This window comes from Galleria mellonella, unplaced genomic scaffold, assembly GCF_026898425.1.
Source record: "Galleria mellonella isolate WM207_F2 unplaced genomic scaffold, CSIRO_AGI_GalMel_v1 utg270, whole genome shotgun sequence".
Lineage (NCBI taxonomy): Eukaryota > Metazoa > Arthropoda > Insecta > Lepidoptera > Pyralidae > Galleria > Galleria mellonella.
In genome coordinates this window covers 2,202,899-2,779,614 of record NW_026442062.1, presented here as the reverse complement: position 1 = coordinate 2,779,614, position 576,716 = coordinate 2,202,899, and the positions used below count along the sequence as shown (strand labels likewise).

Genomic DNA, 576,716 nt, shown 5'->3' with positions numbered 1-576,716 from the left:
TAACTGTAGCGTATGACTTGCTATAATTAAAATAACATTATCCCAACCAATAAGCAATACATAATAAATTCTTAAATAATGTGAGACTTTCATACTTCTTTTAATTTAAAGGTCATTTATCATTCAAATTATAATTTAAATATTTTACTGTGCTCCTACTTTCTGCTTGAAGTCCTGATCAAAATGTTACGTTGCAATCTTTTCATAAATACTTCTCAGCAAAATCAAGAAATCAGAATATTTCTCGTTAAATGCATTTGAATAAGTAAGGTAATAAAAGACCAAATTAAGAAGGATTTTTTGTATGGAAACGGAGTAAGAATTCAATGTATTACCACTATGTTTTATTCTATAAATTCGAAGCTACATTTCATATAGCTAATAAGGTTCAAATGGTTCAGCAAGATGGTGTGCGTAAGTAGGTATATAAAACACTCATAAAAAACGAGACAGCTAATATGACAATTAGCTGGGAAAAAGTTGACTAGTTTTTAAAACTCAATGTTTTACTTATATATTCTAAAGGTTTACTTACCTGATTTGCTATAAGCACTTTAAATACTAATGACGATTTTTTTACTACTCATCTATTTACATTATAGACAATACTAAACATGAAAACCTTGCCATATCAGCCATTTGGTTAGTAATTAAGTTAATCTATAATTTACATCTTAACTACTAATAAAAAATAAAAATTTCAGGATAACATGGTTTCTGCGGCAAGATTTATAGCAGAAGAAGAGCGGCTACCTACTCCAACTGAAGCGGGTGTCTATTACCAAGCTCGAGAAAATTTACCTGGTGCACAAGAGCTGGGTCCCAATATTCCGACGGAATTAAAGCAACACCTTGTCACGTTTAAGGGTGCAGCTTATGAATGTTCTTTGAGAGACCTTACAAAGATCATTCATTATATTTTTGATTTGTAAGTTTACCATAGGTACTGATTCTAAAAACATAAAATAGCTTGCCTAATATTTATATTTTTAAAAAGATTTACTCTATGATCTCGGTTTAAAAACTGCTGCTTAATAGCGAGGGCGTGTTTACTTTAGGTTTATAGTCGTCCATGTCTTATATTTAAAAAAAATACAAATATGTATATGCCAAATACGTACTTATAGATATCTACTACGTCATCAATTACCTGTCACCCAAGAATAATAGAGTTTGAAGAGCATAGCGTAATTACTATGACTGTGTAACACTAATCGTCTCCGACCTAGAATGGATGCTTACAAAATTTAAATGCAATTTTGTTTGCAACACAAAATACAAAACTCTATTAAAATTGTAAAGTGGAGTGTACTTGTAGATACCTACAAGCTCTGTGCTGGTGTACTTTTATACCTACGTTTTATCAGCTATCCATTTCTTAACAGTCAAGTAAATAAGCTGTTTTAATTGCCATACCTAATAGCGGAATATTTTCAAACGTTTTTAGATTCAGCACCGACTATCAATATAACTTGGTGCGTTCCATCTTCACGTTTACTCCCGAGTACATGTTGATAGATGCACCGTTCCAAATACAAAATTCTAAAGGGCTTTACGTGCCCTTGAAATTCAAACCTAAAAAGGAGAAATCACCAAAAAAGGATAGTAAGCAAACTAAAGGAAAAAAGAGGGAAATCGATACAGAAGAATATTTGGCTTTGATGGAGGTATTTTTAGTCCGGAGCTTTTCGTAGCTTTCCTTTATAAAATATTTTGTTTTATCCTATGAAAAATCATTAATTTAAGTTTTTTTATGCCATTCAAGCAAACAAGCATACGACCCACTTGATAATAAGCAACTGCTTCATAGGCATTTATTCATAGGCTACTGTAACTACAGTAGTCTATGAACGCCTGCAACAGCAGGGACATTATGTACATGCGTGTTGCCGACTCTAAAGAAATCTCTTTACCCCTTTTTTTTAAGAACTCCATGCTGTAGTCTATTGGAAAAACCTCGAAAAAATTAAGTAAGCTTGTCGTAACTTGTAGTATGAAAAATTTTACCTTCCTGAAAGTAACTATCATCTAGATGTATATAATTAATATGATAGAATACACCCACATTATGAAGATACTAAAAGTCATTCCTCCCCCCCCCCCCATCCCTCCTTTCCAGCATATTATTGGGAATATGTTATCGGATTCCGCTACTTGTTTAGTGCAACATTTAGTTTCTATTCAACATCCTATCTACTTATCCTATCCATTGTCAATATTCTTATGTTTTTAACAGCTTAAAGCCAAAGAGGAAAGGGAGTTGGAAGAACAAGAAAAAAAGGACCGCGAAGATTGGCATCGCCGTAATCACATTCTGCCCCTCAACTTCGCAGCTGATGATGCCTTCTTCGACAAGTACTGGCCTCCGCCACCGCCTGAACCGATCATAGAACCTGAACCCGAGCCTAAGGGCAAAGGAAAAGGGAAGGGCAAAAAATAATTACTCGAGGAGATAAATTTATTAACTGTTGATTTTATTAATTTCCTGTAATTAAAATAATAAAAATATGCACCCGTATCTCTTAATACGTATGTTATACTAAGTATTATGTTCTCGACTGTTATCCCTTATCAGCCATTATTTGTCCACTGCTGAATATAAACTATTAGGGGTTTGTCAGTCGTTGCCACGCTTTATTAGTCGTTGCCACGCTTAATAAAGCGTGGCAACGACTATTGGCGGGTTAGGGACCGCAGTTAAGCTTTTGGTGATGTTTAAAGAGGAACGCTACGTTCCTCTTTAAACACGTTAAGTTCCCTTAGTCGCCTCTTACAATACCCACAGAAAAGGAAGAAATATCCCACTCTATGCCGGGACCACATTGCATCTTATATACCTTATGGATATCGTATCGATTATTATCATTATGTTAAACGTAACACTTGATAGATATGCTTACATTTCCCCGAACAAAGAAGTCAACATAACGGAGCGAGCCTACTGCAATATTTCAAATTAATTTGTTAACGGTGTTTTACATCACTGGATAGTTTGTACCTTTATATCGACCAAATTTGAACTGGCAAACTTCTAGATGTCAGAGTACCACAGAGTAAACAGTATTATTAGTATTTTGTAACTAGACGTTTAAAAGATATGTCTAAACAGAGTAACGAGTCCTGAATTGCCATATGTTAATTCGGGTATAGGTATGCGTTAGGCCATAGATAGTACAAATATCTAATTTTGCATGGTAAAGTATTCGTCGTAATAAAACATCTTGTTACCGATTATAATTTCATTTTTATTTCATATCAATAAAACTTTGTTTGACTGTACATTCAAAGCCACTATTACCAATCACCGGAATGTATGAGCGCCAAAGCTCCTCATGTACAGCCTTACAAAACTGTACAAGAATATCATCTTTGCGTCAGTACAGTACTTGTGCAATATAAATAGTTACAATATTATCAATTTACAATTCAACTTTTATCACTACATTTGAATTGTTCAGTCTATTTCAATAAAAACTGATCTAGTCTGGACAAAATAAAGCATTAAACGGAATATGAATGATTTATAATACCATTTATAGCAAAACAGTTGTAGGTATTAAAAGTTATCGACTAGAACCACATATTTGAAATAGACTAACTCATCGCGATACAACTAACACCAAAGACAAACATATCCATCGGTAGACACATTTTCGTTACCGCACACGTGAGCAAGAACAAGACGACGGACCATGATGCCGTTCCGTTCTGTCTAATCTGTCGTATCTATCAATAGATTCGTATGTTTAAGGGCAGTATTCATGACTGGTACCTACTTAAAATTTATTAACCTCGTGTGTTTTACATCAAACCGATGTCCTTTTCTATTAAAGCATCATCTTCCTATTTTAATTAAATTTGGTATGAATAAGCGTACGTATAATTAATAAGATACTAAAGACGATTCTAAACCGCTTCTCTATCTAAAAAAAAACTACAATTTAAATTTCACAATACAGTGAAATTATTGTTCTAAGGACTAGTCTCGCTAAACTACCAAATTAAAAAGTTAATTTTAAAAAAGTTTAAGGAATGGCGCCTTAGGATCCCTTATGTACGAATATAAAATAGGAAGATGATACTTATAAATGCCAATGATTGTACTAAAAAACATTTTTACGACATATGCTGTCGATGTCAAGTAGTAGACACTAATCGCTAATAATAATTGCAACTCCAGTTTTTAATATGGGGCAGTAGTAACGTACGTATATATGTGCCCCGGGCGCCATATTCATAGAGTATTTCACAGCACCTATAATGATAGAAATTATATATATATATATATATGGAATAAAATGTCCCTTCCATTTTAACATATCAATAACCATCGGCGTATTTAAGGGGCGTGGGGTGACGGGGGTGGGGGGTGGGGGGGGGAGAATGGTCCGTGCCCGCCTCAGGATGAGAGCAGAACTTTTAACTATGTACGAGTATTTTACTGAGCTAGGAATCCATACCACTTATTAGTTGATTAGACTTATTTAGTTTAATTCCACTACCATTATACGTGTGACTGGCGACTATTATTTTACAAGAAGTTCTACAACTTTCCATATTAGCTATTAATCTCCGACCAGTAGTCAGTTGTATTAATTTGCCTAAAAATGCCTCATTTAGAGGTGAAACAGGTGGTGCAAAACGTGCGTGAACTGAATATAGATCGGAGATTGGCTAATATGGAAGGTTGTAGAACTTCTAATGGTAATAATAGTAGTTGCTCTTCGTGTGTTGCCAGTTGCATGCTTACTAATGGTGGCGAAATTAAATATTTGTAATCGATTAATAAAATATATTTAGGAAAATGCATATGCAATGACGCTTTTGTAAAAGGCCAAGCCAGGAATGTAGGGGTCTGAAAAATAATCTAAAGTACGCCAATGTCGATAGCACTCACAAGTTCTTTTAAATATAATTTAGTTCCAAGCGTAACCGCCAGAGGCGCTGTATAAATCACATATAGCCAGTCAATATAAAATTTGACTTCGCAAGCTCGTGGTAGATGAAGAGATATCTACCATTATTGACACTTTACAGCTTTTATAGCAACACTCCTTAAAATCTATAACACTGACATCAAGTACGAATTTAAAAAAAAATTACAATATTACACATCCACTTCATTAGCGCGGACATTTGTTATTAATTTCGATAGTTGTTAAATTTGCATTATTAAACGGATATTTACATACCAAAACGCTTAAAAGGAAAGGTCGATAAAGTACTACTGATTCTAATGTTTTTATATAATACATTCTGTACTTAATACAATTAGTAATCAATTATAATTACTAAACTGAATACACACTATTTATAAAACCGATCTTACTACAATTAGTACAGCCAATAGACCTGTTGCATTTTATTCCAAACTAGTTTTTATTACTACTTTTTTATTATTAGACTCTAATCAATGGGACCGATTCTGTAACGCCGTTTCTCGGAACCAAATCTTATAATTCGATAATTTTGCGGAACTGTTATATTATTGACCACCATAAACTAAATTTATAATAATTTTGACATAAATCTATTAGAAATTTAGTTCATATTGATCCTTAAAGCAAAGATTTTATATCAAATTGATTTTTTTTTAGAGATAGGTTTAGAGAAATAACGCCTCAGCGTCAACTCCAATAACTTGTATAAAAAAATTTTTGCTAAGGCCAATGGCCCCTGTGTTGTTTCTAGAATCAAATAAACCAATGGTTTATTTCCATAATAAGCACATTAATACTGTCATACATTATATTAGTACATCATAGACTAATTATTTTGGAATACAATTGCAATTGTAGTCCAAAATTGGTTACACTAAGGGACGTCTGTAGGAAAATGTATACTAATTTTAGATTAGATTGAGCAATGTATAAAAAGATTAAATCAATTCTGATCTCGTCTATATTATTTACTTCGAGGATTAATTATCTCGATTTCCCCAATCTCTGGTTGTTAAATTTAGTCTGAATCAATATAGTTATATATATTGTTAAAACATTATAAACATGATGGACAAAAGTAAATGCATTGGCATACAAAAGTTTACATATGACTATATAAACTTTTATATAAAAATATTATTTATTTTTTATCATTGTATACGGGTGATGCAATCGTGAATGATAATAAATACAGGACTATAATTAATTAACTTCGTATGTAGCACTTTCTAAATCCGTGAGGAGAGAGACGTATGGGCGACATAAGCTACTAGCAAAATGTTTGCTTGCGCAGGTCCATAAATTACACGCCCTATCTCTCACCCTTACTTCTGTCCCTCAAAATGTCGCATACAAAATTGATATATTATAACAAATAGATTTATAATGCATTTTATACAATACATTTACATTATGAACAAAAGCATCTGCCCTGCAATAATTTAACAATACCATAACCGGTTCTTCTTCACTTGCCTTTAATATAACTAAATTAAAAGATAGAATACATTTATATTTCGAAATATTATTATCAATAATAGCACAGTATACATTTAATAGCAAATTACAATTAGAATGGCTTTTATACATACTAACACTAATATCAAGACATACATTTGCAGTCCATTTAAACTCTACATAGATATTATTAATGAGTTTTTAAATAACAAATATATTTTCACACAAAATCGTATTAACATGGGGCATTATGACGTGCATGGAATAAAAAAGAGAAATCAATTTTCCACGTAAGAAACAGGGCACATGGTATAATTTATACTTTTAGTTTTTTAACATGATAAAAATTGCCAGTAACCAAAACAATTTTCTTATGACAAAAATTAAAAACCCATGTAATTCGAATTGGCACAATTTTTGTGTATTTATATCTGTATCCATAATCTAACTTATTTTTACATATAAAAAGTTAAAATTATATTTGGTTATATTAAATATTCGATAATTACTGAAAAATTACTTTGTCTAATTGACTAATTAATTACGCTTTAAAATATTAAAATTATGCACAATATACTAAGCTATTGTAACTGTGCATCTGTCGATGTAAAAATATTAGTATGTTGACAGTATTGGTAAAATGTCAATATGAATGTAAAGATGTACAGTTTAAGGGTAACAAATAAACCATAGACAAATTTGCGCAGTATATTACTTGCGTACTCTTGCGTGTCAAATACATACATAGATTATCAATCACGTGATTATAATATCATGCTTAAGTTATTTTCCGATTTTTATGTATGATAGATAAATCAGATTTTGGTGGAAAGGTGAGTCAAATCTTTCGGGCGGCTGAATTCAATGTTACCAACATGACATAATAGATATCTGACAGCTCCAAAGCACAGTCATAATAACTTTTTTAATAAGAGTCTGTATCACAATGTAAAGGTTGAATTAAAATTACTTGATGAATAAACAACTTATTCCTTTCACATATTCTTTATTCTTTTATAAGACAAAATAAATAAATATAAAAATTAATTTTGTAAAACACAAATAATGTTTAATATGATAAATTTTACAGTGTGTGTTAAACATAAACTACCAATTTAATGACACCTTACTGATTGTGAAACAGACCCTAAATATGACGAAAAGTGTATAGAATAAGTATTAATATAATCATCTCTTAAAATACTTAATAGCTTATTGATTGAATTACTATTTTATATATTGCACGTAAAAGCAAATTTACTGATTATATAAAACTGAGTAGTATATTTACAAAGAAGTATACTGTGGACTATGTATATTACAAAGAATATATTTACTGTAATACATAGTACTAAAATTTACGTATTTATATTATATATCAATCGACATAAGTCGAGATTAATTCTAATATTTCTATTGATGTGATACAAATCAGTGCATAATATTTCCTTAGCTTTGGCTGGGTCAAATTAAAAGAATAAAAAATATATATAAACTCGATCTCAACATGATATTTTAAAGCATTATTTTAAGAAGTGAATTACTGGGGCGCAGTTGCACGGATTTTTGGAAGAATGGACGATACATATACTGTGACGGGTCGATTTTGACGTTCGAGACTCCTCTCCCCTACCCCGCCTCTCACCTCCTCTTTGTGTTGTGTACAACAAGCAAGCGTAATCGCGAAGGTACATTATGGCCAATCCACATATTAGTAACGTTAATTGAAATACTATTACTGAAATTGGCAAAAACGAATAATATTCGTGATGAAGCGAATTAAAAGAATTACATAGTGAAATATGAGAGCACGGAAACTTATAATTAGCAATAGATTTGAACTAATAATCTTTATCCATGACAAATATGTAAAAGTTTAATGTTCCAATTTTTTACGAGCCATGGTTTTACCACGGTTACATAGTAATTTTCATAAAGAGAATTAGTGTAACAATTTTGGTAAATGTTGAATATTTCTTACACTGAAAATAACGGCGTTAGTACTAATTTCTCTATGTCTACTCTGTAAAGTGACTGTTTAATGTGGAATTAAAAGTCAGCAGGATTTCAAGGTACAATGACAGTAATTATTAAAAAGACAAAGTCATACAAACCTTCAAGAGGCACCTCACTTTGCTTCTAAATCAGTACAATTTATATACTAGTTTTGAATTATTTTAAATTGCTATATCTTTTATTATCATCTAATGTGTTATTCCTCCAAATTTATTTCCAATTTTAATTCTTTAAAGTTTAAATATAGTTACCGCGAAGGATCTGGCAAGGGAATTTAAATAAATTTTTTTAATGAGATTAAATTACATGATATAAATAAACAGTCTAAAAATATGACTGGCCACATATAGGCTTTAGAAATAAATTGTTTTCAGCTGCTTAGAAGTAAGTCAGTCTTCAAATAATACCGATGTCTAAACAAGAAAAATAATGTATATAAAAAGCATCAGTAATTTGCCTTTTAATACTTGACCATTATTTCGGTATCTTATCATTTGAATAAGATGATCATTTTCAATAATGAAATCTCGAGAAAATACTTTATTTATGTCACAAAAGAGTGTTCTAAATTCTCAATTTTTAAAATTGAGTTTTTATCCAGTTGTTATTAAAAATAATATAAGCTAAATAATTAATACCATATTATTAGACTGTACAAAATATATATACCATTTTAGAATAATACTAGTGAAATAAAATAGAAAAGCGTAATATTACGTAAATTAATTTAAATGGGCAGCGTCAACTGCTATACATTTTTTTAATCACAAATCAACTTAATCGTCGTTTAAAAATTATTTTATTATATAGTAATAAAGAAACCTATAAATGTTTTATAATGTTATTTAGCAATCGTTCAATTAATAGAAAATTGAATTAAGTAAATAATATTAAAGTAATACCTTTAATATTTCGCAGTTGGGCAAAGGAATACAAGTCCCTCCTACTGATAATGTTAATTGAAATCGGAAACTGAATACAGAACATACTATTTTTTATAATTATTATTTTTATATACCTTTGTTTTATAATGGCCCGAACGACCAATTAATAGAATGAAGGATAAGGAATCATTATAACAGACTTCAAGACAGGTTTAGTTTTTACTATATAAACTTAGTAATACTCTTTAAGAAAATTACTAATAATAATAATGACTAAAAAAGTATTAAATTTTTCTATAATGAGGCCATGCCTCGTCGATTGAATGGAATAACTAATATTATTATATTAATTTTCATTTACAATTTAAGGATTAAAAATCAATTAATCTTTATTGTTTATGTAATATTACTAAAATATAAATCCAATAATTATTTGGTTCGTTTATATTTTTTTATAAATGCGTATTTTATATTGGAATTATTTACTTTTTATACCTCTGAAAACAATTGAAGTGCAATCAATACGTAACGCTCAAGATGTTTCGCATAGTTGCAATAGCGCACAATGTTGCCAGTAACAAAAACTAGTGGGCCGCATTGCAGACAATATACCCACCCTGACAAGTCGGCCTCCGACATGGTCCCCTTTGAAACAATTGTGGTTAATTCCTGGTATGTTCATCACGATGGGCCAACTGACTTTATCCTCACCTACCATTCCTCACTGGTACCCCACCAACGTAGTGGCGGGGTTTCTAAATATCTACATGTTGCTTTACGGCGTCAAATGTTACGAATACATCCTATATTCATTGAAAGGAAATATATTACATTTTTTTTAAATACTTCTATTATTAATTAAATAAACTGGTTCTATTATTTTTTTATACTAAACTATACAACTAAAGAGATTCTACGTAAATACGTTACCTGCAATAATGAAAGTGAGTTTGGAAAAATGTAAAAACATGATAAATAATTAAGAAGCCAAAATCAACCATAATCCAACATCGTTAAGACTATTTTTGAACTTAAAGTGAAGTCATGTAGATACATTTGGGTACATAAAGCAATAATTTACTATTATAAGTTCGTATTTGCCATAATATTAACATTTTGTAATCAGTTTCTGCCCGTCGTTTAGAACATTTTAACTAAGCTCCTTTATTTTGCAGAAAAAAAACTATCTTGTATTATTCTAAATTTTCCGTTACACCCTCTTTTATAAATTTGTATAACCTATTTATTTAATTCAAGGTTAGTATATATATATATATATATATATATATATATATATATATATATATATATATATATATATATATATATATATATATATATATATATATATATATATAATAAAAGATATTGAATTTTTGAAATGAAACAAGTGACTATTTAATACTGAATCGTAATCCGGAATTGGTTTTGGTTTTTTGAAACGTAAACGTAATCTCAGTATATTATACAATACTTAAATCAACTTATCACAAATAAAATGGGCAAATAACAATCTATACATGCTTTTCACTTAGGTTTCTAATGTCTAAACTATATGATGATTACATAAATGTGTGTAAATTACACGCTAAATTGAAAAATAAATCAATGTGTACACACACTAATATTTATTAATTATGACGAAAATCCATATTATAATAACTGTCAGGTATATGAAAGTCTATCTATCTGTTTTTTTTTTTTTTTAATCTAAACCCTCTTTAATAATAATTGCAGTGTTGCTAAAAGACAATTCAGAATAAAATTGTCATCAAAAATCGATCGAAATTTTAGCAAAACCGTATTATAAATTTTGAGTTATCATCTTAATACAATGACATGAGATCACGACGTTACCTTTTTATTACAGAGGGCCTCTTAACAGTATCCTATTTTTTCCAATCACATTAAATACATAGATATACTATCGAAATTAATCTACAATATAAACATTTTTACATAATTCCACAGATATATACCATAGTAATAACTTATACTGGCGTGTGGCCGCTGTGATGGCACAATCAAATGTGGTGAGCGGTGGCGGGGTTTGTGGCGAACGTGGCGGGGGTTGTGGCGAGCGTGGCGGGCGTGGCGGGCGTGGCGAGCGTGGCGGGGGCGTGCTGCTACAGGAGCGCCCGCCGACACTCCCCGCGGTACGCGCCCGCACTGCCCCTGTTTCATGTTTGCCACCTGGGAACGAGGTCATATCTATACCAATATTATAAAGAGACAAGTCCTCATTGAATGACTCGCCACCTCTAAATCGAAAGAAAAGAATTGTTAGTAATGGTTTTGACTGCCCCATTGCTAGCAATATACCAATCGTGGTTAATAACTGTTCGGATTCGTCACAATGGGCTAACTGACCTGCTTATCATCACTCATTGGTGTCCCGCCACTGTATACCGGTAGCGCAGACAGAGTCACTATTTCATTTCACACAAATTGAGAACTTCCCTCTTTTAGAAGTTACTTAAAAAACCAAATATACACACGCTGTCATTACAACTATTTGTATGAAGGACTCACCATTTTTTGTCGAGAAATTTATATAATAACGACTGAATTAATTGAACTATTTAAAAATTTAACTATTTAACTGAAAAATTTAACGGCTTCAATCTCTCTCTAAATTCTTGAAGCTAAAGTTCAGAAAGAAAATATGATTTATATACTCACCTAGCTTTCTGTAATTCTATCTGCCCTTCGAGCGTCTTGGCGAGATATATGACAAACAGTTGTGAGAGCGCCACGCCCAGCGCTACAGAGGCTATGGTGTAGAGATTCCTTTCCGCCCATGAACGGACAATTTCTATGCAGCCGCTCGTCCACACACGCTTGCTTGCTTCGGCGACCTACATATAATATTATTATATCGTAAACGTATTACTAATTAAATCGTAAATCGTATGTTACCTATTTATAAATGTGAAGCTTATTAAGATTATATGTACTTAGTACTTACTAAAGGTACACAAGTGTACCAAATTTCATTCATAGGTAGATGGTTTATTCTAAATTAAGACATAGAATACTTTATATGTACATATACTGATTCACGCGGGCAAAGCTAGTTTTGATAAAAATATTTACGCTTACACTTTACATTACGGAATTCCTCACTTCCATGTTTCATAAAATAAAATGCAACTTTGCCACACTTCGATAAGCTAAAGTTTTAATGCTCTTAATCAGGTAAATGGTCCTTTGTCACTATTATTGTTTAAAAAACTTACAGGAAAGTTCTGCACTCCGTAACCGCACATTATGTTGACCAGGCCGGACGAGATGTCGGTCGCGTTGATACAGCACGAAAACGGTACACCGCAGCGTTCCACTGATGGTGATGAGCAGTTAAAGTACTCGTTCTTAGACCAATCCATGTAACCATCAGACGTAAGGCCGCAGCAGTGGAACTGGTGGACAAAAAATTTATTACCAAAAGGGGATTTTGTACAAATGTCATCTGCTTGAATACTTCTATCCTATATATAGTTTCAGGCATGAAGCAGGTCTGGTTGCATTGTATTTCGATTTGAAGTGTGTAATCAATAACAAATAGGAATCCTTAGAAATGGCAACGCTTTTTTTAAGTGGCTTTTATTAAGTGGCACAAATTGAAATCACCTTTACTAATCACAGATGCACTGCAATGTCCATGGTGCTGTTTTTTTTATTACGGCCCACCTGATAGAAAGCAATAACCGTTACCTATAGACATGAGCAATACCATGGACATAACAGAGTATACTGTTTCGCCTATGATACCTCCCATGCATTGACATTCCTGAGGACTCACTTACCACTGTTGAATTGTTACCACTTTCCAGCCATTCTAAATTACATTAAACAGATACACCTAATTGTATGGTATTAAGTGTAATAGTATTAAGACCTTTGCCACTCATTCCTGCCCACCGCACAATACATTTAATGTGAAGAAAGACAGACAGAATTTCGCTCACATCACTCTGTGCGAAGTCGATAAAGTTCTGCAGGTCTGGGTCGTCTCTGTAAGCGTGTACCACCCGCTCGGTGAAGCTGAGCTCGAGAAGGCCATGTAGAGATCGCGGGAACACGAACCCGCAGACTGCACCGCCCATCTCCACCAGGAACAGGATCAGCAGACACAGCGAGTACTGCTCAAAATAATACTCATATTGAGGGCCAACTATTATAATAAAAGGTGAAATTATCAAAAGTCAATAACAATATAAATCTCTTTCAATACAACTTAATACATTTATCCAGCGAGAGATATGTGAATATAGCTAACAACTATAATTATTATTTGTTGTAATTTTTAACCTGTAATACTTTGGTACATAACATTATTTATTGGATTTTAGAAATCTGTAGGTGTTCATCGACTTTTAATGCTGATCGTACCGTAAACAAATTTGATGAGCTCTAAAAAGCAATATCGATCCATATATGTATGTAGATTGCCATATTGCAATTTTAGCTTTTGGAATAAATTAATAATAAAGATTTAGTATAACTTAACTACTTACAAATTTAAGCAAGCACGTATTCTCCCTTAATGCACCGACACACCCGGCGAAGCTGACTATGAACACCACACCACCGAGAAGTGCTATCAGCAGACTGATGTTCAACATTACATCGTACACTGTGTCCAGCTGAAAATATACAATAAATTCTGTAGTTTTCTGACTTCTGAGTGGTAGAACCATAGAGGACTTGAGTACAGTGAGCTAACAGTGGTCAATCTGAAGGGATTGTTAGTAATGGGGACTAATGGTCTCATTACTAGCAAGCCTTGTCAGGTCGACCTCCACGCGGCTCCCCCTGGAAACCATTGTGACTAATACTTGTTGCATTCGTCACAAAGGGCTAACAGACCTGCTTTCATGCTCATCTATCTTCCCTCACTGGTGTCCCGCCAGTGTATACCGATAGCGCAGGCGGGGTAACCATTACATTATCATCCATTAAAAAAAACAGTGGTCAATCTAGAATGCGGAAACAGACAGCTGTCAACGATCAATACAAACTGTGGACATCAACATTACATAGATTTACATAATGATGTACGTAAAAATACCCATGTTTATAAGAGAAGGTAATAGGTTACAGGTGATAGATGTGGCAGTATGGAGGAGTCCTAATCTATTCAACAATGGACAATTAGCGGTCAAGGTAACAGGAGAATTTTATAGCTTTTCAGATTGACATTTGACTAAAAAAACTTGTTCCTCTATAGTAGAACTTATGTCTATTATTAATAGTTTAATATGACTCTATATGTCTTTAAAGGCAACACCACTTTACTGCTACCTTTAAGGGAACAATATACATACAATATTTGTCTCAATAATGACAATGTTTACACACACCCTCAGGAACATATAGCTTGTTCACCATTCCCAGTAAAAAAAGAACTCGGTCACCAATATTAATATCACACATATTTATATAATGACCGCATACAATTAGTCATAAGTGGTACAAATAATGGGTAGTGATCACGTGTTATACTCGGGTGGTATTAAGTAATTAATGCAAATAATAAACAACTTTAAAGTTTATAAATAAAGTTCAAATTTATAATACAATTATCACCCAACAATGAGGATTATTCAATATCGTATATGGCATTCTTTATCGCTGCGGTTGTAGTCTTTATGACTAAGCTCACTGGCTCGGGATGCTAACTTATACAAGAAAATCACACAAAACTTGCCTTCTAAAAATGAATCAAATTAATGACCATAGTCCTTATATATTGATACAATTAAATAAAAGAGAGAAAAAAGTCTGCATTTCTAAAACAAAGCAGCAATCTGTGGTGCTGTTTGTTTCGGCTCAAATAAACTTCAAAATGGATAAATTTCTCAATTCAGTTGTATTTTACATGTTTATTACATGTTAATTGTAAACTGATTTGGTAAATTTTGTGTTTAAATCAAAATTAAATCAATAATGGCTTTGCCACAACTGAATTTTTTTTTTTTTGTAGAACACAATTTAATAATGATTTAAAAATTAAATAAAAATTAATATATATACGATAAATCTGTAAGTATATCCTTCCAGATAAAAAAAAATGTTCCAATTCAGTTTATAACTGCCGGAATTATAAATCGATTTGAGAACACCTCCTTCTTTTTGAAGTTGGTTGAAAAGTAAATACTCGTAGCTTGAGCAACACCCAAGAAACATAACACCTTGGTTTTCAAAATTGTAATGGTATTTCCATTTTTTCTTTCAATCTTTATTTACATTTATTGGCAGGGTATCTATACCAGTGGTTTCGCTCGCGTAAATCAGTATTAAAAGTATCCAATATGCTTAAATAGGATATAAGCTATCTAAGTACCAAATTTCATCAAAATCCGTTCAGTAGTGCATTTAGAACATTATAATAGAATTAATAACTTCTTATTACCAATTACCAATCAGATATCAGTATTTCGTTAAGTTCGAACGGACACTATTACGTCAAACAGAAAAGACCTTAACACTGCGGTAATTTAGACTCACAACATAATATTTTTTCACAACTAGTGGTCTATGTAGACATAGATAACAAGAATAAAAAATAAAAGAATATTGCACATTCATAATACAGGTAAGGAAGGATGCGAATCACGTAAGTAGCTAGATATTTTTTTATACAACTGCAACTGTTATACCTATTTGATGCTGGTATCTTATACATAAACTGTAACATCATTTCACAATACGAAATGACAGAAAAATTACCATTTACGCAGCGACGACTTTTTACGGTAAAGGAAGAGAGGTAATAAAAATTTACTGCGAATGGTCTCTACAGAATCGCTTATCCATCTATGTTGCGTAATAAATGAAAGTGACAAGGTTTTGTTCGAATAATAACGTTGTTTCCTGTGTTGAACGCTGTGTCAACAAACTGTAGCGAAAAATTAAAAACCGAGGGGACAAGTGCAATTGTAATGAATAGTGCACTTGCCCATTTTTTTTATTTTTATTGGAAAACATCCCTTTCAAAAAATAAACTCTCAGGATGGATTTATCTAAGGGGTATTTTTATGCAACAGCAAACAAGCTGATATTCCATCTATTGGAAATTGGTAACTGTTGTTTATAAAGAGGAACAGCATCACAAAAATCACAAAGTATTCTATAAAGCTCATAATTTTATAGTGTATTTTGTAATGTACTTTGCAACTAAGTTTTAATGTTTCCATACCACACAATTTCGCTGCTATATCCCACTCTTCAATTTGATACTGATTTCATATTATTTTATTGTAAGTTAAATAAAATTAAAAAATATAGTAATAATTACAATTTGATGTTTTTTTTTTTTCTTTTACAAAATGATATTAGACAAGATCTTGTAATCTAATCTAATCTTAGAATAGTGCAATTAAAACACACAAACTAAGCACAAAGTAAATTTATTCTTTCCGTAAATTATTTATTCTGAAAAAAAAAGTTGAAAGTACCCTAAAAATTATGATCAAGCACCAATTAATAAAACTGATTGACAAGAATTTAAAATACAGACTTATTATTTGATACAAATTTCATCTTAAAACCTATAAATATATATTTATTTATAAATATAAATATTTTGGAGAAAAAGAATCTTGACAAACACATGACCAAAAATTTTAGTAAAGTCCTATTTTTACTCTAAATTGTGTTATGAATAATATTTTTATTTTGTAAATATTCTTGGAAAGTAGTTTCTTCAGGGTTGGCAAGTGATCATTTACCATCAGACTGTAGCTGTATGCTTGTTTGCCACCGTTGTGGTATAAAAAAAAAGTAAGCTACAAAATATAAACTGAGAGTCAAAGAATTCAGCTACTACTTCTAGCCACTTCTCAAACATATTAAATAAATTATTACTGAACGCAGTACAGTCCTATACCAAAAAAAGCAACTAAAACAGTTTTAATTGTTATGGGAAACCCATACTTTAATAATAGTGGGAGATAGAATTATGATTTCTCATCATGATATTTAGCCATTTCTGGAACAATGTTTAGACATTAATCCCCTTATTCATAAACACATTAAACCTCTTATGAAACTATTTTAGCAATTGAACTGTTTTGTCTCTTTCTTTTCTGCTAAATTCCCAATTTAAAAGAAAGTAACAAAACAGTGTAATAGTTAAAGTAGGTTTGTGAAATGTTTTAGTTTTTATTAACAAGAGGGTAAGTCCATAACTAAGTTTATAAGTGTGACTACTCATATTATTATATCTGTCACATGCATCACAGGAATGCTAAGTAATACTAAGTATACAAATATATACTGGAAGCTACTTGATGGTTATAATTATATTTATGTTGAAGTCACATGAAACCAGTTACCTTGATGAGTCCAGTAGCCTGCCATTTGTCAATGAATGCATACAGACCCACACCCACCAGTAATCCTCCAAATAACTGCAAAAACCATTTACAATTAAGTGTTTATAAAATAGGACTGGTAATTTACAATTTATAGACCATAGCTATAGCCATATGACCCTAACTATAACAAGGATTAAGGCTAGGACCGGCAATGTTTATACTTATTAGATTTTCAAACATTTCATTCATAGGAAAAAGATTATATGAAATGGTATAGCCTGAATAAGAATTAATACTGAGATGACTGCAAATGGAAATGAATAGAGAAGAAAAACAGATGATGACCTGAAATGAATCTAGGAAATGGGCAAGAACATAATGATGATGTTGATAATGGACTATAGTGTAAAAAATAATATTTTGACAATGCAAATATGAAAGATAGTATAGATATTTAATCCTCCAACATACTAAGAGTGATTAACACTAAGATATTTTTTCCAATTCTAATACTCATATAAAAAATCTAATACTGCATTTAGCTGTAACTCATTACAGCTACTAAATAATATTATTGGCTTACTAGTACTTAATTATTCAGACTAAAGGGAGCTAATATTGAAATTCATTTTTACTCATTGTTTCATCTGCATAGTATCTATAGATATATAAAATAATATATTGTTAACCGTTGAGTTGAATTAAATCTGTGGTTATAACTTTATAAAACTGTTATCGCGAACGGAAACGGTGGGATTGTGAAAATATTCTTTTGTATTTTAATTCCCACACAACGTTCATAGGTACACAATGATTCATAGTAAAAACATAGGTATAAATAACAGGTGCTCATAAAAGATTTCTACAGTAACCAACTTATGTTACACAATAGAAAAATAAATTCTAAAAAGTCAAAATATAGATTATACTCACCCAAAATATAAAATTCAAGACAAAAATCATATACTTTACACAACTACTGACATACGTAAAATTTGGCCCCCTGCGTCTATGCATTTTCGATTTATTTGTTAATAATACATAAATAACATTAACTAATCTCTTACAACATTTGCCTCATTTCTAAGATCTAAATAACCACAAAACTCATAACTATTATACAATTATTATGCACAAGCACAATTATTCAAAAATCCTTAAAATCCGAAGCGGATTTCTGATTACTGAATTCTCTTTTTGTTGCCGTGCTCTGTGTTGTGTTTCTGTGCAGGGTTGCCTATTGCCAGATGTTAAATTTGATTTTATCCAAACATCAAATATTTTTTCTCTAAATCGATACTATTTCCAAAACTTTTACACGATCACAAATTAGTATCATTTTTCGCTATGTACAAATAATAAGTTTACAAAATAAACTCCCCAAAAGCTCAAAACATTATCCAAGTTTCTTCAAGCCAGTTTTACTTTTCTCCAAAAACGTCTTCAAGAATTACTTTTTCTCGGAATTTTTTGGATTAACATATGGGATAAACGAACATGCAGCTCACTTGAAGATTATTACCTCCTGATGATTACCACTGCCCATAGAAAATTGAAACTAACTGAAAGATTTTTACCCAAAATTGTAAACAAATATTCAATCTGGCATTACTACTTTCCACTCGTTCCGTAAACATCATCATTCCATCACTGTCAGTGTTAGATTGACGTTTCAAGTGACGTGAGGCAAGTCAAATAGATTAGTTACCCACGCCGATGTCATTTCAAAATTAAAATCTTTATATGTATAAGTCTATGCAACCAGTCCTTTGAATTTTAAAAATATATTATATAAATAATATTAAGTAAGTTTTTTTTATAATTACTAAAGAAACAAGTAAATAATTAAAATGGTTAGTATTGTAGTTTTCTTTTATCTCATCTTCATCGGTAGAAAAACATAAACACTACGACAGAATTATATGACAAAATAAGACAGAAAATTAGTAAAAAAAATATAATAGGTATATTATGATAGCCAGTAATAATAATATGTCACACTAGAAATATTGTTATTTTATGACAATCAATGTTGGACGATCTGATGATATTACGGTCACTAGTTTTTGTGATCTATAGTTGTTACATTAAGTTACAGATTTGTATAATGGCAGAGGAACTTTTGTTACATCTACTCGAAATGCTCTCCAGCTTAAATAAAATAAAGAGAAATTGTAATAATAATCAAAACATATGTATTTTCACAAGTTTAAACCAAAAATAATTGTATTGCAATAAATTAGACAGAAATTTAGATATTGAATAGAAGAGTCTATAACTGTTTATTATAAATTGTAGTATAATATTATGAACATTCATTTCTTTTATTGTAGGTTTAAATTTCTGTATGGTAGCATAAATTTATTTCATTAGTTTAGTCAATATAAGAGCAGTGCAGTCTCTTAAATAACACAGCAGTTTAATTATTTTATAAATCTACTTACTATTCATACCTATTGATAAGATAAATGAATAATTAAATAACTATCTTGAATTTTGCTACGAATAAAGTAAGTAGGGAATTGTTATCGTAATTATTGTTCTGCGATCGTAATGGTTATGCAAATACAGTCTGTCCACGTGTAAATAATTATAATTATTCTCTCTCGGTGTGTGTGTGTTTTTGCTACCGGCGAATATACCGAGTTTTTTTTTTTTGTGCAAAATCATGTATTTGCTGTTTTGTCTATGTTTAAGGTTAAAATTTTCAGTTATTAATTAAATTAACATATTGTTTCCAATATACTTGTTAATTCTGTGTAGAATAAACTTAATACAATATTTCTTTACTTATTTAAAGGTATTTAAGATTATTTTTTAAATCCTATTCTTAATCTTTTATTTAAATACCTAATATATTATTTCGTATATTATTGAAGTTTATGCAACATATCTATTAAAAATATTTGACAGTGGTATGATCTTAAATAAGTATTTTTTTTAGTTTGGTAGGAACATATGGATGGTCTGATAATAGACAACGGAAATTTAAGGATGATTTTCTGTTCGGTGCAGCCACATCAGCTTATCAAGTGGAAGGAGCTTGGAATCTTGATGGTATGTTTTTTATAGTTTCAAATTGGTTTTTCTTATATTTCCAACTAGCATTTTCATAAATTATATAAGGTTAAGGTTATCCTGAGGAATAAAACTGAATGTTTGTATTCTTTTAGTTTACAGTGCAATAAAGAGTAAATAAATAAATGCCATGTCATTTATGGGGTAGATAAAACTACTGTTAACTGTTATCTCAGTATGTATTTTTATGTACTGTATATAAAAATTGTCTTTCTAAAAAACTTATCATTGAAAAAAAAAATAAAGGTAATTGGTCAAATAATTTTCAAGCAATAGCACATTTAAAAAAAATATTACTCTTTACAGGCAAAACTGAGAATGTTTGGGACAAATATTTCCATCAACATCCTGAGGTGATTACAGATGGTAGGAATGGTGATGTGGCCAGTGATTCGTATCACCAATACAAAAGGGATGTAGAGTTGCTGAGGGAGCTGGGTGTTGACTTCTACCGGTTCTCCATATCTTGGAACAGGGTACTTCCTACAGGTATTGTATGTGTTTTTAATAATTATTGTTGTAAAATCATTAAAGAAAATAATCTGTATATTAATTGATAAGTCATAACTTCAATCATCAAATGTGAAATACAGTTAATGGTTTTCCCAATTGTAAAATGCAATCAACCTCCCCCATTATGCATGATTTTTGTGGGTAGAAAATGGAATGGTAATTCTTAATATGCTGATAGTAGGTGATGTTAATAATGTTTGAGTTAGTTGGCACATCATGACAAATTTGTTGGGAATTAATCACAATGATTTCCAAACAGTTCTGTGTTATACATCAAATCTGGTGGGAGTTAATTAGTCATAGAATTTGGTATATGAGGAATGTTCACAGACATTATCAGTTTACAAACAGAGATCTATGTGGGAAGACTGATGAAATTGATGATCTGTTTTCACTGTCTATTCCATAAAGTCCCATATCCACTAGATTTTAATCAACATTATTCTATTGCAGGTTTTTCTAACATAATCAATGAAAAAGGTGTTCAGTACTATGATAATTTAATTAATGAGCTACTTAAATATAATATTCAGCCAATGATTACATTATTCCATTTTGATTTACCCCAAACTTTACAAGATTTGGGGGGTTGGGCTAACCCTTTGTCTATAGAGTGGTTCGAACAATATGCCCATGTTGTATTCAACAAATATGCGAATAAAGTCAAATATTGGATCACTATTAACCAACCAAATGACATATGTATTGATGGTTATGAAAATGGCAAATGGCCACCTGCTGTGGACTCTAAAGGCATTGGAGCATATATATGCATAAAGAATGTTATGATAGCACATGCAAAAGTTTATAGATTGTATGAAAAGGAGTACAAAAATAAATATAAAGGTATGTTTTGAGAACATGCAGTAGTTTTTTTATATATATATATTGATCAAGATTGATGTGGTCTAAAATGACTATATTCACAAATAGCCTATTTACATATATTGTCCAAAACAGGGATAAGTAAGCTGAAGTGACAATGGGCTGGTCACATAGTTTGAAGAACTGACAACTGATTGGGAAGAAAGGTTTTTTAATGGTGACCCTATACAAGCAAAGGCAGTGTAGAAAGACCCCCCATTAGACATAGTGGCAATCTCAAATGCATTGCAGGGAGTCAGATATATATATGACAGTCTTAGGGATAAATAATGGCTGATATGATGATGGCACTATATTTATATATATATATATATATATATATATATATATATATATATATATATATATATATATATATATACAAATGCTTTTTTACAGAAAGTAGTCAAATATACTTGATAGGTCTAGTTTTTTATATTGAAATATGCTAAATGTATGTGTTTCTAGTATCTACTTATTAATTACTAAATAAAATATTAAGAAATCACATCTTTGTTGTGAGGTTCACTTTATTTTATTTTTATGTTTCAGGATCTGTGGGGATAGCACTAGCAGTGAACTGGTTAGAACCTTTAAACAACAAGACTGAAAATGTTGAAATTACTGAACAGTATAGAGAATTTATGGTATGTATAAATTGTATTGTATACTACATTTCTACAAAAGAAAAAGATCATATTACAAAATAAAAAATAATATAAAAATCCCAAGTTATCTCAATGTCCCTAAATATATTTTAAACAGGGTCGTTTTCAGACAATGGCCGCGATGGGTGAATAATAATACTATTTTTGTGAATAATTGTAATATTCTGTACTATTTTTTTAATTAAAGAAATCTTTGAATCTTTTATTCAAATCACCTATGAAAATTATTTTTATATCTTGACTCACATTTCATGAGAACAATAATTAGCTTACAGTTTTGGTAGCTTATCTGTTACATATTAATAATTGAGCTGTTGTTCAGTATAAAGATTGTGAATTATGAGCCTCATAGTATATTCTGTGATGTTGTTTAGTTATAACTTTATTAAATTTGTTACATTTTAGGTTCCCTACCACAAAAGAAAAAAATGGAACCCTAATGAACTTTGTTGTCCTTCTATCTGTCCATTCGTATCAAAATGAAATTATTATCAAATACGATAGTCTACCATCCCTTGAAACTTGTTAAAATCAAACTTTATTAGTGTAATCAAAAGATATGGCTGTTCCACCAATTGCTCGTTGATGAAACATGAAATTTGACAAGAAGTAATGTCATACAGCACAAGTAAAGAAAAAAATCCGAAAACAAAAAATCTAGATAAATCACAAAAACATTTTTTTGCAATTTTTCTTTATAATCTCTATGGAACCTTCGGTGCACGAGTCCGACTCGCAATTGGCCTACTTTTTCTGACTTGTAACATTAAAAAATATTATTTTATTTTTACTTACAGTTAGGTACGTTTATTAATCCGATATGGTCAAAAGAGGGCGACTTTCCTCGAATTGTGAAGGACATTATAGCCAAAAAGAGCAAGGAACAAGGTTTTACTAGGTCTAGGTTGCCAACACTTAATACGGAAGAAATAAAATTATTGAAAGGTAAATAGTAATGATGTTTAAGTCAAGTAATTAGAATTTTATAATATTATTAAAATACTAGAATCATATTCCAATAATGATTGTATTTTATTTCGTCTAAGCTCTTAAGTTATAATTTCGTTGATTATTGATTTCACTTATTGAAAAAATTATTTTGTAAATTAATTTTTTTTATTATTTTTCTTTTGTTTCTCAGATGCTATATGTTTAGGTTATATTGTCAGAGAGAGGCTTTCTTTGAAAGTTGGTGATAGATTTTTTTTTTATACAACTTAGAATGGCAAACAATCTGACAGTCCACCTGATGGAAAGTAGTAACCGTCGCCTATAGACATGTGCAGTACCATGGACATAACAGAGTATACTGTTTCTCCCATGATACCCCTCATGCGTTGCCATTACTGAGGACTCAGATGTTATTCCTTTGTACCCTGTAAATTCACGTCCTATCCCACCTTTCAAACCAAAACATAGCCATGCAAACACAACTGCTTTACGGATGAAACACGAGTGGGACAGAGGTACCCAAGCTAACGACTTTTGTACAAAGTCTCCCTCTGGTATTATTTGATTAGTCAAAAATATAATTTTTGACTGAATAGACCATTTATTTTATTAATTTATTTGTTTTTTATTTTTCTTTTATTTATTAGATTTTCTTTTAAAGTTAGTGATAATTATATGATATTTTTGACTGAGTAAACAATAGATAGACTTTAGTCTTTAGCCTTATTCATAGACAGCACAGATAATATATGTAATGGTAAAAACATCTCTATGTTTTATAATGCAGGTTCATCAGACTTTTTGGGCATAAACCACTACACAACTTCCCTGGTGAGTCGATCCAAGACTCAGCACCCATCCCCATCGTTTAATGACGATGTTGGGGTGCAGCTGAGCAAGAGGTCTGAATGGAAAATGGCTAAATCACCTTGGTTGGCGGTGAGTAGACATTGAGACTGCTAACTTCTTTAATTTAATATCACATGTCACATAATAATTTAGATTAATAAGCGTTTAATTATAATTATAATTTGAAAATGAACATGTACTTAATGACAAGTTTTTGACTACAAAAGCACTAAACTACACACACTAAGCTACTGATGTTTTCCTGGGAAAGGTTGCCCTAGGGAAATGATGACCAGGATCGTTCCCCTTCCTCTTGCCCCACCATTGCAACATCACTTGATCTGACTTACATTTATTATTTCCAAAAGTACGAGTAATTGTAAACTTTGTACAGAGTGCTCCCTACGGCATCTATAAAGTGTGTATCCACATCAACTTGAAGTATGACTATCCACCAATTATCATCACTGAGCACGGCTGGTCAACGGGGCCGGGCTTGCAAGACGACGATCGCGCTAACAACCTTCGCGAGTACATGAAGGCTATACTGCTGGCGTTGGAAGATGGCACTAACCTGAAGGGATACACTGCCTGGAGCCTCATTGATAATGTGGAATGGGTGGCCGGTACCAGGTTAGTGTGGCGATTAAATACTTAGTTTTTACTTTTAGTGCACTATTAGTATAGTTTCATGTTATTGTTGCCAATTATATTGTAATATGGTTATGGTGTGGGACCGTTTCCTATTGCAATCTATGGTAGAGCTCTATGGTCAGCAGTGGATGGTTAACGGTTGATATGATAATGGTTGCAGTGGAAAATTAATTATTATTATTAGTTTGTCGAAATTGAACACAAGTACTTGAATTTGCAACAATTTGTTTCTAAAATTTTTTTATTTAATGTATTATCAAAATGTTTTATTGGATAATTAATAATAACAAATATTATATTTAATAGTAAAATAAACCATTAAAAAATTTATAAATTAATTCCATTATACACAATTTGGTCACAAATATTAATCATTAAAATTGTTTATTTTTTTATGTACAATGTTAAACTGCAACCCACCAGAGGGGGAATGATAACGGTTGGCTATAGACATGAACGTCATCATCCTATTGGTCGTTAACTGTCCACTGCTGAATATAGGCACCCTTCCCCCCTCCTAGTTTTGCCAGTAGTTGCCACGCTTGGCAAGTGGGTTATCAAGTGCAGTTATGCAAGCAAGTCCATCCGTCGAGCATTATGTCTCCTTAGTCGTTTTTTACGACATCCACGGGAAAGGAAGTGGTGGCCTACACTGTGATGCATTGCAATTCCTGAAAACTGAGAGGTTACGCCTCGCAAACCGAAGTACAGTCATGCTAACAAAGCTATTTTAAGGTAAAAATATGAGTCACAGTAATAGTTAAAATGAAATATCATAAACGGAATACACATATCTAACATCTATATACACATAAGTGATGATTTTGTACAACATACATTAAGGATAGTACTTACAGTTATACAGTTGTCATTTTTTGTTTTGTTTAGTGAGCGTTTCGGATTGTACGAGGTGGATTTTGATTCCGAAGAGAAGACTAGAACAGCTCGTCTCTCAGCGCACGTCTATAAGCGACTTATCCATACGAGGGTAGTTGAAGACAATTGGAAGCCGAAAAGCATGAAGATGAAGATTTCTGATAGAAAATATAAAGAACCCAAAGTGGATCTTTAAATGACTGTGTATCAACAGTTAAAAGGGTCTCTCTAATAAGAATCCTAGCGTCGCAGTTTCCTGTTAATTTTTTTTTTCATGACAATTATTTCATTAATTTCCCACTTTTAAATACTAGCTATAGATTGACTGATCGCTAGATTGATTTTCTTGTTTTTGCACTAACGCATCTTTACGACACATCAGTGCAAAAACTTATGACGACACTTTATGATGACTTAGTCGCCTCGTATGATAGTCTGGGAATGAAAAGTACTAGTATACCGTAATCATATGAACGTAAATTAACATTAATTTTAGGTATACAGGGTGAAATCAAAATCGTTAGCAGTAAACAAAATATACAATGAAACATATAACCCCATCTTTTTTTTAAATCGGTTAAGACTAGGAAAGCCCCCATGTTAATACATTAGAACACCATTTTATGATTCAGAAATACAAAAACGACAAAGGAAACCCAAACTAACATTGTGTTAGTATGAATATGTTCAATTTTGTTGGTAGAACACTTACTTTAAAAAATGCTAATGATTTCAATATATCTTCAAGTTCATCAGTATAAAGATATACAGGCTATCTTTATAATGATGAACGAAAAATGTATCTATCTACGTATACGGTCGGCAACGCACGCGTAATACCTCTGGTATTGCAGGTGTTCATAGGCTGCGGTAACCATTTACCATCAGGTGGGCCGTATGCTTGTTTGCCACCTCAGTGGTATAAAAAAAATCATGGAGGCTTAATATCAGAGAAAACGTAATATACACGTAGTATAAAAAAAAAGTAAACTCGCCACTAAATTCATTAATAAAATATATTTAATAAATTAAAGACACCACGCCGACATACACAGACCATCAGTGTATGTCGGCTTCAAACCCAGTGACCCGGAGGTTGTTGAAGCCGGGGTAGTGGGGTACGCCTCGAGGCCCCAACCTCGCCCGCTCACACCATCTGGCGGGCAAAGAGACGCCTTGTTGTTAATAAATTATTGAAGAATATTTTAAAAAAATTTTTGAACTTTCGTAATGACGTGCTTTCAATATTCACAACCCAATGATATTGAACTTTCATGACTAATACTTAAAAAATCTTACTTTTATACTTTTTTGTTGTTTGTTATAAGAATAATAAATAAAAATATTAATATACACATTTTGATTTTTATTGCTGCTATTTACCAATACAGATTTTGTAAGATTTGCTTACACATATTCTCATGATTTCTTGAAATTTTATATTGAATAAGTAATAGTTATGTCCCGCAGTTTAGCCTGCCTTGATTAAGATAAAAAAATATACAATATAGCCTAAGATCCCGTCGCTGACTTCTATAGGTATTAAGATTTTTTAATGAAATTGTTTAAATGAGAGACGAGATAATTATATGCATCGGGTTTCTCGCTCTCAGTCAGTCGTAGCCTATGGTTTTATTGTTTAATAGGTGAAAATGAAATAGTGTATCACTGACGATGCACCAGTTTTTTCTTTTATGTACGATAATGGAATAAAGTACAATTGTATTCAAATGTATTAGAAACAATGCCATCTGCTGTTAACATTGAAGTACGTTTGATTTTGTATAGTCATTAACCGCAAGTTTTAGATGGCGCTACTTGTAAATTAGTATTAGTCTGTGTCTTTTAATAGATGGTGTTACTAGTCTTCTAATTAAATATTATTTAAATTTGTCCCAGTCACACGAATTTTTCTTAATATTTACCCCTTTTTGTAAGCTGTAATGCGTATTTCACTATGTTTAAGTAATATCATTAAGCACCGTTTTGAACATTCAAAATATTGTGCTCTATAATTTCTAACTATCTAGTTTTATTTTGTCCATTTTTTTAATGGGCGATAATAAAAATATAATAGACGCTGCTTGTAATATCATTATAGCTGGTGGAGTATCAGTGAGTGATAATAGATGAAGATAAAGTCAGGTCAGTTGGCCCATCGCGGCGAATTCACTAGAAATTAAGCACAATAATTTTCAGGGCGCACCACACCGAGGGAAACCTAATGAGGTGTACCTATTGGTAGTAATGGGGGTGATAATTTCCATTACTAACAATCCCCTACATCCACTATCGTATCCACCCGTGTTCTATTAGGACATTTTGGTGGGCGTCCATGAGTAACAAAAAATTTGATTAATTATTACTACTATTATACTCGTATTACTAGTAAGGTATCCTGTCAGGACGACCTCTATGTGGTTTCCTCTGGAAACTATCGTGATTAATTGCTGTTCAATCCGTCACAATGAGTAACTGACCTGGTTTCATTTTCACCTATCACCACTCACTGGTGCTTCGGCAGCTTATACCGATAATACAGGTTAACTATTCCATTATCATTCATTAAATGTTTTTTGTTCTAATGGAGGAGGCCACAGATCAATATTGTTTATAACATCTTGATAACCACTTATTATTTGATTGTTGAAACGTATAAAAATGGTTAACTATTTTTCTTTTGTAGATATTACAACCTACAATGGACATTACATTGCTGTATGTAATGTTATGAATTAGGCAAGTAGGCAATTAGGCACCACTATAACAACATTAAAATCGACTTATCGACAATCGATGTGGATCACAAATAAAAGTAATGAAAACTAATCCGACCCATCAAAAGCGACGTCCGACCATTGTAAATCACTATTTTATACAACGTTATGTTCCTATTCACACAGATGAGAAATAATTTAGACAAATATGACGGCTACCGACTACAATGGATTATCCAATTTTTACACTCATTATATTCGGTATTTAGGTAGTTTGCTATTTATGAAAAAACTGCAACAAAGCGTACGTGTATAAAAAAATGGGGCATCGACAAACAAACACCGCGGGTGGCGGAGTACAATGAACAAGAGGCACTAAACACTGATTTTATAACAAAACAAACAGTTGCGCCTCGAACTTTATTATTATACGCATAAAGTATATTTTCCAAAGGGTTTTCAGACAAAAGATAAAACAAGTCAATGATCCGCGAACGCTACCTACTGTATTGTGGAGTGCTTATTATGGAGTAGCGAAATCGGATCATCTTGATTTAGTATGGAAAGACTAATTTGTACAATAAATTGTTTGATGGGAGCCGCATATATTTTGGTGGCAGCTTTACTTACAAATATTTATGGCCGTGTATACGAGTAACATGTCTAGTAAATAAAATTTATCCCAGCTACGGTTTTTGCTACGGTTGCTACGAATAATAATATTAAGTCGTAGTAGGTACAGTTGAGATTTGTTATATTCTAAATATGTATATGTAGGTAGGTATACACGTATTTGGGTAAGTTGTAAATTGTATAAATTAAAAATCACTTATATTAATTAACACTGTATTTAAAAAAAACTTCAATTGCGGAAAAACCAGTTATTTTGATAAAAACCACGATACCCATTTTAATAAAATTTCCATGAGATCAATCTGTAAGTATATCTTTTCAGATAAAAAATAGTTTTCTAAATCAGTTTATAATTGACAAACTTATGGGGTAACAAACATAAAAAAAATACAAGCAAAATAAAAAACTCCCATTTTAAAATCGATTAGAAAAATAATATTCGAAAAATTTTACCAGAGGAAGATTTTGTACAAAAGGCTTTTGCTAAGGTACGGCTGTCCCATTCGTGGCAGTTGTATTTACATGGATATGTTTTGGTTTGAAGGGTGGGATATGGCAATGAATTTACAAGCTACTGAGGAAGAACACCTTAATCTTCAGGGATGCGTTGCCAACGCATGGGGGAGGGAGTATTATGGGCGAAACAGTATAATCTGTTTTGTCTGTGGTACTACTCATGTGTATAGGCGACGGTTACCACTTTTTATCAGGTGGGCGTAGGCTTGTTTGCTATTCTAAGTTGCATAAAAAAACATTTTAAAAAAGGATGAAAAAAGAGATGAAGGAAAAGGTCGTCAAAACATCGATTACGGTTCAGAAATTATGAAGATATTAATTACTTTTTAGATAAACACACACACACACACACACACACACACACACACACACACACACACACACACACACACACACACACACACACACACACACACACACACACACACACACACACACACACACACACACACACGCACAGTTAAAAAGTTTCAAGTTTTTGATGTCGTTTAATTTTATATACGTAATCATGTTTTTTTTTTTAAATATTTTTGTAGGTTCGAAGTTAAATTTCGGTTGTTTAAAGTTTGAAAATAAAACTTTGCAAGTTTTAATATAATTTAGATTCAAAAACATGAGCCTTAGGTCTCAGTCTCCGATGCAGCAACTTTATACCCATTGGTATAGAAGGGTCCTGTACATGCAGTAAATTTTACTGGATGTATGAAAAGCATTGTAACATTCAATTTTTGATTGAATAGAGCGAATCCTGTAGACGGCTGCCATTCTTATCTGTTTTTAGCTGAAACAGTCTACCGACTTGGTAACTTAAAAACTAGATGTTTTAAAGTTTGAGATCGAACTTGTGCGAACAATGATCGGAATGTTGATATACATTATTATTAATCTTTTTTATTATGCAAGCTTAGCTTTGACAACGTGAATTACTATAAGAATTCCTTTAATTAAATTTAAAGGTATTCCTAGTGTAGAGTACCTACTAGGTTTCTAGTTCATTATTGTTGTTTAGGTTATATGCAGTAAAATTTAATTAACTATTATTTATAGTACCTAGTAAATGTTTAATTTATGTACCTAACTGTGAGCTCATTGCTTGTAATATGTAATATTTACATAGATAAAGTATTCTTATTATGATTAAGTAATTCAAAGTTGTTTTTTTTTAAATTTACCTGATTAAATGATAAAAAATGTCTTCAATCAATAATTCATTTGCATAAACGTAGGTATAGTCATAAGTTTAATGTTTACAGATATTATTATTATTACATAATATAAATGATGATATTATAATACAATACGAGTACAAATAATATAAATACCTAAATGATTTTGATATTTCGCACTCCATTTGCTTATTAAGCATAGTTAAATAACAAACATTATTTTTTTTTATAAATTCACATTTATGATGCTATGTATACCAATCTTTTACTTTACTTACTTTAAAAAATAATATAAGTATATAACTACTTTTGGAGGAAACATTTCAAAATGGATATAGCTACAATTTTGTGAGTAGATGCTGAATATGGAGCAGTGATACGAGTATGTGGATGCAGAAAGACATCGCCGCCGCCACAAGGGTGAGAAGGGGGAGGGAGGGGAGCTCCTTTTATTGTATTTACTGGATCGTGTAAAATATGTATGGGATGATGTGACGTGTGTCGGCTTATATGAGGGTCTTATATTATGGAGATGGCTTTTTAAGATAAAAAAAATATGCTCACGAATATAATTCCTGATGGGTCAGTAAGAGGTTTTTGTTAAGAGTTGCCGTAGTGATGAATATAACACTGACTTTGTACCGAATGTGTAGATAGATTATAAACGTGTTGCCTATACATTTTTATACAATTTGTATACAATTACAAATTGTCTAAAGTCAAGTATAGTGAATACAGACATCACTTTGAACGCCACAAAATGCACTCTATTATCCATATACACTTTACATCCACTTTATTTTTGGCTAAGTTATATTGTAACTTAATTCTAACATATAATACTTTATGTATTGATGTACACGGATAATGCCGCGGAATAGGGTATTATATAGGTATAATAAATAAAGTTAGGAAGACGTTTGAATGTATAGATATTTTTATTACTTAATCATGAATGTCTGAACAGATTTGAATTAAATTTGGACACAGATGTAGCATATGATATGAAACCACCTGAATTGAAACGTACAAAACTGCAAAATATAAACTGTATTTAAACTGTACAATAATTATCGAAGCTAAAATCTTATTTTTTTCTTATTAGTTAAGCCATCTCCACATTATATTATCCCTTGTCCCCGTATTAGTCTATATGATATAATGATATATCCCGGTTATGCCTACATCTCGCCCCTTGACAATCCCTCAAAAACTTCAACCCCTAAGAAATCCGCTAAGTAGCGTTCGTTATAATAATATCTTGACGTCTGGTTTGTCTGTACGTTACAAACTTTTTGTGTATAGAGATCAAAACTTTAGACAGGAAAGAATACTTATTAGATTCCTTTAAACATTCCTAAAGATTAACTTTCCTTATTCATAAAAACGTCAAACCACTCATGAACCCATTTTAGCTATTAAACTGTTTTGTCTCTTTCTTTAGTGCTAAATTCCTAATTTGAAAGAAAGTGAAAAAACCAGTAAAATAGGTTTATAGAAGGTTTCAGTTTTTATGAATAAGTGGTAAGGTGTTATAAGTGGTCAGTCTTGTATCAAAGATTATTTACTACAATAGTTTTTAAATAATGTTTATTGGGAGAAATTAAATTCTTTTGAATGAATGAATGGGCTATCAGTTATACAGTTATCAGTAGAGAACTTGTGAAATGATGAGGATGAAGTCCGGTTAGTTGGCAAATCATGGCAAATTCGATAGAAATTGATCACGATGGTTTTTGGTATAAATTGTATTATAATTCTCTCTCCTCAGTAAAGATTTCCCATACGCTGTCATATAAAATGATTATGTATGTATAAGTTACAAGAAGGATTACATTACCCGAAAGTAATTTTCATACATCAAAATGCCTGTTTTGTCAGCAATCCGAATAAAATCAAGCTAATAAGTATGTATTCTTTTAGGTACTTAGGTCTGATGATGACCTATTTCTATTTTAGTTTCTTACGTCAATCTTACCGCCATTTCCAAATAAACTTTCAGCTACCAAGAACTAGCAGAAGAATAGACTCCAAACAAACAGGACTCATTCACGAGCATCATCTTTATGCTCATTATTAATGACGAAAATGAAAAAAAGAAATTACTTGTCATTATATAAATACATACACCAACTTACACACATCACATAACATTTCAATATTGGAATTCGTATAGAAAAAAAGTTTATTTTTCCAGACAAAACTGCTGCAGATGCCTAGTCGAGTATAACAGGCAAATCCAATTTTCTAATAGCTGTATTATTACCTGTTATCGTATGAAAATGCCTTTCTCTTTGATCATATTTTCCTTTCTGCTAGCATTCTTTTATTTCCACCGTCTCGCCGCAAATTCTTACGGTGTATTTTCTTAGACGCCTTCTAAGTATGTTTGTATATTTATTTTATATTAAAAGTGGTTCAAACGCCTTGAATAATATACCTACGTACCTTTGGAAAGGATTTACTTAAGATTTTAGAAAGGAATAGTGAAAAAAGTTGTGTAGGAAAAAATATATGTAGCCAAGCATATACGCGGATTTTATTTACAAAAATATGATTTGGGTTTGTCTGTCGTACTTATTAGATGTTTTAGGAAATTTAGTCTGTGCATATTTTGGCGGGAAATTGTAAATATTTACATTAGTAGCAAATTCGTCGCAATAATGTAAAGATACTTGTAAGGAACATAAGTCTGTACAAGAATGCAGTTACAATTTGAGTATGTTTCCCTTAGAAAATGAACCTTCAATTAAAATTTGTTTTAGCTCTACGTTACATACGTACACTAATCTAAACAAAACGTAGTACGAGTAACACTTGAATTTAATATAATTGTGATATGACCACAATTTGTAGAATTTGAAAGCCGCGGTAACGATAAAGGTCTTAATTTCGTATTTTAATAGCCATCTCAATAAATTCACAAGTAGTCTACACAATGAGTACAAAAAGAATTAATACTCTTTGGCGGTGACCATTATGTAAACGTTACAATAGTATAAAAGCTTTAAGTGTTAGTTGAATCACTTTGTGCGTCTGTCCGTCTAATCCTCAACGGGAATAAGTAGGTAGACAATCTTATTGATAGGTTTTTCATTTCGTTTCGTCGTAAGTGGGTTTTTATACGTTTGTGAGTTACGCAACAATTTGGTTATAATTCGCTTCCCTATTGTTATTTTTAGTAATAATTTTACAATTAATTTCAAGTAAATAAGTAATTTAATGTAAGTACATACATAATATATTCTTAATACTACCGTACTTGCATGAGAATGTCACTTTTTTCCAGTAAAGAGCTTCTAAGCAGTCTTCATCGTACACAAGACCTCTGACGCGGCCTAACAGACGACAAATTTTTGTGCCTTTCGAAGCACGAATCAAGTAATAATTATATTTAAATGTTCCAAATATGAATTTTAAAATTTAGAAGATTAAAATGGGAATTTGATCTTTAAATAGCTGGACCGCAGTCAAGCATAGTTTAATTAAGCTGACATAGCTCAAATTAAAAATTAAGACGACGGATGGAAACAAGAGACAAAACAAACCAATCTATAGGTAATATCAATTGTAAACGATTGTATGAAATGGCTTTATGGAATTCCTTGAATTATGCAACTTGGATCTCTTTATGATGGTTGCCATTGTCGTTTACTATCCGGTGACCACTCGCGTGTGATTTTAATGCGATAAAACTACTTAGGGATTAGATACTTATCTTTATTGTCAGATTTAGGGACACAAGCATCAATTTACGAATATTATAAAATAGTTTGAATTCGAAATTTGGAGTAATATTTATAAATTTCTAATGTAATAATATTTATTGAAAAAAAATTTGAATAATTAAATAAAAGGCAAAATTTTCACTTGAAGTTTAAAAATTGCACTTGTTTAATTTTTTTAATTTTCTTTTTTCTATTTTTTTTTTGTTGTGACAGTATGAGTAAGTAGATACTTACCATTTTTTTTTTAAATCCAATATTTTATGTTTACTTATATTTTAAGTATCTTTTTCATAGTGAGTTATTTTCTAATCTACTTTAAAACAAGACTTTTTTAACATTATAATATAGAGAATATTTTATATTCACTTTCGATAGTTATCAGTGCGCACACTTGAAAACATTGCTATCGTGCTACTCGCTCTGCCGCACTTGCACAAAACGCTGTGCTCGTATATTGCAACACCGATAATTTCTTTTTAAATTTTTGGCCAATGACATTTTTTTGACGCGAATTCTTGTTGAATGACAACTTTTTTCTTTTCAATTTTCTAAAGTAGAATAGTTTACTTTGTCGATGGTAGGTCATTTATCGTTATCGGATCGCATCGGTGTTGAGAGAAACACTTTCAGTGCCATTATTTTGGTAACATTAGAAGCGTGTTTGTGGGACGCAGAGTGTTTTTGTTGATGCTAAGAGGATTTCATCTTGATCGGTACAATCGTGAGATACTTTAGAATACTTTTTCGGATTAACGTTTTTTGTATTCAATGTAAAAGCTTTATTTTTTTATTCGAATAGTCGGCAATGACACATTGAATATAGATCGTATGAAGGTCATTGCATGTTTCCTATTAGTATATATGTTAAAGTAAAAATAAGTATAAGAACTACCCTAGATTTTTAAGTAGTTTTCTCTATAAAATAGTTTATATTTAAAATAGTGTGGACTATTTCATATTTTGTCACCACCGTTATCATTGCCATGATAAATGGCATATTATTCGACATAATGTTTCAAAATATTCTACTTTCCAAAATACCAAAAACAAATTTTAACGTATAATGTACCATACCTATTATACCTATATTTGAATCCATTTAAGTATATTATATTTAACTACTGACATTTAAAACTTTTGTGTTTGCAATATATACTTGTATTTAAGTCTATTAATTTTATATATGTAAAGATATAAAGAAAGGCAAAAGAAGAGAGCAAAGTAGAGAGTTTCAAAAGTATAGAGTTTAAAAATATATTGAAATGATTAAAAAAAAAAACATTGAATCGCGTACAATCAAATAGGAAACATGAGAAAATGATCCCATGATATAAATTAAACGAAATGAGTAACAAAGCAACAAAGAACGTTTTTGCGAGAGTACTTTTGGTGGACGGAGTGCAGGCGGGACGAGTGCGGTCGCGCGGCGGACACGCGCGGCCCATTAACGCTTTAATTAAATAAAACGCACGAATATGCTGCGCGTGTGGTGCGGCCCTAATGCGCGTTTGTTGCTCTATGAAGGAACAGATAGAGCAGGCTTTTAAATTAGAAGCGAATTCATTCACTATTTGTGTTTTTTTTTTTAAATTAATAATAATAATAACTTTATTATATAATAATGACTGTAACAAAATCAGCACTGAAAATTACTATACAAGTAGGTACGATTATTTAATTCATTAATATATTTGAACCAGCTTAAACATCTGTGTTTGAACTAGATTATAAAAATTGTATCTCAGACAACAGAGCTCAACCCTCATTAAAAACTATAATAATAAATAATATTAGCTCAGTGAAATTTTTAGTGCAATATTATTGTAAAAATGTATTTTTTTTAATTACAAACATGAGTAGTAATGAAAATTGTGAAAAAAAAAAATGATGTGGTTAGAATGAAAACAAAAATATTTTCTATTACCTTGGATTTGGTACAATAGAACTTTAATTTCTTTTATTATTTTCTCATACACTATTTGAATTTTGAGGAGTAAACCACTGATGTAATTATTTTTTATTGTAATATTGAAAATTATGGCAAATATTTATATATTTAAAATAAATATGAACAGTTATACTTACTGTGTAATACCTAATTAACAAATAGGTACTTATTCAAAGTATGTAATAAATATTGTTGTCCTTTTTGGCAACATTGCCAAATAATTTTGATGAACACCGATGTGTTGATGAACGTGCTATAGGAATTCAAGGTCGTTCGTTGTGTCATAATATAAAATTTTATCATTCTTCTATGTAGCTATAAATTTTATACTATGTAGTTTTTATACTATACGAAGTTTTTTTTATATATATTACTGTACTGTATCATTTTAAATATTTTTTCTAATCTCTTCTATGCTTATTCATAACACTTTATTCTCTATGGGAATATTATAACATCGCCACGTGTAGTATCGATACTCCACTTCATACTTGTACCTTTGTATCAAAAGCTTAGTCTCTATTCCTCATTAATAAGGCTCAAAATCCAATAACACTTTGTAATTAAGAGGTCCTTTGTGCTACCTATCATTTATGTTTCAAGTGTATTGTATTGATGTTGTTAACAAATTAAAGGATTTAAAATTTCGATTGCATAAGAGTACTTCAGAATAGACCTCTTTATGATAATATTGCAAATTTTTATTTAATTTCGCTTGTTAATTTGGTTAAAATTTTGCAAATAACTTCTGAAGTCGATTCTCTTGACAAAATTATACATATGCAATTTAGAATGGCAAACAAGCTGAGGGCCGCCTGATGGAAAGTAGTAACCGTCGCCTATAGACATAAGCAGTGCCGTGGACATAACAAGGTATACTATTTCACCTATGATACCCCCCCCCCCCCCATACTTTGCCGTTCCTAAGGACTAAGAAAATACGTCCGCGGTTTCGATTATGTTTATTTTTATAGGTATCGGTTAAATACAATAAAATAAATAATACATTATAAAGTATCTAAAGCTGACATCTTTTATGTTATTACCAATGTCTGTTATTTTTTACGGCTTTGCGACCTTCCGCGACCCTGTTATAGAGACTTGGAGACCCCCAAGGGGTCGCCACTCACACTTTTAAAAACACTGATATATATCATACCCACGCATGGTAAGTACTCACCTACGCAAAAAAAAACCTACAAATCGACTCACTGATTGAATAGAAAAAGAACGATCGTTATTTTTGAACAGAATACTTAATCGTACGTTTTAGTACCAACTATGATATTGTTTGTTTTAATATAACTTAATAAAAATGTAAATAAACGAATAATCGACCCCGGCCATAAGACAGTTTGCTGATATACAAATATAAAATCATAATACATTTTTATAATATTAAGAAATAAAACCGTTTTTTAACCAAAAGTTTTCATATTCAATGTAGCGCAATTAGCAATAAATTTACAAAAAAAAAACTCAAAAAACATTTTGGTGAAAATGTCGTCAGCGCGCGTCGCGTGAAATTATCCGATACGGTTCGCAAACAGCCGTCAGCGATTCGCCAACCCTTGTGGAATTACTCTGGATTCCAATTTAGTTGGTAATATAAAGGCTTTAAGGTAAACAGACTTGTTATTTCGTAGGGCTGTGAGTGTACAGTGTTGGTAGACTTTTGATAGACCAATAAATAATTGCTTTTTGATAAAAAGCAATTATTTATTGATTCTTTTTCTTTATTTTCTTGAGATATGTTATGGGCCATTGATGTGATGCACTCATTAAAGCTTAGACTGCGAACCTCTCGCTCCAGGTCACTGCTTTGGGTGACATCCGGGCGGGTGGTCGTGTGAGTCGCATTGTAACATATTATTGTCTATTATTTCTAACAATTACCTGCCATACCAGGAGGACAGCACAAATCTTGCATAATAGTTTTTTTTTTGAGTAACCGTCTGAGGTCTTTATCTCAGTGATCATTTTAGTTTAATTTTCGTTATTAAAATTTTGATACTGTCATTTGCTTTTTAAGTATCGCGCTAGCCATAATACTGTCAGGTGGACCTCTACGAAGTTTTCCCTAGAAATCATTGTGGTTAATTCCTGGTAAGGTCATCACTACTATTATTGACAATTGTGCTGACTTCTTTCTTACCTATTATTCTTCACTGGGGTACCAGTGAAGAATAATAGGTAAGAATGAATGAAATGAATGAATCAGTATAATGTTTAATAAGGTTTAAGAATGGTTTCATTAATATGGTATATTATTATAAAATTTTATCTTTTACATTGTACCTACTACTACTTTTATATTGAATTTATAAATCGGTTCATAGTCATGTAAAAAAATCTTATGTGGATTTAGATAGATTAATAATTTATTTGCATTACTTAAAGTACACAAATAATAACAGCCATAGATATACATACATAATAAAAAGAGATAAAAGAAGAGATATACAAAAAAATAAACAAAATGCATATAAGAAGTAACATTTTTTCCTTTTATGAATGCACCATATTAACACAAAATGATACAATGGTCACAATTCAGTTTATTGATTTGTCCACAAAAGAGCAAAACACTGATTTTCTGTTGTGGCCAGACGTCATATAATCACTTCTATATCATCAGTTAACTGATTAATAAAAATATATAAAATAAGAACATATATGTTTATAAGTACGCGTTATATGTAATCACATGAAGACGATAAGCGCCCGTGAGAGAAGCGGCGACCATAAACTAGTTTTATTATAACGATATATTTGCAGGATATCCCTATTCTAGCATAGTGCGGAGATTGAATTATTTTCCTATTTTGGCAAGCTTAGGTTTTATGGCAGTTGTGGGAAGACCGCATGAGGTAGTGTTGTATAAATGATGATTACTTGATGAGCCAATTGCATGATCTTAAGTCCATGTGCTTTGATGATAAAAATGTGTTATTATTATATAGGGGTTCATTACTTGTATATTTGTAGTATTTTGCTTTTTCTTGCAAGATAGGATATTAGCTTGTTTATACCATATTGTTTTGGTAGCTTGAATATTTCGAGTCTTCATAGAATTATACTTATTTTTGAGGCAAAAAGTACACTTGCATTTGGTTTTACAAAACAACGTCTTTATTTTATTCGATATTCTAATGTGTGTTGGATTTTATAAAAATAGCAACGGAATGATAAAATATACGTCCCATGCGAACTCAATAGAACGCTACCAATCATAAAGGGTATTAATTACTTATACGTATAATTTTTTCTATGCCTATCTCTACTATTTTATCAAAAATCTATTTAAGAAAACAAAATAAAATAATCACAATCTAAAACAATTTCAGTGTCATCACTTGAAGGAAATTCAATAACAAAAGCCTTTTTACATGACAAATAAAAGTTGTCTTTCTCGTATGCCTGCTATTATCCCATATATTGATCATTCTTTTGGCAAAAAGGATTTCTGTTCCCCATTTAAATCTTTTAATGAATCTCAAAATTCTCGAATGTTCCATTTCACTAGACGCATCTCTACACTTCTCCAAACACATAATAAAACCAATGATATAAATTCCGCGCTAACTGGAAAACGCGGAGACAGTGAAAGTTAATTCGAAAATGGAATAAACAGTCAACCAATGGTGTGGGGCCCCGAGGGGCCGCTAGCCAATCACGAAGCTGATATTTTCGCGCGCTGAATTTTTATTAGCCGAGATAATAACACGCCATTTTGTGACAGCTTCCCTTTTTAGGATTCCGTTTAGTTTGTCTTTATAAAGCTTACACAATAATTTACAATGATTGCTCTTTCTCGAAAAATATATACGAGATAATGACTATTTCGTTTATCGTACGTATCATCTGTTTTAGCTATTCAGAGAGAGCTATATACGAAAATGTGATATTAATAGGATACTGGATCGTCCATGGTAATTTTCGTTTCTCCGTATGAAGAGTGTCTTGAAATTGATAAACATCAGATTGATTTTGTAGCTGCTGATGCTGTAATAATTTTTCTAGCTACAAACAAAATTTTTTTGTTATGCTGGTGCATGTATTTTGTCCGAGGTCCTTTCTTTACGTATGCAACCTCGGGCATTATTCTTTTATGTACATGAAATATGATGTATTTATTTTTTTAAGGAATGACCCATTCTATTTTTGGTCCACTCGGCGGTGCCGGCATAGAATGAGCCATTCCTTACCCGTGAATGTCGTAAGAGGAGACTAAAAGAACTTAGTGGTTAAAACATCAACAAAATCTAACTGCGGTTGCCAACCTGCCTGCCAATCGTGGCAAGTATTGGCGAAACTCCCATTATGGGGAAGTCCTATGATCAGCAGTGAACAGTTAACGGCTGATATAATAATAATAATAAAGGGGCCTATAAACTTTTCTATTTAATTATTTTATGGTTTGTATTACATTACAATTAGTGTATGCTATATTAGTAGAATACTACTGGATATTTTGTTTTTAAGTGTACTGGATGAGTATTTCAAACCCATGTGAACTAAGTAAGTACCTATATTTTACTTATAAATTATAATCCATTAATGAAATCAACGTTATGTAATACTTAATAATGCAATAAGTTTGTATATATTACTAATCATTATTATATGTCATCATCATCATTATCATCATCATATCATCCATTAACTGTCCACTACTGAAAATAGGTCTCCTCCATGAGGGGTGCTTTGCCAATAGTTGCCACTATTATTTTATTATACTATATGTGCTCCATATTATATTATACATATTTTATACAGAACCATTACAGTTTATTAGAAGTCACTTCACCAATTTTCCCGCTATTGGCTGATGTCACAATAGACGCTGAACAGGTAACAGACACGCGCTGATATGCCAGCGAAGCGATTTCTTTGTTTTTCAATGTCATTATTATTACGAGAGTATTAAATAGTAACAAAATATTTATTTTAATCGAGCAAACATTGCTTTAATACGATCATTATGGCCGATATTTTTTTTTTATTTCAAGTGCATTATTCGTGTATTATGCATTATTAGGGTTTCCACTTTTAAATTGCTGGAAATAGGTAACGATGTTCACGAGATAGTACCATAGATAAAAGAATGCTATTCACAGTACATGTCAAAACTTGAATGTTTATGGTTTGTGTATATTTATTTAGTAAAATATATAGGTTTTATTTTGTTTATATTTGTTACCTCATAACTCCGTCAGTTCTAAACCGGTTTAGAAAATTCTTTTTTTTATCTGAAAGGCCATAATTACGTATGGGCATGTGCGTGGCAGAATGTCCTTCTAACAATCTAAATATTGTTATATATTGTTGTTTTTATTTACAGATTGATTGCTTAAAAACTTCATCAGAATCAGTTGATTAATTTAGTTTTCAGATTTAAAATATTTGGTTTTGTAACAACTGAAGTAGGTTTTTTGTGGGACACAATCTTTAATTATATTATATACACATCACAACATATATAAAATTTGGTATAATATTCCCACGCTGATAAAAATATCTCAATAATAGATTGTTATTAACAATCTATTATTTATATGTAATAATAAACATCGAAGTACCACGTTATAATACCAGACCAAATAAAATATTTTATGCTTTTTCGGGGACATGAACTGGACCATCGCTTCAGGTAGCTATAGGGCTTGATTCCCCTAAAATTATTTAAAAAAGGATTGTTAATGATAGGACGAATCTTATAGCTATCAATATTCTGTGAAGTTAAACTCTATATTATTTTTTATAGAACATAATTATATATCAACCTTATTTGAGAAATAGACACATTGATATTCAGTCACTTACAAAAAAATTTACTGTTAACTTTAAAACAAATAAAATAAAAAAAAAATAAATAAATTCGTTAAAGCTATCCGGTGCAAAAAGTTTGAATGCTCAACCGGTTCAGTTGGTGGCTGTAAAGAGAGTTTCCTTAGCCGGCGGCGAGCACGCTAATTACCTCCCGCCTTCCGTCCCGGCTCCCGGAGTCACGATCAACGGTCTGAGTTAGCTCACCCCGGACACTTCATACAAAAACGGCGTAATTCATGACTGATGTACGTCATAAAAAGATATGGAATAATTATAATTATGGACCTAAGGCCTATCATCATTAGTATTATTTTACGATAGTAAAATAAATAGGCTTTGATTAGTTATCGATATATAAAAAAAATATAAGTAGATATTTAAACTCTTTTATATTAAATATAAGAATAGTTCCGAACATTTTCAATCCATTCATACCTATCTAATAACTTTTACCTACATAAATTATGTTTTTTATAATGCTTAGAATGGCTAAAAAACGAGCTGACGAGCCTAGATGGTGAAATGTTTTATCATTTATAAATTACTAACTGTTACCGCGACTTCGTCCACGTGACAGGGATATGTTTATTGACCGTGATAAAAAGTAATCTATATTCTTAGTATATATTTATGGTCAGCAACGTACGTGTAATATCCCTGGTATTTTTTTTTAATGGATGATAATGGAATGGTAGCCTCCGCGCTACCCGCGCTATTGGTATATACCGGCGGGGCACCAGTGAAGGATGATAGGTGAAGATGAAGTAGGTCAGTTAGCCCATCGTGACGAATTCAACAAGAATTGTTCACGATAGTTTCCAGGGGGAACCACGTGGAGGTCGACCTAATAAGGCATATTGCTAGCAATAGGGCTGCCAAACTTCATTGCTAACAATCCCTTTCCCCCCATATCCCTGGTATTGCAGGCGTTCATAAGCTACAGTAACCGCTTACCATAAGGTGGGCCGCATGGTTTGTAATCTTCGGCAAACTTCATAACTTATGGTTAAGCTGTTAACGTGCTATATCGTAATAAACAAACATACTCACTTTTACATTTATAATATTAGTAAGGATTTATGGCATGAATAACATCAAGTATACTCGTAGATCACAGAATACATTTTGATGTCCATGGTGTACCAGTATTTCTCATGTATTGCCATCGATAAGAATTATTGCGTTACTAGCTTATCCTGCGGCTACACCCACTTGTGTCAGTACATGAAGTATCCTCTATGCTAAGTTAGGATATAATTTACATATATACCAAATTTCACTCAAATACAATCGGTAGTTTATGTGTGAAAGAGTAACAAACACACCCATCCATTGTTACAAACTTTCATTTATATTACATATATTAATAGGATACTTCCATACCTTGTAATTCACATTAAGGATCTAAAATATAAATACTTTTGCTAATTTTAATATAAAAAATTTTAGTAAATTTAAACTTGAAAAAACATTTAAGTAAAATTAAAATAAGCCAAAAAAAATTAAACTATCGAGGTTTCTCCAAGAGACTACAGTATGGAGTTTTTCAAAAAAGAGGTAAAGAGGTATCTTCAGAGTTGGCAACGTGCGCATAATGCTCCTAGTAATCCAGACATTCATAGGCTACAGTAACCGCTTACAATCAAGTACCTAAGTGGGTTATCTTCTTGTTTGCCACCTCAATGACAAAATAAATCTCTTTTTAGTAACCAGATTTTAAAAGTAAGGATATTAATGATACTATAAATCTGAGAAAGCTCCTTAATCAATGCTCCTGCTGAAGTTTCGCCTTAGTATAGTACAATATAAGGAGTCTAGGTATAAGAAATACTTTGACAGACAATATTTCAAAGTTTCAAAGAGAAGAGAACATGAAACATGCGATTGGAAAGTCATCTCTAACTTTACTCATCATAGCAAGTCTTATGAAAATAATATGTACTTAAATGTTATAATTTCACACTTACTTCTGACTATGGGTTTTTTATCAATTGTATTTAATACTAACTATCAGACCCAGTTTTTCACGAGTAAACAAAACTTTCGAATATCAATACATATAATAAAAAACTTTCAACTAATTCAATTATAATTTATAATGTAAAAATTTGACGTTCATAAGCGGCTAAAATGTCCTACATGAATAAATGATTTTTGAATTTTGAATTTTGAATTTTGAATTGATTAGATATTTTATAGCATTTTATATGTGATTCTCTTTATTGATATAACTTTTTTATTTATGAACTGATTAAAATAAAACGAACAGTAAATGTTAACACAAACAAACTTCAATGCATTAGTGAAAACCGTATTAAAATCGGTTAAGCATACAAACAGAAACACAGACAAAAATTTTAAAAATCCTTGTTTTAGGTTCTATTGCGTTCATAAAGTCCCCTTACAATAATTTTTCTTATATATCTTTCATGTATAGACAGTGACTGACGATTTTATTATATGTATTGTTTTTTTTTATCAATTTCATTATTAAATGTAATGTAAATGCACTAGTATAACTTTCAATGCATTTTAAATAATTTACGTACTACCTGTACGTAATAAAAATATATTTCATCAGTTCACACGGTCATGTAATCAGTATGAAAAATATGTACAAAAAGTGTATCTAATTTCTTTGGCAATCCTTTGAAAAATAGTTTAGTTTCATAGTGTTTCTGTAATAAAATTAATCATAAGGTAATTTTTCCTTGCTTACAATACATGTATTTCATCTGTGTTAAAATTTCAATAGCTCCGTGTAATCTTCTTAGGTCCCTCCTAGTCCTAGGCCCTTTAGGCACTAAAACTTGCTTTTAATTAAATATTCGAACAAGTAGTGACTTCCATATAATACAACTGTGGTAGGTCCTTAGCCAAATTTTATAATATTAATTGTCCCCGCGAATGTATTCGTGCGTATTTTTACTTTATTAAAATTAATTATATAAACATGTTTAAATTAGCAACTTTTTTGTATTTTTATTTTGTAAGATATCACCTGAAAATAGAAAGAAAAACAAATTTCATCTCCGTCGGGGTAATTTTTTAAATTTTCTATAACCTGGACGTTTATTTACATTTAATTTAATATATTGTACAAATAAAACATCAACACACAAACAGACAAACCGACAAATATATATAAATGGAGCAAAAAAATGTTTTAGTTCTGTACCTATGGCATAATAAGGTGAAGTCATCACAATTACACTAGTCGATAAAACTCCTCTTCAACTCTATTCCGCATCATACCAAGGGTTATGAGTTTTTTCTCAAAATTTATTAAAGCATACATGAATTGTCATAACGTTACAATTTATCGAGTCTTTAAAAGGCAGACTCTATTCTAATGAGTCTCGAATCCCTGAGGTCCAATGGCAATTCGTGCAAAATACCCTCACCATATCTCACCAAGTTACAAAGAAGACGCCGAATAACCGGAATATAACGCTAGGGAGAACATCCAAGTTTTCATTATAAACAGACATCGTACAGAGTTTTATTTCACTAATAAATAGCATATAGGTGTATACAGTTGGTTTGTGAAGTGTATAAGTTGTGTGTAAGTAATTAGCCAGTCTCTCTCCTAACTTCATTTATTTCGGGGACTCGCCTTCATCTCGAGCCTACACCGCGACTAATGGATGTTGATACTTGTAATTTAATATAATAAGTACTAAGTACTAGTAAGCAACCGCGTTCGTGTAGGCTATAAGAAACTTTTTAATTTTATTGTCCGACCTCGACCTTTGTTGTTTACTAAAGGATAGTGCTACTAAACTTCTTTGGATGTAACTCCTTGTATAACTAGCATTATAATAGAGCTGTACTTAATGACACTATGTATGCTATCAATAATTTTATATTGGTATAATGTAATATAATCTAAATTATTATTATCATTAATAAAGAGGATTTTTTTTATAATAGATAAATTTATAAAATACTTAATCAACTTTAAACTTTCTTTCAGCTTTAGAAAACTCAGTAAATAATACAGGCAATATTTTATTTTAAAAAAATCCTTTTAAGTCGAGTCACTAATATAGAATAATATAAAATCATTATTAATTACAATCGTCAATCGAATAAAAATAATGTCGGTAAGTTAAAATATTAATCACTTATTATTTAATTTAATTTAAACAACAAATTAAGTCCTAACCTAAATAAGTTTTCCTTTACCAATACTCGTATGCAATATTATATTCATACGAATAGCATAACAACGATAGTGTTTATAGAAAAAAAAAATCATAAAATCTTAGTTTTATTGTTTATTTTTAGAAAATGAAAAATCTTTTAATATTTATATATGGAAACGATTACGCAGATTAAAAAAATATTTGACTATATATTTGTAACTTTAGTTCAGAACAACAAAGATACTAATTTTATTTTAAAATATTCTGTTAACTTGATTTATAAAATTTATTAAAAGAGACTAGTATATTAGTATCGTGTAAATATATAGCTCCCAAATGATAGGATGAAAATAAGGCTATGAGAATTATCTTAATATTTAACAATTAAAACGATGAGAAAGTATCAATTATAGTTAGCCAGTGTGTAAGAGTTTATTCATGCTCTTTAGAAGAATATCTCAAAGGTGTAGCTAACTTACAATATGCGGGACAGTCGCGTACTATGTTGTTAAATTGTTTAATTTGTTAAAACAAAATATAAATTAGCATAATAATATATAGTTTAAATTCGTACTCATAAACTTTACAAGACAATTATTTATGTATACTCTCAATTAGCATACAACTTGTTCAGGAATACATCTTACTTCTTATTTATTTATACATTGTTGCTCACATTAATAATCAGTACATACAGATACAATAGTAGAGTACAAATGTACAAAGGTGAGCTAAAATCTTTAAAAGCTTTCTTCCAGCAAATCCAAAATGAAAAGCAGCACCAATGTCAGCTGACAGTACGATGTATAATGTTATTCACATATACTAATGATTATACCTATCAATTCTATAATATGAAGTAACATGATATTTATATTATAATAATATATAAATATAATAACTTACTAAATAGATTTTCAGATTTGATTTAATACAAACAATGTACCAGTGACATTTTCTTTTTTTGACAAATATTCTCCATATTTTTCTGGTTCTGGGTTACAAGTTATATTTAAATCGTCATGTTTCATCATGTCTTTATGTTCACGATAGGTTTTCAAAACAGATAGACACAATTTAAAAGAAATGACAGAAAGATAGTGTAAACTCAGGTAGAACCATGAACTGGTCGAATGAATTAATGAAAGGTAAGGTTGCCAATAAAAAAATATATATTCGAATATCGAACACTTTTGCGTATGAGTATAGTGGAGTTACTCGCTAAGATGTTGTCTCCCGCAAATTTGGGCGGGCGTTGCTTAACATTTAAATGTTGAATCATACTCACCCCCTCCCTCTTCCACCCTCTACACCCACGAGCAGCTTAGTGGGGATCATACTGGATTTTCTCACTGATCTAGAGCTTTAATATTTATTAAATATCCATATTTTTATTTAAAATCTGCAGCCACCTTGTTATTTCTGCTTTAAGATATCTACTTATAATAAATATCCACTATTATACTTATTATATTAGAGAAAGAAGTTTGAATCAAAGCATTTGGCGTTCCATTGTTTCTGCCTATCCTAATGGGAGACAGGCGTGACAGATATACAATATATATATATATATGTATGTACTCTTATTATCCAAAAACGGAAGCATTTAATATTATGCCTGTTAAATATTATGTAACTAACTGTATTTCTCGTTCTTTCTCACATGAATTAGAATAAACGGTACTTGTTCTTAGCAACATCGGTAAAGAATTAGTGCAAATATCAAACTATATACGAGGCAAAAATAATGAGTTGAAAATCTCCTCCGTTTGAAATTTAACTCGAAAACATTGTTCATTGCTGATCCCTTGATATGATAATATAATATAAATTTACTTTCCAACTATTTATTCAAGATCACCTGTATTAGAAACCATGTAAGTACGTATATATAAAAAGTTTTGTAATTAAAAAATATAAAAGCATATCCATATTTTGACCACGGCATCTTGAGTCCTGAAAGCGTCTCAAGAAAGTAGACACAAGTAATTTTAAGTAATTATAATAGCAGAGGCTAATCAGCCAGCGCGCTAATTACGATTAATACGGGCTGGCCCCTCGAGATGGATATCGTTCGTGTTCTATTCGTGTTCCAAATTTGAATTTAAATTTATAGAGCCCGGTTAGCGTAGACTGGACAGATTAAATAATCCATTACAGGTTTACTAAAGATTTTAAAGGTTCCGCAAAATTTTGTCGCAAATTTCTTTTCAATTTTCTTAGCAATAAAAGATTTAAGCTTATTACAGTTTCTATATTAACGGTTTGATCTTCAAAACTGTATCATTATTCATTAAAACTTATTAAACAGATCAGATTATGTTTTCTCTGATTCATGTCAAATCAAAGTTGTTTGTGTTTACAAGTTAATGTTAGTGAGTACAATACTCATGGTGTATAGTGTTACTATTTTTTTATAATAGTTTCTGGGCGATCTCTTAGGTAATTTGGAAAATAAAAAGTGCTGGAAACACAATCATAAGTTTTCTTGACCATCTCCAAATAATTCGGTTACGGCCGTCCATACATACTATTTAGTTTTATGCAACATTTTGTTGTCAATCACTCTATATTGTGTTACCATTCGAGAGAGAGAGAGAGACCAATACTGTGTTACAATTAGAGAGTCTATCGTTCAGTTAAATTAATTTAATAAATATTGAGAATATATAAATAGCTTACGGTAAGGATGGCGAATTATGTGTCGTGTCTGTGGTTTTCCTTAACCAAATTCTCGTCAAAATCTTGGATCGTTTCGAAGTTTAAATTTCGTCCCCTCGGTAGAATGATTTGAAAATGTGAATTAAGAAATTGGATTGGTTTACTGTCCGCTTCTGCGTTGTGAGAGATTAGAAACTAGATAAGCAAAGATTGTACAGTTAGTCAACAAAATTAAAGGTTTTCTGGTAAATAAATGAAAAACCTATTATATTGAATTTTGGTTTGTATCTGTATCTATTTAGTTAACCGCATTTGAAATTCCTAATTTATATCTAGTTATTAATTTCAGTTTATTAATATTTGAATTTCTTTTAATCTCTCTTCTCTTTTTATTGAATACATGTAAGTGCATAATAGCATACATCTGGCGTACGGCTGGCATACAGACTTGTGGTCCTGGCATAGAATAGACCACCCCTTCCCTTCCCATGAATATCATAAGAGGCTACTAAGAGAACTTAATTGTCGAAGGATGGGCAACACCATCCCTTTTAAAACATCACCAAAGCTTAACTGCGATTGCCAATCCGCCTGCCAAGCGTGGCAACTCAATAGTTGCCACACTTGGCAGGCGGGTTGTATATAGGTAGCCCATATAGGCTTGTCCTTGTACTTGTTTTGTGGTTTTGCACTGGCAAAACCCTAGGACAAGCCTATATGGACAGTGGACAATACGACTGATATCATCATCAAGTGCATAATGGTGTTCGATAAAGGATGAAAAAAATTATATTAAATCGAATTTAAATATAATATTATATAAAAAAATATAATAAAATTTACTTACTAATTTATTACGGTTATTTTCAGTTTCGTATCGAAATTAACTATATAAATGATAACATTACTAGTATTGGAATGTATGTTCTTTTTTGGACGTGTCTTTTTATAGTCCGTTTCAATAGGATTTAATGAAAATGTGAACAATCGAATAATTGTTCCGACTAAAAGACAGTCTGCCGATGTTCAGTAGTAAAATAAATGAATATATTTTTTATTTTAGTAAAATTAATTATAAGCATTTTTGAATAGTGATTTTTTATTTATCTACCGCCCAGTTCTGAATGCAATTTCAGCTGAGAAGAACGAGCACAGTAAAGAATCGTTTGATTGAATGTTTCTATTTGTTGCTAATTTCATTTAAAGAGAGTTCAGAGTGTGATAACTTCAACAAAACTCGGCTAACCGGGTTTCAATCAAACTTATTTAAATACTTGAATATGTTTGATTGAAACGGACTATATATGTTTTCATAACATTTCTGTTTACTTAGAAATTCTCTAATTCATAAATGTGATGCGTAGAGAGTGGGTGACTTTAACGAATGATTTTATAAGAGATTTATTCCAGTTACCCAGTTCTCTACTAACCGCTATTGACAGTAGAAATGGATCATGTTTGAGACATCTGTATATTCTTTACACGAGAATTCCATCAGAGCCAGTCTATAGGTAACAAACCAAATATAGATGCTGTGTAATGGATTCTTAAAGTATCGTCATACACTTTGTGCTTGTTTTGTTTCTTGGCTTTAAAAAATATATTATTAGATACATATTTAAATTATTTCGATACCAATAAACATATAAATTAAATTTAATTTAAGATTTTATTCTATAAACTAAAACAGCTATTATAATATAATTTATATAGAAGTAAGCTGTATCGAATTAAAAAAATAATTGGTAGGTATACATATAGCGTAAATATAGGTATATATATAAAATGAATATTCTGGGACTTCTAAGATACTGTTCATGTTTATAGGCAATAGTTATAACTTTTCATTAGGTGGACCATCAACTTGCTGGCTATTTCAGTTAGCATTAAAAAGAACAGATGGATTGAGAACTAGTGAATCGTGGATATTTTTCTAACTTAACTAAATGTGTCTATTTTCACCCTTTAAATAGGTGACAGTAAGTGAGTTATGATTTATTGTATAAATAAATATTTACTGTGATCTATGTTACATATAGTAAGATGGACTTTTCTAGCTGTTAGCTTTTCCAACTCTAGGGGTCAATATGTGCCAGTCTGGTCATAACCGGACTAGCATATATTTACTTTATTTATATTATGATATATATGTACTTTACAAAAAAAAAGAACAAACGAGAGATTGAATTTACGAATATAATGATTTCTTTTCTAACACAACGCTTTCATGCTCTACCCTTGTGACGGAACGCACCGTCAAACTAGTCTTTGAGCCGTTTGAAAATTGAAGCCGGGAGCATCAATCAGCCAAATTGGAGGTCTGCAAAGAACGGAACGCAGTCCATTTGCCGTATTCTCAATTTAAAATCTGAGCACAGCTGATGCGATGTTCGAATCGCAATTCGTAATGAATAGGCGCAATAGACTGCACCGGCCGGCCTTGTGTTCTACTTATTTTTAAATCTTTGATTGGAATACAAAGCGATAATATTTAAAAATAGCATTTATAATATATGATTGAAAAATCAGTAATATAACATATAAATTATTTACCATAGAGCAAGTAATCACTCACGGTATATTCTTTAGTTGTAACTCTTTTTTTATTTTAGAAATGTCTAAATTAAATGTCTTTATAAAAACTTCATTTTATTGAAGCGCTTACCTTTAATTTCAAAACAAGTAGATGTAACAATTAATGTTTAATTTTTTTGAATAAATAATGTTAATCTCAAAAACAATACATCAAACGTCGGCAGCTAAAAGCAATCAATCAGACACATATGCGCTTTACTTAAAACCTCCTTTCCAATTACAACCCTCGTTATATCTAAGCGGGTAACACTAAATTACCGAATAACATGTTGACGACAAAACGCTTTTCAATCTGTACTAACAATATTCCCCCAAAAGGAGACCCTTTTTGTATGTTGGCCCCCAAATGCCAATCTGGCAAGATTGCTTTTTTTCTTTTGTTAGTTTTGAATACGACTCGTATGTAACTCCGAATCGCGCAATACAACTCAACGAGGTCCTTTGTAGGTGATTAAATGCGGGGCACAGACGTAAACGCACATACTCGCTATAGGGAAATACCCTCGGTTCTTGACCATAGAGTCGATAATTAAAAAGAAAAATGTTTGACAGCAGCAAAATGGAGGGAAAGCGTTCATAAAATACGGATTGGTTATTTAATGGTTTCTTGATTCCCGTACGATTTGTCTGGTGATTAATTTTGTCGTGCGTACGGTTTTTTAATGTTGCCATTATTGATTGGTCGCTGGCTAATCCCATATGATCCTTCTACTGTATGTGGTGTGGAACCATTGTTGTAAATACCTGTTCAATAATTATATATTATTGCTATTAGATATTATTGTCCACCGTTATATTTTTTGGTTAGTTGGATTGAATTATGATTTCTTCTTAAGAAAATATATTAGAAAATAAAGTAGCTCGTTCACCGTATGGTCCCGGCATAGAATGGGCCACCCATTTCTTTCCCATGGGTATCGTAACAGGCGATTAAGGAAATTTAATGGTCGAGGAATGAGCAGCAGTGTCTCTCTCAAAACATTACCAAAGCGTAACTGCGATTGCCAAACCGTCTGCCAAGAGTGGCAACTATTGACAAAACCCCCTCTTGTGGGAGAAGCTTATGTTTAACAGTGGATAGTTAATGACTGATACGGTATATCCGGGTATATCGTACTAGAATATAAATACTACATTTAAATGTAAACCGTAACTTAACTAAAAAGTGTGTAAAGTGGCCATTTCCATTCCTATTATTGATACTCTTTTCTCCATTTTAATTAATGATAACTATGATAATATATCAATGAGAACTAGTGACTAACAGTTCACGCATTCATCGTCAATTAATTTCTTATAAATAAGTACTGAACTGCATTTTCTTGTCAGACTGTGAGACTTTTTTAAAGATATTTCCCACAATATAGCTTAAAAATTCTTAGATTATATCAAAATCACGAATCATGAGGGTCGCAAGTGTTGCGCGAATGACGCCTCTGGAGACAATATCATACAAGCAAAGCAAGCGATCATGAAACAGATTAAAATCAGGTTGAATGCTAGAAGTTATTAAGTATTAAAAAATAAAACATATTTTCAAATACTTAGAAAAGACCTAATGTTACTCTTATTTACTTAAAAAATATCTATTCAAATATCTCATTGCAGGTTAAAAGATCTATATGTAGCAAAATTAAATGTTAAGTTGCTCTGGTGTTAACGGCCCTTACAGAATGTAAGGATCATCCCACGAGCAGTTTTGGTATGCCACAATTTTTTGCTCGATCTAGAAATTGAATCCATTAGACTAATTAGGCATAACATGTGTACAATCAGAATCAAAAGTAATTGAAACACTGAGGTGATTGAAATTTATAATTTTTTGGCGTGTAAAGTTTCTATTCTTTACACTAACATTTATAGAAGGGTACTGAAAAGTAATAATTATCTGTTATTATCCATTGTGATCTACTGTAAATAGGTACAAAATACGTTAAATAACTAAATAATTTCTACCGATAACAATATCTACCGTCTGGGGAATACTACGTAAACACGCCACGAACAAGTTTTAATACGAAAAATGCTATTATCATACAAGCCAATACAATTTTATATTGAATATCAATTTAATATACTATAACAAACCTTATTACAATCGAAATAAGAACTACACGTAACATAAAATTTGAATTTGGAACGCAAAAGGAAAATTGTTCTAGAAATATTTTTCGCAATCTCTGTCTTCGCTGTTATAGATAGCCAAACGAGATTCAATCTTGGTACCTTAGCACAAAAGCGGTTATGATTTTACAAGATAATATATAAAATATTGTCAGGTATTGTATCATCTGCGCATTTGACATCTTATATATAAAAATTGTTTAACATTCGACACGTAGCGGTATTTTTCAATAAATATTAATGAGTTTCCAGTATTATTGGATTTCCTTTTTTCTAGTTTGATTAATAAAGTTCGCGTGGTATCGAGTTGAATGGTATTTCCAGGAGATTGGTTTTGATTTATCTCTGATATAGGTTTAGGTTAGATATCATCTATTTAAGCATTTAGTAGACTAACTTAGAGTGACTATATTAATATAGATCTGCGATAAAATAAACCATACTAAAGAAAACTAAATGGATAGTTATTTTTATAAACGATTAAAGTTTACATGTAGATTGATAAGAACGCAGTGGGTACAAAGATAATGACTGGCGGTAGTTTTAATTTAAATAATATAAAATAAACTTAAATCTTCTTAAAGATAAATTCATAAACGAACAAAAAAACTGTAAGACAAACATTACATGTGGTTTTTTTTTTTCAAAAACAAAATAATGCATTTAACTATTTAAATGTTGCGAAATTTCTTCAATATAAATTTTAAACTATTTTCTTTATTAATTTAGGAAAATATATACATACATATTGATTATATATTAACATATATATATTAATCAAAATGATTGTAACTTTCAATGATTCTGAAAACAAATACACATTCTATTATACTTATACCTTAGAACATATACATATTGCTAGTCTATTTGATCAAGGTGCCTTGTCTGCTTTGTTCCTATGTTGAATTAAAAAAATTGTTGTTTTTATTTTTAAGTTTACCTTAGAAAACAAAATTCTACTTATTGTTATGCAACCAAGAATAATGATCTTAAAATAAGCATTTGTAATAAGATACACAATTTAGAGGTATTCTTAACATTACATTAGAAAATTAACTATAATGAAAAATATTTTTAGTTTTTAATATCATTTATTATAGTTTACCGTCTTTTGTGTCAAGAATATATAAAAGTGAAAAAAAAAATTAAAAAAATGAACAAGCACCGGTGTTACGAGCTTACTTCAATCAAAAATGGAACGTCATTTATTTTTTTTCACTCCACTCTGACAAAGGTACAGCCGTCAAATGCCATTGCTTAAATGAGAACGCAGTCATTCGCGAGTGTGGTGAAACGGAAAAATCATCGAGCAAAATGACATTGGTTTTCCCGTGAAATACTTTGAGACCGATAACAACTTGGTAACGTCATATGAATTAAATTTTTTTTTAATTTAAATTTTAATTCAATATACATTTTCGGGAAAAAAAGTAATAATACAAGTTGAAAGAAAATATTTAAGCATATAAATAATTAATATGTTTGGCTTTTAAAGATTTTAACATTTTTTCACATCAGTTATAAAAATGATATTTTTCGCATCATAATTTAGTTCTATCAGACTATTTTAGAAATAGTTTAAGCTTGGATTCTGTTATGTATAAGATATTTAAAATTAGCTGTGTCTGCATGTAATGTCGTCTTTATTTATATATTATGAATGTTAGTTAAATTACTATAATATCATTAACAAATATATTTGCTTTCATATTTAAGTAAGGATATAAGTAGGTACGAATATAATAAAGATATTGAAGGTGGTAAATTGCCAGATACAATGTTATTAGTATACGGTGTAACAAGCATAGAGCATAGAATATTGTAATAAAAGAGTATGGAATAACGAATAGTGATGAAATGATCGCGACCGGTGCCAGGGGACCTCCGAGACTGTGAACAACTAATAGTAAGTATATGATGAAACACTACATTGAAAATATAGTTTTTTAATATTCATGATCGTGCATAGGATTTATTTTTTGTTAGATGTGTAGAATTGTATTATTGATTGTTTTATATGAGCAATAAAATATATTTGTACATACAAGCAAGAGAGCACTTATTCTTTAAAGGAATTTCTTTTAGTTATTTAAGAGCATCGAAAAGGAAAAATTAACGAAATATATATAAACATAATAATATAAAAACACTTACTACACTACTATTATTGTTTAGTTGTAAAGTAAAATGTATTTTTTTTTATTCTTTAGCAATTAGGTATTTACATATCAATAATTTATTTTATAAATTTATGATATAAATTTATTATATTCAACAAAGGCTCAGAAGTGTATATTTCTTTTTACTATTCTTCTAATTAATATTTTACACTTAATTAAAAGTAACTAAATGAAGATAACTTTTGTAAAGATTCAGTAAAAATAATTAATTAATTATGAATGAATAATTAACTTAATTAAGTTATTAGAGTTCACTCTAAGAGATCAATCGTGAACGTTGTTAATTAACTTGAAAATAATTTGCATCTTTACTTGTTGTATCAACATTAATAAATCTATATAAAGTAATTAAAACAAAATACCTAAATATGTTGTGAGTTTATTTATTCTTTTTTTTATTTTATATGATACTAGTTATTGCCTGCGATTATGTACGCGTGGTGTCGTGTTTCGCCTTTAAGTTGAAACCTTCAAAAATCCTTTCTTAGCGGTTGTTTAGATTATATAATAAACGTATATTCCTAATTTCAACTTTCTAAACTTAATTGTTTTGTCTGTGTGTAGATATCAGTCAGGACAATTTTATAATATATTTGTAAATACTCGTAGATAAAAGGAAAATTTTATGACTACCCGAAATATTTGGAATAAGGACAGGAAAATGTTGATGATTATGATAAAAAATATCACTCATGACTATAATTCCTAATGGGGTAGTCAGAAGCATTTGTCGACTGTTGTCATTATAATGAAAGTAATACTTTGCTGAGAATGTATTGTACCAGTGAGTGAGCCTACTGCCAATACTCAGATTACTTTGATTTGTTATCAGTGTTTTCTATCACCGGGAAGTTATTTAGAAATTTAATTAATTATCTGCTTATTGGTGTTCTATTTGCTATAATATTATGATAATTTATACTTTTGGTTTCCGTTAATAATAGTAGTCGTTTGTCTATACTTATATGGTATTAAATAATTCCAGGTAATGTGATAGATCACAAATACAGTTATGGTTTTTTCGCACTTCATCTATGAGTGATTCATATTAGATTAAAATAATATAAGTTAAGTGAATATATTCAATCAAATAACTAAATATAATTATTCATAAAATTGGTTTACGAAGATTTGAGAAAAGAATTCGAAATTCCAAATTTGAAATGTGGAATCGCCGTAAAAGACGGCTTGTGTTTGAGGTGTGCTCGAAGTAGGGTGTTGATTAGGGGGAAAGGTGAGATATTAGGTGGGGTTAAGGTTGTCGCTTTATCATCATGAAATCATATAAAATAACATGTAATGTATTTTTTTTTCCATTACAAAAAGACGAGCTTTTTATTTATTAATCTATCTATTTATTAGAAATCACTTCAATTTATTTTATATATATATATTTTTTGAAATATATATTTGCAATTTTTTTCTACTTATCATATACCTAACCGTAATTCAATGCTTTGTTTATGTGTTTTGATATAAATATAGGAGATATACTTGCTAATCCATATAACGAAGTTTGGGCATATTTAAGTTAGCAAATGTTTTGGAGGTAGGTCCTACTGACTAGAGATGTAAAATAATACTTTTAATATCATAGTCAAATAAATAGTATTTACTATAATGCGAATAAGCATTAATCTTGTCTTCTAATTGAACTATGTATTAGTGCATCATAGTATAAATATAGTATACAGTGTAAATACAATCTAATTAGGCACATCAAACACATAATAAGAGTGGTATTCTACGATAAAATTTCTTTAAGATTATCATGATTTAGCTCACGATCGGTAGAGTTAGTACAATAGAGTAGAATAGACGTGTAGCGTCTGCTGTCGATCGATTCTACCAATCAACTCTATAGATTGTGTGCCAAATCGTAACGTCTTTAGAAGTTTGTTATCTACACGCGTGGTTCAAGTTTTAAATTCTAAATGTTCCTAATAATTTTGACAGCCCTGAAAGTACTGTAACACAGAAGTGGAGGTGCGCGGGGGAGATGTCGTGATTGGACGTCGCGCGTCACGTGCCGCTGGGAAATCAGCGGTGGTTGCGCGTCGCCGCGCGTATTTATCCGCTTGTGTTACCAAAGAGTACAGCAATGACGTTTATCAAGTCCCTTTTTTTAATTTTTTAGTTTAATTTCTATCGATTATAATTATTGACTGTAAATACAATGCCTGTAACCCATATACATTATGAAAAATTTGTGATGAATTTTTTTTATATATATTCCTACTACCTTATTTATAAAAACGTCAAACCTCTTATAAGACTATTTTAATTATGGAAGTATTACGTCCTATTCTTTTCCGTTTCAAATTTCTCAATTTAACAGAAACAAAACTCTAATAGTTAAAAAAAGTTTATACTACAAATGTTTTAGTTTGTATGAATAAGAAGGTTATAATTTTATTGATATCCGAAGTTTTGTAATCGAATACCAAATTGTTTACACAAAAGTATATTGATTGCCAATCATTATCAATATGATTTCAGCTGATATTTATCCACTGTTGGACATAGGTCTCCTTCAATGTGTGTCAAAAGAAACGGACCTCAGCTCACTGCATACACTAACTTCTTTCCTTCTATACATTTGATATAACCATATATTTGACTTTAATAACTTGGATTCATCCAATTTTTTTATCGAGAGTTTCGATTTTTCATTATAATAGTTATACCAACCGCTTTATTCCCTCTTATAAAATGTAAATATTTAATAAGGTTCAACGTCATGTTAGGTTGCAATTGCCGCGAGCTACTTGTCCACTGCTCACCAGCAGTAACATAGTTCATTTCGCACTGAATTTGTTACGTCTCGCCGTCGAACAATGTAACACGATGCGTCAATATTTGATGTAGACAGATAGACACTCTTTAAAGTTCTCTCCAAAAGATTACAATAGTAAACTTATTCTAAATACAAACAATTACAAGAAAAAAAAGAGAAAATAATGGGCAGTCTTATCGCTAAGAGCGATCTCTTCCAGGCAACCTTAGATGTAGTTTTAAAATTCTACGCAAAGGAATATTTATTATATGTAATTTACTTTAATTAGTAAAAATCTAACTCTTAATCTCAACTTAGTCACGCTCCGTTAGGTCCGGTATTAAAAGAAAAATTATTACAGTAAAAAAGTACAGTTCACAAAATATTGCAAATATTACTGAAGGACAAGACTAGTTAATTGAAATACAAAACGGTTACTATATAATCACAAGAGACGTCTGAATTCGCGCCTCGAATAATATAGCTTATATCAAGGACTTGAATTTTTTATATTAAGAAATTATTAGAATTAATTATTGTAAATAATTCCATAAATATATAACAATAAACACGAAATATCAGTTTGTTTCTCTAGTCAGGATTTGTTTGCTCAAAAATACTGATGATATATATATATATATAAGGATACTGGTGATAACGATGACCTCCGTGACGTAGTGGTAGGCATGTAGCGTTGCATACAATAAACCCCATCTCGATTCCCGATAGGATCAATTTAGGAAAACAGACTGGAGTAAATTTTCCTAAATTAGCTCGAATCTGAGTATTTTAAGTTGTTCATTCGCTGCCCGGTTCCTCATAATACAAGGTTTTCTAACCTGAATGCCAGGCAATAAGAATGATTGTATAACATTTTAGAGTAGGTATTAAACTTTAACTATAAGGATAAATATAATGACACATTAATGTATATTTGATGTTACCTTTTTCCTAATAAACCAAAAGGGTTTAAATAAAATAATAGTACTCATATTTAATCGGAATTGTAATTTGATCGTTCAATTGTAATATTACCTCGGAATCAAAGAATATTACAATTGAACCAACGTCAACAAATCATAAATTCAAAGTAGACCCTCTCATATTAACAAATATGTTCTCTATTACGGAAGAAATACAATTACATTAAAGCAAATAATAAAGTGCTAAGCTAAAAATCATTCCCGACCCTCCAAATCGCTATCAAATAGATATAACATTTTAATTTACTCATAGAATGTTCATTCAAAAAACAATATTCAACTTTGTGTATTGACAATAGAATTCAAAATTGAATATAGAACGACGCGTCTTAACATTTACAATCATAGAAATACGCACCCGAAACCAAATGAAAAAGGTGTCAAAGATCGAATTTACGATTCATTATACATAATCCGAATGAAAACGGGGGAGATGTTCGCTGTTTAAATGTAAAAAAAACAACTTTAGCAACATGGAAATAAGGTTGATATTAATAATAGGTGTTTGATATTCGATTTAAAAAAAGCATTCGAAACGAGTCACATGTAAGTGCCCATTGTGGCGGCAGATGGTCCGCTCGAGTTCGTATCGATTCCATTCGTATATTATGAGTATTATTTTGTCTTTTAGCTGTTTAACTTTGATCTTTTTTTCTAAATATTATCAATTTTGCTCTTACAGATATGTTGTCAATATTCTTCAAAATCATAAAATTATAATACATTTTAAAAATAGTCTTTAGATTAAGACACGGTGAGGTCACATGAAGTTACAGGCACATACATTTCCTTTTCCAGATAGGTATTAAGAAGGGGAACGAAGTAGTCCACAACTTATGCCTCAAATTACGGAAAAAGGCGTAGAAAAAGAAGAGATGACATTATAAGTGATTACAAGTTCACTTGATGTTTTAGTACGTACATACTCTTTTCTATCGTCTTATGATTTCTATTTAATCCAGTTTAATAGTTTAGTTCTGACTGACAGTGTTTAGTAGATTTTGCAGTATAAATTTTATCCGCTAACCGGATAGTATTTTGTTTTGTCTTAAAAAAATTAAAGAGCAATAAACAAATTGAAGCCCAATAATAACCGCAATGAACGCTAATAGAAGTAGAAATGAATTGAAAATATGTGTCGAGCCATTAGCCGGCCGGCCATTATGTCGTCCCGCGGGCGCAATGCCCGGTTACGGCCTAATGCGGACCATAGACTAGCTACCGTAGATTATACAGAGGGGACATTGCACCTTTTATGTCAATTAAGTATCATTATATAAATCTTCAGTGTACACGTACACAAAAGATTTTTATGATATATGTGTAAAGATATTAACTTTCGATTCATATTTCGTAATTGTAATAATCGCACTGATGGGTTCAAATCTATCTTGCTTATAGTATATTAGCGTGAGTTTTACATGTTATTATGTTTTCTTTGATTCATCTCCGTTATATTAGCTACTAAGTGAACACCGCTGAGCATAGGCATCCTTTTACTAGGGAATTTTGCCAGTAGTTGCCACGATTGTCAGGCAGGTTGTTAACCACAGCTAGACTTTGGTAATGTTTAAAGAAAGATGCTGCTGTCCATCTCTTGACTATTAATTAAGTCTCTTAAGATACCATTAAGTTTCTTTGATTGCTAAGATTTATTTGCATATTCAATTTGTTTCAGCTTTGACTAGTTCTTTTTTAAACCGCCAGAAACGACAAGCACGCTTCAGCTCATTATTAATGTAGATACTGTTTTATAACATATACAATAAAGTGAATTAGTGACTTTTACCCAGGTAGTCGTTAATTTTACGTAGACGTCAATTTTCAGTCACTGGGCCTAAAATGATTTAAAACTGATGTCTTATTAAAATCACAAACGTCGCCTTGCTACCTGGGTAGCGAGATCACTCCTAAATACTAACCCATTATAAATCCTCTAGTGTAACTGATTGCACTGTTTTTTTTTAACCCTACAATAGCCATAATAAAATGCATACGCTAATGTTGTTTTTGTACGGCTAAAAGTCGGTGGTATGTGTCAGCGAAATCATATAAGACTCAAAAAAATTAAAATAAAGTCTAATTTTTTTTATATTTCTATATATGTATATATTATTTGTTAGTCTTTGAACGCCTCGCGCCGCACCACCCCCACTGTTTTAGGTTCGGCCGTGAGGGTCGGATTTCGCGCCATTTGGCCAACCGGTCGTGTAATAGCTCTGTTAAGAATAACGTACACTAGAACGTATCTTAACATATTTTTTATTAAAAAATGAAAACTAAGCATATTAATGCAATATATTTTATATTTTAGAAATCAATTTTCCATTTTAACCTGACCTAAACTGTCTATATGTAATACATACGCACTTAGATAGTATAAGTCAGTAGTGCATACGACAATACATGTCGTATGAGAATTTTTATGTGGATATCTTAATTTTTAAGATTTTTCTTGTTTTAAAAAACACGATACTTCAATTGTGAATAAAATAATATGGCACCAACTCGAGAGTAATAAGTAGCTTATCTATTACAAAAAAAAAAAAACTTTAAAAAATATATTTTCATAAAAAAATTACTTATTATTCACAAAAAATATAAACGAAAATAAAGAACCTTCTTCGCTTTTGAAAAATAAGCTGATGATATTATTTAAAAATATGTTATCCACTATACGTCGCGCCAACAAATCTGTAATGTTCCTCTTCAGCCAGTATTGTCTATTTGAATTTAGAATAAGCCGGTTCCAAATTTGAATTGAGATGTTTGTTTACGATTCGGTGGTTAATTCGATTCGATGCTGTTATATTAGCGAACAGAATGTGCTACGTTGCGTTGAGGATCTCGCCTGTGTAAACGACGGGAAAATTGCTTTATATGTATTATATTATTGCCACAGTCTAAAGAAATTTTCATATTATTGTTTATATTATAATAATATTTTATTTAAAAACAGATCATTTCTTAATAATAAAATATTGGTCTAACAATTAATTAAAAATAAAAAAAAAATCTTTCTAGATATTCATTATATAGATAAAATAAATCAAAATTATAATAAACGTTAATAAAATTGTACTTATTCGTTTTTAATTAACGAAGTTCATTGTTTCTCTTACAAGCTAGATTAATTATCTTATTTATATAATATACTCACGACTATAATTCGAGGTAGATAGAGTCAACGACATTGAGATATAAATGACCTAATATATTGCAACAGGTCAATATTATAAAAACACTTACCAAAGTACCTACATATATATGTATATCTTTCAGAATCACCCCAAAAGATCAAAGAAGCGCGTAATATGTGCGAGGGGGTAGTAATTACTCCATTACTGGCCAATACTAAGATGGTTTTTGTTCAGAACAATACGGGGTGGGTAATTGGACTGCTAGTGGTGCCCTTAGGACAGGGGTTGTACTGTGCCTCTTAGATAGCGAAGAAATAAACGTTTTGTCCAATTCGATATGCGAAAGCGAAATTTTTTTACGAAAATATACTTATTTATCGTCTGGAGTATCGGAATTAGAATATTGTCAATATATTTATTTTTTTTATTTAATTCGAACGAATTAAAAAATCTTAACTTAAATATACTCACACTAATAACAAGAAATCATAACATTAATAAATTAAACTTCTATTTTGTATTTTTTATACCACTTAGAATGGCAAACAAGCCGTGATATACATGAACAGCGTCTCCACCACCTCATAGTATGTACTGTGATATTCATAATATCCCTTAGCGTAGTTTACGATTTCATTACCATATTATTACCCTTTAAACCTAAACTTAGTCATGATATAATATTAATTATATATAATATTATTGGATGATAATGGGCATAAATATAATTCATTGTTTGGATTAAGTTGAGATAATAAATGTTTATAAGTATCAAATCGAACGTACTCGTATTTAAAAATACCATTAAATCAGCAAACATTTCTTTAAATAATACATTAATATTAAAGCAAATAACGAGACATGATTAAAATAAATAATATTATCGTAGTAATTTAATATATTAACCAACCTTTATTTTCGAAGCGATTTTCGCTTTCGCTTCATAAACACGTTAATCCATCGACAATCTGTCACCAGCGGCTACCGAACCGCTTACTCTTCCACTTACTTTGACTCGAAACGCACCTTGTATACTCGTACTTATACTGCCAGTGCGAGAGGCCTAATAGTCATTCCCGTTGATATCTTTTATTAAAGAGTTATAGTAACTCAAACGGAGAGGTATAGTAACTCAAACGGATGAGTTTTTTAAACTAATTGTAAGTATATTAATTGTCATTAATTATAAATATTAAATTGTAAGTATGAATTATTTTTTTATAGTTACATGATAAAGACATATCACACATTGGTTTTATTATTTATATTGTTTAATCGACTTCTAAAAGGAAGTTCATCACTCGCCTGATACCCATATTTAGTTTTACACGTTATCATTGTTAATATGATTATTATTATGAGTATTTTCAATTTGATTAAAAAAAAGAAAAATAATGTTTTTTTTAATACAGTGTACGTTAATTTTATTAAATTGGTGTCATTTATTTATTATTAAAATAATAGCAGAGTGTAATGACTCTTACTAAAGTAAGAATTGAAAGTAGAAATTGGGTATAATTGAAGAGTCTTGTAATAAATATAGATAATTAAGATACTAAATGATTAATTACTAATGTTATATTTATGTAGACTCACCGATATGGTTAAAACACACATATTTATTTCCCACTGCTGCTCAGTTCTATCAGTAATATGGGTTATTTTCTATATTCTTTGATGATTATTATAAATGGTTAGATCTTCTTAAGTAGGCGACAGTTATCACTTAGGTATCATTAGGTTTCTTTATGAAACTAAAAAAAAAAAACAAAAATATTGTCACTTTATTTACAATTTCTATTCAATATTAGCATAAAAAATCTTACGTCATATTGAGTTCCACTCAAAATGAGTGCATTGGTTTATCCCATTGACATTTGCCATTTATTAACTCTATTAATCCCTCACGACATAAAAAAACCACAAGTAACATCATCCCCATGAAAAGATTGTCTAAACAACTGGCAAAACACTCCAATTTTATGGACATATCAGACGGAAACTCCTCTGGGACGAGGATGGGACGCGGGGGACACTGACAAAGGGAGCATGTCTCTGTACTGGGGTAGTTAATGATTATAAACACTAGTTAAATGATTGAATGCGCACATTTTTAGGGTGCCAAGTGTACTTGCTAAAATGATTGTGTTGTTATCATTATATCCTAGATAATAATAAACCAATTTGGTGACCCGAATAGTTCATTGTTGAGAATGGTCGTTGTTTGACAAAGATTGTGGATTATCAGTTTTTTTATACCACTGAGGTGGCAAACAAGCATACGGCGGGGAGAATGGATTGTTAGTAATGGGGAGGTTAGTCCCCATTGCTATATTGATAGCAATGGGAACTAATTTCTCCTATCAGGTCGACCTCCACGCGGTTCCCCCTTGAAACCATCGTGGTTAATTTTAGTGGAATTCGTTACGATAGGCTAATTGACCGCTTTCATTGTCACCTTCATTGTCTCTCACTTGTGTATACTGATACCAGCGTATACTGATAGCGCAGGCAGGATTACCATTTCCTAATCATCCATTAAAAAAAAAGGAAATCTATACACATATAAAAACCTCATGTCATGGTGTTTGTGGTTACACTCCTCGAAATGGCTTAACCGATTTTTATAAAAAAAAAATATGTGTATTTGGAAGATATGAGAATAGGTCGTAAAGTACATTTTATACTGCTAAGTATTTAGCATAGTAGGTACTATATTATCTGTGCCTATATACAACTAAAATATTCGTACGTGGCCAGAGATAATCACCGCTAATCTGAACCATAGAGTAAGTATAGATTAAAAATTGCGGGTGCGTTTAGGGGCCGGTAATTGCTAAATCATGTAACCGGAGCCCGCCGAGGGTTCCGTACCTCGTTAATATGAGTATATTACGTTATGAGGGTTTGTCAATTTGTGTTTGCTTTGAAGAGGTTATGTTTGTGTTTTGGGTACAACGGGTTAACTTTATGAAGAAATATGTCAGCAATTATTATTTTCAACTGATTTGAAAAAGATTGTCATTTCGGTAGTATTTTATATTACTATATTATTTTATATTGTATACTTACAGATTAGTTCCATAGAAAATTTATTGAAATCTGTTAAACAGTTTACAATTTTAAATCAAAATAAGTCATATCGCCACAATTCGTCGGTTAATTCGTTTTTTTTGTGGAGCACAATCTTAATATACAGACGAGGATCACAAACTAGTGATTATCTATCATTTACTAAATGTAATATAAAAAGTATTTCTTTTATATTAGGTGTCGGTTACTGTTTCCCATCAGGTGGGCTGTCATCTTGTTTGCCATTCTAAGTATCATAAAAGTCTATACCGAATTAGAATCAAATAATATTAAATGTTTGAGACATAGTCATTATTGGTGAATGATCACGTTTACAAGATATTTAATTATTCGCATTGCATGATCATACGATACATATCTGGTCACATGTTTTATGATCCCACGTGTAATTTCGTCGCGCGATTACATCGCGTTGCGTGTCGTGCGATCACCCGCCAATTAACGGCCTTTCTCAGAACTTATCTGTTATTTGACTTACAAGTACTAAATAAGAAAGAAATAGATTATTTAAGTTCAAATTATTTACTTTCAAAAACGGCTTGTATTCGCATTTCTGAAATTTGCATCTCTAAAAAATAGTTAAAATTGAAGGCAAAGAAAGGCAAGGCAACGAGAACCGCTAAAAGATATCGTTGGTCTATTATGATGAAAATTTACTATTTTATGACTATATAGGTAATGAACGTTTCTAATATAGAAAAACCACATGATAGATTCTAAGGTATCTGAACTAAGGCTTTTCATTTGGCTCGGATTACTATCTGAACCAAATTAATGAATTAATTTGGTTATTGTTCACCGATGAATTGTACTACTCAGGTGAATATCTCATTTGATTTTAGTTCTAGAGTGATCCGGTTACACGTTGTAATTTTTTTTAAGGGAGCTTACGTTCCTAATAACTTATTAATTAAATATTTATAAAAATAGTACACCAATTAAAATCTACCACATACAGTTAACGAAAATTGATATTAGGTTCAGTCTAAATAATTAATAAGTAAGCAAACAGAAACTCAATATTATGAAAATCTTTGAGTGAATAATTTGCGATGGTTCTTCTTACATAACTGCTATAAATACAACAGTTATGAAGTCACAGTAGAAATAGTGCATTTTTTAGCAAATTTAAAAAAAAAAATAGGTTCTCAATTCGTTTGTATTTATTTCATTTATTACCTCTATATTTATTAATCTAAAGGGACATACTTTCAGATTGATTCCATAGAAATTTTATTAATATTGGTTTAGTAATATAATTAATAAATCAAAATAACTGATTTTATGACTTTTATCAAAGGTACTTTTTTTATGGACCAAATCTTAAGTTATTAATTATGTTTATACCTCGTACAGTAAATTTTACACATTCATACTTTTCCTTAATTTTGTCGAACAATGTATTTTACTGCTAATATTATTACATTCACATAAAAACTGTAGAACACAGTTAAGTGTACAAAAAGTAACTTATCCAATAACTTACGTCTGAGTAAAATAAATGGATTAAACACGGCTAATTTCACAAAACAACAATCAATGGCGCATGAAATCGCAAATTTCGTCTATCGCTCCGCAAAATGGCCGCTTGACAGATGGAAAATGCGCGCCAAAACCCTTTGGGAGCTGTCAAATGGCAGATGGCGGTAATTTGCAATTATCAGTTGACAATTACATTGTAATTTATTGTAGTGTAATAATTGTTTCGACAGATGAACAGTAACAGATAACTGTATCAATATTGACTACGTATTTAATTAAAAATGGTAGGCATCATCTCTGAAATTGTAGAATTGAAGGTCTCGAGCAACATGTAAAAAAACTTAGAAAAAAATAATAATTCGTCTATTAAAAAGCTGCTCCTTATTAAGTTGTTTAAAAATATTTTGTTGATAAATCGAATTTTATTCTTCATTTTTTTATACAACTTAGAATGGCAAACAAGCTGACGACCCACCTGATGGAAAGTGGTAACCGTCGCCTATAAACATGAGCAGTACCATGGACATAACAGAGTATACTGTTTCGCCCGTGATACCCACCATGCGTTGCCATTCTTGAGGATTCAGGTGTTGTTCCTCTATACACTGTAAATTCACTATTATTATTCTTTATATATTTATTACACTGCGCTATTGTATAGAATGGCTCAACAAAGGCTGTGAGCATACGGGCTTTAGGTACCTATAATCTAAGCTTCCATCATTAATTATTGTAGTGTATATTACAACCCTGAACACATCGGATTTCACTTGTTACACGTACTAGTAGTTAATGATTGTTTGTATAATTTATTATCTGCGTCAGTTCTGTTATAGTGTTATATTTAAGTATTGAGGAGACGAAAATAACAATTTAAAATATTTCTTATAAATAACAATAGTAATATTCAGAAGAATCTAAAATATAAATATTTAGAATATATTAGCCGCCTTTATTTGTTAGTCGCATTATTACTAATTTATAAATGAAAAAGTGGATTTGTTTGTTTGTTACCTTTTAGCGCCTTAACAACTCAGCCAATCACTTTAAAATGTAATATGCACGTACCATACAGGACAAAGAAAGATATAGACTATATTTTATCAAGTTCAGTGAATATATTCCGGTCACGCGGACCAAGTCACGGGTTAAAGTTAGTAATATGTGAAACAGAGACATAATCGATGTAATTGGACATGACGTGTATGTCTATATGGATCATCATATCATATCAACCCTTAACTGTCCACTACTGAATAATAGTCTTTCCCATAAGAAATGGTTTGCTAGTAGTTGTCACGCTTGGCAGGCGGGTTGGCAAGCCCAGTTAGGCTTTTAGTAATGTTTTGAGAGAGACACTACTGCACATCTCTCGACCATTAAGAAGGGGTGGCCTATTCTATGTCGGGACAACAGATAGATAACAAATTTTTATAAGTGTTTTTCTTTACCATTTTCGGCTAAGTGCATTATTGGCATATATTTGTATTTATTTAAATCCATATATGTAGTTTTCAGCTTGATTGTCTTTTTTAGTAAGTGGTAGGCGTCTATATATACCTACATAGAAATAATTTAAGTTTTTTTCCACATAAAGACACCAACTCTAATCCTGGCAACACTATTAAATTATTATATTAATTATTTTATTAAAGTAATCACCATACAGGGAGTAGTATTAATTGATTACGACGATAAATACCGCTTACATTAACATTTACAATGTATTGCTTAAGCAAAACAATAACAAAAGGCACACCCACACTACCGGCTCGCGGTGCTCGGTGCCAGCGGTGCGTGAAATGTAAGAGCACTCCACAAAACGGCTAATAACTCGTATGAAGTACCCTTAACGCACCCTTAGTTATGTTTGGGTTATAAGTAATAAGTGACGAGAGGAGCGTGAAAATAATAACTATATTTTTTAACGAAACATTTACATGTAAGCACATCAATATTTCGATATAATGAATCAGGTCTCTGATTTTATAATTAGCTTTGTAACTATATTTATACCAGGTATATTCCTTCCTTTTCTATGGATGTCGTAAGAAGCGACTAAGTAAACTTAATTATCGAAGGATGGGCAGCAGCGACCCTCTTAAAACATCAACTAGCTAAAATAACAAAAGCCTAATTGTAATTACCAATCAGCCTACCAAACGTGGCAACTACTGACAAACACCTCTTTATGAGAGAGGCTTATGATCAGCAGTGGATAGCTAATATGATAATATTCATGTTTGCATGAATTGTACCTTTATATCTCATGAGTTATAAAAGCACGTAGTCATTTTCACGTTAACTAGATGCTAATGAAATCAGAGTACAAATCTATTATATGTACTATGAAATTGTATGACTGTGTGAAATAATATTATACTTTTATTTTTTTTACGCTGTCTTCTACAACTTAGACCAACATCAAAAGGCGGTGAGTATGAAAAATATTATTTATCTATGGTCCGATCGGTAATTCCTTTGTCGGGGGCCAAAGCCAGTAGCGAAACCATTGTTCATCGAGATTCTTTTTTCGGTGGCGTCTGTTAGTTTTTTTTAATAGATATTTTTGCTGTATTAGCATCATAGTGATCGATACATTCAATATATAGACTATGCACTATATTTTAGAGATATATATATATATATATATATATATATATATATATATATATACACTAATTATTGCTGAACTTCCAGTGATGCGACATTTCAAATAAATATCTTCATTGATTTTTTTTCTATTTAATTTAATCTACCCTCTAAAAATAAACATAATATTGTCTGGTATATAAATTAGGAATCTATAATTGGCTACTAGTATAGTGTAAATATGATATTTTTATTTATTCTAGATATAAGCTGTTGATTCCAGATGTAATATTAAAATAAAATAAAAAAATTATATCTACATGAATAGTTCCAAGGATATAATGTATACTGTACTGCCCATAGTATCCCTCATACGTTGCAATGCTATACCTTAAATGTAATACATATTATATATTTGATCTTAGTGTCTGCACGCGTCATCTTACGTAGCAAATATGAGAGCATTTTCACATTGGTATAAAGAATTATCTTGGATAATAACTCATAATGAATTTTGAATTTTCAAGAATCAGTTCGAATATCATGGCGCTCTATATAAGAAAGTGTATAGGCTCAATTTCTCAATATTTAAAAACTATAGGAAAGCTAGCAAGTAATTTTGAAATCTTATATATAGCCATAACAAGTGTACTACAGCAACTACGAGTACATAGGATATAACGTAACAACATCACCGTAATAACGTGAGCTCAGCTTTTTCGTTGAAGGCGATTTTTTTGGCGCCCATTTGTGAGTTTTACTTTTTAATTCTTTTGACGCTCGGCACCGGACTGCGGTCTATATGGTCTTATTCACACCGATTGGTGAACGCGAATGTCACAAAATTGATCATAAATATTCCGAGTCAAATAGAGATTATGTTTATTTTATATAATAGTTTAATTTATGGTTCTCGAAATAATATTGACATAACTGAATGGCTAATTATCTGTATGAATATATACATAGGGTTAATATAGATAGGTGAGAGTGAAGGAAGTGTATAAATGTGTATAAGTATATATATATATTGTACATATTTGCATATAAAAATAATAATATACAATATATTTTCCAAATTAGAATCGAACAAAGCTTGAAATTAAAATGTACTTAAATATAATCGGTACATTTTATTGTAAACCAACTATAGCTCAATAAGCTAATAAGGACATAAAACTATGTTAGGTTGTAGTTAAATATTTTACTAGTTTAAATAATGTCATATAAGATATTGATACTCTGTATTTCAGACTATTCCACAAGGACTGAAACTGATTAATTGAATATTTATACACAATATATGTATATACCATATTCATTACAATGAAAAATTATTTTTGTATTTCTAATGTCTCATCTTTTTATATCTTCTTAATTTATAATGCTTTTTTTTAAATAATTTTATGGCTTTGGGTGTTTCCTTTTAGCCCATCTTTAGTATCTATTATTCTTATTGTAGTGAATATTATTCTCGAAAAATTTATATATTTGAATGCATACATGTACTGATATGGATTCAAATATATTAATTTTAGGTTGTTACATCTCGACACCAATTGTCATGAATTTTGACATACTTTTTATACCAATTACGACATGCGCTCAGGATTGTCTGAGCAATTTGTTTATACTGATTTGAGCTGTTAAAATACATATCTGATTCGCGTAACCCTGTTGATGTGATAAATACCTTATTCATTCAGAAGTAGCGCGTAGTGATGTGATAAAGGTACATTTAAAATTTAAAAACTTCTATAATTTTTCTATATTATAATCTCAAACATAAATCTATTACAATTAATTTTAACCAAACAGAAAAATATAAAAACATTAAATTAATAATTTGTGGTAAAAAATAATCTGCTTAATAAAATAATATTTATCTTTAAATTAAAATAGTAACAATGCAATAAATATTTCTTATAACAAATACAATGTTCAATATAATTAAAAAGTACATATATGTATATAATATGTATTTTTAGAATTCTTATTAAATATATAATCCCACAAATGTATTCCCATTTATAGTACCCTACGATAAATGGGGTAAATTAATTTTTATTTGTATTTTAAAGAATCTAACACACTCTTGACTATTAACATAATAGTAATAATTTTTCTTTCGGAATTTTTTTTTGTCCATTAATATTTTAAGTAACAATGTTCTTAAAACTAATGTTAGTTAATTTACACACACACACATATATAATATATTAAATAGTATTAAATAATAAAGATATAGATATAATAAAGATACAGTATAACTACATTTTTTTTTATTTATCTAATCAAATACTAAAAGAATACGAAGAGTTAATACTTGTATTTATATAATCATATTAATGACCTATACTCGATAAAAAATTAAAAAGAGAAAATTTACTATCGACAATAGTACAGCGACGTCACTATAAGCCGCTACATACGTATTCTTGCATCAAAGCCATCATATTTCATTTTTATCATTTTATTCAATCCTTTACCGAAACCATACTTTTAGGATGCAGCTCTTTTTAATTCGTTTTGCGATGATAACTACGGCACGGGAGAGATTTTTTATTCGAATATTACTTTCTACAGTAGCTATACGGCTTCAGTGAATGGGTGCACTCTTGTTTATCACTTTGCATTTATTCAAATTTATAGAAAAGGTTATAAATTACATTCATTAAGTACAATTATACCTACTTATGATACGAATATATTCACTAAAATAAATACACATTAAAAAAAAGTGAAACAATAATTTATACAATATTCAAAATGAAATATGTTATATTCAATGAAATTTATCAAATTCGTTTTTTACTCAAAAAAAAAATGTTTTTAAATTTTTTAATCAACTTATTACTCGACTTTTTTAAATTTATTTTTTATATTTTTGTCGAGGTCTTATGAATAATGCTTATATACTAAGAACACTTTTATTTTTCTTATTGTGGCCAAAACTTCATATAAAATCATATAGGTATTTTGAATATAATGCACTTGTGGATATGAGATATATTTTACATAGCCTTTTTTACTGTAAACATATTATTGTAATATCTTCAAGTAAGTCACATTATATTTTCCTTACAGATTAGTTGGTTTTATTTCTTATTTTGCTGACTATTCACTAAAGACAAAGGTAGTAAGTAAGTAGTTACACATAAATCCAGCTCCCCATCCAGTTTATTAAAAAAAAAAACAGAATACCTATATATGAATATATAATTACAAGATTAAAAGAATGGTCTTTTGTGGTCCCGGCGTAGAATAGGCTACCTCTTCCTGTCTCGTGGATGTCATAAGAGGCGACTAAAGAAAGGCGAGGAATGGGCAGCCGCGTCCCTCTTAAAACATCTCCAAAGTCTAACTGCGGTTACAAATCCAAAAACATGCCAAGCATGACAAGTACTGACAAAACCTCCCTAGGTTTATGTTCACCAGTGGACAATTAAAAGTTGATATGTTGATGATGATGATCAAAGAAATCTGATATAAAAAAGAAGCAAAGAAATTATAATATGAGAAATTAATGACAACCGAAGACAATGGCTTATAAGCTGAGTCCTATTACCTTCCTTATTGGCGAGAAACTGAAGAAAAAAATAAAATAAACGGTAACCATTATGTTTGTTTCATTGACATCTAAATCCCCGACAGTAACGGGAGTGTTCAATCGTTGCGCTAGGCGCGTAAATATCAGTTATACAGTCATTAGCCGGGGCGTGCGCGGGCGGCTTTATTTTATTTATGGCCGGCCTTCGGACGACGTGTGGACGCGGCGTTATGTCGTGTCGACGTGACGGATACGATACGCCACCGGCTTTATAATGATCTATAGTATTATGTTTCGTTGTGTACTAAAGACATGTCTAGGTATTCCTCAGTCCAGATACTAATTACCTACATTATTGAGAAAGTGTATTGTTAGTAATGCGGAGTCCAGTCCTATTGTAAGCAGTATACCTTGTCAGGTCGACCTTCACTGGATCCCCCTGGAAATCATCGTCCTGAACTCTAGGTATATTTATCACGATGGGCTAACTGACCTGTCTTTTCATTCTCACCTATCATCCCTCACTGGTGCCCCTCCAGCGTTTACCGTTGGCGCAGACGGGATAACTACTCTACTATCATGCATTAAAAAATAGGTTGTTGTCGATTTATTGCAAATTTCATTCAGAGTCAAAACTTGATTACCTTTTAATTATATTCTATTGAAACTGACTACATGCAGTATCATGGTACTATAGTCATTATTCCATCATTATAATATCAACCATTAACTATATCTATATCTTCTGCTGAACATATGTCTCCCTCTTCGGAGGTTTTGCCAGTAGTTGCCACGTAGTTGGCAGGCAGATTGATAACCGCAGTATGACTGGTGCTGTTCTAAGAATGCCGCTGCTGTTTATCCCTTCAACCATTAAGTTTCCTCAGTCGCCTCTTATAACATCCACGGGAAAGGAAAGAATGATTCATTCTATACCGAGACCACACGACAGTGATTATTTGCACATTTTCAAACAACATACGAGTATATATTGAAACTTCTTTGTGGCCATAATGTAAATTTAAGTCTGGCCACATATATATGTTGATATTATTTTTCTACACGGTTTTTGTTTCTATTCAAATGGTTGTCTCGTCTTGTATCTACACGTATTATATATATTGTTGTTCTAAAGAATATTATTTTTCACTGTGACCGTCTACAATATGCCAATCGAGAAGCGATAAATAATTTAAGATGTTTCTAGTAACAAAATTTATATTGAACCAAAACCGACATAGGAGGGTTTTAATAATTATTTTTATAATCGACATTTCTTTTTCTCTTTTCGCTAATTCCATTTCTCAGAACAATTCTTTTAATATTATAAATATAAAAATTTATAACGATGAATGGCTGGGTGTTTATTGAAAAAACTACTAAACGGATTTGAATGAAATTTTGTACAAGGTATATCCTAACTTAACATAGAGAATACTTTATGTACTGATGCACGCGAACGAATCCGCGCGCATACAGCTAGTAATCAATAAAACGTACATGGTACACCTAAAAATAAATATAACATAAAATATAACAATTGTTATGATAATTGATAACAAGATGACTTGCAACCGTGCCACCCTGCGCGCGTGTTAATATTCTAAGTTCACTCCTTATCGGTCCATCCCTTGTTGAATTTAAATAAAATTACAATTAAACATCAAGGTGTTGTGACCGTCCGCTTGTTACTTTCAATTTTGTTTTAACTGATGTCTGACTATACAAGTTACTAGTTAGTGCGACACAGTAATATTTGAACTTAGTTTAAAATGCTATATCATTTATGATAACATTATATTATTTATTATTTATATGTCTCATCTTTATTATCCTTTATTTATGCATAGGGTAAACTTGCATGCTTGGCAGGCGGGTTGGCAACCGTATTTAGACTTTGGTTATGTTCTAGGAGGGACGTTGCTGCCCATCTCTCGACCATTAAATTCTTTTAGTCGTCTCTTATGGTACCCACGGGAAAGAAAGGGATGGCCTATTCTATACCGGGACCACAAAGCCACTGTATAAATATATCAAGTGTATTGTATACTGAAGGTGAATATTAGATTTAGTCAATATAAGTAATACTTACTCAGTTATTATTTTTACGTGCGTGAATTTACTGGGTACAGAGGAATAACACCTGAGTCCTCAGGAATGGCAACGCATGGGGGGTATCATGGGCGAAACAGTATACTCTGTTATGTCCATGGTACTGCTCATGTCTATAGGCGACGGTTACCACTTTCCATCAGGTGGGCCGTCAGCTTGTTTGCCATTCTAAGTTGTATAAAAAAAAATATATATATATATTTTTTAAGTTACTCTAAAAAGAAGTAGTTGGTTAATTCCTTTAATTTTATTGTATTACTTTTTTTTTATTTGGTAATTTATTTACTAAAAGTGTAAAATAGATAAACATCCAATACTAATCCAATTTAATTATTATGACAATATCGGAATTGAATCTACTACCTCACGGTCGAACACCATTTAGGTACTAAGCTACGAGCTACAACATATGGTATCACAATGACATTTCAAAGGTGACAATATCCCCCTAATGTGTTTAATTGCCCTTTGCATTAGTCCTACAAATTAATGCGCGACAATAGATTATAGAGCGGAAGTAAGAATCGTCTATTATTATCTATGACAACTGTGCCTACTATTGTTTATGTTTCTAAAAATGAAGGTTCCTTTTTAGAATTTATTTCATGATAATATGAAAAAGTGCTATCAATTATTATTTTTTATATAGATGTCATTGTTCTTAAGTAACGTAAGTTTTCTAGTAATGTACAAACAATCGTATATATATTTTACTGCTATTATTAGATTAGTCGTAGGTAATCATTATAATAATATGTTTCCTTTCATATTTAAAATAATATAATGTTAATTAAATTTACATCGTTTAGCTCTATTTTTGTTGTAACAGAATAAATTGAATGAAGCGATTTATTTTGAATAGATCGCATCGCTATTGTATTATTCAAAATTCACTCAAAACCTTCTTTAATACACAACCTTTAAAGTTCATTTTCAATATGTTCTAATGACTTACAATAACTATCATTTCAAAGCTTTGCAACATGACCCAGTACTATTTACCTATTCATTTATCAAAAAAGGAACTTAACGCCCAAATCGACGCATTAATACTGGACAAAGAGAAAAATAAACGGCTTTGTTATAAGTCGACACAAATATCTTATGTACATTCTGTTTCGTATAAGTCTTTGTTACAAAGCAGTAAAGATCATATTCGAGTAAAATCCAAAATATCATCAGCACTTTACTGTATTGTATTAGTCAAAAGCAAAAAAGAAAAAAACACCTCTCCTGCCCTGCTTTTTTAAATTGTAATTCGTAGGTTCAAGTTGCGAATGCGGCGTTCTTATTTCAAAACATCAGCGAGGTGTCATTGGACACTCCCTCTTAAGTATAGAAGATAGAAAGTGTGACTTAAAATATGTACAACCGCATTGATATAATTTCAAGCTTCCTTGTTCATGATCGTTGCTCAGGGATTCGTCTATATTTGTATGATGTTTTTAAAACTAAAAGTAGTAGAACCGATTAGGATTTATTTATAAAAAAAAAACGTAAGCAGCAAGTAGTTACACAACGTTAGTACTATCTTTTTCAATTGTTACCGACCCAATATAGTAATTATGAATCTGTATATTTTTTTAATGTCAATAGTCAATCTTTAACTAAATGTTTTTTAATATATTAAAAATTAAGATATTGAAACGCAGTTACTGTAAAATTATATTTTTACAGTATTTCAGCTATCATGAAAAAATCAGTTTCTACTTGTCCGTCTATCTTCTGAATTACGAGTATAAATAAAAATGATTAAAGTACATGAATTGAATTATCAATTAACGGAGACTAATAAAGCTTATATTATTATTATTGCTTTTATTACTATTCAGTAGGTATGTAATGTACTGTAACTTTAGAACAAACGTACGCATGCTCAATAATTAATATTAAATGAAAAAAAATAAGATCTGGAATTTCTTTCACCTATACATAGAACGTAACATTTTGAAATTGGAATCGAATTTTTCTAAATGCTATTCCATAATAGTATTCGAATTGTCGCCTGTTTGACGTCTCTTGTTACAAAAAAAAAAGAATGTAGACATATCAGTTTTAGATATATTAAACCATATTATTAAGAGTAAAAGGTTAAATTATCGTTACTAAATTGCATTATTAAAATTCTTAAAGTATTATCTCTTTTAAAAGATAAAATTATATTATAGAAAGATTAGAAATGCGCCGTTTTTGAACAGGGAGTTTATTTATATTTACGGGTATTATAATTTGGAATGAAAAAAAATTAATCATAAAAATTGAGAAGAAGGTTCCTTCTCATGGAAGTCACATAAAAGTAACCAGGCTGCATCGAGGCTCTCAAAATACTTACTACACCTCATAGCTAACTTAATAAAATGGTTTCAAAAGTCAAAAGAGCTAAACATTTTCTCGCCCTATCTCCTCACGACAAATGAGGGGCTGAAGGGGAAGGAGGATTCACCACCATATTGTTTTATCAGCGTAGTATAATTGGATTTGAGTAATTCGGCGTGCGCTCACGCTTTACATAAAATAAACATTAGCCGTTACGGCCCTCCAACTTTATTGGAGACACGCTAACAAATAGTGCATCGTTTGTTACGCATTTTATTTTCTACGCATTAAAAACTTACTGTTGGACTCGAGTCTTTTCTCATAAGGGAAGTGTTTTAGCTTATCATATTCGCCAGACGGTTTTATATAAGGTATTATTTCTAAATTTACATCCAGTTCTATTGAACTTTATTCTCTTAATTGCCTTTTACGACATCCCAAGAAAAGAAATTAGTGACACGTCGTGTTCTTATTCCATCATCACTTAAAGCAAAATATAATACGGGTGTTTCTTTATTAAATAAATAGTGAGTGGTTGTAAAACTAAGTAGTAAGCAATGTCATCAGGTTTTAAGTTTTGTATACGACTTTCTTGAAGTATAGAAGTAAAACAAATAAGTAACTTTTTGCTTTACCTATACTAAGTACATTTAGTACTATAAAAAAAAAATACACAAGAGGCTGCACCATTTTTTGTCGTACATAAAATTGTTAGAGTCACTATCTCTCACATCGTTTATAAGTAAGTTAATTTATTGTCTAATTACACGTATATCTGTCCGTTTGTCCGTCCATATGTATAATAAGATGCAAATTACACCAAAACAACTGATGTACACAAATTAAATTGTGTTACGAATATTAATTGTTTGGTGGTAATGAGGCGGGAAAGTGGTGAATATTTAACGGGACAGCGCATGAACCTAGCGCAGGTATTAAAAAAAATATCATTTAAATAATATTGTCGAGAACATAGATTAAGAATATTACCTGGTATTCTCTTTCTATGGCAGTGAATGTAATGGTATATACGAGTAGATAAAGAATGTATCTACTCGTAAGGTCGTAAACAGGTTTGTTCAATAAAAAAGTCTTTAATAATAACAAAATTTATATAAAGCTATAATGTAGTGATTACTTGCTTTTTGTATAAAACCAGCACGGCAAAAAGCTGTTAAGAATTACCAAAGATATCACCTAAACTCTACTGCATTTTTTGTGTTTATCATACAAAAAATGCAGTGCAAATCAGGAAGTCTCCATGTTTGTAGCCAGCTTAAATCTGCATTTAAAAATAAAAAATAAAACACATAAATGGGACCCGAAACCGGTCATTTCTCATATCGTCTAATTAGTTTAATAGCCAGTGGAAATTATATATAATAAATACTGAATAGCAATACAGCTCTTTTTAGTTTGGAACTATATGGCGCTGCTTTAATATACACTGGACATAATAATGTAATGGTATTTATATCAGCATTTAACTGTATACCGCTGAACATAAACCTCTCCCTTGGAGGAAGTAGTTGCCATGCTTGGCAGGCGAATTGGCAACCGTAGTTAGACCATATTGATGTTTCAAGAATAACGCAGCTGCTCCTTTTTCGACCATTAATTTCCCTTAGTCGCCTCTTACGACACACTTGAGAAAGAAGATGGCCCACAGCCTATTCTATGCTGGGACTACACGGTATATATGGTATTGGCTTCTTTGTTGAGTTGTTCTGAGTTCTGTGTTGTGTTGAGATGTTTTAAGGGGGACGCTGCTGCCCATCAGTCGCCTTCTTTTAATCGCCTCTTACAACATCCACAGGAAAGAAAGGGGTGGCCTATTCTATGTCGGGACCACACGGGACCAGTGGTATTATTATTATTTAATTATCAAGAAACTTAGATAATAAAATAGTATATATCAGAGAGAACTATAAAAAGTTTAATACATGTTAAAATTTTCATTACCGTTAGACAATAACTATTGACCACTTTTGTTAGCTAAAAACAAATACCTAAATAAGTTATTATTTTTTTCTTAAACTACGTTATTATCATAACATTTTTTTAATAGCATTGAGGTGGCAAACAAGCATACTGCCCTCCTGATGGTAAGCGTTTACCGTAACCTATGAACGCCTACAATATCAGAGGCAATATGTGCGCACTAACTTATATTTTTATGACTTACTGAGTAAGTAATTGTGTCATTATTAGTAATAAAAGTGAAATTGCAAGGATATTATATAACATTGTAGTCCTCGAAATGGCAAAACATCATAATGTTAGTAGGTATTCCAGTAATGTCCATGCTATTGTTCATAACCATAAGCGAAAGTTACTTTTAAAGGAGTTGTCAGCTTGTTTGCTATTTTAAATTACGTAGAAAAAAACCTAGCATAGAGCAAATAATCTCTATCAAATTATTAGGTAGGTATTTTTCAACAGAAAATATAAAACAGCCTAATTTTTATATTTCAATTTCAAAAAAGAACGTCGCAAAACCGCACCACGGCGCACACCCCGTCAGTTCGGATAAGCCATAAATTATCATAATAACATTTTTAATTTGACCCGTGTAGTTTTATCGGGGTATTAATTAAAATTCGGCCAAATTAAAATTTAAAAAGCTCGCCCCGAGGTCGCCGGTTCTATATCGGTGGATCGCCGAATTAGATCTAACCGAGATATGGCATCGTAATAACGGTCGTTTGGAGTTCGTATGTTTGTATTGTTAACTAGCTAAGCCGCCAGGGTTTACATGTTGTATCATTATGGTTAGAATTACAATTATTATTTTATTTGTTTTGAGGGCCAAAAATTATAGTAATTACGAACACGAATATATAAATGAATATAATAATATCATGTTCAAAATACATAGATAAATGTATAAGGACGTATTTTATATAAAAAAGTACGATTGCTTTAATCATAACAAAATTAATATAAAATTAACACAGGATTAATTTTAAAAAGAATTAAGGATCGATTTTATCCATTATTAGAAATGTTTGGGTAAAATTGGGTAGCACAGCTACAGATAATTAAGATTGTGTTTCACAATAGAAACTGACTTTGATAGTGTCAAAACCAGTTCCTTTAAAAATTTAATCACAGATAAACCAATTAACCTAATAAACTATTTAACCGGTTTTCATAAAATTTATATGACACCAATCTGTATGTAAATCCTTTAAAATAAAAAAAATCCAAATAGATTTATAACTGTCTGAATTATGAGGTAACAAACATAAAAAATATTCGAATTGGGAACCTTCTTCTTTCTGAAATTGTTTGAAAAATACTGATGAATTGAAAACCTCCTGTTCAAGTAGAGACAAAGTTACCCATAAAAACATCTATATTCAATAAAAAAACGTTAACTACATAAACCATAGATTAAAAAGCCATCATTAAAAAGCAATAGGCTATAACATCAGAGGAATATGGCGGTAATGGATGATATAACGTATCTAAAACCACTCGCAGTTATTAGAAGTGGGTGAGAATTACCTACTTGGTAAACGTTAATGGGAAGATTATTTTTTAAAGTTCGTGGCATTTTTTACTTTTGTTTTTACCTATAGGCAAAGGAATGTTTCTAATAACGTTTTAATATTTAATTTTCATCATCATCATATTAAATTTAATTTTAAATTTCGCCTGGCAACAATATCGTAAAAAAGAAAAAAAAGTCTTGTCTATTGTTATCGAATGTGTCAGTAGAACGCGAGTTGTCGTCGTTCTCGTTTTCGAATATTATCGCGCGCGTGCATATATTGCCGTGAATATCGTATAAATTAATATATATCGTTTCGTATCGCTTTTAATTATATAACATATAACCAAGAGGCTGATTGAGAGGAGGGCATTGCACTGCTGGTCGGTTCAAGGCGGTGGATTAGTAACCCGGATCTAGGGGTAAATTCGAACGAGCCAGAAGTTCTGGGAAGCCTAAAACCAGAACCGAATCCTGCTAATTACGCACGATTAATATCAATTTGTAACATCTTATTTTACGAACGGTTAACAACCGTTAACTGTTCACTGCTGAACATAGGCCTCTCCCTTGGGGGGTTTTGCTAGTAGTTGTCACGCTTGGCAGGCGGGTTGGCGATTACACGGTAAGAATATTGTAAAATATAAGATATTCTCAGTTTCAATTTTTAAGCCTACACGAACTAATCATTAGATTGACCTCAGCCGCAATTTAATTTTAGGTAATAAAGTCGAAATTACTGAAAAGACCTCGAATGTAAGTCCATCTTTATTTATTTACTAGCTGACCCCGTAAACGTTGTTTTACCACTTATTGCGAAATATAAAAATCGCGATTAAAATACAGGGGTTGATCGTAAAACGATGAAAATTTAAAGTTGTATGTATTTTTCAACTACATTATAATAAAATAATAATAATAAGATAATAAAATAATAAAATACAAATAAAAAAAATTGTCAAAAAAATAAAAAATAAAATTTTGGGGTGAGTCACCCTTATCATTGACGGGTATGAAAAATAGATGTTGGCCGATTCTCAGACCTACCCAATATGCACACAAAATTTCATGAAAATCGGTAAAGCCGTTTCGGAGGAGTTTGGTAACAAACACCGTGACACGAGAATTTTATATATTAGATTTATTCTTTATTGCACAATAAAACTGTACAAATGGCAAGCTTTAAATGTTCAGTACCTACTTTATATTTGAAACATATTTATATTTGGAAACAATAGTTAACCTATTAATAGGTATATGAATGACAGAGTATAAACGACAGAATTGTGTGGTAATAAAAAAAATACAACCGAATTGAGAACGTTCTCCATTTTTTTAAATCGATTAAAAATTCTAAGTGTACATTCCATATGGCAAGTTATTACAGCAAGCATATTAGGAGAAATAACAAATAATTTACTAATAATAATTAGTAATATAGTGTGCGTGTTGCCGATCATGAAGAAATATTTTCATATCTTATTAACATAAAAAATGAGGTTATCAATTCGATTGTTTTTTTATGTTGTTACCTCATAACTACACGAGTTCTTAAAATTTCTATGTGGCCAATTTGTAAGTATATCAGATAAAATAGAAAATAAAAAAATATTTTTCCAAGTGGATTTACATTTGGAAAATTATTTTTTTATCTGATATACTTACAGATTGGTCCTATAGAAGTTTTATCAAAATCGGTTCAGTAATTTAGTTTTTAAATAAAAATAACGGGTATTGCTGCAATTAAAATAAGTTTTAGTTCAGAGAGGAACACAATTCATTGGCATTTTATTAAAGATATACTTGTCTGCATGTGACTTCGCCTTATCCATAGACAAAGTATTGCGATTGTAAAACGCGTGGCGGACACGATATCCGCTCGTTATATTAATCTATTAAACAGAGTGATAACGTTCATAAGTACAAGTCTGGTGGGATGGTCTTCAAAAATTACCTGAAATACTAGACCGCGATTATTGAATTCTAAAAATAGCAAAAAGCAATATATATTTTTTATATCGTTAATAAATTTACCAGAGGGAGACTTTGTACAAAAGTCTTGGGCACCTCTGTCCCATTCGTGTTTCAACCGTGAAGCAGTTGTGTTTTCATGGCTGTGTTTCGGTTTGAAGGGTGAGATATGGCCTGAATTTACTGGGTACAGAGGAATAACACCTGATTACTCAGGAATGGCAACGCATGGGGGGTATCATGGGCGAAACAGTATACTCTATTATGTCCATGGTACTGCTCATGTTACATAATAGAGTATACTGTCACCACTTTCCATCAGGTGGGCCGTCAGCTTGTTTGCGATTCTAAGCTGTACAAAAAAAATTTGCAAACAGGTTATATTGCTTTCTTTACATGTCATCTGCATGGGTACTATTATCCCATTCATATTTTTGCTATCAAGCAGTTTGCAACTGTCTTTGCAAGACTATATTTCGGTTTGAAGACTTATATGTACGAAACATAACACCCTAATTATTAGGAATTGTCGCAATTATGAGTATATTTTTTTCTGTTCACGAAACTTTGTAGAAAATGGAGAAATTTTTAGAAAAAAGTGAAATTTGGGTAACTTTTTTGGCAGTTTTAATAGTTATAAACCGTAAAGCGGTATATAAAATATATGAATGAAGGTAGCAAAGCAAAAGATGTGATAAGGATCGTAAAAGTAAAAAAATGTAGCTTTTTATTTTCTATCTTTTTATCAATGCAAAGTTTGTAATAGTCATTTTATTCATTCAATTTGTATGTATGTTGTAAACTTATTTTGTATTTGAACAAAGTAACAGTTATTTTTCATGCCGTAAAATGAGTTGAATCGTCTTAAAATGCTTACTATAATTTTTAAAGTTGCTAAAAATTGTTATACAAATATTTAATTGGGTAAAAGAAATCATATCAATTTGGAGAAAACATATTTGACATTTGGTTGAAAATAAAAAATAGCATTTGGCAACTCTGTCTATAATATCTATAGTGATGTTCATGTCTATAGATGACGGTTGCCATCTTTATATCGAAAAGACTTGAAAAATCATGTTTGTTATTTTAAGTATACAAACACAAAAAATTCTTTCTTACGCCATTCATGCACTGCCCTTCATGATTACTCGTATGTAATATCTGTGTATACTAATTCATCGTCATATCCTTTCCTAATAGTCTGCTAAAAGAATCGATAAATTCTGTTAGGAATTGGAGAAGATATCGCGTAGAAAATCATCATATAAGAATAAAAAAGGGGTTAACAACAAACGTGCCTTTTTATTTATTATTAACTGTAACTCTGTATTATATGACTTACTCGGTGTCATGTTATGCACGAGTCATTAACTTATTTAATAGTTGCTAATTCGTAATATTAATTATACAGACCATTAACTGTTTCGTCGCAGCCCCTGCAACAAAGTTAATAGACATACTTCGAGCACAATACTGGCATAACGTCTTGTAAAAGTATGTAAGTAATATGCTTTTTCACACAAAATACAGTTTAATTTGTTATTTTAACTTGATAATTAATATCAAAATAACCTATTGTAAAAAAAAAAATAAAGAAAATATTCTCTATAATTTGGTCATAAAGTTCTGTTTGCTGCCAAAAAAATATTTAACACGTGCATTCATAAAGTCACACGCGTTCATAATCGATTATTGCCCCCGAACGCATCTGCTGTTCGAAATTTAAATAATTACAAGTTTTAAAAAACAAAACAAACACGGTTGACTCGAGCCAGCCATTAACTTCGCTCGTGCCGTGATGCCACGTTATCTGTTACAAAAATGGACAGTTCGCGTAAATTACCTCTTAACATGTTATTAATGCTACACCTACACGGGGTATAAATGACCTCATACTCGAAATTTGGTGCTTATTTTAAACAGATGGCAATAATAATTACTCTATTATTTTTAAGGGGCTTATTAAAAATTATTTTCTTTAGATAATATTTGTAAATTGTGGTGTTAATAAAGCTTTTGTAACCATTCGATATTTTCTTACACATGTACATCTTCTATTTGTCCAAAATTGCTGCATTAAGCATAAAAAACGTCTTTGTTAATCAAAAAAATAAGTTTCCAGCATTTCCCAATAGAATAATAATGAAAATTGCTGTACAGTATTTTTTTTTATATAAAATATTTTATTATTTATTCTTGGAGTAAAAGATATTGAACTAACTTGGAGAGCAAGTGGAGATTTTTAAGTGAACATTAACTTGAAAAAGCACGAGCACTCTAACTTGAAAACATCTTAATAGAGTAATTACCTGGATATTTAATTAAAACTTTTGAAACTACATGTGCATTCAAAATAATAAAATAATTTATTGTAAGAAGTATTGTAACTGGCAAAATTTTTCTATTTAGAAAAAGTTCCTATAATAACAAAAATCAAATGGCCTTATTTCTTTAAAAAGAATTCAGAAATAATTTCTCACCTTCGTCTTATCTTTCCAGTAAGTAGTGATTATAAGTAGCATTAATAGCTTTTTCTCTTCTGTTAATTGATTTATTTCTGACCTCGATACTAACATCAGTGTTTCTAGCGTAAAGTGGTATCCATTTATCTTCCAAACTTTTCCGATATCATTTTCATCTTAGGAAGTCTGTGTAGAAATTAAGCCTGAGTTTAAGAGTTTCTTTCAATTATCTAGGCCCAAATGGTATAATATACAGAGCAAAAGTAGGTAATCTATCATAGTCTAGTACGAGTTAATGACAAGTGTATTAAAGACTAATGTTGACTCGAGTGAATTAACGCGTGACCGATATCCTATTTCTAGATACGTTGTAATTAAAGTTGCTAAAAATTTAATTTTCTATAGCTTAGTTACTTTTATTACCTGACTCTATAAAATAATAAGATCTATAAGTCTTATTACCAGCATGAAGCTTAATTTAATTCCTATTTATTATTCTTGCTTCATTTTCATAATAAGAAATGTGTTCTAATGTTTATAAGAATAAATACTGACTGAAACTAACAGAAACCAGCACAAGTAGAATTAATAAAAAAGGTACCCACTTGGATAAATATCACTATCTTACCTTTACAAGCAGCCATGTGTACGTTATTAATTTCCATTTTAAGAACTCATCAACTTATTATATTTATAAGCGTTTATAATCTAATTTAGGAGCAACTACAAATCCTAATACCTACAGTATTTCTATAGTAATTAATTAAAAGGTACCCAAGTTTTGTTAAAAATAGATATTACAGAACATTCTCCGAATGAAATTAGTAATTAATCAAAACATTCAATCAAGTAAGCGATTTTTTATTTATTCTAGGTACTACTCAACCGTCAATTGTATTTGTTTCTTTACCCTCTTATTAAGTACTTTACGTTCCTTAATCATAAAACTAACCTAAATATAGCTAAGGAAACGGTAAAGTACCTACTAGTTGTACACAAAGGTTTTCTCTAAGATGAACACCGAATAGTTCATATTTTTAGATTATTTTAAGACATTCATAGTATTCTCTACAGAAAGTAGTTGCCAATTGTCCAATTTCAACAGTGGACCGTTTTATTAATTTGTCATTCTTATACAAAAAAATGCTATGAAAAAGCTTATTCATTTGAGATCTACGACGTCATATGCAATCACATATAACAGTTCAGTTAAATTACAGAAAGATTGTATTCAATAAAAAAAAAGCTGCACGCATTCAAATTCCATTTCGATAATTAAACGACAGTTGATAACGACAAAACGTCGGAAATCCACGGCACGCGAAAACTCGCGTAACAGTCGGAGCGTGGCGACACTTGGAGGCGCACGACCGCCCCACAATAACATTCCAATTTTAATTAAATTAACATTCTCATCTGCACTAACTTAATCTAATAACTCGATAGATGTCGCTGCTACTTTTACAACTATATAAAGAATCAAATTTAACTTTAAATTGACAGCGCCAAAGTTCAATATTGCCCAAACAGACACACATCGAATGACGTAATTAGCGTGCGACATGAATTTTTCATTATACGCCTTAAGCTTCTGATAATAAGATTCGTTTCAATTTGTTTGACTTGATAGCGTGCAATTTCGTGAACGCATGCTAGTAATTAGAGGATTGTCGTGATAAACCAATGTAATCTCTATTACTTAGCGATAAAATCCAAATTGGTTTATGGTAATAGCCGCACGTTCGTGATGCGATGTCGTTTGCACTATAGTGTTTTGTAAGTTTTTTTACGAGGAGTAATAATCGAATTAATATCGCGAATCACTTAATTAAATAGATAACTTCATAAGAGGGCCATTTTGGGCGATTATTGCAATAAAATGGATTATCAATAGTCATTTGAATGACTCGTCTAATTACAGGTATAAAATTTTAAAACTGAAAGTTAGATGTAGATAGTGGATGGATCCTAATGGATGTATTTTTATAAGTGAATACTTGCCTGCGGAATAACATTTTATTCTAAATTTTATTATTTAACCAATTATAATCTAACCATATTCTATTACCTTTATCTGTATTAATATTAAAGCACTTTTACAGTCACAAGTATATGAGACATGATTTTTTTATTTTTGATTTTGTCATAATAGCGAAATCAGTATAAAAAAAAAGTACATTACCGGAGCAGAATATTATTAATATATTGTAAAAGTACGTTTATCCAAAAGTAAAGTCAAAAGTATGCACAATATATACCTACATATATAAACGTAAAGACCTCACTGCCCTTACTATGCAAAAAATTTCCTAGTTACTCAAAAATAAAATAAAAAAAAATGCATAAAATACTATACTTACCAATAAAATATATTTTCCCACAGTTAAAAATATTTTAATTTTTTAAACCATCACCGGAAATAAGCCCTTGTAAACTGCCCTTGCCGGAAACCGAGTTTATCCGGATGTGGCATCCGTGGGAGGTTGGTGTGGACGCCTAACGCGTGCCGACGTTTAACTACCCTACTTTTTAGCACGATAACCATCATAAACGTTCTGTTAGCATTTCGCACGCAATTGTTTAAAATTTTAAATGTCTCTTTACTCTTTGATTAACCTACATAGCGAAAGAGTATATTATGATAAATAATTAAAAAACGATTTTAAAGAAACAGCAAAAAGAGCATAATTAAAAATTCTAATGCCCGATTACAATTCTAGTTCAATTATACATCCATTCGTTAGTATCTGCTTATCTATATATTTCGCATGAATGAAAACCATAACAATTTCCAAACGAAAGAGGATAAAATACTTGTAAATCTTCTATTTATTTTATTTTTATCCTTTTTACTTTTATTTATAGTATAAAAAGTGTCTACAGGCGACGTCAGACCTGTTTAAGAATCTGCGGAATTGGTTAACCTAGCTCATCAGACCAGTAACCTTAAATTTAAAAATTACCTAACCTCCGACCGAAATAGAAAGAAGTAAATGTTTTTGCCTTTATTTTAGTCTACAGCAGACATACGATGGTAATACGTAAAAAAATAAATCAATCCTGACAAGATCAATGCGAAATCAAAACCCACGAGACCAGGTGCCTTATATCTTGCAAAAAAATTATAGTGTAAGGTGAGTGAGTAAAGCCGTTTTAAAAAACAAATATTCTCGTACAAGTGCTATAATTTTACGAGTAAATTCGTATTAGCGGTTAGGGTTTAATAAAAAAATAAATATTGCGAATTTTGTTTTATTCCTCGCCTTACTTCAGCGTATATAATAATTAAGTACAATGTAATGACGAGAACTTCAACTACTATCAATAAATAACATTAATATTTTAGAATTAAGCATTATTCAATTATTTAGGCTAGCAATATTACAGAATTACATTGAAGCAACATGGCAACATATTTTATACAATCACTAACCTGTATAGTACAGGTCAGTGTATATAATTTGTTAGCAGAATAGATAATTGGGAAATAAAATAATTATGGCATAAAACCACATTGTAACGAGGTTATAATTTATAAATATGTTAATTAAAAAAAAGACCTAGGCTTTAAGAGGTAATATCTGTTCAATTTACAAACGCTAATTAATTGATAAATAAATAGTAGCAACTAAACCTGCGAGTTCCAATTATATCTGCATGTATTTATTTTATGTTTAAGTCATACATAGCTGATTATTCTGATTTATTATAATTATATACATGATTTCTTTTAATAAACATAACATATTTTTTACAGAAATTGATTATACTATTTCGCTCATCTCAAATATAAGACAACGCTACAATCATTATTAAATAAACATTTATATCCATAAATAAGGAACATAATAATATAAATAATAAGACGTAGAAGTAACAGAAAGGTGAAACTTTAAGTATATGTTTGTTTCCTCAATTCATAAATGCACCGCCTGCTATTTCTCTGTTCGTCCAATAGTTAACTGGTACAGAATACACGTACCGTCCGGAGTTAAGTCCGTCAATTGTACATAAAATTTCACTGCGCATTAAAGTTTAATAAAATATATATTCATATATGTATAAGTAACATATATTCATATATAAATACATAAAGTAATAAAAATAATCATCCAATTGCGGTGGTAAATTGTGTTTAAATGAATGATATTTCGTGTAATATGTGAAAGGATAAAGGCCTTGATGAAAGGATAAAGGATAAAGTACCTGATCCTCTCTACCTCGTTAGGGATTGTCGATAAATATTAAAAGTGAATTGTGTTTTTTTCAATTAATGTTAATTATTATTTAAAAACGCTGGCAATTTACTGGTATAAAAATATTAGAAAACTAATAAATTGAGCATTTGTTCTGAATCCTGAATGTATAAATTTTGTATACAATAAAAATGTTATGCATACATAAATTTAAACAAAAATAAAACAGTAAAATGAAAGGCTAAAATTAAAATAAAAAGTGATATAGGTAAGTATAGAAATCAAACTTTGATTTCAAATATGTTTCAAACGTCTGAGAACATAAATATTACGAGAATATATTTAGATTAGGCGTTTATATAATTATAGAAAAATGTACTTAAATATTTGAATTGGTTACAAAATGTTTTTAAATATTTTTCTGTAAAAAAAAAAATAGTCAAAACTGAAGTTAGTCTTTTGGTGTTTATGTGAAGGTTCACTTCCTTTTATAATTCGCAAACATTATTTTCATGTGAAGCATTTATAATCAGTTCTTTAGTCTCTACTATTTACAATATTAACTAGTGCTTATTGCAGAATAAATACAATGAAACTTTATTAAAACATTCTTATTTACATTTTATATACAACTTGAATGTCAATTTTGTACGTTACATTTATTTGAATCTTCCATAACTATCGTCTAGTTAAGTAAATGAATAGTTAACTAAGTTTATTTACTAATTAATTATACCAGGCATGTACCTATACAAAATTACCTAATAACTTTTGAACGATTTGGCTTTGACACTCATATGACTAGTCCTTATATTAAATGTTCACAAGTTACGAATGTACTAATGGCTTCAGCAAGAGCAAAATCACTTCAAGTGCTTCAAAAGATGTTAAACGATATTTTAATGGAATGGATGTCCTCCAATCTGCTGGACCACAGTCATACTCATCACAATCACATTCTGATTTTAAAATATTTGTCCATCCGCACTGTCAGTCCTCCGCACGGAATCAATCGAACACTACACTAAACTTGACAGAGGCGCTCTAGAGGTGACCGGTGATGCCGGTAGCGGTTGAAGCTGCTGCGGCGCTTGAGGAGGAAAGTATACTCCGGGTTCGTTCGAAAATTGTGGATGAATCGGCAACGGAGTATGAGGAATCGACGTCGGTCTCGACTCGTGGTACAAAATCGGAACTCTGACTAATCGTTGAGCAGCGTGCGCCATATTGGCAGCCTCTAACTCTGCTGCCAATTGCCTCTTCCACTTATTGCGTCGGTTCTGAAACCATATCTTAACTTGCGTTTCTGTTAAGTGAAGGCTTGCTGCTAATCCGGCTCGTTCAGAGCTGCTTAGATATCGTTTCATATCGAATGTGGACTCTAGTTGGAACACTTGGGACCGAGAGAAGACCGTCCGCGTTTTCTTCTTTCGTTTGCCTAAATTAGCATTGGGATCGCGTTTCTCGTCTTTATCGAAGTCATCGCTCTCGTCAACGTCCGGGTCGGAGTCTTGTGGGTCTTGTTGTTGAGGGTAAAGTGCAGGATGGAGTCGTGGCGAACGAGGTGACGAGCGGGATGGTGAAGGCGGAGTGGGCACTCGAGGCGGGCTGCGAGGCCGCGGTGAACCTCCTGCCGAGCCTTCCTCGTTGGTTGTAGAGTCTTCTGTAACAAGGTTTTTTTTGTAAGTATAATACACAACATTTATATTATTATTATTCAATTGTACGAAAATATGTCCTTAACAATCAATTAGGAGATTAATGTTTGAGATGAAATCAAACTTTACTTGTAAAGTTGTTAAATATATTATGCATGTTGCATTAACATACATATACAATGTATGTTAATGCAATATGCACGGCGACCTAATTATTCCAATTATTACAACGATTGCTTTTGATAAAAATTACAAACTACATACTTTATATCATTGGTTTGAATAGTTCAAAATGAGGTATCTAATTGGTATTTATTCACACAGACAATATTTTTATTTCTATTTTTTTAGTAATGTACGCTAGCATTACTAAAAGAAAACATAACTATCTAACTAAACATATGCTAGCAATAACAGAAAATATGAACCGTAGATTACAAGAATATGAAATAATAATAATATTATATAATATATTTGTAATACCTGCCACTAGTCTTTTCCTGTCCATATTATCCTATTTATAATATGCAGTTATTGTGTCTATATAGGTTACAAGGCTCATGTAAAGTCAATAGCAAACAAATCACGGATTAATACGGCTTCTTTCTCGCTTACGAATGAGCTATACTAACAAGGATTAACAAATCCAATTACGCCGAAATCCATTTAAATCGTGCTTGTTACGCCTACAATTAGGCAATAAGTGTTACTGATTTTTATACGTTTATATTGAGGATTCTTGTTCGATTGTCAATGTATTTTTTGAAGATTTATTTTTGTTTTTATATTATTAGTATTAAGCTAAAAAAAATGTAGACCGAAGCACTGATCGCATAGAAAAATAGTAACTATGTCCTATAATTTTTCTTCTAAGGAAACTAAACATTCACATAGGTACGTAAGTTGTTACGAAGTCGAGCTTAGAGTAAAGTATTTACTAGAGGGAGACTTTGTACGAAAGTCGTTTGCTTGGGTACCACTGTCCCATTCGTGTTTCAATCGTGAAGCAGTTGTATTTGCATGGCTGTGTTTCGTTTTGAAGGGAGGGATATGGCAGTGAATTTACAGGGTACAGAGGAATAACACCTGTCCTCAGGAATGGCTACGCATGGGGAGTATCATGACTGAAACAGTATATTTTATTATGTCCATGGTACTACTCATGTCTACAGCCGACGATTACCACTTTCCATCAGGTGGGCCGTCAGCTTGTTTGCCATTCTAAGTTGTATAAAAAAAAAAAACAAAAAACCGATTTTAAAAAGAATATCTCTTTATGGATTCATAAATTAAATTCAATAATTCTAATATTAAAAAATGACAATTTACGGAACAATATCTCTTTATTAAGATCTCTTTGTTATTATTTGTCACTGTTTCAAATACTAAACTTGTTAGTGGTCTGTGATTGATTTTAGAAGCCGCGTAACATAATGCTTTGTTAGGTACCGTTTCTAGGCTTTCTGTTAACACAAATGCTTAGTACTTAAGCAGTTTACGATGCGCTTTTACTATTCCATCCTACATTAATTATTATAAATAGTAATAAAGTTCAGTTTAAATTTGTGCTCATAACATTGGAAACTAAAATCTTACCATCCTGTAGGGGGGAAAGGGATTGTTGGTATATATAGGGAGGTTAGTTCCCATTGCTATTAATATACCCTGTCAAGTCGATCTCTACATGGTTCCCCCTGGAAACTATCGTGACTAATTTATTGTTAAAGTTGTCATGATGGGCTAACTAACCTGCTTCTTCATCCTCACCAATTATCTGGTGCCTTGCCAGTGTATACCCATAGCGCATGCGAGGTTACCATTCCATCGTCACCTATTTAAAACAATTATTAAAAAATTGTCGCCGTGTGAGGCTGGCATAGAATGGACCATCCCTTCCTTTCCTGTAGGTGGCATGGGCAACAACGTCTCTCTCAAAACATCATCAAATCCTAACTAAGGTTGCTAACCCGTCTGCCAAGCGTGGCGATTTTTGACAAAACTTCCCAATCTATGGAGGACGCCTGTGTTCAGCAGTGGACAGATAACAGCTGATATATAGACGTGAGAATATTGTTTTTAGTTTTTAAGCTAATCTTATAACACACATTTTTTAAAACTAATTTTTAAAATTTTCTTACCTCCATTCTAAAAACATCAATGAAAAAGTTGTTAACAAAGTGTATTAATAATAATAATAATAATGATGATGTATTACATGTAGTGCAGTTAGACACTTTATCTAGACATTATTAATCTAAGCTAATCGACTACATTTTGTTATAGGGTATATTCGAATTATTTTCTTTCATCTGAACTAATTTCTTTAAAGTGGAAATATTCAATTTTTTATATATTTATTTGTAATAGATAAATTTCGCTCATGAAAACGTTATCGTAACATGATCTATATTTTATTTATAAAAAAAAAATGTGCGCAGTTGAAGCGAGTCACTGGCAGATTGTACATTATTACACCTATTTATAATATGTCTTTAATATTATATTTAAAAAGCACATGCCAGCCAAAAACTCATATTCAGTAAGAAAATTAAGAGATGCACGAGATATCGTTAAATGTAGCAAACACCGTTTTTGGCGCGAATATGAACAGTACGAATACTAGAGTGAAAAAGAGATAGGTATACTTTTGACATTTCGCACAGTGTTGCTATATGGGTTATTGTATGTGGATGGTAGAAAGCATTGTTCGGTCGGTTTGGGCCGCGTGAAATGGCGTTGCCTTTGTTTTGCTACGAGATGGGTTTTGGGAAATTAAAGCCGGAGTGGGGTTGAGCGGAGTGATGACGATTGCTTGTTTACCGATGTATGTTTGTAGTGACACGGATAATGCTTTTTTTGTTTGATGTATAATTGAACCATGGCGAAAAGGAAACATCCTTTGCTTTTAAATATGTACGAATGACCAAAATATTTTACTAGATGGTCTGAGGATATTATCGACCCTTTGTATTTTTATTAAATAGCGTTTAATAAGCTGATTATATTGTATTGCTACAGATTTTTTATTATGGCAACACTATTTTCCTTCTTGTGCGATCTTTCCTTGTACTGTTTATGTAAAAATTAAAAATAATATGTTAAATAGTATAAGAGTGCTTAATTATATAATGGCTATTATATTACTACTACTATATATATAGTAGGTACTACTTTATATTAGAGATATCTAAAAATATAATAGATTGTTTAGGAATATTGTGGTAGGTTACATTCAATTTGATATAGATATAAGGATTCCCTACCAAATTCTTGACGAATCACCAAGTCCATGCCAGGTTCAGAAAAAAAAATTAATAAATTATATATTTGAAAATATTACAGAATTGTACATTTTTGTCTTTATTACTTATTCATTGTTTATGGTATTAGTATATTATCTCTCATTTCTGATAGAATAACGAGTATCAGTTGTAGGTATCCTTGTTAACTATCGACTTTGAACACCTGGTCCGTGTTGGTATAATCCGGCGCCACCTGACACCAGTACCACGAAATCACAACTGTAATTCGACACGATTGTAGGTACGAATCGATTTACAGTAGTAGGGTTGCCATTTGAACTTACAACTCAAATATCTTGCCGTTCTCTTTTCGTTAGTAATAACAATTAAATTAGTACACAGCGTTTCTTCTATTTATTTTCATACGCTTGAATAAATTGAGTAAATAAAGCGATTCTTTCCGTATTTCTTTAGCTAAAAACTAAAGCCTTATAAAGTTGTTTTGTTATTCATCTCTATGAACCAATGTTGTTATTCACAGAATTACTAATAAGTCCTTAATAATATTATAAAAACAAAATTAGTTATGTTGGAACTCTAAAAAAACAATATCTAATAATGAATTCCAGCTTCATTAGTTACACTATCTTTTAGATCTAATGCCAAATTTTTGTCAACTATATAATAGTTGACCAAATTCAAGAAAAAACCTCATGGAATCAATTTGTAACAAAAATCCATCTTCTACTACTTACATACTCGTATAAAAATTTATATATATAATAAAACGTTTAATTAGATATATAATGAATAAGTGTTCTTTAACAATTAAAAATTTTTATTTTTATATTTTAATTATGGAATATAGAGATAAATATGTTGTTGGTATAAAAACGCCATTATATATTACCTCACAGACAGTACCAAGCATATGATTACAAGCAACATAGCAAACATTTGCACTAGTTCCCGATAAACTTTAAAACAAACAATGTAGTAACAACAGCCCTGCACCGAGGCCGTAGCAGTGCGCAATAATCCCCTTGTTACGACGACAGCATTCGCATTGCTTTGTTATGTTACATTTCATAATGTCGATTCGATATATCGATTTACTATCGAGATGTAATCGATATTATTCTATCGAATAGTTTAATGCACGAACTATTTATGTTTTCCCTCCGAAAAAAATGCATGTGATATATAACGAAAAAAAGAATGTGGTAAAGAAGGTGATGCACGGTTATAAGTGTAAAGGGAGGCCCAAAAATAAATAGATTTTGTAAAAGATGACATGACCAGAAAGAAAGTGAGTAATAAAATGATTGCAATGAGAGATGAATGGAAGAAGAAAACGTATTACACCGACACAAACAGCTATGGAAAAAGAACAAGAAAATGACAGAAAAAAATAAAGACGAAGGGTTTATAGTAGATAGATAAAGAATAGATAAAGATACATGAAACTCGGCTTTTAGTGCTTATCTCAAAAAAGAACTGGGTCGAAGGAAAATATAAATATTCCTTACCTCTTGGTGGCGTGGACCTCTCGTGTGGTCGCTGCCAGTACCACGGCGCAGGAACCAAACCCCCATACCGTCCGGCCAGCGCACTCCATTGTGATATTAGTCCCAACCTGCGAAATAACATTAATTTATGAATTTACTGGTGGTAGATTTGTAAGAAATTTTCCTGGGTAGATACGATCTTACCAATTGCTCTTGTAAAATAGTATTTAAAAAAAATAGATATTTGCAGCTACTTAGTTACGATTTCTTTATATAGACAGTTTCAGAGCAGTAAATAAAATTCTAGATTCAATTCTTAGTTTGATCAGGAATGGTTAAAATCCTTGTAATATGACTATCAACTAGAAGTACATTGTTCGGTACAGTATCACATCGAATATTATAATTTTAAACAAATAGTAATCTTTCCAGCGAGCCCCTTTGGGTATTGTTATTATTTTATACAAATTAGAATCTTACAGAAAATAGTAATCGTCGCTTATAAACAAAATATAATATTAAAATTATTTACAGAATAGCAAAGGCAATACACCATACTGTTCTCCTTGGAGTAGGTAAGCGATTGCCACAACACGCCTGTAATAAAAAAAGAAGCATACTTATGATCCTAAACTTCATCTCTTAAGAGTTGTGATAACATTGAACATGATAAGACTGCATATAAGTCGTAGTTTGGCTTGAAAGATACGAAATCTTGTGATATTTCATACAAAAGAGATACATTTGTTCTTAAAAGTAGCAACGCATTGAGTACGTTTGATGAAGTCATGTTTCATGGCAGCGTCTTTTCTGAGTAAATAAGATATTGAAATACTTCTACAAATTAATTAAAACTAATCATTTATTGCACTATATTTTCATATATACTTAGAAAATAAGGACGTAATGATATCAATTTACAAAAGTCACTCGACGACTTGAGCGAAATAAAAATGTGAAACAATCAACAAAGTGGAAAAGGAAAGTGATAAATCACTTTGCGGAGTATTATAGTGAAATGTTAGCTACTTGTACTGTATTGCGGGTAGAACAAGCTTTCTCACTTACTGCGATCGCGTCGATGTATAAGTATCGATTGTTGAACAAAGGGGATTGCGGCACTACGCCTCTGGGAGCGCCGGTTGACGATAGTGCTGCGATCATATCGATTATAATTTATTTATACATCGATACTTTTGATGTTTATTTTAATTTTATTGTAGTGATAAATGAACACAAATATATGATATATACATATGTACATATATATGAGCTTATAATTTCACAAATCATCTCAATCATACACTCAATATAGAGACATGGTGTCTCCTGCAGTACCTACGAAATTAACTCAATTTTAATTCTATTAAATGTGTCGTATTTTAGAAAATTACACTATATATTGTTCTCTTCTAATAGTTATATTATAGTTATTTAGTTTGTATCTAATTTGAATAGAACATACAATATTCACTAACTAAATATTTACTTTTATCTTTTTAATGTAAGACTACATATAAATGTAGTCTTCTATTTAATTCTAATTAAAAAAAATATTGAATGATAATATTCACTACTGTCTATGTTTTAGCTGTTCTGTCCAAATACCAATTTATTTTATTTTTCTTTAATCAGATTTTTTTTATTAATCTAAATCGACTATTAGGTACAAACATTTAACAATATCGCCAAATCGGTTCATTCATTCTCAAACGATCCGATTACCAACAATCATATCGATGTAAATTAAAAATAGTTACATTGAATATTGTGAGTTGCGTTTTATCGATAATTAATATTGATAACACTAATCATAAATTATTACAGTTATCGATAAAATATTGCTATTTGATTATGTAATAATGTATCAATTAATTGATATTCGAACTCTCTATTACTGGTTGTAGATAATGCTTTTTGCTAGACATTCGAGTTCGAATCCAGCCCTTAAATGCAATAGATGAGTGATGGATGGACTGACAAACACGTGCACTATCGCCTTTAATCTAGTATCTGTGGCAACCTTAATGAAGGAACTTGATAAAATATATTAAGTACATATTTCAGTAAGACAGTTTTATTACTAGTAATAACCCTTTATTCTTTTATTTATCTTACTAATATAATTATAACAAGATGATGTCTGTACATGAGAGACGTTTAATAAAAATAATAAAAAGTCTTAATAAAGATCAATCGTTGCCAAAACTATATTTTTTACAAATTTTGTCAGTCTGTCTGTCTGTATGTTTGTTGTAGCATAACACAAATACATCAAACTGGAAGCGGTATTCACAGTTGTGTGTCTAAAGATCTAACTCAAAAACTGATGTATATTTTATCTTAATATCCGATCTAAAAATTATCTATTTCATTGGTTTTCCTATTTTTAAAATCCGCTTATACGAAGTAGTGAGCAAAATCTAGTTTCACTATAAAATATATATAAAATATATATAAAATTTAATAAAATGAACAATATACTTCAAATACAAAACCCTTTGCAGGTAAATAGTGCCTACATACGTATTCTTTATTGATGACATAAACAACGTGAAATATTAAAATTAACTAATTAAACAATCTCAAAGTATAAAAAAAAAATATTGGGTTGGCTTCTAAGGTTGGTTTGTTATTTAATGTTTAATTGTCACAATAAAAATGTGTGACCCTCTTTGTAATATTCTCTGACTGGGTAGAGTTTATTTTATGTAAAAGTGAGCACACAATAATAATAGCACAAATATTAAGAGCATGTATAAACAAACAAATGTCTACAAATTCGTAGATATCTACGATTTAGTATATCATCGTCTACGACGGTACTACGTATTCGCTACGCGCCCACTACGATATTTGCTGCACGAGCTACGCGAGAGTTACACTGCTCTCATGTATTTATGTATGTATATTTTTTTAATTTTGACCACATTAACACGTTCAGAAATTAATTTATAAAGTTTTGAATACAAATTAATGCTGATATAAATATTTAATATTTTATACAAGAATTGTGCCGTATAATGGAATTACCAAAATTAAAAGTCTACAATTTTTATAAAAGCTGTTCAGAAAAGTTGTTATTTAAATCGATGACTTGATTAGAAAGTTCGTGATTTTTATCAACTATATTTTATTGTATGCGCTGCTGCTAGCGAGGACAATAAAATATGAAAATATTTTGCAAATAAATTGAAAACAATGGTTTGAAAAAACTTATATTGTTTAGTTATTTTCTATATATATATATATATATATATATATATATATATATATATATATATATATATATATATTACTGATAAAATAAAGATCTTTACTTTTAATCTTGTTATTTAAAACTAGTAGTAAGTAGGTATCAAAAGATTACGTCTAATTTATTTTAACATACATCAACCTATCCTAAATTGATACCCTATTAAAAATAGCAATAGATATCATCCCTTGGGGCAAACTGTAACTTGACTCAAAATAAACCCTTTTAAAAAGAAAACGCCTAATTACCTCTTTAAATGCCCGACAAAATCAATAGGGAAGTATAAAAAAAGCCGTATTTACCAATCTGCATTGATTCTTAATCCGCGACGTTCCAAGTTCGAAGTTCAAATTCCATTACACCATAAAGCAGTGCGAAGAGTAAGGTTGATTCTGATTGGTCGGCTCACCGCGTCCTGATTGGCTGACTCGCTAACCCCGCCTCCCTCTGGGGGTATAAAAATCGATGCGGGGCTCCTACATTTTCTTTTTGTCACGGCGCGTCGCCCGACACTTTTCAGTTGTTGCTAATAATGGCGTTTGTGCTTTCTTTTATGGTTTAAAGTGTTTACTTGTATCCGTTGTCCGTGCAAGCGTCGCGGGAGCCTTTTGTTAGGTCAGATAGGGTATTCTGAGATGCATTTAAAAGCTTCTCAGGGATGTCTTTGTTATTTTCTAGGTTACAGGTGCGACTATCCCGCTACGGATACTTAGAGGTTTCAGGATACCACTTGTTTAAAGAATATTGTTGCTTACAAACATTAATAGACATTATATTTATATTGGCCTTATATTAATAAAATGGACTTATGACAATGTTGCAACAGTGATATTTTATTATTTAGGATCTATTACCATAAGTACAAAGAAAATCAATTATATTCCTAAAATAAAAAAAAAAATACTTAATATAAAATGATTGTTAAATCATCATCTCCCATAATAATCGTGTACAATGTCTAACTGATGATTACTGATACTTTACTGATGGAGGAACAATAACTTCCACAAATCAAAAATTCCACGAGTTCTTCAAGGAAATGTTCAACCCATATACTATATGTATGTATAATACTGTATGTGTTATGGATTGAAGATTTCCTTTTTTGTATCATTTTGGTATCTATTCTGGCAATTATATATGATTAGCCTGAATTACTGTAGTGGTGTATAAGGAACTTCCAACATTTACATGTACATATATTGGCAATGTGAAACTCTTTAAACAAAATACTTCAAAGCAGGAATTTTATAAAGTGGTTTTCAAACGAATCATCTTGCTCACCTACTTCCCTTTAATTCAAAACCAAAATATTATATACAATTTGTGGTATGTATCTACACTGAATAAGACGTAAATTTATAATGGTAAGTCGACAGCTATAAATATTTTCCCTCTAATCTTAAAACGACCCCCTTTTATAAATTCCGACAGCGCAATACCAGCGCCCTAACATAAAATCAAAATATAAACATTCCTTGAAAAATCAGACACCCTACAATCGTCTAAACCGATAAGTAGGTAAATGCGAACTTCCCCTTACTTAAGGCGTACATAAAGTTGGTAAGACATAGATGATGTATGGTATAAGTATCAAGAGACCCGACAGATGTTCGACTTCTTCACTTCGGTTATACAAATAGTGAAAAAAGTATGTTTAAAATATTTTAGTATCTACGAAAAAATGCTTTAGAGCTTTGTTTTTTTTTTCAGCAAATAATACAATAAAAATAATAAGGGTTTAATCGAATAAATAAACTCTGAGCAATAAGAAGTAAAACACAGTGTACGAGTATATACTTCAAACATATTCTGATATGTCATTTCTGTTTATATTTGTACGTGACAATTACCAGTTTTTATATGAAGTTTGTTAAATTTTTAAGACAGTATTAAAATATATATATTTAAAAAATATTGGAAATGTCATTTGACAAATTATATTAGTGGTAGTCACAATTGCTACGTTTTTGTAAATGTATTTGTTTTAACTCGCGACATCGTCTGCGTGACAGTGAGATATACCTATTGATTGACTAAGATGACAAACAAAGCCTATATTCTTCTTCAATACGATATATGACAAATTTCATAACAAATAATTTAGCAATAAAGCCATTAAGAGGTACTCGTAAAACAAATTTACTTTCACATTACATATTGGTGAGAATTTGATATCAACACTAATTTTGCCTTAATATTTTATTGTACATGAACAACTTTTGTTCAATTTTTTTTTTAATTATTACCTATTTACTAATCACTGTAGTTTGTACAAATAATACGAATTATTTAAATAGTTACCATAGACTATGGTTTATGGAATTAAGTAGCACCGCTACCGCGTCCGCTACTACCACCGCTTCGCTCGTAATCTTGTGGTGCCTAACAACACGTTAAATTATTTATATTTACGAGTAGGGTGAAGTAGCTAGATTGTGCGCCCCATCGGCTGTACCATGATTTGGGGCGGATTCCAGTTATTTAGTATTATTAGCAACCGTTAAATGGGTGGGTACTTGAGGTGAAGTGAAATAAAATATACTTAACTTTATTTCCCGGGTGAGACGTTGAATTATTGACTTATTTTTAATACCTAAATATATTGGCATTACCAAAATTATAGATATAGAATAATTGAAATGGTGATAATAAAACTTTGATATCCTCGAACTTTTAACTATAGCAAATTTTTATTAAAGTTTGATATTTTTCATTAATATATTATTTTTTCACAAATATTTCGAATTGTATTTGAAATATTAACTTTCTTTATTTTTGTCGAATGAAACTCAACTTCGTAGAGAGCTGGCCTACTATATTATTTAGTGTTTTTAATCATTGGAGAGTTAAAATTGACATAGGAATAATATTTTTGTGGCGTCTGTAAATAAATATTGTAAATATTCATCTCATAGCCACTTGTCAACATCATTACTTTCTTTCCATCAAGTAGGTTAATTTAATTGTACATAGATATTTCACCTCTTTCTATCTTTCGCACTGGACATACAGACATGACAGCGACGTTTACTTCTCACATTCATTTCTGCTGTCGTTCTCTCATTATATGAAAATCAATAATATAATCAAGTTGGTTGTTACTTATTTCGTCCAAACAACTACATTTTAATGACAGACAGACTCGAATTTACGCTTATTTATTACCACTGCAGATAAAAATATGGATAATAAATTTGTGCTAATAATACACAATCTAGACATCAGCAATATAACATATACATACATACATAAAAAAAAAACGAACAAAGATGAGAAAGAAAATTAAAATCATGTTTTTTGAACCACAGTAATATAAACTAGTATAATAAATTTTGTTGCTCTGGTCTCAAACCACAGATAATTTTACCACAACCAATTTCGTATAACCCGCTTATAATAAATAGGTACTGCTTGTTAATATTACGTGTTCAGTGCGAATGGCCTATTAAACAAAGTTGGATATACAAAATTGTCTCTACTAAATAATACTCACAGAAAGTGCTTATTCTGACCCCTACAATACATATGTTCCTGAGACCCTCCACCTAGGTAGGTATTACTTACTGACTCAAATAATTAAGACGGTACGCATTTTATACATTGATGGGATACGTAAAATTTCATCATCAATAAAATTCATCAGCATCATCCAAGTCCAATAGCAGTATCCCCATACTTCGATGTACAAGTATTATATATTATTATCCAAAAGCAGTGAGGGGCTCAGTAGTTGGTCCCGGCCGGCTTACTAGTACATCGTAAATAACTCACACAGCACATAAGGCGGGATCACGAGCCATCCCGAGTCTCACGTACGGGATAGATGCGGCCAATACCGAAAACAATAAGATTTCTAGAAAAACTATTTTGTTTGTTATATAGTGAAGCTTTTTTTAAAATTGAAGAGGTAATAAAAAATATCCTGTAAAAATATCACGATAAATTGTAATGATTTTTTTTTATTTGAAGTGTTTTTTTCTTTTTGTTATTGAAATTGAACAAATAAATTATACTGGTAAATTATATTACGTTGTATAATTATATTAACCATCCACTGCTAAACATAGTCTTGCCCATTAGGGGGGGGGGGAGTTGCAAGTAGATGCCACGCTTAGCAGGCAAGTTGGCAACTGCAGTTAGGCTTTGGTGATATTTTTAAAGGGACACTACTGCCCATCTCTCGACCACAAGCTTCCTTAGTCGCCTCTTACGAAACCATGGGAAAGGAAGGGATGGTGCAAGTAACAAGGACTAATGACTGTAATGATTATATTTTAAGCTTGATATATCATTTTGAGTTTTTAACTGCCTTAAAGAAAGGAGGTTAAATTCGGTTGTACATTTTTTCATGTTTGTTACTTCAGAACTCCATCAATCCTATTTGGAATATTATTTTTTATCTGATAGAATATACTTACAGACGGTTCCATTAAAACTTAATAAAAAGCGTTTTGATAGTTTAAGTTTAAAATCTAAATAACTGATTTTGAATTATTGATCGAAGTTTTTTTTATGCAACAACATTTTACTTACATATCCTCGGGATAAAATACATAATTACACAGTCTTCTTACTCCGTCACGTCAATATCACGTCACAAAATAAAAAAGAAAAATAATAAAAGTAAAAAAAAAACTGGACTAAAATAATCATTTTATTTTAGATAAGCCTTTATTATTAAATTTCTTTCAGATCCCACCTCGCTAATTAACGATAGAAAAAGCTTTCAAAGCGCTATTTCCCCTAATTTTCTTAAAAGGCTCTTGATTACAGAGCTTTAGAATCATTGTATATTTTTTTTTTCTAAAATCGCCTAATTAGTCATTTAAAGCTGGCAAAAGTAACAAGGATAAACAGGCGAGGGATTGAGTAAAAAAAAGTAAAAAGTTACGAAATTAGAAAATGGCGGCAAGAATGACAGATCGTTTACACGAGAACAATATGTCCGCAGTCACTTTATAATTAAGAAGGGGACAAGGAAAAATACAAAATGTAGAAGTTTACAGATTTTCTTGCTCTGTTGCTAATGTTTTTGAAATTACAAGTTGTAGGTATCTATAATAAATACAAGTATATATCTATAAACGTTATACATTTTAATACAAGTTGCATATTTAACTTTCTATTACACTATTTATACTGGTATTTACTTATTCAATATATATATCGAGAAATATTGATGGCTAATGATCTTTTGACATTTTCTTAACATAATATGGGGCAGACAGACCATAAATTATATTTTATGTTTTTATATTTGGCACGTTTGGCAAACAATCTTAGTATATTTTTGAAATTGTTTTAAACAAAAATCTTTCTTTTCTGAGTAACCATTTAATTTTAAATATCGGCAACTCGCACGTGATACCTATAGTGTTGCAGATGTCCATAGATTACAATAACTGTTTATCATTAGACGGGTTGTATGCCTGTTTATCACCTTCGTTATGAAAAAAAAATTATTCTGACTATTACGCGATAAAAAACATTATTTAGTACCTAAATATAATGCCAAGTATTAGAAACAGGTTGTATAGCCCACATTAGTGAATAATTAATATGAGTAAGGTTTTTATTCGCTTATTTATAATCCATAAATTATTCACAGCCAGAGTGAAACGAGCAACATAGCCCGAAGGATAAGCAAGTTAAAGTAGCAATAGGCTGGTCACATAGCTTGAAGAACCGACAACCGATGGGAAAGAAAGATTCTTAAGGGTCAACCCTGTACGGGCAAACGCAATATAGGATGACCCCCCACTAGATGGAATGACGACCTCAAATATATTGCAGGGAGTCAGTGGATGCAGGTGGTTCAGGACCGTTCTTTATGGCAATCTATGGGGAAGGCTTATGTCCAGCAGTCGACGGATAATGGTTGAAATGATGAAGATGGTGATGACAGTCAAAATTGTAATTTACTTATACGTACAAAATTAAAAGTGAAAGAAATGACATCACAATTATCTAAAAATTATCGTTAACAAATCGCAAACTTAAACTGGAACAGCCTCGTCCCGCGGCACGACAGGCGGCATGTCAAACAAGACAGCTGTCCTGTCCCTAATTTGTTACCAAATAGTCCCGCTCGTTTACCCTATTTCTCGGACTTTATGCCTTGTGTTGCTAGATAAAAGGGTCGTTCTCAGCCCTGTAAAAGGGGAAAACTACTTCTTGTAAGTCTCGGCTTGATTAGATGGAGGTAATGATGTACCCTCGCGGATTAAGCGGATAAAGGGTGTAGGGTTTTGTTTTTATTACGTTTGTTAGTTGGGATTATTTGGCTCTTAGGGTCTGTATAAATAGAACGGATTTTTCCTTTATGACGAATTACCTTCGTATGCAATATTATATTCGATTTATTTAGAGGGTATTAGGTGCTATCAAAATAGCCAATACTGTGGATTATTTTCATGATACTTTTGTGTTAAGTAATTAATTAATTATAGCTAATAAAAAGTAAGATATATAAAATAATAAAGGTTCTTCAGTGGCGACCCCGTGCAAACAGACAAACGCAGTGCAGGATAACTCACTTAAATTGGGAATTTAATGACCGAAGAATTGGCAGCAGCGTCACTCTCAAAACTGATGTTTTTAGAGTGGTTGTAGAGTTGGTGATACAAAGCCTAACTGCAGTTGCCAACCCACCTGCCAAGCGTAGCAACTACTGACAATATTCCCCTTTATTGTAGAGGCCTATGTTCAATAATGGACAGGTAATAGTTGATATGATGATGAATAAACAATAATTTGCACAATAGATATCACAGAATACCCTGTGACGCCTATGATACTCCTTATGCATTACCATACCGGAAACTAAAAACTTATGTCTCCGAACTTTGTTATTACACTGCCATGTCCCACCTGTCAAACCTAACACATCCATGCAAGCATGATTGCTTCCCGGCAGAAACACAACTGGGACAAGTGACTTTTATACTAAGTTTTCCGTACTAAAGAAAGGGTAAAGAAGTGTCTTCAGGGTAGGCAACGCGTGTGATGCCCTCGGTGTTGCGGGCATTCATGAGCTGCTTGTATGCATTCCATGTAGCCGCTTACCATCAGGTGAGCCGTATGCTTGTTTGCTACCTCAGTGATATAAAAAAAAATAAGGACTAAGCTTATTTTAGGTAAATGTAAATATGAAATACTTTTGTACAGAGGAATCAGAAAATATTAAAAGCATGTTATCTCGCATGTACATACTCAAAACTGGAAAGGGTCGTGTTATAATAATAACTTTCATCTAATTAAGCAATAAAATGTGAATACATTTACTTATTTATCGACGAACTACGTCGATGAATGGCTCAAGGCCACTTCGTCGGCCAGTGGCGGGATATTACTCAGGATCGATTAGGGGCGGCCGCTGCGGTCGGTACGGAACTTAATCCGGGAGTTGTGGTCCCTTTGAATAGAGCAAGTCACTTGACCAACAACCGGCTAATTGTCCATAAATATACAATAAGAAATTTACACTATAACTGATACAAAATTAATAATATTATAATGTCTTTTTTTATATACTAAAGTCTAGTAGAATTATTTTATACTTTTGGAAATAGAAATCAAGCCATTTTATCTAAACGTAACCTATAATTAAACATATTAACGAGTACTAATAATATGAATGCCATAAATATTACAGTGTTGCCACTCCTGAGAGGCTATTTTATTAGATATAAAATAATATATCTGTAGAGGAATAGACAATAAATAAATTTGATAATAATCATTCATCATAAGAAAAATGTTGTCAGTGCTAATAAAATGAGCTTATGGTTATAAACAGTCTTAAGATAAAACATACTTTGTACTAATAACGACTTCGGGTATCTGATATTAATGATTATTTTTTTTTATAAGCATATATAGTAAAAAGTAAACACATACAAATAATACATCAAAATATGTACTGTTCCAAAAGTAGTAATTTACTTTTGTTACTTCAATAATATAGTTTCGTTCAAACGAGGCATAAGCCATAGACTACTTAGAACCTAGTTTAACTAAGTAATAGAGAATAACAAGACTTAAGAAATTGTATAGATATCGTGGATCGTTAGCTAACTCGGCCGTAGTTTTGAGCCAATATTGTTAAAACTTTTTAAACAAATTTTATTTCAATTATATTTTTATCTAGTTCTTACAAAGTAGTTAAAAGGGCTTCAAACATGCATTAATTTGTAAATACATGAAAAAAGGCTACACTTTTTTTGTATTCGATTTTTAAAAGTACTTGTATTTATTTATATCTCTATAAGTTAATAAAATCTTTATCTTTCCTAATATTATATATGTTTAATATTATAAATATTAATTTTTTTTGTTACATCTAAGCGTCTTAACGGCTCAACTAATTATTATGAAAATATTCCAATTGTCATAAAGGCATTTATCGCGGTAAAGTCAAGGGTAGATACTAGTATTATATATTTTAAATTATTCTTCATTACATGTATACATATCAATAACTATTTTCTCTCTGTAATCTAGCTACGTACCAAAATATTTTCAAATATGTTCAGTTGTTTGAGTGTGAATCAGTCACAAATGTCTAAAAACCCAAACATCTTTATAAACTTACACATTTATACTATTAATAAGTAATATGATTAATCACCGTGTGGTCCCGGCCTAGAATAGGCCACCCCTTCCTTTCCCGTAGGTGTCGTAAGAGTCGACTAAGGGAACTTAATAGTTGAGGGATAGATAGCAGCGTCCCTTTTAAAACATCACCAAGGCATATCTGCGGTTGCCAACCCGCCTACCAAAGTTCTGCAACTACTAGCAAAACCTCCCAATACAGATAGACTTATGTTCAGCAGTGAACAGTTAACGGCTGATATAATAATAATAAAGAGAAAATATCTGGACCTGGCTCACGAGGTGACCGAAATGTGGGGGGTGACGTCCACCGAAATCATTCCAATCGTTTTGTCGGTGAACGGTCTTATCCCAACCAGTCTGGAACAAAATCTCAGACGGTTGGGATTCCGAGGCGGTTCACTCCCGAGAAAGATGCAGAAAACGGTGTTCTTAGATACTGCCCGCATTGTACGCCGGTTTCTCTCCCTGGGGCCCTGAACCTCGGCCGACTGTACTTCTGCCGGGGGTTAGTTGCCATCTCCTCTCCTTAAGAGGGGAGATGTGAATCTTGTAGAAATCTAAATAATAATAATAATCAACATACCTTGATAACATTGCATCATTTGCGTTCCCAAACTGATTTGCCGCCAATGCAGCCTCCAGAACATTCGACTCTCTTCTGGGTTCTGTTCTGTTGAGAATTGAGCTAATTGAGAAACTTGTGTACGGCGCGCTCCCCGTCGCCTTTTCCTCTTTATCCTTCTTCAGTTCGTAGTATGGACTCTTCTGTTCTTTTCTAGAAGGCGACGACGTGATGTCGGGACTGCTCGCGCCTGACACCACGTTCACTTCGATGTCTCGATCATCTTGCGATGATACTGGCGAGTCCATTTTGTTGGTCAGTTCCTCATTTTATGGCGATCTGAAAATAAATATCTTTTCCTGTAAATAATGTTTATGAAATAGCTTTACTGATAGGAACATAAGTTTCCGTGGCAATTTCTAACTATTATCTCTACAATTCCATTTCAATCCACTGTAAAAATACAATTTATATACATAATTCAACTGCGCAATGTTTTCGCTAATTCTGAACCAATTTTTAACCGATTTTGAAAAAGAGGGTCTATGTTCGATTATATTTTTTATATTCTCCAATTTTTCCATCAATTGTGAACCAATTTTAAAAATCGTTTTTTTATGATTTTTCTGCAATGAATAGGGTTTACTTCTGTGTTGGTCCATATTAATTTTGTGCCGATAAAATTCAAGTTTAGAAGAAATAAAAATTTTGTGATTATTTTTTCTAACATTTATATGAACATATATTTCTTTTTATGCAACTTAGAATGGCAAACAAGCTGATGATTGCACACCTGATGTAACGTGGTAACTATCACGTCTATTTTTCAGAACGCGCACGCAAACGAAGTCGGGAGGTAGTAACTACTAACCAATAAATTGATTGTATCATTTCACGTATCCAGATCAAACTAAACGTAAACTCTTATCGGGCTGCCTCAAGACATTTACTGATATTTATAATTCATCACCTTTAAGTGCATTATTGTTCTTAGCCCTTGTTTAGGGCTGTCCCCCAGGTATTAGAGTAATATTAAGAGGCACCGTACATTCCCCTCCACTGAATAAGTAATAGGAATTATGCAGACTACGGCTTTTGAGAAAAATCTTACCATTTGATAATCTCGTTTCGGTATCAAAAGCTTTTTGTGTTTTTAGAGAAAATGGGATAATATTAATGTCATGAGATAAACAGAATGGTTTTCACTGATACGATAGAAAAAAATGAATACTTTTTTTTATATCTTTTTTAAATAAAAATGTTTGAGTTGTTTCAAAAATTAAACTGAGATTTTTTTTTATTTTGTGTGCTGTGTGTGTATTTATCTAGATATTCTACACCATAACACCACTTCCCGTGTGATCCCGGTATAGAATAGGCCACATCTTTTTTTCCTGTAGGTACCGTAAGAGGCGACTAAGTGAGGGCGAGAAATGGGCAGCAGCGTTGCTCTTAAAACATCTCCAAAGCTTAACTGCGGATGCCAATCTGCCAGCCAAGCGTGGCAACTACCGACAAAACCCCACTAGAGAGAAACTTACGTTCAGCAGTGAACAGTTAAAGGCTGATATGATATGATGATGATAACAACACCATAAGAATACAATATTTATACATGACAGTATGGAGTTATGAACGCATTGCATAAATGGAAATATTGAAATAATTTTGTTCTACAAAAAAGCAACTTAAATGTTGATTAGGTAAATTAGTATAGGAGTAACTAATATGAGAATAAATCCTTTGATCGAAGAAATAATCGAGAAAAACTGTTCTGTATTGCTGAACTTAAAAACCTTCTCCTTTTCTGAAGTCGGTTTACAAGTAGCAAGCATCCCCAATATAGAAATAAAATAAAAAAAAGAAAACCCTTTCGAGGTTAGTATTGTTATATTATAAATGCGAAAATTTGTATATTACCTCGTGGAGCTTTAACAACGCAACCAATGACTGTTTCAATTTAGTATACCTACATGTATTTTTTTTTACTAACTACTCGTATATAGCTACTGATAATAAAATTTATTATTTATAGTATTATTTTTACGCTATATATGCTATGCTTTAAATACATAACCTATAAATACTTTCTCCTTTCGAATTCTCAAGGTTAGACTGGAAGAAATCCCTTTAAAGGATAAATCCGTCAGTATACATTTTTGTTATAACCTAATATCTATATTATAAATGAATGTACAAAAGCAAATAAATAAATAATTTTCGAAATGTAGAAGGACTGGCTATTTATTTGTCCCTAACAATCAATATATCTCATAAACGCAGACCTAGTCGCAGATAAAAACTATTAAAAAATAAGTATACTTAAACAAGTATAAATATTTAGTGTTGCTGTTGTCTATAACTCAGTTTTAATTAATATTAAGCTAATAGGCAACCGCATTTGAATATGTCAATTAAGTGATGACAACAAAATGGCGGACTACACATTTATCGTAAAGCAAGCGGCAATCAAACGAGCAATTCACATTGAAAAGCAACGGTCACTGAAAATATTGCAAATTGATACATTTCATGATTTCATATTGCGGATTTCGCGTATTTCACGGAACACATATTCCGCCGGCGGTGGTTACTGCGGTGACAAATGAATGTTTGAACACATTTCATGTCCATTTATATTTATTGATTTTATGTTGTTTTGTTATCTATCATTACGCCGGGGACTTTAGTGAAGAGGTAGTGAAAACTAATTGCACGTTCAAACATGAAATTTTCTTGTCTTAACTACTTCCAAAATTTGTTTCATGCATACACATTCCTTACGAAGATTTTTGTCAGTTGAAAAATATAAACGAGAATGCCCACATTAAAAACCAATATTTGGGAAATTTATAACTCTATTACTAACAGCACTGACTTTAATGTGGCAAAAAACACATCTTACATTACATTTAAACCTCATCTATGTATATAAAAACTCGTATAAGTTAGGATATTATATAGTTATAAAGGTTATGGTTCATCTCTGTACCTAATATTAATCAAACCTGTTTATTCGTGTGTGTGAGTGCGAGCGTGTGTGTGTGTGTGTGTGTGTGTGTGTGTGTGTGTGTGTGTGTGTGTGTGTGTATGATGCTATGCAGTTAGCTTTATCATATTCCGCCTTAAGAATTGGGTTAAGAAACATACAAAGTGCCACACTTATATAAAACTTTACAAATATAGGTCAGGCCAGGACGCTGAAAAGTATTTTATATATACATTATCATATAATAAGCATAGCATGCTTAAAAACAGATTTGTCAATTATTGATAGCAGAAAATTAAGCCAGTAAACTAGGTAAGAAATTGAAAAGTGCAAGAAACGTAAGTAGACCGCCTTTGAAACTTTTTGCACATGTAACAATGACTGTTCAGGTATTTTTAAAATGAACAAATTGTGTTGAAATTAATTACTTGGAATCTATTCTATATAAACAATGTAACGTGAAAATAAATTCATAAATATACCTATATTAAATAGTATATAAAAACCAATATCCATTTAAAGTGGTTCATTGACATAAATTTACCTTTTAACGATACTTAGGTGGTTTATACATAATGAAAAATTAATAAACTTTAGTCCCTGGACGTAGTCGCGTCATATGTAACTTTTAATTTTTTATGCTATAAGGGTTGCACATTTGATATCTTGTTAAGTATAAAATAAACAAAAATGGAACGGATTTTTAATTAACGAATTTCAAACAACCCTTTTTCATCGTGTACTCGCGAGTAACGCAAAGTATACATGAAAAATTTTAACTCAAATTTAAAACTCAAACAAAATTTAATATTTATGTTTTTGTGCTTATTTTACTAAACTATTACAAAAACGAGAGAGTTTTAAATTCAATAGTATTTTTGTTGTTTGTATATTTTACAATATTTTTGTCAATGGTAAATCAATTTTATAAATATTTCTAAAATGAATACAATTTATTTTTGATTTGGTTTGATATTAATTTTGTTGCAATATAATAAAATTACTTCTTAGATTATTTAGATAAAGCATCGAGTCTCAAAAACGGGTCAACTTTTGTCAGTTAATTGTCAAATTAGCTGACTCGTTTTTTATCAGTGTTCTTTATAATTACACACACATAATGTATCTTGAGGTATCTATATTTAATTATTTAATATATAAAATGTTTTTTATACACTAAAAAGATGCAAAAGTTATAAAACAAAATAAATATAGAAGTTATAAAAGAAACACTCATAACTATTTATTAGGCAAAATTGTATGAAAAAGTTGACCCGCTTTTTTCGAAGCATTTGTATGGAGACACTCTATCTATATAATCTAAAGTTTACTTATATAATACAATCTTACATATTACATTTATTTTAATACAATTCATTACTCTTGTATATCATAATTAATAAATATTCAAAAAGTGCAACTGATTGATTGTCGTCGCATAGCCAAAATTTTTGAATTTTAATATAAGAAGGGTTTTACTGTAAATAACGAACCCGCAAAAATAGCTAGTATCATATACTGCCATATATTTTGTAATAATATTCTTGCTAGATGTATTTGATTTTTTATGCATTTTGAAAGGGCAAACAAATTGACGACAAAAACTGGTAATCTATTATCTGACAGTCTTGTATAAATATCAACAGCCCATAAAATTCAACAGCACTATGGACATCGCATATACTTATTTGTTTATCAACCGACTTCAAAAAGAAAAAGGTTCTCAATTCAATAGATATTATTTTTTAAGTGTGTTATCTCATAGTAATAAACCGATTAGGAAAATTCTATTCTATTATACTATATATATATATAATATATATATATATATATATATATATATATATATATATAGTATAATAGCTTAATTTTGAAATTAAAGTAATTTGTTTAAAAAAAAGAAAATGATGATTGATCAGCATTCAGGTACGTTGAACTCCGCATTCACGTTACGGTTACTGCTGTCTAACCATCACTTAAAAGCTCTGTAAGAGCTTCTCAAATAGGTGCTTTCAAGAAAAGACATTTATTTATATAACTAACGTGATAAACACAAAGTTTGTGACGCCCGGCCCTAACTGGCTTGTGTATTCACACCCTAAACTCGTAAAACTCAACTGTGTTGCTATTTAAATTATTCAATAGAGAACGTGCAAAATGACATTGTAATGCGAAATTAAAAAGTCAACTAAATTGTCTATCGTTAAATGGATCGCCATATCAATGTAATTCCCGGAAATCGCAAGTTTGTTGCTTATATTATTTTCTATTTTTTGTTATAAATTATATGGCCTTTAAATATTTAAAGCATTCAAATATTAAATAAAGTGTCTTTATCACAATGGCAACACTCAATAAAATGTTCATAATTAAATCAGAAAATATTTTTAGGCAAAAATATTTTCAAAGAAAATAAAATTTTTTAATCCGATATATCTATATAGATCGAGATATATTATTATAGGTTGTTACTATCTATCAAGTATTTAAAAAAAAACTTCCCGAAAGTTATAATATACGTTCAGTGATGATAGATTATTTTATAATAGATTGCCTCTTTTTCAAGTCGGTTAAAGTTAGTATATACCTAATTAGGTAAGTAAAGGCAAATTAGACACTTATTCAACTAGTTTAAAATAATTATAGTTGTTAAATCCAACATATACAAGTTACCGCCTGACATAGTTACATAAATCAAGGCATACTCATGTTATTAAACACTTTATTAAAAGCCTTGTCACATAGGCGTATTAATGTCACATTTTCATATTAACTTCAAATAGCACCCTTGAAAACTGAGGGCAAATGACCTCACGGCAAACTATATTATGTCACTATAAAAAGTCGCGTGACCATGTGTTTCATATGTGATACATTAGTGGTCAGTAGATACATGTATGCTTATTTAAACGATAATATAAGTATTTCAATAATTTTGTTGAAATTATAGGTGCTTGAGTAATTTTTCGTACTTTTACTTTTTATATTTTTGCTGTGTAATGTAAATGCATGCAATAAGTGATAAGCTACAGTACATTTTTTTTTATTACATCTTAGAATGGATTCTTATTTAATTTCAATACATTCATTATTAAATACATTTGTGTAATATCTCTACATGAATATCATGCGGTTGTAGTCGAGTTTTTTATGAAACAAAATCAAAACCATAAAACCTACTACCGACCTAAAAACATTATGTCAAAGTATCACAATATAAATATTTTGGCAGAAACTTTTAAAAGTTGTAAAAGAAGCTCTTTAAAAGGGAATCAATGGTGTGATTGTATAGTTAATCGATATAAAAAGTATCGGTTACGCATTAACCACGGTTCGGTCACCCGCGCACACCCGCCTCTGATTCTCATAGATAATATTCTGTTACAGGCAGTTAAGAAACCACAGATAAAAAAAAAATAACTGACGCATACGAAGAAATGAAAGTTGCGATTCCTTTGCCTTTATTAATTTTTCGCGATTTTTTTCGGCAGTACCTGTAACTTCCTACATACTCGTATATATTAATATAGTCTTTATGTTACAGTTATAATGCCTCAAAATGTTATTTTTATTTCAAATAGGTATCCCTTGGGGTTATCGCAAGTCTTGAGAGTCACCTGATCATATGCAGTTACGAATACTGTGGCTTTTCTCTTAAAATTTGCTAAACTATGCTTGATTGCTCGACTGCGAGCAGAAGTAGATGAGGACTTCAATCGCGAAGAAGACCCTCATCGACAATCCACTATAATCCTAAAAACCACGACCACTCCGTCAAGAGTGTACGACTAAAGAGATGTTTGATCCTAACCTTCCTAAAATAACATTAAGTAGACTTTTGTGACTCTAAAATAATCATAAAACAATTTTGGATATATATTTATAATTTTTTTAAACTACAAAGGTGGCAAACAAGCTTACAGTCCATTTGATGGTAAACGGACACTGTAGCCTATGGACGCCTCTAACACTAGTAGTATCACGTGCGTCTTGCTGATATTGAAGAAATCCTAATATATCTTTTTTAAAATCTCCATACTGTAGTCTCTACGGAAAACCTCAGCAGAGAGCTCATTCCACAGCCTTAACATTCGCGGAAAAAAAAATTTTGAAACCACAATGTACGTGACTAAATGGTTTAAGCGTATGAGGATGAATTCCCTAATAATATTCTTCATAAAATATTTTTAATTGGCCATATAGACAGGCATATGTTGTTAGATCATTGTTTTCGATATTTACCATCAAATTAAAAAATATATATATTAACAGAGTAGGGTTTTAATTAAATACATAGATTAAGGATAGTGCATGTTCTACCATTAAATGTACCTATTTAATCGTAGAACAGACACTATATAGATTTAAATATCTATATTTGATAGTAATATAGGCGTTACCGGTATTACCGACTTTACATTTAATTGTATCTAATCCGGGGTAAAATAATGTAACCCGAAACTAACCATAGACAAGGACTGGCAGATGGCCAGTGCGATAGCATCTCGGACCGTTAACTTTACGGCCACGTAAACCAAGCTAACCCTTGCATGCTAATCGACACTGACTGTAACCCGGCACGCTTTTACACCGTAATGTAAGCAAGTGATTAAAAACTCCCAGTACCGACCAGGGGAAAGGTATTCTTAGTAATGACATTTAACAACCCTACTGCTGATAATAGGATACTATCAGGTCCACCTTCATATGGTCCCTCCGCCCTGGAAACCACCGACGTTAACTTCTTCATCACCTATCATCCCTCATTTGTATCCCTTATTTGTTATTAGTACTTGATATTTATGAAACAATTTTATTGTGAGATAAAAATATGTTTCACTTGCGTTTATTTAAATTAATCTAAATAGTTCATTACGTAAATAAATAAAAACTTCGGTTCGAAATTATCTGAAATGTAGAGAGAAATGGAATACTTATCAGTGTTTGTATTCTCATTCGTATTAGATTAAAATAATAGCTGTCTACAAATTTTAAATTATTTGTACCATACATAATACAATCTGTTCCGAGAAAAAGGTCTTATATATCATGTTATATGCTTTTTTAAAATAGTAGTCGTTGTAATTAACCAAAACCTTGCAGTTTTATGTAAATAATACATTTTCCGCTCTTTACGGTGTAAATAAAATCCAAAGGAACGTCAAAGCGCATCTTAGTTGCACTCAAAAAGGGTTATTAAAATTTGACTTTGTAATGTTTACGGCGACCGCTATAAAACGTCATTTGGAAATTAAAAGCGGTCGACAAATCGGCCGGGTTAATTAATTACTTGCCTGTGAGCTTTCAACTTTAAACACATGGGATATAGACGTATATGTGTATAAATAATGAAGGGGTCAATTATGATGTTTGAGTTTAAATTGAGCGAATTATTAATTTAAAAAATGGTACCTAAACACGTAACAAATTGTATAGATCTATTAATTGATAAAAAATTATAATCGCTGCATATAATTTTTTAAAGAAATTTTGGTAAATATACCAACAGCGCAGGCCCCGCCTGGTATGTACATAGGTACGCTGGCGAAGTTAAAGAGAAACATGCAGGTTAAATTCGATTAGTTGGCACATCGTCACGAATTCATGAAAATTTGCAGGGGGCCCAGACAATTTTTTTTTTCTTTTTGGTGGATAATGATAAAATGTTTACTCTACCTACGCTATCGGTATACGCTAGTAGGGCACTGGTGAGGGGTGAAGATAAATGCGGGCCACATGGCCTATCATGATTAATATAAAGAATTAACTACTATGGTTTTCAGGAGCAACTTCGTGAAGGTCGACCTGATAATGTCTATTTCTAGCAATGTGGTCGTTACTCTTTAACTAATAATCCATTTTCCCCCTAACCTAACAGGTTATCATCTCATATAATGAAGAACAAACAACACAAATATCAAAGATTTATAACATGACAGTTTTGTATAGTTGCTCATGTGATATCACTTCTAAAGATTCAGAGATTCAAAGATTTGCACTGAAACGAACCTTCAGACCAAAACACTAAATGTCTGAGGTAATTTAATGCCTATGCAATCTTAACGGATGGAGAAATTTTCAAGTAGTGACGATATAAGACTGGGGTAAATGACATGGAACATGAAGTTACACCACTGCAGAACAAGGAAAACTCTAAATAAAACCAGCCATAAGAAGAGGCCTTTTCTCAGCAGTATAAGCCAGTATAATAGTTCTGGCTTTCGCTGTACACTGTATAACTTACACATACTTAAATATATGTGTGAGATGACATAATATACATTATTGGAGCGTAACGTAATATTACGTAATATAAAAAACTTCAATTTTCAATATTTTTCATTAGTATTTAATAAAAAGTTTGTGTTTGAAATTTTCTATGTACAAACACTAATACAATATCATCATTGTAAATACTCTGTAGCTAAATATTGCCTTTTCAGTATTATGTACATAAAGCTATTTATTCTATTTATGTTATTATTATTGCCTTTTTTATTTACCTCTAACGGTAAATAAAAAAACCTGTGTATTTATTTTTTTATGTAACTTAGAATGGCAAGTAAGTTAACGGCCCACCTGATGGAAAGTGATAACCGTCGCCTATAGACATATTATTATTATCTACTGGTAAATGGTGAAAATATTGTAGGTAAGTTAGTCAGGCGAGTCTTCAGAACTCTACCGTAGCATACCGATAATAATTACAATTACCCAATAGTGGACATAAAATAAAATAATAATCAACAAAAAAAAGTACTGTAAAAATTAATTTATAATTATTATAATTAATAAAACAAAAAATGATAGCGAAATGAATCAAATAATTCTATTCAAATAACTAATTAATGGACTTCTGCAAGATAACAACTAGTTTAGGAAAATCAAAAGGAAAAATATCATATATATATATATATATATATATATATATATATATATACTCAGTAAGTAATTATGTAGGTACTAGCTACTTTTTTACTCGTAAGTGCGCTGTCAGTTTTTTTATCATTTATATCGCCGAGACACAATTAAAAGATTATTATCCAAAATAGATGCGACCAATTTAAAACTAAATTTTATTTAAGCAATGTGTTATGTACCGACCGAGAATCTAAACGGCGTGTACTCTCTGCGATCTCTCACCAAATTATAAGGTATTTTTTTTTATTTTATTGCTTATTTAATTTATACTCGCTGAATAGGCACTTCGAAATAAGAATATGACAATTTTATTGATCGTTTACAGAAAATAAACCTCATTATGTTTCATCAAAAACGTCCTTTTTAACGTTATTGATGGTATTGCTTTAACACAATATACTGTCAAATGCAAGCTCATTTCTTTGTTAAAGAAGCTGAAGTAAAAATCTAAGAACAGCATAGAGGTGGACATTAACCTTCATCACGTAGATTTAGTATTGTAAAATCATCGATAAGATCAAATCACTCGATATAGTATCATAAAATGATTATTCAAAAATACTTGTAATTAAGTTTACTTGAATGAAAATGTTCTTATATTTGTAATGAAAGAAATTAGACCAGTAATGGGTAATTTCATTCATAGTTAGTTGTCCTTGTAGTTTTACAAGTATTTTTTTTTTATGTAAATGGTGGAATGTTAACGGTATACAATGACGGAGCAGTATAGGAGGAAACGATGAGTATGAAGTCAATTCAGTTAATATTATTAATGATAAGAACCCTCTCTCTCTCTCTCTTCAGTCGTACACTCTTGACAGAGTGGTCGTGGTTTTTATGATGATAGCGGATCATCGATGAGGCCCTCCTTCGCGATTGAGATCCTCGCAATGTACGCAAACAGTACTCACAGCCGAGCTAGAGCTAAATAGAACTAACTAGAGAGATGAGAACTAACTTACACATTACTAACAATTCTTTGTTTCTACAAATTTACAATGAAAGTTACATAGAAGGTGAAAGCAATTGAAGAAGGCGTTTACCCAGCAGTGGAACATGGTAAGTTATAAATGAATGAAGAAATGCAGTAATCCTTTTTCTATGGGTAGAACACATTATCTATCTAGATAAACAGTAAGATAATTCTTTGTTGAAAAGAATGAATGAAAGTCTAGTTTACATGACCTAGTTTACTTTATCTTGTCTCAAAATTATATTTAAATATATAAATTTAAAATAATATTTGAATCAGAAACCTAAAACCAGCACCAGGTCATAGTAAACACCGTTAACAATCCTATCTCGCTCCCATCTAGTTCATAATTTCATTCCAATACGCTAAAATAAAATGCGACAAGTCGAGTCGCTGAACAGAACGTAGCTACGAAATATTTAATAATGCTGTATATAATAGTCTGTATATATATATATATATATATATATATATATACAGATATATATATATACATATATATACATATACATATATATATATATATATATATATATATATATATATATATATATATATATATATATTTCTGTCAACTTTATTTATAATTAAATGATGGTAATTTTTATGTAATTTTAAGTCCTTAGTCTTAAAAAAAAACAAGTATAAGCAGCTCAGTATTGTTCATAATCTAAATGCGACGGTTACCTGTATTTTCCATCAGCTAGCCTATAGTAGTTGCCAATTTTGGTAATATAAAAAAATAAAACTAAACATTATAAATACATACCTGATAATATATAAATATATAAATTTGTCCCGAAGATCTATCACATACACAGTACATAATAGGTATCCGTCATCACAACACTACACTTCCAAAAATGAGTCTATGCGTTACCGTCGCGCATGTAACGCGCGGTTCCTCAGCGCTCGGCCTACTCAGAGCTTATGAACGGACTGGCAGCTACCCTTAAACATTGGGGCGGCACTATTCTTTAGAACCACCCCTTATTCGGCTAGCCAACCGTTCACCCCTATACTTGTCTCTTTCACACAAAAATACTAACTTATCTGAAATTTATGGAGGGAAAATAGATTTTATTCCTTTGAATTAAGGTACTAGATAATAGCAAATGTTACGGTAAGGGTAAATAATCGATAGGGGTAGGAGAAGATAGCAGGTTAACGCAATTAAGTGTGTACTTAGGCAGTGAATCGGTGCAACTATTTTCGCGTGGTTTTATGTTAAATTTGTCTGTGGCTAATTAAGCTCCGCCAACCCGTGATATTATGTCTTATTTTTTAGGTTTGTAGTAAAATTCATTTGCTATGATGATTTACAATATGTCAGTATTAAAACAATGTAAAATTAGTTTATCAGTTATTACGTTTTACAGAGAACAGTCAGGGTTATTACAGTCGTTGGCATAATTGTTTATTTATTTTACTTCACCATTTGTAAGGTTAATAAATACAAACTATTTCAAAATAATTAATAGTTAAATGCATTTACTTAATAATTTAAGATAAAAAAAAGTAAACCAATGTTAATATTATAATAAGTTTACTATTGTAATCTTTTGAACGAAACAATAAAGAGTATCTATCTATCTATATTAATGAATTTACTATGAGAACAATTCGGTAATAAACTCTTTCTATTTAAAAGATTACCATTAAAACCGGTTTACAATAGATTAAGATATCGTATTCTCTTTATTTATTTTACAGTTCTTAATCACGCCCAAATTATTTTACCAATACTATCAATATATTTTATTAATAAGTAATATATTTTATTGTAATTTGATTAGAAATAAAAATAGAGAGAATAATTCACTCCCAAAATTTTTGCACAAATTGATTTTATAGTAGGTATATATACCTATTTGTGAGTACATACAGTCCTGCTATCAAATCAAATTCCATCAACTTAATGGAACTAAAACTAAATAATTATGCTCGAAAATAGGAACATTAATAACTGTATCGATTCCAAGAAAAGACTATAGATACTTATTTTACTAAACTAATAATATAAAAAAGGAAAATATATATATCTTTTTGTTTGTAATGGATAAACTTAAAAAATATTTAAATTTAAAAAATATTTAAAAAATATTTCATTTTTAGAAAGTTAGATTTTATTAACCAGTAACATGGGTTGTATTTTATTTAAAAAAAATTTAAAGCCTTGATCATCGATAAAGAAGAGGTATTTTAACCGAAGACTGCGCAACTCTACATAGGTACTTTTGTCCCTATCGTAATTTTACTGCAAAGCTGTACTTGTACAATTATATTTCGGTTTCAGTGGCGAGATATGGCAGTGAAATTACTAAATACGATGGTACCTATAATACGCGTTAGTTCTAAGAAATGACAATACTCCATGTGTTGCCATTTCTGTTCATGTTACAGTATATGTTCTGATATCCATAGTACTGTACATTTTTAACTACTTTTTCATCATGTAGTTACTATTTCAAAATTAATAAAAATTAGTAAAAATATCATGAATCATAATTTACTAGATTTTTTTATGTGCAATAAACATTTACTATTGAATTTATTTATTCAATTGTATATGGTTCGAGTTACATGTTTCACCAAAATACTGGTATGCAAAAAAACTTGGACATTTTGTACATAACATCGGTAAGTCCAAAGTAATTATCATGAGGTTTTAAATCAAATGTTCATTATTATAGTAATAATAGTATTATTATTTAAGCAATTGAGATAAATACACAATAAACATTAACATAATTAAAAAAAAATTAATAAATATTTACATACATATACTATTTTAATATATTAGTGGTAATCGCTATATTGATTCAGATATTCCTCTATACTGTAAAATAATTTAAGATTAAGCCAATTATATAATTGTTTTAAAAATGTCTAACATCAATAATAACACCCGAGTCCTCAGGAATGGCAACGCATAGGGGGTATCATGGACGAAACAGTATACTCTGTTATGTCCATGGTACTGCTCATGTCTATAGACGACGGTTACCACTTTCCATCAGGTAGGCCGTCAGCTTGTTTACCATTGTAAGTTGTATAAAAAAAACCAAGATCCTTATATTATTAGGTAACCAATTATATATTCTGTCTGTTATATATTCAGTCTGATAGTGATCGGGAATAACGTAGTCTAGGACGCCTATAGCATTAGGAATGCCATGTGCGTGTTATTGACCCTTAAGAAATCTTAATACGCGTTTTTTAAGAACCCCATGCTGTAGTCTCTACGGAAAGCCTCAGCAGAAAGATCATTCCTCAACCTGAATGTTCACGGGAGGAAGCTCTTCTGAAAGCGCACTGTGTGTGACCATTCTGGTTCTAAGGAGTAAGGATGGATTGATTCCCTATCGATGGTAAACGGTGCTATGGTGAAAGGTGGCTATAGGTATCATATCGAAGAGTACATATAGGTAATATGTATAATATGCACTAAATAATTACAAGAAATAAAAAAAAAATACTACTTACCTAGGTAGATACGACGTTGATTTTAGGTTGTTTCTCAACAGATTCATTTCAAACTACTTGTATCCCGCAGCTTCGTCCAGGTGAAAGGTTCATTTGCTAGTTTCTGTAGAAAATTAAAAATATCCCGTTTTAATCATCTGCAAAATCTCATTTTGCTTAGAATCTAGACACATTGGTTAAGATAGAAAGCTAGTCGACTAGTTTATGTTGTATGAAATCAAAGTTAATATCAAATTAAGAAAAATATATAATAATAATCATTAAAAATTTTTCAACAAATCCTGTACCTAATGTTGGTGCAATGAAATTATAAATAAATAAAATAATAGTAAATACATATTCTTTGTTGTATTCGTAATATCACTATGTGGTCCCGGTATAGAATACGCCACCCTTTCCTTTTCCGTGGTTGTCATAAAATTATGTAAACTTAATGGTCGAGGGATGGGCAACAGTGTCCCTCTTAGAACATCACTAAAACCTAACTGTGGTTGCCAATCCGTCTGCTGTGGCAACTACTGGCAAACCCCTATTTTTGGGGGGCCTATGTTCAGTAGAGGACAATAGATTACTGATATGTAGACGATGATGAATAATCTTCTTGAATCATAAATTTAAAAACGACAAAAGCAATTTTTATATATATGATTCATTCAATTTTATGATTTAGAACCTCTCATACTGACTTAAAAATTAGGAACGCGCCATGTAAATATGTACCTAAGACACATTTTTTTTTTACTTTTTGATCCATATTCCTTTGGTAAAACTGTTGTTTCACTGGTATATTTATTTTATACCATGTATACGAGAGCACTGTTACAATAGACAAATCTAATGACTTTCCATTTATAAAAAATAATTCCCAAAACATTATTGTTTTTTCGTTGGCAGTTGGATAAAAGACAAAATACTCTAGAATTCCTACAAGACCAATTAGCTGCAAATTAGTCATTAAACCACGCGTAGACAGGCGGCACCACGGTCGCAGCGGGGCCGCTACGGAAACGCTGGAGGCTACCACACTAATTTAGCTATGCTTGCGCCTTAGGGTAGAAGGGTAACTCAAGGGTACTTAATGTTTCGCTTTATTTACCCTCTTGAATAGTTGATGGGTATAAACTGAGCTTTAAAAATAAGAATTCAAGCATCTAAACTACACTGTAGGGTGAGTAACTTTATGTTATCTTAAAAGCGGTTTTAAGGTCATACCGTATAGAATCTTCAGTGTTCTGGCTCAAACTAATTCAATAAGTTCTTTGTAATAACCAGACTACACTTTAATGAATAAGGCAACTAATTAAACGAACTAGATATGAATAAAATATACTTACAATACGTAAGTACATATTAGAAATGAACATGGGCCCAAATTTTTATATAAATAAATAACAATCTTGTAACAAATTGTTATCTTTTAGAGGAAACAATAAAGAGTATCTATCTATCTATAACAATATAGATTAAAATTGATGGCAAGGATTTCGCTTCAGCATATAGTTGTAAGATTATTCTGTATGGGTTGGTTTTGTTAGTGGAACTCAAACCGTTTACATTTTCAGCGAACCTCTGTAACTCTTGATATGGCACGCGAAATTTTTACGTAATATGCCTAATCTATGTCTTAGTCTCCCTATTCTCCTCTTTTCTTTGAATATAATGTTCACAAGCTCATTTCGTGATGTCGTATCAAGTGTTCCAACGTAATTTTTAAGTTTACCCTATTTTACAAGATCTGGGGTCTATAAAATGAGTCTAAAATAATTTATATACAATATACTAAGTCTATGGTAATAGGATTGCAACCGTTTCAAAGAACGCCACCATAAATTGCTTCTAAAATTAAAAGATTTAAACGGGGTTAAGCAGATCGCGTTTAAATCTTTTGATCCAATATTTTTTGCATCCAATATTAAAATATATTATATTCATTATACCGAATCACATATATTTTCTTTTTTTTTTTTTTTTAATTTATACGTAAACACCTTCCAATTTGCTTGAACATGCATAAATGACAAAAAATGTCCTACATATACAAATAAGTTATTTTTATTTTTTGATTTGTTACTTAAGATTTAGTCGTTGGCAAATAAATTTTTTTTTTAACATTTTAAGTCATTTATCCTGACCCTAAAATGATAACGTGTTTGTAGAGCTTGAAAATAATACCTTGCTATTATAGATAAGGATAGAAAGGTCATTCTCACATTTATATTTGTGACATCGTAGGTAATACCATCAAACAATAGTGCCTAATCTAGTCGCAAAAACTTGGTTCTATAATAGCGGAACCGAGCTTCTAAAATGGCTATCACGGCAGTCTAGCATGAATATCACACTAATTTATTTGTAGGTATTTTAGAGATGCTGGCAATATTTTTGTTCAATTTTAATGTAGATATGTTTGCAGTGCGCCCTCTATGAAAGTTTTTGTAAAGCCGAGAATATTAATAGCAAGTTGCCGGAATAAATAGAGGGATTATTTTTAATATAACAAAATATCACTAGATGGCAGTAAATACATTTTTAGAAAATTAAAATCAGTATGTAGTATCACAGGTAATATGTATTATTAGATATAAATTTGACGTTTAAAATATTGTGGTTAACAGATTAAGGGTGTAATAATTAAAATTTATTTTTATTTTGATTTTAATGAAATGTTACGTAATCATGAACATTATAATACTCGACTATTATAAAATCAATATCTTTGAAAACCCTTGTATTATATGCACCACTAGATGTCTTTGTTAAGTTTAAAACATTTTCTAGTTCAGAGAATGACTTGACTTGCAATGTAAATCTTTGGCAAGACCTTACTTCATATGATCATTTCTATAGTAAGTTCTTCATCCAGAAATTCGCAATATGTAAAGGCGCACAAACCGTGATGAGATGTTGCGCGGTACTCTGAGCATGTGATGAGCGGTGATGGTCCACTGTCAGCCTTCAATGATCGTTTCCTCCTTTCGGGGAAAGTTTTTAAATTATATAAATCGGGACTAGGGACCTAATGATTAGCTAGGTAACTCGCCAATTTTTCTTGCATGAACTCAGTATCTCAGGCACACCCAACTGCGCTAGCTCATTAACTCAAAACTGCACTTGTATCGCTTTACTCCATATTCTCCCATGTCCCACAAAATGGATGAAAAATCCACTTTTCTTACTCTTATATTTTATTGCATTTACATACTTTCTACAGAGTTTAGAACTATTACCCACAGTTCTCTAAGTCTAAAGGTTATTTCACTTTTCTTCAAAAATATCCCGATACTGCGCTGTACGTGAACTCATTTTGAAAAAGTGAGTTTGAGTAACTGCGCGACGTAGTGCAATGTTACGCATGTCTACTAATGATCGTTAATTACTTTCAAGAAAAGCCACAACTCATTTTCTGAGAAATATTTGAAACTATTTTTAATAAGTCTCAGGTTGGTGCCCTTTTACTCCTTTCGTTGGGAGAGCGGGGCACTGATTCTTAGTATTTTTTAAAGCTATTTTAATTTGGGAAGTTAAGTAGGCATATGTTTTATCTATATATACCTAATCAATCCAATAAAATATATAATGGCTAATCCGGTCGCAGACTTTGAAATCATAAAATAATAAAACTGTTATGTTCAAAATACTTTATTCTCAACAACATTATGTATAAAACATTTTCGCTGTTATATATAAATGTATGTACTAAACGCTATCAATACTAAATAATTGGACTTCAATATGTACTTTGCGCACTTCTTACAATTCCAATCTCTATCTATAAGCACATAAGATTCGATTTCATTGCTAATTTACAAGCGGTAAGTGTTAAATTCGTTCATTAGTATATTTTATTTCTCCATTGAGGCTCTCCGGAAATATAATGAAGTAAATTCAACTAATTACTTAACTACGTCATTTGTTATATAAGGAAATCATATCTATCTATCCTCTGAAATAAGCTACTATAAGAGCTATAAGAGCATGCTTGTGGAAATTTGTAATTTACACATATTTTTTATAGTTAAATATCTGAATTTTTCATTTTTCCACGTTACACGTGTTAATCACATGTCTTAACCATAAGCTACTGGTAAGGGTACTGTCCCGTTAGTTCATATTACCCGAAGGATCTTGTATATTACGTATTATTATACTAAAAAATATTAGATTTTTTATACAATGTAAAATACATTTTATAAAAAAAAAATACATATTCTGCAACGACAAACTGCAATTGTTACCATTCCTGAGTCGAGTATTATGCCTTCCTACACAGACAGTTGCATTATTTTGAAGGGTAGTACCCTTCAAAATAATGCAACTGTCTGCATAAATGTCGCTTTTTGCTGTCGAGTTAGCTAGCTCGTACTTGGCAAGTGAAGGCAGTAAAAAAGATATTAGTTTAAACAAAGTTTCCATCTGGTTCAGTTATGTTAACAATTCAGTATCGAGTGAATGATTGATTCAGAGGATCATAGTGATTCCATTAAAGCCAGCAAGCAAAGGCGTATTTAAGGAGGGAGCGTTTGGGCCATGCTCAGCCCAGAATTGTCTTACACCCACCTCATGATTAAGAGCGGAGGATTCTAAAACACATGAACCTGTTTAAGGGACCAGCTCCCCTGGAAATCTTAAATACGCCAATGCCAGCAAGATAATAACATTATATTTTCGAAGTGCATAAAAATCAATTGTATCCAATTATATTCATGTACTTATTACCAATCACGTCAAATATTTAAAGGAATCGCCAGTACTCGGAACGATTACTGTTTCAACTAAATCTAATAACATAATTTGACTAAAACTTATAACTACTTTGACATAAGTATTTATTTATATTTTCCAATATTCACTTGGCATTTTTATTTTTGGTGGTATAGATCTACCTAACAACTTTACATTATCTGCAATCTTAGATTATAAAGATAGAGCGTCGAGTCTTAAAAACGGGTCAAACTTTTTGTCAGCTAATTGTCAAAATAGCTGACGAGTTTTTTTTTTTTTTTATCGGTGTTTCATTACCTACTTACGCATTAAAAAGATGACGAAATTATAAGACAAAATAAATATAGAAGTTATAAAGGAAGCACTCATAACTATTTATCACGCAAAATTATGTGCAAATGTTGACCCGCTTTTATCGAAACAATTGTATGAAAACACTATATATATAATCTAACTCAGCAGTCTATTTAAGTTACACAATTAGGGCCAGCACAAACAAGCGAATTATATTCGCAAAGAAAATTCCCAATTACTTATCACGGATTCAAACATTACATAAATCAAAAATAGAGGTCGAGATTTGTCCTATCTGCGTAGGCCCTAATAGTGATAGAACACAAGTGACAAATAATTTAATCTTTTACATTTTGCAAAATGAAAATTACTTTTATACAGTACAGCCATAGTTTAATAGTGGAACTTGGTATAAATGTGCTGTCTCGTTCTTATATACGTAGTAGTAAATATAATTGAAATGGAATAGTATGCTACTTATTTAGCCCCCTTGAAATGTTATTATACATGTTCAAAACATGTCATGGCAAATTATTTATCAATTGGATTACTCTACTTCCAGAAAATATAAGTTTACAATAATTAGGTAAGTATTAGCTACTTTTGCTTATCACCGAATCAAAAAACAACATTACTTCTACTGGGTATCTACAATGCGATATATCTCTAAAAACTTGTTGTTACTTACAAATTATTACATATTAAACAAAAATTAAAATGTTTTGTGTAAATTTGTCAAGAAAGAAAAGAATACGTTAATCACTTATTTAAAAGCCTTATTTATTGCTTTTGATTTAGCATTTCAAATTAAAACATCAATCATAAAAATATTGTTCTATTCTCTAATGTATGGTTTATATAATAAAACAATATAATGTATTTATGTAAAGATTTAAAATGTTTATGTGTTAAATTGAATAAAAACCCCAAATATGACAGCTGCCTATTTTCAGAAATTACAAAAAGAACTGCCAATTCTTAATCAAAGAATACTAAAACTAATGTCAAAGTCCATACATTTAATACCGTTCCCAATATCCTTTTTTTTTCTAATATTTCTTACAAATTAATATCAGTCAGTTTTATAAACGCGCTCAACAATTATTCGCAATCAAAATGGAGAAGTGGCTCATAATTATTATTATTACACATATTATTAGCCTATTTAAATAAACAATAACGTGTGCATAATACTACATATTTAGTAAACAATAAATAACACAGGAGATAGGTATAAGATATTAGAACTCAAGAATGATAACAAATACATCATGAGCGGTGGACATAAAAACATATTTAAGCAATTTAGAATGGCAGCGAAGGTAACGGACCACTTGATAAAAAGTGGTAACTATCACCTATAGACATGAGTGTTTTAATATTACATTGTTATTGCAACATTAATGTTGTAATAACAATGTAATATTAAAACAATGAGCAACACAGAATACACTGAATATCTTAATATATCTAAGATAAAAACGAACAGGTTATTGGGAACGGCTTTTGATCTAATAATTCTAAAATTACTAATAAAATTGAGGTCCAGCAAAAATAATAACAACCTTTCTAAATCGATTACGTTAACTATTTCATTAAGTTCTCTACTGGACCGCATTTAATGCTGACAATAACAAAATGGACTTAAAAGTTTATAAAACGTAATATAAATATGTTTAAATTAAATAAATACAATCACAAGATATAACAAAATATCTAGTAACACTGACTAGGCGCTCGATCATACTGGAAATGAGTGAAATAATAAAATTACTTACTATTACAAATATCTACTAAAGTAAGGGCTCCTACACACGATCGATTTTACAAGACTAAAATGTTTAAAGCCCTTGATTGGTTGTTTGTAGAATTACATGGTAATATTACGAATAATAATGGATGTGAAATCTATTTGAGAAATGGATAAAACCAAATTTGTCATATTAAAAACATATAACTTCTAAAAAATTTTACTCATTTCAGTAAATTTAAATTGATTTATTTAAAATAAATGAAACAACAAAAAAAATCTAAAATAACAGTTTTAGAAGACCACTCTGTGAAGGACAACCGGTAATAATGTCACTTTACAAAACGGTTAATTTACATTAGCGAGTTGGATAAAAGTCTTGTTACGACCTACTGTAATCTATTTTTAAAACTGACTTCTTTTTTATAGATATTTTACTTACATTTTCACTTAGAAATAATAAATAATCGTATACATTATATAAAAAGTACTTTAAACACAGATTTTATTTCCCAATTTTGGAACTAAAACAAAATTAAATCAACTGATAGACTTTAAATAGGTTAATCGTTAATCACATGAAATGAGAATAATAATTAACATATTTAATATGTTAATTATTAGATTACGAAAGCTGTGTCTGCGTTGAAGTTGTTCATGAACAGTAAACCTGAATAATTGGTATAATTTGTGCATTTATACAAATTACACTTTATTAAATAATATACTGAGAATGTCTTGCGTCGACTTATTCAATGTCCAATAATTCTTCATCATTAATAATACATTAATTTCAAGAAATAGTAGTGTTCGCGAAATCAAGTTATTAACTTCATTACTGAATCGCAATATTTCCATACATGGCTATGTACATCCATATTAGCTCTGTAGATTCGTATATTTCCATTGACAGTAGGTACCAGTATAAAAATGTACCAAAGCACTGCATGTTGATTTATATATCCATACCACATATAAATATCACGATTGGGTAAAAAAAGTATTTTTGAGAAAAGTTGCATGCAAGATTGGACGAACATTAATAGATTGCATCCAAGTACGGTCAGTTTGTGATATCAGAAAATCGCGAAAGGAGTGTAATAAGCTTGCAAGCACTAATATATATATTTAAAAAAAAAACTGTGATGTGCAATTTTTATTCGTTCATTTTTAACAAGAAAATGGCAATTGTAGTCCTAATGTAATGTTCTTACAGATTTTATAAAAAAAAAAGACAGAATTTAAGGAGACCTATATTTACGTCAAGAATTTGACATCACAGAAATAAGAATTGGTAAGATTATAATGATAATTCCAATCCCATCATGTTTCGCGGTTACTTTTTTATTCAGGGTAATTTTGAGTGTATTATCTGTATGGGAATAAGAATTGGGTTTTATATATATAAATATATAAATGGTAGCAAAATCTAAAAATTTGTATTTTAGATCTACCAGCTAAATGATTAGATAATAGACATAACAAAGAATAGGAACGGTTACTTTTGGCACTTACAATCTCAATGGAAGTTTTTTTTTTTTTAATAAAATTAATTGTTTTTGCAATCACCGTTGCCAGCCAGTAATTAAGAGCTGAACATATTTATCATTAAGTGCGGCGAATGGCTTGAACAAAACTATAGATGCTAATTGTCTATGATAATGATAGGTACGTAAGATTGTTATTGCGCATATTATGTAGTTATGTTGCTAAACTTATTTGCCAATTTCCTTAACAATCGAATTAATTTGATACAATCGAATTAATATCCATCAACAACATGACTGACCAGATACGTAGTTTATAAAAATCTTTTTTGCCATATACGTTTATATAAACATGTAATTTTATACTATTTTTATTTTTACCTATAAAGTATTTTTTTAATATTACAAATTTAAAAAATTCATATAAAATGGAATTTCATATAAAACAAGACAACGATTACATTTCAATATCTGTAGTTGTACATAATTTTAGTTATATAATCTATTTATTTATTTATATCGACCTTTTTTTTAATTTGATACGATTTTAATTATTATAATATTGCCGTAGTTGCATGATGATGGTAATATTATCCCCAAGGGATAAATTATATAATACGTCTAAGTAAAACATGTTCAGTTTATTCCCATGATTATCAATATCGAAATCTCTTTGGCATCGAAATTTTGAAACAGTCATGTTCTTTTTTTAAATTCTATTTCCTCTTTGTTCCATAATATACGTAGTAATCGTTTCTGTTTATTAAAAGATTGATGAATTCATTTATTAAAAAAAATAAGTCTGTAATTTTATGGTAGTAACGAAATTGAAAAAAAAAAACTTAAACAAAACAAGAGAATCATTTTAAACTTTTACTTATAAACCAAAGTATTTACAGTAACATATTTATATATAAAACTATAAAAATCAATTGGTAACATAATAGTAATCATTGACTCGATGCATATTGCATTACAAATTATTACTAAGCCACTTCGCACGTAAGTCGCAGCGTAGGCATAATCGTACGAAACAAAAACGCACGTAAAGCAACGTGCCGGGAAGTATATTATAACAACAATATCATCATCCAATCGCTATTCTAGAAAACGTTTAACTTACTGCTGATGCGGCAAGCATCGTATGGTACCGACCGAGGCAAGCAATTCAGCAAATATTACAAACTGTTTTGTACTTTTGGCCTTCATATTGATTAAAAGATGCCAAAATAAAGTGTAATATATTTATACTATAAAGTCAATGATTTGTCTTGGCAGAAGTTTCCAAAACGAATTAATTTATTTAATAAGTTACTAAAAGATAATTATCAAAAAAGCAATATTGATAGTTCTAAAATGAGAGTAAACAAAACGTGCGACAAAACAATTTTTTTAATTGTACACATTAGAGCAGTGTTTTTCAAACTTTTTCACGGCCGGACCCCCTTAGTAGGTAAAAATATTTTGCGATCCGTACCCTCCGCGGTTCCAGACCTGTATGTATTTTATTACATTATAAATACCAAATAAGTAGATTTTTATTTGTTTTCATAGAATCCGCGATGAAAGAAATTGATTAACGAAAAACAGATGCACACTTCACGTTAATGTGATCGTGGTTATTTTTTTAATTTTGTTAATTTATGTTAGCATAGGTACTGACAATAAATGCCATTTAATAAACAGTTTATGAATAGAAAAAATAACTGTTTGAACGTTATTTATAACGACTTCGCGACCTTCCGCAACCCCCTTGTAGATGCGCGGGAATTCCCCAGGAGGTCGCGACTTTGAAAAACACTGCACTAGGGAAAATGTTATTACCCTGTATTTTCAAATAGACTCAAAGTGCGAAAGTCCTTTTGTTCCTTGCATATTGAATGCAAGGCTACGACGCGATCATATACTAAGTGCATTCTGTACGATTATATCTACTCTACACTATAAATTGTTCTCGAAGAGGCTATAACGGCCGATTTTACTCTTAAGATTTTGAACTAAGTCCATATAGTTTATGTTACCCTTCACTTAATAAGACTACAGTCTGTTAAATTGTGTAGACTTCTATTGTTTCACATAATTTCTTTACGAAATGAATTAAAATCGTGCTAAAAGTAAATATGAAATATTAGCCGCCTAAGTATATTATAGCGAAGTTTCTTGCTTGAATATCTCAAATCTCCCCAACTGATATATAAATTGCACCTCGGCTTACATCAAAGGATGAAGTAATAAGCACGTGACATTTGGTATCGGTAGTCATTTACTATCAGCCGGAATGTAACGAAAACGAAGAGTGAGATATCTATTGGCGCATATTAGGTTGCATTTTGATTTGAAATTTACATAATCTCAGTAGGAAATATCAAGAGTTAGGTGTTGTATGATACAATTATTCAAATAAAGAATGCTCGAATGCCACTATAGAGTATTATCGAAAATGTTTTAAACACGACTGTGCCTAAATGTGTGTATAGGACAGTAATGTGTTGGTATACTAGTGAATATTTGATTTTAATTTCGAAATACCAAATGTTTGACCGTTGGATTTATTTCCTTTCATTTTAAACTTAAAAAGTTGTGCAGAAAGAATATGAAATCTTTGTTTACGTCTTTCTCATTATATATTCTTAATTTAGCCCCAAGAAGACGGGAGTTGTCAAACGGAAAAATACCCTTCCATAACGAACTTGACATGTCCAGCTGTTAAGTTAGTATTAGAAGCTTTAAACGTTTTGTCATCTCTAGGAAAAATGTTCAGTTTCACTAGTAGAACAATACTGTTTTTAAGTGTAAGCAATAAATGCTATTATCTATCAATTTATCCGCTTTTTTATCAATTATTCAGCTTATTTGCCATTATTAATTATTTTAAAAACTCTCTTGACAACACTTATACCTTATATTTAAAAGTAGGTATAGTACTGTCTACTAATGAGCTACTTTAAAATGAATTATTTTGAGAATTGGGGTATTTTAATATTTGTAAAGTTCAAAGGATCGAGATACTGTTAAAAGTCAAAAATCCAACATTAGGTGCAAATTTGTACTAAAAAAAGTTACAAGTGTAATGCATACAAATATATCGCTACTTAAGAAGAAATAATAAAAGAGTCGTAATTCATGCAGTACAAGACTAAAATATTTTTATAATAATTTTGTAACTTAAAAGCACGAACTTTCTTGCTTATATTTTATGAGTATAAAAAAAATATAGACTAAATGAGTAAGAAAGTAAGCACCAATTATAATTACAAAAATTAATGTATTTGACTGATTTAATTATCACTTTTTACAAAACGTCTCAACAAATATTTTTGTTTGTTTGACCCCAAATTATACCTGTTTTTATTTATCGTGAAAATGTGTAGCATTTATTTATATATATAATAGTAAATTTTAGTATTCAACACAACATATAAAACAAAAGCCAGTTACTATTGAAACTAGTATATGTATATATATGCCTACAATTTTCATGGGTTTCGTGTTTGGGGTCAATCAACATTTTATTACCAAATATAACAACTGACAAAACATAAGAGGTAGTATTATTAAAAGTTATACATAAGAACTATGTACGAAACATAAATAATACACATCTATAACTACTATTTACAGTGAGGTAAAAAACTAAACTAAGGAACGAAAGTGTACTATAATTTAACTATAGAAATAGGTACAGTGTGAGCAAAATATCATGAATTCATTGTCTTTTCCGAATTGCACAACGCGCTGTCAACTGACACGTGTTTAAAGTCATTGCACTCACCCCACGTGTGCGGCCATTTGCACAAGTTTAATCATTGTCAAAATGGCCGACGCGAATTTATTTAAAATGTGGCTAGTGTGGAGTAATCGTCAAGGTTTAGGCTCGTCGTGGCGTTTCTTCTCGTTTTTCCTTTGACTTAATGTCTTTTTCATTTCTAGCAGCATTTCCTCAAAGGACTGGTCGTTGGTGCGACGTGTTGAAACAGCTGCCTGACCATGGAATGCGCTTTCCGTGTATTTGGCTTCCAAGCCATCTGAAAAAAAAATGTTAATATAAATAACACAATATAGACTTGAAACACGTTTAGAAAACAACAGCGAAAAATTTAAAATGATAGGAACCTATTATTTTATGGACCTACATAAATCAAACTTTAAATAATTATGACTCAAATTATATTAAAATTACAGTTTTGTCCAGTATAGTTATAGATTAATTAAAAGATGACACTTCATAATCAACTGCATTGTCACATCTATGACTCAACACGAACGCGGCAACTGACCTAAGTCTGCGTAGGTGTGCCGACAGAAGGCGCGGCGACCGCCGAAACCAACGTCATATTGCGGGAAGCTAGCGGCCGCTTCCACTGCCGCCCACGCGTCTCGTGCCCGCGAGTACGTCACAAAACCGTATCGGGTCCTGTAAGATGTTGAAGCCATTGAAAATGCTATTTTTCAAGTGGCATTTGATAGATAAGGTCTTTATCCTTATTATTTAGACCATGTTTTAAACCACCTATGCGAAATGCAATTTTAGCTGAGAAGAATGGGCGAGAAACACAACTAAAATTAAATACAACACTTCACAATAGTTTCCAATATAATAACGGTGTCAATTATAACATAATGTACTTGCAATTTATATAGTCATTAAATATGTTATCAATATTGCTATGCTAAGCTTTTGCTACCGGTGTGATTTTAAAGTATTACAGTTTTACAATGTTCTAAAACACACAATATAATGAAAGGAAACTCACCCATCTTCCTTACTGTGCAGGCGCACCTCCATCACGGGCCCAAACTTTGAAAACAACCCTCTAAGTGTCATCTTAGTAATGTCCTTCTCTAACTTGCCCACAAACACTATCCGTCTCTCTTCTACGGGCGTGTTGCTTTCTCTGTTATGATACAAATATGTTGATTAGTTCTATAATATTATTTATAAGATACAATATTAAGCTATATTTATTAATTTATGAAAATGAAAAATATTTATTTCATAACATTTATGTATTATAAGATAGTGATTTAAAAATATAGAAATTAGTCTTCATCAGTATCAATTTCCGCTTTACTTAACCACACACCCCATTTAGGACAATACATATAAGGGTATAAACTAAACTCAAAGATTTGGACGTTTAAAATGAAAGACTAGTACGTTCATTTAGTTTATATAGGCAAAGCCGCACTTACAATACCTGAAACATAATGCCATAGCATTTAAGTGCAGCGACTAAAGAATATCCTTTCAACTTGTATTTGTGTTTAACATCAAAATATATGTCCAATAATGGATAATTCTGTATACTTTTTGTAATATTACTATTATTAATATATCAGTCGTTAACTGTCCACTGTTAAACATAGGCTTTATATGTTCCTTCATCCGCGAGACTGAGATATATTGACTGACCAGGATATTCTCGATCTCAAATATTACATGTAAATACTACTATACTAAATTTCAATACAAGTACAACTCAAGCCAAATAATAAACAAACACTATCTAATATTTTATTAGTAACGATAACGCTTTAGACTAAGACCTATAACGACGCCAAGAAGCGTAACGATCGGCCAGTTTTGAAATTTATCTTCATTAGAACACTAAATCTTAACAAATTTTTCTATATAGTCTGTATGAAACTTAGATAATTTGTTTCTATTTTATTACAAATACGTAATAATAAATATAACAGGCCTCTAAAGTGGCTTACAGAAGGACGACTCACTGTGCAGAAGCTAAAGCATTTGATATATTTTTTTAATTTAAAAATAAGTATGAGAAACTTAATCATCAATTAGAACTTAAAGCTTCTAGACATACATACAATGATACATAAATGAAGCTGACGAAATATAGAATGAAAATAAAATGAAACTAACCTGTCTTCGGAACTGTAACTTCTATAATCCTTCTTCTGGAACAGTCCCTCTCGTTTGTACGGGCTACACGAAGATCGATTCGACTTACGCGAGGCGTCAGAGCTAGATGTCGTCGATGACGAAGACGACGACGACGACGACGATGATGATGATGATGAAGAACTGCAATACCATTATGGTTCATTTAATAATGTAATTTAATCAAATATACCATCAGTCATAACGCAATAAACATATAGGCATAATTTTTTTTTTAATAAATGGACTGGACTTCTGCCTTAAGTCAGTCACGGAAATAACACAAAAAAAAAATGCAAAAAAATAACTACGAGTGATAAGATGCAGTTAAAATATGTTTTAAACAATATATTATCCTTTAGATCTAAATAAAGAACTACAATTATTTCTAAATACAAAGTAATATTCTTTTGCAAATCTATCAATTTTCATATAAATTAAACTATAAAATTTATTATCCCATTTATTTTCATCCAGGTTAATCTTAAGTATCCTAATATATTTTTCATCTGATTAATTTAATCTATGAGTGAGATACAATACTACTTGAAACTCAAAAGACATATTTTTAAATTAATGTACACTTAATTATTTCTTCAATGTAAACTAATCCAAAAATATGTAGATATAGTATCTTCACACCAAATAGAAAACTACATGATATTATTAATTAAAAAACATTTTCACATGCATAAACAAAACTCACCTAGTAGACGAATCAGAACTTTCAGACACTGTTGGTTTTCTTATAGGAGGAGTCACAGACTTTATAATTTGATTAGATTTTTTGTCAACACCATTAGTTGTAAAATTAGGACTTAATTTAGGTTTTTTAGATACCGGACTTCTAGATGGAGAAGATACATTGCATTTCATGGGTGAACGTGACAGTCTTTTGTGGTCTCTTCGTTTAGAAGACGATCTCCGGCGATATGGTGATCGAGAACGACGTTTCCTTTTATATGGAGAGTCAGAGTGTCTATGCCGTCTGTACCGGCCACGTGATCGTGATCGACTTCTACTGTAAGATCTTCGTCTTCCACGACTGCGAGATAATGACCGTGATTTGCGTCGATATTTTGAATCGTAACGGTCTTTAGATCTTGAACGCTTCTCTTTTGATATTGGACACTTTATTCCCCTTACTTCTGGTTTTTTGTCAATCCTGGTTTCAACTTTTGACTCTAGTCGCTGTTTCGGACTCGTCGATTTAAATTCTTTATCCCTGACTGGACTGCCCTCACTCGACATTGACATATCACTGTCTTTTCTCTTTCTACTATTAGGTTTATTTGTGGATATTGACATCATAGCTGTCAATGTTGACAAGTCTGAAAAATCTGTTATCATATCTGTTTGCACTACGATATTTTTTGCGGGAGGTTTATTTCTATTCTTCTCCAAATGTAATATAACTTTATCTTCTCCATGTTCTGCCTTAATATCATAATCTCGAACTACCATTGTTTTAATATATGTTTTAGTATATTCTATTTTGGCTTTTCTTTCTGTAGGAGAATATGATTTAGACCGTTTGGTTTCTTTTTCTTCTGGTGCCTTCTTCATAACCACATCTTGTATGCTAGCAAATAATGAATTACTAGATATTTTCGTATCAACATGTTTTTCAACGCTTTTCAATGCTTCAGTTATGTCTTTATATCGCTTTTTATCAATTTTTGGCTCGGCATGTTTTTTGACATCCACTGGACTCCTTCTGTCTCTCTTTACTGTATCAAATACATTTTGTTTAAGGATAGGGTCAGATTTTTTTATTTTAAAATTAATTAAAGATTTTGTATCATTTGGTGGTAATTCAACTTTTCTCTTTACAGCTTCTCCATTACGATCAAATTTCTTGAATATACTTTCATCTGTATTTGTACCAACACTAACCATAATAATTTCCTCATAATCAGAAAATATTTGTGGTTTCTCAGGTGCAATTGGTATTGGCAATTTTTCAGCTGGAGTCATACCTACAATTTTCATCATTTCAGCATCACTTATTAATGGCTGAAGTTCTAAATTTTCCACTTTGGGAATCTTGCTCATAACTATATGCTCATCTCTTTTTCTTATTGCTTCGGCTTTCTGCTTCTTTGTATTCATAAGAATTTTTCTTGAAGCTTCTCTAATTGGATCAAATACATCTTTGGGTGCAATTTCTTTTAGCTGTATTGTTTTATTCGGCATTGATGTGGTTTGATTTATAACTGTTTTATTCTTGTCTATTAATAAATTTGGTGTATCAGGAAAAATCGCTTCTGGACTCACTGTTGCTGAACTATTGTTCGAATTAACTCTCCTCATCTTATACTCCTGAAGATTCAATTTCTTTTTCTTTGTTGGTTGTTCCAGATCTTTCTTTATTGAAACCTCAGATATCCTCTGCAATTCCTCTTCAAATAGCCTTTTTTCCCCCTTCAATTGCATTGGCTGTGGAATCTGAACATCCTGTTTATTACTAAATAAAGTTGTGTAGAAATTCTCTTCCTTGTCTTTCGGACGGGGTTCCTCTTTAACAGTCACGTTACTATATGCGGTTTTATTTTTGTTAGAATCTAATTCTTTTATAGACTTATTTACGACACAGTTCGAAGTTTTATCATTCACACTACTAGATTTAGATTTATCAGTATTGTTATAATCTTTCTGAGAGTCTTTATAATCACAGTTGAGAATAACTTCAGATTTATTTTTAATAGTTAACTTAATACTACCATTAGAATTTTGACTATAAGAATTATCACTCGCTTTACAAGCACTTTTGTTCATCACAGAATTGTTACTCTTAATACAACCATCATTGTCAATACTATGAGATGGCGAAAGTTTTTTACGATTAATTGTCAATGTTAACGGTTGAACAGATTGTTTATTATTACATTTCTTTTTTACATCACTATTGTCACTTTTTAACATTTTTTTGGCCTTAGAATTATTATTACACTTCTCGCTTTCATCATCACTGCTTAAATGGTACACCACTTTTTTATTTTTACACGACCTATGTCTAGAATTTATTATTCTGCTATTACTCGACAACACTTCAGGCTTAAGTAGGCTTTGTCCTTTTTTCACATTATGCACACTATTCCGCTTTTTGGACGAGCAGTAGTCATGATCAGATCGGAGAGAACTCTGCGATTTACTGCCACTTGAATTTATTGGCGTCGGCATCTGTAATAATGTTGTTGGATTGAATATACTCTTTATCTGGATCTGAGAAACAAATTAAATAAAAGATATAAAAGACTACTTACCAAAATTTGCTGCATCTTTGTTTTATTCAGTTGAACTCCCGCATCCTGTAATCGCATGCCATTTGTCAAACTATTTTTGTTAGAACTTTTTATTTTCTGCTGCTCTGCTTTTAATGTTGATCTCTTCTTCGTATTTAATTTCTCTGTAGCCTCAAATTGCTCCAATAAAGAGTTTAAGTTGTTTGCCTCTAAAACTGGTATAACAGCATCATTACATGATTCAACATCCACAAAAACATCCAATTCAGTCTTTGTATCACTAGTAAATTCCTTTTTAATTGTAGGTTTTTCTATACAATAATCCAAAACTGCTGGTTTGGGATGTTGCATAGGTTTATGATTTCTATTTTGATTTTCAGGTAAACTCTGTATCGAAGATTCTATTGGATGTTCTATTTCCATGTCCTGATAACTAAAGTCATCTTCATTTTTTGCAAGATTAGTAGTAGACTCTGTTTTATTAGTGATAAGAAAACTATTTACATCCTCATCAGTAAGAGTGCATGGAATTTCGTCGCCTTTATTTACACTATCATAGCTTTTATCTTTTTCATTATCAAATGACAAATCTGATAAATCCAAATTCAAATCTTCGAATGACAAGCTAGTTTTTGCGTCTACAATATCCATACAAATATTCATGGGAGAATGTGGAACAGAGCATGATCTTTGCATATTCTTAAGTTTAGAACATGGTGTATCTTCCAGCAGATATTTTTTAATATCCTCGATGTGGGGAAGAACATCTAAATCTGATTCATTTATTGAGATATCAGCATTTGGATCTGTAACATTATCATTTTGCTGATCGACTTTTCCTGTGTCCATCACAAAAAAGTCATCAACATTAGGAACTTGCTTTTCTATATGAAAATTCGTAGAAGTTTCTTCAGAATTATTATTTTTAATGAAGAAATCATCCACATTTGCTGTAGTTTTAGGTTCAGATTCGGAATTCTTTATAAAATATTCGTCAACATCTTTGACAAACGACTCATCTAGTATTTCTTTAGGGTTCACGAAATATTCATCGACATTTGAAACCACTGGGGTATCTAAGCTTAAATTTAAGCCATCGTGTAGTGTCTCAGGTCTGTCTTCTTGATGACCATAATCATTAGGACATCTATATTTATTATTTTCTACAATAGAACTTTCTTCCTCCGTTTCATTTACAGCTTGATATGCACTTTCCTCTTCATCCGATGAAGCTTCTAGATCTAAATTTGGGTCTACAGCATATACTTGAATGATATCATAATCAGCTCCTTCCACAAGAGAGGAGACCTCGATATTCTCTTCATCAGATACATGCATGTGATATTCTGAAGGATGGTAGTTATAAGGAACTTCAACTATTCCAATATTTTCCTCAACATCCTCTGCCTCGTCAGAGCTAGTGTCATGACTTGATTGTGTTGTATTTACCTAAAATTAAAAATTCTTAATAATAACAAATTATGGAGATAAATTTAAATCATTGTAATTATAATTTATTTTAGTGTAGAAATGACATCCTGTTACAAATAGTCTGTATATGTTAATTCTAGGCATTATAAATATCATATTTTTTATATCGTAAATAAAATATGTATGTATAGGTGGACCACATGTATCACCTGGAACTAGGCACACATTTGCAAATACTTACTTCTTGATTACTATTTATGCACCAATCCTGAGGCTCACTACTTTCATCTTCATATTGTTCCCTATATTCTGATTGCTGCATTTGTATGTACTCTGGACTGTTCTGATTACAACTGCTTTCTGAAGAGACAGAGTTACTAGTGGAGCGCATTATCTTATGTCCAATTGTACGATATGGTGCCTGGTGGTACATATTTAGTATATGTGAATCCATATCTGAAACAATATATTTTATTTAAATTATAATTTAATTTTTATAAATACACTTGGAAATAAAGCTGTGAGCAGACTGGTTGCCTATATAAATAAGAAAATCAGTTAATAAAAACAGTGAAACAAAGTACAACTATTTTGAATAATATTGTAAATTGATTAAATGATGTTTCATCAAGAAGTCACAACACCAACAGTGAATTACAGATAAATTTTAGATGTCAATAATAATTCAGATTAACAAAGTTTGTACAAAATAAAAATAGTTATTTAGAAATTCTTTGAAAAACAATATATTTAAATCAGCAGTTGTACACTGAAAAATTACAAGTCTCATTATGACTTAATTAAATAAAAATTCTAACATATAATTGAAAACATAGAATTCCATATTTCACTTTTCCATGTTCAACCATTAATAGTTGATTAGGATAAAAAGTAGCCTTTTTCAAATACCATGGGTACCAAGTTTCATTGGTTGAGCTGTAAAAGGCTCCAGAGATAACAGAAAATAAAGGAACAAACTGATTTATACATTTAGGGATTTAAATTGAAGTATCTTAAACTAGTATCAAAAAAAAAAACTATATAATACAAATGAAAACACTAAAAACTGTTCTCAATTGAGAGATGTCAGGCAAGGTGACCCACTGTCTCCCGATCTATTTTCTGCAGTGCTCAAAAACATATTCCGAAAATTAGACTACGATGCATTTGGACTAAATGTAGATAGAAAAAGACTGCATCATTTATTATTTGCTGACAGTATAGTCATGATTGAAGAAAACTTCCTCAAACTCAAAAAAACTATACAAGATCTAAACAAAGAAAGTGGGAAAGTTGTATTGTCACTGAACTCAAACACAAGGAACAAATTATCAAAATCAACCCATGAAATAAAAATCAATAATCAACCATTCTAATATATAGAAGAGTCCAGATATTTGGGACAAATAATCTCTCTCTCTGATTTACCCACTAAAGAAATCAATGGAATGATAGCTAATAGATAGAAAAGATTTTGGTCACTAAACAGATTATGTTTGCAAAAGGTTTCAGTAAAAACATTAAGTGTGAAATCTTTAACACTTGTACCCTTCCATGTTGCATTATGTTAGTATACCTGTTTTAAGCAATCTGATGTCCAAGTTGACTATTTGGTCACTAACTCACTTACAGGAAAGTTAACACACACCATTGTTGACAGTATATTTAGTTAGGGAATAATAAATAACTTGTAGCAATCAGAAAAAAATATAAAGAGTATACTGAATCTTATCTATCACAAATAGGTCAGAAATTTAATAAAAAAAACTAATACCTAACATTAAGTACTAGCTCTTAAATCTGTATCTTTAATACCAAAACTTGTAAATAAAAAATGTTTTGGCCTTAAGAGTTAAAATATTTTAAACTGAATATCATATTAACACTGGCCACATGACCATGAGAGAAAGCATATTAATATTTAATGTTAAAAACATCTGTCCAAATGTCTTTATGACATGAATATAAATTAAACATAAAACTTACAAAAAAAAAATTAATTACTATTTCATATTATTAATAAGAAAATAAGTTCCCAGAGTATAAAGATCAACACTGGAAGATACAACAACAACATAAGGTATTGTTGTTAGTGTTATCTATACATGATAAGACATAGTAATTATCAGAAATTAAGTAATTCAATCAAGCAGTGATGTTCAATTTCCATATAATAATATTAATGGAAGGTCATCTTTACTTGCAAAAGTAACTTAACACTTAAACCAAAAAAAGTTTCATAGGTATTCTACATAAGTGAAAATATTGATTCAATTAATTTACTGATATTAAACTTACATAATTTTTATATAAGCATTTACATAATTATCTCAAATCTATAACAAAATAATTATATAAATAGTTATATAAAAACTTAATTACAGATAAGTCTGAATTTCTTTACATATATCATTAGATATTATGTTGTTGACTAAAGTTGAAAACACAATGTATAATGTATATTATATGAATTTATTCCGATGGAAATATACACTTCTTTATATTCATTTTATCTGTTTATTCTTTAATACAAGGTATGTATACAAAGCGGACTTAATTTTAAAAGCATCCTCTCTATCAAGTTTAGGAAGTTTAAATGGGTTATAATGGAATGGTAACTTCACCTGCACTATCATTATACACTGGCAGGACAAAAGTGAGAGATGATAGGTGAGGATGAAAGCGAGTCAGGTCATCATAACAAATTCAAGAATTATCCATGAAAATTTCCAGAGGGGAACCAAATAGAGGTCGACCTAATAAGAAATATTACTAGCAATCGTAATGTTAGACCCCAATAATAACAATCCCTTCCTCAACTTTAAGCTTATTTAATTTGAAGTATATCAATTAATATAAAACTAATATACCTACTCCAAATAAAAAAAAATTAATTATTCAGTCCGATTTATTTTAATATCCTTAAGATAATGAGGTGGTAAGTTTTGGTTTTAAAATTATCTTCTTAAGTTTTCTCTAATGATGAAAATCTTGGGTGCTCATTGGATTGGTCTCTTTTGTTTTAACTGAAAGAATATTAGAGTTACTGATCGGATTAATTAACACTAGTAGAGCAGAGTTAGATATTGTTATAGATATTAGATATAATATATGCAAATTATTATAAATAGGAAATGTGCATAACAGATATGCATATATTGTAAATAAAAACTAGTCTCTTATATTGGTACTTTTAATTTAAGAATTAAAACATTTAAAATTAATAATACTATAATATTCATAGTAAATGGCCATGTGGTCTCAGAATAGAATATGATACCCCTTCCTTACCCTTGGGTGTTGTAAAAGGAGACTAACGGAAGGAAGAGGGATAGGCAGCAGCATCCCTCTTAGAATATCTCTGAATCTTATCTGTGGTTTCCAATCTGCCTACAAAGTGTGAAACGGCCAAAACTGATACAAATTATAATATAGAATAGGCACCTTGAAAATATATACCTGTACGAATTACCAATAATAATAAAAATTACTAAGTAATAGCAAATATCCTATTTTATAAGCCTCTAGTTATAGTTTATTTGCAACTTTTTTCATATTAATAATCCTATATATAATATAGGACATACATTTATTCACACCCATTCAATTATTTAAGCATTAAAACATAACTCAAGCCAACTTAAACAAAAGATATAATTCAATTTCCTTTTTCAGAAAACTTTCTTCTCATAAATTCTTTTATAAATTAGTGCCAACATTTTAAATACAAAATTTCAATTGAGAACTATCAAAATTATATTTACCTATTGTAATTATTCTTACATGCGTGAAATTTAATTTTGTGGTCACTAAATTAATTATGTATGTCTAATATTCTACAGTAAATAGATTATCTCATTTAAATAAAAAGATTATATTTCTTTATCATAAAATTTGTGAAAATCTCCGCACCTCTGTTACTATCGAGATAAGAACCAAAATACTTTCTTAACATGTTCTTGAACTGTCAAAATGGTGTGAAAACAATTCGTAAATCACGTGATTTTACACAAATAACGTAAAAAAATTGACCGATATATCAACCGGGCTCAGTCGGACGCAAACTTGATACAGATAACGGTTTTTCAATTACTTGACTTCTGTTCTGTTGCGAAAAAAGTGCAGCAAATAATGTGCACTTTTAGGTTATGTTTGGTGACCAAACATTTCTACTGCAAAATCAGTTTCAACACAAATATATTATAATTACATATAGCAACTTACATGTAATTATTAATTACTTATATTTCAATTAAATATAATGAAAATAAATAACAGTGTAATGACATTTTTGCCCGCGCCACCTAACCTTGATAGCGAAATAAGGTTCATTCAATTTTCTAGTTCAAGGTCCCATGAAAAAATTGAAGTCACATGAAGTCGTTATACAAACAAATCTGTAATATCATTGCGACCCGCACAGGAATCTATTTTAAGACAAACAACAGACGAAAAAAGCACTAACCTTTACAACCTCAAGTGACGGCTTTATCCATATAATGTTTATTGCGGTAAACATAAGGTCATTTCACAATTCACAACGCACAATATATTCAGGATTTCTGTTTTTTTCACTTTTAAACACAACACAACTGCATAAAATTGTTTTTTTTCCAAAAAATACTCCTATGAAACATCACATGTTACGAACTTCACGATAGCTGAAATTCCGACTAAAGAACTGTCATTAGTTACCATAAACAAAAATTCTGAACGTCAAACCTGACGTTAAGATATTACACACGAAAGGCCTTGTTTAGGTCCGTATCACACATTTTTAAGTCTGTTTGCAAAAATAAAAACTTGTGCGCACATTGCTTTATCATGTTACCTTAGGCAACGAAAGACAAAGACTGACTAAAGTAATATTCCAAATGAATAACGAAAGGGATGTTTTCTCCCACCACTTCTTACCCTGTCGGTACTTTTATAATTGTTTTGTTTAGTAGTTCATTGTTAAATGTTCAATACAGGTAGATACCTGTATTAACAATGAAACAATAAACACCAAGTCCAGATTTTTACTATTGAATGATTTCAACCGGTACTTTGCTTCTTAGAAATGTAAATAATAATAGTTTTAAACCAGGCAATAAAAAGGCAAATACCTAATGTGTGTTTCAATTGAAAAAAAGTGTTCCTGAACATACATGTCTCCTTGTTTGTATTCAATCTGTCTTGTTTAAGCAATTATTTTCTTTGTAGAATATGTAAATAATAGATTCTAATTGTAGAGAATTGTAGTTATTATTTATTACGTTATAATTTACACTACATTAAGAAAAAAAATTGCATGAAAATGCATAAAGTCTTTCGCTTACATATAATATTTTTTTAGATGTCTCAAAATTCAAGTCACGAACAGACAGAGGTGAATAATGCAGAATGTTTAGAAGTCATACGGGAAGAGCAATGTTCTCTAAAAGTTTCTTCTTTTAATATTGATGCTACATCAAAAATAATAACAAAAAATAACACTTATAAGGATCCATGTGGCGACTGCACATATAAAGAAACTTTAAATAGTTTAAATGGGAAAATCAATACAGAAAACTTGGAAAAGCTGATAGATCAAAAAGAACAACAGTTACGTGCCGAATTTCAACGACATTTGAAAAAAGAAATGAATTCTTTAAAAGAAAAATTTGATTACATATTACAGTAAGTTTAAAAATCGGTATAGATACATGTGTTTTATGAAGTTACACGAGTACCTACTCGTATGTAAGTTAAAATTTTATTTGATTCTTATAAGTCTGAAAAAATCCTAGAAGATCGAATTACTTTTATTTATTAATTTGTCTAATACTTATTTCTACGTAGTACAACCAAAATTAAAAAATTATAATATTACTATTATTTCCTCTGATCCCAGTACTTTACTTGAAATTACCATAATAATATTAAATGTTTTAACCATTGATAAAATGCGTCCATTGTTCTGGTGCGTCTATTGTTTGGTTACTAATTTCGCACTTTTGAATTTTAAGTTTAACCACCATTTACTAACAATGTAAAAATATCATTATTCATCCTCATAATCACCATGGTTAGTAGAAAATAGCCAGTAGTAGGTATGTATTATTATAGTTTAATCTTTTAAAACTAACCCGATATAAAAACCCTATACAAAAGTCCTAAGTTCCTATTGGCGAACCATAACCGACACTAAAATAACATAATGAGGTTTGATACCGACGTGTTTCCGGGAACGTAATTCTTCTAATAATGATAAGTTCACCTCTAGATGCATATTTGATGCACATTTATGTTCAACATCACTGAACATTTTTATGTTCAGCAAAACCTTGTGTTTGCCACGTGCATTAGTATAAAATTCACTATAACAGTAATAGAGGACAAATGCCGAATGGAAAGTTTATGCCAAACATTAATGTTTATTGTTTTTTTTTTTTATGATACTTAGAAGTCCAAACAAGCCGATGGCTCACCTAATGGAACCAGTGACAACCATTGCCTTGCACCATGAACATCACAGATCATACTGTGTCGCTCATAGAGCTTCTCTTGCGTTGCCATTAGTAAATAATATGGTGTGTATTTTGTTATTAATGCAGTTAAATCTTTACCAACACTGTATTTTTATAGGAATGAACAAATTCGTTCATCGTATATGCTACGAGAAGCATATAGAGAAAGACAAGAAAAAATAAAAGCGCTACAGACCCAACTGGAATGCAAAAATTTTGCTGGTTTAATGTTCGTGATGTGTTCCGAACGCAGGAAAAGTAAACTTGAGAAATTGAGTCTTATTGAAGGCAAGCACAACTTAAAGTAAACGACGAAGTTCTCAAAACTAGCTCTTATATTTTTTGCTCAATCCTCCATTCCACACAAAAAAAATATTACTGGTAACAAAAAGAACAAAAGCCTATAAAATATTGAATTCAAAAATTTATATTTCGTCGCTATTGGTGGTTTTAAAAAAAGAAGAAAACAGCAACTACCCCTTACAGATTTTTTTTTACAACACAGGGGGCAAACGAGCATGTGGCTCACCTGATGGCAAGTGACTACCACCGCCCATGATCACCCACAACATCAGCGGCATTGCAGGTGTGCCGGCCTTTTACAAAGGCCTTTTATACAGACCTGTGTTATCTCTTTTTTACACTTGACATTCATAAAGGTCAAATTAGTTTCAACGAAAAACTATCATTCGATATTTTCTAACAATTAAATGTTTAAGTTGAAATTTTCATATGGTTTTAAACTTCCATTACAATAGGTCATTTAGACCTCCATTTTAACAATATCATATTTTTGCTCATATTAGTCTCGCCAAGCCAGCCAATAAATAAACACCAGTTGTAACAAACAAGTTGTTAGTGTAAAAAAATATATAAAACACATATGAATCTAAAATAACAATCTTTAAATTTAATATATTGCTTTTAAATAGTGTCCATCTTTTACGTTCAGAGTACTAACCAAGTAATTATTACCAAAACATTACTTCAATATTTTATTGAACTAGGTATTATTTTGTGAAATTTCATATTACTGTTTAGTTGATTAGAATTATAAATATATTTGCAATAGCACAAATAATTATGATAGCGGAATTAAACAAAATAATGCTAATCAACTAATCAGTTACTTAAATGATGAAAGCGAACTTTGATTACAACATCTATCTGCATAGAGTCATAGATAGAGTATCTTACTAAAGAAATATATGTAATTATTTCCTTAGTTTCCTTGCTTCATTATGTTTATAGTGTTTTTAACAGGGTACGTTACCATTTTCGATCAATTAAAATATGAAGCTAAGTAGATATATATTTATGGTCGGCTGACGCCTGCCAGAAAATTAATATCTATAGATACAAATACGTAGAGCAGACAAAAGACAGCCGCCAACTATTAAATTTAATTAAATAGGTAGGTACTTGTCTACTAATTTTAACTAGTTATGCAGAAAACACTCACTTCTAATGTGATGGTCTACATACAAGAGATGGTTATTTTCTGAATAATTAGCTCCAATTATGATATTAATAATATCCAGAATATACAAACTACATTCGTGCATTACAAGAGATACTGAAAGAAGGCCAATCTCTGATCCTGAATCTGTCTAGAGGATACAAGACTGCCGCGAGGGTTGACCACGAATGGCGGGAAAAGATGAAGAAAATAGTCAATGAGGTTATCAGTAAAATTGAGAACACATCACAGAGTATTATGTAATGTTCATGATGCCTACCGCTTATCTATAAGTGAGGGTTACCACTTTCCATCAAGAAAACCATCAGCTTATTTGCCATTTCATTTAAATACCTTTTTAGTCCCCCTGGCAACCATCGTAGTTAATACCTGACGAATTTGTCACGATGTACCGACTGACCTAATTCTGACTCTTCATCATTATTATCACACACAGGTATAATATCAAATATACAACGATTAATTTAACAACTTGTTAGAAAGGGTGAGCTTATTTCTGAAAGATATCTCTTCCAGCCAATCCAGTGCAATGAGAGAAAAAATGATTAGCGGTTAATCCAGCGCAGGAAAGGTCCAAGAAAAAAAAGAACTTAGTGTAAATACGAAGTAAATAGAATAATAAGAAAATAAACATAGAGAAATTGTCAATAAATATATGTACAAACATATATTATATAATAATAATTCTATATATATAAAAATCTTGTGTCATGTTGTTTGTGGTCGCGCTCTTCCGAAACGGCTCGACCGATTTTTATGATTTTTTTATGATATTTTGTAGATATGAGATAGTTCGTAAAGTATATTTCATACCTCTAGGTAAATAGGGTATCCCAATTCCTAATTTATATGGCAGAACAATGTTTGCCGGGTCAGCTAGTAATAATATATATATGTATAAGCAAATGAATAATGTTAAGTTTTATTATGTATTAAATTGTGAGACTTCAACCTTTACTTAAAGAAAATAACGAAAGTACTATATAAAAGTCTCTGACTAATAATATTTTCAACCAGTTTCAATCCTACGTTTATCACTATGGAGGTAAAACGCCGGAATCGAACCAGTACTTCTTTGACCTGCCACATCTACTGGAGACTAAAACACCAGTGATAGACAATTCTGATGAAGACCCTTGTACTTATGAAGATGAAGATCAATCAAATAACACGGATAAAGTAATTGGTAGTTATTTAATTTTAAGAATTATTCATCCGGTTTTATGAATGCTTGAACTTAAAAAAAAAGCAATAATAATAAAAAGGTCGGTTCGTACGGCAGCATAAGTAAATTTCGTATTTTTTGAAATATATAATATGTATATAAACCCCTATATTAGTTGCTGATAACATAACTTTCTAGTGGAGAAAGAATTTTCTAATCAAGTTAAGTATTTTTTATTGTACCTATTACAAACTTTACCATGGGTATCATAAAAAGCGACTTAATTATCTAAGGATAACGAATAGCATCCCTCTTAAAACGTCACCAAAACCTAACTGCAGTTGCCGACTCCGGTACTAAGCGTGGCAATTATTGGCAAAACTCCCCAAAGGGAAGACCTATGTTCAGCAATGGACAGTTAGGGGCTAATATGAAGATGATGAATGTAAATCATTATTTCAGAACCACATGACAACAAAACATGGTGGGGACGATTGGACGATGATTGTCGACCATTTGTCATGTTTGGGGACATGGCTGATTTTCAGCCACCGCGGAGACGAGAGGTACTCAGAGCTGTGAAAGCTACCAAGACTGCCCCTAAAAAGTGGAAGGAATACGGTAAAGTTACCAACCCTTAATACCTACACAGATGATGGTAATTTTATCCGTGATACAATTCCCTTTACATAAGCTCTTGTCCACTGTGCCCAACAAGTATAAAGCAGTAGCAAGCAATTTTAACACTTTCATTTATGACTATGAGTATTACTTCTTGTTGGAGTTAAAGCCCTGAGTAATCAAAACAAATGTAAATCTCCGATAATGAAAATACCACTAACAAATCAAATTAATCCGAGTAATAACCTACATGTCGGATTCTAATATAATATGATCAGATAAATGTAGACATATTATGTGATACGTCATACGAATAAGGACTATTTATTCTTATGGCCGCATTCACATCAGCAACTATCAACAAATAGTTACGTCTAATTACACTGCTAATAGTAACCTTAATCCCTAAGGATTTAAATTTTTATTTCTTTTAATAGTTTAATAATAGACTTGTGATGCTCTTAATCCTTTAGCCTTCAACGATATGTACGTCATGGCATCATGCCCAAATGCTGATGTAATAAAAGACGATTATGTGAAAAGGCTCTCAGAGGCTGGCAAGTGGGAGTGTCAAGCTGTGCAAACTCAGGAACGAGTATCGAACACGGTTAGTAGATACAATACGAGTATATTGAAGTAAGCGAGAGACATAACCGTATTACAATAATCCCAGCTGCCAAACTTTACAATTATTCACAATTTATGGTAAGCATATAGTCTGTACATAACATTATCACGATTAAGACGACATCAAACACAATTAGTAAAACCGTTTAAGTTACATATAAAAAAAAATCATTTAAACATAAAGAGAAGACTGTATATACAAAAGTAGTCAAAGAATACATTGATTTCCTCTATTCCAACCGATAGGGCTGGTCCTTTTCCATTTTCATCTTTAAACAACCTTGTTCCACTCGTACTCTGTGATGTCTATAGTAGTATTCGTATCTAGTGAGAAAAGTTACTACTTTTCATCAAGTGCATCGTTTATTACAGCAAGTTACATAAAACTGCATTTTTTTTTCAGAAAATGAATGTCTGTTGTTTACGTGTCTCAATATGACCTAATACACCTATAAAAATATGTTCCTAATTGAATTACCTAATTAACTAAATTGAACCTAATTAAATGTAATTTATTAAAATAAATTATTTTAATTACAGTCTATTACGACACGCCGAATGACTAGTGTTGATATTCGTGGTAACATGGGGTCCATATTAAAAATTATGTAAGTAATATTTACCATACTTAATAATCGTTAAAATTACATGCGACTTACCTGTATTGTAAAAAAAAATATTAATACCGACAATGTACTGGTAATCTCTTTGTGATAGGAGGGGAAAGGGATTGTTAGTAATGCGGACTACCAATCCCATTGCTAGCAATATACCCTGTCAGGTCGACCTCCACGTGGTCCCCCTGGAAATCATCGTGCTGAATTCCACATAATAAATAGAAATCTATTTATTATCAGATTTGTATTAAAATAAACTTAATTTTAAGCATTTTTAAATAGTCTTTTTTTATGATATTGTTAGCTAATACAGAATTCAACTAAGAACAATGAGCAAAAAAAATTAGCTGTTGCATTTATAAACAAAATTTAAACTATATAGAATAAAAATTTTTATAAATACAAACTAGTTGTCAGCTGTGTTTTTTTCTAGAAATCTGTCCGATTCTAGAATAAGGGCATACGGGTATGCGACCCCGGCCTCCCGAGCCGCTGCAGTGTCCCAGTCCTTTCCGCAACTGCAGTGTCTTCCCCTTTCTTTCTGCCCTTTCCTTTCCCAGATAAAATCCCTCTCATTCATCAATGTCCTTTACGTATTACCAACGTTCCCTTCCTTTTTTCCTCAATCCTTTCCCCCATACCGTAGGTGGCGGAAACCACCAACAAAAGCGTTCCCAAAGAGGGTTGACGTCAGGCAGGTGGCCGATCGTAAAACTAAAAACCAAATCTTTTTGTAATATGGATAAAATCATATTACGCCGACCCCAAATGATTGGGATAAGGGTAGGAAGATGATGACAAGCAAGTTGCCAAATAGTATGAGGTTATAAAAATTAATATAACAAATATAATAAGCAAATAATTTCAAAAGTATGGTATAATTTACAATGGTAGTTTATAAGATGGTGGTTTCAAAGAAAAGCGATTTCGGTATTAACATTATTTCAGGAACTTAAATAAATAAATTTAATTAACTAAGAAATTAAATTGAATTACTTGCGAATAAATTATGACAAATATCTGTATATATATATTCTCTGGCTACTCCTCGGGGTGACGTCCGGGCGGGTGATCGTGTGAGTCGCATTGTGACATATTATTGTTTATTGTTTCCTACATCTACCTACCATATTAGGAGGGCAGCACAATTAACTTATTTTAAAAACGAATAAAAATGTAACTATCAATTTGAGAAAGCTAAGAGTACATGTGAATGTGTGAATGTGAAAGGGACTCCATTTTCCGCACTTAGCCTCTCATTTGGGCCATTGTGCGTATAATAAAATCTTTATTTATGAATATTTTGTTTACCATTTATTGTCTTTAGAAGTTAGGAAGGTCATTTGATCATTGTCCATTAAAGCTTCCTCTATTTACATTGTTATCGAACGTTATTAAGTTTCTAAAACGAATTAAATGTTTGTAATATGCATAACTAGTTTGTTGGAAATAAGAAAATGCCACTGATAAAGTGTACGATATTTAAGTCGTTATTAATCTTCTATACTTATAATAACTCTGTAGAGAGGTCAATTCTGTACATGAAATATATTTCCAAAATAACTATCAGGGGGAGATTAGTGATCGACACTGATGCCAAAAATGCAATCAGTAAAATTTTTGTCTGTATGTTCGTTATAGAAACAAAAACTACTCGACGTATTTTAACGAAACTTGGTACAATTATTCGTCATACTCCCGGGCAGGTTATAGTATACTTTTCATCACGCTACGATCAATAGGAGCAGAGCAGTAAAGGGAAATGTTGGAAAAACGGGAGAAGTTACTCCATTTTCAAGCTTCCGTCGCATATGCAGCCTTAATGGCCACTTTTTAAAATGTAAAAATGACAATGACATTTATCCTGATAGTTATTTTGGAAATATATTTCATGTACAGAATTGACCTCTCTACAGATTAATTATAAGTATAGATATTGGGTAAGATCTTATAATTATACTTTTAACTATCTTATTATATTTGTGTTCTCTCGAAATTCGTCGGTAATGTAGAGGTCTGTCAATTGTCTTGTACTGATAATACCTACAGAATAGAGTTTGTACTTTTTTTTTTTTACAACACAGGGGGCAAACGAGCATGCGGCTCACCTGATGGTAAGTGACTACCGCCGCCCATGGTCACCCACAACACCTACGGCATTGCAGGTGTGCTGCCGGCCTTTTAAAAAGGAATATGCTCTTTTCTTGAAGGTTATGTTGTCGTATCGGTTCGGAAATACTGCTGCTGGAAGTTGATTCCAAAGAGTGGTTGTGCGTGGGAGAAAGTGCCTTGAAAAACGCACGGTGGAGGACCGCCACTCGTCCAGATGGTTGGGATGAAATTTTAGTTTATGGCGGGTTGTACGATGGTGAAAATCTGCAGCAGGTATCAATCCGAACAATTCTTCAGAGCACTCCCCGTGATAAATTCGGTAGAAGATGCACAGAGATGCAACATCTCTACGCAGTCTCAGTGGGTCGAGCCGGACAGTAAGACGCCGATCGTCAACAATTCGAGCTGCCCGACTTTGAATGCGGTCTAACGGAAGGAGTTGGTACTGTGGCGCTCCTGCCCACAGGTGAGAACAGTATTCCATGTGTGGCCTCACTTGAGCTTTATATAATTTCAGGCGGTTTTCTGGCGTGAAATACCGTCTCACCCTATTGAGTACCCCCAACTTTTTGGAAGCTATCTTAGTTTTTTCCTCCAAATGACCGCAAAACTGGACGTCGCTAGATATATCGACGCCAAGAATCCCCAGACTCGACTTATTATCGAGGGAAGTGCCCTGAAAGTGAGGAGATACGACAAACGGTGTCTTTTTTGCGGTAAACGCGCAGACTTGTGTCTTCTTAGGGTTAAAGTGAACAAGATTGCGTTCACCCCAGATCGAAACTTTATCGAGTGAAGTTTCGATTTCAGACACAAGTCTGTTCCGGAGCTCATCGGTATGTGCCCGCGAGATCTTTGCATGACCGGTATATAATGCATCTCCTGTACTGTCGTCTGCATAACAATGGATATCACTGATCTGTAACATATCATTGATATGCAGAAGAAACAGTGTCGGAGATAGTACACAGCCTTGCGGGACACCAGCATTCACAGGTTTTAAGTCAGAGCATGCTCCGTCGACTACGACCTTAATGCTACGTTCCTTGAGAAAACTGGCGACCCAACTGCACAATCTCGCAGGCAACCCAAATGAAGGTAGTTTTGAGATTAGTGCCCTATGCCACACCCGATCAAAGGCTTTCGCAATATCCAGACTAACAGCTAAGGCCTCTCCCTTATTCTCGATTGCCACCGCCCATCGATGTGTTAAATAAACTAAGAGATCACCAGCCGAGCGTCCCCGCCGAAAGCCGTACTGGCGATCTGAGATCAGCTAGCGATCCTCTAGGTACCGGAGCAGTTGATAGTTAATAACTAATTCCATGACTTTCGAGAATAAGGAAGTGATAGCTATGGGCCTATAGTTAGCTGGATCTGAGCGGTCTCCTTTTTTAGGGATCGGATGCACCAAAGCAGTCTTCCAAAACTTTGGGACTATACCTGATGAGTAACAGAGCCGAAAAAGACGCGTAAGAACCGGAGCCAACTCTGGTGCGCACGTCCTAAGCACAATTGGAGGAATGCCATCGGACCCACTCGACTTATGGATTTCAAGGGAGAGAAGTGCTCTACGCACTGATCTTTGCGTGAATTTAACTTCCGGCATAGAGCTCTTACAACGCGGGATGGTCGGTGGTGGTTTCTCCCCGTCATCCAACGTCGAGTTTGATGCAAAGAGAGATCCAAGGACTACTGTTTTAGGACTAGATAGCACTGTGTAACAAGCAACAATATTCATAAATCAGCATTGGTCGCAAATATGAAATTAACTCTGCCGTGTAGAGTCAATACACTGCAAATTACAGTATTTTGTCGTAATAGGAATCAATCCATTTTTGAAAGCTTCTTCAAATAACCTCATCCACTTTTATTAAAATAAAAGCGTAAATGAAGCAAATACATCTTTGAAATATGACACTGTTTGTATATACACGCAAGGCTCAAGATGGGAAAATACGTTAAATTTAAATTGCAACTAAAACCATACAGTGCCTTGCCGTGTTAGCGTTAGCATTACGCGTTATTCGTAAATGTGAGCGAGATAAATAAATACGAATATTGCTTGAGTATAAAGTCATATACAAACATTAAATGTATCATCAGTTAATTGATGCACAATTTAATTTAGTTTCCTTATTAACATTGCTCGCGAATTATATGCTTAGCAAAAAATACGTTATGTGTAGTTAGTAATAAATTGTCAGTAAATGCTGCCGAAAATAATATTGTCATACAAAGTAATACAAGGGTAATATCGTCCAATATGAATCAATTAGTTTAATTAAGAAAAAACCCGACAAAATCATAATACTGAGCAACTTAGTAAGTTAATCACACAGAATACCGAGACCTGTAGGTGCGACATAAGTCCTTTTCATACTTTGAGTGAATCTATAATCCATAAAAACCTGGAAACATATGGATTTAGAAGAATTTACTGTGAGTAATTACTTGTAACTATTGGAGCTAAAGACCTAGATCAGGATCCAATGGAGAAATGTAGCCCTGATCAGCAGCAGGGCTTTTCGTGCTATGGTTTGCGATAAGGAAAAAGAACTTTTTGATATTTGTGAGAAAAATCTATTTTAGTTGACACAACCTTGAAGTATTAACAGTACATTGTAAATTGAAAGAAATGGCATTAACTATCAGCAGATATTTTTAGATATAGTTAGATACATCTTGTAACAAACAGAATGCTCTGTTATTTGTGTACAACAACAAACAAACCAGTCGACTTAATAGATTGTTACTTTATTCTTTGCCGCCCAAGAAAATGCAGAAATTATATCAATGAAAAAAAGAGTTATAAAAATAGTGTTGCTACAGAAGTGACTAAAACAAAAAAATCCTTTCTTGTCCTATATTTTGTTGTATGTATTGTTTTTATTGAAAAAGATACCTGGATATCTAAGAATAGATATTTGGCACCAGTGCTGAAGCCAATTGATAGAGTCAACACGATTTTTTATCGAGACACATGAATAGATACAAAACTGTTTTAAAACTATTCCAACATCTTCTCGCCATCACAATATCTTGAAATGAAAAAAAAAAAATTTAAGTCTACAAGATATTTTTTTTACACATTTTAGGATATAGAAAAGACAAAGCATTCGTTTCAGTACTGAAGGCAAATTTCGCAGCAAATAACAAAAACCTATCTGCACTTGATCGACAAACATGTCATAAACTCTCAAATTCGTTTTCAAATTAATATAACGAAGTAATAAAAATTTATATAATGAGTTATAATCCCGTAAAATCTCATTACAACTTGAAGCACGCTCCCGATAGATTGTACCTGCCAGTTAGCATTTGTTTTAGTGAGATGCATAAAGGTCTCCTTTTCCGTGATTTTTTTTCATTCGAAAGACACAGACACAGAGACGCACATGCATACACAGAAAGAGAGAGACATATACAAATGCGTACACACATACAACTAAATAAAGTATTATATAAATCTCCAACATATTTTATTACAGTAATACCCTATAACTTGATTCAGTATGTAGTTATTATAGAATTATAATTATTTTTATCAAATTACTCCACCGTAACAAGTTTTCGTCAGTAACTATAAAAAATGATGATTGTTTTACTAAAATCACACATAGTGCAATATATGCTTCATTTGCCGTTCATTAAAAATCTCATTTTAATTTAGAAAGAAAAACAGCTTATTTTATTTGAATTATGAGTCATTCCATTTAAAATCGTCTAAAAATAAAAAAAATTGTTGCCGACCCATTTTAGATTTTAGTGTAACTTTGAGGGACTCTTCTCTAGGGTTCCTAAGAATGAAATTTACACGAATTTGATTTTTATAAGCGCTTGATTCCGCGCATTTAAATAAAATCTTCAAAATATCGATTTTTTTTAGTTTAATTATCTTTTCCTCAAAGTTTTTTCTTTTTGAAGATTATTCCATTATTGAACCGTAATTCTTACGTGAATAGATAGTAGTTTAAGTATACCAAATAATAATTTGCTCAATAAATACCTACCATTAGCGACAGCGTGCTGAAAATGAGTGTTTTTTAGTCATTTTTCGTGAATTTTAAGGGACTCTAGTGTCTTAACTGTTTGGAGTTAACAACTTCTGGTCGGCAGGAATTAAGTACACATATCATAGAGAAAATTCAGCCATTGATCGACTTGAGCCGCCCACTCTTTATGGAAGATAACTTTGTTTGAAGTTTTGAAATTTTGAAAAATCGCATTATTCAGCCTATAAAATGAATGTGTCTACTGCGAGATAAAATTCTGAACTTCTCAGAATCTTTTGTTCTAACCTTCAACTTTGGACGACTGCATTGCTTGTTTTGTTATTTTAATGTTTAGTGCATGTTCCAGCTGTTTTTTGACAGCAAAAATCACGTAAATTTTTTTTATATTATAATCATTATAAATTTAGTTTTTTTTTTTATTTCTTTCCACTTATAAATATCATGTCTTACCTTTTTATTGATCCACAGGTACTTTTATCTTTACAGTTTATTACTAGACGTTTTGAAATAAATTATGAACAAAAATAAATATGAATGTGAAAAGATTTTTACAGATTCAATCGAATTATGGATATATTAAGTATAAAATTATCTTCAGAAGTAATAGTTACTGGAAAAGACAGTTACTGTAAACAAATTTAACTGGAAAATTATTTTTTTATTCAACAATTGACGTTTTGGTCTTACAATATTAACAATATCAAAATTATCGGAAGCCGAGTATCTCCGCGCTTCCAGTTGATTTTGAGAAATTGGTATAAAACTATGATATCATCTCGTATTTTTAATTGTATTTATATTTATAAATCGTTCAGATAAGAACGTTTCAGCAGCTTCCACGTCTTGGCTTGATACATAAAAGAATTTAATGCCAGAAATTTTATTAGAACAAAAATCATACATGGCTACTGGAGTCAAAATATGATGATCTGTAGTTCGCTGCAAGCTTGCTTTTCTCACGTACCTTTTGATTGTACCATCTGCTCCATCACATGGACTTTTTCCATGAGAAATGGCAAAGAAATGCCACTCTACCTGTAGTCCAAAGTCTGCTTCATGATGACATATATTTATAAAGTTTTTCTTATTCTTGTATTGAGCAGCTGCTCCATCACTAAAGTAATAAATTTTTTTAAACTCCGAATGGCTGTTTTTGACATAATCAAGAAAAATTTTTTGAAACGCGTAAAATAATACTGTATTGTGAGTAAGATAATCACTTATCACGCATAAAGTTTTTACCTTCAGCACTCCGTCTTCTTTAAAATAAATCACAAAAGGATGTAGAGTAGCTTGATTATTTGTCCAATGAAAAGCTTGTACTTCATCTTGCACCATGAATGAATAATTTTCAGAGAAATCAACTAATGCTATACACTCTGAATAGTCTTTTAAATTTTTCAAGTACTCAGATTGTTTTTTTGAAATAAAATGATGAGATTTTAACCCTGTCAATTGTATCTTCAAGTCATCTTTGAAATCATCGACGGTCTTGACTACAGTTATTAAATTGCAACGATCAGTAGAAACCCATTGTTTAAAATTAATTTCAGATGATAAATCGCTTTCTTCACATATATCAGAATCAATAATATCAGTAAAAATAAAAAAAATACGTGATTTTTGCTGTCAAAAAACGGCTGGGACATGCACTAAACATTAAAATAACAAAACAAGCGATACAGTCGTCCAAAGTTGAAGGTTAGAACAAAAGATTCTGAGAAGTTCAGAATTTTATCTCGCAGTAGACACATTCATTTTATAGGCTGAATAATGCGATTTTTCAAAATTTCAAAACTTCAAACAAAGTTATCTTCCATAAAGAGTGTGCGGCTCAAGTCGATCAATGGCTGAATTTTATCTATGATATGTGTACTTAATTCCTGCCGACCAGAAGTTGTTAACTCCAAACAGTTAAGACACTAGAGTCCCTTAAAATTCACGAAAAATGACTAAAAAACACTCATTTTCAGCACGCTGTCGCTAATGGTAGGTATTTATTGAGCAAATTATTATTTGGTATACTTAAACTACTATCTATTCACCTAAGAATTACGGTTCAATAATGGAATAATCTTCAAAAAGAAAAAACTTTGAGGAAAAGATAATTAAACTAAAAAAAATCGATATTTTGAAGATTTTATTTAAATGCGCGGAATCAAGCGCTTATAAAAATCAAATTCGTGTAAATTTCATTCTTAGGAACCCTAGAGAAGAGTCCCTCAAAGTTACACTAAAATCTAAAATGGGTCAGCTTTGCCGATTAGACGATTTCAAATGGAATGACCCTTATACGAAATGAGTTTTTCAAAGATACAGTGATTTGATTATACACATCAGAACTCTAGAACGTATTATACGAACCGTATGCTCACTATATCGAATTACATAATATAAAAGGTCCAAAAATACTAGCTAAATCCCGCGACTTTGTCCACATTAATTGGAGTCCATGTAACAATACTCTGTTTTTCTATGTACGAAAAATTTCAACCGTTCAATTTTGATTGATATACAAACATCTGAACATCTAAACATTTTTACAATATTCCATCTTCAATATTTTAACATCTTCATCATGTATATTCTGACACGTGATTATTTATATACTAGTACATCCAACGTGACCGAGCCTGTGACGAAAGCGACACTACTGGGCGCCAGAGACTCTATGGAGATTGCCTCTACTACTAAACTGGTTATTAAATATTTGTTTATATGTATAATACTTAGATTATATAGTGTCTCCAAAAAAATGCTTCGAGAAAAACGGGCCAACTTTTTCTATTTATACAATGAAGGTACGATGATATTAATGATTAGTCAAGAATCCTGCAATTTTTTGCAATAGATATGTTTTTACAATAAATCAAATATATATTGTTGGGATATAGATAAACAGGGATATATACAAATATATATAACATCAAAGGAGCAAATCATCGGAATAGGCGAATTTAAGAGACGAACAGGTGGGTCGTGCGTGCTATATCCAGAATTGTCTGATACCTACCCCAGGGCACAAGCGGAGTTTTCAGCTGTGTTTTCAACATATTATACGTAATACATAATATTCATAATATTATTATACGCCTATATTACATGACTATCAAAATTTAATTTTTTATGTTAAATCTATACATATATAAATAAAATAAATAAATAGATATCTATTTTCAAGACTATAAATAATTTCTAGTGGGTTAATCAAAGGCATTTTGAATAATTTGTTTTGTTGAATTTTATTAACTTTTTCAAGCAATATTGTACTTTCTAGGTTTTTTAAATTTAAATTTGTATATATAGGTACGAGTAGATGCATTTTATCCCGTGTGGTCCCGACATAGAATGCCACCCATTCCTTTCCCGTGGATGTCGTAAAAAGCGACAAAGGGAACTTAATGGCTGAGTGATGGGAAGCAGCGTTACTCTTAAAACATCACCAAAGCCTAACTGCCAAGCGTTGCAACTACTGGCAAACCCTCCAAGCCTATGTTCAGCAGTGGACAATTAACAGCTGATATCATGATGATGACATGTATGTGTAACTAACTATGTACTCGTATATTATTATAAAATATATATATTTTGACAGCGTGAAAAACATCGTCATACTAATAACAACAAAGTTGTTCTGAACATTGGACAAAGAAAGGTAAAGTATTATTTGTATTATACAATGTAAGATTAATTCTTGGTATAAAATAAAATACCTATCACATACAAGCTAAATTTTTTAACTACCAAATAGTATTACCCATGGCTGATCATGTTTGTTGGTGTAACGGTTTAACACAATGCCTCACCTTCCGATGGTCGCTAGTTCGAACCCGAATAATAGAAATATTTGCATTCATGACTATGTTTGTGGTCCCGGCATAGAATAGGCTACCCATTCTTTTCGCGTGGGTGTCGTAAAAGGCAATTAAAGAAACTTATGATAAAAAAAATGGGGACATTGTTCCTCTTTAAATATCACTAAAAGCCTAAATGCGGTTGCCAATCCACCTATCAATCGTGACAACTACAGCAAAACCTTGATTGAGAACTTATGTTCAGCAGTAGACAGTTAACGACTGATACATACATGCATACACAGTTTTTATTTACAAAAAATAATAATTCTATAAGTTATCTAATACCAATAATACAAGGTCCATTTAGTTCGGGACAAGATCGCTCTGGATAAAGTACTTATTAAAAATAAATAGCATTTCAAGAACATACTAAACATATATTTTATTAACAGACATCCATGATTGAAAGCTGTGATAACGAGCCATCTGAGGAGGTGGCGAAAACAGATCCAGAACTTAAGTAAATAATAAAAAATATAGTAATATAAAAAATAATGATACATACCTATACGTGTAATTTCTCTTTCACTTTGATGAATTGGTCCATATTTCTACCGCTACGATTTAAATGGCATCATCACACCAACACCATCTGTGCGATTACACCGAAAACAGGAACAATATAATCCATAAAATCGAATTCGCGACCAACCGAAAAGAGATTGTTCTACTCTCAACGATTGCTTACATTATGCCAGCTCACTAAGCACTTTTTCACCAAACAACAACACACGTCACAGGAAAAGCCACTTTGAATTTGGCTAGTTTAGTAAGCGCTAAGTTCGTAGGTAATACATAGCGAATAAAAAACTTATTTAAAAAAAAAAAATATTGTCAATAGGTGTTTCACATTAGAGTATAAAATAACAACTAATTCATTTTACATCGAACTAGTACTTATGTCCAAAACCAATAAAGGAATGCTAAATTGCTAGTATAGTTAATAGATAGTTAATGACTAAATGAGAACTATTGACAAAAATGATACGCTAATGAATAATAAATTAGGTAATTAGTAAGTAATTACGTCAACGTACGTAATCATAATATTATAATAATACAAAGTTTATTATATTTAAAGTTATAAGTATATAAAATATTAGGTATATAACATATGTCTCTTTATGTAGTTAATACAGTATTCATAATCCGTTTTTTAAGAGACTCTTTTATATTTTAGCATATCATCTAATATTTCCATCTCAATCAATATTCCTATTTTTTATATATAATATAAATGTACATGTAAATGTTTTTTAATAGGTAAAAACCTTAGTAGTGTAACTATAATACACGTTACTATGTAGGTGTCTAAATGATAACCATCACTATTCAAGATACAAGGACAATAGTTTTCTGAAGTAACTAGATAGTCTACTTATTTAGTTAGTAATAATATTTTAATAATTATTTTCTCTCTAACTGCATTGGGTTGGCTAGAAGAGATATCTTTTAGAGATAAGCCCACCCTTGTATATATATATATATATATATATATATATATATATATATATATATATATATATATATATATATATATATATATATATATATATTTTTTTTTTCTATATAGAAAGGTGAACTCAACCGACGAAGAGGAAGAAGACGAATCACTGTCAGCTCTTGGGTATTATCTTAATCTCTCTAATATTAAAAAAGTGTTTATAATAAGACATTGTAAGATATTGTTAAATACAAAAAAATTTAATAAGAAATACCCTAAAACAAGTGATATAGTACGAAACATGGCAACCGTGTAGATCCCGGCATAGAATGGGCCACCCTTTTCTTTCCCGCGGGTGTCGTTAGAGGCGACTAAGGAAGGACGAGGGATGGGCAGCAGCGTCCCTCTTAAACATTCCTAAAGCCTAATTGCGATTGCCAAGCGTGGCAACTACTGGCAAAACCCCCGAAGGTGGAGGCTTATGTTCAACAGTGGACCATTAAGGGCTGATATAATGATGATGATAAGTTGTCTAGTATCTACAAGCTCTACTTAATGTATAACTAAATAACGTTCTATAATTCGTCTTGTGGTGGTATCTATTTATTTTTTTAATTATCCAAAATCCAAAAGTTCAAAGAAAAGAGAAATATATACCGGATTTACTTATAAATATTATTGTTCTCTAGGAGTATACACAACGACAGTTTACAAGTTATAGGAAGTCACGTGCCAGATCGCGATCACAAAATTAACTATGAAAAGGTAAATAGCCGTTTCTCAAATCCCTTGGATAGGCAAGGAGTCAGTGGCATATACCTTACCATATTTCTTTCTTTCTTCATCCACTTTTATATTTTGGTGTATCATATTCGGAGAATCATATCTAGATTCATCTTTATAAATAAAATAAGAAATAACATTCATTGATTGTGACCGAATCTGAAAATACTAGTAGTTTTTCTTTTTAAATATTATTCCATCTCCTAAAAACATAAGCTGACAATCTCCCTATTTTAAAAAGAGATTTATCAATAAGAAAGTTTTTAAAAAGTTATCTGGATCGGTGGCTACTTCTACCTTAGTTCTGTTTGTATTTATACCATCAAGCAACAATGCTTACTTGGCTGTAAGTCAATTAGAAAATAGGAAAGAGGGTATGATAATACTAGGTACGGACGCACTACAGTACTCGCAAATTAGAAAAAAATTGCAATGTATGTGGAGTATTATAAACAACATAATGTACTCTGTGATATCCATTGCTGTTCGTGTCTATAAGCAATATTTTTTACTTTTATAGTTTATCGTAGTACGCACGACAACGTAAAAAAATTATGTAACGATATACCTAATAGGAAACTAAAATATGTTGTACATAATATAATAATATAGAGATATTAAGACGCGTTTACGTGATTTACATTTGCGATATCATCACGGAAAATTAAAACCGTCTATATACAAATTCATACATTGCTCGCCATTATACAGTTGTAGTTACATCTTATATGATGTGATGCCATTGATAAATAAAGAAAAGGGTCAATTTGTCCTCAAGTGGTATATTCGAAATAATACCCTACCAATCTGTCTCATTAAGAGAGCTTCATTCCAAGACATATAAAAAATATCAACTGATAAACAACAAATCTGATATATTCAGGTATGTCCAATGGAAAAATGTCAGCGCATGCAAGTAGACTCATTCATTAGGACTCTGCCGCCATACATGAGGGCTAACCCCTTCACATACTTTGAGCAGACCTATGACGATTATGAAGTTTGCACACCAGGTAAAAAACTCTTCAAAAAAGTAAACAGCATATTACCATCAATGTAAACAACATTGACAGTACTCGAACATGTCAACTATAGTATTGTGAGTACTTCCTTACCTGACCAGACCAGAGGGAGACTTTGTACAAAAGTCGTTTGCTTGGATACCTCTGTCCCATTTGTGTTTCTACCGTGAGGCAGTTGTGTTTGCATGGCTGTGTTTCGGTTTGAAGGGTGGGATATGACGTGAATTTACAGGGTACAGAAGAATAACACCCGAGTCCTCAGGAATGGCAACACATGGGGGATATCATGACCGAAACAGTATACTCTGTTATTTCCATGGTACTGCTCATGTCTATAGGCGACGGTTACCACTTTCCATCAGGTGGGCCGTCAGCTTGTTCGCCATTCTAAGTTGTATAAAAAAAAACTTAGGATACACTGTTAATACCTACATCAGATATGATGAGTATATTTATAGGAGCATATGAAAAATTTTGAACATATGCCTCCGTCTTGACGTGTTTTGCCAGTAGTTGCCACGCTTACTTGATACCGTCAAAGATTTTTAAAATTTTTTTGATAAATGAATGAAACTGATGGAATGTAATTTTCAGAACAACTTGAAATTCTAAGACAACGAATATCTGAAAAGAAAACAAAAGAGAAAGAAGTATCCATCTTGGATGAGTATCCACTAGCTGAATGGACACCCAGTGTGGAGGGAGTGGCAATTCAGACTTCTAATATTTCGATGTCTCTCCCACCATGCACTTGCAGGACACCTAGCCCTACTCCTGCATCAAGCACATCTGCAATATTTAGATGTAAGTTTTTATTTACAGGCTTTTTGCTCGTTATTTCATGAGCATGGATTTCAGCAGCAGAAAAATCAATTAAATAAACCATTTTTAGATAATGCCAACATAAAACATATACCAGATTTTAAATTACGCCTACAGGAAACACCATTCGAAAATTTAATCCGAATGCAATTTGGTCGAGTAGTTTTTGCGTGATGCCGAAACAAATATACAGAAAGAAAAAAATATTGCTTTGTTATCTATTTATTAATTTTATTAAAACTTTTTTGTTTCTTCAATAACACCATTTCTCACGATTTTAGTAACAGCTCAAGATCCTGTAATAATATCGTCGTATTATAACAGTAATTCTGATATTTATGAGAATTACTCGAATGAAAAATGACCCTGTTATGGCTATATGACTCATTACAAAATTATAATAATCTTTATTGCATGCACTTTATTTTTCAGTGGAAAACTTAATTTCAGTGAAGCAGGAATTGGATAACATCAAAAAAGAATGCTTCTACGATAGTGGAATTGAGTTCAATAGATTTCAAGTAATTGGTCAAGGAAATAATACTGTGTTAGTTTTTCTATTACGAGTATATCCTATATTTTTATATATATTTTTATTCTAAGTTTGTGTTTAAATTTTCTGCTGCTTAAATCATTTTTGCCATAATGTACTTTTCGTTGGTTATTCTCTCTGAAACTGAAATAAATTCTTTTCAGAACAACTAAAACGAAAGAAGACTTTAGCAAATCCAGACTTCAATCAATTAAAAAAATTTTAAAGAAACATCCAAGCTTATGCGACATTTTTCAAGCCAACACACTATGCTAAAAATAAACATTCTTGTTTTTCGTCTATTTTTATTTTCTAAATCATACATAACAAACTAAAACCTATTAAAAACATCGAATTAATAATGACTTTCAATACTAATTTACAAAGACCATTTATTATAAAACTTTATAAAGCATCAAAATTTATCACATTTTATCGGACTACTATCATACATAGTAAAAATAAATATGTTAACCATCATTATTACGTAATTTAATGGCCTAGATCCTTAGTGAGCTATATCATATTTTGTACTTTATCCATAGGATTGTTAATTTCTTTGATTTCTTTTTGTATGGTATCCTCTATAGTGATGGTACCCTCTTGTTCACTATCTTTAAACTCCTCAGCATCTTGAAGTCTTTCTATTATTTCTTCTACTATTTCTACTTCTTTAAAAACATCAGATTTAATTCTTTCTAGATCAACCTCCTGTTTTGTTACATCAGTTACTGATACTTCAATAATGCTAGGTTTCGAGAAAGATTTAAGAGATTCTGTTTTTAAAATAGGTATTTTAGACTCTTCTTTTACTATTTTAGGATTACCTTCAATAGTTTTCATTGAATTAGTCCTAGTGGGTGTATTTGGTTCAATTCCATTAATTATAGGAGAAGGTATGGTTTCAAAAGGTACAGCAAGGCTGTTTTGAAAAGCTTCTACTTCTTTGCGCCTTGCCTGTTTTCTATCAAGTTGTTTTTGTAATTCGTCTATTCTTTCTTCTTTTAATTTTAATAAGTTGTCTAAATGTTCGACCTATAAAGAAAAATATGAAAATAACTTATTTCTTCAAAGTAAACTTCCGTGTTAAAAATTCTTACTAATATTTGAAAGTCCGGTTGTTTGTTACCTTTAAACAATTTAACGACCCAACAAATTATCACGATATTTGACATATAAATATTACTTGAAACAGAAAATTGCATACTTAGGCTACTTTTTAACCTAATCAATCAATATATTCCAATAACATAAACTAGTAAAAGTAAATTTAGTAGTAGTAGTAGAAACATTCAATTTCACTAACAGAAGATTCCCATATTTTTTCATAAGCATTTGTTTTTTTATTTTTCTTAAAGAAATATGCCATAAACAATAAAGCTTTAGTCTCTCATACTAACTCAACAGCTAGAAGTACTTTGTCTTTTTTATACATTTGCACGCAGTATTGTCCCTAAAATTACCTCTCAATTACCTCTGTTCGATATCCATTTATATTGTTCCTTTTTTGGAAATTCCGGAATATTCTAGAATATTTCTTATCACTTTCTTTACTAGTGAAAGTATATTGTATTTGCAAAATTAATAATCATGTGAGGTTTGAACCCGCGCCTATAAATATTCTTGGATTATCCCTATTTTTAAATGATTGATTCGGGTTGAATACAAAAGGTTTTTATTTATAAAATAACACATTAACATGGAAAGGTTTTGCTGGAAGAAATCTCTTATTAGAGATAAGCTCGCCTTTGTACATTATGTTTATAATGAATTGTAATTACCAGTATGTTTTGTATACAATAAAGAATAAAGAATAAAGAAAAGGTAATTTTCCTATAACATAACAATTAAAATTTGTGGTAAATTAATTCTGAGCTGTATGACACGAATATAAATTAATAACATAGGTACCTTCTGTTTGAGCAATTCAACAGAGTCCTTCGCATCCTTGAGTTCTTCTTTTATTGCTTGGTATGACTCATAACTCACCACTTTCTGCTGGACTGTTTCCAATATGCCATTTACCCTAGTCTTGACTGGTACTATAAGAATGTGTTCTAAAAACAATTTAATAACGTGTAAATATTGGCGATTATTATTACGCTAAACAAATTTGGTGGTTTACACTATAAAAAGAGATCATGCAGGTACAAACCCTACTTACGAGTATATGTGATTTTCTTTCTACGAAAAAATGAGAGGTCGTACGTCAAAACTTTATAAAACCTATCAAAGAAATTTTACACGAACCTTGTGTATGCGCGATATTTGATAAAATCCCATGAAATAATTCTGCGATTATATAATACTGGGATGCCCAATGAATAATAATGAATAATGAATAAAAGATATAATTAAGTACTGGTAAAAAAATCAGCTCAATGTGGTATGATTATCGAACATCTATTCAAATCCATTTTGGATGGAGTGTGAGGTAAGGCAAGGAGGACTGAACTCGCCTAAGTATTTAAACCTGTATGTGAACGCACTGATCGATGAGCTCAGCAGCACGCAAATCGGCTGTCATATTGACAGAGTTTGTCTCAATAATATTACTACGCGGACGACGTGGTGCTGCTGAGTGTATCGACTGGTCGTTGACAAAGCTGCTTAGTATATATTATATGAAAAATATGCCAGGACTCACAGTCTTCTGTACAATGTGAAGACCAGTACAATAATGCGTTTAGGATGCTGTTGGCGATGACCTGATTTTGTAGTAAGTACATCGGGAATATTCGCCTAAGCACATGTTGGTTGTTTCTACGCTACTATGCAAAAATGATGTACATCTCTGACGCATAGGGTTCAGGTCAGTTCTAACACTTTCCTAACGATATTTACAGACCGTCCAGACTGCCAGTATTTGGATAATTTTAGTACAATTCACATGCTAACTAATATACAGAAAAAAATAGGTTACGTTGATATTGTTTTTTGTATTCTGTTTATTATTGTAATATAATTGCAATAGTTTGAATAAAAATTATATGAGTCATAATAATTTGGTTAAAGAATTTATTATTATTATTTTCAAACACAATTCACATGTCAGGATGGAGGAGGTGGCAAACTAACCCCGGCGAAAGAACAGTCGGCCTGAGTTCTGGCCCCGGGAAGAGAAACCGCCACTTTCTGCATCTTTCCCGGGAGTGAGCCATCTCGGAATTCCAACCATTTGAGGTGTTTTTCTACACTGGTTGGGATAAGACCGTTCACCGACAAAAAAATTTGAATAAGAACGATGGGCGTCACACCCCCTCCCCCTTCCTCCATGTTTCGATCACCTCGTGAGCCAAGTCGAGATATTTCCTCTTCTTCACGGTTTCGACTTTCATGAGGTTCTCGTTTTATATATTCTTAGATATCGAATACGAGAGATCTTAGACTTTTATATATACTGTTCATACCACAAACTCTAGTAGATACATTTATTCTTAGACTATCATGGCTACTTACCTAAACTAATTCAATATTTAATGTAATGAAAACAGTACACAAAACAGTAACACTTGTAATATGCACTAATTAGTAAAGATCGTTGTCATTACCATCATCTCCACAGGCCTCGTAATAACTGCCACCACTCGACATGTTCTGCTCAGCATCCTTAGTACTCTTATTGGCGTCTTCGTCACGACGGATTTTATCACGAACTACAAGATTGAATGATAATAATTTTATTTTAACTCTTAAAGAAATCTCGTCTCATAATAGGGCATTACGTGAAATCTCGTTATTATTTATTTATTTACATGGGACACCAACAGCATATTGCATTGTAACCTAAACATATAACAAACTTTAAATACAATACAATATTTATGCACACGCCTTTACAAGGTATTCACAGCATTTGCTTTAACATAATTATACAGTATGAAATAAAGTAAACAATTTTAAGGAATTAAATAATACTAGAACACAAATATTTTAAAAGTTACGTTATTAGTTATGGAAATATACATGTAACCTTAGTTGTGAGTAATATCAGTGAATACGATTATAAATGAATTGAATTAAGAAATATTAAAAAAAATATATATTATAACTAAAGTCACATTATTAGATTATAATACAAAGTATTTCAGCAATTTATTCCTGTTCGAATTTATTCGAATTATCATATATACTACGCTATACGTAAACTGAACCTGGTGTTCTAAGAAAGCGCTCAATCGAAAATCACTATGAAATTATAATATTCTTTATAATCTCACTCATTGCTGCAGCTATAAGTATTCCTATTCAGCAGTAGACGACCCGTATTTGTCTTCAAATGTAATATTTATATTATATTTCTCCTAATAATCTTTCTTCCGACATTTAACACAAAGAATCTTTGAAATAAAATTCAAAAATGCAATAAACATAATAAAGGAAGTAACTCAATTGATCTGTTGATTCTGAATGTAGAAATATCAAATATTTATTTTTACTAGCTTGTTTGTTCGCTTGATTTACTCTCGCAACATGTTGATTCCATATTAATTTTGTAACGGTTAAAACTGTCATGTTTTTTCGGAGAAAACAATTTAAAAAAGAAATCTAGTTATAGAAAAACGATAGCACACTCATAATTAAAATATTTTCAATCTAATATGTCTATGAGACATCTCATTATTATCATCTATATGTTTCGGAAGAATTAAAATATATTTATTGTAGTGTAATATGGACCTATTTCTTATTATGTAATATAAGTGCCTACAGACATCGCAATCTCCCACACACATAACATAAAAAAGTTACGTCGATATAAACTGTAGTGAAAGTAGTTGCGCTTGTGATACATATAATATAGAAAATTGAACTAAATGAGAGTAAAAATTTGTAGCGAGTGTCCAATGCCCGAGACTGTGCGCTTACTATACGATTATATATATATATTATATATGTTATAGCGGTTGTACCTTTCTATATAACCGCTATTAAATATTCTGTTACAATACTATACTATAAAGAATTACGAGTTGTCATAAACAGTATGTGAACCCGAAAATCGGTAACAGTGGAGTCAATTCAAAAGCACCATTTCTATAAATTTAGGTTAAGAAACCTAATATTTTAATTCGATGATTCCGTGAAATTATTGTTATATGGAGAACCATAAACTAAGTTTTTAATATGTTTCAATCTTTTAGAAAAGTAGTTTATAATATATATTTATAAGGACCTACCTTAGAATAAAGATTACGATGTGATATCAAATTAAAGTTTTAATTATAGAGATACTTGTAGGTAGTAAACGGCGCCTATAAATCGACCCCACTATATACGAGTAATCATGAAACTCATTTATATGTATGTATGAGTTATACTTACACCTTCCACTAACCCTAATATAGAATCGACACTTTTGGCAGCAAGCATTTACTTAAAGAATATATGTGGTCAATCTAGAAAGTGGTATCCATCCGTCGCTTATAAATATATGAATCAGTCTACAGACAACACAGTTTTATAGATATTTAAAATGTTATGTTTATAAATATTGATCATTCATCTAACATTATATCATTTATTTACAACTGGGGATTTTATGAACATATTACTCATATGTTTGTCTTAACCGATAATCGTCTTGCCGGAAGTTTCCCTTCTAGGTATATATATATAAATGTTTACAAATATTACGAATCATATTTAAATGCGACAATTAGCACTTTATAAATTAAATACTAATTTAAATGCTCATTATATATATATATATATATATATATATATATATATATATATATATATATATATATTGCTTGTACGCAAACTTTTATACACACTGATAAGACGATAAATTTAGAAATTAGTCTCGAAAAATTATTGCACAAAATAATTAAAAAAACAAAAGCAACTAACCCATAACCAAAACTCTCTCGATGACTCCTGGCGCACTGTTCGCCAACTGCTCCATCGTGTTGCAACACAGGTTCAGTTTTAGTTTCTTCAGTACCTTTCTGTTCAGTGTCATCCAGTTGTTCAATTTTAACGCGTGACTGTTTCTTGGTGGATAGTTGTGCATTTCAACTAATTTCGGATAGTGGACACTCAAGATTTCAGCTAGTAGAACTGCGCAATAATATTAACAAAGATTTAAACACTTACTTAAAATACTATTAGTGTCACATTATAGTGGTTTCTTTAATACTACCCACTTGGAAGTGCCAATCAAACAGAAATTAGCACAACTAAAATCTTAGCTAAGCTTTTGATAAGCGCCTTACCATAGTTTAAAGAAGCCTTGTTCATTACACCTCTAAGTTGTAGGTACCAACTTTGCAATTTTGGCATAGCATCTTTGTGTACAAAAAGGTCCACTTAAATTTTACTAAATATATTTTGCGGATATAAACATGGACTTTCAACATAAAACCGGTGTCGGAAACATGTTTCTATTTGAGAATTAACAAAAACAGCATTACAAGTTAGTTTGCCCCCAAAGAGAATTTGTTGTCAACAAATAGGTACCTCAAATCTTGTAACACTATAAGAAGAAAAATATTTGGTTCCTCATAATTATGTGTATGAACGTAGGGTAAAAATGAAGGGCAAATAGGACTTACATAAGTAAGTCCTACTTGCCCTGTCATTTCAATGTGGACTTAGATAACTCTCCTATAAGTGAACAATTTTTTAAAAAGAATCAAGTTATATTTCTTTAATATCCTTAACTTAAAAGAAATTTTTAAACAGGCCGACTTAATGACAGTGATGTAATCGTCGTGTCCATACATACTTTATTTATTTTGATTAATATTCCAATTATAATAGGTATTTAATATGCATATGAAGACACGAAAGACGTTTATTTTATCAACCGTTAACTGTCCGCTGCTGAACATAGTTTCCCCCCATGAGGGGGGTTTTGTAGTTGCCACGCTTGGCATGCGGGCTGGCAACCGCACGTAGATCGCACATGACACCCCTAGTGTTGCAGGCATCCATAGGCTACAGTGGCCATTTACCTATGTATGCCTGTGTGCCACCTTTATGATATAAAAAAAAGTCAACTGATAACTTTCCCTACCTAACTATTTTAATATCTTTTGGGGCGAAAAGATTGTTAATAATGCTAATCCCATTGCAAGCAATATACCCAGTCAAGTCGACCTCCATGTGGTTCCCCCTGAAAACCATTGTGCTAAATTCCAGGTATATTCATCAGAATGGGCTAACTGACCTGCCGTTTCATTCTCACCTATCATCTCTCACTGGTGCTCCGCCATCATATACCGTTTTTTTTATTGCTCCCTCTTGTGAAGCATGCTAGGCCCGGATATTAAATTGCAGTTTATTGTTCTGGAAGTTGGCAAAGCTGCCTATTCTTGTTTATACTTTACATTCATCTCTTCTCACATTCGTCATCTTTATTTCTTATTTTGTTATTCGAGCGTGTTCTTATTTAGGTAATACTTTGTTTCAATCTTATTTTCGTGCTTCTATTCGGTTGTGTATTAATTACAACTTCGATTTTACCCCGATAGCATTGTTTGTACGACACCCTCTCCACTGCTTTGCCGTATGTGCATGCGTTAGCGTATACCGTTAGCGCAGGTAGGGTTACCATTCCATTATCATCTATTAAAAAAAAAAAAACATTTTAATATTTAAAAAAATTATACAAATTATGTGGAGGTTTGAAAGACTTTACACTGCCCCCATATTGGTTCTACATTGTACCTGTGCGAAGCCGGGGCGAGTCGCTAGTATTCATATAAAAAATTAAGTTTATTACATTAATATATGAATTAGCAAAATAAATATTAATACCAGCATCAGAGAAATCTCTATTAATTTTTTTATTACTTCTTGACAATTTGAAAGTGTCCACCCAAGCTAACACGGATTCTATCTCGGACAATGGTATTGGTGATTCGAAATTGGACATGTTTATTATTTTTGTAAAATTTAATCGTTCGTTTTCTACTTTATGTAGTGCACTTTGACAAAATGAATTTCGCGTGTATAATAAATGACATTATTGTAGTTTGACATTTTAAATGCGTTTATATATCACCAGATATCTGTATTTTATAGTGCTTAGGAAAAGATCACATAAATATATTTTTTTTATTGAAGTGCTCAAAGATGTCTATTGTTATTATTACATCCATTAATTGTTGTCTGCTGAACATAGTCCTCCCCCATAAGGGGGGTTTTATCAGTAGTTGACACGTTTGGCAGGCAGGTTGGCAACCGCGGTTAGGCTTTGGTGATGTTTTAAGAGAGACGCTGCTGCTAATCCCTAGATTATTAAGAAAAGGAAGGGGTGGCGGGACTATGTCGGGACCATACGACTTGATATCTAGAATTACATAAATCCTACCTATATAAAATGCAAAACTAAATTAACCGAATATAACAACATTTATTTTATAATAAATATTTTGAAAAAAAAAACACACCTCTATGTCTAGCTGGTTATTGCAAGAGGCAGAATTCTTTTGTTATTTTTCAACCCTTTGTTTAGTTTCACTAGTAAACAATAGTAAACGACTTGGATATAAGCCTGTAGTTAATGCTTAGAAATATATTTTTATGGCTTAAAGAATTCTTCTACTTATAATAGATAGTCAATTGTGGTATTTGAATCTAAATATTACATTAAAAATGAGGTGCTAGCTCTGCTAAACAAAGTTTCCCTTTCGTACCAGGTGGCAGTGTGACAGATATTTTCAACTGACTTAAAAAAGGAGGTTCTCATTTCAGTTATAATTTTTTATGATTGTTATATCATAAACCCATCAGCTGTAAACCGATTTAGAAAATTCTCTTTTTACCTGAAACAATATTGTTTTAGATAAAAAAAGAATCTTATAGAATCTATATTGATCTAATAGAATTTTTATCAAAATCGGTTCAATCTTTTCAATCGGTTTTTAAATCTAAATAACTGATTTTGTCACAATTGATGTCGATTTTATTTTGTAAAGCACGATCTTGTATTATTATATATTCATTGCTTAATCACGGTACGCTTTAGTTGATTTTGATAAAATTTTAACCATGCAAAGTCACGAGTTACTTCTATTAATTAATAAATTTACGATATTTTCCTAGCTCACTGTATTTTTTTCAATTTAAAATTATATACTAGATTAAAATCTATCTAGGCATGATATAGTGTAAAAGAAACTCAAACATTTGACCTTGATATATCAAGAATGACAAATGAGAAAATAAAAACAAACAGTTCTGAGAAGACGAAAGTTTATAAAAATATTTAGTTATCAACACCTAAATTAAAATGAATCGATGAACATTCTATTTGAAACGTGTACTAGGATTAAAAAAGGAACCGACTAGAACAATATATCTGTATGACAAATTTGGTCCAAATCCGTTCATCCGTTCGTGTACGATTGAATAACAAACAAACAGCTAATTATCTTCTCATATTTAAGCAACAATTTCGCAGACTTTCACATTTATAATAACTAGGTATTCTTGGGATAAACGTCCCGACCACTTGATTACAAAAACTTTGAAACGCGCCACATTTCTGCTACCTACTTTCACAAAAAAAGTTATGAATTGTCACGTTTTTACTTTACAATTTCACTATTATGTCGCTTATAAACCGCCGTGCTAACGTTTTAGTTATCAATACATATAATAAAATCGTAACTGCCACTGTCTGTACATAGAACATATATAAGAAAAACTATTATAGGAGGGCTTTGTGAACGCAATAGAACTCAAAATAATGATATTTAGAATTCTTGTCTATCTGTATGTCTGTAAGTTTCTGCACGCTAATCCCAGCAACGGCTTAACCGATTTGAATACAATTGTCACTAATACGTTGGGCTCCAGTTAATATTAAGTGTTTATTTTATTTCGATCGGTTCATAAATAAATCACTACATCCAAGTCGTTTAAAATAAACCTACATGCTTATTTGCATCGTTATAATTTTTTTATTTCACAGGAGCTAAAATTTTTAAAAGAATGAATTTTTTTAACCATGCTCTTTCAAAGAAGACCTGTGTAAAGGTTGACTAGTATTTATGGGGCTGGTAGTCACTTACGAATAGTGCTCTGCCAACCCCATAACAGCGTATTCCACTGGATGAGTTTTATAAAAGAGACCTACAAAAACAAAATTAACAGGCTATTACCAAACTGTCCAGACAGTGTGATATTGAGTATTATTTTAAGTGTTTCTTCTATGACATGTTCCTGTGAAGTCGCTTTATTATGAGGATATACGATCATAAATAGTCGCACTATATTTTTACTTTATCACTGCATCCAGACAAAAAGGGGATTCTCGTTCGTATTTTGTTTTCCTGTCTATTTATGTAACGTGAATTCTAAATCGATATTGATAAATTTTGTTGGTTTTCTATAAATTTTTCTTCTATTTTTTTTTTTATTAATTATAATATTAATATTAATTTTGTCACAATGAGAGTGCTCGTTTTATTAACAAAAATTTACAGCTCTATCTAATTTTTAGAACTAGTTTCCCAACAAGACCATATTTCTTGGGATATTTTATATATCTAGAGACATAACATGTTTGTTATCTGTATAACTAGCTATTATGTATATTTTATTTATTTTATTGTACATTATTATGTGTGTCCTTAAACTACCGTACAAATGTGGTTATCTATTTTTATTCGCTACTGCCAGTACATGATATGAATTTAATTTGAACATGTTCTTACATTTAAATAACTCACAAAAGAAACAAGTATTCCAAATATTCACTTTAATAATTGTGACTTAAAATTCTGCAAAAACTTTCTACTTACAAAAATATTAAAAAAAAGTCTGTTTCAAGCTATTTACATTTTAAACAGATACCTAATTCGAATGAATTTTTCGCTGACGCTAATTACGCTCACTTTCTAGTTCGTTCTAGACATGACCATATAATATTTTGTTGAATCGCACAAAATAAAATTAATACTTAAGCAATAAAATTTTTATCTTCATACTGGCTCCTTTGGGAGCTGATAAAATTATATAAAAAAAAATTAAAACTTTTATAAGCTTGCTATATCCATCTCTATGTCAAATACTAAATCTGTATCGCAAGATGCCAAGACCTAACAAACAAACACACACAGTCACATTTGTAATAGGTATTAAAAAAGTCAAGTTGTACTGATCGATCAATCGAATTGATCGATCGAATAATCTTTTTTATAAAAAAGAAAAGTATCGATCAATATTATGGCAATAATAGAGACTAATAACCCCATTTCTAGTTATATATCCTATTAGATTCTTGTTAATTTCTGGTGAATTCGTCACGATAGGCCAACTAACCTGCCTTCGTCCTGACCTACACACACTGGCATGCATTCACTCAGCAAGCATATCCCAATAACGTAAAGCGTCTCGTTTGTTACTCCTTTAAAAAAATATCCTTATAAGATATCGTGAACGTGAAAAAACGGAACTTAATCTCATTGGACGAAGCCTTCTTATAATAATAATTATAAAAGAAATTCACTTACATATGAGTTCATTAAATCGCTAATTGTACCACAGTTTCGTTTGTCCTCAACATTAGAAGAATATAATTTATACCTTTATATTGAGATTTTAGAGCTTAGTAGCAAAATAACATATTTTTTTAGGCAACTTAGAATGGCAAACAAGCTGACGGCCCACCTGATTGAAAGCGGTAACCGTCGCCTATAAACATGAGCAGTACCATGGACATAACAGAATATACTGTTTCGCCCATGATACCCCCATGCGTCGCCATTCCTGAGGGCTCAGGTGTTATTCCTCTGTACCCCCATATCCCATCCTTCAAATCGAAACACAGCCATGCAAATACTGTCAACAACTGCTTCACGGTAGAAACACGAAAGGAACAAAGGTGCCCAAGCCCAAGTATCATATTATAGGTAGGTACATTTATTAATATAATAAATAAAACGGGATCTAATACTATTATCTGAATAATAATTAACTTACTGTGACTGTCAGTTATGTATGAATAAATACAGAAACTAAAAATTTCTAGAATAAAAATTCGATCTATGTATAATATTTTGATTAAACAGCTACTTTTATTCTGTTGACCCGTTCCGTCCTCACATAGTAGGTATATTATTTTAATGCATTTCAAGGCTACGTCAGCGTAAGCTATAAAAATAATAATTTTTGTGACTTCAGTACAAAAAATTAAATAAGTATACATATTTACATAAAAGTTTAATTAGGACAGTGAATTCAGTAAATAGTAAGAAACCCGTAAATCGTATACCATTGTTTGATTCATAAGATGTACACGGTGAAACAGAGAAACAAAACGATTTAAAGAAGAGACATATTCTTCTACATTACATACCTTATAAGGATTCAATGTTGATGTTACTAAGTTACACAAAGGCGTATCATTTAAATTCGATGCCATTTACTTGCCGGATTTTATTTTAGTATAATGTATTCATTCAAGAATTCCGTACGTAATGGTTGTACTATTTTGATATCTTACTGTCAAAGAGATTTATTTCATTTAAGTGAGGTATTTATCTTAAAAATAGTGCATAAATAACGGCTCTGTATGAAATAATACTTATTTTTGAAGATGAAACCGCGATATAAAATTATTACATATATTAATTATTACGTATGTTACAAAGGCATTGTTTTAAATTTAAATATACAATTATAATATAACGTGCACTTTAATGTCTACATTTTAACGACAATGTACTACATTTTATAAAAAAATTGCTGACGCGTCAATATTAACCGAACTGCAAAATTATATTTTTATCTATAAGTAATATTTATTTTTAAGCGTATAAGGTATATTTTACCTTAACACTATGATTGAAAGGAGAATCATATTTTTATCGAACACAATGCAATATTGTTGAATCTTATTATTTAACAAATAAGATTCTTATTAATACGAGCGAAAGTAATAAGTAAAGCCTTTGGAGAGCTGAGAAAATAATATCGTCAGTTTCTATAAACTTTATTCCCAGACGCAAAAGGTCGAATATTCCACGGTAAATTAATTGTATAAAAACAACTGCTAAAGCTCGACAAGAAGATGTTAACATTCAACTGATTCAACTCTCCAATCCATTCCAACCACCAAATCAGTTGTTCCACGTTCACGAAAGTTGATGCGCGTGTTAGCGCAGTGATTTGTGTGTAGTTCCTAAAATTTACCGGTAAGTAAAAATTATTAAAATACAGAAAAATCAGTTAAATACAGAATAAATATAAAATTTTGAAATTCCTTCAAAAATAAAATTTACCTATAACCACTTAAAAATAAATATTAAATAGATAAAAACTTTAAAATTAGTTAACAATCTTTTTCTGGGTTTAAAAATTGAATGTAATTAAATTATGGTGTTACAATAATAAAACGTTACTCTTTAAACGATTACGGAGTCTCTAAGAAATAAAAAAAAAACGGATTTGTACGCTTTCACATTTTACAAGTAGACATAATACAATAGATGATAACAGCCTTTCAAAAGGTAGATATAGAATTATAAATTTATAATTTAAGTAAGATATAAGGTGAATCACCTTATATCTTTCACCTTAGGTGATGAATAAGTTCATATAATATTTTAATATAGATACATTAGTATACATTCAATAATACCTATAATAATTTTAATACCTAAATTAATTAATACCTATATTCAAATACCAAATATATTATTATACTCTGTCCTTCGTATTATTTGTAACTGACATTATTATTAATAATGTAAAAATTAGAAAATTAATTAAAATATTTTGTGTGTAATTAAAAATAAATCAAAGCTTTATATAAGTAAATAGAATAATTACCGTATCGAAGGTATGTGCTTTTGGTAATAAAGCTAATGTTTAATTAAAATGGAATGTACCAACAACATAGAGAACAGAATAAAAACTGAGATTAACATGTTAGATTTAGACCAAACCGAGTAGATGCAAAATTATTTGCGAATGTAGATGCGTGTAATTAATTATTTTAAGATTATTGAGCTCAGTAAAGCAAGAGTGAATTTTCACTCCTTTAATTTAACTCTACCTCTAGATGTCTGACTCGAAATACCAACCATTATATTTAGTGCCATTTTAGAAATGCCATACGTTCCGTATCTACTTAGATCATAATTATACTCGTAGATTGAGCATTGAGTTTCAAAAACGGGTCAACACTTTGTCGTCTAATTGTCAAATTAGCTGATTAGTTTTTTTGTCAGTGTTCTATATACTCTATATTCAATTATTTGATAACTAAAATGAGTTTTTACGTATTAATAAGATACAAAAATTATAAAACAAAATAAATATAGAACGTCTATATTTATTTTGTTATTATTAAGGATACGCTCAACTATTTATCACGAAAATTATATAAAAAAAGTTGACCCGCTTTTCTCGAAGCATTTGTATGGAGACACTCTTTTAATCTAAGGTTTACTATTATTCTAAATCTATTAGCGATTACTGGCATATTTTTAACTACTATGACACTACACCAAATGTGATCAACAAACATTATAACTACCTATGTATTCTATTAATAATATACCATAACATGTGTCGGTATTACTTATAGTTAAATAGGTAAATATCTTATCATTAAGTTAGTGTCTTTAGGTCATTATGCTATTTGTAGCTTCATTGTAGGTATTGTTATATTAGACCGGCCTAATTTATAGGCATTCTCACAATTGTGGATTTGAAATTAAAATCAACTAAAAAGATAAATAGAAAGTTGTAATTAAATAGGTATTATAGTTTTATATAGCTATACTATTTATTTATATATACATATATATATAAATACTTCGTTAAAAAAGAAAGAAAGGCTGAGGCAAAGTATGTTCGTTTTTTAACTAAGTCTGTAACGTAAGCAACAAAAGTAAGAATTAATTAAATTTCTATTTAATGAAATAAGTGGAGTTGAAGAATAAAAAATAATGGAAAAAACAAACTAAACTTTTATAGGCTAGAAATATCCATCGTCGAATATTTTTTTATTATTTAGTGCCTTAGCGCTGAAAAACAAAAATACTCGAAACTGGTGAACTTTTATGTCCCACTTTTATGGATTTCATACTCATTAGGATAATTATCGGCCCACCAACACATCATTCATCAAACGGGTTCAAAGGTTTTATATGGCGGTTTTGCATTTCCATTACGGGATAATGCTCTTAGTTCATCTATTGACCTGTTACGATACACCTAAGACTCTAGGTATTAAAAAGTATGTAGTATCTAATAGTAAATAGTATCTGTTAATTTTCAATAAGCTCATTTAAATAATAGATACTTATCTAAAATCTTTTTGACATTAAATACCTATTATAAATACATACATAATTTCAGAAAGATGCAAAAATGTTTGAGTTAAATATGGTTCTTGTGTGTCAAATTTATTTACTTATAAGTAATATTTACTTAATAAAAAGAGAAAACATTCGTCAATAAAAAAATATGACTAGTATTAACAACCGTAGAAAGGTTTTTATCAAATACTTATTTATTTGTAATATTTGTCACTTGCTATCGTAAAATGCATAAGTACATTGTATGTTGAATTAGACAAAACCGGTTTTTAGTGGTACGCTTCGAGACAACAAGTGGGTTCGGAACTTTCCAATTCATTTGAAGAGAGGACTTCCCGAGTCGAGATTCGAGACCTTGAGTGAAATGCTTTCAAAGTTAGCAAATGACACTTGCTGTCTACACCGCATCGTTTGCGGTGATTTCACTTTTGGCACTTTCCAACTCATTGTTTTCTTTTAAGTATAGACAGTCGCATACAATATAAATACTGATACCCCTTATGTGCTCTTTTTAGTTTTAATTCGATAACTTGGAGCACATATTTTATTGCTCAAAATGTCTTATTTTATAGTCTCACGGAGATACTGATATAGATAATCATTTTCTCTATAATTTGTGGTAAAGATTAGAAAAAACACGGCACGTTGAAGCATGTACCTTTCTCCGTAATAGTTTTAAAAGAGAATGCAAATGGAAGCAGAAAGCGTGGATAAAATCTTAATAATAATTCCGTGTGTTAATAAAAATAAAATATAAAATTCTAATGAATTTTGGCAAAAGATTCAGTATTATTAAAAGTGTGAACTACTTTTGTCGCGAACCAGATCCTAAATTTCTATACTTGTTATAACAAAAATGTATGTCAATTTGTAACTGATTAACTTTCTAGTCATGATGAACATCATTCATAAACGAGATTGATGCCAAAAAGCAATGCTTTATTTACTGTTTAAGCTGTCTTTACTTTTCAAGTTATTATAGAATATTGATATTATTGTTACAGCACTGCATTCGTATTACAATGAAAACGGTAACAAAACAATCAAACAAAGTATATTGTAATAAATTAGAACAATTTAAACGCATCACCATTCAAATTTGAGTATGTATTTGCCTTGACTTAATTGAACATGATTAAGAATTAGCTACCTACTTAATGTAGTCAAATCATTATGCTGCGCGCGTAATGACCTGTGTGAAACTGTGATTTTGTAATCTTTTGTCATCCACAATTTAAGTACCTCATTACATTTTATTACTAACAGTACATACATGCAATTAGCATAGCAAGGCTTTGTTTAATAACTCGATAATCGTCTTTGGGTGAAGACGTACTCAATTAACGTTAATATCTGTGTAAGTAAATATATTTAGGTACATATTATGAGTATATTTCGGTTTTTTATAACTATGTACTTATATGTAAGTAGGTAGGTACATACTGCTATACTTTTTTTACAAATACATGCTAAATATTGTCAAATTTCTAAACCTAGTAGTTTACTATCTCGATATAGAACTCTAATACTAATCTGATTGTTACCAAAAACTTTGTCAGTTAAATTGCACTCCAACTCCCCATGACCGTAACAATTCAAAGATAACGATGACTTTCTGAGTTATTTTTAATTCGATACCTAATTGTTACGGTAACGTGGACTACTCCAATATTATGATCAGAATTGTTCGTTTTCTTATAGAAATGCTGGTGGCAGAGTCGTGGAAAGCGGGCTACATTTTTTGGGTCCTCCCCGCCCTCATACTTCTCGGCCTGGTGGCTTTAATTTTCGGAGTTATTGGACTACTTATTATCATCAGATTCTACGCTCAGTACACTTGCGGAAGATTCAGAGACAACACCAGAATGGCTGGAAAAACTGTGATCATCACGGGGTGCACTAGTGGTATTGGGAAGGAAACAGCGAAAGACTTGGCCAATAGAGGAGCAAGGGTTATTATGGCTTGCAGAAATATAGGAGCCGCTGAGAAAATTAAAGGTAATGATATTTTCAAAGAATGAATGTGGAACCACGCTTGTACAATTGGTAAACTATTGAGGTATCGTGACTATTGATAGATGAAGTTAAAATAAAATAAAAGTAGAATGGATACTAAGGACATGGTTAGTAATATAATAAACAATATTATTACTATTTATTATTTCAGCCGATAACTGTCCACAGCTGGACATAAGCCTTCCCCATGAGAAGACTTTTGCCAGTAGTTGTCACGCTTGACAGTGGCGGGTTGACAACCGCAATTAGGCTTTTAGAGATGTTTTAAGAGGGACGCTGCAGCCCTTCCTTCGCCGTCCCTTAGTTGCCTCTTACGACACTCACGAGAAAAGAAGAGGTGGCCCATTCTATACCGGAACACACACGGCGATGTAAACAATATGTTAAAAAATAAAAAGTACATTAAATATAGCCACGACTATAATCCATATAGGGTAGGTTATTAATCAGAAATACATTCGACGACATGACTGCCTTAATCAAGACGATATTTAATTAAATAAGTGACAAATAAATCTATCAACTGTTCTCACTAGAATCCATGAAATAGAATGAGATGGCGAGATAAACTTAATAAATATTTAACAACCCCATACATAAACGAACGTGTAAAAAGTAAAGACCCCAATCATTATCTGTCTAACACTTATTCAATGATTATTATTATTGATTGATTATTATTTGTCAAAGATCACCAATGCCTAACTGAAGTTGCGGACCCGCCTGCCAAGTGTGGCAACTACTGATAAACCCCCTTATCAGCAGTGGACAGTTAACGCCTGATATAATAATAATTACTTACCAATTGAGACCATTCTAATGATCCTAAACAAGCTGATTACGCCATATATGCTGCAAGTTGCTGAGGAATTGGGGTTCCTGCAAACTACTTAATGCTGCAGCAGCAGATCAAGGTCGCCATATCATGGAAATACCATCGAAATAACGGTACACCCGATTTAAAAAAATTGGACTTGTGGAAGTTGATGTGATCCCTTCATAAAGTAGAAAATGGCAGTCTTCAAACGCCTGAACATATCGTCATAGTCGTAAAATACTGACGGATATATATATGTAATATTTGTCCGATCTGTCAGTATTCTACGACTATGATGATATTTTCATAAATTATAACCAAGAAACGTCTCGATTATATTAACTTTGAAACAAAAAAAAACACGCATCAAAATCGGTCGATCCTTTTAGAATCGATCTATTTTTATGAATTTTTTGTCGGGGATTAAAAACGATTCTTAAAACATATTCGTTTGTCACTTATCTAGGAGGCCTAAATACATAACTTCCCTCAATATGCAGTTTGAAAACGTAACGTAAATAAAAAAATATTTGTAATAGTTAATAATATTAATTTCTCTTTCCAGAACAAATCATCGACGAAACAAAAAACACGAATGTCGTAGTAAAAAAATTGGATTTAAGTTCATTTGCGTCTATCAGAACTTTCGCTGAGGACATCAACAAGAGTGAAGAACGATTAGATGTCCTAATCCACAACGCAGGCTACGCAGAAACATTCAAGAAAGTTAGATCTGAAGATGACATTGAAATGACCATGGCAACTAACCATTATGGACCATTTTTATTGACGCATCTTTTGATAGACTTACTTAAGAAGAGTACACCTGCTAGAATCGTTGTAGTCGCTTCAGCCCTGTACCGTCTTGCTACAGTAGACTTGGAAAATCCCAACCCAGTAGACACTATACCTGCTTACTTATATTACGCGTCGAAGGAAGCTAACATTTTATTCACCAGAGAATTGGCGAGAAGACTGGAAGGAACTGGTGTCACGGCTAACTGTCTGCATCCAGGTTTAGTAGATACTGGTATCTGGAGGAACGTACCTATTCCCCTCAGTTGGGGGTTAGGTCTGATCATCAGAGGTTTCTTCAAAACTCCCAAAAAGGGTTGCCAAACAACAGTCATGTTGGCCGTTGATGAGAAACTTCATAAGGTGAATGGAAAATATTTTTCGGATTGCCAAGAAAGTTCATTATCGACGGCAGCCAGCGACATGGACAAAGCTAAAAAGTTCTGGGAAATTTCCGAAAAGATTGTTAAGTTGGAGGATAAAGATACAAAATTGTAAGACATCATTACATTATTTAGCTTCTTTATTAGTGCTAATAAAAACGGGAAAAATTGTTATTTGTATTGATAATGCTGAAATTTTAGCTTAAGTTTATTTAATTTTTAATAAACACTTTTTTTTATATCAAGAACTTTTATTTATAACTAGTGTGAAGTTTGGCAACAAGATATTACTAGAATGGAAATCAAAAATAGGTATAGGATATTTAATTTAAAGCATCCGCCATTTCCACTATGAACAAGACAATATCCTAAAAATCGTGACATTGTCTCATTTCTCGGCTTCACATTAGTAACATTAGAAAGCTATTTAAATAGCGCTCCTTGCTAAACTCCAATTGTTAATACTGATAGTGTATTGATACACCTACCTACCCCTTTCCATCAGGTAAATGGTAATTTTTTAAGGAAAAATACGAATGACCTGTAAAATAAAAAAAAATACAGAAACTAAAAACAACGGCATACGTGACATACGATGACAATACGTAAGTGTCGTAAGTATAATAATAAAATAACCAATTCAATAATAGATTTTTATTAACAAGCCATTAAGCAAATAGGAAACTAAACTATATATAATAACTAAGTATATTACTCATATCTAAATAGTTAAAATCAGTCTGCAAACACCAGTACATATTATGTTAATTGAACACAAGCATTAAATAAAAATTACCTAATTACAATCAGTAGCATACTTTTATGTTATTATTTAGGTATTTGGTTTGTGAATACATTTGCAACTCTAGAGCGAAAGAGAAAACATTTTATCGTCACAATAAAAGATTATTATAAAAGAGAAAATAATAATCTTGAATCCATTGCTCTTACACTTGTCTGCTACAATCCTCTGAAAAACAAAATCATATTTATATATAAAAAAAAAACATCTCCATATCAATGAGTAACTAAATTAAAAGCTAAGGTTACATTTATAATTTTTTTCACGCCGACATATAAAATTTTTTAAAAGACGTGTATAAACACGTCACTTCAAAATCGTTATACGTGCGAAAGAATGTGTCGAATTTTTTCCTTATTTGTTCAGATTCAATAAAAATCTTTATTTTTTACATTTCCTTTTTTAATTAATATCTGATAATTTGTTATTTTATAGTGAACTAAATTAATATTTCTAAGGATTGTAACAGTATTATATAAATCCTATATATATATATATATATATATATATATATATATATATATATATATATATATATATATATATATATATATATATATATATATATATATATATATATGAAGTTATAATATCTCAATACTTTTTTTTTTATAGAAAAAAATATAATTATGATTTTGATCCATAAGAACTAGAAGAAAGAAAAATAGTCTAAAAATTTTACATTTTTTTTCTTTACATACTATACTATTCTAGGTATGTTAACATTTATACAATAAATACTTAAAGCTCTTGTAGTAACGAACTTCAATACATTTTGATATTAGTACAATCCAAAATAATGATTTTACAATGTTAAGGCGTTATAGCAAATAGACATTTATTAGTCTATCAAATCAAACTGGTCTAAAAATGTTTTATCAACACCTAACGCCATACCGAGACTTTCTCGTGGCCTTCTACATTCTTTTTCATCAATATCGAAAGATGACGTATCCACAAACTCTGTAGATTTTTTTACTATACTACAACTTGGACTTAGTAGGTCAGGCAATAAAATCCTATTTGCTGTAAATACATCTACATTCACAGAGTTGAAGTTTTCTTTCTCCTCAACTATAGTTTTGAACTCATCACTCTTACTTGTGTCTGATACTACATTAGCTCGAACTTTCTTAAACCTATTTATTATCTTTTCCAAGGAACTAGTTCTTCTTATTAGTTGTGAATCAGTTTTAGGGGTTTCAGACTTTGATTCCTCTTTCAGTTCAATACTCTTTCTCTGATCTTCTATTAATACTGTTTGGACACTATTTTCTGTTAATTCCCCATTAAAATCTATCTTATTTTCTCTTAAAATATTGTTTACTTTTGCCTCTGGTGCAGGTGATATTGATATAGCAGGTAAATGTGTGACACTCTTTTCCTTATTATTAATATTGTTTCCGTCAGGTGTGCCATAACTGTTGTCACTTTCTAACATAGCTATACCAGACACCTCTAAAAGTGATGGCATATCTTCTTGCATGATAGATAGTTTACGTTTACCAAGTTTTGAATGTGATTTTTTCTCTCTATTTTCAAAGAGATTAGGAGATGAATAACTACGATATAACCCATTTTCATTAGAAACATTTGATTCATTGAATAATGCTCCTTTTTTTATATTAATGTTGGGCCTTTGTACACTACACTTGAATTTTTTCGTACTACTAGACTTCTTTGTTGACAACAGCCTTGCAATTTGTTGTTTTGTAAAGCCTGATGAGCATTCAGCTATTGTCTCATTGCCTCTATAATTCTGTGATATAACAGACATATTATGGAAATTACTGTTGAGCCGATCATATGAGCTTACCCGACAAGATATCAAGCTTTTCAAAAAGTCATCTCGGGGAAGTTGATGGAATGGTCCTGAAAGCAATGATTTTGTTTGGGGTCTAGCAAATGAGTTGAAGTTTTTTCTATGTAAGTTGAATTGGTGTTTAGATATACTGAATGGTGTTAGTGTATCAAATATTATTTGACAATGAAGATCTTTATTTGCTTTCAAATCAGACAAATCAGGGAGTGGTGGTATTTCGGAGACATCCTTCATTGAAAAAGATGGACTAAAGAGCACAGAGGATGACTGAAAAATAAGAAAAATTAATTAAAAGTAATATATTAGTATGTAAAAAAGAATAACAGAGTTACATGATAGTTAGACTTTAGTAAAAAAAATATTTTAATAAAATATCTTTTATCTTGAGCTTATGTTTTCAGATTAAGAACTTAAATTATTTTTCATCACAAATTCAATTTTAAACTGTCTACATTGTGATTTTTTTTATTTAAAGTCAGTTTATTGTGATTTTTTTAAACAACACATCAATAATAATTACCTCTAATCTTGCTTCAGCGTTCATCACTCTCTCTAAAAGTACTTTCATAGCTGAAACAATCTCACTGAAGTTTCTACTTCCATCTTCTAAATACTCATTGAATTTATATATCTCGTCACCAATTTCAGTATTTTTTAGCATGAAATATATGGATATAAGAAAACCACGAATCAAGTTGGGGAAATTCAGTCTATCATTTTTCACTATGTTTTTTAGTATGTATTTTTGTTCACTGTTCACCTGATCTTGTAATTCTATAGTGTTGATTTCATTGCTGCTTGTGTATTCAATCATATAAGAGTTTTTATCAGCCTCACCAGTATGCCTTGCAATCAATGCCTCTGTATTACATCTAGCCCGCTCAGATATTTCTAATAATGGTAAAATTTTATTGACCCATTTTGTTTCTAATTTGTTCATTATTTCATCAACTTCATCTAACCACAAATCAAAGTATTTAGAATGTGTGTGAATATTTTTAATTTTTAATATTTCAGTTTTCATACATTCATCTAATGGATGATTCTCAACATACTTGTCTACTAAATCATCAATATATTGCTGAACATTCAATAAAAGAAGTTTTGTCTCCATTTCAGTAATTTTTTTCCTAAATATCCCAGCAATTTCTTCCATAGCCTTCCTTTTGAGTAAATAATTTGAAAACTTGCTCAACATTGTCTCAGTTTCTACTTCAATATTCTCCAAGAATCCTTTGTTGCTTCTCTTATATTTCTCTGTCATTTTATCATAGAGTTCTTTTTGGCGGTTTCTGTTCATTTTATTTAACAAGACACGCTGTACAGCTAATTGAGATAATTGAAATATAAGTATAGTTACTTTAAAACACCCAGGATTTACCAAATAAGATGACATCACTGGAGAAAGCAGTCCTTTACTGCTATAATCGTTTATGAAAACTGATAATTGATTTCTATAGGTTCTTTCGGTCTTCGAATCGTACAAAGGCCATGAAAATGCAACACTCACTTTGGAGTCTATAATGGATACTAGATAATAAGTTAAATGATTAAACAAATTCTGTGTAGGTTTTTCTAGAGCATTTTCCTTGAATATAAGTCTCGATAAATCCGTCGGCATTAGCTGCAACTTGCTCAATATGCCTACATTCAAACAAGTCTCCTTTTTCAGAGTCACAACAAGATCTCGTTGCATTACTATTGTAGACATTTTTAATATTTCTATTTTGCACTTTTATACATTATAAAAAAATTCTTCCAGTCTCACAAATTACAAGTGAATATTTCCAAATCACACCATATTTTTAAAAAGAAACAGCGCAAGAAATAATATAAACGACAATCCACTGCACCACAAAGCTTTCGATTTTCAAAATCAAATCAAATGTCACATTTTCCGTTAGTGCGTCATTTAGTTCAGAAACATCAAATACTTTAAGTACATGCTGTTTTTTTAATTGATGATAATGGAATGGTAACCCCTCCTCCGCTAATGGTGTACACTGACGAGACTCCAGTGAGGGATGATATGTGAGGATGAAGCAGATCAGTTAGCCTATTGTGACAAATTCAACAATAAATTAATCGGCGTGGTTTCCAGGGGAAACCGCGAGTAGGTCGACCTAATAGGGTTTATTGCTAGTAATGGGGTTGCCAATTTCCATCACTGACAATTCCTCCAGTCGCTACCAGTATATGATGTTTTTTTTTTAACTAACCACTGAGATGCAGGCTCAGCCTAGTTCGGTGGCTAGTAGATGTAACTAGGTGTAAAATTATTATACAGTTTCCATGACCTTTGTGTCTTCAATATTGTAAGAACGCTCCAGTAAACACACATAAATATATTAATCAAATATTTTATAAAGCATCCATAGTATTCAAAAAATATTATTCTAAGTGTACCTATTTATGCTAAGATTCTGGCCATGTTTCTAATTAAAAATAAAGCCAACTTAAATTAAGTAATTGAGATTTTTGAACGAAAAATACAAATTTACTACCGCTACTACTAGCATAGTATTATATTATCTGTGGTACAATGAACTTAGGTAACGTTTCGTTATACAAAATACTTGCAACTTTTATTTGAATTATTTCATTTTCATAATATCTGATTGAAAATATTAACATAAAACTACAATTATATTTTAATTAATAAATAAGAAATAGATGAATAAGATTAAAGGAGTAATATGTTTTCTTATATAAATTAGATCAACAATTTCAAATTTGGAACAAAAAAATATGAAGGAACGGAACAACTTAGCCATTCATTCCTATCATAACCTCAAAACTGAAATTTGTTTTCATTCTCACATTGCGCGGTGTGTACAAATTGGAATACACGTGTTTTTAATTTTCTAAATAATAATTGTCATGATATAGAAAAACATTAAAATGGTAAGTAAATCGTACATGAAGCAATTTAATACAATGTTTGAAAAATTTACAAATTACAAATTAACTTTTCTAGAGTAAACTCTATGTTCTATACGAGCACAGTGCGGGCTTCGCTCTGTTCCGTGTAACAGAATTCGAAGAACTGGCTGCATTTCTACCACAAGTAGAGGAGTCTGTGACGGATTTACAGCGTTTCAATTCAGTTGTAACATTGATCGCTTTCCAACCATTCAAATCTGCAGTTGTTGCTCTGGAAAACATAAATGCTGTTTCTGAAGGTTAGTTCTTTATAAATAAAGTTAGTAGATTTATTTATATATAATGTAAGGATATAGGCATTATATAATAAGATCTTAGTCAACAAATTACATTTGAATATTAATTATTACTTTGAGTTTAGTTCTTTTTTTTTAATTATGAAAATGAAGCTCGGTCATTTTTCACAACTTTAAAGGATGTCTTTTATCAAAGACTAATAAATAAAGTTTACATATTTTATTAGTTACTTATAATGAATACCTACATTGAATATAAATGATAATAAAAATAAATTTAAAAATTATATATAATTATATTAACTGTCAAAAATTAAAAGTATGAGAAGACTACTTAGGTATATAGATAATGAATCATTTCTCCCATAGGTATTGTGCCAGAAGACCTAAATTTATTTTTGGAGGGTGCTTTGCCCAAGCGCAAGAAAAGAGGAAAATGTACTCTAGGGGTATTAGACCCCAAGTTGGGAGCTGCAATCAGCGAGGCTATGGAGATACCCTGCTCACATACAGGAGCTGTTCCAGAGATTTTGAGAGGTTTATATAATATTTCTTTTTATTCTTGTTTCAAGTTACTGTTACTATACAACATGTTAGTTCACATAACCCATTCTTTAAAAGTAGTGTTAGTATTTTTAATAAAAGTAAGTTTTTATAAAACTTTTTAAATACTCAAAAAATAAACAATAATAGGTATCTATACCTATAATACCCAATACATTGTGTAGGATGTATAATTAATATTGCAACTTATATATTTGTTTCCTATGAACATCAAAGCAGCAAAAAAGCTCATCCAGCCATTTTGTTATTGCCCATACTAGTTTGATATGTACATTAATTTCAATCAAGTTTTTCATTTTATTATTATATCTCGGATATGAAAAAAAGTAGTTACACATTGTATAGTTGCTCTGTCATTGCACAAATATCTCTGTATAAAAGCTTATATGACTTCACAGGTATTCGCTACCACTTCCATGCACTCATCAAAGGCCTCACGCTCAAAGCATGCAGTGTGGCACAACTCGGTTTAGGACACTCATACTCCCGAGCTCGTGTCAAATTCAATGTTCATCGGGTTGACAACATGATCATACAGAGCATAGCATTGCTGGATCAATTGGACAAGGATATTAATACATTTTCAATGAGGATCAGGTTAGTTTTTATTTTTTATTTTTAATACCACCTACAATAGGTGGTATTAAAAATAAAAATAGTCTTATGGATTTGTTATTATTTATATTGATTTTTTTATACCACTTAGATGGTAAACAAGTATACCGTCCAAATGATAGTAAACAATTATAGGCATACCAAAGTCTTTAAGCACATATTGTAGATTCTGATAAAACCATTTTTTTTACCCCTTTTTTGCAAACTTTTGTTACTTGTTTGTTATTTTTATTTCAGCTTTAGTTTTGTTTAGAAAGAATGTACATTTATTATTATATATATTATCTGCATGTTGTCTTATCTCAGCATCAGTATACACACATATGTTTAGAAAATAATGTTATAACATGCACACTTTGATCTATCGTAAGTGTTACTGTATGAACTTGCGGTAATAACAGTTGTGCAAAATTAAATGCAATATGACTCGTGCACATTCTATTCTTAAATGTGCTACTTTTAGATATTGCAACATGTTTAAAAATTACATAGATTACTGCAAATTCTGCTGATGTCATGGCTGCACTTCATAGTCATATTAATCTTGATAAATCTTCTGAAATATTTTCACACTGACTTGAACACTTGGCTCATTGTAAGATGCATCAATATATACAAATACACAAACACAGTGTCATCATCATTATCCATGCTGGTCAAATATCAAAATATAGTATATGCCAGTGACCTTGGTACAAGATTTTATATCAAGTTTATCTTCTCTCGCACTGGTACTCGCGCTATATTAATGGATGATATTAAACATCATTATTATTTATTTATACTTTATTAATGCATATAGCATTAATAATACATACAAAAATATGACAGTAAAAAGTAAATGTAAAAAACAAGCTTAACTCTGCAAGACTTCATTAATTATTGAACCTCAATTTATTCTAAATCAATTTTATTAATTTTCAGAGAATGGTACTCCTACCATTTCCCAGAGCTTGTCAGCATTGTTCCTGAAAACCATTTATACACAAAGTGTGCAGAATACATCAAAGATCGCAAATCATTAAGCGAAGAATCTCTTGAGACATTAACTGAAATCCTAGGAGATTCTGAAAAGGCGCAAGCTATTGTAGATGCAGCTAAGATGTCCATGGGCATGGATATATCGCCAGTAGACTTGATTAATATACAAATGTTCGCAGGCAGAGTTGTTGCATTGAGTAATTATAGGTAAATATTTGTTAGTTCTTTTTTTAATTAAGAGAATATTTGCTTTTTTATGCCTCATTGGATTGGACTTGTTTCTTCATTTTCATATATTTACATTCCATAATGCTATAATAGGTGTCTACTGAAAATATTATTATTATATATATGTTGAGCGCAGCAACTTACAATCAAAAAGGTGACCGTAATGCATTTTTTATCATACTAGTACTCATTTTTTAAATTTAATTTGTAGATTATTTGATACATTGTCAATAATAAATTGTATTGCAATTTATATATTCATATAAAATAATGTATTATTATTACAACATAGCAATTGTTGCTTGACTTAATCCAGTGCATACAACAATTGCTGTTATTAAATTAAACCTTATCTCATTGGGATATGTCTTATTTTTGACTGACAAGGTTGTCTTAACAATAATTTGTTCTTACAAAACTTGATGTTTCCAAGTTAACTTAATAGTACCTGTCACTAATTATACAACTATATAATTTGTACAGAAAGCAGATATCGGAGTATCTGCACACCAAGATGAACAGCGTGGCTCCGAACCTCACTACTCTGGTGGGAGACCAGGTGGGCGCTCGGCTCATCTCCAAAGCTGGATCTCTAACCAGCCTTGCCAAGTACCCAGCATCTACATTGCAAATTTTGGGTAAATATTAGTACAGTATAGGTGTAATTGTGTAAATAAGGTGTAATCATGTTTTAGGTATTTCCCGATTTAGTTTTTAGATTTAGTTACAGATAGTAACTTAAAGGTGGACATGTGCCAGTGAAATACCCTGTGAGGATTCCAGACCATTCTAATATCAGTCCTATCTTCTCGCTAAGTATAAATAAAGATAACTTAATATCAACTCTATCATTCTATATTTTCACAAGTTTATCTATCATAATATTTTAATTATACACATATAATATATAAATAAATTTATGTCTGAAAATGGTATCTTATAATTAAAGATCTTTATTATCGACCTACCCTTATGGAATATGAATAGGGGCATTGATAAAATATTCTAAAAGAATTAAACTAAAAATAGTAATAATCAATATTTTTCAAAAATAACTAAATATTAATAATTTTTTTCTTTTAATTTTTTTTTATAATTTAATTATTTTATTATCACACCTAAAATGTAATATATTTGTAATAAAACTAGTATATAAAATAATATTTTTTTATATGATAGGTGCTGAAAAAGCATTATTCCGAGCGCTGAAGACCAGATCTAACACCCCCAAGTATGGTCTACTGTACCACTCAACCTTTATCGGCCGCGCCGGCCTCAAGAACAAGGGCCGCATCAGTCGGTATCTCGCCAATAAGTGCTCTATAGCCTCCAGGATTGACTGCTTCTCAGGTAAGTCGTCAATGAGAGAACATATAAGAAAAAAGGAAAAGTTAACAGTTATTAGGAAAAAGAAAACAACTCTTCAAGACAAGTCGCAAAAGAAACTATCCACAGAATCGTTATTGGTTAGCGCCAATGAAATAGAATGAGATAGCAACTTCCTGTATCTCGTTCTTCTTCATATGTACGGCGATCAAGACGATTCTATCGATAGATTCGTTTACCACTTGTCTAAGAAAGCTGGCTAATCGTATAATTTAATTTCTTTTTTACCTTTGTTTTGGTATTTTTACACTCAATCTCTTATAAGGTAATTAAACGTATCTCAAAATTATCAACTACGTTTTTTTGACACATGTTTTCGGGACTATTTACCTGTAATCGAACGACCACCAAATATCATTTTATTTTGCATAAAACAATGATAAATTGATAATAGTTCATAATTTATCTACAATTAAAATATGCTGTAACTATATTATTATATAATATGCACACTTTGATCTATCGTAAGTGTTACTGTATGAACTTGCGGTAATAACAGTTGTGCAAAATTAAATGCAATATAACTCGTGCACATTCTATTTGTGAATGTGTTATGTCTAGTCATTGCGATATTACAAGTTTTCACAGAGAAATAAAATATACAAAGGATTAGTGCAGTACTAGATATCATAAGATCACAGAAGATATCGAACAATCTATTACGTCTTCCTCTTGAATATTCTAGTATAAAGTGAAAAAAAAAAATATTTTCAGAGTTACTTCTTTTAACTAAAATGTAATAAAACTGAAAAAGTGTTGCCTTAAAATAAAACAAAATTATAGATAAATTTCATGTATGCTCTTTTATTTGAGTTAAGATTATTCGTTTTAAAAGTGTTTACTCTTGTTGACATACTTTAGTAACAATTAATGTCTAATTAGTTGAAGTTTTAGTTTGTACATAACGATAAAATTTTAATCAACTATATAGATTTAATTTAGAATATTCGACTTCTTTTGTGGTTTCGTAATATATTTCGTATAATGGCTACAACAGAATATCAGTTTTGCTCTCTTTTAAGGGCAAAGTAATAAACTGAGTTGTGACCATTTTGTGTTACTATGGCACACTTGTTGGTTTATATATTTTGTTTTTTTGTTTTGTTACTTTTTTATTTTCATTCTTTTATCTCTTTTACTGTGTATTATGTGTATGTTTTTTTATTGTAATTTGTGTGCTGTATTGTAAATAAATTATCTATCTATCTATCTTCAAGTAAAAATATATTGAATAAAGTAATTTGTTATTTCACAGAAAACCAAACAACAATCTTCGGTGAAAAGCTCCGTCAGCAAGTAGAAGATAGATTGAAATTCTACGAAACAGGTGACATTCCCAAGAAGAATATAGAAGTAATGAAAGAAGCTTTGGAGGAAGCCTCACAAGCAGTACTCGAGGCCTCAGCTAGTGCTAAGAAGAAGAAAAAGAAGAAGAAGAAGGAAGAACAAGAAGCTATGGACGAGGACTAGCTTCAATTTTATTTTATTATATTAATTTTTTTATAGTGATTTGTAAGATGATTATATGTGCGAAAAATACAGTAAGTTACATAAAGAAAGTATTTTTAAAATTAGAATTGGGTAGATGTGTTTGGCAGCAAATTTCATCTCCAAGGTCCTTTATGTGCGTTCAAAACGTGCTGATACTAGACACGCTCCTTATTTGACATACTGTATAAAATATCTATACTTATTGAAAAAATTTAAATAATAAATGTTCTCTATAAACAGCATTTTTTTTTGTTTTATAATTTATTGTAAATAATCGCATAAGCCGCCACAAACTAAAATTACATCCTAACCATTTGGATGAGTGAATAATCTTCCACCGTACGTTTTTTCAAGGCACTTTCTTCCACACAGTCTTCCATCACGTCGTTCTTTTGTTCTCGCCTTTAAAAAGTAGTAAACCTTCAAAGAGTACAATCCTTTATAAAGGCCGGCATTTCAACTGCAAATCTTCCGATGTTGCGGATTCTGATCGGCGGCTATAGTCGCTTACTATTAGGCCGCATGCTCGTATGCCCCTACATTATAAAAAAATATAATAGTTGTTTGGTCCCGCCAACGACTAGACTCCTTTCCCGTGTGTCGTAAGAGGTGACTAAAGGAGGACAAGGGATGGGCAACAGCATTCCTCTTAAAACGTCTCCAAAGTTGTCAATCCACCTGATAAACCTGGCTATTACTCCACCCAAGGGGAAGCCTTATGTTCAGCAGTGGACAGTTAATGGCTGATATGATGATGATCATTCACTAATAGGCATTGTTATGGAGATCCCATATAATGTGTCTGTTTTCTACATAACTATAACCGATCAAATTTTGATTTTTCGTTGAGACTAGTTTTATATATGCTAGTAACTTTTTTTTTCCTGTAATGATGTTTACCACAATAAATACGTACAATCGAATTTTAGGAATGTCTATAAGTTCATGCATAACAAAATCTTCCATTTATAATACTTGTAGCAAAATAAAAAAGAAACTGGTAAAATTTATTAAATATTAATGTCCAATTTTATGTATGGGTCAGCTCATCGCCTCATTTAACCGTAGTCTACTTAGACTGTAGCCTAGTGGCCTCACCACAAATAGAAACACAAATGAGCAATCCAGAGGAACTTAATTTTCTATTAATGTGTACTAAAATTTTATTACTAGCAACACTGTCGCCATGGCTGGGGATTCCCCTTAGTCGAAGTAATAAAAAAAAAATGCATACCTATTAACGGCCATTTTAAATACTTTATACCTGGTAAAATAACTGAAATTTAATAATAGAAAATTATAATTATTTGTAAATTCTAAGGTTACATTTTGTATTATAATAATCTATTTTATACATTGGCCGTATGGTCCCGGCATAGAATAGGCGACACCTTCCTACCTTCTTTATCATTCATGGAGTGAAACCACGAATCTTTCACCGTCTCAGCTTATTTTTTATCATAGACGTAATAAGTAGTAGTTTTACACTATGTATTGCTACTATTCTTTATATATCCTCATTTTCCTGACCCTATCCCAATTATTTAGTGTCTGAATAGTGTTTTTATTCATATCACACAGAGTTTGGCTTTTACTAAGAACAAGGAATTACATAGAAGGAATGTTAAAATAAAAACTGTAAATCAAATATTACGACCGTATAATCCTACCAAATTCAGATACAACCTGCTTGCATACTTTCTACATAAACGTTGTCGAATATATAATCTAGTAATATAAAATTTGTTATTGATAAATAATTAACATATTAAACATTTTCTATACACTAGTCTGCTATGAATAGACAAAAATAGAATCTGATGGTGTATCTTTCGTCTTCTTTTTACTAATTATATTTTCATAAGAAGAAAAGAGGCTACCATATGATGTAGTTTTTATTTTATCATTCCTTCTATGTAAGTTCTTGTTCTTGGGGCTTTTACGTATGTGTTCATAAAATGGTAGTCTATTCAGTGCGCAAAGACAATACCTGCGGAAAGTGTTACTGTTTATTATTTTTTACTATTTATTTTAACTAAATAAAAGCCACATAAACCTAGACCCACTTGTCCCTTGTACTGTGCAAACCTTATACGTTGCTATTCCTACTTTAACTTTTTCCCCTGTACTGTAAGAAAGAAAGCTGCTTAGTTATTAATTTATAAGAAGTTCTGATGTCGGATTGATACGAACCCACTACCGCTGAGGTTTTTAAGTCGTAATAATTTATCTTTTCAAGAGCTGTCAAGTATAAAGAGGTTAAATTTTTTATACCACCAAGATAGTAAACAAGCATACGTCCTACCCGATGGTATGCAATTACTGTAATTACACGTGTTGCCGAATCTGAAAAAAAACCTCTTTATAAGACATGTAAAAAACAATTTTTAGATTTTTTCTATCTTTATGCTTGTTTCGACATTATGCAAAAAGAACTGAATGGAATTAAAAAATAAATCAAATGCGGTATTCACATTTGTTCCTGAAGGTTTTACCTTAAATGCATCATACTTTATGTTTTATTTTGATACATCATCTGGAAGAGTTTATTTACAAAAATACGTGCGTGAAGTAGCATGCAAAACGCAAGTTAGAAATAAAAGACAATACATATATGAAAACAAAAGGAACTTTATTTTTGTGAATGCAGAAAGTATAAATTATATTAGTCGCATTCGTTAAAACGAGACGTCTCACGTACATAAGTTCAAATTTATATACAATAGACATAGTATTTGTAAAATAGGCCTAACTTTTCATCTCGATATACTATTATAGTATCAAGAACTTTTTATTGCCAAATTGTTATTACAATTAATCTTAAGTTTAATATTAACAGCCGCTAATTGGGTTACGAAAAATTTAAAAATGTAGGGTATATTGACGGTGACCAGATCGCCCTCACGGCACAGCCTGCAAGTGTTCATGCTGCCGTCCATCCTGCCCACAATTGGAGCCAGTAGTGTGCCACATTTTGTACACACAACTGCCTGAAATAAAATTTACTTTTATATATAACCTGATATAGGAATATCTTTTAAATATTTTATAAGATTGGAAATGTCTACAATAGTGACTGTATACTTGATTTTCATTACTGCCCACAACCAAGTCCCAGAAATAAATTTAAAATTGCCAGTAATGCGAAATTATTTGATGCTATGTAAGTAGTGGCTGTGCAGCATATCAACATAATCTATATGCAACTTTCCACTTTTTCCAAAAAGAGGTGTTTTAGTTTCAACTTTCAATATACAGAATTAAAAAAAAAAAAACAACCTAATTGAAAATCTCCTTTTTGAAGTCCGTTGAAAATTGAGAAGTCTCATTTCTTAACCAACTAAATATCTCCTTTTTAGGTAAATAAATATTATAAAAAAGAAAGTTTTTGAATAGAAGGGTGCTATGTAGTAGTAAATTACAGGATACGGGGGGATAACACCTTAGTCTCCAGGAATGGTTAGTCATGAGGGGCATATGGGCTTTGCAATATGGTCTGTCGTGATACTAGGCACTGTGCATGTCTATAGGCAATGGTTACCTCTTTTCATCAGGTGGGCTGTCAGCTTGTTTGCCATTCTAAGTTTCAAAGCAAATCTCATCCATCCAATCGACAGCAGCAGATAGATGCAAGCACTGCTGTCACATGGTTTCAACTTTATGATTATTCAATTTTGGCTTTACTCATATATTAACGTCGAGCTTGCTCGACCAGTTTCGGTCTCAATAGCAGCCCTTATTCATAAGCACCGTTCACGTTATTCACGACATAACCGTATATAAGACACGATAGATATAAAACATAACACAGCCATGCAAGAACAGCTTTCAAGTTTCAGGGCAGAAACATGAGTGGGGCAGTAGTACACACAGACGAGTTTTGTTCAAGGTCTTCCTCTGGTATCTAGTATAAGTACCTCAGTCTCATCGGAACAATGCAGTAGGCGGTCCTGCAGCAGGAAGGTGGCGCCGTGTGACAGCAGCGCGTCCCTTTCCATCTCGCCGAGCCGCACACCGCCGCCGCGCCAACGGCCCTTCACCGGTTGGCGTGTGAGCGCGTCCGTTACGCCCGTTGTCCGCACCTGCCGTACACATGTACTACCATGTATGCATATCGCCACACCACTAGTTATGCTTAGATTATACAGATAGAGCATCGAATCTCAGAAACGGGTCAACTTTTTAACAATTAGCTGACTCTTTTATTTTTATTAATGTTCTATACACTTACGCACACAATGTATCTTGATGTATCTATATTTTAATTATTTAATAAATAAGTTTTTGCGCATTAAAAAGCTGCAGAATTTATAAGATAAAATAAATATGGAAGTTATAAAGGAATCCTCATAACTATTTATCACGCTAAATTATATTTATTTATTTGTTATAAGTTACAATAACAGTTTGCAAACATAAAATGAACCATTAAAAAGAAAACAATACAAAAATTTATCAATACGCAGTTTGCCAACTTTACATTGTATCATCGTTTAAAAGTAAGATAAAGTAAACGTTTTTATAGATGTACATTACATTACTGATTACAGTTATGATCCAAACTTATTCCATCTCAAAATCATACAACGACCTCTTATATTATATATGATATTAAAAACTTGACCCGCCTTTCTCAAAGCATTTGTATGGAGACACTCTATCTACGTAATCTAAGTAGTTATGATACCATACTTTTATTGAACAACTTCATCTTACAGTATCTGTATTTTATCAGACGTTAACAGTCCACTGCTGAACATAACCTCCCCTATAAGAGGGGTTTTGCCAGTAATTGCCACACTTGGCAGGCAGATTGGCAACTACAGTTTGGCTTTTGGTGATGTTCTAAGAGGGCCGTTGTCATTCATTCTTCTATCATTAAGTTCCCTTAGTCGCCTCTTACGTCACCCACGGAAAAGGAAGGGATAGCCTATTCTATGGCGGAACCTACAGGGCTAGTGCCTGTATTAACAGTAATACATACAGAATGACATTGTCAGGTTAGCCACGCTTTTTCTTGGAAACTATCCTGATTAATTCCTAGTGAATTAGTGGACCAACTGAACCGATTTCATCTCCATCAATCGCTCATTAGTATTTCACTAATATATACCTATAACGTAGGAAAGGTCACTATTCTTATAAAAATATAATTTCTTGAATTTCCCGCAAAGTCCTATCACCGCGTAAACGACACAGATTTTAGTTTGATATTGTAATTCCATTTTGATATTTAGTTTTTATGATAATTTGTTTATTCCTAATGCAATTTCTAATACTTATTATAATTTATATACAGTAACATTAGTTAGAAACATACTTTCGATGTATAATCGTCTAATCTATTTTAAATGTTCTCCATATTTTTCATATTCTACTCTTATTTTTTACGAGATACGATCGAGGCTCTTATATTATTCTTAGACCACACTCACCTGCCATTTGTCCGAGACCATGTGCCGCAGCCTCTGGTAGTGTATGACGCCGTAGAAGATATCTGCCTCTATTTCACGGCCGTCGACGCCGCTGTACATACGCTCGGTGCCGTAATAGTTGTACCCGCCCAGCTCCAGTAGCCGCCCGAAGTAATTAATCGCGGTGTCCTTCTCGTCGAAACGGAATGGCGTCGCATCGTGTACCTAGTGGAGACACGATCACAATTTCAATATATATATTTTTTTCGCAAACAAGCATAACCCTATTATTATTATTGAGAGACGAGCTTTTCCAGATAGAAAAACCTGTGACACAGCGTCCTTTCCATGACCTGTCGTGCTCGCTCTTATTTTAAAGCTAATTTATACCAATACCTGAAAAACCTTTTCACGCACTTTTTTAAGTGGTAAGCAAAAAGAGTTTCTTAATTCAATTACTCATTTCGATTACGTTTTTTTTTATCTTTTTATTTAGAGTTTTTATCCTATTATATTATAAGGATATGTCAGCCCCATCATATCCTAATCTTAAAGAGTATTTGACATACTTAATACATTAATACATAAATAAATTATACTTAAGTTAATAGAGAGAAAAATTGATTCAAAAATATAGCAATTAAAGATTTTCGATTACATTTCCACAATTCTTTTTAAAATCAATAGCGTTAACTTCTATATTAATCTCACATTACTTATTGAACGATTCCAGCTTTAAATCTTTTTGTTGTTCAAACTGCTTGTTACGAGGCAAAATCTACTTCTTATTATGATTTACCGCGTTTCAGATCAAATATTTCAATTACAAATTAGTAATTGTTGGAAAAGCTTTTTATTATCATCATCATCATCAACAACATGTCAGCCCTTAACTGTCCACTGCTGAACATAAGCCTCCCCTTGGAGGGGCATATAAAATCCCTTTTATACATATATCCCTATAATAGGTATTTGCTGATAACACAATTTACTACGGGTTAAAGAATTTTTTAAATTGGTAGTTTTTGAGTTTATGCACTCCATATAAACAAACATATAAAAAAAAGAGATCTTTCCTCTTTATAATATTAGTACAATACTCACATGTCCATGTATACAGGCCGCCTTGCCAGCCATGCACTCGATCATCATGGCGATTGTCATACGCGAGGGGAAGCCGTGAGGGTTGAACAGTATATCAGGTATCAGCCCGGTCTCCGTGAATGGCATATCTTCGGCCGCCCAGCGCTGAGAGCAGATGCCTTTCTGGCCAGCACGAGATGCAAATTTATCGCCCACTGTTGGATTACGCTGAAAACAAAAATAAGTTAATAGACTAACTGACTAATTTTTTCAATTAACTTTAAAAAGAAGAAAGTTTTGAAGTCAGTTGTATTTTTTTATAATTATTACCTCATAACTCCGTCAGTTGTAAACAGGTTTGAAAGTTAATTTTTTTGATCTATAAGAATATATTTATAAACTGGTCTCATAGAAAGTTTATCAAAATCGGTGCACTAATTTAATTTTTAAAACAAAATAACTGGTTTTGTCAGAATCGAAGTTAATTATTTTTGTGAGACACTATTTTTAATTATTTCTTATCAGGTTAATCATCATCACTGCACGGGTTTTTAATGTATTAAGATAATTCAAGCACTATTATTACCTTACATAATTTTTGCACAAAACTAGTAATCCATGCATTATTTATTTCTTAATATGTTTATAATCACATCGACAACTTGTTAACTCATTCATTTTTAAATGTTTTTTTAAGTTAATGGTAATTTGTACTCTAAACAAAAATTAAAAAATTATAAGAAATAGTGCAGATAATTTATAATCACGAATTTCCTAGTTCTCTTCTGATAAAAAAAAATAAAAAAAAAATAGTCAAAACTTTTTTATCTATAAACAATATATTCATATAATGATCCATAGGCTAGAAGAGCAATTAAGAGTTTGATGAAGTTTAAGAGAAGAAACTTAAAACATTCCGTTATGCCGACCAACCTGTATTCTGAGCACGACGCAAGCTGTAGGTGGTTTCTTCATGTTGAAGTCCCCGCAGAGTCTCACGTTGTCCACGAACACATCTTCTTTACCGTGGTACCGAGATACCACAAAATCCTTTTTATCGCCGTCATAATAACTAATGGGAATAAATTGGAATATTTAAACCAAAATTTTTTATATATTTATCCTATTATTATTATAAATATGAAAGTTTATAACGATGGATTGATGAATATATGTTATTTACAGGGTATACAGGAATAACACCTAAGTCCTCAGGAATGGCAATGCATGGTGGTATCATGGGCAAAACAGTTTATTCTGTTATGTCTATGGTACTGCTCATGTCTATAGGCGACGGCGACCACTTTCCATCAGGTAGGTCGTCAGCTTGTTTGCCACTCTAAATTGCATAAAAATTAAAAACAAAATATTTGAAGGGATTTGAATGGAATTTTGGTGCATGAGTACATATGATCCAACTGAGTACATAGGATACTTTATACAATAATTTACGCGCATGACGCCGCGAGATACAGCGAGTGTACAATAAAGAATTATAAGAAAAACATTCAGAGAATTGTTTAAAGTGCCACAACATTAGTAATCAAGTTTACAGTTTGTCTAATAATAAGTGGACACCATTCCCCTATGGTCACAGAGAATATTCTGATATATCTATGGTGCCACTCATGTTAATAGGCAACGGTTACCACTGTGGCTTACCATTCTAAATTGCTAACACATCTATTTAAATATATTTTCAAAAACAAGCTTTTATAAACTACTGGTAGCAGTGTATTAAAATTACGTTATTTATTTTAACGTTATCTACTCTTTAAGAGATAGATTGACAATTGACAAATACACCATCCGCCATTTTGTAGCGGTGGCCATTTTGAGAATATTATAATTTGCATAATATACTGTCACCAGACCCAAAGGTGTATGCAAAATTTGAACTAAATGAATACCAGTTAGTGATTCTAATTCAGGCTACAAGATTTGACTTAAGCAAACTAAAATACATTGCAAGTTAAATAACAGTTTGTAATAAAAAAAAATAAGTAGTAATAAAAATACAAATAAATTTAAAATGACCTCTTTTGGAAGCAACAAAAAAATTCTTGTATCAACTTACCAGTAAAACGGATCATTCGGCTCTATCCTGGCACCGACCGATGGCAAACCATCGGAGTCTATATACTGACTGAGCTCAGGCTTGTTAGGGTCTCGCTGGAAGTATGAGTTAGCGTTTTTTAGCTCTACAAAATCCGCTTTGTATATGGATCCGGCCCCCAACCCTCGTTCGTATGCTGATTTGTTGATTATCATTGCGTCCTCCATATCATATCCCTGTGGAATAAAATTAATATATTATAATGCTTTTTTTATATTAAGATAAATTGTGAGACACCATTTCTCTAAATATATCTGTTAATTTAATATTATGAGTTTCAGGAAATTACTGTTTTATGGATCATCATAAATTAAATTTATATTAATTGAGACTTAAATCTATTACAAATCCAGTTGATATTGATTCTTAGAATAAGGAATTCGCTAATATATCAAATTGAAATTAACTATAGAATAGTTTTAAAGAAATTACGCCTCAGAAAAAAACACATTTTGTGAACACAGGGACAATATTTTACAACAGTAAGCTCACAAAATTCCCGTTATAAATATATATAGATACGTACTTTAACATGTGAATATAAATATTGAAGACTCATGTAAATAGATCATAAGTTACAAATTCATCATTACCTATCATACCTCCCTGATACGTTGACTGCATAAATACATTGATTAATTAAAAAAAAATATCTTCATAATTAGACATTACGTTTCGCATCTATTTATAATTAGCAATGCAACCCGGCATCACGCAAAAAGATAGAATTTTGAAAATAATACAGAACGCATATTACTTGCTTTTAATGTAGCTATAAGTGAAAGAACTTTTAAAATCGTTACAATAATTTTTGAGTAAATAAATAAACAAACAAATCTTTTTTTTTTTAATATAGATACAGAACACTCACAGAGTAAGATATTACGGCGACGATTGCATTCGTCCCGGCTGGATAGTCATCCAGTCCCATGTCATCGTAGTGTGCGGGCCGGAACAGTGGCGTCGCTGGCGACTGCAGGCGATATAGTTTGCCGGGGCCCATAGTGTCCCACGTGTGGATTGGTGTGCCCATCGTTTGCTTACCCATCTGACACTGGTACATATTACTGTAAAATAATAATAAATAAATACCAACTATATATTGCTCTGCAAATAAAAAAAAAAACATTGCCTTGTCAAAAATTCATAGTCAGTGTCACTCGGAATGATGTAAGGATTATAATTATAGCACATACATCTAAATCAGTTTAGGCATTTAGAAAAGAATTTTCAAAGCAGTTTATAACTGGCGGAGTTATGAAGTAGCAAACATAGCCGGAAAAAGATACTAATGAATTAAGAACCTCGTTCTTTCCGAAGTCGGTTAACAACGTTACACTCCTTTTTGACCACGAACATTGAAATTACAGGTTACATTTTAACCAAATATTAACTAAGTAATAATAATAATAATAATAATAATCGCGAATGAGAGGTTGCCGTACTATAAGTACGAGCCCCAGCCGGTCCTCGAAAGCGACAGCGTAAGGCTCTACTGGGACCGATCCATCATCACGGACAGGACCGTTCTTGCGAACAAACCTGATATCGTGGTGATGGATCGGGCACTCTCGAGGGTGTTTTTGGTGGATGTCACCATACCGCATGACGAGAACCTCGTGAAAGCCGAAACCGAGAAGAAGAGAAAATATCTCGACCTGGCTCACGAGGTGACCGAAATGTGGGGGGTGACATCTACCGAAATCATCCCAATCGTTATGTCGGTGAACGGTCTTATCCCAACCAGTCTGGAACAACATCTCAGACGGTTGGGATTCCGAGGCGGCTCACTCCCGGGAAAGATGCAGAAAGCGGTGCTCTTAGATTCTGCCCGCATTGTACGCCGGTTTCTCTCCCTGGGGCCCTGAACCCCGGCCGACTGTGCTTCTGCCGGGGGTTAGTTGCCATCTCCTCTCCTTAAGAGGGGAGATGAGAATTTTAGTGAAATTTAAAAAATAATAATAAACTTTATTAACAAATACAGGGTTACACAGTTACATGTTTTTTGCCCTAGCTTACAAATTAGGGTAACCTGTGCCTTGTAAGCCAGTTCCTTCCAACACACAAGAACTAATACTTTGTATTTGTTGATGCAGAACTAACAACATTAAGCTACAAACATAATAAACATGATGATAAATAAGAAAAAAAAAAGAAATTATTGTTTAATTAGAAGATTACAGTTAAATAAATTTTTAAATGTGTAACGTTCAGTGTGTGGTGTGTGTGTAAGTAAAATATAAATACTAATATAAATAAAAATACTTATAAAGTATTGGAGATTAAGATATAAGTAATGTGGATAGGCTAGCCTTATTGATTAATTTAAATAAATAAAATTAAAAATATTGAAATAATTAAATTATACTCACCGTGGTGATTGATTACAGTCAGGCATAGGAATCAGCTGTGCTAAATTGCTCATAAAAGCTGATTTCGACAGTTCCAGATGAGTTGTTATGCCTAAAAAAACAGAAACTGAATGTAAAAGAAACTAAATACATACATACTTATCTAATACTAAATAAGGTACGCATAGAAGTCCAAGTGCTTAATGCCAGAAACAAATATATTTGAAATTATAAATGTAATAAATAATGTTTAAATCAAACTCGAATTCCTATTTTTTTCATATATATTTTAAATATCGAAATTTTAAGAAATGAATAATATTTCATATTAAATCGTACTAATATGACAACTATGTAAGTACGAGAAGACTTCAATATATAACAAATATTAAAAAGTTTTCTCTCAATTTTATAAGAGTGTAGATTAAAAACTCTTTACTATTAAAAAATTAAAAACAAGAGGAATAACACCGTAGTCCTCAGGAATGGCAACTCGTGAAGAGTATTATAGGCAACACAGTATACTTTGTTATGTCCATGGTACTGTTCAAGTTTATAGGCGATAGTTACTACTTTCCATCAAGTGGGCCGTCGGCTTGTTTTTCATTCAAAGTTATATTAAATCAAAATAATATATCTCTTAACTGATTAAAGAGAATTGAAATGTTTTAATGCTGTATTTCAATTCTAAATTTTAATACACTTTCTTTGTAAATTCGTTGCCTCTGCATAAAAACCAACTAACTGCATATTTTTTTATCAAAATTAAGTTATAATTATTTACATTCTTATATCCTACCTTTAATGTATTCCTCCCGCGTAACTGCAATGTCCAAGTACACCTGTTCCAATGTGCCGATGAGCTCTATTTGTCCTGTGATCAAATTGATGACGGGCCGCATTATTCGAGCCTCGGTTGTGAAAAGGAAAACGCCCGGATATTGTGAACAAATCTGTTGATTATATAATTTTATTTCAATACTTATGATAATAAATAAGTAACAAATATAAAACTATAAAAACCAAAAAGCGTCCAACTTTATGAGTGTTCCCATATTCGATTCTAATATGCGTGGGGAAAACGGATCCCGTCATATTAACACTCCCCCCCCCCCCCATTAATTAGAAGTTGATAGTCAGCGTCATGATTTTTTTTTTTGTAATGTGTTTTATGTTCATGTCGATAATAATAATATTAAACCTATAAGAATAAAAATTAATGTTTGTATATTTATCCTCCATGCGTTCCTAAACCATTGATCAGATTGTAATATGGTAATACTTTGGGAAAGTGTTCTGGGTTCGCCCGCGTGGGCTGCTGATCTAAAAAAAAACCTACACAAATAATTTTACTTTACGCGGTACTGCAACGTTTGTCGGGTACAGCTAAAATTATAATCAATAACAGATAATGATAAGGCATTTTAAGAACTCACTTTTTTCTTGGGTATAAAGACAATCTCCGTCGTGACGGGTAACTCCTCGCCCTTGACCTTGAGCGTGCGGAGGTACGTAGTTAATTCGGCGACGATGTCCTCAGCTATGTGCCCGATCATTCGGCCATCGAGGAACACGGGGTATTTGTAAACGTCGAACTCGAGCGGCTTATGAGCTATTGTGTGTCTTGATTCCATTCCTGTATCGAAAATAGTATTAGTTTTTTTTTTTCTTTTTATAGTATCCAAGTAGTACTAGATCCTACCCCTCCCGTGAATTCAATAATAATACGTTAATGAGCTGGCGGCTAGTATAGACCTTGCGAGCTAAAGACATTAAAGTAAGCATAATACGAATAAATTTGTGACAACCCTATCAACCTGAAGTCCTCCATTACATGGAGTGGCGACCTCAAATGCATTGCAGGGAGTCAGTGAATGCAGGTGGCTCAGGACAGTTTCTTATGGCAGTCTATGGATATGTTATTAGATAATGACAGATATCATATCAGCCGTTAACTATCCACTGCTAGGAATAAGCCTTCCCCGTAAAGGGAGTTTCGCCAGCAGCTGACTCGCTTGGCAGGCGGGTTTACAACCGTAGTTAGGCTTATAGTGATGTTTCAAAAGAAACGCTGCTGCCCATCACTCTACTATTAAGATCCCTTAGTCGCCTCTAATGACATCCATAGGAAAGGAAGGAGTGGCCTATTCTATGCCGGGACCATGCCTATTATGTAATGATGAAATCTAGTAACCTATGCTGATTTTTTTAAGAAAATATTTTAGCGGTATTACCACATTCACAAGAGAATGTATATTTGTCACTTCTGTTCATTTTATGACAATCAGTACATTTTTTATCATAAATTTATTTTTTTATGACAGATGTAATCAGTTTTTTTTCTTTTTTTTTTATACTTCACATATTTAAATATGCAAAGTGTAGAAAAATATTGCAAGTACAATACTGAACATTAGGCTAAAAAAGTGTACACTATCTTCTTTAAAAATTACTAAACTCATTAGAGATTTTTTATTAAAAAGAAATAATTTGAATAAATTATAAACTTACCGTATGTTCTCAACACCTCTACCAGTGAGACCAGTAGCTTTGGATCAGGAGGCTGCGTTATCTGTCCATCATGTAAATAAAATTTATTATATTAAAAATTTATTATAATCTATACTAATATTCAAATATAGTATCAATCGATACTAGCTCCGATTTCATTTGTATTTAATTTGTATATGATATTAATCCGTGATAAAAAAAAATCACAGCCATAGCAAGCAGGATGCTTGATATTTTAATATACATTCAATAATTTTATTAACTTTTAACTAACATATACCTAATTCGACATATAATACGGCATCTTTTAAACTTATGATTTCGGAAATAGGAAAATCAATGGAATAGACTATTTCTAGATAGCGTATTAAGATAAAACATAGACTAGTTTTTATGTTAAACCTTCAGGAACTCAACTGTGAAAACCAGACGGACAGACTGACAGACAAACTTATAGATATACAAAAATAAAAAAAATGTTTAGCTATTTCTCTTATTAAGGTTATATATTTTTTTCTAAAATATCTTCCATGCATGGGTATCGTCTTAAGATTATATTGATATATAGGGTATACTATTGGTACACGCTGACCAGGCACCAGTGAGGAATGATAGAGGTAGGATGAAGTAATAGGTGAAGATAAAAGGAGATCAGTTAGTTCATCATGACAAAATCCACAAGAACTACGACGATGAAGGGAGAAACGCGTGGAGGTCGACCTGAGAAATGGATATGTGTGTATGGATATAAATCCTCATTCTTAACAATTCTTTCCTCCTTAAATCACCCTGTAAGAGACCTGGCCTAAAGCATGAATGAGTATACTTTATTTGTATTATAAAAAATAGGAAATAAGCAAGACAAATAATAAATGTAATGATACAGTTGTATAATTACAATAAGAATAACATATAACATTTCCTTCTCGGTCCAAGTTTACCAATCGCAAGGTATAAGCCTTTTCACAGATCCTGCAACTGACCCGATTTTATGCTATATGCAATGTAATGCTAGTCTTAACCAATATTTTATTTACAGTATTATCCCATTGCATGTATTATCTCTTAACTTTTCCCGAAAGATATATTTGTATACTAAATTACGTTACTTTGTTATATTCCTTGATTCACAAATAAGGACTGGATCTTGATGTTTTTTTTTTTTTAATGGGTGATAATGGAATGGTAACCCTACCCGCGCTATCGGTATACACCGGCGAGGCACCAGTGAAGGATGATAGGTGAAGATGAAGCAGGTCAGTTAGCCCATCGTGACGAATTCAACAAGAATTGTTCACGATGGTTTCCAGGGGGACCCACGTGGAGGTCGACCTAATAGGGCATATTGTTAGCAATAGGTCTGTTAAACTCCATTGCTAACAATCCCTTTCCCCCCGGATCTTGATGTTATACCATCTTGAAAAAGAAGTATACTAGAAACAGAAAGAGAGAAAGCAGGGAAAAGGTGATAGTCGAAGGTTACCTGTGCAGTCATAGTGAGGTGGTTAAGCAGGCCGCAGGGTGCGCCGTCGGGCGTGTGCACCGGGCACACGAATCCCCATGCATCGGGTAGCAACTGTCGCGCCTCCGTAGTTCGCATCGACATGAAGAATGCACCACGGTGAATCGACCTGCGGGAGACATTCTATATTAAACTCATGGTGAAGATGGCATAACTCAATTCAATTGTTAAGGCATCCAGTAATTTTAATGTAATCTGGAAAAGGGAACTAGAAAAGCCTTTTTTTACTTATTATTAATTATATTCTTTTTTGAATAAGAACTAAAAATATTTACAAAGTTCTTTTAACTGTAAAATGTTTCAATGTTTTTTTTTTTTATTTCAAATTGAGAATTTAGCGTAAAGGAGAAATAAAAACACATCAACATGTACATTAGCTTTATAAGATATTAAAACTTTTTGCAATAAGACTTCAACATATGTATGTTTTTTCTTTTATCCTTTTTCCTTTGTTATTAATTCTCATTTTGAAAATAGCGAGTTTCTTAAGTCATAGACCATAAGTCTTAAATTAAGGATAGGAGCTGCGGAATTCGAATTTTTCACTCTATGGTTATTATGAAATTTGCTATTTAAATTCTGTCACTTTACTAACAGATCCTCCTCTCGAACGACTTCCTTGCTTCCAATAGCTATGTCCGTCAGGATGTACAGTGTACTTTAGTGATTTTTAAGATCTTTTGTTGATATTAATATCGTAGAACGCAATAAATTAATGAATGAATAATTAATTTGTAAAAAAATTCACTGAAAATCGTAAATCTATAATATGTGATGGATTATCCCCAAAAATACTCACTTGAAATGTGACATGTAACGCATTCTGTTAATATTCTCGGCGACGATGGTGAGTCCCTTGTACTGCGTGAGACTGATATTGTTCGAGGGCGCGTTGCCAGTCGCCAAGAACATCTCCATTTTAGTCTCTAGGTTGCCGGCCATGCGGATCAGCTGAGGTATTTGGGCCTGTGAACAATATTATAATTTTTTTTTAATTCTACTAGTAATAGTCGACAAATCAATTAAAGTGATGACTGTAAAAAGTAGAAAACGACTTGTACTCTAATTAGGATGAAATCGGAATTATAAGCATCAATTAAACCAGTGAAACTGAACTCACCAAAGAAATATGAGTCGAAAAACGATATTTTTTTTTTAAGTCTGCGATACTAAGAAGCGCATCCAGCTGTAAGTTAGTATGGTAACACGTAATTTCTCTCCTAATATATATTTAATAACGAATGGCATTATGACTTGATTTTGATTTTATCCTGTGTATAATGAACCACTATAACTTTTTTTTAATGTGCCATCAAGCAACAAGTGCCAGTACGTAATTGCTGTAGTTTATGGGTATCCCTTGTGACATTAGGAGCCTTTTGCTATTCCTTACTCCTTAGGAACTCAAGCGATATTACTGCAGTATACACTATAAAGTAGCATTATTTAAATATCTGGTAGATCGTACTTCTATAGTCCGCATATATCTCTTAAAAACAAGTATATTAAACTGTGGCATAAATATCACTATAATCAAATACTCAGTACTAGATTTATTTTATTTATTTATACTGTTATTTATAATATAACTACGTGCTTATATAAAATATAACTATAATATTATCGATATAACACAGAGTATTTGATTATATACAGACAGTGATATTTATGTCACAAAACAAAAATGTAATAGAACAAATTAAGGTAACAATAAAAAATATTACCATATTAATGTTGAGTTTCTTGGCGTTGTTATCTTTTTTCATCAACTGCATCTTTATTACGTTGATGGTGGTCTGCAGTCGCTCTTTCAACACTTGAAGATATAAGTGACCACCTAGCAGCACCTCTTGTACCATTACAGAATCAGCACCTTCTACCTGGTGGATCACAAATTCACAATGGTACACTTAATGTTTATTTGATACACTGTCTGATGGAGAATATTTGCAACTGGTATGTGTGGACAATGTTCAAATATATTTAAAAGCTTGATGATCTTTGATACTCCAATTATTGTACCTAACTCTGTAGAATTCCAGCTCCCCTTAGACAAGTAGCAAACAAATTTCTAGTTAGATACATTAAAAATTATGTACACATGAGAAGAGTTATGACGCCAGACATTACTGTCTCATTCTTTGCCTGGCATACGATAGCGATAACTTACATATCGATTGATTCGTTCGCGATTTTCCTAATCTCTTTACCATTACTTTGTTTAAGTTTCAAACAAGATAAAACAATTTTTTAAAAATTTTAAGCAGGCATTATTACTATAACTAACGTACTGCAAAAACAATCCACATATTTGCCACAAGGGTCTTGAGCCACTCGTATCTAATAATTTTCTAAAACATCAAAAAATCTTAAATAAATACTTACTTTGCATTTATTCTGCACCACATCATACAGCTTCTGCGCCATAAATACAAGACTATAGAATTTATCCTCGTGATTAGACAGATTTATCAAAATACAGCGATCCAGAAGAAAGTCAGTGACTTCTTCATCAGTAGTCCAGGGTGGAAGCTCATACAGTTTTTGTCTGAACATCCGTCCCATATACGAACGACACTGACTTGATGTATCGAGACCCTCTTCATGAAGTTCTCGGAGCATATTTCGAATGCAACTGCAATTAAGGTACACAGTGTAATAAAAACAATAAAATATACATAAAAAAATTATATATATTTAAAATAAAATATTCTATATAAAATGAAATATTACTATTTGTGTATGTTTATTTTATTAGTGTTCTATATACTTTGAATTTATTTTATCTTATATGTTCCTTTTTATCTTATATGCAATTTGCCTCCACTAAATTTATCATCATCCTCATAGAGGTCATTGTCCTCCACTATATTACTTGTTAATTATTTTTTCTCTCACTTCATCTTGCTGGTTAAAAGAGATGTCTTTCAAAAATAACTCTACCTTATCTAACAAGTTTTTAAACCAATTGCTGTATTTCTTTTTTACAAGTATAATATTTTGTAAAGAACCTATAATACTATATCTAGTGGAGCTAATATGAAAACACAAATAGATTATACTCACTTGTCGTAATACAAATCATCTTTCTTTCCACTTAGCAGTAATCTGTATATGTAGTGATCTGGCGAGTCCACTAAACATTTCATGATCAACACTAAAGGAGCATAATACATCATTTTGTGATGTGAAAACATCAGCTTGCATGTACCATTTTGCAAATAGTGCAATACATTTGTCTGAAAAAAGATGTTTAATTTTACAGTTTGTTAAATTTAAATTCTACTACAAGCAATTAAAACAAACTTCTTCTTTAGATATTAAGTTACAAATCTATGATTTTATTTTTCGAGTTAAATAACTCACAAAAGAGTCTTAGAAACCTAACATAATGTTCTTATAATTTCCATTACTGTTAAGTCTTGAAAAATGTATCAATAGGTCCATTGACCCAATTTCATTTTCACCTATCATCACTCACTGGTGCCTCACTAGAAAAGTTAACATTATTTTTCCTTTTTTATTTTATTGGAGTGTCACATGTATGTTGCCGATCCTGAAGAAACCTTAATATATATACCCTTTTTGAAGAACCCCATACTGTAGTCACTAGAGAAAACCTCAGCAGGGTGCTCATTCTACAGCCTGAGCGTTCGTGGGAGAAAATTCCTTTGAAACCACAGCACTAGGCAGAAAAAAACACTTACTGTACTGGTCTGGTCAGCCTTAACACAACGTGTCAGTATACCATAGTCAGTAAACAAATCCCCTCTCATCTTCCATGAAGATCGTTTGATAGCAACTGGATAGTTCCTTCTAGTCACTAGCAACATTCGAACGAGACGCTCATGACCCTGGGAAATAAATAGTATAATAAATAAAAGCTTTAGCTTGTGTTAGATAAAATTGTTACTAATACAATAAAATTGTAACTGCACGAAGAATAGTAGTCTACATAATATTTTAAAAAATTTTGGCTGTCTATTTGTTCCAGTTTCATACAAATATTCCTGCACCAAATTGGATGCGATTTTCATAGTTGTGTTCCTGAAAGTTTAACTCAAAATCTGTGCATGGTGACTTGATTGGCTATTTTTTTTTTGCAATAATGGATAAAAATTTCTTAGTTTGTGAAATTTCAGTAAAAATCTATTTGATTTTTTAATTTTGATAGAATTTTTTGGAAATACATTTTTTAAAGATTTGAGATAGAAATTTGGGTAATGTTTTTGGGCATTGCAAAGTTACAGAGGTATAATACAATATACTGTTTCTTTCTTATCCTCCAAGAAAACATTGTGGTTAATCCTTGATAATTTCAATACAATTAAACAATTGCTTTCATACTCACTTACTATCCCTAAAATCCCTTATCATCACTGGTGTCCTGCGAGCAAATATGATAGCATAGGGACAGTTTTTTTATGAATGAAAATGGAATAATAATCCTGTCTGAACTATTGGTATACACAATAAGGTGTAATGGTAAGAATGAAAGCAGGTCAGTTGGACTCTCATGACAAATTCAATGGGAATTAACCACTATAGTTTCCAGGGGAAACTATGTGGAGGTTGACTTGATGGAGTATATTGCTAACAATGAACCTGTTAAACCTAATTACTAACAATCTCTTGCATGGACAGGACTATCATTCTGTTATCAGCTATTAAAAAAATTAAAATTTTTATATATCTTACCTTTACAATAAAATAGCCTCCCCACTCATCTGGATGTTCATTGTGTTTAATCAGCTCCTCAGGTGACATGTCAGCTAAATGGCACAACTTGGACTAAAAAAATACCAATATTTGGAATTAAAATTTGTATTTACAACTAATAATGGGGCCAATACTTTAGTGCCATTTCTCTTAAACTTATCTTAACCTAATATTTTAATTTCAGTTTTGTGAACTACTATTTCTTAAAGTTATTGTTTTATGGATGGCAACTAAATTTATAATATTTTCAAATCTAATAAAAAATAGTTTTATAATCCTTAAAGATTTTCATGTGGAATTAAATTTTAATTTTAGGCATAGGCTTAGAGAAATTCTAGCTTAAAATTGACCCCAATGAATTAGCTGCTGAGAAAGTTAGGTTTGAATCTAGAAAATTTACTTAGTGCAATAAAGTGTATAAAAAAAAAATATTTTGCTAAAACTTCTTTTGTTAATTTTGAGTTAGATTCATACATTCATTTTGATATTACTAAGGTGAGTATATGTACATGCATGTGTGCAATGTAGGCACATTATTTATTTTAATGTTATTTATATTTATTTTGTGTTAATATTAATTACTTGGTAAGAATCAAAATCTAAAACGTGGATATAAGAATAGTTATCAAGATTTAATATTGAATAAGTATAATAACACAGCAATCTGTCTTAATTCTTCCTACAAAATATTCTTAATATTGTTCAAAATCTTACCTTAACCATAATCGGGAGACTTCCCAAAGACTTATCCAATGTCATATTCTTTCCATCAATACTCAATGTCAATCTTATCTTAAATTCGCCTTTGTAAGTTGCTGCTCTTTGCCTGCATTCTGTTGGAAAAACTGTTCCTGATTTTACACCAATTACATTGAGCGGAACGCTGGGTTTACAGAAGCCAGCATCTTCTATGACTATTTTTACTCTTTCTCCATTAGCCGTTTCAAATTCAGCCGGTATTAAATCCGCTATAGCAGCCTTAAGGCCATCTTCAACCATGTAATTGAACGAGTCTATGTGTGGCGCCCCAAGACATTGCAGAGACTAAAAGTGACACAAAGAAAAATTTTAATTACAAATCTCACCTACTGTTATAAAACATTAATATAATATAGATACTAATAATAATAACACGTTTCATTTCTTTCTTCACAAAGATTAGCATTAAATTTAAATTATATGAAATGTGAAACAAACTTCAAAGAGAAATACTTTTTACAAGTTACATTTAAGCATTTTTGAATAGTTACTAATCAGTCAATAAAAAAGTAATATAATTTGTTTTTGTGAGGGACTGTTTATGAATAAATATTATGTAAAAAGAAAGAATATGTAAATAACACGGTACCGGATTAGCAGTTTTTGGAGGTTTCCTGTAGTTCGGACTAGCTGTATAAGACAATGAAGGTTTCTGCGCCACTTTTTTGGAATTCATTTTTATTGATTTTAAACATTTAACCACAAAATGAATTAAAATCAACCTCAAATAAAATACCACGTGATAAACACGGACAGAAAATAAATGACGTGAAGTAAACGAGTAATACAAATTAAACTGAGCACTAAAACTAGGGATGTAAACGATACGTCGATTTTTCCAAACATATCGTTCATAAACATCGATGATTTTACATCGATGTTGAAAGTCTAAACATCGACGATACATCGTTCTTCATGAGCGATGTTTTATGAACGACTTTTAATCATAGCGTCATTTTCCGTCTCGTCCGTGATCTATATCTATAGACATAAACAGTTACTTACTAAATAAAAGAATAAAGTAAAGTTAATCTGATGCATAATTGTGTACTTATTTGAACGTAAGTAGATAATTATTAGTCCATAATAATATAACTATACTCTATTTCATTGTTTTAGTTTACTAAATGATTTTTAAAGGATAAAATTTTATTTAAAGGTTATATTATATATGATCCGACTTAGATTATATAGACAGAGCCTTCAGACAAACATGTCATCACCTGTCACTCTAATAAAAGGAGACGCGTTGGAGAGGTTGGATGATAAGAAGGGATTATTTCCGGGGCTCCATAGTCTAGTTTTGCCTAGATTTGCCTATCGTGGCAACTTCGGTACTCAGTGAACGGTTATTCTTAGAAGCTGAAGCGACAATCACCTAGGAGAGAAACCGCTTACAGGTTGTTAAAATTGTTATTTTTAAACTCTATTTTAAAGAAATTAACTTAAAAATAAAAAATGTTCAATTAAAACTTGTTTTCTGTTAAAAATTAATAAATATCCGAAAAAAAAATGTTAAAATAAATTGTATAAAAATTCATAAAATAATATCATTTTGTTTTTATTAATATAGTTATTTTTTCATTTTCGTTAAAAATGCATATTTATTCGCCATATATAGATATATTTATATTTAAATGGTGGTAAAAAACATCGAAAAAATTAATATATCGGTCAATAACTTACATGTTTTTAAAATCGATAATTCATATTTCAAAATATTGATGTTCTTATATCGATGTTTTTTATGAGCGATGTGCATCCCTAACTGAACCTGTATTTTTTTAATAATATATTTTACGGCTCTGGATACAAGGCCTTAATGCCCACTGATAGCGTTAACAGTATAACCATCTCATTAATAGCGAATCTGCCACTGACAGGGTAAAAAATCTGAAAAATTTACCACACTAGTCCTCAAAAATACCAAATATATGCTTACAAGGAAATAAAAAAGATTCATATTCATAATATGAATTCATTGAATTCATATTATGAATATGAATTTCTTTAATCAACAAAAATATTTACTCCACGTATTTTTCTCCAAATTTTCGTATTCATTTTTCAAGTACATACATTTTGAAGACATTTTTTGATCACGTTTTAGTTGGTTTAAAGAAAATACTGTACCGTGTTCCTTTATTCCCTTTTTGGTGGTAATTATAGCTGAAACATGTTGGTTTAGGGACCTATTCCTTATTTTTGTTTTGTTTAAATTCATTTGAGAGAATATTCTTACACACGAAGCGTTTGATTGAAGCATAATAAGCTTTTGCGAAATTCATAATATTTGGATACTTTGTAGCCCTATTCACGTCCTGGATTTTTCCATTGGTTCCCCAAAACTTGTCTACACTCAAAATTGTGCTGGTGGTGCTACTTGCTCTTGAATCTAAAAAATTTCTTACACTTTTATTAAATGTAATTTGTCGAAGTTCGTCATCAACTTTTTGAATGTTGTTTTCGTCTAGTATGTTGGAAAAATTCTTCGCAATGTTTAAAGTTGATGCAAAATCTTTGTAAACCACATACTGTGGATCCAAGAATTGTAAATCTTAAAAGTGTTGATATTGATAAGCGATTGATTTCAGAAATTTTGTCATCAGCATGATCTGCCACAGATAAAATTTAGGAGCGAAATCTTGTCACAAATGGTCACACTGACAATTAATTACAAGCACATGTACATCCTTAGTGTAGATTTCTAGAAGGAATGATAAAATAAAAATTGTAATTCATATAGACAGGAATATATACAAAATAACTTCTTACTTTTAAATTTCGAAGTGTGTTTAGATTTATACCCTCCCAATAGGGCGAGACCTATGTTCAGTAGTGGATACTGATATGGTATTAATTACAATATAATTTCTCCCATTTACTTAGTTATATGCATTGCGATAACTCTATTCACGCACACATGAAGAAATAGTTTATAGTACTTAATACAATAATAATAATATATATTTTTTCAGAAAATATATAATTTACTAAACCTACATATAATAGCAAATGAGTGTCCCTGTCCTACCCAATGTTTTAAGATGGGACAGTCCATTTTACCGGCAATGGTCACGGTAAGGACAGTTTGAGCTAACACGGTACGTACGTATTAGGGGGAAAGGGATAGTTAGTAATAAGCAGGTTCGTCCATATTGTTATCAATATACCCTATCAGGTAGACCTCCACGCGGTTCCTCCTGGAAACTGTCATAATTAATTTATCGTTGAATTAGTCACGATGGGCTAACTGACCTGCCTTTTCATCGTCACCTATCATCTATCACTCATTCCCTGTCAGTGTATACCGTTAACGCAGGCGCAGTTACCATTACATTGTCATCTATTAAAAAAAAGGTACGTACGTATTAGTTCAAACGGTTAGTTAACTGTCTAATAGTGAAACAATTCGTTTGCACCGTATATTGCATAAAAATCATAAGTACTCACTCGCGCAAATATGTATGACACACTCCAACAAGGGTCTGAAGGCATTATTACATTGGACTCAAAGAGTCTTTTGATTATAGTTGATCCACAAGCTACTCAAATAGAATACCTGACAAAATGTTGTTTTCACTTGTGCACCGAGCAACCTAACACGGTTGCTCGGTGCTTTTAACTGCCAATACTCTTCTTTGAGGGGAAAGGGATTGTTAGTAATGCAGACTGAGAATCTCATTGCTAGCAATATACCCAACCAGGTCGACCTCCTCGCGATTCTTCCTGGAAACTATCATGGTTAATTCCTGATGAATTCATCATGATGGGCGAACTGACCTGTTTTCATTCTCATCTATCACCCTTCACTGGTGCACCGCCAGCGTATCCCGTTAGCGCAGGCGGGGTTACTATACCATTTTCACCCATCAAAAATAAAAATACTCTTCTTTTGCGTTCTATGTCCTGGTTATCTTTCAATGTATTTATTTGCAATAATGAGTCCGAGATGTTTTAAATCAGTTCCCATTGCAAGTACATTTAAATTAAACGATATAGGTGGCAAATAATTAGGTTTTTTATTTCCAAATATAAATGTCATAACTACGTTTTTGCTAATATTATATATCAGACTATGCTTTTTCACGTATACTTTACTTATAGCTAGCATTTTTCTTAAAGCTCCTATTGAAGGGCTCACCAGTAGGTATCATATAATCTTTATAACGAAGCATTTGTATGGAGACACCATAGACATAGTATAACGTACTACGTATGTAATCTAAAGGAGACATGTACATAATCCTTAGATTATGATGTACAAAGTACTAAGTCTGTGATATTTATCTTAGAATTGTACTTAATTCTATCAAAAATATCGGTACGACCATAAAAAAAATATTGCTAGTAATGAAAATTTAGTGTGCGAATGATGGTGGATGGGAGAGTTCGTTAAGATTATTGTACGTTTATTACTCAATCACACTTAAACGGCTTAACGGATTTGTATGAAATTTGGTATACTCGTAAGTTATATCCTAACCTTAATCGTAATTTATCAAGTCGACCTCCACATATTTCCCCTGGAAATCATCGTGGTTAATTCATTGTTGAATTTGTCACAATGAACTAACTGTAATACTTTTATTGTCACTTATTATTCTTTACTAGTGCCCCGCCAGAAAACACAACACAGGCAAGATTACCATTCCATTCTATTTTGGCCTATTAAAACAAATATCTTGAGTAATATTCTTTATTTTTTTATACCACTGAGGTGGCAAACAAGCATACGACCCACTTGATGGTAAGTGGCTACCGTAGTCTATGAACACCTGCAATACCAGAGGTATTACGCACGCGTTGCCGACCCTGAAGAAACCTGTTTAACCTCCTTTTGAAGAACTGTAGTCTCTTGGAAAAACCTCGGCAGAGAGCTCATTCCATAACCTGAGTGTTCGTGGGAGGAAACATCTCTGAAACCGCGCTGTACGCGATGAGGATGAACTCCCTGTCGATGGCGAGCCGTACGATGGAAGAAAATTATTCTATGCGATCTCTTCTGAAACTTTCTAAAACCATACAGTTCCTAATGGATTCGCCACTACGTGACCTAACTCATCTTCATTTTTTTTCCTACACCGGTAAAATGGTGGGGCATTGTACACCATAGCATGGACGGATATATTATTTCATCTCCATTTAAAAAATATCACATTTTTTATTTTTTTATCATAACGAAACCTTCCTCCCCCTTCTATTTTTAATTTTTAACACGAGGTTGATGTTTCACAATTATAAATATCAATGTTCAGATGATTCAGTTCATCAATGATTCATGCAATCGATAGGTACAATGCAGTAAAATTAATTAAATCATTGATCAAATTGACAAAGGTCGCATCAAATACCTATGTACAAAGTAATGTAAGTAGATACATTTATTTAACAGTTACGAGAATCGTACCTAAATACTTTATATAAAGGGGAGGGGAGGGAATGACAGTAATGAGAACTAGCGGCAACGGCACTATTGCTAGCAATATATCCTGTCAGGTCGACCTCCACGCAGTCTCGTCTGGAAAGTATCATACTTGATGCTTTCCAGAGGAGTTTAAATTTAAAAAGTTGTTACCTCATAGCTCCGTCATTTGTAAACCGATTAAATTTGTAATTTGAAAAAATCTTTTTTTATTTGTAAGAAATACTTACAGATTGTGCTCATAGAAATCTTATTACAAACAGTTCAGTAGTTTATTTTTCAAAATAACTGGTTTTGCCACAATTGAAGTCGGTTTTTTTTTTAAATACAAATTGATTATGAAAATCACCTATCGTTTGCAATAGCAACGCGAAACACAAGATGTCCTGTGGCATTGACTGATGTACGAGTATAGTATTATATTATCTGTGCTGATGTACATATTAACCCATGGATGGGTGTAAAAACACCATAAATATCATATATATCCATGGTACTTTTCAAACTATTTAAGCACTTACATAAAGAAGAATCACCACTTTGGGGGGATGGGATTGTTAGTATAGCGGACTACCAGACCTATTGCTAGCAATAGACCTTGTCACGTCGACCTCCACGTGGGCCCCCTGGAAACCATCGTGCTGAATTATTGGCATATTCTTCCTGATAGGCTAATTGACCTGTCTTTTCATCTCACCTATCATCCCTCACTGGTATCCCGCCAGCGTATACCGGTAGCGTAAACGGGGTCACCATTTTATTGTCATTCATTGAAAAAAAAGTGTCACCACTTTTCCCTATATAAACGCACACAGGTGGGTCGTCATTATTGCAATTCCAAAACATATAAAAAGTATCTGTGAGACCTTGTAAATATAATATTATATTATCTGTATTTATAGATAAATGCTCGTCTACCTAATAGTTTTACGGCGTAATCAACAAATCTTGATAAATAAGGTACTACATAGTCATACAAATCGATTTTTCCTAATCTGATAAGAAAATAGAAACTAATAAATTATATAAAAATATTATCATAATTTGAAGTAATGGCAAGCTAGCATTTTTAAAACGACATTAATTATCCACATTATAAATATTATCTAAATATATTAATTTCTTAATTAAGAAAAATTAAAATAACGCCTTCGCTATTTATTTACGCTAGCATGGCACCGGTAAGGAATGGTAGCCTACCATCCCTCACTGGTACCCTAGATCACTTAAGGTAATGATTGAGTCAGGTCAGTTGACACGCCGTGATAGATAATGATGCTGCCTCTGCAGAGCAATTTAGAAACTAAATTTATTGTTACCTATTGAATACCTAAATTGTTACTTGATCGCTAGTGACGCTGTTTATCGGAAGAAATTGCATCTAGCTCATTAAACAATTACTAAGCAATTTACTATTAATAAAACCTACAACTGTTTTTATCAATTGGTACATACACACTTACATCTATAAAACATTACCCTCTTTTCTTCAGTAGTCGGGTAAAGGTTACTGCATTGTTAGATTTTATAAATACTTTTCGTTGTCGCGTAGAATTAAAAGGTAATAACAACAATAATACTCAAAATTTGCATCTTCATTCCCTGTTATCTGTGTACGTAAATAAACATCTACGTCTTTGGTAATTTGAAAATTATTTTGGCTACCATTCTGATCTGATTGAAGTTCAATTCTGAACAGTATACAAAGCGGACGGGCCGCATAGTGCACGTGCCGAGTGTTATCCACCACACCATATTCAGTGTGCCTTTAATAGCGACAATAACATCTCTCTATTTTGAAAATAGAATATATATATATATATATTTTAAATCTGTGTTATCATTAAGTACCTAGTGCGTTTCATTTTATAATTTTGAATACGCATCAAAACTGTGGTGAGTAAAATTTACCTTTAACTAACTTAAGTGTACTAAATATGATGCTTAATATTTAGTAATAATTCATAAAAATTTTAAAATGGCACCATCATATCGTTCCAACTAATTGAGCACAACATTTAAGTAAATAAAGAAATACTAGCAACTGTTATAAGCACCTATAAAAATTGGTTTAAATGTATGTAAATGTAAGTAATTATTTAAACATATGACAAAAGATACGTTCACAAATTATCTAGGTAATATTATGAATCGATCGATATAGTTACTTATTATATTTAATTATATTATTACCTATAATAATTACTAAGAAAATAATAAAATATATTTTATTATTTTCTTAGTAAATATATATAATAATTATCACAATTTTATAAATATCTATTTAAATAAATTAAAATCTATTAATAAAATTGCCATTATAAATGGAATATACTTAGTATTTAATAAAACATTTTTTCTTGTAGGTAGGTGGTAGGCAAAAAAGTGAAACGTTTTATTTTTCAATAAAGGGTATATATGCCCCTGATACCCCGAACTTATTTGAGAATTATAATAAAAGTTTCAAAAACGTATCAAATATTAATTTATTTATATTATAAGTAGATATATTAGTTGTTATTATTTTTGAGAAGTTATTCATTTTACCTAGCAGAAGAATGGAAGGTGGTGTTTTTGGTACGTGAGTACGTTGTACTACATTGTATGACGATTCGTATAATGTATATAACTATGTATGGCTGTTCGGATCTAATTTTTCAATCGACTTAAAAAAAGGAGGAAGTTGTCCATTCGGTTGCTTTTTTATATTTGTTGCCTCAGAACTTCGTCATTTATAATTTGATTTTGTTTTTGGAAAATTCTTTTTTATCTGAAAGGATATACTTTCAGATTGGTTCCATAGAAACCTTATCAAAATCGGTCCGGTAGTTTGGTTTCTAAATGAAAATAACTGGTTTTGCCTCGATTGAAGCCAGTATTTTTTTGTGGAACAAAATCTATTATTATAGGTTGCATGTTGTCTGATGATCTATATTAGTTTATACAACTAATATAGAATTTAATATATTGAAACAAACTTTTACCCGCGATTTCGCTCACGTGAATAGAATATGTTGATTAAACTAGACGAAAAGTAGCCTATGTCCTTCTTCATTTTTTTTTTATAAAAAAAATATAAAAATTTAATAGTAATACCGCTTACGTTATCGGTGCGGGCGCAAGAAACAACGGAACTCTTATTATGAACAGGTGAAATATTAACCGTAATATTATAAGTATGACAGTTCTTACTGTATTCTAAGTATGAAATTGGTTCCTATTTACGCAAATTTTTATACTACTATACATACATACATAACATACAGTCCACAAATGGCACCCGGAACTTTACTTTGCCGTAGCCAGCAATACCAGGGATGTCACGGGCACATTGCCGACCTTTAAGTAAATTAAACCTTATTACTCTCTTTTTGAAAACCTCATGCTATAGCCCCTAGAAATTGGGGGGAAAGGGATTGTTAGTGATGGAGACCGAGAATCCCATTGCTAGCAATATACCCAACTAGGTCGACCTCCTCCGGTTCCCCCTGGAAACTATCATGGTTAATTCCTAATGAATTCATCATGATAGGCTATCTGGCCTGTTTTCATTCTCATCTATCACCCTTCACTGGTGCTCCGCCAGCGTATCCCGTTAGTGCAGGCGGGGATACCATTCCATTTTCACCCATCAAAAAAAAAAAGCCCCTAGAAATCACTTCACATGTGTTAGTGTGAGCGGAATGAATGAAAATATTTTTATATACCTAGCGACCCGCCTCGTCTTCGCACGGGTGCAATACTAATACTAAACCGATACCACCGCAACCGCTATGTTCTTGCATTTTAAATCTGTAATATCTTCGAAAATATTCATTAAATTACACGATGTGAAAGGCCATATTAATCTATATTAAATGCATAATATATTTAAGGTACTTGATTGGATAAGGATTAATGCTGTATTGTTTAAAATCGCTTCGTAAATAAGCCATTATTTCTCATAAAAAGTAAAATATAAAAAAATGGTTATTGTGAGTTATCCCTAAGAGATAGACATATACCATCGCGGACTTTTTTTGTAGACCTTCTTAATGTGTATAATACTGTTGTACTTTATTTTGGGGTTAAGCCAACGTTTGCAATGTAAATGCAAAAAAACTGTTTATTTACGACATCACATTAGAAACCTCTAAAATTATCAATATTTCTCTACTATATATTATGCATGTATTATACATCTAAAACTTCCTCTTAAATTACTCTATCTATTTGAAAAAAGAACCGCAAAAATGCGTTGCGTAGTTTTAAAGATCTAAGCATACATAGGAACAGACAGACGGAAAGCGACTTTGTTGAGGGATGAGAAGCAGCGTCCCTCTTAAAACATCGCCAAAGCCTAACTGCAGTTGTCTACCCGCCTGCCCAAGCGTAGCAACTACTGGCAAAACTCCCCTTATAGAGAAGGCCTATGTTAAGCGGTGGGCAGTTGAGGGCTGATATAATAATAAATACATACTATAAATAAACGTGAGTAAATCAATATTTTTATATTTCTTTTAACATTCATTTAAAGTGTAACTTACATATGAAGAGTTTTTTAGTCTGCTATTACTACTAACCAGGAAAATAATTGACCTACCTATAACCTTCATAATTAGGTAGGTATAATAAATTATATGGAATATTTGCAAATGTGGGTTATTATACAATCACAGATTGAATGGATTTTGTTGACGGTCAAAATGTCGAGTTTTATAATGGTTACTAATTAGTAAAAAAAAATATTTACATGTGGGACGTATCTCAGATTTTTTAATGAGATGATAATGGAATAATAATCTCACCTGTGCTATCGGCAAATGCTGGCTGCTGTTAGTTTAGTTAGGTTAGTTATCCCATCGTGACGAATTTCACCAGGACAGGAAATAACTATTATAGCTTCTAAAAAGGTCCGCGTGGATGTCGACTTGCTAGTATAAATTGCAAATTAAGAATTTATCAAGTATTGATTTATTTTTCCTTTATTCAAAAATGCACCGCCTACGTATTTCTCGGTTTGCAAATGGTTGACTGGTAGAGAACACCGTCCGGTGTTAAGTCCGCCAAATGTACATAGAATTTTACTGTGCATTAAAGTTTAAATAAATAAATAATTGTACAATATCATCTTTTTAGTTGATGTATTTTCAATTTATTAATTAATGTACCTATAATAACTAAACAAAGTTTTATGCAAATCACTTTAAATCCCTGTTCTTGGCAGCTAGCCATTAGTGAGGTCATTCACCGACTGCATTCGTAGCCGTAAAAAATTATTTCACAAGTTTTTTCTTATTTTCGACATCCAAAAGATTAGGATATGGTAAGTTTCAAAGGTTATCAATACTCCTCTATTTGTTCGTACTAATGGTACGCGATTACGACGATTATGAACCGATTTTAATAATTCTTTATTGTTTATACTTTATCCATTGCAAATAAAATTATCAAGCGATATTTTGAGAAGCTACTCGTAAATATATTTTGACGACCTCCACGGCACAGAGGTGAGCACGTTGCTGTGCTTAAATGAGATTCGGTTCTCAGATCCAATTTAAGAAACGTAATTTTGTAAACTGAGTCGCATTTAGAAGTTTTGAGCCGTGCTTCTAAATATTTATTGCTTGGTTTCTTATATTAGTGTATCATAGCTTGAGGACCAGCTAATAGTTGTGATTGTGTGGCTAAATTAAAATATTACCAATACAATAACCTGTCGTCATCCTCACCTATCATCTCTTACTAGTATCTGGTACTATACATTACAACATGAACGCAACTCCTATATATAATTGTAAAAGAATTGTCAATCACTTTAACTCGTAACATTGTGTCGCATTGAGCCGACCTACTGTCAGTCAATTACCGCTATTTAGTAGCTTCGTTAACTAGTTTAGTATGACGTAACAATGTTTGTTTGTGCACTGATAGAAGCGACAAAATAGTTCTTTAGTTAGCCACTAATTTGCATAAACAGGTATGCGGTATTAGTATGCGACTCACCTGATGGTAACTACCGCCGCCCATGAGCACCTGCAACACCAGAGGCATTGCAGGTGTGCTGATGTTGGTTTGATTCAAGTTTACGAAAAAAAGCGTAATTCAACGTACGGACTCATTGAGACTATATGAACTAATCACAAAATTTTAAAATATATCGATAACATATAGACAAACGACATCATAAGCATAGTGTACTGCGTTTCCCACGGCAACCTTCATGTGTTATCATAGTTATATATACGTATGTAATGTCCCTTGTTGCACTGGTAATAGTTCCCCATTCAGACGTATCTATTACTGAATTTGCTACTACACGACGTATATGGTAAAGTCAAATGGTAAAGTCGAACTCCACAAAATATTACCCACCTTTAAATTTGGGAATTTTTATATCCATTGTGTAGTATTTAATAGTTAGTCATGTGTGCAATATACCTAGTAAGAAGTACGTGTCACCACTTCTTATCATCCCTAGTCGTAAGAAGTGAGTAAAGCACATATAGGTACAATAGTTCAAAAGAAGGAAAACCCAACCAAAGGAAGACTTTATACAAAAGTGAGTACCTATGTCCTACTCATGTTTTCACCTTTTGGGATAACTGTGCTTGCATGGCTATATTTCGATTTAAAAATTTGAATATGGCAAGGAAATTAAAGAGTACGGAAGTATAACACCCTATGGTGTTATATATCAAGAATAGCAACGTAGGAGGATACCAAATTTTTCTTTCTTTTCTTTCTACTCCAAATCCTTTTCCGTGCAAGCAGTTCGTTTGTGGAACTCACTCCCTACCTCTATACGGTGCGCTCAATCGTTGCCCATTTTTAAAAACTTAATTAAATCCCACTACCTATCCTTATAATCACTTAGTCCTACGTATTTCCAGTTTTATGTGTGTTATATATATGTGTATTAATATGGTATATTTGTATCTATTTATGCGTATATATATTTATATGTGTATGTGTATGTATATATATGTATTTGTTTCGATGTATGTGTTTATTTATGTATGTATATGTATATGACTATGCTGTCACAGATATTATTTTTTACAAATCTATCTTTTTTAACGCGCCACCTACCTATTTATGCTTTAATTCCTTCTACCCAAAGGTTGTCTGGAAGAGATTGCTTAGCAATAAGACCGCCTTTTGTACTACACTATACATATTGAAAATTGTTTTAACAAATCATGTTATGTTGGTGCAATAAAGTGTTAAATAAATAAAAATAAATAATAAATACCAAGGGCATGCATAGTAGTGTATTATCTGTAATATCCATAGTTCCTATTCTTCATGTCTATAGGCGACACTTACCACTTTCCAATAGGCGGGCCGTCAACTTGTCTTTTTTTAATTGATGATAATAGAATAATAACTCCGCCTGTGCTAACAGTACACGCTTGCAGAGCAATAGTGAGAGATGATTCCATCGTGATATATACAAGTTTATAATTCAGCTCGATGATTTTCAGAGGGGTTGTTTTTTTATACAACTTAGAATGGCAAACAAGCTAACGGCCCACCTGATGGAAAGAGGGAGGTTGGCCATACATCCTGTATTGCTAGCAATGGGCTGGTAATCCCCATTACTAAGAATCCCTTCCCCTTTTATTATTCTAGATCACATAAACAGAAAACTTGAAATACATCCTTACACATTTCCATTATAGTAACAATAGACAATAATCTTTCTTTTTTTGGGATTTTTACTGTGAACTAGTATAACGAATGGAATGAGTTACAAAAAAAAAATATAGTAAGTAATAATTTTAATTGAAAACGAAATGATAAAAGAAACGCACCTACGTCAATTAGTTATTTTATTTGCTAAGACCAAAACTTTTTAAATTAGGAATATTTTATACAAAAAATAAACTAGATAATAAAATTGATCGTCGTTAATTATAATTATAGATACGCTATAATTATAATGATTTACGACTTTGAGTACTTCACATGTGTTAATTGTAACTTTATTGGTGCTTGTTTATCAATAACTAATTGCCCTATACAACGGGGCAGAATATATGTAATCTATTTAAATGAAATTAGTGAAAAGATAACCAAGTTTATTGAAATAATCACAGAATCACTCCCTAAATGAAATTAGTAACAGATCGAAATATTCAGCTAATCGATTTTTATTTGTATTAACTATTAATACTGAACATCAACAGACTATCCTGTGTGTAGGTTGATTCTTCGTTTATTTAGATTTTTATTATATACTTGTGAAAGAAACTAAAATTTTTTTGCTACCTATTGTCTTAGTCTTGATATATGTAGAAATCGCAGTCACAGAGTGATTAGATACGAGTGTTTCCAAATATTACCACCGTGTTATCATTTATACTGACTTACTGCCTTCAACGGTGTTGATGGTATAGATGTCCCTCATCTTCCGATGAGTGTGGGTTTAATCGCCCATTAAATATATGGTATTTACATACTTAAAAATCTATTTTATGTACGAGTATGTATTCAGAATTACTTATTTCTAGGATATGTAATTTTAATTACATTTAGCATCAAATTAATTTGTACTGATTGTTATTATATTATTTATCTATTTTTTATTTTAATTTAAATATTTTTTTCATTAATAAAGCATTTATCTATTTTTACCGTGTTGGGAGTACAATAAAGTAATTCCTATATTACCTACCGCTCATAACTCCTTGATGTATAGTTCATATTATTTATCCAGTTACGGCATCCATCTAAAAGGCTATCGAATAGGTAATGTACTAAAATGTACTTAAGTATATAAGAGAACAGACAAAAACATGGTTATAAAATTGATACCACAAACTGTTGATCGCTCACTTGTCGATAACCTGCTGATATTTAGGTATAATTATAATATTTCATCTTCAATTGCTGGTAACTACTTTCATAAGATTAATGTCAATTGAGATAATAATAAATAATTGATAAGATGCATTCGACCGACGGTACGGGACTCCACTTGCACTTGACCAACATTTTATTTTTAAATAAGTACTTGTGTGTATATTGCATTTACTGTATTCATAATTCTAAATAATACGTACTAATAACTATTTATTACGATTATGCCGAATCAAAAAAAAAAAACAATAAAAAATATTCATTGCTCATTTCAGACAACGAATTCTTTTTTTGTAAGTATGTTTGTTACGCGATATTTTCGCCAATTCTAAAGTGATTTTATGAATTCTTACAGCAAGCGATATGGTTTTCTTCCGTGTTGCTCTCATATTAATTTTGAAGTTAGTTTTTTTTTGCGGTGCGATGATCCTGCTTATTTTGAAGCAAAATCTGTATTGATAGACACAAGATTTTGCAATCTAAATTCACACATTTTTAATCTAATACGTCTGTGAACATTTCACCGACAGTTTGTAGGTATGGTATGTATCATATTTTTTTATGTAAGATTGACAAACAAGCTGACGGTCCACCTGATGGAAACTGATAACCGTCGCCTATAGACATGAGCAGTATCATGGACACAGTATACTGTTTCTTTCATAATAATTACCAAACGATGCCACCTTAGGAGGTATTCTGCCCCTGTACCCTGTAAATTCATTGCCACATCCTGCCCTTAAAACCGAAATATAGCCATACAAACACAACTGTTTCACGTTAGAAACACGAATGGGAAAGAGGTATCCAAGCAAACGACTTTTGTACAAAGTCTTTAGTAAATTAAAATTTATCAAAGGGAATTTTATTTTCTTATTCATTTTAAAATAAGAATAATGAGATTACTATATTAATCTATACCAATAATTTTGTAATAATTGGAAATAATTTTACTACAATACTTATAGATTTTCCAGTAGCCGGTTAGAAGTAGAAGATTTTTATTGAATGGTATTAACTGGATTTGTCTTACTTAGGTAATCTAGGTACTCAACAATACTGATAAGCAAACACTGTGATTGTAATTGTTTTATGGATATCACAGATAATATAAACTACTCATTTTTTATCTACATTTATCTGTTCTTAAAAATCAAATCATGTTACTTAGTAATGTACACTACCTAAATTCCTATAGTCATACAAAAATTTCCTATCGTCAATACATAATATGATTAGTCCTTACACTAACTATTATTTTAAGAGTATTTATAATTAATTGAACATGATTCTCTAAATTAAAACAATTAATCAAGTAAGCAGTACTTCATCATACATATTACACATAAATGTATGTGTGTGTGTATATTTTTATATGTAGGTATTAATATATAAATATTATATTAATATGTATGTTTATTTTATGAGTACCATTTTACATTAAAAGTCAAAAGTCATTAACGGAGTAATAGTATTCAACAGTAATCAATAGGGTTTGTTTATACCATATTATTATGTAATATAAATAAATAAATAAAAGCAAATAAATAAATATAAATTAATAATACTTAAGTATGCGTAAGTACAACAATACAAGAGAACACACTCTACAGTATATTCAGATTTCAGTCATAACCATGTTATTAAGCGACATTCTATCATGTGGGCCATTTTCTTATTTCTATACGATTCTTATGCAATATAAAATGTCAACATTCTATAAATACAGTAAGCGGTTATTTTAAAGATCTCAAAAACAAAATTATATCATGGCGTTTATCGAAACCGCTATCGCCGCTCGTTTCCAGCAGATAATAACATTTGGAGAGGATCTATTTACAGTGCTTCGTAAATTGATAAGAGGGGAACAGATTTGACAAATTGATAGGTATTAGTAAATATTATTTTTGTAGCAAATAAAACTATATAGTCTAAATCATACACAGCATAAAGTACTACGTACTAAATATAGTCTTGGATGACAAATTAACAAACAGCCTATAGAGCTCTATTACTTTGTTATCGATTGCTAATTGGCAAAAATAATGGTATTACGAAACGATTGCTAAATGAACTATATCTATTGTCGTCTGATAAGCAACACCATTTGCGATTGAGTAGTAATAAATAAAAGTATTCATAACGGTAACTGTATTTTAATATAATAACTATCGGTTTTATTTATGTGTAATTAGATCGAGAAAGCTTGACTAGTTTATTTATTAATTTAATTCTTTATTGCACCAGAAACATAAAAATATACAATGAAAATTGAATAATTTAAGTGAAATACAATAACATAAGATACTGATTAAAACGTATACATAAAGGTACAAAAAGCTGTTTCATCGCTAGAGCAATCTCTTACAGATTAATCTAGTACATATATCAATAAAACATAGGTTACTTTTTATCCAGTATTCAATCATCATCATAGTCTCAGCCATTAACTGTCCACTGCTGGACCTAGGACTCCCCCATAGATTGCCATAAGGAACGGTCCTGAGCCACCTACATTCACTGACTCTATGCAATGCATTTGAGGTTATCACTCCATAAGAGGTCATCTTACAATAACCTTTCTTTCCCATCGTAACCGATCATTACTGGATAGTAATGCAGGTTAAAAACTATTTCCGTAGAAAAAAACGAGTTAATGTAATAAATAATATGTAATCAATAGCGAGTCAACATTATTACGAATTAGATGAGGGTCTACTTGATTTTTATATATGAATTCCTAAAAAACGGTTTCTAATTAATTAATTTATCATATCAATAATTATATTGCTAAAATCTTCCCCTACAATGATTTCCGGCATATTCTAAGAAATTTAATTCTATTACCAGTACAAATCAGATTAATAATTATTATTTACTTTTACATAAGTAATAGTAGTTTCATCAAGCGCAATAAATTTCAAAATAATGTAAGGATTACATTACTAAATTAATTAACCATCTGTTAATTATATAATTATATTTAAATTAACGATAAATAATGATTTTCACAATAATTATTTAAATAAAATAACCTAAACTTTGTTATTAATGATATCATAGAAAAAGTATTTCTACATGACAAATACAGGGTTCGTTATATTTATTACCTATGGCTACTATTAAAAATCATATAAAACCATTTTTAAAATGGTGCTACTGTGAATGTGCATCTCTTTAAATGTATGTTAATTTTTATATCTAATTTCGACTTTACCATAGAGAAAAAAAGAATGTTTTTGTTTTATCTATTACTTCACTAACATTACAGATAATATGTACATACATCATTACACAATATGAATAGTTCATCTTTATAATTACCATTATCGTTCTATTGCTACGCATAAGTCTTCTCGTAAGCCTACTATCAATCACAGAATTTATAATAGTACTATTTACTATTATTGTTATTAGTATACTAAAATTAGTGGTGACATTGTGACACTGTACTAATTCTTTATCATACATATTTACTGCCAAGTATTTGTTTGACGCGGTTTAGCACTAATTAGCAAATCTACCGTTACCTACCCATACAGTAGTACCTTCGTCACATCAAGACAATTATGAACTGAAAAAAATTGATTTGTATATAATGTAAAGATTTATGGTTTAAAAATAAGCAAATAAGTTAGGTTTAATTATCTAACGACCTCCGTAACTTCGCGGTTGGCACGTTACTTTACGTAAATGAGTTTTCAGGTTCGATTCTCGATCAGCCCAATTAAGGTAATAAACTTTTCTAAATCGACACGAGTCTGATTGTTTTGCTATTGGTTTGGACTGTAGCTATCGGGCTTTGTCTACTTTCTCATTTCTTAAGGACTAGCTAAATTAATTATTTATCTGCAACAATCAATTTCTCCATTTAATGGGTTCTAACATAAACCTTCTATTTTTGCAAGCTAAATAGCTTTAAAACTTTAGATATCATTTTTTAAGGATATACTTAATTTCCAGTATAGATTGGGTTAGCATAAAGCTCTTTAAACCCTAAAATTACCACTTTCCATTACATGGGCTGCTAGCTCGTTATCATTGCCAAACGAGAACGCTCGACTGGCCTATGAACCCACTTGTAGTAAACTTATCAAACAAAACTTAATGCCCTTTTGCGGGGGAAATATAGATAATATGAGTAATAGTTGTATATGATTGGTCCCTATACAATGACGCGTATAAAACTTTTGCTGTGATTGGACAACTTGAATAATAAAGATACCTTGACAGAGACCCTTGAATGACATATCCCTTTATTTATTTCATCTATCGCCATAAACAGTAATTTTCTTTCAATAACTAAGTTACTCAGTTAAAACAGAACAGTTAAGAGCACGAAATCAATACACAGGTAATTTACATTTATATTGCTTTTGAAATTTCCGGTTTTGTTCAGAAATTTTACAGATGTTTTCGCTTTTTTCTATAAAAAATCTAAGATATAAAAGGAGGAAGCTGAATTTGAATCAGCCAAAGAACAGAGAATAAGCTTATAAAACATGTTATTGGGAAAGGGTTTTTAAAAAAGACTAGACTGAATTATCGGATAAAAAAAATTATAACAATTAAGTAATTAATGTTACATTTATTGTAGGATGTCGTGAATACCAAGCACTAGGAGATCAAGAATTATAAGATATGGAGAAACCAACGATGCATATGCTCTCCGTTCAGGAGAAGGGCGGACAAACCAGGAAGACAAACCAGTACATCGCAGCTATTGCAGGTAAAACAAAGACTGAAAAATAGTATTAACTAATAATGTTCACCTTTGCAGTTTAAGATTTTAAGTATATTTGTAATAGATTTTTTTATAGTATCCTAAAATAACTCATAATGTTAACAACCCCATTTATTACTACATGTTCTGGCATCGCGTCTATCAGACTGCCTATAAATAAATAATAGCCGATGCGGGAGATCAATACAGATCGATATTCTATCCAATAAATGTATAACCTATTGAATAGAAATTCCCTTTCTAAATTGGACCTAAACTGGAATCGATCCGGGATATCATAAACGTATCTAATGCAATTATACCACGAAAGTCATGCGAACCTAAAATATTAATTGTCCCGGCATAGAATGGGGCACCCCTTCCTTTCCCGTGGGTGTCGTGAAAGGCGACTAAGGGAATTTAATAGTCGGGGGATGGGCAGCAGCGTCCCTTTTAAAATCACCAAAAACTAACTGCATTTAAGCCCCCCAGTAGAAGGAGGCCTATGTACAGCGGTGGACAGTTAACCGCTGGCATGATGATGATGATGACATGTATATGTATACGAGTAGTTGTATATCAATACTAAAAATAAACTTAGTGCATACAAGAAGCAAAACAATATATTCTGTGATGATGTTGTTCATGTCTATAATTAGGCAACGGATGACTTTCCCTATCGGATTTACTTTTAATCTATTTTTAAGTCAGACAGATCCATTGTAGGGAAAACAGAGATGCACACAAACTTGTAGTAAATTCTGTTTGTTTTTATTTTCAGCGGCAATTGGCGCCGTGATAGCCGGAACTATTCTCGGCTGGACATCCCCTGCTCTGCCACAGCTGGAGCCAGTAAAAGTACAGAATAGAACGAATGTCACCATTGTTAACACCACATTAATCAACTCTGTAGGGCAGGAAGCTGAATTCCTGTTGAACACTAAAGAAAGTAAGTAGTTGAAACTTTATTCATAATATGAACTTATATGGCGAGCTGGATTTTCCCTAAGGAACAAGAGTTAAAAACCAACTAATATTACAAACGTGAAAGATGTTTGGACATATAGACGATTGTTACATATTTGAACGATATCTATGTGGTTTAGATATATTCTTGAGTAACGCATCGGATATTTTTATCTTAGTTCACACAGTTAAAGCGATTGGATACAGCTAATATAAAAATAATTTTTGAACTATTCTCGTAATAAGAAAAAATAATAGCATGTTCATAAGGTCCACTTACTAATAAAAGTTCCAAAATAATTATTAATTATATTTGTATTTATTGGATACATAGTATTCATGAAACGGAACAACTTCCGCTATACAACATGAGTCTTATCTTAAAACTTTTCCGCTAAAGTTTATTATATATTATGTATGTTGTGGTAGTTACCTACATTATTTTGTCGTGTCCGTCTCATTACGTAAACTATAGTGGGTAGATATTTACACGCTATTTACAAATCTATCCTGACCTGAACGTATCTTGGACACACCTACTCTGAACGCATGTCTGTAACGTCGTTTGGACACCTGCCAGATTACGTCGGTGCATGCCCCCTAGTATTTCGATGACTGACTGATAAAAATATTCAGTTAATTAGTACAAGTGTTCTGCATTAAAATGATAACCAAACTTACCAAAAGGCCAAGAGTACTAAAATTAATTTATATCTTACATCTTTCATGTGTTAACCCTCCGGAGAATTGTTAGATCCTTCTAACAATTCTCCTCCTTTATATAGTAGTAAAATTATAAAAAAAGACGAATTAAAAACCCCGTGCTCTTTAAAATCGGTTAAAAAGCTTACAAGTCTCTTAGAAGAAAGATGATTTGAATTTGATTAAAGTGACTTCTATATAAATGTCTGACAATAATGCAATCTGTGTTTATTATAATAGGTGAAGGTACCGAGCTGCAAAGCCAGCGAGGTAGAAAGCTATATCCTCCACTTTTTGGAAGATATCCATACCAAATAATACAGATTCCATCCGTTTCCATATCCATGTGGTAATGAAGTAAAAATACACTGTATCGTTGCTCTTTTTTTATACCCAGAATGTCGTAAAAGGCTACGTACTAGGAACAGAAAACACAATACACTAGTCACCCAGCATCAGAGGTCTTTATGGATTAATATATTATTTGCCGTTTAGTTTACAAGATCATAATGTTGTTGCAGGTTCCCTCGTGTCTTCAATATCGGCCATTGGTGCCCTGATAAGCGCCTTGCCAGTCGGCTTGCTGGCTCAGAAGGCGGGTCGACGTCCGACAATACTCATATTGTCAATTCCATTTCTACTTAGCTGGCTTTTAATCATATTTGCTCGAGGTGCCACACTGCTTATTATTGGTAGATTCTTCGCGGGACTTGGAACTGGTATGATAACGTGATACATAATATATGGCTTTTTAGTACATTTTTCGAATCTTGAATCATCAATCCATTCGATTTATATTTATATATCATGCCGCAAGATGAAAATATTACAACCATATCTTACCTATCCGTATCTATTGCCTTTTTTTATTAATTTTATAGACGTAGATAGAAGTTACGTGAGTAGTAGTTCTTGAGTGGCAATCTCGTACGGGCAAACACAGTGTAATACGACCCCCACTAGATAGAGTGACGACCTCAAATGCATTGCAGGGAATCAATGTATACAGGTGGCTCAGGACCGTTCTTTATGACAGTCTATGGGGAAGTGTGGACAGATAATGACTGAAATGATGACGATGATGATAATGATAGTAGACGTGAAAAAAAATGTTATATCATACCTAAACCATCTGTAAAAAGTCATACATAAAAATATACAATGGCATAACGAACTTTCATATTCTGTTTTCTGAAAACCAAACTACCTCTAGGTGGTATCTGTGTAGCGGCTCCGATGTACATAGGCGAAATAGCTGAAACTTCCATAAGAGGGTCTCTGGGAGCCTTCTTCCAGCTATTCCTGACAGTTGGGATCCTGTTCACCTTTGTGGTGGGCGGCTGGACTCACTGGCGCACCCTCTCCATTATCTCTGCTGCCCTGCCTCCGCTATTAGTAATTGTTTTCTGGTTAGTACATTTTAATATTCGTATACGTTTAAGATGATAAACTTTTCAATTTCATTCCAAATATAAATTTTAAAAGTAGAAGAAAGTTTTAATTTTTAACATTCTCATTTAAATTTTAAATACATTGCAAATAATTTGAAAGATGAACGTGCTTTAATAGCCTGTTTAACAGATAAACGCATATAAACAAACAATTTTTATATAAATTGCTCTTAATAAAATTGAAAACCAGTAACCAGTTCAAATTTAGAATTGAAATGTAATTTTATTATTTCAGGTGGATGCCAGAAACACCTCAATATCTTCTTAGTAAAAATCGACGACGTGATGCGGAAAAAGCACTTCGCTGGTTGCGAGGGCCGGATGCTGATCTTAGTGATGAACTAGAAGATATGCAGAAGGAGGCAAGTATAAACTAAAACATGCACTATTATAAAAAACGTACGTTTTCTATCAGGTAGGCCCTCTGTTCCAAGGCGTGTAAATTATATAATTACTAACTATATGTATTACGTTCATAAATTATTCTACGAGAATATTATTAGACTAAAACGATGAACTCACTATCAAATTTTAGTATTTACTACACCCTTTGGCCCTTCATATACAGATAATTTCGAATTTAAAAAACTGAATATATCTTAAATCAATGACTATCTATTATTATGATATTTTTTAAAATATATTATATATATATAACATAATACAATAAACTACCATCAGGATCCGATCAACAATTTACATAATTTATCATATTATTACAGGTCGATGACGCTTCACGACAACGCGCTGGCATTCTCAGTATATTTTCACATCGAAACACTCGTATGGCCTTCATTTGTTCCCTCGGCCTGATGTTCTTCCAGCAGTTTAGTGGTATCAATGCCGTCATCTTTTACACCAATAATATTTTCCAATCTGCCGGTTCAGACATTCAGCCTGTCATTGCCACTATCATTGTTGGTGTTGTCCAAACAGTAGCCACTTATATTTCCTCCTTACTTATTGAAAAGGCTGGTAGAAGAGTACTGTTGCTTCAAAGTGGTACTATTATGGGAATCACTCTTATTATCCTGGGAGTATATTTCAAGCTTCAAGAGAGCGGCCACAATGTCTCATCATTCGGTTGGCTGCCATTGGTTTGCTTGATTCTCTTCATAACATCCTTCTCTTTGGGATTTGGACCTATACCCTGGATGATGATGGGGGAGTTATTTACAGTAGAATATAGAAGTGCCGCAACTGGTATATCGGTTGTAGTAAACTGGTTTTTGGTATTCATCGTAACTTTATGCTTTCCGTTGATGAGAGATGCAATTGGTATATACAGTTGCTTCTGGTTCTTTTCCTCTATCATGATTGTGTGTGTCTTCTTTGTATTCTTTTTGGTACCAGAAACAAAAGGCAAAACTGTATCACAAATTCAAGCAATTCTTTCTGGTGTAAGTTCGTGATAATACGAATGTTTATACAAGAGATTGCATTACGAAGGAAATTTTTACTTGCATTGCAATTTATAGACTACACCCAAGTTAATATAGCCATAATAAATATAAAATTTCTATTATCTATGTACATTTAGGTATTTGGATACTTGGTTGTAGTAATTAATTCATCAAAAAGTTTAATTTTTGTTATATTTCTATATGGGTACCACCGTTTTATCTATCATATACATCAAGTTGTGAAACAGCAATGCGTGCTTTGTTGTTTAACTCAAAAAGTAAAACAGGCAGTGCAATCTCTGACACAAAAATCAAAATTAGTTCTCAGAAAAGAGAAAAACGGGAACGTAGCATGCACTATGCCATTATGCAGATTATTTTGTGATAATCATGGTGTTATTCATATCAAGTGAACCAACTGCTTGTATTAGATGATAGATATCAAGATATTATTTCAAGACTGTAGGATCTTGGGTTCAAACTCTGGATCGTTAGGGATTTTTATTTCACTATAATTCAAACTACATACAGTAATTGTGTTTTGAGACTCGTCTAGGCAACATCGTGTTACAACACCTCAGTTCTTTGATGAACTTTTAAATAAATAAGTGGAAATATATATTAGGAAAAACATTTTTCCTAATAAAAGTTATCAATTCTCACGCGGTATTATCAAGAGTAGAATTCAATTATCAAACAATTCAATAACTTGAATGATAGACTAAATGATAGACCAGCTTAGTAGTTGCTACAATCTCAGAAATGTATAATATATACCAATATCTGATGCTAAACTTAATGAAGACACACTCACAAAGGAAGTTCACGAACCCGAATTCTCCAAAATGGATAAAATTTTGTCAATTTGTGGAATAAATTATTCTTTTTAAAAACCTTGATTGCAGGAAAATTCACTTATATTGCGACCATATTAGTGCATAATATTAGGCAAAGATAATCATCTAATCATTATTAATGTTTTGTCTGTATATTATATACCTAGGGAATGTTTTGGAGTATTCAGGTTCGTGCCCTTTCCTTCTGATTTTACGAGTATATACTTGTAGTCGGTTTATACTTCAAACTGGTTCTTTCACTCAGTTCAGCACCTGATGCAACCATATTGCTGTCGCAACATTCCCTTTTCAGTTTTGTACATAGGTAGTTGATAGGTAGTTAATAAAATCCTTAGCCAGATAGATGCAATTTAATTAGATGTTAGATGTAAGAGCGAATGTATGTGCCAAATATTTTTTGTTACAATGAATGTGATGTTATTTATTATTAGAATAAATTATTTTTGTATTTAGTAATAAATTTTTTATTTTCTGTTTACCTTTAATTTTTACATTATATTAGATGTACTGCTACGTAGTCGCATAGGCCACTCCTTCCTTTCCCGTGGATGTCGTGAGAAGCGACTAAGGGAATTTAATGAACAAGGGATGGGTAGCAACGTCCCTCTTAAAACATCTCCAAGGCCTAACTGCGGTTGTCAAATATGGCAACTACTGGCAAAACCTTCCAATAGAGGGTGGCCTATGTTCAACAGTGGACAATTAACGGCTGATATGATTTTAAATACAAATATTCCTAGGCAAGATACAAATAAATCTATCGATAGAATCACTTCAGTTAGGACTTACATGAGAAAGAGCAAGACACTAAATGCCGCCATTGCATTGGATCTCATATATTCGCTAGCGAAAACGATTTAATTGTAATTTATAAAGTGGGAAAGGAAACAGTAAAATATACTAATAGTATTTAAGGTAAGGCGCTTCATTATTTTTACCACTGCCGTAGTCGTTGTGGCTTGCACAGAATAACAGCTCTGTGGCAGTTAATAAATTGCCATAGATAATGCTAAGTATTGACCACGTTGGTAACTAATTGTTACAAATGAATATTATTGTATTTATTTTCTTTATGTTCACTCTAGTCATCCTCTTAAAATGTTTTTACTAGATACTTGGATTACAGGTATTCAGATTAATAACATAATCAAAACAGAGCTAGAATACAACACTAATGCTAAGTCTTTCTATGATACCAATTTGCTAAAACATGAAAAAGTCAAAGAAATAAATGCAAAATATAATGATGATATGAAATATTTATGGATGGAACAATGTCTTTGGGTAAAAAAAAATCAGATTGGTTTAATATTAATTTTAATATGTCTATTATGTCAGCGGAATTAATTGCAATTTTAAAAGAATTTAATGTGTAATAAATATTAACAAATATGTAATTTTATTAGAATGTATGAGCGGATTAATAACCGACGTTTCCGACGCACAACGAAAAAAATAGCATTTAATTCGTTGTGCGTCGGAAATGAAACAAATTTCTATTGCTTAGACAATTTTAGAACTCATTCATAATAATAAATACTGCAATGGGTTTCAGCATACGTAAACCAACGTGCAATGAAAAAGCAGATCGTTTAGCTAAACTAGCCACTAGAAAAGTTGAGAATATCAGTCGTTACCACATTTTACAGAGCATATATCTAAATTTAAAAATCAATGTCAAAAAGATTGGACAGTATATTGAATATTTTAAAGAAATTTCGAAAAGAAAAAGATAGTTGGTATAAAAGTATTCAGGCTGAACCTCCGCACATTCACTCCTTCACATATTAAATTAGCAATTCAACGTCGATCTGGCCATTAATCATAAAAAAATTGCACATATGATGGGAAAGTCCTGGTCACCTCATTATCAAATTTATGATACCGTCGATGAAGTACAACATGTGTTGTTAGACTGTTCTTGTAATAATAATATTGCATATAAAAGTTATCTATAGTAGAAGTAAAGGGAGACTTTGTACAGAAGTCGTTTGCTTGACACATTGACACATCTGTCCCATTCGTGTTTTTACCGTAAAGCAGTTGTGTTTGCATGGCTGTGTTTCGGTTTAAAGGGTGGGATATGGCAGTGAATTTACTGGATATAGAGGAATAACACCCGAATCCTCAGGAATGGCAACGCATGAGGGGAATCATGAGCGAAAAAGTATACTCTTTTGTGTCCATGGTACTGCTCATGTGTAAAGGCAACGGTTACCACTTTCTATCAGGTCAGCTTGTTTGTCATTCTAAGTTGCATAAAAAAAAATAAAGTTTATTAGTAAAAAACAAAGTCAGGCGATTTCGCAAAGAAGAAATATTGCAATCCTATGTTGGATAGAGACGAATAAGTTATACGACCAATTTCTGGAGTAATAAATAAATTACTATAATATGATACACAAAACAACGAACGAATTATACCCCGACAGGTAGAGCCAAACATGGATCATCATCATCATCGTTTCACCTGTTATCCGTTCACTGCTGAACATATCATCAATTGAGGGAGTTTTGCCAATAGAGGAGCTTTGGAGATATTTTAAGAAGGACATTGCTGCCCATTCCTCACCATCCCTTAGTCGCCTCTTACGACACCAACGAGAAAGGAAGTGGTAGCATATCCTATGCCGGGATCATACGACCTGTGGTTAATTATTAGCCAAATCCTCATGATGAGCCAAATGACCTGCTTCGTCCTCATCTTACATGCCTCACTAGGGCCTTGTCAATATATACCGATAGCACAGACAGGATTACTCCTTCATATTCACCCATTAAAATAAAATAGTAGGTCACAGCTCTCAAAGTAAAGTACCTACTTCAATGTGACACAAATGGCTCTTTCGATGTCGGATCAAATTCACTATCTAGTATTATGAGTCACAATCAAAACATGGATTTCATACTCGTCAAATAATACTTTTTTTACTTAAGGCTAAAATGTCAAATATGTCGAAAAAATTTCGAAAACCAAAAAACTGATATTTTATCTTCATTTTAACGGAAAAGGGGGTTTGCTAACAATAAATACCTAGATTTTGTGTCATCGTGGCAAGCCGTTTAGTATGCCTAATTTTTATATTAAAGTTTTTACGTCATCTATAAACAATATATTCTTAGTCGCGATGTTTTTTTAATGGATCATAATGGAATGATAACCCCGTCTGCACTAACGGTATACGCTAACGGGGCACCTGTGAAGGATGATAGGTGAGACGAAAGTGCAGGTCAGTTAGACCAGGAATTCAGTACGATGGTTTCCAGAGGGAGACCACGCAGATGTCAACCTAACAGGATATATTGCGAGCAATGGAACTGATAGTCCGCATTACTAACATTCTTTGCCCCCCAAATTATTGAATTGGTTAAGCTATGTTTTGATCTATAATAATAATCATTTGCGTAGATTTCAGCATTTTGGAACGTGAAATCTCTTATGTGAAATCAGTTGATAACTACTAGATAAACTACCAGTTACCAGACGACGATTATTTTATTATACTATGTACACAACAGAGGCGTTTATTTACTTTTATTAAAACATTGAAGATGTTAGCGATGGGCATTCTTTACAAATGGTTCTTTTTTCTATATCGTCTACTCTGGCGGATAAGTCATAAATCTGTTTCTCGATTGCTTTCATATCACTCCTGAAACCTGAAAGCAAAGAAAATAGGTTTCAAAATGTTATTATGAATATGTTTTCTATGATAATTGTTAAAAATAATATGATATTATGATTCAGTCACGCACAATTGTTAAATTTATATTCTGTGTATTTTTCTCTACCTCTGCTTGAGAAGAACGTAGTAATTTCCCTAAAATAAAATATTGTAAGACTAGATATCGACCGAAAATTGCTTTATTATAGTATTATCTATTTAGTAGTCATTACTACTACTCCCTTCTTACTAAAAAGCATCACTATCTACATTTACATACAAAACTTGTTTTAAATTTCTACACGTGCTCCATCATCATCATCTTTTCAGCTGTTCAGTCCAAATTACAAACTTATCACAAACAAAAAGTTACCTGTAACGGTGGCGTCCAATTCAGTCAAATATTGTATCTTGCTGCATAGCTCATCATATTTTTGCGATATATAATTCCTCGCGTTCTTTGAATCAATCAATTCCTTGTCGATTTTATGAACTATTTCATATTTTAATTCATCGAATTTGGATTCCAAATTAGAACCTGGTAGGTGAGCTTCTGTTATTGCAATTTCTTCCTCAATTTTTAATTTTGGACTGCATTTTGTGGTGCACGCCATGTCAAAGATTGGATTCTCTGTAACAACGGAATAATTTAAGGCTCTCGTACTTTCCGTACATGATAGAAATACAAAACCTATATCAAATAATTGTTACAAAAAATAACAAGTCGCTTGCATAATGACAGTATTCTCTTTGGAATGTAATTCATTTTTATTTAAAAAATCAAATTCATTTTATATGGCCAGTTTGGTATTCATAGATAATGTGTATACAGACTTACAATTGATCATGATTTATAATCGTGTTATATTTTCCCAAGGCTATCGTAATTTAGATCGTAATCATTCCTTGCTGACTGGGGCTATCTGAGATTTTATTTACACAATCAAAACATTTCCTTGGATTAGTAACAAAGAAGTGGATCCTTGCGATATCTAATCGCTAGATCTTATCCGGTGGTTACTGGATCACGAGAGCATTCGTAATTTTCCTTTTTAAAATTGTTATCTTTTAATAGAAATATTTGTCAGTTCTTAATGCTAACGGCCATTTAATAGAATGTGACAATTGTGGCCTATAAAAAGCACCACTATCACAGACTGCACTGTGCCACCTATGTTATTCCTCATAACTAAGTTATTATGTCTTTGCATTGTATAATTAAATTACCAACTTCTTCTTCAAACTGAAACATAACAATAACCCAAGTACAGTTGCATGGCAGTAGAAATACAACTACGAGAGAGGTAAGCATCTTAAGCAGATGCCTTTCATACGGTTTCCTTCTGGTGACTTATTCCCAATTTAGTGAGTATAAGTGTAATTTAATGTTCTAATTTTAAACTATGTCTTGAAAACACAGAACTTAAATATCCTTACTGTTTGTTTTATCCTAGAGTTTTTATTTGGGACTACTTCTACATTCCCACTGTTCTTAATTTACATCAATAGGCATAGTTGTTATTATATCAACAAGTCATATATAATCATAAATAAAAATATGTATCTAATTGAAGGTATTGGTGTCTAAGATACAGGCTAGGCCTAGTTTAGACACTAATGTGCTCTGGGCTTAATGCTACATTTTATACACATATAATTCACTTTGAAATTTCTGTAAGCCCATGACTGTATATTTTTATGTGTAATAAATCTTTTATTATTATTATTAATTACAAAACTATTCACCCAGTCATCTTTTATCATCAAGAAGATGACTGGGTGTGGAACTGTTCTAAGCCAATTATTATGTATTGTTATTACGTACATTTAAAATGAGATTCTTCAACTTTCCTTATTACAACCGAACCAAAGGCACACAGTTTTACATTATCCATAATCAACGTATTTTTTGTTTGCTTTTATTTGATCAACCCTTAACTGTCTACTGCTGAACATAAACTTTTTCCAGAAGGGGAGTTTTGCTAGTAGATAGGGACAATGTGCTTCATGAATGCGATCAACCAAAATGTTTTATTCTCAACGGTGGTCTGCACTCTGCCGGTTTACTAAGTGCTTTTTCACGCTACGTTTGAAAGATCCGATGTTATGCAGACGATGACTGGGATATGATACACGAAAGCCATTCCCACAATGTTACGGTGTAGTTCAGGTAGGAATTCACAAACTTATTTCAGTGATCACGTTTTAAATTAATGACTTTATCAAATCATGTTACTGCTCTGTCATCGACTTGTATCATGATTTGATATGCACACGTTCAAAATTATCACAATCACTTCATCGGAATATTGACGATTTGTTACTACTCGTATTTTTTACGAAAGTTTTAAACTGGGCAATTTTAAAATTGAAATTTTATATTATACATTTAAAACAGAATAATAACATATTCGGTCATGTCCATGGCGCTTTTCATGTCTAGGCATTACATATATATAAAGGTTATTACTTCCCACCAAATGAGTTCGTAACTTCATTGCCGTAACAAGTCGTACAAAATAACCGGCTACAGAAATCACATTGAATGGAATATTTTTTCATAAAATGGACACCCTAACAATCCCTTAATCGATATTACTAAATGACTACAGAATCTTTAGTATTCACGTCACTTACAACTATTATCATTGGAATAGCTGTTAGTTTTTGTTGCAAATAACTGCTTTATAAATTCAGTTTTTTATGTATTCTTAAATATAGGATATAAAATAACTAGTCAACGTTAATTTCATTACGACTGACTTTGCATCTTTATTTTTTTCAGAGCCTAATCTTGGAATATTAGCCCCGTTTGTAATCTTTATTTACGCTGGCGAGATACTAATGAAGAATTATGTAATAATGAAATTGAACTATATCATGACTATTATAAAATATTATATTCATCAGGAATTAAGCACGATAGTTTCTAGGGGTGATCGTGTGGCGATCGACCTAGTTAAGCAACCCTGTTGTGATTGGATGTACCTATATATCAATGAAATAATCACAATACTAGTTCCTTAGTAGGATTAGATGAAAATGTTGTTTCCATACCTCGATTATTGATCTATCTTCTCAAAATCTCTTTATACATAAGATATTTTTGTACGAAAATGAAATTGTTGAAAAGCCCTTCAGATAATACCTAATAATAAAATTTACTGCGAGATAAGGTACTATTCAACATATTCATCATATTTTTTTTTTATGGGTGAAAATGGTATGGTAACCCCGCCTGCGCTAACGGGGTACGCTGGCGGAGCACCAGTGAAGGGTGATAGATGAGAATGAAAACAGGTCAGTTAGGCCATCATGATGAATTCATCAGGAATTCACCATGATAGTTTCCAGGGAGAACCGCGAGGAGGTCGACCTGGTTGGGTATATTGCTAGCAATGGGATTCTCAGTCTCCATTACTAACAATCCCTTTCCCCCACATAATATAAGTATTGATACATGGTATATATTTGTATATGGACCACATGTAGTTAAATAAATTTAATTCAGTTATAAAGATTGATTAAAGATATTATACATATATATAGCTATTCTTCGCGGACTTGTACGTGTAAATTAATATAATATATAAAATATTCCATGATATGTTAGGATATAACCTACCAATTCCATTCAAATCCGTTCAGCCGTTTAAGCGTGATTAAATAACAAACATCTTTATTTCAAGCATGTATTTTATATCTTTTCATGTCTACCTATATGCTTCGTGACGTAATTAAATTTAAATAAATTAATTAAATTTTTATGTATTACTATTTTTTATTTCTTTCCTTATTTCTTATCAGCGTCTCTTCCTTTATTTTTTTTTTCGTTTCATTACTTCTTCTCCAAAAGTTGTCTGAAAGAATAAAGGCTGTCTATTGTATTCTAACTGCTTCAAATATTTTCCCCGTTTATGTACTTTATCAGTATTATAAAATGTTTATAAATAAATAGATTTCTATTATAAAAAAAAATAATAAGCATGATTAAATCACTATTATTGTTCTCGCAACAATATTTATTACATAAACAGCTGCATGTATTTATGAAGCAATTATCAATTACTTTTTTAGGGTTCTTGAAACATTATTCGTTCGACAACGTCTATCTCCTTGACTACTTCGTTGGTCAATAACTTGGCAACATATTTAAACGTAACAAAATTCTATTATAAATAATTATCATCATAAAGAGCTTTAAAAATTGTATTTTTTTTTGATCATCCAACAAACTCGATACAGCAGCTGTGTATAACATATATTATATGTACGCACACTAACAACTACTGAACCCTGTTTTAATTAATTATTCACGCATTAATATTTCCAACATTATGAACAGGTGGGAATTTACTAGTAAGTCAGTGATTACTCGCGGCCCTGTAATATTGAGTTACGGAGCCTACAATACGGTGAGATACTTAATTATTTGTATTTAATTTCTTATCCATTCAAGCGTCATGTAAAAATATGAAAGGCCATATATTGCATTTTTTCAAGCAAGAAAGAAACGATGAATTTTTTTTTGTGCAAGTTAGAATGGCAATGTGTCAATGTGTCGTCAAATGTGTGTCAAATGGGTCGTCAGCTTGTTAGCTGACGACCCACCTGGTGGTAACCGACGCCTGTAGACATGAGCAGTACCATTGACGTAACAGAGTATACTGTTTCGCCCATGATACCCCCATGTGTTGCCATTCCTGAGGACCTAGGTGTTATTCCTAAATTCCTCTGTACTCTGTAAATTCACTGCCATATCCCACCCTTCAAACAGAAACTTAATCTGTGCCGAAACACAGCCATGCAAACACAACTGCTTCACGGTAGAGACAATAGAACACAGGTGCCCAAGCAAACGACATTTGTACGAAGGCTCTCTCTGGAAATGAAAAAATAATGAAATAGATTTGAAGCATGCAGTAGAATATACCTGACCATTTTGAGAGTACCTATTGCAAAAGATACATCCAAAAGAATCGCTATTTTCAAGGTTTCAAGCCTTTTCATACCTATTCAGTAATTTTACTGCTATATCCTAACACCTCGAACAGGGGGGAAAGGGATTGTTAGCAATGGAGTTTGACAGCCCCATTGCTAGCAATATGCCGTATTAGGTCGACCTCCACGTGGTTCCCCCTAGAAACCATCGTGAACAATTCTCGTTAAATTCGTCACGATGGGCTAACTGACCTACTTCATCCTCACCTATCATCCTTCACTGGTGCCCCGCCGATGTATTCCGATAGCGCAGGCGGGGTTACCATTCCATTATCATCCGTAAAAAAAACACCTCAAACAGAAATACAAACATGCAAACCTATCTCCTAGTAGCAGGTAATTGCATTTCTTTAAAGTCCTTCATTGCAGCAAATTACTGCATGGTCACAAAGGATAAATTCTTATTATTTTTGTGAGAGAAGGTAATATTTGCTAATTCCTGTTGACAAAGGGCTCATTGCTAGCAATACACTCTTATGAAACCAAGCTGTTACCCGTTACCCCTTTGTTAACATTCAATATAGCTGTAGTAGGTATAATATAGCCTATCAGATCGACTTCCATGCTGTTCCTTTTACAAACTATCGTTATAAGTTACTTCTTGATGAATGTGTCGCAATGGGCCAACTGACCTGTTTGCATCCTATCCTATTATTCCTCACTGCTACCCCTTTAGCGGATACCGGTAATGCAGGAAAAAATTGGTTTTAACTCTCATTTTGGCGAAATATTATTATTAATGGGCCGCATTGCTAATAACCAGGCCAAGTACTTAAGTAGTGCCATAATACTTATCACTCCTCGTAAATAAATCACGATGGTCCAACTGACCTGCATAAGCCACTAGCACAAGTGGGATTACCTTCCCATTTCATCCATTAAAAAATGTTTTAGCAGCGGATAATGCTCGGATTACGAAGTGTTATTGCTTACAATAATAATGAATTAATCATCATTTATAATTTATCAAATATGACAAAAGCAACGTGTAATATGTTCCTCACAAACTGATATCATATCATTTAGTGTGTAACCGTTGCTTAGTAGTGAATAAAATTGGAAATGTAAGTTTTTATTTTTAATAATATTTCGCAAAAAACTATTACTGTTATAATAAAAAGTACTTGTAAATTTGCATAATGTATTTAATACGTACATTATATAAATAAAAATAAATTGTTATTTGAAAACAGATAATATAAATCTTAGATATAGTACCTATCGAGGGTAAAAAACGATCAGAAACTTCTCTCGCGCGTCGGTTTTTTATACTGAGTGTTTAAATGTTTAATCTCTTGTCTGAAATTATAATATCTAATAAAATGGCCGTCATATTATTTGTGTGATATTTATCACCAATTAGAAGGTTAATGTATTTTTATACCTATCTACCATTTTGCCGAAGCATTTATATTAAAACACTCTGTCAAGATGTTATTGGATTAATAAAAATAGCTGATCTTTTTTGTTCATTTATTGGAATTTAATAACTGTTTATTAGCTAATTATCTAAATAAATATTTAAGCCTTGTCCACGCAATGTTAATAAAGTCTTCGCTTTCCTAAGATAAAACAGCTAAATATTGACCTTAAAAAGTTATTACTACGAATATTTTATTAAATAAACCTACTAGTTTCTGCGTGATACGTATACAGGTGGACAATATTTTTTTATACTGCAGCTACTATTTTAATTTTAAGCGACTTCAAAAACGGAAGAAGGTCTCAATTCGGTTGCATTTTTTTATGTTTATTACTTTAGAACTCCATCGTTTATAAACTGATTTGGCAAATTCTTTATTTAAAAATATGTACTTTCAGATTGGTCTCATAGAATTGTTACCAAAATCGGTATAGTACTTTAGTTTTTAAACTAAAATAACTGGTTTTGCTACCACTGAAATGACTGTTTTTCTTTGTCGACCAAAATCTTAAATCATTGTTGGGTCATGTCATGTCACATGACATATTTATAATGAAAATTTACTGGGTAATTAATGAAATTTTTGTGGGTAACATAGATTTAAATGAGTGTTGCTTTTTAGATTTCTTTCAGAAAGCCATATATCTAAAAAATCCGGCTTATAATATATATTATCTAATGTCTAACAAGCATTCAATCATCTTGATTTTTTTTACATCTTTATAATAACGTACATAAACCAAGAATAGCACGTTACTGTTAAGAGCAAGTAATTATAAACAATTTTACCAAAATACGTTGAATATTTTACATATAACAAAAAATATATAACAAACAAAATTAAATAAATTATTAGATAGAACAAAGTCTCTATACATAAAACTTAAGAACATTCATACTTTTGCTTATCGAAATACGGCAAGATTTCAATTATCTGTCAAATAAAAAAAAATTAGGAGAATTTTAACGATTCTATTAATTCTATATTAATTATTTAAAGAGTGCTTTTTCTAGCTAACTAAAACGGTAATAGATTTTCCCTCTACTTCATATTTTACTTAGGGATTTTTTAAATAAATTTTTACCATTAAAATCCATTTATAGTGACAATTTAATAAGAATGTTATTACATGAATACCGTTTTAGTTCGCTAATACAGAACTTTTTAAATATTCACTCAGAAATATTGAAAATTACTAAATTCTTTTTAAAAATTGACAGATAATTGCAACGTTGCTTCACTTCGATAATCTAAAATTATGAACACTAGTAGGTATTGAAAGGTAGGCAAATTTTGTTAAAATAATCACATAAACACTTACATATATATATATATATATATATATATATATATATATATATATATATATATATATATATATATATATATATATATATATATATATATATGAACCAGGCCTTATTAAATTACGAAACATAATCAATATGTCATATCAAACAATAAATATGTAATCATCATACAAAAATTGATAGGCACATTATCTTGTTCATTATGTACACATATTTTTTACATGTGGAATAACAAACATAGTAACAATATAGATAGAAAGTGGTAATCGTCGTGTAATAAGTCTAATTTAATTTTTATGTCTGTAAGCTTGCCCCCAATATAGAATTATATTATCTGTGCCCCAGTTACACTCGTATTTTACCAACAAAATTTGTGAATATCTTCACTAGATGTATGTGAAATCTGTAGTTTTGAAAAAATTGGAATACTTATTAACAAAATGCATTGCTTAAAATAACTCATATAACTACTAATGGTCTTCTGGAAGTATTTAGGTACTTCAAAATATTTTTTTTATAAATTCACAAACTAAACTAAACTAGATTATTTTCCTATCGGAAATGCACCAAAATAGTTAACGTTTCTTAGTTTAAATGCCGCGCAATGTATTTTTTAAACTTTACGATCTACACGACGCGTAATACATATAACGTGTACTCAGTAGCGCTTCTTCGTACATAATTTTCATAGACTTTACACGATTATAAATGAAAAAAGAAAAACAGAAAAAAAAATTCCGGAAAGAATTTCCGGAAACAATTTACTGTTTTAATTTTTGTCAACCTGTCCCTTACACTCTGTATCTATTTTTGTAATAAAAAACAATTGTGTAATGTTATAAAAAATATTTCTTGAATCCAGAACACGTTACGTATAAATTATGCATGCATTAAACATTCAGAAGTTGCAGTTGTGCATATATCTAAAAATTGTATTTGTGGTTATCGGCAGGCGAAGGCAAAGAAGTGTACTTGTCAGGAAAGAAAGTACATAAAGTATAAAAGATCACGACTTTTTTTATTAAGTTACTCTTTTAATAAAAACTAAAGGTGCCTAGGTTTCTGCCTAAATTTGTTTACTACATTAACCCATAACATTCAAGAAAATAGCATATATCTTTTTAAAAGGCCGGCAGCACACCTGCAATGCCTCAGGTGAGCCGCATGCTCATTTACCCTCTGTGTTATAAAAAAACTGTAATATTTTGTATTTTATTAGTTAATAATCTATAGTTGCAAATGCATTTCTCTGAAAGTAATCTTGGTAGTACCCATGATATAACATTGTATATCAGACCTGACATCCATACATTACTAACAATGATGAGACGCCTACAAATATTTCTATAGCAATTTTATAAAGCAACAGACAACTATCACATTGCAAGAGCTAATTTTTTAAAGAGAAAAACGTGAGTCGCTATAAAAATTTATATTAGGCGCACGCTAAGGTAAATTGATCATAATAGAGTGGCAAAAGATCTGATAAAATGTGAAAATGGAAAGTTGCACATGGTCAGATGTCATTACATGTTGAACTAAAATGTCTGCCTACATATGATGCCTATATATGTAAATAACTTATACAAAACTTTAATAATATACTCGTATATATCATCATAAATCTATTTTAATATTATAAAGTTGAAAAAGAGTTTTTGTTTGTTTGTTATATTTTAATGCCTTAATAGTTTAACCAATAGAATGGAAAAGTATAGAAGATAGGAAGTAAAGAAGCCTAGGTGTACCTAGTTTTTATTCCGGTCAGTAATCAAATTTCAATAACGAGGACGATGTTGCGGGTAAAGGTAGTGATTTTATATTTTGAGTATTAATTAATTTTGAATTTAAAATCGTTTACATTGAGTTTAAGCGATTTTTAATTCACATCGTAGATGTCCATGCAACACAACTTGATGGATCAGCGCGAGCGTCGAAACAAGTATCTAGTGACAATCATTATATTGCATTACACATATCACACGTCTGGAAGGATGTGCTTAATCTTAAATAGCATATTAAACACTGTTAATAATATTCATTGATATTAATTTTACTCACATATCCATGATCAAGGGTAGACGCTGGCGCACAGGAAAATGTGGAGAAATATGACTAATGATTTTTCCGGATTCCCGTTTCCTTGTTCCTTGTCCGGTTATTGACAGCTTGAAATCTTTATTTCCTATCCTGGATTAATATAACTAATTAATAATCCGCTCTGGCTTTGTATGGTTCTTTTGAAAATATTGCTCCTCCTATTACTAGCTAATAATGTAATCTTTCTATAGATAAAAGAAAATTAAAGTATTTTCAGGGTTTATTCATTATAAAAAAAATCAAATCTTTCGTCTTTATACTATATATACTTATTAGTTTAGTTTTCCATAGTATGCAAATGAGCAAGGACGCAGATATTTTTAGATTCGCACCTATATTGAAAGAAATAAAAAATGTTTCTTATCCACTAAAATCTCATAGAGTGCTGTCTCTTTGCTTTGTCATAGTGTTGGGATAAATTATGTTTTTAAATGATTAACGAAACCACTTCCAGTAAAAAAACACCTCGGTTGACACCTCCACTTAAATACCTAATAAATAAAATAAATAAATACCCTTGAACATACAACCCCATCTAGTTCTGAACTAAGCAGAGTTTATACTATGGGTACTAGACAACTGATAGTAATATTCAAAATAAATAAGTTAATACTATAAAAAAATATAAATTGACAGCATAATTTTTTAACGAACAATTAGTTATAAAATAAATTATATTTAAATTAGTTTCAAACACAAGTTATATTTTGAGTATCGAACTTTAATATATAAAATTAAATTTATATTAGTCTCAAAAATAATCTTCATGTAGAGCATGCGCCTTAAGGGAGAAAAGTCGCCGAAACCTGAAAGCGAATGAAGGATAATAGTCACCAGAGGGAGACTTTGTACAAAAGTCGATTGCTTGGGTACCTCTGTCCCATTCGTGTTTCAACCATGAAGCATCTGTGTTTGCATAGCTGTGTTTCGGTTTGAAGGGTAGGATATGGCGTGAATTTACAGGGTACAGAGCAATAACCCCTGAGTCCTCAGGAATGGCAATGCATGGGGGGTATCGTGGGCGAAACAATATACTCTGTTATGTCCATGGTACTGCTCATGTCTATAGGCGACGGTTACCATTTTCCATCAGATGGGCTGTCATCTTGTTTGTTATTCTAAATTGTATAAAAAAAAAAGTTATCTAAGTATACAAGACCAAAGGAAAACTGATAGTATTATACTTGATTGAAGGTCTCTACCCTCGATCAAAGCTGATATGTAATAATACTAGTTAGTTCTATATTCACTGATACCTATGCCCATAACAAAAACCTCATCTATCCTTTTTTATTGTCTAATGAATAATAATTTTATTGAATGATTGACTATTGTTTTTGTCGTGTTATTATTATTATTAGGTAGATATATTGACTATTGTTATCTGGTCTTTGTTAATTGTATTATAATTTTGCTTCATACTACATAATATTATTTTCATGCAAACTCTTTGTCAATGAGTACATCTGAAAATTATTTCTCTTAAGTACATTTAATTATTTAATAATAAATTTAGAGATGAATAAATGTAGAACTAAAATTTTCAAGAATGATACTTTTAAATAGAAATTATTATTATATTAATTATAGTAGAATAAAAGAAATAAATAAATAACAAATTAGTATGGGAGGATCATTATAATAAACTCACTCAGACTTAGATATAGGATAGTTACAATCTATTTGTCATAAATTAACGTATCAACGTCGACTTTCTTACATTTAATTTCAATTTTTAAATTATTAAAATGATTTAAATATTTCCTATAATATTAAGCAATAATTCCTTGATGTATAATTACTACAATGAAACACTTATTGTACTTTATTTACGTATGGCTCTAATTAGAAAAAAATGATAAAAGTAAGTGTGATAAGGATTGTAATTAAAAACTATGTAATTATTTATATATTAATTGCTTATAAAAATACTTGTATCAATTTATTATATTTAAAAAGTTGCATGACTTCACATAAAATTGACTATGAATGTGTAGAACCATCTAAATACAATAGGTCGTAGGTACGCTATAAACGCTTGTTTAACATCAATTGTTCATCTAAATATAAAAAAGATAACAACTTCCTTTTAATAGTTTTGTCATAATGGCATTGGGAAAATTTATTTAGATTACCAATTATCGGATAATTTATTTGATGTCGATCACTTACATTTGTCATGCTCTCACTTCGTGCTTACCTATACATACATGTATAATACATACATACCTATATACATATCTAAGTATCTTACTTTCTGATCAAATGATTACAAAAATTATAAAATTTACTGAATAGCTAAGATGTCGAGGATAATAGATAATAATTAATTAATTCGTTCAAAATTAAGATAACAATTATTTAATGTATGACACGATCAAATACTAACTTGTTATCTTGTTTAAAACATTCCTATATTAAAAGATAAACAGATGTGTAGATAGACTTCAGTGTACGTCTATGTGTAGGTCACGACAATTTATCTCCATAACTAATTACAATTTATTTAAATGTGTCTATAATATAAGCACGGAAAGTAATTCTTTATACTGTGATGTAACTATTATTTGGACATCTATCTTCATACTAAATTCTCTATCGATTATGAGGTTCTAACATGGGCTGAGTGATTGTCAAAGCGTTTCTTTAGGCGCATTTCTAATTCTTTCGGGTTTTTATACGACTTAGAATAATACACAAGCTGATGATATATCTAATGTAAAAAAATAACGTTCACCTATTGATATGAACAGAAACCATACATGTCATAGAATATACAGTGACACTCATACATTTATTCCTAAGGAATAGCCTTATGTTTCCGTACCCAGCGATTTAAATGCATTTTATCCAACTAACTAAAACTCAGCCATGCAAACACAGCTCTTAGACTAAAACGAAAGCATGTATAAAACAAGAAGTTCTCAGGCGAATTATTGTACAAACTCTTTCTCTATTAGATTGTTACACCTATTTTCATAGTAGAATTTCAACTTGAACGGACGTCAAAACACCAGAAAAAAAGTCTAATATATTGGAATTTTTACCAAAGGGTTACTTTTAAAAAGCATCATAGTCCTCAGGAGTGGCCATGAATGAGGGATACTACAGAAGAGACAGTATACTCTGTGATATTCATATTTATAAGAGTACGATTTTCCATCAGAATGGCTATTAGCCCGTTTCCCATCTTAAATTGCATAAAAAATCCTCATGTTATATCATATTCTATACAGTTTTCGTTATTGTTTTCAATCCAGATTTTAAAAACCTAATTATAGATTAAAAACGAAAAGGTTTGTGCACGTACTAATCTATCAATATTAAAAAAAAAAATAGATTAGAACATAAGAATAAGAAATAAGTATATAACATACATCTGAAAATAAACTGATGCTATATAAATTTTTAAGTAACAAAGTTATGGCATATTATCTCTCTTATTCAATCTCTCTTATAGAAACGTAGAATAAAAGGGAAACTGACAGGGAAGTCTACTACTGTAGACTATTACTGTATTGAAATCAAACGTTGATCAATAGCGATTTTCAGGAGGCTATATTTTTTTTACAGAAACACAATTTTTCGCACAGAGTTTCGTTGATGAAAAAGTTTGTCCAAAAAATAGTATATCTTGACCCCCGTAACTTTTATATCTTATTTCGAACCAATTTCAACCTGACTACTAAGCGTTTTTCCTGTTTTCTTCAAGATAATACAATTTATTGCAGATTAGCCGACGAAACCCCGGAAGAGCGTCCAAGCTACCCTACGTCCTAAAACGTTAAAATCAACATTTTAATCATCAGCTGACGTTGCGTGACGTAGTATGGCTGATATGAACTACACTTACGAACCAGTGACTACTGATGTGTCAGTCAACCAACAAACGCATAGGATGGAGGGAGGACAATTGTGGCGGCAATACATAATCGCCGGCGTCGGTATGTCTTTACTATATGTGATTCCTATACTGTGAAACAAATAAAAAATACTCGTGACAACTAGCCGAAAAAAAATACTTATTACTTTTTTATCGTGCAATATTAAGTGCCGCGATTATTCGAATATTTTTTGTCAGCTGTGTTCAAAGTGTAGGTAATTTGTTGTTTGTGTTGTTAGTGATGGACATGAGCTTATTTTCATGACATTATGCTCATTTCAATAGATATGTTCGAATTTCTCGGTTGCGGTTACTTGATGCATATAAACACCTGTGTGAACCAATTTTGGTGATTTAAATTTAAAAATCAATTTATTTGATAATTAGCATTAATATAGACGAATACTACATAACACTTGTTTGTATTGGTACACACAAGGGTGTAAACACGAATACAACAGAAGAATGTTCGTGTTTCTTTTAGCAAGCTGCTGTATTTGCATTGCTGTTTCAGTTTGAAAGAATATAGCAGTACAGGATACAGAGACAGATCAGAAGGGTTTAATTTTGAATATGACATATACCTATAAATTTAGTCTTCGACAAATTACATCAGAAGAATATGACATATACTGTATAGGATAACATTAAAAAAAACTACTTTAATTTTTAATGTTTATTATTATACACAGGGCATCAAACCGGGAAAAAAAATTTTTGGTTAACCGAAATCGAGAACGAAAAAAAATATTGGTTTTGTTCCCAAAACCGGTTTCTGAAAAGAAAAACCGGCTAAAAACCGGTTTTATGAGATTTATATGTTTGGATGAAATTTAAGAAAAAAAAAATGTAAACATTTTTTTATTTAAAATTTAAACAAAAATAATAATTTTGCCCAGTAAACAACTTGTAACGATTTGGCCGCCTCTTACCTATATGTAACCAGCATTGAGCAATCCATTTGACAGGGTAACAGATCAGTACGTCCCCAACCTACCACTTCTTATTCTCTTAAAATGTGACTTACGAGTACATTACACTATTATATACCTATTAGTAAGTAGAGATCCGACGTAGTGAAATGCTTTGTTATTAGGTATAATAAATTTATATTAAGAATATTGTGATAGCACATTTTTTTAATATAACTTAAATATATTTAAATTTTTAAAATTAAAATTAAATATATTTTGAATATATTTTTTTAATAGAACCAATTTGGTATAGTTATTTTTTACAGTTTTATAACTAAATTAAACCTGTATAAGTGATAAATTTAAATATATATTTAAATTAAGTACTTACCTATTGGGTTTATTAAATAAATAATTTACTCACTATCCCTATGTAATCTAAATAAACTTTATTTGCAAAAACATAGTAATTTTCTTTGAATTATGTTCAGCATTTTTTTCGTAATTATGCTTGTTACGAATATATATCAACAAACAAAAGTTTATTTTATTTTAAATGACTAGTTTCCTTTATTTATAGACCTTGTAGCTATTTTTCGCGACAAAAACTCAATAATAGATTATTTTAAATTGCAATAGGTACGTATAACATAAATTAACATAAGTTACAGAAAATGTAGCACTTATTAATAGATATACTTACTACAGGTACAAGGTACACTACAAAAAATTGGGTTTTTTTTTATTATTAACAAATTATGTAGAAAAGTAATATAGATACTCATTCAATTTCATTTCAATGTCAGCTCTTTTCGAAATCTCAATAGATATAATTATATTTATCTACTAATTAATAATTATTATCACAGACGTTTAATTAATATTTATCAAAGATTATTTTCTATAGCTACGACTATAACTGGAACTATAAATTTAATAGAATTCGCAGGCCCCAAAATGGTCGAAAATGATATAAGGTTATCTATTATATTTACATAAAACACAAAATTTTGAATTTTAACTCAGTAACAGTATATACTAATCTAATGTTCCGTTATCGTCCTCCATATTTTTAATTAAATAAAGAGGATAGGATGTTTAAAATTTTGTTTCGTAAAAAATATATATAATAAACTCTACTGATTGCAAAAAAATATATCAAAACCAGTCCAGATTCTGCAAAGATATGGCAAAATAGTTATATAATTAAAAATATGTAGGTGAAGTAAATTAACAATTAAATAAAATCATGTACAATGATAGAGATTGATAGGTACTATTTAAGACGGTTCATATACCGAAGATTCAATTTGACAGAATGATGATAGGAAATTAAAATGTTAATCAAAGAAATATGAAAAACATTCTTTTCTTTTTTTGCTTATATTATAAATTCTGTGATATGTAAATAAGAATAATATTCCGAAATTAACGAAACGATGTCCTATCAGTAGACTTTTTGATAAATTATTCAGAAACATGGAAAATTGTTTGTTTCTGCCGAAGAGAGATAATTCAGACACTCTCAAAGCTATTATTATCTATCAGAACAAGTATAAGGAATTATCTAAAAAATAATTAGTGCCTACTTGTAAAATTGTACATCAATAAATACCACAATTAAGTTCTCGTTATTTTATATGGTGAATAAACGCAGATTTAATATTGATATAACATTACATGAATATAACATTATTATTATTCATGTAACTTGTTTGCACAGTTGCAACTATTTAAATGACATATATTAGCTATAAACCGATACAAATAAGTACGGTACAATTGTAAGTTTGCGTCATGTGATAATAATTCAGTGAGTCTTAAATACTTATTTCCAGTTTTATAATATATGGTATTTTCCAAGAATTTATAATATTAAAAATTTCCTGTATCCTTCTGAGTATATTTCCTAAGGGACTTTGAATATTTTTCCATTTATCCCTTTTATTCTTGTATTTATTTATTCGGTTATTCCGCTTTTTGGTGTCCTTCCTCAATGTGTATTTGTCATAATTAATGTTGATTTTGAAATGGATTCAATTCAATGCAAAAATTTTCAACTCAAAAAGAAAACTTTTCATTTTTTTATTTTAAATAATTTGTTTTTAAAGTTTTAAATAATTACCGTGAACGTAATTTCTAACTTCTACAATGAGATTTCATTGTTTAGGAGACTTTTGTATTTTTTTCATCCCCTTCTAGTCGCATTCCAAAATAACATAATTGGTATATAAACGGCGTTTATCTTTATACTCGTCTAATCTAATTATAAATTTAAGAACACCATGACATAAATGTGTAAAAATCAAGGTACACTGTGTAATGTAGGTTGATGATATGGAAATATTATATTTGTGTTATAATATTAATCAACAAATTTTAACTCAGTTATGATTAACTGATACTGTTGGTAATAGATATGTCAATTACCATGATAGTAGATATTATTATTTTGATATCTTTATATACCTACATATATAATAATGTTTTTGAATACCAGTTTATAAGTTTACTAATTTTAGTCCGCAGTTTCTCCCATGATTGTATTGTGATGTGAAAATGAGCTGTCAAATGCAAAAAGAGTTTTTCAAATCCGACTCATAGTCCCAGAGATTAGCGGTTTTAAACAAACTAACACTCGCTTTATATATTAGTATATTAGTAAAAAAAAACTTATTAAACATACTTTTTTTTAATGGATGATTATGGAATGGTAATTCCGCCTGCGCTATCGGTATACGCTCACAGGGTACTAGTGAGTGGATATGTGAGGTTGAAACTAAGTCAGTTAGCCTATTTTGACGAATTCAACGAGAATTAATCACGATCATTTCTTGGAGGACCGCGTGGAGGTCGACCTGATTGAATATATTGTTAGCAATAGAGATTAACGTCTCCTTTGCTAACAATAACTCTCGCCCTAAGTGGAATATACTGTTTCATATTGACTATGAACTGTAATTGTAATCCGCGACTTTAGTCCAAAAATTTTTATTCTAGATGAAAATTGATTCCATTTATTTACAAAATCCATACAACTAATAAAGTTTAAATAAGTCGAAATATGTTTCCAAACTTTTATATACAGAATATTAGGAGGATTTCAACTGATATTCATAGAAATACTTTTATAACGTATTATTCTTTCATAATTCATTTATTGTTGCAATGAACATTTTGATTCTTTACGTTTAGCAAATTGAAGATAAAATGTAACTAATTATACTTTATCATACTCAAATAGTGATATTATTTAATTTAGAAATTTATATAGCACTTATTTTTATATTATCTAACCATTGTGTACATATATCAAAATCTTATATAAGTATTTATTACCGAGTCAAACTCAAATGTACTCATATAAATTTACTATTACTTAAAACCAATTCTCGAAAACGTCATTCAGTACTTTTTTTTATTCAACTTAGAATGGCAAACAAGTTGACGGCCCACCTGATGGAAAGTGGTAACCGTCGCCTATAGACATGAGCAGTACCATGGATATAACAGAGTATACTGTTTCGCCCATGATACCTCCCATGCGTTGCTATTCCTGAGGACTCAGGTGTTATTCCTCTGTACCCAGTAAATTCACGCTATATCCCACCCTTCAAACCGAAACACAGCTGTGCAAACACAACTACTTCACGGTTGAAACACGAATGGGACAGAGGTACCCAAGCAATCGACTTTTGTACAAAGTATCCCTCTAGTAACGGGGACTAGCGGCCCCATTACTTATATTATACGTCATATGTCGTCCTCCATGCCCCTTTGGAAACCATCGTGGTTAATTTTTGATAAATCCGTTACAATGGGCTAACTGACCTACTCTCATCCTTACTCCACTCCAACCATTACAGTTAGCCAGTTTCAGCGTATCCCGTTAGCGCAGGCGGAGTTACCATACAGTTAGCCAGTGTACACGAATGGCGCGGGCGGGGTTTTTTTTTTAATGGATGATGAATGGAGTGATATCCCCGTATGCGCTAACGGTATACGCTGGTGGGGCACCAGTGAGGGATGATAGGTGAATAATGAAAAAAGCAGGTCAGTCAGCCCATCGCGATGAATACACCTGGCACTCAGCACGATGGTTTCCAGGAGAAACCGCGTGGAGCTATTGCTAGCAATGGGACTGGTAGCCCGCATTACTAACGATCCCTTCCCCCCGCGCGGGCGGGGTTGTCATTCCATTATTATCCGTTAAAAAAAACCCACAAAATATATGTTAAATTTTATTATCTATGGCCAAGTGTAGAAAATAATTGTCTGTATAAAAATTTATTTCAGAGATATGTTTGTTAACTCGTCATTTCGTCCGTTGCAAATCTACTTGCAATTTTTTTTTTATTTGACAGGATATACTTTTATCAGAACGGGTTTTATAGTTTAGTTTTAAAATAATAATACTAATTTTGCCCAATTTAAGTCTTTTTTTTTGTGAAACACAATCTTAATTATGGTGTACGTTGACGATGAAAAAAAGAGAACGAATATTTAAATTGGGTTCCACAGAAAAAAAAAACTATTTCAGTTATAGCAAAACCAGTTATTTTGATTTAAAAACTACTTACTGAACCGATTTTGATAAAATTTCTATAGAACAAATAAGTAAGCTATTAATTATTAGTAATTTTATCAAAAAGAATTTTTCAAATCAGTTTACTATTGACAGAGTTATGAGGTAACAAAAATAATAAATACAACTGAATCGAGATTCTCATAGTGTTTGAAGTTATTTAAAAAGTGAAGTATCAACAACTAGGAAATAACAAATCTAAAAACATAAAATTCCCCGAACACATTGACATTCGACCAAAGAAATAATTTAAATTCGAAAGTGAATGTGACTATCAAGTGTATCTAAAGAATTGTAGAAGGTTCGATCCTTATTCTATGGGTCATAGTAACAACGCTATGTAGGTACGTAACTTGCAATGTAGTACAATCGAATGATGACTCTCTTGATGGGTGAAGTTCAATGCCGAAGCAGCTCGTTATGACAAAAGTGGAAATGACCGATTATTTCCACAACAAACAGCGCGCTGAATAATACACGTTATAAACGATGGTCTTTTCAAAATAATTATAATGCTTATATACACTTTGACGATAGTACTTAATTTTTTTAAGTACAATTATTTATTTATTGATGTAAATTTCTATTAAAGTTTGATGTGGCGTTTTTATAAACAGCGGACAATATTTTGATATATATATTTATTTTTCATTTAACACTTCTTTACATTAGTATTACGCGTGCGTTGCCGACCCTGAAGAAACCTCTTTACCTACCCTAAACATTCACATTATAGGATGAGACTTATAAATAATTTAGAGAGTAAATGCTTACTTATACAAATACCTATCAATTACATAATTTAAGATTGTGTTTCACAAAAGAAAAGACTTCAATTGTACCAAAACCAACTATTTTGATTATCCATTTATATTATTAAACCTATTTTAATGAAATTTCAATAAAACAATCTACAAGTATATTCTTTCGTATAAAAAGATAATTTTCTAAATCGGTTTATTACTGATGAAGTTACGATATATAAAAAATATAAAAAAATAACCGAATTGAGAATTTTCTTCTTTATAAAGACGGTTGAAAATAAAATAAATTACTTAAAAATGTGTCTTGTAATAGTATTCTATTCGCGATATTCCTACTTATTTAAATTTAATCAATATAATTATATATAGGTACTATATAATTAATTTATCTCTACTATCGTGCTTAACATCACAGAAAAAAATATCTAACTGCGTAAAATTTAGTGATTTACTTATAGATAAATTAGTATATTTAAAAAAGTTTTGCATGAGCATTACACGTGTGTATATTGCTTCGCAAAAATAATACAAGTGAGCAATATTAACTTCAATATTCAATGATTCAAGATTTTTTTTTCTTGATGTAATACAATTATTTTTTTTTATATTATTTGAGTTGAGACGTTTTTTCTTTTATCATCATAAAGAAATCTTGATCTTTTTTTCATTATAAAATACATGAAAAAAAAGCAAAGGTTCGGCAGTCGCGAAATATTTGTTCGTACTAGGGGACACCATGTCATGAAAAAGGTTGAAAAACACTGCTTTAGATTTTTGTAGTCGTTTTTGTCAACCGCGAACAGCAGCTCCATATCTATTTTTTTATCAAAAATAATAAATACGTAGTATTCATAGTTCACGAAGGAACTATGAACTGAACTGCTAATCATATCTATATCTACAGGGACAAGAGGTTTGTTTTTACAATGCTATATAAACACAACACAAATATAAACACTTCCGGCTTTACAGCTTTTGCAATATATACCTCTTTCTAAGCGAATATCATACGTTATCATCGGGAGTTAAGACATTTGTTATTAAGGTTACTCAGCAAGACTCTTCGTGAAAATTAACTTTTTTGAAGTTGCAATATGCGTGACAAAATTGAACGAATCTTATGCTCTTCAGTAAGATTCTTATAAACTACTAACTGAAGTTTAACACAGACGTTACTTAGATAATAGGTGCATTTAAAGAAAATGGAGATAGCGCATAATACGTACCTACTGTTCTCGTAAGTGCTGCAGAGCAGCTTCATTATTGATACCAGTCTTGTGTTTTTCCAATACAGTTATATTTTTATCCAAACATTCTCATCACAACATCTCTTTCTTCATTGCTTTGGAAAAGGTGCATTGATCATTTTAATAATATTATAAAATTAGAACTAGATTATATTATATGAGGAGTATTAATAAGAGCAATATAAGTCAAACAATATTTTTTTGAAATTTTGTGTCTGTATCATTGCTCCAAATTAGATATAGTTTTCGCTGTTATATTCCTGAAGATCCAACTTAAAAATTGATGTATGTTTTACTTTGATCCACTATTTATAAATGGTCTATGGTTTTCCTACTTTTTAAATCCGCACATACATTAGGTATATGATGTTGAAATGTATCCATTTTAAACTCGAACGAATATGTCTCCACAGATAATACTACTGGCAAGATCACAATAGACCTATTATCTACTTGTTCACAAGGGTCTTGTTATCGTCACTTCCTTAATTTTATTCGCACTGTTGCCGATGTTATTGAATAATATCATATTTTAAGTCAAGTAAAAAATGTTTACAAACGTACTGTTCTATAGGGGACTTCGTGTAAGACATTTTCGTATAAAAATGCTAGATTATATGTGAATACGCCTTAACATTTTCAATGACCATTGTCTTTATGCATTTACATTTCTCTAAGAAAAATAAGCGGACTGGATTCGGAGCTCAAATAAAACACACATCCGTCATATTTTAAGAAATATGTTTATTTTGAAACTAGCTTTTGGCCTCCTACTTCCTACGCCTGCATTTCAGAAATAGGAAAACCAATGAAATAATCCACTTTAAGATGACATAACATGATAAAATATTACTACACTACATTTTAACTTAGATCTTCAGGAACACAACTGTGAAAACCGCATCCAATTTGGTACAATAGTTTTTACATGATGTCGGAACAAATATACAGACATAGAGACAAAATTTCTAAATTATAAATATTAAGGCCCTTCATATTTATTTTTTAAATATCTCCCATAACAGACATTGTTAATCACAATTTTATAATATTAATAAGATTAGTTTTATTTTTTAACTCTCTGGTAGTTCGCATTACTAACAATCCTTTGCAGTAAGTTACGAATTAAACATATATACTGTTTATATTACTGTAATTATTTTGACATAACTTTTACCCGCGACTTCGTCGGCGGCACCGGGTTGGGTAACTAGGATAACATACTGCCTTAATTTTATTTGCATTGCTGCTGATGGTGTTCACTTACTCGTATATCACATTTTAAATAATTTAAAAAATATTTACAAATCTACTCCGTGTAAGAAAAATTGGTACGAAAGTACTTAATTACACGAATCAGTACGGAATGGCAGAAATTTTAACTATCATAAAACGAGGTAATTTTATGAACCTTGGACATACAAATGGAAGTAAGTACAGTTATTTACAATTAATATAACAATTCCAGTTTCTTTAAAGATAACATGCTTCTTAATAGTTATAAAATCAAGAGCAGTATTGGGAATTTAGGTTGAGCCCCTTTTCAGGACATCTGTGGTCAAAACTAAGATATTCAAAACGAAGTAGGAGAAGGATAAGAGATAAAAGTATCGAGCCATCCCCATGGATCTTTATACTTACCTAACAGAGAGATTCCATGTTAAGTTTATTATAGAAATTCTATTTGTGTACTTAATCTATGTTTAAAATTATCACCAACATACTACATATATTTTATATGCACTCAAAGTATTTATAGGTTTACACTATTTACAACAATGTTTAAACGTTTTTACAATTAGGTATGCACAAACTAGCCATTAGAAAACAAATTAAATAGATCATTATTACAGTGTGAGCAATATTCAGATTTACCAATCATACTCAACATATAAATTTATCATCGAATTGCCACGCAGTAATGTAATCGCAGCGAAATGAACGTGGATACATTTGGGTCATTATCTATATTTTTTATGAGTTTATTATCACTTACATAATTATAATTAAGTAATCATATCTACGAATAATATTTACTCATTAGGACGTAATGTCCAAGATGTATTATAAATTACAGTAGTCACTACATAGCAGGAGCAGTCAGCTTCAATACTGGTCAATTCCAAAATGTGTATCAATTTAAAACCATCTTCTATAATTGTGTTGATGCTATTTAAAAGCATTTTTAATATATGTCCAATATATATCAAAAGACATTGTACATTACAATAGTAGACACAGAATACTATATAAATGAAATGAATGACATAGAAATGCTAATTATTACTAATGCTATTCTAATTTATAGTTTTATATTGGCATTAGAAAATCATAATCCTCAACACATAGGAGTTGCTATGCTAAGGTTAAATCCTAGATCTTTTTTTTTTTTTAATTTAGGATCTAAAGATCCTAATCAAATTCTAAACAAATAATACGAAATTAACAGAAAACTATTTTACAATAGAACTTGGTCTTTACGATTATTTGCAATTGTTGATTAGACGTTACTGTGTCCTGTTCGTATACAAGCTTAAATAGGTAATAAGTCCTTTTATTAGAAGAAATCGAAAATCTTCAATATTGACCATATTGAAGATTTTCGTGATAATTAATAGAGTGCATATTATTACATACACTCCGGTGTTTATTTTTAAAAATAGTTATCTATAAGTACCTATATGTAAAATTATATTTGACTATACAATTTTACCTGTACCACAGATAATATCTTTACCTAACTAATATTATTTTAGATAGCATTTTTATTATCTAATTTTATGTTATATAAATAATGCGGTACATGCTGTCTGTCTCCTGTCACCGTGTTTATAATACGTTACTTACTACCAGATAAACTATCTTTATGGTCATAACATTGACACAAGTTAGTAAATATCGACGTGGAACGTTTTACGTTGACAAATTGAATGTTACTAAGGTCCCTATTTTTAGGGTTGCGTAAGAAAGTAGTTCAAAAAGGGTACTAAACATTTCAAAGTAGACCTATTTTTTTATTCAAATGCTGCTTAGTTCTTTACGTAATGATCAAAAATCTGAGAAAAGTTCATCCGTTGTGAAACAATAAATGTGAAATAATTACATAAAAGTATATATTAATATTACAGAAAAAAATAATACAAATTTATTAACTATCGTTGTTTTCGACAAATTATCAAAAAACCTTAAAACAAACACTTAGTTATATTGTCCAGTTTTAAACTACAATTATGACACAAAATAAGAAAATAGGGATTATAGTATCAATAACAATACTTATTATCTGTCTATTTTACATAAAAATGCAATAAAGAACATTTTATTTCACATTTACATATTTCTGTGCGGAACCATTGGCGTGTGAGTTCAACTTACACCTAAACGGTTTTATTCAAAATAATATGTACATAACTGACTTAATTGTTTTTATGACTGCAAATAAATATTCATTTATATATTTATTTATTTTACTTTAACAAATTGTATATAGAGCGGACATAATACAGTGATACATTAATGGTCTGCTCATCATACTGTCTTGTAATAAACAGGTGCAATCGAAGTTATAAGGATTCGTATTCTGCTAATGAATCCGGACTGAGGTCAGTCTAGTAAAAATCAATACCGAATGCCGAATATATATAAAATATATAAACATGTTCCATGATTTCGACTTTCATCAACTCCTTTATATCCTCATTTTTCTGCAATATTATATTATTTTAATTCTAAGATGTCTAGCTTGCTTGCTTGCATGCTTCTCTACAGTGGGAAGAAGCTTTTTTTTATGGCGATAAAATAAAAAATATTATATATATATATTCATTTATTTGCTCGAAAAATTTATTTGCTTAGGACCGTTTCTTATGGCAATCTATGGTAAAGGCCTATGTTCATAAGTGGACACATAACGGTTGATTTGACACGAAAAAATAAAAAAAATAACCAACAATATATCTACGAAATCGACTACGAAACCTCTCACTCGAGATTTGTTGCGGCTCGAAGACAACTTCGAGTTACAAAACTAAGTGTAAAACAGTGATAAAAACAAAACCTATTGAATACATTTTCTGTGATCAAAAATATAATATCTCCGGTTGTATTCAACAGCGAACATCGCGATCACGGCCACGGGATTCTCAATGGGATGGACGTCCCCTGTGAACCTCAAGTTGCAGAATGTAACAGACTCTCCTCTTGACAGACCGATCACCAGCAATGAGGAAGCCTGGATCGGGTCACTACTCAACATTGGTGCTATCATCGGTATGTATGAGTCTTGTACTGTGACTTTCTAATATAATTTGGAATAGCAAACATAGCAACATCGTACCTGATGAAAACAAGTCCGTTCTACAAGCAAGATCAGCACTACAGAGTGGACACCGAATTTACAGAAGCCTTTACTACACACACGGCATCTCTCACGCGATCCCTATCGAATATATAAAAACGACAAAGGCTGCAAAAAGGTTTCTTCAGTACCAAAAATGCACACTTTATGATTCAGCCTTGTTTTTCAGGGCATAATTCGAAAATACCAATATTTTTAAACGACTTCCAAAATCAATCAATACAGTTTAGTCCTGAGTTGATCCCATATAAATTTTATGACCATTGAATCAGCCAATTTCTCGATGGAGCAAAAAACTCCTTGTTGCGAAGAAAAATCAATACTTACATACAATCACGCATTTTCCCATTCTAAATTATATGTAATGTGTTTATGAAATGTTTCGTTGCTAATTGGTGCATATGTGCTAACGACTGATGTCTCTTTTTGCAGAGCAAAATATACCTGTTATTATTGCTACATATCTATAACTATATGGTCACCGTGTGTGTCCCGGCATAGAATGGGCTACTCCTTCCTTTGCCATGGGTGTCGTAACAGGCGAGTAATGGAGAGCGAGGGATAGGCAGCAACGACCCTCTTAAAACATCTAAAAATCACTGGCAAAACTTCCCTTATGGAGCAGGTTTATGTCCAGCAGTGGACAGTTAACGATTAAAATAATAATAATAAATACCTATATGAACTAATATTTTTTACCAGGTCCATTCATCGGTGGGTTAGCAGCTTCCAAAATAGGCCGCAAGTGGGGTTTGATTGTCTCTTCAGTTCCACTGTTCATAGGATGGCTCTTGGTCGCTATAGCCACTAATGTAGGCTTAATCTACGCAGGCAGGATATTTTGGGGTATAGCTGTTGGCATGCTGTTCACTATATCGCCTATGTACTGCGCTGAAATTGCTACGGTGAGACTTTATATACAATTTCTCTGGCATTATGATCTGGCATATTGATGACCTTTCGATTCGATTTCCGGGCCGGACCAATTTAGGATGTGAATTTTCTGGACTGGCACGGGTTTGGTTTTTTTTTTTAAAAAAACATAGTTACTTACCTTACAATTTGTAGTAAGAAACAATCTCACAGTTCATTTAATGGAAAATTATTACCGTCATCTGCAGACATCTGTATTATGAACACCACAGAATGCACTATCCAGATCTCGTCCTCAAGCCTTTAGCATTCTTCATAACTAAGGTGTTATGCCCGTACCAAATAATTTACCATTCTAGAAAATTAAGGAGTACCTTAATCTTCTAGAATGGCAAAGTATTATACTCCCGTACCAAGTAGGTACCTTTAGGACCCTATCTCATCAAACGAACAAGTCATGCAGATGAGCACAGCTTCTTGGCAGAAATTTAGTTCTCATTCCACCAAAAAAATTAATTCAGTTAAAATATATTTCTCCGTACAGATAATATTTATTTATTTTTCGTTGTAATAACAATTTAATTCATATGAAAAGGCTTGCTGGAAGAAATCTCTCATTAAAGATAAGCTCGACTTTATACATTACGTTTAAAATTAAATGTTTTTATCACTATACTTGCAATAAAGAATATTTCTATCTTTGGCAGAAATTTAGTTAATCTTTAATGCAGTAGTTAGCATTCCACTTGTTGTCTTTGTGAATATAACAAACATGCCATCATCCAATGTGGCAGAAATGACTCTGCCACATTGGATTGGCTTTTCCACAAACATTCAATTTATTAATATTTTAAGTAATTATGACACTTGCCACATCACTCGATTAATAAATAAATGTTTCCGTATTCCACAATAATATTACTATTCTTATAATTACGATAATTTTTACATCTATCACTTGACCGATAAAAAAATGTCTCCGTGTTCCAGGATGAAGTGCGCGGCGCGCTCGGTTCCTTTCTCCAAGCGTTCATTACCATTGGTTTCCTTCTGGTATACAGTATTGGGCCATTTATTTCCTATTCAGCAATCGCTTACATTGGTGTTGCAATCGTGGCCATCTTCGATATCATCTTCTTCTTCATGCCAGAATCGCCTGTTTATCATTTGAGCAAAAGTGAGTAAAAATAATTTTATTAAAATTACCTTTAGTAAGTGCTAGGTGTAATATTATTTTCCCAAATTAATTAAGACAAAAATCGTCTTAGTCTCGGCATAGAATGGACCACCTTTTCCTTTCTCGTGGGTTTTATAAGAGGTGACTAAGGGAATTTAATGTTCGAGATATGGGCAGCAGGGTTCTTTTTAAAACATTATTAAAGCCTGTTGTCAAGTTGAACAGTTGCCAAGCGTGGCAACTACTAGAAAAATATCTTCTTATGGGGAGGCCTGAACATAGGCCTTTCCTCGACGATCGGTTAACGGGTCATATAATGATGATGTTTATATAACAACAAAACTGAGATTTTGAAATAAACTCACATGCACCCTAAGAACATTACCATCCTTTTTTCGGCAGTCGAATAAAAAATCTTAAAGGCTTATAATTAATAACTACTAACTTTTAAAAATTTCATTCCCAGATGACCGCCAATCAGCTTCCCAAAGTTTAGCCACTATTCGTGGAAAATCAGAAGCTGGTGTTCAAGCTGAACTTGATAAAATGGCAGCAGATGTGAAAGCAGCTATGGATAAAACTGCTACGGTAAATAGTGTACAGTTTGACCTAAAATATCTAATTTATTATGGACAGTATTCCGTTACTGAGCAATGATATCATCATCATAATATAAGCCACTAAAATAGGCCTCTTCCTTGGGGGGGAAATATCAATTGCAGCGCTAGGCAGGACGATTGGCAACCGCAATTAGACTTTGGTGACTTTTTAAGGAGACGCTGCAAGCAATAATATACTTGCAACTTATAAATAAAATCATAACAATAAAAAAGTACCTATGGGGGAAAAGGGTGTGGCGTCTGTAAATAATAATTGTACATATTCATCTCATAGCCACTTATCAACATTATTACTTTCTTTTCCATCAAGTAGGTTAATTAAATTGTACCTATGTACCTATGTGTAGATGAAATATCTATATATTTCAGCTCTTTCTTTCTTTCGGACTGATCGTACAGACATGACAGCGACGTTTACTTCTTACATTTATTTCTGCTGTCATTCTCTCCAACTCGATAACTCATCTCTTACACGCCTAATTTCCGTGTTTATATATTATTTTCTACATATTCCTTTGTATATAATATTTACCTTCTGTATATAATATATGTAAATAGACAAAATTAGTTGTTATACTTATGTCCTCCGAACAACTACAAGGGAATATAGAAGTAAAGAAAGAAATTAAAATTGGTATCTATATATCAATGCACAGTAGAAAACGCTCAATCTAGAATTTTGAAATTTTACACATAGGTTCTTTATATAGCGTAGGTGAACAGTAAGAAAGAAAAATTGAAAATTCAATCCCTAAATTGGTAAAGCTTCCAAAATCCATGCGTACAAAATCGTGGGCAAAAGCTAATTGCGTATAATCTAGAGGTCCAAGTATATTTGTTACGAGAAAAAAATACTTATTCGTATACACGGATAGAATGAAAATTAAAGAGATCGTTGTAAAATTAATTGCATAATTACATACTTCCAGATAAAAGATGTTTTCCGAGGCGGTAACTTCAAGGCGTTCTACATTTCCTGCGCGCTGGTGTTCTTCCAGCAATTCAGTGGTATCAACGTTGTACTCTTCTACATGACCAACATCTTCAACGCAGCAGGATCTGACCTGGATCCAGCTATTGCCACTATCATTATTGGTGCTGTGCAGGTAAAATGTTTTAAAATCCACAAACACCAACCAAAACGTATACAGAGGGGCAGATACATTATACTCTCTTTAAAATTTGTAGACGATCTTTTTAAATTTAAAATGAAATCATCAGGTATGTTAATATAACATCATATTATCTGTGATTAGGCATACAAAAATCTAAATATTTGAGTATGCAACCAAATCATATAAATAACTTATTATATCATTAGTGTTCCTTGCTAATAATTATTAATAGCTTTAATTAAGACTCGATATTTTTTTTATTTAACAATATTAATTTCATTTTACAGGTGGGTGCTTCATGCGTTACACCATTCGTAGTAGACAGGCTTGGACGTCGGATCTTGCTGCTGATCTCCTCATGCGGTACTGCCATCGGTCTGGTGAGTATTCATTCAAACGTTCTGTTTTTCGTAATTTTTCATAAAATAAATCGAACTCATTAGTGATATATTGAATTAAGAATCTATCCATATTATAAATAGAAATTTCACGAATCAGAAATTAAAAAACAACAAATATTTTGAATATCCCATAATAATTCGACAGCATCTTCTCAGTATGGGAGGGAGAAAACTAATGTAAACAACCCACTCCACATTTCGATAAGCTGATCAAGTACCTCTATCGCTTAGTTCGAATTTGTACCTACCATAGATCTGTTCGCTAAAACTACAAAGCAATTAACGCTAACGAAAAACGCTACCAAAAAAGTCATAGAGAGTATGTAGAACAAAGATTACAATTTTAAAATTACTTATTCTAAAATTGAAAAAACGTACAATATAAATTTGCCGAATTACGTCTAGCACATAGAGGCACAGCAACTGATAGATAGCAAAACGATTTCAAAAAATTAAATCTGTTCACATTTAGCGTAACATTCGTTTATTCATATTTAAGAACTGCGCTCTTACAATGGAGCTTTTGCCATAACTATAATTTTCAACGAGTCTCTTCACTTTTTGATACGACATAACATCAATTTTTTCTTTAATCTGTCTAATGTAACTGTGCCATGGTCTCCCCTTTCTTCTCTTTTTTTCTATCTTATCTTCTATTATAATGTTCATAAGTTCATCATATTGTGTCCCAATATTTATGACGTAATAAAAATCAATTGAATTGCCATTTTTTCCTTATTAAAAACTTTTGTTTATGCAATTTACAGGCACTCCTCGGTATGTACTTCATCTTGGCGGAAAAAGAGAATCCTATTGCCGAAACTATCAGTTTCTTACCAGTATTATCGCTCGTTCTGTTTATCATAACCTACTGCTGGGGTTTAGGGCCATTGCCCTGGGCGGTTATGGCCGAGCTTATGCCCATGGAAGTAAAGGCTATTGCGGCTCCAATAGCCACTGCTTTCTGCTGGATGTTGTCCTTCCTTGTTACTAGGTGAGGATCCATTTTGAGTTACTATCTAATCTAGATATTATCTAATGTTGTTACTTAATATTGGCAACTCAATACATCTGTTAATTTTTTATTATACTACCTGTCTCTCGCAGCTTTGCTCATGTATATCAGTATATAAAATATCCTATGTTAAATTAGGATATAACCTACCCGTGTAACAAATTTAATTCAAATCCGTTCAATAGTTAACAACATTTTGCGTTTATACCTACTAGGAAGTAGCACTACTTTTTAGCTGCATATTCAGCCGGGATATATTGATTAATCAGAATAAAAAGCAGCGTATGTCTTTCTCCATTCCAAATACTAATGCATATGCTAATCTTATAACAAATTCTTCATATTTAACAAAGAAACCCTCGCATTTGCATTTATATTGCCTCACTAGTAAAGATTAACGTTCTCAATGAAGTAGTCTAATTAATATATGTGTCACCACTCCTTTTCATCCATAGAATGAAAAATTGAAAAATTAAAATATTTTCTAAATATTAAAATTAAATATACCTAAATCCCAGATAAATATTTTCCATATTTATATTTTAATCTGTACTTTATGCTACTGTATTTCACTTGAAATTTCTAATTGTCCTTATATATTATTAAATAAATAAAAATGTCTTTACAGGTACTTTAATAGTATAGCAGATGCTCTAGGCATGTACGTCGCCTTTTGGTTGTTCGGCGTTTGTTGTATAGTCTCCTTCTTCTTCGCGATGTTCGTGGTCCCAGAGACGAAAGGCAAGAGTTTGCAGGAGATTGAAGCAATATTATCTGGCAGGTGGGTGATCAACGTTTAAATCACAATTATTATAAACAGGGCCGGATTATACATTAAACAGTGTAGGGAATTGCCTAGGGACCCCCATCGACTAGGGGCTCGTGCTCTGACGAAATTGTTTTTCGAGAAAATTTCTTTAAGTAAAATTACATAAGATTTTTATCTAACAAACCATTAATGAAAATATTATTGCCTTTTTTATGTTACTTCGTCATATTCCAGTATATTTTATAATGTGTTTCAAGTTATTAGATGTAGAATGATTTTATAACAGTGTTTTTTAAGTGACACGATACGAGATGCCTTAATACCCAACATGATTAATTCGATTCTGTAATTAGCTCTATCTTGCGTTTTTGTCTACCTAAATGAATTTACATGTGTGTCAGATGATACAATCTATTCATGTACCAAAATTTCATTCACAACTGTCTAACCATTGAAGCCCGACGTGTCATAATGTGCAACTTGACTCAACATTTCAGACATCTTAATTTAGGTATTTACTAATGATACCTTTTCTTTTAACATTTTTTAAATAATATCTAGCTAATACTCATTGGAAAGAGTCTGTGTTTGAAATTTTACAGGCATATTTTGAGATTGACTCAATACTTATTCAGATTTTTCAAAACACTATAATGTTACATCATCATCATACTACATAATATAAAACAAAGTCGCTGTCGCTATCTGTCCATCCCTATGCATGCTTTAATCTTTAAAACTACGCAACGGATTTCGAAGCGGTTTTTAATACATAGTGATTCAAGAGGAAGGTTTATATGTATAATACATGTATAATATTGTAGAGAAACACTGATAATTTTAAAGGTTTCTAATGTGATGTAATATGCACCCGTGCGAAGCCGAGGCGGGTCGCTAATGGACTATAAGATAATCTTGCACCGTAATCTAGTTTACAAATCAAGGGATTAGTATATCAATAAATTATTAACAACAAAGCTGACCTATCAGACTTCTTTATATTATCATATAAACTCGTCTATCAACGACGTAAATTAGCACTACTATAGATATTGTTGTCGTGAGGTCCCGGTATAGAATGGACCACCCCTTCCTATCCCGTGGAACTAAATGGTCAAGGAATAGACAGCAGCATCCCTCTTAAAACATCACTAAAGGCTATTGCGATTGCCAACCCGCCTACCAACTATGCATACAGGCCTATGTTCAGCAGTGATGATATGGCAGTGATAATGATGATGATAGGTACTTGTGATACCTATATTTTTATCGACAGTATTTCCGAACATATTCGATAAGTCACTTTAAAAAATTATCTAAGTACCTATATAATATCATAAACATCTTTTCATTCTTTACAGAGCTAGAAAAGAAGACAAAGCTTAAAGGGAACAAAACTGTTGTGGATCGTAAAATAGTAATTTGTGTACGTATCTATTTTACCACGAACATTTTATCAGTAGATAAACCGAATTTATAATGTGATTTTTACACTGACCAAAAAGAAGAATTATGAACGAAAATATTGTTATTAGATGGGATCTATTTTTATCTATGATTTTTTGTATATATTTGGTAATCATGATTGACGCTACATTCTTTTGTGTACAAAGAAAAAAAAACAATTTTAATAAAAGGCATTACTCAAAAGAGCAGCTCTTAGGTACAAACAGGTATAAAAGTATCACGAAATTACAATATGGATGCCATTTTACGATTGTACATATAAATGCTTTAAATTACAGCATAGGCATATTGCTTATTGTAATGGAGAATCCGGGTTCGCATCTTAAGTGACCCAATTTAGTAAATAAATATTTCTAAAATGACTCGAGTCTGGGTGTTCTAATTTTTGGCCCCAGACATTTATTAAGTTAGGATTATCTATGATTTCTCATAAGACAGGGTATCATAGCTTAAGTACAAGGCAAATATATTATATTCTGTGGTAGGTTGGTATATTTACGATTGTACGATACGTTATTATTTGATAGTTGTATAACATTTGTAATTATTTTAGCTAAGTAAGACAACATTCCCAGTCACCTATCGTAATAATGTACAAAATATTTTAAAATATACTTTATGCTAGATATAAATAGAAATTCTCCAGTTTCCGATAAAAGAACAATTTACACATTTATTTACCAATTTTATGAACAAGGTTGTTCTCAATTCGTCTGCATTTTTCTATGTCCCGCGATATCTTCTTAAGTTAATAATAATTAATTCTGAAATTATTGTACAAATTTAAGTATCTACACTAATTTCAGAATTTTTATTAGTATAGGTGGATATAGGTAATATAGATAAAAGGGAAGTATTGATTTTACAATATATTTCTAAACCTTGTAAAGATAGTAATTAAAAAGTTGAAGATATTGCGTAATATAGAAAAAAATATTAATTACCAACTTTTACACGCGTGAGCGGTATATATGCTGACCAAGATAAAAAGTAGCCTACATCCTATTCCATCCCATACAGTATGAGCGTTTCAAAAATAACTAAATAAACCTCCTTTCAAAGCTTTCAACTCCTCATAAACAAACACTGTAACACTATTATTATTTATTTTAGATTTATGAAAGATACAGATCGATATTATATATAGACTACAGGTGCTATATAATTATTGTGATATAGATGAATTTATTAAAATGAGTTTGTAAATAATATGAATTTATAATATCTGTGAACGATATTTTATCTACCTTTCAATGGGGTTAATTTTGAAGTGTTATTTCTCTAAACTTATCTGTTAGCCTAATATTTTAATTTATAGATTCGCGAAATAACTGTTTTATGGACCATCATAAACTAAAATCATAATATTTTTTACTTAAATCAATTAGAAAATTAGTTTACATCGTTCTTTACAATAAAGATTTCGCTGTTATGTCAAATTGAAATATTGATTTTAGAGAGCTGAGTCCTCAGGAATGGCAACACATGGGGGTTATCATGGGCGAAACAGTATACTCTGTTATGTCCATTGTATTGCTCATGTCTATAGGCGACGGTTACCATTTTCCATCAGGTGGGCCGTCAGCTTGTTTGCCATTCTAAGTTGTATAAAAAAAAGATAGGATTAAAGAAATGGCATCTCAGAATCGACCTCAATACTTTGTTATTTCATTATAGTAATTTATCAGTCAGAATTTACAATTTAGGTCAAAAATCTATTATATATATTATAAGAAAGAATACAAAAAGAATAATTTTTCATCTTATCCCAAGAGTGATGATAAGCTCAAAAATAAATGTTTACTCCTAAATTATAAAAAAAAACTAGATATTTTGGAGGTCTATCTTTAGTCCATACATAGTCCAGGATTTAACAAGGTCTTGCCTCATTGGTTAGGAAAATAAAGAAGCGAGTCTATCCACGATGAACACGTTCAAAGAAAAATTTTGTTAAATAATCATGCGCGAAAGTTGTCGATAGTACATGATGTATTTTACATAATTACATTTTAAAATGTATAGATAGATGAAATATCGTGAACGGAGGTTTTCAGAACTACATATAATTTGTTATAAAATAAAGATTGTTTTAATTTGAAATGCTTTTATTCTTTTTTTAACAAAAACAGTAACGATCAGGCATACGGTCTGCCAGAGGGATAGTTGTTACCGTAGCGTATGGATGCTTGAAATATTAAGGGTTCCAAATGCCGATTACTAATTTTCAAAATTTTAAGAAACCCATGCTGGTAGTTTTTTGGGAAAGCTGCGGCAAAGATGTTTCAGTCATAATCTAAGCATACAGAATTTGTATGTTACTCAATATCCGCTAATTTTAACTGTTCTGGCTATATTGCAACATATATGGTATATAGTTTCCCATGTTGATACCATTCTAATTTTGCAAAGATTGAAATTCTTTTATGAATCATAATAACACTGTTATTTTATAGAAACAGTATATTCTATGGTGTCCATAGTTTTCATGGTACTAAAGTTATTACCTATAAGCAGCATATCTAGCCACCATCACTGCTGCTATTCATTCCTGATAAATTTGTTTACAAAAGTAACAAAATAATTAGATGGATAAAAAAAAAACAAAAAATTTCTAATAAAGATATATTTTCAAATATCTTACATTAGTATCACTTCAGTCTTACATTTGTAGATCTTTACAAATTAGGCACTATTGAGTGGCAGATCTCCTCCATTTAGTACTAATAAACTAGCTATTATATCAAATAGGATCAAAAAGGACTAAAAACTGTATTGAGCAAATAAAAGCTACATTTGTAAGCAGCTGTTTTAGCATGGCTGGTTTCGGTTTAAAAGTTGAAGATATGGTAGTTAAATTGTAGGATACTAAAATTAATATCTTAGTCATCACACATATTCTGTAATATTCACAGGGCTGTCATTTCCCAGGTTGGATATCAGCTTATTTACCGTTTCATGTTTCATAGAAATCAAAATAATTATTTCATTAACATTTTTCTAACATTTTTCTTTTGTCATTTTGTAAAATTTACTACTATAACCTTTTGGAGGGATCAGTAAAGAGTATGTATAGATACATAGTAAGTACTAATTTGCGACAACTTATTGAAGCATTTTACTTTGGCCTGAAATTATAAGGCCCAATGTTCCTACATTATATTACACTAAGTAACACTCGACATTCTGACCCAAACTTAAAACGCCTCCTGAACGCTGAGGAGTTTACCAAAAAAAAAGTCTAAATTTGGTGGGCTAACAATGCGTGAGAAGAAATATGTTGTATATTTGGCGTTCAATTTATTTTGACATATAATAGCTTGGGCCTTACAAGGTTAATAATTCATCCTCATCTAGACATCATTACTCGATTGTCACGTCATTATTTAAGAGTCAATAAGCATATACCTACTTATTCAACGATAAAAGAAACTTATATAAACATTCTTAGGACCGAAAGCTCAAATTTTCACTGCGTTTTAAATCACAATCATCATAAAGGCATAGATAGACACCACATCTGTTTGATACATCTAAATCACAGAACAAAAAGGTTTACTTAATAGTATATACAAACCATTATTGATTAACAGTCAATAAGTCACGAAGATTTTACTTGTATATATGTACACAGTATTACAAATGTATGAAAGTTTCTTAAAACAAAATAGCTGTGCCCGCAACTTCATTTGCGTTGTACAGCATTTTTAAACACCTTTATGGGGTAATATAATAAAATTAGCCTCCTTGGAAAGCAACTTTTTAAACTTTTTCTTTATAGCTTATATTGACGCTGACAACACAAAATGCATAAAACGAAGTGCATAAGTAAAGTTTACAGATGAGCAAACTTTCACGTCTGTATGAGATATAATGAGACAAAATTTTTTTTCTGTTTCAAATAATAAATTTTAATTGAAACAGCAAAAGATTTTATGTGCTTTTTGGTTTTAAAGATACAAAAAAAGTTGTAATGTCCTAATGCGTGAATCAATATATAATTTTAGATATTGATTTATGAGAACGAAGCCACATTTACATACAATTGTATAATATCAGCTAGTGGGCTTAATACATTTTGCCTTTCTAACGTCGTCGATCTGTTGACCCATATTTAGTTAACAATATTCTGTGAAAATCACATTAGTCCAGTCATTTTTTTTCGTGAAATTCTAACCCACAAACAAAAAAAGTAAAAAAAAAAAACATTGTTTAGTATCACACCCATAAATTACTACTATACTTTTTTTAATGTAGTCTTGACTGTTACAAAATTTATCATATTTAAAAAGGATGGTATGCCCTACTATTTACTAAGTAAGGCGTCGAATGAACAATCTTGAAAAAATCATGCGATGTATTGCAGTATGAATTGAGCGGTATTGTCAGTACAACATTGAAACTTATAGACCAATGGCAAGAGCATGATCAGTCACTAAACTATACTTATTCGAATTCCTTACTTATAACATCCATAGCAGTCAACACATCACAGATACTAGCTGCGTACCGTTGGACATCATTATCTTTCTTTATTTTAAGACTAGCACAATATAATTTTTTATACATGTCCGACATTTTCTCATAATCTTTATTTGACTTCGACCTACAATATTGTATAATACTTTTCAATATAAAATGTAACCTTCCTTCGTAGAGTGACAGCAGGCCAAGTTCACTTTTAATGCTTGTATCATCTGCATCTTCGGGTTTCGGTGCCTCCTTCTGATCTGGGCCACGGACTTTGATCAACTTCATGATGGAGTGGCATTGACGTAGTAGTTGGATTGCAGTCTGAAGGGACTTCAGTTTTACGTTTGGTGATACTATAATAGAAAAAGATCCTGATATTTATCTCTATCATACACATTGACATAATACAATATCAAAGTAAGTTAGCGCGAACTAATGCTAACAAACGCGCTTTCGCTCACGAATCGGTAGTGTTAATACAGATAATAATTTATACAAAATTATAGAGAATAAATAATTATATAATATGTTATTACAATTACTCCTCTCCATTCAAACATGGTGCGGAAAAGGTCGTTATTGACAATAAGGCTACCCACTGTGTTCGCAGTGTGCCCTTTTCTTTTAATTTTTTGTCCTTTTACTAAATTTATTACTTTAATTTTCTGGAACAATAAAAAGTTTCTTTTTATGTTTGCCTCCTTTGTCATACGCACAATGGCCCAAATGAGAGGCTAAGTGCGGAAAATGGAGTCCCTTTCACATTCACATTCACATTTGCCTCCTTTGTCGTCTGGTCAAGCTTACGTCTGAAGAAAGACTATTTAAACGAATATCACAATGAGGAAAGATTTTTTTTTTGTACTTGATAATGTTAAAATCTTCAACAATTTTTCACCTTTAAAAACTACATTATCAATACATATTATATATACATATATATGCGCGAATTGTATTTAAAAAAAATGTACCAAGCCAGAGCGAGTATATTATATAACTAAATTGCTGAACGTAATGCAAATAAATTTTGCTCAAAGCTTACCGAATCGTGTACGAAGGCCCCAGGATATATATATATATATATATATATATATATATATATATATATATATATATATATATATATATATATATATATATATATATATATATATATATATATATATATATATATATATATATATATATATATATATATATATATATATATATATATATATATATAGGATTGAAAATAAATGGTGATAAATAAAAAAAAATTAATAGACATAATAAATGTCTTTAATTCTTCTAGATCATTAAATTCCAATTAATAATTGGTTATAATTAAAAAATTGTTCTTTCTTAAAAAAAAAACTAACACTACCCACACTATTCACTATAGAAACATATTGTTAGATAAATAAAAGATATTATAAAAATAATAAAGGAAACTTACAAGCGGCTTGCGTCTCGAGTGCGGCAACATGTTCCATCTGCACGGTGAGGAACATGCATGCGTCCTCCAAGATCGCAAACAAGTTCGCCGCGAGCTCGTAGTTGTTGCGCGTCGCGTTCAGTAGCGTGCGTCGTTTGGGACCGTCTTCTGTGGTTATCCTGAGTGACGAGAATTTTTTATATAAATTTTTAGTGTACAAACTTACTTAAAATAACAAACAAGATAGATAGTGACTGTCCCACATAGATATAACCAGCACCATGGGTATCACAAAATATTCTGTGATAACCCATGGTACCACTCTGTATTGCCGTTCCTGAGAAGAATGGAACCACTCCTCCAGACCCTCTAATGTGACTGCAATACCTCGTCAAATCAAAACACGGTCATGCAAGCACAGAAAATTATTTAACTATGTATTATTTATGTATTAATACATAAAATATATACTAATTCACCTTACAATTAATATAACATCTTAAATAATCTATTCTTCTTACAATACAATTAGAAAATAAATAAAATAAAAAGAGAGAGAGAAAGGGCGAACCTGTATTGTGCGTGGTGTAGCGATGCGAGGCGATGGTGTAGCAGCCCCGCTCGGAACTGGTAGAGGTGTTGACGAGGTCCGCCTCCTAGAAGGCAGTGCTTCAGTGCCTGTTTCAAAGCGTCCGCAACCTCTGATGGGGAGGGAGGTGGCTGCAAAGAAATGGGGGGGAGCTGATTTTTTTATTTTTTTCAGGTCATGTGACAGGTAAAAACCATAAGCATACCCAGAATGCAAGCAAAGCTTCATAAAAACATGTCTAAGTGTACATATTCGCTTTTTAAGGGGCTAGGCCTCCCCTGGAAAATAATATTAAATAGGTCAAACTAGTTGACATCTAGCTGACCCGGTTACTGTTGTTATGCCACTTACTAGATCCATTTTATCTTATAGGGATAAAAACTTTCCTATTATTCAAATTAGAGCTATGTATACATATTTACAAATTTTTTTTAATCTTTTGATCGGTTTCAAAACGTAAACAATCATCGTGACACGGGAATTTTTATATATCAGATAAATAGAGTGACTCTATTGTTCCCTTCAAAAGATTACAATAGTCAACTTAGTAAAAATACAAAAAAAAGTCACATAGAGAAAACAATAAACAGCCTTATGACTAAGTGATTTCTTCCAAACAATCTTTGGAAGAAGAGGAGTAATTATAAACAGTTTGGTCGAGAACAAGATAAAATTCTGTCCATTTTTATATATAAATATAACACGTATGTGTATATATAAATGTGAACATATAATTATGCATTTTACCTTACTAATATTTACCTAGATAAATAAATATATAGATAATTTTTTTTTTTTATAAAAGATAATTACTAGCTTTTACCTGATATATATTGATTGACCAGGGTAAATAGGAACCTATGTCTTTCTACATCTCATATAGAACATGTATACGAAATTTCATGAGAATTGGTTGAGCCATTAATGAACTAAAAAGTAATAAACAAAATTTCCCATTTATAATATTGATAAGGAAGATATAAGCGAAGGCACTCTTTTTTTTTATACAACTTAGAATGGCAAACAAGCTGACGGCCCACCTGATAGAAAGTGGTAACCATCGCCTATAGACATGAGCAGTACCATGGATATAACAGAGTATACTGTTTCGCCCATGATACCCCCCATGCGTTACCATTCCTGAGGACTCAGATGTTATTCCTCTGTACCCTGTAAATTCACGCCATATTCTACCCTTCAAACCGAAACACAGCCATGCAAACACAACTGCTTCACGGTAGAAACACGAATAGGACAGAAGTACCCAAGCAATCGACTTTTGTACAAAGTCTCCCTCTGATGATACTCACGCTGATATTGGAGTCTTGCATCAGCACCGCCTTGGTATAGAGGTGGCAAGAGAGCTCCCAGGCTACCAGGTCCCACACAGAAATAGCACCGCACGTCTCGCGAGGGCCCAGCAACTTCAGGGCGTCATTATACAATTCCTCGGCTTTGTTGTACAGACTGCGTTTTTCCGATCTGTTGAATGGTATGGATTAATTATTATTTAGCACATAATATATATGTTGCAGTCAAAACTCTTAACCAGTCAAAAGCACTGTTGACTAGCAAAATCAGTCAAAAGTACTTTTGACCGTATGCTTTAGTCAATAATACGTTTGACTAAAATAACAGTTAAAAGTACTTTTGCCCAATGGAGCTGGTTAAAAGTACTTTTGACTAAGTGATTCCGTCAAAAGTGGTTTTGACTGGTTGTATCAGTCAAAACTCTTAAAAGTCCTAACCTAACCTAATATAATTTACTTAAATTAGGTTAGATAAGTATGTTTTCTTTGTATTGATTGTAATGCCAAATTTTTCGTAATAAACTATTTCACATTTAATAAATATCATTTTTATTCATATCTAACGAGATAATAGTGCTAATGACTGATGCTTTATTGCAGTTAAAACTACTTTTGACGAAGAGCGTCAGTCAAAAGTACTTTAACCGCAAATTTGCAGTCAAAAGTACTAATAATCAATGATTTTCAGTTAAAACCACTTTTGACCAACCTTGAACAAGTCAAAAGTACTTTTGACTGATTTTGCTAGTCAACAGTACTTTTGATTGGTTAAGAGTTTTGACTGCAACATATATATCCATCAGGGCCGTTCCTTATGGCGGTCTATTGGAGAAACCTATATCCAGCAGTGAACGGATAATGGCTGAAATGATGATGATGACGATATACCCATCTTTAAATAATTTAGAATAATAATAAAAAACGATTACTTATTAATTTATTATACTAACAAGTAAACATCACAAAAGCTGGACTGCACTTGCCAACCTGCCTGCCAAACGTGGCAACTACTGGCAAAATCCCCCCAATGGTAAACTGCCATAACGAACGGTTCTATTTCTTATGAGAGTCTATAGGGTTCTCTATGTTCAACAGTGGACAGATAACGGTTTATGATGATGACTAAAAAATGATACGTTTTACACGTGTTTTTTTTTGTTCTTTTGTATGTAATTGTGAGTTTGAACATTTAAGTCGTAATAAATAAATAAAATTGACTAACCCAAAACTCCCTTGACTACAAAGCGCTTTGAATCTCATATATCGCCCCTTGTTGCAGTAGAGGAGAGCGAGGTTAGGCACATCATTCACTTCTTGGAATATAGCGGTCGCCTCCTCCAGACTTTCGCAAGAAAACCGGGACAGCGTTGCAAACTGCCTCTTTAGGAGCTTCACCTTATTCGAGTTCTGGTCTTCCTCCTCTGTGTATTGCATGTAGATCTCTGGGAACACATATTTAATTATATATTATAATTACCTATATGACTTAGAAAAACTAATGATTTAACAGTATAACAGTATTGAAAGTGAGAACTATAGACCTAAACATGATAACCCAATGTCATCAAAAGTCTAAATTAATCTAGAAGTAAATAAAATATAATATAAATAAAATATAGCGTTACAGTGATTACTAGATGATAGCAGAAGTATGAGTAAGATACCTAGGCAAATAACCACACAAACTCCTTCTGGTGAGTAACAAATAAACTGTGCCCATAATAGGTGACTGAACGTATTGTTTTTACAGAAGAATGGGACCTAATGGATTTTTTATATATACGGCGCCCCTCAATATTTGTTATCACTCCTTACACCGCTTTTCTACTAAATATACATATATGACATGTTACTGACGGATACGTAATTGACTTGCCTATCTATCTCTCTCTAACATATATGTTTGTTTATTGTTTCTCTCTTACATTACCGATCTTTAGTTTTTATTGATCAGATTAATTCAAGGCGTGTACTCACGCTGCGCGTCGTTCATGTAGCGTACAGCGAGCTCGTTGTTGACGGAGGCGAGCCGTCGCTGCAGCTCGCCACGCTTGTCGCAGGCGGCGTTGGCAGCGCGCCTGTAGTATGCACCTGACCGCAGCATTGAGTCCATCTCGTTGTTAGGTAGCGATATATCTGCAGCAGGGAGGTGAACCCGTTAGTAGTATGTGTACTCTCTTTTACACCAGATTTTAAGTCCAAACTTTAGTAACAGAACTATGAAAATCAGATCCAAATTCGTGGTGCAGTTTTTGTGTGATGGTGGAAAAAACATATAGACCGACTGACCAGCAGCCGAAACTTCTAAAAATATATGTTTTGAAATTTTCAACCAATTTCAAAAAGAAAGAAGTTCTAAATTCTATTGTATTTGTTTATGTTTATTACCTTATAACTACATCAGCTAAAAACCATTTTTTTTATCTAAAAGTGTATTTTTACAGATTAAACACATAGAAATTTTATCAAAATCGGTTCAATAGTTTAGTTTTATTATAAAAATCGGATTATCGTGTAAAAAGATCACACTAAAAAAGAATATATATGTAAGAGCTAATAATGTTTGGCTAATGTCACGTTTAGATGTTTTCATGTTAGGCCCATACACATAGAGAAAAAGAATGAGGTTATTATTGAAGTTAATATTAAAATAGTTGTGTCCGTTATAATTTTCATACTATAAAACCTAGTTTAAATTGATTAGTTTCAAATAATGTAAATAGATATATATCTATTTAAACATTAATATAACAATATGTATATACATATAGATACATTTTGTAATTGCAAATTATTTCACACTTTGTTTCTGTTTCTTACAACAAATAGCTGTACAATATTATCAATTTGTTTTAAACAAATAAACAACTCACCAAGATCGAATTCGTCACCCGCATCACCCTCTACCTCTTCTGTCATGTCATTCTCTATCTCCAATCTCAACTTGCTGTCTATGTCATGATCTGTCTCAAACTGCTTCTTAAACTGTTCAAAGCTGGGCCAATTTTTACTTAATTGAAAAAAGTTATCTCCAACCCGCCCTATGAGACATCCGGGATCAACTACCCTACTTTTTATAATCATATTACTCAATAACTTCTGGCATTTACTTGCCATGTCTATGTACTTTAAAGAGAAACCATATTGCTTATTAGAATAACTGTATTCCGCCAGCGTCGCATAGACCAAACATATTTTTTCATATAACAGTGTCTTCAAATGCAGTTTCCAAGCAAAATTATCATCTCTACTCGGTTCTTGCCAAGTTGGATGATAGGTATTCTTATCTTTGCGAATCAATATGGCGTTTATATCTATTTTAGATTTCGTCTCTATGAGATAATTTCCAGACTTGTCTGTGGTCTTCTTTTCACGTCTTCGCCGCCGGCTCCTGGATGTGTGCTCTTTGGTTGCCTTTTCTTTATTAATGGGCTGATATTCCATTTTAATTGGCTCGTAGGGATTCGCCATTTTTGGGTGCTGTTCTTCAACTATTATTTGCTGTCTTAGTCTTTCACGTTCTTCTTCCTGTTTGTACAAATATAATATGAACTATCTGTTTTGTGTTTATTTTTATATCCAAGTACATAATGCTATTTAAGAAGTATAATCGAATGGGTCGTGCCCAACCCAGTTCAGGAACAGAGCTTTCAGTTATGGTCAAAGATTACATATGCACCTTTCTCAAGGGGCTAGGTCCCTACTGGAAAATAATTTTGAATATACCAATGGATGTAATGGTCAAATTGCAGCAATATACAAAAAAAAAAAGATTTGAGGTTTCCAGAAGAAGGTTAGTACAGTTTCGGTTTGCATTTACAATTAAATATGCAGTAAAAGAAATGAGAACGAAGGCACGACACCTCAGCCTTCAGAAATAGCAATACATTAGAGATACCTATGTGTAGGAGCTATAAATACAACTCATGGGTATCCTAAGGTAAGGTATGGTTATATTGGGGGACCATGGAGACCAATGACACCCCTAATGTTTCAGGCTATATGCTTGTTTAACACTTTTATAGTTTGATGAAAAAGATTTCAAAAAGTGAATTTTGCTAGCAATGCCTTAATGACGCACTCATTACTAGTTGATATTCAAAGTTTAATAAGAATTACTATTTTTATGATAAGAGCAAGTAAATAGACACTTGAACGCAGTGTAAAAATCTCCATTCAATCGCTCGTACGGCTTAGTCGGCCGTCAGATCCGATTTCACTTCTCGGCTAATCAAGCATAGCCGACGACTCACAAATAAATCTGCATTCATTTAGAGTGATTCGTAACTCTGTGAAGCGACGTAGCAGCGTGATATATTAGACGTAGTATGTAAAATTTCACTAGTGACACGTGAATTATTCCAAGCTTACTCCCAACAAATTGTTTAAAAAAGTTTTGACTGACCTTAGAGTTTTGTATTGTGACATTATGTAATGCGATCAATCCTTGGAGAGCGTGAGCGAGTGCGTGTCCACAGCGGGAGGGCACTTCATCATCCCCTGCAGCCGACTCAGTACTTGTACCAGTTCCTGAAGTCACTCCGGACCGCGCTCCTGCACCTACGCCGGAGCCCTCCCCAGCCCTCGCTCTAGAGCCTCCAGGACCTCGCGACCTTCCTCGCCAATTCATCTAAAAACAAGCAAGCTCTTATAACCAAAGCAAACAAAAACTAACCACCGTGGTTGTTTATTGCTGATGCTGTATCCCATTCACTCACAGACCTTTTTCAATATAGCTTAGCAGTTTGCACCTAGTATATTAAACAAAAATAAAGTTTAGGAAAGTTCCAAATCATCATAGGACGTTCATAAATCAACTTGATGGTGTACATGATCTTCGCCTTATTTTTTTTTTATAACAAAATGTATAAAATAGTCTTAAAAAAATAAATTTAAAATAGATTTTTTCCAAATTATTATTATTCCTCCTAAAACAGATGCAGAAAGATGGGACTATATATATATATATGGGAATTGTTGTTGCCTATTGTTGGCACTGTTTCCTAAGAAAGAAATTATGCAAATAAATATTATATGTACTTACACCTGCATCATTTCTGACTCGATCACCAATATCTCTTAGAGCTAGGCCACGAATCTGAACTGCCAGGCTATGATTGTCTCCTTCACTCTCATCGTCTTTCTCATTTGTTTTGTTCTCTCCTTTTTCACTATCTGAAAGTCTTTTACTTGTATTATTTCTCTCACTTGTAGACAATGTATCACTTGCAATACTATCTGTTTTATATGCAAACTCTGATGTACTTTGATCTGATGTAGTTTCGTCACGCTCACCCGATACTTCTTCAGCAAATTCGCATTTATAATCTGATTCTCCGCAATCAGATTCCGAACTCTCATCTAAAAAAAAAATTACTATACAGTGTACTGAAATATTTGACTTAATGAATATGGACAATAAAAGTAAGAATCTAAAGAATGTATATAAAAAAAAATAACCCCAATTTAAAAAAAAATACACTTGCTCTTGAGAATCTCTCACAATAAGAATTACAAAATACCCTAAAGAGCAAAACTGGTTATATATTTATTATAAAATCATTTTATGTAAGAGTATAAGTATTTTCTTCATCTTTTTTTTTTGTCTCATCATCTTTCTTCAACGTTATTTCATGATTTTATTTAAAAAATGATCTTTAAAAAGTGATCTCCTCGACAAATTACTACTTAATAATTTAAAACAAAATAATAGTGGTTGTTAATTATTACCAATTCTATACATGACATTAAAAAAGACAAGTTACTCTTTCAGTCTCTTACCTTTGAAGTTTGGACAAGCTGGATTAGTGGTTGCCGGCACATACAAATCAGATAGCATGTAGTATGATGATGCTACTATCTGCGGATGCCTCTCCATCTTCAGCAACTCAATCACATGTTCCAACAACTGTTTCACATGTCTGGTCTTATTCATTAACCTCATATTTCTTGCTACCCTGTACAGCAACATTGCCACTGGGGTGGTAAAAGGGTTATCCAAACTATCTGGACACAAAGATGACAGATCATATAGTTTCACTATATCATCACGAGAACCTTTAAATAACCAATACGTGTGACCAGCTTTTGTCACATTCGCTTTCAAAAATGAAAGTATATTCTGTGCAACATTTCTAATAACTTTTGGTGAGAATTTAGAATTTTCCATTGTAGGCAAATCCTCAGTTTTCATGGGCTCGTATTTCTGTACTATACCATCGAGGTGGTAACACATCAGGACCTCTGGAACATTACACATCAAGTTGTCGAGCCAATAGTCTATACCAGTAAGAACATTTATTGGTTCCCTTGCATCTCTGAGACGTAGACTAACACAAGGTCTATCCTTGTCCCCGAAGATTGGGAGATCACTACCAATGAGCATGTGGATGTCTTCAAAGGTCCAAAGTACATTTCTGTTGTAAAGATGCTCATTTGGTGGCTCTTCAGGTTTGGTTTCTGGTTCAGGTAAAAATGGTCCTAAAAAAAGATATTAAAAGGTAAAAGTTAGCACTCTGAAATTTTCTCGGCGTCATCAATTTCACTCCTCAGTTTTTATTTAGGGATACGGAGGCCCATTGTTGCTTAACTACATTATTACTTGTAAGTTGTATCTATGGTTGATAATATATAAAATTGTATTCCACAAAAAAAAATTACAAATCCATTTACAACTGATAGAGTTATAAGGTACAAACATCTTTTTTAAGTCAGTTGAAAATAATTTTCTTTCAAGTTTCAATTTCCCGCAATCTAAATACGATATTTAGATTTAGAACCCAAGGAATGCAAGTCACTTACCAGCAATGCAGACAGGGGCGGGCAGAGCGGCTGGCGTGGAGGATGTAGACGGAACGGGTTCAGTGACGCTATGCGAGAGGAACTTGTGAGTCAGTTGTAGTGCCGAACTCGGACCTGGCGCCAACGACAGCTTCATTCGCTCCTACACATGTGCATAATAATCTACCCATAAAACTATCCATATTAATATAAATAACTATACATATCAGAATTAAAGTTATTAAGACCTAGAATTATTGTCACTATTGTGAATATTATTTAAGTTATAGTAGTATTTGTTTCTATGGAAAGACAAATCAAAATAAAATAATAATTAATCTTACCTGTTCTGACATTGTCTTCAATATATTCTCATAGAAAAAATCCTTCAGCCAGGACCATTCTGTCTTGCTCAGATAGTCATACACATCAAAGTCATCCAATAATAAGGTATTCTCTACACGGTGAACCATCATGCTGACCTGAACAAAATTATTACCTATAATAATTATAATATAGGTTTATTCTATACATGGTGTGTTTATTCTGTTCTAAATTTCAAAGGTTCATTCATTAAGAACAAGTTTTTGTAGGATTTATAGATTGAAATATGGGGTCTCTATATTTAAGCTTTAATCTTCAATATTATATAGTTTTAAAGTAAAGATCTGAACATTCAACCTTTTTAAATTTTTATAACTATATTTAAAAAAAAAAAATTTACTGTACTCCCAAATTCATATCTAATTCTATAGATGTATCATATCTAAGTTCCATAAGTAGCAGATAATTGATTTGTCTAGCACTTATACTAGTAAATGTTACAAATATAATAATTACAGTTCCATTAGGATGATATGGCAATTTGAGTAGCTTTTTTATACACTCAGCGCCTGATATAACATCCACCTCTCCGACAGAGTCCGGGAACATGTGCGCCATACGAAAACTGAAATTCATATTAAAAAAAAATAATGTGAATGCAAGTGATACACTTTTACATAAACAAGTATATTTTGGTACAAAAGAGACTTAAATGATAAATAGACATTGAGGAAGACATTTCATAGATTTGTCACACTGAAAATATTTAAATTTTAAATTGCTTGTCTAAGTGGATTTTACTTCGTAACCAGGTTTTTTACTCCATAATAAAACGGCAACTTCAATTATTAAAAAAAAAATCAAATAAAATAGAACTTCAAATGAATTGGCAACACAAAGATGTAAAATAAGTAGGAAAAATATTTAAATTAATTGAGAACAATTTATGAACTCTAGGTCCATGCTAAAGAGTCAAAATTCTATAAACTCATTAGGCATTTTGAACAATTAAATAGTGAAAGCATCTTATATTACTATTCAAAATTATTCAGGAAAGCAATAAAAAACAAATGTCAAAAATATATGTCTAAAAAGATATACAGTGGATTTCATTTATACAACCTTGGTTGTAGCGACCATTTGCCTATAGCAACATTAAATCTAAGTCCCTTGAATTTAAATCATACTTTAGTACAAAATTCATGTGGCTATAACAGACTTTGAATATAACGCCGAGTTCGGGTGTAAAGAGTAACAAATTTCTAGAAATCCCATGCAGATATTGCGACAGAAGTTGGCCGCTAAAGAGACAAGATTTCTTTTTTCAAAACATTTCTAACCCTTTGTTTATATCCACACAGATGGTCAGCAAGTGTGGAGATCTTTACCTATTGTTTATAGATATCAGCTACATAGGTAGGAAAGCATGTACATTTTAGAGTTGAATTTATGGTTCAGTTACAAAGTGATATGCTGAGTAGCAATTGACTTTAGTAAATTTTTGGATAAGTATGACTATCTCGATGCACATCCACTGTTAAAGAAAAGGTCGAAATCATTTCTTAATTGAAAGATGGTGAAAACAATGCTGATTTGTGCAAAGAAAAAACTATATATGTGTATGTGTCAGTATCTCTTTACTTTTGCCTATAACAACTTCCAGATATAATGATGAAAATAGAGTGGTCTCTTCATCATTGTTATACCCAAAATCCACTGTACATATAAAAATATAAAAAAGCCAGTAAAATATATAACATAAATTAACTTACCTAGATAATCCAGTGCTTTCAGTCAGTATCTGTTTAAGACCATAAGAATCAATAGCAGTTCCCCAATTGGATGGGGGCAAATTCAGATCTGTGTTACATTGCAATCGAGCATATCCAACAGGGCTGTGGTATGCTGTGTACTTAACCACAGCTGTAGACTTTACTTCTGGTGATGGACTGCGATCCTACAGTATTTATAAGATAATAAATTAGGGTTGTAAAATCCTACTAGGGTGGAGTTGTTAGTAACAGAATTTAGCATTCATACCAAATCAGGTCAACCTAATTGATTCTGGAAATTACCATGATGATAAATTTGTCCCTATAGCTTACATGATTTCATGCTCTATGCGAATTCTAGCGAAAACTACATCGAGATCGACCTGATAAGGTATATTGCTACCAATACCAATCTGTTAGATCCCCATTACAAATAATCCTCCAGGTAAGTACATTACATTTCATCATCATCATTCAATTTCAGTTATCATAATCGAATTATATTAATATATTTCGATTTTAATACAGATTGAATAAATTGAGAAGTTATGAGAATAAAAAAAATTAACAGAAATTACCTTAGTCCGCTTTCGTTCATTTTCTTTTTCCATTTCGTCCATTTTCAAATGCAGCAATAAATCTAATAAATAAGTAAATATTAGAATGTCATTAATATTTTCTAAATAATATATCACTCAAATTGACGGATTTTCATAAGAAGCACTTTGGCATGCCATATTTTTTATAGGCATAAACGACTACTAAAAAATACAATTACAGACATAAGTGATGTTGTTATATCTTAAAAAAATATTATATCTTAAAGCTACAGTAAAAATTGTAGAACTAGGTACCAAAATTCAATGAATTTCTTTATTCAATAATGATAATGATAAATAAAAAACACAACTTATTAAAAGCTGTATGTAAAGTACATAAACAAACTAAATACTGATGCTACAAGCATGAGATGCTAGTCTGACTAGAGTTATTTAAAAGATCACACTAAAAATACTACCATTAATCCGAATGCGATAATTCTTTTGATTGTGATACTTATAAAGTAATATATTATTTTTAATTATTTAAAACACATGTGGAAAAAGAAAATACTACCTACCTACAAGAAGTCAAACAGAAAAGTCACATTGACAATATTGACAGATTGATCAGTTATTAGAACTACTACTAACTACGACTAAGAACAAAGGATTGTATCTGAGAACAAGGAATTACATAGAAGTAATGATAAAATAAAACTGTAAATCATATGGTTTACTCCTTTCTTCTTATGAGAGTATATTTAGTAAAAAGAGGACGAAAAATACAACATCAGTTGCTATTTTTGTCAATTCATATCGGGCAATTGTATAAAAAATGTGCATGTAAAAAATTTTTCATTTACATTACTACATTATATATTCAACACAATTTATGTAGCTCTATATTCGTATAGATATATTTATGACGGGCTTGTCGGCAGATTTTATTACACTTATTTCAATGCATTAATAATAACGTATTTTTCTCATTATTTAACTCTCTTATGGTAATCTTTAGATATTTGTACTAATGATTTTCTTCGTATTCTGTGCCCGTTTCTAATCTGTTTCTCGCTAATCTGTGTTTTTCGTCGCGCGTCTCATTTACGTCCTCCATATTGATAATTGTATTTTCGTCGCAGTTATTCTTCTTATAACTACGCTTTTATTTCATATTTGTCTTCGATTTAAATTTAGACAATAAATCTTGACTTCGTGTATTTTTACATCTTTGGTAAATATATATAGCATTCAATATATAGTCTAATATGTTTATTTCACTTTTGGCTATTTAGATAGCTGTCTTTAGAGACCGGTCTAAAAAAATCAATAGACTTTTTGCGTGGTGCGTGGTATTTGACAGATTTATTTTAATTGACTCGACGATAATTGTTTAAATAGCTACACCTGTCTCCTGCACACATATTATATTAATTTCACCTAAAAAAACTTCTAGTGATAACTAACCTTAATGATACAAGTTGTCATGTAATTTTTTATGAACAGACAAATGGCTAATCGGAGACCTCAGACCGGCGGTCGGCGCATGGATTTCGGCCGTAATGATCGTGGCAAGAATTTTGGCCGAAGCGGTGTTTCGCCATGGCAAGGCGGAGGCCCGGGTGGTGGTCTTCCAAATTTGCTGCCTCTCGCAGGTGGTTCTACTGAAGCTACGCTTGCGTTGGCCAGCAACATCATTAATCTCCTCCAACCCCGTCAAAACCCTGTCCCGTCACTATTAGACATGCCCATAAGACGGGACTTTGGTCCTAATATGGGTCGGTTTGATCGTGGTTATGGACCTAATAGGGTAAGTAAAATAACTAAAATAATATATAGATATAGTTGCATATGATGAAAAATTAAATATTTTTCGCATAAATAGTAATATTATTACATAAAGTCGCAATTGATTTATCGACAAATGCTGTAAAATGCCCAGAGAGTGATATTACTACTCCTGTATGTGGATTCTTGTAGTGTTGACAACATTATAATAATTTTTCCACCCAATATATTGCTACTAAAATTTTGTCACTAATAATAGGGCATTGGATTACTATAGTAAAATGATTAGGCAACCAGTGTCAAGGTACTCACTGATTGCTTAGAGTATGGCAAACATGGTTTTCATATTTATCACATTTGATGGTTCCTTCCTTACATTCTCATGTGGAAGTAAATGACTCACAAATTGATTCTTGTACCTATCTCAATAGTATAAATATATCTTGAAGTATTTTCATATTTTAAGAATATTTACCATGTTTCTCATGCATGTTTTATAAATTACAGAATTATTTGTCTTTTGGTGCATGTGTATGTGACACATGAATCAAAATGTTCAGTGGCTAGTGTTTAACTGACCGGCCTATATACTGCAAGATTTCATTTTCAGCATTCTTCGTGTGGCTCATAAAGCCTCACTCATACTAACATTTTTCTGATCAATTCCCTTTAGATGGGCAATCAGGGTAATTTCCGGCGTACGGGAAATTACAATCGCGCTGGTGAGCGTATCAACACCAATCGTAAACCGTTCAGGCCCAATGATGGGCAAAGGCAACAAAACAAGAGCTTCCCGAAAAAGGATGCCGATTCTAAGGCTAAACCTGTCAAGGAGAGGTAAGGACCAGCTTCCTTCCGGTGGTTGCACCGACTTTCTGAAGTCACAACTGTGATAAAGCCCTGTTGTATATATTTCTGTTTAACACATTGTATATTATCTTACGTTCACCGGCCTTTATTTAGCCAAATTGGCAAAACTTGCCCAAAATGTTTGTTTATAAGCCACGCTCAATAGAACTGTGTCTTCACCATAGACAAGACTGTCTATGCTTTAGTTTTTTTTTTAGAGATCTTCCAGTTGAGTGAACAACTAAGCTATTAGTTTACTTGCTCACTTTCATTAAATATCTATAACAAACTTATATTAATTTTATGCAATAGTTTGTTGAAAATATTTAAACAGATTTCTCTATATGTACACACTAGGTTTTAAAATTAAATATTGTTTTAATTTCTAAAAAGCAGGAGGTTCTCAATTCCTCTGTATTTTATGTGTGTATGTTATGTATCTAAACTGAATTCAAAAATTGTTTTTTACAATCAATAGGGCTTCCTACTTAATGAGTTCTATATGAATTTTGTGATGAGTGAACTATTTTTCTTTGGGGAGCAAAATCGTAATATTATAAAGCTAAATCTAATTCTAGGTGCTGAGTCCCGCATTCTACACATATTCTATCCCAACTAAAATTAAAACAAACTCAAAAAATACTTAACCAATTTTAAAAATACTTTTGCATTATATAAAGCTACATTATCAGCAATTAACATGAGCTGTATTTTGTTTTTAAAAATAATGAGAGATCTATCTATCTAGGGTGGCATTATAATATGAGAATAATGAGGTTACTGGTCAAAACTAATTTTATAAATATCAAAGTAATTATTTTGCAGAGTAGAAGGAAAATTAAAAATATAGGTATTACATTAATTTCAAATATTAAAATTGGGTCACATAATAAAAATATGAAAAATAAAACTATAACATCTAATTGAATGGAGTTTTACAGCCAATTAAAATTGTATATTTTTTCTATATATGCAAATGTATGATAGCCGTATAGTTAAAATAATAAAGCATACAGACATGTATTTACATATTTTAATATTTTCATATTTTAATATTTATTAATCAGGTATATATTGAACTATAAAACCTAAAATTTTTAATGCTCTTAATAAATACTATATATTGTTATAATACCAATAATAATTGCTATAGTATGTAATGATAAGGAGCCTAATTGTGAATAATAATTGTAAACATGATTATTTATATTTTCTATAATTAGCTCAATTATATATTAGATTCAGCGAAGGTAATAGCTTTAATATTAAATTAATTTGTTCTATAAATTATAACACTGATGAACAACCATGAATGATGAACAATCTTGGTGTAAAGATCAATCAATCAATAAACGCTGCATCACGCATATCTACTTGTATTGATCTGGATAATTATGTAGATATTAAAAATATATTTATGCATATTTATCAGTTGTCTAGTACCCAAACTACAATCTCTACTAAGTTTGAGATCAAAATACGCTGACTATTATTATTACATATTTACTCCCATTTCCTGAGCCTTGAAAGAGGAGTGGTTGAAACATAAAATACGCCACTGCTACTTTTAAATAAAGCAAATGATGTATGAACTTAGTATTGAGTCCTGCAAAGGTACTGGTGGTTTACAAAGATTAAAGAAAACATGTGAGATCTTTGCATCTTGTCTGTAATTGGCATCTTACATAGCCACATTCAGGCCAGAAAGTTATTAACACAAACTAGGATACTGGTGACACTGTACCCTATAGTATAAGGCAGAGCAGATAGAACATATGTACAAACACAGAATTGTATACAATCATCGAAATCACTAGAGTGCATAATTGCATATATATACATTAGTATATTACCAGTTTTAGCTCCTTTATTATATAAAAAAAAGTCAAATTGGTAAGCATATACTTAAAATTCCATTTAAACAACTTTTTAACATGCTAAGTATATAACAGTGAACAAGAAGATAATGCCGAGGGGACCAATAATGATCAAAACCAGGGCAAAGAAGAGGAGATCAAAAAGGATGTCCCCAAAACTCGATATGATGACATCAACCCCCAATTGCTGAAATGTCATATCTGTAATAAGAGTATGTGGGATGGAAGATCATTTGAGAACCACCTGAGCGGAAGAGCTCACGCTATTATGATGCAGAAAACAGCTGAGAGTTATGCATTGACCGCAGATACTATGAGACAAGAGTTCAAGGTAATTTTTTTTCTATACAATTACAAGTAAGTGATAAGAACCTTCATAAGGTTCTTATTCTGTTAGATCACCATTCTACAGGTTGACGATCCATCTGGTATTTAGCTTATTGTTACTACTTCTATAGACTTCATAGAATACATAATGCTACATGTAGCGGAATGTTACATGTAATACTATTTCTGATGATTAAACTACTGTACTTCCATACTGTACATACATACATGTATTTAAATTATTTGAGCTATATAGGCACAGTCGTTTTTGGCAGAAATACAAATGGTATAGAAGTGCCTATATAGATGATTTATGTACAAAAATCTTCCTCTTTTAAATTCCCAAAATATATATCTATAAAACACTAATTTAACCCATCATCACCAGATCCGCGACATGAAACGTACACGCAAGACTGGTCAGCAACCACCTCGCGACTTCTACTGTGCTATGTGCGATATGTACGCGGCAGATGGCGCGATACACCGCACCACCGTTGGACATCGTAAACTGAAAAAGTACCTCCACCCAACCTGCACGTCCTGTCACAAGGAGATGCCTACTCGGCTAGAGCTTGACGAGCACCGATTGACTGCTGAGCATCTGAAGAACATGCAGGATAAACAGGAGATCATGTCTAAACCCAAACCCGAGGGTGAGTAACGAGGTCTAAATAATTGTTTATTTATGTTATTAAAAAAAGGGTATATTTTGTATCAGAGAATTCTTGCAAATGTTTTAATTTTGATGACATTTGATAAAGTTGGTTACTTAATTTAAAACTTGAAATGGAGTCAGTGTAAAAAGTAATTTTAAAAATATATGAACAGTATAATTTGTTTACACCATTTTAGGAAGTTCTCAATTCATTTATGTTTTTATGTAATATCGCTGCCACTTCTAAACCAATTTTAATATTAAATGGTCATGTTAGATTATGTTGGGGTCAATACGAGAGTAAACCCATAATACATTATTATGTCACGATTAAAGTCTCTGTTTTTTGTTGCAGAATAAAGTCTTAAAATATTAATAATATTTATTTCCATCTCATTCTATAATCATTAAGATTTAGTTCGCTAATGAACCTCTTTTATAATTGCCATTTTAATATATAAAAATGATACAGACTGTGCCAGCTTTAGAGAAAGTGCCATCCTTATTCATGAAATGTTAAATATATAGTAAAATATGTTTACTACTCTGTCAGGAATTACACTCGTGAGTGTATTTGTTTGTAATTAATTTACACACTCCCCAGTAATGGTCATCTCGACGCTGTCAATGGAGCAATTGTACTTGCGTGAGGATCGTCAACGCTGGCGTCGCGGCGATGGGCTCTCCGACGATAAACAAGTGAAGAAAACTGAAGAGAATAAGAATGGGGACACCCAGGTAAGTGAACATCATTCTTAGTATATATATTTAAAAATTAATGCTACTTTTCGTTGTAATTTTATAACTCAAAAACGGGCTCACCTATCCAAACCAAATGTTTAGGCTTTGTTCAGACTGTTTAGTAGATGGTTTATGTGAAGTTTGCACAAAATCGGTCGAGTGGCTCCAATGAGTGAAGAACCAATGAATTTAATGGCGGATTATTTTGTTAATGGGGATTTTTGTGTCAAATTAAAACTTTTTTTAAGATGGGGATTGTGCTGTCAAATTGAAACATATTACTAAAGGATTTAGCTTATAGTTTTACAACCGACCGCCTGTCTGACGTCAATCCTCTTTGGAAATGTATTTGTTGGTGGTTTCCGCCACATACGGTTTGGAAGAAAGGATTGAGGAAAAAAGGAAGGGAACGTTGGAAATGCGTAAAGGCAATTAGTAAATGAGAGGAATAAGGGACTTATGTAGGAAAGTAAAAAAGGAGTCACTGCAGTTGCGGAAAAGACTGGGACACTGCAGCGGCTTAGAAAGCCGGGGTTGTATACCCGTATGCCCTTATTTTAGAATCGGACAGATTTTTTAGAACACCCCTGACGCAAGTAACATACATGTGGTAATATAAATACGTTATGTTGTATGTGTATTCTCTATTGTTTAGGAGGATACTGAAGTCAATAAAGATGGAACAGAAGAGGATCAGCAAAATGTAGAGGCGAAAAAAGAAGAAAATCTGGATGCTGAAAATACTATACTGGATTATAATGAGGGTGATGATCTGAGCAACGCAACTCTGGAGATGTTCCCAGCTTATAGGTATATATTAGACTTACTTTTATTTTAGACTAGCCTACCATGACCTAATTATGAAAATAAATGAAAAAAGAGAACATATAGGACATTGGCACTCTGCTTTATATGCTTATTCACATTAATCTGTTGTGAAATATAATAGTCTATTTTGGAATATAAATTCGTTTTGGAATTTGGAATATAAATTTGGAATATAAAAAAATTTAAGTATACTTTATATAACACACACACACACCTAGGAGTATATGTATATATTTGTTTGGAAACCAAGGCTTAGTCCAAAATAAACTTATCCCCACTTAAGTCTGACATGTTAATTTTTTAATTCTTGTTTGGATCTATTATAAGTTATTGTGACTTACTTTGTGCTCCAAAGTGCACATACATATTAGTTCCTTACATATGAAATTGGCGTTTTGTACGGGAGTGATTTTTTTTTTTGTAAAATATATTTAATTAAAGTAAGCACCGTTGTTATCTATACACTTTTGCAATCTCATAGAGAGTTCATTGATCCCTTTACTAAAAAAAAAAAACCATGAGGGCGAGAATCAATAAACTCTTTGAAGGCGGTTTGGACTACCGCATCGGAGTTTAATTTTTTTTTCCTTGTAAGAAGTTGTCCAAATTCCGGAGAAAATGGTAATCTGTTGAAGCAAGGTCCAGGGAGTACAGTGGATGTCGCAGACATACCAATTGTAGGTTATCTAACTTAGTGATTGTTTGTTGTGCACACAGTGCACAAGCTCTTGCGTTGTCGTGAAGCACCAGTGGCCTAGAGCGATTGACCAATCTCAGTTGTTTAGCTAGTTCTTCCTTCATGAGCCGTACTTCAGAGCTAGTTCTTGATAGAGTATTTTGGCTACCTGGTTGTGTCTGTGCAAGTACTCAGTGTTGGCAAGAGCTGAACAACCCGAAAGCACATGTCTGAGTGACTCCGGGATGGCGACATGCCCGACAGATGTCCTCAGTGCCATCCTTCAGAATGTGCTTTCGGAAATTGTTCGTATTAAGTATTTATTATTATAATAATTAAATATTGTCTTGCTGTTGTTAGCACGGAGCGCGGCGTGGGCCGGTCGTTCCTGACGGAGCTCCGGTGCGTGCAGTGCCGCCTGTGCCGCAAGTTGCTGGACAGTGAGGAGACTGCTGACGTACACCTGCGCACCTGGCGCCACCACCAGCTCTTCCTGCGTCTTCTCACTGAAAAGTCCGGCAACCAGATGCAGGTCAGTTAATTTTAAACTTTCGCACAAATATTTAAATTTATTTTCTAGACTTAATGCAACGCGATTGTCGGTATTTACATAGAACCTATACTTGATTTTATTATTGCTGACTTTTCGACAAAGATTGTACCATGTCATGGTCACAGCAGTTATTATTTATCTATGAACTTTATAGTTAGATTATTATAAACCGTTCTAGTAGGTACAATTTGAGATTTATGATAAGATTTTACAGTCTGTAATACAGTACACAATGTCTGTGATGCTAAATATTTTTTGTCTCTAGGTGAGAGTTACCAATTTTAATTAGGTGTAATAGGTTTCAATTAGGTATAATATAGTATTACGAGGCGTAGATCTTAATACCATATTGTAGTTTTATAGATTTTAGCCCGTGGAGCTAGCTTGCTGCACCCACTGCGTCACTGATTTTTTTAATTACCAAATTTCGATTAGAGGTTATGTATAAATGGGTTTATTAACCTACATAAATTATGACCTTCATAAATTTAATGAAAATAACGCTGCAAACTGAGTTATGCAACAGACGCTGTTGCATTAGCGCGCGGTACCATATTTTTGTTTGGTACAGCGTATGATGAATAAACGCTCGAGGGGTTAAATATTTAAAATCCATAAAACTAAATTATGGTACCATTAAATCAATAAAATTAATTATTATGTAACAGCAAACCCAGGACACCGTAAAGAGACCTATGAACAGCGAGGAGTCCGGAAACTGGAAGCGACGTAAGACCACGCCCGATGATGAGCAGAACGAGGACGAAATTGAAAACGGACACCGTGAGACTATAAAAGGTACCGTTCAGTTAATATTTTAATTCAAACTTCAGAATTAATCCACGTGGAAAGTAACCCTAGTTGTTTTTTTTTTTTTTTTTAAGACTAAAAATGCATCCCTAATAGTTCTCTCTGCCGAATAACACCTGTGTTATTTTGTTTGTAATGAAATAAATTGACTGGTAACTTTCGCTACGCTATTAATATTGATCGCCATGCTTGCGCTGGTGGGGTACCAGTGAATGAAGACAGTTGAACATGAAGTCAGTTGGCCTATCGCGAACGTAATGAATTCGCCGCCACCGCATCTCCCTTCTGGAAAAGGTCGTGGTCTCCAGAGGGGTCACGTGGATGACGAAAGCTAGTAATCCTAATGGGCCGCATAACCTCCCTCCTAATTTTCCTGAGGGTGGGAAAGGAAAAGTGAGGCCCTGATGACCTGTAATACAAACAGTCAAACTAGGGACATATTTATTAATTTTGCAAAGTGTTGAGGGTCGTGGCAAGAGAGAACGGAGCAAGAATAGTGGACTAAATACTAGATACGATAGTCTTTATACATTTACACACATAGTTTACAAATTTATATATACACAAATTTATTTATATATATATATATATATATATATATATATAATTTAAAAAAAATCATCGGTTGTATACACAGATATATTAATACAGATTAGAAGGTTGTCGCAAAAAACAAAGCGACAGAAAACAAAGTTTTTAAAAAAAAACAAAGACCTGTAATACAGGTATTCTTATAACTATCTCAGGCACCAGTCTCTTACAATTATATTTATAATTTGATTACTTTAATATAAGCATGTCTCATTGTATTCCACTGTGATAAATTGTGAAGAGAAAATAAAACTATTTATTATTATTTTTTAACTTCTACAAAAAAATATTATTATTGCTAGCAATGTACTCATCCGTATAAGCTGGCGGGACAACAGTGAGAGTTGACAGATGAGGATGACAGCAAGTTAATTAGCCAATTATGACGAATTCCACTAAGATGATTTTCAAGGGAAACGCGTGAAGGTCGACCTGACAGAGTGCATTGCTAGCAATAGAGCCACCAGTCGCCATTACTAACAATCCCTTCTCCCCACTGTGAGGTGTTAGGATAGTATGTAATTTCAAATGTTCAAGTATATGTGTGTGTGCCTGTTCAGTGCAAATTCTTCCCCATTTGGACTTCATTTTTGAGGCTAGATTCTCCTCCCATTCTGCTCTTAAGACTTCTAATTTTTTTTTAAATAATTGTGTTACTGTATGTACAGAAGAGCCAGAGAACTCTGTCATGGTTGACAATACTATACCAGAGGACTTGGAGGACTGGGAGCGCTCTGTTGACGAGATTCTGCAGGATGAATGTAGTGAGTATTTTTTTTATATATACTTTTTTTTATTTTTGTCTACATCGTGTCTGTTTAACATATTGGTATCTCCTTCATATTTTACCTATCAATATATCCTATTTTTTCACTATTGTAGTATAATATCACTGCAGGTGTGGTAATGAACTATGTATTAACTAATAGTAGTGTACACGTCAAAAACGCGCTATCGTTAATAATTCCGTGGTAATGTGACGTTCTATTTTAATAGAAAAACTTAAAATAATCATTAAGAAATATTGAGAATTGTTTTATATATTATTTGTAAATCTAACTTGTGATCTTTGTAATAGAAAGACACATTAATAGCCTATTTAATCTTTACTAATATTATAAATGTGAAAGTATGTTTACCTTATAGCTCCTTAATGATTAAACCAATAACTATGAAATTGACTACATAATATATAAGATGGAAAAGGATATAGGCTACTTTTTATCCTTGTAGGTAAACATATCCCGGTCACGCGGATAAAGTCGCGAGTAACTATTATATTGTCTACCTCAATTATCAAAAACTTGTGCATCAGCCAACAATTGGTTGATCATTCTTGGGATGTTTTTAGATATTACGCTCGCATTTAGTAGTCTTAACTAGGTTTCAGTATTAGACCTCTAATCTAAAATTGATGATAACCAGTTACACTGTGTATTTCTCAATCTATAATTGCTACGCATGCAGTGACATTTTGTGGTTTAGGTTATAGAAAAAGTATTTTTATGAATAATGCAGACAGCATATTACAACACTCAGTTACATAGTAAGTACATTTTATTGCTGTATGTGTCATTTCTTCAATTTGAGCACATTTGACCACAACACAATAAATTCCTAATCCAGGTTCCGAACGAAAGCTCTAACCCATTTTTTCTATACTGATATCTACAAATATTCAATGCAATTTCTGTTTTCAGGTGTTGAAAATGATAAGACTTCTGTGAAGCAGGAGCAGGAGACGGAACCGACCCCAGAAGTGAAAGCCGAACCAGAACCAGAACCAGAAAAGGTAGTTAAGGAGGAAAAAGAGTCTTCTCCAGTCAAGGAAGAGGCTCCCACCGTTCCCGCGACACCTCGGACCCCACGTGCAACCCGCGGAAGGGGCAGAGGCCGCGGCCGTGGACGATTCTAGTTGCGCACCTTCCCATTCGCCAATATATTCTAATGCACTTCCCCATTTTCATATTTGTCCAATTTATAGTACAGCCTTAAAGACGACGTTTAATGTTATTAATTTTCCATCAAAATATTTTCATCTGTGGATATAATCAAGAATACCAATTTTATTTTAAGTTTAAACTTTTATGTATGATATGTGACTAGTGGTTTCTAATCTCCATAATATTTAATACATATTAATGTAATCCCCATACTTGTATGTATGGAGATTGGTCAACTTATTATTTTATTTTGATATTATATAAAACATTTACCTTCATAGATAAAGGCATAATGTAATAAGAATAAAATAGTTTTCATGTAAAACAAAGTGAATTTTATTTATAAGTGCAGCGAGTTGACAAAATTTATAAATTATATAATTAATAAAAATACGTTTTTCATAAAGGAACGATTGAAATGGGAATCATATTTTTTTCCTCTCTCTCTTTTTCTTTTCATTTAAGAGTTTCCTCTGGTTGGTGCAACTAATTTATGCATCTTCTTTCAGCCAGCTCTATCCCAGGCCATATCCTTGACCTCCCTATACGACATGACACCTAGTGTTTCTTTTATCTGTCCCATGTAGTTATTCCTCGGTCTTCCTCTTCCTCTTTTGCCCTCTATTTTTCCTTCTACTATGCTCCTAAAAAATCGCCATGTCGTATAAGGTGACTCAGCATTTTGCCTCTTCTATTCTCTACTATTTTAATTAATGTTCTTTTCTTTAATGTTTTTTTCCGCATATGTATGTGGAAATTACTACAACTTGAACCTTATATTTTAAGATGTTGTTTCTCATCTGTACTTTTAATACTTAATATTTTGAGTATTATAATAGCCACCTCTATATGCTTTATCTCCTGATCTGGGGAAACAAAATAACCTCTTTCTGAGCAGGTGGAATGTAAACCAATATAATAGGTGTATCCTAAGTAAATAAATCTAATACTGATTCTATATAATAATTTGATATTGAGTAATAAATTAAAAATATGTTAAGTGCATGTTAAGTAGACAAAATAATTTCACTTTGTTTTAAATTAAAAAAAAATGTCTAGGATAGAATAATATAAACGTAGATGACTTTTAGCATTACGGTGTAGGGACGTTATACCAAAATGAGGTGTACCGGTTAACTGAACTGATACTTAAAAAGACTGTACGGTTGGTCGCTAAGAAAAGGATAAGAACTATAATAGTCACTCATTCATAACTGATTCCAGATTGGAAATACGAGTGATCTATATTTCGCCAATTTTTAATCATTGACTTGATTCTGAAACCCTATTATCTTGAGCTACCACTAAAATTAATATTTTAGTTAAATAGTTTAGTAGAAGCGTGTTTACATACCAACATGACCCTATTGATAGTAAAAAATTCTTTTGTAAAAATTTAAATGATAGTTTTAGAATGCGACTAACGATATATCTGATTTAACGTCATTGTCTCTCCATCTGCTTTTATACCGTGCCACTCAATTACCAACTGTTTTATTTATCGTAATTACAATTATTAATTAATATTAGATTCGTAAAATTGATTAGGCTGTAGTCGTATAGCAAAATAAACTACTTTGCTACATTGTTGCTAAATAATCCATTCTTCATAGAAATTACTGATTATTTATACATTTCGTTATTTATAACTGATAAACTAATGAGCTATATTAAAAGAAAAAATAAATATGCTTATGACATGAGAGAAAATTTGTATATGTGGCACAATATGTAAGTTTATCCAATTTAGCCATTTAAAAATAAAACATACAAAAAGGCAAATCACTTTTATTTCGGTAAATAGTCATGTCATTTTGGCATCTCAAAATAAAAATGTAATTTAAATCTATTACTTTATGTTTTATGGTGTTTATTTATTATCATTCTACATTATAACATCGGAAAATTTATTGAATAGTTGTGCTAGAATTGTTTACAATTTTAATCGATATGAAACCATTGTAGTGGTAATAAAAAAAGGATTAACGTTTTCTTTATTTCACATATACTTTAGATTTAGATTATAATTATAGATAGAACTTCGAGCCTCAAAAACGGGGCAATTTTTTGTCAAATTAGTTGACTAATTTTTTTATTAATTTTATACATATATACTTACGCACACAGTGTATTTTGAAAAGTGCAGAATTTATGAGACAAAATAATATAGAAATTAAAGGAATCACTTAGAACTCTATCACGCTAAATTGTAATAATATGTTGACCTGTTTTTCTCGAAGTATTTGTATGGAGACACTATATCTATATAATCTAAAACTTTAGGTCAATTAAATTATAAAATCGATAATTTAAATTAATTATTTAATTTCAACTGTTTATAATTACTCCTCTCAAAAAGATAGGATGCCTAAAAGAAGGTAGCCTGAAAGGGTCCGCTTTTAGCAATAAGTTCACCCATTACTTTCCCACTAATTGATTGTATCTATAATAAGTTTACTATTGTAATCCTTTGGAGGAAACAATAAAGAATATCTATATATCTATCATTTACAAGACTTAATAAAGTATTGTATATGTATTTAAATATTTTACGAACAATGGTTAAAACTTATATAGAACTTATACCTCGAATCTCAAAAAGGGGTCAACTTTTTGTAACCAATCATCAGTTAAGTGACTCGTTTTCTACATATTTACCGTAGATACACTTGCTACGTATCTTGGCGTATCTATATTTAATTGAAATAAGTTTTTGCGCAATAAAAAGAAGCAAAAATTAAAGGATAAAAAATAGAACTAATTAAGGAATCACTCATAATCGGTAAATATTTTCAATTTTAAGCATTAATACAACAAATATAAAAATTTCTTTAAAAAAAACTCGCGCCATTTTTTTTTGTAAATATCCGATAACAATCTCCACAACTGAATTAAAATTACCGAAATGCGGTGGATTTTTTTAATAACAATTGTTTTTATTATTTTATTTAAAGTAATATGTTATTATTTCTATAAGAATTAACAAAATAAAGTTAAAATTTCAATTAATTCTAAAACTAATACAGATTTTAAATATACAAAGATTCTGAGATATTGGTATTTAAAGGAATCGGCTAAGTAAAAAAAAAAAATTGTTAAAGCTATTGCTTTAAAGAATTGTGAAGCTCGTGTCTACCGCATTCTTATTATTTATCTACGCATTTTCCTCCAAGTTAAATATGTATTATTTATTGATTATTTAATCCTAATTATATTTATGTTATGACTTACCTATTTAATAATCAGATAACTTTGTTTTGTACACAATTGTATGAAAAAGTTGACCCGCTTTTTTCGAAGCGTTTTTACGAAGACTATCTAATAATCTAAGGATTACAGATGTCTTTTTTTTAAATATTGAATTTTAATTGATTAGAAAATCACGTATATTATTATTTCATCTTTCTTCAAAAATAAAGAAATAGAATAATAGATTTCATCTTAAGTATGTAATATCTGATAATTTAAGATATAATTCATTACTTTACCTACCTATAGAACTAATATTTGTCACAAGTGAATCAAATAAAGGTTTTAAATTCATAATTCATGTTTTATTTAATTTCATATTACTACTAAAATTAAAAGTACCCGTAACCGGCGAGCGTATATGAAAAGATTGATGAATGTGTAAGAGGCGAGGGAGGTTTGTCTGCCTACCCTAATTGGAGACAGGCGTGACAGATATGTATGTAACTAAAATTATACATTATTTGAGGTAGATTAATAAATTACTATATACCAGAGGGAGACTGTACAAAAGTCGATTGCTTGGGTACCCCTGTCCCATTCGTGTTTCTACCGTGAAGCAGTTGTGTTTGCATGGCTGTGTTTCGGTTTATAATATATATAGGAATAACACCTGAGTCCTCAGGAATGGCAACGCATGGGAGGTATCATGAGCGAAACGGTATACTCTGTTATTTCCATGGTATTGCTCATGTCTATAGGCGACGGTTACCACTTTTTATCAGGTGGGCCGTCAGCTTGTTTGCCATTCTAAGTTGAATAAAAAAAATTTGAAAAAAAATAGTCGCTAAATTAGTATCATTGAGAAACCACGAAAAATTAATTTAGCTTCACACCTACGCCGATATGCGAGAATCATAATAAAGAATAAATACCCTAAGATGACAAAATTTATTTATATTACAAAAAATTAAGTTCTGGAAAATTTGAAAAAAAATGTATGATAGCTTAATTTTTGTTTGTATTCAACATTTATTTATTTAAAATTAACAAGCAGAATGTAGGTATGTAATGCAATCTAATAGAATCCATGGAATCCGTTTAAGGTCTATGTCAAGAACTAAATTTCCTATATATTGTTGAATTATGGGAACTTCTATAAGGATTCTACACACGTGTGTGTAGAATATAGAAGTTGTATTTATCATATTTCCCATTTGACAGATATAAAGAAGTAGAAATATCAAGGCTTCTCCATCAAGTATTTTTTTATTTATTTATTTCACATTATTTAACCAATATTACAGGACTTGTTGAAAAATTTGCAATAAGTATAGTGTAGTACAAAAGGCAGTCTTATTGCTAAGTCATCTCTTCCAGATAACCTTTGGGTAGAATGTGTGATTATTATTGTATTGAATTAGATTAAGTATCCGTTCACACCTTGATTTACACATGCCAACTTAGAGAGGAAAAGAGATCATGTTAAATGTGAGTTTTAATATAATTGAAATAAAGTTTATTTTTACATTACACTTTGTTACTGCCCTAAACTACTTCTGTGTGAACAGACACTAATAAAGGGAAAACAAATGATCTATTTTAACTGTATTATAAATGTTTTCCCAATTCTTTTTTGCAATAATTAAAATAACAAACATGGTAAGACTTGTGGTATTAAACCAGCTCGTTTCAGTGACCAGCCAACCAGGCTCAACAAGGTTGGTTTTGCTTGGATGGTTGGCTCATCCGCCATGCTGGTGAACGGGTGCTTCTAGATTTTTCTTTTCATTTATTAATATGAAGTTTGTGATAGTTATTTGAAAAAAGCAACAGCTGTTTTTTGCCCGCTCTTATCAGCTGAAAGTGAGTTCCAAATTGGAAGGTTAATTACTATTCAAAATACTTATTATTAAGTTTACTTGAATAAAAATTATTTTTATTATTTATATCAGATCTTGCGATGTAGTTACATCTCATGTACACAACAGTGATAACTTATGTATTATTGATAGATTTGTTTGATACGTCCTGAGAACCTAAAAAACAACCTTTCCTGTTTTCTTATAGACTTATATAGTACATTTCGGAGCAGACTACTTGAATGTAGTCATCGATAATGGAAGCTTGCACAGACACTAGTACCTATGTCAAGTCTTAAAGTACTATTATAAAATATTGAGTTTTAAGTCTATGTAGTGACATATACTAGTGTAACAACAATGATATCCTGTCAGGTTCCTAAGTAATACCATATAAACAAGAGAAAGATTTTGTAGTCATGTTTTTACCGTGAAGCAGCTATGCTTGAATGGCTGCTTCGGTTTGAAGGTTTTTTTCAATGGCTGATAATCAAATTTTAACCCCATCTACACTACCAATATACACTTGCAGGGCAGTGTGTAATGATAAGTAAGAATTATAAAGCAGACCAATAATCCCATTGTGATGAATTCATCCAGAATTAAATACCATGGTTTACAGAGAAGCCGCAAGGAGGTTGATCTGAACGGATGTATTGCTAGCAATGGGGTTGTTAATCCCCATTACTAACAATCCATTTGCGCCCCCCACCCCCCAGGGTTTGAAGGGTCCTTAGTGGATGATAATGTAATGGTAATCCTCCCTGTGCTATCATTATATTCTTGGCGGGGTACCAGTGAACTTTGATTAGTGAGAAAGAAACCAAGTCAGTTAGCCCATTGTGGTGTATTCAAAAAGAATTAATCATGATAGTTTCCATGAGGAACTGCATAGAGGTCAGTCTAACAGAGTATATTGCAGGGGGGAGGGGTTGTTAGTAAAGGAGAGGTTAGTCCCCATTGCTATCAATATACCCCATCAGATCAACCTCCATGTGGTTCCCCCTGGAAACCATCGAGACTAATTTATCGTTGAATTCGTCATGATGAGCTAACTGACCTGCCTTTTCATCCTCACCTATCATCTCTCACTGGTCCCCTGCCAGTGTATACCGATAGCGCAGGCGGGGTTACCATTCCATTATCATCCATTACAAAAAAAAAACAGTATATTGCTGACAATGGGAATTTTCATCCACCATTATTAACAATCCATGTTCCCTTGATTGGAAGGGTGGGAACACCCTAGTCCACAGGAATCACAACACATGAGTTGTATCTTGGGATATTTTCGTATAGTTTATGATGCCCATAATGTTGTTCATTCTATAGGTGACAGTAACCATTTTTAATCAGGAGGCCATCTATTTGTTTGCCATTTTAAATTGCATAATATATGTATATACACATTTAAGATTCTAAGTTGTGTAATAGTAAAATTATTTTCAAGTATTTGATGTAATTTGAAGTTCATGTTAGGTATTTATATAGATAGAGGTTATAAATGAAAGTTAAAGAATGTTACTTTTTGAAACTACATCTATTTCTTTTTCATAAGACTTAACAAAAGTTTCGTATCACTTATTTGCATTTTTTGACGTTGTTTTTGTTTCTTTACTGGTTTCAATTTTGGGGTTTGGGTTGCCTCTTGCAGTTTGGTTTTCTTCGGTTTCGGCTTTTTAGCTAACTCATTAAGTAACATTTCGTGAAGAGTAACATTTTTGACTAGTTGATTGTCTACAGATTCAGAAACGGCTTCTTTTATTAAAACTTCTTTCTGAAAAGAAACCTTTTTTTCTGCATTTATTTTCCTTTTCAAAACCTTGTTTGATGTAGAACCTGAAGAATTGCTATGTTTTTTGGCTATCTTATTTAGAGCCTTAAATTTATTTTTACCAAATTTCACCATTTTTGTAACTGATGATAAATCAAATAGATTGACGATAACACAATATTCAATGCAAGTAGTCACGTAAATCACGCTCTTTCAATCAAAGAACACTATTATTCACAGGGTGGCTTTAAATTCTTTATTTTGATTTTTTAAATAGAATTATTTTCATTTAATCGGTCGTTTCATCTGTCACAAACGAATGTATATCATATTTATATACCAATACTGTCACTGTCAATTCAGTCGTCACTGTCATTGTCATATAAATTTTGTTAAGATAAAGATATATGTAAATGGTGGTCTATCCTTAGTCTATGATAAACAGTCATTTAGGCGATTTGAAAAAACAGATTTCACAACCAACCTAGTTAAAAAACATTACTTAGTAAAGATTCTATCTATCTATCGTATTTTAGATCTATCTATCGTATTAAGAGCTGCGCTCTTATCGATAGAGATCTTGCCACTCACTACGATTTTCTGCGAGTCTTTTCACCTATTAATATGCTCCACATACACAACGACACGACACCAACTTTTTCCATGATCTGCCTGATGTAACTATGCCTTGGTCTCCCTCTTTTCCTCTTTCTTTCTTTTTCGCCTTCTACTATAATATTCATAAGGTCATCGTGTCGTATCAAGTGTCTTAATATTTTTTTCCTTCTGACCTCAATAGTTCTTATAATTTGTATCTTTTCTTTAACCCTAAGCAGGACCTCACCTTGGAACAGATCACTTAATAAAAAATGATGTTTTGAAAATCAATATACAGTTTCGACTCTCGAATTTATATAGGTATGTACTTGTATCTGCATTAAAAGCAAAATAAACAAACCAACATTCCTCCAATAATTTATTATTGTCATTTTGTGTCCATAGACATAGCAAAGAGCGTATATAACAGAAACATCGATACAGTAATATTATTATTACTTGTAGCACATCAATTAATATAATCTATTACAATATTTTCAATAATAATTAAGATATGAAAACACCATAGGTACATAGAATTTTTCTAATATGGTAATAACTCCAGGAAATTACCTAGGCGTAGAAAAATTCATATTCATTCCGTCTAATTCCATTATTCCAACCTTCTTAAGAAATACATATTACCTACAAATTTAAAATTATTACATGACTTAACTACTTATAGTAAAATAGCAAGATAAATGCACATTATATCTATATTTTTTATATTATTGTATATAAAATAATACAGTTTATGCAAATTATTGTTTATATTTTAATGGCTGAATGTGCATTTGTTCCTAAAAATTAATAAAATACAAATAAAAAAAATAACAATTTTATGTTAACAAAAAATTATACAGAAGAACATTTCAAACTTATATAGAGTTCGAAAATTGTATACATAATTGTATATAAAATAAGTATCTTTAGTACAATATATTCTACAAAATACTATTCTAATAGATAGTACCTATGCTAGATTCGTGCATGATGCCTAAGTATTTTATTGGCAGTTATAATTTTGGAATGTTAATGTATGATGTTGGTATTACGTATGTACAAAATTAATAAAATACACAAAAAAACATTTTTATGCTCACTAAATTAGAGAATACAAACATAGTATTGTAGACAGACTTAAAACTCAATTATAAAGGTAAAAATTTAATAACACAGCCATAAAATAATAAATAAGAGTACCTTTGTATCATTTTCATTCAGAATCCTAAAAAGTAAAAAACATAACTCACGTAATTATTGTTTTTACCCAGATTTCTATTAATGGCTTAGAGTTATTAAAGACATGTAGGTAAGTCGCCATTTTGAAAATCGCAGATGGTTTTAATATGATATCTTTACTCACTTGTTAACTTTATGTATAAAGTTAACACTTGGTAATTTTATACCAGATAAGAATTAAGCATCTGATGCTCGTCTGTTAGAAAGTAAAACATAATAACAACAGTAACGATATTACAGTATAACCACCTATTGCAACCTATGACTTGTCACAGCGTGCCATTTCTAAGAATTATACTGTAACACCCTAATAACAATGTGACATCCTTTGAATGGCATTAACAACTTATTCAGACGCTTTACATCTGGATACTGAATAAATGAAATGCTTATATCTATACATATATTAAGTCTAAATAACTAGCTACTACCTTGAAATAATATTAAAAACAAATTAAAATTATACACAAACAGAGTTTGGTGCAAAATTTAAAAATAAATCCATTACCACAATCACTCATTTGCTTTTTTTGGCGCATACAATTTGTACTAGATTAACCAAAAAACTTATACAAAATATGTAGTACATTTAAAAAGTAAGGTTCGTCTCATAGATATAATAATATCTATTTTTTACCAAATCATCTCATTTTTGCATAGTTCGACTAACTTCAATAAAAAATTTACAAGTTTAATAATTTATAACGTTGAACCCTATTTATTCAATAGAAAATTTCAGTTTTATTATAACGATGTGACAAACAAACATCAATTATAAATATTGTTGCATTAAATATTATAAATATTGTTGCATTGGCAAAATAGATAAAGAAATGGATTCTTTATCTATTTTAAACCTTCTAATTAATTTCCATGAAACAAATTAACGAACCCATATTTTGACCCTTATGATTTCGTTATAGTACCTACACGTGAGTACAAATTCGTATATATATATATATATATATATATATATATATATATATTTTATTTCATCACATTAGATGCTATATAGCCAATTCATGTTGCTCATTCATTAAATATAAAACGAATATATATAATCACATAAGTATAGTTTTACATAAGTAATTAATAATATTCGAAATTCAGGAATACAGAAGTCTACATAATGTATAAATATATAAGAAGGAAGTACCTATAATGTATTGTCCACTTCAATTGGAGTATTTAAAGTACCTTTCATTTTTTTTTTAATTACCTAGTGCCTCATATGCTATGCGGATATGTAACCGATAAACTGATTTTAATATGGGCAACTTTAAATATGGTCCCAAAAGGGCTTACTTTTTAGGTTTCAGAATTACTATTTCATTTACTTTTTTTTTACTTAGGTAATTTAATGATCTTTCATATTTTCTTTCGTTATATGCTTAGAAAAACTCTTTTTTATTTCTAAGTCGACAATGAAAAGTTTTTTACTTATATTTAAATGTTACACCTACTTTTAATAAACTAAGTAGGTAAACTTTGGGTAGGTTCGGGGTCTTTTGAGTAAAGAACTATTTGGTGAATTCTATCTAAGCTGACATAAGCCCATTCTGATTAGCAAAGATCTAGTAAAAGTGAGAAAATTATGAGTGGCATCTTTAACCTTCGTAATCCCGCAGACAAGAGTCGTTTTCACTTATTGACAAGGGTTGAGGAAATTCGGAAAGCTGAGAGAATTGTTAATTACCAGAAAATGCTACTTTACGAGTGGAATAAACGTTTTATAAGTCAGGTATCATAAAACATGTCACAACACGGTTTTATCGGTACGATATAATAGGAACACAATGTGTATGCAATTACATGAAAAAAATAAATTTGTATATCGCAGATTTGCTCGGCATAACACCTACCTACGACGTTATCACCGATTGAAACTTAAATTTGTCGAAACATTGTCGAAAACGACAAGCATAGCAAGTTCATAAAGTTCCCTTTATACAAAGGTATATGTAGACATTTATTATCTACATAACAACTAAGTTTCTGAAATCAATTGATAAAGTAAAAGAAAGTGGACCATATTAGGTCGTGACGGAGCTTATAGGTTGTCTTAGAACCACGTAGTAAATACAAAACGTACCAGGATTACAAAAATATGAAAGAGTACTAATTATCCTCATAACACAATAGGCAGAAGAGAATAGTTTTTTCTATAAGCGAATTTGGCAACTAATATGTGTTAGGTACTCAGGGTTACTGTTGTATTCTACTAGTAAAATTATTTTCAGAGTCGGTTCAGTCATTCCTGCGATTACTCTTACATACAAACGGACAAAACCCCTTCATAACCTTAGTATATCTATATGAACACAGTACCATTAAACTTTATAAGACTTGTAATAGTCAATGCTATGTCAATTTCAGTTACGTCATTATAACAAGGATTTAAAAAAAATTTGAACAATAAATCATAGGTAGACCTAATTTATTTATTACTTACGAGGTTTGTCCGGAAAGTACGTATAAAAGTTTTTTAAAAATTTTATTTTACAATTATTCAGGTAAATCAATTTTATCCCCTTCAAAGTACTCCCCCTGTGACATACGAGGTCTGTCCGGAAAGTTCGTATAAAAGTGTTCTGGAATGCGAGAAAGAGGAGTGGGGAGGCCAGGTAAGCGCAGGACCCCTTCCTTATGTCCCTAACAATGCTTCAGTTCTGGTCTGACCGCCGTGCGGTGCGAACTGGCTTGTCACGCCATCTGTGAAGTTACCTCTTAACGAAACCCCGTCGGCATGGAGCCCGCTTCCGTTGAAGAGCAGCGCGTCGTAATCAAGTTTCTCTCGAAACTCGGCAAGAATGGCCGTGAAATTTTTGCCGATCTCAGAACAGTTTATGGGGATGATGCTGTGAAGGAACCAACCGTCCACAAGTGGCTAAAAAGATTCAGAGAGGGCCGAGACAATGTTGATTGTTTTTTTCGATGTTCGGGGGATTGTCCATCAAGAATTCGTCCCTCCAGGCCAGACAGTTGATGGAAAATTCTACGTCGATGTGCTCAGACGCCTCAAAGCTCGTGTGGCACGAGTTCGTCCAGAATTGGCGCGAGAGGGGCGTTGGATTCTTCACCACGACAATGCCCCTGCCCACACCTCTCTTGTTGTCCGTGAGTTTTTGAGTAAAAATTCCATTACGGTGACCGAACACCCCCTATTCGCCGGATTTGGCCCCGTGTGACTTCTTCTTGTTCCCAAAAACCAAATTGGTACTTCGGGGGCGGCATTTGGGGGACATAAATCAGATAAAAAAAGCTACGACGGGGCAGCTGAGAAACCTACAACCAGAGGACTTTCAAGGAGCCTTCTCACAGTGGAAACGGCGTTGGCACAAGTGCATTATGTCACAGGGGGAGTACTTTGAAGGGGATAAAATTGATTTACCTGAATAATTGTAAAATAAAATTTTTAAAAAACTTTTATACGTACTTTCCGGACAAACCTCGTAATGCACTTGTGCCAACGCCGTTTCCACTGTGAGAAGGCTCCTTGAAAGTCCTCTGGTTGTAGGTTTCTCAGCTGCCCCGTCGTAGCTTTTTTTATCTCATTTATGTCCCCCAAATGCCGCCCCCGAAGTACCAATTTGGTTTTTGGGAACAAGAAGAAGTCACACGGGGCCAAATCCGGCGAATAGGGGGTGTTCGGTCACCGTAATGGAATTTTTACTCAAAAACTCACGGACAACAAGAGAGGTGTGGGCAGGGGCATTGTCGTGGTGAAGAATCCAACGCCCCTCTCGCGCCAATTCTGGACGAACTCGTGCCACACGAGCTTTGAGGCGTCTGAGCACATCGACGTAGAATTTTCCATCAACTGTCTGGCCTGGAGGGACGAATTCTTGATGGACAATCCCCCGAACATCGAACTCTTTCTCGGCCCTCTCTGAATCTTTTTAGCCACTTGTGGACGGTTGGTTCCTTCACAGCATCATCCCCATAAACTGTTCTGAGATCGGCAAAAATTTCACGGCCATTCTTGCCGAGTTTCGAGAGAAACTTGATTACGACGCGCTGCTCTTCAACGGAAGCGGGCTCCATGCCGACGGGGTTTCGTTAAGAGGTAACTTCACAGATGGCGTGACAAGCCAGTTCGCACCGCACGGCGGTCAGACCACAACTGAAGCATTGTTAGGGACATAAGGAAGGGGTCCTGCGCTTACCTGGCCTCCCCACTCCTCTTTCTCGCATTCCAGAACACTTTTATACGAACTTTCCGGACAGACCTCGTATATAGTCTTTGTCAGATAATATTTTATTGTAATTTTATGTAATTCTATTCCTAGATAGTTTGATGTCAACAACAAGCTATGTCAACAACAACAATAAATGTATTGGCTTTCATTGCAAGTTACATACTTACATCAGACCATAGACTTAATATACCATACTATATTTTATAATCTAAGCATCAGACAAAGGACTCTGAATTACAATTTGTTTATCATGTTTTGTTACTCAAAAGTCCTTATTCTCTGCGATATATATCTCGGTACAGATATATAGATATTATAATACAAATATTATTATATCCAACATCCATTAATTCAATATGTACCAATATATATATATATATATATAAGCCCATTGTGTTATTTGAGCAGTCTATAAATACACAATAGACGTAATTATTTTCAAAACAACTCGAGTTATGTTATACATAGGTTCACAATTATGACTAAATTCATAGCATAAATGTCTACTTTTAATATAAAAGTTAACATAATTTAAAAAAAAATCTAAAACTTTTAAGGTACTTATTAAATTTAAAATATGTCTGGGACAGTGGCTATAACATCACTCTACACATCTTACATAATTTTAAAACATCACATCTCAAATGCATTATTTATGTTCATATATTTTCTAAATAAAAAATCTACTCCAATCTATACCACAATAAATACCAATCCAAATTTTTATATTATAAATGGTTTTATTAAAAGCATTCCTCACATTCGTTGATCCTAATTACACATTAAATATAATATTTGAATAACAATTTATTTTAATTTCATATTCGGTAGGTAGCTAGGTAGTTCACAATCTACGTGACTCAGTCATTTATGAACCTGGATAAACCGTGAACAACAATTTAAAATTAGTACTTCGAAATTGATACAAAAACAGTCCACCCAGTGAGACATTATGTAACCTAAATAATAAAAAAAAAACATATCTAACTATCTATTTAGTAAAATTGCCTCATAAATTCAAAAGCGTCCTAAAGAAATAAATAGAAACTAGTATTGTAGTCTTACAAACATAAAAGCAAACAAAGTAATGTGCTCTAAGAGGCCATCCTTGTAATTTTTTTTTATTTATTATTTTATATAATTGTCATTGTTTCAAAATTTGCTTATAGCATAGCTAGAATTGCTATATTGTACATACTATCATTGGCGTATTTAAGAGAAAGCCAAGCAGGGTATGCCCATCCCAGAGTTGTTTGGTGCATACCCCATGAAGCTAGCAAAACTTTCGACTATACGAAAATACATTATTAGCATATAGTAGTGTTTAAGGGCCAGGAATATAATCTTAAGTACCCTAAAGGGTACTATTAATAACAAATCCTTATGTCCAGTTTGAGTGGCCATATGAAAACTATGTACTATGTAAGTATATTACTTACTTAAGCTGGTACTTACAATGATGGCCTCTTAGTCCTTATTTTGAGATTTCAGTGTTATACCGCCATCTAGTGGAAATAGTAATATAAAAGTTGCCCTTAAATTCGCTGAATATTATTACGTAAGTCATCTCCAAAGAGTATATAATTATTTTAATATACGAGGAGTTACACCAAATATACAATACAGCAGTCCATATTATGGAATGTACACCGAATGGTCGGATATGTTTGCCGATTCCGTCAATCATCGAGAGACGATTACTGTAAATAAAATGGCGTTAATTAATAAATAAAAATATAATAACATTATAAAGGTTGGAATGGAAATCATTACTTTACCAATAAAACTAGTAAGATACGTCTAGCCTTTATGTTAGTGTGGGAAACTTAAAAGTAGGTATGTTGAATTTATATTTCCAAATAACCGTTTTATTAAATAATTTGTGATATGCACGCGTAATCAATACAGTGTGAAAACGAAAATCAGAGATAAATGTTACAAGCGGATTAATATAAAAACTACCATTTAGTATTGCCATTAAAAGAAATATGTAAAATTTTTAAACCATATTTTATTTGACTTGCGATTGTAATTTAGCCCTACTCTTGAATCTAATACCGATATCAATCCAATCTCATGCCAATAACAATTTTGTACTACACTCATGAAATAATAATTACAAATTAAGAAACTCAGATTGGGTTGCAATAATTTACTTTGGCAAGTTGCACTAATATGCATCTTTCAGAACATTACGGAACCATAATGTCGCGAATATTGCAATTCGAGAATATGAAACGTTTCAATTCCAATATCGATCTATTGAATTTTACTTGAAGAGTAACCGCACAGGGATTCTATTCCTAAGTACCGTTGTTTGAATTAGTTTAAGACAAGGTGTCCTATATTGGGAATTGAAAAGCATTGTTTGAGTGGACGATTACCTTAACAAAATTTACACTTACCTTTATTTTCGGCCGGACAGCTAGCGTTAACTTCTGCACTAAATGTGTGGCAACAGCTGCAAATTGACAAAGGGTTTTTAATGTTATTCACGTAATATATAGGTATAGTTTAAAGAAAATGGAATACAGAATTTATATTTATTAAAATATAATCAAATATTTTTTTTTATACAACTTAGAATGGCAAACAAGCTGACGGCCCACCTGATGGAAAATGGTAACCGTCGCCTATAGACATGACCAGTAGCATGGACATAACAGAGTATACTGTTTCGCCCATAATACCCCCAATGCGTTGCCATTCCTGAGGACTCAGATGTTATTTTTCTGTACCCTGTAAATTCACGCCATATCCCAACCTTCAAACCAAAACACAGCCATGCAAATACCACTTCTTCACGGTAGAAACACGAATGGGACAGAGGTACCCAAACAATCGACTTTTGTACAAAGTCTCCCTCTGGTAAATTATATAATAAATATATGAAATAATATACAAGTTAGTATAATTTTTTTTAACAAATAAATGATTAATATTATAAATGCGAAAATGAATTTATTTAAACCATTTGTACAGTTATTAACGCTTTTACGCCTAAACCGCTAAATCGATTATGATGAATTTTGGTATAAAAATAGATGTTACCCTGTAGACGGTTATAGGCTACTTTTTCTTGCGAAAAATGTATAAGGAATGGGGTAAGAGAAGGGTAATTTTTGTATGAAACTTTTTATTGTGTTGTCCGATATGTTTTAAACTTTGCAGAATTATTGCTTATTAATAATTCATAATTAAAGTATATTTATTTCTTTTTTCAAACTACTTCTTAAAGGGCCACCACCTTAAGAAGTATTTAATATAATTATTTTATCTACCTACCTATACCAATAACCAGAATTGTTGAATAAAATTAATATAAACGCGAACAAAGCTGCAAGTAATATTGATAAATAGCTATTTAAAGATAAATTAAATATTAAGTACTCTTTATTTTATTACATGAGTAACAAGGATTCTTTCATTATCATATAAAATTTTGACAAAATTACAGTGCAACCGATGGGATAGTAAACATTTTCTCGTAAAGAACTAAAACATCGCATGTATCGAGTACCCTTGTAGTGGGGGTAACACTTGACCAGTCATTTTGCATTTGTATGTCCTAAATATTTGTATCTAAAGAAGCAGATAGCGACCCTTCATAATGTTAGTTGAAGGTAAACTAAATACGAACTGGTAATGGAGCTGAGGCCTCGAATCCTGGTGCGCGGCTCCAGCAGCAGTAGGTAGACAGGGACGGCTGTGAGGATCATGAGGCAGCCGATGCCGGTCTCGGCGGGAGACGCCACCGCCGGCACTGCCACTACCAGGATCGTGCACACAATGTACACCGCTGGAAGTATTTTTATGTAACTTAGATACATGGTTTTCCCAAGAGACTACAGCATGGGGTTCTTCAAAAGCGGGGTAAAGAGGTTTCTTCAGGGCGACAACGCGCACGTATAACCCCTGGTATTGCAGGCGTTTATAGGCTACGGTAACCGCTTACTATCAGGTGGACCGTATGCATGTTTGCCACCGCAATGATATAAAAAAAAAATGACACAAAATGGGCTATTAAGGGGAGAAGGGATTGTTAGTAATGGAAATTAGTAATCCCATTGCTAGCAATATACCCTACCGGGTCGACCTCCACGCGGTTCCCCCTGAAACCATATAACAACCTGATAGGCCAACTGACTTGCTTTATCATCATCTATTATGCCTCACTGGCACCTCACCAGTGTATACCGATAGCGCAGGCGGAGTTACCATTCCATTAACACCCATTAAAAAGAAAAAAAGAGCTGCGCCATCATTTCATGGAAAATGGTAACCGTTGCCTATAGACATGAACAATATACCATAAAAGTTATAAAGTACGCTGAGACCCTTATCATGTGTTGCCGTTCCTAACATTTAAATATGTGAAAAAAAAAACGAACCATAGAGTATAAAATTGTCATAAATAACGAGTTTGTAAGGAAGGTACAATCATTGCTGTTAAAAAATCTAAAATATGAAGTTGTGCCTTACCAGGGAAAATCAGGTTGACTTTGATGGGTCGCTCGATATTGGGCTGTGTATACCTTAATACTGGTAGGCACACCACCGCCGCACCTATACTCAGCTGTAAACAAATAAAACATCATTTGAATATAATAATGTCGTTTGTCAAAGCTGTTATAAGATTACAACGGTACGTATATTTCAAAGAGGGTTTTTTACGAGGGAAATGTATATATAATTAAATTTTGCAAAGAATATATGTTCTTTTAATCATACTTCGATATATGATCACATATATCATATCATATGTCCCTGTTTGTTCAGGACCTGGACTAAGAATTCGATAAATCGAAAAAAAAAAGAAACATTTTCTCACAACGGTTGGTTGTGTTATGCTGATTTTCTATGCTTTTTCACGCTTGAAAGACAATAAAATTGTATTTACTAATAGACTTTTATAACCATTTCATACATGATCATATGGACCGTAGACGTCACGTGTATACTATCACTTCGAACATCACAAGCACTCAACATCGTTTGTACAAAAGTAACACTAATATGGAAATCATTCCTCTATTAACAAATTTTGAACCTCGAGCTGTCAAGTTAGTATAACTTAAAAATTAACGTAAAAGATACACAAAAGCTTGCCATTTTTCTCATGTTCATTTTCAAAAATAGATCAGTAATATAAAGGAATACCAACGACTTCACCATATATAGGCTATCCGAGTGTAAAGTGCATACATACCCAGGTAGCGAAACCGACGTAGTTGATGAGCGCGTAGATGTCGGAAACGGTGAGGTAGAGCAGCGAGAGGAGAGCGACCGCGAGCACGGCGGGCGCGGGCGTGGCGCGGGACGACACCATAGTCAGCATCTCCGGCATCTGGCCCTGCGCCGCGCCCGCGTAGAACAGCCTGCCACATCATACACACAAGCGTATATACGTGCGGTCAGGAAGAGGGAGGCGAGACCACCTCAGACCTGTCTGGCCCTCCTCCAACCTGGGATAAGCACCCCAGGATGCGAGCGGAACTTTTAGCTAGACACAAACACATGGCGACACCACCTCAGATCTGTCTAACCCTTCGCTATCCTGGAGCAGCAACCCCAGGAAGCAGAATTTTTAGCTATACACAAACACATGTCTGAGAGTAAATAGGTATCTAGTTTTCAAGTGTTCAGCTCCCTGGAAAATAATACGCGTAGTCGTCATAGGCTTCGTTTACGGACGGGCAGAGTTTAATTCGGGGTACTAAGCTGTTAAGACGACCTCCATGACACAGTGATGGGCTCGTTGCTTTGTGTAATAAAGGTTCCGGCATCGATTCACTGTTGAGTGATATTAATTAATGACCCTTTCCGAATTGGCTAGTAGTACTAGCCAATTCGGAAAGGGTCATTAACTGGGTAATATAGTTTTTGGCCCTAGACGTAGTGTTATGTTACCCTAACAAGACTAGATTTAAAGGTCTTGTATTAAGATACAAGGGTCTTGTTTAACTTTTTCAAATACTAATTTTCTCAATTTATATTTATAATACCGTATTTAGTTAGTGTGGTAGTTACCGTGATGAAGTGAGAAGAACTCCGTTGACAGCGCCGAAGGTGGAAGCAGCAACAAACAGGGGTATGGAGAGTGCAAACCAGCCGAATAACCGTTCAGCAAACGTTACAGCCACCGCTGCTGAGCCCAGCACCTGGTGTGACGATATTTATTTATTTATTTTTATTTAAGAGTTTTTCTGTGTCAGTGCAACTAATTCATGCACTTTCCTCCAGCCAGCTCTATCTCATGCCATATCTCCATGCCATACCTCCCAGACGACATGACATCAAGTGTTGATATTTATTTAACCTGATAATATTATACCACGTATACGCCATGTGGTTCCGGCATAGTGCATCTGGTATCCCGTTCCTTTCTCGTGGGTGTTGTAAGAGGCAACTAAGGGAACTCAATGGCCAAGGGATGGACAGCAAAAAAAAAACATCATCCCTCTTAAAACATCACCAAAACCTAACTGCGGATATCAAGCCGTCCGCCAAGCATAGTAACTATTGGCAAAACCTTTTTGATAATAGGGGACCTACTCGTATGTTAAGCAGAGGACAGTCAACGGCTGATATGATAATAATAATGATTATACTATGTATCACTCTACGTTTCTACCGTATAGACTGAAACTGGTGTACAACCTACCATAAATAAAATGGTTGCATAGCAATATTTCTTCTACGCTGTTACTACTGATGCGAAGATAGCGTTGTCTAGTGTCAACAGTTTCTTTCTTTTACATAACAGATAGTGATCACCCTTATCTATAGACATAAACGGTATCAAGACATCACAGAATGCATAGTGTAAAGAGATGAAGCAAAAGTCAAGAGGTGTGCAAGAATAATAGCCTATTAGCACTTGGCTCTCGTCATGTCTACATGAGATATGCTTTAAAAGTAAATTAGTAAATTTGTAAGATATGTGGTAAAATTACCTCTGTGGGCGACAAAGTGGTGTAGAACGCAACGTTGGTGAATGTGTAGACGATGGTTACGAGCGTGCAGGAGATGGCGATGGCGCGCGGCAAATTGCGCACGGGGTCCTTCAATTCTTCAATTATGAAGTTCAAATAGTTCCTGTTCAAATAATCGTATATAAACATAAGTGCATAATAACTGCAAACTCTTGGAAAAAGGGACATTATTTTTCCTAAAATTCTAAAGTCAATAATAGCCATTGTAAATATAAATATAAAGCCATTGATATTTCAGCATTTTGCCACTAAAATCGACTTCAATTATGAAACTACTTATTTTAATCTAAAAACTAAAATACTGAACTATTTTTATAAATTTTCTACGGGACTTATCTTTAAGTATAGCCTTTCAGATAAAAATAAAATTCTAAATTAGTTCCGAACTGACAGAATTTTGAGGTCACAAACATAAAAAAATATAGTTGAATTGAGAACCTCCTTCTTTTTGAAGTTGGTTGAAAATGAGAACAAATGTGAGAAACTCTAACTTTTACATATCTTATATTCTTGCGAAGAGCGCTAGCGTAGAAAAGAGAAATAATGTGTAAATGGAGGTTTTGTCGACATACACTTGAAACAATCAAATTCAACATTCAAAAGTTCCTAAATAAATAAAAATATAAAAATAAATTCAATATTGCCGATGGAACACCAACGTTTCTTGATTTTATTATATATACCATCGCCGGACATTCTGTCACGTTTGATTTTAAACATGGTGTCGAAAACATTCAAACCAACGACCACGAAATCTTGAGTGTCATCGTACTCTCGACAATATACATAAGCATTTCTATATATTAAAAGTAGAATCTATCTATCTTCACATCAAATACCTTTCGGGGCTGGCTGGTTTTGTCAACCGTTCTGGCATTCTTTCCACACACCCGAACCACCATAGCAGAATTAAAATATTAATGTTCACTTACCATCCGTTGTAAGCAAACAGTCCGGAGTAGAAGGAGAGAGCAATAGACGTGACATCACTGGTTGTACCCTCAAAAGAGAAATGCTCCACTTTGCCTGAAAAAGAAATAACAACAACAAAAGATAGTATATTCATTTATTTTAACATCCATTGTATAAGTAGGTAGATATTATATTTATTTATAGTATATGTATTTATGTAATATTTTATTATGTATCTTAATATTTTATTTAACTGTATATTTATTTATGTACACTAAATATTAATAGTTGTAGCACTTCAGCTGCCCGTTAACAACATGTTTTCTAACTGCATTGGGTTGACTAGAAGAGATCTCTGTCAGAGATAAGTCCATCCTTGCTCACAATATTTATAAATGCATTAACAATGTAATTTACAAGTGCAATAAAGAATATATAACACATAATACATAAATTGCGGCTAGTCAATATAGCAATAGTACTGGAATAAAGAAAAGCTAATAATCATAATGGGGGAAATAGATTGTTAAGAATGGTATCTAACAGCCCCATTGAATTAATGATAACTTTATTTCCTTGTTATTACGTTAGAAACAAACAGAATCTCTGTATTCGACCATGTGTAAGAGCACGTAGAAACACATCTATTTATTTTGCAATCAGCCGCTATTAAATATACCTACATATATATGCTAGTACAATAATATATGTTATAATGCCTTAGAAACCATCGTGGTTAATTATTGTTGAATTCATCACGATGGGCTAATCCTCATATATCATTTCTCACTGGTGCCCCATATGTACAGGTACGAGATTCCGATTTTTACTTAATTGTAAAATAATCCTATATCGATTCATTCATAAAACTACATAATACATACACATCAAATTACATGTGTTGCCTAACCTTTCACACGGCAAACACCGTAACTGGAGCCGGCTAGATTGGTGCAATCATCTAATAACATGCGTTTTGTCCGTCTGTCCGCCGACGCCTTCCTTCCATTAGGAACTCTTTCAATAGCTTATTGTGGTGCCGTCAATTAATATACAATGCGTTACGATATGGCGAATGTTATATGAAACCCTAACAAGATTCCGACTCGTAAATCTATTGTATGTATCGTTGCCAAAGTGATAATGATGGGATTGACATTTTGGAACTACTGTTGGTATCGTACCATCCTTTACATTCATTACCATCAATTATTTCATACTGCACGTGACTACCAACCTATGCACAAGGCACATCTGTCAGAGATTTTTATTTAAAATGATGGCGGTCTTGAAACTCTTGATTTCAGAGGACGCCACCCACCCACAGTTCTACACGAATCATTAATTTACTCTATCACCAAATTCTCTGAAAAAATCTGTTTTCAATGAAATCTATAAAAACTAGTAATAAGTAACTCCAATAAATATTTTTTAAGTAGGTATGTAATGCGATAAATTCATAAATTCCGCGCCAAACTCAACGATTCTTTTAGCAATCGACAGGTTCGACTTCCTTGTCGAATTCATATTTTATTATGTTTATAATTTGCTTTGCTTTTTTGGATTAATATTTTAAATTGTTATAGGTACTATCATGTATAATATTTATCATATATAATAGTTGAATATTATGATGTTTAGTCAGGTGTCCCAATTCACATCTTTTTGTTTAAATACCACTGGTTAACGTACAAGTGGATACATATTTATAAAAGATGTAATGATTATGACACTTTATGATAATCCACACCGGCGTCCATTAGAGAGAATGACGTCACAAACAGTAGCTACCTACTCAATTTATCCTTGGCCTATCCTTGTAATTTAATCGTGAAAACGCAATAAAAAGACTGTAAATTTATACAGCTTCCCACGCACTGGTGCATTACTCTCTGTTCCTGTAGTAGCCTCTTTGAAACGAGTCTGAAGTGAAAATTAGTGATGGTTAGTTTTAAAAGTCATCTGCCTATGTATAACATCCTTAAAAAGAAGTGAACTAAATGGATTTAAAGGAAATTTTATAATCAAGTAACTATATATTAAGTTTAACTTAATAAATATTTGTTTCATCGGAACTCGTTCAGCAGTTGATTAATTTTTTGGTCTCTAATAAATAATCATGTTAACAAAAATTCACTGAATGGTATTATTTACTATAAAAATAATTTTTTCATTATGTTATGTTTATACGAGCATTCTTACTGCTATTATAAATGCGAAAGAGAGATTGTTGCACTTTTTCGCCTTACATAACTTAATCACTATGAAATTTGATATACTTACCTAGTCCAGCCATAATTTCTGTTACAAATGAAAATGCATTTTTTTATGAAGTAATGTAATATTACAATAAATTATACCTACATATTTATTAAAGTCTCAGCAAAAAATAAAAAAAAAATATTCTATTCGAAATAGCCACCTTTAATTTTATTGTGATTTGATAATGAACACGGAAAAATATATGAAATGGTGCAAATCGAAAGAAGTTTTTAAAATAATAAAAGTTTTACAAATTAAAAATAATTAAAAAGTTGAAAATAAGAAAAGTTTTTATGTAACAGTATTTATGACCAGACTAGTTACACGTACTATATGCTTATGGAGAAAGTCATATATTACTTTTGTCCTAGTCAATAGACATATCCCGGTCACGCGGACGAAGTCGCGTGTAAAAGCCAGTAACTATTGCATGTTAAAAATATTTTAAATATTATTGTACTGACATTGTACTTTTAATAACACTTCTATTGTCCCAGCCTGAAGAGACTGACTCTTAACTCAGCAAATAAAAATCGAATTGTATTGTCTAGTCCATACATTATATTGAATTCTCTCTCAAAATATGCCATGAACTTCGTACACCAATAATTTTACTTTCCACTTAAACTTTCTCGATTATTCTGAGTAATTGCTTATTCTGAATGATATTGACACCCAGACAGAAGATCCAATTTGCAGCACAAATTGACTTATCTCCGTACTGCGTACTGGGCTGTTTTCTTTATTGCTAGAGACAGCCTTCGTAGGCAATATTAAGCTATTTAGGTACTACACTCGTATCTTGTGACTAACACTTTATTCACATTCTTATAAATAAAACTTTACCTACATATATTACGGGGTAGACAGAAGCAATAGTTTTGTTTGCTGTAATGTTGTAAACGTGTTTTACGAATATTTACTTGCATGATGATTTAAGTGTATGATATCTCAAAAATTAAAATAAGATTATCAATATATATTAAGGAAACAAAATTTTACAAAGTACAACCTTTTACTCTTCAGACAAACACAGAATGTGGGGAGGGATTGTTAATAATAGAGACTAACCCTATTTCTAGCAATATACCCAATCATCTGATTACGGGACCTCCACGTGATCTCCTTTGGAAACCATCGTACTGAATTTTAGGCCTATTCATCACGATGGGCTAACTGACTTGCTTTTCATCCTTCATTGATACCTCGCTGACATATATCGTTAGCGCGGTTGAGGTAACTATTGTCCAAATCATTGTCCTCCATTAAAGACCAAAATACAAAATATAATAACTACACAGAAAACTCTTCCACCAGATAAGTAATATATGCAACTATTTGTCGTTACATTATTATATATTTATATGTAATTAATAAGAAACTAATATATTTATTTTGTTACCTAGTTTATGAAATTTAAACCACGCAGCCTTGTAGTACACTTGTTCAAATGAAGTTTATGAACGTTGAAGTTGTTTTATTAATGTTGGAATCACTTATTCATATATATATATTCTTGTTTCGTTCGCTATAATACAGAGATGGTTTGAAAGAAAAAAAAGTCGAAAAAACCCAGCTTTCAGTTGAAAAATCGTAGAATTAAAAATCCCTAGGTAATTTTATATGGAAACCGCTACTTCCGATTTCTTACTGTTGTTAGTGATACGAATGTCACTGGGTTATCCAATTTTATAACAAAGTTATCATATTAAATTAATGCTGTGACTACTACTATTACCAGGAAGTCATTTAGGTGAACTATCTGTAATGACAAGTCAACACAACTCATCCTCAATGCATTGATAATCACATTGTTTTTTTTAATGTTAAAAAGTATAAGATTCGATTATTATTTTTGATAAAGCAATATTTATATATAACCAAAATTTATTGATATCGTTTTATCAATCTTTCTTTGGAAAAATAAATTTATTTCATTAGAAGAATACTTTTTTAAGAGGATGCTAATTTCAATTCCCCCTGGATATATTTACCGATACCGAAGTGATCTATCATATCAATGAAAAGGTGATCAAGTTCAAGAAATAAGTATCAAATCAAATTATTCTATTAGATCGATTTTTTTTATTTGTACTATTATTGAAGATCAGAAGATTGTCTTATGCTTAGGTCAATCACCATTTTGTTTACATTTTCATTAAATGCTATTGAAACAAACTATAGCTACATACGTTCGGTATAATATACGACATTTGTGAGACAATTAGGTATAATATATGGTATATAGTCATATAGATATGGACAGCAGCGTTCGTCTTAAAACATCTTTTAAAGCCTAACTGCGGTTGCCAACCCGCCTGTCAAGCATAACAACTACTGGCAAAACTCCCCTGATGGGGATGGCTTACATCCAGCAGTGGACAGTTGCCGGCTGAAATAATAATAAAAAATAATATAATATACATACCTTTACAAAGCTGGTAAATACCAGTGGCGATTATGATAAACAGAGCCAGGAGTTTGGCGTATGTGAACCAATCTTGGACTCTGGTCGCCGCGCGTACTGACCAACAGTTCACAAACGTCAGCAGCACTGGAATAGGAGGAAATTAAATTTTGTTAATAAAATCTGTTCGATTTTATGACAATTAAAACGTAATAAAATCATTTACGGGAGGACCTCTTAGTTTTGAACCTAAAATAATAACGCCATCTGATCCCAAATTATGTAAGACCTTCAATACTAGATAACTGATTAACACGTAAACAAAATATTTAAAAAAATACTTATAATTAATTAGTGTATTGAAAATTCAATACGAACAAATACGAATATACACTCTATTATGGTAATAGCCGTGATATTAGTTATATAGTGTAAAGATTTATAGAGTATAATTATTGTACGGAGATCGAACCTGGCATCTCAGTAGTTGAGGTAGTACGCTTATCTCTACATAACTAAGATCGTATTGGCTTTATTTATGTTTACATGAAGGTAAATATAATCAAATAAAACCTCCAGAGATAAAATATTTATTATAGTGGCCGGTAAACTTACGTATACAACAAGCTGCCAGCAACCTAGTGGCGTCTTCTGGCGGGTCGCATTCTGGAAATATCGGCTTTAACACGTACACGCTGAATGTTAACGCCACAATCGCCTGTTGAATGGGGGTATTATGCTAATTCTTAGATTCAATTTACACAATAATGTTGTGAAATAAAGTAGAAAAAGGTCACTCAAATAAAGTTATGTAAATTAGGAATAAGTAAATGGTAAACATATATTATTAAAAAAATACAATCCAATATCAAAGAGAATATATTTAACAGATAAACGAAAGTTAGGTGCCATGTTGAATGTCAATATGTAATCGGTCCCACGTTGGGCGCCAATACAGACTTATCTATTGAATTTACAATAAAAAGACATTGTTTCTTTTATTAGGGACATATTTTTCTCAATATACACGTTAGAATCCTTCGACAAATATCCCACGCAAATAGGATTTACATTGACAAGACATTTGCGTGGGTTTTGACCTCGTAACATCAAATAACGTAGGTTGAATGCCTTCAATTTCCAGGCAGTAAAGTCGCTCAAAGACTTTCATAGGATTTACGTAATTACTGAATCAATACTGTTATAAAACGAAAACAGTGTAAATTATTTACCATTTCATAGATATTTTTCTTAAAAGGCTATTTAGAAATAAAAAAATTGGTTATGACATACATCTTAGAATATATTCAATCTATATTAGCTGAACCCAAATCAGAAAATTTTTAACATCTCTGTAAATTATTGATGCCCATTAATTCCTCTCTTTCCGTGTTTACGGAAACTAGGTAAAACTTTATTTGAAAAATCAGTTCAGAGTACGATGGGGCTGATATACTTGAATAAAGTAAAAACATTAAAAAAATCTTAGAATATTGGGTCGCAGAATGCTATTCTTATAGTTTGCCATTTTTGAGGATTGAGTTGTTATTACTGCCTACCGTGTAATACACAATCACACACACACACACACACACACACTCATACATATCTTTTAATTAAGACAAACACATGTAAGTTTTATCAAACTCCAAGTACTTTGATCATTTAATCAAAGTGAACTATAATTTCACAGAATTGATTTATACCGTAAATGAAATGAGATAGACTTCTGAATGTTGAGTTTTCCCCTACAAGGTAGAACGATGACCTCGCAAAATCAGTGTGGGGTGAAAGTCCGCAAGATGGAGCACAGGCGTTATTATTAGATAGAGTGTCTCAATGTATTTTATACTACCTCTGCTCAAAAAAGTTCTTATACTATTGTAGACAGACGTCGATACGTAACCATATACATAAAAGAAACACCATTTATAGCTTTTTCAATCTCTAACATCCATAATTATTTTTAAGTTATATTTTATATACAACGAGGGTTTCAAGACACAAGTAGCAGTAGCCAATGAACACTTACTACTTCAGAAACCTTACTCCCAAGTTGCTAACTCCTGTTACATAAAGCTCTCAAGTCATAGTACGCAGTAATTTCATTCTCTTTCAGTGACATATTTAAGATTATTTGCTTATGGTCTGGCCCTATAAAAACGTAGTATAATTTACTCTCTCATATCTTTGTACATAGTTGAAAACTCTACTTGGATCCTGGGATGCGTATAATTCTAGAGTGAACACAACCCACCTGCCCCCTACTGCTGATTCAACGTAAAAGAAATATTGTTGCTTACTTTGTAATACAGAGGGTGAGTGGTTAGAGACTTTCATGTACAACTTAGTTAGTCTAGACTATTACTAACTAAACTTTCTAGTTTTGACATCAAAGTGCTGTCGAATTCATTATTAGTGAAATTTTCAATAAGCTTAGTATATATATATTGAGATTTTATTTTAGGTTGTACCTGAAAAAAAAGTCTTTTAGTACCTGTGAACAAGGTCTAACAATCATGCACTCAATCCAGAGTCGTATAAATGCTGCAAACGGACCAAATGTCTCCATTATGTACGCGTAGTCAGCACCACTACGCCTGATCATGGTGCCCAGTTCTGCGTAGCAATATGCGCCTATCTGCACAAAATAAAATAGTAGCTGTCTATATAATAATAAGAAATAGTTATTAATATTTATAAATATTTTATACGAAATGTGAAAGTTTGTAAAGGTGTTATCATTTCACGTAAAAACGGCTTATCAGATCTGAATGAAATTTAGTATATAGTTTAATTATATTCTGATTTAACACAAAGGATAATGAATATACTGATTACTGTAAAGAAATCCGCCGTAAAAAAAAACACAAATAGAAAATATTTAAATTTATAACACCGACTCTCCATAGTCACTCTTTCTACAAATAACTGTTACAATCTGTACAAGTGGATTAGGCTTGACTGCATGCAGTTTTTTGCTCTAAGAAAAATTATAGTATCAATCTTCACAAAACGAATATGGTGATGGTAACCACGAAAGTAAACTCTGTTAATTGGAAAAACAATTATAAAAATCAGTTCAAAATTGGCGACTAATCTAATCCCGTAACATAATCACAAAATATACAGACAAGTTGAGCACTTTCTAGTTTTGAATATCGCTTAAAAATATATCAATCTTTCAGATTATACGTGAATCTCGTAAAAGCATAGATATTGTTTATTGCCAATTGTTTATGTATATGTTTAGCTAATATGCTATCAGTGTTCACTTATCACTTGTGACACATGGTCACAATCGTGACCATGTGTCACGATTGCCAGGCGTGGTATTTATTAATTAGTGCCAATTATACAGTGCATTTTAAAAAATATTTACTAAAGTCCTTTGGTTTTAATATTTATAAATAAGATTTTTTAAAAGTTTCCTAAGAAGTTTAAAGTTAAAAAAGTAAAAGTTGTCTAGAAAATCCTTTAGAATCTTGAACTATGTATTCTCGTATTTGGAAATTTGAGGTAAAGTTTTGAATTGGTGGTCCGTCATTTTTATGATAGTCTAAAATTTTTTCATTTACATTTTTGAAACAAAACTTTGAAAAGACACTTTCAGCATTTTGACAATCGATCCCCTAAAGAATTAGTATCGGATATATAAGTATATTAGAATTTACTTTTCAAAATTCATTAAATTAATTAACTCCAGTGCTCCAGTAAATTAATTAACCAGATACCTACTAAATACTGTTACATACGGAAGAATAAATCTAGAAACTAATTAATTATCTATCTAGAGAATCGAGTTTCCAATATATCTAAAGCAACTAATTAAAAATATTTTTTCTAATTACCCATGGGAAGGAAAAATATTTCATTCTGAGTAGTCTGGACGATGTCAAAGATTTTAAAGATAAATTATTATATCTTTAGAAGAATAAATATGACCAAGGAGAGATCATTAGTTTGGTATTAAAATGAACATCTCCTTAGGGAAATATATAATATTCTTAATATAAAATACTGCAATATTCATTATTCTTAAAACAGCTAGGATGATAAGCTTCTTTCTTAAGTTGTTAAGAAGTTATTATTCGTGGGGCAGAAAATAAAAATATATAGATAGCAAATTTGCATATCATCTGCTGGCTAAATAATCCATTAGGATTTCTAAAGAATCCCTCCTCGTTGGAACAGAAAATAAATATTGACGACCTATCAAAGTTTATGTTATCAATTCAGTTAACAACAAAGATAAAAATATTTGCCATAATTATATCAGAAAAGAAATACCTAACAGATGTTTTTAGTAATAAATACTAAAAATATTAAATATACAAATAAGACATAAATACACTAAAATGTTTATAGTTCTCTTGTTGGAATCATGTTTTTTTTTTATATTTTGAATTTAAATTACTAATCTCACGTTGCAAATTATCCCTCTTAAATAAATATGCCTATAGGCACATAGGTACATACGCGAATCGCGACAAAGCATTTATATTCGTAATTATTGTTTCACACGCTTTGTTTGTAAAACACTTACCCACAAAAATATTTTTTAATTTATATGTTAAATTTTTTTAAGATATGATTTGATTTAATAAAACATGTTGATACTTTTATATCACTTACCATAATAATATTACTGTCTATATTAGGTATGTAATAAATATGCCATATTACAAAAAATATATTTTTTGTTGGGTCCTAATAACATCATGTCGACTCTAACATCTGACACAATGTTTGACCAACTTCTAAAATGAAGAGGTTCTTAATTTTGCTGCTGTTTTGTGCGTATGTTATGCGATATCTGCGCCAAATTTGTACCTACTTTAATAAGTCTTTTTGCAATCAATAGGGTTTACAATCATGATGGTCTTATTACTAATTCTGTGCGGTTTCAAGTAGTTTATTTTTTGTTGAAAATAACTACATATAGGTACATATCTAATTAATAAAAGGATGATTGCTTTTAATCGTAAATATAAATTACTCACCATACTGAATACCCCAGAAGCGATCCACACCAGCAAACTGGCGTTCACTGATCCTGTATACTTCAGTACGCCAGTTGGTGATACAAATATGCCACTGCCAATGATGGAACCCACGATGACCGTAATCCCGTTGAGAAGCGACATTTTAGCTTCCAGAGCGCCGCCATCTTTGCTTTCTGAATCTCCAAGGTCGGATTTGAGAGCCTCGCTTTCGCAGTCTTCTTCTGTGTTTTTTCTTTTTGGAGACCTGTTCAAGAATTTGAATGTATCAAATTATTTAAGATCGCTATAATCATGGGTAATAAAACACTATGGCTTAGGTATCGGTATCAGTTTGATTTGAACCGTGATTCGGTATTAAATAAAAAATATTTTTTATGCAACTTAAAATACAAACGAGTTGAGGGTCCACCTGATGAAAAGTGGTAAATGTTGCATAAAGACATGTACAATACCATGGACATAACAAAATATACCGTGTCACCCATGACACCTCACATGCATTGTCATTCCTGAGGACTAAGATGTTATACCTCCCAGTAATTTCATTGCCGTATCCCTCCCTTCAAACCAAAACACAGCTATGCAAAGACACATGTGTTTCACGATAGAAATACGAATAGAACATAAGTAGCCAAGCAGACGACTTTTGTATAAAGTCTCCTTTGGTGATATAGGATAAAATCAAAATTCTGAGTATTCTAACCGTTAAACTAATTATTTTTCCAAGAAAATATGAGTATTTGAGTTAGGCGGGCCAAATTTTTTTTGTTATTTTTCAATCCATGTTTCTTTAAAATAAATATTTCACTGGCGAAATATTCTTTTTGAAGGATACTGTTCATTTCAATTTCACTGTGTAGGACTGAAAAACTTGGATGGTACTGAATTTGTATATTAACTTTAGGTACATCGTAGTTGCTGAATTAATAGCTCTTGAGGACTTTTCAAGACAACAGCCTTTCATAACGAAATATGCCTTTACCTTTATTGTACAGGCCTAACTAGGGATACCAAACAAGTACCTACTTGTTATTGGCGACTTGAAGTCAACGAGATTATTACGCAAGACTATCAAATTCTTCACTACTTGCCATCAGGTGAGCCGTATGCTTGTTTGCCACCTCAGTGGTATAAAAAAAATTCTTCATAATAATCTTCTTACCTTCGATTCCATACATATGAACAGCATCATGAATATCACAGAATACACTGATCACTGTGTACCTCTTATGTATTGCCACAAACTGCCCTTCAAACTGAAACCTAATACCCCTACTAATATTATAGAAGTGAAAGTAAGTTTGTTTGTTAGGTACTATAAAGCCTTACCAACTCAACCAATCGCTATAAAATTCGATATACACGTACTTAAGATAGTAACTGCAGAATAGAGGAATCCGTTTTGATGACTTTTACTAAATTTAAAAAAAAAAGTACGCACTAATTCTTCTTTATTAGTAGAAATAGGTAACGCTTTGGATAATATATGAAAACTTATACAAACGATGCAAAAACAAAACTCTACCAATCTGTAAAACGGATTGACGACATACAGAAATGCAGAACCCTAAAGAAGTTCATTCTAGATTGGATAATGCTTGATAATGTGTCCACCTGATGGACATTTATACTAGCTATGACCTCGACTTCCTAATACTATCCCGGATAAAGAATAAAACCAGGACGCAGCACGTCTGGAATAGATTGGATAATGCTTGATAATGTGTCACTACGTATGTTCATATAATGTATAGATAATGGTTCAGTTATGTATTATTAAACGCAGATTTGAATATTGAAATGAAATATAATGTAATTGATAAAGCTAAGAGTACATTTTTTTATGCAACTTAGAATAGCAAACAAGCTGATGGCCCACCTGATGGACATTTATACTAGCTATGACCTCGACTTCCTAATACTATCCCGGATAAAAGAATAAAACGAATATCAAAGTATAAAGAGCTTCTCTAATATTATAAAGAGTAAGAATTTGATTTATTTTTGTTCTGATGGTTACATTAAAAATTAAAATTATGTCTCTATGCTATTTTATGATTAGTTTAGACTTATGCTGTCTTAAGCCCTGTACGTCGCACTGTTGAATATGTTCTGGGCTAAATAATGCGTATAAAATATAAAAAAAAATCAAAATTTTTAAAATAATGTGTAAAATAAATAAAACTTTAATCATGTACATTTTATATTGCATGTTCATTGCAATTTATGTTGTAATAGCCAACTAGTTATATCTATTACCGTGAATATTAGATCATGCAACATCAAGGCTAGATAATTAAATAGATCTAGATAGGTAATTATTTGGTCTAAATTATTCAAGTAGTTTAATTAACAAATTATGTGTATGAAATACGTTATTGCGTGCATGTAAACAGTATCTACTGTAACAAGGATGTTCGAACGTTTTGTATTACAACCTTTTTATATTACTATTTAAATATAATTATAAACAAAAAATACTTAACTTCATCTATATAATACACCGAACGTTCTACAAAATAATCAGCAGAATTCAGTTTATAATCAATTAGCTGTATCCCGCGGTTTCCTTCACGTAAATCAGTATATAAATTATCCCATATGCTAAGTTAGGATAGAACCTACTCATATACCAAATTTCATTCAAATACATTTCGTAATTTTTACATGAAAGAGTAATAAACATCCATCCGTTTATCTATCTATACATCGTTGCAAACTTTGCATAAGTTTGTAATATTAATAGGATTGATACCAGCCATCACTACGACGTTATAATTTTATGAATGTTATGAATGTTAATAGTGTAGATAAAAACAGTAATGTCACCCTAAAGTAGGTTAATATGACACAAGAATTTTCACTAAAATAGAGTGTCAATAGAATAGAGCTTCTCAAATTGGGATATAACAACATATACATCTAGAAATAAATAATAATAATAATTATGAATAATCGAATGTATAGGTACATGGCAAGACCTCAGTATCTACGAAAAAGTATTTTCTGCATAACTAAAATACGTTTTTTGAATACTTAATATTTGCTATTTCTTAAAGAAGTAGGCATTAGTTTTCAATATTTAATAAGAGGTTGCGTTATAACTTTGAGATCCCTGGACGGTAAGGTAATCAATCATACAAAAATTGTTTACCTAACCAGTCACAGACTTAATCAAAGTTAGAGTGAAGCAATCTCGTAGAGTGTGCTACGAATATGTCTACGTACATTCTAGCATTTTATCAAAGTAAACTAGTATCCCCTTATTCATAAAAACTAAAACCTTATACAAACCTATTTTAATCATTACACTGTTTTATCACTTTCTTTCAAGTTGAGAATTTAGTGTAAAAGAAAGAGACAAGACAGTTTAATAGCTAAAATAGATTTATGAGAAGTTTGAAGTTTTAGTGAATAAAGAGGTAAGTATAAAAACTGAATGTGTTATACGAACTACAATGCTTTTAATCGTATTTTGTTATAAAACTAAACATCGTTTAAAAAGATATATGGATAATTTACCTTATTATAGTTCCAATTATAATAATCGTTTTCTAGACAAGGATTGCTAGTTTGATTCATACTATCAGAATAAATGTATAACTTTTTAAGAGCAACTGTATTACGTTAGTAAAAATTTTGACTTTTGTTCTATTTTATAAAATCATAAGAGTATAGGTAACACGTGGTCCCGGCATAGAATGGACCACCCCTTCCTTTTCCGTGGATGTCGTAAGGTGCGACTAAGAGAAGGCGAAGGATGGGCAGCAGTGTCCCTCTTAAAACATCTGCAAAGCTTAACTACGGTTGTTAATCCGCCTGTCAAACGTAACTATTACAACTATTAGTAGCACTTACGGGAGACATAAACTTTGTCGTACTTTTTATCCAATAAAATAGAATGCGGAATTGCGTAGCATAATGGACATTGATAATTGCTATTGGACATACCCTAGTAGACTTTACTCTGTCCTACATATATACAAGTATATTTTATTAATATAATAAAATTTTAACTAAAACATATCTATACATAAGAAATATGTAAGAAAATTTGATATATAAGGTCTTAATAAGATCATAGTCTTAATAAAACAATAATTTTTTAGAAATTTTATCAGTCTGATAATCTGTTTATAAGTTTGTTCCGGCTTCATTCAAAAACTACTGCACCAAATACCATTTACCGCCACTAGACACCATTTTCATAGTTATGAGCCAATAATATGTTGTATGTTTCATCTTGACATACCATCTACAAGTGGTCTATTTCATTGGTTTTCCTACTTCTGAAATCCTCGCGTATAAGTAGTGGGCATAAAACTAATAAGGAATAAAAATAGACCATAGTATCACAATTTTGTGACATAATATCACTGTGATACGTAGTATCTAGGAATAATAAATTATAATTTGAATTATAAGTGATACACGAATGATAATGATGAGTCGTAGCTACGCATTTAAAAATAATTATAACTACGATAGCTACGAGAACATGTAACTATGTCTTCAAAAACCTCCATGCAAAAATGTTAAAATCTTGAAGTAAAATATAAATACATAGTTACTCTTATTTTGTTTTCTCTATATGTAGTACTTAAATATAATTTATATTCGACTCAATGCATAAGAATATAAGTTCTCCGAAATAAGTAGGTATAAAAGCCCCTATTCAAGCTGAAAGCGAGCGAACGTATTGAAAGCTGCAACCGGTCTTGGAATTGGGGTGTCTCAAGGACGTCTATTTGGACCATTATTATATAGATTTTGCCATAGCTTTGTGTATACCTCCTGTATTATATATTTTTTTGTTTATTTAACAGCACCATCAAAATAATCAAGTGTGTAGTTAGCAAGCTAGAATAACTATGTGTGAGCTTTAAAAACATATTTAATATTTATTTTAAGCGATATTCTTTTTCTGTACGTGACTTGTTATTATACGTGACATGTTATTATTGCCAAATGAAATCAGTTTAAAATCTCACCGATTGTAAACTGTTTTAATTTCAATAAATATTACATTAGTTCATTATAAAATTGTAATAAAAAATGTCAATATATATTCAACACAATGGCTTGAAGTACTAATAGTATAATATAAATATTAACTGTTTTTATTAGGTACCTTTCATGTTATTCATTAACAATTTGTAATTTTTATACACATAACTTTTATCAATAAAATAATACCCAGTTTAATTACGTAATTCTATCATAAAGGTCATTAGAGTAAACATATGACTGCAGACGCAACTGATAAATCAGTGGATCTCACTTTGTAAATGTCGCGTTAAACCAAACAACCGATTACCGATTCTTTCTACTTACGATTTCATTTTTTAATGTGTGTAACATTTTCTTGTACATTTAGTGAATATTTTAAAAACATTTTTATGTTGTTTAAATACAATGAGCAACTATTTTGTATATTATTTTTGCACTATAGATATTTTTGCGAAAGCAAAAATAACTATAGTACTCTGTTCTACCTTCTTTTAAACTAACTTCACCAATAGATTATTGATACACATGTGTAGGATATAGTAAGATTTAGTAGTGGTTTGTACCTTTTGCAATATATTTTTTCTTTACTTCAAATTTAGAGGTGTCAATTATATTTTTAATAACCCAAGCAACGACTAACAAGCTGATTATCCACATGATTTTAAGAAATTGGCAACTACTATAAATAATAAGTTGTGTAGGTATATTGCAATTTTTTTTGTTTTATTAATAACAATAATCTCATTGCATGAGTAATGACTGATTGCTGCGTATAAGTTTACTTTTAAATTACTATCGAAAAATAGGTTTTTGTAACTAAGGTTTTTGTTTAAATTTTGATAAAAAAAATGTAAACATCTTTACAAACTTGCACATTTACCTATAATAATCATTAATCTTTCCCAATAGGGGTTTGAGTGCCGCCTATAAAGAGTTTATACAGTTTCAGGAATGCCGTAAATGTAAAAGTAATTAATAATACTGTATATGGGTTTGTTTCAATCCTGCAATCCTTTGTAACAGATTGTGAAATACAATTAACAAATCGTGAATTGTTCCTGCAAATAAAATTATTATGCAAACTGATCACCCCATTCAATGAAATGAAGTGAAATCCATTGAACCCCGTTCGGTGTCGTAAAAAAATAAATGACCTTGAACTATTTAGGGTGTGACTTCATGCGCCACACAGTAATGAAGGGTAACTGTGTGTAGCGATTGTAAGTTTGTTGATTTTGGTACGGTAAAGCAAACAAGGTGTAGTGAGTGATGGATATTAGGTGACGGCATCAGATTTCACACTTTTCTCCTTTTTCGTGATTTAGATGCTAAGTAAAATTACTTGGTCGCTATTAACGTATAAAATCTTTTTTCTGTATGGATTAAACCAGATATTAATTATGCATTTTTTTTATATAAATTATGCAATTTATTGCCGGAAAAGAAGAATGGCTGGCACTGTTTCTCTACTGATAATGATTTAAGTGGACAGCCTTCTTTGATTTTATTGATTGAATTACTTTCAGGCATTAAAGTCATTTATTTATAATACTAATAAAATGACCTTGCTGACGTAGAACTTTATGTATATATATAACATACCTTTATTGTATAATACATATTTACCGATCTTTAAGTAATTAACATCAGTTGGTAATGACGTCAAACAGGTGTTTTAAGCGACATTCAAAAGTAGGTTTTCAAGTTAAATCTTTGTGGCTATGTTACACGATAATTCCGAATCGATTTTTGTAGGTAATTATTTTGTAATCAATAGGGTTTACTCTCTTGTTTACGGTTATTACCTCATAATTATTTTATGATGACTGAAGTTGCCGTTTTACTTTATGAAGCAAAACATTACTTGTTGTTAAACAAAATTATATGCGGAATATTGTTTATATTTACGATTATTAACCCTTACACTTAGTATTATGTTATCTGTGCTCATGCACTATTATGAGGTCAAGCGTCTTGCTATTTTCCGTATAGGGAGGAAAAGAATTGTTCATAACGGCAGCTAGCGACCACATTGCTAATAATAAGATCAGTCAGATCGATCTCTACGCGGTCCCTAGAAACCATCGTGTTTAATTCTTGATATATTCCTCGCGATAAGCCAATTGACCTGCTTTAATCCTAATCCCCACTGGTGCCCCACCAGCGTGTACGGTTACATGTACATTATAATCCATTAAAATAAATAATATTTGAAACCAGTTATTTTATTTATTCATTTGTTAAACTTTAATTTTAACTTAACACTACATGGCGTTATCTACAAGTCAACCGTAGATAGGAATAACAAAAAATATAAATGTTGGTGCAATGTGATGGGCAAATAAATAGGAAAACAAAAACGATAATAAATTAAAACTGTAATTTAAAAATAAGTTATATTACCTACATTATACATATATATTTATGTGCATCAGGTAAAAGTTTAAAACATTAAGATTATAGGGCTTCTAAATAGAAAGAACATAGTTTATGCTTGAATGTCAATTTACTTGGGGGTAGGTCTAATATCAAAGGATAAAGTATTCCAGTGCTTGATAGCCTGAACGGTGAAAAAATTAGAGAAAAAGTTCTTGCAGTGGACAAGAATCCAAGACAACGGTCACTGACGTCTCTGTGAAATTTAAATTTTCTAGGTAATATTTGCAACCGTGTTTATTACGTATATTTTTAGCTCCTAGAGCTGCTATAATTTATTATATTATTAAATCAGCATCCTTTTAAGATTGTGTGTTACCAATAAAACTACATTTTTCCCAAAGTAATACAAATGAACATCAAGACGGCGCATTGAACAGTCAGTTCTAAATTTATGCCTTTTTTAACCCATGTGTCTTTGAAAATGATTATCAATTTCACTGGTTGAGCACTACCTGAATAATATACTGATGATTAAGATTTTTTCTTATGTGCATTATACTACACCTACTCGTATTTTGGTTTTGTCTTTTTTCGTTTTTTGATAGAATGCACACCCAATTTATTTAATAGAGGTATATTTAAAGGGACTGTTAGTGATGGGAATCTAATTGCTCCATAGCTAGTAATGTACTGTACCAGGTGGACCTTAACGCGGTTAATTCTTTATGAATTCATTACTATGGGCTTACTGACCGGCTTCATCCTCACCTATCATCTCTTACTGGTGCCCTACCACCGTATAACCGATAGCACATGCGGGGTTATTCCATTAACATCCATTAAAAAACTTACTGTGGTAATATTATATTATTTGTGCTGGGGTCGACACGGCCAGTTTCTGAAGCCGCATTTCTCTGAACCTTTCTCTAAAATTAAAATTTCAGTTTGATATTATAGCGAATTTTTTATTGTAAGAACCAATATAAACTGAATTTCTAATAAATTTAAATCAAAATTATAGTTTAAATTAATTTTAATTTTTGAAAGTTTATAAAACAATAATTTTTCAAAATTAAAATATTAGATTAAGAGATAGATTTAGAAAAATCACGCCTCAGAATCAGCCCCAATGACTGACTAACTCTTTAATAAGGAAATCTATATACCTAAATACTAGAAATCGACTAACCTTGGTCTAGGTAAGCAATTACTTTCAATAACTGTTAAACCGTTAAATAAATACTATATAAAAAAGATTAAATAGAAAAATCACTAATTAGATTGATAATACCAAAGGTAAGTTAGTTTCTTAACATTTGTTATGTTCTTATTTTACTCGGTACTTGTTATTTATATATACCTAGGTATAATAACGAAATTCCAAAAATTTATGGAATGAGATACTCGCTTGAGCATAAACTATATATCTACTTACTACTTATAGGTCTAACAGTCTACCTACTCCTATAACGACCAATAAGTATGCAAGAACGTAACGGTACTTTGTCTGTAATCAAATAATGAAAACATTTTAAGTCATGTCATTTATCATTTATCATTTTACATTTGTCATTAGTCATTTATGTGCTTAAAACTTACAAACAACTGCATAATGTTATTAAATGACTTGGGCAGCATAAATAACAATATTTTGAGATGGATGCCTGGTCACTCAAACATTCATGGAAATGAAACAGCTGACCAATTAGCAAAGGAAGCAGCAAAAAATGTCCAAACAGGACTAGAGTATACCTTGAAGTCTAAAGCTCATATACCTCAAACTTGAAAGTTTAGAAGCAGCAAATAATAGCTGGCTCTTGTTATCAGGATTAAATCACTCGAAAGTCCTGAATAAGGGGTTTAAAGAAAATTAAGAAATTAATTCTTTTGAGTAAAAATAATATGTGTATATTAACAAAGGCTCTCACTGGACACTGCAAATTAAAGAAGCACATAGTCTAACTAGGCTTATGCCCAAAAAATGTTTGCAATTTTTATCACAATAAGGTTTTTCCTTACGCCGCACCACTTAATTTATGGTTGTAGCCCACTCATATATAAACGATATATTTCCTCTGAAAAATACACTATATCCTGAAAATATAAAAAAAACATCGCTACAATAACATCTCAAAATTCCTATCACTGAAAGGAATTAGCAGTGATCTTTAAAAAAAAGACGAGAACAAAAGAAAAGAAGGAAAAGTCGTGTCACAGGTTTTTCTGTCTGGAAAAAGCCCGTCTTTCAATAACAATATGTACTTAAAAAAATAAAAAAAAACATTAAGTCCTGTACATATACTTATTTGTCTAGGAATAATAAGCACCTTTTTTAAAAATATGTTTTTATTAAAAGTAATAGTACTAGAAGATTGCGAATTCCGCAGTAACGAAACCGAGGAGTCTCAAAACTTAATCTATTTTAAACAGCCGTAAACGATGATAATCCATTTAAAAATGCACGCTATATAATATTTTACAGTACGAAATTCAGTACTACATTCAACGCTGCCCTTTCGATCGGCTATTACGACCGAACATAACCGGCTGAAGGGACCAAAGGCCGGATAAACACCCCTATTTTGGACCACAGGCGAGACGAGCCAAGCGGGCGTTGCCACGTGGCACCTACCCGGCGCGATCGATGCAACCACGTGCTCGGCTGACGCAACATCAGTCGCGGATTATCCAGTGATGGGATTATCCATCTTTAAAATTTGAAAAGGTGAAACTACGAAGAAGCCATTTTCCACTCATTTCCATAAAGATTGTAATGATACATTAATATTTAACATTATTTTGGTTAGAATGAAGAATATGTAGGTATAGTATACATTGATATATTTCATCAAATCAGCTTTTAACTGTCCACTGCTGAACATAAGCTTGCCTAGGAGATTTTACCAGTTTTTGCAGTTGGCAACTTAATTAGTTGACTTAATATATATACTTAATATTTAATCGCAGAATAACATCAACTGTTTTATAATAGTCATGCAGTGAAGTTGGTATTAGATGGATGGTATACTTAGTACCGTATATTATATAGTACTGCATAGGCAAACAACTTATTTCAACTTATTATGATATGATCGCAACTTCGATTTTTAACCACATGTACTTCTCTATATTGATTTTCAATAATTGTGATATAAAGGTCATATTTTTTTTCTTTATAGGAAACTATTTGGCTGCTAATTCGTACGTCTGGATTTCAAAAGTAGGAAAACTAATAAGATATACCAAATAAAGATAAATCCTATATCAGATTTTAAATTAGACCTTCAGAAATACAACTGTGAAAATAATAGGTCCTGTAATTTTTACGTGACGTTAAAACAAATATACAGTGAAATAGATAACATTTCTAAAAAATATTATTTTGGCTTCTATTACTCTTATTAAGACATCTTATATGTATTTTTTTTCTTAGAAATCTCCAAGGCACAGAGATCGTCCGTTTAAAATTTTATTATAATACTAAAATTCATAGCTCGCTCAGAAAACTACTGAAAAAATGTTCCGAACTCAGCATCTGTATAAATAGGCATTTATTTCATTTATACATTTCACTACATCATCAAATAAATTAAAAGGGATGAAGTAATTAAAACAAAAAGAATAGATAAGATGGCTATTATTTGCCATTTTCGCGAAAGCGAATGTAAATATGTCATTACTATTAGAGGGCGCTAATTTACTAATTTTTGGTACACTTGTACGTATCTTTTTTTTTTATTATACAATTATTGGTTGCAGATAAAACAATATGGCAATGATAATTTATATATTGTATTTGACGCATTGCATCATAAGTCAATCTTTTGTTCTGCGGTTTTCTCCTATTTGTAGCTTGATCCATTCAAAACCTTCTTGCGAAAATCCCAATCATCCTAGTCTGCTCTATATAATTATGGTTTACCACGAGATCGTCAATTTTGGCGTTTTATTTTTATCCACAAGCTCTTCAGAAGTCTATGTCCATATATGATAACCATACCATAAATTAAATACTTGAACTTTCCAGTTACTTTACAGTCAATATTCACGGAACTGAAGACTTTCTAGCTGTCACCAATATAATAATATATAATATAATTATTTCCAATAGTTATTTATACTGTGCTTAAACAGTTCATGGAACCAAAGAAAGTGATTATCTTAGATTAATTATATATATATATATATATATAGCTTATTGTGCCATTTATAAACATTGCGATTATGTAGGTTATCTTCTACATTCCTGTAAAAAGTTATAAAACAATTAGTTAACAAGGATAACTGACAACGAGTCCAGCGATAACTTCCCTTTGTTTTACACTTCAGAAGTATATTACGCAGTTAAACAAAGTTACAAGTAAAATTATAAATTGTATCTCAAATATAATTACAATAGACGGTGACTATTTGTTAAATAAAAATAATTCTACACACAAGAAAAATTGTTACTGAAATTTCTTCAATGTCACGAGTAGGTACTATGAGTGAATGAGTAAATGAATGGTTTATTTTCTCTTCCTAAAAGGTAGTAAGTATAAAGTAACAATTTGAGGTAAAATTAAATATGTGAGACCAATTTTCTGAGAGACTGGTGCCTGCAGTAGGTTTTGAAGAGCCTGTGTTACAAATCACCAGTGCATTATAAAGCTACTATAAAGCTGTATTGTGGATTATTACGTTTTCTATTATATCTTGAACAAGGAATTTCACTTAGTTCTTATTTCTATATTTTTTTAAAAACATACTTTAATTAGAGAAAAGATCGATAAATCGCGCGTAAGGATGACATAGATCAGTAAGAGTACTAGTAATCTATATTCATATAGAATTCTTCTTTTGAAATTCTATGATAAACGAATTACTATGATAACTCCATCATTGCCTCTACTTTAGGCTTGCTTGTATCGTATATCACATTTTATAGATACTACTTAATATTAATAGGTCTCCGTTTATTTACTCCTATGTGTGTGAGGGGGATAGTAGATAACTATTATCATCTTTTATTTATATTTCGGTATGTTTTTATCTGGGGTTAATTTTCGGATCGTTATTGATGTGAAATTAATAACATTTTAGTCCTCAAGAAGATGAACGCATGGAAGGTGTTATGAGTATAACAGTGCACCTACAGATAAACGTCATTTGGATTGTCAGCATGTTCTGCGCGTAACACCCCTGGTGTTACAGGCGTCTATAAGCTATGGTAGACCCGTTTACCATCAGACGAGTCGTATGCTTATTTGTTATCCTAGTAGTATAAATAAATGTTTACTAATTGCCATACTAATAATAAAAATAAAGTAAAAAAATCTATCTGTAAAAGAATCATAGTGTCATTATGTTATTATCACATAGGATTGTTTATTACTGAAAAGTCCAGAATCTTCTACCATAAAACATGATAAAGATTAGTTCTGATTATGAATCACCTGAATCCATCGATTTTATATGGCTTATGCTAAGGGTTTACGATACCTATAAATATAATAGAATAAAAGAATGACTACAATGAACGAGAAGAAAAAAATCTACTCCAAATACTTAAAAGACGACTTTATTCATTACACTCGCTTCATTCCAACTATGTACACGTAGGTATCTATGTGTGATTATCATTACGCTGCACAACACAACATCATAATGTGATGTAGAATACTTGTACTGAAAATACCAACTATATCTGCAATACTATGAAGCTTTGCATTAACTCCAAATTATTCAATATAATTGCCAAATAATTGTAAATACTGATTTGTAAACAAGCGTGCCTCGCCTGTAGGCTATATGATGTAGAATCCTTATTGCTATACGCTCCAATCATGATATTACATAGAATAACCATTCCAATAAATTTTAATTAATGCTTTTTTTATAATTACTGATTAAAATGGTCACATCACACTTGATGGTAAGCGGATAATGTGATCCAAACATGAGGTAGCCTCATGTTTAGATCACATTAACAACACAGCAAAATTTTTTGTACTATAGCCATTAGAAATTTAAATATGTTACGGATGAATTTTCAGAAAAGTTTTACGAGATTTTCTGATTCGTCTTAGTTGGTCATGGCTCGATAGGTACGACGAAATACAGCCATGGTTTAATTTTAATTACTAACACTAATTTAATAATTTTAACTGTTACTAAGTTAATAATTTTAATTATTAACTTAGTAACAGATGTAATATAATGATATTTAAAAAGATATACCAAAACATATTTTAAACATGGCATATCCTGTTTGATTTTATTATTAATTTTTAATCTATCTATATATCTATCTATATATCTATCTATCTATCTATCTATATATTAAATTAATCTGATATTTAAGTTGAACTTTAAAATAATTTTTAAAGAGAAATATTAACCATTAATAATATTTTAATCGTGAATTTAAATTTGTTTGTTGCCCAATTGTTATGATATTCGTATATAGGTAATACGTATATAATATATATGTAATATAATAACATAGTATAATGTATAATGTGCTTTATATATAACATATATAAAGCACAACAATTGGTTTTAATTAGGAAAAGTATTTGGAATGCAGTATTTTTTATACCGATCCATAAATATAATTATGCCGGTCTTACGAATGAAATCGCGGATAAAATCTACCGTAATAATTATTGTGATGTGTTTATTATCATTTGTTATAATATAAAAATTAAATTAGGCTACCACATAAATAAAATATGAACTCTATATTCGAATATGTGCATAAGTTAAGGAAACCGTAAAATACATGAATAGTAGACTTAATTTATTCAAATTTTATTATATTTATTACATACATAATATCAATAAAGTTTATATTAATGTGAACAAACTTAGATACGGAATATAAGTTGAAAATGAGGTGTCTGTTGCATATTAGTAGTATGAAGTTTATAAATTCCATTCTTTAAAGTTATGCATACGATACCTATTCAGTGTTATGATTATTTAAATTTAAAATATTCTACCTAATGACAATTTTTGATATGTCTTTTTCTGTATTCTTTTTTTAATATCACCGAGATGGTACAGGTCTAAACCTTATACATATTTATTATCTACCTAATAAAATCTGAACTCTGGTAGAGTCCACCGACATTTATCCAGGATTTCTGAAGTATTTGTCTGGCGTGACATTTAGTTGATGTTAGTCATATTAGAAATCGAAAATATTAAAATATTTTATAAGTACACACTGTTAAATCGAATATCTGCCACAAAATATTTTTATTTATTTATACCTACCTAATCATATAAAATATATGCCTTATTAGATCGACCTCCACGTGGTTCCCCCTGGAAACCATCGTGAACAATTCTTGTCGAATTCGTCACGATGGGCTAACTGACCTACTTCATCCTTATCTATCATCCTTCACTGGTGCCCCGCCGGTGTATACCGATAGCGAGGGTGGGGCTACCATTACATTATCATTTATTAAAAAAAAGTCATATAAAATATTCAAGGAATGTTATTGCAGATTGACATAGAATTCCTTCAAAACATACTTGTAACCTACATTTTAACTAAGACATTCAATAAATATATTTATAAGCATTGTAAGTACCTTATTTATATTTAATCAAACTGCAGTTCTACTTTTATTTTTATTATTTTAAATTCAGATGATCTTAAAATAAAAATAGGATTACTGTCCATGAGAAAATGTCAAAGTTACACTACCTACATAAAATAGCATAACAATCTCATTTAAAAACGTTATTGGATCACATTTAGGTAGAGTCATCGCTTCCGCAGACTAAAAACCTGATCCTAGTAATCTAATATACTTAAATACTTAAGTTAGTATATATTAAAATTAATTCGTTAATTTTAATAATATTAACTTTATATTTCATTCTTATTATAAACTAGTATACTCCTTTTTTCTTCTAGAAATGCTATTAAAATCGCCACATCAACCCAACTCTTTAAATATTGATATTGATTCACATACAATAAAACCAATTGGAAAAAAAAAAATCTTTTTATTAAATTGTAAAAATTTTATTCACCGTAGTGGTAAAAAGGGGCAAATGCTTCTAATGCCTTTATCACACCATCAAGGGTTACACTTGCACTTTTTTTTTTATTTATATAATTATATCCTATTCCCATGGCGTTTACCCGGGTAGATACGTATTTCACAAGATTACGACAACTACTATTAAAATATCTACGTCAAAATACTTATTACACCTATAATTGACTTTTAAAAAATGTATGTATACTCACATTTTTATAATTTATTTAGTGAAATCCTCTAGTCACTAATATAATATTTAATTTATTTAAAATTAAAATCACTACACTGATATATTTTTCCCGCCTTTTTAGAATAGAGCGACTAAGCCCGCCAACTCGGGCTACGAGACTGCCGTGCGCCAATTATGAACGAGAAGGGAGATCGACTTTGCTTATGTGCAAAGAGAAAAACATATGAATGTATTGAACGCCAGGGGTGGGTAAATGGGGTTAACTTTTTAAGATATAAATACCGGTTCATTTAATATTTGTAAAATTAAAATGTCACTGTTAAGTAAACTTTGTCTAAGAAATAAAGAAAACAAATTATAACAAAAGAAATCGTGATTTTTAATAAAATTGATAGCAAGCAAATTGAACGTCCGACTCGTACATAATATAACATTTGAAGTCATAAAAAACTTAGTAATAATTTACTGAAAACCGCTTTCTGATGTTAATTTTTTTTTTTTTTTGTACTAATGTCCCACAGGAGTTCTTACATTTTATCTTAGTTTGTTAGATTTTTTTTCCAATAAAACGCCCAATTTAAGAGTTAAATATTGTAGGTATTTATTTTTATTACTGACATGTTCTGCGTGAAAATACACCAGATTCTTGCTCAAATGAAAGAAAGTCCTAAAACCTCCAATCAGTTAATTAAACAATTCCATAAATCTTTAAATATATATATAAATATTTTATCCCGACACAATCAAACATTTTTAGAGTTCAAACCTGCGTAGTCATGTCTTAGAACCCATGTATCACACGGGTGAATGGAGGAAAAGTAATTTTTAGTAACACAGTGCTAACTACATACTCGTATCAGGTCGATCTCCACACGGTATGGAAACCATCGTGCTTAATAATTGTTAAATTCATCGCGATGGGCCAACTAACCTGCTTCGTCTTCCCTTATCGTCCCTCATTGATGCCACGTCAATATATATCGAGAGCGCAGACGCATCTAACATTTTATTTTTATCCATAAAAAAACTGCGCCTAGATAAACATTCAAAGCAATTTTTCGAAATTGTGACATAATTTAAGTTTTACATAACTGTCAGACATTTCTAACAATTTAAGTTAGTTTTATTGTCTCGATATTAACTATAATTGAGACGATTTGTTTTGCAGACTAAAACATAAACCATATATGTATATAAATGCAGTAAAACGTGCTCGTGTATTGAATATAAACGTAGTGTGTATAACAACAGAAATTCCCTATTAAATAGCATTTTAATTTTTCCTCTGTATTGAGGAGTTGATAGATATGAAGTTGATCATTATGTATCTAAGTACCAAAATCGCAAGGTTTAATTAATGATTTTTTTTATACAACTCAGAATGGCAAACAAACTGACGGCCTACCTGTTGGAAAGTGGTAACCGTCGCCTATAGACATGAGCAGTATCATGGACATATCAGAGTATACTGTTTCGCTCATGATACCCCCATGCGTTGCCATTCCTGAGGACTTAGGTATTATTCTTTTGTACCCTGTAAATTCACGCCATATCCCACCCTTCAAACCGAAACACAGTTGCTTTACGGTTGAAACACGAATGGGACAGAGGTATCCAAGAAGTCGACCATTTTATTTCATTTAATAGACCTACGATATATACGATCATGGTCATATATCATATGTCATATAATATTGCAGTGGCGGCTTTAGGGGGTGGCAAACGGTACAAACGCCCGGGGCCTCGCTCTTGCGGGGCAAACAATCAGTGAGTGGCATTTTATGTAGTGGCAAGTTGTGTATATATATATATATATATATATATATATATATATATATATATATATATATATATATATATATATATATATATATATATATATATATATATATATATATATATATATATGTAAAATAAAACATTGTTTTCTTGAATCTATAATTTGATATATAATGTGTCAAATACCAATTTTTTACGCTTTTTACCTGATTTTTTTATTTATTTTTTTACTAAAAAACTACGCGAACGATCTTTAGTCCTCATCCATACGCATAGAATAGCATTGAAATCAAGTAAATCGTATCATTCGTTCCCGAGTAATCATCAGCGACAATTTTGTTTTCGAACATACAATTTTATTTATTTGTATAACTTTAACATTTCTCGTCAAACATGACAAATACCTAAATTAAACAACCAGACCTACTTTGGCATCATATACTTTTCACAGAGAACAAAGGGCCTCGCATAGACCAGCTACCCGGAGCCTCGTAATGAGTAAGGCCGCCGCTGTGTCAGAGTATCATCAGGCCACTTTCTAAGCACTATATTCATGACTAGGCCTCTGGCTCAGCTTCGCATGAGTAAATAGAATTATTGAAAATAATATGTAACTTATGTTACTCGCTAATAATGTAGCTTTCTATAGATACAAAATCTTTCAAAATCAATTGAGTAGTTTTAAATTTACCCACAAACAAACAAAGAATCAATCAAATCTTTCCTCTTTATAATGTAAGTACGTATAATTTAGTATAAATATGGTTCGTGCAAACGTCCTAACGTCGAATTTTCATCAAAATTCATCTAAATAGATATGTACATTTTTTTTTCTAAGAGTTGACAACATTTTACATAACATGCAGATAATACAATAATGACCTTTCTGTGAACTTCATTAAACAGACTCCTCTGGTAATTGAACTGCTAGAAACATAGACTTAGTAAAACGAACTACGTCTGAAGATTACTGCGTGTAAAGGAGTATAAAAGACAGCAAGCAAAACTCGTAGGTATGTTCTTTTTTGTATGTTTATTAATCAAACATGTTAAAAGAACTAAGAGGATTTTTGTTAAATTTATTACCAGTAGATTATATCCTAAACACATAAAATACTTAATATACTGATTCATGTGGACGCACAACGGCCCAAATGAGAGGCTAAGCGCGGAAAACAGAGTCTTTCTCACATTCACATTCTCACATTCATGTGGACAAAGTCGTGAAAAACAACTAATTTGTAATATTAATAGAATAATAGATAGGTACCGGCTTCGTATTCTATATCTATTGCATATCAGCTGTTTGACCTTTTGACGTAACGTATGTATGTCAAATTACGTCAAGTAATTGTCATAAGATCAAACGTCATCTCAATTTTGAATCGATTAGGTTATGTATTTTATAAATAACACAATAATTTTACTTAAAAAATGTGTGATTCAGCTAGAATTCTTGTTCTTTACGCTACCCAAACCTTCACCGCTCAGGAAATGGCAGAAAGAATATGGCGGTCACTCAAAATATTAGGTTTTCGAGGGCCAGTACAAGCTATGGATGATTATCCTATCTCAAAACTTATACATGAAGAATTTGCTTTATTCGTATGCGCTACAACTGGTCAAGGCGATGAACCGGATAATATGAAAAAATTCTGGAAGTTTTTGCTAAGGAAAAATTTACCCTCAAATTCTTTAATAAAACTTAAATATGGAGTATTAGGCTTAGGAGATTCCTCATATACCAAGTTCAATTTTGTCGGTAAAAAACTTCATAAACGTTTAATGCAATTAGGAGCAACGCCATTACTTGATATAGGTTTGTTTACATATATTAATTATATACCTTACTCACACGGCCAATTTTATGATAAATGAAAAAGTCTGTATTTATGAATCTGAAAATATTTTTGTTGTTTTAAGGCCAATTAGTATATGATTTCATTATTACGTAACTTATATATTATTATTATTTTATGGGTTTATATATGAAATATATAAGTTTACCTTTTAAGTCTCTATAAACAAATTATATCATCATAAGTAATAATTAAGTTTTTTAGGGCTTTGCGACTATCAGCATGACTTAGGTCATGATGCTGTAATGAAACCATGGGTGGAAAATTTCTATTCAATCCTCAAACGCTTCTATCCAGACATAAAAACAGACAACTTAGTTAACAAATTTGTACCAAGATGGAAAGTCAGCCTTATAAGAGATGACCAAACATTGGTGACAAGCTGTATGAGTAAGGATATATACTATGCTAATGGAAATGTAGACAATTTTTTGGATACTACACTGTTTGAATTAGAATCTAATGTTAGGACTACTGATGAATCACATTTTCAAGTAAGTTGGTAACTTTTGAATATATATATAATCAACAATATATAGACAAAACCATCTGGCCCCATTATTCTGTCCAAATCATTAATTATATTTTGCAGCTTCAATTTTCATGAAACTTCACATGAACATGTGTAATACAGTTAAAAAAGAACATTTAATTTTTAAAGTTTCCCCATGATTGAAATATTTAGATAATTCTTTAACACTATTAATGAAATAAATTATTAAACTCTTTTTTTAATTACTTGCTTTTGTTTAAATACTTAGTTTTTTTAGTATTAACTCTAGTATCCAAAATTTTTGTATAAAGCTACTATAGGTTATTTAACTAAGTTTTGTCAAAGAGCCATTGATTGATTGATATGTCCTTCTCCATCCCAAATAGTGAATGTATACCAAATCTCATGACAATTGATTGTATTGATTGAAGTTGTTAAGGTAACTATATGTTGAACTTCTGTAAACCATTAAATAGGCCATATGTTTATTTGCCACAATAGTAGTATTAAAAAACTCACTTTCACATTTATAATATTAAGTAAAGATTATATATTTTTTCAGGATGTAAGATTGATGACTTTTAAAACAGTAAATAGTGTATTGAACTATAAACCAGGTGATGTGTTCAACATAAGACCACGAAATAGAAAGGAAGACATAGATGAACTTTTCAACATTTTCCAATTGCATGATATTGATATAAAACCTAACTTCCGATTATTAGTTGAAGAACTTCATGAAGGTAACCATATAATATGCATTGGTTAAATAAATATAAATAAGTAATAAAAACCAGGGGAGGGGGAAATTATTTTAAAAATATTTATGTTTTAATATTGAATTCTAAAAATATTATAATAACTTATAATAATGCTCATCATTACAAAACATTGTTGCTCTTTATGTAAATGAGAACTATTTACAACACCATATAATAGATTAATTTTCTTACAACAGTAATACTTTTATTACTGTTAGATGGCGTTGTTTAAATTATTTTCTAAACTAATATAATGAGGATATATTTCATTTTTATGCTTGTAATGGATAAATTCATAAAATACTTACCAAATTTAAAAATTCTTTCACCTAAAGAAAGCTACATTTTAACCGAATATAACAGCTTTATTTTATTTAAAAAAAAATTAAACATCTTCGGTCGATGCAAACCCGGCGTATATTGCTAGAATAAAGATAAATAAAAAATCATAATAAGAAAATGAACATTGTCTTGTCAAATAGAATTTTTAAACTGGAGTTTTTATTTTAATTATATAAAAAGTAATATAAAATTAACTACTTATTTTATGTGGAAATATTAAAATTATAGATAAACGGATTTACAAAATCGATAGTAGAAATCGGATAATTCGCTTCAACAATAATGATAAAATTAACTAGGTAAGTATATCGAATCTATTATCCTTAATCTATGGCGGAAAGTAAAAGCAAGCTGTCAGTCTCAAAAATAAATGTCTACCACCGTCCAACGATGCCATTTACAATGTATTTTCTCAATTATTAACTTCTCACAATGGATTACAAAGTCCTAATAATTCAGTGGAACTGTCGTAGCATAACAAACAAGAAATCAGACTTATTTTATTTGATTAATAAATATAATCCTTTTATAATAGCTCTCCAAGAGACTTGGTTAAAGCCAGGATATCCTTTTAGGATTTCAGGCTTTACAAGTCTCCGTGATGATAGAGCTGACGGATATGGCGGTGTTGCCATATTGGTCAAAAACTCCCTTCCTTTTTCTTCTTTTTCGCTTCCTGTATATAGCGGCATTAATGCAGCTGCTATAATTATAAATGGTATCTGTTTTGTTACTTTATATATTCCTGATCCTACATGCCAAATATATTCACAACTAGAACAATTATTTTCAATTTTACCTAAACCTTTTCTCGTAATGGGCGATTTTAATGCTCAACACCAATCGTGGGGCAGTTCTACTTCTAATTTTTATGGTGGAAAACTCCTGACGATAATTGACACTTACAACTTATGTATTATTAACTCAGATGTACCAACACGTAGAACTGCACCGAATGAAGGGTTTAGTGCTCCTGACATTTCAATATGTTCTTCTGATTTAGCTTCTTCACTGTCGTGGTATCCTCATTCCTCTACTTTCGGAAGCGATCACTTTCCCCTCATTCTTTCTTTTCCAATTTCCATTCCCTCAAGTCGAAAGAGTGGTCCTCGGCTTAAATATAATTTATCAAATGTAGACTGGAATATTTACAAACAATATTTAGATAATAAAATATCGGAGTTACCTATTGTTTACCATGGAAATGAACATCAATGTTGTAATGACTTGATGATAAATATGAAGGAGGTTGCTGATTTATTATTTCCTGTTAAAAATAGTGCTTCAGGGAAAATTCCCTCGCCACCTTGGTGGGACAAAGATTGTACGGAAGCAATTAAAAATCGTAAAGAGGCTGAAAAAAATTATAATAATTACATGACACCAGAAAATTTTGAAATTTACACCGCAGTTTCACGTTCTACTCGAAAACTACTGAAAAAAAAGAAATTAGAAGGCTGGAGAAGATTTTGTTCTTCTATCTGTCCAGAAGTTAATTCATCAGTCGTTTGGAATAATATTAAAAGATTCAGATCTGCCTTTAGTGATCATACATCACGTTCTGCACTCGATTTAACTTTAGCGAATAAATTTTTAGATCGTCTTGCTCCTAGTTATGTGCCGGAATGCCTTTACAATATTTCTCTATCCGTCTCTGACGAATTATTCGAACTTGACTCTCCTTTTACTCTAGTAGAACTTAAAGGTGTTCTAGCTTCTATTAAAGACTCTGCACCGGGAGAAGACGGTATACCGTATTCCTTTTTTAAAAATGCTAGCGATGCGACATTAATTTACTTTTTAAATATAATTAATTCCATAATTATTTCGGGAAATATACCTACTTCATGGAAGTCTCAGATTATTATACCATTTCTAAAGCCTCATAAACCACCTTCTGAACCATCTTCATACCGTCCTGTTGCACTTTCCTCTGTCTTACTAAAGCTAGCTGAACATTTAGTGAAAAACCGTCTAGAATGGTTTTTAGAAAGTAATAACTTACTATCCCCGAACCAGTTTGGTTTTAGGAAAGGTAAGAGCACCTTAGATAATGTGAGCATTCTTATTTCAGATATTCATATAGCTTTCTCACAAAATTTGTCAATCCTCTCAGCCTTTTTAGATATAAATTCTGCCTATGATAATGTAATAATTTCTATTTTAAAAACTAAATTACAAGCTCTAAATGTACCGGTAATGCTTTCTAATTTCATTATTAATATTTTATCAGAAAGAACAATATATATGAATTTAGATGAAGATACCAAATTATCTAGAACAGTATGGAAAGGCCTTCCACAAGGATCTGTTCTCAGTCCAATCTTATTTAACATATACACATACGATCTAGAATTATTCCTTGATAAATCCGTCAAAATTTTACAATATGCTGATGATCTTTTATTATATTTTATTGCGAAGTCCATAGAATCTGCTTCTGCCAAATTATCTGATTCATTAGATTTGTTAAAAACGTGGTTAGATGCAAATGGTCTTAATCTTTCTGTAACCAAGAGTAGTGTAGTTTTGTTTTCAAGAATGAGATCACCGCAACAAATTAAGGTGCTTTATGATAACTCATACATTCCTATAAAGACTGAAATTAAATTTTTAGGTATCGTGCTAGATAATAAATTAACAGGTCTGTCCCACTGTAATTATATTTCTACGAAATGTGAGCGTAACCTCAACATTCTTAGGTGCCTTGCTGGAGTTTGGTGGGGAGCACATCCCGTTTCACTAAAACTTGCTTATAATGGTCTTATAAGGAGTGTCATTGATTATGGAACTTTTTTGTTAGCTCCAGGAAGTTCATTTGCTTTTAAGAAATTGGATTTAATTCAATCAAAGGCCTTGAGGATTATCTCTGGAGCAATGAAATCAAGTCCAATCAATGCTTTACAGCTCGAAGTCGGTGATCCACCTTTGGTTTTAAGAAGACAATATCTATCTAATCGCTTCTTTTTTCGTTGTTTACAATTATCTGATCATCCGCTTATTCAAAAGTTATCTCAACTACATATCTTTATTTCGTCTTCATCTTATTGGAAACATAAAAAACCTCCATGTTTAATACAAAGTTATGAAAAATATAAATCCATAGAATCTCCCACTTTTACATCGTCCTGTTTTCCCATTTATAAATGCTCATATCAATCTTTAGTTTTATCTCCTAATATTAAATATGATTTTGGGTTATTAAAAAATGATTCAGAATTGAATGCCAAATTTATGTTTATAACTGACATTGAATGGAATGAATGGCACTACATCCTTACTGATGCATCAAAACCAGACAATAGCGGTTGTGTAGGTGTGGGTGTGTTTCATTCACAATTTAATATCGTTCAAAAAATTAAACTTCCACCGGAGTCTTCAGTTTTTACCGGGGAATGTTATGGTATTTTTAAAGCTGTAGAATATATACTTTTAATGAAATTACATAAGGCAATAGTTTTCACTGACTCTATGAGCTCTTTGCAAGCTCTAGCCAAATATCCGTTTAAATCAAAACCAGTTTATCCCATTATTTGTGACATAAGACAAAGTCTTTATCTTTGCATGTTGAGAGGTTATTCCGTTTCTTTTGTCTGGTTACCAGGACACAGTGGTATTAGCGGCAATGACAAAGCTGACCTTATTGCAAGAGAGGCTGTAACTTGTGGTGATATGTATCCGTATCATAATTACTGTAGTGACCTAGCTTGTCTCCCAAAAATATATTTAAGGTATGCCTGGAAGGAATATTGGGAAAAAACAAGTACAATAAAAGGAAGATTTTATCGCCTTATACAACCCGATATTCCTTTCAAACCATGGTTTTCTAAATTAAAGCTTGGAAAGACCGCAACAACTATTATAACTCGTATGCGTCTAGGTCACGTATGCACACCTTCTCATTTATACAAGCTTGGTATTGTACAAAGTTCGTCGTGTAATTGCGGTGCTGAAGTGGCGGACTTGAATCATATATTCTTCTCATGTTCTAAATTTGACCACACCTCCCTTTTTAATCATCTCCGATCCATCCGTGTTCCATTCCCAACTTCTATTCTTACTCTACTTTCTTCCAATGATCCTATTATCTATAAAATACTATCTTCATATATATATGATAACAATATTAAGATTTAGTTATATTACATGAATACATTTATAGTTGCATCAATTGCTTTTCCTATATATTTATAAGTATATTCTCATATGTACAAGTATATCCTTCATATCCTATAAATATCCTAGACCTAATCCTTATCCTTTCTAAATTCGTTTGTGTTAGGTATTTTTATTACTATTATCGTTTCCCCGTTTTGTTCTTGGCAAAATACCCTAATATCGGGGTGAACGCCACAAAAAAAGAAAAAAAAAAAAAAAAAAAAAAAATAAATGTCAAATCCAACACGTGTCAAGTGTCTAAAATAAAATCTGTAGTGTTGTTTTTCTATAATATCTTTTAATAATGCCGCCTTAATTTTTTTTTTATTTTCTGTTATATTTCATAACATGCGACTTTTAAGAAACACATAATATTTTAACGTTATTACCTTGAAAAATAAAATAACAATGTTGCGACGGCAGGCGCGTTTGCGCCGCGAATATTTGTACAGAAAATCAGTGGAAGACAGACAAAAAAGTATTCAAGCTAAGAAAGATCAGTTAAAAAGAAGTTTGGAGGAGAACATTCCTATACACGGCGATTTAAGGAAGGAAGCACTAGCTTTACAGAAGAAAATTGAATATGAAGATAAAGGTTAGTATTTATTCATAAAGCATTGAAACATAACCTCAATTATATGTTAACAATTAATTTTATACAGTTAATTAGTACCTTATATATGCACGCTGTATATTATAATGCAAACATTACTAACAAATATAAACAAAATTGTACATATATCGATCAGATGTATGTACAATTTTGTATGATGTTTTCTGTTTTGATTAAAAAGCTTTTTTTAAATTTTTCCTATCTTACTAACAAATAATTTATATACTTTCACATTTATAACATAAGACAAATTGTTTTATTATTTTTGAAATTTCTAATTCTAGGACCAGAGCGTGCTGCTGTTATTGGTGGCTTCAGTGGAGGCACCAATACTCTCAACTCACAGGATGATGAATATAGATATGCTGGAGTTGAAGATCCAAAAATTATGATTACCACCTCTAGGGAACCAAGTGCAAGGCTCAAAATGTTTGTAAAAGAATTGAGGTATGTTATGGTGTTAGTTTTACCTGTAATTCCACTAATTACAGGGTACAGAGGCTCTCACGTGTTGCTATCCCTTAGTCCTCAGGGAATCAAATTTCTAATTTATCTGCTTAAAATGGTACTTTAATGTATAAATTAAAAACAAAGAATGTTTCATATATTAAAGGGTGGTGAATTTTTGATTGGAGCAATGAAGATAAGCAATAATAAATGTCTGGGTATAGAAAAATAATTTCTTAAATTTATTTTTCTTTTATTTATACTTATATAGGATAAAATTAAGTACAATTAAAGCCTACATTCATAAAAGCAAATAAAAATAAATGAGGTGACCATTACAACTGTAAATATTTCTTGTATTGTCCTTTTTTTTTTTTTCAGATTAATATTTCCAAACAGCCAACGTATGAATCGAGGTGGATATGAGATGTCACAGTTAATACATGCTTGCAGAGCCAATGAAGTCACGGACTTTATTGTTGTACATGAACATAGAGGAGTACCAGATAGTTTGGTATGTTTATATTAGAAATTGAAATAAATTGGAATTTGAATAAATACTAAAATTACTACAAACCTTAACTATATAACTAAGAAGTTGGCTTCCATTTGATTCCACAACTTCAGTCACTAATGTGATTTATATTTTGAAATGGCATAGGGCACTTGTGGCTTTAATCTCATTAAATATACTCATTGTATTCATATGTGTTGTTTGTATCTACCATAAACAACTTGATACCTTTCAGGTAATATGCCACTTACCACATGGACCTACAGCTTCATTCACTCTGTCAGGAGTTGTAATGAGGCATGACATACCAGAAATTGGTCCAATGAGTGAACAGTATCCACATCTAGTGTTTCACAATTTCAAATCTGAACTTGGTAAGCATAAAATTTTCAATACTTTTTCACATGCTTGGCTTTGTAATTCTGTATTAAACTTAACCATTTTTTTAGCTTTTATAATTTCTACACTCCTCGCAAAAATTAAGGGAACATAAAAATTTTTGAAATTTTTGGGTGATTTTCAACAGGCTGTATTTCAGTGAAAAATAATCGTACAGGAAATTTAAAAAAGGGTTTTGAAGCTTGAAAACTCTAGTTTTCAGATTTTTTGGTGAAAAAATTTTTTGAGCTCCGGTTTCCATGCAATTCTTAAACAAAGCTAAAAATAAATTTTTTCAAAATTTTCTAGGTTTCGTTTTTCACTCTATGGGCATGGAAAAATTTTTTCGAGCTACTCCATTGTATAGGTCTCTTAGCGTGTTTATTCAGCTTCAAAAATCGCTTTGGATGGCTCAATTACGACCATTTGTCTCCGAGATATCGAACTTTGAATGCAAAAGCATCCTTTTCCATTCAACTGCTAATATCTCTGGAACTACTTGGTCGCACAGCAAGCGGGCGCCGAGTTTCTTTATCTGCATAAAATTTCCAATTAAGCACAGTCAAGAGTTAGTGAAGAAAAAATTTTTTTCCACCTCTAACATTAAATTGAAAAAAGTGGAAAAAAGTGACTTTTTCTCCTTTTTTGGTTACTTGGCTGTATCTTCGCTAATATGGGCGGGAAAGCTAAGGTTTGAGGAAAATTTTACAGTCTATTGTTCCTTAAAGAACCCCCTAAATCCCTGGAGCGATCGGTTCAACGGTTTTTCCCGGACCAATTGATTGAAATTTTGGAAAAAATAAGGGAACAAGGTTTTTGTCCCTTAAATTCACCCTAATCCATTCAAAAATCAATAATTTCATTTGTTTTTTACTTTTTACTCAATTTTTTGTTTTTTAAAAATTCATTATCAAAAAAAAATCGAAAAAAATCAAGAAAATTGTATAATAAATTACTTATATGGAAATCACTGTTTCAGGTTTAAGGACAATGAGTATACTAAAGTACCTGTTTCCAGTACCCAAACCAGATTCTAAGCGAGTAATCACTTTTGCCAATCATGATGACTATATCTGCTTCAGACAGCACACATATAGAAAGGTATATATAGTATTCAATTAATATTTGTAATTGAATCAGTATGTTTTTTGTTATCCACTTCTTCCTCTTCCGTTCTCGCAATTTCGAATACAAAGATCCGCTGACATACAAAACCAAAGATGGATACAGGCTACTGATTGCAGACAATCAAAATTGGTCATGCCTACATTGAATCAACGACTATCAAAACGTTTATTACATCTAGATAGGACAAACCTCAAAATAATGATAGGGGAAATATAGAAGCTTCTTGGGATCTATTATCCCAGGAAGCTTCTGTGCTTCTGGGCGGAACTAGGTTGGCTGTACTAGCCACGACTCATACGCACAACGGCCCAAACAAGATATAAAGAACATAACAAGAAAAATTTAAATAGAGTCCTATTTACATTTTTCTTGTTATTCATAGGTACTTCACAAAATCCTTTGTATCTTTATTTCCCTACCTCCCTCAGTTAAATATGTTAGAGACTATATTCCTTATTTCTATAGGTGATATATATCACTTCATCATATAATTGGATAGTTTACTATTTCAAACTGAAGTATAATAAAAAACGAAAAATTACAATTATAATTGGTTAATCCATGATATTTATAAAAATAAAATATCCTTCTTCCAGAAAGGCAAAGATATTGATTTATCAGAGATTGGCCCGCGTTTCCAAATGAAGCTTTATGAGATAAAATTGGGCACACTGGAGGCACTAGACGCGGCAGACACAGAATGGGCTCTCCGCCCTTACATGAACACGGCCGCCAAACGCCGCTTCTTGAGTGATGACGACGGCTGGCAACAGGAAGATGAATAAATATATATTTTTAAATAATAAACTTAATGAATTTTTATTTTACCTTTATGAACTAATTATAATTAGTGCCTAATTCTTATGTTACCACCTATTATTCATACCTGTAATAGTACATAATTTATACCTGAATTAGGAGCTTATTCACACACGTAAACTGAAAACAAGGAACACCATATGTGAGGAAATTAGAAATTTTATTTTGTCACATTCTGATGCTTAAAATACACTTAAAATTGCCGCTCGTTTTTGAAGTTCTTCAGAAATATTAAAGATATAGTAAAAAAAGCATATTTTTTCTGTACAAAGTGTGTATGTAGGTTCTTTTTTTCCAGACATGCCAGTTCCAGATTTTCTTCATACCCCACTAACATTGTATGAAATCGCCGAACAATATTGGGACTTACGAGCATACCCTACGCAATATGTTTTTTCACTTCTAGCATTAGTATCAAGGGATAAATTAGAAAAAGATAAATGTAGAGAGCTTAGCTCTCCTGAGGGACAAGAAGATTGGCTAAACTATTGTAGGAGACCAAAGAGGACGATACTTGAGGTGCTTATATAGATTTTTATCATACTATCAGGAGTACTAAATAAACTGGCGATCTCGATTGCTATTTAGAGCATCCACCATACCAAATTTGACAATGTCACTACTTATTCGTTTCTGAATTGCTATAACAGAAATTTCCCCTGTAAAATACATTTCCTTGTTTATTTTACATAGTGATTTAGTTATAGCGTACTTGTGGTGTTACCCAAAAGAAAAAAATACTAGTCAAGATACGTCTGTGCGAATATTATTCATGTGACACAAGTTTTTACATGTTATTACACATTAACAAAAAAAAATATTTTTCTCACTCTTGCAGGTCCTACACGATTTTCACAAATCTGCCTCTGAACTGTCTATAGATATATTATTCGAACTATTCTCTACAATAAAACCTCGTTCATTCTCCATCGCCAGCAGCTGTCTTCCCAGCAGTGGGCGCAATGTAGAATTACTCGTCGCCGTTGTTAAATATTACACAAACCTAAAGAAAGTTCGTCTTGGATTGTGTTCTAACTGGTTAGCCGGATTAAATCCAGGGGACAAAGTTTATGCTTGGATTAAGAAAGGAACGTTTGTTTTTCCCCAAGATAAGGTATTATTATTATTTAGATTCAGCAACAAAAGTTACATGCTTTATTATTATATTTTCTTTAGAGTCTATAAGAGATAGGGGAAAGTGAAAATATATGGAGTGTAAAGTGGCAGTTTTTTAACAGAATGGGTTCAATATAAAAGTTAAATATATATAATAATAAAATTGTAACTTAAGGTCAAGGTGCACATTCAAAACCGTTTGCAGTTACGGCGAGGGATAGCTGAAAAAGTACAAATATATATCTTACAAATATTTTCTTTTATACTAATAATACTATTAAAATTGTAACTAGACGATCTCTGTTGATGGGAGATATTTTAGAAAAAAAATTATTACGCAGTCTTAATTAATTTTATTAGGGGTTTAATTAGTATTAGAATCAAAATAACTATTTTTAGAAATTTTGCTGTTTGGTCTAGCTTCACGCAAAAATAGTGCAGTAATCCAAATTCAATGCGGTTCCACCGTTGTATTCCTGAATGTCTAACATAAAAACCTGTATATGTTTTATCTACATATGCTATTTAGAAATGTTTATTTTTTCATTGGATTTTCTACTTCTGAAATCCATTCGTACAAAGTGGCGAGCAAAAAGCTATTAGTCGAATAAATATGATCAAAAAACGAATAGTCTGCCTTACTGCCATCCGCTAGGGGTGACACTCTTTATTCTGTCATTTGCATTTTTCCTTCCATTTTCGCGTTATATATTCATTCACTCATAGCCTGTGTGTGTTGGCTTAGTGTTCTTAAACCAAGCTCTCTTTTATTTCAGAATATACCAAATATTTTAATTGGACCAGGCACAGGATTGGCTCCCTTTAGAAGTTTATTACAAGAATGTGATATACAGGATACACTGAATAAACAAACAATGCACCTTTTCTTCGGTTGCCGGTATAAAGACAAAGATTATCACTGCAGGAATGAATTAGAAATGTTGGTAGCTAATGGGAAATTAAGTTTGTATTGTGCCTTCTCAAGAGACCAAGAGGAAAAAATGTTAGTACATTATAACTTCTATTTAAAAGAATTAGGTTAGCAAGTTTACGGGTTGCAACGTAGGTAATAAATAATAAACAAGGAATGGAAATTAGAAATATATGTATATTATAAGAAAGAACTTAGAAGACTAAGGCCGTAAAGGGTAGCCAATAGGGAACAATAGAAAGATGTAATAGAAAGAGGTACCCCACAAATAGATTATTTATTTATTTGTAATCACGTCGCATAAAGTCTCTATCGTCAATTTAAAATAAGTTTACGCGAACCATATGAAGGAAATTGGTATTTCTTTTGTCGCTTATAAAAATGAACAGAACCATCGACTGTTCGCGATCCTCTAATCTAATAAAAGTGTGTCTAATAAAGATACTTATCAGTGAAATGCGATTACTTTTAGACTTTCACAGATTTCAGAAATGATTCACCTTATATCATATTAGCTTACCACAATTGCAGTAAAAATCAAGTAATGGTAGGGTGGTCAGAAGCGATTAGGTTATTTGGATTTGTTGTGACCATTTAGTTATCTTCACAGATATGTGCAACACAAAATAATAGAATACAAGAACGATCTATGGTGTCTCATTAACACGGAAAAAGCTAGCATATTTCTGTCGGGAAACGCTAAAAATATGCCAGACAATGTGCGCGAAGCTATTGTGGAGGTCATCGCGTCTGGTGGTCACTCTACTGAAGACGCTAAAGAAATTTTGAAGAATATGGAGCGAGATGGACGTTTCCAGACTGAAACCTGGTAATAAGTAAAGTTCTTAGGACAATATGTATATAAAAAAAAATGGGGTTGTGTTTTTACAAAAGAAATCAATATATGACGAATGTATCTATGTGATATTGTATAAATACTTTTAAAAATAATAATTATATTTTATACTATTTTTATTTATCATAACCTAATTCAGTCCTTTTTATGGTATGAACATTCATCATTCATTTCAGTTTTATTTGGGGTATGCAGACTACTATTAATTATAGTCAACAGAGGTACCGCATTAGAGGTAAAATCACAATCGTCTTCACAATAACACAAAATGGTTAGGGAGTCTAGCCGTTATTTGGTAACCCCCACAGTTTGAGATTTCCAGCATCCCTTTTCCTCTCTGGCGGCTCCTTATCCTCGCAAGCGAAGGCCACTAAGTAACGGGATGGATGCCAGGCCACTGTGAACGTGGATGCTTGCACAGGTATCTCAGCTACTTTCTCACCTAAAAATATAAAAAAATATTATTACACAAATAAATTTAAAAACATGACATTCATCTCAAAAAGCCTCTTTAGATAAGTATTAGCAAAAAAGGAAATTGAATAATATTAATTTACAATAATTGAAAAGTATACCAGTCTCTGTGTCTCCAATATCTATAATATGATCCTCGCTGCCTGACGCCAACAGCCGACCATCGAAGCTAAATGACAATGTTCGTACCGGCCATTCCAACCTAATATAAAAAAAAGTTAAAAAAGTAGTAAACTAGGTAGGTGTTGCAACCTTTTATATCGAAACATTAAAATAAAATTTATATTTTATGTAATATGGCAACAATGGCCCTTATTTCCGCTACATCGGAGACAAGACAGTGCTGTAAACAAATTTTATATTTTATTTAAAATATCACCATATCATCACGCCAGCTTCCTTCAAAGCAAGCAACACATTCCCGCTGCTGCTCAGTAGGAAATAGAAAAGTAGCGAGTATTTGGTTCCAGGCACAATTTTTTCCATCTATATGATTGCGTATACTGCAATTTTAGGGAAACTTCCAATTTTTTACCGATGGCTTTTTGCCTCAATGTCAACAATGCGAGTTTCACCTGGTACTGTATGCTTGTTCGTTACTTTTGTCAAATAATACGAGTAAATTATTTAAAAAGTAATATTTTAAAATTAAGTATAATGAAAAAATCTGATTGTGACTATACATACCTTGAAAAAACTCTTAAACACGCAAGCTCATTGACATCCCATAATGAAACGAGTGCATCAGCTGAGCCGGTAGCAAAGTACCTTCCGGTGGGATCGTGCTCGATGCAGATACACGTGCCAGGGTGCGCCTTTAAAACCGTTTGCAGTTCCAGCGAGGGATATCTGAAAAAGTATAAATACAAGTATATAATACTTTAAAAATAGCACTTCATAATTTACAATATTTTCTTTTATACTAATAGTACTAATAAAATGGAGAAAAGGGATTATTAGTAATGGGGAGGGTAGTCCCCATTGCTATCAATATAGGGTATCAGGTCGACTGGAAACTATCGTGACTTGAATTCATCACAAAGAGCTAAATCACCTGCCTTTTCATCCTCACCTATCATCCCTCACTGGTGCCCCGAGTAAACCGATAGCACAGGCAGGATTACCATGCCATTTTCACCCATTAAAAAAAAACTAGTAAAATTGTAACTAGATGATTTTTGTTCAAGGGAGATATTTTAGAAAAAATAATATAAGAGGCCTTAATAAAAACAAAAGATGCCAAAACAATAATTTTTAGAACTTTTGTTTATCTGTATGTTTGATCTGGCATTGCATACAAACTAGTGCACCAAATTTAATGCAGATTTCACAATTGTATTCTTGAAGGTCTATTTTAAAATCTGATGTATGTTTTATATTGATACAGCTTCGAAAAGTCATTTACTTCATTAGTGATATTACTTCTAAAATGCACGCAATGAAGTAGCAGGCAAAAATATAAAAAAAAATTGTGAAGCTATGTAACCTACGAGTATATTATAACATATATAGTAAATCGAAATTATAATAGAAATATAATACTAGATGATGTAATTTAAGGCACATTGATCATAAGACGTAGGTATAAATTATTTATTTGTATTTGTAACATTTGAATTGTCCATTAGGTAATATGAATTAAAAAAGCAGTTGGTGACTTACGTTAATATATGAACACATCCAAGTCCATTGGTCAAGTAGAAGAGATCTGATGAGTTATTCCATGAGATTTCATTTACTTCAAAATTGAATTGCTCTTCAACAACCTATCAGTGAAACAAATAAGAACTTTATTATGTATGTTTCAATAGAATTTAATAACAGAGTTGCCAGATTGGGTACTTTTTTCATTTTTTAGGGTAAAAATTTTCTTTTCATGAAATTTTAGACAATAAAATTGTTACAGAAAAGTGAAATATGTTTGGAGAAATTCAGTTATTTTTTTGGACAGTTTTGGTACTAGTAAAGTATACAGAGGCAGCAACAAAGAGAGAGTGTGATAAAGAGAGGATAAATAAACTAAAAGTACTAAGTAAACTTAAACATTACTAAATACACTGTGATGCTTATGGTATCCTTAATGAATTGCCATTAATCCTAATAAATCAATGCCATTTATCCCAATTAATCAACATACTCCTATTACAGAGATGAAGTAGGAGAATAAACTAGTGCAGTATATAATTACAGACCACTTTATAAGTCTTTGTGTCTATGAAGGAAACCAGATCCTCCTTGTTTCCCACAGCTATTGTGCTGCCATTGGGTGACCACGCTATGTTGATATTCTCACCCTTTGTTGCTATTGTTGCTGCACATTTGTGGGATCTAAAACAAATAACTGTAATAACAAGAGCAGAAAAAACAGAACACTTGTCAGATATGGCTCTACTTTCATTATCTTAGAAGATAGGTAGAGTACTGAGGAGAAAAGAATTATTAGTAATAGTGTTCTAAATGCCCAATTACTAGCAGTATAACATATCAGGTGCATTTCCATGTGATTCTCCTTATAAACTATTGTAGTTAATTCTTGTTGAATTTATCACCATCGGCCAACTGGTCTGCACACTACTGCACTAAAGTTGTTTATGGATGATTGGTTTCATATTAAAAGTTTAGTTAGGATATAGTATATTATAAATAAACTTTTTGTATGTAGCAAACCTTTTATAAAAAATATTTAATTATAGTGAAACTTAGATTAAAATCCATTGTACTTTGGCAGATACAAACTTATTTATAGACTACAATAATAATAAAACAAATATAGTTAGTTACCTTGTATCCCATATCCTAACAGATTTGTCACCGCTGGCTGTGCTTAATAAGTCAGGATGTGAAGCATGCCAGCACAGTTGATCCACTGACCCTGTGTGCCCTCGAAACACAAAGTCTTGAACCTTGAAAGCAACAATTATTTCCATTTTAAGTTGACAATGAAATATAATAATAATAAGTAATACAAATTAAAAAGTTTTTATTTTATTGTAACTTTTCAGTGGTGAAATATGAAGAATATGACGTTTTTGAGGCCCATCTACTGATGAGCCAGATAAAATCGATCAATTGAATAAATGTTTCACCTTTTTACCAATTGCATTTAGAATCTTTCTGTGATAATTTTAACAAAACTTGGTTGATTTTTTATTAAGTTTTATTAAACTAAATGGAGTAACAAACCGAAACATTCATTCAATTATTCGATGCTTAATTTGCATTAATATAGGACATCTGCAGACTATCTTATGCTCAAGTAATTATTCTTTTTTACATTTTCATTAATATGAAACAAACTATAATTATATTCCGATACGGCATAACCTAGATATAAGAAATTTACGATAAACTTACCAATCTGTTTCTTTCCAAGGTGAATGTGACAACACTTTTATCATATGAACCAGAAGCAAGGCGTCTACCATCACAAGACCAGCCTACAGAATGCACTTTTGAACTATGAGCTATGTGTTCCCTGATAACATTGTGAGACGTGAAATAGCTTCGTAAATCAGCTAAATCTTCTATTGGAGTCTGTTTAGCTTCTTTCATGATTCAATAAGGCCCTTGTTTGATTTATATTATTAATTGTAATGGATATTTATTCTAAAAAATGCAGTGATTAAACATATAAGTGTGGAAATAAATGTAAATACAAAGAAAAATTAGAGAACAAAACAGGGTAAATATTTAAAAAAAATATAAACATACATAGAGTAATTTAAATAACATCACACATGTTGATTTATTAATCTACCTACTTTGTGAACACAACACAAGTTTTGCCCGTACAAGGTTAATCGCTTGAGTCAGGAAAGTGGAAAATTTTTTGTTTGTTTGAATGTGCTAATCTCAGGAACTATTCGGTTTTAATAGAATTTGAAAATTTATTTTTGCATTTCATAGTTTATTCTAAAAGAAGTTTATAGGTTATTCTACATCACAATACAATCACGAGTGAAGTCGTGAGATACAATTAGTTATGTATATAAACAGCAAACACTGCGCGAATACTTCAGAATCGATTACTAATTATTTAAAAATGTTGTTACATAGCATATTTGCTTCCTAATGCTAGATTGATTAAGTATAGATAAAGGATTGTACTGGTTCTACAAGTTATAGATTATATATTATAATAATAGATGTGGTGTTCGCCTATTATTTTTATATTATTACTAGCTGACTCGGCAAACGTTGTTTTACCATATACATTATTTCTAGAACTATACATAAATATTTATCGTACTACAATTATTATATTAGATTGTCATCTTGCTGTTAAGAATGTATAAGTTTATGCTTTTGCCTACTGTCAGTCTATGGTAATAAAAATAATATATAGATATTGTCTGTGGAAAATAAGCGAATAAAGAATTGGCGTTATAAAACTATTACTTGAAATCTGTTGAAAAAGCGCGGGAAACGTTTAAAAAAGCGGGAGTGTTTTTTGATCTTCTTTAAATTAATTTTATTTTTAATTATATAAGGATTAGTCTTATTTATATATTGTGTATTAGATTGTATATATAATTGTATATTTTGTAGTAATAGTGTTTGTTGCTGTAAATATTGGTAAGTAAATTACCTATATTAACTAGACATTATGGATCCACCTATAGACCCTGGGGGGACAACCCCCAGGTGTCTGCAAATATAACTATCCCATTTAATAATAGTTTTGATATATTGGGTGAATCTAGTATGGACACAGATGGTTCTAGCGTTGCAAGTTCTAAACGTAAGCGAGTACGTGGCGAACGTCGCATTTGCAAACATTGCAATAAAAAACGAAGGAGGCACACCAAAGGTCTCGAATCTAAAATTAAAGATAGTGATTGTCAATGTATTGAGGATGAGAATCAAACTCAAGTATCAATACCAGTTGTAAATAATACCGAGTCTGTTAAACCTGCTTCTCCACCCAGTACTTTAAGCAGAACTTTGTACAATGCCGAGGATGTAGCTCCTTATGTCGTTCATGTACAAAAAAATGAAACACATCCTAATGATAACACTACATTACATCCTATTGCATTTGGTCGCTTTTTACACACTAATAAGATAAATAATATAGTGAATGGTAGCCTCAAAAGAATAGGAAGAAACCGTTTATCGCTTTCTTTCTCAAATTTTGAAAATGCAAATGCATTTTTAAATAATAGTCACTTAGAAACACATAATTTTAAGGCATTTATACCTTCTTTCCATGTAACCCGTATGGGAATTGTGAGGGGTATTCCTAAAGATTGGACAGAAGAGGAAGTAATCCAAAATATATCAGTACCTATAGGTTGTGGGAGAATTCTAAAAACCAGAAGAATTAAGAAAAAGACCATTAATGAAGGACAACCAAGTTTTATTAATACTGAAACCATTGTTATTACTTTTGATGGACAAATATTACCAAAAAGAGTATTTATGTTTTACACATCATTAACTGTAGATTTGTACATTTACCCCACTATCCAATGCTATAACTGCTGTAGGTTCGGACATGTCAAGATGCAGTGTCGTTCAAATCCTCGATGTTATAAATGCAGGCTAAATCATACAGGTGATAAATGTGAAGTAGATGAGGAAAATGTTTCTTGTATCTTGTGTAATGGTTCTCATTCAGCAATTAGTAAGAAATGTCCTGAATATGCACGTCAGAAAGCCATTAAAGAAACAATGGCCCACAGTTGTGTTTCTTATGCTGAAGCATCAAAATTTCATCCTCCCACTTCTAAACTATATTCAGATGTATTAACATCATCATCTCTGTCCAATAAATCTCATTTTCAATCTTCTTTCCTTAAAGAGAAATCATCATTACCACATATTCAATCATCATATAAAAAAACAGTTACACTTAAACCACGCTCTCCTCAAAAAGCACAACAAGGATATGATCGTTCTGCCCATGAAGCCATAGTTAAGGAATATAATATTCCTGCTCCCTCTAATGGTTGTGCATTATCATCAAATAATATTGACAATAATCAATCCATCTTTGATATTATTCTCATGCTTATTAAAGTATTATCGCAATCGAAAATGATACAAACAACTTTACCACCGTCCAACGATGCCATTTACAATGTATTTTCTCAATTATTAACTTCTCACAATGGATTACAAAGTCCTAATAATTCAGTGGAACTGTCGTAGCATAACAAACAAGAAATCAGACTTATTTTATTTAATTAATAAATATAATCCTTTTATAATAGCTCTCCAAGAGACTTGGTTAAAGCCAGGATATCCTTTTAGGATTTCAGGCTTTACAAGTCTCCGTGATGATAGAGCTGACGGATATGGCGGTGTTGCCATATTGGTCAAAAACTCCCTTCCTTTTTCTTCTTTTTCGCTTCCTGTATATAGCGGCATTAATGCAGCTGCTATAATTATAAATGGTATCTGTTTTGTTACTTTATATATTCCTGATCCTACATGCCAAATATATTCACAACTAGAACAATTATTTTCAATTTTACCTAAACCTTTTCTCGTAATGGGCGATTTTAATGCTCAACACCAATCGTGGGGCAGTTCTACTTCTAATTTTTATGGTGGAAAACTCCTGACGATAATTGACACTTACAACTTATGTATTATTAACTCAGATGTACCAACACGTAGAACTGCACCGAATGAAGGGTTTAGTGCTCCTGACATTTCAATATGTTCTTCTGATTTAGCTTCTTCACTGTCGTGGTATCCTCATTCCTCTACTTTCGGAAGCGATCACTTTCCCCTCATTCTTTCTTTTCCAATTTCCATTCCCTCAAGTCGAAAGAGTGGTCCTCGGCTTAAATATAATTTATCAAATGTAGACTGGAATATTTACAAACAATATTTAGATAATAAAATATCGGAGTTACCTATTGTTTACCATGGAAATGAACATCAATGTTGTAATGACTTGATGATAAATATGAAGGAGGTTGCTGATTTATTATTTCCTGTTAAAAATAGTGCTTCAGGGAAAATTCCCTCGCCACCTTGGTGGGACAAAGATTGTACGGAAGCAATTAAAAATCGTAAAGAGGCTGAAAAAAATTATAATAATTACATGACACCAGAAAATTTTGAAATTTACACCGCAGTTTCACGTTCTACTCGAAAACTACTGAAAAAAAAGAAATTAGAAGGCTGGAGAAGATTTTGTTCTTCTATCTGTCCAGAAGTTAATTCATCAGTCGTTTGGAATAATATTAAAAGATTCAGATCTGCCTTTAGTGATCATACATCACGTTCTGCACTCGATTTAACTTTAGCGAATAAATTTTTAGATCGTCTTGCTCCTAGTTATGTGCCGGAATGCCTTTACAATATTTCTCTATCCGTCTCTGACGAATTATTCGAACTTGACTCTCCTTTTACTCTAGTAGAACTTAAAGGTGTTCTAGCTTCTATTAAAGACTCTGCACCGGGAGAAGACGGTATACCGTATTCCTTTTTTAAAAATGCTAGCGATGCGACATTAATTTACTTTTTAAATATAATTAATTCCATAATTATTTCGGGAAATATACCTACTTCATGGAAGTCTCAGATTATTATACCATTTCTAAAGCCTCATAAACCACCTTCTGAACCATCTTCATACCGTCCTGTTGCACTTTCCTCTGTCTTACTAAAGCTAGCTGAACATTTAGTGAAAAACCGTCTAGAATGGTTTTTAGAAAGTAATAACTTACTATCCCCGAACCAGTTTGGTTTTAGGAAAGGTAAGAGCACCTTAGATAATGTGAGCATTCTTATTTCAGATATTCATATAGCTTTCTCACAAAATTTGTCAATCCTCTCAGCCTTTTTAGATATAAATTCTGCCTATGATAATGTAATAATTTCTATTTTAAAAACTAAATTACAAGCTCTAAATGTACCGGTAATGCTTTCTAATTTCATTATTAATATTTTATCAGAAAGAACAATATATATGAATTTAGATGAAGATACCAAATTATCTAGAACAGTATGGAAAGGCCTTCCACAAGGATCTGTTCTCAGTCCAATCTTATTTAACATATACACATACGATCTAGAATTATTCCTTGATAAATCCGTCAAAATTTTACAATATGCTGATGATCTTTTATTATATTTTATTGCGAAGTCCATAGAATCTGCTTCTGCCAAATTATCTGATTCATTAGATTTGTTAAAAACGTGGTTAGATGCAAATGGTCTTAATCTTTCTGTAACCAAGAGTAGTGTAGTTTTGTTTTCAAGAATGAGATCACCGCAACAAATTAAGGTGCTTTATGATAACTCATACATTCCTATAAAGACTGAAATTAAATTTTTAGGTATCGTGCTAGATAATAAATTAACAGGTCTGTCCCACTGTAATTATATTTCTACGAAATGTGAGCGTAACCTCAACATTCTTAGGTGCCTTGCTGGAGTTTGGTGGGGAGCACATCCCGTTTCACTAAAACTTGCTTATAATGGTCTTATAAGGAGTGTCATTGATTATGGAACTTTTTTGTTAGCTCCAGGAAGTTCATTTGCTTTTAAGAAATTGGATTTAATTCAATCAAAGGCCTTGAGGATTATCTCTGGAGCAATGAAATCAAGTCCAATCAATGCTTTACAGCTCGAAGTCGGTGATCCACCTTTGGTTTTAAGAAGGCAATATCTATCTGATCGCTTCTTTTTCGTTGTTTACAATTATCTGATCATCCGCTTATTCAAAAGTTATCTCAACTACATATCTTTATTTCGTCTTCATCTTATTGGAAACATAAAAAACCTCCATGTTTAATACAAAGTTATGAAAAATATAAATCCATAGAATCTCCCACTTTTACATCGTCCTGTTTTCCCATTTATAAATGCTCATATCAATCTTTAGTTTTATCTCCTAATATTAAATATGATTTTGGGTTATTAAAAAATGATTCAGAATTGAATGCCAAATTTATGTTTATAACTGACATTGAATGGAATGAATGGCACTACATCTTTACTGATGCATCAAAACCAGACAATAGCGGTTGTGTAGGTGTGGGTGTGTTTCATTCACAATTTAATATCGTTCAAAAAATTAAACTTCCACCGGAGTCTTCAGTTTTTACCGGGGAATGTTATGGTATTTTAAAAGCTGTAGAATATATACTTTTAATGAAATTACATAAGGCAATAGTTTTCACTGACTCTATGAGCTCTTTGCAAGCTCTAGCCAAATATCCGTTTAAATCAAAACCAGTTTATCCCATTATTTGTGACATAAGACAAAGTCTTTATCTTTGCATGTTGAGAGGTTATTCCGTTTCTTTTGCCTGGTTACCAGGACACAGTGGTATTAGCGGCAATGACAAAGCTGACCTTATTGCAAGAGAGGCTGTAACTTGTGGTGATATGTATCCGTATCATAATTACTGTAGTGACCTAGCTTGTCTCCCAAAAATATATTTAAGGTATGCCTGGAAGGAATATTGGGAAAAAACAAGTACAATAAAAGGAAGATTTTATCGCCTTATACAACCCGATATTCCTTTCAAACCATGGTTTTGTAAATTAAAGCTTGGAAAGACCACAACAACTATTATAACTCGTATGCGTCTAGGTCACGTATGCACACCTTCTCATTTATACAAGCTTGGTATTGTACAAAGTTCGTCGTGTAATTGCGGTGCTGAAGTGGCGGACTTGAATCATATATTCTTCTCATGTTCTAAATTTGACCACACCTCCCTTTTTAATCATCTCCGATCCATCCGTGTTCCATTCCCAACTTCTATTCTTACTCTACTTTCTTCCAATGATTCTATTATCTATAAAATACTATCTTCATATATATATGATAACAATATTAAGATTTAGTTATATTACATGAATATATTTATAGTTGCATCAATTGCTTTTCCTATATATTTATAAGTATATTCTCATATGTACAAGTATATCCTTCATATCCTATAAATATCCTAGACCTAATCCTTATCCTTTCTAAATTCGTTTGTGTTAGGTATTTTTATTACTATTATCGTTTCCCCGTTTTGTTCTTGGCAAAATACCCTAATATCGGGGTGAACGCCACAAAAAAGAAAAAAAAAAAAAAACTATTACTTATTTTATTATAAATAAATATCCCCAACAACAAAGGTTATGGGCAAAAATGTAAGTAATAAAAATAAATTAACAAAATTATATAGTAAAAATGGCGAGTGTAAACTTACTTCCACAATTGAAAGGGGATAATTACGCTCAATGGAAATTCAGAGTTCGGGCTTTGTTGGACGAGAAACAAGTTCTAAATATTTTAAGTGATGATGAAATTAAAGATGATAAAAATGAAGAATGTACTAGAATGAGAAATGAGGCGACAGCAAAATCAATAATCATACAGTGCATATCTGATAAATATTTGCATCATGTTCAAGATTGCAAATCCGCCAAAGACATGTTCACTAAATTGGACGCCATATTTGAAAGAAAAAGTGTATTTTCGAAATTGACATTAAAAAGAAAACTACTATCATTAAAATTAAAAAGAGGTACAAAACTAGAAGACCATTTTCAACAATTCGATCAGATTTTAAGAGAATTAGAAAATATTGAAAATAAAATTGACGAACAGGACAAAATATGTCATTTATTATTAACATTAAATGAAGATTATGAGTATGTCATAACAGCCATAGAAACCTTAAACACAGAAATTACATTAGAATTTGTCAAATCAAGATTATTGGATGAAGAAATAAAAATTATAAATAAAGAAACAATGAGTATGGAGTCAACAGAACAAATATTTAAGGCACATGTCCATAATAACAGACAAAGAAATGTCTACAGACCATCTAGAGATAGATATATGTACCGTGGTTCTAGAGATAGAGCTAGAGGTAGATCATATGGAAATTTTAATAACAAGAGGATCATATAATAACTTCATTGCCATGAATGCCATGTCAAGACAAGTAAATAATCAGAATACTTTTATCTTAGACTCGGGAGCAACAAATCATATGGTTACTACGAACATGAAACAGTATATGAATAATATAGAGAAAATACAGGCAATAGAAATAAATATTGCTAATGGAGAAAAGCTTATTGCAAATGAAAAAGGTATTTTGAAATGTTTCTTTAATAATGAAAAAATAAGAATTGAAGCAGTTATAGTAGAAAAATTAACACATAATTTATTATCTGTTGATGTAATGACAAGAAAAGGATTCAGTATAACATTTACACAAAATACAGTTATAATAAATAAATATGGACATAAAATATATGGAAAGAAATACAATAATCTATACATACTAACGTTAAATATTACTAAAGAACAAGCAATGTTGTCAAGGGATAATGAAGGAAACTTATGGCATAGAAGACTTGGCCATTTAAACAGAATTGGTCTCAAAATACTGGGACTACCTATATCTAAAGGTAGGTGTGAAAGTTGTATAATGGGTAAAAGTACTAGAAGATCATTTTATACCACCGATAAGAATAATTGTAAACAGATTGGAGATCTAATTAGTTCTGATGTATGTGGACCAATAACACCGACTAGTCTTAATGGAGAAAAATATTTCCAAGTACTAATAGATCATTACTCACATTTTCTTGTAATAAAATTGTTGAGAAAAAAGAATGAAGCAGAACAAAATATTATTGAATATATAAAAAATTTAAAAACTCAATTAGGGATAAAAACAAAGAAGATTAGACTAGACAATGGAGGTGAATTTACTTCAGCATCATTTAAACGTTATTGTAAAGATAAAGGAATTGTAATACAATATACTGCACCATACAGTCCTCAACAAAATGGGACAAGTGAACGGATGAATAGGACATTATTAAATAAAGTAAGAACAAAGTTTGCTGAAACCAAATTACCTAAACATTTATGGGGAGAAGCAATTTGCTGCTCAGCATATGAACTAAATAGAAGTCCTACAACAGTTCTAGGAGGAAAAACACCAGCTTTATTATGGCATGGAAGAAATATGTTACACAAAATGAAAGTTTTTGGGTCAAAAGCATGGAGTGTCACTTTACCAAAACCTAATAAATTACAGCCAAGGGCGAGACAAATGATAATGGTTGGATATTCAGGATCAGGCTATAGACTTTGGAATCCAATAAATAATAAAATAATTATTTCTACAGATGTTATATTTGATGAAGATAAAACTGTATATAAAAAAGAAATAGAAGAAGAATATTTAATAAAAATAAATGATGAAAGCAATGGAATAAAGACAATATATGAGAAAACTAAAAACGATAGCGAAATAGAAATAGAAGAATGTATAACAGAAAGTAATGTCAATAATAATGAAAATAGAATAAATTTAACCGATGAAGAATCACAAAAAGACTTAATTTATGAAGAAGCTGAAAATAATGGAAATACATCAAGATATGGAAGAAAAATTACTAAACCTAAACAACTACAAGACTATGAATTATATATGGCATATTGTTTGATTTGTGTTAATGAAATTATACCAAAAGACTATAAAGAAGCAGTAAATGACAAAGAATGGCAAGCAGCAATCAATAAAGAACTAAAAGCTCATGAAAATATACAGACATGGACAGAAGCAGAGTTGCCTACAGATAAAAAACCAATTGACACTAAGTGGGTCTTTACTATAAAAGAAAATGGACTGAAAAAGGCGAGACTAGTAGCTAAAGGCTTCCAAGTTGTAAACAATAATTATTTTTCAAGCAATTATGCTCCTGTACCTAGAATGAGCACAGTCAGACTATTTATTGCTCACTCAGTACAAAAAGACTATCCCATTCACCAGTTGGATATACCAACAGCTTTTCTAAATGGAAAATTAAAAGAAGATATTTATATAAAAGTACCAGAAGGAGTAGTAGCAAATACAAAGACTCTAAAATTAAATAGAAGTTTATACGGTTTAAAAGAGAGCCCAAAATGTTGGAATGAATGTTTTAATAATTTTGTTTTAAGAACAGGACTTAAAAGGTCAGACTTTGATTTTTGTTTATACTATAAAAACAATATATGGTTATTAGTATTTGTCGACGACATTTTATTAATGGGAGAAGAGACATCTGTCGAAACAATGAAACAATTGTTATATGTAGAATTTAAAGCTAAGAATCTTGGTCATATAAAGAAATTTCTAGGAATGGAAATTGAAAAAGTTAATAATAAAATTAAAATAACTCAGACAAGACAGATAGACAAGATGTTAGAAAAGTTTCATATGACAGAATGTAATGGAACAAAAACACCTATGGAAAAACAACTTCAGATTGACATAAATAAAAAAATAATAGATGTTCCATACCGAGAATTAATAGGAAGTTTAATGTTTATAGCAACAGTATCTCGACCAGATATATGTTTTTCTGTGTCATATCTTAGCCAGTTTCTTGATAAACCTACAGAAGAATGTTGGAAACATAGTAAAAGAGTATTAAGATACTTAAAAGAAACAAGAGATAAAGGACTTTGTTATGAGAAGAGAATGGAAAATATAAACTTAAAAGCTTATTCAGATGCTGATTGGGCAGGAAACAAATTAGATAGAAAAAGTGTTAGTGGAGGTGTGTTTATGTATCAGGGAAACATAATACATTGGTTTTCCAGGAAACAGAATTGTGTGGCCCTCTCCACCGCAGAGGCGGAATATATAGCAGCGGCTACGACGGCCAGCGAACTTCTAAACCTAAAAGGATTATGTAGAGACTTTAATAATTGTGAAGTGGAATGTGTATTATATATAGATAACAAAGGAGCTATAGAAATGGCAAAATCATATGAAAATAGCAAGCGAACAAAGCACATTGACATTAAAACTCATTTCTTAAAAGACCTAGTAAATAAAAAAGAACTATTAATTGATTATGTTTCATCTAATGATAACTTAGCAGATATTTTAACAAAAAGTTTATGTGCAGAGAAATTTATTAACTGTTGTGAAAAACTTCATATACAATATTAATCTTTATTTTTAATATGTTATATTTAGAAATAAGTATATAAAGCATACTGTATTAGTGATTAAGTTACTATGTAAATTCTTATAATTATTTGAGATGCCTAACAATATTTTGTTTATGATTATTTAAAAAAAATTTCTAAATAAGTTTATTATTATATAAATAAATAAGTTTGTTAAACTTGAGAATTGAGAATGCTTCACATTCTCATAACATGTATAAAAAGTATCTAATAACTTTATTGTAAGCTAGAGATAAGTAAATATTTTGTTAACCGATTTGAGATGCTTCACATTATCAAATCGAGGCGGAGTGTTAAGAATGTATAAGTTTATGCTTTTGCCTACTGTCAGTCTATGGTAATAAAAATAATATATAGATATTGTCTGTGGAAAATAAGCGAATAAAGAAATGGCGTTATAAAACTATTACTTATTTTATTATAAATAAATATCCCCAACAACACTTGCAACCCTATTGCGGAATATAAAAATTGCGATTATAAAACAGGGGTTGATCGTAAAAGCGTGAAAATTTGAATTTGTATGTATTTTTCAGTGCTAAATCATAATAAAATAAAAATAAAAAAAAATTGTCAAAAAAATAAAATATTTAGGGGTGGGTCACCCTTATCATTGAGGGGTATAAAAAATAGATGTTGGCTGATTCTCAGACCTACCCGATATGCACACAAAATTTCATAAAAATCAATAAAGCCGTTTTGGAGGAGTTTGGTAACAAGCACGGCGACACGAGAATTTTATATATTAGAAGTAAGCAGCATGTAAAATGTAAGAGTTGTAGGTGAACCTTATTAAATAAATATATAAAAATTATCCCAAGTCTATGGGGCTAAGTGATTTGTTCGGGGGGGGGGGGAGTTAGTAATGCGGACTGCCAGTTCCATTGCTAGCAATATGCCGTCACATTGACCTACACGTGGTCCTCCTTGTCATTGTGCTGAATTCCGGATATGTTGACCTGCCTTTTCGGAGAGGAAGACCCAATACTAGCAATATACTCTGCTAGATCAACCTCTACGTAGTTCCCTCTGGAAACGATCGTGCTAATTTCAGGTGTATTCATCACGGTGGGCTAACTGGCCTGCCTTTTCATTCTCACTTATCATCCCTCATTGGTACTCCACCAGCGTATACCGTTAGCGCAGGCGAAGCTACCATTCCAGTACATTCACTAAAAAAAACCTGCTTTCATCCTAATATACGAAACGAAATATCGAAACCCCCAGTCTCCTAACTACTTAAGGAGTAAATTCCATTATCTTTTTGAAACTCACGAACGTAACCTTCATTCCAATAATTCCTCCAATTAACTTTCCCCTCGCACCGTACTGGTTACGCTTCAAACTCTTTTCTCCTACATTCTTCACGACTCTGGAACGCGCTTCCCGATGCCATTAAGAGACTACCGACTAAACCGTCTTTCAAAAAAAGCGTTCACGCTCACTTTTTCTTTATCCGAGCAGTAAGTGCTTTATATTATTCTCCTCAATTTCGTGTATAATATAGTATATATCATATATGTGTAAGTATATTTGTTATTCATATATATTTATTCGTTAATATATGTAATTTTAGTATGTATGTATATCAATAACTGGTAGTACCGCATTCGAGTATTCTGACACTTCCCTATGGTTGAGTGGGAGAGAATGCTTTTAGCATTAAGTCCGCCATGTACACATATTTGTACTAATAAATAAATAAATACATCGTCTCTCCCTAGCGCTATTAGTATACGCTGGCAGAGTAACTATTCCATATTTATTTATTTATACTTTTGCACACATTGAAAAATGTCTACAGGGCGGACTTAATACCTGATGGCATTCTCTGCCAGACAACCACCAGGCCATATTCACCTATTTAAAAAAATATATAAGCCAATAGCCTTGTGATTACCTACTTTTTATCCATAAACAACGTCATTTGCTTGTTTATTTATAATTAAAGATCCGACCCGGCTTCGCATGAGTAGACAGAATTTTCGAAAATCAATGCATATAATAAAAAGAGGTTCAGCCAATTCAAATGATCGCTTTTTTAATAACATTTTATATGTGATTCTTTAGATTGATATAACTTTTTTATTTATGAAGGGATTAAAATTAACACAAAGTGGAGCAAACCGCAACGCATTAGTGAAAACCGCATTGAAATCGATTTAGCCGTTTCCGAGATTAACGTGCATAAACTTACAAACAAACAGATATACAGACAGACAAAAATTCTAAAAATAATTGTTTTGGTATATATTGCGTTCATAAAACTCCCCTATAATATTTTTTTTTTATATATCTTCCGTACAGACAGAGCCCAGTTACAATTTTATTTAATGTAATTATTAGTCTTAAATCGCCCTGCAAAAGCAGCCCTAAAAATAAATATACGAGTATATATAATTCAACCTACAATACTTACAAAATCTTAGTTTTTTATATTAAATTTTAGACTGTTACAAGCTCAATAATTCGTATGCGCATTGGTCATGTTTGCATTTTTGCTCATTTGGCAAAACTTCAAATAATGGATAGCGATATATGTGAGTGCAGTACGAACGTGGATGATCTAACTCATATTTTCTTTTCCTGTTCCTTTTATGATCATTCCTAATTTATAAACTCTCTTTTCTTCTTGGAAGTTCCTTTTTCTACTTGTATTATATGTTTAGTTCATCTTAAATATTCTATTTACAAAATACTTGCCTTATTTATTAGTAATAATAATATAAATATTTAATTTATGATCATTAAAAACCTATTCAATATAAAAAAATTGCTTTTAAGAAATACAAAACATTGGAGAATATTATTGTGGATCATCTACACGATCAGCAAAGACTACACATATACACTATAAATAATTCCAATATTTGTCAAAAATAAAGATTAATAGCGAATGTGCTGTTTTTGGTAATTGCAACTTACAATTTAAACCATTTCCAATTTAATAAATTTTATTATAAGGAACAAAATAGTATTTCTTTTATTTTATAGATGGTAGTGGTGTAGAAAAACAAATATATACTCAAAATAAAATAATTATTTTAATAATAATTAAGACTGAAGGTATTCACGACGCCATACCTTCAATTGACTTAAAAAATAAGCGACAGGAGTTAACCAAACCACATAGATGAATAGAATGTGGACCAATTGCTCCTGCAAAACATTTTAAAACTCATTATTATTTATTTCAATGTTGGACGTTATATAAGGTACTTAGGACAGATAACTTGTATCTACATGCAATACATGACAATCAGATGGCCAAGGACGGAGTACCTATACCAGAGATGTCTTTTATTACTCCGTAGACTTTGACGTGAAAATAAAAATATAAGTGATGTTAATATTAGTTGGGTGGACCGTGGAAGGCCATGCTCCTTTGAAGGTCAACTATAAAAAGTAATAGTTATTGTCACGTGATGACAAATTCCTTCCACTTACACTAAGCCTTATCATACTCGGGAACACAGACACGGCGACGAGTCGTTAAAATGTTGCAATAAAACTAGGTAAACACCATAAAATAAAGCAATGGTATTAAACACAAATTATGATATGTCTTTGACAGATTTTCGGTTTTAAAAATATTATGTACAAGGTACTTTAGAAATAAATAAATATACGTACTCCTTTGGATACAGGAACCCTAGGTGGAGTGGAAACGATCATGCCAACTTGAGTCGCATGACGTTTTGGAGGAGCAAAGAGCGGCCGAACAGTTGCTTGCATAACATTCATGTATTTCTTGGCAATGCCAAACATTTTATTTTAGGTTAGGATCTGGCAAGACAACTGAGTAAATGAATCGATGTGAAAGAGAATATGATTTCTCACCTGTGTTTTACAGATGATCGATGTGTATTTGTTTGACAACCAATTATTTATAACAACTAAAAAAAGTTTCTAAGCATTGAGGTGTTATTACTTACAGGCCAATATATTTTACCAAAGACAAGTAGCTTACTCAGAACTTTACTTTTCGATTGTGAAATAGGCCCTAAATCTATGAGACAAAGGGTATTATTTTTCACCCTTAGTATACGGCATTAATGACGGATATGGCATTGAAACAAGTGGGTACTATGCCGTAAAGGGGAAAAAGGGAAAAAGAGGATGAGGGGTTCTGATATTTTTGATCATAAATAAAAAACTATACAACATAAAAACAATTCTGAGGTGAGCATAGTCTACCTCATAATTGTTTATTTATAAGCAAAGACATTTCTAAATGGACGTATGTACCTCTTTTAAGGAACCAGGCGTATTATGGTGCAAAGAAGATATTAATAAACTCTAGTGAAATTTTAAAATAGAAAAAAGAAAATATTATTGCCTTGTATCCTTAATTTTTGTTATGTTTTATGAATTGACTTTTGTCTAAAAATAAGCGTCTTTACAAATTAAATAATATTTTAATATAATAGTGCGATATAGTATTCCGTGTATTTTGTGTTTGTTACAAATAAACTGTTAAGTTACTTAAACTAAGAACTAAATCTATTGTTTTCAGTATAAGTGCTACTACCTTCATGGTGGTCTATCTTTTCATAAATATGTACTCCTAACAAGGTAGATATATAGCTGCAACTCTAACAAGGCGTTCTTGGAAAATAATATTAAATACGCTAATATGGTCCACCTATATACAACTGGTGAGGTTACGGTCAGATCAAGGTGTGATTTGCTTATCTTATGGATTATAATGGTCACATTAGTAGGTTCTATAGATATCCGTATTTCGAATTCTATCATGTAAACGCATGTAAATAGTAGTTTCCTTGTATGATATATTGAAAAATGCTACGTGGCAAGCTTCAAACGTACAAAGAAATTCTGTTATAAAATAAAAATATCGGTAACAGCTTATATTACTTATTTTACTATAGAAAATTTATTATACTATCACAATAGAAAATTTTCAGTATTACCTCTTGCATGTATTATACCATAGATTTAGTAGTATTTAGTATGACAAAAAAAAATGTTGTGTTATAAGTATATAACAAATACACACCTCAACACCGTCTAGGGATATTTCATATAAAGTTCTTAAATTCTAAATATACTGACCATTTGTTTTTTTTGAAAATATTTTGTAGGTTTTTTTTAACGATTCTAAATTTGAATTTGAAAAAATAAAGACAATTAATTTGCGCGGCATTACTAAGGTGAAATTCGAATGTTTTAAATACCATATCATAATTTTTAGAAATCTTTTTTGTCAAATTAATGTTTTAATGCAAGTTAGTGATTTATTCGGAATTTATGCGACTGTTTTCATCATGCAGCGGCGCCTTTTAACAAGAGAGATGTTACGGGCAGTAGGCATACTCGAATCGGGGGCTACTTAACGGACGGTTGCTGAGGCGATTGGAACAAAACAAAATGTTATATCAAGATTATGGTCACGTTATCGTGCTACTGGTAAAGTGGCTGAAAGACCCTAGCGGGAGGCGCATTATCAATAACCGGCAAGACCGATTTTTGCAAGTTGCCGCGAGAATGCAACCAAATGTTACGGCCATGCAGTTAGTTCAAAGGCTCCAGTCAGAGCACCAGTTGTTTGTAAGTGACCAACCTGTGAGGAGAAGACTGCATAAAGCTAACCCGCATGCTCACAGACTACTTTGTACTTCAGCGCTGCGCCGAGGAAATCGTAGGCAAAGATTACAGTGGACACATAAACATTTGCTCTGGGAGGATATCCAGTGGTCTGGAGTACTGTTTACCGAAAAGTCCCAATTTGATTTCCATCCTGATTCACGAAGAGTACGTGTATGGCGAGTTCCTGATCGTAAGAGCCGTTTGCAACACCCTCAGAAAGTCCATCCTTACCATGGCGGGGTAATTATGGTTTGGGCGGGAATTCATGTCGGTGGCAGAACAGACCTCGTTTAGATTAGAAACACCATGACCGCTAAAAATAACGTAACCAGGATCTAATAACAATTGTCTGGGGGGAAAGGGATTGTTAGTAATGGGGTCAAATAGCCCTATTACTAGCAATATACCCTGTCAGGTCGACCTCCACGTGGTTCCCCCTGGAAACTATCGTGACTAATTCTAGTTTAATTCGTTAGGATGGGCTAAAGTAGGTTAACTTTCATCTTCATCTGTCATCCCTCACTGATACCCCGCCAGTGTATAACAATAGCGCAGACGGGGTTAGCATACCATTATCACTCATTATCAACTATGTTTATAATATTAATGGTAGTTCTATCCCTTTCACCGTAATTTATTCAATATTAACACATCAAGTGAAATCATATACATTTATTTTATTCTTATTGTTATATAATTATTTTATTTATCATTCACCGTAACACTTAATATTTATTATCAGAACGCTCGAGGCCTACGCAGTAAGACTAGCACATTTAAGAGGAACCTAATGCTTAACAACTATGACGTGATTTCTATCACAGAAACTTGGCTATTGGAGGGGATAAAGGATGGGGAGCTCTTTGATGATAGATATTTGGTTTGGAGACGTGACCGTGACTATGTTCTGAGGGAACAGAATCGCGGTGGGGGTGTACTACTAGCGGTCCGAAGGGAATTTGCGGCGATAGAACGATGCGAGTGGCGATCCTCAGCGGAGGATATTTGGGTCACTCTTAATCTAAAAAATATAAACTCTTCACAAGTTATCAGGATTCATCTCTGTACATTATACCTTTGTGCTCAGAATCTAGGTAATTCCTTTAACACTCAATTAAATTTATTTTCCGAAAGCTTATTTAATATTGTAAATAACTCCATAAATAATAAATTTATACTAATGGGCGACTTTAATCTAAGTAACGTAGGATGGCTTCAAGATGATGGTAATTTAAAGCCAATTGGCATGACAGGGGAAAGTCAGGTTAGCTTCTTTGATACAATAAACCAATGCGGTTTATTCCAGTTTAACAACCACCTTAATTCTGGTGGTAGAATTTTGGATTTGGTATATTCTAATGACTTTCTTGAGGTTCAACACTGCTTGGCACCGCTTGTACCAGAGGATCCCCATCATAAATCCTTACAAATATCTTTGAGTATTAGAAAGGTGTCATATTTACCAAGTGCCTCAAGAGTGAAGTACTGCTTCAACACGGGTGACTATGACGCCATCTGCACGGAACTCGATGGCATTTCTTGGTGTAATATTCTGGACAGTTGTCCTCTTGATAGCGCGGTTACTTTATTTTACAAAAACATCTATGCGTTACGGGACAAACATATACCTAAAAAAAATATTAGAAACGACGGATTCCCAAAATGGTATAGCGCTGCTCTCAAAAAAATTCTTAGAGAGAAACACAAGTACTGGCGAAAGTATAAAAATTATGGTAATATAAGTGACTATCACTCTTTTACTTTGTTAAGGAAAAGAGCGAAGAAGATTGAGTGTGATTGTTATAATAAGTTCATACAAAAAACTGAAAACGCTATAGTTAAAAATCCCAAATCGTTTTGGACGTATATAAATAGCCTAAATACTGATAACAATGTCTTACCGTCGATAATGACGTACAACAACCAAACGTTAGATTCAGTTCAAGCAATATGTGACGGCTTTGCTTCTTGTTTCCTTACAAACTTTCTTCCTTCTGATCCTACCAATTTGTCACTTTCACTACCGTTTACCTCAGATTCCTCTGGCATTGGTGATGTCATGATAGATAACAGTGAACTTTTAAAATTACTCAATGATATTGATGTACGTATGGGTGCTGGCCCTGATGATGTATCCCCGTTGCTGATTGCTCGCTGTGCTAAGAGTTTATGTTTACCACTTTCCATTCTATTCCAAAGATCGCTAAGAGAAGGTATCGTTCCGGATATATGGAAAAAAACATACATAGTTCCTATACATAAAAAAGGATCAAAATCGCAAATTGAAAACTTTAGGCCTATCTCTAAATTATGTCATTTTGCTAAAATCTTGGAAAAAATTGTCCACAGGCAACTCTATCATGCACTTAACAAATCCTTTATCATAGATCAACATGGTTTTATCAAAGGGCGATCCACAGTAACCAATTTACTTTCAAGTAATGAATATATCTCCTCAGCTATGGATATGGGTGATCAGGTGGATGCCATATTTACGGATTATAGTAAATGCTTCGATAGAATTGACCATCTGATACTTCTTCAAAAATTACAACTGGCCGGTATTCATGGCAACCTTTTTCGATGGTTTTCATCATATATTAACAACAGAACTCAGGCTGTGACCCTTAAAGGATATATCTCATGCTGGCATCGGATACCCTCTGGTGTTCCTCAGGGATCGATCCTGGGTCCTCTATTGTTTGTTATCTTTATAAACGATATAAAGTCATATTTCCACTACTCTACTATCTTGTTATTTGCTGACGATATGAAAATATTGGCTAGAGTACATGACATAAGCGACTGCCTACATCTACAAGAAGACCTTAAACATTTTGATAGATATTGTACGATTAATAAATTAGATTTGAACATAAGCAAGTGTCACATAATTTCTTACACGCGCAAAACGGTTCCTTTAAAATTTAATTATACATTGAAAGGTTCGCAGCTAGTAAGGGTTGATCATGTCAGGGATCTAGGGATCACGCATGATGCTAAACTCCTATTCGATATTCATATTGACAATATTGTAAATAAAGCATCAAGAATGCTCGGTTTTGTTATTAGGTCCTCCGCCAATTTCAATAGTTTGAAACCTATTAAGGTTCTGTATTGTTCTTATGTGCGTAGTTTACTCGAGTACGCTTCTCAGGTGTGGAATCCGTGTTATAATGTATATATTAATAGGATAGAATCCATTCAGAGGAGATTCATGAAGTACTTGCAATACAAGGCGCGAACTGATGATCCCAACTACGAATCCAGGTGTAAGCGATTTCATTTTTTACCTCTTGCAACTAGAAGGGATATAGCAGATGTAATATTGCTAGTCAGTATCGCAAGAGGTGATATTAATTGTCCTGAACTGGTTCAAAATATAAACCTTTTTGTTCCTACTAGAAATCGTAGGAAAACACCGTGTTTGTATGTACCGCGTTACAGAACCAACTTTAGGCGAAATTCATATTTCTGCAGAGCTCCAGTTAAGTTTAACAAATTATTGTTTGACCATGATATTGATCTGTTCCACACAAAGCCGCATGCAATTAAATTGCAGGTGGCAAAATCATTCTTTGGTTCTCGCCCTGCTGCACCTAATTGACTATTTTAGTAATGTTGTTTTGCTTTATATTACTTTTGTTTTGTTATTATATATCAAGCTAAAAGATGTCTCATCAAAATTTATAACTTTTTAATTATTATAGATGTGTGTATGTATGCGTGTGTATGTGTATGTGTGTGTGTGTGTGTGTGTATATGTATATATGTGTATGTGTATGTATATATATATGTGTATGAATGTATGTATGTATGTGTATGTATGTATTTTGCATATATAAAAACCGATCATTGTCATCACGCAAATGTGAAAACGATTCATGGCTTAACATAGATATAAATTTGATTATGTATTGACTGTAATTCAGCTGTACGTTTTCCAAAAAAAAAAAAAAATAAAAAAAAAATAAATAAATTAAAATTATACCATTTGTCCATCCTCATCGACTACAAATGGGCCAAGAATTGACACTCATGCAAGACAACGCCCGCCCAGCATGACCATGAAGCATGACCAGCTGGCTGCAGGAGCAAGATGTGTCAGTCTTAAGCTGGCCCACGCAATCACCAGACCTAAACCCCATAGAGCACGGATGGGACATGCTCCAAAGAAGGGCTCTGAAGGATTTTTCTGCAAACATTGCAACTGAAAAGCAGCATTTTTTGCATCTAAGCAAAGACCTGCGACAATACTCGATAACAAAACTGATCACTTGATTCAAAGCATGAAAAACTGCTGTTGAACCGTTATTAATGTCATGAGTGGTTTTACTGACTTCTAATTTTTGTATCATTTTAAAAAACTTGAATACGTATCTTATTTTTCTTTTTTCTTATAAAAAAACATATTTAATTTTACCATTTTTTGTCTTTACTAAAATAAAACTTTATATTATGTTGAACGGGCTTTTCAAAAATATATACATGTTGCATGTTGTTTATATTTTTATTGAGAAAATTCTAAATATCCCTAGACGATGTTGATGTGTGTATAACACTTATTTGTTGTAACATTTGTAATATTTTTATAGTTAAAAGATTTTCAATGACTTCCGACACATCATATTAAGAACGCCGTATGTGCCCTAGTGTAGAATGGGCTACCCCTTCCTTTCCCGTGGGTGTTGTAAGAGGTGACTAAGGGAGGGCGAAGAATCGACAGCAGCGTCCCTTTTAAAACACCCTGAAAGACCTAACTGCGGTTGCCAGCCCGCCTGTCAAGCATGGCAACTACTGGCAAATCTCCCCTTATGGGAAAAGCTTATGTCCTGCAGTGAACAATTAACAGCTGAAAATAATATTTTCAGCTGTAACTAGAAAAAATAAACAGTATTATGAGAAATTTCTGGAATCAAAATGAATCTATTAAACCATAATTGATGCTTTCTAATAAAAAAAGAGATGTTATTATCACAAGATGGTGTTGTAAATTCTATTAATCTATATTCGATTATTAAAAGCGAGTTTGTAATAATGAATTGATGGGTGGACGTTTGTTACACAAAAAGTACTGAACAGATTTGAATGGTATTTAGTACATGGGTAGTTCATAACTTAGCACATAGAATACTTTTTATACTAATTCATGCAGGTCAAGCCGCAGGATACAGCTAGTAGAAAATAAAAGTGACAACAACAAAAAGAGAAAATTTCAACTTTAAATAAATAATAGCTTATAGTGCTTATATCTTTTTGCTATTTAGTATATTGTAAAATAAAGATTAATAATTCAACTTATGATCTTTACTATAATAATAAACGTCGCTCCAACGCCATCAAATTTTTATATAAAAGAAATGAAGAACATCTCACAATCCCCGCACACTCTTCTATGACAAATGCAAAACTTTTGGGCAAATTCTCACTTATTTCTAAATTGAATTTATTTTCAAATTCTGTTTGTTTACACAATTTCACATAATGTCGCGTCCAATAATGAAATCTTTCTATTTCATTTCTATTCTTTATTAAATATTCTAATTTCATTGATTTTAATTTCGCTTTCTTTTTTTTAGATAATTTCTGATTCTTAATTACACTTAAGGGTATTTCATCTTCTGAAGAATCACTGTCAACATAATTTTTTAATTCTATCGGTTTTTTATTGGCGGTCTCTTCTATTTTTTTGTCTAATATTTTTTCTAAAATTGGGTCATCCTGAATATCAAATACATCATCTATATCATTCTCTTTTAGATCAGCTACTTTCACATATAATTGTTTAATATCATACACTTCCTCATTAAATTTAGGATCATTAATTGTTTCACTTTTGTTGTCAATGTCTATATTCTCAAAAGTATTTAAAGAATCTGAATTTGCCGTTTCGTCTATTTCAAATGGTACTGCAGTTGTTGATTCAACTTGAGAATTTAATCGACTGTCATTATTAGATATGTTATGATTATTTTTTTCGTTTTCATTAAAAGTAGTGTTACTATTTGCATCTAATTGATAATTTTCTAGATCTATTCTTAATTCTGTTTTATCAAAAGACTGAATTACAGATTTAATCTGTTGAGATACTGTATTTAATGTATCATTTTGTAAATAACTATAATAAGTGGAAAGTAAATCATTAACTTGTTTTTGAGCTTCCCCAGGTTTACTTAATCTCTTTAATCTTTTAGCTTCACTTGCTCCTGCTTCTTCATTGAGGAATTTAGATTTCCTTTTCTTTGGTTCTTTGGGTTTATGTTCTTTTGGCACCGATATTTTATATTTTTGACAAGTCAATAAAATTAATTCTTCAATAGTTTTTTCTCTATTAAAAGTCTCTGGATTGAAATAATAATTAGCATCTGATATTTCTGTTTTATCAATGCTCAGATTTTCATATTCATTATTTATTAAATTTTCATTATGTACATTGTCACTAAAATTGATATTATGAAATGAATTTACTCTTTCCATATCTTCATCAGGCAGACTTCTTTTGATTTTAACTTCATAATCTAGAAACTCGTCATCAAAAATACTTTTACCTTCATCTTCTTCAACAATAGTATCTACCACTTCTTTATAATTATCTTCAATATGAGTATTATAATTTTTACTAACCATCTCGGCATCACTTGACATGCTTTCGTCTGAATCATATTCATTATCACTTTCACTATTGCTAACTTTCTTTATATGTTTCAAGGCTGGCCTGTTGGTTTTCATCCAATTTTTATTATCACAGTTTCTTACAAACACCATTTCTATGTCATAAATTTTTGTTTGTAGACATCCAACAACTTTCGACTTTATATCTTGATCTGTAACATGGATACCTACAACAATATTATTACAATCTTCTGGGGTGTACAATTTTAACTGGCGGCAAGCATATTTTATAGAATATTGAGTAAAATCTTCACTCAATAATAATCTTAACTCTGGATCATTATAATACTGCAACACAACATCAGTGTAGGTAGTTAGTGGTGTTAAAGTGGGTTGGAACTCACTTTTAGGAATCACCTCAAATTCTGTTTCTATTGGTATATTATCTAAAAAAGTCATAGTAATTTCATCATGTAATGATGGTTTTTTTCTATACGGCTCTTTTATATTTCTCTGTTCCATAAAAACATAATCATCTGAATTACTATAAAGTGATTCAGCCAGAGGCCAGTAATACTTGCATAGTATTGTTTTTCGGAATCGCAAAAAATTACACCATTCACGAAATGAAAACAATCTGTCTGATGGTTCAGAATGACCCCCTAATTTATAAGATTTGAGATAACAGTTATCCTCATTTATTTTATCAACTACCTGTGACAGTTTTAATTCATAAACATCATCTAATCCAAAACACATTTTCAGTGCAAAGAGAATGTATGACATTATTGTACATTCGTAAAAAGGGATTCCTTTAGTGTTTTTCACATCAGCATACTTGACTTGAAGAAATTTTGTTGGTGAAAAATAATGCATTAGAGAATAAACTAGGTTTTTAAAATCATTAGGAAGACATAACTCTTTTACATATAGATCAACCAGATTTGTTACATTTTGAATTAATGGTGGACCTAATGAAAATGTTTTGATGAAAGTCATGGCTTTGTACCGCATAAAATACAGTGTAGGAATAAATTGTTTTGAAGCGGTTTTGAATTTATCAATTAAAGACACATCTATGTCTTTGGGTAGATATTTAGTACAAAAATGTAAGTTAAGGTGACCCTCTTGAACAAATCTTAGTAAATGAGACAACTGAATATCAGTATTATCAAAATTAAGTGCCAGATATAATATTGTAAGTAACAGTCGAGTACTAATAAGTGATATATCAAAACCTAAATACATATCGCGATTTTGTTTTGCTGTACTCCTATTTGTATTACTATCCTTTATGTCTTCACTATCTTTTACTGCCAATCTGAAAATAAAAGATAAAAATGTAATAACTTTATATTAATTACCTTTTTTTTACAATACAGGGGACAAACGAGCAATTGGCTCATCTAATGGCAAGCGGTTACCGCCGCCCATGATCACCCGCAACACCAACGACATTGCAGGTGTGCTGCCGGACTTTTAAAAAGGAATATGCTCTTTTTTTGACGGTTATGATATTGTATTATTTCGGAAATACTGCTGCTGGAAGTCGATTCCAAAGAGTGGGTGGCGTGTGCGTGGATTAAAATGCCTTGAAAAACGCACGGTGGAAGACTGCCACTCGTCCAAATGGTTGAGATGGAACTTTAGTTTATGGCTGGTCGTACAGTGGTGAAAATCAGCAGCAGGTATCAATCCGAAAAATTCCTCAGAGCACTCCCCATGATAAATTCGGTAGAAGATGTACAGAGATGCAACATCTCTATGCAGTTTCAGTGGGTCAGGTCGGACCAGTAAAACACTGATCATCAATGATTTGAGCCGCTCATCTCTGAATGTGGTCTGGTACTGTGACACTCCTGCTCATAGATGAGAACAGTATTCCTCATGTGGCCTAACTTGAACATTATACAATTTCAAGCGGTGTTCCCGCGTGAAATACTGTCTCACTTTATTGAGCACTCCTAACTTTTTGGAAGCCATCTTAGCCTTGTCCTCCAGATGTCCGCAAAATTAGACGTTACAACGTCAATGCCAAGGACCCCCAGACTCCACTTATTATCAAGCAAAGTGTTCTGAAAATGAAGAGATATGACGAACGGCATCTTTTTTTAAGTAATATTCGATTCAGATCTCCATTTACGTTTAGAAATAAAACATCTTATCATATATAAAGATTTTATAATAAATAAATATTGATAATGGAGATGAACCCAAAGATTCATCTCTACATGAAGCAAAAACATAAAAATTTATAATGATGTTTTTCCAAAATTCTATAATAGATACTACCTTAAACCCTTTAACTCAGCGCAAGGACAAACTATGAGAACTATCAATAAACACAAGTTTACAAATGGTATCTTTGTGTCACACTGCATGACACTACCTACTGCTGGTACAACATACTGTACTCAGAGAAATTGTTCATTGTGTTGCCCACAGCCACTTTCTATCATAGTACAATTCATCATTAACAAGGAGTTCACTCCCATATTTTACAGCCTGGATGGTCGCATACAGCACGGTTTAGAGATGTTTTCTCTCATGAACGCTCTAGTTATGGTATAAGTTCCCTGTTGAGGTGTTTCCAAGATACTACATATATACTACAGCATGGGGTTTTTCAAAAAGAGGTAAAGAGTTTTCTTCAGGACTGGCATGCATGCATGGAATGCATGCATAATGCTTGGTATTTATTGCAGGCGATCATAAGCTATGGTAACCACTTACTATCTAGTGGGCCACATACTTGTTTGCCAACACACTAGGTTTGGTGATGTTTTAAAGGGGACACTATAAGATGTTTAATAACAATTAACTTAGGTTTTGTAACTTTATATAATACAAGTATTTTTTTATTGAGCACATAAATCAATTTACTAAACTAGACAGTAGAAGCATAGTGTGCACCATATCATTGGTTAGTTGATTAGAATTATTTTGTTTAATTTTAGTATGTGAATACTGCTAACATTTGAAGATTGACTACTATTATTATTAGTAGAAGAGAATAACATAACATAATAGAATAAAAGCTAGTGGGAATAATGTTTACATACCCCAATTCCTTTTTGTTCTGGTATTTTTTGATATATAAGGACCACAGCCATAGTACTTTCAATTTGAGACTGGGTTTGGCCCCAATGGAAATTAATTCATCTGTCAATCCCACCAATATATAATTATATGCATGCCATTTGTGCCATTCGCCACTCACTAAAAACATGAAAATAAGGATAATACAAAAATTAACTTTGACAAAGATAACAACTATTTTTTTTATGAATGAAAATGGAATGGTAGCCTTGCCTCTGTTATCAATATACGTTGGTAAGGCAGCAGTAAGAGATGAAAGGTTAGAATGGAAGCAGATATGTGACAAATTCAAGAACCTAACATGATAATTACTAGAGTAAACAGCATAGAGATCAATCTAATAAGATTGTAGATCCCATTACTAACAATCCCTTTCCTCCAAAGCAAACTATTTATGTTCTACTACTGGGCAATATTTTTTCCTTATATATGGAACATATTCACCTGCAATGACTGTTGCAACCCAAACATTAGCATTGGATTTCAAGTTTTTCTTGCACACTTTTATAACTAAATCATACTAATAATGTCTAATTGACTTACAATTTGCTCATTTAATAAGAAAGTATGTACTAATGAGAGAACTGTAGTATAGCTAACATGCAAGTTAACCTATGTGATGTGATTTCAGTTTTTGATTATATATAAACTGTTTAGGTATACTTGTGTAGTTACTTAGAGAATGAATATGTAAATTTTTAATAGGTCAGTATAGGTACCGTTAGGGACGGTCAACATATGTTTAGGACTAAATTACTGTAACCGTCAGAAGATAAAACAATAACAAGAGTGCGCAATGTGTAATAACCTCAAAGCTTGTAATCTCGAAACTTACATTTGGTGCCTTCGTTTACGATTTTAATCCTGTTCTTTTTACTGATCAAAGTAACATCTTCTATTTGCTTTTTGTCTACTACTAACCCCCTTGCATTTACATCTTGAGTTCCACATTCAGCACAATAATAATAACCATCAACTAGATTCAAATCTGTGCTGTTACATGCAGAACATTGGTTAACGTGCATTTTTTAATATAACTTAAATATAATTTCTTATTGCCGCTATTCAGCTCTGAAAGAAATTATAAGTACGGGATTAAAAAAATTCACGATAACACAAAAAAAGTCAATAAATTAAAATATGGAAAAATATCGAATGAAGTATAGAGTAAGTAACCAACAACACAGATTAGGGAGACCAAAGAGTATATAACCGAAGTGCATTCTCTTATATGCACTTCATAAAAGCTACGTAAACCGACTGGGTCAATAATATATCACCAATCTAGACAAAAATCCTACTTTTCTCATTATATTAGCTAGCCTGTTGTTATGGAAACGAACAGGTTATAATTATACTATAGTGTGTGATGCCGTTGACGACAAGGCTCGAAGGGCGCTTCGGCTAGCACCGGGGCGCTGGTACGCCCGGACGTTGACCTATCCCACATAGAAAGCACCCCCAATAAAAAGTCGAGCAGCACACAGTGGGTGTACAAGGCATAGCCCCCAAATGGGGCTCCGTCGGCAACGCAAACGTTGAATATTTCGAAGGACCAGGTGCGTGAACACTACTATTGACGAGCCCGATGCCTCGACGGCACAATGATTCGACGTAGACGACACAACAATACACTGACGGCACGGTGACGAAACGGAGAAACACGATGATACGATGACTGAGTGGTGAAGACCGATAAGGGGTGTGAAGAAGAATGACGATGAATGAAACGACAAATATCTTGAAGGATTCTGTGATAGTGAAGCAAGGTACTAGCTTGCCGTTTCTTCTCTATTTCGCTTGGTCGGTCTTTTAGCTAATGAAGCTGAGAAACCTCGAAGCCAATAAGCCAATGAACAGCGATCGAATGAGCGCTGTTTATATATGTACGGTCTGTGACTGGCCAGCAGACCAGTGGCAAACTATGTGCTTCGCCTTCTCTATCAATTTCTTTATTATTTTACAATCTGTTCATTTAGCAACATAGGATTTATGGCTAATGGTAGGGCTACTTACTATTAACTATTCGCATACATGCTGCGCGCTACGCGGCGCAAGATAAATGAATAACCGGCATAAAACTCGATTCGCAGTTTTATATGGCCCCTCTCTTCTTCCCCCTAAATATAGCTCGGATTAGCATCGCAGCCGATGAGAGCAGACGCACATTGCAGCGCTCCCGATACCAGCCGTCCGTACTACGAAAATCGTCGCTTCCATTTTGGTCTGCCCCTTTGCTGAGCAAGCGAGACAAACAACGACCAGCTCTTCATCCCAGTTGCGGTTCAACGATAGTATCACGAATATGGCATTACACCAGATGGTGTTCACACACCATCTGGTTTAATGCCTGGTGTGATACACAGGCGTGTTACTGCCGCTATAATACGAATTGGTAGATACTAATGCGTATTATAGCGGCAGTAACACGCCTGTACAACTGTGTTATGCTCACAGGGCATTTCCCAGATCTATAGAAGATACGCAAAGTTATCACGCTGCCTAAGTCCGGCAAAAACGTATTGCAACTGGAATCTTACCGGCCAATAACATTATTGCAGCATATCTCGAAGGTGTTTGAGAGGCTGTTACTCAAACACATAACCGCCCACATCAAACCAAGAAGTGAACATTTTCAACAAGTGAACAATTCGGGTTCAGAGCCGAACACTCAACCACACTGCAACTGACTAGGATACTGTACTGTAACAACAGCTCTCAACAAAAGAAAATGCGCCGTTGCACTATTCATAGACATGGAAAAGACGTTCGACAGCGTCTTATACGGCGGTCTGCTCTACAAGTTATCCATCTAGACGAACATGCCAAGAAGGCTCATCCTGGTAGTTATACGGCCGTATACATTTCTATACACGAGCCTGCTATGAATTTACAAAAATAGCAAGTGATGATGTATCTTTTATCATCTTTTTTGTTAAGGTGCAAACTAGGTATTAATAAACTCTAGTGAAATTTGAAAATAGAAAAAGAAAAATATTATTACTTTTATAAATTAAAATCAATAGACATCAGATAGGTAATTCTTTAATAATACAATGAGAATGCACGTCATAAAACATACATTTAGAAAAGAGTAGCAGAGTTTATAACAATTACCTAGTAACCTTAATATTTGTTCGTGTTCTAAAATTGTCTTTTGTCTAAAATTGTCTTTACAAACTATATAATTATATAATAGTGTGATATAGTATTTTATATATTTAGTGTATGTTGTGTTATAAATAAACTGTCAATTACTTGAATTATAAAAAAAGACTAAATCTATTGTGATATATTAGTGCTACTACTACTTTCACGCTGGTCATATTTCCATGTACTTATATCTACTTCTAACAAAGTAGGTATTCAACTGCTACTCTAAGATTTTTACTAATTAAATTTACATAAGAAGAAAGAAGGAAACCATATGATTTACAGTTTTTATTTTATCATTCCTTGTATGGAAATTCTTGTTCTTAGAGAAAATGTTATATGGCCGTATAACCCTACCAAATTCAGATACAACCTGCTTGCATATTTTCTACATAAACTATTGAATACATAATCCAGTAATGTAAAATTTGTCATTGCAAATAATTTGATGATAATGACTAATACCCTATCAGGTCGACCTCCTCGCGGTTGTCCCTGGAAACTATCATGGTTAATTCCTGATGAATTCATCATAATGGGCTAACTGGCCTGTTTTCATTCTCATCTATCACCCTTCACTGGTGCTCCGCCAGCGTATCCCGTTAGCGCAGGCGGTGTTACCATTCCTTTTTCACCCTTCAAAAAAATTATGAATTGAGAAAAATAGCAACTGATGGTGTATCTTTCGTCTTCATTTTACTTTGCATAAGAAGAAAGAAGGCAATTATATGATTTGCAGTTTTATTTTATCTTTTCTTCTTCCTTGTTCTTAGGATTAAAGTTTAGCTTCTTTCACAGATTATATGGCTTCTTTTAATATAACACAGGACTGTCAGTGCGCCAAGTGTCAATGTCAAATTCTAATAATTGAAATGTATTTACAAATAAATTTAAAATAGTTAGTACACTTTAATGTTTTCATTTTTTATATACTTTATATTTAAAATATAATAATAAGGAAATTATATTAAAACTATATACTTACTTAATAGATAAATGAAATTAATTATTAAAATTAAATTTATAAATGTTGGTACTTCCGCAGAGTTAAGAATTTGACATTTAGTTAATTGCCAGTAGAAAAAAAAATCTAATAGTAGTAATGAGATCTTAAGAAGGAGTAAGAAATCTAATCTCGCGGATAGGTACATACTTAATTTGTAACAGTTATGTAAAAGTCTAATTAAATTAATTTCTTGTATTACCTTCAGTATTTCTTGAAATTACATTATATGAATCATAAAAGATAAATTAAGGTAAAGGAATAAATATCTACAACATAATAGAGATTGTTCAATGCAATACATCTATTATACTTATAAACTGATCACATGTTTTGCAGCTCTAAATAAATCTTAATATATCCTTTTTGAAGAAATCCTTATTGTAGTTTCTAGGGGAAAGCTTGAAAAAATTTTAAATTTCTGCTCCTTGCTCTTTTGAACTATTGTGATGTTGCATACCTTTCAAAAATATAGCTTGAAAAAATTACAGCGACTGCAAAATCAATGAATTAGGTATGTTTTTGGTTTACGTAAATACGACCATATCTCCAGTTAACGCAAACTACTTAATTGACTCCCAATAAGGTTCTAATGCAATATACGCATCCTATCCTTGCTGTACAAGATTTTGTTTGACTCTTTAATTATCTACGAGAGACATTTTCATACAGAATCCCTAATCTTTGTGTGCGTTGTCTAAAACATCTTACATTGGAATTATCTATTTACAACTCATACTCCTACACCAAATCCTTTATAGTGCAAGCTGCAGGTGTAATGATACCAAAGTGGCGCAAATTGTCTATGTCTTTAAAGCTAAAAGTAGAGTTACTTATATAGTTATAGTATAATAGTTCTATCTATATATATTCTACGTTTATATATATTGTAGCTCAACATGTATGTGTATATATATACAAGGTATAACTAATAAAATTAAATATATATATATTATTCATTATACTTTGTTTAATAAATAAAAAATAATTCAAGAATATTTTTAATTTTAAGTTGTGGTGAAAAATTCGAACTTGTTTCTGTAAGCTTTTTGGTAATTTCTCAAAAACAGAGTCAGTTAGAAACATCGTTTTTTCATGCAATAGTGACATACACCTTTATAAATTATAATATTTAATAATAGCAGCATAAAAAATAAATAAAAATCAGTTTTAAAACATAAAAATGAAGCCCTTTTATATATTTGGACAATAGTCAAATTTTTAAATTGACCTAATAACGTCAAATTTAGGTCGACCTCCACGTAGTCTACTCTGGAAAACATCGTGCTGAATTTCCAGTGTATTGATCACGATAGGCTAAGAGACCTGCCTTTTCATCTCACCTATGATCATTTATTGGTGTTCCGTCAGCATATACTAATAGCACAAGTAAGGTTACCACTATATTGTCATTAATTAAAAAAAAAAACACTGTGACATAATCGGACAGATAAAATCACACCATAAGCATTCCTTTGTATCTTTTTAGTACGGAACTACAAAAACCATTCTTATTTTTGAAGTACATCATGCAAAAATCTAATATAATTATAGATTATAAAAACATATGTGAATGTTACACGAAAAATAAAATGGTGTTTCTAACTAGTACAATTATTGAGAAATTATGAAAATACCTTTTATAAACGGATATAGTTATGCGGCCCGGTTTACAATCACACTTATGACACAAGATAAAAAAATGCAATAACAATAATAATATTATAATATATAATAATATTAGATTCTTATTTTATGTAAAATTATAATAAACACTTATCATTTCAAACAAATTTTTGTCTAGAGAACACAAAAACCTGTATACATTTTACATTTGGAACATAAGGTGTAAGTTCAATTCACGATAGACCATTTTTTTTTTTATCTTCTAAGTAGTAGTTTGTTTCTTGATGTAGGCAACTGGAAAATAAATTGTTACCACGAAATAGTAGTTTTTATAGCGTACTGGCATTGCTTTCCGTCATCGATATCACTCTTGTTTCGGGCGTGTACTTCATTTATGCGTGAATTGAGAAAAACAGCCAGTTTACTTGCGTTGCCTTCTCTAAAAACGTTTACAGCACTGTATATAATATACTAGCAATGCTATCGTCGTTTCTACCACACCCCTAGTACCTCGATCGTTTACGTGTTTTCAAGTTAAGCCGTATTCCAGGCTAGTGGCTGGCCTTAATCGGTTTTCTGAGTGATGTGCTGTGGTATGTGTGAAAGTTAGCTCGGCTAATGGTGTGCAGTGCTTAATTCGTGGATATCGGACGTACATTGATGGGCTGTAATATTGCGCGGAAGGCGGCAACGGAGCCGCACCGGCGGGGTCTTGCTTCCTGGAGGGCTTACGTTAAAATCCGCCACACTGGAACTGATGGAATTGGAGAACATCGTCGCCAACACTGTCTACTTGAAAGCCAGAGAGGGTACGTACATGATTTACAATTAAAATTGTGTGAGCGATTAGAATTATTCATGAAGACTCGAATGTTTAGTCTGTATTCAAATTGCTTCTGACGACAGTTATAGACGGCTAGATGATAACATGGTTTGATTTGTAACTATGAGTGAATTAGATGACTCTGGATGATGACCATCTAATTAATATAATTTAACTAACTGATATATTTATCTTTATTAGAAGTATCTTGAACAAAAAATTCAATATTAATTTACTTAAAATTTATGAAATACGTAGATATGTGGAATGTTTTAAATTCAATTTTATTTTTTTAATAAATTACTATGTACTGAAACAATTCAAAGGTGTAATATATTAATAAATAATTTATTTCTCTTTAATTAGTTACAATACTTAATGTGTACTTATGATATTATACTTTGATATCAATCTATCGTATTAGGGAGTTGATCATATTTCATAATAATAATTATATATGTATATAAATATTATTGTTTTTATTAACTGCTAGTACTTCCTATCAGTCTGAAAGATAAAGTAATCCAAATCTGATATCTATAAAGTAAAATATTAAAAGTTATCTTAGTACTTATTAGGAACTAAAAGTCTTCTCTATGAATACATCTGTTCCATTTATGTTGTCACAGCTAAGCAGATTTATTTGCAGGACTCTGTTTTGGTTTCAAGGTTGATATATGGCAGTGGAATTGTAGGACAATACCTTAGTTCTCAGGAATGGCAATGCCATGAGTGTCAGTTTATTTTGTGATCTCTCCTGATTGCTTGTTACTACCTATGTCTATAAGCAAATAATACCACTTTCCAATAGATGAGTCTGTTTACCATCCTGACTTACATAAAAACAATCTCATGGTACTGTTCATTACAGGTCTAGTAACTATAATTATCTATAAATATGTAAAATGGTATAATAATATAATGAAATAAAATGGGAGATATGTAAGAAAAATTAACATTTAAAAAAAATTAATTAACAATTACATGGAATGTCTTAATAAGAGTAACAGATGCCAAAACAATAATTTGTAGATATTTTATTTGTCTGTATGTTTGTTCCTGTATCACACAAAAATTATTGCTCCAAATTGGATGCAGTTATCACAATTGTGTTCCTAAGGTCTGACTTTGGTGTACATTTCATTTTGATATGTCTTTGCAATGTGATCTATCTCAATAGTTTTCTACTTCTGAAATCTACAAGTATGATGTAGTAGGCATAAAGGTGGTTAGAAATAAAATAAATAGGTCCTGTTACATTTGGTTTAGGTCCATATATAATAATAGTAAATTGATAAAACTAAGAAACTAGAATTAAGTGCCAAAGATCTCTATAATTACATATATTTCTTACTAGCTGTTTCCCATGATGTTACCCACATCTAACTATATAGTTCCTGTATATTATTTCCATTGGCAATCTTCATGAATTGGGTCTTACATTGTATTATATACTTAAATGTATATAATAAAATAATGTAGTGTAAGACCTGATTCCAATTACATATTGATGACAATTACGTTCCTAATACCTTCACAAAGTTTCAGCCAATTCAACGGCTTCATTATTTGATAGCATTTTATATGTGATTGTTTAGAAGGATACAATTTTTTTATTTATGAACTGATTGAAATAAAACAAACACTAAATGTTAACCAAAGTAAACTGCAACACATTAGTTAAAACTGTTCAAATCGGCTGGGCTATTTTTGAGAATAGCATGCACAAACATATAGACAAACACACAAAAATGCTAAGAATCATTGTTTTGGGTTCTATTGCATTCATAAAATCTCCCTTTTCTTTCTTTTCAATCTTTTCCTATATATCCTCACAGACAGCGACCTGTAATGATTTTATTATATGTAATGATTTCAATCACTTTTATATTTCTTTAGAACTCGCTGAATTCAGAGATTTTGGTCTTCTCATTAGTACAGCTTGATTTATCTGCATCTGTCTCTTCCACCCTTCTATTTACTCCCGCACTTAGCTAAGACCTTTAAACGCGCGCTGCTTTGCCGACTGTACCCGTATGTCTCCGCGGGACGAAAAGTTCGGCTTTCGGAGCGGCTTCTCTACCACGCTACAACTTGCGCGCGTGCTACACCACATGGCCGTTGAACATAATCGCGGTCGACACGTAGTCGATGTGTTTCTCGATGTCGAGAAAGCGTTCGATCACGTGTGGCACGACGGCCTAGTATATAAGAATGGTGGAATATACTAGCACGCCGCAAGCCTACGTGCGGGTAATCGATAGCTTTCTTTCCGGCCGGAGCTTTTATGTTATGGTCGAAGGCGTGGACTCTGCCGTCCACCCGATTGTCGCCGGAGTGCCGCAGGGCAGCTGCATATCGCCAGCTCTCTGCGCGACGTACACCGACAACCTCACCTTGAGGGATGAGCTCCTCAAGGGAGAGCGCGATTTCGTCCTCGCTCCTTTCACCGACGACAGTGCGTATTTCACGTCGTCGACCAGTGCCGCCGCCGCCGCACGTAACATGCAGCGACTGCTGAACCGCCTGCCCGAGGGGCTAGACATGTGGCGCACCACCGTCAATGTGGGAAAGACGGTGGCGCTAGCCACTCGCTGCCGGACACGTTACCCGTCGCCTCTCCACCTCCGTGGTTTACCCATATCATGGGAGCGCATAGTGCGCTACCTAGGGGTAGAGATCGACCGGTCGTTGCACATGACAGCGAGCGGGTCATGCTACGACCGGTCCTACAATCCAACTTGTCGCTGCGAACGAAAGTAGGCATCTACAAGACTTATATTCGTTCGCAGCTGACGTATGCCTCCCCCGCTTGGTACGCACTGTGCTTCGAACCACAGCGGCGGCGCCTGCAGGTTCAGCAGAACTGCGCCCTGCGACTGTGCGCAGACGCAAGTCGTTATGTTAGAAATGACGTAATAGCCAGTGATCTTGGGGTCCCAGCGTAGACGAGTTTGTCTGCCGGCTGACCTACACTATGTTCAGCCGGGCGGATAACAGCCACCACCCACACCTAAGGGACCTAGCCCCACTACATGCGCGTCCACCGGACGCTACGCGCGCATTGCCACGAAATCTCCTGCGCACAGCAGGCCCCACCCAGGGCGACGGTTAAGCCAGCCCGGCACGGTCGACGACGTAATTTATGCCTCTTTTTATTATTTAATTTCCCACATTGTGTCCACTTAGCTGGCGCTATTTACAATAGTGCCGACTCGGCCCACTGGGCTCAAACATAGTGACACGCAGGCGGTAGCCTGCGCAGTCGACGCCCGAGCAATGAGTATTGACTCAAGCTCCGTACCTGTAACCCCGTCAGGGGTTGTGGATGAACCACTGTCTGTCTTCTATTTAACATTATTCTTACATATTAGATCAAATTGTTGTATGTTATTATATGTGTAAGTATACTTAAATCTTAAAGAATGTAATTTCTACAAGTTTTTAAATAAATAATTTGAAATTGTTATTATCTATTGTACTGATTGCCTGTTCAGTGTTCTCACTTTTTTAGGGAGTTATGTAAACATTTAAGCTAAAACAAGGATGAAACTAATCAAGTTGTCACATAAATTTAAAATATATTGTGATTTTTACAAAGTTTTTATCAGTTAATTTTTTGTTAACTGATAAAAGGCCCATACATCCAAAGGAAGACATTTTGTGTGTGAAGTAGATGGGCACATTGAAAGCACACTTTCTATTTCTACCTAATAGTTATATGGTAGAGAATACCATAGCACATTAAGCTTGCCATTTGTATAAATTTTTATTGTCCAACAAAGAATAAATTAATTATGTAGTTAATGGAAATCATGTATAATAAATTCAGTGCCCAGAAAATTATTTGTCATATGTCTCATATATATATACCTCTAACTCTTTTAAACATCTAATTAACATAAAAAAAAATATTGAACATGTAATCAGTTGCAATACAATTTATCTTATTGAAAATATAACCAAGTTTTGTTGAAATTATAACAAACATTAATTAATTGATTTTTTTAATTTTTATTATTATTTATTGGAAGTCAGTAGATTGTCTTTTGTTTGGATCAACTTATTTTATTTTTATTATATTTTCTTATTTACATTTTCATTAGGCTCTATTAAAGTAGATCATTACACTATATGGAATTGTATGACATGTATTCTACTAGTTTGTCATAATACAATTCTTTTATAGTCATGAGTTACAATTTTATTTAGATATGACCATTATTAATGTTTCAGCCTTGTTATTCAATAATTGAAATGAAAACATTCATTAATCATAACACAAAATATAATTATATGAGAAATTGTATAATTTGTCATCACTAACTATTCATTTATATGTACACAAATCGCAATATTTAGAACTCTCAAATAACACTTTCGCTGACTGTGCCTTGATAATTGCTTGTGCCTGACCTATTAATCCATGCCAACAAGGTTTTTATAATAGGTGCTATCTATAGATATTGTGTACCGTTTTTCATTCTTAAAATTTTGTAGATGGCCTATTGATATTATTTTATAGAACTTCAGAAATCAAATTGGAGACAGTTCCCAAATGCCTACAAAAAGAAATCAACCCAAATAACTTTCTAATGGGGATATTATTTCAGGATTTTGGAGAATCGAGAATTTACGCAATCGTATAGGTAAAATAATCCTCTTTAATCAAATATTTCTGCCTTGTGAGCGGAAATGCGATGTCGCTACATTAGTCAGTTCGTAACCACTACCGGTAACCTGATCGGAATATAGAGTTAACCCTAGAAAATGTTTATATTTTACCTAAGTGACCACTTTATTTTCCGTTTTTATTTAAAACCTTAAATAATGCAACGTATGTTATTAGGTATTATTTCCAATGCTTCTAGATATATATCAAACAAACTTAAAATATATAAATCCTCCTGTTCTCTAGAATCAGAGTTGTTAAGTAAGTTCGTAGCACCTAAATCTAACAAACCAATAACTAAGTAGTCAATTATTGCGGACGCTACGCCTCCAAAGTCTACAATGATTGGCCTTTTCATTTTTGTTTCGGTCTCCGAGGACATGATCGTAGATTGGTTTATTTCTAAAAACGGAATAGTAACTATTACTGCGTTAATGATTTATGTTGGTGGGGTACTAGTAAATCATAAGAAAAAAATCGGTGATCCAGCGTGACGTGGACGTCGATAGAATAGAATAGAATAGAAATCATTTATTCAAATAAACTTACATTGAAGCACTTTTGAAAAGTCATTACATTTTTTTTAATTTACCGCTCGTTCGGAAAGCTGTCTCATCACAAGAAGAACGAGCAAGAAACTTGCGTGATGCTCTTTTAAATAATTTTATTATTATTTTACATTTTTAAGTTTAATTGTGTGAATACAAACCACCAATTAGCACTAATTCAATTAAATACTCAAAAAGAAAAAAAAATTTAATACATAACCAACTGGTTAAACAATTAATAAGAGGAAATCAGTCATAGTGATTAGAGCAGACCAGTCCCTACAAGCAGCACCCGTTCACGAGTATGACGGATGAGCCAGCCATCACTGCGCTCGACCATATTTTAGGGAGCCCAATGACCCGGCCCACCACGCCGCCACAAGTCTGGACATTTTAGTGAGCATGACTACTCAAAACACTAGACCACGTCAAAGCTACTCACAATTGCCATCTGATAGTTATAGTATTCACATTTTACATAAGAATGCATGCGGCAATTAATACAAAAAACCGCTACGCTTTCATATTTCTAAAATTAATCAATTAAATCAAGAAAGCAATGAGAAAATAAAATTATAACGTTGTATGCTAATAAACTAATTAGTTGTTGTTAGAAATGGGACTGTTTGATCCCATTCTATTTTGTAACAATCCTTTCCTCTCGGTCGTATGTTGTCGTATGTCACTTACCGTTTTAAACCTATATTTGTTAACAAGGTTGTTAAAATTTCGTTCGGGGTCCAGTATTTTATCATAAAATTGACATATTATAAAATCTAAAGCAAAGACGGTCTGACGTTATTCAGAAGGCAACTGGTAGTGCCATTCACATGGCTGTATATGCTGTGCAGAATTATGCTGAATGGAGGGAAATTGTTCGTGGTTGTGATCTTCAGTTGATTTTTATGGCACGAAGTTAGACCATTGGTCGTACTTAGCCTTCTAATATGTTAGATTAGAGACTAGACCCAAAAGATTACGGTTTGTACCATTATATCGGATATCACACTTGGCCTTTTGTTTATTATACAACTTTTGCACGGAAACACGTACAGGAGTTATGTAAAGTTAAACACGTCACTCGGTATTAAACAGTAAACAAACCCGGTTAAAACTACGCAAGGGTGATTCATATTACTGACCTTATTACATATTGTAATCTAATCATAGAGCATATTTATAATAATTTTTTTATCAATGATTTTTTTTTCACTTTACTCTGAATGGAATATACATGGAATATTCTTTGTTAGTCTGAAATTAATAGCTATGATAATACATATATATTATATTATGTGGATCGTTATTACAGCAACGTTTTTTCCTAAAGAAACAGATCTATTAAAATTACCTTTAATATAGAGAAACTGCCTTATCGAATATAGAACTTTTTCTGGTTTATAACAGACTAGTGAAAAGTCTACTCGTGATCACGGTCGGTGAAACGTGGTCAAAACGTCGATATAATTCAGGTAAATTATCATAGTTGACCTAAATAATCGTGTAAATTAGATATGGTCCAACCATATTGCAACAGATATGAAATTTTTTTCCTATTAAAAATAAGGTTACGTTAGTCCAATCTCTCATTCTTCCCATCATTGATTATGCTAATATGTGTTATCCCGATTAAGATCGGGAACGATGAAGATGTTGTAAAGAAACTAGACCGACTACACAATGATATTAGATTTATTTTTTGTTTCCGTAAATATGATCACATCTCCCATTATAGGTCCCACCTTAATTTGCTCCCCATTCGTCAGCGTAGACAACTAAGACTATTTTGCACTCTCTGCTCTATTTTTTCCTCTCCTTCCTTTCCGGAATATCTGAAATGTAAATTTCAGTATCTTTGAAACTCTCATAATCTGAATCTTCGTTCTAATAATTCTCTTTCACTTCACACACCACTTCACAAGTCTGGCTTCATGTCAGACTCCTTCATGATCCAAGCTTCACAACTCTAGAATGCCACTGCCGAAGAAGGTATCCGAGAACTTCCAAATAGATTCTTGTTCAAAGGAAGAGTCCGTGCTCACCTTATGAACTCATTACAACAATAGTAGCTACTCGTCATCTTCGTTCGTAAATAAATCTCTTGTCTTTATAAATCCAATCTTCGTTTATAAATCAAAATTTTTGTCGATTTTATTATAATATCTAGAGCTTAAATCTATTTGTTTGTATTTAGGGTTATTGTCTTAATCTACTAAAAAAAATCGATTTAGAAAATTAATAGATAGCTATACTATTCCTGAGTAAGATAGGTTTTAATTTTCATGGAAAATTTCGAATGGGAGATAGTGTTTTCTTCTAGAATTTTATTATGTTACTGTTTCCGATAACCTGAGGTACTACGATGAATCACGACTCGCATTATGACATACCATCTAAAATGAAATTAACGTTATTTCAATTTATATTTGTAATAATCGTTAATTGACGTCGGTTGAAAACAACGTTGACTTTGAAAAGTAAGACATTATTGTTGAGGTTTCTATTTTACAGCTAACGGTTCTTCACACGAGAGGACCACGCGCGCTATTTTGTTTTTATTTGATGCCATTGTTTATTTTGTACAGCTGTTGTATGTCGCGGCACGTCCCGAGAAAGCAATAACTTTGCCTTTAAGGTTCCGTGACCACTTACAGTTATATCATTGTAGTGTTTTTATTACCCATTGCTACGGAAGCTTATGTTTTGAAATTAAACTAGTTGCAAATAGTATTACCAGATAATGTAGTTAAAAGCATGATGCTTATACTTATTATCATAATGCTCATCAAAGACACTTCTGTCACTAACTTTGCAAAGTTAGCAAGGAACGAGCCAACTGCTTTAACTTAATTTAGTTTGTTGACGATTTTTACCATTACGCACATTATTATAATATTAAAACTTATATGTTAAAGTTTTTGTTGGACCACATTTGAAATCATGGTCGTGGTCATATTGATCAAGAGTATTTATAACTTAAATATATATAAAAATTGTTTTTAAATATACGTTCACACTAATCTCCAAACCGTTCAACCAATTTTTATGAAATGTTGTAAATGTGTATCATTTGCTCCAACTTCAAACATAGGATACTTTTAATCACGATAAGAAAAAATAACAACAGATTTTGCAAGGTCCGCAATTTTTTTTACACCGCAACAAATTTTGCCTCAATAAAATTGTTACTATGCTAAGACTCCACTGCTCGATTCTCGAATGAGATTGGCCATCGTTGTTCGTAATTCACTGTAGCCTTGTCAGTCGTCTTACTATGCGCCTTTCAGAGGCCTAAATTTGAAACAATGCTCCAATTTATTTTGTATTACCACTGAATACAAATTTTATATAAAAAGCCTTGTTCGTTAATTTGTCTATTTGCAAAAAATAGTAGAAATCAGAAAATTTATTCGTACAATGTCGGAAGTAAAAAATCCTATTGTCTATATAATTTTTTCAATTGTTAGAAGTTTAATTTACTACTAGTAGATTCGTTAAAAAGTGTTTTGCTCCCTTTGGATCACTTATTAGGAGAAAAACTATATTACCTCTTATATGAAGCAAATAATTGTTTAATAAAATTTCATAAACATCGGTTGAGAGGTTTCAGAAATTAGTGTAAACAAACCTGACAAGGATTTTTATTTTATATTAATTTATACTTTTGGTTCGTCCTCTTTCAGATTAGTAACCTATAAATCTAAAAAAAGTATATATAATATAGTTTTACATGTAAGTAACACCACATTTTTAAGAATCAGTTAAAAATAGATTGTGAAAGTAATATTTTAAAAGTATCGGTATTATGGGATTTATTGTGTTCTATAAGTTTTGTATGGAAACAAGTTTAAGCACACTTTCACAGAATTGATGGCCATTTTAGGAATATTGCAGAGCTTTTTAGACGACTGTCGCGAAAATTAGCTGACATTATGTATGCGAAAAAGTCAGTCAATACGCTCCTATATAAACGTTAAGCTTGTTTAATTTTTTTGTACTACTGACTACTGATGGCAAACAATCATACGGCCCACCTGATGGTAAGCAGTTACCGTAGGCTACAATGCGCGTGAGTAATGCCCCTGCAATACCAGGGGCATTACGCGCACGTTGCCGACAGCCTGGTACAGGTTACTAATCTCTTTGGGTGAAGTACTTAGTATAATTATGATAGAACTTTACTTCTATACGTTTGTTTAATCACTAAATATATGTATTTTTATATCTCATTTGTAATATTGTTGTCATCATCATCATCATAACTATTATATCGGCCGTCTGTCCACTGCTGAACATAAGCCTTTTTTGCCAGTAGTTACCACGCTTGGCAACTAAGAGGGACGCTGCTGCTTATTCCTCGACCTCATTTACAAATAAATAATTGAAAAAACAATGAAAAAATTGTTTTAAAGGTGAACAAATAAACGTTTGTTCATCTTTAAAACAATTTTTTCATTGTATCTTCATTAATTTGGTTAACAAATATTTTTAAGCTTTTGAATGAAAAAGAATTTAGAATTTCAATTAAATATGATTAACAAGTCACGTAAATAAAGCAAAATCCGATTATAGTTTCGAGTATAAACACAAATGACTATGAGCGGTAGACACGCACTTGACCGGTGCCGGCGTTACATGACGGTCTGTCGTCGCTCTTATCATTAATAGGGCTGTCAACGTTTATGACATGTTTGTTTAAAAATATTGTATAAGCCACGCCCGCGACTTCGTTTGCGTGTACAATAAAAACATTCGTCACCATAATTTTGTGCAACATTTATTTAACCTTTTATTTTTTACACCGTATTGTCTGACCTAGTAAATATTGTACTCACAATATAGTTTTAAAAGGAAATAACAATTGAACCTCTATAAAAGTATATTTTTTAATATTTATATATACACTATGTATTAACCTATAATTAACTTAATATATTATGAAGGACTGTTCTTTATGGCAGTTTATGGCGAAGGCCTATGTTTAACACTGGACATATAACGGTTGATATGGGGGGGGGGAAGGGATTGTTAGTAATGGAGACTAACAGTCCCATTGCTAGCAATATACCAAACCAGGTCGACCTCCTCGTGGTTCCCCCTGGAAACTATCATGGTTAATTCCTGATGAATTCAGGAATGAAGGGTTACCATTCCCTTTTCACCCATAAAAAATGATTGATAGGATCTGACTATAAAATAAATATCAAGATAATTGAAGAAAATATCAAACATATTTGAGGAGGAACATAGCAGAAATATATTTTAGAATTTAGAAGGCCTCACTGGGTATTTATTGCAATGGAGAATGGCTTAACAAAAGTGGATTAAATATACTTGACAAATTATACTAGCACTTTACACTTTTACATATGGAATATACAGTTATACACTTTTATACTGGAACTTATACTTTTATTATTATTCTACAATGAAAGCAAAAAATAAACCACAGATCAAAAACAGTTATTACCAATTACAAATTAGAAGGATGACGCAAAAACAATTGGAATCACGTTTTTACGTGAAAGGCTGACACAAAGTGCTGTTTTGCTTCAGTATGATTTTATTATACGCAAAGGTTATATGTAAAGAAGCATTGGTGGGAAATTTCGAATGCTGTTTATTTGCACATTTTATAATAATGTTTTAACGAAATATTTTATGGTCTTCTAAAGGAGTATTGCTATATCAACGTCTCTTTATAAAATATCTAGAATATTCGAATCTAACCAGTGAATCTTTAATATTAAGATAGATACGATATCACTCCGGGAGAAGGTATTGTTAATAATACGGAGGTTAGTCTTTATTGCTAGCAGTATGTCCTGTCTGGTCGACCTTCATGTGGTGTTTTTGGTACCATCGTTGTTAACTTACCACAATGGACCATCTGACCTGAGTTCATAAGTTCATCCTCATCTATTACCAGGGAGTTCTGGTACTCCGTCATCGTATACCAATAGCGCTGACTGGATTAACGTTTCATTATGCTCCTATTAAAATAAAAATACCTTCCATTCATTGGTTTACCACGTTCTGTATCTGGCAGCTCGAGATAAATTATTCTATTGATTATAATATGTAGCCACAGCTAGGTAGGCTGTGGTTACATCAATATTGGCATTGTCCAGGTATTTCCCTATATTAATATTTCCGCTTCCCATTGTTTTCCTGCTATTGTGTATTATAAACATAGGCATGAAAAGGTTATAGGTTAAGGAAATAGGTCGTGTTTGTCTAAATACATTGTTTATCTTACTGATTGCTAAAATTGGTTCTTAATTAGCGAAGATACAAACGAAAAATATTGTTGAATTTAGAATCTAATTCTTTTTTTAATTAGTTTAATGGTTTTTAATTTTTTATAACCACTCATTCAGCCAATACTAGTTGTCTTTAAAGATCAGTTATCTATCTATTTACTTAATTTCTTCCCCTCTTATGTATTTGTCTAGAACATATTACGACATAAATTTTACTATTTGGCTCTCAAAATTGCTATAGAGTATTTCTTTTGCCTGTTGACTTTTCTTGAGTATTGTATGGATCAAAATAAAAACTGAGATTTACACAAGTTCATGTTGCGTATATAATAAAAAATCTTACTTATAATCTTATTTTGTAATCTTTTTGAATATTCTAATACAGCCACATTATAATCACAACTGCGGTCTTATGACTTTTGTCAACCTTAAGTAAGTAAACTACAATAAACGGATTGAGTAAGTCTCGGTCAGAGCTTGTTTTCAAATAAATTAGTTAGCGCCAAACAAGATCGTGTTACTTCTAACATGTTAGACCTCTAACATGATAATTAATAAAGTTTTGGCCTGCCGTTAAAGTAACTAGTAATAATCAGCACATAAATTTGATTCCATTTATTATTGAAATCCAATTAAGCGAAGTCATTTATGGCGTTTTGATGTAATATGCTATTAAATTGAAATGGATTTGAGCGTACATTAGTCTGTTTCGTTAATTGCCTGCTGTTGTACAAATGTTTATTTTTTTAATCTAACATAGTCTAATGAAGCTGTATACATTGTTTACCTCAGCGGGATTCGTTTTCCAATTTTAGAGTATACTACTTGTATAACCTTTAATAAATAAATGATTATTGTACTTTTTGTTCGTTAGAGATTTTTTAATTTGTTAAAGTCATTCAAAAGATTTCAATAAATAAAATTTAAGTACAAATATTGTGTGCTATTTACAGAATTCCAATAGAATATTGAAGGATATCATCGTGTCGCCCACACAGGTTACTCTATTATGTCCATGGTTACTGTTCATGTCTATAGGCGACAGTTGAAACTTTTCATAGGTGGATAGTTAGCTTTCTTTCTGTAATTAGTTGCATAAAAAAAAATTAACATATACAAAATTAACTATTTCCAATGATCCGTTATTACAGATTAGTATCTTACATACATACATACATATCAGTCACGCCTGTCTCCCATTAGGGTAGGCAGAAACAATGGAACGCCAAATGCTTCGATTCAAACAAACCTCTTTCGCTTCTTCCACATTTATCAATCTTTTCATATACGCTCGCCGGTTACGGGTACTTTTAATTTGGCCCTTCTTCAGCACGTCGTCTATTTGGTCGACATACGTCCATCTAGGGCGGCCCCTACCGATATCTCCATTCATTCTTCTTCATTAGTATCTAGTTCTGCTCTATAGTTCTGTATAGTGTTATGACGTATACTCATTATCATCTTTTTCCATGTGCATTGTCAAAAATCTTTTACTACTGTGCAGACTTCCACTACATCTAGTTCCGGTAGTTTTGGTTGTGCGATGCTGTCTGTAGAACGATTTCTCTATTTCAATCTGCATTTATTTATATTCTGTCGGCCAGTTTCTTTATATATATATATATATATATATATATATATATATATATATATATTTAGATTAATTGTTCTAAATGCAGTAGACGTGTAATATAGGTGCTTACTGCGGTAACGAGCACGTAACGGGTTAACATTGAAATTATATTAGCTGTATAAATCATCGCGAGTATTACGTTTACAGTTAGTATTGCAACATCAATATTCATTTAGTAAAACACTAAAGTACCCCCGTTATTCGTTGCGCAACTGGCTATGAGTATAAAGTTTGACGAGTTGATATTCCAATTTTGAAATGCGATCGTTAATAAACTGATCCTTTTTAATGTCATTATGATTATGGAATTATGTATTGGGTATGGGTCATAGCCATATTTAAGTGGGAGAGGGGGAGGGGCGTGCTCACTCCAGAATAATCTGGTGCTTCGAGCGGAGCTTTTAGCCAAGATACTAAAAGTACATAATGCACCATTTTTTAAGATGCCAGGCCCCATCTGGAAAACAATCTTAAATACGTCAATAGTATGGATGACTTGCTTCCAAGTCAAGTCTCTAACATCAATTATAATGATTTTCTATCTGCAATAATTAGATATGTAATAATAATAAACATTTTTAGTATAAAAACTGACCCTTTTCTTAAGAACAAGAATGCTTTTCGCATACCATTCTATGACTTGCTTTTGTTAGCTTGACATTTCTTTTTTATGAATTCTATTGAAATATTATTATCATCATTTCAGCTTTTCATAGTCTATTCTTGAATATAGGTCTCCCCCATATACCGTCATATATAACCGTCTTGAGTCACCTATAACATAAAGGATCGCTTTATATTGCGTTTGACCGTGCATCTTGTCACGTCGTACGCAGCACACGTTTAAATATGTATATCCATGAATATGATAAGAATGATAGAATGAAGACGAAGCATGACGCAAGCGAAAGACGGCTTCACTCAAAATTTAATACACAAACACAAGTGAACCCAGGTCTCCGTCCAGTGGCGAATACAACGTGATTTTTTGTCATCTGTAGATAAAACTCATTTGTCTCCACAGATCCTAAAATTGTTTGTAAAGGAATCTTGCACCCTATTACTAGCAATATATCCTGACAGGTCAATGCCGTTCTTCATGGAAATCTGGTGAATTCGTTGTATTGGGCCTACTGAACTAATTATATCAATACTTAATGGTATCTCCGATACGTAAACAAATAGGGTAGGCAATATAACGATTCCATTTTCATCTATTAAGAAACCGCTAGTGACAAGTTTGAAGTCATGATTTTAAGTGAAATTCGAGGGTATTAGGTTTTTTTAGGGTTGGTCCGTTTCCGGGATTGGTGATTACAAATTTAATTCACGTTTTAAAAATTCTTTATGTGAACATAAAGAATTTTTCAAACGTGTTTTAGATCCTACTGAAGTAGGAGACTATAATTGGATACGTAAGGCGTATTTAAAAAAAAAATTGTAGTTGTAATCTGATTTCATGTGAGATTTTAAATAATTTAAAAAAAGCAGTTGTGTTTGCATGGCTGTGTTTCGGTTTGAAGGGTGAGATATGGCGTGAATTTACTGGGTACAGAGGAATAACATCTGAGTCCTCAGGAATGGCAACGCATGGGAGGTATCATGGGCGAAACAGTATATTCTGTTATGTCCATGGTACTGCTCATGTCTATAGGCGACGGTTACCACTTTCCATCAGGTGGGCCGTCAGCTTGTTTGCTCTAAGTTGTATAAAAAAATCTATGATATTAAAACTTTATGATAATAATATTGCTCACGACTTAGGTTATATGTCTATTTCTATAACTAATAACGCAACTTTTAAAATATTTGTAGTCTAGTGTTATTTAATTCATTGTAATTGTTACTTCATTTTTTCGCACTGTATAACTATGTTAAACTAAATGCTGTGAATACCTATAATAGGCATGTGCATTAATATTGTATTATATTTAATGTTTGTTATATATGTTATAATGCAAAAGCTGTTGGTGTTCCTTTAAATAAATAAATAAGTATTTTCCAGTTGACGTGAGGTTTATATTTCAAAATTATTTTTTTACCTGTTCAAAATTATTGTTTTACACTCAATAACACTTCCCACTGGAGGTAGGAATTGTTAGTAACGCGAAGTACCATTTCCATTGCTAGCAATATATTCTATCAGGTTGACCTTCACTTGGTACTCCCTGGAAACTATCGTGCTGAATTCCTGGTGTATTCATCACGACATACTAATTGACCTGCATTTTTACTCTCAACTATCATCCCTCACGGGTACCCCGCTAGCGTACCGTTAGCGCAGGAGGGGTTAACATTCTATAGTCATCCCTCTCTCTAGAAACACTCCTCAGTAATAATGTTTTTTTTTTCCAGGCGGTTCCGATAGCAACAAGGGCAAAAGCAAAAAGTGGCGGAAGATCCTCCAGTTCCCACACATATCACAATGTTTAGATATAAAAACAAAAATAGGTAAGTATTTATGATAGTTACTTATAATTATGTTGTAAATTAACTTGACACCATTGGAGCTGTCGCACGCACTGGTTATTTATAACCATAGATAACGAGTCAAACGTTTTTATTTCTCATACGTATGAGATGTCGCAGATTACTTACGTGTTGGTAATATAATAGTATAACTAGATAAATCATGGTAATCTTAGAAGTTGAATTTAGAAATAGCGTTTGTGTTATACTAGATTAAATAAAACTTAAAATACTTTAACACCAGAGGGACACTGTATCAAAGTCACCTGTTCGGGTACCTCTGTTCATTCGTGTTTTTGCCTTAAAGATTTTCTATTTGCGTTGTTGTATTTCGGTTTGAAGGATGGATTATAGCAAAATAATTACAGGGCACAAAGCCATAACACAACAGTCCTCAAGAATGGCAACGCATGAAGGGTGTCATAGGCGACACAGTATACATTGTTGTGCCCATGGTACTGTTCACGTCTATAGACGATGGTTAGCACTTTCCATCAGGTGAGCCGTCAACTTGTTTACTATTCTATGTTGCATAAAAAATACTATTTCAAACTGGCTTTAACTGGAACAAAATGACTATGTATGGTATGGTAGAGTAAAAATGAGTATATATATACATAAAATAAACAGTGACGTATTGATAATCTGTTTTTTTTTTAAGTCACTTAAAATCTATTTTCGTGGTTCAGTTTACTGTTAAACACAAATAAAATCGCAATTACAAGTTAGTGCCAGAATAAATTTTTCTGAACAAGGAGTTGAGAAATCTATAATTGTAAAATAATACTGTAGTTTGGAATTCCAGCATACACAATGTTCAGATCAACCTTTAGGGCCTGCCGTGAGAACTATGCGAGTGTGCCACCATAAAAGAAGCTCAAGTATCGATAGAATGTGTTGCATCAACTATTGCGTTTGTTATTGACACAAAATAATTATATGCCTCTAACACTTAGTTAATAATGATTATATATTTCAAACTTAATTGAATATAAATCAAATAATTTAAAGATGTAGATTGGAATTTAAATAAAATTAATTTACGATTGATACTTCTCTGGCAGAAAACGTCGTTAACAGATGTAATTAATCTAACGGTCGATAGTACTGCCTTGCTAAAAAGAAAAGTAATTAAATATTATGAGATTGAATTTATTAGGTACATACTTTTTGCTGCTAAAATGATGATAACTTGCTGAAAACAATATAGCGATTAACAACTTGTTAGCAAGGGTGGGCTTATCTCTGAAAGAGATTTCTTCCATCCAAGCCAGTGTAGTAAGAAAGAAAGTAACTAATTGGCGGGTAATCTAGTGCAGGAAAGGTACCGGTAAAAATAATGTAAACGGAACAAACATACACAAATTGTGAATAAATAAATAATTGCTTATATTTATGACTTCGTCTCCGTGGCCGGAATATCTTCACTGACCGGGATAAAAAGTAACCTATGTCTTTCTCTATCTCATATAATACGCGTATACCAAATTTTATAATGATAGGTTGAACTATTAAGCCCGCAATAAGCAAAAGACAAACAAACTCACTTTCACAAACTACGATATTGTACAAACAGGTACCATAGTAAACAAATATAAGTTTAATATAAAAAATAGCAAAGTATACAGAAGAAATATTTCTTGGAAGGATTTTTCATATTTTTGATATAATAACTGAAATACTGAGGCGTTTTCGATAACATTTCTGTGTCATCAATTTGTACGCATATTCTTTTCGAAAAAAAAATTCAAAACGGTTTACAACTGACGTGGTTATGAGGTAATAAATATAAAACTACAACCGAATTAAGAATTTCCTTCTTTTTGAAGTAAGTTGAAAAGGAGAAGTAATGGAAATGAGTGACTTTGTACCACTTGAAATGATATTGGACGCTCAGGGAATGGATGAACTAGAGCCTCAAGCAAATACTTGGGACCGGATCGGTAGTGGTATTTATTACAGTGTACATATGTTAACTAGGTAATCGGTTGCAAGCGTAGGAGTAATGGCACTTCTGCCTCCTTATCTCGATTACGAGTTCCGCTGTGTTAGCTGCATGTTCTATGCCTCTACCTAGCTGCTGTTTGATCTTTATTATATATTGTCATTTAATATTTATTTTCATAACAAGAGCTGTAATAGCAATTATTGTTAGATAAGCTAGTGTATTTATGCATGAATCTGTTCCGGTTGCAAGAGTATAGCTATATGGCTGTAAAGTTCCTTCTAAAATATCGTAGAAACTTTTGTCGAAGTATGTGTAACATGAAACTTTAGCTATCCGGTCAACCCACTTAGTAATTATAAATGAATCGATAAATAATAGTGACGTTACGCACGCTCACATCACACTGCCCTATAATAGTGCGTGACCCAAAAAGCATACTAGGTCACCTTGTAGTTTAGGGAACCAGTGTACTTCCTTAACGAGGGGAATGAGTCTCCCCCTCATGGGATGCTATGGCATCCATCGCGTGCTTAATCTCAATGGCGTTTAAATGTAAGGAAACGGTGAAATTATTAAGTGAAATGTTTACACTTGGAATTGACACTGTCAAATTTTGTTAGCACAGGTAGGTACCGAAGTAGTCGTTTAAAAATTGATAATGTCATTACAGGGTAATGAAATTATCGATTTTGAAGCGACTTTAAAAACGAACACTTTCTAAATTCGATTACACTTTTTCTGTTTACGTTGCGCGAAAACTTCAATAATTCAGAACGGGTCTTGATATTTTTTCTACAATAAATATGCCACCAGCGATCGTCTCATACAAATTTTGTCGCGATTAAAGACTGATTTTGCTACAGGACGCTAAAACAGCGATTAAGTTCTAAAAACAATCGCCCAGCTCTTCAATATAAAGTTTTCTTACGTGTATCATTGTAATACTAGGTACAAAGTTATATTGAGAATTTGTAGCGTAGTTTATAAACTAATGTGGTAATGTAATGAATATTTTTTTAATTAACTATGTTAGTTAGATTCTCCTTCTATTTATAATATAGATTTATGCAGAAAACATTCATATAATAATAAAATACGGTACATTCAATGCGTAAATTGTTAGAATATAAGAATATAGTACGAATCTAAATCTCAGATTAATTCCTATGTCTAGATAGAAATTATTTCAAAAACATTTAAATGCTTTCTGTTTCATTTCTCTTTTAATATCTGTATATATATAATATAAATTTTGTACAATGAAAAGTTTGGAAGATGTATGATACTCTATATTGTAACAAAAGCTTAAGTAATTCAAACTTTCTCTTGATTTGCTCTTTCATTTATTCTCCTCCGTCCCGCTTAACGCTTAAGGTGAATTTTTTTTTTATGTTTATAAATAATAATCGCATTACTTGTTCAAATTCTCATTGCTGAATTCTGTTCGTTTTGGTAACGGTAACGTTCTCGTGGAGTGCATAATGCAACGTTAAACTGCATTGCATTTGCATATCAACCCTACTTATTATCATCCATTTCAGGAGCAGTCTATATTCTTTACTAATAAAATTTAATAGTAAGTTTGTTTATCTCTTGGTGATTTAACGGTTCTAGACCAACAAAGCGTCGGTATCGTGAAACTTGTCTTACTTGGCTGTAGATTGATTAGTAAGCAAATATTTTTTATTAAAAAAGTATATTTTGATCATCGATTCATCAATATGACTTTTATAAAAATATAATTAATTTCGAAATTGGATCCGCCTTTTCAAGCCCTTTTTGGTAATTTTATCCCTTTGTAAACGTTGTTATTTCAGTTAAATTTGGGATATATAATATATGGTCAACAAATATATGTTTTTTACGTATTTTTCTGTATTGTTATTAGTAATTTATTTGTAAAATTTACATATTAATTTATTTGCAATAAAAATAGTAGTCATTAAAACATACAAAAATAAAAACAAAATAAGATAAATTCACGTGTTACTGCGAGATGCATTACTTAATATTAATTTAGGATAAGGAGATATTTTTATGTTATTGGTAGTGACAAAGTCGCTGACAACGGTTTAAATACAATTCAAACGTTTTTATATAGCTATTTAAAACACGAAGAAAGAGAAGTTTTTGTCTGAAAAGAGCTTATTACTTAAAATATATATTTTAAGTTTGCAACAGATACGAGCATGCTGTAAGTCATAAAATTGCCTATTACACTTTTAATCATCAAGTTAGTAGAATTTTTATGGCTATATTGACCACAGATGTATGCGGTACAAATACTTATTGTTAATTACAATAATGGAATGACATACTCTGTGACCTAGTTATTTCAAGGTGGTATTACTTGTTTCCTAGAAATGGGAATGCTATATTAATAAGAAGCACTATCCCATATTACTGTGTTATGTAAAATTGTGCAATATACCTAAATCGATATAACTAAAGTAATATTATAAAGAAGAACTATCTTTCGGTTTGTACTATAATGGTTAAATTTAAAAATTCTTAATATATTTTAAATACTCTTTTACTTATAAAAATCTCCATTATCATGTAATATAATAATTTTTTAATTCGTTTTATACATGAGTTCTAAAGAAATAAACATAAAAAAATTTAACCGATTTGAGGACCTCCACTTTTTTTGAAGTCGGTTGAAAAAGTACTAACCTTATATAAATACAGAGTAATGTATAAATATATTCAAGTGCTGTACTTATTATGAAGTAAGTTGTAGGTGGATTGGGTTCTCAACTCGTCTGTAATTTTAGTGCCTATGTGATGGGTGTGATTACGTCGCCTATTTAAAACCAATTTTATGAGTTATTTTTATTATCTATAGTTTTCACGTGCTTTTTTATGCAGATTCAAATTCTGCTTGTTTGGATGCAAAATGTACCTAATTTTAAACACCCGAATTTTTGTTTTTAAGTAAGATATATTTAATCTAACGTGTCTACAAAACATCTTGTTCATTGGTATTTTTTACTCACGATTGAAGTATCTGTTTTTTTTCCGGAACAAAATTTACTTGTTTTAAACATAATATTGACGGACCATCATTGCCTCCGGGTATTTTATCTATAAATTCCGTTCAGACCGAAAACTTTAAATCAAATTTCTTATGAAATAACTCAGCATATAAATAATTTTACATGCCACGAGGTTTTTGATATTTTAATAAATAATAAGTATTACAACCATATTTTTAATTTTGATTTTATTTAATTATTTTTATATACAAAATATGTAGAATTAGTTTTGAGTATAACCTTTGTGAGATAACGCTTAAAATGTTTTTAAAAAAATTAAATCTATTTTAATTCCGATTTCGCGATTATAGACGGAGAGCAGTGATGCTCTAAATAGGGGCGTGTGGAAAAGTTAAATAAAAACCTTGCACAGATACAGAGTAGATAGTTTAAAAAAGGGTCTCAATATTATTTATGGTAATATTAAATTAAATATAAAATTCATTTATTTCAGGCACTCAATCCCATAAAATTTTATTACAACAAAGTTAATTTTAATAATATAATTTCAATCACGAGTATAATATATGTATAATATCAATAAATACAATATTACCATCATCATTTCAGCCGTTAACTGTCCACCGCTGAACATAAGCCTTTCCCTTAAGGGGAGTTTTTTTCAATATATTACTATCATATTCATAAAAATCCATAATGCTCAATTTGAAATTGTTCCACTGAGTAACAAAGTTGAGACAAGACAAGCGCTTGATGATTAGAAGTCCCAGTTATTTTCAGTTTGGATTGTTAATCAAATTTATATAGGTATCTCCTAATGGCGATGACGTTCCGACTTAGTAATCGATTAATCACCATTTGCATTCGAATGGAAGGGAAGCAGACTTGAAATCGTAGCTGTCTCGATAACAATGAGCTCATTCGATTAACGCTGTATTTCATTTGCTTCGAAGTTGCGGCAAATCGCGTAAAACAGAGGGGTTACCATGAAACAGTCAGCTCGAATTTAATTCGTAGCTGAAACAAAATGCTACCGAAATAAGTAATGAATTTTCTTTGGATTTATTTATACACACACTCATAAACGCTGATTCTAGAATCTGGAAATATTGCAGATAGATTTTTATTATATAGTGTGAGCGAACAATAAGAAAGGAATTTTGAAAATTCAATCTAATGGAATAAAACATGGGTTGAAAGTTTGTATGTAATTTTATCGGTTTAGAATAGTAGACGTTAGTTTAGACACGTGAAATTTTAAATTTAGTACCTTGGTTCATAACAAAAATTAAAATCTTAATTAGTTTTAATAAGCCAAATAATTTTTTTTTATAATTATTTACATTTAATCTTTATTAAAGCCCAAAATTTGCAATAATTTATGTTTTCGATTGGGTGAAAGATAATGTATACTTGCACGTAAATAATAAATATGTCATGAATACGACGATATTAAGATAATGGGCTCTTTACTTCTTCATTGTGTGTATATAAAATAAGTTGGACACGGGGTGAATTTTAACGTCATTAAACTGAGACCAAATCGAATGTTATCGAAAACATCTTAAATGGACGTACTGACTTTATTATTTATATACTTTTCATATTTGACGTATATTGATGTTATTTAGATGGAATAGTGCAACCTTCTTCATCTTGAATACATGAATAACTATAATAAAGGTGATAATTAAGCCGTATTTAACATCAATATCCATGATGAGGATGATAATAATTATGTCCTTACCATCTATACAAATTGCGAGTTATGTAATTTGTTATCCTTGCTGTATTTATTATTTATGTCAAGAATAGCAATTCTAAATGTATACTTGGTTAATAGATACAAAATTAATATACACCATGCGCTAAATTGTTGATATGGGCATATAGAATCCTAGTTTGGTTCTTGACATTACCGCCTGGAGCGTATGCACAGAAGGGGGCCAATTTAAATTAACTTAGTATGTGTACTATTATAGACATGTACTTCTAGCACTATTATAATAGGTAGTTACTACTTTCTAACTCTTTAAAAACTTGATATAAATTATATCATTGCATTTTATTTAAGCGTAATTTTTCTTAATTGTCTGTAATCATTGATTAATAAGAGATATATTAAAAAATTAAAAGTTACAACAAACATGAAGCCACTTATTGTGACGATGTTTACGTCGCAAGTGATATTATTTTTTAATTGGCGTAGTTATTATTTATAGGACCAATTATTATCGATTTTTTAAAGGACTTGAAAAGGAAGAGTTTCTGAATCTATGTGTTGGTTACGCGATTTCGTCACCAATTTTTTAACATTTCTTTTTGCAATTGATAGTATTTTAATCCCGTGTTGGTTTCATGTGAAGATTAAACTTGTTTCTCGTAAATAAAATAATCACATGTCTATGTGACAATTAAGTCGTGTATCAACATATTTTATAATAAGAGTCCATAAAGGTGTTCAGAATTTCATAAAAATTAATTGTTTTCATACTAATAAAAGGAAGTGGCCAAACTTCTATTATAAAAGCAAGGGTAATAAAATGATTCATCTGGTGTAATAATTTATTTACACATGATATATTCACATTTGTGCAAGGGTGTCGTAAAAACAATAAATCAAGCTGCACGGTAGTAGGGACAAGTAGGGCTACTACTACCATGCATATTATTGAATGTAATATTATTATTAGTTGAAATAAGCGAATTTTTTCATTATTTAGGAATGAGTATCCTGTGTTTATATAGGAATGGTTCACGTCACCCAAAATGATACCTTGAAACGACTGAAACTTGGATCTTACCAAATTGTGAATGTACGATCCTGTTATTTTTATCCGAAGATATTTTTAGTGCAAATAAATTATATATTTTCTGTCAAATGTAACTTAACAAATAACAGCTTCACGTGCTTTCTGAACGAGTAAACGAGTAAAAGTGACAATGATGTTCTAATGATCGAAATATGAATTTTATGATTCAGTGATCTGGACTAAGGACGTTCCGATCTCTGAAAAGCAATTAAGTGTTTATTGATTGAGATGTTACTGTTCGAGTAATAGGATTATAACAGGACGATTTAAAAATTATTTTGTACAAATTATTATTTAGTAATACTAGTTTTTCGCTCGCAACTTCGTACGCGTAGATTTCACTAGTAATTTTATAACATTACAATTACTTTATTAATATTTTGTTTATATAGAGATTCTAAATTCGATTTTATACATTTATTATGTATATGGTAAATATAGCTGTTAGTTTACATACATTCTAATGACAACCCTGGGTATTAGAGATGCTACACGACAACACGACACACATGTAGACTGTAAATAAGCGTGTGCACAGAGTGGCGGTTTGTTTTCTTTGTACAAAGATAGTTAATGTTTGTACAGACTTCAAGGGATTAAACAATGGTTTTCATAATGAAGTTGGCCTTTCAGGAAACAATCGTAAATGAAATTTCTTCTACCAATTAAATTATTATTAGAATCAGAACAATATTCTAAATGTTCAGATATTTATTAAAAACATGCTGAAAATGGCCAGAAAATATTATTTATTACTGTTTGATAATTATATTTTGTGCAAATTTAATTATCATATCAGCTGTTAATTGCCCACTGCTGAATATAGTGTGGCAGGTGGGTTGGCAACTGCATTTAGCTTTTGGCAATTTGGCAACTGCTGCCCATCCCTCGATCATTAATTTCCTTTAGTCGTCTCTTATCACGTCCACGGGAAAGGTAGGGGTGGGCCCATTCTATAATTAAATATCTTCATAATTAAATATATTCAGATTAAACATCATTATATTTATTTTATTATATTTTCTGAAATATAATAAATCCTGTATTTCATTAAAATCTATGTACAAAAAATATCATAAAGGTTAAAAGCTTCTTCGATCGTTCTTAAATACGTAGATTGGACACGCCTCTTGCTTTCTAATATTCCATAAATAATATTGCAGTGAGTGCCACCGACGGTAACTTCGTGACAGCGAGGTCAAAGGTTCAATCTGCTATTGGGAAATAATTCCTTTAATGCGATAAGCTGTTAAAAGCTACAGCATACGCAATGTTTATCATCTTAGGATGTAATGTGTATTTTAGGATTTTGCAGAATATAATAGAAATTTATTTGCTCTATACAACCGGTTAACATTATAGTGGCCATGTAGATAAACAATAATTTTAGCAGCTACTTAATTGCCTTAAAATTGTAGACATGCACAGTTTGTATTCTTATTTCTATTGTTAGAACGTCGAGTTCTATTTTCGAGCGTGTATTTCCTTCACTAGTTAGTATTCTTCTATTATAGGGTTAAAATCATGGAATAATGTTGAAAAGCAAATCTCGTTATTTAAATTTGTCATTACATACCTGTTTAAAAGCAGATTTGATGATGTTTGTATATTAGTTGATCCACCCAGTTTTGTACTCATCAAAGTTAAACTTTGATGAACAATTAAAAAAACAGCATAATGTCGAGTTCAGAAGTTCGCATCTGAAGGAATTTAAAATCTGTTTATACGATTACAGAATACAACAATTGCAATAGGGGAGTAGCCAATATTTCCGCGTTGAGCCTAACGTCACCTTTAGATTGTTCTCAACGATTTCAATCCAGTTGGAGGTTAATTACTATTCTTTAGCTATCTACTCATCTGAAGCTTAATACACAATTACAAAATCTACGTATTAAATGTTTTTATTTAAAAAATTCTATTTATTGTTTTTAGTTCGGCGCCTTTGTCGTAATGTTTGCTGTCTCGTCGATGTTATTAATTTCGAGAACATTCGGGTTTCACCGCCCGTCAAATATCGTCGCATCACAAGCTTCGAGTCTTCAAAGACGTTGGTATTTGTTTGGCACTGGAAAATAGGGAATTCCATAGTACACGCTGTGTATACTTTTTATTGCTATTTAACGAAATTTATACACAGCGTAGACGTGTATGGAACAAAAATGTTTTTTCTTATCGTGTTACACAATTCAAATTGTCCTTCATTGCTGAATAATAACATGATAAAGGTTATATTTAATAAATGTCGTTTGATACGCTCGCCCACTTTTGTTCGACGTCGAGTTATTGTAATTTGATGATGGATGACATTTTTGTTTCAAGACAATTATATCGCAGCAAATTTAATGCACATACGGCATTGTATGAGTGTGATTTGACACGCATTCTATCTATACGAGACATACTCGTAAAGACAAAACGAAATATCAAATATATCACAACAGATACCTAACCGACTGTATTTTCAAGTAGTAAATATTTCCTTGTATATAAATATTTGGCTGCGGTAAACGCTTACCATCAGGTGGGCTGTATGCTTGTTAGACACTTTAGTGGTATAAAAAAAACTCAAGGAATCAAAATGGTCATTTAATAATAAAATTTCAAAATAAGAATAAATTAACGACAAAAAAATATAAATTCAGTTTTTTATTTTTCTTTCTTTACTTAATTTTCTTATGAGAGAATCTAGAATTTAGAACATTCAAAAGTAGTTAAATTCGCAACACAGAATTATTCAGAAACGATATTCATATCGAAAATGTGAAAAAAGGAATATTTAAATTGAGAATTTTCTCATTTTCAATATAATACTTTATCTTCAGGGATTTCTTACAAACAAAATGTATCACAGCAGCGTGACACTATTGTTGTATAAAATATCGTTGCGTCGCCATTATCCGGAACATGCAAGCGGAAGGTAAACTTGCCTACAGTCGCATGTTACACAGATGTTTCATCGAACTGTTTTTTAATGAAAATTATAAATAGCATGCCTATAATATAACATGGAGGTTGAATTCTGATAACGTCGAGATGGGGCTACGCAAACTTGTGTTGATAAGGAATAATAAAGTCCAGAAGACAGGATCTCTTGTCGAAGCTGTAACATCAGTCAATCTTTACGCCTAGGCTGTCTGGGTGTAATATATATGAGATGCTGTGGGATACTTTTACTTAGATTAAACAAAGGTACAGGAAGAGATTTTGTTTTTATACAGGGGGACAAACGAGCATGGGGCGCACCTGATGGTAAGTTACTACTGCCGCCCATGATCACTCACAACACTAAAGGCAATGAGGTGTGCTGCCGGCCTTTTAAAAATTATTTCTTTTTAAAAGTCCAGCAGCTCTTTTCTTGAAGGTTATGATATACAATATATAAGCTATATTAAATTTTTGAGTTTTGACTTCCATGACTTTAATGGTTTGTTAGTGAATATATAAACTTTGGATAGAAATAAGTATTATTAGAATATTATGTCACGATTACAAATAGGATGCAACTACTAACAGCAAAACGGTATTTTTTTTTATTTGTATCCGGGGATGCTTATAAAACGTGAGGATTATTTAAGTGTTTTTTTTAATGGATGAGGATGATAATCCTGTCTGCGCTATCGGTATCCGCTGTGCGAGGTACCAGTGAGAGATGATAGGTTAGAATGCAAGCAGGTCAGTTGGCACCTCGCGAAAAATTCTATAAGAATTAACCACAATGGTTTTCAGGGGAAACCACGCGGAGGTAGACCTTAGAGTGTATATCGTTAGCAATAGGGCTGTTAGAGGCTATTACTAACAATCTCTTTTCCACCTATTTGGGTGGTTAGAAATTATTTTACCATGTTGATGTTGTTATGATTCAAATTAAAGCTTAAACAAGCTGACGACCCACCTGATGGAAAGTGGTAAATGCCACCTATAGACGTGAACAGTACCATGGACATCACAAAATACACTTTATACTTGCTTGTCTATAAGTCTCACTGGGGCAGTGTACGCAGAATTTAATTTATTTTTATTATAAATTAACTCCGGGGGGAAATTTTATTACTACGCGGCCGTTACTTAAATTAGCTTTTTAAGTGGAACCGTTGAGTAATGTTTTTGATTACGAAATTAATTTCTTTGAGTCGCATGGATTGGTCACTTCAATAGATTTTAATGAAATAATAATAATTCTAATAAAACATGTGAATTTTCGTTCGTTTTTGTCCGCGCGTACTTTCTTATCTTCAGTTCACGTAAGCAACAAATGATATGAGATATATAATATAGATGTATAATATAGTAATAGATGGATGGATTTTTGGATAAACATTCCTAATGGATGCCTGTGTCATAAGATAAACCATACAAAATTTCCTTATCCTTATCCTTACCTTGTGTTTAAAGTCTATACGTAGACCAGTCAATCTGGACCATCTGTTTCGTTTACATTGATACTTTTCACAATTTATAATTGTTTTTTTATGCAACTTAGAATGGGGAACAAGCTGACGGCCCAACTGATGGAAAATAGTAACCGTCGCCTACAGACATGAACAGAATTGTGTATTTTATATTAATAACTGTTTCCTAACGTTTCGCTTGCACGAATCAGTTATTTTCTCTTCCCATAGGAACCTCATTTCTTGTTACGTTAATGTTAACTCGTGTGCAAACTATTATATTCTCCACCGATAGGCTATATTGTATAGATTGAGTAAACTGAATCGTTTTGTTAATTTTTGTCGTCTACAAAGTAATAATTTTTATTCTTTATTGTAAACAAATTTTGTTAGTAAATGTTTAACACATTGTAATTTTAAAAATAAAAGGTAATTTGTTAGTACTCGTAACATTGAAGGAGTTGTGCTTCTTTGAAATAAGTATTACCGTCTTATCTATTTTTACCGTGAAGTAATAATACATGTTGTCTGTTAAATCGTATATTTTGCTCAATTATTGCAAGTATCAACCCGCTTGAAAACCGTGACAACTACGGGCAAAACCTTCCTTTAGGGGGGAAGTCTATATTCGGCAGTGTACAGTTCACAGATGATATGATAGTGATAAATCGTAAATATTATCAATCGCTACATAATCAATGTAATCTCTGACACGAGATGACAAGTATATTTCTCAGGAATGTTTCCAGACAAATGGATCTAAATCTATGTTTTTTATATTGCTTGTCTTGTCTATAGGCGACACGGTTATTTTCCAGGAAATGGGTTGTTGTTTTCTTAATTTTTATGGTATTTCCGGTAGTTTAAAAACTATCGACTTCAAATCTCTATGCTAGCCAATGTTTTTCATAACTGAACTTGCTTTATACGTCTAAAATAGATGTTACACTCGATGCCCCAACCCTACCAACTGTCGCTAAGTGTCAACAGTTTTACTGTCTATATAAAGAGTTAACATTTATATGTTTGTTTATGTTTAATCTCTAAACTTGCCGATTGTAAAATGGTCGTATTGAATAAGTAATGTCCATTTGGGAAGCGTTATCGTTGAGTTGGGTTCAATATACTTAAGTAACGTTAACCGCGTCGTCCCTGGGTTGGGTGACCGTGTTTTAGTAAATTAATTTAACTTCAACTTTGTATTTCTAGTTATGAGTCCTAAATATGAATTTGTACTATTCGGCAAACATTTTTTGCTATGCTGTTATCCACTTTTTGCATCCCGTAGAAAATTAAATCCAAATATATTTTTATATTTTTCAGTAAAAATGAATTTCCGTAATATTATTACAGTCTTGTGTCCGATTGTTTATTAAAATAAAAAATAAAATTGTCCTTTATTTCAATTTCTCCTTTGACGTACCTAATCTAAAAAAAAATGTCAAGTAATTAAGAAAACGGTCAAACGTATATTCTCGAGAAATATAGGAAATACATTTTGTTTTTCCCTTAGTCATGGTACGTTTGTTTTATTTTTGTAAAATGTATTTCTTTTATTAGCCATGGTATATTAACAGAATACAAAAAGTTCCCTACAGGCGCCAGCCCTACTCGCACTTTTTTTTTACCGCTCTGGGGTTTTAGAATAGATACTTTGGTGATGCGGATCTTAAAACAATTTGCATTTTCAATTTATCTAATCGACGGTTTCCGGTAAAGATATGTGAAATGGATCTGAAAACGTAACTAATATTCTGGATTTGTGCTGACAGTAGTAACCCTTTATAATAATATGTCCAAATGCGTTGTTAAATATGCATTGTTAAATAATATACAATAATAGAATTGTTAGGTAATCCATTCTTCATCTACACCATTTAATGTATTAATTATTGTTTAATGTAATCATAAAATATTTTTGTGTAGATTTATGATTCTTAAATCTTACAATAATACATTTTACTAAATGCTTATAATAAAAATAATTTTATGTAATACTAGTGATCTGTCTTTGTACAGATAGATACAATTTTCGAAAATATATAGTGTTTATTACGTAGCTTACAGACGTAGCTTTCTATAAGTGAAAGAATTTTTAAAATCGATGGAATAGTGTTTAATGTTTTCTATTACTAACAATCTCAACTTTACTCTTAATAATAAACAATATAAACATTTATTACATTAATGTTGAAATTTCAATTTTAACTTCATATTGTATATAGTATTACGGCACGTCACTTATTCGTAGAAACCTTAAACGTCTAATAAATGCATTTTTAATCGATTTAATAAAAAAGAAATTGAGAGTCTATGTTCTAGTGTGTCTTTTGTTTCTTTTTTGTATGTCCACCTATTTCTCAGTCAGCTTTGGATCGATTTTATAATTTTTGTTGTATTCGAAAAGGATGACTTTGGTGACAATAGGACCAAATCCTGAGTTGGTTCCATTGTCACTAAGTCAGGATCTGATGAGGGGGATCCCAGGGAAATTGAGGACAACCTTCGAATTTTACATGCCTACACCCTATTTAAAATTTAAATGTTCTACAAATTTGAAATTATCTAATGAAGTCCTATTCTAATTGAAGGTGCAGTTCGACTTGCATAGATAAGTATATTTACTAATGTATATTATCTAGTGATCATGATGATATCTATGGAACTTGTTTAATTTGAAAATATAATTTACTTTGTTTTGCATATTTTGTATTATTTGCATATTTACACAGTTTTAATGTAGTTCGATTTGCATTGAACGACGATATTAAGGTCTTACGATACTTTGTTTTCTAGGTGTGTCTTGTCATACGGAAGTATACTTGAAAAAGTATAATTGGATGTTGAATCATTAAAAAAACTAAGTTCAGTTTATATTGGTTTATTTTCTGGCAAAAAAATAAATAAATTCCAATTTCTCTACGTAGAATTGCTACCTTTGATTCCAATAAGTAAGAATTCCTAAAATTTTCTTTTGCGATGTTTACAGTCAATTCACTTCCGTAGAAATTAGCAAGAAAATGAGTGTATTGAATTTAATCACACTATGTAATAAAAGAATAAACAACTAAACCTTACAGTTTGAAGAAGGTATTTAGAATATTAAATATTATTAGTCCTTGGCGCAATTTTAAACCTTCGAGTTTTCTTTTGCTTGTTTTCAGTTTTACTTCGAAATGGTTATTATTAATTAAAGCAAGTTCAGTAATTATTCAAGACTATTTCATTATCTTTTTAGGCAGTGGACTGTTGAATATGTATGTAATTATAATATATGTCTAAGAAAATGTATATATTCTGAAAACGAAAAAAAAAAATGCGTCAAAAGAGCAATAGGCGGCATTTCATGGTTTGTGCTTACAATAAATTAAATACTTGTAATAGTAAATAATATATTAGTTCCATGCGTGTCGAATTACCATTTAATTAAAAATATAAAATTTATAAATAGTTATTATTATTGTAAAAATAAATGGTAAATGTATGTACATTGACCCTGTTACGTGGATCATCTGCTCAAATAGTAAACTCGATCTCAGATGAAGATCTCTAGAGACTCAAACAACAAGAGCCAGTGGAATATGTAATCATCGGGCACACTGATATATACAATCATATTTTATGTTGTTGTTGGCAATAGCTATAAAAAATATATCGTTGAACTTTATTGGAGTGGAAACCGTTTAATTATCGTGTTTCATGGATATTCTTTGTAAAGCTGATAAAGAAACAAAAAGATTGGTGTGTATGGGAAAATTCTTGAGTTTTTGCTTCACGAAGACCTAATTTTCATTATATGGAATTATTTTAATTCGTAATAAAAGTAAATATATTCTGTAGATAGCGTATTCGTTTGTTCCAGTGCGGCTGATTCCTTTATGAGTCGATCGCAATCTGAAGCTAGCTCCACATAAAGCTAGCTCCACATAAGTATATATTTATATGAGGGTCACGGAACGGAAAACTTGTTATCTGAAGCTCAACGAATTCCAGCACGATACGATATAATATTATAAGAAAATATATTAGGAAAATCGATAGGGCTGTCACCAGTGAAACAATTGTACCTGATAAAAAATTTCGACTACCACGGATATATGAAGTAAAATCTCGAAATTTTATAATGTAAATAATGTAATTCTGAATAATTTATGAATTACATTATTTACATTGTAAATAGTTTAATTCAGATTTCTGATTTTTGGTAACAGTAATTAAGAAAAAGATTTATAAGACATCTTTTTCTTAATTACTGTTACCAAAAATTTTCAAGCGTAGTAAGTGAATTCGTTTTTATTTTTTGTGCTCTGATGTTTTGTGTTACGAGATTACATCGCCAATTCTTAACCGATTTTGAGAATTCTTTTGCAATCGAAGTGATAATGCGTAATAAATGTATTTTTAATCCCATTTAATTTTAAGGCAATTGAAGATATCGTTTTCAAAATTTACTAGTTGCGAAGCAAAATCTACTTATATAATAGATGCGGAATTCTGTTTTTAATTTATAGTGTTTCCATTTATCTATAATTGGTATTTAATAATAATAATCTTTATTTTACTACTTACAAGTAATATGAGAATATATAGAATTAAGAGTAAAATTTTAAAAATATAGTCTTAAAACAAATAAATTATGTCCGTGGACAGATGTGTAAAACTATTACCTTTTTAACTACTCACAATAAATACTTCGCATTATTACTCGGTCAGTCACATTACATTATTTACATGTTATTACTTACATATTGCTGTTAATTGAACCGTGGGAAGGCAGGGATATTACGAGGAAAACCCTAGGGGTGATTGCTCTTTACTTTTTATGTTTACAGACCGCTGGAGCTTTACTTTTATTACATCCTGATAGCTAGGTGTAACGTAGGCCTTTTAACCTCCAGACAATGGTTCGTAATTACAACAGACTTCCGGGTTTCCTTATAATGTTAAGATTAATACCGCTAATAAAACGAGGTAAGATGTAATTTTGTTAAGTAGTCAATTAAGAATAAAGACATCAATAGGTGAGCTTCTAAAGTTTATAGCTGTGAGTAGAAACGAGTGGAATTTGCTACGAAAGAGACAGGGTTTCTGTAAAATTACAGTGGCTTCAGTCGTGACAATAACACACACACACTCACACACACACACACACACACACACACACACACACACACACACACACACACACACACGCACACACACACACACACACACACACACACACACACACACACACACACACACACACACACACACACACACACAAATGCAGACAAATTCAGAACATTCTTTTAAGCTACCTTCAAAAGGAAGAGTTTCCCAATAAATCTGTATTTTTTTGTGTTATTATTATTTATTTACACATAAAAATAATAAATACAGTACATTTTAATAAGACACTTTAGTAAGTTTGCGTGAATCGAACCTGCCGTTTTTCTTAACAAAGCAAAAAACGATTGTCAATTAATGTCTATTTCTAGGCACAAGATTGTGCGTTCTAAATTCAAATATTTTTAATCTAACGTCTATAAAACATCTTGTTCATCGGTATTTTATCACGATTATAGTCCCTTTTTTGCAGAGTTAGTTATTTTTGTAGAGCAAAATGCACTTTTTACTAAGGGGTTCAATAAGCTTTACCAAGCACCTGTACCGTAATAATAACATAGATTATGAATATGATAAATCACTAAGTGTAATATACTTTTACATTCACCCATAACAAATAGTGTCAAGCTGAACTACCGTATCATTAAATCAAGAGAGTTAACCAGTATAATTAGTTACAGCGATGACATGGTGTAGCTAGTAAGAAATCTGTCATGTCCGAGTGGGAATTGGATGGATAGAGGTTCGCCTCTTGCAAGTAAGAAATAAAAAATGCATATGTAAATAATGAACTCGAGCCGAAGGTTCCGTGTACCATTGCCATCCTTACACTTACTAATCCTTACACTACAATCTTATGAATATATATATATATATATATATATATATATATATATATATATATATATATATATATATGTATGTATGTATGTATTTAACATTATTTATTTTGAATTATCAATATTGAATGTGTAAAGACTTTTGTATGTCATACGTAAACGGCTAAACGTTTTTGAATGTAATTTGGTTCATAATGAGATGATTAACATATATTTATGATACTTTTCCTAATTAACGCGAGAAAATTTTGATATACAGGCTACTCGCCATGTGAGTATTAGTTTATAACTAACCTGAGACGTTTCATTTCAAGATAATGTAGATATGGCCATATACACTTTAGTACTTGTTAGTAATTTCCGTTTTATATTTAAATGGGTTTTGGAAAAGAATAGTAGTGATATTGACAGACGAAAAACGAAATTATCTTAAAAGCGTTTACATTTTGCTGTACAGAACCCTAATAAATATAAAACACCGACTAGAGGTCCAAGAGATCAATTGCAGTAATCGGACTAGACCATATAGCTTGAATTATGTGCGTCACGCGACGAGTCACGACCACCGACCAATGTACTGATTCACTTGTTCCATTTACGCCTCTATGTTTTTTAGATTATGTTGGGTCAAGTAGAAAGGTTTAACCCATAGACAATATTGAATTTACGATTATTATAATTTGTGGGAATTTGTTATTATTTCATTACCTTGTGTTTACATCATTCTCTTTACCCGTCCTCCCTTTTAGCTAGTCGTATTAAACACAATTTCTGTTTCTATGAATATCGTTTATTTACTCTTTAAATTTTTTTTGCCTATTCATGGAAATTCAGTCGTTCTGGAGGAAATGAGTGGAACCAGTTGCCTACCGATTAAAAATCCCTCAGTATTCCCCCTCTTTGCCACCATGCTGGGCTCATCGGTGGATGAGCCCCAGTATTAGTTAGCTAACTTATGTAACATTCCTCGCAGGGGGTGAAGGGATTGTTAAAAATGCTGACCACTCCAATTACTAACATTATATCCTAACAAGTCGACCTCCCCCCGTGGTCCCCTCTGGAAACCATCGTGCTGAATTCCATGTGTATTCATCACGACTATCACTAACTGACCTGCCTTTTCATTCTCATGTAACATCCCTGACTGGTGTTGCGCCAACGTATACCGTTACTATTTTATGCGGGGTTACTATTTTATTATCATCCATTAAAAAAATACTCCTCGCATTTCGATCTGAGAAATAAAGCGGGAGCGCAAGAAATCAAACGAGAAGTACATTTATCTCTTTGAAATTTGTAATGTATCTAGTTAAATTTATTGAATTTATTACAAGTACAAATTAGTTAATAGTAATTTGTATAAGGCCCTGTTTTTTTATGCAGAAAAATCTTAATTTTTTATACTATTTGAATATATTATATTAAGTTATAATCTATTAGTATCCGTATATGTTGAGCATGTAAAATGTGACATGACTACACATTGTTACTCGTATATTGCACGCATCATTTCACACAACATCCCTTTTTTCAGGCACATTTCTCTCTGATCACATTATGTGAAATGGATATTTGTTAAGGAAAATAAGACTATTTGCAATACAGAGAGCAGTGAAGATTATCCAGTATTTTTTAAGGTGTTATTTAATATTCTAATATTATAAATACCAAAGTCTATCTATTTATTAGACACTTTACTATTAAATTGTTGTACTGATTGGGAAGTTGATTGATTTTTTTATAGTAATTATGTATTGAACAGAAAAACAAATGCGTTATATTATATATATATATATATATATATATATATATATATATATATATATATATATATATATATATATATATATATATATATATATATCTTCATGTTAAGAGCTTGAAGTAAGAATCTATGTTTTATTATATTTTGAAAATACATACAGAAACAAGAGAAAGAGATTTCCACTCGAGTGCAGTAAATTCTTCTAAAATGACAAAAATATCAAAAAAACAGTCAACTGTAGATATGTCGGTATTTAAACAATGTTGTTTTAATGGGATGCCGAACTATCTAACACGTCTTCATAACAGCTGTTCTATTAATCTCTCTAACATTAACTGGTAACTGTAACATATGACGTCAAATCCGATAAGTGCATTTAAACTACACGCGAACCAAGCCAAGGGACGGAAGTGGTTGATTACGGTTTATTTTTAGTGTCTGGTCCCTACCCTCGTATAACTGTAGTTTTAGATGAGCGCTGCTAACAGTGAAGTGTTAAACAGCATTATAATTCAATTTAAAACATATAATACTTTTTAAGTGATTTCAGAAAGATGGTTTGCGATTTCTAATTTTTATTTTCATAATAGTTTGAATTAACTTATTTGCTTTCTTTCTATTACCTTTTGACTTTCCGTTCAAATATTGCTATCTAATTTTGGACTACTTGCTTTATATATCTATCTGTACTAGTTATCGAAAAAGGGAAGATCATCTTAAACTTGGGTATAAGGATAAATTTTAATTAAATTTATGTTGTAGTCTTTTAAGTTTTTCTGCTTTTTATTTGTGTGTTATGTTACGTGATATACTCTTATTGCTCTTCCCTAGGTAAGTCTTTAGTTAATGTTATTCTGATCGATCAAGGTGATTTGATTGATAAAAGTCAATCAATTTGCATATTGCTACCCTTTTTACTTTCTAGCTGAATCTTTTATACAATTCAATTTGTGCACTGAACACCCACACTAAATACGTGAATGGCATTACTTTGAATAAAATACTTACAGCATCCAATTTAAATCATGTTTAAATATTCAACGTTGCTACTGACTTTTAAGATTTTTATATACTCGTAGCTTTACGGCTGCCTTGGCGATGTCAAGTCGAACAATCTGTTAAGGGTCAAGCTCGTAGATCCTTTTTCCGAAGCAATACAACAATTTCTTATATATTTGTACGAGATCGTTATTATTATTCCACAAAAAAAACGACTTCACTGGTAGCAAAACTTGCCGGAAAAAACTTTCGCTTTTACTTCTACTATAATTACAAGAATGCCGATGGAAAACCTGAGCTTACAAGAAACCAGAGAGGAATTCACCAAAAGGATGCAGGAGTTCGAGGGACGACTACAGAAGGCAACCCTTTCGAGCCCCGGAGCAGCGAACATCGCTTCTGACTTCGCTGTCTTTAAACAGATGACACTGGAGAGTCTGCAATCTTTGCAACACCAAGTTGACTTGCTGGCAAAGGAAGTTGATTTGCAGGAAATGCGTAGCCGACGGAAAATTTTGTTGCTTCATGGCGTCTCAGAGAGTGATCAAGAGGACGTCGTCTCGGTGGTATGTGGTGTTGTTGGTGATCAAATGAAATTGGAGTTTTCAACGGAACATATTAGCCGGTGTCACAGGATGGGACGTATAACAACTAGTAAGAAAGCACGTCCACTTTTGGTGAAATTTCGTGATATCAATATTCGCGACAGGATCTGGTCCAATAAAACAAAATTGAAAGGCACCAATATTTCCTTATCTGAGTTTTTGACAAAAACTAGGCATGATACATTTATAGCGGCCAGACAACGCTTTGGTGTCAGAAAGTGTTGGACGCGTGATGGGTTCATTCACGTCCTCGGATCCGACGGAGTGCGGCACCGTATCAGTAGCATGGCTGAACTGGGTAGGATTGTGGTACCAGAACCCCAAAAACCAGTTCCAGTTGCGGCAAAAACAGATATCGGCGTCAGCAGAACGAAACGAGTTCAAACAACCAGGAAATAAGTGTTAATAATAGATATTTCATTTTTGCGGGTCGGTGAGTGAGTTTGTAGTCCTTACATTAATAGCATTACCCATTTTATTTTATTTATATCAATCAAATAATCAGTAATCATATAATAATCAGTAATCATATACTTTTACCCACTATTTACTATTAATAATTAAGCAGTGATGGCACAAACTTATAAAAAAAAGGGGGTACCCCGTGATTTAAATTTTTAAACAAGGTAAGTTGATTATCTTATTCTACCTTACATGTTCTGAATCTATAAATGTCAATTGTCAGCTATCAGATAATATCTTATTATTTTAGATATATAACTTTACAATTTATGCACAGATAATGTGAAACTCGTAAAAAATTGTATAGTCTGTCTTTAAATTTTGAATAGATAAATCGCTTATTTACATTTACTTATTTATGCTCATTATTATACCGGCACAGACGATATCGACATTGATTGACAAGCTTAGAAGGAAATGCCGAGTACTATATATATGTTTATGTATGTGTGTATATGTGTATGTATATGTGTGTATGTGTATGTATGTGTGTATGTATGTATATATATATATATATATATATATATATATGTATATATATTTTAGTTTTTAATTATTAACTATGTAATAGTATGAAGAATGCCATGTTAACACGGCCAACTGACCATTCTCACGCTCCTAGATTTTAGCAATGCGTTCAATACCGTCGACTTTGATATCCTACTAGAACTGTTACGCTCTCTTAACGTATCTCCGCCTGTAGTTGAATGGATTCGTGACTACTTGTTTGGACGCCGGCAGCGAGTACGAATAGGTGATACATATTCATCTTGGTGCGATACGTTTGCTGGCGTTCCGCAAGGTGGCGTCTTGTCTCCTCTCCTTTTTTCAGTTCTTATTGACTCAATATCTGACCAACTAACTTCTCTCTACCATCTATATGCAGACGATTTACAAATTTATACTCAGGCCTCTATAGATAATTTAAAGGATGCTATCGCTTTAACAAACAAGGATCTTAAACATATAAGTGATTGGAGTAAGGCTTTTGGACTGAAAATAAATCCTTCCAAGTCTCAGGCAGCTCTGGTAGGTAGTTCTAAGTTAATACAAAAGGTCGATCATTCAACACTGGCACCTATAAATTTTGGTAATGTGGCTATCCCCTTCAGTGCATCAGTGAAAGATCTAGGTATAATTATAGATAGTTCCCTTACTTGGCGGCCACAAATAGAATCTGTCAGGAGGAAAGTTTTCGGATCAGTATGCTCACTTCGTAGACTGCGTAATTTCCTTCCTACTGCTACCAAAATTGCGCTATCCCAATCTCTTTTACTTCCAATTCTTGATTATGCCGATACTTGTTATCTGGATCTTACGGAAGACCAGCTTAACAAACTTGAGCGTCTTCAAAATGTTTTTATCAGGTTTATTTTCGGTCTTAGAAAATATGATCACATTTCCGAGTTTCGCACTAAGCTCAAGTGGCTTCCTATTCGTTTTCGCCGGAATACTCATATTCTTTCACTGCTCCACAATGCCCTTTTCAACTCTTCTTCCCCTCACTATCTGAAGGAGCGGTTTGAATTCTTGCATACCGTCAATTCTTTTAATCTTAGGTCTTCTGAGGGCCTTCAGCTGAAGATTCCGGTACATTTCTCTAATTTTTATGACAAATCATTTACGGTGCAAGCTGTACGGCTTTGGAATGCTTTACCAGTTTCCTTACGAAATATAAAATGTACGGCTGGTTTTAAAACAAAACTGAAGAACTATTATTTGAGCATGTTGTCATCTTCTTAATGTGTTTATATGTCTGGTTAGCATACTTATTACTTGCATACTTTTCGTGAACAGTATTTATATATTTTTATGTATTTGTGTAGGCGTTTATGTCCATATATGTATATGTATTTGTATATGTATAATATATATATATATATATGTATATGTGTGTGTAGGTGTATGTATATAAATATAATAATGAGTAGGGATAATATTTATATTATTATATGTATCACATCTCCCATATTTAGAACTAACAAAATTTTTCATCGTGCCTCCCACCAAACTGTTTATAATTACTCCTCTCCATCCAAAGGTTGCCTGGAAGAGATCGCTCTTAGCGATAAGGTCGCCCATTGTTTTCTCATTGTGATTATTTCTTGTAATTATTTATATTTATAATAAGTTTACTATTGTAATCTTTTGGAGGAAACAATAAAGAGTATCTATCTATCTATTTTGATAAAATTTTTATGGGACCAATCTCAAAGCATATAGTTTCAAATAAAAAAGAACGTTCCAATTCAGTTTATTTATAAATGAAGCTCTTAAGATAACACATAAAAAGAAAGTACAATCGAATTGAGAACCTCTTCCTTTTTTAAGTCGGTTGAAAATAGATTATATACTTCTTATTTTAGCAAACACCTTCTTATATATTTTATAATGGATATCATAGAAAACTATACTGCCATGCTAATGTTCACTAGTAGAAACCAAACTTTATTTTCGTAACACGTAACGAAAAACGGTAACAAATGGCTAAAATTAATATGGCAGATATTAATTTATTTTTCCTTATAATATCCACGTTATCGGGTCAAAGGAAATTTGGTTTTAAACAAACATAAACGTAATACCCTTGTTGGCAATCGAAACACCGCGTGCCGATGGCAGAACAAGAAACAACGGCGACCCTGTTGTCGTATCCCTGAGTTTGGCTAATAATCTCGAAATATCTAAATTACAGAAATAATGACTCGTAGTGCTCCTTCTACGTATTTGTTTACTACTATACGTTTGTTTATAATAATTACGTCCCGTGTGAAATTGGTGTTCCTTGTCCGTGAAATGAACGCTTGTGCTTATCGTAGTGATTGTGAAATATAAAATTACAATTGAGTTAAGAACTAAATTATCTAATTCAGTGTTTTAATCAGAATAAGAATTGTTATTTTTAATAAATAAATTATTTCTTATAAACTTGTCTCTTGTATGTAATACCCTGTAGTTGAGTGACACCAACATTTACACCAATAGTAAATGTAGAAATAATTGACGATACAAGTTTGTCCAACATGCCTAGCCAACACGTGTAGGCGGACTCGAGTAAACAACCGATATAAATAAACGAAGTGTAGTAACTAATATGATCAAATAGTCCAATGTCTTGTCCAATCGATCGTATCCAATTTCTACTGGGTGAAGCAATACGGACGCGTTTTGGTTTGAAAGACAAAGTAAGCACTCCGGTTGATCTCACAAGAGACATAACAAGTTACTCCTAAACAGTGGGAATCCACGAGTAGTGACATGGATTATACACTGTATATATAGTGATTTGAGACCTACGCAGACGATGAGCATTTTGTTCCAAGACAAAATTTCCCATTAATTAAACCATGCACAATGTGTGTGTTTCAGCATGTATTTCGTTTTATTACATTCTGATTAAAATATACCTATTTTGAAGATCATCTCTCGTTAGAGATGTTTCTCCTTTGTGCAGATCATTGCTGTTGATTCTTACCACTTTCCAATACGTGAGGATTGATCACCATTTGCAATAGTATTCTAAGTTCTTTAAACATCATATTATAAGGTATTTATTATCTTCCTCGTCACTTATGTTTTATTGGTGTGTTCGGTAAAACATTTGCTGGTATATAAACACTGCACAACCTTCTTGTATGTACATTCAGAATCTACGGAACCATCAAATCAATAAAACTTTAGGTATCCTGCACGAGTTGTTTGTGGCATGAGGTATAAGATCAACGCGATTTTATAACATTTACTATTTCTTCTTTATTTTTCTATAGTAACACTAAAGCTAAAGGCTTAAGTAGTTATAATAAATAAATTTCGCAAAATAATATCATAATCTTTTCAGGCATTATTTATTAACGTGTGCATTGCGGTCATATATAATATTTGGTAAAAGAAATTCAAACAAGAGTTAACCAATTTGAATAAAAGACTCTTGCTATGAGGGTCTATTAGGGACCGTTTATCGCATTACTTGCTCTTATGAAATGCTACTTTTTGGATTTTTTTTAATTGTTTATATTTAGAAGCACTCAACGCCATTGTACAAGTATACGAAAACCGTCAACAAGTCTTATCGGGCGATAATTGAAATTGCATATAAATGTCGTCACCACTAATGCGTGTATGAAATTAGCAACTAAAACCACTATACACTCTACACTCGAACCAAAGATGTCTCGTTCTGCCGGAATCGCGACGTGAATAACTATGTGCTGTAGATAAATCGATTTTCTCCGTGCGTTTGTTTTGTTTGACTTGGTCTTTAGAAAATTCTTGTAGTTAGTGTCGATGTTAATTGTTTGAGCAGTTAGTAAATTACTTTACTGACGTCTGTGTACACATGCCATGCTTAAAGTGATCTGAATTGGTCACAAGTCACTCCCAAAATATTTGATTTAATTGAGGAAGTAAATTAACAGTACAAGATTACGATATTTATTTAATTGTCGATTAAACAAATTCTCATAAACATGCGATCAATGACCCAATTGATATAGACATTTTATGAGTTTACATTGACTGATGCTACTTTGTGTGATTCTCTAGGTATGAGTTTATTGATATTGAAACTTACACGAGATGGCCAGAAGTATCAAACTCGTTATGCAGGATAAACTCAACAAATGCTGACAAGCCGATTGTTCTTGTTTCTTGGTTTGGTTCCAACTGCTTTCAGTTTGGCAAGTGACTAAGCTTGTTACTACAAAAGGATTGTTCATTACATTCGTTGACATGAATGCGGGAATATGGTAATCCTAAAATATAAATACTTATATTTCTGAAATATATTTATGATAAGTATCAGGAAGTGAACCTCGTGGATTCGAAAAGAGACGACTGCGAGAGTTATTAATCTAAATGTGGCGCATATAGTTACTTTGTGAATTAATTTTAATAACCTACGTACAATATCTCTGGTAATAAACGCTGTTAAAAATCGTATTAATCTGAACGACGTATTTGCTATATTTAAAAAGATGGTAAACTCGTTTTCTGCCACATTAGGTCTTAATATATGGCGAATATGAATATGGACCGTGGATAAAATACCTCTGGTAATTAATTTTGTGAGGTATCTCTGATACTAGAAAATAACACCTTAATTTATAGCACGTGACTGGTACTATCAGAGAGAACAAAATATATTTTGTGATGTTTAGTTAAGATGTTGTTTTGATTTAGAGGCGATGATTAATATTTTACATTAGGTGTGTAGTCAACTCGTTTGTTATCCTGTGTAGAATTTATTAGAAAGAGACTGACGAAAATAATTGGTGTAAACTTCGTATTGCAAGAATTTAAATGTTCTTCATGGCCTTTTCTTCACAGTAGATATAGAAGATTATATTATTATCTACACTTACAAAGAGATAGCAGTATTTAACTAGAAAATTTAACAACTGAGCCCTCAGTTACCAGTTTTATTGCTCTTGTCAATTTATGGCCGTCTTTCGACGAATTTCACTTTACTGCCTAATTTTCAAAGTGTCCAAACTTTAGATAATAGATCAGTTCTAGTTTAATGATCTTTTGTCCTCTAAGGGTATAAAATTGAATTCAGTTGTCCCGAAACTCTAGCATAATATGCCCGATATTTTCCGGATACACTTAATAGAGTGTCTAAATTACTTACGCAAGAAACTTACCATCTATTGTATACAACAATATAGATTTTTAAGAGACTTCAAAACGAAGAAGTGTGTATGTAATTCGCTTATATTTTTTGTGTATTATGCGATTTTATCGTGGACTCTTATTAACGGATTTTAATATTGTTTTAAATTACAGTATACAGAAAAATGACACCATGATTCAGTAGAATGGCAGCTCATGACGGATACCATAGGCGTCGCAGTAAACTTTGTGATGTCCATAGTGCTATTCATGTCTGTAGTTGACACCCGCTTTTCATCACCTAGCCCACCGGCCGATAGCTTGCTTATCATTCTAAATTTAATACATTAAATATCTTTTTATTTGAGAAGCAAAAACTGCTTATTACGAAGCAAAGTCTACTTGTAGACACGATTTTGTATTCAAAATTCAAATATAGTTTATTTAATGTGTCTATGAAATAAATATCTCGTTGTTTATCATACAGTCAAGTAATTTAAAATCAGACGCATGATAGGGTCCAGACTGGTAGCAGTATGGTGGGCTGGGTGGTTGAGCTCCTTAAAATATGGTTAAGCGCAATAATGGCTAGCTCATCCGTCATACCTACTCCTGAAAGTGTGTTGTTTATGTGTACTGGTCTGACTGTGGTTATAACTGTTTATGAAATTTCATTTTGACATAATATATATGAAGAACATTGAATGCTACAAATTACAAATGTAAAATTGTCTTGTACATAAGTATGTATATTGAAAACAGTAAATATTGAGTTTCTTGCGGGTTCTCAGTAGATAATATTCCGAACCCAGCAGTAAAATCATAAAAATGATGATTTAAAATAGTCGCTTTTTTTGTTTAGCGGAGAAAAATGTACTTGTAGTATGTTAGAAATGAATATTATATCATATTCACGGGACAAGAATTTGGGGTTACGCACGAAAGGTTACCGTAATAAGTTCACAAGGAAAGCCTATTTATTGTAATGCCAGTTGAATTCCGTAGCATCGCAGCGTCTTGTCGTTATGTAAGGAAGGCCAAGGTCAAATCCATTCCCTTTTTATGACGATATTGCAAATATTTCATTCTTCCTTGATGAAATTCTCTCTTGCACGGTTGGAGGATTTTATGCGTTAGCTGCCAATAATCCTTGTGTCCTCAGGTAAAAATAAATCCTACTGTAGACAAAAAAAGAATCATAAATTCATTCCTATTTTTTTGTCCTGCTTCAATCCAGTGTGTTTCATCCTTATATTCACAAGTAAAGAAGTAATAAATACATGTATAATTGCGAAGTTACCGCTGTTTCTGCAAGTTGTATATTTTTTTTTCATATTGTGAACTAATTGTATTTCGCCCCAGGGGTTTGTCAACATAAATTAGGATAAAAATAATAATTTGTGTTAAGAAATTGTAATAATGTCTTTAATTTTCACATTTATTCATTCATTTCACATTATAAGTAGAATAACAATATTTAGTTAGATTTTTACTACTAAACCATTAAAATGATTTGCCGTTGTATTCCAAGTATCAATATTCTAGTCAAACTCAAATTTCATTGGCGGTTCCGAGTCAATTTGCATGTGTTATTCTGTAAATAAGTAAGATTGAATTTAATTAACTGTAATCGATACTTCGACTTAATAATATAGTTATCAAAACTCATTTCACTTCGCTTGTCATTGCACAAAGCTTACTGAATATGAAAATTAAATGAAGTGAAAATTTAGGTGAAGTGAAAGTGAAAATGGAGTATGTTGCGAAACGTATATGAAATTTCACAGACTAGCATTACAGGTCTCACATAGGCACGTTTTCGCGACCCATCCCATCAGCATATTCCATTCGCAGCTTGTCGCACGATGAAGAAGAATTGGTGACGAAATGTGACATTTTATAACTAAAATAACTTGATATGAATCCTTTGTTCATGAGACGACACTTATTAGAATCTAAACTCCTAACTCCGCGTATATATTAAACAGAGTATTTAATTTTAGGAAGCTACAGAAACTCTTTTGTCGCTTGCTAAATTTATACACTGTTAGAAGAAAAATTTACGCACAAATTTAATAAAGTCGAAAGCTGCTTAGTTATTTACTAGGGGATGATTCAAGGACGTAGCATTCACCTTTCGTGAAAGCAATGTTGAATATTTGTGATAGACACTGTCTTTTTCGTAAGTATACATTTTTTAGTGTAATTCTGCAGTCGAAATTTGTGAAAGTGTGTTTGTGTTCCTGATGTATGATCTTCTGCTTTACCCGTGTTGACTGTTTATTCACGTGGTCAATTATAATATCCATTAACATATACCTTATTAAACTAAATGAACCAATATTGCCTTCGATCGTTAGTACTGGTATTTAATCTATAGCTTAAAGTCAAATGAAATTTGCATTGTAAATAATTGTAATTAACCGACGTTCCGGGACAATTGCGCAGAATGAAATATTAATCAACGATCCTGTAACTAGAACTAGGTATTCATTAACGTATCATTTGATCCCTTGGGCGCTGGCGGATGGATGATTATATCAACATCAACAGCATCATTGTTTAATTAAGCTTTCATTAAATGTAGTTTTTTATTGATTTGCGACAGTGTTGTCTTATAGTAAAATTGTAAGGCTACGATATAGTCCAGGATTCGTGAGAACCATCAGTAGATAAAAGTTTCGGATTAGCACGGGCAAGGTACCCACTATTTGAACAAATAATTCCAACTGATAAGGCTAAATTATTTTTTGTACTACGAAGGTGGTAAGTAAGCATATGGCCCGTTTGATGGTAAACGGTTACTATAGCCTATTGACGCCTGCAACACTAGGGGTGTCTCGTGCGTGTTGCTGACATTCGATATTGTCCATAAAATGAATTCCTATGATATAATTTAGTGATACTTTATGATGTTTTCGAGAAAAAGTCTTACTTTGTCTAATACAAAGTAGTGCGTAATCTTAGTAATATAACAAAAACATAAGTAGAAAATATCTGTACATGGGATATATATATATATATATATATATATATATATATATATATATATATATATATATATATATATATATATGTGAAGGGGGCTTAATAAGAGCAATGGATGCCAAAATAATCATTTTAAGTCTCAACAAACAGATGCTCTGCAAAAACTATAGCACCAAATTGGATGCGGTTTCAGTAGTTATATATTTTGTGGGCAAAAAAAAACTATATGGCAATCGCTATTGGACAAATCATTAACAATTATCGATAATTTAATCATATTAATGATCCGATGAAAGCGGCGTCGTTCGATATTATCTTATCGGTCGCGGTACTTTCATATTGGTAACGTGCTAAATTTAATTGTAAAATATTATAATCAATATTTTAGCGATCGGTCCGATTACAAATTTCTCGTTAAATTAATGTTTTGCAGATATTTACTATACACCTATTTTCCTAGCGGTAGACTCAATTGTTTCAATTATTTTTGCTTCCATTTAGTTTGTATTCTGACACAGATAACATAGGAGTTGTTTCGGTGATATAGATATAGTAAAATTTAGAGATAGGTTTTCAAATTATAAAATATTATGTTACGTGGATTGGAAATATGCACACGAGTTAAGTTAAAAATACTGAAACAGTATTCGGCGGTATACCATCAGGCAGATCGTAAGTTACTTTTGCTACACTAATCACATAAAAAGGCATACTATTTTTCATTAATAATATCAAGAAAATAATATATTTTCCGTCTATTCTGCAATATCAATGGTTATTGATAAGGTTAAAGATAGTCAGAAACTATTTTCGGCAAATATGAGTTGATGTTTATAGCTCAGCGCTAAGGTAACAATTATTGCTAAGTACAACTCTCATATGACAAATAAGAACAATCTCATCTGATTATATTTATCATATTATATGTACTTATGGGACGAAGCATATCGTTTTCCTTGCTAGAATTAATGATGGCATCTCTTTTAAACAATACGGTATAAAAGTCGTTTGGTTTTTCCCATAAGTACAAAATACTATTTATGAAGCTTTAATTCCGTTCATTTTACTATTTTTTATCGGAATTTACAATAGCGGCTGTTAATATGGCATTTTTAATTCCTATGGATTAGTACTTTCGTTTTTCAACCGATCTCAAAAAGAAGGTTTTCAATTCGGTTTTTTTTATGTTTATTACTTTATAACATCATCAGTTGTAAACTGATTTGGAAAATTCTTTTTTTATCTGAAAGGATATACTTACTTATATTGATTTCATAGACATTTTATCAAAATTGGTTCAGTAGTTAATTTTGAAATTAAAATAACTAGTTTTGTCAAAATTGAAATATTTTTTTGTTCGGGAACACAATCTTTAATTATATTCTATCTCCGTTTAGCTAAAGACGATCGATAAGCATGAATTTTTAAAGACGTTAACAGGCTTCGTCCTTCTTTGTCATATATGAGGTTATGTGGGATACATAATCTCATAAATGGGCTTGTCTGTCTGCCTTTTTTATGAAATTTTATCAAAATCGTTTCATTAGTATAATTTTGAAATCAAAGTAACATACAGGAAAAATCTATCCAAAACGCGTAATTTAAATATAAAAAATAAAGTGTTTATGGCGTCATTATGATGCAGTGGTTTATCGGAATTAAACATTTTAGCTTATTTATATTATTTTAGTTTAAAACCTACTATAAAATTCAACTTATACTCGTATTAAACATATTAATCTCAATACATACATATGTAGGTACTATGCCTTTGTATCCTCATCATGTCTTAGTAAGCCAAGTCTTAGTGTAATAATGTTCAATTTACAATTTCAAAATGGAAAAACTTCTCAATATTTTTTTATATTTTACGTGATATTTTCATAAGTTTTAACGAAAATAAAAAAAAATATAAATCTTGTCCATTTTGAAATCGATTATTTTTTTTTTATTTCAAACTACTTTTTTGCCCGCTACTTCGTACGTGTGGATTTCAGAATTAGGAAACCAATGAAATATACTGTTTCTAGTTGGGGTATCAAGATGAAACATACATCAGTTTTTAAGTTAAACTTTCAAGAACACAACTGTGAAAACATCATCCAATTAGGTGCAGTATTTTTTGCGTGATTCCGGAACAGGTATACATATAGCCGGATAAAATCTCTAAAAAATATTGTTTTGGCATCTGTTGGTCTTATAAAGGCCCCCATTTTAATTTTTCTTAAATATCTCTCATGAATGGGCATCGTTAAGTTACAATTAAATTAGTAACATTGTGCTCGTTAAATAAATATGCAACAAAAACTTATAATATTATATAGGCACAATAATTTAAGTATATGGTTCCCGAATATCTGTATTTCTAAATATAACTTTTCTATTTTGAATTTCTAATAAGTTTTAGACAGGAATATTAAAAAATATAAAATAAAGAAAACTTCTGATTGAAAAGCTTTCTTGAATGACGCTTAATTCGATTTTGCATATCTTACTCTTAAAGTTTTATTCAGATGTCCGATACTTTAGTAGGTACTTAGTTGTGCTTGTTAATATTCATCCATACCACCCTTACCTAGGAAGACTTTGTACGAAGTCCTCTCGAAAATTTGTATGGAATCAATATGGGAGTTACCCTATCGTTTGCGAAACGAATTATTACTTCTTCGTGCAATATTGTTACAAAAATTCAAACGAATTAAGAATGTAACTAATATGATCACAAAAAAAAAAAACTGACGAATTAAGAACCTTCTTTTCGCAGAGGGTTTAAAATTCTTTTTAAATATCGTTGATTTAAAGCGTCAAAAGTCGTTCACGTGAATTGTTCACAAATTTTCATCTTATTGTTTCCGCTAGAGAAAGTTTGTTTTGTTTTCACTGGAATGTGACTTCGCTTCTTGTATTTAATTAAAGTTTATAAAGGAACATTTGGATTAATACCCTACATTGTTTACATTACAGAATCTATTTGTAATAATTCTAATTTAGGTTAACTGTGCATGTAATAATGTCATGCAGGCCATCTATCTGCCTTTACGGCAGTTTCTCTAAAAGGTAGATAGAGGTAAAGAATGTCAAAAACCTCCAACCTTACCTATATATTTCATATCTATAGTATATCGCCTCATTATACCAGTATATAGTGTTTAGTTTCCTATAATAGAAGGTATTCCAATTTATGAACCAATAACGTCAATCACACACCGTTCTCAGCCACATAAAAAAGGAAACTGTTGACACAAGTAGGTTTATTGTTCTAGAATATAAGTTCTTTGTTTTGCCATACAGACTACCGGTCCTGGTTGGAGTACAAAAACCTTTTAAAGAAATGTAAAAAAGGAAACTATTTTAAAATGAAAATTTTGTATAATAGAAGTACAAAAAAGAATATCCGTTAATAATTTAATCAGTTACGATTTATCATCTTTGAATGATATCGATCACGTAACACACGTGAATGACTGATATGTATCTAATCATATCTAATATATTTTTATTGCTTGTTCCAGATGTAGGTTACGACTACGTAGTGGATCAGCAACCCATAGGCAAGATCCTCTTTCGACAGTTTTGTGAGAGGACTCGGCCTGATTACCATAAGTACAACAACTTTTTAGATGTGGTTCGTATAGCACATATATTGATAGACTTTGTATGATAGACAATCATTTACAATTTACATAGATAATTTTAATGGTTGTATTTTGGTTTCAAAGTATATTTGGCAATTAAATTGTAGGATATGAAGACAAAACACTTTGTTCATTATAGAATATCCATTTTTCATCAGATGTTATATATCATTAGCTTGTTTGCCATTACAAATTGTATAAAAACTTTAAATAAGTTGATACCAGTTTATTTATTGTCTGCCGTAAAACATTCTGTCAGAAGGATAAGAAGCTAGTGAAAATTCGTGTCACAGTAAACATCAGCAGTCAGGGCAGGTGGCACAGGTGGAATGTTATATTTTATGCTATTCATGGTGTTTTTCATGTTGATAGACGGCGTTTATTACTTTCTGAAAGGTGTGTTGACTGAATTCCTATTAGTGATAGTGTCTCTCTACGTACAAATTGCTCGATGAAATGTTGATAAGTTGAGTATTATGTATGTACATAACAATAGCAACAGTTGATAAAATCCATCTCATAGTCAAAGCAATAGAGAGTTACTACAAGTATAGTTAGTAAATCACTATTTAAATATGAAATCGGTCAATTGTGAATTTCTCAGACCAAGAATATATTTCCCCAGGAACAACTACAATAGTTACCATGGGACAGCGCATGGAGGTGAACCTGACTATCAATTACTAAACTATCCCATCCCCTAAAAGTATTATTTGTAATTTTATATAATATAATCAGTAACATATATTTGATTTACACATGACTACTGTGCATAGGCGGAGCGGTACGAGGTCGAGGTGGACGAGTCTAGAGTAGCACTCGCCGCTGAGGTGTTTGGCCGTTACCTGAAGACTGAAGACGGCGAGGCAGTCACAGACGTCGTCAGTACCCGCGTCATCGAAGACGCGAGCGCGCTTCTAGAAGGTATGATTTTTTTTTAATGTATAAGTTGTTGGTTAGTTGGTGACGAATTCATCGGGAATTAATAATATATATATATATATATATATATATATATATATATATATATATATATATATATATATATATATATATATATATATAGGAAATTCGCACAGAGATAAAAATGTTTATTAAAAAATAAAAACGTTTATCACAGAAAATATATATATTAGAGGACATGCCATGAATGTAGGTGTACGTTTGTTACTGGGTTATATGACGACCACGAAATGTCGATGAATTTGATAACGGTGACTATATTATTATAGTCACCAATGTCTTGATAAGATGAGAAAATGAATTATTGCTATAAAGAGATGGCTATGGCAATGAAAACGGGGTAGTTAATAATTAGCGCGTACGGGTGACTGATATGTCTCATCGTGACAATTTCATCACTCTTCTCAAGTTCATGAATATATTCTGGTTGTTATATCCCATGCGCGAATACGTACTCGTATATTAGAATGCCAATGGGACTTGATAATAATGGAGAAATTGTCAGCGTGTTAGCTCTAAAACAGTAAGGGTTTATTTATATACGGCGCGACAACCGGCTTGCAATATTTATGAGATATCTTATGGCTCACATTAAATTTTATGATTGTCCCATATATCATAAACGGTAGATATAATGGCCATTGATTTAATCTACTATTATTTTATTAACTTAAATAATACATTAAATTCAATAAATTAAGATCCTTTTAAGGCAGTGTTTTATCGTTAAAACTGAATATTTTCCTCCCAAAAACATGAGTTGAAGCCATAAAAAAAGCCAAATTTTTTTGTCATTTTCTTTTGACGATAAACAAACAAAAGGATATCTCACAATCTTGGTAGTTAGGATCCTTTACTGTAGTATTATAGAAAAAATATTGTTGGTCGGTACTTAATACTTTTTTTATTTATTACTCTTCTTGCCTGTGGCTTCGTCCGTTTAACTGAGGCATGAAATATATATATATATATCACCGTTTAATCACGACGTTACAAACAAAAAACTCAAAATCATATTTATAATATTAAGTAAGTGTAAATTCGTAGATTTTTTTCTGTTACTAGCAGTCTTGCAAACGGTGTATGTCTCCTAATCAATTTTCATCCAATTTCCTATCGACCCAATCAACTGTTAATTGCCAAAATCATTTATATTTACTTGGTTTAGTTTTCCCTGTAGATTTCTCCAGAATTACACTCATTATTTTGATTCATTTTTCTATATTTGTTATATTAGTGGAATTCAGGATTGTAATTATTATTTCCTTCAAGCCTTATATATAAATGGAAATTCCCGGATTAAATATGAACGCGGGTTTTACTGTCATGACAGAATCTAAAAATATTTACTTAACTACTGTAATAAAAAATCCGTTTATTTGTATGTATAGGGAAACTTTAAGAACTACAGAAACGAAATGAATTTTTTTCATGAATACACTACACAGTACCTGAAATAATGTATCGTATATTTCCTACGGAACTTCCCATGGGGACAACTAATGGGCACTTTTATAATTTGTAATATCACGGTACAGTGCGATTTTATCATCAGTCAGAATATAATAGAAAAGTAAATTGTATGCAATTGTATTGAAGAAATATTACCATTTATCATCAGGTGGGTCATATGCTTGTTTTCCAATACAGTAATATATAAAAAAAACGTTGAGTACTCTTTTGTTGGCTACTTTAATACGCATGTACAAAAGAACATGCGTATCGAAGCCGCGGACATAAGGTAGTCCTTGTGTAAACGACTTCATATTTTTTCCATATTAAAATTAAAAAAGTTGGTTTTTTGACGGACAATTGAGCATCGAAATATAAATGCGGTAAACTTAATGGATAGTAAAAAGAATAATATAATATAATTGAATCCATATAGAATTACACAAGATTTTTTTGTAACATCTCAAAAATTCTTTAACAAAAATGCCATTGAAGAAAGGATTTTTAAGGATGCGACTTTAAATTTATCACCTGATATGTTTGTTTTGTGTTTGATTTTACTTAATTTACTGGATTATTTTAACAAACTCGTTCTGTTCTTCCAGGCGGTTCCAAAGATATATTTTCAGAATGCATACGATGCGTGAAAAACTTCTTGGCGGGGACCCCATTCGCGGAGTTCGAGAGGTCCATGTACTTCCATCGGTATCTGCAGTGGAAGTGGCTGGAAGCGCAGCCCGTCACGCAGCACACCTTCAGGATGTACAGGGTCTTAGGGAAAGGGGGCTTCGGCGAGGTCTGCGCATGTCAGGTGAGCCGCATTTGTCCTTCAAAGCATATAAAGAATTTTCTGTCTTACATTGATGATATTTACTTTCGCAACTACTCCCTTTATTGTGAGATATTGCATTTTCATAAATTTATGAAGTATGGACAAATATGGACTTAATATTCTATGTTTTTACGTAGATTATATGATTTTACAAAATTTTAGTCATATTTTGATAGAAAGGGTTAAAATTTGGCATGATAAGTAGCTGGCAAGATAAACATCCTTTCATTAGTCAATGAACTAGACTAGAACTTCTCGATAGATACGAAATCTATATACGAATAGTTTTGTTTAGTTTGTAAACATTGAGTTTTTTTCGTGAAAATTAACCAGGGAGTTTAGAACGTAAAAAAATTCAAAGCGGCCATGTTTATATTTGATGTCTGTTTTTTTTTTTTTAAAGAAACGAGTCTTTATTTGTTAAAAAAATATGTTTGTTTATTTTATTATTATTTATTTATTTATTTATACTTTTGCACATATATGCCTAAAAAACAAGCCTACCAGTCAACCGTTACGCTACATAGAGGAAGTAAATAGCGGTGCATTGATTTAACAAAATGAGTTTGTAAATTAAATAAATATTTTGAATGATAACAATATTAATATATTTTAAGATAAATTAACATACAAACATATAGAATAATATACTTTATTGTTTAGAGCAGGCCATGCCCTCTAAAACTGACCATAATTTGAAATCTACAGGTCTGGGCTAGATGAGTGCCAATCTTCAGCTCTTATAAAGTCTAGAACGTTGATTTCAAACCCGGCTTGGGTAGTCCGTGCCTTGTGACCAGGTGCAGAGTCCTACTGAGAGGTTTCACAACACGATCCAAGACTGTATCTTGATACACTTTGGCTGAAATTTTTTACTCCTTTTTCACAAAAATGTAGTTTTGTGACTCTTGGATAAGATACGCCCTACCAAACTATCACATACGCAGGATGATGACCACGTTGTACCTTTCCGACCACTTAAGTAGCTTCTTCAGAACTGTGAGCGTACACTTTATCATTTTACTTATTGTAGTGTTCTTCAATCATTAAAATTTTTTCATCGTTCAAGAGGATATTTCTGTGGCTTTCATATCGTATCGCGACAGAAGGCGTTTTGATCGATCCACTCTCTTTAATTATAAAGATTGATTTAGGGCATGTCCTATATATCGACGATAAGCACCGAGCTTCAGGTCTTGTTTTATAATACAGAGTCCTAGCGGGAATCTTCATTTTTCGCGATAAGTGTTTTTGCTTCCTAATGGGGTTTCAACGAATGCTGGCACATGAATGAACAGCATTAACAGCAGCCATTATGCAATCTTTGTAGTTCTAACAGCACGCGGCCGTCCCGATCTTTTCTGGTCTTCGACAGAGGAAGTATTATTGTATCCATTAATAGTACGATATACGAACTTTTGAAGTATCTGGAAAATGACCGAGGGCTCTATACCGACTCTGTGCAAGGCGATCACTGCAATCCTATTTTCTTTAATACTCCATTCCATATTGTAATTTGATAATGAACACGAAAAAATATGTGAAATGGCGCGAAATCGAAAGAAGTTTTTAAAATAATAAACGTGTTCCAAATTCAAAATAATTAAAAAGTTGAAAAAAAGAAGGTTTTATGTAACAGTAGTTATGGCCAGTATATATAAAAATTTGTACAGTTGTTTGGTTTTTAAATCTAAATAACTTGTTTCACTACAATTGAAGGTTTTTTTTTAAATAATTTTAAATTATGAATAAAAACTTATCCAATAAGATTAGAAAATCGTACAGTACTTTATTTTGAGAATTCAAAACACGCGACCCTTGGATTTCAAATCATAGATAAAAAGATTAATAGTAGAAGTAGTACTTCCCAAATAATGGTAAAAAGGCGAAGTGATGATGAAATAAGAAACGTTTATTTAGGACTCAAGATTCGACAGAATCTTAAGTGAGTTTTATACTCTGAATTCGAAACAGCCTAAAGGTCTAAATAAGGTGAGAAGGATCTATTTAACCAATTTACTTCATCCCATTTATTATAACATAAATTAACTAACGTTTCAGGTACGAGCGACAGGTAAAATGTACGCGTGTAAGAAATTGGAGAAGAAAAGGATAAAAAAACGGAAAGGCGAAGCGATGGTACTCATAGAGAAGCAAATTCTTCAGCGGATTAATTCTAGATTCGTGGTGAACCTCGCCTATGCTTACGAGACAAAGGATGCACTGTGTTTAGTCCTCACTATCATGAATGGTACGTGTATATCATCCTATTGATTAATGTGAAAAGTTTTAAAGATTTGAACTTTCGTGTTGTTTACACATATTTTAAACAAACACACACAAATAAGTCCCGATTTAACGTGAAGTTTTACTTCGTAGGTAGGTAGGTACTTTTACAGGTAATGTACATGCCTGCTTTTTTATTGCCGATGTTTCGATGTGGATTGAACCACGTCGTGGTCACGATAAGTTGCGTTAAGTCCAGATTGTGTATTTAAGAAATTGTAAAGATATTTGTATGTTTGTTATTCAGTCACACTTAAACGACTATATTAATTTGAATGAAATGGTATACGGCTAGTTCAAAATATAGGCTATCTTATAAATAAAAATAATGCATTTTACTAATTATATATTAATGATATTTTATTAGTACGTACAGTCCCGACATAGAATAGGCCACCTTTTTTCTGTGGGTGTCGTAAGAGGTGAGTAAAGGAACTTAATGGTAGAGGATTGGGCAGCAGCGTCCATCTTAAAACATTTTTAAAAGCCTAACTACGGTTGCCATCCCGCCTGCCAAGCGTAGCAATTACTGGCAAAATTTCCCTTATAATAAGGCTTCTGTTCAGCAGTGGACAGTTAAAGGCTGATATAATTATGATATTTTTATTCATATTTCTTAGAGGAGTTTCTGTTTTTTTTTTAATATTTTTGATAATAATAGTTATATTTGCAGTCCATACAGAGTATTTTCGTGTTGGTCTCATATTAATTTTGTCGCGGTTAAAATAGCTATATTTCTATTTTAAGGTTTTAATATGCGATGATTATCTTTTTTCATCAGGTGTATCGTCCACTAGAATATGCAAATCCCATGTCAAAGGTCACCCTAAACCGTCTTAGTCTGCATCTAGTTTATTTACATTTTATTACTTCTGACATCTGAGACATCTTTTTAATTAAAAATTTGCATTTTATAACTGTCTTCTAGTTAATTATAATAGTAATTATGTTTTTTACATTTATATAAATTAAATTTCTACTATCGTCCTTGGGACTATTTTAAACTATATTTCTTTATGATTGTTGGTTGAGATCTTTTGTTCATTTTTCAGCGTGAAATATTTTTTATTTGTGATTAAGAAAATTGACGTTTTCTTTGCGGTACTAAATTGAGTTGCTGTTTAAATTGCAATAAAATTGGCATTTTATGAGTTTTTACGATTTAACTCTGCAAATCTGTCTACGTTGAATATAATAATTGGGACGCTGTTTTCACCTTCACAAAATTGTAAAGTCATTGCGGAAAGTTAGTTATGAACTATTGAAATAATTGACCCGATTAACTTGATTTACTTACATAAATATGTATGGTATTTTCCTTTACTTAATCATTTTATATTTATTACCTTTATGTTATGTTAATTTTATAAATAGGTTTTGTATAGTATTTTTCTTAAATATTATTTTTATTTCTCAGATATTTTAATAACCTTTATAGATGTAAAGTGTGATCCCTGCACAATTAGTGGATAGTTTCATTCTCTCATTGCTTTTAATTACAAATAGCGTTCAGCAATGATGATGTTGGCATCTCAGGGATCTTAAGATCGAATCCCAGCCCAGCTCTGAAAAATTATGCACTATTTCAAAATATTTTGTCGTTATTTTACTCATTTATGATATACGAGTATAGTTTTCTGTTTTCCGAGATTTTATCGAATTTTATAAAGTTTCGAGTACACAGTTTAGTTCACGAAACTTCAAAGTGTACGAGTTTAGTTTTCATTGAATTTAAGGAAATATTTTGTAATGCTTAGGTACTTATGATAAATTTTAAATCGATACAGAAAGTAATTTTTAATTCTTTTTAGAAGTAGCGGTTTCCGCTGTATGTCTTGATATCTCTGTGTGAGATGAGTCTCAATGGGCCAACTGACCTTCTTTCATCCTCATCTATCATCTCTCACCAGTGTCCCGCCTGCGTATACCGATAGCGCAGATGCGGTTACCACAGCATTTTCACCTACTAAAAAACCTATAATACGAGTTCTGCTTATTTTGGAAGTATAAAGAACTGTGTAATATATTTTGTGGCATTTATTTAATTATAATTTTTCTCGCTCTTTCCAGGCGGCGATCTTAAATTTCACATCTACAATATGTGTGGTGCGGATACTGGATTAGGACTGGAGCGGTCGAGGTTCTACGCTGCACAGGTCGCCTGTGGCCTAGAGCATTTGCATAAGATGGGCATCGTATATAGGTAAGATTGGTTAAACAAAAGGTAAAACTGATTTATTTATTCTCAATAAAGGATGGAAAGATTCACTCGGTAGTTAACATTAAGTATTTCTAAACGTTTCCCTAAAATTCAATTATACAAATTTGGAACGGATCTATTATGTTACCACTGTTGAATTTACCTGTTTGCTACTTCACTTCTCTCGTGTTTTTAGAATCCTAATTTTTACACTATTAATGTATTGTTACTGATAATAATTATGTTTAAGAATGTCTTTATTTGGAATTTCAGTCTTATAGTAAATTGAATTGGACCTTATTCAATTACTAACAAATGTTAAATAATACCTTTCTGATGTAGACATAGAAAATATCAATATAGGACGTAAATTATATAGCTGTTCCGTACGCGTTAGATTTTCTTAAAGTATATAAAATATCACCCTTGAACATTCTATAGTTTTCTTTCAGCTTCTCAAAGGTTGATTGTACCAGATCTTTCTATGGGATAAGTCCGCCATTGAATATCAAATCATTTAATATGTCCAATGTAAATTATGTACAAAAAAGATTTCACAATACAATATAATATAAGAAAGAAATATTAATAATCTCATTACATAAAGTCATTATCAAGCCATTATGTAATATATTTATATTATTGCAGAGACTGTAAGCCTGAGAATATTTTATTGGATGACGCGGGCCACGTTCGCATCTCTGACTTGGGGTTGGCGGTGGATGTGCCAATCGACGGCAGCGTCCGCGGCCGCGTCGGCACCGTTGGATACATGGCTCCCGAGGTACAATACCTTTTACCAGACTATATTGCACGCTTCGCTTCACATTGTTTTATGAGTACATCCCACCACAGTTCACCGCACGTCATTATTATATCATCCACATATCACATTTCACGTTATCATCTTCCATTGATTTATATTGTCCTTTAATTGAACAGAAATTGTTATTGTTTTACAATTATTTACAATTAACACTAGAAATACACTACGATAGCTTTGCTGAATTGGCAAGTTAGACATGCGGAAATTCGTTTCGTAGCTATTCGTTTTTAAATATAATTAATATTTTTAATATTTTTATAACATTTCGTTTTCATTTTGTTAATGTAAGCATTTATTAAATCTCTTATTTTGTGGATATCCTGGGGATTGCAAATACAACGGTAAATTAAGTATTTTTTTATGGTTCCAGAAATTTAACTATATTTTATTTAATCATTCTTTACCGCATCTAATGATAGACAGAGATATTTTCGTACTCCGGGAGGGACTGGTTTGGGTGTAAATATAGAAAAAGTGCAGATACTAATATATTTATTTTTTCAGGTGATAGACAACGAGAGGTATACTTTCAGTCCAGATTGGTTTTCATTCGGGTGTCTGGTGTACGAAATGATCGAAGGTCGGGCGCCTTTCCGCGCGCGGAAGGAAAAGGTGAAGAGGGAAGAAGTCGATCGACGAGTCAAGGTTAGTAATCATTTATTTATTTTTATTTATTTATTGCAACAGAAACAAAAATATACAATGACAGTTGAATAATTCAAGTGAAATACAGTAATACTCGTATAAATATAGATTGAAATATATACAAAAAGGTCAGTTTTATTCTTAGTGCAATTTCTTACAAACAACCTTTGGTTAAAGGAGAACAGATAGAAATTCTTGCATAAAATATAAAATCATGCGCAGAACACTGAAATTTGATGTTATTATGTGTAGTATGATACCAACGATTTGACAGAATTTACATGATTAAGTTGTGCAAATTTAGTGCTTTGGTTTATTTCCTGTTGCGTATTAGTAAAAATACTTATTTCAGTAGAATTTGGAAATTAAATAGTGGAATCTTTATTTTTTAAATTGTTCAACTGTTTTTTGATATTTTGAAAAAAGAATAGTAATGGTAGATATAGTAGTAGGATGAAGTAAGGTCAGTCGGCTCATTCTTACATCTTCATTAGAAATTGTTAAAGTACGATGGTGTAGACAGATGAAGTATCTGATATACAGTATATATAATGGTTTTTCTGCGTCTGTTGATGCAGCATGAACAGGAGAAATACTCGAGCAAGTTCAGCGATTGCGCGCGTTCGTTGTGCTCTGGGTTACTCGCGAAAGGTCCAGCCGCGCGGCTCGGCTGCGGTGCTGGTCGGCGTGGCGCCGCACGTGTCAAGCAGCACAGATTTTTTGCTATGCTCAACTGGGCGCGGCTCGAGGCTGGCATGGTGGAGGCACCCTTCGTACCTGATGTGAGTCTGTTCTCTATACTCTTCAATATTTCGCTACCTCGATCCCTCTTTCAGTCTTCCAATGCCCCTATTTTCTATCCTTTTTTCCTATTTTCCACTTTTCCTCCTACCATTAAAATTGTTTTATGAAATTAAACCTAATAAAGCCCATCATTCCCATTACTTATTTTAAAAACCGCTATTTCGCATGCTTACAATTTCTTATAATAAAATATATATATCCTTTTAACACAAATTTCATACATCCTTTTAACACAAAGGATCTATGAAATGATGGTATAAGGCAGAGGGAAGCACAAAAGATCCGTATGGGTCGACGTGCATCGGCTTAGCTGACCCCATATGCGAATAAAGGATAAGATAAGATATTTTAAAAACCGCTATTTCGCATGCTTACAATTTCTTATATTAAAATATACTATGTTGTGGTACTACTATCGTACGGCTCGCCATCGACAGGGAGTTCATCCTCATGTTCTACAGACTCAATGGTCGCGTACTGCGCGGTTTCAGAGATGTTTCCTCCCACGAACATTTAGGTTGTGGAATGTGCTCCCTGCCGAGGTTTTCCCAAAAGACTACAGCATGGGGTTCTTCAAAATGGGGGGTAAAGAGGTTTCTTCAGGGTCGGCAACGCACGCGTAATACCTCTAGTATTGCAGGTGTTCATAGGCTACGGTAACCACTTACTATCAGGTGGGCCGTATGCTTGTTGGCCACCTCAGTGGTATAAAAAAATAAAATAAAAATAAAACTACCCCTACTGTCAGTGTTGTCATTGTGTTATAAAATTTACATATATATATATATATATATATATATATATATATATATTTTAGCCGCACGCTGTATACGCGAAGGACGTACTAGACATCGAGCAGTTTTCAACGGTGAAGGGTGTGAACTTGGACGCAGCGGACGACACCTTCTACGGCAAGTTCAACACTGGCTCCGTGAGCATACCGTGGCAGACTGAGATGATCGAGACCGGCTGCTTCGCTGAGCTCAACGTGTTCGCAAGAGGTTAGTCAGTGAATACCACCTGTGGAATATTATTATTGTGGGCTTAGTTAAAATTGTGTACTTTTATTATTTAATAAATTTATATAGTTGTTTAAAAATTTTATTCAAATTTATTGAGAAGTTTTTGCGTGAAAAATTAACAAACATCCATCCATCCTTACTAATTTCTCATGTATAATATTAGATAGTATGTGAAACGCTATATTTGTTGTTGTTTATGGATTTATTATTTTTTAAAGAAAATGTCCAATTTCATTTATAAATAGTGTACCAGTGCCTGGTAGTGATTTATATTTGACCCTTGTATTTTGATGTGGACAGCTGAGGATGGGCGAGAGGCCCGCACTGCAGATCTACAGCTGGCGCCCGCGGCCGCGCCCGCAGACGAGCCTCGCGGCTGCTTCGTATTCGCACGTCGGGTTAGTTTACTATCCTTTACTGTGCTCCACAACGGATTATGATACTATAGAAATAATATAGAAATAATTTGTATTCATGTAAACTTTATATTTTAATGTAATAACTGAGGGTTCCGAATGGTCCCGAAACTTGTCGAGCTTTCTCGACTAAAATACACGTAAATTTATTACTAGTTATTATACATGAAAATATAATGTGTACTCACAAAACTTTTGTGTAAATCTTATTTAAGTGTTTTTAAATAGTTTTTTATTTTTTTTTATTTTACCACCCAATTAGGATTGCAATTTCAACTGAGAAGAAAGCGCAAGAAACTAAATAGTGGTTTTTATAAGTTCAATATAAAAATATATTAATTTGTAGAAGTACAAACTATCAAATAATACCAGATTTAAAAAAAATTGCATGCAATTAAAACAAATAAATAAGTTATTTACTATTGGTATATAAATCAAAAAACCAACATCAATGGACAAATTCAGCAATCAACTTTTAAAATACTACTCAATTTTAAGCACGCATGTTCTGTATTATGGCGTATAATTAGAACCGGATCATGCACACTACGACCGACTGCAATGCTCAACTAATAGTCTATTTTGTTTATTTGTTTTAAAGATTTATTTATTATGCGCTTGCCTTTAGTGACTGGGCCTTTCAATGGTAAAGCCACAGTGTAAGGATCAACCAGTGTTTTAACGCGTTTGATATATTCCAAACAATTATATATTATATTGTTTGATAGGCATCACATTGTTTAGACATCGCTGTTGGTATATTGATAGGAAAAGAGGTCTTTGTACTGTGGTAAAGCTATATGTTGTGTTTTAGGTCCTGTGCCCGCAAAAGAAGGTGCCCCCGCGACTGCGACCGGTACCGGTGCCCGAGCACCTGCTGCAGCCCGCGTCGGCAGCGCCGACTGCCGCCGCGCCTCCCGCACCGCCCGCGACACAGCCTCCGCCCGAGGACGCCACCGTCAACAGCTGACCATCGGACGACCATCTGACATCACACTAAGTCTACGTATGTATACACGTCGCTCGGCTGGGCTCCCCTGCTTCTAGGGGTCCTGCGCCTCCCCCGAGGCTAATCGTCCAGGGGTCCCTCATCTAAAAGATTTGGAAGTACTCTTTCAGATCTGCGACTCTGTGTCGGCTAGGTCTACATTCAGAGTTGTAGATCCAGATTCATTAAAGAATTTAAAAGAAGCCACAAGTGGCCTGAAGGAAGTCGTCCGCAATTATAACAGCTTGTGTAGCTAGCAGAATTTGTCTGTAAGTATTGGAAAAAAATAATTGTAAGGTGCATCGCCTAAAGGCGTCCACTGTAAAATCCTATTTTTGTTTCAGTCTGTGATTTAATGTTTAAAAATGTCACTAAATTAAAAAAAAATAAAAAATAAACATAGACTTAAAAATTACAATTTAGTTGTTGATTTGGTCGCCTACCGATTGCTTATAATTCATAAACACTAACCTATTTTTCAGTTTTTTAATTGTCAAATAAAAATAGAGTTACTCTTTGTGAATTATCAATAATTTTTAACTGACCAAATGTCAAAATACTGACTAGGTTGAAAAGTTCCTTGTTTTGCAACAGAACTATAACGGGACTAGTAAACAGTCTGATAATCTTAAGCAGATATCATACAGTTTATTGTATAATTGACTGTTTCATAAAGTGATCGACGTGACGATTGCTTGCCTTTTCTTTCGTTTTTATTGCTCGTTACTAGTGCGGAAGTGAAGAGGACATGCGCGTATTAGTCGTTTTTGAAATTGTTATTTTTGTGCTAGAATAACATTCTATTTTCAGATTTAATGAATTTTTATTATGAGGGTACTTTTTTATTGTAGATTTGTAAAGTTTTCATAGTATTTTACTGTACTGTTTGAATTTTCAAAGAAAATGTATATGGTATAATATTTACTACATATCTTATATAATAATACTGTTATAGTATTACATTATCTGTGTCTATATGTAGGGAGTTCTCCATCTAGGTCTGTCGGTTCGACTATATAATCGTATTAATCTTTGGAACCATGACATAATATTTAGATATTAGTTTATGTATATATGTTTATTTATATGAAACAACTTTTTAGTATCTCTGTATTGTATAAATAAATTGTATTGTATGCAGTATTCACTTATATCGCCTATTTTATTATTATTTTATATTATTCATAACTAAAGAACTTAAGCTATTAGAAGATACTCGTATTGAGGGGAATATTAGTATTATATACAACACGGTTTTTAAATGTTTTTAAATGTCAGGCTTTTATTTAAATAAAAAAAAAACTGGTCAACTGGATAGCAATGTGTCTTCTGTTAATAATTTTAATATGTAATTAATAATTAATATTTATCTACTAAAGTACATTTTTATAATTAAAAAAACTCTATTGGTATCATGCATTATGTTTGTAATATGAATCTTAGTACCGACTCCCTCAGATACAATCTGTCTGACAATAATTTTTTTGCTCTGATCTTACAGTATGTCACCTTTTAATGTTTATAAATTACGTAGACTATTTTTATCTTTTTTTTATATATATATATTACTATGTTTTCTTAGAAAACTCAAACGGTAACATAATTATAATGTATCTTCGAAAATTAACAGAAATCAGTATTTTAAATATATGACATTGTCGAAATATTAACTATCAAATTAAAAGTTCAGTTCTAAAGAGGTGTCCGGTCAATCAGTATATCTCGATTATGTGGATGTAATGAAGAATAAAAACTAGATTAGATATAGAAAAAAGAAAGAAGAAATAGAGAGACATGTGTAATAATAAAACATAATAAAAATGTTTAATTTCTTTTTAATTTGATAGATAATACAAACAGTAATATATTTAACGCAGTAATTTATTTATGAGAGACCCTTTTAAGTTCCTGAATCGCGTCTCTAGTACCGAATGCTCTCTAAGAGAAGCAATTATCAATGCATCGTGATGTAATTTAGACTTTATTAAGTAGGTTTACACTTAAAACTGTCAGTTGGTCATTTTAAAAATTATTGCACAACCATAAAAGCAGACGGCTGGATTTACATAATGAACAAATGCAAAACTATTGTTATTTATTGTAATAAATTTACCATACGAGAATAGTATTTAACGAGGAAGCAAATGTTATAGCAGTATGCGTTGACTGATATATACTTTTTCTACGAGTATTTTACATTTTTCGCTCAAAATATTGTATGTGTAAGGTTGTTACACATTTGGCGTTATCGACTTCATTTCCAGGGAAATAACGTAAGTTCCATTGAAATGGCAACGACGTGATTATTTCTTTTTTTTTTTTTATTGAATTAGCTAACCCAGTTTTATATATTTTCCAACGATTTCAGAAACGACTCAGTTTTCGATGAATCAGTTATGGAAACCAACTCATCTAAATTGCCTATACCCTGTGTGACGAAATATTCTTTGGTCCAACGTATATAGTAAACTAGTTAACTGGTCAGGTATTGGATATGATCTTATAGTATGTATTAATAATGCTATTTTGTATTACGATTCTGTCACTAGCCACAACTTTGTGGATCGTAATTTAACAACGGATCTTAGTCCCCTAGACAAGATTATTAGATTTTCAATGTATGTAATAAATGACCTTTGAATAGAATATTGAATTTCATCATAAAAATAATATTATTATTATGGAGTCTTCATATAAATGTAGTAAGTCGGAAAATCCCATACATCATTACATTCCTTAAGGCGCCTGCAGAACATCCTTCCTTTTAGAACTTGATTACTGGCTCAATCTCTTCTTTCTCTCCTAGACTTTTCTGATGTTGCCCCCTAGATCCCACACAGGAGCTGCAAAACCAATGTATTAGATACATCTATAATAACCTTCGAAAGTTCGACCACATATCTGGTTATCGTAGTCAACTCAAGTGGCTTCCCATCAGACTATGGAGAAATGTCCACATTCTTACTCTCTTCAATATCCTTTTTAATCTAACATTACCTTCGGGAAAAGTACAAATTTCGCGAGATTGATGCCCGTCTGAGATGCAGTAATGACTCAATTATACATTTGCCTTGTTTTAATACTCGAAGCTATGCCACGTCTGTATGCTGTACATGCTGCACGTCTCTGGAACTAACTTCCTAATAACTTGAAGATGGCACAATCATTAAAATCCTTTAAAGCAGGTATTATTAAATTTTATTCTGAAACCTCTTTTTAATTGGGCCAATTGTGAGTATATGTATGTATGTAGGTTTATTATTATTTATTTATGTATTAATGTTATTCAATTTTTACTAGATATAATTTAGTTTATCTTTAGCTCTACGGTTTTTACCCTTATACATTCTTCAGTTTTCTTTCAGCTTCTCAAAGGTGGACTGTAAGAGATTTCTTTATGGGATAATCTTTTAATGTATCCAACATAAATTAGTACAATAAAGTTTTTACAATACAATACAATTATTTACAATTGTATATATTATAAATTTTGTGTCATTCGGTTTGAAATTAATAATAAGGAAAATTATAATAGTAATATAAAATCACGACGTTGCATTTCCAAAGGTCTTGTTAAGTATTTCCTGTAAATGATATTTACGATCTTAATGTTATTTTAATGACTTTGACAGTGTATATAGTTATATACTATTGTGTAAGTTGACAAAAAATGCTGCAGTCACTGAATGTGTAACGACCCTAAAGAGTATTAAATGAACAAATTGTTTTTGTACTATTTATTTCTTTTTCCTATGTGTATTTGAGAATTTTTGAATGATATTATTTAAAGTATATAAAAGTATTTTATGTTTATTAGAACCAAGTGTAAGGGATATTTTTATTGTACTATATTACTCATTTTCTAAGTATCTACATGTTAGAAAAGTTATTATTCTTGACATTTTTACAAACAATAACTTACATTTTTTTTCTTATAAAAAAATAAAATCAAATACATATTAATTCATAGAGGATTATGGTGGTTTCACAATTTTGTATATCAAATAGACCATATTAAAAATATTTGAAATGGTAAAATTTAGATTATTATTCAAGGACAGAAAACCACTTAAATACTATATATTTCGCTAAATATTGACGTGCACAATTTAAAATAAAAACATAAATAGATAATCGAGCAATAATATGGAAACGAATTGTCTATGTCTCTTTTTGTCTATGGTATATTGTAATAAATTTTCTAAAATCTATATGGTTTATGTCGAGTTTGTATAATATAAACCTATTTATGTACTCCCAAAACGTCTGATGTAAATGTAAGTTGTTATAATTTAAATTATTGTGAACCCCCGCACAAAATGTCCGCAAGCGCCATCTTTTGTATATTGCCAATATCAAAAACATACTTCCATATTATATTAGTGTGTAAGTATTAATGCATTTGGATGTGTACCTTTATTTTTTATTGTATTTTAATATTTCAAACGCCTAATATAATGTCTTGAGCGTCGCGGTGTTTTCATTCAAAGGGTATTTGTGTAAGATATTATATTGCTGTTGAACAAGAATATTTTTTTATTCGCACTTGTATTTGGCTGAATGGATGTTCTTGTCGCTACTTCATTTTCGTCCATTCCAAAGCAAATTGTCATATAAAAATAGAACAAACTAGTTGAACGAGTAGTACATAATTTAGGACGTTTTTGATGCTCCCTATTAGACTCCTTAAACCAATTTCTCGTGTGAGTTCGGATATTATCTAGTAGTTGTATTAAAGTTTTTGGTGCCGTATTAATAATTAGTAATTAATAATAAATTGGGTATTGTTTTATAACTGCCTTTATTGATTATCCGAACTTCACGAGCACATTGGATATGGTTTCATTAATTGGTATTCCACCTAAGAAATCGTGTAAAGCATAGTACCACAAAAGAAACAAAAATTAAATAAAGAAAAATAATATAAAATCATTGTATTGACCATATGACGACGTTTTAAAGGAATTTATTATTGTCATATGATCACTGCACACATATCTAATTGTTTTTACTTAGACTATGCTCTACATATAGTTGTAGCGAAATCTAATTAATGTTAGTGGTATGTAAAACAATTATGATATAAAACCACAAAACTTTTTAGTTGTGATTCTTAGGTGGAAAGGCCTATTAAGTTCTAGTGACCAACAATATTACCCTGAAATAAAATAATAGGGCTGCTACTCGTATATGTATATATACACATAAAAGCGATGCAACGAGGCACAACAAATATCGATAAATCTATTAAAAATTAAGCCACGCTTTACGTTTTTCATGGTGTGATGTCGCGTCGGTTTTATGTATATATTATTAGGTCAAAAGAATGTATTAATTCAATTCAACGTACGGAAATGCTTAAGTAAACTCAGCGTCCTAACGTTTTGTACTGGTTAGGAAGTCAACTGTACAATACTTATTAGCATATTGAGACGTTGGAATTTATTTCTATAATAAAATATCACGGCGGATTAGGGACTTTTATATTTGAAAACTTTGGAAATATTTAATCGATTGTAATGTCCCAAAGTCCGTAATAGTCGCCGAAAATACATTTAAGGCATTTAAGAAAGTACTTGTCACCGAATTTTTGTATGAATTTACATATATTTGTTTATTATATTATAATAGACGAGCATATACCTGTATCATACTCACTGATGCATTTCGATTAAATGTGTGGTAATATTGTGGCGTTCAAATGCTGTGCCAATGGAACGTTCTCGAACTGTGGCGTCATTCTGTTAACTAATAGTATTATTTAAGTATTTTTGTTTTAATATAATTCACAGTACGACCTCGATAGATTAGCGGCATCGAGGTATCCGAGCTCTTTTGTCAGTCAGACAACTAAGGATCTACGTGTAACCAAGTGCAAGTTTCACTCAAAGCTTAATTTGACATCCTATTCTTAAAATAACTTTTTTGAAAAATTACAGATAATTGCGACGTTCCGAAACTTTATCAAGATAAAGTTATGAACGCTCTTAATCTATGCCTAGAAAAGAATATTAAATGAACAATACAGCGGATATCACGAAATAAATACCTAAAATGGTATTCGTAATATTGTTTGTATTGTCATGTTTTTATGTGAAGGTTACATTTCAGATGAACCACTATCAAAGCTTGTACACTGTACTTAGGTCGTCTGTGTTGGACTAACTGAGCGACAAATTATTTTATTGAGTCGAGTCTGTTCGAGTTGTTATTGTCTGGTTTCTCATAGGGTTCTAGAGAGTTCATCATACAGGGTTTTAGATTCAGAATCAGATAACTATGCGTTGAATTTATGTAAAGCAGGTTATGTAATTTAAGAATTTTAATCATCATTTATATTTTGATATATGGCATCTATAAAGCTAAAAGCTACTGAACAGTATTATTTTCGGGTCCCTTAGACAGTTATCTAGAAAAAAATCACAACGTCGTTATATCTATCTATTTATTACTTCATCATTTTTTAAAGCTTCATTTCGATTTTTATAGGAAGAGGCTTATTCAGGGTCGGCAACGCGCACGTAACATGTCTACTGTTGTAGGCGCTAATAGGTTACAGTAACCGTTTATTATTATTAGACGGGCTGTATGCTTGTTTGCCACATTTGTGGTATAAATTTATATCTATATATATAGTTATTCTTTAATAATTTGTAAGACTGTTTTTCCATAGGATACTACAATCTTTTTTCATTTATCTTGTTACGGTATAATCATTTTGTAATAGTGTTTAAGAATAAAATAGCCAGAAATAATTTCGTTATTTCATTGGTACATTTCTATAAAAAGACATGCCAAGATTTTTTTACATTTTTGTCATTTACATAAAATAAGTTATAGCAACATTTTTTAGTATATTATGTGTGGATTGTTTTATTTTTATATCGTTCCATCGCATAGCATGTGAGCGGCACAATATATTGTAACGTATTATTACCGCATGTCGCCGTTTACAATGTAACCGGCCCGGCTGTACGTAGCTTTAGTGTATTGTTAGCTTTTCGGGACGTTAGGCGTTATGCAGTATTTGGATGCAAATATTATTTAAGCGTATTCATAAATAAATAAATTGACTCCGATATAGAAACTGTCGTTTTATTATTTTGATTTGAGGCATTCCAGTATATTGAAAGGCCTTAAATAGAAGATCTAATACCGATCACCGATTTAGATAGATACTCTTTATTGTTTCTTCCAAAAGATTACAATAATAAACTTATTATAGATACAAACTAAAAAGCAGTTACAAATTACAATTATCACTAAAAGCGATCTCTTCCAAGCAGCCTTTGGATTAAGAGGTATATACATATATAGCGAGGAGGCTGCTTTGCTAATAATTACTTTCCCCTTTCCCCCACCTGTTTGTTTTCTGGCCGTGAATCGAATGTTTGCATGGCCCTTTCGGTTTAAAAGTGGGGATTCTCACCCTGCCATTATTTATGGCAGTAACATTACGGGGCATTGTGGTTCTACACCTTAATCTTCCTGAATGGTAATGTGGGAGGGGTGCTATCGGCATTATAATGCACTTTGCAATGTCCAAGGTAATTCATCTCTATAAGCAAGGGTTACTAATTTCCATTAAATAAGCTGTAGTTTTAAGCTGTTTGAAGTTTTTATTTTAATATTTAATATCATTATGTCAGTTCTTTACCTGTTCTTAATATAGTAATAACAAGCCGAAATGATGCCTATGATCATGTACTTTATGATAATGAAAAAAAAAAACATACAATTCAACAAAATTTATTCACAAATATATTTAAATATCAGTCGAACATCAATTATATATAATGTACTTCGTTTAAACTACACAAAATGCACCGTAATAAGTCTTTAAAAATAAGATTACAAGCGAGGCAATTAAATCTCCATGTAACGAAAAGTAGTAGTCTTGGCAAAGTAAAATATAACACGATAGTTTAAAGAATTGATATCTTGTGATTATGTGATGAAAGTTTATATCGAAGTAAGTTTTGAAGAAGAATCATCGGAGAGAGAGAGAAAGAGTGCAAAACTAAATTATAACGTCTACGTTAATTAAAAGAGGTAAAATTTGTTCACAGAAAGGGTATATATCTCTGAAACTACTTAATTGATATCTTTTATAATAAAAGAAAGCTATACTAACCTTTAGTAATTAATATTACATCGTTACGGAAATAAGATAACGGGTTGGTGCAAACACAACTAGACAATATTAAATAAAAGCAGCTTCGATGTTTATAATGGATATTGAAGCGGATTCCCTTCTGTATATTAGTACGTTATTTTATTCGGCCAAGATTTTTTGTGATTACTTTGTCAAATTATACAAATATCATAACTAAAAGAAACTTACAATATGTCACTGGGTAGTACATTTATTAAAAAAAAATCCACGTATGTTACATGCATAAACAATTCCGGCGATTTCTTTTATTGGCATTAGTAGTAACCTATTTCCCAGGTCCATATTATTAACAATATATTTATTATTCTAGAGTAATTAGTTATTGAATTTAGGAATATAATATAGTTAGATAAGTTTATAAAAATGATCGAATTATACACGATTTTCATTTATTACCAACTCCTAACAGTCTTAATAACTAGTAGTCGCTCGTGCAGAATGTTATTTCTCATTTCTGTCGAGTTTTTAATAACCTTTTGTCTGTCACAAAGGAACCTCCGTGCCCCAATCTGTGCAATAATATGTCAATGTACTTTGACATGAACATTCCGTAGTTTTGCATCATTGATATGTACAAAACACAGATAAGTAAACTTAAAATTATTTAATAAATTAATTAAAATATTAATATCGTAAAGTTATTTCCGACGAGAAACTCAATTTAAAGAAACAAAGAAAGGTGTATGGAAATCGGTTCATTTTGCTAAATACAGCGCGAATAAACTTATAAAAATCATCTTTATAAAGGGCAATTTTTAGGAGCAAAACAAATATGGAGGTTGTGATTTTGGACCAAAGGTAAATCTTATTGAATATAGAATAAGTACTATTAGATAAAAACACGTTCAATCATTTGCATTGAAAAAAAAAACATTAATTCACGTCTATTTCACAATAAGGTAAATAGTAGTGCCAGATCTGTAATTAGTTATGATTTACAGCAAATTATCAATAAAAATTGCTAATCCTATGCACTTGCTTTTTTCTTTTGCACATTCTTTTTATCTGTATATATTCTTTGGAAAAGTACGAATTTTCCGCTCTGTATATACTTCGTTTCATATATAGCGCCCTCTATCCTCCAAGATGGTGTTGTGCAGTGTTGCCAACTTCTTGAATTTTTAGGTATTTGTAATTTATCCAATAATTTGCACATCATGTCTGGAATTATGGGCTGGAGAATTATACCACATATTCTTAAGGTTTCCATTGTTATGTGAAGTATGACGTCAAGCTTTTTCTGGTTTTCCAAATGCTTACGAAGTTCCCAAGGTCGATGTGTCTCGAAGAACAGGTTAGCCAAGTGTAGAACGTGTATAACCGCATCTACTGCTTTGTAGAATTGGTAGTTTGTGTAATGGTTGTAGCATATTTCTGCATAGAAAAAAAAAAATTTGGGTTGAGAAATAAACTCATTGTGAATGCAGAAAGTTTTGTTGAATATTCTTGAAAAATAAGTCTAGAGATTTAATAAGAAATAACTATTACAGTTAACAAAAGGAAAAAAGTGAAATATGCAAATAAGAAAACAGTTTTTATAAACTGAATTATAATTTATCTCTACACTAGGTCACTTAGGCCTGGATTATGGAGAAAGGCTACAAGTGGTGTAGCGTGGAGCTTCATATGGGGTAGACCAGTTTGTTTTAAGTCGCTCCTTAAAACAAACTGGTCTACCCCATACGAAGGGATACATGTGCATGAAATTAGAATTAAAATAAGCGCGTGTTTTTGCTTGATGCTTACCAGGCAATTTTTCGACTTGGAGCAACAGCTGCGCTGTGACCTCCTCTTGACTACAGTCTATTAGTTCAGCGGCGTGCAGCGCGGGGAATTCCTGGCGAGGGTTGAGTGCCACGCCGCAGCAACGGCTCGCCAGGTTACCCAGGGTGTCAGCTAGCTCTGAATTCGCCACGTTGATCAATTTTGTTTCGCTGTAATCTGCGAATAGTAAAATATGTGACATATCGTGTAAGTAACGTTTGTCATGACTGTTTATATCAACCAACACAAGCAGAAACAATCGCAACGTAAGTCGCGGGTAAAATCTTTTTTCTTAAACATGTACTAAATTTCCTTTTCTTACATGGGTACTATGTCTTGCTATAGTCATTAATTACGTCAGGATGAAAAACAGTGGTAAAAGTAACTCTTCCAGTGCTATTGCTTTACGTTGTAGAGTACTAATGAGAGATGACAGGTAAGGATAAATGCAGGTCAGCGGGTCTATCGTAACGAATTCATCGTTAAGCATGATTGTTTCTATCTGATAGGATTATGTACCCTGCTAATCTCTATTACTAACAATCAGCCCATTAGGTGGACCTTCGTATAGTTCTGGAACCTATACCTCTGGAAACCATCTTAGTTATTTCTTGTTAAATTCGTCAGGATGGGCCACTGCTGACGTGCTGATAGTGCAGACGGGATTACCATTCCACTTTCATCACTTGAAAAAAAAAACCTAAAATAAAGAGGAGGACAATTATCAAATTATGTTATGAGTAAGCTGGTAAGAATCTCACTAGCATCTGAAGCCATGGTCGCCTCCCTCAGTAGCAAGTATCTCAGAGCGGAAGGCGACACGCCCGTGGATCTCGGACAGACTACATTCCCCAGTGACTTGGACATCTTGCTGCCGTCCACAGTCCAGTGACCGTGACACAGCAGCCGACGCGGCGGGTGCCATTTGATAGCCATGAGGAACGCTGGCCAATAGATGCCGTGGAACCTAGAGAATATGGGACCTTGATATTATTTAAGGTAAAAAAAATATTACATGTCTTTCTTTATAAGGCTCATGTTAAATTATAAATTACTAGAAAGAATTCGAAGATTTATTTTCATGGGAATTTCTAAAAACTCTTATTGCTGACTGATTTTATTTGAAGAATTATATTATTTTTATTGCAGAATCCTAGATGTAAATTTTTCAAATTTAGAAACAGTAGCAGTAGATTACTAACGGATTTATTTAAAGAATTATCTTTTTTAAATTTTCAAAGAATTTTATTAAACAAAATAAGTTAATAAATAGTTTAGTATTGTAATCTTTCGGAGGAAACAGTAAAGAGAATCTATCTATAAATACAAATCCTAAATTATTATAAATCTGAAAATTTCTACACATATTTGTATTAATATTGTATAAAATAAATGTGATAACTATGTGATCTTTCACCAGAGTCAGATTGGGAATACATACTTGAGTATGTCCTTTCCCACAACTTGCACATCTGCCGGCCAGGGTCGCCCCCTTGCCGTCATGGAGTCAGCGTCTGGGTAACCCACTACAGTTAAGTAGTTGATCAGAGCGTCCAGCCACACGTAGATACTTTGTTCTTCATCGCCGGGGACCTGACAACGACATGTAATATTGCTATATATCGTGTAAAAGCGTGTGCTTATATAACTTGAGAATTTTTTAGAACTTTTAAAAATATCATTCAATTTATATGAACGAATTATAGGGTATAATTTATAGAGAATACACAAAGATAAATAAATAGCTCTTTGACACATGAGGGTTATATTTTAGTCTACAAAAATAGCAATGCCAGAAGCTAATATTCCTAAATACAATTAACTTATTTTGTTTGAAAAGTAGTAAAAAGGATGGTGCATAGTATTTAAATACCGTTAACACTTTTCACCAGAATCTGGCATACAAAATTAATTTAATTGAGTTATGAACACAAAACAAAAAACGAAAGTCACATATTTACTTATTTCGTCATATAACTAGTCTGGCCATAAATACTGTTTCATAAAAACTTCTTTCGATTTCGCGCCATTTCACATATTTTTTTGTGTTCATTATCAAATTACAATATGGCATGGAGTATTAAATAAAATAGGATTGCAGTGATCGCCTTGCACAAAGTGGGTATGGAGCCGTCAGTCATATTACAGACCCTTCAAAAGCTTGATATAAGCCATATGTTCGTATATCGTACTATCAACAGATACAATAACACTTCTTCTGTCGAAGACCAGAAAAGATCGGGGCGGCCTCGTGCTGTTAGAACTACAAAGGCTGTTAATGTTGTTAAAGTCAGCATTTGTCGAAGCCCCATTAGGAAGCAAAAAATCTTTAGATTTCAAATTATGGTCAGTTTTAGAAGGCATGACTTGCTCTAAACAATACGGCGAAATTGAGTCTCTTAAAAAATCTTTGGAGCAAGCAGTGGCGAAATTTCCCTTGGAAACAGTGCGTAAATCCATAGATTTGTGGCCAGACAGATTAAAGGCCTGTATAAAAGCCAAAGGTGGCCATTTCGAATTTTTTTTTAAATTTTTTGCTGAGATTAATAAATGTAGGTTTCAATTTTAGTAATGTTACAAAAAAAGTAATGTTACTTCATAAAAAAAAATGCTATTTCATTTGTAACAGGACTTATGGCTGGACTAGGTATATATCAACATATTTACTTATTAATAATACATTATAAAAATTATAAATAACAGTTAATCGAGTCACATTATATTTAAGTTAAAAATTATTAAAATATGCATTAATTGAGTAAAAACATTTTCTATGAGTCACCTTTTTAATGATGATGAGCATATATCTACCGATAACATCTACCAAAGTATTACAAGATGAGTGTTGAATTTATTCACCATTTCAGATAGTATGAATTACATTTTTCAACTTACTCGTATAGCCCAATGTACTCTGGATGAGGGTCTGCTGACTGATATATCAGGGAAATAGGCTTCATTCTCCAGAAAGTCTTGCAGTTGCTTTTGATATTTGCCTGGAGTTATCACACCATCTGAAATATGATTTGTAAGAAGGCTAAATGGTCCAGTGGATGTTTGGTTAATGTGGTATTTAAGCAATTTGAAAAAGTATGTGTTCTCATGTGTATTTTTTGTATTTTGTGCTATAATTTCACAAATTTTGAACTGATTTTAATAATTCTTGTTACAATTAACATATTTTATGTCTACATAGGTTGGGTAGTAGGTCCTATGTATCGATGATATTGGTTTCTCTTTGCCTACTGCGTGAGAGATACGGTGATGAGACATTGACAGATATTTCATACATTTTATATAAATATACTTTATGTCAAGACTGTATTTAATTCCATAACGAATTTATTGCTTAAATTTTTATCTAACCATTTTTAAGCCACTGCTGCAGATGAGTTTTGAACGCGCTCAGTCTAAACATATAGTTGGTTTCCTCTGTCCATTCCACTCTGTGGTTTGACTCGACCGATACTTTAATCTGTTGGAATAAAAACACAATTTCATTAGTTTAAAAAGCTGGTTTCAATAATATAGTTGACTATATGTTGACATAAGGATTATTTTTTTAAGACTTAGAATGACTTATAAGCCAGTAGTTACTTAGCACCGTACCAACTATTATAAAGTGGTAAATAAAACTTTCTCTTCGTTGCCATTCCTGGGGCTTGTGTTATGCAATTATATCCAGTAACACCACTTCCATACCATTAACAAGAAATACAGACATGCAAGAAAAACTGTTCAGTAGCAGAAACCGAGTGGGACAAAGGTACCTATATAAACAACTTCGTAGATTTCCACTTTTCACAGTATGAGTACATTTAAAAAAATAATTAGACTGAAAATTAACAGATACTTATTGCAAGATAGTATTAACACTCTTAAATACCGCTCATTTTGAAATACAGTTATTAGTTATTATGGAAAACGAACACTTGCATTGCAACACTGTATAAATCTTAGCCAACTAAAGAAACATATCTAAAGCTACGCCAATGGTAATCAGCCAAGTTTACGCAACTCACCTTCTCTCCATCTTTTATCTCGTCTCTAACATGTGATTCGGGTACGAAGCTCTCGTCGTTCACGCTGTACCAGCCAGAGTATTTCGCTTTGTATATATAGTCTTGTTTTACTAACTTATTCTGTAAAAAAATTCGTATTTATTAATATTAAAGGTTTTTAGAGAAATTGACCAGGTATCTATGCTGTATGTTATATTCACTCATAGTCTAGTTATTTATGGCACAAATATAAATTTATATCTGCATGCGAGACAGTAAGCCTACGGGTTGGCTGATGGCCCCATTACACTATAACCTCATACCGATAAGGCAAGAACCTTACAAATTATATTAATACAAAAACAAATACAAATAACTTTATTTTGTTTGACAAATGTTTAAAAGGATAGTACATAATATTTAAATACTGTTCATACTCTTCACTAGCAAACAAAATTCATTTAATTGTGCTATGAACACAAACAATAACCGTGTTAGTAAAGCATACTAACATTTTGTAAGGTTTTTACACATTTTATATGTTATTATCTAAAACAAAAAAAAAACGTATTACTTATACGTACCCAAAAATGCGTGACAGCCTTCTTATGGCGCTCCTCCGTGGTCCTTATAAAGTCTGTGTAATCCACTTGATACTCGTTGAAGAGGCTACGGTACTCATTAGAAATATTCGCGCAGTATTCTGACAAAGAGAGATTCACCTTTGCAGCCGCCTGTTGGATTTTTGTGCCGTGTTCGTCTGTGCCTGTCATATAATCGTATAATCATTATTAAAATTACATATAAATTCTATTTATTTATTCATTAGTACAAATATGTGTACATGGCAGACTTAATGCTAAAAGCATTATCTCCCAGTCAACCATAAATTCTGTGTAAAAAGTTTTTTTTTATATAACACAGGGGGTAAATGACCATGCGGTTTACCTGATTGTAACCGACTACCGTCGCCCGTGATCACCCGGCATCGCAGGTGCGTTGCGGACCGTTTAAAAAAGTATATGTTCTTTTATGATATCGTATCGGTTCGAAAATATTTCTGCTGGAAGTTGATTCCGAAGAGTGGTTGTGCGTGGAAGAAAGTGCCTTGAAAAACGCACGGTGGAAGACCACCACTCATTCAGATGGTTGGGATGGATCTTTAGTTTGTGGCGGGGTGTACGGTAGTGAAAATCAGCAGCAAGTATCGTATCAAACAATTCCTTAGAGCACTCCCCATGATAAATTCAATAAAAGATTCACAGAGATACAACATCTCTACGCAGTTTCAGTGAGTCAAGTCGAATAGTAAGGCGTTAATCATCAATAATTCAAGCCGATTTTGCTCATAGGTGAGAACAGTATTGGCCTGACTTGAGCTTTATGTAATTTCAAGAGGTGTTCCGACATGAAATACTGTCTCACCCTATTAGGCACTCCTAACTTTTTGGAGGCTATCTTAACCTTTTCCTCGAGATGACCGCAAAACAACGTCGGGAAAATTATTAACGCCAAGGATTCCTAGATTCGATTTATTATCAAGGTAAGTGCCCTGAAAATGAGGAGATACGACAAACGGCGTCTTTTTTGCGGTGGTCCCGTAGACTTGTGTCTTCTTAGGGAAAAGTATCGGAAATATAGTGAAACTAAAATTATAATGTATTTATTAAAATTTGTTTCGCCATCTTTAAAATAAGGCGTGGCTTGTCTTGCAACACATCTACAGTGCTTTATGCACTTGTCTACTAAATATTCGTAAGCTATTTCTTATATGATCGAATTATAAGATCGCAAATTCTCTATAAAGTTCAATGTAGTCATGAGTCATATTTATTTTGTTTAAAAAACTATATATATATATATATATATATATATATATATATATATATATATATATATATATATATATATATATATATATATATATATATATATATATATATATATATATATATATATATAGTTAAGCCAATTGTTATGTTCAATAGGTAGTCAGATTACCAATTATAAAATTAATCCATTTCCGACTAGTGTTGCATATTTATTTTTTTATAGTTTAATATTGTGATAAATACTATATTATATATATATATATATATATATATATGGAACTTTGTAAAATTGGCAAATAAGTGGTTTATACCAATAAAACATTTCGCATTTTGCCACGCACCTACGCACGTTGTTTTCACGTGTAAGTAAGTAAACAACAAATGGAATTTTTACGATTTAAACAGTCATTGGCACAAAATCTTGCAGCTGTTACATCTAGAAGTTATTGTACTTTTGCGTGTATTATTACGCGTTGTTTTTGCAAATTGTTTTTAATTACTTTATTTAATTGATAAGGCTACATTTCTGTTATGGTCTCAATGTTATCATTCTTGAAGCTTTAAAAATCTTAAATCTAGAAGTGGTGGGCAAGCTGACAACATATTCTGTCCGTATTGTTAATCCAACTGTATGGGGTATTTACCGCTTATGCACATAAATATCATAAATACACTGTGCTATTAATGACAGTCCTAATTTATTAAAAAGATTTTGTACCTTGCATCAGAGACTGTTTACCTGTACTGAATATAACATCATAGTCTGGATTGACAAGCTTCTCAAATCTCTGGATTGCATCGGCCACCACGGCTGTATACAGATGGCCTAAATGTGGAGCTGGGAATCAAAAATAATTTTATTTAATAAAAAAATATTATTTTTCTGCCATGAAGCAATTGTGCCTGTACAGTCATTTTAGTTTCAAGGGCAATGTTGCAGTGAAATGACAGGGTATAGAGACATAACATTTTATTCGTCAATGAGAGTTACCATAGGCAACACAACATATTTTGTGATGTCATGGTATTGTTCATGTCTACAGGTAACAGTTATTACTTTCTATTAGGTGGGCAGTCAGCTTGTTTGCTATTTTAAGTATCATATAAGAAAAATTGGGTATTTAAGGGATAAGTCTGCCCATGTACATTTTTGTTATAATCTAATATCTATATTAAAAGTAAATGTACAAATGCAAAAATAAAATATAACTCACTGTAGTGAGTTAGTTTTAGTTATCCAGTATTTCTGTCATTAAAGCAATAAAAGGAATTAAAAGAAAAAAAAAAAAGAAACACAACAGGCAGATAAATATAAATCATCTTAATAAAATGTACATTGAATTACAAATGCCTTTCACTGCACAAATAGGTATGATCATTTATGAAGTAAATCTATTTACAGCTTGGCATTGAGCAGTAGAGTATAATTAGTGCATGCTACTTACACTCTAAACTTAGTTAAGTCGCAAACCAATTGAGCCTTGAATCTAGATTAGTTTCTAACATTACTGCTAAAATATAACAATGCATTTTATTGCTTTTATTTAATAACTAGTAACTCATTCCAGCTTGACATAGTCTTTTTTTTTAATGAAATATAGTCTATTATTTTTTGATAACATAGTTTTCTGCAGGTGAAAAATTTAACAAATATTGGCCTGTATATTATTTTGACATTAGTATGTGTATGGACTTTGTTTTCAGCATTTGGCTAAGACAGAACTAGAGGTTACAGAAGGAAACATCCGTATTATCAAATGTTTAAATTATTTTGTACTATTAAATATTCTGTAAGCACTTTTATCTAGAGTCAAAATGATGAAACTGTCAATATATTTTCGTTATTCAATATAGATTTTTTGTGATTTCAAGATGTCTAAAAATATTTACAATTACACATTGATATTTATAATGATTACAATGGAAAATCAGAACTTTTGTATATAAAACACTTTTCAGTTCAAACTTAAAATTCTCTGTTAAAATTGGAGTTGCAATTATTTTGTTGTAAAAGATTGGGAAAAGTAATAAAAACTAACTGTTATTAGGCAATTAAGAATAGACTAATTCATAAATGGAGCTAGTTATGTAGAAAACAGTAATCTTTTGTGGACATTCTAGGCAATGTGGATATGGTATGCAAAATTATCTCCAATTACCTCTCTACATTATATAGTTTTGCTCAACCAGCTATTAAGAAATTTATTTTACTGCTGATCAGATAGAGATTGATTCAACCTATCTTAGTAGTGTCTTTCATGTTTAATAACTTTATATTGAAATAGTAAAAAAATATTACTTATTCAAAGATCTGAAAGTTAACTTGGTTACTTTCTACAATTTACAAATATTTATTTACTATTTTTACACCATAGGGATAGTAAACATTCAAAAGTCTCTGAGTGCTATTTTTTTTTCACACCATCACACCAATCAAATTAATTACATATATACATAAGAGAATGTTGAAAACTTCTGAGCAACACTTTTGTTACTTTATATAGACACATGTTAAGTATTTGGATCAAATTGCTTTCTGAATTGGGTGGTAGATTAAAAAAAAATATATGTCTAAAGAATTCACCTAATAAATAAATATTTCTAATTTGTAATTAAAGAAAAAATATTATTATTTAAATTAATTGCTTTTGCTATTTAACAACCATCAGGAGCTATAAGTCTTGTAAGTGATTTATCTGTTAAATATTATCATGTATAAATCATATAAGCTATAAAAATATGGGTCATATTATTTATTTGACAAATAAACTAGTCTTATCAGTTTTACTAACATTAGAAGTATAATAAATGAATAAAATGATACCACGCGTTCACTTTAAACTAAAATAGATAGCTAAGTACTATATTTATCTCTACCAAACCTTACACAATGAGATAACCGAAAAATTATCTGCGTAAATATGTACACTACATTTCTTAGTTGGTAAAATTTTAATAAAAAGGGGTTTACTTACCTGCATTAACATAAAATATCGGTGTAGTCACATAAAATGGTCTTTTCTGTACAACAGAAGAAAGCAGGCCTAAAGTCAATCTCATTTTAACTTTTTATTAATTAGAAAATATTATGCTTAGAATGTATTTATTGTGAAATTTAAAATAATACTAATGATTGTAAGTGAACTAATTGTGTGCAGTTATAGATGTAATACCAAATCAAGCAGATGTTCATTTATCAATCCATAATATTTACAAATAAAATGCCCTTCACTTCACCCCTTTTCTAACCACAGTTTCTATAGACGCTACAGAACCAAGCACATGTTAAAGAATAAGAATAAATGTTGAGCAAAAATTACATTTAACTTGTTAGTAAGAATTACGATTAATACAATAATATTTGATAACAATATAAAGCTTATATTAATAAGAGAAGAAAATTACATTTTCTTATTAATATTTTGAAGTTTGAACTTTATAACCTTATGCGAATAATCAAAGATAAGGTAGAGGGTCTAGAAAAAAAAAAAACTTTTATATCAAATACTGTCATTCAGTAAAAATTACAAATGGCAGTCTGTGACAGTCTGTTTTTAAAACAAGAGTGTGTGTTAATCAAAGCGTGATTACCTATGTGCTGACAAAGGTAACTATTCAGCTGCTAATAGAAAATTATTATTTTATTGCATAAAGTTGTCATTAATGTTTATATGTTTTGTAGCTGAATAAATGATTTATATAAACATACAGTAAAGTATATATATGGAGAAAATTTCGCTGTGGTCTCTAAACGTTTTGTTTCTAAAGCTGTAAAACATGCGAAATTTAAAAAAGCTAGCTGTCACTGAAGTTTGTCATCCATGTGTCTAATCCAACTAAATTAAATTGCTACAAAAAAAGTCAAATAGTACTGTAATATTGTGATTACTTGATTTTATAGGTTAATCGAATTAATCAATGAAAATACCTTCGATTCATTTAGACCGAAATAGTTTGTTGTGATTTTAAAAATATATTATGTAAATACGAAGGTATTAATTATCAAGTGTCAAGTATCGATTAACTCAAAATGTCTCAAGGAAAGGTTGTTTTAATGGCTTGTGGGAGCTTTAGTCCACCGACGTATATGCATTTGCGTATGTTTGGTAAGTATTTTCTGATTAGAATTGGGTAGTTTTGGGATTTCTTTAAACCAAAATTTTAAGTTATTAAGGGTTGGATTGGGTGTCTCGCCTTCAATCTGTTGTTCTTGGGATTTAATTATCGTACCACTGCGAAAACCCATATTTTACTTTCATTGTATGCCAGAAAGTACTAGTTCAGGAAAGAGAATATTAGTAATGGGATCTAGCGCTCGAATTGCTAGCAATGACTACTATACATGTGACACAGGAATGCAGCTTCTGCCTGCATAAACCATGATTATAGTTTAATAACCTCCATATCTGGTGGCTTAATTTTAAAATTTCTAAAGCATCTTGATATTTGCATTTCAAAGTTTCATTTGAAAATGGGCTTGTGACCAATTTGTGTAAATGTCAACATTAAAAGTTTATTAGCTGTTACCAATGGCATTACATGAATTCTAATTTTATTTATACATTAGTTAATGTAAATATTAATGAGAAATTATTCATAGGTCAAGTGATTTTTACAATCCTATTGTAAAATATACACCAATTTTGTATATTATATCTCGACAACATGGAATGCATCCTGTAAGGGCACATGGTAACAAGAAAAATAAAAAAAACAACTCGGATATATTTTGCTTGTGCTACTGTACTTATAACATTAGATCTTACTTCAATGGTTATAATGAAACTTGATAATTAAATGAATAAGTCAAATTCATATATGTGTGTGAAAGCAAGAGGCTTAATGATAGAGTTTGTTGCTACATAGTTCTCTCTGGATACTCTAGTTTATAAAAAACTATTTTTAATATATTGAATTTAAATTTAATTGACAAAAATTACTTATTTTTACAGAAATTGCCAAAGATTATTTGCACTCATTGGGTTTAGCAAATGTCATTGGAGGTATAGTATCACCTGTTCATGATGCTTATGGAAAAAAAGACCTGGTAGCTGCGCAGCACAGGTAACTTGGCACAGTTGTAAATGCTGTTTTGTTTATTGAAATATACAAATTTATAATGTAACATGTTTTTTATGGCTAAAATACTATGACAGTTATGTTTTCATTATATATATATATATATATATATATATATATATATATATATATATATAAGTAGACTATTATACAGGAAGTAGACTATTATAAACCACGAATTTTTAATAGTATCGAGGAAAACATACAATAAGGAGGTATATTGTCAATGATGAAATTTATAAATTTTTCAGAATAGCAATGTTGAAGCTGGCACTGCGATCTTCAACATGGATCAAGATATCTGATTGGGAGACGCAGCAGAATGGCTGGACAAGAACGAGAATCTCTTTACAGTATCATCAGGTAACTTTTTGATTTAGTAAGAATAGTGGCTTCTTGATTTTATATTACATTATTTCACCAACTTTTATAGAAAACTACATTGTATCAAGATCATGTACAGTACTGAATTTAAATTTATTTTAATTTTTTTTTAATTCTGCAACCAGTGGAAATATTCTAAAACTTTTCAAAAGATTTGTGCTTCAATACATATTAGCACACATATTTGTATACTATTAGTACAGGTTGGCATGCTAGATCATCCATTAAAAAAACCACACCTGTTTTAGTTTGAATACAGTTAACTAGGTATCTTTTTTTTCAGGACATAATCAATAGATTTTTAACCAATATATCAACAATTGATGACATGGACGCACCTAACTGGCTGCCTGATGATATACTCAATGTGAACAATATGAACAGCGGGAATAGTATTGATGAGCCTGATAACTTAATGGAAAGGTTAAATGGTAACCGGGTTGAACGGGTTACTGTGAAACTACTTTGTGGCGCTGACTTATTAGAGTCTTTTGCGACACCTGGATTATGGTCTGATGAGGATGTGAGTATTTTATTTCATTTATGAAATTAAGTCATGTAGATTGAAAAGGAAAATGATAGGTTTGGTTCTTAGTTATATAATTATTTTCAAAATCTTTAAATTTGGGTTTAATTTAAGCCATGGTTGAATCAAATTTTAAAAGAATATTGTAGTCTACCATTCTAAATTATTCCATTAGATAATGAAAGAAGTAACTGTTAGCTATATACGCGAACAGTGTCATTGATATCTCAATACAGATGTGACACTGTGATATGTATTATTATATGTATTTATATAACTGGTGTTTTTATGTAAATGTATTGATATTATTAAATACCTTACAGTTAGAAACGATTGTGGGCCGCCATGGATTAGTGGTGGTATCTCGGGCGGGTAGCGATCCCGGCCGATTTATATACGAGTCTGATATGCTATACAAACATAGGGTGAGTGGACTTTCTTTGTAACCACTGTCTTAAAACTTACATCTCTATTGTTTACAATTTTACACATCAACAAGGTATTTACTATGTTTATATCTTTGTAGAACAGGTTATAACACTTTTATTTTTGTTCTTAATAAACTGTTTTTATACTGCTGCAGATAGCATGTTTGGTATTTGTAATGTTTTCGGATTGTATATGAAGTTCACGCAATACAAAAAAAGTTAATCCAAATACATTTAAACACATTTTTCATTACAATTTCGTATTGTTTTTTGGAACAAAATATGTAATGCCAAACTTTAATAAATTTAAAAATGGATCATCACAACAATGATATTTATCATGGCATGATGTAAACATGTTGGAATTCCTGAATACTTTGTTTTTGTTTTGAAATTCATATTCCTGCTTTTTACATTTTATTTACAATGGAACATTTTATAATTTGTTAATAGTTTTCTTAAGCAGGAGAAACAAACAAATGACAAATTTAATTGACTTCAAAAAGAAGGAGCTTCTCAATACAGTTGTATTTTTTTAACTCATAGCTCGGTTAATTGTAAATATTTTTTTTCATCTGAAATAATATAAGTATAGATCGATTCAATAGAAATTTTATCATAATTGGTTGGGTAGTTTAGTTTTTAGTTTAAAAAAAAAACTGGTTTGGCCACAGTTAAAGTAGGTTATTTTTGAGAATACTATTTTAATTATAATTACTGTAGGGTTTTAAGCATATAGTGTATGATATGGCATAAAAAATAACCATACTTTTGCTCCTAAAACTACTTATTAAATTAAATTTAATCTATTTTTGATAATCATTGTATATTTAACACGTTGCACATCTTGGTAATTTAATTTCAATTTAGTAATGTATCATATGTTTAACATTTTTATAATTAAATTAAATGCAGTCATACTAGGTATGCATATAAAGGATCTAATTGTTTTGTATTTTAGAACAATGTGACTCTGGTGACCAACTACATCGCCAATGAGGTGAGCTCGACGGTTATCCGGCGGTTAGTTCGACGTGGCGAGAGCGCCAAGTACCTCACAGATGATGCGGTGCTTGCCTACTTGCGGACCCACCGTCTCTATGGCGCCACCTCCTCGCAGACGTGAGTATCTGGGGAATTATCTGCGCCTATTGTAGTGACAGTAGAAATAGTGGTGACAGGGTAAACGTTAGTGATAGTTAAAAATAGGTGTACATTTGTGAATATAAGTCTGTTTAATGAATTGAAGGTGTAAAAGGTTATAAGATGTAAAATATGATGTAGTCGGCATCTTTGTTCGGCATTTGTAGGCCGTAGAATGAGAATGGATTTCATGTGTGATTTATGGACGCAACAATAGGATAAATGACAGCAACAGGTCGTAGTAGTGACCCTGTGGACAGTAATGAGAGGGTTGGCAAATTTGCAACAGTAGGAGTGAAGTTAAAACATTAATTAGCATTATTTTATAAAAAATTGCATACACTAATTGTAATTTTTACTGTAGGTGCAATTGGTTTTCAAAATATAATATAATCATAAATCAGAATTTTTAAAATCTCTTTCCTATCTATTATTAACATAACAATAATTTATACAGCGACAAAATCTAACAAGACCTTTCTCTCCCACGCTTACACGGAAACAGTGAGTATAACATACTTAATGATCTTATAGCTAACTACGACAAAAGATCTCCTCAAGACGTCATAATGGCGTCTCCAGAAGAAACTAGCTTCAAAAGCATACTAATATCGATCAGAGACAAACCGTCAATTGTCGATGAAACAGTAACAGTGAAAAGGGCAAAGAAAACTAATTTCTTAATGCCAAATAGTCACACAGATTCGGTCAGTCCAATTATGGATACGATAAAACCAAAAATGGCTTACGTAGACAAGGTACCATCAAGTTACGTGCCAGGAAAGGCAGTTAAGATAGTTAGCGATATAAATGAGCATGTCTTGAAGGATGAAAAGGTAAGTGTTGATGAGGCCACTTATTCTTCTTTAGACAGCTACTTGAAAAAAGATGAAGGGGACTGGGATATTTATAAGAGGAGAGTGAGTGAGAGTAATGTTGAACAGAGTCTTAATATTGACCATGTTGTAAAAAAACGTTGCTCATCAACTATAAGGAAATTAAAACCTGATGAAATGAAAAAGAGCAAGTCTGAAGTAAGTAAGTTGTGTGATAAAGTAAAAAGCATTAAACTGAAAGATAAAGATTCGAGGAATTATAAGACTAGGAGTTGTAACGATATTGTTCGATTGATTCTTACTAAACATGGAATACATGTTATAAGCGATACAGAAGCTATAGTGTAGATTTATAGTATTTTTTGTATAATTAGATGTACTGAATACTGTCTATGAAAAGATCTGTTTATTTGCGTTTGAAAGGGATAGAAATATCTGAAATTATTTCTTTTATTATATTATAATAATCATGGATTCTTATATGTTCTTTGAGAAATAATAAATCAGAGAATTAAATAAGTTTATAGCAAATATTTTAGAAATGGCTTTATTAAAGTAGTCTTTGAAATAAAATTATTCTAATTGAACAATGGTAACGGCAATTTAAAGATTTTTGTTCATTTGCTATAAAGTGGATTCGTTAGTGATTCCAAAATTATGTATTAACTTATTTTAAGACTAGTTTTTCAGATATTAATCTATAAATTGGCCTCTACTTATTTTTAAAATTACACCATTTTCAATGTCTATTTATATAAAATCTAAAGAAAACATTTCCAAATATTAGCATAGATACTTAAGTATAACATTTATTGCATAAAAATACGAGTATATATAAATGTAGCTGTGTGCTTACAGATACAAAATTTAAAAAAATATACTTAATTGTGTGCAATACGGCCTATGTAAATAAATAAAGGATGAAATTCGGAAGTTTTAGAGTGGAAGGGTGATAAGTAATAAAAAAACTACCAAACTTTGCCAAAAGATTAGAGTATAATATATATGGTGTAAAACGTGGTTTTGATGTTGATGTAGTAAAATTGTATGTCAATTAGCATAGGGTATCTTTATATTAACATTATCATATACCTTATTTATCCACTTGTTAAAGAACAAATTTCTGGTTACTTATATATATGTTGTAATGTATTTATACACAATTTATTTATTTATTTCCTTTTTACTGAAGACAATACTTGTAATGGAAATTTTGAAACCATGTTATATACGGCTTACATAAAGCATTTATCTATATAATAATTATATAAACTATAAGTATAACCATTAAAGTAATAAAATGAAAATGTTTGGAAAAATAAAAAAAAAAGTTTTATAATAAAAATAGGTAGTACAATTATAAATAGTATATGTAGTTAGTACTATGAAGAGATCTGTATACATTATGGATTTATGGTGGAATTTATTTCTCGGCGTTCAAAATGTGTTTAGATCTTGACAAGTAATCATAAACTGTAATTAATGTTTAATCAGAATAAAATATCAATTTAAAGTATTATAATCTCATAGTCGTCTTCTATAAAATTAATAAAATGATGGTATATATCATTGAAATATAAAAAGGGCATATTCAACCATGATCGACATTGTCATGAAAAAACAATCAATTTATCATTCTTGTAGGAGGATGAAATTCATTCGGTAAAATTATTATGACGAAAATGTAATTGAAAACTAAAGCCAACAAACAGATGATTAAATACTGGGAGGAAAATGGATAAACATTGACTAGCTATATATAAAGTATAAAAAAAATCATATGAATTGTGGAAAAAAATATTGAATATAAATATTAGCAAGTATATTGTAATATTGATACTCGATGAGAGAAATTTAGAAATATTATATATTAGTGTAATTTGTATGTTAAAAATAATAATTTAATGTATACACCCTCTGTGATAGCCTTTCGAAACTTTTACCCATATTCAAATAGTGCCAACCTAATTTAAAATCTTGTTAAAAAAATTGTGTAGAGCGCACGTGTACACTTTATATGAATTTTGTAAGATTCCTCGAAATCATTGTGTGTAATACTTGTATTTTATGTTTATTTGCTAAAAAACGGAATCAAAATTTTGCAATTTATAAATTTGTTGCCATAAAAATTAGCATTAAGATTAGGTATAAATTTATACTAACAATTTTTGATATAACGTACCTGGGTTTTGAAATGTGTTGTTGTTTGTTTATTTATTAGGTTTTTTATGATTTCTTTTGACGATTTTAATCCTTTTTTATTTGCTTTGGTATGCTATAAGCTAATGATAATTATTTATTGCATTGCCTTTAGCACTCGTAACTAATACTTTTTTCAGACGTTAATATTTTAAGGCATTTTCCACATATTTTAGACTGCCTGAGTAAATATGTAAGTTTTAATGTCTGAAAAAAATGCATATAATTTCTTAATAATAATTATATAATATAATTTCTTTCTTTTTTATTATTTTTTTTTTAGTGGTATTTCGCGGCTCATTTTTGGCCACAACAGAATATCAGTGTTTTGCTCTTTTTAGGGCAAAGCAAAAAGCTGAGTTGTGGCCATTTTGCATTACTGTGGCACACGCATGAAGAAAAAAAAAATTATTATGCATTCTGATTTTGTTTTTGGTTTTTTTTTTTTTTTTTTTAATCTTTTGTACATGTATCTTTTTTATCTTTTTTCACATTGCTTTTGTGTCTTTTGTTTGTGTGCTGTAAGTTATGCAAATAAATTATCTATCTATCTATCTATATAAAATCCTCGAATATTTATCTGTTGTATGATTCTAGGCTTTGAATGTTTCTGTGTATGATTTTATTGTCTTCCATAGGTATATCTAGTAAGTTGTGGTTGGGATTCTTTAAAACTTGATCGTGATTTGTTTGAGTGAAAGCAGAGTAATATATTAATTTTATTATCGATACTAAAATATATAGTCTCTGATTAATAGCAATGTTGATACTAAATGTAATTCATTCACAGACAGATATCTTTTTTTATAAAACATAGTGCTCGTTATTTAATTATTTTCAATCATTAAATACCCATTTTTATTAAAAAAGGTATCGTATTTTTTGTTTGTTTGTAATAAGGTGATAAATTTGAAATCACGGTCAGGTTACAGTTATGTTTGTGTGTCTTTGTAAAGTTTTTTGTTTTTTTTTTTTTATAATATTGCTTTGGATATTTAAAATTAGCGTAATGTTTGTAACATTAGGTTTTGGATGAATTTATTTAAATGCAACCTCTTTATTAATACAGTATTTCTTAGATTAAATAAAAATATAAAAATATATATATATATATATATATATATATATATATATATATATATACCTAAATAATAAAACCTCGCATATAACTTGGAAGCATAGAAATATAACTTGAAAGAATATAATGTTTATGTAAAATATATAAAATTAGAGAAAAAAATTAAGTTCGAAATTTATGAAACTTATCTCTGCAATATTAATTTTGATTTAACAATCTCATATATGGCATAAGAATAATATAGCGAGATCACTTTTTTTTTTATCTTTCTGATTCAAACATTTATATTGTATATATTTGATAGCGGAATAGGCCTTTATATTATTTGGGCTTGCAGTGTATGGTATGAAATAGCTCGTGTCCACTAAATCAGTTGTGTTTCTAGTTTTGTAATTAAAGGGCCGTACGGAGCTTTTTTGATGAAAATATAATAAAAAAAAAACATCAATGAAATTTCTATCTGGTTTTAGAGCACCAATATATATACGTAGTTACACAACTGATTTCCTAGTCCTCTCCACCTTCCCTATTCTGTCTTTGGTTGCTAACGTGATGGTTATGTGTGTAGGGAAGCGGTTGCCCGTTGTAGCTGACATGTTGCGCGCGAACCGACGGCCAGTCGCCGTAGCGGGCTCCACGCGCTGCCACCTTGACGTTAAAGATTTTTTTATTTATTTTTCGTTCCAATGGAATCGAGAGCAATTGTGAATAAAATTGTTGTCAATAGGTGCATCATTTACTTATATTAACAGCGTTTATGCACTCTATTACTGCAGGAACAGAAAATTAGTGGTCATTTGATGGAAAGTGGTAATTGGCGCTTTTATAAGCACAAATGTCAAAAAGCGTTGTCTCTCGTTTTGAAAGTATACCTCTTGTTTTAGCGATTGTAGAATATTTCTCCTACTATGAAATTTGTATCGTAGTACAAGGAATTTATTGCTATTTTGCGGTAAATTATGTAAAACGATTAAATTTAAGTGCATCACTATATTAGAGCACCACTGGTGTGTAGGTATATAAAGGTGTTGGTCCTGTTAAAATGTATAGATTAATTTTAAAGACATGATGTTACATATTTCTGTTTGTTATATATTTATATGTTGTATGAATTTGTTTTAAATGTTTATCAAATTTGGTAAACTTTTATACAATTTATTTACATTTGCTCTCATTCCCATTGGAACGTGCCATACATACTACTATATTCAAGCCGTGTGCCCATTGTAGGTATATGTAGTGAGACTAAAACAAATAAAACATACTTATTTTTGATTTTGGGAATACTAAACATTAGGTTGAAATATGTAGTCTCTTGATAATTGATCCAATAGAATTCGAAATAGCATCTCATTACTGTATATGCCCACTGCATTCCTAGTAACTGAGAGTAAGTACATACTATGCTTTTAATTATGTTTAGCTAAGTCTCGTCAAATACTGTGTATTCCTACTGCAATGCAGGAGCATAGGTAAACTAGTAGTTACCCATTTACTGTTTGATCCATAAAAATTGAAACCACATAAACACAACTAGTTACTAGTGTTTTGCAACATTGTATGAGAATTTTATATATAATAAGAAGAGAAAATCAATAGTTAAAATAGATTTATTATTATGCATTTAACCTTTTTTGTAAATAGCTAGCATAGAAAGGGGTACTATTCTTGTTGCTAGATTGCTAGATTAGTTGTAAAATAATTGTAAATAACGCCCACGTCAGAATTAATAACAGTGTTTCGTGTTTACAATACGGATAGCATCGGCTGGGACAGCAGAAAAATGGGGGCTCGAATTCTGTTGATTCAATCTATCGGGAATATAAATTTTTCGACCTAATATTTAGAAATGAATAATATTTTTAGATGTCATTTATGCATTTAGAAATTTATAATGCTTAATGTTTAACACTGTAATAATAGAAGTGTATCTAATTATAATTTATAATATGTTTCGACACACGGTTTTTAGTTTCAATTTAGTTTTTAAATAAAAAAAATGTTACATATAGGTACATGTTGCGTAAAAATTAACTGCAAATATTTGGTGCGGCCGTTCAGTGTAGTAACTAAAATTATATTACAATTTTTTATTTTTGGTAAATTCTTTATAGTTTTTTTTCTGCTCCTTGTATTATTAACATTGATTGCCTACACTAAAGATCGTTGTCGACTTATGTCTTTGCCTTTGTGACTTAAAAATTAGGTTAATAATAACATATGTATTTTAATTAGTATAATTTTTATTACCTCTTCTCTATCGCGTGCCTGCATCTTTTCAATTTCATAATAAATATTACTTTTTTTTATAATACCGTTAAATTGTCTGCAGTTCATTTTTAAACACCATGTTAGAATAAGCTTCTTAACTAGTAATCTGTATTTTAGATAGTTACAGCAACTAGTGATTTGTACACTTCCAAGAATATTTTTGCCGTTATTAGTAGTTATTAATCTTTCTGAAATACAGGCAACCAGACATGGTAAGTTCTGTTTAAATTATGGCATGGTTTATTAGTGTTTAATTATGAATATTAATGTTGCTAGTGTTAGTCATATATTTGCATGTTTATAAAATTGGTATATTTGTTTTATTATTAAATTGCAAATTTATTATAATTACCAACAATGTAATCGTGGTTATGTACTGATTCCATGCCTGCTGATATTAGGAAAGGTAGGCTCCAGAGTACTACTAATTAATAATAATAATCAAATTTTTAAACATGTTTTGTCAGTGAACGCAAAATGTGGCGGAGCCATAATTTTGTTTCATCTACATGACATTTATTATACCGCTAAAAGCAAATTCAAGGATTTAATTTAAATTGATTAATTTAGAATTTTAAACACTTTTTGAACGAAGTTTAAAAACTGGATTAGATTAATCCTAGAAATTGCAGTTGGTTCGCATCTTGCTATGTTAGATTTCAATGTGGTAAAATGTGGGCAGTTTAAAATCAAGCCTTAACCACCGAAACAGCAACGGACAGCCCTTATTCTAATTCCATTGATTACCTTCACTGCAACTATCCAAAATGTTTATTTTTAAATTTAAATAAATAATTATGTATTATATAATTATGTCGAAAATATTCAACTAGTTTCAGGAACGGGAACTTTTAAGACTTGTTAGACATTCCTCAGCGCATATTTTTATCCTTCAAATAAAATAGGCATGAAATATGTATTATGAAATTATGCATTTCCATGCTATGCTATAAAAGAGAGACAAGCGCGGCCTATAAATTTTTTTAAAAAATAGGAAAACGGTTTAGATCGTGCAAAAGTATATGGGAGTCTGCGAATAAATAAAATTAACGTAAAAATGTAGCACGTTCATTGACATTGTGTAGTGTCCGTGCTATATAGAGAATATTGTATCCAATTTCATAGCGACGTACCTAACAAGTCGAAATCCAGTGACGAACCTTGACACATTAAATATGAAATAATATAAAATAATGCCCTTGAAATATATTCGATATATAATTAAATAATGAACTTTTGCTTCCTTTTAATGCATGCAAGCTTATCGATGTTTTAATATAGTAATAGCGACAACTATGTACTTACTATTATAATGCATTTTGGTCAGTTGATTCAAGCATATGACTCAAATGATAATGATGAAAAATATATTGCTGTGTTGTGTTGTACCAAGGTATAGAGCAATTTGTTGTTCTATATTGTCGTTTGTACATTTCTTTTAAATCTAACTCTAAAGGCAAATTAATCTACTTATTTGTTTAGTACAAGATATCGGTCAATGCTGTTTTTTTTTTTATATTCACACGCGTGGTTGTGTAAACTTTAACACACAATAATAACCGTATCGTATATACCTAAAGGTTTATTTTTCGTTTCTCTAGAGTACATACATACATTGCAATGATGTCTTCTTGTAGATTGTTATGTATCCATTTATTTACAAGATTTATGATTAAAAAAAGAAAAGTAATATAATCACGGTGTCATATTTATAATTTGATTTGAATATAAAGATAAATTAAATCATGGAATTTAAAGTTTTGTAAATTACATATTAAAGTAGGTACCTATCTACATATATTTAATAGTAATATTTATTTTTCGTTAAGCTTCTTCTAAAAGAGACAAGATCTTGTAAAGAAGCATGAAAACATTATTCTGCATTCTTAGTACAGCATTAATGAAAGGGTCCATTAAATTATAGAATATGCTTGTTTATTGCAAGTAATGCCCAATTTTTACCTTCATAAACATGCTTTTTTATATAATATAATAAGGCATATTCATTTTTTTTCTCTATTTTCTCAGTAAATAAGTATGTGGTGGCATTCTTTAAAATCCTTAATGAAAATTAAATATTCTTGAACCGAATAAATATGTAGATGTATAGGTATTTAGTTATTATTTTTAATGAAGCCGTAATAAATTTCGGCCTCTTACATTAGATTAGAAAAACGTAAAAGTCATTAAATGCAATTCTATGGCTAGGCGGGTAGTTGTGTGATTTTGAGCATTTATACATATTAAATATGTACTTACTTTAAGGTCTGGCATAATGTTGTGTCACAAAAAAATATTCTTGTATATTTTAACTGGAATATAAATAATATAAAAAATAAAAATAACTAATTGTTGCCTATTGCGCTTTTTACGTGTCTGAATAATATTCCATAAAATATTATTATTATTGCCGCTCTATTACTTTAATTATACTAAAATTCTGTTATTATAATATGTTATTAGAAATTTTATTAAGTACAGATTGAGTGCACTGTAAAGATATTTTTTATATAATAAATTATAAAGAAATAGGTATTTAAAAATTTGTTTAATATTTGATGGATAATACAGATGGTATCACTCTTACGGGAGGCGTATTTTGACTATTCAATCAATATTGTATTGGGAATAAATTTATCTGTTGTATTTGTTAATATTTAGGTTTTTTTCTAGTGACATTTGTTGGTGCTGAATTGTGTTCCAGAACATTCTGGTTTTTCATATTCAGTATAATTTTTGAGATCCTAATTTGAGAACTTATATTGTTTTACAACGATATTATATTGCGCTTGTATCGATTATCTTTAAAATTATTGTAAACTGAAATTGCGAACCTTATTTTTTTTTTATTAAAATCAGTTTTTATTATTTTTAGTTTTAATCTAATTTTGAATTATATATCAGTAAGATTGGAATTGTTATTTGAAGCATAAATATTGATAGAAGCGTACTCGATGACCGGCAACGACGTTTTCTATAATCCAGTTAAAATTATCGAGTAAGAATATTTTGTATAGGTAAATTAATTTGTATGGGTGGGATACTGTTCCTCTATTATTTGTTAAGATTTCTGGGTTGTAATATAGATTTATTTTTATTATTGTTAAGTAGCAATGTTATTTATATTATTACAAATTTATCAAATACCTACTATAATAATAAATCATTTAAAATAAGAAAAATAATATAACACATGTACCATCTGTTAAAATAAATGTAATACCCTATATTTAAAATAAAATTTCTTGTAACTAGGTGTATTTCATATTTTTTAGTGATACCTAGCATTTTCAAATCTGTAGTTTTTTATTTTACAGCGCCATCGTTTGACGTATAATGTATCATAGTACATTTCAATTTGAATGTCATAAAAATACACATCATGGAGATAGCTATTATCGCTTGTATATGAGTATGTTTCTGTATCACATGTTAACATTTAGAGACGCTCAAATTAAATGTCTTGAACAGATAATTAGAAAATAAGATTTGGAACATAATATGTTCATTAGTCAACTAGTCGTTTTAGGCAAGAGGGAAACGGAATCCTTTGATAGAATCGTTTTGATTAATGTTCACATGAGAAAAAATAAGACGCGAAATGTCACTGTATTATTATTTCATGGACTCGCTAGCGATAACGACATCACAATAAATCCGTTTGCCTCTTGTCCCGTGGACTGTATCGAATTAAATAAAAACTGCAGCAATTCATCAACACTTAGAACATTGTATACATTAATGATGTACACACATGTGATATTTATATTTTTTTGTGGATGGAGATTTAACATAATCCGATTCGTGACTGATGTCTAAACATGAGATGTACTCGGTAAATTATAAATCAGAAAAACATTGTTAAATCAGTTGAGCAATTAGAAGTTACATATTTAAAAAAAATAATGAATCGCCTCATTATTGTATAAATGTTCTAAGGGTAAATTTGACTGATATTTTTGAATTCATATTTCGTGTACATCCATACATATTTAGAACAAAGTCATTCACTTGTAGTAAATATTATATTTGTGAAGGAATTATTTATGTCTATGTATGGTTCTTATTTCAAAAGGATTTATTTATTTACAATCTAACAATTGTAACCAATAAATGAGCATTTGAAATGCTTATTAAAATTTTATTTACATAATGATTTTTATTTTCAACAATTTTTATAACAGTGTGATCCAAAAGTTTTAATTAAAACAGTAGTCTAGATAAGTAATTTATTATTTATTCAAACTATAAAATAAAAACTACAAAAATGGTGTTAGGAATGAATATCTCAATACAAATTTTAAAACAAAAACAGGTATAAAGTAAGTTATTGTCTTAATTTTTTATCGCCTTTAAAAAAGGGTAGATTAATATAATAATAGAATGTGGTGGACATTCTATTTTGTTTCAAATTAATTAATGACTACTGTTAAAAGATCTAATAGAATATAAAAATATAAAGTTGGTATACTTAAGAATTTCTCAGTAAATAAAAATACAAACTATTTGTAGGCTTGTACTTCAGTAGGCTCAGTGCTGTCTCAAGATTATGAAGTTTATTTTAGAGCAAACATATTCTTATATATAATGAGTGAGGCAGTAGTTTTCAACACTTAAAGATAATATTTACAGTTTGTTACAGTAAAAAAATACTGTTAAGAAATAGTTCAATTTTTCTTAGATAAATACAAATATATTTAAAATCCTTTTTGATGGCGGAACAAAATACATACTACAAATTCTATGGTAAAAAATAAAAAGATATTCAATAAATTATGTACAAATTTGAAATGTGGAAAATGGATTTTAATACATTATTTTTATTTTAGCAGTTCGCATAAATAATTTTTTGGGGTTCAGTAACAAAACAGCGCAAAACAATCCTTACTTATATAAGGCGACATTGTCCATCCATGTGTTACAGCATTATATATTAGCAATTATTAACACTACCACGTTTTCTTAGTATGTGATAATAACAGATTATTATAAAAAATTATAAGAGTATAATGAAGTCGTTAGTGACTAGTATAGTTTGCAGTTGCTATATTTATAGTGTATACGCTTAATTTTTGTGGCACTGATGAACAGTAGATATTTTCTCATTCAGTGGCACTATTTAATAAATCATTATTTTTTTGTTTAACAAATTATATCAATGGCCAATTCTATTGTAAAGTAAGAGCTATCTATATATTCCCACCCAATAATTATATTAAAAAGATTGATGAGAGTTGACAAGCATAATATGTTTATGTGTCACATATTCAATAATAAATTTATAAATATTGCTGTATCTTGTTTATGATTATATTTTTCAATATGTTTTACAATAAAATACTTCATCATCATCATTATATCAGTCTTTAACTGTCCACGGCTGAACATAAGCCTCCTCTTTGGGGGTTTATGCCATAGTCGCTACGCTTGGTAACCATAGTTAGGTTTTGGAGATGTTTTAAGTATGCTGTTGCCCATCTCCTCCCCTTCCCTTAGTTGCCTCTTACGACACCTACAGAAAAAGAAGGAGTGGCCTATTCTATGCCAGGACCATAGGGCATATATGTAATAAAATATTGATTACATTAAAAATTGCTTCTAAAAAATGTAATGTAATACACTGAACTTCCTGTTTTCAGGTAGTTTTTATTGTTTTGCTAGTAGGGTTCATGAAATCAAATTTTACATTATTAATACTCTTTATTAGATGACCTTGGTGGTAAGGCACATTGTTTAAATGTATAATCTACTTTTCAGTTGGGATAATTTAAAAAATAACCTTTTAAATTGGCTCCAGTCTAGGTGTCACAACTGCAATATATAAACTAGGATACCTAGTTTAAGATATAACCACTGGTGATTATCTGGTTATTATTTAGTTTTTACTTTCACTGGGTCAGGACACTGACACCAAGGTGTTACAGATTTGTTACATAATAGCTCTACATTAAGTACTGTGATGGGCAAACTATCAATTGTCACATTATGTCTACTCCACAGCTTATATGCGACATCATGGAGTCCTGTGACTCTGTCACGGCGGCGCGTAACCTCTCGTTGGTTGTAGCATTTACGCATATCGCGCCGACGGTATGTTTTGTCATGTATATGCCTGTAAAATAGCAGATGAATTTAAAAGTTGAAAGGCTACGCTAATATATAATGCAGTATTACTTTTATTATTAGTAGTACATTCTTTTGGGCATTTTCAAGAAACCCTTAGTGAATGCTTGTGACTGTAGAAATATAAGAATACAATTTTGATAACTTGTTATTTCAAGAGATCTAGTAATGGCTTAAAACCTATAATGTGTAAAAATCAAAAGTTTCTGAGCTAGTAATCTTTGCTATGCATTGGGAAACCAACTACCAGTTAGTGTTTATTTTATATGTAGAGAGAATAAGTCATTACACTGTATTCAACCTTTAAAATTCTTATTAATTTTTAAATGTTAAAGTAACTGCAGTAAGTAAAAAGTATATTATATACTTAAAATAGATATCTAACAAAAAGATAGAATTTTACTCACTTAAAAGTATTTTCAGGTCCAGTTGCAATATTTTCTGGTCTTTTTACAGTCAATCCAGCATCTTTTAATCTCACATAAAACTCATCATCTTCCAATCCCCATCCCCAATAATTATTTGACATACCCTTGACTAATTCATAATGTTCATTTTTTACTAATAAAATACCCCCTATAAATGTATCATAGTGGTATTTTGGATGAGTCTTTGGTGAAGATATGTGGTAAGGACCATCTTCAGGATAATCATACTTTAAATCATCATTTATTGGTAATAAGTCAACATCATGCATTGCAATGTAATCGAAATCATTCTTTGTGAAGAGGAAACCAACATTTATAAGTGAAGCTCTGTTGAATCGATTGCTGTCTTTTTGCTGAATAACGAATATATGAAAAGGTATTTTCTGCTTGTTTAAAAAGCTGTACATATGCGGCACGAACTCCAGTAATTCTTCGAAACGATCTCTAAATGGCACTAATACCGCTAAGTGCTTTTTGTGTAATTTATTTAAAACTTTTTCATATTTCGCGGGTTTAGGCAAAGCTGGCAAATCTGCGAAAAATATAGACAGAATAGGATCATTATAGCATTGATTAATGAAAGAAAATAATAAATACTTATTTAAAGCTTCTGTATTCTATTCCTTACCAGAATGAATTGGAAAAGATGCTAAATAGCAACCTATAATTAATGTTGCTACTAAACATATCATGAGACATTTTGAGCAAGTGAGTCGGTTACCCATTGAATTTATGTCCTTAATATTAATGTTATGTCACGTAATTACGTTATAATGCTGTATTATCATTATTTTTGATAAAATAGGATTAAACAAGAAGGTAAAAATAAACATAAGATTGCTGTTAATGAAAATTGACAACAAATTACAATGACATATGATATGACTGACATCTAAAAGTATTAGTTGTCACTGTCAAAATAGTAAGCTGTCAATCAGTTGTCCGTTTTTATAGACGCGGTAAATGATTAACACAAAGTACTTTACATAGACATATTTTGTTTATAAGCTAATATTGGGGTTTTATTCTTAAAAATGCAAGTATATATTATCGGATTCTACTACTATATTCTATATGATTTCGATTTATTAAATTGGTACCGCGTTTGCGGTTTTTATGAAAGTAGGTAGATTATTTCAAAGTTTTATACTATCAATAATTTGAATTACCTCAATGGTGCTTCTTAACAGGTAGGTTTTAAGATGAACATGATCAAGACTAAAATCATGTCTAACGTCCATAATCTATACCGGTTACGATTGAGAACAATACGCTCGAAGATGTCGATGAGTACATATGTATATCTAGGACAAGTTCTCCGAATGGATAAGTCTAATTTCGACCTAGTGGTCAACTGACGAATCCAACTCAGCTGGGCAGCATTCGGAAAACTATGCTCCTTTTTGCATCCAAAATACCTCAAAGTTTAAAGACGTAGACTTTTAACCAGTGCGTGTTGCTAGTGATGACTTATGGAACCGAAACATGGTTTTACACGATGCAAAAGTTTCAAATTACTCAGCGGGCTATGGATAGATATAGGATCGAAGTTTCTTTGCATGATAGAATCCGAAACGAGGATATCCGTAATAGAATCAAAGTAACTGACATAGCCCAAAAGATAAGCAAGCTGAAGTGGCAATGGCCTGGTCACATAGAAGAACCGACAACCGATGGGGAAGAAAGGTTCTAAACAACTTTCCCTAAAGAGCGGAGAGGAGTGGCGACCCCGTACGGGCAAATGCAGTGTAGGACGACCCCTCACTAGATAAAGTGACGACCTCAAATGCATTGCAGGGAGTCAGTGGATGCAGGTGGCTCGGGACTGTTCCTTATTGCAGTCTATGGAGGAGGTCTATGTTTAGCAGTGGACGGATAATGGCTGAAATGATGATGATGAAGAAAGTTTACGATTTTTTTTTTTTGGTAATTTTGACTATAAAATACAAAAAGAAAAAAGAGATTGGCTGACCTACAAGCACAGCTAGTTAGGAAGGTATTAATTATCGTTAAACGTGATCGGTACCAAGTTTAGTTGTTGTTATTAAGCTAAATTTGTTTGAATTGCTAATTAGTCGTTGCTGAATGGTCCCCAAGCACGCTATATGAGGTCACGAAATCTAAGCGGCTAATTATCGTAACGTTATTGTAATTCGTTATTGTTTTATTGTTATATAGTTATTGGTCGAGTGTAGTGTTATGGGATCATTATTTCATAAGGCTACGTGACTGAGAGGTACTTAATTAAGTATAGGTGTACTGGGTTAAAAGGCACTTTGCTTGTTTCAATATTTAAAAAAATGTATGAACATTTAATTATATATTAAGTTATTTGTTGATATGTTTGTCATTCGTATCATAAAATTGTAATTTTGCCCTGCGGTTTTTTAAAAAGTTTATCTACCTGGGTAGTATGGGGTTCTGAGGCCTGTTTAGACGAGCAGCAGGGAACAAACAGACACATAGTGTTATTACAGTATAAGTAATAGTACTAAATGTACAGTATGGACACTCCCTGCCGCCCATTGCGATCTGACCTCACTCCTTCCCAAATACGCGTTAGTTATCATAATCTAATGGATGTCACTACTAGTCTACGCTTCAGTAGCCGCCGACATCAGAGAAGGATAGATGTTATAATATTTGCAAGGTATGAAAACGAGATGTAGCTAGTTATTGAAAATTTAAAGTTCGAAATCGACTATTATTGCGTCGCATTGACTTTGTACTTTTTTGGAAGCGATCATTTAGACAACTAAGAAAATAATAAATTAGTCCACCTAATTAAAAATGATAACTATGTCTTATACACATAAAAATATTATGTACCTCCCAGAATATACTGTGACACCTGTGATTATTTATACACTGTTATTACTAAGAACAAGTTACCCGGTAATTTACAGCCCTTTATAATAAATAAAATTCATACTAGTGAATAGTAACAGTGATTTACTAAGACAAACTGAAATATTGGTAATAATCTAATTTTAGTTCATATCAGTAACAATATTGTGACTAAATATATGTAAAATAATCTTATTGAAACATTGGTACGAAAATAATTTGTAGTGTTCATTGAAGTACACTTTTGTTATTTTTTTTTCTATAGATTCGACTAATTGTTTTACAGTGCGTTGCTTTTTTGAAGTCACAACTTCCATTTACATTGTACAATATATGGAAGCGTGTATTTATTCCCGCGTCAATTCTAACTACGCATACATTGTCACATGCACATAGATTACTTGTTTCTGTAGTTGTGACAATCACAGCTCATGGCATATTTTATTAAGTGTCCGGGGTGTGGTGTTACTAACCTCATGGTAGATTTTATTAGAATGAACAAAAATACACCTACTCAAATTAAATGTAGTAACATAGAAGATAATTGTCGCGTAATATACACTGTTACTAGTAATTATGTATCTATATTTTAATATATATTTACTAACTCTAAACAATAAGAACAAAATAATCTCTAAGGGATCCCAAAAAGCGACAATGAATTAAAATTTACAACGTCTAAATACTGGCCAGGCTCACGGCACGGAATGTCAACAATAAATATTAATTTAACACACACTAACACACCACTTTGGGTACACAATGCACCACAATTAATCGCCTAAACTTTTTATAACCACCTAATTACATGGTTTGCTCGGACGAGCGCGGTAGAAGTCGACAGCTATTAATACAGTGCCGGGCTGGCTTAAAAATGATGGCGGTCATTTTTACCACATTTTAGGTGTAGTTTAACAAAGAGTTTAACTAATAAATTAGTTTATAGAAATGAATATTAAATACACACACAACATTCCTATATGGAATAGTAAGAGGCATTTTTAAGCGAGTTCCAAAACTCTCAATGTTGAAGTTCTCATTTTCTTTTGCGACTAATGTATGTTAAGCGATTGCGTCGCCAAATCTGAACCGAATTACACAATTCTTTTGGCAATCTATAGGGCTTGTATATCATCATTTTCTTGTCACTTGCCTTTGTTCAATAAAAGTGCAGCCATTTCATTTTTATCTCATTGAAATTGTTTATTTATTGGTATAGTTTTATGTCAACTGTCTGATACCATTGCCTTATTCAATGTTGCCGTAAATAAGTGATATTTCAAATACAATATCTAAATATAACACCTTAAGGTTTTATATTTAGATATTGTATCACTGTGATTGGTCACTAAACAAAATTGTACACGAAGTAGGTACGGGATGGCGCTAGAACCGAGAATTTTGATTTTTCTTGATTATTTTGTAATTCAAGATAATTTGAAGTAATACTTCAAATTGGCGAGTAATTTATTATTTATTTTCTACCAATATAGCAATAAGTTATCATAATTTTTGTCTTTATTCTCTTGTAACGTACAACTATGCAAAAAAAAAAAATTGCAAGAAATATTGCTATTGTGTGGATTATAATTTATTCAGGGAAAGATCTGTTACTTCACATTCATACATAATAAAAACCAATTGACAATTTTGAAATTTTACTTAAAATTGTCTTAAATCATAAAATAATCAACGAAAATCATATGCATTTATTTAGGCACAGCAACAGTAATACAATTCACATTACATTGACTATAATAAGCTAAGTAATTATAACTATTTTTTTTTAATTGTACACCGTTAATTGCTACACACAGCGTTAGCTTATACTAGTTTTAATATTATATACGATAACTATAGAATATAAGAACAATTATATATTAAAATCAGAAATTTCTTTTACCATTTTAAGAAAATAATTTAAACTCTGAGCAAAAATTTCTTGTATAATTTTGTTTATTGACCAATTAAGTCCTCAAGATCGGCAAAATATAAAGGATGCCATGTGCAGTTTACCTATTACTACTATATCTTGCTTTTGTTTTTAGTTTGGTATCAGTTTATTTGCCCTTTTAAGTAATACAAACGTTGTATGATCATGTCAAAGGGCCACAAATGACCGTTTGTATACGAAATCAAACATGGTGGGTTAAAAAGTACTTACGTTCCGTTTCAAGCAGCGATACATCAACGTCTATAAGGAAAGATAAGTCCGCTAAATACCTACTTTCAACGTTGAGTTACGTCTCAGTTAAAAGTAATTAAGAATAAGTAGTTAGACCTCGTAGTTTGGCATTTCTTTGTTTATTTTTCGAAGAATAATTGACGGTTTCGAGTTGGCTGGGAGTAATTAAAGGAATTAACAAACAGAAATAAGTAGGGGAATGCTGGTTAGGTTATTTATATGTAGCCCGGGGCTTCAACTCGTTATAATGAGCGTTTGTTGCTCATCATATTATTTGTGCTATTAGAGTTCCGTAAGTAAAAAGGTAATAACAGGCAAGGCAACTAATGAATAGGGAGCAGCGATGAAGGGTTAATTGCTGAATATCTATTATGTAATGTTCATAGTATTAACGTTTTATTTGAGAAGTACAGAAGGATATTTCGTTATCCATGTAAGATCTTTATGTAAATTGTAGATAGGTCTATACTGGGTTAATAGTACTGAAATCGTGGAAAAATATTATATGATTTCGATTTACGCTCTTTAGGGAAAGTTGTTTAGTTTTATGAACATATCTTGTAGGTGTTATAACTATATATAACTTATGTATAATTATATAGGTACCAATGAATGGTATTTAATGTCGTAGGTACACTGTTTTATTATAACCTACATATAGATAGGTAGATTATAAATGCTGTTATTAACTTAATATTTTAATTTTCCACTACAGTCTATTAGTTTTGCAACTCGTTTTAAAATTAATAAATTCTATTGTTTATCGCTATATCGATTAATAAAAGGACATAATTACTTGTTGACAAGTAAATATAAAATTATAGGCACTTGCATATAATGTAAACATTCTTGTTTCCTGCACAACAAGAAAACAAAAAGTTGCATTTCTGAGGTATACCTAATAATAGATATATAATCATACAGAATATCTATGTATGTTTTTTTTGTATCATTTTGTAGGTAAATATTTATCCAATTATTTAATTAAAAAAATATTTTTTTGTAATGTTTCTATTTACACAATTTTTTTTATTATAGAGGCTAATCAAAGCGATTACATTCTACTTGATGGTAAATAGGTAATGTGGTTCAAACGTGAGGATTGCCATTACAACAATTTATATTGCGTTGATGTTCTTTATAGTCTACAAATGCATTTCTTCACGAATAAGCTAAGTTAAGGTAGGTATGAAGTACTAAGATATGAATCCGCGAATCTTTTAGTGTGCGCAGTCACTCTTCTACTGTGTGGGTATGTTTTTTTTTATGGTTTGCGGTACGGTATTTAAGGCATCCTCGCTATTGGATACGGGTGACGGAATGCCTATACAAGAGGGTACATGGTTGGCGTAATTTAGACACAATATTTGAGGAGCATTAGGAAGGTAAATGAACGGTCGGATACTGCAACAAATGGGCATGTGGTTGGCCTCCGAACCGGCAACCTCTGTTGTTTACCGGTCCCCAATTCGAGGGCGAGAACAGCAATTTTTAACGAAAATATAATATTTAAACTACATATTTTGCCTACTTATGTACTTTCAAAGAATATATTTTCGGCGAGAATTGTTATCAATATTTTGTGATGTTTATGTCAAGATTGGTAGAAAGTAGTTGCTAAACATTCCATAGGTAAGCTAATTTTATCTAAATTCGGATAGGTACCTACTGATATATTTTTTTTATCTATGCATGTGAATCAAATAGCTACATTCCTAATCGTACATTATATTATTATCTGTTATCTTTTTACATATAGATTTGTGAAACATATAACTAATTAAATAAAAATGAAAATAATTTCTAATTTAACCACACACGGAAGTAAAAACAGCAATTACAAAATATTAAATTAATATCGAACACATTAAATGGCAAGAGCGGCGCGCAGCCGCTCGTAAATGCCATGTTTAACAAAATGGCTGTACAGTATTCGATGTTTAAATTAATCGATGTCGATACTAAATACTTAGATACACTAGCCGGCTTCTTCAGTGTTTTTCTACAGCTTAAAGATCTCTTATCCTTAGACTCTCTAAACGTACTTTTTAAATTAAGGGTCCAGGCTGGTCCGCGTTTCTGTAAGATATGCAACCATTTTATTGGATTTGAAAATTTGATATTATGTAGTACCTAGCTAGTTTATGATATCTATCGATGTCGATATTTTGGATAGAAGCATATTACAAATAGTTGTAATTACAATACTATGAATAAGTATTTAGTTATTTTATTGTGTTGTACTGTTCTATCTATGCAACCAATTAGGTGTTTGCTTAGATTCATTTTCCAGTTTCGTCAATATAAGGACAGTGCCGACTTTTATAACATAGTGATTATGTTTAATGTTTCTTCTCCTTAATTAAAAAAAATATTAGTAATAAATATATTTAAGATTGATAAAGTTCATAAAGAACACTTTTATAAATATTTAAATTATATGCCTGCAGCTATAAAGATTTAAGCTGGTAATTAATTAAATTTTATTATTACTTACAAAGACTAATGTTAATGCTGTCTGCGCCCTTTTTCAACGCAATTAAGATAAAGCTATTTGGCGCTCGTGTTCATTTGTACTGACAAAGAGAGTCTTTACTGAATGGTAGATAAGGGCACCTTGGTGCGGTTATATTAACATAATCAATTTGTCCTACCGTAGTTAATGTTTAAACCAACTTTATTCCCTTCCAGCCACATTATTCTTATGACTCTGAATAAAACGTCTATATAAGTAGTGCAGTTTTGTATTATTTTATTTATGATCTAGAGGGATATGAAATTTTATTTAAATATAAGCACATTTTTTATGAAATAATAATAATAAACTCTTTATTGCGCTCAGTAGATATGTATACAAGGAGTATTTATACAGAATGTGCATATACAAAAGGCGAGCTTATCGCTAAAAGCAATCTCTTACAGACAACCTGAAATTAAAAATGGCAAACAATGTAACGGTCCTTGATAGGTGGGATACCCTTTAAACTAATACAACATGAGTAAGTAATATGTAGTATAAGTATTATATATTTGTAGTAAGTAATATATAAATATGTAATAAATAAGATGGCTCCTATACCTACCGGTTTAAAAAGGGCCATCCCTTCCTTCCCCGAGGGTGTCATAAAAGGCGACTAAGGAAACTTATTGGTCGAGGGATGAACAGCAGTGTTCCTCTTAACAAATAACTTAAGCATCTTAACATCACCATAAGTAAACTGCGGTTACCAATTCGTTAGCCAAGCGTGGCAACTACTGACAAAATCCCGCCAATGGTAAACTGCCATAAGGAATGCAAACTGTGTAGTCGTATCAGCCGTTAACTGTCCACTGCTGAACATAGGTCTCCCACATAAATGGGAGTTTTGCCAATAATTGGTATGCTTTGTGGGCGGGTTGGAAACCGCAATAAGGCTTTGCAGATGTTTTAAGAGCGACGCTGCTGGCCATTCTTCGATCATTAAGCTCCCTTAGTCGTCTCTTACGAAATCCACAGGAAAGGAAGGGGTGGTTCATTTTTTTTCCGGGACTACATGGTGAAAATTAAGTAGGTGAGTGTTAAATTTTTCTTTTTTATTCCATCGCTGGATACAGCCGACACTTTTTCGGTAAATAGATACCTATAAAGTATCTACATTGCAGCTAGTAAGAAAGTACTGAAAATTTATAAATCTTTGCTATATAGGGTCGACATTTTGGCGTACTCAAATAAAATATTCATAATAAGAATCCATTATTTAAATTATGTAGATATATTATGTATTTTTTGGATTTTAAATTTTATTTCGGCAATGTATTAATAATATATTAGACACAATTATATAGCTTTAAGTAGGGATACACTTATTAGTCCTCATATCGATAGATAATTATGACCTAAACAGGAGTCGAGCTCATACTGTTAATGTAGGACCGCCCGCGTCGCCCACACACCGCCATTGTTCCTGAGTCTAATTTTTATGATTGATTCCTAGTGATGTAACGATTTAATGATTTTATCGATATGATTGTTGTTTCGATCCACGTAAGCAGATTTGAGATTTTTAATCGATTATGAATATTGTTAGTTGAGTTGACTTGACTTGACTATACTTAGGCAAGTAGGCGTTCCCTTTTTTGATAAAAGCTTCATGAGAGTTTATTAGGTGCCTATTGTTATCTGTAAAAAAATAGATATTATGTCATGCACTTATTAGATACTAATCTAACAGTGCTCTGTCTACTTCCGAGGCAGAAGTTTTTTCTTCTACTCAACGAGTAAAACATGCAACGCGAAACTAAAAGTTAATCTTATTGTCTTTCTCATATATGGAGAAAAGTAAGACTTTTAATAACTGTGTAAGTGTAATTACATCACTATACAGTCAATCAACAGGAATCGAACCGGCACGACACGAGCCATTAATTCAACACGACACTTTTACAACAGTAATGTACTGTTTTGTACTCCATTACCGCATGCGGTAGGTTAGACAAGTAATATTTATTTGTCCACCACAATCAGCACGATTATGGTGGACAAATAATATCGATGGATTTATTGTTCTGTCTAATAAAATAACATTAACTAGTACTACTACTCGTGTGAGAGTGGAACATACTAAATTCGAGAGGTTTTGTGATAATAATTTTTAAATATTCCAAACTTGAATTCCAAATTCCAAAGGAATAACAGCTGAGTCCTCAGGAATGGCAACGCATGGGGGGTATCATTGGGCGAAACAGTATACTCTGTTATGTCCATGGTACTGCTCATATCTATAGGCGACGGTTACCACTTTTCATCAGGTAGGCCGTCAGCTTGTTTGCCGTTCTAAGTTGAATAAAAAAAAACTTGAATTTGAAAAGTTCAGTTGTTTGACTGAGATTCGATGTTAGAATATCCGGACTGCAGTCAAGTGCTACTTTTCACAATATTAACGATATATAATATTGTGACTAGCCGTTTATATACAAAAACACTTATATCTATGTAGGCAGCCAGCTTCTAAAACTACTTAGATATCTAGATAGTAATTATTTATATTTGTTTACATAACTTTATTTCCAAACATACTTGAATTAACATTCAATTACTACAACTTATTGTGAGCCTTCAGTAATGCATTAAAATTTTCTATGTATATAGATTTTCTTGTGAGGTAGACAAAGAGACCAAGTTTTAAGGTATTGAAAGTATTATTTTTCTTTTCACAAGGTGTATGGACAGTATCGTATACGAGTATTGATATATATATATTCTTTGTTATTTCTTATTACCTACCTATATTTTTAAGCTTCGCATGCCCATAAAATAATAATTATTAAGAATCATTACTTAGATATAACCTTATTTTAGAATCATTCCATGACATATATATTTATTGTCGGCATCGAAAACATGCAATTACAACTTCTTATAATTTAAACCTACTTATAAACTGTCGGCAACAAATACTAAACAATTAGGTATCCAAACACGCCCGCCCCGCCAGTTTGAACCAAACCTCTATTCAGTTATTCAAATGAAGTCACGCCTGTGCCAGATCAGGCGATAATGTGCGAGTCGGTAATCTTGTGAAATGTGTAATTCCTAAGGTCTTTGCTTTTGTTTATACAGGCTACCATTGATCACGTTTTTTTATGTGTATTGAGGTAGAGTTTGATTTAATATGAACTACTAGTAACGCCCTCTAGCTTCGTATGTGTGTAAATTGTGTCTACCAACTTTCCTTAAAAAAATCCTTAATTAATAGTATAGGTAACCCGAATATTAGTAGTTTAAAAGAAACGAACGAGAAACAGATAGACGTGGATATTAAATTTGTTGTATGATATTTAGAAATCATATTTATTATGATACTATGTTTTCAATATTCTTTAATGATTTATTTAAAAAGTGGTCTGATAGTTAATTATGTTTATAAATTTTTCGCTTTTTACTACAACTTCATATGTTGCTTTTAAAATCTCCAATTATTGTTTTGCCTACAAGATTATTTTTTTAATTTGTTATTAGAGCATTTACAGCTCTGTTTAAATTATTACTAAAAATAAAATTGTTTGTTTTATAAAAGTGACAATTAATTAAGTAAGATCAATTTTATATGCACCTTGACATAACAAACAAACTGTCCGCCTACATGATAAAAAATAAAAACTGTTGTCTATAGACATGAATAACAACTATTGATATCATAGAATATTCTATGATACCAATGCTAACCTTCATGTTATATCATCTTTGAGGATATTATGCCTTGTAATTTTATTGCCATATCCTAGTGCTCAAACAGAAACGCAGCCACTACTTGGTGGCAGAAACACGAGTAGGACAGAGGTCGGTACCCCAGCTGATGACTTTGTACAAAGTTATAAAATTTTTAATTTTTATATTATTTTTGTATATTATATTTGATTTGGTTGTTATAATTTCCTATTACTTGGCATAAAATAAATTGAATCGTTTTTTTATCAATTTTAGTAAATTTATCGTTGAATTTTATCATAACTTTTCATGACTGTGATATTAATTATTGTAATGCCTAATTTTAACAATACATAATAATTAGATTTATATTTATTGAATTGATGATCGATATTGTATTTAATGGTTTTGGTGAGGGGTTTTGTAATATTTGTATGCTCAATAACGGCGGAACATAGCGATCTTAATTTTGTATATAGGTACCTAATATCATGTAATGCAATCAACTTATGTTTGTACAAATAAATGATTGACTTAACTATAATTTTTAGTATACAACTATATAATGTGTATAGAAGACTTAATGCAAAAAGCATTCTCTTCCAGTCAACTTTAACCTTAGTATTCACTGAGTTATCTCTGTGATGTTGTTGAGTTTCCATGATCAATTTATACGATCAATTGGTTTGTCTACCACTGTGACGGAGCGGTGATTTTCAAGTCGGTCGGCACTTTGTTCTATGTGTTTACGTGTAATACCTTTACGGGCAGGCACAAAAGGACTAATTATTAAAAACTTTTATATCTATACAAGTATTTCTTGCTTCTTCTATTTTCATAACTCATGCATACAAGCTGGTTTTAAGAACTCTTGTCTATCGTTTTTTCTTCTTTAACAACATTAATTGAAGTTTTACGATTAGAAACATTCTCGCTGAAAAAATGTTTTATTTCTAGATCTCGTTTAAATTATCCCCGTGTAGAGTTAGAGTAAGAATATGTACAGTGTATACCTATTAATTTCATCCCTTGTATATTGTAGAAAGTAATTAAATATGATATAGATAGAATGGGCTATTCCTTTCTTTCTCGTGGGTGTCGTAAAAGGTGATTAAGAGAACTTAATGGTCGAAGGATGAGCAGCAGCGTCTCTCTTAAAACATTACCGAAGTCTAACTACGGTTGTCTATCCGGCTGGCAAGCGTGGAATTACTGGTAAACCCCCCCCCCCCCTATAGGGGAGGCCTATGTTCAGCAGTGGACAGTTAACGGATGATATGATGATAGTTATGAATAAATACATTAGTGCAAAAGAAGAAAAACATGAAAATAATTCTACAAGTATCAAGTTACCTATTTGTTTTCGAATAAGTCTACTGTTGTTTATAGCAGATGGCCTTAACAGCTACAACGGCCGTGAAGTTACCTGATTAGCGTGACAATAATTCATTATATGTATTTGTTCGTCTCTTATTGCAAAAAAATGGTACTATATTACCATTAATAAGTTGGAATTAAAAATTTCATCAAAATGAGAGCAAAAAAAAAAAATCAATCTCAAAGCATTATCCTATAATATTTAAAATAATTTTTAATCAAATAGATTACACAAATTTTAATGAAATGCAAAGGTAGCTATTATTAAGTACCTCATCTAGAATATTTTACAATTTAGAATGTAGTTACTTTTTTACCTTTAAATTTAGAGGCAAGCAATAAAAATTTTAAATCGAATAGTTACTTAATTTATGACACCTGCTTGGGCCCTTGGGCATATGTTTCTACCTACCCACCTATCATAGAGAAAGATTATTTAGTAAAGATATCGAGAATCTGTAAAAAAAATACACAAGTGTGAACAGATACGCACCATTATGTGTTCTGTACCTTGTTTGTAGAATAACGATGCAGTTTTAGGGTTTTGAGGTATTTTTTATCCATCAGTTAATCTCATGGAGAAATCTCTCTAATTTAAATTTGAGAAACACTAATTTGCTATTTCTTGCTTAGTAAATGTTTAGGTACCAACCTATTTCTATTTATATTAATGTGGTACCTATCAAGTTCTGTGTAAGTTGCAGGTTAGATTATACATATCTACTTCTATCGACTGCACTCGCATAGGTAGACAATTTAATTTAAACTAAAATTCTGTGACTTTATTGGTACAGTCAGTAGTTTTGTTTAGAGCTTCTTTGGGACCGAGATTGAGAAATAGGTTGCCTTTATGGCGAAAGGAATGGCCAGCCTAAAGATAGTGTTACAAAGTCCTGCTATATCTAGACTTACAAATATTTTAAAACGATATATAGAAATTAAAAAGACTATACGATACGGATCAGATTTTTATTACATTTTCGATATAATTTATTTATACTATGTTATTATATGTTTATTTTAGTTATTTTTAGTTTATAATAGAAGTTAAAAGTCTCCTTTATTATTTAATATTATCTAAATAATAATGAAGTAAGAGATATTGATAACGAAACTTATTTTTTTATTTTAGGTGGTAATTCTGCAAATTCGGTATGATGTCTTTGTTACTTAGAGTAGATTTAAAATAATTTTGATTGTAGGAAAGTGTTATTTCAGTTTATTTTTATCAATTAAGTTTGTAAAAACAAAATATTTTTTAATATACCTAATAATAATGTTTGCCACAATGGAATCACTATACATATAGGTTACTTAATCGTGTTTAATTAAACTACTTAACTTATATCATTGTATTAGGTACTCAGGTTATTTGTAAGTTGGTCTATATGTAATACAAAAATATATTACACATGTATTTTTTTTAATTAAACGTTAAATAATAATTTATAATATTTTTATAGAGTATTAAGATAGGTAGTAGATATTGATAAGTAGATATGTATGTATTTAATCTATCTAAATAGGAAGATAAATAAATAAAATTATTGCTGTAGTAGGTAATTTAAAAGTTTTTTTAGTCATTCATACAGTACAATGTAAGCAAATAGTCAAAGAGAGTTACCTAATGCATCCAGATACTAGGTACATTTAGTATTAGTGTATTGTGGGTTATTATTTTCTCAAACTTTATCTATTGTGCCCGATCCGACCCGATAATTTAGCTGTTTTAGGCAAAAAGGTATTTTGCTGCCCTTTTTAAAAAATCTTCAATTGTTTCTACTTTCATTTTTTCTACTCTGGGCATTCGCCTGGTTTGCAGTCATAGATTGGATCCAGAATATCAGGCATATGAGGATCTAGATAGCTAGAGAGTAAGGTATTTATTTACTGTAATTATTTGTTTAGAATTATGATACACGTAATGTAAAAATTATCTTAATATGTAAAATCTCTGTGGGTATATCACGATATTTGTTAACGCTACTCTCCAAAACTACTCAAAAGATTTTAATGAAGTTTTATAAAAGGGCTTTATTCGCTTCAACTTGAGAGATAGGAAAGTTGGCAGGCAGCGGTCGAGGGTAAAACACCTTTTGCCGGGTTAGCTAATCACTTTATAAAGTTTAGAATAATATAATATTAAAAATATATTGTAAAAGCAACGATAAATTTAATAATAACATTGTTATAAGCAAAACACTAAAACAAAAATCAATTAGTTTCATATTTAGATGGCGGCCAATAACAATTTTAATTAAAAAATCAAACTATTTACCAAACACTGTTTAGTTTATAATGGCGTAAAATTTGCGTGAAATTTAAATCTTATCGGTTTTCATTAAAAATTATATCAACGCCATAAAGTAGTCGTATGGTAACAATAATTTTAATATCAACAAAATAGGCAGTTATAGAAATTGGTACGCGAGAACAAGTCCGATACCCGTTTGTACGGAATAATTTATTTTCACCGACGGAATCTCTGGGAATTTATAACGTAGGTGTCTACAGCACGACATTTCAGCCAATAAAGCATCACAGTCAATTAAAAAGTATTACAGTCCAAATACGGAGGACGAGTGGTACGCACGGGCACCGTGCGTATGGCACGCTAAAAACAAGCAAACCAAGGTATACCAACCTACCCAATCGGTGCCTTAATTGAATCACATCCAACAAAATTCAAAAGCACGAACATCCCCATCATCGCGGACAAATGTGATGTAAAACCCCATTTGACTGGTTAAATCACAAGTTCTTAACTCAAACCGCCCACTCGGAAAGCCTTCGAAATTCAAATAACACCTCTACACGCCTTTCGGCCAATAGCAAAGCAGATAACGGAATAAAGAGTGCATGTAGAAACACCCATCGGATTAAGTCGACCAATCGGCTCACAGCCGTCCATGTTCGTTATTTTTTTTTCCCACTGGTCGGGTAGAAATTGAATGTGGAGGGCTCATTCGGTCGCGCGCCACCACGGCGTTCGTATCGCGTACTCGCGTCACGAAAATGGATTGTGCTCTGTGTAACATGTGCTTCTGAGATTTGGTGAATATTTTTGTGACGGACCCGTTGTGTGCAAAAGCATGATGCCTCTCGCACCGACCCCTGTGGTGGCGGTGCCATCGAAGCCAAAAATAGGATTCAGTATAGACAGTATAGTTGGCGGCTCAGAGAGACCTAAACATGCGTCGCCGCCACTTGCGAGTCCTGGCTCTCCATCCCCGGTTGCCTCCCCTAGAAGTCCATCTCCACGCCCTTTGCTACGGCCCAGTGCATTACCTGCAGTTTTTCCAGCTCCTGACCTGAAGAGGTTGCCATACTTAGATGCTCAAAGCCATCATCATCAGTTCCTTGCGCACTTTCAAGGCGCGGCGTTAGCGGCTGCACTTGCTCATCAGCAGCAAGGGTTTGGAGGTCCTATCCCACCACACCCCCCACCTCACCCTGCCGCACCGGTACCAAGGGAGTCCTATCAACTATATCCATGGCTAATCAATAGGCATGGAAGAATATTTCCACACAGGTTTCCTGGAGGTAAGAATTTTAGTTTAGTTAATTAACATTTTTCTAAATTATATTTTAATAAGGTTTTTTGTTTTTAAAAATCTACCAAGGCAGGTACTGACAAGTCTATAGGGTAGCGTCTAAGAGCTGTCGAGCACCGTAAGAAATATGCATTTATTTTTTTCCCACACGGAATTACAATTTTTTTATTTGTATATTTTAGTGTTGGTAATTTTGTTCATTCGCGATTAAAATGCCTAATTCAGGAAGTTTTTGTAACTTGTCACTAGATAAAATGCCATTCACTCGTTGTTTAAGATTTGCTTGAGTTGTTACGCGAGGCCCCGGGCAATTGCCCTGTTCGCCACCCCCTAAGGCCGCCGTTGACTATACAGTTATCTCGCTTAAATACATGGGATAAAGTCACAAATTTCAATAGTCCTCTTAGATATTAAGTAGAATCCGTACCTTTATACTTTCGCCGATGGGCTAGTAAATCTCTCAGGTATTTTCATGGGTTTACTTAGCTCGAAAGCCAAGAATTTTTTTCAGTAATTAATTATTGTCTAATTTGTGTAAATACATGATTATTTTAGTAATTCTGCATTATTTACTAAATATTACCAAGGATTTTTAGTATGAGAAGTGAATCGAGGACTACATCGTATTGATATCGTCAAAATAAATTTAATGTAAATATTATTTTGAAGTCTACAGCTTGTTCTGTATCTACTTTAGTATTTGTTAGATTATAAATCCATTTGTATGTATTATAAATGAACAAAGACCTGGTTTGTGCTACATGAAGACTTCCTAGAGGTATCTGCGAAATATCTTTCATAAGAGCAGAATTAAGACAATAGACAAATATATTTTATTTATTTATTTAACTTTCACGTAGGTACCTGTATAATTAAAGTGCTCATTTTGAATATAACACCATAGGTTTTATTTATCTACCAATCAACTATGAGGTAAACATAAAAGTTTGTTGAAGATACAACTGAAAATGTAAATGAAATATAAAGTTATAATTACTTGCCTTTTAATAAATAACTGTATTATATTACCTTATCATTAGTGCCAATCCCAAATTATTAATCAGAAAATGTAGAAAAGAAAGTTGTTCACGATTTAGAATAAAATTTGTCTTTTACCTAAGATACGTACATTTTGTATTTACGAAAGTTAGCAATTACCTATGTTATCGCTATTGGTCAATATTGATACTTATTTTATTTATAGACATGAATAAATATTAAGTGATATTTACAATGTGGATTCACTTACCTAATCGATGTTTAAAATAATTATTGTTATTTATCTGTGTGAACATTCTTAAAAATTACAACGTTAAAATAACAAAAATGGTCCATATACTTGAAAAAATATAATATGCCTACATGTAGATGTTTTTTTTTTGGGTGAATATGGAATTGTAACTCCGTCTGCGCTAACGAGATACGCTAGCGGAGCACCAGTGAGGGGTGATAAATGAGAATGAAAACAGACCAGTTAGCCCATCATGATGAATTCATCAGGAATTAACCATGATAGTTCCCAGGGGGAACCGCTAGGAGGTCGACCTGGTTAGGTATATTGCTAGCAATGGGATTCTCAGTCTCCATTACTAACAATCCCTTTCCCCCCTACATGTAGGTGTTTGGCAACTAACTATATTAGGTAATTATGTATTAATTTTTTCCCTCCACTTCGCCCGTATGACAGGGATATGTTGATTGACTAGAATAAAAAGTAGTGTATTTCTTTTTCCATTTTAAATAGGTCATTCCTTATAAAATATACTAGAGGCCCACACTCTCGTATATTTTATAACAATTGATATCTACCTTTACTGATTGTCATATTAATTTGGGTATCGATATTTTTTATGTAATCGTTTATTTTAAAAAACGCGTCATCTCTGTGTAGTATCCAAATTGGTGCCGGCGTGGTGTTAGTAGTGCCTAGTCTGTTATAGAATACTATTATTGTTTGAAAATTTGTTTATCAATGTGAAGTTTATGGTAGTCAGTTTACTAATTTTTTGTAAACAACTTTTATTTGAAAGAAGAAAGAAACAACAATTGAGTATTTTGCCGTTCTTCTTAGCTAAAATTGCATTACGAACTGTGTAGTAGATCCACAAAAAAAAAATATTCAGAAATGCTTACAATTAAGTTTACTAAAAGAAAAAAATATATTTATAATAATATTTTATCATAAATTAATTAGAGCAAGTTGGTGGCAATTTAACCACTACAGACATTTTTTGGTTTATCCTCCAGAATTTTTTTTTTGTTTTCTATTTTTGTGTTGTTATAAATCATGTCAAAATACAAAGATGTGATATTAACTGTTTTACTCTGTTAGACATTTACTATACTACCTATCATCACATATTTTGCCTTTTGTACCCTTTTTTGTTCTTCTATAAAATTGACTACTTAAATGGCGCTTATTATATTTTGTCTTTTTTTTTTGCGTTGATATTATTTTTCTATAAGTACTAGTTATACTTAGTAATGTGTCATTAAAATAAATTATAATCAAATTTAATATCTTTATTTTGCACAACTATGTAAGTTATCGCTTAATTAAATGGATGTTTACCAAAAAGTAATGATTGAAAGGTCAAATAAACATGGTACGAATAACGACCCAATCTTATTATAAATACTTAACACTTTGTACATATTTATATCGAGTACAAATATGAATATTAGCGTTTTAATTGTTTTATATAATAAAAATTATACTTAAGCTATAATTTTGAGAAGAAAAAAAAAAACAATCTATGATTTATATTTCAAAATTTATTAAATTTGTGCCTATTATTTTGTAATCTCTGAGAGTTTAGTAAATATTGTGTTGTTTTTTTTTTATACATCTTAGAATGGCAAGCAAGCTGACGGCCCACCTGATGGAAAGTGGTAACCGTCGCCTATAGACATGAGCAGTACCATGAACATAAAAGAGTATACTGTTTCGCTCATGATATCCCCCATGCGTTGCCATTCCTGAGGACTCAGGTGTTATTCCTCTGTACCCAGTAAATTCACGCCATATCCCACCCTTCAAACCGAAACACAACCATGCAAACACCACTGCTTCGCGGTTGAAACACGAATGGGACAGAGGTACCCAAGCAATCGACTTTTGTACAAAGTCTCCCACTGGTAGATTTACTTAATTATTGTATAATAAAATTGAACATTATTATCATCATTAAAAAATCTCGGCGGTGTAATATTCTTTTATCATGATTGAATAAACAGTAAGTTTTATATTATGTTACTACAATTATTCACTCAGTATTAAAAAAAATGTCAAATAGTGATAGAAATGAATCGTGCGTTGTCTACAGATTTAGATACTTAGAAACAGACAAATTTAATAAATTGAATTTTAAATGTTTATGAAAGGATAGAGGGCGTTGATCTGTGGTTTTAACTAATGACGTGTATGACGTGTTTCAACTAGATAATTATATAAATATTTTAGTCTTCGCAGCAATGTCGCTGTGTGTCATCACGTGGATATAAATACCAAATGTCTAACATGGTTTGAATATTAAGAAACAGCGTCTCGTTGACAGAGTAATTTTAACAAAAAATATAGTAGCTTATCTTGAAACACGAGAACATTATGATAAAAAGACCCGTTATCTTTTGCCGCAACAAGATCGTTGTCGGCACTCGAAAAAAAAAACGGAAAAAAATAAAATATTAGTCCTTGAAACGACTTGTCTTTGGAAACGCTTTTTGTTAAACTGGAATAGAGCTATGACGTATAATGAAATTTTATTCTCGGGATTTTGGTGTGAAACCAGCCACTCATCATTTCGGTGTCATAAGAATCTATAAAATTTTTTTTAGTGTGTATGTCTACGTTTCACTTAGTACGTACTACCGTTTAGTCCCGGCATAGAATAAGCAATCCCTTCCTATCCCGTGGGTGTCGTAAGAGGCGACTAAGAGAGGGCTAGAGTTGGGAAGCAGCGTTTGTCTGAAAACATCCCTAAAACCTAACTGTGGTTGTCAATCCGCCTGCCAAGCGTGGCAACTACTGGCAAAACACCCTAAGAGGGAGGCTTTTGTTCAGCAGTGGACAGTTAAAGACTGATTTGATGATAATGATGTATGTCTATCTGATAAAAAAAAGAATTAGAAGATGTTCTACTAAAATAGAGATTATTGTTCTTTTACGAGCTAAATTGTAATTAAAAACAAAGCATACAGGTTTACAGAATAGGTAATCGGTTACTGTATGGAATCTAATAGAGCAATTCTAACTTGACTGATTAAAATATTGGGTAAAACCTTTTGATGTTGACCAGTTAAGAAAGGTATCGATATATTGAGAGCGATAGTATTTGTGTTATGCATGTTATGTTATGTCTGATGCTTAACGGTTTTTCTTTACCATAAACAGTACAGATAAAATTTTATAACTTTGTTTATTGTTTTTATGTAATTCGTATGAAATTGTTAAAATGTGTTTTTAAAATTTAAATAAGAAAAATAAAGAAATAAATATGCTCGCAACTATAACTCCTAATGGGGTAGACATAGACATTTGTTGACTGTTGTCGTTACGGTGAAAGTAGGTAACACCTGATTGACGTATATGTACTACAATGTATAACTATAATTTGACCCCTCTATTCATAAAAACGACAAGCCTCATTTAAACCTATTTTAAATATTGAACTATTCTATCTCTTTCTTTGGTGCTACATTTCTAATTGGAAAGAACGTGACAAAATAGTGTAATATTTAAAATAGCTTTGTACTCGTAGAAAGTTTTAGTTTTTATGAATAAGGGGGTAAGTGTGAATACTCTCACCATGACTATATTATATAAACAAGTACCTAATACTGAAATTATTTTTGTGCAGATTAGGAAACTGAAAAATATTTTTACTTTTTTTTTATAATTAAAATTGACTAGTATTCATTAGGTTGTTTAGAATTTCAGTTAATGTATGAACAGTTAATTGTCCACTGCTGAACATAGGCCTCGCCCTATTTGGGGATTTTACAGCAGTCGCCATGCTTGGCGGGCGGTTTGACAATCGCAGTTAAGCTTTGGTGATATTTTAAGAGGGATGCTTCTGTCCATCTCTCGATCATTAAGTTCCCTTAGTTGCCTCTTACGCTAACCACGGGAAAGGAAGGGGTGGCCCATTCTATGCAGAGACTACATGACAATATCTATACTTATAATAAATCTGTAGAGAGGTCAATTCTGTACATGAAATATATTTCCAAAATAACTATCAGGGGGGGATTAGTGATCGATACTGATGCCAAAAATGCAATCAGTAAAATTTTTGTCTGTCTGTCTGTATGTTCACTATAGAAACAAAAACTACTTGACGGATTTTAATGAAACTTGGTACAATTATTCTTCATACTCCTGGGCAGGTTATAGTATACTTTTCATCACACTACGATCAATAGGAGTAGAGCAGTGAAGAGAAATGTTGGGAAAACGGGAGAAGTTCTTCCATTTTTAAGCTTCCGTCGCGTGTGTAGTCTTAATGGCCACTTTTTAAAATGTAAAAATGTCCACCCGTGCGACGCCGGGACGGGCCGCTAGTATACAATATATACCTACCATTAAATGGATGTTTTTTATCATTATTATAACAATAGTATATATATGGGTATTTAATGTATTAGAATATTCTATATTTTTTTATTCAAATCATATAACGATCTACAGTTCTGTAGGCAAACAAGTATTAATTTGGGTGTTAAGAGTAGGTATAATAGTTTTTTTAACGTGATCAGTAATTAACTATGTATACCTATATAGGTATATTAGAAATAATTACGTACTTAATTTTATTTATTATTCTAACTACATGTACCTATTTGTAAAAGTAATGTTTGATAAACAAGTGTACAATGTATATATCATTTTACTTAATTAATGAATACCTATCTAATTAGGTTTTTTTTTATTTATCTTTCGTCTAATGATATTTTATATCATACTAGAGGGAGACTTTGTTCAAAAGTCGATTGCTTGGGTACCTCTGTCCCATTCGTGTTTCAACCGTGAAGCAGTTGTGTTTGCATGGCTGTGTTTCGGTTTAAAGAGTGGAATATGGCGTGAATTTACAGGGTACAGAGGAATGACATCCGAGTCCTCAGGAATGGCAACGCATGGGGGGTATTATGGGCGAAACAGTATACTCTGTTATGTCCATGGTACTGCTCATGTCTATAGGCGACGGTTACCACTTTCCATCAGGTGGGCCGTCAGCTTGTTTCTAAGTTGTATAAAAAAAATATTATATGTGTTAAATTTATACCATTTTAATTTTTTTGATTGCTGTTTCAAACAGAAACTTATAGTGACTTTATGTCTGTCAGTAGGTATGTCACTATGATTAGATATATATAAAAGGTAATTATATCATCATCTAGTGTAGATGATGGAAGATTGATGATTGCAATTGTAAATTCATAATAAATGTATGAAGTTTGAAAATTATTAACGAAAGACGGATAGAGGAGTGGTGATGAAATGAATTTATTAAACTACTAAATGGATTTGTATGAAATGTTGTACACGGATAGGTTACGTTCTAATTTACCATATAGAGTAATTTATATACTGAAACAAGCGGGCGAAGCCGCGGGATCATCTAGTAAAATGTAAATATTAACATTATCCTATCCTCGTCAAAAATGTCTCATTAACCGTTAACCTCTATGGACACATTTCATAATTACCAGTGGCTGTGATACCCTCTGACTTCATACAATGTAGCTGCCCATTAGTCGTAATTATGAATCCGATATCTTAATTATACAATGATAAATTCAATGAGTCTTATTACTGCTACTTAGTGCAACATTGTAGATGTTTATTAAATTTTCTTGATAATACACGACATTGAAAACATATTTGACTTTAATATGTATTTTTTATTTGTAAGCACAACATTGTGTATTGCTTTATTTGTATTACTAGCTATACATGTGCCAATTAAGATAAAAGTGGGTATCTATATTTTGTTGTTAGTCTAGGATATACGTAGTTTATTCGTTTATTAAACGTTTATGTCTTTATTTAACAAACATTGAGTAACAAATATACGATGATGATTACATACTAAATTTAAAAGCTTTCTACTTATAAATTTAATTTGTAAAAACTTAAAAACATGACTTACTATGGCGTAATCATCATCATCATCATTTCAGCCATTATTCGTCCACTGCTGGACATGAGCGTTCTCAATAAACTGCCATAAAGAACGGTCCTGAGCCACCTGCATCCACTGACTCTCTGCAATGCATTTAAGGTCGTCACTCCATCTAGTAGGGGGTCTTTTTTTTTTAAGGGTGATAATGAAATGGTAACCCCGCGCGCGCTATCGGCATACGCTGGTGGAGCACCAGTGAGGGATTATAATCCCGTGACGATGATAGCAGGTCACCTATCATGACGAATTCCACTAGAATTAACCACGATGGTTTCCAGGGGGACCTGCGTGGATGTCGACCTGATAGGGTGTATTGCTAGCAATGGGACAGTTAGACCCCATTACTAACAATCCCTTTCCCCCCTTCTAGTGGGGGGGGGGGGGTCGCCCTACACTGCGTTTGACCGTACAGGGTCGCCACTCAAAAATTTTTCTTCCACATCAGTTGTCGATTCTTCGAGCTATGTAACCAGCCCATTGCCACTTCAGCTTGCTTACTCAGCTTGGTTACTTTGGTTCTTTTGCAGATATCCTCGTTTCGGATTCTATTGCGTAAAGAGATTCCGAGCATAGCCCTTTCCATAGCGCTCTGAGTAATTTGAAACTTTTGCATACGGTCAATCGTGTAGAATCATATTTCAGGTCCATAAGTCATCACTGGCAACACGCACTGGTTAAAAAGTCTTCAAACTCTGATATGATAGTGGAATAAACATGTTTATATTAACAATATACTTTGATAATGTTTTGAAAATAATAAAACAACAATTTCATTTAAGTAAAGAAATAGTGTCATTCGAATTTAGATTTCAAGTCTCAGGTTCTCAATATTGTATAGGAACAGGTTAAAAAAAGAAAATAACAGAAAAAAAATATGAAGCTACATTACTAATAGGGCGATACAGATATCAAATTAGTATGGGAGGCTCAACGTGTTTTTAAATTCCATTTTTTTTAAATACATAATCATTATTACCCCTTATAATATACATATGTCAATAATTTTGATTTTCCCTGTATAACGTATTTATCAGAAATAATAAGTACCCGAACAATAAAAAGTAACTGTAATGTATTAAAATAGGAAGTGAATCTCAATTAGATCATTATTGTTCCCGATCCGGCTTCCAATACTATTATAATGATTACTGTTTACTATAAAAACGGGAGTAACTTCACCCCTGCTCCATTATCAATGTCAACAAAAAACCTATTTCATCCCTCGCCGCTTCAAAGAAAATATTATTGAGCAAATAAGCTGTGCTGGTAAATAACGCATCCCCTTCAATTGACTGCCACCCTTGTGTAATAACAATAATATTATTATGAACCCGCGTCAAAGAATTTAATTTTAATTAAACCGGCATTCTATGTCCTTTTTGTAGCAGAAAAAGAATGTAAAAATTGTGTTTGGTAATTTTGTTATAGAATTTGAACTTTAGTTCTTTCGTATTTAAGTATTGTTCTTTTTATTTAATTACATAAGTATTTTGCTATTAATGTGATATAAGATATTATGTACATTAAATAAGTATATAAGATATATCGTGAACTCAATTTTATAACTATTAAAGGTCGATATTTTTCCATAGTTATATATACCTATATATAATTTTCACTTATATTCTTTAGGCAGCGCAAAGGATTAACGCTTCTTTTTTCTAACTTTTTTCAATAAAATAGTAATCATCTCATATGATTAATGCATAAATTATTTGTATAAATGATTTAAATCTCAATAAATCCGTCTATGAATTAGTGAAATCCGTATCGATATCCTTACAGTATAGTTTCTGAGTTTAGCCGTTACAGAGAGACATATGAACGCTGTAGTGGTTTTATTTTGTTATGTAAAAAATAATAATATTGTATGTATATTACAGTACGTTACATTAGTTACTTGTTAGTTACTTAGATGGATAGGTACTTATAACGTATGTAAAAATGTAATTTATAATTTTTGTAGGTAGGTACTTACTATAAGATGTGGATTGTTTCTCCAATTGTAGGTATATATATGACCTAACAGTCCTACTGATTGCGTATGTTGTTATTTAACAATGTAACTATTTATTTGTAGTCGTTGCTTTAGCGGCAACATTTTTATACTAAATGAACTTTATACTGAACTTTTGTCCGCGACTTCATCGGCATAGATTTCGATACAAAACAACTAATTACTTTCACGTTTCGTAGTGATCTGTATGGTTCTAAAGGTAAGAACACATGGGTATGTGATCCCGACCAGGCTCTTGAAATAGCCATACAAATGACAGATAGTGATATCATCTTTGGAAAAGTGCTTAACAAATGTTATTGGTCCGTAGATTATTTGTTATAAATTTGGCGATTTCACTCTCAGGTAAAGAACCGACATGCTATACAGATATATACTTTTCTATATTTTATCGAGATATTGGTGTAAAATAACATAAGGTAAATTATGTATACATAAAATAAAAATAAACAAATAAAAATAATTCTTATACAATAAAATATAATAAATTCATTAATTATAATAACAAAACTTAGGAACTTTATATAATTATTCACTTTGTATTTTATCAATACATATGTGTGGTTATTACTGATTTAATAAAACATAACATATAATGGTTATTCATAACATTATGAATAACTTACCATTGATGGACATTTAAAGACGATTAATATTATTTTCAGTAAGTATGTTTAATTCATTTATTGTATTTGTATATGTTATATTATCTCTGCTGATTTCATATACAAACTTTCTACTTACTTTTTCAAATAAATTTACAAGAGCAGTAATTATGCAACTAACTTTAAAACTATTAGTATCCAACTATAAAAATATTTGTGATTTAATGTTAATAAGTTTTAAATTAAAAAAAAAATGTGTTTATCATAACATCAATATATTTTTTTATTAATTTTACAGAAAATATATTTTGTAAAAGGAATTGACTTGCGAACAGATCGATCATCAACCATCCATTGTGGAAAATTGTATAACAGAAAGTGTATAGAAATTGTTTAAACTAAGTACACAAATATATTCTTTTGCTATGAAAATAGACTAAGCAAGGAAAATGAACAAAAAATAAGCTCTTTCAATATATATATCGAATGTTAATACAATAATTTTGTATATGCAAATCAAATAATGTAATAGTGCCATAACAAGGAGACAATTTACAGTTAAACCGTACCAGCACATACAATACCAGCTGTTACTTTAAACATATTTATGGGTAAATACAATTGTATTTTAATAATTTAGTAAATTTCCTATTTATGTACTTCACTTGTTCTGTGATCGATTTGCGAACATTCAATTTTAAAATTAAAGACATTGTGTGATGAAAATGTGACGAACTTGATTGGAATTTCTTAATGATTTTGAAATCTAAGTATTTATTATATTATATAATACATATCAATTTATGTAAATTGTGAAAATGATATAGAGAATTCGTGTTGAATATTGATATATTAGCACAACACTATTAACGATAGTTTGAGCGATTATTATCGATGATTCCAGCCAGTCCTTATGATGGCTCCTTTAAATTACTAACGTACATATTCCTCTATAAGAAATTCCTATCTGTCTTTAGACATAGTCTCTCTAATCTGTATTCCCAGCTTCCCGAGTTATTGCAGTTTCTGACCAGTAACTTTTTTAACTGCAATGCCTCCTTTTACTCCGAAAATCCTTAATTTTTTACTAACTTCCTTTATTCACTGCCAACGTCTCTCCTTTCCCTTCAATCTTTTCCTACATACGATAGGTGGTGGATACCGTTACCAAAACGCATTGCCAAGAAGGGTTAACGTTAGACAGGTGGCGGGACGTAAAGCTAAAAGCCGAAATTTTGTGAATAAAAATATATTATGCCGACTTCAAATAATTGGGAAGGAAAGGCAGGAAAGTGACGATAAATGTGCATTGTAAATACAGTATTGATTTTAAAATTTTTGCTATGTCACAGTTTTAATTATACCGGGTTTCACATAAAAGATAGTGGACTTTTTTTAGAATTGTTTAAGATTTCGAATAGCTTATTCTAAATTACATTATTTTTGTATAAGTCTAACGGTTTATGCAGCGTACTCGGAAACAGCTCTTAGATGACAGGAGTTTTGTGACTTATCTATTTATTTATTTTTTATTGTACACAAAAAATTACAAACATTTGAGTATAATATATATAAAAATTATATTAAAGATGTACAACAGGCGGGCTTGACTCTGTAAGAGTTCTCGTCCAACAAACCCTGAGTGGAAAGGAGCATTAACTACCAGCGGGCAGTATGCGTACAATAATAGGAGGAAACATTATACTCGTAGATGTTTCTATTAAGAAATAATAAATATGTTGACATATATACAAAGTAACTCATATAATTAAAATTAAAATACATACATATCTGTATACTATAATACATATGTACATAAACATAAAATATCTTTTCACATACAAAATACGTACATATACATACATAATAAGTTTATGAGGACAGAAGATGCTCTTTTAATCTGCTCTTGAATATATTCAGTGATTGACTTTCACGAATATGCAGTGGAAGAGAGTTCCATAGTCTAGCCGCATGAATCGTAAATGATCCACTATAGCATGAGGAGGTATGAGGAGGAGGGATTTTAAGAATAAGGGACTTACTCGACCTACTGGACATGCCAGTGGGGACAAGGAAAGTGAAACGTTCACAAAGATAAGATGGGGAGGAGAAATTAAACAGTACAGAATACAGGAAAGATAAAAGATGAAAATCACGACGTTGACGAATTGGGAGCCATTTTAATATGCTTCTGTAAGAGGAGACATGATCGTATTTTCTAAGTCCATAAATAAAACGTATGCATAAATTTTGTAGCCGTTCCAACTTATTTAATTGTTCCTCTATGACATCCAGATAACATACGTCAGCATAATCTATAAGAGGTAGTAATAAAGTTTAGGCGAGTGTGATTTTGTTTCAATGGGCAAAAATTTCTGAAAACTTACTTTATAATTACAATTATATTTTATCCAATTTACACAATGTCTTTGTTTATTATAGCTAAAGTGCTATTCTGATATGTAACTATAACATAGTAAAGTTTCCTCAAAATCTGTTAAATGGTATTTGCGTGAAAGAGTAACAAACATCTGTCTATTTAATATTCGTATTTATAACTAGCTTTTTATTCGCTACTTTATGCGCGTGGATGCAATACGCGTGTATATTATTTGTATATTGTATATTATTTTTTCTTAAATTATTAAATTAATCCATGCAGAGATACCATCTAGTTACAATTTTATTATATTAGCTAAGATTATATTAAATCAATGTAACTTTAAACAGACAAAAACTTGTAAGAGTTGTAACTCATTTTATGAAGTTTTATAAAGTGAGTTGTTTGTGCTACTCACACCGGGGAATTATTAAATTTTACTAATATCCTTCGGTAACTAAAAAAGAAAAAAAATATAAACTTTGACAAAGAGTCTTTATGTCAGGGAGACGAGGACTTAACGTCGGTGATTATCAACCGAAGCCATTGTTGGTCAAAATTTTATTGTTTTTTAGGGCGGTGATAGAGTCGATCAGTATACTGTCGATATATGTTTATATTTTATTGTAAAATTGATTACATTTTATTATAGATAATTATTATACATCGATCTAATTAGTATAAGAGTAATCCAAAAATGTTATCAAATTTAATAACTTTATTAAAATCGGTCCAGAATTAGTAAGAAAATTACGATACTGGAAAAACACAGCTTAGCAAGATGGCGCGACAATTTGCGCAAAATTTGCGCTGGGAACGTTTGGGTGTATAAAGTATGTTAACATACATACATAAAGTATGGACCTGTACAAAGTGATCGTAAAAAGTACTTGGAGAGAAGCTTATGTCCAGCAGTGGACTGCTGTAGGCTAATGATGATCATGATAAGTACAATATAGTTGCGAACCTCCTTGGCCTAGAGAAGTAGTTTATTAATTTCTGCATAATCAGTTTCATTGAAAATTATTTATATAATTATCTGTGTATGTATGTTAAGTTAGATAAATATTGTATGTACTCATCATAGCTACTGTTTTTATTTACAAGATTATGATAATATTTTTTTTGTAAAAACAGCTATTTGTCGACAGTAACAGTATATTTGTCGACATTGCACGTCACTACGTATCGCCTCGTTAAGTATGTTGGTAGCCCTAACGTCACATATTTCGTTATGCGCCTTTTTTCTTAATTACAACGATTGTTGCCTCCGTATTTTTTTTACAGTATTCCTCTAAAAAGGATTGAATGGCTTATAATTGGATGTAATTTGAGTCTACTTTGTTGTTGAGCGATGGTGTGGGACGATTAACTGGCGTTTTAAAGTAACAATTTATAATGGTTGTTATGTTGGTACCGCTCGGCCATTTCGTTAGTGATGTGATCGGTAGTTTAGACAAATGATTTACAATGTCGAGTTGAGCTTGAGTGGTAGTCGAAAATTATGATTAATTAATTTGAGAAGTTATTGTGTGGAAAAATAGTTACTTAACTATTTATATACCTACACTTATTGCAGGATAGCTAAGTTATTAACATTTTTAAGAGAAGAGGATATTCAAAAAAATAAAAAAAAATAAGATGTTTACTTGCTTTGGTAGTACATATACTAAAATTGGAACGATACAGAGAAGATTAGCATGATCCCTGCGCAAGGATGACATGCATAATTATGAAGTGTGCCACATTTTTGGACTTAATTTACCACTCACCGATTACTACGAAAAGGGCCTGCGAGCTTAGTGTAGTAATTGTTTGATACAATATTAATAAATACTCCGGTTGGTGCAGTAATAGTCCTTTATATATTTAATAGTTTTAGTTTTCCTTTAAAATAGACATATAATAATAAGATTTACAACGTAACAATAAGACAGTCTTGTAGTAGTCAAGTGTAGTGTCACACAGAGGGCGTCTCAACCGAGCGATTGATATCCAATTTGTAGGGTAGTATGGTGACCGTTCCGTTGTAATAATTTACACGGCCTACTCATTACGTTTATGCCGTTCCGCCATTGTCTAGGCATGTATTAGTGTTAACAGTAATCACTGTTTAGTAAATTGTGTACCCGCATTATAGTTCAAATAAAGTTATTATTATTATGTTTATTTACGTATGTAATGCGATAGCAAGTTACTATTTAATTTCTCCTCCTTAAGAGAACTTGAATATTATTAGGTGGCCCATTATTAGGTATTGATCTAAAGTTTCTATGATTTTGTGGTACACAAACAAGATATAGAAATATGCGATATGACATAAAATTTAAAAGCCGTTGAAATTTAAACACTTTTGTGAGTTTTTTTTCTGAACCAGCAAGATTAAAAATTTAAAAACGGTCCTTTATATCTAGTATCAATGCACAAAGACAAAGAACGGATTCTGCCAATTATCCGGTCAATTCTTCAGCTGTGAAAATATATGGGAAATTAATTAGGAGAAGACCAATAAAATAGTGATTGAGAGAATCAGTATGGAATGATTTAAAAAACGGAGAGAATGCGTATATTGGCTTTTCTTCTCTCCGTGATATTTTACAATATGGAGTTGGTATTACATATAAGTATAGTAAATTTATTAGGTATAATAAAAAGCATTCTTTTAAAAATGTTAAGTTACTAAAAATAACTGTTATACACTGTCATAAAATAACGTAATATAAATATATTTTTTATTGATATTTTAGTATGTTTTATAAAGGTATGGAGAAGAACCATTAGCACAGTAGGCCTATACTGGCAATAGTCAATTAATTAAATCTTTAAAGAATAACGACCATTACACACTTATGGTGTGAAAAGTTCGCATTAATAGCCCATAAAGGCCCATAGTTGTTGTTTAAATCGAATATAGCGTTACGGATAATTGCTAAATTACTTTATTGTGAGCTTTATAGTCGTAAAACTAAATATTCATATCTGTCTATTTAAACGAGATTCTTGGAATGACTTTATGATACAGGTAGGTACCTAATAAACCTTTTTGCAAGTACTTAAGTAAAAGTGTAATCTAAATGATAAAATTAAATAAGAAAAATAATTTCTTTTACGGTTTTTTATAATGTTTATGATTTTTTATAATTTTTAAACTATTATATAATTTAGTGACATGCACCTAATAAATAAATATTGTTTTCAGCGATAACTTTGAAAAGTCGGCCAAATTATCATGTTTTAGGATAACATAGGTAGGCCGTCGCGAGTTCATTGACCGTCTGCAGACATGGCGGCAAATAAAGATTTTTTTTTTTAACAATTAGATATGATATTGATATTATTCTATTATTAGTTCATATCTTTGCCACTTAATATTATCTGTTATATACAAATGAAAATATTTCAATCAATATACAGTTATTTTATGTTTTTGTCTTTTATAGTAACTGACAGATCTATAAAAAATATAAAGTTTCAGTATTGCTAGCTAGATCTAGAATTTTGGACATTACCTTATTATACTTTGTTATAATTAGAAAATTTATGTATGTATATATGTTTATATATATTTTTTTAACAAAGTAATCAGTATATGTAGCTTTGTCTTACCAGCTATGTTTGCATTCATGAGTTTGAAGGTTCAGTGAAATTATTACATACCAGGGCATGATAGCGTTCCTAGTTTCTAAGTTCTCGGAAGTTGCAGTTCATTTGTAGAACTCTTGGCGTTACAGTATAGTAAAAAAGAAACAAAAAAATTTACTTGCATTTGTCTCTTTTATTTTTACTTTTAAATCAAGACATACCTATTGAAATCATAAAGTTCACAGAGTCCAAACAAGCACAATCAACACTTACTTATTTTAATTAGTGACGTTGGTTTCTAATTCGTATAAAAACTGTTATCTGTTAATTATACATAAATATCTTTCATTATGTTTTTTGTTACTATTCATTCATGACATGATTTATTATTTGATAACATTAGATTTTATTGCCATTTTTATGTAGTGGAATTATGGAATAGACCTATAGTTATAAATAGGTATACCAATATAAATCTGTAATAACCACTTTTACCAAACAATCAAAATTGTTATAGGCCCATAGACAAGTAATCACTGTTTTAATTGAATAGTTTGTGTATGGGCATTAAATTACAGTTATCCTACCTACTAATGTCCTACTTCCTACTATAAAAAAATGTGAAAGTTTGTAAGGTGTTTGAATGTTTGTTACTCAATCACTCTTGAATGGCGAATGGTTAAGGGAAAGGAAATTCTTGGTAATTGGGAATAGCAGCCTTGTTAGCTATTTAGATATTCTGTCAGGTCGACCCCTACGCGGCCCTTCTTGGAAATTGTGAATTTTTGAAAAATTTGCTACGAGCGACCTAGTAACCCAACCTCGTTTTCATTTAAGTATTTTTTGTATTGGGTAAAAACGAGATGGTATCTTCGCCTGTGCTATCAGCATACGCTCGGGCACCGGTGAGTGATGACAGATGAGTAAGAAACTAGGCCAGTTAGCCCATTGTTATTAATTTATCAGGATATTTTCCAGAGGGGACCGTATGGAGGTAGATCTGATAGGGTATTTTACTACCAATGGAATCAGTAGTAGTTCTCATTACTAACAACACCTTCCCCTCATTTTCAGATATTTATCTCTCATCGGTACCCTGCCAGTGTAAACAGTTAACGAAAATCGATAACGAATATCCCGAATACCCTATAAAAATTAGCTGACTTGTTTTTTTATAGGTGTTCTATATATTTACGCATAAAATGTATCTTGACGTATTATTTAACAAATAAAATGACAGTTTATGCATTAAAAATATGCAAAATTATAAGATAAAATAAATATAAAAGTTATAAAGGAATCACTCATTCAAAGTATATATTACGTAGAATTGTATGAAAAAGTTGACAACGGGTCAACTTTTTTATAAAATTTTCGAAGCATTTCTATGGAGACACTCTATCTATATAATCTAAGCGAAGACCATTATTCCATTATTAAGCTTTATAAAAATGATTGCATGGAAATGTAATTTGATTGTCATATCAATATCATATCTTATATCTGACCTACATCGTGATCGCGTGAAGTTAAAAGTGTCTGTCCTAACTTTTGAATACTTTTGCAATATAACGCGGGCAAATAGGTTATATCTATTTATTTAATGTAACTATCATTTCAGCCTTAATCTCTCCACTGCTGAACATAAGCCTACCCCATAAGGGGAATTTGGCCAGTAGTTGCCACGCTTGTTGCCGCACTAGTTGGTAAGTGAGTTGGGACCCGTATTTAGGCTTTTAGAGATGTTTTAAGAGTGAAGTTGCTACCTATCCTTGCATGCTGCATATCTCCTCCTATTGAGGGGAAAAGGGATGATTAGAAATAGGGATTAGTATCCCTATTATTAACAATATACTCTCTCAGGTCGATCTTCTTGCGGTTCCCTCTAGGCTAATCCATTGGTAAATATGTCACGATGGGCTAACTCATCTGCTTCATCTTCACTTATCATCCCTCACTGGTGCCCCGTCAGTGTATACTAAAAGCGCAAGCGGGGTTACCATTCCATTACCATTCATTAAAAAAAGTCTCTCTACTATTAAGTTCCCTTAGTCGCCTCTTACGACGCCCACGGGAAATAAGGGGTGGCCTAGTCTATGTTGGGACCACACAGCCAACATAAATTATAAAAAAATTTAAACATTTTCAAAATTTTACTTTAACTTTAGCAGTTAAGTAAAACTGTTGTGATATATCTATTATATATGGTGACAATTTTACATTATTTTTTAGCAGTGATGATCAAATATTTCTGGAAATTGCGCAAACAAAACGATTTCCTATTTTCTTATATTTATGATATATAGTTATTAGATTTATATGTCTATATTCATTAAGCAATACTAAAGTAAAATAGATAAACTAACATTATTAGAGATCTAACAATAAAAACAAATTATCAGTCGTAATAAAACCAGAGGTTTATGGTTTTCGTGACACTGTTAGGGTTATCTTCGTGATAAAACTATTTCAATAACAAAATGAAATGTTACGCCATGTCGTTATCTAAACTAATAATTATGGTTTTGTAAAAGAAGTGTAGAAGTGAAAACGGCATTGAATATTCTAGAGATAAAATATGAAGTCTCAAATTCGATTCTCTGTTGTTTCATTTCGTGAAAGCATTATTAGGTAAGAAACATTAGTTTGGTTAGGAATGTTTTGCGTTGCATTCTTATAAGATATTTAGACTTTCTTTTGTTTATTTAGACAATTTAGACATTTGTCATACTCATTTGACTATCTGTCATGATAAATCTAGGTATAGAATTTCTAAGTCAAAACTTTGCTAAGGGATATATACATTTTTATGCAATAAGCATATGTATGCCTAATTAAAATTTCATTCACAAAAGATAATTTGAGTTTTGATAAAATGAGTGTGAAACTGGTACGGGAGGAAACCCTTTCAATTAAAAAAATAATTATTAAAATGGATTCAGAATTGGTGGAGATACATTAAAACAGGCAGCCGAATTAATAACCTCCTTTTGGAAATCATTGGAAAATACTGTTATCCTTCTTTGAAAGTCATCAAAGAAATAGTGTGAAAACTCATTAGTGCAGTAAATTGGCGCGATTTGCAATGCGTACCAGTAATAATATCACGCGAAACTCGCATTTGTGTTGACATCACCGTGAATAATAATTAAATTGTCGTTACTCGACGATTACTCGCAACTTAATGTGCAAAATGTAATGAACTTTATTGAAAATAAGAATATAATACCGCTTAAATATGGTGCTCGTAATGTATTTAAAAAGAAACATTTTTTTTAATAGCGGAGACTGATTAAGTTGTTTCGCTTGCAACTATTTAGTCACTATGTATGAGTAACAGTTTTATAAATCAAAATAAGATTGTACAAAATTGTTTGCATGGTCTAAAGCGCAGGCTACATTGAGAGCTTAATTAAGATAACTTAATTTCGTTAAGTTTAGCTCATTTAGTTCAACGTACATCTAAGCAAAGCTATTGCCATCAAAGTATCCTTCATAATAGCAGCACAGTGTAACCATAGTGTAAGCATTTCTTTACACTGTAGTCTTTCAGTTCTTTTGTCTACTGTTCTAATCGAGATTAAATTTTATCGAGAACATATTTTTGTATAATCAAGAACAAAAATAATGTTTTACATTTGCATATATCTACATACTTATATGAAATGACAATAATATTACAAGGTACAGAGGCATAACACCTTAGTTCTTAGGAATGTTAACGCATGAGAGGTATTATGAGCAACACAGTATACGTTGTTGTGATCATGGTACTTTCTATCATGTGAGCTATCAGCTTGTTCACCATTCTAAGTTGCATAAAAAATTTCTTTATATAAAAATAGCAAGGGATAAAAACGTAGCAATTGTTTTTAAAAGAAATGTTTCGACTCTATTATTCCCATTAAAATTTTTTGTGATCCCCATAATGTCGTTCATGTCTATAGGTGACGGTTACCACCTTCCATTAGGTGGGCCGTCAGCCTGTTTGCCATTCCAAGTCGTATAAAAAGAGTAGTCAATCGTCTCGTCTCGCCTCGAGTGTCATGGTTTTAATGTGCATGTAATTAGCTTCGTTATTGTCAGAAATAAAACATTGCAAGGGGACAGGTGTATACTTTCTGTATAAAATGTTAGGTTATCAATGAAAGCCCTTGCATTTTAAGTATGTATGGATAAAAAATGTATTACAATACACATGTCAAGTTCGAAGGTTTAAAAAATGAAGACTTAATTTTTTGGTCGAATTTTTTGTTGCAAAAGTCATATTGATGTTAAGATAACGTTGTGAATTGACCATCATTATGGAACTAAACAAACCTTTTCGAGTCGCTGATTGTTGGTAGATAGGAACTGGGTTTTGAATCCTTGACTTCATGAATACGGGTTCGATGTTAATTAAATTATTACTATTCTTCTTTATTTCATATTTATTAATGTTACTAGTTTTTACCCTGAACTTTGTCTGCATAAAAAAAAATAAACTTCAAATGTGGCAAAATTTGTTACTTCATTTAAAACCAAACTACTAAACCGATTTTGATAACATCCCTATGGGACCAATCTGTAAGTATATACTTTCAGATAAAAAATAATTATCCAAATTGGTTTATAACTAACAGAATTATAAGGCAACAAACATTAAAAATAATACGACCGAGTTGAGATCCTTTTTTTTTGAAGTCAGTTGAAAAGTAGCATATGATTTACTCGGTATGCAAAATTTCATAACGATTATATAAACAACAGTAAGCACCGTACAAGGTCACTCACGTATATTATAGTATGCTAAATACTATAAAGAACTCTTTTATTGCATAAGGATAAGAATAAAATGATATAAGTTTGAAGGTATTTAGTCGGTCATACATACGTATGTTTCTTTAATCAAGGTTAACACGCGCGAAATATAACAGAGTGATAGCGTGATGTACAACACTTTATTGAATTTATATTATATTTAAATACATGTGTGGGAATGAGACATTCACATCCTTTCTATTTCTTTTTCTCTCTCTCTAAATTTCTCTTTGTTATCAAAAAAATCATGCACAAGTAGATCGCGCTAAATATGTTTAGAATTTTTTAAAAAAAGACCGTCTGTGCACAATTTTCTTCTTCTTCTTCCAACCCTTGATCCCAGCACTATTTGGGGTCGGGTATTAATGGCCAGCGGCACCAGGATCCTCTGTCCTAAGTTGCAATAAGTAAGGTGTTTTCATCTTTGTGTGTTTTCATCTCCTCGATATTGGACCGGCACGTAGAGGAAGCTCTTTCATTTTCATCGCATCGTAGCGATATTCATTATAGGTTTTACCGCATATGCACAATGCCTTAATTCTATAATTTAGTAAAAAAAGAAATAGAAAATATGACGCTATATGCATAATGCCTTGACTTCTTCTTATAGATATATAATGCACCAAAATGAAAAATCAATAGAAGTATAAGACAAACAAAATACCTTCACGCTAATTCGCAAAGCACGTATTTGTGTTATGTTTGAGCGCTCAACATGAACAGCAATTTTGTGTTAGCCTGAAGCGTGGTTGAATACGTTTTTGTTTATAGTATGCATAGGCATTTAGGTGCCTATTACACCATACATTTATTATGTTCACGTATTTTTTCCATAATTATATTTTTGCAATTGTTTTTTGCTATTTTTATAGAGCATTTACTGGTTTGGGTCTTTGACTTTCGGGTTCTATTATCTTCAAATCGATTTCTAAATTAATTCTTATTTTTATGAAATGAAATAAATAATCCATATTAATTTTTTTAGGAAAATCTTCATTTCTGCATGTCAAAAAATAATTTAAAAATTGCCCAAAAGTGAATTTTTTTTTACTTCTACGTGGAGTATATTCTGTATCGGCTCTGTTTAGAAAACAATGTTATAAAAGTAATGACTTATTCTTATCACCATAAGTTTAAAGAAGTAATACAGATTATATTGATGCGAATAATAAATAACTAATACCATAGTAATATCAATCAAAATTTGTTATTGCTTATCTGATATTTTTGTAATAAAAAGAACTCATAAATTGACATCACACTACTAGCATTTATTTGGCGTTGTTATGAGTCGTTAACAAACTTTATCAATATGCTTTAAAGGTACCAGCAATATTTGGTAGATTAAATTAAATATTAATAATCTAATTGACAAATCCTTCATTTATATTGCTCAAAGGTATAACATTGCTTCGTCGTGCAATTATAATGTCATTAGTATATTAGTACGTCGGTACAAGGCCGCTGCGCACAGAACCAGTATATCTATAGCGAGCGCTACCACCCACGTTTTAATCCATTGCAATTTCCGTAACAGCTTATTAAGAAAGTATGAAAAAGTGAACTAGTTATATTTGTAGTAATTAAAAGAATGAGTGATATTTATTATTCGAATAGTTCCTATTAGTAATAACTAAAATACCAATAAATAAAAATTAATAAAATAAAATTTATAAGCAGGAAATTTTTTTTATGCAGTGCGGTTACAATGCCTGCTTGGGATAAAAGTACTCTATGTCCTTTTCCATCACACATATCAAGTTTGTACTATTTTTTATGACAATTGGTTGAACTAATAAAAAAATCACTTTTAAATTTAAAATATTTTGAAATAATAGAATTATTTAAAAATATTTTAATGTGTAACCTGCATTTGAGAATTCAATTGGGAATAGGCTAAAGAAACACCTTTCACAAAGAGATGCGGAATCCAGAATCGAGTTATATATAGGTACTTTTTATTATATAGGTATATATTTATAATTCTTAATATTGTTAAGAATTTGAGGTGCAACGAAGGCATATAAGAATATAATACAGGTATATAAGATTAAAGATATAATTTTTTTATATATAAATAATAAATGCTAATGTTTTTTAATTAAATATATATCAATAAGGAATAATTGTTAGTGATCTATAAGTATAACGATACTAGTGTTCGTTGACGGTTTGTGGAATTTGGGATTCGTTTTTATTACATTATTTGTCACTTAATTAGAATTGTGCTAATTTTAGGAGCTGTATTTTTTATAGTGCGATAATAAACTCGACAATTACACATACTTATTGTCTACTGTTATTATCAATATGTATTATCTATTTTTATAGGTATATTAAAACATTTTAAGCTGTTTAAGCCCGTTTAACATATATATAGCATATATTGATAAAAAAGCATTTAATTAGAGACAAGATAATTATAATTATTGTAATACTGTTACTAAGAGAATGTTTTTTTTCTAATAACGCATTAACAATTTAACGTTAGGATTTTTGGTATCTTAATATTAAGTCTCATCTCGACCAATGGTTTCATGTATATAAATGCAAAAGCGAGTCTATCTATTTATTGGATTTTTTTATACATAAACTATTGAATTAAGTTGGATAAAAATTGATAGAGAAAATATTTTGTAACCAAGGGATAGAATAGATATAGGATCAAGATAGCAGGGATAGGCTTGTAGTAAATATTAATGCGGACAAAGTAGACGGTATGGCCTAGTATAATATGGTTTCCCCGAATCAACCCAAAGAATTGAATCCTATAATTATCTAAGTAACATTTACTAATATTAATGACCCATAAAATAATAGTACGTTTCATAAACGTCACTCAACTTGTACTAGGCAAGCAACAATTTAAAACGAAATAGCTGTATATAATTTGTGGTCTTTCATTACTTCATAATTCATGGTAAACGTACGTGAAACAACATAAGTGGTTGATAGATTACCCTCTTAGGCCGGTGCGATCGTTTAGTGGTATAATCTTTGTTTAATTTAATTTTAATAGTCGGTACGTAGGTTCAAGGATAGTGCGTGCGGAATTTTGGTTTTTCTATTTTTGTTTTTATGTTGTGTGAGGACATTTTGACTAGATGATAGTCATAATTTTTTATAATGTCAGTTATGCTTATATCACTAGGTCACGTGCTATCTTCATACCAAATTGTAACCAAATTGGTACAGCAGTTTATGTACTAAATCGCAATAGACATACGAACACATTGTTGCATTAAGTATAGACTGCAAATGATTTTACACAGTAGAGTATATATTTATATAAGACTACAGAATCAATATATTTTATTTATGTTATTCACTTTATTAAATGTCAATAATTATTTATTTATGATTTTATATACTATGTTAGTATGTCTGATTAATTTTGTAATTGATTGGAGTGATTATGAGGTAATTTAGAATATTATAAAATTTAAAGTGATTAAAGCTTGGATTTTCAACAAAATCTTAAGAATATTATTTAATTTTTTTTGTAAACTATTAAATTTCTTTGTAAACTATTAAATACTCAAAATTAGTAATGATGAAACAACAATCAGTAGTTATGAAAAATATACACTGTTAACATTGTATGTTATAGATAAATGTTAGTGTAATTATCTATTTATCGTAAAATAAAAATGGCCAAGTTCTTTGCGAACAATAAATCAAATGTAATACAGAGGTTATCAAATTGACATGCGAATAAATCTGTGCCTGACTATGGATAGGTCAAATATCTAAGCAAATGCTAATTGGCGCTTTGAAATTTAGCAATACAGTTGGTGTGTATGTTTTTACCAAGTATTTAAATTATTTATAATGCGATTAAGTTTTTAAATAGGTAGGTGGATGCCGCGACTTCGCGTGATACATTGATTGTCTGAGATAAAAAGTAGCCTATGTCCTTTTCCATTCCAAATAGTACTTATATACTTGTATAATAAACAAACAAACTTATTATCATATTTATAGTAAGGATGTGATGTGAACGGGTAGTTACATCAGCAGTAGTATTACTGAAATTTAACTTTTGTCAAAAAATATGGCTCATCATATATATATTTGCCTTTGTCTTTGTATGTTTACAAGGATTCTATTTTCAGTATTCGAATGGTAACATCTTTCTTGTATAATATATCATCTTGTATAATAGTAATTCATTTGAAATAATTACAAAATTATAAAAATAAAATTAATAATAATTATAAAAATAAAATTAAACACTACTGTTTTTACGGCAACAAAGTCTTGTAAATCTATATAAAAGGGCATTAAATAGATTACAATGATAAAGTCTCTCATTTATTTATTCCTCAAAATGAAACAGACATCTTTCAATTATGTCACTTCAGTAGTACGGTAGTGAAGGTTGTCTTATATAATTATTTTTTACATAAATGGCTTTATTAATACAGGTGTTTAAACAAACTACGTCGATAATTGTTTAAGGAAAATCATGTAAATAAAAAATCAAAGATATGTATCTCATTTATGTCGTTAAAGCTTTCCTTAAATGACGTTAATTAAATCCAATTGTTTAACTGTTCATAATTTTTTTTCCATTTTTGTGCGAAATTATTAATATATTATACTTAATCATCTTGTTTGGCCTTTGCAGTAGAACAAGAAAAAAAAAAATTAAAAAGTAATAATATTTCAAAACCTTGATATAGGTATGTAGGTTAAAAATGTTATTAATTTCAAGATTCACCCATCAGTGCTTATCGGGTAATATGCATACTTATTAAATGAGGAAACATAAACGTGTCAGAATTTATTCAATTAGTTGACCATTTCTTAAATTTACTGTCCATAAATTCGATTATAGGCTTGTGGACGAATTTATATAAATTTTGATATAGTTATAACTTATAAGTATGCATGCAAGCACTATCCATAATTTATATGTATACATCAAACGTCACATCTGTCTCCAATTGGGATAAACAGAAACAATTGAATTCCGATGTTCCAATTCAAACAGACCTTTACGCTTTCTCTGCATTTATTAGTTTCATACAAGCTTGTCGGTGAATTAAAATATGCATCTTTCCTCACTGACGATGGAAAACGGTGCTAGAATTGTGTAACTCGCCTGATTAAGTACCACAGCATCATCTATTTTGGTCCTGAACCAGTAAAGTGTCATTCTGTTTGAAGAATTCTAGTAATCATTGATATATGAGTTTTAATTTATAATAAGAGTATTTTGTTCTTTAGGAGTAATAATGCACAAAAAATACTACTAACGCCTTATTAGTCTTTGACGTCCAATAGGTATCGTTAATGCTACTAACTACTACTTCCTTACTAATATAAAAAATGTATGATTATTTGTTACTTTTTAACCCATTAACGAAGTAACTAATCATTTTGCCGTGTGGTCTTGGCATAGAATAGGCCACCTTTTCCTTTCCTCCTTCTTCTTCCTTTCGTGTCGTAAGAGTCGACTAAGGGAGGGCGAGGAATGGGCAGCAGCGTCCCTCTTAAAACATCTCTAAAAGCCTAACTGCGGTTACCAACCCGCCTGCCAAGCGTGGCAAGTACTGGCAAAACTTCCCTTTTAGAAAAAGCTTATGTTCAGCAGTGGACAGTTAATAACTGATGTAATAATAATAATCTCTGTGAAATTTAGTTTACATATATGTAACATATATATAGTTTACATATATGTAGAAGCCGCGAGTAAAAGCTAATTGTCTATAGATGACTGTTACCACTTTCCATCAGGTGGGTTACCAGCTATAAATCCGACTTCGACGAATCCGTTATCTAATTTGCCTTCAATATTTCTTGTTTAAGGTCCAGACATACCGGGATTCCTCTTGCAACCGTTTAGAAAGCCGAAGAGGATCAGAACAGCCTTCTCTCCTTCACAACTCCTCAAATTGGAGCACGCCTTCGAGAAAAATCATTACGTGGTCGGCGCGGAGAGAAAACAGCTAGCACAGGCATTAAGTCTTACAGAAACGCAGGTTAGCAAGTAGCTTTTCGACGTTTAAGCCCCAACAACTTTTGACTAACATGGGCAAGATTTTACAAAAGCCACAATAAATATCCTAATTCTGAGGTTATTTCAAATACGATGAAACTTTAGACATGTGAACACGCCATAGAATGGGCCATCCTTACCTATGCTGGTAAGTGACTAAGGGAATTTAATGGTCGAGGTATGGGCAGTAGTGTCAATCTTAAAACAACACCAAAACCTAACTGCGGTTGCCAAACCGGCTCACAAGCGAAGCAGTTACTGTTAAAATCCCTCAATAGAGGGAGGCCTATGTTCAGTAGCGGACAGTTAATGGCTGATATGGTATGGTATGGTATGATGAAAACTAAAAGTCGTGAAATGAAATCCAAGTTTTAAGGATTAATGTAGTACGAGTTCAGCACATAGTGTTTTTTTGTGATATTGTTTCTACAGTAGCTCGGTACAAATTTAAACATCTTTATTTTTGAATAACGTCTTTGGTGGTGTAATGGTGGCGGATTATATTCCCTCATAATACAAACATTTGTATTCATGAGTGTAATTACTTGTTTGTATTTGTCTAAGTATTGTCTATATAGAATATGTTTATAATTATAATAAAAAAAAAAACGTTTTATATATCTATTTCTATCAGATGTCTACTACCCACAGCTATCAGATTTGCTTAGTTTAAAATTAGATGAAAGTCTGTAATATGTATAAATATAAGTTTTTATTATTATTTTTTTAATTAATTTAGATTTTAAATAAATAATTAATTCATATTACTAACTTATAAGAGAGCTAATAATGTTCGTAATTGCCAAATAGCCATGTTAAGCTCACACAATACTTCCGCCAATTGACACTGAAAGCATGATTCAATATTTAAATACTCATGCCACTTAGGCAAAACATATTGGAATGAATAGACAAATTAGGTAAGTTAAACGAAGTATATATGATATGTGTTCGGTGGATTAGGTAATATTTTTAAATGGAAAAAACAGCTGTAAATCGTCAGCTTTACTTTTTTAACCTTTTTCCGTTTTCATTGACACTTGATATTATAAATACTAAAACTTTGGAAATTTGCATATCATGTCTTTAAAAATAATGACATTAAAAAATATTTAAAGGACGAGAAGTAGTGGGGGATGTTACACTAGGATGTGGTTCGCCATTCGTGACGAACTTATCAGGGATTAATTACAATGGTTTCCATTTTAAACTGCTTTGACTTGAAGGCCTAAACCTGACGGTTCACGAGGCCACTTGTTCCCGTTGTTAACAATCCCCTCCCTGCTACATCGTAGGAGTTCCGTAATAGTATGACCTAAGTATCAGTCGAGGCTAGTATTTTAGAAATGACCGCTAATTTGGAAGCATTTAGTACTGCGGGCGTAACTACGGGATTTCCTCCCAGCATTGTAACCTATAAAATTGATTAACGATCTAAAAACGTACGATCTACAAAAAAAAATGACAAGAAACTTCATATTACCGATGGAAACAATGAAATAATTTCAAATGTATCAGTGCAGTCACTAATTAGTTGCAGCTGATGCAAAAAGTTGATTACTGGATCATTAGGTGTGTAGCGTGCGGTGTACCGTGCGTACGGTCAACAAAAAATGGAAACAGTAACACGATATAATGAGTTGTAAGCACTCGATACTAAAATACTAGTGATTACAAGATTATGTTGGTGTGTATCAATGTTTATATGGTATGTACATATTGAAACCGAAATCATTAAGTATGCTTTTGAAAAGAGCGTTAAGCGAAATTTTACATTTTGCCTAAATAAATATTGGCCCATAAATTTTAAAAATTGAATAATGGGCTTCTTATTTTATTTAAGTGCATCCAGTTGTTAAGTATGAGAGAACTAAAAATAAGTGCCGTTTTTATCTGAATTTGATTTTACCCGCGACTTCGTTCACGTGACTGGCATATGTTCACTGACCGAGATATAAAGTCAAATTTAATAGTGATGTTAAGCTTATTAATATTATAATATTAAGTATGGATTTCTATACTTTTATTAAAACAGTTGATGACGTTGTTAAATTGTATATTTTTAAAATAAAAAATATTCTCTTAGAATTTAAAATAATTTATCATTGTGCACGACGCACCTTTTTAGTATCTTTTTTAATTTTATTTAAAGGATGTTTATAATTTGAAGTGTGTATCAGTTTAGTTTTTGTTTGGTTCGCTTTTTTACTCCGTTGGTTTGCTTTGTATATTTTTTATATAATTATATTATTTTTCTAAAACACCGTGTTTCCATACCAGCATACAGTCCTTTCGCCCACAATCATGATGATTATTAATTTCATTATTTAGTGTATATGTACACAATAACAGAACTCAAGTAATTTAGTTAAATTTAGGTACAGTTTTTATAATTTTGTGTTAATTACAGCGTAATTTATTACATATTTTATTTGAAAAGAGCAAAATTCTATTAAATTAAAACTTGTAAAATTATGCGTGTTTCTTTTTTTCTGTAATTTCAAATTATCCAAATACTTATTTCATATATCGACGTCCATCACATTTAAATTCAATTCGAGTTTATTTGTTTTCATTGACTTTGGTTTTGTAATAGCGTTTTTTAATTTGTAGTTTGATTATATTTGTCCATATAATGATATAGCCGCTAAAGGTCAGGATAACAATATTTTTTGCCATTTACACGTCTTTTTATTGCTACTACTCCGTGTTCAAAGATGCGTAATGAAATTTAATTTTTTAAACCATTTAACTGTTAAGTGGGTAAGTGATAAGTTCGTCAGCTTCGTTTGTATCATAATTAACTTTAATCTATTTTAAATTTGTATTGTTTACAATAAAGAATGTATTAAAGTAGATGCCAATTCGGATCAACGACCTGGCAAGAGCTATATTGGATTCAAATATGTTCGACGAAATGTGGGTAAAATTTGAAAAATTAATAATACTTAATATTACATGTTGACAAATGTTTTTGATGATTGCATATATGTTACAGTCGTGAGTATATTTTATTTTAGATTCGTCATAATAATTGTATGACTATAAAATAGGATATTTTCTAGTTCTTTTTGACAATATTTTGAAGAAGAGAGAAAAATTATGAGGAGATTTAGATTTCTAGGAGAATCTAAAACATTTAAAATTATTGATAAGCACTAATATTCCGACTGTACCTACCGTTAATACGTGTTCGGGTGTGGCCTATTGCGCGACCTAGTTTCTAAACGTTTTATTTTCGTAATAATAACCAATGTATGTGCATATACAGGAAATAGATCATTACTTCATTCTGCTAATTGGATGTTCAATCAACATTCGACATGCTAGTACCTTGATTATGATATTATAGGCTTAAATACTTATGTAACAATAACATCGTTGATATTTTCATCACCATAATACTAACATCACTAAGTGGTATCAACATTTTTGGTTTAGTATAATGGTAGTAATAGTAGTCCTAATGCCGTAAACTTTGTATCGATTTGATCCGACTATTCGATGTTGTACAATTTTTTTTTCATACCACTTAGAATGGCAAACAAGCTGACGGCCCACCTGATAGAAAGTGGTAACCGTCGCCTATAGACATGAGCAGCCATGGACATAACAGAGTATACTGTTTCGCCCATGATACCCCCCATACGTTGCCATTCCTGAGGACTCAGGTGTTATTCCTCCGTACCCAGTAAATTCACGCCATATCCCACTCTTCAAACCGAAACACAAATTCAGATATATACATAAATCCTTTTAAGTAACTTAAGAAGAAGGAAAATTTCGAATCAACTTAATTTTTTTATGTACTATTTTTATTATTAATTTATACGATTTTTTTACATAGAACAGATTTTTATTATACTTTTTGAAGTTGATAGGATTTACTTCTCGTTGGTTTCATATTTTTTTTGCCACTTGTGATTTTTTTGTGTAAAAAAGTTTTCAATAAGGGACTGTTTTCTAAACTCTATATTGCAATTTATAATAGAAGGTGGAATAATAATAATTATTATTCCGCTTGTAACTAAATTTACTTGAATAAAAAATATTCTTAAAAAATAATTTAACTAGATTTTTGAGTACAATTGAACAAGAACTGTACCCCTAAATAATGATAATCGTTTTATTAACACAAAAGTTTCACTGTCATCTAAATTAATATTATAAAAAAGTAAGATTTTATTGTTTGTTTGTAATGGATAAATTCAAAACAATTTAATTGATTTTAAAAATAGCTTCATTATCGGCGAGTAACAAATATATTATTTTCGAAATTCTATCTACCCATGCGAAGCCGGGCCAGATCGTTAGTGTTTTGTAATTTCATAAGTATTTACTAATTTTATTAAGTTTAAATTTGGGTTCCCACAAATATTGTGGAACAAAATAATTAGATAAAAGATGATAATTAAATATGTAAAATTGTCTAATTTATTAGAGTAAGTAACAGTCGTTTCAGAATAGCTTATTATTTATAACAACTTGGAAATTATGTAGCGGAACTAGCGATCTACACAAATATACGTACACAGGGATGGGAACACAGATTTTTATATACATAATTACTTGATAAATGTCTGTAACGTCTTTATTATGCTAGTGAAAATCGTAAAAACAGATTATAAATAATAAACTAGATGGAATTAGCCGTGTTAGTAACAATAATTAATAACTAGCTAGCTATATTCGAGCGGTTGTTAGTTGAATTACAGGTTTTAGAGTTCCGCACGCGGAATATACGTGTTGTACAATGTACTACGACTACGCCCTTTTATAGGAGTAAGTTGAAAGAAAGAAAGAAAGAAATATTTTTATTCAAGTAAACATAAATTTAAGCATTTTTGTTTTGAATAATTATTATTAATTAAATAGATTTAATAAACAATTCTTTAAAGATAAACATATGCCATCGCAGACCTTCTTAGAGATCTATAAAAGAGAAACAATCCCATTAAACTAGTTACTTGTACGAAGTTTTATTTTGCAATAAAGAATAAATAAATAAATCACATCGTACATTGTTATAACAAAACATAACCTGTTTGATATTAAGCTGCTTTTTCAATGAAAGCGCTCAGTCAACTTGATTTCTTCCATCTTTATTATTGTCATATTTCAACAAATTAACACAATACAATATTAAACTATACGTATGTACCTTTCTCTTGACTCACTCTATCTATTGATGAAAACTGCATTAAATACCATCGCGTGGTTTAAAAGATCTTTATTGTATGAATGTTATTGTTTTATGTTCTGTTTTTATTTTATTATTGTTTTAATATACTACGCGGTAACGGAGAAAATAGACATAAATACAGGTTAGGATTAAATAGGCATTAACCATAGACAAACTGTTGAAAAATGTAATTTATCTATGCAAATGTGGCTTGATTAGGCATGATTGTAATTTATATAAACGACGAGATAAAAAAAATACGCTCGGTATTTTTAACATCATGTATAATTGAAAAGACAAATTACATATTATTGTCAGCAGTGGACAGTTAACGGCTGATATCGTCATAGTCGTAGAATACTAACGGATATATATATATATATATATATATATATATATATATATATATATATATATATATATATATATATATATACGTTACTTTCAACTTTAACATGTAAGTAAGGAAAATAATTCGATACAATTACTATGGAACCTAATGCTGATAAAACTGTTCGTTCCCACCTGTAATTATCGACTGAAAAATACCCTGAACACTATTGTTTGTAATTAGTCTATTACCATATAAAATTATAGTGTAATAGTGCTTGAATTGAGTTAATTTATTACGTTTTGATGAAGTATTGCGAGTTTTTGCTAATCACTCAAGCGGGTGTGTGATTTTACTCGGCAATGAGAAATTTAGTGACGCTTCGTCGATTCTGTAATGCACCGTTATAAAAAAATTACCTTACTAACACAAATGTTAAAAAATAGGCCGAGTTTTCTTTGACAAGTAGTCAGTTAGAGTGATAACATATCAACACTCTCTGCACCTTAAATTTTAATACATCAAAATGCAAATTTAAGAGAGAGAGAGAGTGAGTTATCTATATTAAAAAAAAAATTAAATAGGTATATACCGAATTATTAATTTAAAAACCAACTGTGCTGTTGGATGGGACGGTGTCTCTACTTCTATAATTAAGTCAGTAAGACATGTAATTATTCCTATACTAAAATATGTATTCAATTGTGCTATCAATATGGGTATTTTTCCTAACGCTTTTAAAAAAGCAATAGTACATCCAATTTTTAAAGGTGGAGATGGAGACGTTATTTCTAATTATAGACCTATTTCAGTCTTATCCGTTTTTTCAAAGATATTTGAAAAAATCCTAAACCGTAGATTAAAAACATTTATTGATAGTCGTAATATACTATCACCTAACCAATTTGGATTTAGAAATAATAAATCTACGGAGGATGCAGTTTTAGAACTTACCAATATAATTACTGAAAACTTTGACAATAAGAAAAAATCTGTGGGTATATTCTTAGACCTTTCTAAAGCCTTTGATACTGTCTCTATTCCTATTTTGCTTGGCAAACTAGAAAGTGTAGGTGTTAGATATAGCTCTTGATATGTTCAGAAGCTATCTTACAAACCGTAAGTGTGTAACTATTGATGGTTATGTAAGTGAAGATGAATATATCAACTTATGGTGTTCCTCAGGGTAGTGTTCTAGGGCCTACCTTATTTTTAATTTATATTAATGAGCTTTGTAATTTGACTATTCAAAACTGCAAAATAGTTTGATGATACAGTTCTCCTCATCAGTGGACATGACTGGATGGAGACACAAATGCATTCAGAGAATGCAATGAGGCAGGTCATGAGGTGGCTTCAGTCAAACCTTCTTACACTTAATCTCTTAAAGACAAAATTTATCCCCTTCTCTATAAATAGTGCATGTGTCCACATCTTTGTCCAACTTCAACAATTCTTAATCCCTGCAATTGTATATCCGTGGAACGTGTTACAAGTATAAAATATCTTGGGGTAACATTGGACGGTTCGATGACGTGGAGGCAACATGTTGATTGTACCGTCTCCCGCGTAAGAAGGTTGATGTTTGTTTTTAAGAGATTAAGAGGTGTCATGGATTTCAACACCTTAAAAACTGTCTATTATGCACTCGCACAGTCTATAATAACATACTGTATCACCTCCTGGGGTGGAGCTGTTAAAACAGTATTGCTGAAGCTTGAACGGGCTCAAAGAGCTGTTTTGAAAGTTTTGGCTAAAAAACCAGTTTTATTCCCTACTATGGAACTGTATGTGCTCTGTCGGGTTTTAACTGTTCGACAACTATTTATTTTAAATACTATGCTACGTAAGCATTCTGAAATACCGTTAAGTAAAGATAGAGAGCGTAAATCTTATAAAATTTGTAAAATTGAACCTCTGCTATAGCGAGCCGACAATATCACCATATAAGTATATAATAGATTAAACAAAGAATTAGATATATATCCTTTACCTTACCATAAATGCAAAGATAAATGTTTAAAATTTCTCCAATCCTTATCTTATGATGATACAGAAGATCTTATTAAATTTTCCGAATGAATTTACAATTTTTTTCACACCTGCATAGATACACAAATTCATACACACACACTTATACACACGTTCACACACACACACACACACACACACACACACACAAACACACACACACATTTACGCACACACACTTTTTTTTTGTTTTTTTTTTTGTTTTTAAGTTAACAGAGAGAGAGAGTTGCTAAATATAACAAAATGTCTTCATTGATGTATCTAACCATAAATGTCTGTTTTGGAATCCTGCAATGAGGAGGAGGGCGTTGATATTCGCAACACAGTTTTATACTTCTGCGGATATCATCGTTTTTCAATAATATTGTAACCACTGTTTTTGTTCCAAATAAAGAATTATTATTATTATTATTATTACCGAATTTAGATACGGTTTCATTTCAATAGAATTTTATAAAATACTCAACATAGTTCTTTCGATTTTTCGGATAAGATTGCAATAGAAAAGCACAATAACAACCTACCATTACCAATAAATTTTATGCAAAAAATATACAATAATATTATAATGAAGAAAAGATTTCATTGTTTGTTTGTAATGGATAAACTTAAAAACAACTAAACCGATTTTGAAAAATTTCACTCATAGAAAGCTACATTATCAGCGAGTAACATAGACTATATATTATTTTTGCAAATGCTATTTACATATGTGAAGCTGGGCCCGATCGCAAGTAATTAAACAGTTTTATTAAAAAATATATTTAAATAATTTAATTGAATCAATCTGCTAAAATTGTTCGTTAGTGTCAACTCGATTTTACTGGAGTGCAACGGATATCGTAACGAGAAACTAGTTACGTTATCCGGATACCGTATCGGTATACCGCGTGATACTTAGAAATAAAGCTTTCTTTCCATACATGGCTACTTGATCGCGAACCATTTTCCCTGAAAGACAAATTTAATGAAGGGAATTAATTAGGTATGTGAGTGTGATGTATATATAATTAATGAGCAATGTATATTTGTAGCTATTTTTTATGCAACTTAGAATGGCAAACAAGCTGACGCTCCACCTGATGGAAAGTGGTAGCCGTCGCCTATAGACATGAGCAGTACCATGGACTTAACATAGCTGTTACAGTGTTTTGTAACAAGTAGATATCTAGTTTTTAATAAAGTCCAATAAAGTCATTAATAAATCTATTACTATGACTTCTGGCTTTGGCCGTAAGAAATTTTGATGATGATTAGGTCTGTCCCATTCGTGTTTCAACCGTAAAGCAGTTGTGTTTGCATGGCTGTGTTTCGGTTTGAAGGGTGGGATATGGCGTGAATTTACTGGGTACGGAGAATTAACATCTGAGTCCTCAGGAATGGCAACGCATGGGGGGTATCATGGGCGAAACAGTATACTCTGTTATGTCCATTGTATTGCTCATGTCTATAGGCGACGGTTACCACTTTTCATTAGGTGGGCCGTCAGCTTGTTTGCCATTCTAAGCTGTATAAAAAAAAATTTAAATCAGCTCAGTATTCAAATCGATCAGCAATGCTATTCACTAAAATTCAACCCTAACGCTGCGCTCGTCGACGAGCTCTAGGCTGTACATCCTTGCGCACGACCGTGGCTACAGTGCTACAGTAATTTGATATTACACTTCTGAGTATCCTACCAGTTGGCGATGATCTAAAAGAAACTAATTTCATAATGTAAATTCTATAAAAAATAGAATTGGATTAAGATGTAATTTGTCAGTATATTGTATATAGTCTATGTATATATAATACATTCATACATTTATTTTTTGTGCAATTATTGAGAAAAAATATAAAAATAATACCTTATTACACATTACAGAAATACAATACTCATAAGCGTCATTGTATACTTATATTTTACATAGTCACACGTTGTTTTAATTTGGAAATAAAGATTATTTTCCCCAAAAAAGAACAGTCTTCAATCATGAAATAAAATTCAGTTATTTTGATGTAAAAACTAAACTACTGACCTGATTTTGATCAGGGATGTTGAAAAAATACATTTTTATTTAAATCGATTATTATTTTCTTATAATCGATTTTTATAGTAATATTAATCGATTTTTAATAAATTGATTACATAAATTACGCGTTTAAATCGATTTTCGTAAACAGCGCCATCTATGCTACGGATGCAAAAAGATTTGATTTATATTTTAGTTTTTGAGACTACAACGTAGTCGTATAGTTTTTTAATTATCGTTTTAAGTATTTTAATTTAATACTAGTCAAATGTAAAATAGGACTGGACATTGATAGCAATTTTTTTATTTGGTTTATATTTCAGTTTTTGGGACAATAAGGTTGTCATTTTCTCATTTAATCTTTATTTCATCATTTAATTTTTATTATGATAAAACGTCTAATTGCAGTGATTTGTATCAATAATCATATTTGGTATAGATGCCTTACCTTAAAAGTTTAAAGGAACATTCGCTTTGATTTTTAATTTGCATTGGTTTTTTTATCCATATCATTTTATTTGATTTTGAATGTGATAAATTGTTAATATTAATCTCTTAGGTTTATTTTACGAATTTAAAAAGCATATAGATTTTTAAATAATAGAATAAACGATTTTATCGCAGAAATGCAATTTTAGCAAATCGATTAATATTGAAAAAGGAAAAATCGATTTTATTTGAGCGATTCTTGTTTATTAATCTCACATCCCTAATTTTGATATAAGAATTTCAACATGACTAATCTGAAAGTATATTCTTTCAGATTAAAAAAGGCAATTTCCGAATCGGTCCGATAATCAGAGAATAAAGATTTTGACGAATTGAAAATATCCTCTTTTTTTGAAGGCGGTTAAAAATAGGTAGGTATTTAAGTTTTTTATTTTCTTAGGTGATGGTTAGGTCTACAAAACAAGAATGCCCACACTATAAAGTCAATTAAAACCATAATTTATTAATGACTGACGTGAAGAACTTCTCTGCTGTAATTTCTCGACGAATCTACGGTACTGGTTATACACGATCCTGATAATTTTGCGTTATTAAGTAAATTACTCATCTGACCATGCATTCGTACGGGGCTATTAAGATAAAATGTTTACAGTACTTAATTCGATTATTGGAAAACGCCATTTTGAGCGTGGGGGCGTTTTTCTCCATTTTTGCGCGGTTTAATTTTCGACCAGCAAGCGTTAACGATCATAACGATGTTCATGATATACAATGGTATGTTTGTACCATAATTTATATTTATAAGTACATAAAGTAATCAGGTGTATATATAACCGGCTATAAGTAATATTTGGGCAATACTTCGGTATATTATATCTATTTATATTTAATATCACCTTAACTTACTTAAGAGTTAGATAAAGATAGATACTTTTATCATTACCATTAATTATTATTAGGTACCAGATTTTGCAAACGATGGGTGTCATAAGAGGCGACTTAAACAATTCAATGGTCGAGGGATTGGCAGCAGTGTCCCCTCCCTAAAACATCACCAAAGCCTTACTGTGTTTGCCAACTCACCTATCAAGTGTGGCAACTACTGGCAAAACCTATCTTCAGCAGTGGACAGTTAACGGCTGATGTGGTATAGACATGTACAATAGGGAGATCGCAGGATATATTGGGGCCGATTCAAAGAAGACATTTCTCTAATCTTATCTCTTAACCAAATATATAAATTTGATTATTTTGTGAAAATTACTGTTTTATGAGGCCATCATAAACTGAATTTATAATAATTTTTACTTAAATCTATTAGAAATTTAGTTCATATTGGTCCTTAGAATAAAGATTTGTCTGTGATGTGAAATTGATATTTTAATTTTAGAGATTAGTTTAGAGGAATGACACCTCAGAATCGACTCCACTGTGTCACCCATGGTATTCTTAATTTCGGACATTTCCTGTAGATGTCGTATACGAACAGTTGACGACAATCTCTCTCTGATTTTCAGTTCATTCAGAATGGAAACGTTAGTTCGAAAGGCAGTCCAAGGTATTTGTAGCAGTCGTCGCCAGCACCACATCTCTAGAGCATCAATTTTTCGGCGTTCTTGTTGCCTGATCGTCCAAGTTTCTGCACTATACAGAAAAATTGGAAAAACCAAACTCCTCATTATATGCATTTTGGTGTTCTTTGTAATATTGCGGTTCTTCCAGATTTTATGCAGTTTACTCACAGCTGTTTTTGTGATAGCACATCTCCTTTTTATTTCGTCCTCACATCCTCCACCTATCACCTGTCACCTATGGTATTCTTAATTTCGGACATTTCCCGTAAGATTCAAAGGAGAGCAAGTGGACAGTCTCTAAAGAAGGCTGATATGATGATGATGATGATGAAAATATTATTCTACTATGTACGAAATTATTTTATTTCTGACGATTATATACTTATCCTGAACTACTACGAAATACTAGGATTGTATATTTCAGGAGAAATATACAATGCTAGTACTAGAACGCAGGCGCGTTCTCCCCTAATCATGTCCCCCGTCTCACAGTAGGCGGAGCCGCGGGGCGCATTGTGTTAACACCTAGTCGATTGGGGAGCACCCACATTATATTGTATGATGAAAGATGAAATTTGAATCTTTTAGGTACTTTGTTGCAGATTCGCGGCAATGTTTCATAGTGAAATTGGCTGTGATTTATTATAATCTATCACACTTATTCATAAAAACGTCAAACGTTTCATACACCTGTTTTACTCGTAGCTATTGAAGTGTTGTCTCTTTTTTTGCGTTAATTTCTTAATTTAAAAGAAAATGACAAAATAATCCAATAGTTAAAATAAGCTTGAAGGAGGTTTTAATTAAAATGATGTCTATATTAATAATATTAATTTAAAGAGGAAAGATTTGTTTGTTTGTTATATGGATAAAATCAAAAACAACTCAGCGTTTTTTTTAATCTTTTCACTTATAATTAGGTTATCAATGAGTAACAGAGAATATATTCATATGTTGTTTTTGAAAACATTGTTCCCAAAGGTCGAAATAAAAATATGATGTATGTTTTATTTTGATATCTATATGATCTAGGAGTTATCTATTTACTAAAATTAGTTGTGAGCAAGTGTTAGTTATTATTATTGATTAAATTGATTAAAGTGAGCTTTATTCAGTTTTTTGCAGTAGTTAAAATTGTGTTCCACAAACAAATAATCTTGGTCGAAGCATCGGGGTAATTCAGGTGAACAGTTTACCTAAATGATCGCTTTAATTTTTGTCTCTTATAAATCTAATAATATAACTTGTTTAAAAACTAAACTATTTAATTGAATTTGGTAAAATTTCTATAAGATCAATCTAAAGACCTTCTTTTATATAACAAGATAATTGAAAATCAGTTTATAACTGACGGAGTTATGAGGTAACAAATATAAAAAAAAATTACTTTTTTAAATTAAGTTGAGAAAAGGCTCCCTTTTTCTTTATAAAGTATGTCGTAAATTAAAATCTCCTATAGTATGAAACCTGTGCCGCGTGGAACAAACTTCAATTAGTATACAACATTGTATGTGGCATGTGATATTCTGGTACCACGCAAAATATCCGGTGCTCTTAATTGGCAGTTAAAAGACATAAATACCTAAAAAAATGTGATTCATGAACGAAATTTCCAAATTGTTTTTACCGCGATAATTATAATAAATGTAAATATCAGAGTCTGGAGAAGTGTTCGATTAATGATTTATTGATTGTTAAGCGAGTTGATGCTTATATTCGAAAGTAATTAAATTTAGCTTTAGAACTTATATTAGAACTAAGTAGGTATGTAGGTTTAAAAATTGGGCGTTGTAAAAGAAAAATAAAATAATTTTCAGGTTAAACCACTCTGATTATGACAATATTTTTTAATAGGTTCCTGCTCTTCACAACATTCCGATTATGGGTGGAAATCGTAACCCAATAAGTATCGATTCGAAAAGATGCATTCAGATAATCGAATTGAATTCGGAAATGGAATGACGCTCGCTTACGCCCGGTATCCGGTTGTGATTACAGTCGTCCGGTCGACGGGTACGGTAATGATACTTCGTTGTTTTCAGTGATAAATATACTGATACGTAAACGTTACATTAATCTTTAAGTGTTTCTGTAATTATTTACAATAACTCAAACTTGTGGTGTTGCCTCTTGAATTAGATTAAATAATCATCCACAGCCTTTAATCTAAAGATGATAAGATCTAAAATACATAGAAATGTTTACATTTAAATATAAAATATTAGTAATTTGAAGTGTGAATAAGTGTGCGGGATTTTATACAATGAATTTTAGATCCTTGCAGGTCTTCTGATGCATTCGGCGTGAAGATTTCTAAAAAAACCGGAATAGTGATCATAAATTACACTTTTTGTTATTGCAAATATTGCATAGTTTAAAATGTAATATACATAAATGCTGTCTAATGACGTGCCATAAACTCGGCCCTCTTCTAAATAAAAAGTTATTTGTATGTGTTTCCGGAATAAAAGGGTCAATAGCCTTTTTATAGTCGATTGAATAATTACTAGAATAATTTCATACCGTATAGAGCGATATGTCTTCCGGTATCCCATAGGAAATCGATTAGATAGATTTTATATATATTTTTTAATGGGATGAAAATGGAACTGTAATTTGTTTGCACTATAGGTATTCACTGGCGGGGTAACTGTAAGTTATAATAAGTGAGTTAGGTCAGTTGACCCATAGTAATTAACCAGGAATTAAGCATGATTAATTCCATTACTAACAATCCATCTCACTTCTCCTCTCGATATTTTTATTTTAGGTCTAATATTAAACTATTTTTGTCTGACAAAAGATCTACTGAGCGCAGAATTGGAAAGCTTTTTTATTTAGCTTCAGGCCATTTAGACAATTACGAAAGCAACGTCCGATGTCTCATTCCAGCTCATGGAGTCGCTTGTAATAACGACTCCATCGATGGATTCGCTTGAGCTTGTCTATGAGTTAGGATAGATAAGATAGCTATAGGTAATTATAAATACCTATAATTGTTATGATTATGTTCTGTATCTATACGGATATTCACGGTTTTAATATCAATCATCATAATTTATAATTTACGCATAAGCATCAACATTTTGAGTATATTTTTTACTGAAAAAGTGTAATTATTAAGATCTATTTGTAACTAGTTAGGTAATCCTCATGTCCTACAGCCTCAATGGTCGCGTACTGCGCGGTTTCAGAGATGTTTTCTCCTACGAACACTCAGTTTGCGGAATGAGCTCCCTGCCGAGGTTTCCCCAAGAGACTACAGCATGGGGTTCTTCATAAGGGGGGTAAAGAGGTTTCTTCAGGGTCGGCAACGCACGCGTAATACCTCTGGTATTGCAGGTGTTCATAGCCTACGGTAACCACTTACCATAAGGTGGGCCGTATGCTTGTTTGCCACCTCAGCGGTATAAAAAATATTTATTTACTATTTAACAAATAAATATAATTGAATTGTCATAATTAATATTTTTTTTCGTCATCATCATATCAGCTGTTGACTGTTCACTGCTAAACATAGGCGTCGCACTACTGAGGGGGGGGGGGAGGCTTGCCAGTAGCTGCCATGCTTGGCAGGCGGATTGGCAACCGCAATTAGGTTTTGGTGATGTTTTAAGAGGGACGCTGCTACCCATCCCTCGACTTTAAGTTCTCTTAGTCGCCTCTTACGGCGCCCACGGGAAATAAAGGGAAGACCCATTGTATTTATTTATTCTTAATACGGTATTGTGTGAATTTAGTTAGCATAGAATTAAAAAATAAGTTCTAATTCTATGGTTCGATTGTGTCCACTTTGAATCCATATCATACAACCAAATTAATATATATATATATACAAGATCACGGCGCTCTCAAAATTAATATTACAACAATAATTAATTTTATGTAAGCATTTTTTTTTTCGTTTCGATATAATGTCTACAATTTAATGGACAGTATCAATTACAATGTATACGAAGTAGAGTTTCTCCATCACGTTAGATGCAATCACTGTACACTAATATAAACATAATACTTAAACCATGATTAGCTCGCTAAAACTATAATTATTGAACATAACGCGAATACATATAATTGCTACCTGTATTTTTTAACCAAACATTAATCAACAATATAAATTACCCAACCCGTTCCAATTATACTGACAAAGGCCTCCATTATTAACAGCCAATTGATCTTTGGTAACTGCCACGTTAAATGTAATCTGTCCATCTCGCTCTACCTCGAGATTAACTCTATCTACATTTCACATTAATCTATAACCCCGAGGGAAACCGGGGTAACGCGCAAAAATTGCAAATGCCTAACAACCCCAATTTGTCGCATAATAATGTCCCCCTCACTCGCATTCAGCCGTCTCACTCGCACACTAATGGATCGACAATAAAGTAATATACAGATAAATAGCTTTCCGCTTAAATTTTGGCCCAATTCACGCTGTACCCCTTAATTGCGTATCTCCCCTTCGTCTTTTCATCCCGCTCGCTCATACATATAATCGTGTATCTGTCTCTTTCCGCCGTTAATCCGTGGGTGAGTAGTATAATCGCGTACATAAGTACTTAATCGCATTTCGGGGCATGTTTGAATGGTTCCCTCTATTTATTTAGTGCTGGTATCGTTATGAAGTGAGATTTCGTTCCCTTTTCACTATTAAAGCGATTGTTTGCGGGGACTTATGACTTTTATACGGCCAGTTGTGCTAGGTCCTTTGTAGTTAACCGTTTGGGTGGGCTGTTGGGTCCATTGTATCGGTAGGGTAATAGTGTTGGCAGATGGGCCTTTGTTCCATGTAAAATTAAAGTTTATTGTTGCGTTATAAGGGAGTAGTTTTTGAACATTAAATTTGCATCGAAATGTGATAATTGTTTAATAGTTCGGTTGGTTGCGTTGAAAATATTTTAAATGAGATCGTAATTTTGTTTTAAACTGTATAATTTATGTGTAGTACTACGTTGGATAATAATAATTTGTATTAGTTGATAGCATTTATTAGTGAGTTAATTTTTTTATGTGTAGTAATGATTTCGGATACAGTGAAATCTTGCCACATATACCTCATTATCTTATCTATATAACAAGGATAGACACACATAAAATATAAAGAAATCCATCAAGGTCCCGAGGAAAATTTTCGGGATATCATTATCTTATAGTCAATATTTGCAGCTCCTAAATGTTCAGCCAAATATCAAAGCTTGTGAACACATAAGAAGTATGTAATGTGCTCCGTTTGAATAAGTGTATTTATTATGAAAGGGTATTTATTACCTAATTATATTTTATTTGTTTAATAATTAACCATATTTTCAGATGCTAAACTGGCCACTAGCTGCTATACCATGTTGAAACTGTATACGCTCCATAACTTGTGTTATTCTTTTTTCAAAAAAGAAACAAGATAAATTTTGTTAAAAGTATTATAAAAATTACATAAATCCAAACCCTTTCGATTAAAAAGGAAATCAAGATAATTAGTAGGTGAATAACATAAAAATATAGTAAAATAAAAACTTCCTCTTTTCTAAAGTTGACTGGAAATGAAATATCATTTATTATACCTACATATATATATATTGGAATTATAGGTATATATCTCTGTAATATTTTTGGCTAGATACCTATTCTGTACTTAGATGTACTGGTTCAAGAAATAAAATTATAGATTTTGTAAAAAGTTGTAATAATTGTTACGAATCAGACACGTTAATTACAATGATAACTGGGCACTTGTAACCCAATAGTAATGAATCCCATTTAAATAATGCGAGCAATAAACTACCAAATTGTGTAACACGATAAACCAAGGGAAACCCATCAAAAGCTCTATTATGGAAGGACAACGATCCGACGGGTCCCTTAGGCCCATTTGCGTCGCACTGGTTGGATTGTACCGTATAAATAACAACACTTTCTCGTCTAAAACCTTATTATGTTGGAAATAAAGTTCTGAATTGAACAAATGTTGTTAAGCGGCGTTGATCATTCGTCATATATGGGGTATTTCAGACCCTTAACCCTACGGCTCCTGTGGGAGACGAGAGATTGCTCGTATTGTAAATGTCGTGATTTGCTACTGTTATTTATGGTCAATTATTTGGAGGGTTATTTTTTAAATTAATGTAATTTTGCTACAACGATTTTAGTTTGTATTGTATAGTTCGCGTGCGTGGCAACTACTAGCAACCCCTCCCCCCTTGGGGAGGCTTATGTTCAGCAGTAGACAGTTAATATATTAATGATGATGATTGTATAGTTTCGTATTTATACTACTATATTAATATTTGAAATTTAATATTGTAATTTTAATTTCATTCTCTGAAATAGTGATGAAACATTTATAACCATATAGGTATATAAATAATATAAATATATTAAGATCTAAAAAAATATTAATTTATAAGTTACTTTTGCACATATTTTAACTATGATGAAAATATAAGTAAGGTAAAGTAATAAGTATGTATATGTATAGTAATAAATAGTATATTACCATTTTGCACACCATTTAAACAATGTGGCTAAATGTGTGATTCTATAACAATAATTATGATCTATTTCAACCATATTTTATTTGCAAACAAATTATTATTATGTTATATGTAATATGAAAGAATGGGCGAGAATAATTTAAAATTAAAGAGTTCTTGATGACTGATATTTAGCTAAAAAATTAAATTGAATTTCGAATTAAATAAATACTAACTTAAATACTTTACACACTTTTATCTTTTTACCTATCTATTTACCAAACAAATATCTAAATTAACTAATAAACTAAATAAATTAACGTAATACCAAGTTACTAACTTTGCAAAAATGTATGTACCTATCATTTACAACAACATTGTTCACTCATTGTTCACATTTTAGTGAATATTTAAACGTATTTGTATGTTAACACCTTAATAACTCTCTTGCAATTCCTTACCTGTATTTAGTTGTAATAAATTTTATATTTATTACTCTTCGAAAAGTCGCGAATTGCAACCTATTTTCAACTTTATTTCAATATCTATAGAAAACATTTACTATTTTATTGCCGACAAATGCAATGTCATTGTGTATATTTGTTAAGTTGGTAGTGTATATGGGAGAATCGTATTCATTAATGGCAACATTGTCATGTTGGTATGTATCCGTTTGTGTTGCCAGATTTAAAAACATAATTGTATGCTTGTTCTTGGGTTTATGGATTTTCAAATCTTGTGTCTAATATCTTGTAATTTTAAGGGGTTTTAAGATGGTCAAAGCATCAATTTTTTGCGTGTATTTTATGTCACTCGATATTTAGATTTATTTTTATGGTTCTGTATACATTTTGTCATGACTGATTGTATCATACAACCAAATCAATTTATATACAAGTACAAAAGTTTGTATTGTGTGGAGATCAAACCCACAACAATTAAAGGTGAAACTATGACTGTTTCGTATAGGGTCAGACGGGAGTAAACTCTTTCAAATAAAAAATGATGTGTCAATATTTGAACCGAAAAATAATCTTTTTTGTGTACCTATATGGTACACAATAAAGATTTTTTCGGTCGGTTCAGGAATAAAACGCGTATGACATCCAAGTTGCGATCAAAGACAATCCGCGCATCACCCGTCTCACTCCACAATAGACGCCTCTCCCTCTGCCACGGACCATTACCCTTAGAAAGGGTGGTATCGCCTGATTGATATTTGATGTCGATATATGATGTACTAATGTACCGTGAAGCAGGGTGATGATCAGTAACGGTTATGTAAGGGTCTATATCGTTTAATGATTTAAGTATTACGAATTTATTTTCCGATGTTGGATTTACGGTAGTTGTTGATATACAATAAATAGTTGCTACCACTTCCATCAGGTGAGCCGTCAGCTTGTTTGCCATTTTAAGTTGTATAAAAAAAATTTTTTTTAAATACTCTTGTGAAGGAACAAAAGAAAATGTAGATCCTGCTTCATTTCATGATTTCAGCCGTTAACTATCTACTGCTGAACATAAGCCTTTCTCGTAAGGGGAGTTTTGCCAATAGTTGCCATGCTTGGCAGGCGGGTTGGCAACCGCTGTTTTTAGAGATGTTTTAAGAGGGACGCTGCTGCCCATCCCTCTACCATTAAATTCCTTTAGTCGTCTCTTACGACACCTAAAGGAATGGAAGGGATGGCGTTTTCTGTGGGTCTATACTGGGATCACACGGTAAAGACTGCTTAATTATGAGTAATTTATTTATTTCATATTTTGTTGTAATTTATATATCTACCTACATATTATATCACATTGATATATAATAAAAAATATTGATTGTTGTAAACGATAGACAAACAGACATATCTTTATGAGTATAATTGGACTTATACTATATGTAGGACTAGAATAGTCAAATGTTATAGAAAATGCTGCTGCATATTGTTTTTTACATAATGTTTTAAATATTGTATACTAAAATAAATACTAGAATTTCTCAATAAAAATCTATATTCAAATTGTTGTACAAAATAAATAAACTCAAAGTAAGTATTAAAAATAGTAATAAGATTTTAAATTTTCCATTACGAAGTCAATATCGCGCAAAACACACTCTCAATATGTAACTCGTATTCCATTGCCGTGAAATTGTATGCGTTCAGAACATATTTATTGCTTTTACACATCAAACATGGTTATAAATTATATTTTATTTGTTGCCGATAATGCTGAGCGATAATACAATCGGCATAATAATCGATTTACCGATTTTTAAACAAAATCTATAAAATCAGAAAGTGGCGAAAGCGTGCTCTGAAGTAGTGGATGATTCTTTGGCGCATTAAAATGCTAGTAACTAGATTATATAAATGTCTATGAGTAGATGACGCGTCGAGGTTTAAGAAAGGGATAATTAGTCTTAAATAGATGAAAATAGCATGGCGATCCAAGTGTTATTGATTATTTACTCTAGTAGGGTAATAGTGAATCATTCTCAGCCATCATAACGAATTCACCAAGAATGACGATACCAAGGGATATCGCGTGGAAGTCGACCTGACTATAAATTATAATATTGCTAACAGTGGTTTCGCTAAACCCCATAACTAAGAACACTCTTCTCCATGCCCCAGGTCATAGTAAGAGTGATTGCGAATAGGTATATACATTACATTAAAGATCTGTACTAATCTTAGTAATATAATAATATTGTAAGTTTGTACCTGGTAGATATTTAAGAAAAATTATATAAATGATCGTTATAAGAGCAATAGAAGCCAAAACAAATTTATAGAAGCTTTGTCTATTTGTTCTGGTATCGTGAACTAATGGTTTATCAATTCATCTTAAAATCTGGTCTATGTTGTATCGTGATACGTCGTTTAGAAGTATTATATTATATTTCATTGGTTTTCCTATTTCTGAAATCCAAGCGTACGAAATAGCGGGCAAAAAACTAGTATTGAATATATAGGTTACGTTAAGGTGAACAGTACATAAACGATATCTTCTTGTTTATTACAGTAATTTCTCAAATGCAAAAGCATTCGGTGAATATGCTATATGAATAGATTTCGCGAGCCATTAAACACGTGACAAATCGTTGCACAAAATGGCTGCCACTTTTTGCGCGGGAAACTACGCTAGAAAAATTTTCGACATCGGATTTTCTTTCAATAGATTGTGAAATATGATGAGGGGGACGTATATGAATAGTTTTATTGGCGTATCCGTTAATCCTTTATTGTTGTTAGACTAACTGAGCGTAAAATGCGTCTAAAAATGGCAGTTACCCTAATTTTGTGTACAATACTTTATGTTTATATTAAAATTTATATATGTTTTGGTTTTTCATACCTATTGTTTCTATTAATTATAGTTTATAGGTGTCTACTGAAAGATAAGTAGAGACTACAGTAGGTACCTTATAATGATTAAGCACCTACATAAAGAAATCTAATACGGAAGTAGGTATCTAGTTAACATGCAATAATAAAAAGTATAAAAAACACATAAATCTGAATAACTTAGAGTAATGAGTATACACAAAATTTGAGATGAATTAATATTTCATACATGTTTTATATTCATATAAATTGTTTATATTATAACAATAATTTGTTGTGGTCAGGTAAGTAGGTAGTTTGTACCTGTTTTGTCTTATATAGAATATATCAAGACGTATCTATAAAAATATAAAATCTCTTTTATGTAATCACGCAGAACTTGAGACTATTCCATATTTAATAACTGTATATACGTATATGTATACTGTAAAGTTGATAGCAACAACTTTACGTAATACTCTTTCTAAAACTTTTATTATTGACTTATTTTCAAAAAATATAATATCAGCGAGAGACCAACTGAGTAAGAAATTTTTTGATTCATAGACTGTTTGAATATGTATTGTATGGATAAGAAGGCCACATTTATAATTAAATATTTACATTTAATTTTACATTGTATTTTAAGTTTTTTTTTTATTTCTTTTATTTGTTTATGTTGTTTTTTGTTAATTCCTGTTTTTGTTGTTTCGTGTTCAGTGCCTTTAATTTAGCTGTTACTATTACTATTTGTAAAAACCTATTAGTGGTTAAGTTTGTAATCCTAAACTATATCTATTTACTCTAGTGTAGTCCTGGTTTTCCGGTAAATAAATAAATAATGGTTCAGTCAAGTTTCTCTGTAGTCTATGAAAGGTCATGGGTATGGTGGTGTGCTATATAAAAAGAATATTAAATAGGATTTCCTACATAATTATATATATGGCTACAGATAAATATTTATAGATATATGTAAGACGTCTGAGATAAACTTAAGGCACTCTCACTGATTTTTTCTAAATAAAATCTAATGAGATTAAAACTTAAAAAAGTATTGTTTTTGTCCTCAGGTAAAAGTATGGTTTCAAAATAGAAGAACGAAACATAAAAGAATGCAGCAAGAAGAAGAAGCCAAGACCGGTTCCAAATCGGGATCCTCTAGTTCTAAGCCTGACGATGGTAACCAATTTAATAACTCCTATGAAGAAGAAGACGAAGAATTAATAGATATGGACATGGATGAACTAAGTGAAAGTGAAAATGAAACATAATTATAGTGATACAGACTGGACAAAAGTGATGTAAATGTACATATAATTAAATTAGCAATATCATTTATTTATTTGGGATTACTTTTTTGCCACGTTTCTTATTTGGTTAAAAACTGTGTGACAGAAAGGCATAGCTTTCATTAAATTAATTTGTATAGTTATATGCGAAATTACATTAACAAAACATATTTGTTTCAAAATGCAACAAAATTCAAGCTGTAAATCAAATGACTCCAATTTAAAAAATATTATTATCGAGTGATCAATATCAATTTAAAAACGTAGCAACCATGTCATTAAATTAACGGACCACATTTCAAAATGGCGTCACGAGATCTTGTTAGCGCTTCACGAATTATTAGATAACGAAATTGGCCACATTATAATAGTTTTGGGGCTAAATTAATTACGAATGAATTTTTTAAGACGCCCCTCCAATGATGTGGGTATAATTAGACATTTAGATTTAAAAATTTGATAGGCGGGGCTGTTGCATTTAAACGAGCACTTCGGCTGTCAACTTTAGAAGAGCAACGATTTACATTATAACAATGCGTTAGAGTGAGTACGGTAACATTTATGGAGATAAGGGTCGATTGTACAATCGAATGGAATATGTTATAATTCAGTATAGGTTTAATCCTGTAGAGCTTTTGTTTTACTTCAAATTTTTGCATTTTGTTAATAAAAATCTTAGTTTTATTAATTGACTATTTGTCTGAAGAAATTTTTTAATCTAGAGTGCTTTGTACTTGCATTTATAACAAGGTACTATGTATAAATTCTTTTAAATAATATTTTGTGTTATAATAATAGTTCTATAATCGTTTTATTAAATTTATAGTAAGTTTTGAAACGTGTTATTATCTTATAGAGAAAAATTAAATCGAGTAATTATATTTTGTATGTGAGCATACCTCGCTTTAAGATACGTTCCAAAATGTAGTACCTATCATGGGCCCAGATCGCATTCAGTAATTGCCCGCGACGGCTCCAAATTGTTTTAAACTGTTGACGATCGTTCTCAACGGCTATTTGTCTATGGTTTCTGATTTTGTGATTAAAATCTATCTGAGGTCGGATTGGTGCTTTCACACTAAACGTCACGCTTCGCAGTGTTCTGTACAATTATAACGCTGTTATTACCTATTATTCAGATTTTCTAATATTTCCTTTGCATATTGTTGTAACACGGTCATGAAAAAATTAAACCATCGGATAATTATTTATTAATAATAATTTGAATATTTTAGCATAAACCTAATTTAATATAAATGCTTATACTAAAAGTTTATATTAATATTTTCCTTCATTTTTAATCATGTTTTTGATTTGAAATTGATTTGAAATAATAAAAATTGCTTAGTTTCCATTGTTAGGTCAATATGTAATTAAAATATTAATGAGCAAATATGGTTTTCAAATCGGAATTTAATAATTGAGTATCATTCTATGCATGAAATAAAAGTAAAAGGATTCCACGTAAAATAAAAAGCATCTAAAATCAGTAATGCCTCTCCATATTATGTTCCCGTACTTAATATTAAGCCGTTACAATACCGTTCGACACGCTCACATATTATTCGATTAATTGATTTATTTCATCATTTAGTGTAGCTACCGAATTGTGAATCTTAAATTTTATTTTAACATCGAATTAATATTTTTAAATATTTATTAAATACTTAAAGAATAAGTTGAAACGTACATTTCGTATATAGTAAATTCATATATAGTAAAATAAAAGCTTAGATTTGGTGTGGTAAAATGACATATCATGATCACGGCAATGACATTAGAACATCTTAGGTACTCGATGATTACAAGGACAAGAGGTAGTTTCCAATAAGTTGTTTTTGGTTCTATCAAGCATTGATGGCTATAAAATAATTACGATTGTCTTTATGATAGTCGTCAATGTGGCTTATAGCTGTACAGGCACGTATGGGAACGTTCCATAAGATAGCAAAGGAGATAGGAGTTAAAGTTAGGAGTGCTCAATAGAGTGAGACGGTATTTCATGCCGGAACACCGCCTGAAATTATATAAAGTTCAAGTCAAGCCGCATATGGAATATTGTTCTCACCTATGGGCAGGAGCGCCACAGTATCAGCTCTTTTCGTTAGATCGCATTCAAAGTCGGCCGCTCGAATTATTGAAGGTCAGCGGCTTTCTGTCCGACTCGACCCACTCAAACTGCGCAGAGATGTTGCATCTCTGTGCATCTTCTACCGGCCGGCAGCACACCTGCAATGCCGTTGATGTTGTGAATAATCATGGGCGGCGGTAGGCACTTACCATCAGGTGAGCCGCATGCTCGTTTGCCCCCTGTGTTGTAAAAAAATAAAGATAGGCCTATGTTCAGTACTAGTCAATTAACAGTTGAACTTAAGATGATGTATCGTATTTGATGAAACTAATAAACAATAGTATTGTTTCAGATGGAAATATAACTATTGACAATACTATAATTATTTAATTTATATTTGTATCATATGTTCAAACTTAATAAAGACAAAAATATAATACCAGTGACTAAAAAATTTAGTAAATAGCAAAGTACTCGAAATGTTGAACTCAAGCCGAACCCTTTAAAATGCGATTATAAGGCTAATTTGTATTTTGATTTTCCGTCTTTTGTTCGATTGATTTACGATTACGAGTATCGAATTCCAGTGGTATCGATTTACAGAGGGCATCGATTTAAAAACAACGTATTTAGTTATTGCCCGTTCGGTAACAACATGTTTGCGAAAAATACCTATCTATATGTTTTATAGTTATGCAGTTTTTTATATCACAGTAAGTGACACATTAAATTTTTAATATTTTTATTGAGAATTGTACAGTCTAAGACTACAGTGTTTTAAAATGGTACTAAAAGCGTGCCTAAATTTGTGCCAAAATGTTTATTTTTTCTTATTAAAGTCTTCTTAGAAAAATAGTGTAATTCATTATTTTATATTTTATTATAGCAATTAACTGAATATCTAATTATTCGTGCATGTTTTAAAGAGATATTTTATAAATAAAATATACACCGGTATACATAAACTATTTAAGAGAATTTTAATTGCATGTTACGATAACAAAAAGAGAAAATTGTTGCCTTTATCATGGCAGTATAAGTCTAGATTCCATTTTCAGCTCAATTAACTGCCAGTCGCTTTTAATTATCGATTTTCTTCATTAAGTGTTTGCGATTAGCGAGCATGTCGATACTTTACGATGTATTCTTCGATGAAGTTGGATTTTAATTACTGGACTTTTGATTACTTCTAATTCGTTGATAATGCGACAATATGAGTTATTGGAGTCATTGGATTTGTATTGATAACAAATTTAATTGTTATTTTATGCTGGTGCATTATGTGGTTTTCTCTTTGTATGCAACATATTATGAAAATCAAATTAAGATTGTGTTAATATTAAAAAAGTACTTTCAGCAAGCTACTTAATTATACTTTTTTTAACTATATGTATATAAAATCAAAGAAAAAAATATTTCTATACAATTTTTTTATTATATTCTACTTTATATTTTAGTTACATTAATTGTAATAGGTCACTGCATAGCACACGGCATAAAATTATAATAGATTTTTTTGCGGACTTAATTTATATTTTAAGCTGTATGTTTTTGTTTAAAAATTAATACCTATTTTATACAGTCTGAAAATTTGTAACAAAATGGTGTATGAATATAAATATATAATATCTACTTATCATCAATATTGTGTCCAGAACAATTGAGTAGTTTTTATATATTTAACTATTATGGAAAATTTTCAGGTTGTATAATCCCAGTGTTTGTACAAAAATGTACCCTAAGAATGACGTCGGATATAATTACTGTATATCAAATTTCATATAGTAATGTTAAAGATTCGCTCAATTTAACGTAGTTTTATTAAGTCAGTTCCTTTAGAATAAAAAAGTGAGTTAATCACATAACGATATATAATTATGCAGTATTATATACGATATAACGATCCATATTTTGTAATTTAGCTGCGATTATAATCAAGGTAATGAATTACATGGAATGTTAAGAAATATTTTATTTTTATTCCTTAAAAAAGATCCTTTCGTAAAACTCATCTGGTAATGTGCAGAATATTTTACAAGGTTTCCAAAGCAATAAGTGAAAAACACATTTTTTTTATATATTCAGAATTCTAATATTTGATTGATTAAACCAACAGTTATGAGTTTTCCTTTATGTAATATTTCTTAGGAAGTTATATTTATGATTAAAAACAAAACATTTTTATTTAATGTAATGTAAATAAAAACTATTTATTTCTCAACTCGTACTTAAACAAGTTAAGGAACTCCATCTTTTGATGTATTGTAAATTTAAAAAAAAATGTTCCTTCTTCGTGGGTTTTGTATGCCATTGATTAACAGGTTGTAAATATTTACTTTATAAATATAAAATATACTATAAAGTAACTAGTGTTTAAAAATAAAATTGTACATTTTAATATAGTGTTTAACTGTTTAGTGGCAGTGTAAATATGAGTGTGTTAGAGTACATAGTCTATGTATTAAGTATATTTGTGTGTATATTCGGCTATTACACTTCTCCCCATGACTGTACGCAGTGAGCTCTTGTTTCGTTAACATCGTACGAAAGTGTAGTTACTTAAAAGACGAGTGATATAAAATATATGTTTTTACTCATTTAATAATGGTTTTTTTATTCCTATCCCGTTAAGCGTTTAATGAAATTTGTTCTGTCGTTGGAATATTTTGTGAATATATTTTTTATTAACCGATTTTTTCTTAGGGGAAATAGAAACTACAGAAAAACTTTTAAACATGTTTTGCATGTTTGTTACTTAGTTATGTTTAAATATTGAACGGATTTGAACGAATTATAATATGTATCAAGTATTATAACTGTTTAAATATATTCAAGACAGCGATATTCTAGTCTAAGAATATCATGATTCATCAATACAATACCATTGTTAATGCAGTACGCAGATCTCTTCCCATATAAAGAGGCTATTTTCATAGCATCACCAAAATAATAATTTTATTTCATCACCAAGGTGGCTGCCAACTCGAAATAGGATCCTTTTCTGGCACTGCTGTTTTTTATTTTGTTGTCATCGCTTGACAATGAAATGGTTACCACTTATCATCAGGTGTACCGTCGACTTGTTTGCAATTCTAAGTTGCATAAAAAATGACTTCACCACACAGAAATGAAATAACAGCCAATAAATAAAATTGTTGTGTTTAATTTATTTCTCTCCGTGTATTTGTTCTATTTACATGTACTTCCGATCGCGTTGTGTTCACTTGAGCTGTGAGAATACGGTTTAAGCTTTTCCTCAATTTAAATAATATTTATTAGGTAAGTATTAGATGTAATATTTCCAATGGCCATTATTTTGACATTATTATA

At 31.6% G+C, this 576,716-nt stretch overlaps 27 protein-coding genes, 2 long non-coding RNA genes and 2 other non-coding genes across 49 annotated transcripts in view; 17 read left to right on the top strand and 14 right to left on the bottom strand.

Moving 5' to 3' along the window:
- Window positions 1-2,440, top strand: part of LOC113514575 (uncharacterized) — a 14,479-nt gene extending 12,039 nt beyond the window's left edge. For both annotated transcript variants that reach the window (XM_052895293.1, XM_026898681.3), the window contains exons 5-7: window positions 705-928; window positions 1,448-1,667; window positions 2,237-2,440. In XM_052895293.1, the coding sequence (XP_052751253.1) occupies window positions 705-928; window positions 1,448-1,667; window positions 2,237-2,440 (648 nt within the window). The remainder of the gene's footprint in view (window positions 1-704; window positions 929-1,447; window positions 1,668-2,236) is intronic.
- An 8,232-nt stretch (window positions 2,441-10,672) lies between these two features.
- On the bottom strand, window positions 10,673-18,856 carry LOC113514334 (tetraspanin-33-like). Of its 2 annotated transcripts, none has more exons than XM_026898394.3 (7): window positions 18,553-18,856; window positions 17,638-17,712; window positions 13,816-13,944; window positions 13,267-13,440; window positions 12,538-12,717; window positions 11,981-12,156; window positions 10,673-11,509 (listed from the first exon to the last, which is right to left on the bottom strand). In XM_026898394.3, the coding sequence occupies exons 1-7, from the start codon at window positions 18,634-18,636 to the stop codon at window positions 11,479-11,481; spliced, it is 849 nt and encodes a 282-aa protein (XP_026754195.1). In that variant the 5' UTR covers window positions 18,637-18,856; the 3' UTR covers window positions 10,673-11,478. The 2 variants fall into 2 exon arrangements, with proteins under 2 accessions (XP_026754195.1, XP_026754196.1); XM_026898395.3 differs by having other exon boundaries at window positions 10,673-11,491.
- A 1,279-nt stretch (window positions 18,857-20,135) lies between these two features.
- Window positions 20,136-27,427, top strand: LOC113514390 (myrosinase 1-like). The gene is made up of 9 exons (XM_026898468.3): window positions 20,136-20,316; window positions 20,564-20,676; window positions 21,004-21,186; window positions 21,664-22,056; window positions 22,627-22,721; window positions 23,540-23,687; window positions 24,481-24,632; window positions 24,937-25,175; window positions 26,085-27,427. The coding sequence occupies exons 1-9, from the start codon at window positions 20,288-20,290 to the stop codon at window positions 26,266-26,268; spliced, it is 1,536 nt and encodes a 511-aa protein (XP_026754269.2). The 5' UTR covers window positions 20,136-20,287; the 3' UTR covers window positions 26,269-27,427.
- Window positions 27,428-89,539: 62,112 nt separating this feature from the next.
- LOC113514412 (homeobox protein HMX3-B-like) lies at window positions 89,540-121,176 on the bottom strand. Its single transcript, XM_026898495.3, has 4 exons — window positions 120,990-121,176; window positions 109,359-109,676; window positions 96,922-97,028; window positions 89,540-92,155 (listed from the first exon to the last, which is right to left on the bottom strand). The coding sequence occupies exons 2-4, from the start codon at window positions 109,643-109,645 to the stop codon at window positions 91,512-91,514; spliced, it is 1,038 nt and encodes a 345-aa protein (XP_026754296.1). The 5' UTR covers window positions 109,646-109,676; window positions 120,990-121,176; the 3' UTR covers window positions 89,540-91,511.
- Window positions 121,177-126,522: 5,346 nt separating this feature from the next.
- Window positions 126,523-126,642, top strand: LOC113514578 (small nucleolar RNA U3). The gene has a single exon (XR_003402183.2). It is a non-coding gene; the product is annotated as a small nucleolar RNA U3 (small nucleolar RNA).
- A 687-nt stretch (window positions 126,643-127,329) lies between these two features.
- LOC113514350 (uncharacterized) lies at window positions 127,330-147,212 on the bottom strand. Of its 2 annotated transcripts, XM_026898417.3 has the most exons (8): window positions 147,006-147,212; window positions 142,782-142,996; window positions 141,131-142,558; window positions 138,571-141,047; window positions 137,847-138,008; window positions 136,714-136,854; window positions 136,237-136,373; window positions 127,330-135,984 (listed from the first exon to the last, which is right to left on the bottom strand). In XM_026898417.3, the coding sequence occupies exons 2-8, from the start codon at window positions 142,992-142,994 to the stop codon at window positions 135,821-135,823; spliced, it is 4,722 nt and encodes a 1,573-aa protein (XP_026754218.2). In that variant the 5' UTR covers window positions 142,995-142,996; window positions 147,006-147,212; the 3' UTR covers window positions 127,330-135,820. The 2 variants fall into 2 exon arrangements, with proteins under 2 accessions (XP_026754218.2, XP_026754219.2); XM_026898418.3 differs by lacking the exon at window positions 136,237-136,373.
- A 664-nt stretch (window positions 147,213-147,876) lies between these two features.
- LOC113514484 (uncharacterized) lies at window positions 147,877-168,405 on the top strand. Its single transcript, XM_052895279.1, has 15 exons — window positions 147,877-148,201; window positions 149,150-149,319; window positions 150,573-150,712; window positions 151,529-151,697; window positions 152,139-152,297; window positions 152,771-152,904; window positions 153,465-153,532; window positions 162,283-162,367; window positions 163,919-163,986; window positions 165,100-165,153; window positions 165,660-165,735; window positions 166,637-166,766; window positions 167,370-167,579; window positions 168,030-168,144; window positions 168,294-168,405. Exons 1-15 carry the CDS (start codon window positions 147,879-147,881, stop codon window positions 168,403-168,405), a joined length of 2,013 nt encoding a protein of 670 aa, XP_052751239.1. The 5' UTR covers window positions 147,877-147,878.
- Window positions 168,406-168,525: 120 nt separating this feature from the next.
- On the bottom strand, window positions 168,526-176,077 carry LOC113514483 (sperm flagellar protein 1-like). Its single transcript, XM_026898574.3, has 5 exons — window positions 175,897-176,077; window positions 173,986-174,195; window positions 171,681-171,785; window positions 170,041-170,186; window positions 168,526-169,164 (listed from the first exon to the last, which is right to left on the bottom strand). Exons 1-5 carry the CDS (start codon window positions 176,012-176,014, stop codon window positions 168,646-168,648), a joined length of 1,098 nt encoding a protein of 365 aa, XP_026754375.2. The 5' UTR covers window positions 176,015-176,077; the 3' UTR covers window positions 168,526-168,645.
- A 5,096-nt stretch (window positions 176,078-181,173) lies between these two features.
- Window positions 181,174-187,664, top strand: LOC113514402 (retinol dehydrogenase 14). 3 transcript variants are annotated; one of them, XM_026898484.3, is made up of 3 exons: window positions 181,174-181,283; window positions 185,118-185,414; window positions 186,815-187,664. In XM_026898484.3, exons 2-3 carry the CDS (start codon window positions 185,120-185,122, stop codon window positions 187,540-187,542), a joined length of 1,023 nt encoding a protein of 340 aa, XP_026754285.2. In that variant the 5' UTR covers window positions 181,174-181,283; window positions 185,118-185,119; the 3' UTR covers window positions 187,543-187,664. The 3 variants fall into 3 exon arrangements, with proteins under 3 accessions (XP_026754285.2, XP_052751257.1, XP_031763971.2); XM_052895297.1 differs by having other exon boundaries at window positions 181,183-181,283; window positions 185,098-185,414; XM_031908111.2 differs by lacking the exon at window positions 181,174-181,283 and adding an exon at window positions 184,690-184,773.
- A 1,149-nt stretch (window positions 187,665-188,813) lies between these two features.
- On the bottom strand, window positions 188,814-192,230 carry LOC113514371 (uncharacterized). The gene is made up of 2 exons (XM_026898449.3): window positions 190,572-192,230; window positions 188,814-190,318 (listed from the first exon to the last, which is right to left on the bottom strand). The coding sequence occupies exons 1-2, from the start codon at window positions 191,760-191,762 to the stop codon at window positions 189,071-189,073; spliced, it is 2,439 nt and encodes an 812-aa protein (XP_026754250.2). The 5' UTR covers window positions 191,763-192,230; the 3' UTR covers window positions 188,814-189,070.
- A 586-nt stretch (window positions 192,231-192,816) lies between these two features.
- LOC113514230 (nucleolar protein 56) lies at window positions 192,817-198,737 on the top strand. The gene is made up of 8 exons (XM_026898254.3): window positions 192,817-192,955; window positions 193,029-193,233; window positions 193,600-193,767; window positions 194,193-194,391; window positions 195,334-195,597; window positions 196,102-196,256; window positions 196,798-196,968; window positions 198,260-198,737. Exons 1-8 carry the CDS (start codon window positions 192,953-192,955, stop codon window positions 198,472-198,474), a joined length of 1,380 nt encoding a protein of 459 aa, XP_026754055.2. The 5' UTR covers window positions 192,817-192,952; the 3' UTR covers window positions 198,475-198,737.
- A 2,369-nt stretch (window positions 198,738-201,106) lies between these two features.
- LOC113514347 (DNA-directed RNA polymerase I subunit RPA2) lies at window positions 201,107-219,766 on the bottom strand. The gene is made up of 20 exons (XM_026898414.3): window positions 219,560-219,766; window positions 218,926-219,255; window positions 218,191-218,283; window positions 217,200-217,346; window positions 216,559-216,731; window positions 215,878-216,127; window positions 215,217-215,372; window positions 214,292-214,458; window positions 213,454-213,601; window positions 211,971-212,031; window positions 210,896-211,095; window positions 210,259-210,412; window positions 209,481-209,571; window positions 207,980-208,175; window positions 207,070-207,284; window positions 205,926-206,064; window positions 205,014-205,220; window positions 203,931-204,134; window positions 202,413-202,577; window positions 201,107-201,485 (listed from the first exon to the last, which is right to left on the bottom strand). The coding sequence occupies exons 1-20, from the start codon at window positions 219,644-219,646 to the stop codon at window positions 201,276-201,278; spliced, it is 3,393 nt and encodes a 1,130-aa protein (XP_026754215.2). The 5' UTR covers window positions 219,647-219,766; the 3' UTR covers window positions 201,107-201,275.
- A 6,319-nt stretch (window positions 219,767-226,085) lies between these two features.
- LOC113514336 (facilitated trehalose transporter Tret1-like) lies at window positions 226,086-243,791 on the top strand. Of its 2 annotated transcripts, none has more exons than XM_026898397.3 (7): window positions 226,086-226,291; window positions 237,837-237,968; window positions 238,744-238,911; window positions 240,152-240,349; window positions 240,844-241,039; window positions 241,317-241,443; window positions 241,804-243,791. In XM_026898397.3, the coding sequence occupies exons 2-7, from the start codon at window positions 237,881-237,883 to the stop codon at window positions 242,491-242,493; spliced, it is 1,467 nt and encodes a 488-aa protein (XP_026754198.1). In that variant the 5' UTR covers window positions 226,086-226,291; window positions 237,837-237,880; the 3' UTR covers window positions 242,494-243,791. The 2 variants fall into 2 exon arrangements, with proteins under 2 accessions (XP_026754198.1, XP_026754200.1); XM_026898399.3 differs by lacking the exon at window positions 226,086-226,291 and adding an exon at window positions 237,465-237,593.
- Window positions 243,792-246,804: 3,013 nt separating this feature from the next.
- On the bottom strand, window positions 246,805-248,092 carry LOC113514338 (uncharacterized). 2 transcript variants are annotated; one of them, XM_052895312.1, is made up of 3 exons: window positions 247,845-248,092; window positions 247,380-247,637; window positions 246,805-247,001 (listed from the first exon to the last, which is right to left on the bottom strand). In XM_052895312.1, exons 2-3 carry the CDS (start codon window positions 247,618-247,620, stop codon window positions 246,880-246,882), a joined length of 363 nt encoding a protein of 120 aa, XP_052751272.1. In that variant the 5' UTR covers window positions 247,621-247,637; window positions 247,845-248,092; the 3' UTR covers window positions 246,805-246,879. The 2 variants fall into 2 exon arrangements, with proteins under 2 accessions (XP_052751272.1, XP_026754203.2); XM_026898402.3 differs by lacking the exon at window positions 247,845-248,092 and having other exon boundaries at window positions 246,806-247,001; window positions 247,380-247,753.
- A 45-nt stretch (window positions 248,093-248,137) lies between these two features.
- On the top strand, window positions 248,138-250,710 carry LOC116412813 (uncharacterized). The gene is made up of 3 exons (XR_004223901.2): window positions 248,138-248,310; window positions 248,976-249,176; window positions 249,792-250,710. It is a non-coding gene; the product is annotated as an uncharacterized LOC116412813 (long non-coding RNA).
- A 2,269-nt stretch (window positions 250,711-252,979) lies between these two features.
- Window positions 252,980-282,128, top strand: LOC113514337 (facilitated trehalose transporter Tret1-like). Its single transcript, XM_026898400.3, has 11 exons — window positions 252,980-253,071; window positions 260,573-260,785; window positions 272,348-272,503; window positions 273,294-273,496; window positions 274,455-274,641; window positions 275,108-275,229; window positions 276,191-276,367; window positions 276,664-276,756; window positions 277,545-277,771; window positions 278,421-278,573; window positions 279,923-282,128. Exons 2-11 carry the CDS (start codon window positions 260,671-260,673, stop codon window positions 279,945-279,947), a joined length of 1,458 nt encoding a protein of 485 aa, XP_026754201.1. The 5' UTR covers window positions 252,980-253,071; window positions 260,573-260,670; the 3' UTR covers window positions 279,948-282,128.
- A 508-nt stretch (window positions 282,129-282,636) lies between these two features.
- Window positions 282,637-297,838, bottom strand: LOC113514312 (erythroid differentiation-related factor 1). 2 transcript variants are annotated; one of them, XM_026898366.3, is made up of 16 exons: window positions 297,811-297,838; window positions 297,269-297,330; window positions 296,691-296,875; window positions 295,435-295,543; window positions 294,939-295,076; window positions 294,616-294,757; window positions 293,596-294,294; window positions 292,859-293,175; window positions 292,220-292,444; window positions 290,688-291,342; window positions 289,792-289,950; window positions 289,037-289,256; window positions 287,815-287,986; window positions 286,487-286,635; window positions 285,937-286,094; window positions 282,637-284,851 (listed from the first exon to the last, which is right to left on the bottom strand). In XM_026898366.3, exons 2-16 carry the CDS (start codon window positions 297,308-297,310, stop codon window positions 284,472-284,474), a joined length of 3,750 nt encoding a protein of 1,249 aa, XP_026754167.1. In that variant the 5' UTR covers window positions 297,311-297,330; window positions 297,811-297,838; the 3' UTR covers window positions 282,637-284,471. The 2 variants fall into 2 exon arrangements, with proteins under 2 accessions (XP_026754167.1, XP_026754166.1); XM_026898365.3 differs by having other exon boundaries at window positions 297,709-297,820.
- A 469-nt stretch (window positions 297,839-298,307) lies between these two features.
- On the top strand, window positions 298,308-312,415 carry LOC113514351 (zinc finger protein on ecdysone puffs). The gene is made up of 11 exons (XM_026898419.3): window positions 298,308-298,466; window positions 298,739-299,042; window positions 299,694-299,857; window positions 301,822-302,077; window positions 302,462-302,729; window positions 303,336-303,469; window positions 304,128-304,282; window positions 305,337-305,508; window positions 306,198-306,327; window positions 307,599-307,694; window positions 308,631-312,415. The coding sequence occupies exons 2-11, from the start codon at window positions 298,743-298,745 to the stop codon at window positions 308,843-308,845; spliced, it is 1,890 nt and encodes a 629-aa protein (XP_026754220.1). The 5' UTR covers window positions 298,308-298,466; window positions 298,739-298,742; the 3' UTR covers window positions 308,846-312,415.
- A 9,011-nt stretch (window positions 312,416-321,426) lies between these two features.
- On the bottom strand, window positions 321,427-355,125 carry LOC113514269 (large neutral amino acids transporter small subunit 1). Its single transcript, XM_026898308.3, has 13 exons — window positions 354,959-355,125; window positions 339,316-339,562; window positions 336,810-336,953; window positions 334,928-335,030; window positions 334,334-334,459; window positions 329,664-329,757; window positions 328,693-328,834; window positions 327,767-327,897; window positions 326,946-327,114; window positions 326,219-326,312; window positions 325,377-325,535; window positions 324,142-324,197; window positions 321,427-323,436 (listed from the first exon to the last, which is right to left on the bottom strand). Coding segments are annotated over exons 1-13 (1,470 nt in total). The 5' UTR covers window positions 354,961-355,125; the 3' UTR covers window positions 321,427-323,433.
- Window positions 355,126-358,087: 2,962 nt separating this feature from the next.
- Window positions 358,088-371,243, top strand: LOC113514237 (NADPH-dependent diflavin oxidoreductase 1). The gene is made up of 7 exons (XM_026898262.3): window positions 358,088-358,537; window positions 358,782-359,071; window positions 359,633-359,813; window positions 368,529-368,749; window positions 369,069-369,344; window positions 370,123-370,349; window positions 370,888-371,243. The coding sequence occupies exons 1-7, from the start codon at window positions 358,153-358,155 to the stop codon at window positions 371,108-371,110; spliced, it is 1,803 nt and encodes a 600-aa protein (XP_026754063.1). The 5' UTR covers window positions 358,088-358,152; the 3' UTR covers window positions 371,111-371,243.
- Window positions 364,560-368,218, top strand: LOC113521016 (U3 small nucleolar ribonucleoprotein protein IMP4). The gene is made up of 6 exons (XM_052895357.1): window positions 364,560-364,926; window positions 365,229-365,391; window positions 365,773-365,905; window positions 366,141-366,279; window positions 367,263-367,384; window positions 368,008-368,218. Exons 1-6 carry the CDS (start codon window positions 364,740-364,742, stop codon window positions 368,194-368,196), a joined length of 933 nt encoding a protein of 310 aa, XP_052751317.1. The 5' UTR covers window positions 364,560-364,739; the 3' UTR covers window positions 368,197-368,218.
- LOC113514238 (THO complex subunit 3) lies at window positions 370,435-389,390 on the bottom strand. 4 transcript variants are annotated; one of them, XM_031908118.2, is made up of 8 exons: window positions 389,195-389,274; window positions 374,962-375,213; window positions 374,389-374,510; window positions 373,800-373,935; window positions 373,270-373,373; window positions 372,295-372,456; window positions 371,709-371,809; window positions 370,435-371,575 (listed from the first exon to the last, which is right to left on the bottom strand). In XM_031908118.2, the coding sequence occupies exons 2-8, from the start codon at window positions 375,157-375,159 to the stop codon at window positions 371,415-371,417; spliced, it is 984 nt and encodes a 327-aa protein (XP_031763978.1). In that variant the 5' UTR covers window positions 375,160-375,213; window positions 389,195-389,274; the 3' UTR covers window positions 370,435-371,414. The 4 variants fall into 4 exon arrangements, with proteins under 4 accessions (XP_031763978.1, XP_026754065.1, XP_052751316.1 ...); XM_026898264.3 differs by lacking the exon at window positions 389,195-389,274 and adding an exon at window positions 375,369-375,652; XM_052895356.1 differs by lacking the exon at window positions 374,962-375,213 and having other exon boundaries at window positions 389,195-389,390.
- LOC128200796 (uncharacterized) lies at window positions 376,950-379,175 on the bottom strand. Of its 2 annotated transcripts, none has more exons than XR_008252877.1 (2): window positions 377,658-379,175; window positions 376,950-377,403 (listed from the first exon to the last, which is right to left on the bottom strand). It is a non-coding gene; the product is annotated as an uncharacterized LOC128200796 (long non-coding RNA). The 2 variants fall into 2 exon arrangements; XR_008252878.1 differs by having other exon boundaries at window positions 377,666-379,175.
- A 7,072-nt stretch (window positions 389,391-396,462) lies between the features above and the next one.
- Window positions 396,463-405,069, bottom strand: LOC113514222 (uncharacterized). 3 transcript variants are annotated; one of them, XM_052895354.1, is made up of 4 exons: window positions 405,021-405,069; window positions 401,718-401,953; window positions 400,846-401,002; window positions 396,463-399,104 (listed from the first exon to the last, which is right to left on the bottom strand). In XM_052895354.1, exons 2-4 carry the CDS (start codon window positions 401,905-401,907, stop codon window positions 396,482-396,484), a joined length of 2,970 nt encoding a protein of 989 aa, XP_052751314.1. In that variant the 5' UTR covers window positions 401,908-401,953; window positions 405,021-405,069; the 3' UTR covers window positions 396,463-396,481. The 3 variants fall into 3 exon arrangements, with proteins under 3 accessions (XP_052751314.1, XP_052751315.1, XP_026754040.1); XM_052895355.1 differs by lacking the exon at window positions 405,021-405,069 and having other exon boundaries at window positions 396,463-398,010; window positions 399,022-399,104; window positions 401,718-402,076; XM_026898239.3 differs by lacking the exon at window positions 405,021-405,069 and having other exon boundaries at window positions 401,718-402,077.
- Window positions 405,070-406,967: 1,898 nt separating this feature from the next.
- Window positions 406,968-470,971, top strand: LOC113514241 (G protein-coupled receptor kinase 2). 2 transcript variants are annotated; one of them, XM_052895307.1, is made up of 13 exons: window positions 406,968-407,473; window positions 422,959-423,054; window positions 457,113-457,225; window positions 458,012-458,159; window positions 460,256-460,461; window positions 462,544-462,733; window positions 464,839-464,971; window positions 465,617-465,752; window positions 466,299-466,439; window positions 467,018-467,221; window positions 468,061-468,244; window positions 468,566-468,663; window positions 469,496-470,971. In XM_052895307.1, the coding sequence occupies exons 1-13, from the start codon at window positions 407,422-407,424 to the stop codon at window positions 469,649-469,651; spliced, it is 1,857 nt and encodes a 618-aa protein (XP_052751267.1). In that variant the 5' UTR covers window positions 406,968-407,421; the 3' UTR covers window positions 469,652-470,971. The 2 variants fall into 2 exon arrangements, with proteins under 2 accessions (XP_052751267.1, XP_052751268.1); XM_052895308.1 differs by lacking the exons at window positions 406,968-407,473; window positions 422,959-423,054 and adding an exon at window positions 454,078-454,272.
- LOC128200781 (uncharacterized) lies at window positions 443,508-447,169 on the top strand. Its single transcript, XM_052895309.1, has one exon. The coding sequence runs from the start codon at window positions 444,214-444,216 to the stop codon at window positions 444,937-444,939; it is 726 nt and encodes a 241-aa protein (XP_052751269.1). The 5' UTR covers window positions 443,508-444,213; the 3' UTR covers window positions 444,940-447,169.
- Window positions 470,972-477,402: 6,431 nt separating the features above from the next.
- On the bottom strand, window positions 477,403-488,876 carry LOC113514311 (methionine--tRNA ligase, mitochondrial). Its single transcript, XM_026898364.3, has 10 exons — window positions 488,418-488,876; window positions 486,182-486,280; window positions 484,195-484,376; window positions 483,632-483,751; window positions 482,976-483,084; window positions 482,505-482,623; window positions 481,051-481,202; window positions 480,371-480,576; window positions 479,592-479,786; window positions 477,403-479,219 (listed from the first exon to the last, which is right to left on the bottom strand). The coding sequence occupies exons 1-10, from the start codon at window positions 488,500-488,502 to the stop codon at window positions 478,813-478,815; spliced, it is 1,674 nt and encodes a 557-aa protein (XP_026754165.2). The 5' UTR covers window positions 488,503-488,876; the 3' UTR covers window positions 477,403-478,812.
- Window positions 488,877-489,286: 410 nt separating this feature from the next.
- Window positions 489,287-503,539, top strand: LOC113514223 (nicotinamide/nicotinic acid mononucleotide adenylyltransferase 1). 4 transcript variants are annotated; one of them, XM_031908180.2, is made up of 8 exons: window positions 489,307-489,548; window positions 490,395-490,506; window positions 490,773-490,884; window positions 491,189-491,428; window positions 491,755-491,856; window positions 492,821-492,981; window positions 493,508-493,838; window positions 497,684-503,539. In XM_031908180.2, the coding sequence occupies exons 1-8, from the start codon at window positions 489,473-489,475 to the stop codon at window positions 497,702-497,704; spliced, it is 1,155 nt and encodes a 384-aa protein (XP_031764040.2). In that variant the 5' UTR covers window positions 489,307-489,472; the 3' UTR covers window positions 497,705-503,539. The 4 variants fall into 4 exon arrangements, with proteins under 4 accessions (XP_052751266.1, XP_031764040.2, XP_026754043.1 ...); XM_026898242.3 differs by lacking the exon at window positions 493,508-493,838 and adding an exon at window positions 493,460-493,506; XM_052895306.1 differs by lacking the exon at window positions 497,684-503,539 and having other exon boundaries at window positions 489,287-489,548; window positions 493,508-496,257.
- A 271-nt stretch (window positions 503,540-503,810) lies between these two features.
- Window positions 503,811-506,812, bottom strand: LOC113514314 (beta-1,4-galactosyltransferase 7). Its single transcript, XM_026898367.3, has 3 exons — window positions 506,566-506,812; window positions 505,917-506,469; window positions 503,811-505,498 (listed from the first exon to the last, which is right to left on the bottom strand). The coding sequence occupies exons 1-3, from the start codon at window positions 506,660-506,662 to the stop codon at window positions 505,258-505,260; spliced, it is 891 nt and encodes a 296-aa protein (XP_026754168.2). The 5' UTR covers window positions 506,663-506,812; the 3' UTR covers window positions 503,811-505,257.
- Window positions 506,813-521,500: 14,688 nt separating this feature from the next.
- On the top strand, window positions 521,501-575,991 carry LOC113514349 (homeotic protein empty spiracles-like). The gene is made up of 3 exons (XM_026898416.3): window positions 521,501-522,076; window positions 548,470-548,642; window positions 571,097-575,991. Exons 1-3 carry the CDS (start codon window positions 521,626-521,628, stop codon window positions 571,295-571,297), a joined length of 825 nt encoding a protein of 274 aa, XP_026754217.1. The 5' UTR covers window positions 521,501-521,625; the 3' UTR covers window positions 571,298-575,991.
- On the top strand, window positions 535,919-536,025 carry LOC113514579 (U6 spliceosomal RNA). Its single transcript, XR_003402184.1, has one exon. It is a non-coding gene; the product is annotated as a U6 spliceosomal RNA (small nuclear RNA).
- Window positions 575,992-576,716: the final 725 nt, after the last annotated feature.

Coding starts and splice junctions, on each gene's coding strand:
- LOC113514238 (XM_031908118.2), bottom strand. CDS start 375,159: ATGAAAGAAGCTAAACAGACTCCAATAGAAGATTTAGCTGATTTACGA. Junction 374,511..374,961: donor CCTTGGAAAGAAACAGATTG/GTAAGTTTATCG, acceptor GTTGCTTTCAAG/GTTCAAGACTTTGTGTTTCG. Junction 373,374..373,799: donor ACACAAAGACTTATAAAGTG/GTCTGTAATTAT, acceptor TTTCACTGATAG/GTTGTTGAAGAGCAATTCAA.
- LOC113514349 (XM_026898416.3), top strand. CDS start 521,626: ATGATGCCTCTCGCACCGACCCCTGTGGTGGCGGTGCCATCGAAGCCA. Junction 522,077..548,469: donor TCCACACAGGTTTCCTGGAG/GTAAGAATTTTA, acceptor TTCTTGTTTAAG/GTCCAGACATACCGGGATTC. Junction 548,643..571,096: donor TAAGTCTTACAGAAACGCAG/GTTAGCAAGTAG, acceptor TTTTGTCCTCAG/GTAAAAGTATGGTTTCAAAA.
- LOC113514230 (XM_026898254.3), top strand. Junction 195,598..196,101: donor GTTGCATTGAGTAATTATAG/GTAAATATTTGT, acceptor TAATTTGTACAG/AAAGCAGATATCGGAGTATC. Junction 196,969..198,259: donor CAGGATTGACTGCTTCTCAG/GTAAGTCGTCAA, acceptor GTTATTTCACAG/AAAACCAAACAACAATCTTC.
- LOC113514402 (XM_026898484.3), top strand. CDS start 185,120: ATGCTGGTGGCAGAGTCGTGGAAAGCGGGCTACATTTTTTGGGTCCTC. Junction 185,415..186,814: donor AGCCGCTGAGAAAATTAAAG/GTAATGATATTT, acceptor TTCTCTTTCCAG/AACAAATCATCGACGAAACA.
- LOC113521016 (XM_052895357.1), top strand. CDS start 364,740: ATGTTGCGACGGCAGGCGCGTTTGCGCCGCGAATATTTGTACAGAAAA. Junction 364,927..365,228: donor AATTGAATATGAAGATAAAG/GTTAGTATTTAT, acceptor TTCTAATTCTAG/GACCAGAGCGTGCTGCTGTT. Junction 367,385..368,007: donor GACAGCACACATATAGAAAG/GTATATATAGTA, acceptor TCCTTCTTCCAG/AAAGGCAAAGATATTGATTT.
- LOC113514371 (XM_026898449.3), bottom strand. CDS start 191,762: ATGTCTACAATAGTAATGCAACGAGATCTTGTTGTGACTCTGAAAAAG. Junction 190,319..190,571: donor ACGCTGAAGCAAGATTAGAG/GTAATTATTATT, acceptor CTTATTTTTCAG/TCATCCTCTGTGCTCTTTAG.
- LOC113514314 (XM_026898367.3), bottom strand. CDS start 506,662: ATGGGTAACCGACTCACTTGCTCAAAATGTCTCATGATATGTTTAGTA. Junction 506,470..506,565: donor ATCTTTTCCAATTCATTCTG/GTAAGGAATAGA, acceptor TATTTTTCGCAG/ATTTGCCAGCTTTGCCTAAA. Junction 505,499..505,916: donor GGACCTGAAAATACTTTTAA/GTGAGTAAAATT, acceptor GCTATTTTACAG/GCATATACATGACAAAACAT.
- LOC113514351 (XM_026898419.3), top strand. CDS start 298,743: ATGGCTAATCGGAGACCTCAGACCGGCGGTCGGCGCATGGATTTCGGC. Junction 303,470..304,127: donor ATAAGAATGGGGACACCCAG/GTAAGTGAACAT, acceptor TCTATTGTTTAG/GAGGATACTGAAGTCAATAA. Junction 307,695..308,630: donor GATTCTGCAGGATGAATGTA/GTGAGTATTTTT, acceptor TTCTGTTTTCAG/GTGTTGAAAATGATAAGACT.
- LOC113514311 (XM_026898364.3), bottom strand. CDS start 488,502: ATGAGATTGACTTTAGGCCTGCTTTCTTCTGTTGTACAGAAAAGACCA. Junction 486,281..488,417: donor GATATTTTATGTTAATGCAG/GTAAGTAAACCC, acceptor TTTGATTCCCAG/CTCCACATTTAGGCCATCTG. Junction 483,085..483,631: donor AGATAAAAGATGGAGAGAAG/GTGAGTTGCGTA, acceptor TTATTCCAACAG/ATTAAAGTATCGGTCGAGTC.
- LOC113514390 (XM_026898468.3), top strand. CDS start 20,288: ATGTATTTGCTGTTTTGTCTATGTTTAAG. Junction 20,677..21,003: donor AGGAGCTTGGAATCTTGATG/GTATGTTTTTTA, acceptor TACTCTTTACAG/GCAAAACTGAGAATGTTTGG. Junction 22,722..23,539: donor AACAGTATAGAGAATTTATG/GTATGTATAAAT, acceptor TTTTACTTACAG/TTAGGTACGTTTATTAATCC.
- LOC113514347 (XM_026898414.3), bottom strand. CDS start 219,646: ATGAATTCCAAAAAAGTGGCGCAGAAACCTTCATTGTCTTATACAGCT. Junction 213,602..214,291: donor CGTTACATGTCACATTTCAA/GTGAGTATTTTT, acceptor TGTCTCCCGCAG/GTCGATTCACCGTGGTGCAT. Junction 204,135..205,013: donor CGGCCTGTATACATGGACAT/GTGAGTATTGTA, acceptor TGTCTCCACTAG/GTACACGATGCGACGCCATT.
- LOC113514241 (XM_052895307.1), top strand. CDS start 407,422: ATGGAATTGGAGAACATCGTCGCCAACACTGTCTACTTGAAAGCCAGA. Junction 460,462..462,543: donor GCGAGGTCTGCGCATGTCAG/GTGAGCCGCATT, acceptor CTAACGTTTCAG/GTACGAGCGACAGGTAAAAT. Junction 467,222..468,060: donor AGGCACCCTTCGTACCTGAT/GTGAGTCTGTTC, acceptor TATATATTTTAG/CCGCACGCTGTATACGCGAA.
- LOC113514223 (XM_052895306.1), top strand. CDS start 489,473: ATGTCTCAAGGAAAGGTTGTTTTAATGGCTTGTGGGAGCTTTAGTCCA. Junction 490,885..491,188: donor TCTCTTTACAGTATCATCAG/GTAACTTTTTGA, acceptor CTTTTTTTTCAG/GACATAATCAATAGATTTTT. Junction 492,982..493,507: donor GGCGCCACCTCCTCGCAGAC/GTGAGTATCTGG, acceptor ACACGGAAACAG/TGAGTATAACATACTTAATG.
- LOC113514334 (XM_026898394.3), bottom strand. CDS start 18,636: ATGCATAGACGCAGGGGGCCAAATTTTACGTATGTCAGTAGTTGTGTA. Junction 12,718..13,266: donor TCGACTTCGCACAGAGTGAT/GTGAGCGAAATT, acceptor TTTGTCCACCAG/TTCCACTGCTGCGGCCTTAC. Junction 11,510..11,980: donor ATAGAATTACAGAAAGCTAG/GTGAGTATATAA, acceptor ATATTGGTATAG/ATATGACCTCGTTCCCAGGT.
- LOC113514412 (XM_026898495.3), bottom strand. CDS start 109,645: ATGGACTCGCCAGTATCATCGCAAGATGATCGAGACATCGAAGTGAAC. Junction 97,029..109,358: donor AATGATGCAATGTTATCAAG/GTATGTTGATTA, acceptor GTTATTTCGCAG/GTTGGGACTAATATCACAAT. Junction 92,156..96,921: donor GAGGTCCACGCCACCAAGAG/GTAAGGAATATT, acceptor ACCTTGTTACAG/AAGACTCTACAACCAACGAG.
- LOC128200781 (XM_052895309.1), top strand. CDS start 444,214: ATGCCGATGGAAAACCTGAGCTTACAAGAAACCAGAGAGGAATTCACC.
- LOC113514222 (XM_052895354.1), bottom strand. CDS start 401,907: ATGCACGTTAACCAATGTTCTGCATGTAACAGCACAGATTTGAATCTA. Junction 401,003..401,717: donor CGTAAACGAAGGCACCAAAT/GTAAGTTTCGAG, acceptor TCATGTTTTTAG/TGAGTGGCGAATGGCACAAA. Junction 399,105..400,845: donor CAGAACAAAAAGGAATTGGG/GTATGTAAACAT, acceptor TTTTATTTTCAG/ATTGGCAGTAAAAGATAGTG.
- LOC113514338 (XM_052895312.1), bottom strand. CDS start 247,620: ATGGCGTGCACCACAAAATGCAGTCCAAAATTAAAAATTGAGGAAGAA. Junction 247,002..247,379: donor ATTGGACGCCACCGTTACAG/GTAACTTTTTGT, acceptor CTTTGCTTTCAG/GTTTCAGGAGTGATATGAAA.
- LOC113514269 (XM_026898308.3), bottom strand. Junction 335,031..336,809: donor TTGTTAGACCTTGTTCACAG/GTACTAAAAGAC, acceptor CCCATTCAACAG/GCGATTGTGGCGTTAACATT. Junction 326,313..326,945: donor ACGTCGGTTTCGCTACCTGG/GTATGTATGCAC, acceptor ATTTGTTTACAG/CTGAGTATAGGTGCGGCGGT.
- LOC113514312 (XM_026898366.3), bottom strand. CDS start 297,310: ATGGACGAAATGGAAAAAGAAAATGAACGAAAGCGGACTAAG. Junction 294,295..294,615: donor CGCCCCTGTCTGCATTGCTG/GTAAGTGACTTG, acceptor ATCTTTTTTTAG/GACCATTTTTACCTGAACCA. Junction 289,951..290,687: donor GGGTGACGAATTCGATCTTG/GTGAGTTGTTTA, acceptor TCCCTGCTGCAG/ATATATCGCTACCTAACAAC.
- LOC113514483 (XM_026898574.3), bottom strand. CDS start 176,014: ATGTCCAATTTCGAATCACCAATACCATTGTCCGAGATAGAATCCGTG. Junction 174,196..175,896: donor TAGAGATTTCTCTGATGCTG/GTATTAATATTT, acceptor ATTATTGCGCAG/TTCTACTAGCTGAAATCTTG. Junction 170,187..171,680: donor CGAGGCCTGTGGAGATGATG/GTAATGACAACG, acceptor AATTGTTTTTAG/AACACATTCTTATAGTACCA.
- LOC113514237 (XM_026898262.3), top strand. CDS start 358,153: ATGTGTGATTCAGCTAGAATTCTTGTTCTTTACGCTACCCAAACCTTC. Junction 359,814..368,528: donor AGTTGAAGAACTTCATGAAG/GTAACCATATAA, acceptor CTTTTTTTCCAG/ACATGCCAGTTCCAGATTTT. Junction 368,750..369,068: donor CAAAGAGGACGATACTTGAG/GTGCTTATATAG, acceptor TCACTCTTGCAG/GTCCTACACGATTTTCACAA.
- LOC113514336 (XM_026898397.3), top strand. CDS start 237,881: ATGGAGAAACCAACGATGCATATGCTCTCCGTTCAGGAGAAGGGCGGA. Junction 238,912..240,151: donor CCTGTTGAACACTAAAGAAA/GTAAGTAGTTGA, acceptor ATGTTGTTGCAG/GTTCCCTCGTGTCTTCAATA. Junction 240,350..240,843: donor CTTCGCGGGACTTGGAACTG/GTATGATAACGT, acceptor AACTACCTCTAG/GTGGTATCTGTGTAGCGGCT.
- LOC113514350 (XM_026898417.3), bottom strand. CDS start 142,994: ATGGATTCACATATACTAAATATGTACCACCAGGCACCATATCGTACA. Junction 141,048..141,130: donor CAAAGATGCAGCAAATTTTG/GTAAGTAGTCTT, acceptor ACATTATTACAG/ATGCCGACGCCAATAAATTC. Junction 138,009..138,570: donor AGTTCTGATTCGTCTACTAG/GTGAGTTTTGTT, acceptor ATGGTATTGCAG/TTCTTCATCATCATCATCAT.
- LOC113514337 (XM_026898400.3), top strand. CDS start 260,671: ATGGCTGATATGAACTACACTTACGAACCAGTGACTACTGATGTGTCA. Junction 260,786..272,347: donor ATACATAATCGCCGGCGTCG/GTATGTCTTTAC, acceptor TGTATTCAACAG/CGAACATCGCGATCACGGCC. Junction 273,497..274,454: donor ACTGCGCTGAAATTGCTACG/GTGAGACTTTAT, acceptor TCCGTGTTCCAG/GATGAAGTGCGCGGCGCGCT.
- LOC113514484 (XM_052895279.1), top strand. CDS start 147,879: ATGTCTCAAAATTCAAGTCACGAACAGACAGAGGTGAATAATGCAGAA. Junction 151,698..152,138: donor TAACACGGATAAAGTAATTG/GTAGTTATTTAA, acceptor TCATTATTTCAG/AACCACATGACAACAAAACA. Junction 165,736..166,636: donor ACAAAATTAACTATGAAAAG/GTAAATAGCCGT, acceptor TGATATATTCAG/GTATGTCCAATGGAAAAATG.